Source organism: Antechinus flavipes, chromosome 1 (genome assembly GCF_016432865.1).
Source record: "Antechinus flavipes isolate AdamAnt ecotype Samford, QLD, Australia chromosome 1, AdamAnt_v2, whole genome shotgun sequence".
NCBI classification, from domain to species: Eukaryota; Metazoa; Chordata; class Mammalia; order Dasyuromorphia; family Dasyuridae; genus Antechinus; species Antechinus flavipes.
This window is the reverse complement of record NC_067398.1, coordinates 316408334-316985049: the sequence shown is the minus strand read 5'-3', so window position 1 is coordinate 316985049 and position 576716 is coordinate 316408334. Positions and strand designations below refer to the sequence as shown.

At 35.2% G+C, this 576716-nt stretch overlaps 2 protein-coding genes across 3 annotated transcripts; both read right to left on the bottom strand.

Annotated features, from left to right (window-relative positions):
- Nucleotides 1–12293: 12293 nt before the first annotated feature.
- LOC127541231 (uncharacterized) lies at nucleotides 12294–164507 on the bottom strand. Its single transcript, XM_051966439.1, has 9 exons — nucleotides 164365–164507; nucleotides 132706–132875; nucleotides 91672–91826; nucleotides 89483–89560; nucleotides 75445–75634; nucleotides 57111–57238; nucleotides 54770–54886; nucleotides 21095–21205; nucleotides 12294–12835 (listed from the first exon to the last, which is right to left on the bottom strand). Exons 1-9 carry the CDS (start codon nucleotides 164486–164488, stop codon nucleotides 12724–12726), a joined length of 1185 nt encoding a protein of 394 aa, XP_051822399.1. The 5' UTR covers nucleotides 164489–164507; the 3' UTR covers nucleotides 12294–12723.
- Nucleotides 164508–225457: 60950 nt separating this feature from the next.
- FRMD3 (FERM domain containing 3) lies at nucleotides 225458–524553 on the bottom strand. 2 transcript variants are annotated; one of them, XM_051966415.1, is made up of 14 exons: nucleotides 524218–524553; nucleotides 372651–372755; nucleotides 357136–357178; nucleotides 331654–331732; nucleotides 312154–312251; nucleotides 300236–300359; nucleotides 280981–281068; nucleotides 278549–278637; nucleotides 271992–272055; nucleotides 271087–271175; nucleotides 267229–267303; nucleotides 265980–266048; nucleotides 261766–261890; nucleotides 225458–229462 (listed from the first exon to the last, which is right to left on the bottom strand). In XM_051966415.1, exons 1-14 carry the CDS (start codon nucleotides 524362–524364, stop codon nucleotides 228864–228866), a joined length of 1794 nt encoding a protein of 597 aa, XP_051822375.1. In that variant the 5' UTR covers nucleotides 524365–524553; the 3' UTR covers nucleotides 225458–228863. The 2 variants fall into 2 exon arrangements, with proteins under 2 accessions (XP_051822375.1, XP_051822385.1); XM_051966425.1 differs by lacking the exons at nucleotides 357136–357178; nucleotides 524218–524553 and having other exon boundaries at nucleotides 372651–372748.
- Nucleotides 524554–576716: the final 52163 nt, after the last annotated feature.

The following is a 576716-nucleotide window of genomic DNA, read 5'->3' as shown; positions in this document are numbered from 1 at the left end:
GGGGGGGAAGGGGGGGGCGGCCAGGTCCTGAGAGACTCCAGCTGTTTGCGGTTGTGTTCTTCAGCCCCGGTGTTTTTAGCTTCTCTGCTGGGCTGTTGACTTGCTGCAGGTTCCAAACCTGTAGCGAAGCTCTCCCCGCAGAGACAGCTGCAATCACTCCCCACCCCCTCTCCAGTCTGCTCCCGTGCTCTCACTGCCGCTGCCCACCGCCTGCGCCCGATCTAAAACCGCCCCAGCCCTCCAGTAAAGACAGACCTTTCTTGGCGGATCTCAAGGATGGCTTCTCTTGGTAACTATTTGTGGGTTTTTTTCAGTCAAGCATTGATTCAGAGGCTTGTAATGAAGTGGATAGTGAGAGAAAGCGCGGAGCTTATGCAACTGTGAGCCTCCTCTCCGCCATCTTAACCGGAAGTCCAAAGATAGTTTTCAACATTCATTTTTGTAAGATTTTGTGTTCCAAATTCTTTACCCTCTGGCTTACTCTCCCCCCTCTTCAAGATAGCAAACAATCTGATATAGATTAAACATGTAAAATCCTTCAAAACATATTTCCATATTTATCATGATGTGCAAGAAAAATCAGACCAAAAGGGAAAAGAAACCATCAGAAAGAAAGAAAAAAACAAACAAACAAACAAAAGTGAAAATATTATGCTTCAATCTAATTTGTCTCCACAGTTCTCTCCCTGGATGCAAATGACATTTTCCTTCCCAAGTCTATTGGAATTGTCTTGAATCACCACATTGCAGAAAAGAGCCACGTCTATCACAATTGATCATAATATAATCTTGCTATTACTATGTACAGTGAGTTCTTATGAATTCATTGAAATTATGAATTCAATGAAACTTATTCAGCCATTCCCCAATTGATGGGTACCCACTGAATTTCCAGTTTCTTACCACTATAAAAAGAGCTGCTACAAGCATTTTTGCATATGTGGGTCCTTTTCCCTCTTTTTGATCTCTTTGGGATATAAGCCCAGTAGTAGCACTGCTGGATCAAAGGGTATGCACTGTTTTATAGCTTTTGGGGCATAGTGCCAAATTGCTCTCCAGAATGGTTGGATCATTTCACACCTCCACCAACAATGCATCAGTGTCCTATTTTTCCTATATCCCCCCTCCAACATTTATCATTTATCTTTTTCTGTCATTTTAGTTAATCTGAGAGATGTGAATTGGTATCTCAGAGTTTGGCCTAATTTGCATTGCTCCAATTAATAGTGACAGAACATTTTTTTCATATAAGTGGCTTTAGTTTCTTCATCTAAATATTGTTCATATCCTTTGACCATTTATCAGTTGTGGAATGACATGTATTCATATAAATTCGACACAATTCTCTATATATTTTTTAAATGAGGTCTCAATCAGAAACAGTAGCTGTAAAAATTGATTCCCATCTTTCTGCTTTCCTTCTAATCTTGAATGCATTGGTTTTGTTTGTGCAAAGCCTTTTTAATTTGATATAATCAAAATTTTCCATTTTGCATTTCATGATGTCTTTAGCTCTTCTTTGGCCATAAATTCCTCCCTTCTCTAAAGATCTGACAGGTAGACTAATCCTTGTTCTCCTAAATCACGAACCCATTTTGACCTAATCTTGGTATAGGGTGTGAGATGTTGGTCAGTGCCTAGTTTCTACCATACTATTCTCCAATTTTCTCAGCAATTTTTTTGTAAAATAGAGTTCTTGTTCCAGAATCTGAAGTCTTTGAGTTTAATTAAACAATAGATTGCTATAGTCATAGATTGTTGTAACCTATTCTACTGATCTCCTACTCCATCCCTTAGCCAATACCAAATAGTTTTGATGACTTTAGCTTAAAAAGGCCAAGGTCTTCCATGTCATCCAGGGCTATCTCCAGTCATCTTGATCTATATCCTGCCACTGGACCCAAATGGCTCTAGAGAGGAATATTAGGCAAGCGACTTTGCAGAGACCTCCCTCACTTAAATCCAATTCACTTGCATGTCATGACATCACCTCCCTGATGTCATGGTCCTCTTTGAAAACAAAGGACAAACAACAACCTCTGTAATAACTACTACTTTATAATGGTTTTTGTAAGACATTTTAGGTATGGTAATATATTTTTAGGTATATTTAGACCACCTTCCTTTGAATTTTTTCCTTCATTATATTCCTGACCTTATTTTCTTCTAGATGAATGTTGTTATCATTTTTCTAGTTCTATAAAGGAATTTTTTGGCAGTATGATTGGTATGGCAATAGATAAATTTAGGTAGAATTGTCATTTGTTGTTATATTAGGTTGGCCTATCCATAAACAACTGATATTTTTCCAGTTGTTTAGCTCTAATTTTATTTGTGGGAAAAATGTTTTGTAATTGTGACAGTCCTGGCTTTGTCTTAGCAGGTAGATGCCCAGATATTTTATATTATCTATACTTATTTTAAATGGCATTTTTTGTTCTATCTTGTTGCTGGGTTTTATTGGTAACCTATAGAAATTCTAATCATTTATATGCATTTGTTTTATATCCTGCAACTTTGCTAGAGTTGTTGTTTCTTATTTTTTTAGTTGAGTAAGATGCACCACCTCAGTGAGATATCAGATGTATTTAAATGTTACACTATGTTTCATGAGGAACTTCACTTCTATTTATTGTGATAGAAACTTTCTGGGTGAGATTTGTGTCCTCTCATTGGCAAATGTTTAGTATATAATAAAATGAATGAAATATTTTAATTATAATTAATCTGGATCAAGGATTCCTTGAATACATCAAACTTCTTATAAAAGAAATCTGAAAAAACGTATCCCATTGTTCTCTTGGTAACCTTAAAAGTTGGTAGTTGAGTAACTTAGTATAGTAAAGAAATGTAATAAGAGATTTGGGAACCATTAGTGATACAGTGATAGTGAAAGTATTATTATTTAGCCACATTAGCTCTATATGGTTTAAAGAAATGTTTTACATATGCATTCAGAAAACTACTAAATTTGGAGGTGATTTAAAAATCAAATTTTTAAATATTGTGCAAATTAGATGATCCTACTATTTTGTATCAGACACACTTATTCTGTTTCTACTTGAAACATGCATATCGATAGAAGTGGTTAAAAATGTCATCTGAACAAATTGGCATGAATTTAGTATATTAATATTAAAAGGACTAGACACTCAATTGTCATAAAAATTATAATTTTATTTTGAAATAAAAATGTTTATCCTACTATTTTCTTTGTCCTATGAATAAAAAGAAATGCATGTATCAATTGATTCACTTTGGTCATTGAAGATATTCTTAAATTTCAGATTTTCTAGTGTTAATTAAGCAAGATAATATAACTGTCTAAATGTTAGATGTGGCCAGTGCTGTGGGAGGTAGTTTCATAGAATGGAAAAAATTATGTTTTATTATGTCAGGCATATAGTAGAAGGCCAAAATCTGTATAAATTTTGAGGATCCTTATCCCAACTCCCATCTCACATCAGGATCTACGTCTAACCCTTAAGATATATGATCACTGAGGAGATCAAGGGTAATTTTTTAATGCCATTGGCTTATCCCTATCAGTATGTTTCTTTTCAAGATTATCATCTCATGCTCTAAATCACTATTGATCAAAAAATGCAAATTAAGACAATTCTGAGATACCACTACACACCTGGCAGATGACAGGAAAAGATAATGATGAAGTTGGAGGGGATGTGGGAAAACTGGGACACTAATAAATTGTTGGTGGAATCGTGAACAGATCCAGCCATTCTGGAGACAATTTGGAACTATGCTCAAAAAGTTATCAAACAGTGCATACACTTTGACCTGGGCTTATATCCCCAAGAAATCTTAAAGGAGGAAAGGGACCACATATGCAAAAATGTTTGGCAGCCCTTTTTGTAGTGGCAAGAAATTGGAAACTGAGTAGATGCCCATCAGTTGGAGAATTGTTGAATAAATTATGGTATGTGAATTCTATGGAATATTATTGTTCTACAAGAAATGATCAGCAGGATGATTTTAGAGAGGCCTGGTGAACTGATGTTAAGTGAAATGAGCAGAACAGGAGATCATTGTACACAGCAACATCAATATTATAGGACAATCAATTCTGATGAATGTGACTCCAACAATGAGATGACTGAGGCCAGTTCCAATGATCTTGTGATGAAGAGAGCCATCTACACACAGAGAGAGGACTGTGGGAACTGAGTGTGGATCACAACATATCATTTTCACTCTTTGTTGTTGTTCATTTGCATTTTTTTCTTTCTCATTTTTTCTCTTTTTGAGCTAATTTTTCTTGCGCAGGAAGATAATTGTGTAAATATGTGTATACATTGGAATTAGCATGTATTTTAACATGTTTAACATATATTGGATTATTTGCCATCTAGGGGAGGAAGTGGAAGGATAGAGGGAAAATATGGAACTACAAGGATTTGCAAGGATCAATGTTGAAAAATTATCCACAAAGAAAGAATACTGGGAAATGAATGTAAACTGTTTGCATTTTTGTTTTCCTTCCCAGGTTATTTTTACCTTCTGAATCCAATTCTTCCTGTGCAACAAGAGAACTGTTCAGTTCTGCACACATATCAATATCTAAGATGTACTGTGACATTTAACATGTATAAAACTGCCTGCCATCTAAGGGAGGGGGTGAAGGGAGGGAAGGGAAAAGTCGGAACAGAAGTGAGTGCAAGGGATAATGTTGTAAAAAATTACCCAGGCATGGGTTCTGTAATAAAAAGTTATAATGATGAAAAAAAGAAAAATTATCCATGCATATGCTTTGAAAATAAAAAGCTTTATTTAAAAATTTTTTATTTTAAAAATTATTTTTAAAAAAAGATTATCACTTGAGAATCATTTCAGTCATCCTGTTTTAAATAGCCTCTAGAAAGGGGTATTTGAATGCTAAATGTATGCTTGCCAAAAAGATTATTTTACAGAGAACTCACAAAGGGCAATCATTCACATTATGGTCAGAAAAAGTGATACAAATATACTGTCAAGGTCTCTCTTTAGAACTTTAGAATTGATTTTATGACATGGGAGACACTGTATGTGTACCCTCATCAGAGATGGTGCCCTGCTCTATGAGCAAAGCAAAATTGAATTAGTTTAGAAAAAATGTGAAATGTGCAAAATTAGAGAATCCACTCAAATGTTCATAGGGACTATTTGTATCTGAGTTATGGCGAAGCATCCTAAGCCTGTATTGGTCAAGTCAGCCAGAGCCGGACACACTGTAACTTAACTAATGTATTGAAGTCATTTTGATCCTCTTCCAGGACAAAGGACATAATTACCAACCAACACCAACAATAAGATAGGATAAAATATCCTCCCAAATTTCTGAGATAAACTCTCTCACAAGGGCAAGAAGTCCAGAAAAAAATAGAAAGCATGTTTGATCAAGGGGTAATAAAGCTCCTTCTTACTGGTAGTTCTTTTTTGTTATTCACAGGGTGCTCAAAAAATTCCCTTTTAGCACAGTATACTTTCTTTGCTGGGCTCCTGTTGAAGCTTAAGTTCACTAGGTCCTTGACTAATGGTGCAGACTATAATAAGATTTTCTCAGAGCATTAGAGAGAGAAGACGTGGCCAGGAGAAAGCTGAGACCTCTCCTTCCCCAAAGATGGTTCCTTCTCAGGGAGGTGCTAAAAATTCACACTTTCTCTAACTGCTGGAAATCAATACTTTTTAATTTACTTAGTAATTTAAAAATGGATCTAAGAGTATGATCATTTCCTGAAATTATCCAATCATCATTCTTGTATAATATCATTCTAGTTCAAAGTCTTTTAGCTTTCAGTTTTAGGTTTATGGAAAATTAGTTTATTTTTAATAGTATTTTGTTTTTCCAAATACATACAAAAATAGTTTTCAACATTTACCTTTGCAAAATCTTGTGTTCCAAAATTTTCTCCCTTTCTCTCTCCCCTCTCCCCTCCCAAGACAACAAGCAATCTGATATAGGTTAAACATGTGGAGATCTTCTAAACATATGTCCATATTCATCATGTTGTACAAAAAAGAAAAAAAAATCAGATCAAAAGATAAAATACATAAGAAAAAGAAAAACACAAGCAAAGAAAGAAAAATAAAAAGGTGAAAATACTGTGCTTTGATCTACATTCAAATTCCATAGCTCTCTCTTTAGACATGGATGACACTTTTTATCACAAGTTAATTAAAACTGTCTTGAATCACTTCATTGTTGAAAAAATCCAAGTCCATCATAGTTGAGGATGATTAATTTATTGAAAATGTTCTTACCTAGTTAGATATTAAGGTTAATTGTCTAAAGCTACTTTGCAGAGGTTCCTACCTATATCAGTAGGGAATATTTTGTTTTAGGTCCATGAAATGGAATTTTGTAAATCTTATTTTGCAAAACTAAGTGTTATTAATATTTCAGAAGGATGAATTAAGGTTCATACATCTCATTCTGAATTAAGTAGAATAGCTACTACTCCTACTCAAACTGCAAATCCTGCAAGCAAACACTAGCAGATTTTAATAATGCTGAGCACTTCTAGAAAATAGCGAATATTGTTAAGACAATAATCCAAAAATATTTGGAATGTAATTTACCTGATGCAAAGTAATCCTCAAGTTAGAACATTTCTATCTTTGCTTCATTTAATTGGTTTCAGTGCTTTCAACACTGACCTTACATCTGGCAGGAGATAAGAATCACATCAAGCAGAAAATGTCAAGAAAGTCAAGGAAAATGAAATCAAACTAGAATGAAACCTACTATTTATTCAATTCAATTCAATAAATACTTATTAGTTTGCTGAGGATGTCATAATTGTGTGCTTTGAACCATCTTTTCCTAAAGGAATCATGTTAGCATCTTAGAATCTGTACACTTTGGGCACAAATATAATAAACAGGAAAAAGTTAATGAATCAAAGGGCTTAATAGATAGAGTGATGGATTTAGTTTTATAAATATATGAATTCAAATCCTACTCTTCTTCAGTTTTTTCCTCTTTAAAATAGGGATAATAATAGCATCTACCTTCTAGAATTACTGTAAGGATCAAGTGAAATAATATAGATAAAACACTATACAAAACTTAAAATGAAATTAGCTATTAAAGAAACCTTCATTTCCATTAAGAACTTTTGAAAGTTTATAGTTATTCTCCTGAGAACAGAGTTTGTTCTTAAAAAAAAAAAAAATAGACAAGCATTTAAATTCAAATCACCTTAGGTTCTATACATTTGAATGTATTATAAACTTAAAAGCATTAATTAAGCACTCACTACATGCACAATTCTGTGCCAAGCTGAGAATACTAATAGAACAGCAAAACAGCTCTTGTCTTCAAAAAGGTTACATTTAATAGGTTATGACTATTATACTAAAAGAAATGATTGGCTTAAAGGATAGATGGAGCTCATGATAATGTACTATTTTTAGAATCCATTGGATTGTGATTTTTGAAGAACATGGCAATTTTTGGCCTTTCTTTATATAGCTGGTGCTTAGCCCAGTAGCATATAGTACATGTTTAGTAAATTTGTGTTTACTCGACGTGATCTCCTTTGATAAAACCATATCTGCATCTAACATTATAGTGCCAAGAGTTTAGTAATGAGAGCTTTTTCTTGTTGATATTCAGGGAGCTGTGTATGCTACAGAGACAGATGCCAGTATGAATCTCCATAAAAGAGCTAAAATGGAAAGGAAACCTGTGATCCTGAAAAGAGGAAGAAGGGGTGAGAGGCAGGAGCCACTGCTAGATCTGTAACACAACTCTAACATAGTGATGTCATTTGGTCCTGTTTAAGAACAAAGGAGAACAACCAGCTGCTAGATCTAAGGATCCTGGGTTTAACTACTTGTCAGTAGCATTCATTTGGCACTCGGAGCTGGAAGGATTAGTGATAATGCATCTCTTTCCCATAAAGGCTGCTTTCCTTGGTGATATACAGAGGCATCAGGCTAGAAGCAGGGCTGATGTTCTTGGAGATAGAAGTATTAATGGAGCTCTTGAACTCTTAATCCTAGGCTGATCCATTGGAATGAGAACATGCTTTGAATTTTTCTCATAAAGAACAGAACTACACAATGAGATCACCTTCAAAGAACTGAGGAATTGACTTTCAAAAACGTATCCTTTTTATTAATGCATTTATTATAATGAAATTTTTAGTTTAGTTAGAGGAAAAAAATGCTATACATGAAGTTGAGAAAAAACAGAGTTTGAATCCTGTCATTAAAACTTGCTAGTTATTTGACTATACTAGTCATTTGAATATGAATTTGATCATTCATAAGTCTCATTTTTAATAATAATTAACGTGTGTATGTGAATTGTTGTTCATCCTTTGTTTTCAAAAAGGACCAGTGACAACACAAGGTAATGTATTGATTTATGCATAAATTGGATTTAAAGGAAGCTGAGTTTCATGAAGTATACTCTTTCCTCAAGAGATCCAGTGGCAAAATAAAAATCAGAATGACTGATGATGGCCCGGGATGCAGTGGATGGCCATAGCGTCTTCAATGCCTGACCCAGCTCTAAATTCATCACAGTGTTTGTTTCAGTCACTTTCATGACTGTCAGAACAAATTGTTCTCATTTTTCCATTCCACCAGAAGTCTTATATGCCTAGCTAGACCATGCCCTAACCAACTAATGGTTTGAGTTCAATTTGTTATTCTCAACCTAGTGGATGTGGACAGTTCCCAGGCTACAGCTTCTTAGAGCCAGCGGTAAGAATTATGTACCAGGTAGGTATCAGGGTCACCATTCACAACAAAGGTGAATGAGTACAAGGGCACCCACACACAGGTTTTACAAGTATTATTAATCCCACTTACTGTTGAGGAAACTGAAGCTGATGGAATTTTAAGTGAATTATTAAGGCTCACATAATTAGCACAAGTCAGAGGCAGGATGTAGACCCAACTCTTCCTGACTCCATGCCCATAGTCATCTCTGTACAATGATGACAATACCTATTTTACTATCATGAGTATCAAATGGGGGAATGTGCATAACTCTAAATCAGTGTCAGCTATTCCCATCTCCTTAACATAAGGGGGAGGGGAGCGCGCTTCGAGCGCCCCACTCAACCTTCTCTCTCTCCCCCTCCTTCCCCCGCATTTTGGGGAGGAGGGGCGCGTGCCCCAAAACCAACCTTCTCCCCCGCCAGCCACCCTCTTCCCCCCGCCCCCCTCCTCATTTCGTCAGGTCGAAGGGACTGGGGGAAGGGTGAGGGTGAAAAGGCACGTGAAGCTCGTGGCACCCCCTTTCCCTTCTACCCCGTCTTCCCACGTCCCCACACCCCCCCCCCGCATCTTTCTGCAAGTGTAGACTGTTGAATTGATTCAGATCCGACCTTAAACCCTTATTAGCTATATTGTTACAACCATACCCCCAGCTCCCCAGGAAAACTGGGTTTGAGAATTTAAAATGACCCAGCAATCACAAACCCTTTTGCACCCTTGCCTCCTCCTCTCCTGCATAACATCAGTAGTGGAAATCTCATGCAAGACTTCTGTTTCCCTGCCCCTGTCTTTTATTTATTTCCTTACAAACAGTTGCAAATATGTCAGATAAGGAGGCAAGCTAATCTGTTTGTTGGTTTTTTTTTTTTTTAAGACACCATAAAAAGCCCTATGTCCTTTTGTTTGGACCATAAGATTTGGACACTGAGCCCATGTGGCCAAAGACGATGTTAATAAATTCTTCAATCAAAAATTAATATTTCTCAACTTGTCTCTATATCTTAGCACAAACAATATTACCCCAGATAAGTCACTCACCCTTTCTGTATCTCATTTTACTGATTTGGAAAATAAGGTTGCTTGTAGAAAGTGCTTTTTGAATTTTAAAGTGCTATACCAAGTTCAGTAATTATTAGACCTCTTATTTCATTGGTAGAGGCAACTCCTGGAATGAGAAAATATCTTGATGAAGTTTGGCATCATCTCTGAAATGAGAGTTTTCTTTCTTTCTTTCTTTCTTTCTTTCTTTCTTTCTTTCTTTCTTTCTTTCTTTCTTTCTTTCTTTCTTTCTTTCTTTCTTTCTCTTTCTTTCTTTCTTTCTTTCTTTCTTTCTTTTTCTTTCTTTTTTCTTTCTTTCTTTCTTTCTTTCTCTTTCTTTCTTTCTTTTTTCTTTCTTTCTTTCTTTCTTTCTCTTTCTTTTCTTTTTTCTTTCTTTCTTTCTTTCTTTTTTTTTTTTTTGCTAAAACATTTGGGGTTAAATGATTTGCTGAGAGTCATATAGCTACTAAGTATTAAGTGTTTGAGGTTAAATTTTAACTCAGGTGCACCTGACTTCAAGACCAATGTTCTATGGGAGTTTCTCACTAAAAAGTTAAGAGGATTGCTTGTATGCCAGTATGTGTCTGAGACAGGGTTTGATCCAGGATCTTCCTGGTTCCAGCGCCATTAGTCTATTGGTCGGGCCATGTTGTCCCTTCACAACTCTGAGAAATTTTTGTAAATGCCTCTTGTTGGATTTGTAGAACCTTTTCCTCTATGACTTAATGGATAGCTTCTTCTGACCCCTTTAGGGGATCCTAACTCTTGTAGGATCTCTTTGAGTACTAATTATCCTTATTAATTGTCTTTATGCTTAAAAAAAACACACACACAAAAAAAAACAAAAACAAAGAGATCTCACTAAAGTAAACCTGCATGTTTTCAAATTTTAAACAAGGCTTCTTTTAAGCAGGATTGCAGATATAATCACTTTTTTTTGTTGAGTTTGGAAAGGACAGGCTTGTTGAAAAGTGTTCCTCTATGTGAAAAAGGATATTAGTCACATAGATCATGGTTCACATATGCTCCTCAATAAATATGTCAATTTTTTTTTCTGGAATAAATTTAAGGTGGTGATTTGTTTCCCACAGTGAGTAAAAGAGCTGAGTCAGTAATATGGCTCACCCTTATCTTTTCCTATGTGATATTATTTTTTGAAAAATGTATTTAGGCTATTGTGACTTGCATTCCATCCATATTATCTATTCCCTATTCTTATTTAGTATTTCTCCTCCTATCTTTTCCACCCAGGATTTCTATTAGTTATTCCTGGGCTCTTTTTTTTTTTAATTTTTAAATTTCTCCCAGGATTCTTTATTTCTCACTATTTTTGATTTCTTTTACAATAAAAATTAAGTACATTTAAATGGTAAATTCTCCTTGTCTTTATAAACTTATAAACTTATGTATGTTTTCTCAAAAAGTGCAGTAAATATGATGGCTTACACTACTGATAGCATGCTGGAAACAACTTATTGATAACTTCTATTCAGGATTCAAATTGAGAAGTAAGATTTCAGAAGTATTTTATCAGATGACCAGACTTAGCATCCTAACTCATTAAATTTCTTAATTACTATGTACAAACAACTGTATATAACTGTATAAATAATATATTAAAATTAACTTTTCTCTTAATGAAATTTAAAAATTTTTTATTCATTTCTGGTTGATCATTATTGAGTATATTTATCTAGTCTTTCATAGAATTGTTTGATTTTTCCACATATAATATAATGTGGTTTAACTTGAAGTAGTTCCTTTTAATCTTTATGAATATACTTATGAAGCTGAGGGATTCAATTTGATAATTCAACAAATTTTTATTATGTGCCTACTATGTGCTACACAGCCTGAAATTGCTAACCCAATTCATAAGTGTGTCTCCCAACAATGCAACAGGGCAGCTCATAAAATGAAAAAATTCTCATCATAACTACATGATATGTACTCTTTCATGGGCTAACATACCACCACTGAGGGGACAGCATTTTACCTAGAGGTATACACACAATCAGGAAATAAGCAATAAAAAAAACAATTCTATGAAAGACTAGATAAATATACTCACAATAATGATCAACCAAAAATGAATAAACTGTCAGGAAGAAGAGTGATTGGATTCTATAGGATGTTTTTTTTTTTCCAGTCCCTCTTAATTCTTCTGCCTTCTTTCTATTGATTATTCCAATTTGTCTTGTCAATATTTGTTTGTACATAGTCATTTGTATATGATCTCTCCTATTAGATTGTAAACTCTTCAAAGGTAGAGCTTAATTAAGACATTCTTTGTATCCTCAGCACTTAGCACAGGGCCTGGTACATGTATGGTAGACAATTATAAATGTTTCACTAAAAATGATTAGGTAAAGAAAAACAAATGACAGTGACTAAAGTTGATAATACCAAATACCAGGGTTTTTTTTTTTTTTTTGAAAAATAGACAGATGTTGTGAATTAAACTATTGTACTTTATTACTGTTTTATATTTTTGTCTATTATAGAAACCACACATTAGTACATGATTGAATATATAAACATTCTTCAATGTATTTTTTATTATGTACAAATGTCTTCATTCAAAATCTTAATTCAGCAAACAGTGATTAAGCACATTCTATAATCAAGGTATCATGCTAAGTTTTGGGTATAAAAACTAAAGTAAGAAATACAAACCCTCCCTCCAAGGAGCTTATACTCTAGCAGATTAGATCAGAAATACATAAATAGGCAAGGAAATTACATATAAGAAGTACAAGAGATCATTATTAACTGAAGGAATCAATTCCAAGAGCTCATAACTGAGTCTCTTGACTACATGAAGCTAAAGAAAATTTAAATCTTTACCTTAAATGGAAATTTTCTTATGACTATGATCTTAGACCTTACATCTTCAATGAAGCCCGATGAAAAATAAAATCCATCATCACTGGAATTCTACTTTCTCATGAAACATTAACAGGTAGAGGCAGAACCATCATGAAATACTTCTACTCTTTTATAAATGTCTTTTATTGAGCTCAAGTCTGGAGTGATATGGCAGCCATAGAGATGCAGCATCTTCAGTCTAAAGGAAAAACATGATTTATGTGAAATATGGAAAGTTAAGCTTAGATATGAAATACAAGGATGTTCTTGAAGCATGAAAAGTATTTAAAGCAAACTGGATTATTGGCTTATGTTTCTCAAAAGAGAGAGAGAAAAGCAGACTTGAAAAGGATAGGCACAAAACTGAGCCTTTTGGCATATGCTGAAGGAGGACGACTAGGGAATGACTTAGTTGTGGAATCTAGCATTACTCTCCATGTAAGCAAGAAGAAGGGAAAGGTGATATGATCCTTACGTATAAATGGAACATAAAAGTGGATGTGAAAGGAGAAAGAGGTTTCCTTTACTGATGGGAGCATAGAATGACTTTATGCATTATAGAAATATTTCCTTTCCAAACATCTCCTGTAGCCCAAAGCCCCTCCACACAATCAGATCCTCCTCTTCATTCTGTGATAGCCAAGTAGGGTCAACAGAACAGAGGGGGAAACTGAGGCCTACTAAGAGTGGTAGACAAATAAAAACAGTGCTGATTTCAGACCAATTTTTCTTTAAGATTTTTTAAAAATCTTAATTAGGATTTAGCAAGGGTTGCTAACTTTAGGTGCACAGATAAATTTCTAAAGCAGATCTGCAAATTTGGATGAAGAAAAAAATTTACATCTTTGTTTTTACTGAACTCTTAAGATTTAGTTTTTCCTTCAATTATTTAAAAGCTTTATTCTGAGGAGTGCATAGTATTCACTAGATTTCTAAAGTGGTTCATGATACATAAAAGTTGATCATCATATAGTATTGTTCTTGAAGTATATAATGATCTCCTGGTCCTGATCATTTCACTTAGCATCAGTTCATGTAAGTCTCGCCAGTCCTCTCTGTATTCATCCTGCTGGTCATTTCTTACAGAGCAATAATATTCCATAACATTCATATACCACAATTTATTCAGCCATTCTCCAGTTGATGGGCATCCATTCAATTTCCAGTTTCTAGCCATTACAAACAGGGCTGCCATAAACATTTTCGCACATACCGGTCCCTTTCCCTTCTTTAAGATTTCTTTGGGGCATAAGCCCAGTAGTAATACTGTTGGATCAAAGGGTATGCACAGTTTAATAACTTTTTGAGCATAGTTTCAAATTGCTCTCCAGAATGGCTGGATGTATTCACAATTCCACCAACAATGCATCAGTGTTCCAGTTTTCCCACATCCCCTCCAACAGTCAGCATTATCTTTTCCTGTCATCCTAGCCAATCTGAAAGGTATGTAGTGGTATCTCAGAGTTGTCTTAATTTGCATTTCTCTGGTTATAATGATTTGGAGTATCTTTTCATATGGCTAGAAATCGTTTCAATTTCTTCATCTGAAAATTGTCTGTTTATATACTTTGACCATTTATCAATTGGAGCATGGCTTGATTTTTTATAAATTAGAGTCAATTCTCTATATATTTTGGAAATGAGGCGTTTATCAGAACCTTTGACTATAAAAATATTTTTCTCAGTTTATTGTTTTCCTTCTAATCTTGTCTGCATTAGTTTTGTTTGTACAAAAGCTTTTTAATTTGATATAATCAAAATTTTCTATTTTGTGATCAATAATGATCTCTAGTTCTTCTTTGGTCACAAATTCCTTCCTCCTCTACAGGTCTGAGAGGTAAACTATCCTATGTTCTTCTAATTTATTTATAATCTCATTCTTTATGCCTAGGTCATGAATCCATTTTGATCTTATCTTGGTGTACGGTGTTGAATGTGGTTCAATGCCTGGTTTCTGCCACTCTAATTTCCAATTTTCCTAGCAGTTTTTGTCAAAGAGTGAATTCTTATCCCAAAAGTTGGGGTCTTTGGGTTTGTCAAACACTAGATTATTAAAGTTATTAACTATTTTGTCCTGTGAACTTAACCTATTCCATTGATCAACTAGTCTATTTCTTAGCCAATACCAAATGGTTTTGGTGATTGCTGCTTTATAATATAGTTTTAGATCTGGTACAGCTAGGCCACCTTCATTTGATTTTTCTTTCATTAATTCCCTTGAAAGTCGTGACCTTTTGTTCTTCTAGATGAATTTTGTTATTTTTCTAAGTCATTAAAATAGTTTCTTGGGAGTCTGATTTGTATAGCACTAATAAATATATTAGTTAGGTAGTATTGTCATCTTTATGATCCAATAATAACCTATTATGATCAACATATCCAAGAACAATTAATATTTTTCCAATTGGTTAGATCTGACTTTTTTGTGTGGAAAATGTTTCATAGTTTTGCTCATATAGTTCCTTACTTTCCCTTGGCATATAGATTCCCAAATATTTTATATTATTGGCAGTTACTTTAAATGGAATTTCTCTTTGTATCGTTGTTGGATTTTGTTAGTGATATATAAGAATGCTAATGATTTATGTGGGTTTATTTTGTATCCTGAAACTTTGCCAAAGTTGTGGATTATTTCTAATAGCTTTTTAGTAGAATCTCTGGGGTTCTCTAAGTATACCATCATATCATCTGCAAAGAGCGATAATTTGGTTTCCTCATTACCTACTCATACCTAACTTTTCTAATATTCTACTTATGTCTTTAACTTCTTTCTTATTTGCTTTGTGTTTTGATTTATCTAATTCTGAGAGTGCACTATTATAGTTTCATTGTCTATTTCTTCTTGCAACTCTCTTCACTTCTCCTTTAGGAATTTAGATGCTATACCACTTGCTGCATATATGTTTAGTATTGATATTGCTTCATTGTCTATGCTACCGTTTAGCAAGATATAGTTTCCTTATCTCTTTTAATTAGATCAATTTTTGCTTTTGCTTGACCTGAGATAAGGATGGCTACCCCTGCTTTTTTGACTTCACCTGAAGCATAAGAGATTCTGCTTCAGCCTTTTACCTTTTCTGTGTATGTATCACCCTGCTTTAAATGTGTTTCCTGTAAACAACATATTATAGGATTCTGGCTTTGATCCAGTCTGCTATCTGCCTCTGCTTTATGGGAGAGTTCATCCCATTCACATTTATGGTTAAAACTACTAATTCTCTATTTCCTGCCATCTTATTATCCCCAGATTATGCTCTTCTTTTTCTTTCCCCCCTTAAGCCTCTCCCCAGTATTAAACTTATGGGCACCACTTGCCTCATGTAGCTCTCCCTCTTTAGAATCCTTTCCACGCCCTTTGAATCCCTTTTCCTTTCTTATACCTTTTCCTCTCCCACTTTTTAATGAGGTGAGAGAAGTTTCTCTGTAAACCAAATATGTCTAATATTTTCTCTTTAAGCCAAATCTGATGAGAGTAAGGTTCACACAATGTTTCTCCCCCTCCCTAAATTCCCTCAGATAGGATAGGTTTCCTTAGCCTCTTCGTGGGATGTAATTTCCCGCTTTTTATCTCCCCTTTTCCCTTTTTCAGATACTATCCCCTTTCCACTTCAACATCTCTTTTTTGTATTATAACAGTAAAATTAAATTATACATGTACTCTTTATGTATGTCCATAACAGAAATACAGTTCTCAAGAGTTCTTTTTATTTTTTATGCTTTTCTTGAATCCTGGAGGTCAATTTTTTTTTCTTTAGTTATGTTTTTTTTTTTTTTTTTCATTAGGAATAAATGTAATTCACCTGTTTCATTGAATGTTATCTTCTTCCCCGGAAAAAAATGTTCAGCTTAGCTGGGTAGTTTATTCTTGACTATATTCCAAGTTCTTTTGCCTTTCAGAATATCAGATTCCAGGCCCTTCAGTCCTTTAATGTAGAAGCAGTTAGATCCTGAGTGATCCTTATTGTGGCTCCTTGGTATTTGAATTGTTTTGTTTTTTTTTTTTTCTGGCTATTTGTAATATTATTTTCTTAGTCTGATAGTTCTAAAATTTAGCCACAATATTCCTTGGAGTTTTTTATTTAGGGGTCTCTTTCAGAAGGTGTTTAGTGAAGTCTTTTAATGCCTATTTTACCTTCTAATTCTATTATATCTGGGCAGATCTCTTTGATGACTTCCTGTAAAATAATGTTTAGGCTCTTTTTTTATCATAATTTTCAGGAAGTCCAATAATCTTCAGATTATCTCTTCTAGATCTATTTTCTAGGTCTGTTGTTTTTCAAGTAGATGTTTAACATTTTTTTTCCTGTTTTTTTCATTTTTTTAGTTTTGCTTGACTGATTCTCGATATCTCAACGAATCATTCATTTCTATTTGTTCAGTTCTGATTTTTAATGAGTTATTTTCTTCATTAGCTTTTTTTAACTTCTTTTTGTATATGTCCAATTGAGTTTTTAAATGAGTTGTTTTGCTCTATGGATTTTTTTCTATTTCACTTTTTTTTTTTTTACTGAGTTATTTTCTTTTTCCAAGTCACAAATCCTATTTTCCTGGGAGTTCTTTATCTTTTCCAATTCACAAATTCTATTTCCCTGGGAATTCTTTATCATTTCCAATTATCATTTCAGGAAGTTGTTTTATTTTTCCACTTTATCAAATTGTTCTTTTAATGAGCTATATGCTTTTTCCGTGCTCTTTTGCAGAGCTTCTCTTTCCTTTCCCCATTTTTCTTCTAGCTCTCTAGTTTTGCTCATATAGTTCCTGACTTTCCGTTGACATATAGATTTCCAAATATTTTATATTATCGACAGTTACTTTAAATGGAATTTAAACTGTTGGATTTTATCATTAATTCTAGGAGAGCCTTGTGTGATGGGGACCAGATTACATCCCACTTTGGGATTTTGTCTGGAGACTGTCTGCTGTTAGTCTCCTGGGGTTGGAAACCTGCTCTCTTTCTGTATAGAAGCTATCAATAGTTAGAGTTTGCTTGGCTTTTTTACTCATTTTTTTAAAAGCCCTTAGGGTTTGCCTTCAGGGCAAGGAGGCTACCAGCTTCCTCTACAGAATAGGAATAGATAGATGGACAGTAGCTGTCCTGCAAACAGGTTGCAAAGAGTGCCAAGCTGCAAAAGTGCCCTATGAAGAGTCCTGTGGCCAAAGTGTCACTGCCCTGGGAAGACCGTGCTATGAAAGTTCCATTGCCCTGGGCAGAGCCACCCTGGTGTGCAGAAATGTGGCTATCCTGGGCAAAAGCCTCGCAGCTGCAGAATGCAGCTGCACATCTGTACTGTGGTCTGTGCTGAGTTACTTCCAGTGCTGGGTGGGTGTAGCCAAATGTTATTAAATTCTGGTGTTTTTTTGGAGTACACTCTACCTTTGGAGTTTGTGTAACTTCTCTGCTGATCTACTGCTTTGTGACCAAAGCAGAGCATCCAACCTGTGGTAGAGTCCTCCCTACAAATTCTCCACCCATGGAGACCACACCCTGCTTTGGTCTACTCAGTGTGCTAGCCTTTGTGTTTTGCCTCCCTGCTGGCCTCCTCCTGCCTTATCAGGACAAACCTTTTCTGTCAATCTTCCAGATTATCTTCAGTTTGTAATTTGTTGTATTCCCAATATTGGTGGATTTTACCAGTCAAGCACTATTTCAGAGGGTGAATTTGGTAATTAGTAGTGAGGGTAGAAGGGGAGCTTAGAATGAAGCATGTATCCTCTCTGACATCTTGGCTCTGCCCCTATCAAGAACCTTTTGAGGGAGAGAGAGGTAACATGCTTTTGGAGGTGTTTTTTCAGGAACAATGTAAATTCTATAATAAAATTGTGCTTTTCTTTCTATTTTCCTAGCCATTATTTCTCAGCCTCTTCATTAGATCATGACTCATAGCATACTCTCTAGTTGTGGTTTTTCTCTCAGGCTTTGTTCTGTTGTTATTTTTTCCCCTATATACTCTTTTTATCAGCTCTCATAGATTCAATGATCACTTACAAGCAAATGACTCCTAGATAAACATATCCAATCTTTCACCAAATGTTATGGAAAAATTCAGATTATATATTCCAAAGGTATCTCAAACCCCCCTTATCCAAAACAGAAATATCTTTCCCACAAAATTTTTCCTTTTCTGAACCTCTCTATTTTTATTAAGAATAATAAGTAACTAACTAGGTGGGGTTGACAAAGAAAGACTAAAGTATAGATGGAATTACTCCCTATAGCAAGCAGGGAAGGGTACTGATGGGGGACCTTATAGTCCCACTCATTGTGGAGGTCCTGGGTAGCCCTATCTTACTATGTCCAGTCAGAGATACAAGTTATGTAAAACCACTGAGGTTAAATTTCCCTTAGAAATCTGTCCATGACCCATGCCATCTTTGCTGAACCCTTTTTGGATTAGTCCGTCATAGTGTTCTGCCTCATGGTCTTTCTTCTCCTCCTCCCTGTGTCTCGTGGTATCTTTCCTCTCATTCTCCATGCCTCATGGTTCTTTCTTCTCTTTCTCCTGTTCATAGCTAACTCTTTTAGGATACTAAATCCCTTCATGGAATTAACCTGCCAGTTAAAGGCAGTATTTCTTTTTTCCTGGCTAATTGTGAGTCCACTAGGAAACTTGGTTTTTACCATTGTTAATTACTCTATGCTCTCCCAACTCTATTTCATATTTACCATTCCTGTGTCTATTCTTTTTGGTATCTTTTCATTTTGTCTGTAACCTCTTCTCTTAAATATTTTTGTCAAAGAGAATGGCCATTTGAATTCTTCACATGAACAAACTCCAACATCTGATACTAAGCCCTAAACACATAATTTGCAATTTTACACACATTAGACAGTACCACCTCTCTCCACTGCTTTCCCCTCATAAGGTCTTTCTTGATCTCCCTAGATTTTGATGATTGTCTCCTGGTAATTTTTTGCAATATATTTATTTTGTATTTACTTCTATGTGAATACATTGTTTATTCCCTCTCTATCCTGACAATACTTAGTCCTTAAAGGCAGGAACTTTTTCATCTATGTCTTGATTTTGTCACAGGGATTACCATCCATGATCCTTGGTTCTCTAATTCCAAACTTAGAATTCTTTTACCATTTGTTAGCCTTTAAGAGAATCATATCATATTTGAAAAAAGAGAGGAGAGAAAAAATTTTAAATTAATGCTTTTACAATTACAACTGGCTAACTTGAATTCACCTTCTAATTCTGCTAATTGCCTTGTTTATTTTGGCTTTTTGGCCTAATAAATTATACTATTCCATTTAGGTGAACTTTATTAAACAGAGTTTCCACTTGTTGAAAGATTTTATGTTTCCAAAAGGGACCTAGTTAGTTTTGTGAAACAATTTATACATTATACTCATCAAACAAATTCAACTAGTCTATAATATATGAATATATTAATAGCATACCTGAAACAAATACTATTAATATTATTGATAATAATTAGGATTTATATAACACTATAAAATTTACAAAGTATTTTACATATGCTAACTCATTTGATCATCCCAATAAATTATGAGGTAGATATTATTACCCCCATTTTACATATGAAAAAAAACTGAGGTTGAGAGAATCTAAGTGACTGGTCCAAGATTACATGGCTAATAAATGTTTCAAGAAGGACTAAAATTTAGATCTTCCTAACTCCAAGTTAAGAGTTTTCTCTAAAGTACTACCTACCTGTTTGATAAAACTTTTGGAAATTAGTGATGAGTTAAAAAGTGAATTTTAAATATCTCTTTAGGAAATTTAATTTCAGAAACATGAAAAAAATGTTTAGCAGAATCTATAATTGTTATATAGTAATAAGGATATACAGCAATGTATACATTTTAAGTAAAAACAATCATTGAAATTCAAAATATCTTTCTAACATTTCTCTTGCTCAACAATGTAGTGAAGTGAAAAAAAATTGTATTTTCAGAACAAAAGCCTGTTTTGGGATCCTAAGTTCTATTACTTAGCATGTAAGTGACCATGGACAAATTATAAACTTCTTAGGTTTTGATTTCATCTCTAAAATAAAGGAGCTAGACTAGAAAATATCTAAAATCCCTTCCAGCTTTACATCCTATGATTATATGACAAAACCAGCATACTTATGAAGATTTTTGAGAAGGAAAGAAAAAGAAATCCTTTCTGAACAGTTTTTAAAAATACACAAAACTCCCAAAATCAATAAGAAGAGAGTTCTCTATTATCCATTATGTCATATACTCTTCAGCTGTTTTCTGGAAAATGTTTATGTATTTTTGAACAATAATTTACCATGAAACAGAAAAAGAAAAACAAAAGGAAGGTAAATCAACAGGCAACAAATTCATGGTTTGTTTTAGGTTTTTTTTTTAATTTAATTTAATTTTATATTTACATATAATGAATATTTATAAATTTTATCTATATATATTTATTTTATTTTAAATTTATTTTTATTTTTTAAAAAGTTAAGGTCTTACCGTGTGCAATTTTTGCAAAGCTTTCTAATAGCATCCAAGGTGATTTCCTTGCAGAAACTGAGTTTTAGACACTCCAGTGTTCCATGGCAATAGCTAGCCAATGAACTAACCCTAGAAATGAAGAGATCACAAAGGGATAAAGGAACGCAAATTAGTTAGGAAGCCAAGGCCAAATGGGCTTTTGTAGCTACTTTCATGTAAACAGTTATCTCAAATCAAAAATTTTATATTATTCAACTAAATTTAATGTCGCTCTTATACTTTCCTATCTTTCTTCTAGTTATTCATTATTTCTTTTTTTTCCTGCTTTCCTTATTTCTAAGTTGAGAGGACAGAAGCTTCTCTTTATATCCAATATGCATAATTAAATCCCATACAAAAATAACTTTTACATGGAAATTAAACAGAAAGAGAAAAGGATCTATTTTGGTTTTTGCATAAGACTAACTCTTAAGGGAAGCAATAAACTGGGAAAACATTTTTACATTCAAAGGATCTGATAAAGGCATCATTTCTAAAATATATAGAGAATTGACTCAAATTTTTAAGAATTCAAGTCATTCTCCAATTAATAAATGGTCAAAGGATATGAACAGACAATTTCCAGATGAAGAAATTGAAACTATTTCCAGTCTCCAATCACTATTGATCAGAGAAATGCAAATTAAGACAACTCTGAGATACTACTACACACCTCTCAGATTGGCTAAGATAACAGGAAAAGATAATAAAAATGTTGGAGGGGATATGGGAAAACTGGGACATTGATACTTTGTTGGTGGAATTATGAATGTATCCAACCATTCTGGAGAGCAATTTGGAACTACCTCAAAAAGTTGTCATACTGTGCATACCCTTTAACCCAGCAGTATTTCTACTGGGATTATATTCCTGAAGAGATCTTAAAGGAGGAAAAGGGATCCACATATGCAAAAATGTTTGTGGCAGTCCTTTTTGTGGTGGCAAGAAACTAGAAACTGAGTGAATGTCCATCAATTGGAGAATGGCTGAATAAGTTATGGTATATGAATGTTATGGGATAATACTTTTCTGTAAGAAATAGGATGCTATAAGAAACAGCAGGATGATTTCAGAAAGGCCTGGAGAGACTTACATGAACTGATCCTAAGTGAAATGAGCAGAACCAGGAGATCATTATACATGGCAACAAGACTATATGATGATCAATTCTAATGGACATGGCTCTCTTCAACAATGAGATGATTCAAACCAGTTCCAATTGTTCAGTGATGAAAAGAGTCATCTACATCCAGACAGAAGATCATGGGAACGTAGTTTGGACCACAACATAGCATTTTTACTCTTTATGTTATTGTTTGCTTGCATTTTGTTTTCTTTCCCTGTTTTTTTTTTCTTCTTGATATGATTTTTCTTGTGCAGCAAGATAAATAACTATGTATACATGTGTTGGATTTAACATATATTTTAACATATTTAACATGTATTGGACTACCTGCCATCTAGGAAAGGGGGTAGAGGAAAGGAGGGGAAATTTTAGAACAAGGAGGTTTTGCAAGGATCAGTTGTAATGGGCTGAAGCTCGAGTTGATGCACTGAGGTCCCAAGCACATGAGGCTAAATAGTAATTGGACTATACTCTATTAATAAATATGCTTGGAGAAAAAATGGCTCCTACCCACTCTTTGTGCAAGTCCTGATGTGTTGTATAGGAAATGACGATTTTGGTGGGTGGAGGCTGAGGGGGCAGGAAGAGAGGCAGGGAGGGACTGCTGGCTGGCTTCTTGTCACAACTGCTCACATTGCTATCGTGATCTCCCTTCACCTCTGTTGGCTGGGTCCTCTTGCAGCTGCTCACATTGCTAATCCTTCAACCTCAAAAAGAATAAAGATTGAAGATTTTCCCTTAACCTGAATTCCTGACTCCGGCTGATTTTAAAATACATGGTCATCACAATCAGTGTTGAAAAATTACCCATGCATATGTTTTGTAAATAAAAAGTTTTAATTAAAAAAAATTTTAATTTTTTAAAAGACCAACTCTTAGTCTTATTTATTAGTTCAATAGTTTTCTCACTTTCAATCTTAATACTCTCTCCTTTGATTTTTAGAATTTTTAATTTGTTATTTATTTGTTGAATTTTAATTTGTTCTTTGTCTGGCTTTTTTAGTTATATCCCCAATTCATTAATCTCCTCTTTCACTATTTTATTCATGTAAATATCTAAAGATATAAATTCCCCTCCTCCCCAGAACTGCTTTGGCTGCATCCTATAAGTTTTTATATGTTGCCTCATTATTGTCATTCTATTAGATGAAATTATTGTTCTATAATTTGTTGTTTCACCCATCATTCTTTATGATTAGATTATTTAATTTCAAATTAAATTTTGGTCTACTTTTCCATAACCCTTTATTTCATGTAATTATTTTTACTGCATCATGATTTGAAAAAGATATGTTTATTATTTCTGCCTTTCTGCATTTGATTGTGAGGTTTTATACCCTAGTGCATGACCAATTTTTGTGTAGGTGGCATGGACCATTGAGGAAAAGGTATTCTTTTCTATCCTTATTCAATTTAAGAGAAAAAAATTTAGAGGAAAAGTGTTACTTTAAAATCCTTAATAGTCAGTTAACAAGCCTTCTATGTTCCCAGCATTGTGCACTGGAGACTAAAAAGGTAGATGAGGACAGATGAGAAGGACTTTAAAAATCCAAAAGAGAATTAGATATTTGATTTTGAAGAGTAGGGAGTCACTGGAATTTATTTAATGTAGATCATCTGTTGATTAGGCAGTGATATATGAATTCAAGACATCACTACTATAGTAAAAACATTTTAAAGAGTTTGGAAGATATATGTATATGTTCTTCAAATTGTATTTATTTATATATTTAAGTGTTGTATTTCCAGGATACAAAGCTCCCTGAAGACACAAACTATGTTGTATTTTTGTGGTCTTAGTATTTGAACATAACAGGTTTGCTAAATGAATGAATGAATGAAATTTTTGAGAACTTAATCAAATACACATGAGGTTGCAAAAGGAAAACAGGTGAATATGTCTGTTTAGTAAAATCTTTTTTTATTGTATTTCTGACTGAAAGAAAAACTTAATTCTAAGTGTTAATCTAAGTTTATAATCACAGTGTTCATATTCTTAGGTAAATATGTTAAAAGTGTTAAATCTATGATGTCTTTAATTACTATTTATTCCATTTTAATCATGAATTATTCAATAGTTCATTTCAAAATCCTATATCAATCAGATTTTCAGATTTCAGTATTATTAACAGATATGTAGGAACAGGATAAGAAAGAAAAAGGAAAATTCAGACTAGAGTCAAACTGAGTAGAAAGTGAATCATCAGATACAAGAACTGGGAATAACATAATATTCAAATGCTGTATGAAAATCCACCTTGACAGTGTCAAAGGAAGAATAATAATCTCTTCTACAATGAAATGTAGAAAAGATCCATATAAAGGAAATATTAGGAAACTAATAGCATATTTCCCAATAAATTGTGGTAAGCACCAGGGATATAAAGAAAGGCTTAAAGATAGCCCCTAATCTCAAGGAGCTCACAGTTAAAATTAGTATAATTACTATTGTTTGATGTTATGGTCCTACTGTATATTGCCATGGTGAAAACATACTTGGAGTATTGTATTTTAATGTGGATGCCATGTTTTGTTTTGTATTAATATATAATAGTTTTTTTATTTTTTCGAAATACATGCTAAGATAGTCTCCAACATCCTTCCCTGTAAAATTCTGTGTTCCAAAATTTTCTCTCTTCCTCCCCTTAATTCAGTAAGGCATCAGATATAGATTAAATATGTACATTCTCTTAATATTTGTCATGCTGTGTAAGAAAAACCATAAAAAAAATGAGAAAGAGGGGAAAAACAAGCAAATGACAAAAAGGTGAAAACATTACGCCTAAATCCACACCTAATCTCCATAGTTCTTTCTGTGGTTGCATTTGATATCCTCCATCTGAATTTCATTGGAATTGCCTCAATCACAAGTACTGAAAAAAGCCAAGATGACCATTATGTTGGTGCAAGGAATCAAAATTACATGATGTAGGAATCAAGTAAAAGAATGGAATATTACATCCTAAAAGAGGAAAGTGATTAGAGGCAAAATGATTGTATCTTCAAATATTTAAAGGTTGTAACATGAAAGGAGGCAAAGTGTGGCAGAATAGCAGAATTAGGGTATTTGGGGAGGAAGTTCCAGAAATGAAAGTTTAAGCATGATGTAGGAGAAAATTACCTAATAATTAGAGATATCCAGATTACAAGAGGTAGTGGATTCCCCATCCCTGGAAGTCTTCAAATAGAGATTAAACAAACATTTCTCCAAAATGTTCTAGAGGAAATTTCTACCCAGATATAAGTTGAAATGAATGACTTCTAAGTTCTCTGCTAACTCTGAGATTCTATGATATCAGGAATAAATATAATGACACATGTAGATTCAAAAAGTCCATTGCACAAGAACAAAGTCAGGAAAGCAATATCACCAGACACAGTTTGGAAAGAAAATATATTTGAATAAACTATAAGCCTAATGTGAATCAATAATGGGTTATGTGATGTTCTTGTTCTTCTTTATAATAATAATCGTTCTCTTTGGGGGAGAAAGCGGGTTTCTCAGGGAGGTTTTCTGGAGGCAGCCTTAGTATCAGTTCAGATCAATAATTACCCCAAACACAGTCAGGTGCTGAAAGTTCAGATCTTTTATTGTCTCCAAAATAGCCCGGTTAGTTGAGGTCTCTCTCTCTCTCCTTGGTTCTAAGAGCTCTTGCAGCTTTGTCCTTTGCTTCTGCCTCTGCTTTCTTCAGCCTCCAAAGCTAGCACCAACTTGAATCTGTCTTGCCTCCAAGAGAGGGCTTCTGGCTCTTAATCTCCCAGAGTGCTCCTCTCTGACCCCAGTCAATGTTCCGAAGTAAAACTCCTCACTCAGAAAGGGCTTCTGGCTGAACTCACTTGACTCTCCCCTCTCAATCTAAATTCAGCTCCACTCTTCATGTAATTCAGCTGAATTCTATCCGAGAGCTCTGTTTGTTTCTTATATATGAGAGAGAGGAATTGTGGGATACAAGAGAGAGGGATTATGGGTTTCTTCCCAGAGTGCTCTCTGGCCCTAAGAGCTTCAAGAGAGGTGTGAATTCACAAAGTTACACAGTTTACTTTGTGAATCTCCCATACTTGTGTACTCCAATGAGTAAAGGTTGTGAACACAAGCATTGTATCAATTAGTTCTATTTAGTACCTTGTTTCAGATTCTGGCCCAAAATATCTCTTTGTAAGATTAGATCAATAATCTATCAACTCTAATTTGTAAAGATTCCAACAGGTTATGCTTACCAAAATAAGTTAAACTGCATTGAGAATGAGAAAGAATCCAGGATAAGTAACGTGAAAAGCTAGTACCAATCTGTCCTTGTGAGATCACATCCAAAGTTCTATTCCAGAAGCTACATTTTAGAAAGATCATTGGTAAACTGGAGAGTGTCAGAGGAAGAAAGTTGGGATAGCCAAAGCATCTTGAGTTCATTCCAAAGATAGATCAGATGAGGAAACTAAGAATGATTATTCTAAAAAATAAGACTTAGAGAGGGCACAATAGCCATCTTCTAATATTTGAGAGATTAGAAGAAGCCCACAAAGTAGTTTTTGGATTTCTCTGAATAGTCTTGAAACCTTGCATGGATGCTGAAAAGAAAGAACCTTACATTTGACTTAAGGGGGGGAAAGTTCCTAAAAATTAGAGCTATTCAAAAATGGAATGGATTAACTCAGGAGTATGTGAGTTCCTTGTGGCATCTAGGTAACACAGTGGATAAATAGGGCCAGACCTGTAATCAAGAAGACTAATCTTCCAATTTAAATATGGCCTTAGGGACTCACAATATGTGACCCTGGGCAAGTTACTTACATTTCATCTTCAAATGGAAATGATAATAGCATCTATCTCTCAGGGTAATGAGAAAATATTGGCAAAGTATTTAACAGAGGGCCTAGAATATGGTAAGTGCTATCTAAATATTAGCTATTATTGTTGTTGATATTATTTCTTCTCAATAGAGATCTGAATGCAAAGGCTAAAATGACCATTCCAAATGTTATTGAAAGGAATTTTGTTTCTGTTTGGGTTAGAATGAATGCCTCTGAGATTACTTCCAATGCGAAGATCTTGTGATTCCAATATAATGGAGCCTTCAAATATCACTTCATGTTTCATGCTATATAAATCAGTCAATCAACAGGTATGTATTAAGTGCCTACTATGTGCTAGGCACTGGAAATGTGAAGATAAATAATGAAACAATTCATGTTCTCAACCACATAACATTCTATTGGGGAAGATGATACATACACATATAATTTTTATGCAGAATAAACATAAATTAGTTAAATACAAGGCAGAAGTTTGCTAATTACTTTCATAATAAGGTAATTATTAAGGAAGAACATTAGCAGTTGAGAGAATCAAGAAAAGTGCTTCAACTGTGTCTTGAAGAAAGTTAGGGATTCTCTGAAACAGAGGTAAGGAGAGAATGCATTCTAGGTATGGGGTATGGGCAGTGCATGTACATATAAATGAGAAACTATTGGCCATATATAATTATCAAAAAGAGCTCCAGTTTAGCTGGATCACAGAATGAAGAAAGAGGAGTAGTCCATAATCAAACCAGAAAGCTGAACTGGGACAAAGTTATAAAGACCTTAAATCCAAATAGAAATGTATATATTTTGGCTGAGAGGTAAAAGGGAGCCATTAGGGTTTTTTGAGGAAGGGAGAAACATATTTAGATTTCTGCTTAAAGAAAATCACTTAAGACACTCAGTGAAGGACAGAAATAAAGAAGACTCATTGGAAGGCTACTGTCAAGTCAAGACAAGAGGTCATGAGGTCCTGAACTTTGCTAACTTTGAGTAGAAAGAAGCTAGATACAAGATGTCAATGAAGTAGAAACAGTAACATTTGGCAACTGATTGGATATGAGGAAGAGTGAGAAGATAAGAAAAATACTAACACTACAAATCTGGAAGACTGAAAGAATATTAGTGCCCTCAAAAGAAATAGAGTAATTTGGAAGAAAGGAGAGGGACAGGTTTCAAGAAAAATATAAAAAGTTCTACTTTTAATATGTTGAGTTTAATATGTAGGTGATCTCAAGCTGTAAATAACCAAGAGGTAGCTATCAATACATGATGAAAGTGGTATAGAAAGACTTGGGCTGGATTCACAGATTTATGAACTGTCTGCACAGAGGCTGATTAGGTCACCAAGAAGAAATCATAGAGGAGGATGGAAGGTAGAAAGGAAAGAGCCTAGCCATATTCCAAATTAGTAGGAATGACCTAGACGAAGATGTAGCAAAACCAAGAAGCAGTAGTCAGACAGATATGAGGATATCAAGAGAAAAGTGTCACCAAAATTCAGAGAAGAGAAAATATCCATGAGGAAAATGTGACAACTGTCAGTGGTATGGCCAGAGAAGGATCAAGATTATCATAGTTGAGAGAGATAGTGATTTGACATGCTTTGTCCTAATTAGACCATATTTAGAGTACCATGTTCATTTATGCAAAATTTTTTAGCAAAAACTTGGGAAATTTAAAACAAATCCAGGAAAGTATTATCATAAATGCTAAGAATGCTGGAAAGTATACCAATATGGTAGTTCAGAGAAACTTAGAAGTTTTAGATTCAGGCTAGACATAACAAATTTTGTGTATTTGAACTTTGTATTTGAAAGACTTTCATTTTAAAAAAAATTTAAATAATAGCTTTTTATTGTCAAAATATATGCAAAGATAATTTTTATCATTTATCCTTGCAAAACTTTGTGTTCCAAATTTTTCTCCCTCCCTTTCCCCACTTCCTTCCCTAGACAACAAGCAATGTTAAAGATGTTATATATGTTAAAGATGTGCAATTCTTCTATATATATATTTTCACAGTTATCATGCTGCACAAGAAAAATCAGATCAGAAAGAGAAAAATGAGAAAGAAAATAAAACACAAGCAAACAACAACAAAAAGAGTGAAAAATACTATGTTGTGATTCACATTTAGTCCCCACAGTTGGTTCTTTCCATCGTAAGTCTATTAGAATTGGCCTGAATTATCCCATTGTTGAAAAGAGGAAAGGTTCTCATTTAAAAGAGTGGTTATATTTGTTTTCTTTATACCTAGAGGTCAGAAGTAGAAGTAATGAGTAAAAGTTGCTGAAAGACATTTCATTTTAATATAAGTTGAAAAATTCATAATGAATTAGAGCTTAATACAAAAGCTAAATGACCATTCTTTTTTTTTTAATAGCTTTTTATTTACAAGTAATATGCATGGGTAATTTTACAACATTGACAATTGCCAACCTTTTGTTCCAATTTTTCCCCTCCTTCCCCTCACCCCCTCTCCTAGACGGCAGGATGACCAATACATGTTAAATATATTAAAGTATAAATTAAATACAAAATAAGTATACATGTCCAAACTGTTATTTTGCTGTACAAAAAGAATCGGATTCTGAAATAGGGTACAATTAGCCTGTGAAGGAAATCAAAAAATGCAGGCAGGCAAAAATATAGAGATTGGGAATTCAATGTAATGGTTCTTAGTCATCTCCCAGAATTCTTTCGCTGGGTGTAGCTGGTTCAGTTCATTACTGCTCCATTAGAATTGATTTGGTTCATCTCATTGCTGAAGATGGCCAAGTCCATCAGAATTGATCATCATAGTATTGTTGTTGAAGTATATAATGATCTCCTGGTCCTGCTCATTTCACCCAACATCAGTTCGTGTAAGTCTCTCCAAGCCTTTCCGAAATCATCCTGTTGGTCATTTCTTACCAAACAATAATATTCCATAATATTTGTATACCACAATTTATTCAGCCATTCTCCAATTGATGGGCATCTACTCAGTTTCCAATTTCTGGCCACTATAAAAAAAGAGCTGCCACAAACATTTTTGCACATGTGGATCCCTTTCCCTCCTTTAAGATTTCTTTGGGATATAAGCCCAGTAGTAACATTGCTGGATCAAAGCGTATGCACAGTTTGATAACTTTTTGAGTATAATTCCAAACTGCTCTACAGTAAATGACCATTCCTAAAGTATATTCTGAGATATTAAGTTCCCCATCAATGAAAGTCTTTGAGCATTATCTAGATAACTTAGTTTGGGAGCATGAAGAAGAAGAGGTTTCTGTTTAGCTGTAAATTAGATAACCTCTAAGGTCTCTTCCAACAGGGAGACTTTGTGATTCTTTAAAGTTAGTCACAATAAAAATCATCCCAGATATAAGGCTGGGAAGGAAAGTAAAAGAATGAGCATGAGAGATAATAGATTTTTCCCTATAAATCTCTAAGAGAAGCATGTATTCCAAAGTTTTTTGGTTCAGTTTGTACTATATGCAAAGAGATAGCTGGCTGGGTTTCTATTGAAATTGACAAGTTGAAATTCAAAGCCCAGTTCCTATCTTGAACCCTGAAGAGTGGATTGGAGAGGACATTTTCCTGATCTCAATTTAAATATGTGAATTTGTCATATGAGTGAAAAAAAGATTTTCCAGATGATCTGTATTAAAGGCATGAAATTCTTCCAAACTTAGGAACAACTTGTTAGTTATGGAATCTATTTTGCTTGCTAAATATATTCTACACATAAACATGAAACTCAAATTGACTACACTATTTAGAATCTTTGCTTATAACTTAGTCATAGAAATAGCTATTTGAATTAGAGTATAAAAAGTACCAATAAATATGCTTTCATTATTTACAGATAGGCAATGGACTGTGATATCATTAGGATAACTAAAAATGTAGTTATAAGTACTTATAACTTATAACTTATAAGTAAATTTTTTTGCCTCAATGTTTAATAAGTACCTACACAAAAAGTCCTAGTAGGACATTTCACTGTGGCACAGAAGTGACTATAGTTTATTTTTCTTTTTTTTACTGTTATTGAAGCTTTGTCGACTTAAATAAAGTTATTACTAAATGAGGTATTTCCATGATTCCTGCTTTATAATAAAGAAATTCAGTTTGACAAAATCAAACCTATTGTAGCCATCTTAAGAACTCAAAGCAGATGAGCCCTTTGATCTCAGAGGTGAGATGAATGAAGTAGAAGACTCACAGAGTGTGAAAAGAGCTGCAGTTTATTATGCCACACAGCCTTGTTGATATACATTTTTGCAAGCACGATCAGCACATGAACAGCAGGCAATCCCCAATCACCATTCAGAGAAGCAGTTCACGGGCTTTGTGTATGCATGATATCTGCCAGTGGGAGGAGAGCCAATCCAACCATGTCAGCAACTCGTTCACAGGAGAGAGGCCTTGCTCAGGCACCCCTGCTTACTAGCCACTAGCTGTGACCTCAGACTGAAACCTGTTCCCATGTTGTGCATCACTGCTCCTTGCTCAACAAGGGCGTTTCTGCAACCCAAAGACTGAGATGGCCTCAGTACTCCCTCTCAGTGGGGTCCCATACCAAGCACAACCCCAAAGTCACTTTCTATTAAATCACAAAGTCTATAAAGTCACATCTCTACTAAAAGGAGGAAGCCAAATTTCCTCATCTATCCTATGGAAATAAGATCTGACTCAAAAGTCCTTGAAGGCTGTACCAGGAAAGAAAATGTTCTCACAGGTTCTATCATTGTTTAAAAAAAAAAAAAAAAAAAAAAAAAAAAGATTTCCATTATTATTCCTGGGACAGTGCATAGGAACTATCTGAAGACCACATGCCAATTGAGTATGAAGAGACTCATTGCTATCATGCTGAACACTGTGGGACAATTGTTTTTAACAATGGCAAGTCATGGAACAAAGAAAAACTACAGAAATTCAAACCGGCAGGAAATAGAGTCAAGGTGGCAGAATAAAGGTAGGAACTTGCCCAACCTCTTCCCCCCATACTGCTCCAAATTCTTTTAAATAGGACTTCCGGTTAAGATGGCGGAGAGGAGGCTCACAGCTGCATAAGCTCCACGCTTTCTCTCACTATCCACTTCATTACAAGCCTCTGAATCAATGCTTGACTGAAAAAAACCCACAAATAGTTACCAAGAGAAGCCATCCTTGAGATTCACCAAGAAAGGTCTGTCTTTACTGGAGGGCTGGGACGGTTTTGGATCGGGCGCAGGCGGCGGGCAGCGGCAGTGAGAGCACGGGAGCAGACTGGAGAGGGGGTGGGGAGTGATCGCAGCCGTCTCTGCGGGGAGAGCTTCGCTACAGGTTTGGATACTTTGCTCCGGCAGCAAGTCAGCAGCCCAGCAGAGAAGCTAAAAACACTGAGGCTGAAGAATACAACCCCACACAGCTGGAGTCTCTCGAGATCTGGCCGCCCCCCCCCCCCCCTCCCCCCCTCCCACAGTGACTCAGCAAGCTCTGGGATCTCAGAGCCCACGCGCACATAGTCCTGCTAGTGCCTCACTGCTGCCCCCTGCAGTCTGTAGAGGAAGCTCGACAACATACCCAGCCCCCCCCCCAAAGAAAGACTCCAGTTTTTTCTGTTTTTCTTTGCTAGTTTGTCTTTGATTATTAGACAGAATGAGCAAGAAGCTGAAGAGGACTTTAACCCTTGACAGCTTCTATACAGATAGAGAGCAGACTCTAAATCCTGAGACTAAAAACAGACTGTCTCCAGGTGAATCCCCAAAGGAGGAGATCATCTGTTCCTCAGCACAGATGAATCTCATGGAGGAAATTAAAAAGGCTCTCACAAGGGAGCTAGAAGAAAAATGGGAAAAGGAGAGGGAGGCTTGGCAAAAGAGCCTGGAGAAGTCAGTTAAAGAGAGAGTGGATAAAGAAGTAAAATCCTTGAAAAATAGGATTGGTGAACTGGAAACATAAAATAGCTCTCTAAAAAACAAAATTGGCGAAATGGAAAAAAATTCCACAGAACAAAAGAATTCAATTGGACAATTAGAAAAAGATCTTTAAAAAGTGAGTGAAGAAAACACTTCACTGAAAATCAGAATTGAACAAGTGGAATTGAATGACTCGAGGAGACAAGAAGAATCAGTCAAGCAAATCCAAAAAAATCAAACAATGGAAAAGGATGTGAAATACCTTCTGGGGAAGACAACAGACCTGGAAAACAGATCCAGGAGAGACAATCTGAGAATCATTGAACTCCCAGAAAAGAATGATGAAAAAAAGAGCCTGGACACTATTTTCCAGGAAATTATCAAAGAGAACTGCCCAGAAGTCATAGGAACAGAGGAAAAAATAAACATTGAAAGGATTCATCGATCACCCACTGAAAGGGATCCTAAAATCATAACACCAAGGAATATAGTGGCCAAATGCCAGAACCCTCAGATGAAGGAAAAAATATTGCAAGCGGCTAGAAAAACCCAATTCAAGTATCAAGGAGCCACAATAAGGATCACCCAGGATCTGGCAGCATCCACATTAAAAGATCGAAGGGCCTGGAATATGATATTCCAAAAGGCTAAGGAACTTGGTATGCAACCAAAAATAACTTACCCAGCAAGAATGAGCATCTTTTTCCAGGGAAGAAGATGGACATTCAACGAAGTAAGCGAATTTCATCTATTTCTGATGAAAAAGCCAGAACTTAATAAAAAGTTTGATCTACAAATATAGAACTCAAGAGAAATCTAAAAAGGTAAAGATTAATCTGGGGAACTATATTTTGACTATATAGATGTATAAAGAATACATGTATACCTTGTTCTAGAAATTGATGTGGAAAGGACATTGTACCAGAAAAAGGGTAAAGTAGGGATAGTACATCTCATGAAGAGGCATAGGAAACCCATTATATCTGAGAGAAAGAAGGGAGGGGGATGAATATAGTGGGTATCTTACTGCCTTCAGAATTGGCTTTAAGTGAAAAATCTTAAGACATATTCAATCTATGGTGAAACTTCTCCCACCTCATTGAAAAGTGAGAAGGGAAAAGTGAAAAGGGAAGGAATAAGCTAAGCGGAAGGGAATACGGGAACTGGGAGGGAAAGGGGTAAGATAGGGGGAGGAACTCTAAGGCGGGGGGAGGGATACTAAAAAGGGAAGGCTGTGAGAAGCAAGTGGTGCTCACAAGCTTAATACTGGGAAGAGGGGGGAAAGGGGAAAGAAGGGAGAAAAGCATAAACCGGGGTTAACAAGATGGCAAGTAATACAGAATTGGTCATTCTAACCATAAATGTGAACGGGGTAAACTCCCCCATAAAGAGGAAGCGGTTAGCAGAATGGATTAAAAGCTAGAATCCTACAATATGTTATTTACAGGAAAGACACCTGAAGTGGGGAGATACATGCAGGTTAAAGGTAAAAGGTTGGAGCAAAATCTACTATGCTTCAGGTGAAATCAAAAAAGCAGGGGTAGCCATCCTGATCTCAGATCAAGCTAAAGTAAAAATTGATCTAATTAAAAGAGATAAGGAAGGGTACTACATCTTGCTAAAGGGTAGCATGGATAATGAAGCACTATCTATATTAAACATATATGCACCAAGTGGTGTAGCATCTAAATTCTTAAAAGAGAAATTAAGAGAGCTGCAAGAAGAAATAGACAGTAAAACTATAATAGTGGGAGATCTTAACCTTGCACTCTCAGAATTAGATAAATCAAACCACAAAATAAATAAGAAAGAAGTCAAAGAGGTAAATAGAATACTAGAAAAGTTAGATATGATAGATCTCTGGAGAAAATGTAATGAAGACAGAAAGGAATACACTTTCTTTTCAGCAGTTCATGGAACCTATACAAAAATTGACCATATATTAGGACATAAAAACATCAAACTCAAATGCAGTAAGGCAGAAATAGTAAATGCATCCTTTTCAGACCACGATGCAATGAAAATTACATTCAACAAAAAGCCAGGGGGAAGTAGACCAAAAAATAATTGGAAACTAAATAATCTCATACTAAAGAATGATTGGGTGAAACAGCAAATCATAGACATAATTAATAACTTCACCCAAGAAAACGATAATAATGAGACATCATACCAAAATGTATGGGATGCAGCCAAAGCGGTAATAAGGGGAAATTTCATATCTCTAGAGGCCTATTTGTATAAAATAGAGAAAGAGAAGGTCAATGAATTGGGCCGGCAACTAAAAATGCTAGAAAAGGAACAAATTAAAAACCCCCAGTCAAACATTAAACTTGAAATTCTAAAAATAAAAGGAGAGATCAATAAAATTGAAAGTAAAAAAACTATTGAATTAATTAATAAAACTAAGAGTTGGTTCTATGAAAAAACCAACAATAGACAAACCTTAGTAAATCTGATTAAAAAAAGGAAAGAGGAAAATCAAATTGTTAGTCTTAAAAATGAAAAGGGAGAACTCGCCACTAACAAAGAGGAAATTAGAGCAATAATTAGGAGTTACTTTGCCCAATTTTACACCAATAAATTTGACAACTTAAATGAAATAGAAGAATACCTCCAAAAATATAGCTTGCCTAAACTAACAGAGGAAGAAGTAAATATCCTAAACACTCCCATCTCAGAAAAAGAAATAGAACAAACTATCAATCAACTCCCTAAGAAAAAATCCCCAGGACCAGATGGATTTACATGTGAATTCTATCAAACATTTAAAGAACAATTAACTCCAATGCTAAATAAACTATTTGAAAAAATAGGGATTGAAGGAGTCCTACCAAACTCCTTTTATGACACAGACATGGTACTGATACCTACACCAGGTAGGCTGAAAACAGAGAAAGAAAATTATAGACCAATCTCCCTAATGAATATTGATGCTTAAATAAGACATTAGCAAAAAGATTACAGAAAATCATCCCCAGGATAATACACTATGACCAAGTAGTATTTATACCAGGAATGCAGGGCTGGGTCAATATTAGGAAAACTATTAGTATAATTGACTATATCAATAACCAAACAAACAAAAACCATATGATCATCTCAATAGATGCAGAAAAAGCATTTGATAAAATCCAACATCCATTCCTAATAAAAAACACTTGAGAGCATAGGAATAAAAGGACTTTTCCTTAAAATAGTCAGCAGCATATATTTAAAACCTTCAGTAAGCATCATATGCAATGGGGAAAAACTGGAACCTTTCCCAGTAAGATCTGGAGTGAACCAAGGTTGCCCACTATCACCATTATTATTCAATATTGTATTAGAAACACTGGCCTCTGCAATAAGAGTTGAGAAAGAGATTAAAGGAATTAGAGTAGGCAATGAGGAAACCAAACTATCACTCTTTGCAGATGATATGATGGTATACCTAGAGAACCCCAGAGATTCTACTAAAAAGCTATTAGAAATAATTCATAATTTTAGCAAAGTAGCTGGCTACAAAATAAATCCCCATAAATCCTCAGCATTTTTATACATCACCAATAAAATCCAACAGCAAGAGATACAAAGAGAAATTCCATTTAAAATAACTGTTGATAGCATAAAATATTTGGGAATCTACCTACCAAAGGAAAGTCAGGAATTATATGAGCAAAATTACAAAAAAAGTTTCCACACAAATAAAGTTAGACTTAAATAATTGGAAAAATATTAAGTGCTCTTGGGTAGGCCGAGCGAATATAATAAAGATGACAATACTCCCTAAACTAATCTATTTATTTAGTGCTATACCAATCAGACTTCCAAGAAAATATTTTAATGATCTAGAAAAAATAACAACAAAATTCATATGGAACAATAAAAAGTCGAGAATCTCAAGGGAATTAATAAAAAAAAAATTAAATGAAGGTGGTCTAGCTGTACCTGATCTAAAATTATATTGTAAAGCAGCAGTCACCAAAACCATTTGGTATTGGCTAAGAAATAGATTAGTTGATCAGTGGAAAAGGTTAGGTTCACAAGACAGAATAGTCAACTATAGCAATCTAGTGTTTGACAAACCCAAAGACCCTAACTTCTGGGATAAGAATTCATTATTTGATAAAAACTGCTGGGATAATTGGAAATTAGTATGGCAGAAATTAGGCATGGACTCACACTTAACACCATATACCAAGATAAGATCAAAATGGGTCCATGACCTAGGCATAAAGAACGAGATTATAAATAAATTAGAGGAACATAGGATAGTTTCTCTCTCAGACTTGTGGAGAAGAAAGAAATTTGTGACCAAAGATAAACTAGAGACCATTACTGATCACAAAATAGAAAATTTTGATCATATCAAATTAAAAAGCCTTTGTACAAACAGAACTAATGCAAACAAGATTAGAAGGGAAGCAACAAACTGGGAAAACATCTTCACAGTTAAAGGTTCTGATAAAGGCCTCATTTCCAAAATATATAGAGAACTGACCCTAATTTATAAGAAATCAAGCCATTCTCCCAATTGATAAATGGTCAAAGGATATGAACAGACAATTTTCCGATGATGAAATTGAAACTATTATCACTCATATGAAAGAGTGTTCCAAATCACTATTGATCAGAGAAATGCAAATTAAGACAACTCTGAGATACCACTACACACCTGTCAGATTGGCTAAGATGACAGGAAAAAATAATGATGAATGTTGGAAGGGATGCGGGAAAACTGGGACACTGATACATTGTTGGTGGAGTTGTGAACGAATCCAACCATTCTGGAGAGCAATCTGGAATTATGCCCAAAAAGTTATCAAAATGTGCATACCCTTTGATCCAGCAGTGCTACTACTGGGCTTATACCCCAAAGAGATACTAAAGAAGGGAAAGGGACCTGTATGTGCCAAAATGTTTGTGGCGGCCCTGTTTGTAGTGGCTAGAAACTGGAAAATGAATGGATGCCCATCAATTGGAGAATGGCTGGGTAAATTGTGGTATATGAATGTTATGGAATATTATTGTTCTGTAAGGAATGACCAGCAGGATGAATACAGAGAGGCTTGGAGAGACCTACATGAACTGATGCTAAGTGAAATGAGCAGAACCAGGAGATCATTGTACACTTCGACAACGATATTGTATGAGGATGTATTCTGATGGAAGTGGATTTCTTTGACAAAGAGACCTAACTGAGTTTCAATGGATAAATGATGGACAGAAGCAGCTACACCCAAAGAAAGAACACTGGGAAACAAATATGAACTATTTGCATTTTTGATTTTTTTCCCCGAGTTATTTTTACCTTCTGAATCCAATTCTCCCTGTGCAACAAGAGAACTGTTCGGTTCTGCAAACATATATTGTATCTAGGATATACTGCAACATATCTAACATATATAGGATTGCTTGCCATCTAGGGGAAGGAGTGGAGGGAGGGAGGGGAAAAATAGAAACAGAAGCAAGTGCAAGGGATAATGTTGTAAAAAAATTACCCTGGCATGGATTCTGTCAATATAAAGTTATTATTAAATAAAATAAAATTAAAAAAAAAGTTTTGAATGTAATTGGGGGGAAATATTAAATAAATAAAATGATAAGATAAAAATGCAATATGGTTTTCTTACTATGTATTCCTTTCCCTTCTGGCATCCCCTGCTGGAAATGTACCAGCCATCCACACAGACCTCTTTGCCATCTGAGCAGCCACTGTTGATGTATCAGAACCCTATGTGGAAGGCTTTCTAAACAATTGCTATTAGTCCCTCAGAAAGTTAATTTATTCTGCTTTGGAACTCTTGCCCTGAAGCTGAATTGTCTTGACTGGTGACTAAATGAGAACAACTTTGACTATCCCCACTATATCTAGCCAGCCCATGTACAGACCAGACAATACTATAATTGCTTTTCTAGATATCCATTTATAATCTGTTTTGCTGCTATGTGCATGTCTCCAACATTACCTCTACTGTTTCTCTCTTCTTGTTCTGAACGTAGTGCTCAATACTATGGGTGTGCCAACTGATAGTTCTCTTGTTCAGTTAACCATTCCTATGATTTTCTAAAAAAAAAAAAAAAAAAAAAAAAGATCCCATTCCCAAAATACCACTACCATTTGTGCTTACTTCCCTAATTAAAGTGTAAAGTTCTTGAGAGACCCTACTTTTCATCACATTTTAAAATTTTTCTTTCCAAGGTATTAGGTACTGTCAAAAAGTAAACACAATTTTTTTTTCATTTATTCATTAATGATAGTAGAATGCTAGTAAAGACTGATGAAAAGTGCTAAGAATCACAATTTGGGGACAATAAAATAACAATTATTTAGTTACCAGTACTCTAATATCTGAGATCCTTATTTAATGACAAAGTTGACATACTAAAAGAGAAAATGAAGCATATAAATATTAGCATTCTCAATATAAATGAAACCAGATGATATAAGGAGAATGAAGCTAAATGGAAGGGTAACTAATAGGTTCTCTTTGGAGAATAAAAAATAAAAGTTGGATCTGAAATAGTTTCATCATGCATCAAAAGGTAAAAATAAAATCATCATTTCATGGGATTCCTGGTTCTCTTGTCCTTCAGTACTCTTAATACACACAAACAAACTGAATACTATGAAGATAACTGTAGCTTATGTGCAAAGAGCCATTGCAGAGGATAAGAAAATAGAGATTTTATAAACAACTTGTAGAACCCCCAAATTAAAGCAATATCAACTTAAATATCTAATGACTTCAACAGAAAAAATGAGTCTGGAAACAGATGGCAAATATAAAAATATGTTTGCTCTACACACATATATATGTGTATATGTATGTATGTATGTATATAGGGAGGTAAAAACAGATAGATTTAGACATGTAGACACAGCTACCTATATGTATGTCTATTTATAGCTATGTCTATATAACTACATGTAAAAGTGTGTGTGTATATTATGTATTTATATAATATGTTTAAGAAGAAATCTGGGAGATGCTAGACATAATGAACACTAAAAATTGGTGCAAAAAAATATACTTGAAGGGGCATGTAGGTGGCACAGTAGATAGAGTACCAGACCTGAAGTCAGGAAGACCCGAGTTCAAATTTGACCTCAGACACTTAAACACTTCCTAGCTGTGTGACTCTGGGCAAGTTACTTAATCCTGATTGCCTTATCAAAAAAATAAATAAACAAATAATAAAAATGTATTTGAGCATATCTTAATGCATAGTAAGTATAAAATACAGGCAAACTATTAGTTTCTTAGAACACATATCAAAGCAGGGTATCACAGCTGAATAAAGGATGTAGGTAAGAAAGACATATGTGACACAATTACAATAATTCCAATTTGCGCTATTTAAACAAATTAAATAATTCCAACTTATCCTATTGAAACAAACTACTGATGCTGAAAAATGGTAAAGGAAGACAGTAACATTAATTAATACCACATCATATGAAGGCAATTGCCTCAATAAGGAAGCTAATATATATATATATGTAAATCTCAGCAGCCAGAAAAAACTTGATCTTGCCAAGTATATGGGTAGCCAAAGTGAACAATGCATTTTGAATATAAACTCATTTTCAAAACCTTATGGAAGCGAATGCAAAAGGCCATATGACATTGTGGAAAGAAAGTCAATTTCAAGTCAAGAAGCTGTTTCAAGTCCATTTTTTAACACATAATAGCTATATAATTCTGGGCAAAATACTTAGCCTCACTAAAAATGTAAAATAAAGATAGTTGGCAATCAACATTGGTAAAGGGAATTTCTTCACTGGAAGTTCATTGTACCAAGGAAATCATGGAATTTTATAATGGAAGAAAATGGCAGAAAAATTGATGACACTGATGCATAAAACTATGAAGAGAAGGGACAAAAAAGTTACGAAATCTTGGTCTGACATAGCTCTTTTCTCTTTTTTTTCACTAACATCTCAAATTTATTTTTTATACTTATAACTTTTTGTTGACAGTACATATGCATGGGTAATTTTTTACAACATTGTCCCTTGCACTTACTTCTGTTCCAATTTTTCCCTTCCCTCCCTCCACCCCCTCCCCTAGATGGCAGGCAGTCTTATACATGTTAAATATGTTATAGTAAATCCTAGATAAAATATATGAGTTGTCAGAACCAAACAATTCTCTTATTGCACAGGGAGAATTGGATTCAGAAGGTAAAAATAATCTGGGAAGAAAAACAAAAATGCAAACAGTTTACACGTATTCCCCAGTGTTCCTTCTCTGGGTGTAGCTGATTCTGTCCCTCACTGATCAACTGGAACTGAATTAGATCTTCTCTTTGTCGAAGATATCCACTTCCATTAGAATACATCCTCATACAGTATTGTTGTTGAAGTTTATAATGATCTCCTGGTTCTGCTCATTTCACTCAGCATCAGTTCATCCAAATCTCAAGTTCATCAGTCTCTCCAAGCTTCTCTGTATTCATCCTGCTGGTCATTTCTTACAGAACAATAATATTCCATAACATTCATATACCACAATTTACCCAACCATTCTCCAATTGATGGGCATCCATTCATTTTCCAGTTTCTAACTACTACAAACAGGGCTGCCACAAACATTTTGGCACATACAGGTCCCTTTCCTCCTTTAAGATCTCTTTGGGATATAAGCCCATTAGTAGCACTTCTGGATCAAAGGTTATACACAGTTTGATAACTTTCTGGGCATAATTCCAGATTGCTCTCCAGAATGGTTGGATTCGTTCACAACTCCACCAACAATGCATCAATGACATAGCTCTGTTCAACAATGAAGTGATCCAGGCCAATTCTGAGAGAATTTTGTTGAAAAGAGCCATCTGCATCCAGAGAGAGAGCTGTAGGGAATAAATGTGGATCACAACAAAATATTTTAGCCTTTTGTTGTTATTGTTTGCTTGTTTTTTGTTTACTTTCTCATTTTTTTTCTTTTTGATATAATTTTTCTTTTGCAGCATGATAATTGTGGAAACATGTATAGAGGAATTGAACACATTTAACATATATTGGGTTCTAGGGGAGACAGTGGGGGGAAGGAGGCGAGATAAATTTGGAACATAAGGTTTTACAAGGGTGAATACTGAAAACTATCTTTGCACATATTTTGAAAATAAAAACCTATTACTTAAAAAAAGAAAGAAAGCTTGGTCTAAGATCCAATTTTTCTAAATTTCAAGAATGTTTAAAGATACAATTGGAAGATGAATAACATGGAAGGTAGGGGAAAGAAGATCTCTCAGAATTTCTTCATCTTTTTCATTAATGACAACAGTGATATTATATATGTACATTAACATCTCTGACCTGGATATACTGAGTTAGGAAACAAGAATGAAACTAAAGAAAACGAATACTAAGTATAGTGGGATGATACCCACTGTGCAAATACCAGACATAGAATATAGAAAGGATAACAGAAAAGGGAGACTTCAAAATGAATGGGGAAAATGATAGACAGCATTATGGCCAAACAAATGTAGCAATCAAGAAGGTATCAATAACTATCAACTTACATACCTCCATTCTGAATTCTACAATATTTTTATGGAAATGATCTATGCACAAATCACATATACCCTCAATGAAAATATAAGACATCACTTCTAGCTGAGATGTTTCTATATTTTGTATTCAAGTAAAATGCTCCCAATTAATATTATTGTAAGACACAAAATATCTCACCTAGACTCACTGATGAATGCAGGAAAGATTCATTTTACATTCTTGCAAAAATGGATGCCTAGGTTAGTAGACACATCTTTGAAAATTGAAAGGCAGCATTTTATTTCCTATCCTGAAGCACTAGTCCCTTCCCTAATTCCCCATTAATCGGATGTTACAGAAGTTACATATGAATCTCCACCCCTCATTACATAGCCAATCCCCAAAAAAGCTTCTATTCTATAAGGGGAAAGGTAAGAGAAGAGAGCTAAAGGCAAATAACAAAAGCTTCTTTACAAATCTCAAACCACCACCTCTGATTACAAAAGTCAATCCCTGCTTCCAAGCTCCCCAAGGAGCTTACACTCTTTCGGGGGAAGATAAACTCCATTGTTGATTATTCTTTGATGTCTTTGTAGGTTTCAGTTTTCTAATTTAAGTTTCATTTCTCCAATTTAATTTTCAGAACTGTTAAAACCAAGCAAATGCCCATCCATTACTCACAATTGCCCCCTTTTTTCTTTTTTTTTAATAATTTAAAAATCTATCATTTTAACACTAGTATTTTTGCAGATACTGTATGATTGTAATTCGATCAAACAATAAGTATTTATTAAACATCTACTATATAACAAGCACACCACTAGGTACTATGAATGAAAAGTGTTAACAGTTCATGCACTCAAGGAATTTATATTTTAACAGGAAAAAAAACACACATATATAAGTGTATATAAAAATATATATACTAAGCAGATACAAGGTAACCTTGGCAAGGAAAAGAAAAATACTAGCAGCCAGGGGAATCTGAAAAGGCCTCCTGCAAAATGGAGAGTTTAAATCTTGAAGAAAACTAAAAATTCCAAGAAACAGTGATGAGGAAGGTGAGCATCCCTTGAAAAAGAAGCAGGAGAAAACTATGAAAGGAAAGAGAAGAGGAGATAGTATTTTGAGTAAGGGAAAGCAATGAGATCAGTTTGATGGAACTATAATATATAAGGAGAAGTGTAATATGTGTTAAGTCAGGGCAGGCAAGATACAGTTACTTCATGAAGAGCTTTAAAAGACAAATAAAGACATTATTATTTGATCCTACTGGCAGTAGGGAGTCTCTGGAATTTACTGAGTGGGTGGGTAGAGGATATGACAAGACCAGCACATTAGGAATATCACTTTGGAAGCTCTGTGTAAGAAGTATCAAAGTGGGGATAGAGGCAAAGAGAAGGTAACAGACTAGGCGATTGGTTGTGTAAGTAGAGAGAATAGAATGCTAGAGTGAAAAGCAGTTATAGAGGTAAAAGTAACAAGATTTTGGAACCTCTTAGAAATTTGAGGTGAGGGAGAGAAAAAAATTGAAGATAACATTGAGGTTCTCACCTTGAATTGTTGGGGAAAAGGTGATGTTCTTAATATGAAAAAAGGAAATTTGAAAAGAGGGGAGGAGGTCTAGAAAAAGAGATAAATTCTATTTTTGGACTTTTCAAGGTTAAGACATTTACAGGATTTTCATTTTAAAATATCCTGTAAGCAGTCAGTCTCTTGGTACTGGAATTTGGGAGGGGCTAAATCTATGAGTTATTTGCATAGAGGTGATAAACCCACGAAAGCCAATGAGTTCTTCAGCTGACAGATCAGGAAGAGAAAAGAGAAGATGACCCAGAACAAATTTCTGGGTTATGCCCAAAATTACTCAAGAAATACATACTCTAAAGAATCAAAACTTAAAATCATCTAAAGAGCAAAGTAAAAATATGCCGTATTATTTAATTGCCAAAAACAAAAATAAAACATGGTATAGGAAAAAGGACTAGTGGGCAAGGAAACTAGGAGACAGGTTTTAGCCAAGCTCTAACACTAGCTAAGTAATCTTAAGCGTGTCTTCTAGTTTCCCTTGCTTTCAGTTTCCTGATCTGTATGAAGTTGGGAATTAAATAATCACTTCTATTTCCTGACCATTCTAAAAACTATGCTGCCTTGTATCTTCCTCATAGTTTTCCCAGCAGGATCTGGATGCTTCCCTGGTGTCCTGGGCAATATTTGCCTCAGATCAGGTACCATGCCACTTCAGTGACATTTCTATATTCTCATCCCATACTGATACTTCCATCCATTTCTATCTCTCCTTTATGTGTTGCCTCCCATTAAATTGGAAACATTTCCAAAGTAGGAGCTGTCTTGCTTATTTTTGAATCCCCAGTATTTAGTACAATGCTGGCAAATAGTAAGTACTTAATAAATGATTTTTCTTTCATTCACTGTAAGTTCACTCACTGCCTCCTCTAGAAATCTGACATTCCAAGAATACCTTGAGCTGTGGCAATCAAGTTAACATTTTTTTAAGCACTAAAATTATAGTTTATCATAAACACTTAAAGAAAGTAACCATTTTAACTGTAATTGTGTTTTTTTTGTGTATGTTAAAGACAAAATCAAAAATAAATGGAAAACTTCTGGCCAAGTAAATTTAAAAAGTAGGACTTTGAATGACATAAATAAGAGAATCAATTTAAGTCAGTCAACTGAAGTATCTTCTGCTTTATGGAATTAGATGCACTCCAGGAAAATTGGCTCTAAAATGAATGTCTTAACAGTGAATTCAATTTTTCATATTGATTTTTTTCATATAAATCAGGCATATATGTTCCCAGAAAAAAAAAGTACTCTGATAGAATGTCAGTCATCTTCTATGGAGAAGCAGAGTCAGTTCACTCCAGACTGAAAATTCCTTAGAGAATGATAAGGCTTTTCTTTATGTGAAGAAGTACTTGGCAAAATAATATAGAAAGAACACTGATACAGGAGTCAAGCTACCAGGATTGGCTTGGCCAATAACTAGATTTCTATCTCACCACCATTTTTTTGAAATGTCACCATGTTTCTCTTCCCAGCTACCCTTCTTTCCACCTCCTCTTTCAGAAACAGAAATCAAGTCAATTTTATAAATACTTTGCCCTATAGATCAATATCAACAGCTTTTTTTACTACCCCAAAACAAAACTTCCTTTCTTAGACAGCATTTCCTTATGTATTATCTATTCATATTAGAATGTGAGTTCTTTCAAGGAGGTTGTTTTGGATTTTATTGGATTTTTGTCTCCTCATTTATATTCATTTCTCTTACATTTAATACAACGTCTGACACATATTAAGTGCTTAATAACTGCCTTTTATTTATGTATATAAATGTGAGCTATTAATATTGTTATTATTATTATACTAACCTTGGAGTAGAAAAAAGAAAATGAGAAGAAGACACAAGAATCACTAACTCAGCAGATGAAGGAAGGGAAAAGTCAAAGAGGCCAACAAAATGACTAGAATCAGCAGAATTTATAGTGCTATACTCACAAGCTAGCATGAGAACCTATTAATAATAATTAGCAAAGGCTCAGTTCATGATTATTAGAGTATAACAGATTAAACTCTAGAAGTAAAGCATAACTATCTAATTTATACATTTACTGACAACATGTAGAAGGTGACTGAAACATCATAAAAGGAGAGTACAAACATTACCTGGGACTCATTCCCCTTTTGTGGCAAATGGGGAACAAAAGGTGGACTGGGAATACAAACAAGGACAATCACATGGTATATCTTCTAAAGGATTCTTCTGCAGCTTTAAGGAACGAATAGGAGGTTCTTGAGAGTTTCCAATCCATCAGCTATAGAATAAGCAGGGAGACCATAACCAGGACTACAATTGTTACTGCACTGAAGATCAGGATGGTCTCTTGTTTGTAGGTCTAAGATGTTATGGATGAAAGAGTAGTGTTTTGTGTAAGAATGAAATAATTGACCTTTGCAACGCCCTTGATATGCTCCAGTGGCCCACACCAGGACAGCCAATTCAGGATCATATGCCACAGGAGAACACAATTCCCTTCATATTGAATGAACAGAAGATCTCAATTAGAGTTTTAAGTAAATCCCTCTGTATCTTGGTGGGAAATCTCCCACAGAGTTTAATAGGAAGATAATTTGGCTCTCATTTTTGAAAGCTTGGTTATTTAGCTGTCCTTTCTTATTTATATTATTCTATTAATGTTTGTTCTTATTTAGTTAGCCTTAATTTCAACTCAACCATGAATGATAATATAAAGGCCAAGAGAAAAGCTCTCAGGATACATTAATAGGTTTTCACTGAATATCTTCAGAATCTATTTTCATAGTAAGTGTTTCACATGAAGGGAGCACAAACAGGAGAATGGACAGGAGAATAGGTACCATTAGCTTAAATTCCAATTTCAACTAAGAAAACAGTACTCAAAATATAAAAAATGTGACATGAAAAGAAAAGTTATTACTATTGTATCAAACTCTTAAACCAGAATTATGCCATTTGGAACAGCATTTTGGAATCATAGTTGCTGGAAGGGACTTTGGAGACCATGTAGTTTAACCCCTTCATTTTACAAATGAGGAAACTAGGACCCTGAGAGATTAAGAGACTTGGCTATAGTCCCATAATTAATAAGTGGCTAGAATTTGAACCGAAGTCCTCTGACTGCAAAATCAGTGTTTTCTTCCCTGCACTATGTTGCCTCCCCATATTTTTATTCTCCATTCAAAATTACAGGGTGAATGCAATTAAACAATAAGCACTGTGTATACCATTGTTAAAAGTGTTTTATTCAAATGAAGAAGCAAATATATATATTCTAAAATGTTTAGACCATAACAATTTTATATACCTTAGCTTGAAAATTTGATGAATTGCCTAAATTGAACATAATAAACAAGAAATTAGATTTTGATATATGTATAATTACATATTCTACATATGTACATATTCTACAATGTACATTCTACATATATACACATGTATATATAAGTATGCATGTGATGACAGCAAGCATTAAGGATATATTTATATATACATATATTATATTTCAAATCAATATTTGCTTATATATTTTATATATTATATATTTTTAATTTGAAAATTTGATGAATTGCTTAAATTCAGCATAATAAACAAGAAATTAGATTTTGGCACATATGTGTGATTACGTATATACACACATAGATGTATTTCTCTAGTTATGCATATGTGTATGTGATAGCAAACATTTATATTTCTACACATATTACATACATATGTATTTCTAATCAATTGGTTGTTTTACTTAAGACATGAGGGGTAAACATAAATGGAAAATATTGAAAAGACACTAACCTAATAATCCTATGTAAGAGAAGCACAAAAGCCAACCAAATAGAGATGTTGCTATGGTTACCATAAAAATGCAACCTGGAATCTTAATGCATTCCCATTCTGAACTAGAAATTGAAAATGTAGCAAAATAAGCTCTTAAGTCTCAGGTCATTTTCTTTTCTGTGTTTTAATTAGAGGGCTCTTAGCCTCTGAAAAAGGAGCCCAATGAAGTAAATGCCCTCATTGTGCCTGCTGGCAAATCTGTCATCATGATGCTTTGGGGCTTCTGACATATATCATCTCCATCAGAGATGTGGTCTCCTTTTGTAAAATGGAGATAATTCTTTAATTAAAAAAATAAAAATGACCTGGCCTTGCATTGAAGTTCACAACTAGTAAGGCAGGAAATAGTAATGTTATAATGATATAATTTGTTTGCTACAAATTGTATGAGAAAATCAAGGGTTTGGAACTGAGACTTTTTAAAAACCATCTAACATAAAACAGAGGTAATTGACTTTCCTGATAGCCTAGTTATTTAATAATTTTGTTTTTATTAGAATTTCATCTGATAAATTTTATTTTCAAATGTGTAAATAAATCTGAAATTAAAGTATGATAAATATAATTCATGTTCATATATTGAAAAATATGTGGTATGGGGGGGCAGGGAAAGTGAGATTATTAGATCTTCGAGATTGTAGAAATTGAGTTCAAATAAGGGCTTTTTTCTATTTTTTTCCTGTGGATAAATGATTTCACATCTTTGGACTTCAATGTCTTCATTTGTAAAATGAAGCATTTATATTAAATGAGCCCTAAGTCCCCTTATTCTGTAATCTTAGGCACACATACTTAATCCTAAATTAAACTAAGAAATGGGATCATTTCTTTTTCTTTTCCTTTTTTAAATTAGTCTTCTTGTTGTTCTAAATTAGAGAAATCTACATTACACTATAAAGGAATCAGTAACTATCTCTCCAGCTGCAAGATGCCTCTGAAGATCTTTGCTCATCTGTGAAGCATTATTTATGCAATGTTATACCAGTAGTTTGTCAGTTGTTTATATTATTTTTTCATTTTTGACTGTACTTGCCTCTTTGCCTGAAAACTACTGGATCCCTTTTCATTTTGGGCTTGAATAATAATTGAGATATTTGTTTTCCCCCATCCCAAAAGTTGCTGCGATATCTCCAGTCACTAAAATGTGCTCTTTAAGAGCAACTACTTTTGCATATTTTGAAGTCATATCTAGCCTTTAAAACTATAGATTTAAAAACACAACAACAAAAAAGCAATGAAATAAGTGTATTACATGGAATCCAACACAAAGAATTAAGTTTAGTTGGTTAAAATAGCTCATCTCAATTTCATCTGGTCAAGTGTTCTTTTCAATCTGCTCACTTCAATTAGCATCAGTTCATTAAAGTCTCTCTAGGCCTCTCTGAAATCATCTTGTTAATTGTTTCTTATAGAACAATAAAATTCCATTACATTCATATAACACAACTTATTAGCCATTCTCCAGCTTATGGGCATCCACTCAATTTCTGGTTCCTTGCCACTATAGAAAGGGCTACTATAAACATTTTTGCACATGTGGGACCTTTTCTCTTTCTTATGATCTCTTTGGAATACAGACCCACGAGAGACATTGCTAGATCAAAAGACATGTACAGTTTGATAGCCCTTTGGGTTCTCTAGAATGGTTGGATCAGTTCATATCTCCACCAACAATTATTATTTTCCCAGTTTTCCCACATTCCTTCCAAAATTTATCATTATTTTTTCTTGTGATCTTAGCCAATATGAGAGATGTGAAGTAGTACCTCAGAATTGTTTTAATTTACATTTCTCTAATCAATAGTGATTTAGAGCATTTTTTCATATGACTAGAATTATTTGGCTTTAATTTCTTCATTTGAAAATTGTCTATTCATATCCTTTGTCCACTTATCAATTGGAGAATTGCTTGTATATTTTTTTGCTGAGGCAATTGGGATTAAGTGACTTGCCTAGGAAGTGTTAAGTGTCTGAGGCCAGATTTGAATTCATGTCCTCCTGGCTTCAGGGTTAGTGCTCTGTCTACTATACTATCTTGGATGATTCTCTTATGTATTATCACATATCTGAGCTCTGTAACTGCCTAAACACACATGTTTATGTGCATAATATAGTTCATTTCTTCAGCTTCCTGATAAGCACCACAAAGCAGGAGCGATATCTTCTGATTCTTTTGTTTTTTGCACAGCTGTTGGCACTTCCCTACTGTGCCTAACTGAAGTACTAAGCACAGAAGAGCAAAGTGAATTCTTTGTGAATTAATTTTTTATGCTGAAAAAGACTGAAAAATATTTCTATTTTAGAAGCCCTCAGCTCAAAAAAAAATCTATAGAACAAATTTTGGCTGACTGCAACAATCTTTTTTTAATTAAAAAATAAATAACAAGAAGTAGGAAAAAGAACATGTTAATTTATTTCCAGGAAAAATATTATCATGTCTTGTAAGCACACAGAACCTCTACCCACCTATCCACTTCACTTTAATAATAACAACCATTTGTAATAATACCTAGAACTGAAGTTGTCCATTAATAACTTGTAATAATAAGAAAGTTGATTCCACTGCTAATTTGATAGTTCAGAATTATGATTACATTTTTTTGCATAGAAAATCTCAGGAATCATAAGTAAAAGAAAACCTGAGACCTGAAGTTATGTATTTCTGTTACCTCTGATCAGAGTACAAAATAGACCCTTCCTTTTGGCTTTTTAAAGTCCTTTCAACCTTTCTAGTTGTCCAAGATTTCATTCCCCTTCACTCTGTGATCCAAGATGATGACCTCCTTACTGTTACTCACACAAGGCACTCCATCTTTCAATCCCAAGTATTTCTATAAGCTGCTTCTTGTCCCATTCTTGGAATGTTTTCTCTCCTCATCTTTACCTCCAAGCTCCCTGACCTCTTTTAAATCTCAATTGCTCCTATCTTTTACTTTTTACTTTCCTGATCCCTTTTAAATATTAGTGCCTTCCCTCTGTTAATTATCTCCAATTTATCCTGGAGATATTTTATTTGCACAAAGCTGATAATATCTTATCACCTCCACCAGACTGAAATCCTTGAGAGCAGGTATTATTTTTGGTTTTGCTTTTCTTTGTGGCTGCTCAGTCTAGCACAATGCCTGGCACATAGGAAACACTTAATAAATATTAGTTGACTAATTGGCCTTCTTTCATTTTTTTCCAACTAAAGAAAAAAAATTAAGATTAAGAAAGAAAACATTAAGGAATAATAGGTAACCAACCAGTATTCACTGAGCATCTATTAAGTGTCTAGCACTGTGCTTTGCACATACTTGGTACATACACAGTAAGGAAGGAGCCATTTATTGAATGGTGCAAAAAGCCAATCTCCATCATCCAAAAAGAGCTGGAAACCAGGAATTCAACATAGTACAATTCAATAAGCAGTTCAGTACTTAGTACTTGAAAGTGAATGTGAATATAAATACAAAAATGAGAAACAATTTCTCAAGTAGAATGAGGGGAATTTAGGGAAGGAAAAAAAGGAGGCTCAAAATAGTCATGATAGAGGTCATAAGATCAGTACATTAAACCTCAAATTTTGTACTTAAAAATAGATCCTCAGAATCTGTTCCCTTTGTTTTTAGACACAATCCTATTTCTCTCATCTGCTTTTCCAGACTAGCAAATTAGGAAGAACAGAATAGAAAAGAGTGAAAGGAAAACTTGCATATATCCTATATACCATATAGCAAGTTATGGTAGTTGGCCAACTGGCTGTGAGGTGGAAGAAAGAAATCATGAATTGTTGCAGTCAGTCACCCTTCCAGTAGAAAAAAAGCTGGACACACACTGGTAGTGTCTGCGATGATGGCCTTATCAGAGAATGATAATTGATATTCATAATGCCAGTCTTGAGGAGAAAAACTGAAGGAAAGGGAAAATTATATTCCATGAGATGATAGAGAAGTGCAATTTAGAATGATTTCTGTCAAAAGAAGTTATTTCTTGATCCAACATTGTTGAAATGACTGATAGTAGAATCTAGATTAGATATGGAGGAAAATGAGGTTAAAATAATGCTAAGAAAGGAAATGATAAAGGAAGTTTGTGAACCAAGTACCATACTTATAAAATAAAAAGATGGAAATGATCAGGAGTTGGATTGGTGACAAAAATAAGGGTTCAAAGAGAGTATAATAGTCAACATAAACTTCAAAAGAGAAAATACTAAATGATGATGGCTAAGTAAGAGTGTAGAAGTGTCAGAAAGGAGCAAGGAATATGTTAACTCCATCTCCAGGCCTTGTGAGATGGACAAGCAAGGTAAGGAGAAGCTAACATCAGAGAAGAGATCTAAAAGTATAGAGTCCTCAGAGGAACACCAGGCTTCAGCCAATGCAAAAAAAGGGGGGACTTAAATGTGTACAAAAGAGATTCAGAATAAAAGCATATTTGTTAAAAGGGGAAATGAAACTTCTAAAGTATATAATGGAAAAACTGGACAGGAGAAGATATAGAATGATGGTGGGAAAGGCTGAAAGAAGAGGAATGAGAATATTGGGGAAGGTATCAGTAGAGTGGGACATAGTATAATACAGATGGATGAAAATGATTTGGAGACAAAGATGCAGTGAAGTGGAAGGATATGTTAGCCATAAGGGAAAGAAAAGGACCAATTAGGCAGAGATATTAAATAGCCCCAAAGTTCCACTTAGAATGTTGATGGGACAGAGATTCTTTAGTCTCTTTATGTATAGAAAAAAAATTTAAATCATTTAGAGTATTCACTTTGCAGAAATCTATAAAATGACAATGAATGGTATCTGAACAATATGGAATTGGAAACAGCCCTTGCCAAGATGAAAAGAAAAAAATAGCTAAGGAATATAACTGGCCCTACTGGTGATTTAAAAATCAGGAATATGAGAGGCAAAAAAAAAAAAAAAAAGAACCACTTCAGTTTAAAAGCTGGTATATGTACTCTGAATCAATGAACTTCACTAATGATCAAAATGTCCTCCTGGTTAACGATGTATTTCTTAATTATTACTAAAGCTTTCTTATAACAGAATTTGACAAGGATACAACTCTAAGGATGATCTCTCCTGCTAATGTGAATCCATGCACTGCTGCTAGAAATAGAAAACACACAAAAAAGGATCATCAAGTTTATGCATGGAAGAATCTTGCTATCTCATCAAGACAGATTCTCTGCCAATGACACAAGATAGAAATCATTTCTTCTAGTCAAGTTTTGCCTCATATATGTTTATTCCATACAGTTATCCTGCTATCCCAACACTCTCCATATAGTTGCTTGAATTCATTTTCTCAAATTCTATTTTCAAATATCAAGGTAACTTTCCAGGACTTTTCTTCTAAGTTAAGATAGATTGTCTTCTATATTGGAGAAGGGAATTCTCACATACAGCATTCCTTACACTAAAGAAATAATTTTTAGCTTTATATGGTATACAATTGTAATGGGATCATTCAGGGATCATATATTCAGGAATCTGCAGTGACTCTTTCATCACCTCTTATCAGGCCAGAGCTAGAATAAAGAAATCATTATTATATTTGGTTTTAATTTCAAGGATCTATGGATGGTATTCAATTTGAATAGAAAAATTTTGTCAGAAGAAAAAATTAATTCTAGGGCAGTTAGATGGCATAATGAATAGAACACTGACCCTGGAGTCAGGAGAATCTGAGTTCAAATCACTATCTGTGAAACCTTAGGCAAATCACTTAACCTCAATTGTTTCCAAAAAACAAACAAACAAACGAAAAGAAAATGAATTCTGAACAAGACTGTCTGAAAAAGGGAATCCTAACTTTTGAGGATAGGAACTTATTAAAATTTCAAAGTTGAGGGTAGTTGGGAGAAAGGAAGTGTAAGTCTAGAAAAGGAGATAGCAGGAAACCTCAAGGGTTAGAGTCGATTGTTGCTAGACATTTTTGAATAATATTTTTTTTATTTTCAAATTATATGCAAAGATAGTTTTCAACATTCACTCTTGCAAAACCTTGTGTTCCAATTTTTTTCTTCCTCCCTTTCCTCCACTTCCTCCACTAGAGAGCAAGTAATCTAATATATATTAAACATGTGCAATTCTTCTATATATATTTCCACGATTATTATGCTACACAAGAAAAATCAGATACAAAAGGAAAAATGAGAAAAAAGACAAAAAGCAAAGCAAACAACAACAAAAAAGTTGGAAATACTACGTTGTGATCCACCTTCATTCCCCACAATCCTTTCTGGATGCAGATGGCTCTATCCATCACAAGTCTATTGGAATTGGCCTGAATCACCTCATTGGTGAAAAGGGTCAAATCCATCAGAATTGAATACTGCATTATCTTATTGCTGCTGTGTACAATATTCTCTTGGTTCTACACACTTCACTTAGTTGCTAGACATTTAAAGCTCAGTAATTTCCAGCTATATCTTCCTTCCTAGCCCTCCCACCCAACTGCACACCCATTAAAATTGCCTACTGTAAAGTAGAAAAGGATTTGTCAGCAGCCTCTAAATATGTCTCCTCTACTTAATTTGTGTACATTTGAAACATTAATCTTCCTTAGGTTTCACCAAGCCAGGAATTCCTGAAACTTGCAGTGTGACCTCCCAGCCAAATTGACTTTTCTGTGACTCACTAGCTTTTTCAACATCCTTTGCCCTCAAGGAGTGTGATAGGGCCTGAGGCTATAGCTATAGAAACAGTCTGGTCAGGCTCCAAGATTCAATCTGTTGGGGCCTTCTGATCTAAAAGTTGGCCATTAAAGAAAGAAAACCTGAAACAAACACATGGTTGGATGCCTTCATTTCTGTCTTTTGCACAAATAGATAACATAGTAGACTCATAATTTTTCAGGATAGTTGGTAAGATCATAAAAAATAATCTTCAGGCAACTTAACCTATCAATAGATTAATTAAAGAGGAAAAAAGAATGGAAAAGGAGAAACTCAAAAATTTCCTACCCTCTTCTGCTTGTCCCTGTTGAACTCAGGTCAAGATAGTGAAGTTGGTGGCAGCCTCTTGCCAAAGCTTGGATTCCAAAATCAGTGATCTTTTTACATCCACTCACATCAAGATATCTGTAGATTTAAGATGAATAGATTTATTTTGCAAAATCTCACACACTGTTATACTCACTTTCCCATCACTTAGAATAAGAAGAAATGAGATCTTAAAAAAAAAAAAACTGCATCAGCTACAGGCCATGCTAATCAATAATAATAGCTGTCATTTATATGGCATTTCAGGATTTGAAAAACAATGTAAAAATGCCTTCTTGCTGAATTCTCACAATAACAATGAATTAAAGATTATTATTATTCCCATTTTGCAAGTGGAGAAAGTAAGGTGAATTTACCCATTCTCCCACAACTAGGAAATTCAGGAGGCAAAATTCAAACTCAGGAATCTACAGATTCCACATCCTATGCTCTTTGTATACTATGCTAGGCTACCTCTCCAAGCCAAACAGGTCACATTACACACTTAAATAGAATGCAGTGATGGAAAAAGAAAGCATGCTAAAGCAATTAAAAGAATTTTTCATAATTCAAAATATCTTCTCTTTAGATGATAATGAATTGTCCTTTGCTCACCCCCAAGATCATTTGGCTAAGTCTAGAATCTATGCAAAATCCCATAATTACTAAGCTTCTAAATAAGTCCGTCCCTTTCCTGGCTTTGCACTCACATTTCTGGTCATGAGAGGTTAGTGTGTGGGAGTTGGAGGGAAAAAGGAAGGCATTAAGAAAAACCATAAATAAACATGAGTTCAGTGAGTGGAGCATAAAAGAAGGACAAACTGTTCTACTGTGACTTCCTTTGAACCATAGATATGTGGTTCATAAAAAACATATGGGAAATGCCTGAAGAGTTTTTGAAGTAAAATTTACATGAAAAAATTATTGCGTATATTTACAGAAGCAAAAATAACATGTATTTCTGTCATCTCTTCAACAGATAAATGCTGAAGGATCCATTTCCAAGTAACACAAAAGTACACATCTATACACATACACACAGACCATCCTTTCTGTACAATCTCTTTTTAGTCTTTGTTTCTGGTTTCCCATTTAAGTCGGTGTATTAATCCTTTACTAGTTCTTCAGATGCGTGAAAAACCTGAAAAGCTTTTGGAAGCTATGCTTTTCAAGGACAGCCAGTCAACTAAATAACTAATCAAATATATGAGGCAGCTAGGTAGTACAGTGGATAGAGTGCTGGGCTTGGAGTCCCTAGACACTTCCTAGCTGTGTGTTTCAGTTTCCTCATTGGCAAAATAGGAATTATAATAGAATGTACTTCCAAGGATTGTTGTAAGTAAGAATTAAATGAGATAATAATTGGAATATGCTTTCACAATCTCTACCACATAATAAATGCTATCCAAATGTTAGCATTGTTATTATAATTATATTATATATCATTGTTATATCATGGGTATTAACATAGGGATCCATAAACTTGGGAATATTTTTGAGTGTATTGGTCCTAAAGCATCCTTTATCAGGGGTCCTCAAACTACGGCCTGGGCCAGATGCGGCAGCTGAGGACGATTATCCCCCTCACCCAGGGCTATGAAGTTTCTTTATTTAAAGGCCCACAAAACAAAGGTTTTGTTTTTATTATAGTCCTGCCCTCCAACAGACTGAAGGACAGTGAACTGGCCCCTTATTTAAAAAGTTTGAGGACCCCTGCTGAGTTTAAATGATCTTCAATATATGTTACTTGAATGTCTATTTTGCACTTAGGCAGTGTAAAATAGTGTATAGAGGGCTCAACTTTTAGTCAAGAACACCTGGAAACAAAGTCCACTACTTATACTTCATTTGATCTATATGTTCTTCAACTATAGAGAATATAGGGATTTGCTAATGGTGGGGCAAGTTTCCACACTGAGAGGCTGACCAAACCACAAAATCTTTAAGTATCATATATTCAAGGTGATGCTCACAATTTCTATAAGACAACACAAAATAGATGAATTTTAATGAACTGAAATCTAGGGATCTTATAAAATTTCACTTTCCCAGCTTAATTCAATATAGCAAAACAATAGGAAAGGACTATATATGAGGCATCCCTCTAGGCACTAAATTTACAAGCCAAAAAATATAATAGTCTCTCCCCTCAAAAAGCTCACAGTCTACAAGTAGAAAAAAAAAAAAAAGAAAAAAAAAAAGCTTGAATTTATCCCTTTGGCTGAATTTGGTGGGTTAACTTGGGAGTGAGAACAGTTTTTACTTGCAACTTTCTAATTGTGCCTGGGGGTTTTAGTTTGGATGCTCACACAATAAGTGGTACCTGATTGTTCGCAGGTAGGTACTAATTTCCAACAAGCTTACATCTGTTACCCGGGAGCAGGAACTAAGGACCAAGCAATCCAGATTTGAGAAACGTGTCACAAGGAGGTGGACAATTCGATCTCTCACCTACAAAAAAGAAGGCAAACAAAGGTTTCCTTTCAGGTGCTTGATTTTCCCCACATGGAACACATGCCAACAAAACAACATTCCTCATTTAGGGGAGAAATAAAAAGTGAGAGAGCTAGAACAGGAATAAGTATGATACTTGATATGAGATATTAACATATCAGGATCAGTCTAAAGTCATTATATGCAAACCAGTAATAGATAGCCTTTTAATAAAACAAGGAATGACAGAGACCTTGATAGCTTGGTGATAGCAAAAACTGACTAGAATTAAAAGCGTTTATGTGGCTCTTGCATAATTTAAAAGAGTGATACTTTTCAAACAACCATCAAGTGATTTGCACTGCTTTTTGAATGGTGAGGTACAAAAAAAAATTAAGGTTTGTCTAATCACAAATTTGACCAACTGAAGAGAGTAAACTTTAAACATTATCTGCAATTAGAACTGACTTCACTACTTATTTTAACCACCTTAGTTCAGCAAACACCTGAAAAGGAGAGAGTGAGCAATTATGTGTTGTTTTCATTATGTTACCATTTTAAGGACTATTTCACACTCTATTCATGATAAATTTATATTGATTTCTTATTGGCCAACTGCTCTTCTTCATCAATATAATCAAAAGAATTTATTAAGCACCTATGAATACTTTAGGCTTCATTAAATTCTGTGTAGAAGAGAATGTGGTATAGTACAATGGTGCCATTAACTTGTACATAAGGATCTTTGCCACCAGCATACTTAGTTTTAAAATGTGATGTTATCTGTATTTTATTGTATTTTTCATTTTGTTAAACATTTCCCTATTGTAGTGTGTTTGGCATCTCTGGTGAAGTGACATGGAGTCCGGAGATATGACTTTAAATAATGGTTCTCATGTGACCTTATTTTACTTCTTTAGGGAAAAAAGACATAGAATTAGAACTAGAAAGAATCTGGGAAGCTTGCTGAACCTAAACCCCTCATTTTTACAAATAGGGAAACCAAGACACAAAGAGATTATGTGTTTCCCAATGTCAGACAGCTAGTAAAATATTAGACAGCTGCCTAAGATAAGATTTGCCACTTCTTCCTTACTCTGAGTCTAATACCTATTTGTAAAATTCAGAGAGTTAGCTAAATGATGGGTAAGACCCATTTCAATTAAAAATCTATTGTGCTTGAAACCAATTCTTTTGTTCTTGGAGTTTACAACAAAACAGGATATTAGAAATACTACCCATCTATTTAAATATAGACAAACAGAAGAGTATAGATTTAGAGTTGGAAGTAACCTTCAGGGTCATGCGATCTAATCTTTTCATTTTCTAAATGAGGAAAGTGAAATTCAAAGAAGAGATTTGTACAAGATCACTCAGTTAAAAATTTGAAGAGCTGGATTTCAAACTATGTTCTCACAGTATCTTTCCTCCCTAGCAGAGATCACCAGATGGATTTGTGATTTTGCCCATGTGTATGCTCTCTTTTTGATGTCAATCATTGTCATGCAACATGAAAATCTCAGCAATCATAGGGCCCTACATTTTAGAATCGGAAGGGATCTTCTTGATAAACTATATTGGTGCATCAGCTGTTAAGACCTTCATGGTGGTCTTCCTACTCATCTCATCATCAACCCAACATGAGGAGATAATGGTTATGACAAGATGGAGAAAACAATTTTTGAAGCATTAAAGAATCACTTGATAAGGTATCTTAAGTAGTGAAAGAGACTTAAAGAATGGGAAAAAATCATGAATGATATTAATGCCTCTCAAAAACAACCAAAGAAAATCAGTAACTAATGGTCATAAACTTACTTTCTCTTTTTAAAAAATATGAGACTAACATACATCCATAATGAGCAACTCTCCAAAAAAAGTATGATAGAGAGGATTTTGTAAAAATACAAATTATTATGCCCAGCAAGTATACTTAACTAGTTTAGCAAAATCTAACAACTAGTTTAGCTAAGTGCACATCAATAGGATCAGATAATATATCCACTTTTCCATATCCATAGTTTCATTTCACTCCAAAGAAAGAGACAAGGAGAATTTTCTCAGATCTTCTCCAAGGATGAGCTTAGTAATTATAGTTATACGACATACAGATTTTTTTTGTTCTTTCCATTTATATTGTTATTGTTATTATCTGTAATTTCATCTGTGTGGCTACTCCTTTTAATGACTGGGTTCACAATCATGGGACTAGAGAATCTCAGAATTCATAAGGTCATATTTTAGAACTGGAAGGGGCATCAGAGATTATCTAACAACCTGCCCACAAAACACACACACACAAACACACACACACACGTGTGCACACACACACACACACACACACATACACACACACACACAAATTCATCTTGCACAATTTTTGTGTCTTTCTATAAAGCATCCATAGAGATGCCACTAAAAGAGAAAGGCAGGAAAAGAAATAAACCTTTGTTAATGCTAACTATGAGTCAAGTACTGTGCAAGACTTTTTATAAATATCTAATTTAATTCTCATAACAAACCTGCACAATAGGTGCTATTATCATTCCTATTTTACAATGAAGGAAACTGAAGAATAAAGAGATTAAGACTTGCTGGAGTTCATACAGCTAGTAAGATCTTCCTGAGTCCAGGTCAAATGTTCTATCTACTATGTCACCTAGCTGCTTCTAAAAACACTAATAGTCTTACTCTGATTTTTTAAATATATTCAAAAGTACCAAAGTAGCCCATATTTCCACAATTTGTCTAACCTAGATTTTCTTCCCAATTTCATAGTGGTTATTATTATAGCATGAAGCATTAAGGTCTAAATGTGGGTATTTTTGTTGCTCATGAGTAGCATGGATTATATTAGAAATATTATCATATTTGTACCACTTTATATCTATTTGTCCTGACAGCTTGAACAAAAATATCACTGGAATTTACAGCATTCTCTTCAGTTTACTGTCATTTTCTTTTGACTTGATTTCATTTCCACTGCTTTTTGCTGTTTTGAGATGGTAATATTCACAGTCTTCCGAAGGAATCAAGTGTTTGTTGATCAAAGCAGTTTCTGGGCTCTTTTGGCCTCTTAATCATAATGTCTAACATTAGTTTCATTTTTGCAGGAAATGGTAAGACTCAAGTTCAATATCTTTTTTTTTTTCATTTCCCACTTTTTGTAATCAGGAACTCTTTGATAAGAGTTAGAGTTGAGGCACTCACTTTAACCTTCCAATTTGACATTCATTTTGACCTTTGCTCTTATTATTTGATGGTCTGACTGCATAGAGTACATAGCTGATTATAGTTAGTCATTTTATTTTGGGAGCAATGTTTAGTGTTTACTATGCCCAGCAAATTCTGGCTACCTGCTAAAAAATGCCTAAGACTAGAGATTTTGGAACAGTTGACAAGTAAAAGTCAGGAAAATTGAGTAATGAACTTGGAGTGAGGAAGATGTGGGTTTGAGGCACTTAAGGCACTGGCTCAATTTCCTTAGACAAATCATTTGATCTTTCTCAGCCTTGGTTTTCTCTTCTGTTTAAAGTGAATGATACATATAACAATTTCTCCAGTGGGTTGTTTTGAGGCTCAAATAACAAAAATGTAAATATCTTCAAATGTTAAAATAATAAAAAATAAAGCTTATTATTATAAGCTTCATCTGTGTCTCAACACATCTTTTGAGAAGGGACAATTCTCCTTTGCACCTGGAGGCACTGAATACTAAAGCATATGGTGACATGTCAGTGGTTCTCAAAGTATGGTCTAGAGAATCCTGGGGATCTCTGAAACCCTTTTAGAGGGTCTACAAATTCAAAAGTAGTTTTTATTTCCAATATGGTAAATGTCTATAAATATAATCCAGATAAACAAAAATGCTTTGAGAGATCCTCAATAATTTTTAATAGGATAAAGATACTGAAAACAAAAGTTTGAGAACCACTGCTTTAGATGGTTTTCTCAAGTTGTTCATAGAATATATTTTCTCATCCCATTAAATAGATATTGGTGCATAACTATTGGGGCAATCTTTCTACTTATCTCATCAAAAGCTCACCAAAAGAAAATAATTTTAGCTTCTGTGGTGTGGGGGGCAGAGCCAAGATGGCGGAGATGACACATATTTCTCTTTGACCTTCTTTACAACCTTCACAAAAATTGTGAAATCCAGCCTCTGAATTAGCTCTGGATGGCCAGAACCCACAAATATTGGGAGTGCAACAAATTATTAGCAGAAGATAATTTCAAAGATTGCCAAAAAAAGGTCTGTTTCAATCGGAAATAGGGGGGAGGCAGCCAGGGCAACCAATACAAATGCCAATGAAGACAGTCCTGGGGCAGAGAATTTATAGGAGGAAACAGACTAGAAAAGATCTGGTTCAATCAGAAATGGGAGAGAAGCAGCGAAGCACAAATAGCTGACCACAAATGCCAGCTCAGACAGAGCAGAGTCCTGGGGCATTGCTGACTCCATGTGGCAGACACAGCACCAGGGATGAATCAGCCCTGATCTAATGCATCTGAGGTTGCCTGGAAAACTTCTCCCACCCTAAAGGCAGACCTTAACTTAATTTTTTAAAAATTAGTAAAAAAAAGTAACAATTGACAGCTTTTATGATGAAAAAGAAGAACAAATTTCAAACCCTGAGGAGACTAAAGGCAAATTGTCTCCAGATGAAGCTCCAAAAGATGACATAACCTTGATCCTCATCACACAAGGCTCTCCTAGAAGAACTTTAAAAGGCTTTTAAAAGAGAGCTAGAAGAAAAATGGGAAAAGGAAATGAAGACTTTGCAAGAGAATTTGGAAAAGGCAACACAAAATAGACATAGTGAAATTGAAAAAGCATATAACTCATTAAAAGATAGATTTGATAAACTGGAAAAACAAAGCAACTCCCAGAAAAACAAAATTTGTGAAACAAAAACAGAAAATAATTTTTTTAAAAAACAGAATTTGTGAAATGGAAAAAAAAATAACTCCTTAAAAAAAAAAAAAAAACAGAATTTGTGAAATGGAAAAAAATTCCATAGAATAAAAAAACTCATTCAAAAATTCAATTGGACAAATACAAAAAGAAGTTAAAAAAAAAAGTAAATGAACATAACACACTAAAGTTCAGAATTGAACAAATGGAAATGAATGACTCAATAAGACAACAAGAATCAGTCAAGCAAACCCAAAAAATAAAAAAATAGAAAACAATGTAAAATACCTAATGGGGAGAACAGCAGACCTGGAAAATAGATCTAGGAGAGACTATCTAAGGATTATTGGACTCCCTGAAATACATGATGAAAAAAAGAGCCTAGACATTATCTTTCAGGAAATCATCAAAGATAACTGCCCAAATATCAGAGAAACAGAAGGTAAAATGACCATTGAAAAAATTCACTGAACACCTCCTGAAAAAGACCTCCAAATTAAAACCCCAAGGAATATTGTGGCTAAATTTGAGAATTATCGGACCAAGGGAAAATATTACAAACAGCCAGAAAGAAACAATTCAAATACTGAAGAGCCACAATAAGGATTACTCAGGACATAACAGCTTCCATATTAAAGGATTGAAGAATCTGGGATCTGATATTCTAAAAGGCAAAGGTTCTTGAAATGCAGCCAAGAATAAATTACCCTGCTAAACTGAGCATTTTATTTCAGGAAAGAAGATGGACCTTCAATGAAACTGGTGAATTCCATGTATTTTTGATGAAAAGACCAGAGTTAAACAAAAAAATTGACCTCCAAATATGTAACTCAAGAGAAGCACAAAAAGGTAAAAATAAAAAATAAAAAAAAAAAAAAACAGTTTCTTGAGAACTGTATTTCTGTTGTGGATATACATTAAAAATACATGTATAATCTGATTTTACTATTATAATATGAAAAAGAAACTAGAGATGGAAAGGGGATTGTGACAGAAAAAGGGGGAAAGTGGAGGTAAAATGAGGGAAATTACGTCTCACAAAGAGGCAAAGAAATCATATTCTAATTGAAGGAAAGAAGAAAAGGTGATAAATATTGTGTGAATCTTACTTTCATTAGATTTGGCCCAAAGAAAGAATATTAAATGTATTTGGTTTCAGCGAGAACTTTTCTCATCTTATAGAAAAGTAGGAGGGGAAAGAGAGAAATGAAAGAGGTAGGCTAAATAGAAGGGAAAAGAGAAATAGTAGGGGAAAGGTATAAGAAAAAAACCCTGGATTTATTAGGGCTGAAAATCATGACTTAAGTCTCACAGCTCAGTCATGATAACGCTGGAACTAGATTCAAGTTCATCAACTTTTCATCTAGTTGTCTTTATACTTATATTCTTGATTGGCTCATTTTATTCTTCTATGAAGACAGTGTAGTACACCACTGACTTCAGAGTCAGAGAATATGGATGAAAACCTTAGTATGGCTACTCACTATCTGTGTGATCTTAGAAAAGCCAGCTTCCATTTCCAGATGTCCCTTTTAGCTCTAAATCTATGATCCTGTGAGAGCTGAGAGTGAATCTCTGATTTAGTTAATATTAGTAGCTATGGAAATATTTGAAAGGAATGTTGTAGACAAAAATGGTGAACAAGATCAAGTGTAATATCCTTCCTACTTACCCAAAGCCTCTCATTTTTTTTTTTATGCCCCTTTCACTGAACCTCTCTCCTCCTTTAATATAGCTACAGCCTGCTGGCTCAGCAGCCAATTAAAGGATTTTTTGTTGTTGTTGTTACCACACTCCATAAATTCCCAAGTCATCATGGCCAACAGAAAGCAGTCAGAAAATGTCTTGGAACAATAGCAAAGTGATGGGATAAGAGGGATGCTAGAATCAGGCCCTATCATTCTGATTAGAATGCTGATTAAACATGCCCCAAGCAAGTGTTGTTGTAACTAGTTGTAACAGCCCACTTGCAGTAAACTATTTATTCCACTATTGTAAATGAGATATTCTCACAAGAGATACCCAACAACATTCTTCTAAATTTACATGGAGTACAAGCAAAGGCACCCAGAATTACAGGGAAATAAAATCACTATGGCAGAGCTGTTTGTTGTTTTGAATAAAAAGAGATTAAGGGTTAAGGCAGATTTCTTTTCAGAAGTTTGAATCTGTGAAAGATTTCCCCAAACATATCTAATTACAGCATCAAGTGAGCTGAGGGCAGACTGTCAGACTTTAATGGAGAATTCCTCTCAGGGAAGCTACATTTTGATTAAAGAAAGCCAAAAGTATTTTTCTTTTTTCATTACTTCATTCGGCACTGTGGATAGAGCAAGAGTACCTCAGAGCCCAGGGGGGCATTAGTGAAACAGAAAACTGAGCTTATTAAAAATATTAATTCAACTGCATACGTCAGAGAACCCTTTCAACTTGCTTCAACAGAGGTCTCTGTCTGCCCACAGATTGAAACCATTATAACTAATCAATGTAACAAAAGTTGTGAGCATCTTACCATGAGAATGTGCGGTTAGCCAAATTTTATATCAAGATACAAAATAACAGCTTTAGGACCAAAAGGACTAGCCCAGGAATCAGGAGAGCTGAGTTTTAAAGACCTATCCCTGATTCAACAAGCATTTACTAAACTACTAGAGACCAAATCTGTGATAGACAATGGATATATAAATTCAAAAAATACGAGCATCTCTTTACTCAAGGAGATTACTTGCAAATTGTTAACTTCTCTGGATTTAAGATTCCTCAATCCATAAAATGAAGTGTGATATTAAATGATCTCCAAGACCTTTTACTCCTTTTCAGTATAAATATAGAGCTAGGTCCCAATTAGTATTGTGGGAGATGGGGTGCTAGACCTCCTCCCTCACCCCCCAACCAAACTGACTACTTGGAAATGTCTCTAGATACAAAGTTTTTATTCAGTTCTTGCAAGGAGTGGATCAAGCACACCAACTGAGCAGTCCAGCATGGTGCATGGTGCATGGCAGAAGCAGATATTGGATTTTATAGTAGAAAAGACATGGGTACATTCCCCAACCCACCTTCCTTTTAATTTTTAAATTAATTGGATGGTCTGAAAAGGAAGTAACCATTGACCAATGGTCAGCAAGGCTGTCTACTTCCTGGAGGTCACATGACTTCCTGAAGTTTAGACCTAGGGTTTGACCTTTTCTGGACTACAATTCTCTGAGAATAGTGATCACATGACTTCCTGAAACTTAGTCTGATCTACTTCATCCTATGGTTTTCTGAGAAACCTTCACTTGCCCCATTTAGCATCAATAAAGAATATCATGTAGTATGCATTTTTTTTTGGCCATCTGCATTATTTTAAGTTATAAATGATGAAGTCTTAAGTGTTAGGTGTGATTAGTAAAGGAATTGGTCCCTGAGGCAGGCAGAGAGATGAGTTTAGCTCAAGGGTCCCTCCCTCTGGGGAGGTAGTCCCTTGCTACCTTTTTTTGAGTCACTCCACCATGACCCTCTGCCTTGTGGTGTCTTTCCCCTTCCCCTTCCCCCCCATGCCATGTGGTAGTTCTCCTACCTCCACTGTGCTTCCCAATCCCACTTCTCCTTACAGCTATCAACTCTTTTGGAATGCTCAGTTCCTTTCAGGATTTAGCCTGCCAGCTAAGAGCATGCCCCAACCTCACAGGGCGCTGCTTTTCTACTATGTTCTGCTGAGGAACTTGTTTTTCATATGTTCTTTCACTCTATTTCATATTTACCACTCCTGGTGTTTATTGTATTCCTTCATTTTATCTGACCTCCTTCCCCTAAATAAATCTACCTTTTGCCAAAGAAAATGGCCATTGTCAATTCTTCACATGACTGAATCCCAATTTTTGGTGTCTACAATCATCTGTTTATTTCTATCATCTATATCATGTTGGTCCTTGAACCACATCATTTGGTTTTGAACCCCACATCATGAAGCACATCGATGATTACATGCAAAATCATTGATTCCAGCCCACTGGAAATATGCAATAACTTCTTAAAAATAAACTTTTGATCCATTTGTTAATGAATAGCATAGGATAAGGAAATTTTATTTCCAATTCAAGTTTATTAGAAAGTAATAGAGAAGGTAAATTTTAAAAAAAAACCTTTTAAAATAATAAAATATTACACCTAAAAAAAAAGTCTACACAGAAAATATAACGACAATTCATTATTGTTTTTTAAAATATTGTTAAATGAAGCTTGAACTATTTTTCTTTAAATCTTTTGGGCTTTCTCTGTATACAGAAAGCTTTACTCATGTCTGAGCAAATTTGCATGTTTAAATTCTCACACAATGAATTAAGTGTAAATCCAGGTTGATATTTTCCTTTTTTCCTTTTTTAGAAAAATAAGTTCTGGAATTCATACTTTTCCAAAATAAGCTTTCTTTGCCACATAAAAAATTTGTTTATTAATGTGCCTACTTTATTTGATTATTGTCTTCAAAACATGAGAACAGTATAGTAGGCTGTTGTGTCCTCATCTGCCCTGGCCACTTCTCTGATAAATTTAGCATTATGTAACTGAACTCAATTTTTAAAACAATCAAGCCAACCAATGCTGAAGTAAAAGTTTTTTCCACTATTCACTTCATTTCCATTATCTTTCACTATATTAAATAAACCTGAAGCCTTTATCTGAATGAGCACTCCTTTATTGCAATCTTCAATCTCTACATCCAAAAAATGCTTTCTTTCTACCACTGGAACAATTTTATTCCTTGTAGTTATTTTCAAATCACAAAAAGCTGAGACAACTTTTTTTTTCAATTTCACTTGTGTGTTTTATAATATTCTGTACTGAAGATTCAAGCACTTCAACATCTTGTTCTATTCAGAGTTACTATGACCTTATTCATGCTGTACAATTATATCAAATTTTTATTCTGAAGTAATAACAAGCCTCTTTTCCCTCTACACTGGCAATGTATTCATCTGAAGCATTCTTCCTTTTGTCCTTTCTTTAAATGTTCTTTTTTTCTAAATAATGCACAATTTGGTATATACATCAATACATCACATTTATTTATGATGATGGGAAATCACAGACTGACAATATAATGGTATGTCAAAAACCTCAGCCAAGGCATAGTATGGTTGAATTTTGGCTCAATGCAAACTGGCATCATTTTATCAATTATATTAAATCATATCTCACATTATTATAACACACATTAATCACAATCTAGAAATTAATCCTCTACAAAGAATGGAACAATCTGTACTTCAGTCCAAAAATAAAGAGATTGTGTTAAATAATCACTAAAGCCCTTTGTTCTTTTTCCACATTCTCTGGTAGTGTGAGGTGGGTGTGGTCACTTTCAGTTAAATTGATGTATTTTGCTTTTTTGCAAATCACTTCCATTTTTGAAAGATATCTTGTAACAAAATAATTAATTATTTTTAATTAAGATTAATTATCAATTAACCAAAACAACAATCTGATTAATTGAAATTTTAAATTAAATTAATTAGTTAATTAAATTGATGATCTCATCTGAAATACATACATTTCACATCTCTAGTACCCCTACTAATTATTTTTAAATTTATTTATTTAAAACAAATACAAAAGAGAAAAAGAAGAAAACACATTGTCATAAGTAGATTATGACATGAAAGGATTCAATGTAAGAGTCAATAAATTTTTTTTCAAAAAGCTTATGTAATAAATACTACACATTGTGCTCAAAGCTGTCCATTTTTTCTTTGCTTCTTTTATTCTCTATTGTGCACTTTTTACTCTATTTCTTTTTTCCCCTTTCTTCTCCCACCTCCTCTAAGAAGGCTACAATTAGGTATGCAATATATAGCCATATATATATATTATATATATATATATAATATATATATATAAAATATATATATACACACACACACATATATATACATAGATATCTATAATCATAACATATACATTCATATATATATTTGTAAGGCCATACTATGCTTATTTGTCCTGTCTCTGTTATGAAGGATAACATCATCTTCATAAATTCTCCAACTCATTTCCTGCATCACAGCAAAATTCCTACCTCATACTATCTAGTTCTTTTAAATAGTCTAAAACAATATTAACTAATATAGCTGACATATAGTTTAGTTTCCCCATGTCTCTCTTTTGATTAAATCAATTTTAGCTTTAACTTTGCATGACATCGATGATTGTTACTCCTGTATTTTTTTCCTAATAAATTCTACTCCTAATCATCATTATGATCTTTCTGTCTGTCTCTTATTTCCTATCCAGCACCATCTAATTCCTCTTGCTCTCCCACTTCATTTGCATTTCATTCATATTTTTTTTAACCTTTTCCTATAGTTTTGCTTTTCAGAATCACATCATACTCAGCTATACCCCAACTTGCTTTAGAACTGTTCAATTACTAAATACAATTTTAGGCATATGGTTTACATTTCCACACACAAAACATAAAGTTTGTCCTTACTGAGTCCCTTGAAATTAGTCTTTTATATTTATCTTATGTTTCTCTTGGACACTGTATGTCAAATTTTCTATTGAGTTCAGGGTTTTTTTACAACAAAATCACGAAAGTCTGACAATTCATTAAATATTCTTTTTTTTCAGGATTATGCTTAACTTTGCTGGATATAATATTTTTAGCCTCAACTCTAGTTGTTTTGCCGTTTGGTATATAATGTTTCAAGACCTATGGTCAACCACTGCAAGGTCTTTTGTGATATAGTTGTGGTTCTGTCATAATTGTTTTTTTCTTGGTACTCATAAAATTTTCTCCTTGATATGGAAATTTCAGAAATTGGCTAAAATGTTATAGCCATAAATCATAGGATCTCTTTCAGGTGGTGATTGGTGCATTTTTTCCCTATTTCTATATTTCCCACTTCTAACACTTCAGGAAAATTTTCTTTAATTATTTCTTATATTATTGGGTCAAGATTCAGGTAGTCAAATTATTCTTATGTTCTCTATTTGTTTTCCAGGTCTGTTGTATTCCTTATGAGATATTTCACATTTACTTCTACTTTTCATTCTTTACATTTTGTTTTATTATTTTTTAGTTTCTTACAATTTTTGTTCGAGGGCAGGGATGGTTAGACCAGGCACATACTGAGGGCAGGCAGTGGCAGTGAGAGCATAGCAAGCAGCTCACATTGAGCAGATCAGAGGGAGGTGAGGTGTGATCTCAGCTGTGTCTGAGGGGAAAGCTTTACTACAGTGCTGGCTTACCCTGGCAGCAAGCCAATAGACAAGCAGAGAAACTAAAAACACAGGGGGTGATGACTATAACCTGGAAAAGCTAGGCTCTCTCGGGACCTGGCCACACTCACTCACAGTATCTCAGCACGCTCTCAGAATCTCAGAGCAAAGATGCAGTGGAGCCATTGCTGTTCTGCTAGTGCCTTGCTGCTACCCCCACAGTCTGCAGAAGAAGCTCAGTAATACCATCCATCTCCACCCACCCCCCCCCACCAAAAAAGCAGACTGCATTTGTTTTGTTTTGTTTTTTGATAGTTGTCTTCTTTGATTCTTCTCTGACAAAATGAGCAAAAAATGTAAATGAACCCTAACCACTGATACCTTCTATATGGACAGAGAGCAGACTTTAAACCCTGAGGAGACTAAAAACAGACTTTCTCCAGATGAATCCTAAAAGGGGATATGATCTGGTTCTCAACACACAAAACTCTCATAGAAGAAATTTAAAAGGCTCTCACAAGAGAGCTAGAAGAAAAATGGGAAAAGGAAAGGGAAGCTTGGCAAGAGAATCTGGATAACACATCCCACTCATTTAAAGATAGAGTGGATAAAGAAATCAAATCCTTGAAAAATAGAATTAGTGAATTGGAAAAAGGAAATAGCTCTCTAAAAAGTAAAATTGGTGAAATGGAAAAAAATTCCATGGAACAAAACTACTCACTTAAAAACTCAATTGAACAACTAGAAAAAGATATTTAAAAAGTGAGTGAAGAAAATGCTTCATTGAAAATCAGAATCAAACAAATGGAATTGAATGACTCAAAGAGACACCAAGAATCAGTAGAGTAAAACCAAAAAAATGAAACAATGGAAAATAGATCTAGGAGAGACAATCTGAGATTTATTGGACTCCCTGAAAAATATGATGAAAAAAATTTTCCAGGACACTATTTTTCAGGAAATTATCAAAGATTACTGCCCAGAAGTTATAGAAACAAAGGGTAAAATAGAAATTGAAAGAATTCATCAATCACCTACTGAAAGGAACCCTAAAATCAAAATACCAAGAAATATAGTGGCCAAATTCCAGAACTATCAGATGAAGGAAAAAATACTGCAAGCTGCTAGAAAAAATCAATTCAAATATAGAGGAGCCACTATAAGTATTACTCAGGATCTAGCAGCGTCCACATTAAAGGATCAAAGGTCCTGGAATATGATATTCCGAAAGGCTAAGGAACTTGATATGCAGCCAAAAATAACTTACCCAGCCAAAATGAGCATCTTTTTCCAGGAAAGAAGATGGGCATTCAATGAAATAAGTGAATTTCATCTGTTTTTGATGGAAAAAATGGAACTAAACAAAAAGTTTGATCTACAAATATAGAACTCAAGAGAAACCTAAAAAGGTAAAAAGAAATCTTGGGAATTATATTTCTGCTATAGAAATACATAAAGAACACATGTATACTTTGTTCTAGAAACTAGAGGTGGAAAGGAAATTGTACTCGGAAAAGGGTAAAATGGGGGTACTACATCTCACAAAAAGGCAAAGGAAACCTATTATATCTGAGAGAAAGAATGGAAGGGGATGAATATAGTGTGTATCTTACTGCCATCAGAATTGGCTTAAGGAGAAAAATATTAGACATATTAGATTTATGGTGAAACTTCTCCCACCTCATTGAAAAGTGGAAGGGGAAAAGTGAAAAGGGAAGGAGTAAGCTAAGTAAGCTAAGTGGAAGGAAATACAGAAATTGTCAGGAAAAGGAGTAAGATGGGAGAGGAATTCTCAGGTGGGGGAGGGATACTAAAAAGGGAGGGCTGTGAGAAGCAAGTGGTGCTCATAAGTTTAATACTAGGAAGGGGGAATAAGGGAGAAGGAAAAGAGAAAAGCATAAACAGGGGTTAACAACATGGCAAGTCATCCTCAGCAATGATGAGCCAAATCAGTTCCAATGGAGCAGTAATGAACTGAACCAGCTACACCCAGCAAAAGAATTCTGGGAGAAGACTAAGAACCATTACATTGAATTCCCAATCCCTATATTTTTGCCGGCCTGCATTTTGGATTTCCTTTGCAGGCTAATTGTACAATATTTCAGAGTCCAATTCTTTTTATACAGCAAAATAACAATTTGGTCATGTATACTTATTGTGTATCTAATTTTTACTTTAATATATTTAACATCTACTGGTCATCCTGCCATCTAGGGGAGGGGATGAAGGGAAGGAGGGGAAAAATTAGAACAAAAGGTTTGGCAATTGTCGATGCTGTAAAATTACCCATACATATAACTTGTAAATAAAAAACTCTTAAAAAAAAAAAAAAACAAGATGGCAAGTCATACAGAATTGGTAATTTTAACCATAAATGTGAATGGGGTAAACTCCCCCATAAAGAGGAAACGGTTAGCAGAATGGATTAAAAGCCAGAATGCTACAATGTGTTGTTTATAGGAAACACATCTGAAGCAGGGCAATACATACAGAGTAAAGGTAAAAGGTTGGAGCAGAATCTACTATGCTTCAGGTGAAGTAAAAAAAGCAGGAGTAGCCATCCTCACCTCAGATCAAGCAAAAGCAAAAATTGATCTAATTAAAAGAGATAAGGAAGGGCACTATGTCTTGCTAAAGAGTAGCAGAGATAATGAAGCAATATCAATATTAAACATATATGCACCAAGTGGTATAGCATTTAAATACTTAAAAAAGAAATTAAGAGCACTGCAAGAAGAAATAGACAGCAAAACTATAATAGTGGGAGATCTCAACCTTGTACTCTCAGAATTAGATAAATCAAACCACAAAACAAATAAGAAAGAAGCCAAAGAGGTAAATAGAATACTAAAAAAGTTAGATATGATAGATCTTTGGAGAAAACTAAATGAGACAGAAAGGCGTACACTTTCTTCTCAGCCGTTCATGGAACCTATACAAAAATTGACCATATATTAGGACATAAAAACCTCAAACTCAAATGCAGTAAGATAGAAATAGTAAATGCATCCTTTTCAGACCATGATGCAATAAAAATTACATTCAATAAAAAGCCAGGGGAAAATAGACCAAAAAAATAATTGGAAACTAAATAATCTCATACTAAAGAATGATTGAGTGAAACAGTAAATCATAAACATAATTAATAACTTCATCCTAAAAAATGCCAATAATGAGATGTCATACCAAAATGTGTGGGATGCAGCCAAAGTGGTAATAAGGGGAAATTTCACATTTCTAGAGGCCTATAGAGAAAGAGAAGGTCAATGAATTGGGCTTGCAACTAAAAATGCTAGAAAAGGAACAAATTAAAAACCCCCAGTCAAAAACTAAACTTGAAATTTTAAAAATAAAAGAAGAAATCAATAAAATTGAAAGTAAAAAAAAAAAACTATTGAATTTGTTAACAAAAGTAAGAGTTGATTCTATAAAAAATTCAACAAAATAGACAAACCCTTAGTAAATCTGATTTAAAAAAAAAAAAAAAGGAAAGAGGAAAATCAAATTGTTAGTCTTAAAAATGAAAAGGGAGAACTCACCACTAATGAAGAGGAAATTAGAGCAATAATTAGAAGTTACTTTGCCCAATGTTATGCCAATAAATTCGATAACTTAAATGAAATGGAAGAATACTTTCAAAAATATAGCTTGCCCAGATTAACAGAGGAAGAAGTAAATAGACTAAACAGTCCCATTTTAGAAAAAGAAATAGAACAAGCTATTAATCAACTCCCTAAGAAAAAATCCCCGGGACCAGATGGATTTACATGGGAATTCTACCAAACATTTAAAGAACAACTAGCCCCAATGCTATATAAACTATTTGAAAAAATAGGGAATGAAGGAGTCCTACCAAATTCCTTTTATGACACAGACGTGGTACCGATACTGAAAACAGAGAAAGAAAATTATAGACCAATCTCCCTAATGAATATTGATGCTTAAATAAGACATTAGCAAAAAGATTACAGAAAATCATCCCCAGGATAATACACTATGACCAAGTAGTATTTATACCAGGAATGCAGGGCTGGGTCAATATTAGGAAAACTATTAGTATAATTGATTATATCAATAACCAAATTAACAAAAACCATATGATCAGCTCAATAGATGCAGAAAAAGCATTTGATAAAATCTAACATCCATTCCTAATAAAAACACTTGAGAAGATAGGAATAAATGGACTTTTTCTTAAAATAGTCAGGAGCATATATTTAAAACCATCAGTAAGCATCATATGTAATGCGGAAAAACTGGAACCTTTCCAGTAAGATCTGGAGTGAAGCAAGGTTGCCCACTATCACCATTATTATTCAATATCGTATTAGAAACACTAGCCTCGGCAATAAGATCGAGAAAGAGATTAAAGGAATTAGAATAGGTAATGAGGAAACCAAACTATCCCTCTTTGCAGATGATATGATGGTATACTTAGAGAACCCCAGAGATTCTACTAAAAAACTATTAGAAATAATTCATAACTTTAGCAAAATTGCAGAATACAAAATAAATCCACATAAATCCTCAGCATTTTTCTACATCACCAACAAAATCCAACAGCAAGAGATACAAAGATAAATTCCATGAATTGGAATAATAACTGTCAATAGCATAAAATATTTGGGAATATATCTACCAAAGGAAAGTCAGGAATTATGTGAGCAAAATTACAAAACACTTTCCACGCAAATAAAGTCAGATTTAAATAATTAGAAAAATATTAAGTGCTCTTAGATAGGCCAAGCAAATATAATAAAGATGACAATACTCCCCAAACTATTCTATTTATTTAGTGCCATACCAGTCAGACTCCCAAGAAACTATTTTAATGACCTAGACAAAATAACAAAAAAATTCATATGGAAGAACAAAAGGTCGAGAATTTCAAGGGAATTAATGGGAAAAAAAATCAAATGAAGTTGGCCTAGTTGTACCTGATCTAAAACTATATTATAAAGCAGCAGTCACCAAAACCATTTAGTATTGGCTAAGAAATAGATTAGTTGATCAGTGGAATAGGTTAGGTTCACAAGACAAAATAGTCAATAACTATAGCAATCTAGTGTTTGACAAACCCAAAGATCCCAACTTTTGGGATAAGAATTCATTATTTGACAAAAACTGCTGGGAAATTAGTATGGCAGAAATTAGGCATGGACCCACACTTAACACCATACACCAAGATAAGATTAAAATGGGTTCATGATTTAGGCATAAAGAACGAGATCATAAATAAATTAGAGGAACATAGAATAGTTTACCTCTCAGACTTGTAGAGGAGGAAGGAATTTGTCACCAAAGAAGAACTAGAGATCATTATTGATCACAAAATAGAAAATTTTGATTACATCAAATTAAAAACCCTTTGTACAAACAAAACTAATGCAAACAAAATTAGAAGGGAAGCAACAAACTGGGAAAGCATTTTTACAGTTAAAAGTTCTGATAAAGGCCTCATTTCCAAAATATATAAAGAATTGACTCTAATTTATAAGAAATCAAGTCATTCTCCATCTGGTCAAAGGATATGAAGAGACAATTTTCAGATGATGAAACTGAAACTATTTCCACTCATATGAAAGAGTGTTCCAAATCACTATTGATCAGAGAAATGCAAATTAAGATAACTCTGAGATACCACTACACACCTGTCAGACTGGCTAAGATGACAGGAAAAAATAATGATGAATGTTGGAGGGGATGTGGAAAACTGGGACATTGATGCATTGTTGGTGGAGTTGTGAACGAATCCAACCATTCTGGAGAGCAATCTGAAATTATGCCCAGAAAGTTATCAAAATGTGCATACCCTTTGATCCAGCAGTGCTACTACTAGGCTTATATCCCAAAGAGATCTTAAAGAAGGGAAAAGTCAGAACAGAAGTGAGTGCAAGGGATAATGTTGTAAAAAATTACCCAGGCATATGTTCTGTCAATAAAAAGTTACAATAAAAAATAATAATAATAATAATAAAGTAAAGCTCATACCCTCCCCCCCAAAAAAAAAACTAGAAAAGACTCTATCCAGTATAACCCCCTAATCTTACAGATGAGGTCTAAAGAGATGAAGTGACTTAAATTCATGTCAAAGAATCCTTACCATTTCAAGACCTGTTACATTAAGAGTAGTTACTTTTTTCAAGTTTCCCAGTATTTTGGCAAAGCAAGCATCAGTGATCTTGGGGACTCTACCAATGTTCAAGGTCTGCAGATTGGGGCAGGACTGTGCCAGACAGCCCACACATCTGGCTGTGAGAGCATGACAGCCAAACACTTCTAGTTTATTGAGGCTGCAGGGGAGAAAAAAAAGGAATCAGTGATAATTGCAAACACACACACACACACACACACACACACACACACGGCATTTGATTAACAAGTTACTTGTACATTATTTCCATTTTTTCTTTGGTGAAAGTCATTATTTCAGTAACATTTTTCAAGAAGCAAGAAAATAGATTTGGATAATATGAGGTGAGAGCACAAATAAATCAGTAGAGGAATAAAACCCATAAATACCCCACTCTCCCCATTTAACCCATATTAATTTAACTGTTCTAAAAGTAGTGACATCCAAAAGTAATGGCACTTTAAAGTAAAAGCAGCATGGTATGGTATGGTATCTATCTAGGCAGAGTTCAGAGAGTACTAGAGTTTTATGCCCTTCAGTCTCATTCTCTATTCCAAACTAACTGAATGCACAATGGGGTGGGTTCTGGGAATTGCCTTGGGGACAAATAAAGCTGAATCAGTTTTAAAGCACCAATGCTTATGAACATCATGTTATATGTACTATGTGAACTGATGTGCAGAAGAGTATATATTTCTTATAGTGCTAGTGATCTCATGTGCTTTTAAGTGTTGTCTGGATCTAGAATTTAGCACAAAACTCCACGGTTAAGAAGGAATTACTGGTCTTCTTGCTAACACCTGTCTGGCAAGGTTCCAGAGTCTCAAGCTAGTCCAGAGAAAATGACAAAACTTCCACAAGCCTCCCTGTTGTTATTGATTTCTAGGTTTCTAAGACTCCTGCCCTCTCTGTTTTTAAGGAATGCTTATCAGTTTAGGGCTGGGCAAGTTAATCTGTGAAGCAGTCAAGGACAAGTCAACATCAGGTGCAGGGATTTAAGAGTCCATCGCATATGCCTTTCTTTGGTCCAACCTGTGCATTTGAATTGTGGTGTTAACTTTATGCTATCTTGATTCTGAGAGTCTCTGTTCCAGGCATTGGATCATAGATATTCAGAATTGAAAAGAACCTAGAAAGAAGTATGAACTTCCACATAAATATACACCCAATCCTGTCTGCTGTATGAGTTTCCTAATAGGTTTTTATCTTTCCACCCCAATATTTTAACCTGACCTCCCTGCCCATTCTGACTCTGATTAATCCTGTTAGATCAAGAGGATGAAATTGGGTAGGTGGAGGTTGGTTTTTCTCCTGCTGTGTTTTTCCTCTGTCTCCTAATCTGATGATAGAACATTTGAATAAATGTCAGGTCATTAATAATTCCTTACGGACTGACTTGTTATTGGACTTACTTGGTACTGGACTGTTTGATCCATGATGTGCCTTTTGGAAAAGTGAAATCTAAGCTTGCCACTAACACCTTAATGTTAAACTGTCACATGACACAAGGAGTAACTAATTCCTGCCTTCTATTCTCTTTTAAATTGGGAGAATTCCTTCCCTTCCCCTGCTCCTGATTCTGATTTTTTTATATTACTAATCTAGACTCCCAGAAAATCAGAGCTGAGGACTGATGAGGTCTAGATATGAGGTACCTAAATGAAATTAGGGTTTAATTGAGTTCTAGCGGCAAGTTCGGGGTAAAGGAGTCAAATAGAGCTCCCCTGCAACCCCCTTGGGTTTGGCACAAGGATATTGAGTTAAATGAAGTCTAGTGATGGTGCAATTCCCCAATAAAAGCATTTATTGGCCCGAAAAAGCTAGATTGATAAAAGAGGTTTATTATGGGGTTTGGAAGTAAGGTTAAGGAAATAGGTGAAGGTAGAAATAAGAAGGGCACCAGACATAGAGTTCCAGTGGACAGAGGGTCCTGACATGCCAGGCATAAGGTTGGCATGTTTAGAATCTCTGAAAAGAGGGGGTCCCAGTTTGGTCCTTTATAATGGGAGATTTAGCTAGAGGGGTCTGTGGGTGTAGTCCCAAGTTGGCTCAGATCCTGGTGGGGCTGGGACAGGCCCAGATCTTCTATTGGAATTCAAAGGGACCAGGATTTATGAATCAAAAGGTCTTTGATTGATAATTACATTAACTAGGAGGGGTTGGGAATCAGAAAGAAAGGAATAAGTCAATAGTTAAAGGGACCACACCTGCATCAAAAGGAGACAATAACCCAAAGACTTTAAGTGTTTTGCCCAGGATCACACAATATGAAGTATCTGAGACAATATTTGAATCCAGGGCTTTCTGAATCAGAATCTAAGGTTCTACCCACTTACTATACCACTGTTTTTTAAATTTGTTTTAATCTTTGTTATGAGAGAAGATTCACCAGGTAGGAGAAAGGTATAATTAGAATTAAATTTGATGTAAAAATAAGGATTAATAAAGCTTTAATTTTTTAAGTTTTTTTTTTTTTAATACAGCAATTGAGGATAATTTGTGAGTTCTCCTTCCCCATCCCACCTAGATTATTTTACTCCTAAAAGCATCTCAAGACAAAGTGCCTTCTCTTGATATTTCGCAGGCAAAAATAGTTCCATTCATTCCTCAAAATTTGCAATAGCACTACCTAAGTTCTTTCTACTGCTCCTTTTACAGGGCTATGAGAATACAAACATCTGCCTGAAGCAATTACATTCAAAGTTCCCCCAGGACTTGGCCCCTCTATTTGACATTGTCACACACCTTGGGAAGTATAAATTTTTAAAACTTCATCATCTTGGCAAGTTAGGTAGTTGTAGAAAAACATTAAAGCAAGATTGAGAAACTAAGGTCCCCAGAAGCAAAATGTCACCCAGCAGGGGCTATCGGAAGGATGATATGTTATATACAAAAATCTAGTCTCTACTGTGCAGCATTTATTATTCATGTCATGGCTCCCTATTCTATACTCATCCAGTTCTGCCTCTGGTCTCACTAAGACTAGTAAAAGCCCTGAATCTTTTCAGAGGGGTCAAATGTCTCCAAGCTGAAATTAATTTCCACAAGCCAAATACTTAACAAAATCTACTTAGGGTGTGAAGCTAAATTTTTCATGGTAAAAAAAAAAAATTAATAAACATGTTGTGTGACAGTTTCAAAAAGAGAGCCCCAACCCAATTACAGCATTTCTCCATACAGGTGCAAAATCTTGAATTTCTTCTTCCATTCCCAAGAGACCTTCAGATTTTCTTGGACACCACTGACAGCTGCTTAATTGGAGAGGTTGAAATTTTTAGTGAACCACAGGTGAGCATGACAATTCTGACTGTGTCAAGTAGACATAAGTAGACATAAGCACCTTAACTCTAGACAGAGATATCTTGGCATCAAAGTATTCCCACAGGAGAGACTTGGGACTATCTTGATCTTAAGGAAAACATTCAATTTCCTTTTGTCAACATACAACTGATGAATTTGTGATATCTTTATCTTGAAAAGTATAAATTAGTCTAATTTTATATTCACATAAAACATAATTTATATAAATTATTTTATATTTATATACATTAAGTTTAATTTAATAAATTCCATTTAAAAGTATAAAAATTATGATCAATTTTTCACTTAGAAAAACTGTTTTTCTCGCAAGCTCACCATCTCAGTTCAGAGAAACAGATAACCAGAGCAAAAAACAAAAAAACTATATGTAATTATTGTTCTGAGCAAGTCGACAAAAAAAAGACAGACATAAGAAATCCTGAGAGTACAATCTTCATTCTATTGAAAGACACAATATGGAACATTTAGCACATCCTCTGCAATAAGAAGAAATCACAATAAAAGGGATTGACTCATCAAATGTCCCATAGAACTATACCTAATAGATGATCAATATTGATTTTTAGTAGGCTACACAGAATGGAGTTATAAAAACAGCAATATCATTAGAGTATAAGAACATTGAAATCATTGGGTAAAACAGATGACTATATGAAGTGACCTTTTCTTTCTTCCCATTGGAAGAAGAAGATCTCTATAACATATCCTGAAAAGTTACTGGCAATATTCCTGGTAAACAACTATGCATTTGCTAGATTGTTCTTCAGAATAGTACTCTTGATAGACTTTTCACCTCCATATATTTTAACTCCATGTGCTTATTATAGCCTCTAGATAGGTATGCGTTTCTTATCAACCTTCACCATAAAATGTTTAACAGCTCGAACTCATCACAAGGTAGTCAAAAGGAATAAAACATATTTCAAAGTATCTCGTGAATGAAAAGGTCCTCTGATATCATCTCATTCAACCCATAAATGTGCTAGAATTTCTATGCAACCGGAGTTCTTTCTGCCTGCAATTATATAATTGATTCTCTGAGCCTAAAGATTATAAATTATTAATCCTCATTGATTTTCATCTTATTAAGTACATCATTCTAATCTGCCCAAAATATTTTGAATCCTATCATCTAATATGTTATTCTTCAGAGCTTTATCATTTATAAACTAGATATACTTGATAACATCATTGAAAGTATTTGTGGTGTTCTCTTCTTTAAAATAATGGTTTTCTGGGAGCAGGTTTCTTGGGGAGGTTTTCTGGAGGCAGCCTTAGATTCAGTTGAAAGTAATAATCACTCCAAACGCAGCCAGCTGATAAAATGCAAGTGCTTATTTTCTCCTTCCTTGGGCCCGGGTAGCTTTCTTAGAGGCCTCAGCTTTCCTTGGTTCCGAGAGCTCTTGCAGTTGTCTTTTGCCTCTGCTTTCTTCAGCCTCCAGCCAGCACAAAGGTGGAAGATGGAATGAATCTCTCTTGCCTCTGAGAGAGGGCTTCTGGCTCTCAATCTCCCAGAGTGCTCCTTCTGAGTCTTGTCTCCTTGCCTGGAGCTGAGCAGCTTTCTGGAGAGCCTTTCAGACCAGCCTTGGTCTCAGTGGGGGCAGTGCAGGAGGCCAGCCACCACAGTGGAATGAATGAATCTGGCTGCATCTCCAAGAAAGGGCTTCTCCTGAGCTGACTTGACTGGCTCACTGAAGCTCTATTTATGCTCCTTCTCCGAGAGTGGGATTGTGGGATCCGAGAGTGGGATGATGGATTTCCTCCCAGAGTGCTCTCTGGCCCTAAGAGCTTCTTGCTTATATGAGTTCTCTAAAGGTGTGAACACAAGCATTGTTTCTATCAGTTCTACTTAGTACCTTGTTTCAAGTTTTGGCTCATAACATCTCCTCATAGGATCAGATCAATCATACTGAACCATGCTAAATTAAATAATTATTGCCTCTATCAACTCTAATGACTTAACACTTTGTAAGAATCCCAACAAGTATTAATAAAAAAGTGGTTAAAAATTTAAAATATTTTATTATATACTTATTAACTTTTATTAAATATCAGATATAAAATGTTAAATTAGTATTTGTTATTTATTAGTAAAAATATAGGATCAAAAACATTACTAGTGCTCTCCATTAGAGACTTCTTTTCAAGATAATATTAACCTACTCATTACCAGTTCTGAACAAACCTAAGACAATTTCCCATTATGAAATATTTTATATATAAGGAGCCCCTTAAGCTGAAGAAGATTGTCAAAGAAATAGAGGCAAGGAGAGGAGTGAATTTCAGCCACCATGAACAACAAATGCAATGGCTCAGAAATGGGAAATTTAGTTTTGTGAAGAACAAAAAAACATCCGATAAAGTACATGTAACAATACTGGAAAATGAGTTTGGAGGCAGGTATAAGATGGGATGGAAGGTAGGAAACCGAGGAAGGAAGAACCATTTATTAAGTTCCTAATACTTGCCAGGTATTAGGCTAAGTGATCTACAAATATTATCTCACTGATCACAAACACAACCATGGGACATAGCTTCATTTTACAGATAGGAAACTGAGGTAGACAATGGTTAAATGAGTCGCTCAGGATAACAAAGTTATTAAGTGTCAGAGTCTGAATTTGAACTTTGATCTTGATTTCAGGCTCAGTTCCCTAATCCAATATGCTACTTAGCTGTAAATGCTTTAAATAATCCATGGAGGAGTTTATATTTCATTCTAGAACAGTTATTGAAGAAGAGTGATAGGATGAGAACCCTGCTTTAGGAAAATTCCTTCAACAGAAACACTTTGTTTAAGCAGTATATATCACCCTCAGATTCTTGATTATGATGGACAAACATCATGGTTTTTATTCACACAGGAAGGACCTATGATTTTATCAGGCAGGGTATAGAAACTTAATATACCAATGTAGATTATAGTCTATCCACACTTTAGTATACGAGTTGTAGAGTGTTTCTGTAGGATCATGGAGATTAAATTTTTTAAGCAAGGTCCCACAGCTATTATATGTCACAAATTTAATCCACAGCCCAAGAAAGGAATATTAGAGGAAACTGGAAGGAATCTTCCTAATTCCAAGCCCTGTGCTCTGTCCATTCCATCACACTTACTTGTAGCACATCAACATGTAATTAAAATAGGGATGAACAAAATGTTCCAGATGTTGTCGAAGGCAAGAAAGGGAGTAGCGCCTCTTGATTGATGGGTCTCTCTTAATGGTGCCTAATGTCTCATTACCTGTTTTGACTTCCTTAGTATCAATTAGTTCAGTCATATCAAGAGAACCTAAGGATAAACTAAAAAGACAATGGACTACTGGTAGAAAATAAATATCAAGATTACTATAACAAATTATACTCTCAGTGAAAATGGAACCATATCCCTCGACTCATCAAAATCCCAAATAGGTAAAATGAGAAAATGAAAGAAGAGAAAGCAAGTAGTAAAAAGGGGGGAAAAACTGCAAAGTGGGAGAGACAGTTGCCCTTGAATAAAAGAAGAGCTGAGTTCACGGATGTATGTACTGGTATTAAGATAATACACAAATTACTTAGCCTCTCTGTGATCTAGGACTCCAGGCAATTGTCTTAAGGCTTTAAATTGTTTTGTTTTGTTTTGTTTTTTAAAGCTGATTTTCATGGTTAGTGTGAGTTCCTTAAAGTGAAATTACAGGTTCAGATCAAGCAATGGTTCCTGAGAGAATCCTGCTCTTATAAAAGCCTTAGGAGGTGGGAGAAAGGGGAGAGAAGACAACTGGACAATTAAATACAGAATTATCACTACACAAAGGAGACACATGGCATGTCCCAAAAGTTTTAGTTCATTCTTAAAAGTCTTAAAGACTTTGGGGACACTTTATGGCTTTAGCTTAAAATTGCAATAAGATTTTTTGAAGGTACTAAGGTATCCACTCTCAAGAAACCTGAAAAAGAAGAAACTATCATGTTTTTATTTTTGTTTTTGTTTTGGGGGAAGAAGGATCATAGATATTATTGCCTCTGGAGAAAAAAAAGGTAAGCAAGAAGACATCAGCAACTGCCCACCCAAATGTCTATTTTCCTATCTCTACTTTATCTTTGCTCGCTTGTGTTTGTAACCCCAGAGCTTAGAACAGTATCACACACACATATTAAATATTTAATAAATGATTTTTTATTCATTCATTCAAGGGGGTGAAGGGAAAAAGCATTTATTAACCCCCTACTATGTACCAGGAACTGTGCTAAGAGTTTACAATTTTATTCTCTGATTTGATCTTCACAATAACCATGGGAAATAGATGTTATTTTTATTCTCATTTTACAGTTGTGGAAACCAAGGCAGAGAGAGATTAAGTGATTTGCTCAGTCATGCAGCTGGAAGTGTCTGTGGTTGAATTTGAACTCGTCTTCCTGGCTCTAATTTCCATATTTTGTCCACTATGCCACCCAGCAACCCTAGAAAATAGAGATCCATTCTGTTCAATGATCATTTATATTATAAATATCAAGCAAAGCATAAGACAGGAAGAGATATTGTCACCACCTAACTGCATTTTGAATTTTCTTGAGCTGTTTGATGAAGGTACAAGAAATGAACAGGCAGGCTTTCACAAGGTTAAAGGACTCTACCAGGGTCACCATCAAACTACATCTTTACCACCACAGAGCTGACTGAAAAGTGCAAAAGATATAAAAGCTCTTTCTATTTTTTTCCTACAAAAATGCTAACTTCTTGTCCTGGTACATAAGCTTTTAAAATCTGACTCCCATCTACTTTTCCAGATTTTTTTTTTCTAATACTCATGCCCTCAATAAATTTTATGTTCAAACTCAAAACTCCACTTTGTGAATTCAGAGAAACTATTCTTCATGTCAAGAATAAACTCCCTCCTCATCTATCAGTCAAAAATCTTGAAAGTTTCTTTGTTTCCATCATTCTAATTTTGGTTTAATATGTTTATACAACACAAATCTAAGATCTACTTGATAGGAGATTTGATGACTTATCACCACTGTTCATTATCTTTAAAAAAGGCTCTCAGAAAAGTCATTTGATGATGACGTAGTATGCATGGTCCAATTCCTGAATGATAATAATAATAATATAAAAGTGGTCTTCAAACAAAATATAGGCAGCGGCCAGCATAGTCTCTGCTCAAATGCTATTGCTACAATTTCCAGCTAATGCCTTCCTTGCTGGTTTGTGAACAGCAGGTGGTATTCTGCAAAAGCTGATTAATACTGGGATTTAAATAGCTGAAAATTGAAGCAAAGTGCCCCATGCTGGCAATTTGTTAATCAAAAATTGCTGCTTCCCTCCTTGTACAAGATTCAGCCCATCTTATAAAAGCCATGCATATTTCTTCTGAGATGCAATGTCATATATTCTCCTCTCAATGAGATTGTATGTTATTTCCTCAACATTAATGAGAATTTCATGGGTTCATCAAAAGGCTAAATCTCTATAATTGCATTGAATTAACTTCCAAAGTGGAAAGAAAAGATTTGGTTTCATAATTAGAGCTTCTCATTCCATTTGATTCATAGATCTGTGCTGGCCTTGACCTCTGTAAATGATGTCGTCTAAAAGAGACATTATATTTCTTTAAAATTCTATTTAAAAAAAAAAAAAGAAAATGTTAAAAACTCTTAGGAGAGCTATGCATTTTATTGATTAACATTTGAAGGGACCGATATGCAACAACTAAAGTAATTTAACCATCCCAAATTTGTGTACAATAAAACATCGGAATATGATCTGACCAGGCTTCCCCATTCCCAGAACCTACCAAGACTAATAAATCTGTACTCTTCCCAAGGGGTACGAGCTCATGATTGCTACTCCTCATCTCTTGCCACCCAAGATTACAAAGTCAACTTTGTCACTCCAGGCATGCTTTTACTGGAGGGAATAGCCAAGAAAGTAGGAGAGGTTTGTAGATTTTCTGGATAGTCTCCCTTCTTTCCTATGACTCTGTCACCACCTTCATCCCCTGACACCTGAAATATTATAACATCCTGCTGTTTGATCTTCCTGCATTAATTCTTCCCCTACTCCCAAGTGTCATTTACTCAACTGTCAAATTAATCTTCCTAAAATGCAGATCTAACCATGTCATCCCCCTATTCAGTCAACTCCAGCAGTTCCCTAACACTCTTGGGATTATATCCTCTGTTTAGTGTTCAAAGTCTTTCATATCCTAATCTAGTTTTATAACTTATTCTGCCTCCCTTTCTACCACATATTCATCTATCCAATGATATAGGCTTCCTTTCTTTACTTTGCTTAAGATATTCCATCTCCAAACTCCAGACATTTTCACTGAAAATACTCTCATCTCTGCCTCTTGGTTTCCTTAGTTTTCTACAAGACCCAGACAAAACTTCTATGAGCAGCCTTTCCTGATTCCCCTTAATGCCAGTACCTTCTATCTATTGATTATCTTCAATTTATCTTATATGTATCTTGTTTGTACATAATTATTTTTGTACCCTCACCCATGAGTTGTATGCCCATCACTTGGTACATAATAATTGCTAAATAACTGTGTCTTGGCTGATTTCATATCATTCATGTTTTATTCTACTGCTTTCTTTACTAAAGTAGCAGATATGGATATAAATGTGCGCACACACACACAATTTAGTTTAATTAACTATACTTTTTGCAAGGCAATAGCAAATACATACTGTGTCCATTACTGATTATAGTAATAACTGGAATTCACCAAGAAGAATAGAGATACATGCTTGGCTATGCTCTCTAGTAGAAAAGAGAACAAGGAAGCAAGTGAGTAATATTGCCCCCAAGTTAGTGACCCCTTGCCTTTGATCCCACACATCCTTGTTGTTGCCATATTTCTTCTAACCAGACTTTGATTTAGCTTAAGTCTTTCTTAGACATTCACTTTTTTTGACTTCTTGATTAAAGATCACTATTACAAAGGAAAAGTCTCTCTAGCACTCTCCAGACATTGAGGTGGATAAAGCACAGAATGTGGTATCAGAGTATCAATGTTTAAATTCTGCCTTATTCTCTTTCTAGCTCTATGGTTACTTAAACTTTCAGAGTCTCAATTTCCACATGTATAAAATGAATCCACCTCACATAGTTTTTGTGAGGAAAGCACTTTAGTGGCAACAAATAATTGTGAATCATTACCATCACAACCACCACCACCACCACCATTATAATTCATTGTTTTAGATGCTGGATCCCCTGGCTTGAGCCCTACTATACTAATGATATACTTCAATATATTCCTCTAAGAATCTATGGCAACCTCCACATCCCCATTCCTATGAATTTAGTTGAGTTCTGTTATATTCTGGAACAGAGTTGGACTCTGTCCTAGTACAAATTGAAATGGAGCTAGACAGATAGCCATGGAAAATTCTTGCATACGTTCTCTAAAATATATATATAACCTACAGCTAGTTTGAAAAGTTTTTATAACTGCATTCATGATTAAATGATACCTTGGAGTCAACATACTAATGACTGAAACTAAAGATTTAAATCATGAGATATGTGGCAAGGAATATTATTTAAAGCTATGTTTCTAGCCCTAATTCTAAGTGTCTCTCTTTATATTTAGTGGTGTTATAGCCCAAGATGACAGTGTCAAAAAGGAGTGAGATTTAAGAAGTAAGATGCTCCCAATATATAGAAGATATGTATATATCAGCCATTCTATTAAAGATTTGGTTAAATACATCTTTGCAAAGTAAAATTCAACAGGTATTTATTGGATAATTATGTATTCAGTACCATGGCATGCTAGGCACTTTGAAAAATATAAAAGCAGAAAATAGTGTTTTACCTTACAATCTTTTGGGAGGATATATATGCAGTACATACTTGGTGAGCAGTGAAGTGATGGTTCAGTGGACAGAGCACTGGTCCTGAGGTCAGGAAGACCTAAGGTCAAATCCAGACTCAGAAACTTACTTGCTATATGGTAAGTATGCCTCTTTTTGCCTTAAAAGCACTGGAAAAGAAAATAAAACTACTCCAGTATCTTTCCCAAGAAAGTTCCATGGATTGTATAGTCTAGAGGATCACAGAGAGTCATATATATATATATATATATATATATATATATATATATATATATATATATATATATATATATATATCCAGAAAGACTATTAATAAGTTGGAGGGTAAACAGGGAACAGCAGCCAGGAGAACATGATGTTTCAAGTCCATGCCATATGAAGATTAGTTGAAGGAATTGGTTATCTTTATCATGTAAGACTCTATAAAATCTGTCTTCAAGTATGTGAAGGCCAATAATGTAAAAAAGAGAGAGAGAGAGAGACAGAGAGTAGTCTTGTTTTATTTGAACTCAGAAAGAAGAATCAAGAGCAAAGGATAAAAGCTGAAAAGAGACGTATTTAATTTTTTGTAATTTAAAGAGAAACTTCCTGCAAATGAGAGATGTTTCAAAAAGAAGTAGAAGGATCTGGAGGTAATGTATAGGTCCTTCTTTACAGGTCTTCAATCAAGGATTGAATAGCCATTTATTAATTATGATTTGGTGGTGATTCTTAATTCAATTATGAGTCAGACTAGATGACACTTGACAAACCTGTAATTTCAAGATTCTATGATTTGAGGGTATCTGATTATGTATTAAAGATTATAAATGTCACAGGAGCTCAACCACTAAAGGAATGGTTGTTGAATGGAAAAATCAAGGAAATTGTCAAAGAGAGAATGGGATTTGAATGAGTAGGATTTATATAGAGAAGAAAAACCAAGGATCTTAAAACAAAGCATCTTAGAACAAGGTAAGTTGTCCTAAAACCTCCCACAGTCAATTACATTGGTTGTTTATAAAGGAAAAAATGATTTTAAGTTCAATTGGTAGAATATTTTTCTGTATCAAGTAGAAAGTCAGAAACATCAGAAATAATCACAGTGAATAAACAATCTCCAGTGTCTAGACATAGTCATTCTATTCCATTCTTGTCTGAATCATGATATAAACAGAAGACTATGTTATCATATTAGAAGGAAGGTAAGCAACTGATAATCTACTATTTAAAAATAATGTCTTATGAGATAAAAGTACATAATTTGTATCCCAATCAAAGTTTATTTTTGACAGAGAAAGAGATGTCACTAAATAAAAGGCTAAAGTCATAAACTGCTATTCATGAATGTCCTTCTGAATATTTCTCGTAGGGATAAGATAAAAACAGCTAATTCCCCTAGAATGAGCACAGTAGCCTGCTCTATAAAAAAATCTTCAAAACTATATGACTATTTTAGATGTATCCTACCAGCATAGAGTATGATAGAATTATTATTCCCTAATCATGAATACTATCTCTTAATGCATCCTAATATATAAACTCTCTTGACAGCTATTTGAAATTGTTGATTATTATTACATTTGTAATAAACTAAAAAAGAAACAGATTATTTTTCAGATAAACTCAAGTCAAAACTCTTCAACTTATACATATAAAGATTATTCTTAAAAAAAAGTTAAGAATTATTTATCCCATTATTAGATTCAACCCAATATTCTGGCATGTTGAGATCTTTATCCACCCTGATGCATCCAACACGTTACGTATGTCATATGCATACATAAATTACTAGCAACAACAACAAAAATTACACAACAGATAAAATTCCTAGATTATTCCATTTGAATCTGCTTTTCAAGGTGATCTAGAACCATTAATTACTACTCTGTACCCAACCAGTTATCGATTTCCTAAATTATATGATTGTTTGAACCAGGGTTTCTTAAACTTTTTCCACTTGTGACCCCTTTTTGCCTGAGAAAATTTCTATACAATCCTGGGTACATAGGTATATAAAATAGGTATATAAATAAAATATTTACTGATAAAAAATCATAATTTTGTGATATTGGGGTTGCAACCTACAGTTTAAGAAGCTTTGGTTTAAACCAAATATTTCTGTCTAATATACAAGAATTTCTGTGCATTTTTGTCAAATGTTTTGCCAAATTCTAGGAAAATTAATTCACCTCCAGTCCCCTAATGTAACATTCTAGGACTGCCACACATACATGAAAGCAAAATTAGTCTGATATAATATATTCTATATGAAGCTTTCAAGAAGAAATATAACTTTGTAAGTTTCACAATTGAGGGTGACAATAGACAAGGAGATTTCTATTATATACATACTTGAATGTACATAATATATATGTTGAACGATGTGTGGGGGGGAGTAATACACTGTTTTAGGGATAGAAGTGTAACTAGCTATTTTTGGACTAGGTATAAATAGCAGCATTGGCTGCACAACCTCCAGAAAGCCGAGTCATTACTTAGAATCTCACAAGATTTCTAGAACATTATAAAATGAGGGCATGAGCCCCTTTGGAATGAGACCACCATTACTGTCATTGTGGTAAGCAAGATTAACATTAAAGGAAGTATTCCCAGATTAGTGCTGTTGGTTACCCTCCAAATTTCTAGCACAGTAATGTCCCACATTGGTGGGGCAAATTTTCAGTTACCATGCTCTATTATAGATTTGTTTATAGGTACCCCAAAGGAATTAACTTTTTCATCCCAAAGTAATAGGTAACAAAATATAAAACACAAAATTACAGTAACTCAGCAGTGAGCACCCTAAAGGGGTTTTCATTGTTTCTGTGTCTAATATGTAATCGTTGTATACAGATGAAAAGTTGAAGGTTATTACCTGTTTCCATGTTTTTTAACTAAGGCTCTGATGGCTTTGTCTGTAATTTGGCATCCATTAATAGATAATGCGAGAAGGCTAAAAGTAAACACAATTAAAGTTACACTTGAATCATTTTTTCTTTTTTTAAAAAAGATAGATCTTTACCTGTCTATATAGATCTATATTTCTATCTGTATACAGATATATAGCTCTACAGAGAGAAGCATATATAGAGTTTTATAGATGGATTCTTATTTAAATATCTATAGATAAAGATATACCAACATATAAATATATATAGATAGAGAGAAAATCATATATAACATATATATAATAACAAAAATATAACATTTGCTATGAAAAAAAAACCCAAAAGAAATCTAAGGTCTTAGACAATACCAGCAGACTCTAAATAGTTAAATAACATTGCAAGGCACCAACATAAGCAATATAGATAAGTGTGATGGGAACTCAGAAAAGGGAGTTACTGTGATTGCAATAAATGGCTTAAACCAGGATTAGGGATTATTTTCATGTTGCAATTATTCTTGTTATTTCAGCCTTCAGACCTTAAGGCTACCCAAGCGTTTACAAGAGGCTATTTATTTATTTATTTAATCTAAGGTGGACAAAACCATTTACTAAAACTAAGCTATCCTTCTTCCTGGTTCAAGAATGACTCAACGATGTGATAATGCCAAAAGGACAAAGATAGTTTTAGACTGCATTAACAGGAAAATGACACTAGAAAGCTACAGGAGGGATTTAAAGGAAAGCAATTCTTATGGTGAAGGAAATTACAACTGTCTCATTTAATCTGGCCTATACAAAGACAGGTTAAAAGAATTAAGGATACTTATCCTAGAAAGGAAAAAATGGGCTGATTCAATCCTAAATTTCCTCCATAATTAACATATATAAATCCAAATTGAGAAGTAATGTGACCTACTGTTTAGTCACACTACTTAAAAGGAAATTTGGGGAGCCAAGAAAATATAGGGTCAAGTCCTACATCTGTCATACACAAACTGTGAGAAAAAGGACCAGGAATATGGTGAATGGAGCTGCCAGAGGACTACTAAATATTCATTGTGAGAATTTATATCTAGCAAATGGATGAAGGCTACAAATCAGGGTTTTAAAAAATCATTTTGTTGATTGTCTTGACTTAAAATGATTAAAACGAGGAGAAAATGTTTGTTAATAATGCAGATTAAGGGGCACCTATGGGGCGCACTGGATAGAGTCAGGAGGACTTGAATTCAAATCTGATCTCAGACACACTTAATACTTCCTAATGTGTGACCCTGGGCAAGTCACTTAACCCCAATTGCCTCAGAAGAAAAATAATGCAGATTAAACTTAAAATATAAAGTGCCTAAATATTTTTAGTGAGATGTTGGGTTGTTGTTGTTATTGTTGTTTGATTCTAGTCAAATTGAGACTTGTTTAAGCTTAAAAAGTCCAACGTCTCCCACTGCATCATGGGCCATCTCCAGTCATCCTGATCTATATCTGGCTACTGGATCCAGATGGCTCAGAGGGGAAAGTGAGGCAGGTGAACTTGCCCAGCCCTCCCTCACTCGAAATCCAATTCACTTACATGCCATGGCATCCCTTCCCTACTGTCATGGTTCTCTTTGAGAATGAAGGACAAAAAACAACAGTATTTGTTAGCACACACTAAAACAATTGACTGAAACCCTGAGTGCCTCCAGACAACTCCAGAAGATTTTTAGACTACAGAATTACCAATTTACATGAATGAAGAAAGTTTCTATACATTGGAGCTAAATTCCCAGAATTGATAAAACAATAGTTAATCACTAAAATAAAATCCCAAATTGAAGACAACACAGAATTATCATACAAAATACTAGTTAAGATTATAACCCATTACTAGGGCTGGAAAAATTATAATAATGCATTTTTAATATATTATTTCATTTGATGCTCACAAAAAAACCATGAAGTAGGCATTATTATACACATTTTGTAGATGAGGAAACTGAGAAATTAAGTAATTTGCCCAGAGTTACATTGCTACTAAGAATCTGAGACAGAATTTGAACACAGGTCTTCTTGACTTCAAGTTTACTGCTGTATATACAAGTCACCTGCTGCTATTCTTTCTACAGATACTGATAACAGGAAAAGGAAAGGCGACTTTTACACTTGAGGAAAAATAATAATTTTTGATTTTATACCTTGAAGCTCCTTCAACAAGAGCTAGCACACCCAAATCTGTAGCTCCACTCCAACTTATATCCACTACAGTCAACCTGTTGCAAAATGTACTTGCATAGAGAAGAAGTTTATCTCCTTTCAGTCTGGGACCACTGCAGCTTGTGACACTCAGCTCCTGCATGGATTAAAAAAAATATATATATATATATATATATATATATACACATACACATACACACACACACACATACACACACACACACACACACACGGTGATTATTAACTGTAGTGGTTCTCAATCATTAAATTGTGACAATAGGAGATCATCAGAAAGCAGTTCCATGATTATAACAAAGAGAAAAAATTAGGGAAGTAGGTGAGACTAACATTAACATATATCTGAGACAGAACTATGGAGACAAAGTGGGATCAAAGCATAGTATTTTTACATTTTTGTTGTTTGCTTGTTTTTTTTCCTCTCTCATGTTTTTTTTTCTTTCACTTTTTGATCTGATTTTTCTTGTGCAGCATGATGAATATGGAAATGTGTTTTTTTATTTTAATAGCTTTTTATTTTTCCAATACATGCAAAGATAGATTCAACATTCACCTTTGCAAAATCTTGTGTCCCAAATTTTTCCTCCTTCTGTCTTCCTTATCTTCTCCCATAGAAAGTAAGCAACCCACTATAGTCTAAACATATGCAATTCTTCTAAATAGATTTCTATTATAGATTGAGTGAAAGATAAGCAATAGAGAAAATGGGAAGCATTGTAAATCTCAGCAAGAAGCCAATGCTCCAGCAATTCAGGTCCAGTATCTAATTCACCTAGTCCATTGCTCCTGTTTGCATTTGCTTCCTAGAAAGTTTAAGTTGGCAATACCAATAGCTGCAAAGCAAAACAATCCACCTAAACAAGTCCTTCTTACAGAGAAGTAGATTTATATTTATTTTAAGGAAAAATATCCCACCAAACAAAACTGTCTCAAAACAGAATGGATTGCTTTCAGAGCTAGTAGGTTCCTCTTAATAGAAAGTATTCCAAGAGAGATTGGATGACCACATTTTAGGAATGGTGTAGGGAGGATGCCTGTTCATTTAAAAGCTGAACTAGATAGCTTCAAAGGTCACTTCCAGGTCACTAAGGGGTATAGCCAAAAGACTGCTAAACTTGAAATGATGAAGATGAGTTTGATTCTTGTCTCAGACATTGTTTAACTATTTGACTTTGGGCAAATATGTTAACAACCATGAATTTGAGTCTTCTCATCTATAAAATGAGGGGCTGGATATAATATCCTCTAAGGTTGCTTCCAGCAATAAATTTATGATGAATACTAAGGGTTGCCTGTAGTAATTTTCACCTTGCCTTGTAGATTCCAAAGAGGAGAAAATATCCCAGAAAATATTTTTAAAATATTAAACCAGAGAATAGAAAAAGTGTCAGTAGGAGAATTTCTTAAATTGCCATTTCAACTTCGACAATTCAGGATTTCAATAATTTTAAATTATATCCCTGTGGTGGGTATTTTAGTCAAAAAAATCCATCACTTTGCTACCAATCCAATCTTGATTCTGTTCATTCAGCTCAGAGGATGTTTATATAACAGACATTGTCTACTTGGGGGTTTGTATCTGAAGATTTTTCAGCTTGGTAATACCTGCCAAAGTTTGATTCTCTATCAATATAGCCCTATGATCCAAAAGTCACCCCCACACTATAATGAGACTTTGGAAGGGTACTTTAACAGAGGAGAGTTTCTGCAATAATAATAATGAAGATGGATATCATTCACATAACACTTTACATATTATTTCACTTGATCTTCACAACAACCATGTGAGGTAGGTGATATTATTATTCACATTTCAAAGATGCTGAAACTGAGGTTGAAAGAGCTCAGGTTCTTTATTCAGAGTCACTCAATTTATGTGGTATGTTTTAAACTCAAGTTTCCCTGACTATGTTATCTATCTGCTGAATATGAAAACATGTAATTCTATGGCATGACATGAGAGTTTGACAATCATTGGCACATTGGCTGCCAATGATTTGAAAATCATTGATTTTGGTGTCATTATCAGGCTTAAACTCACATATTCAATTAGAATTATTAATTTAATCCAAGCTAACACAATTACTAAATATAAGGAGTTCCTCCATAGATCTTTATCAAATGAAAAAACAATCTCCATTAAGGATGTCTAAAGGCAACCAAAGTCATTAACAAATTAAACCATCCTTATGTAGTTCAGTTGTTTTATGTCCAACTTAGTAACCCTATTTGGGATTTTCTTGGCAAAGATACTGGAGTGGTTTGCCATTTCCTTCTCCAGTCCATTTTATAAATGGAGAAACTGAGGCAAACAGGATTAAGTGACTGGCCAAAGGTTTAGCAGTCAGTGTCTGAGACCAGATTTGAACTCAGGTCTTTCTGACTCTGGGACCAGTGCAGTAGCTATTAGCTGCCTCAATTAAAATCTATGTTGTTATAGGTCAGACCTCCAAAACAAGGATTCTTACAAGGTGTTAAGTCAGAGGAATTGATGAGACAATGGCTATCTAGTTTAGCATGGTGTGTAATAGTTCTCCAAGTTCAGTATGATTAATTAAATCTTACAACAAATAATGGTTTTTTAGTGATATAATGATTGATTTATACTTAGAATAGAGCATATAAACCAGGGAGGATGCAGAGACAGATTCATTCCATCTTCATAAGCCTTGTGGTGGCTGGTCTGGCCTCCTGCATTTTCTGCACTGAAACTAAGTGCCCTCTGAAGACCACGCAAAAACTAGCTGGGCACCAGGCCAAGGAGACAATAAAGACTTTTGGACTTTAACATCTGGCTATTCTTGTGGTGATTACTCTGCTGAAAGGAAGGCTGCTCCAAGACCTCCAGAAAACCAAACAAGAACATTATATTTTGGCACCCAACGTGGGGCTAAGGACCTACATCTGTAACCCAGAAATTAGGGTAAGTACAAAAATAGACAAGAAGGAAACTTTGTTAAGGACTAAACTAGTGTTTCAACTGAAATGGGACAAATGTTTAGAAAAGAGCCTTCTTTTCCACCTCAAGGAAAATGTGTCGAAAGCTTGGTTAAACTCATTAAAAAACAAAAAAACTAAGGTTTGATTGTAATTTGGATGCAGATCATTGAACTCTTTGAAATACTAAAATACACATCTCCTTAGTTCTGTAAGGAAAAAGAATTAGATCCAGATGAGTGGAAATTAGTAGTAGAGCAACTATGCAAATATTACAATGATAATGGTCCTATTTCAATTCCTAAAGAAACATTCTATACATATAGCAATACAATTAGCTTTAAGGAATTATATAAGTATTAGAATAAGGAAAAAGAAGAATGTTCAGGAGGGGAAGGATACTGACAAACTAGGTGAAAAGTATGAAGAATTAGACAAGAATGGAGTTAAGTACAATTCTGATGAAATTAAGGAATGGTACTTCACAGCAGGAGCCATTAGAGTATTCCCCATCCCCTGACCTACTCCCCTCAATTAACCCTTCATAAGTGGAGGGAAAAGGAGGAGGGGAAGGGGAAGTGACTCAGTCGGCACCACCTATGAAGCAGCTTATGACAAGATTACAGAAGGCATTAGTTAAAACTATAAAAAAGGACAGGATATATCTGATTTAATAGAAGCATACCCTATGATTGAAGAATTTGATTCTTAAGGTCAATCCAGGAGAAGATACATTTCTTCTGATCTGGAGATTATTAAGGATTTGAAAAAAGGTTGCACTCTTTATGGGGCTACATCATCTTATGTTAAGATGACAGAGAATTTGGCTAATGAAATTTTAACACCAAATGACTGGAAATCTATAGCAAGGGCATGTTTAGAACCTGGACAAAACTGTTGTGGCTTTTGGAGTGTAGTGAATTATCCAGGATACAAGTCCAACAAAATAGGCAAACTGGAGTTAATATACAAATCACTTTTGACCAACTAGCAGGTAAAGGTCAGTATGCAGAAGCTTCAGCACAGATTAATTACCCTTTGATAGCATATGAGCAAATTGCTGCTGCTGCTATCAAAGCATGGGGTACCCTCCCAGGACAACAAGATAGAGGGGAAGCCTTCACAAAAATAAAGCAAAATCCAAATGGACCCTTTGCTGATTTTGTGGGACATCTGCAAACAGCTATCATACGAACGACTGGAGAAAATGCAGCAACAGAAATTATGATAAGACAAATGGCTAAGGAAAATGATAATGAGATTTATCGAAAAATTATTCTGGGACTACACAAGGATGCTTCTTTACAGGCTATAATGCAGACTTCCCAAGATCCCAACATGGAAAGACAGGGCCCCTTTTGGCAAGGGATTTCCAGAGAGATTCGTCGATGCTTTCAGTGTGGTAAAGTAGGGCCATGAAAGCTCAATGTTGGCATAGAGAAAGAGTGAGAGGACAGGGTGAGAGAATAAGACCCAAAACTCCATGTATAAAATGTAACAAGGGCTTCCACTGGGCCTCAGACTGTAGATTGACCCAGGGAAACGAGAGGTGGGGCCCAGCTTCAAAACCTCAAAAAAAAAACAGGTGGGGCATGATGGCAGCTGAGGTTACACCCAGAGAGTTTTTAGAAATTCAAGACTCTACTATGATCAATCAGTGGAAAAGCAATCAGATGGTAGAAAGAGATTACAATTGGGGAAAATATAGGCTTTTTAGCCCAACAGAAGGACAGTGTCCGGTGCGAGCAACTCCAATGTAATTTCCAGGTGATGTGGAGAAATCCAGAAAGTGGTAAATGGAAGGGACTAGCTAGGCTAACTGCTTGGGTGAAAGGGTTTGCTTATATCTCTACAGATGGAGAAAGAATCAGATGGGTACCAATGAGCACCTGTAGAGAAACAGAAAAAGAGAAAAAACCTCAAAACAAAGGAGAAGATCTAAGAAACATCTGACACTGAAAGAGCATGGCTGATAATGAGACAGTTAGAGAATTTCAAAACCTGCAGGAATTATTGGGTTCCCTGAGATGAAAAATTGTTGATAAGACTGATACAGGACTTCAAAATCTACAGGAATCTAGATTCCCTAACACAAGATGAGACTATTGCAGGAATTCAAAACTTGCAGGAATCACTGGATTCCCAGACAGATGAAATAATGAACAATAGATTGGTTTTGGACTATTTCTAGGACTTATGGACACATATAATTCCTCATGTTGATTCATGTTATTTGTTAAATCACTACTAGCCTGTGTTATATTGCTATGTGCTTATGTAATAACTCCCATGCTGATGGATTTATGTATACCTGTTTCAAGTAACACAGAAACCTGCTAATCTGGTTTGATTCCCCAGTTTCCTTTGATTTTCATCTCTCTGAGATGTCAGGGAGGGTGTGATCACCTCCGTTTTTAGTGTTTTCACCCCCCTTTTTTAGGAGTCAGGGAAGGTGTGATCACATCCTTTTGGGGGTTCTAACCTCCTTGAGAAGTCAGGGAGGGTGTGACCACCTATGTTCTAAAACAAAAGAAAGCGGAAGATATTATGGGCCAGAACTCTGAAACAAGGATTCTTACAAGGTATTAATAGATAAATTGATAAATACAATGGTTATCTAGTTTAGCATGGTGCTTAATAGTACTCTAGTTCAGTACATGTACTTAGTACCTAATATAGTTCCACAAGATTCATACTTATGATAAAGGCTTCCCCTCTATCTTATGATAACAGCCAGCAAGACTGGATGAGATTCATTCCATCTTCATTCAAGCTCTTGGTGGCTCTCCTGGGGGACTGAGAGGCTGGGAGAGAGCGCTAGAGAAGACAAGCAGACTGGAAGTGGGAGCTCAAGTTCTCGGAGCCAAGGAGAAAGAGATTCATTTCTATCTTCATCAGCCTTGTGGTGGTTAGCGTGTCCTTCTGCATTTTCTCCACTGAAACCAAGTGCCCTCTGAAGGGCTGGAGAAAGCTAGCTGAGCACCAGGCCAAGGAAACAATAAAGACTTTTGGACTTTAACACCTGGCTATTCTTATGGTGATTACTCTACTGAAAAGGCAGCTGTTCCAAGACCTCGGGAACCAAATGAGAACTTTATACTATCACAGATAAAAAACAAAACAAAACTGGAAGAGTTTCAGTCAACTATATGTGCAAGAGACAGATGGAAAGTAGAACTGTGAGTACTCAGTGGAAGCTGTGCCTTCCATGAAAGGGAACACAGTGAAATTGGAGTGCCAGAAAAAATCATGTGTTTGAATTTAAAAACCTCAAATTTATCTAGTAGGCTATATCTATATTGGGAGGCTTAGCTCCCTCAATCTCCCACTAAACAAGAGCCAATAGTTGGCCTTAACTGGAACATTTTTTTTTAATAATTCAGCATTATGTAGGCCAGGACAACCTGAGAAGGCAAAAAACGATTTTCTTACATAATTTCCAAAAGCTACTTATTATTTAGTAAGTTTTCATTGTCACCTTCATCTTCTTCAAAATCATCAATTTTTATTGATGAAATGAAAGACTGTTACTTAAGAATATTTTTGGCAACAGCAAAGGGAGAGGTGAGGTGTTTCTTTTTTTTTCTAAAATATATTTTATTGTTGTGTTTTGTCCTCATGTCACAATCATTTCAACTCATACTTGGAACCTAAAGGAAATTTATTTCCTTGAACAATAAGCCCTTTCCCATATTCATAAAATCAGGGTATTTTGTAGGTGGCTACCTACTTTACCCACCATGTAAAGCTGACTTTTAATAAGCACCTTGTTTAGTACATATGTTATTAGATTAAATATCTTATTTAGCCTAAAATGAATATCTTATTTATAAGGATATATATATATATTTAATTTACCATATTAAGACTCACTGATTTATAGAATCACTTTTTAGAGTTGAAGGGGATCTTAAAGGTTTTCTAGCCCAACTCCTTTTTACATTTGACAAAGCTAAAGTTAGAGAAGTCAGATGACTTTCTTAGGATTGTAGTTATCACTACATCAAATTGCCTGTCAACTCCTTCATGATGGAACTACTAATATAGAAGTTCCTTGACTTCAGCAAATACATTTCTCAAAAACAGTATTTGCAACTAGATGACTAAGATGCCTTCTCTCTTCACTAAAGAGATTAGCATTGCCCAGCACTCAACAAAATCAATGTATTTTTAATTGTGATTGCTTTAGAGCCATTAAAAGCTTTTTGTCTTGAAAGGTTCTACTCTTCTTTAAAAGAAAACAAATCTAGATTAACAAAGTTTACAAGGTTTTTCTCAACAAATAAGATAAACCAAATGAGAAGCAGATTGGTTCAAGGAACAAGGATATATTATGCTTCTTAATGCTATTTCTTGGAAGGACTATCTTGAGGCAAATGAGAGGTCCACAGCTGGGGATTTCCTGATCCGTGTGTGTGTGTGTGTGTGTGTGTGTGTGTGTGTGTGTGTGTGTGTGTAATGGATTTGCTGATGCTTTTTCTCTTCCTCTTTTTTCTTTAAAAAAAATTCTTTGTTATATAGGATGGCTGTTTGAGAGAAGCAGGGACAATAATGTAGGGAGAAATTTAGGCAACATAAAAATAAGACAATCACTTTTTTAAAAAACAGACTAAAGAGTTTTCTTCTGTAATTCCTAAGCATTTCTAAGCAAATATTTTAGCTTAGTCTTGAGAAGTTTAAAATTGATCCTATATCATTTTTATTGATTCTATTTACAAATAATTGATTTTTGTCCAATAACTGCTATTGTGTGCTGAAACTGCTAAAGTTATAGTGTTTTGTTTTTGTTTTTGTTTTTGTTTGGTCTTAGAACTTAGTTCACAATTCAGCTGATCTGTAATGGAATATGTTTAAAATTTCATCTTTTATTGCCTCAAAGAATTTAATTGACCTTGGAGAATGCATGTGAATTCAAGAGAATTCAGGCCTGATATCTTTACTCCATTAATCAGTACTTCAAAGATACCTGGTTTGCTGTCCAAATGCTGTCCAAACCCACTATCTCACCTGTACTGAAGGAGCACTTCTTAGTCTCATGAGAAAAGAAGGAAGGGACCATTGCTAACCCCCATTACCAAATGTCAACCAATCATGTTGTTTCCTGTGCCTCAACTTTGTAAGCAATCACATTGCACTAAATCCCATGATGTCATCTACTCTGTTCTGTTTTTTGGACTACCTAAAACCTATATAAAGGAAACTGTCCTTTTTTCTTGGGATTTTTGGCGTTAATGGAGGCAAACCATTGACTTATTTGTTAGCAGGTCACATGCCCATGTTAATAAATGTTATCTTGCGCAGAAATTTACTTTTTCGTCAATTTCATTTTAGCTATACCAAATTTAAGAGATTTCTTTGTATGGATTTCTTTGAAGTTATTTTTTCCCCTATGGCTGGCAGTGGGAGTGTGGGAAAAGAAGTCATAGACCATTAATTCAAGATAACTTCAGTTATTCCTTCTCAAAGTTGTCAAACTAATTGTCTTTAATGTACAGGTCTGACTTTTTAATCACTTATACCTTTTTCCTCCCCTAATACCTTGCATATAGCAGCCATTTAATTCAGGTTTAGTAAATTGAATTTTGTAAAAATACAAATTAAGCTTGAGGAAGGAGGTTATATAATATATATAAAATTATCATTAAAGAAATAAGAAAAGATAGGAGAGTGGCGTGGCACAATGAAAAATATGCCAGATTTGCTGTCATACAATCTGTGTTCAAATCCCAGGTAGGCTATTTACTATCTGAATGTTCTTGGGCACAGCAAGTTTTCCTCTATGAGATTCAGTTTCTGTATTTATAAAAGAAGGGGATTGGATTACATAATCTAAGGTCCAAGAGAGTTACAAATCCATGAATTAGGAGTCTTGGTATTTAATTCATTTTACAATACTATTATCATGAATAATATTATTTTTTTCCTTTTAAAAAAAGTCTAGACTTGAGACTTACATATATGTGGAGAACCATTGATGCCAATGCAGAACTGATACCTTGTTTGTAATTTATCATCTTAGCTACTTGCCTGGAATTCTGGGAGACTGAGTGATTTCTATTCTATTAACAGAAATGCAAGATTTGAACTCAGTTCTTCCTGTCTCCAAGGCCAGCTATCTAGCCATTATGCTATACTGCCTAGCAATATCCCTTATATATGCTAAAAGGTTATATTTCTATGGTTTAGATTTATATGAAAAAAGTAATGAAAAATTTTACATAAATTATTTTATTGTATACACCAAGCATGGCCCCATACCAGGATTTGTGCCACAAAAAATAAACACAATAATTCAATATTTAAATAAAATACAGCTCTGCTATGACTTTTGGATGAACTATTACTAGATATAGTATATGTGTTGTGCCTATCACAACAAGTCTATGAAGCAGGATGTGAAAAAAGTATTATTCTCATTTTACAGATGAAGAAATCGAGGCTTGGAGAAGCGAAGTGACCCATCCAGTGCCAAAAAGTATTGAAATTCTTGAGCTACTGTTTTCTAATTCCAAACCAGTACTTCAATATTTCATTATTTATAAGGTCTAAAGATATTCCATATTTGGTCAAAAATGCTTATGTTATAAACTGCTAATGTTCTAAAGATAGGGATCATATTAAATCTAACATTCGTAGTTCTCCTAGTGCTTGCACAGTTCTCTGTACCACCTAAGCATTAAATAATTATCTGTTAAATTGAACATTCACAAAATGTCATACTTGTTTTCTTAAGTTGTTCTCTAATGTAAAAGGGAATTATTAAATAAAGAATTATTTATATGAAAAATGATTATGCACTACAAAGTCGATATTAATGATTTCCAGGAGCCAGATACAGGAAAAAGTTGGCGAAACGGGAAGAAGAGGAAAGATGAAGCAGAGATAGAGGGGAGGGTAGAAGAGAGATAGAGAAACAAAGATTAAATGACCATTTACTGGCTGTTATAATGGATATCCCCTTCATCTATGGGTTGGATTATTTGTACATTGAGGTCCCTTCTAATTCAAATTCTGTGATTCTGATAATTAAAAATGGAGGGATTTGATAGATTCTTGAATATGCTATTAAAATGTCTTTCTTTGCAATGAATCCATTGACTCCTGGGCCTATGGTTCTTCACAAGAAAATATAAGGCTTTCCTCAATCTATTACAAAAGTACCTTTTCAAAAAGCATTGCTTGAAGACAACAGTGGTCATATAAATGTACAAATGTTCTAGCAGTGAGAGCTGTCCAGTTGAGATGAATTTAGAGGACGTTAGAGGGCAGAACAAAACACTTATGGCTTTACAAAATACAGAGAGAGAAACAGAGAGAGAAATGGTACATAGATCTACCAAATAATGAGTACAAAATATTTCAAGAAATCCCTTCCCAGCTACCTCGCTATTAGGTCTCTGGAGCCTGATCAGTAGTTTTCACTAGGTGGATTTTATGAAGCCTGACTTCTACAGTAAGGCTTTTCCAGCCTCTCCCCTTCTTGTAGGCTGGTGCCTTTCTTTATGAGATTGCCTTCCATCAAACCTACTTATTTACATATTGCAAGTTCCTTCAAGTCAAAAACTGATTTTATATTTTTTCTTAATCCTCTCCCCCCCAACTTTGCAGTGCTTGACCCATAGTACATGTTTAATAAATACTTTTTAAGTGACTATTTTTGACTTTGCTTATACTGCAAACACTATTTTTTCATCTCTTCTCTTCAACTCCCATGATTGCTAATCTGAGCTTTTTGCACAAATGTTGTAGCTACTATTTGTGCAAGAACACACTGCCTTTAGCACATTCATGCTCCCCCAAATTAGGAAGATTTCAGCCAGAATCATCGAATAAGTACCTTTGTGAAGTGGGCACACAGAATGGCACTCAGTTCTTTAGACAAAAGAATCTCAGAAACAAAGTGGACAAGAGGCATCATGGCAAAATGGAAGATTAGCTTTAGGAGCAAGAAGATCCATTTCTCAGGTCCCTTCTCTAACACATTGACTATAGGACTCCAGACAAATCATTTAACCTCCTGCTGTCCTAGTCACTCTCTTATAATTGCTAATCTGTGTTGGTAGAAAAATTTCTTCACCAAGAATCCCCTTCATAGATGAAATCCCACCTCTGAAAAAGAAAAATACACATATCTCAAATTATTCAATTTTCTTTGTCTCTTGTTTTCTCATTCCATCTTGCATGATATCAAGCACTCATACTGAAAATTTAAAGTGAATTAAAGTTAGAGATAATAAGGATTATAAAGATAGAGATAGAGGAGGCCTTAGAGGCCATTTACCCTAATGCCCTCATTTCATAGCTGAGAAAACCAACATGCAGACAGATTAAATGATGTTCTATTACATGGGTGAGCCAGATCCTCAGATTTCAAATCCAGCATTCTTTCCATTATCTCAAGTTTAGATTTTTAACTGAGTGACCTCAACTAGCCAAATCACAGTGAGGGCATACATAGCCTAGATTTCCATGGGAGTCAATTAACCTTTGTGTAGGAAAAAAATCACCCTGAAGCTGGTCAGATGTCTTGCAAATATATAATACAATCATATCATACAACCTATTTCTCCTACTAGGACACCAACTGAGAGTATATTTCCCCATGACAATGGCATCATGCTCTCTCCACAGGAAGAACATCATTTGAAATGCAAAATATTAAAAAATGTTTTAAGCATCAGAAAACAATTTTTCTTTCTTTTTATAGCTGTATTTCTTTTTCTGACCTTTGAAATTTGTTTAATGCATAATTTGAAATAAGTTAACTCACCTTCAGAAATTTTTATATAAGGACATCAAATACAGCTTTCATGATGTATATATAAGGGCAAATGGACTTTAAAGCAAAAGCCATTTAACAGTTTTTTGCTATGATTTGAAAGTCACTGATAATTTGCCCAAAATTAGAAACTATATCATCAGTCCAAAAGTAGTGGACCTATTTTGCCATTACTAAGTTCTAAGATCTATAAGAGATTGCCTGCTTTTCATTATTCAACTATGAAATATATTGCAAAAAACCATTTGCTCATTGTTTTTTTTTTTTTTGTTTGTTTTTTTTTTATTTAATAATAACTTTGTATTGACAGAATCCATGCCAGGATAATTTTTACACGACATTATCCCTTGCAATCACTTATGTTTCGTTTTTTTCCCTCCCTCCTTTCTCCCCCCCCCCAAGATGGCAAGCAGTCCTATATATGTTAAATATGTTGCAGTATATCCTACATACAATACATATTTGCAGAACCGAACAGTTCTCCCGCTGCACAGGGAGAATTGGATTCAGAAGGTAAAAATAACTCGGGAAGAAAATAAAAAATGCAAATAGTTCACATTCATTTCCCAGTATTCCTTCTTTGGGTGTAGCTGTTTCTGTCCATCATTTCTCCAATGAAACTCAGTTAAGTCTCTTTGTCAGAGAAATCCACTTCCATCAGAATACATCCTCATACAATATCGTTGTTGAAGTGTATAATGATCTCCTGGTTCTGCTCATCTCACTTAGCATCAGTCCATGTAGGTCTCTCCAAGCCTCTCTGTATTCATCCTGCTGGTCATTCCTTACAGAGCAATAATATTCCATAACATTCATATACCACAATTTACCCAACCATTCTCCAATTGATGGGCATCCATTCATTTTCCAGTTTCTAGCCACTACAAACAGGGCTGCTACACCATTTGCTCATTGTTAAACGTATCTATTGATATAGTCCTCAAATCAAATCTACATATTATAGAAAACTTTTGTGTGTCCTTTCCACGTTTTATTTGTCTATTGCATAGAGTTGAAAGGGACTTCAGACATCATCTCATCCGGTCCCTAAGGTTTTTTATGTAAAAAGAGTAAACTTAAATAGTTTTCACCTACAACAATTTTCATAGAGAAGAAAAAACAAAGTGGATTGCAAGCACAATATAAATCAATGTCTGGGCAGTTCAAAAAGTTAATGTTACTTTAGACTCCATTAAAAGCAGCATAGTGTCCAAGACAAGGAAAACCATAGTTTTACCCTACTCAGTCCTAATGAAATTATATTTGGATTATTATGTGTAATTTTATATACTATGGGCAATTAGTGGTGCAGTAGACAGAGATCTGGGTGAGTCAGAAAGATTTATCTTCCTGAATTCAAATCTGGCCTCAGACACTCACTAGCTGAATTACCTTGGTCAAGTCACTTAACCCTGTTTTTCTCAGTTATCTTATCTATAAAAGGAGATGGAGAAGAAATGGAAAAACAATTCAGTATCTTTGCCAGAAAACCCCAAATGGGGTCATGAAGAATCGATCATGACTAAAAATAACTGAACAACAAATGTACAATTCTAGGTACTTTATTTTAGGAAGGAAACTAATAAGTTGGTTTGGATAAACAAGAGGGTAGTGGTATTGATGACAGAAGGTATAATTCAAGAACAAAGTGAAAGAATTAGGGATGGTTTGCTTTAAAAGGAGGAGATTTAGGTGAACACAATAATTTCTACAAAGATCTAGAGGCTTACCAAATAGAAATGAGGTTAAATTTTTTATTTTTGTTTTTGGTCCCAAAAAACAGAAATAGGAGCAACAGGTTGGAGAGAGGAAGATATATAAGCTTGATATCAAGAAAGATGCCCTAAGGGAATTGTGCAAAAGAAGAATAGAATGGATAGCCCCAGAAAGAATGGGATCTTAGAGCAATATAGATCTAAAACTGAAAGTGACCTCAGAAGTCTTCAAGTCAAGTGGTTGCTAAGGTGGGTGACATAACAGACAGAAAGATAGAGAACCAGGGAAGATGGAAATTTAAAGGCCTATACAGGTTATTCCAGAAGAGGAGCTAGATAACTTCTATGGTTCATCAGAACTGAAAATTGTAGTCTTATCTCATTAAAGGTCTCAAAGAAAAAAAATCTGTAGCTTACTTCAAAACATAACTAGTTGAGTCAAATCACACACATCATCACAGAAACATAGGGTCAAAAGTAAGCTCAAAGCCTCTCAAGGCTAATTAATTTTTTTCCTCTGATCATTTTTTATTTAATATGTCATAATAATTTAACATATTATAATAAGTTAATATTTAATAACATTTAAATAATTTAATACTTTTATTTTTTCAGATATTTTATTAATCTACCCCATCCCTACTTATTAATTAACCAATAGGTGAGAGTTACTTATAAATGACTCTTGAGGTTCTCAAGTAAGATCACACATTCCAGTTTATCCTTTGCCCAAATAAAGTCCTGAAATATGATCCTTGTGAACACAAAGCAAGGATGCTAGAACACTGAAAAAACAAACCAAAAAATAGTCCAAATTCTAAAATAGTGATTCCTCACCAACAAAATCTAGAATCATCCACCCAAATTGTTCGGTTTCTGAAACAAATTCAAAACTAGCTGCACCATTCTATAAATATCTCCCATGACATATTTTTTGGAGGGGATACTTTTTTGTTGTTTTGTTTCTGTTCATTGTTCTGAAAACTTAAGGAAAAGGACAATGTCATATTTTTTACACAAAAATCATTGTAATAAATAACTGAATTATATCCAATTTTCTTTTGTGTCTTACACTAGCAGATATATTAGAAGATAATGTTTTCATTATGGAATGTGCCATTTTCACATTGACACATTTTCTTTAAAAAAATAAAAAGGCAGGGGGAGAGCAATTTAGGGTATGAGGAGGAAGGCTTTAATCAATGGAATTCTTAAACCAGAACAGCATTTATTGGCTTAAAAAAATATGCATTTAGACAAGGCTGCACAAATCTATGTATTCAATCCCCATAAAGATCATTTACTTTTGTACAGAGGAAAAAAAAGAAAAAAGTATTTTAAAAGAAGAGAAAAATTATAAATTGCACTAGAAATCAAGGAACCTCCCAATGCATACTCTGAGTCACAAGGCAGATTGATTACAAAACATCAATAAATCAGTACAAACTCAGTAAAACAATGACAATCAAAAACAATAAATTAGAGTTTCAGAGTATGTACCATAAGCTTGAAGATATCCTATAATTTAAGAACTATTTATCAGTTCTTTTGGGTTTTATCCCTATTAATCACAGGACCTTGCTAGAAGATGCAATTATTAGATGCTCAAATACTATGTGCAAGGAATGACATAATTGGCATTTACATATAGAAATAAGTTTAAAATTTACCAAGTGCCAAACAACATTGCTGTCTTTAATCTTCCATAAGCCTCTGGAAGTATGTATTTCAAGTCATAAGGATATCAGTCTAATTTTAAGACTAGAAGGGATCGTAGGAATCAGTTCTCTTATTTAACAAATGAGAAATTGAAGCCTAGAGAATTAAAAGGATTTGCTCAGAGTTATATGGACAAAAATGACAAAGCCAGAATTTTATATTATTTGACTCCAGATTCAACTATATTATGTCCCTAATGTCACACATATACTCAAGAGATAGTTGGGTGATTCAGTCAATACAGTTTGGGGTCTAAATATAGGAGGATGTGAGTTCAAATTCAACCTGAGACATGTACAAACTGTATGACCTTGAGCAAGCAACCTAACTTTTCTCACCCCCAATTTACCCATCTGTAAAACTGGGATAAAATAATTAAACTTAACCATCCAAGATTGTTATGAACATCAGATGAGATATTAATTGTACAGTGCTTTGTAAATGTTTAAGTAGTATGTGTCATTATTCTAATTATTATTGAAGCATCAATGTATATTTTAAAAATTGATAATAACCCTGATTTTATTATATAATTCACAGATATATTCACTTTTTCATTTATTGGTCCACATCATATTATCTACTTAAACTAATAATTCCCCAAACAGCCTACTAGAGTGCATAGAATTAAATTTAGATTAAAGAATATTCATCTGGGTTGAAATCCCATCCCCAACATTTACAAGTTTTATGAACCTAGGTAAGTCATTTAAGCTTTCCGAACCTCAGTTTCTTTTCTTCAAAATGAGGATATTGACCTATGTATGTCTAAAACTGCCTTCCAAATCAAAGTTTCTAATGTGATGGTGTTTTCAGTCACTTCAATTATATCTGATCTTTTTAAGCCCATTTGAGGTTTTCTTGGCAGAGAGTAAAATGGCTTGTCATTTCCTTCTCTACTTCATTTTACAGATGAGGAAACAGAGGCAATAAGGATAAAGTGACTTGTCCATGGTCACAGAGTTACTAAGTGTCTAAAGCCAAATTTGAACTCAGGAAGATGGCTCTTCTAAACACCACACTTGACACACTATCCACTGTGCTACTATCTGCCCTTAGAATGTGATGTTACTATGACTATGGCAGTAGTGACTGCTACTACTATATTTGCTTCTATAGTAACTATAGTTGCTTCTATAGTAAGACCAATTCAACACACATATTAGAATATAATAAATGAATTTTTTAAATAAGAAGTACGGCCAGAAGTGTTTGGCCCACTGTTTAAATGAATATTTCATAACTAGGAAAATAAAGGTTCCAAGTTGGTAACTTGGTGCTTTAACCCATCTCCTGTGGGTGATATTCCATCGTTTCCAGGGGAAGAAGGAAATAGACAATCTGCTGTCAAAGACACGAGAGTGAGAAAGTGCTTTAGAGAGCCACAGAAGATGTTCTTGGGAGAGCAACATTTGCATTTCCCCAAAGTTAAGCAGTAATGATTGTGTTAGTATCAGAGAATTCTAACTTGCTTTGTTGGATAACATGATTTAATTGATTCTTGATCTATTCTGTAGTTTCCCTTTCTTCTCTCCCTTCTTATCTCTTTTCTTCCTTGCATTTTCCCTCCTTCCCTTCTTCCTTATTTCATTCATTCTTCCTTCTTCCATTTTTCTTTTTTCTTTCATTCCTTACTTCCTTCATATTTTCCTCCTTCCCTTTGTTCCTTTCTTTCCTTTACTTTTAAACTTAACTGAAAAAATCAGTTTATTAAATACTCCTATTACCATAACAATGAAAAGAATTATCTCACTGATAATGTAAAGGAAGAAAATTCGAGGCAGCAGAATATACTTAATTCATGGGTGAAAACAATTCTACTATCCTTGACATTCTGCTATCCTTCACATACACCCAAACATTTACATGTCAACAGCCCTGTCTCCAACATGCCTCATTTATTAGACAGGCAGTATTATGTGACAGACCACAATGCCTAGAGATCCAAAAGTCCAGATTCATGCCCTTTTCACTACCTACTAGTCATATGCTATATCACCTCCTAATCACTTCTCAGAGCTTCTATAAAACTTCACCCTCTATAAAATGGAGATAGTGCCACCTCCTCTGGCTACTCTACAAGTTGACAAAGATAAAATGAGATAATGTTTGTGAAAATGGTAAAGGAACATAAAAATAGAAAAAATGTCAAATGAAACAATGTAAATGAAGCAATTTGCACACGTTAAAATACTACATAAATGCCATATATTATTAGAACTCACAGTAACAAACAGTATGAGATGTGGTATGACACAGAGAGCAGAAAACTGGAATTAAAAAAAAAAAAGTTCAAACACCTCTAACACATATCGTCTCATTATCCTAGATAAGATGCAATCACACAGAGACCTCAAGCATATTCTGATCTATATTGGTGGAGAGAATTTCCTCACTGACAATTCATATTCCAATTAAATCACAATGCAATGAAATCTAGTATAAAAATTTTTAGACAGATGCAATTGACAACTGTTTTAGATGAAGGCTAAAGCCTGATAATAAAGAAATAACATGTTAGAGTATTTTAAAACTGATGGAAACTTTTAAAATACAGTGGTCTGAAAGCAGTTTTCTATGCCAGCAAGGGAAGGTAGGAATTGGTAGGTTTAGTATATATGAGGTTAACACATTTTTAGATCAATCCAAGAGGCTGGGGTAGGGAAAAAGAGAGAGAAAAGTGAAAGAGTGGGCTCCATGTCACTGTCCAGGACATTATGCAACCAGCAGAGAATGCAAATTAGGACAAGACACTGAAATATATATTTCTGGCAACCCTAGATACCCAGCCCATGCATATATATTAGAGTGTGAACATGTAAGAGAATCACGAGAATGAACATGGAGTATCCATGAGATATTATTTCTTTGCTTCCAAAATCTTAAAGTGACTGTCCCAGTGATACTGGGCTAGATTAATCAAGTGCTAAATGCTTACTACATAAAAAATTATTGGAAAAACTAAAAAAAAAAAAAAAACACTGGAATAAACATTAGATGAGAAATTCTAGTCAGTTATGTCTCTTGATAACTATGTGATTTGAAGAAAATCATCTAACATTTTTTTAGAAACTTTTTCCTCATCTATAAAATGAAAGGAGTGAACTATATCAGTGGTTCACAGGTTTTAGATCAATCTTGAATATACCCATGGGATGATGTGATATTGTTGCAAAGACCCATTCAGTTAAATGATTCAGGATAACAAATAAAAAAATATTCCTTCAATAGATTGAATAATATCACATATATGAATTACTATTTTTCCACACTGCATAGATACTGTTATGATTAATAAAATACAAATTCATTAAAAGATATTCATGAATTTTAATTCTGGAGAAGAGATGACGAAATCCATTTCCCTCATTTCCTTGAAGATGTTTGAGACTATGGATTCATAATGATATATAAGCTCTTATATTATCAACATCATTTGGCTTTGTTTAACTGTTGCTCATTGTAACTTGTCTTATTGGGTGGAGAGTAATATATTGTTTGTATATTAATCATTTCTAGGTGACTAAAAATATTCTCTCAGATGTGTTATCTGAAGAGTGTGATAGGAAAGTGGGCCTAGGTCATGCTTCAATAACTCAGGCAAGTGCATGACTGGAATATTTAGAACCTTCTAAATTCCCATGTCCTCCCTTCCTTTACTTTCCTCCTCCTCCTTAATGACTAGAAGTGACTATGAGATAAAAACAAGACATGAATACAATCTTAATTTTGAAAAATCCTGATTTAAATGAAACTAGTACTAAGTTCAGAACTTTTTATCATTGTGTATTTTTTCAATAAATACTAATAGGCAACTACTGTCACATGAGGGAATTTTGGACTTTAAGAAGGATTCATTTCTTTTCAACACTGAGAGGATTTAGACCAGTTGTAATGATCTTGTGATGAAGAGAGCCATTTACACCCAGAGAGAGGACTGTGGAACTGAGTGTGGATCACAAACATAGTATTCTCACTCTTTTTGATGTTGTTCACTTGTGTTTTGTTTTCTTACTCATTTTCTTTCCTTTTTGACCTGATTTTTCTTATGAAGTAAGATAATTATATTAATATATATATACATATGTATATATATATATATATTGGATTTAACATATATTTTAACATGTATAATATATATTGGATTGTTTGCCATCTAGGGGAGGGGATGGGGAAGGAAGGGAAAATTTGTAACAAGAGGGCTATGCAAGGGTCAATGTTGAAAAATTATGCATGCATATGTTTTGAAAATAAAAAGTTTTAATAAAAAAAAGGAAAAAAGGAAGGATACATGTACTCAAAGTTGGGGCTCCCCAAGATCTCTTCCAATTCTAATGTCCTAAGGGACATTAAACACTTACAAAAAAAGTTTGGGTGGATAAGATATATACACAGAAGAGACAGTTAGCGACATGCTCCAGGTAGCCTATGTGGTCAGCTGAGGAGCACAGATGGTATTTGCTATTAGTATTCAAAGGAAAGGAACATCACTGTGAACTACAATAACCAAGCTAAACTTCACAGAAAAGGCTCTTTTACTGCACTATAAAAGATGTATGGAGAATAACTTGCCAAACAACTTACTTTAAGTTCAAAGTCATTTTAGGATGTCTATTCCAGTCCTGAAGTCTCAAGAGTCCCTACTTGATAGATTGGTGTTAGCTTTCTGAAATTTCCAATCCACTTGGAAAATTTTCATGTGGCCTGCAGTAATTTAAGCTCTTCAGACTCAATGCCCACTTCTGAGCACACTGAGATTTGATGTGCCTCAGAATTAAAATACCTTCTCTTAGGTCCTTCTGTCTGAGGATTCTGTCTGGCCTCAAAGTGGATCACCATGAATAAATACAGATTCTAGTGCAGGGCTTCTTAAACTTTTTCCCCTCAGGACCCTTTTTTACCCAAGAAATTTGGCATATAGGAATATAGGTATATAAAATAGATATACAAACCCATCCTTTACTGATTATAAATCATAAAGAAATTTAAAATAATTCCTTGAAATACATATAATTTTACCATTTATTAAAGATGAATGCAAATTTGCATTATGAGATGGTTATTGTTTATTTTTACATAAAGAATTAAATCTTTGTGGAATACTTGATACCTTTTACTGTTGCCAAAATTTTCATGGCCCCAACATTCAGTTTCATGACCCCATAGTCATAGACTCTCAGTTTAAGAAGCTGGATTCTAGAGGAATGCCTAAATCTTGCAGATGGTTCTAAATGTTCCAACCATTCACTTGCCTGAGGTGTTGGGGCATGACCTAGATATACCCTCCCATCACATTCTTCAGATATTACACATACATCTGATAGAATGTACAGTAGGCTAGAGATTGTTCAAACACTTTGTCATACAAATGACTTCTGTAATCATGATTTATTCATCTGCAAGCCACTGACAGATGATAAACTTTTTAAAAGAGCCTTTTAGAGCCATCTATTATGCTCCTTGTTACTAATATTAATCATAATTGTAAAGGAGTTTGCAATTGTTGATTTCAAAAAGACAATCATCTTGGATTTTTACTTTGCAGTGAGCTAAGTTACAGATAATTGAAATTTGACTTCAGTGTGATTTTTCAAATATTAACTCAATGACCAAACAAACAACTCTTGTCTAGCTTAGGAGCTATGGAATTACCTTCCTCTAACCCTTACCGATGACGTCAACTCATTCCAGCAATATCATAAAGCAAACAACATAGAATCTGAATGTCACTCAGTGTTTGCCATGCCAATAATAGCTCCTGGATGAGTTGGTCTTCCAATCAGCTTGGCAAACATTTCAATGCACTGAAACTTTTGCAAAATTTGTTAGCTTCTCTGGGTATCTCATCTTGAACTTAACTCAGAAAAAAATTCATTATTTTTGTTTTGTTTTCTGTTCTATTTTGAGAGAAAAAAAGACTTTATACCATCAATAAAGGAACATTCTTGCCTATGACATACCATCTATCCATTTGCCTTTTACAATATGAGAATCTCTCATTTTGAATAAATTCTGAAAGCCCAAAGATGATGACAGGCACATGGGTGACTGGAAAGTATGACCATAAATAGATGAAAATGTTCAAAAAGTTAGAAATAGATAAAAATTTTGAAATATTAGAAAGGACATCTTAACTTTCAAATATGATTAATATAATAAATAATATAATAATGATTTTTAACTAAAAATAAAGACTGTGTGGACTCATATCACATGGGACTATAACTTATTGGTTTGATAAAGGAAAGAAAGGAGAGATTCAGGAGTTATCTCCAACTTCTTACTGAGTCAATATGTTACTACATTAAGTTATCAGCAAAAGAAAATGACTCAGTCTCTCTTTTTCTATATAAAATATAATAATCATGTGATAGTTTTCATTTTTGTAGCATTTTCTTTAAAGGACTGTGGTCAGAGTAAAACCTCAATAATTTGTCAAGGGAATTTGTTGGAAAGAACACTAGAGCTAATATAAAGTCTAGATTTGAATCTAAATTGTCATTTATTCCTCTTTCAGTCTCAGTTTCCTCATTTATAAAATTAAGATACCTATATCACAATACTGCTATGAGGAAAATATTTTGAAAACCTTAAAACCACTATTGAAAGGGTCAATGATAACCTTAAAATAATAATAATAAATAATTCAGCATGCAATAAGCACAACCCAAAAATTGCCTTGGTGTTATCTAAGAAAGAGTTTGTTGAGCAAATAGAAAATGGAGAAAAGATGGCCAGGAAGGGCGGGTTTTTAAACTATTTGGAGGAAAAAAATTAACAATCACTTTGAAGTACTTCTGAAGCATCTTTTTATATGCAGATAAATGATGTGATTTCATAAATTACTCTTATCTCTTATTAAATAGAGACCTGTATTCTTACTAAACATTCAGTTAGCCTGATATGAGTGATTATAAATATTTTAAAATATTCATAAATAATAAAACTGCATTTATTTTGTAATTAATACCTTTTGACAATTCAGACATATATCCTTCCCACCTAATTATGTCCCCCATCCTACAAAGGTTCAAATTGGCAAAGATTCACTATACTTTCACCAACTATTCTAATGGAAAGGATTTATTAACTCACTGATCCCATGAAGATCATTTGGACCACTTCTATGGATATAAAAGGTTCAGTTGTTTGAACTAAACTGAGATCTAATCTTCCAAATATGTAGCCAACCATTTCTGTCAAAATGTTTCATTAAGTCCAGGATGAATACAAAAACATGGCTGTCCCTCTATTAAGCTAATGCAACTATAATCTGGGGATAATAATGCTTTGTGCCTCCTCTCCAGAGCTGCTTGACATATAATCTATTCAAAATGTCCTGAACATTTTCAAAAAAGATACTAGCTAGATAATTAGCTAGCTATCCATTAATTCATCATAAGTAACAATGAAAATGAAATTCACCAATATATAAAATTCTTCTCTATAATAACTATTTTCTGGTGATCAATGAGTTAAATGAATGCCTACAATGTGCCAGGTCGTATGACAAGTTTTGGTCTTATAAAGACAAAATGTATAACAAAATATAACGTAGCTAGGGACCTAAGTCACCTTCTCCCATTGGCAGGTCCCAGCTCTGGATCCCTCCCAAAGTCAGTCCTAAAACTTTATTCTTGCCTCTAAAGGAAAAAGTTGGATTCTTTTTTCTTGTTGTCTCTTTACACATGTCAAACCAGAACCCAGGGAAAAAAATGCTTAAAACTTAATTATGGCTCATATATGTAGTCTCTTTAAAAAGAATAGAAAAGTATTTAATATGCAATATAGACCAAGTATAGGAAAGTTAATTTTTCCTCCATAAAAAAAGAAAATACTTAAAGCACAAAACTTAAATGTACATTGGCAAAGACCTAAAACACGAAACATGAACTCTTATTGTATTTTCCCTGGAGGTTGATAGTTAAAATATTAAAACATGAAATACTTAGTGGGATTGGTGAAAAAACATTTTGCCTTCAACTCTTCTCTGTACTTTCTAAACAACTTCCTCAAAGTCCATTTCCTCTGCCAAATCAGGGAATGGCTTCAGTTCAGTCTCTGGTAATAGTTATCACCAAATGTAGCTTCCGAAAACTCTTCCTGCTACCAGTCAGTTATGATTTAGGATTATAGGAGGTTCTTATTTTCCAAGGTGGCTATTCCCCAAAAGTCGCTCAGGACGACTTTTTGGTTACTTATGCGAAAGATAAGAAACGCAAGGATTCTCTAGGCTGCAAAACTGTACCAGGTAGCATATATGTCAAATCAAATTTAGGAACTGATACTGGAATTCTGATGAAGGAGCTATCACTCTGGGTTGAAATAACTAGTTTAGACTTCATAAAGGGGGACTTATAGGTAGTATAAGCAAGATGGCAGAATAGAGGCAGCAATTCAGCCAAACTCTCTGAACAGTCCTGTCCATACAATTTTAAAATAATGCATTAAACTGAATGCTTATGTGGCAAAACCAATGAAAATTCAGAATGAGATTTTTTTTCAGCCTATGATAACTTCAGAGATTAGAAGTCTATGACTCCTCCGGAATAATTGGCACAACACTTCTACAATAGTAAAGTTATAAATAATATAGACAATTTACATTTATATAGTGCCTTATGATTTGCAAAATTGATTAAAAGAAGAAAATCAATGTAGAAAAGCATCTTGTTTAAGAATGATTTGAATTATTAGTTAAAAATGGAAGGAATGCCATTTTAAAACAGAAGGGGCAACTAGCTGGTCCAGGGAATAGCATACTAGACTTTGTAACCAGGAATTCAAATTCTATTTCAAATACTTATTAGCTATGTAATTGTGAATAAGTCCCTCTCTCTGTCTCACCTTCTTCATCTGTAAAATGAGGATAATAGCAACACCTCATTCACAGGGTAGTTGTGAGGATCAAGAAGATAATTAATGCAAAATGTTTTGCAAACCTTAAAGGACTACAGAAATGGTTGATATCGTGAATTATTATTTCACAGATGAGGAAGGGGATAACAGTAGGAAGCTAGAGCAACAAGGTAATTTGTCCAAAAGGCTTGAATTGGGATTGAGTAATATAAAAAAGTAGAGAGATATGATAATGAGCACATTTGCAGAAAAGAATCAGAATATTTCATCCACAAAGTGATGAGAAACCATGAGAGGATTGTGAGCAACAGAAAGATACAGAAAGACAGAAAATTATTTGGACATCAGGAACAGGTTACTTTAGAGTAAGTGGAATTCAGAAACCATAATGAGGCCAAAGTCCAAAAACAAGAGGATTTTGGCCAAATCTTAGGATGACCTAGAACTAGGATACAGAGTTGCCATGTAGGAATTCAGTCAGCATCCAAAAAGACAAGGGCCAAGAGTCAAAGGTACTTTGAAATTTATTAAGAATAATTATAAAACTTCATTGATATTGTTATCTATATAAATATAATCATCTATATAAAATGGAAGAGGCACAGTTAGAAAAAACTTTTCTGTGTAAAAAGATTTGGAAGTTTTGGTTAACTAGAAGGTTAATGCAAGTTGAGAATGATATAGCAGTTCCAAAAAAACTAATGTGATCTGAAGTTTCATTAAGACAGGTAGAATATCCAGGCAAGAAAGAAAATAATTAGATTTACTCTGTCCTGTTTAACACCATATCTAAAGTAGTTAGTTAGATGATATAGAGGATAAAGCACTGGACTTGAAATCAGGAAGACTTATCTTCAAACCTCACCTCAGATACTTCCTAGTCGTGTGACCCTGGACAAATCACTTAACCCTGTTTGTCATAGTTTCCTCATTGGTAAAATGAGCTGGAGAAAGAAATGGTAAAGTTCTTCAGTATCTTTGACAAGAAAACCCCAAATAGGATCAAAATGGATCAGACAACTTGAAATGACCAAACAACCACAACAAAACATCAGGAGTATTCGACAAGTTTTAGGAAAGACATTGATAAACTGGAGAATGTCCAAAAGAAGACAAGCTAGATGATAAAGGTGATAAGGACAGTGTCATAAAAGGATCAGTTGAAGGAAATGGAGATGTTTGCCCTACAGGAAAAAACATCTTAGTAAGGACATATTTTCTATCTCCCAATATTTAGAGGGTCTTCATGAAGACCAGGATTGAACAAGTTCTACTTCTGCTCACCAGGGCAGAAGTAGGCACAATGGGTAAATGTTGCCAAGAAGAAAATTTAGGCTTGATGTCAGAAAATGCATAGCAGTAATTAGAGAGCTCTAATATTGGAAATGGACTGACTTGGGAAGCAAGGTGGATTCTTCTTTATGAAAGACCTTTGTTGGAAATGTTTTGGAAAGGATTTATTCTAGATTGGATTGGACTGAATGAGATCACTTCCATTGCTCAGATTCTGTGTGATTCTGCATAATGGTGAGAAAACAAGAAAGAATGAAAAGGAATGGGAGCAAGGCATCAAAAATGGAAAACAGCTGTCTCCAGGCAGAAAAACAGAGAAAGGTTAAGGATTTTTGTGAGGTCTTGTGACAAAACAGAATCTTCAGGAGGCGACATGTTTAAAAGTACAGATAGTATTTCATTTTTATCTACCTTACAGACATAGTTATAGAAATTAAGCGAGTATAATCAAAACTAGCCTCAGGCAAAAGTATTGATGTCTGACTTTTATTAAAGTGCCTTTTCAAAACAATGAAGATATTCATTGCCTTCTTACTGTTAGCTAGGTGCTGAATAACTTCAGGGAGGAGATATAGAACGGTGCCGACTGAAAATACTCTGTCCTGTATTTCACTTATTTTCTGTAATCATCTTCTTTCTATGTATTTCCAACTGAAAACCTTACAAAGCCTAGCAATGATACAGAATACAAAGGTGAAACCATGTCCAGAATAAAGGTAAAACAAAGGTAATTTATGGGAATGTAGAATATGAAAGGAAGGACTCAAGGGAGCCCAGACAATAGTCATTGGCAGAATAATGGTCCGAGAGTCTCTTCTTGAAAATTAACTCTAGGAGAAGCCAGATCTTCAAAAAATGCTAGTTATTGCCAACAGTAAAGCTAAGAAGTCAAATGTCTCCTTATCTGGGAGGAGACTGTTAGAGCAGGGAGGTGACAAGTACAGATAAGTCTTATCATTACCTTATGACATTAGTGGGAAAACTACATTATATTATCAGAGAGGTCATTTGCAATATATTCTTAGAGGAGATTTTTCTTCCTTGTACTGAAATGTAAGTTCTCCCAAATATAAGTCCCTGATTTGGGGAAAAGGAAAAGTAATTAAAAGACTAATATTTTTGAATATACATTTTCACTTCCAAAGAATTGGAAGAGGGGGAAATGTTTTCCTTTATAGAAAACAGACCAAATATATGGAATTACGCACTGCTATGCTGCTAGTGGAGGTCCTGATAAGCTTGCAGTGAATTTTTTAGCCCCTACCTATTGAAGCAAATCCCACTTATAGACTTTTGATGGCTTTCATGTTAATAACACCAAGAAGCTTTCCCACTAATGTCATAATTTAATGATAAGACTTATCTGTACTTGTCACCTCCTTGCTCTAACAGTCTCCTCCCAGATAAGAAGACACTGACATTTGGAAGGGAAATGGAAAAATACATTCATTCCTGTACTACTTTCTCAGATAGTCTACCTTTCATATCCCAAAAGGTACAGATTCTGCCTCTGGAAGGAAGAATGCTGAGTAACTTTCCACACTGAATCCTCCTGAATGGGAATTAAAATGCAATACATTCAATAAGTCATCTATACAACATATCTATCTCTATCACACAGAAGCAATTGGTGTCTCAGCTGTGATAGTTATAATAATGGAAATTTGGAAAAGAGATCAATTTTCCCTTGCTTGCATGTAAACATATACATGTGTCTGTGTGCATGCAATATAAACATATATGTATGTGTTTATATATCCATCATCTATATTTGTACATACAAATGTATATACGATTTGTGCCTTGAAACATATCAAAATGAAGGACAAATGGGGAACATTCTCTCTCTGACAATTGCATTAATTTTCTTGAGAAGGACAGACATATTACCATATTACCACATGGGTAGGCAGAACTGCTAAAGCTATAAGCTGGGGCTGAGGCTCACCCTCCCACCTCTGGGCTATTTCATAAACAGTCTCACTGCATCCACAATATTTAAATAATCTCATCCCTTTTGCCAGGGCTCACCAATTTGGCAATATCTCTGCCTTTATTTTGTCCATCTTCATATTCAGTTCTGTTCTGTACTCTTCTATTGTTGTGTTGTATCGAATACCTATTAAAAGCCAATAGCTTCTAACATTTGGCAAAGTGATAGGGAAATATACACATATACACACACATATATATTACACACAGATCATTCCTTATCCTCAGGAAGCTGGACCTAGTTTTGTTTTTACTTAAACATGTTATTACTATTGTCTAATCATTTTCGGTCATGTCCTCCTCTTTGTGACCCCCAAGGCTAGGAAAGCCAAGTTACTCGACTAAGGTAACACAGGAAGTGACAAAGTCATGATTTTAACTCATCTCCACCGTTGCCAAAACTAGAGCTTAAGTTTTTCATTGTACCTACCCAAGAGCAAGGCATCTATAGCTGGACCCAGAGGGCTCTGGAGGGGAAAGTTAGGCAGGTGACCTTGCCCAGCCCTTCCTCACTGAAATCCAATTCACTTGCATGTCACAGCATTACCTCCCTGATGCCATGGTCCTCTTCAAGAATGAAGGACAAACAACAACCCAAGGGCAACCTTTGCTATTAAATTGTTTTTAGTTTTGTCTAAGTCTTCATGAGCCTTTTGGGGGTTTTATACTGGAGTGATCTGTCATTCTCTTCTCCAGCTCATTTTACAGAGAATGCTCCAAATTACTTAGAAGAGAAATGCAAATCAAAAAAACCCAGAAGTCAATCTCATACCCTGAATAAAGGTAAAGAGGACAAAAAGTGACAATAATCAGTGTTGGAAGAATTGTGGAATTACCAGCACACTAATGTTTTTGATGGAGCTATGAAATGATACAAACTTTTTGAAAAAAATTGAAATTATACAAATTAAGTAACTAAAATATTCATGCCCTTTGAACCAAAACTCCAGTACTAAGCAGAAACCATCACTAAGAAGACAGTTTTCATATTTTTTGAAATATTCATGGCAGTATTTCTTGTTATAGCAAAGAACTGAAAACAAGGAAATTATCAGTTGATTTGGGAATGGGTAAATAAGTTGTGATATATGAATCTAATTGAGATGTTACTGTCTTATAAGAAATGATGTATATGATGAATATAGAGAAGCATGGAAAGATCTAGATGAACTGATGCAAAGTGAAGTAAATATAGTCAAATAAACAATAAGCACAGTAACTTTGTTCCTGTTTCAGTCATGTGCAACTCTTTGGGAACCCATTTGGGGTTTCCTTTGCAAAGACACTAGAGTGGTTTGCCATTTCTTTTTCCACTTCATTTTACAGATGAGGAAACTGAGGAAAATAGGGTTAAATGACTTGTCCAGGGACACTGGTAAATGTCAAAGGTCACATTTAAACTCAGGTCCTCCTAATTCCAGACCCTGCATTTGATCTTCTGAGCCATTAATTACCCTTACTGAAAAGTATTAATCATTTAAAAAATTTTAACAATCTCCTAACATATCTAAAATGTGTGACTATACAATTCTTAAGCCTAACAATTTTCCTATACACAACTTAGTCCATCAAAAAATACACAGTTTGCTCTGTGCCAGACCTAGTGTTAATCACTAAGGATATAAAAGAAAGTCAAAAATTCTGTCCCTGCTCTCAAGGAATTATACAACAATGGCAAGTGAGAGATAGATAGAGGAAAACAACATATAAATAACTAAGCACATAGAGGAGGAAGAATAAATGAACAATAACCTAAGCAGGAAATATACTAGCAGCTCAGACAACCTAGAAAGGCTTCCAGGAAAAGACAGGATTTGAGCTTCATTTTGTATTTGACAACTAAAAAGCAAAGGAAAGGGGGATGGCATATCAGGTATAGTGACCAGCCAGAGTGAAAACAGAAACAAAAGCAGATATGGAAAAACCAAGTAATCTTTTAAATATATATATATATAACTAAATGGGTTTGAGATAAGTAAGATGTTTAAAACAATTTTCTTGGTGAATGCCCTCAATTTCTCTCTCTGTGTAAAATATTAAGGCAAGAATTTCAGCAAAGGTAAGAGGAATGAATAACACTACAGGTTGGAATGTCTCCTGTGCTGAGTAAAAATTGTTAGGAAATATTAAAATACTTGCTTTAATGTAGTGAGAACCCAGATGAGAATAATAATATAAATTTGTAATGGATCCAGTCATCTATTTCAATTTTTCCTCTAACTCAGTTGAGCAAGAAATGAATAGGAGCAAAAGAGACCAATGATGAGAGTAATAAAGGCTTAGTAGGCCAAGAGGGCAGAATGGGATACAAACCCAGTAGTAGCACTGCAGAGAGGTAAGAAAGTACAGAACTGAATAGGTTTTCTTGAGGACCAAGACAGAAAAAGGGAGAGAATGTAATCCTTAGAGGGTGCTAGCATAAGAAAGAACTAAATGGTAGAAAGAATATAGATTATAATGAGAACAAAGAAGACAGATTATGACAGGATAAATAAATTTCAAAGTTCATAAACAAGAATTAGGATTAAATTTTAATACAATGGATATAACTATAACCCATACACACAAAAATTGGGGGGATCCTAAATATTTTTGAGAGTGTAAAGGCATCCCAAGATGTTATTTGTTACATTACTACTAGCCTGTGTTATATTGCTATATGCTTATTATTTTATGTAATTGCAAGAATCATTGGATTCCTTGAGATGAAAAATTGTTGATGAGACTATTGCAGTACTTAAATTTTCATATTGATTCATGTTATTTGTTACATTACTACTAGCCTGTGTTATATTGCTATGTGTTTATGTGTTTTATGTAATTGCAAGAATCATTGGATTCCTTGAGATGAAAAATTGTTGATGAGACTATTGCAGTACTTAAATTTTCATGTTGATTCATGTTATTTGTTACATTACTACTAGCCTGTGTTATATTGATTATGTGCTTATGTAAATTATGTGTAATGCTCCCATATTGATGGATTTATGTATACCATGTATATCTGGTATGTTTTTATTTAAACATTCTTTATTTTTCAAAAAATTTTAGTTTCAAATTCTCCCCCTCTTTTATATCACTTCCCTCACCCATTAAGAAAGCAAGCAATATATCAATTATACATGTGAAATTATAAGAAACATTTCCATAATATTAGCCATTGCAAAAAAGCAAGAAAAATATAGTGAGAAAATTAAACTTCAATTTGCACTTAAGTTCATTGGTTCTCTCTCTGGTGGAAGACAGAATTTTTCATTATAAGTCCTTTGGAATTGTCTTGAATCACTGAACTGATCAGAGTAAATCATAGTACAGTATTGCTGTTACCCTGTACAGTGATCTCTTGGTTCTGTACACTTCACTTTGCAATAATTTATATATGTGTCTTCTCAGATTTTTCCAAAATCATCTTGTTCTTCATCAATACTGTGTATAATAGTATTCCACTGCAATCATATATGGCAGCTTAGTCAGCCATTCCCCAATTGATGGGCATTATACTTTCAATTTCCAATTCTTTGTCACTACTATGCTATCATTATTGAGAAATATAAGTTTCATAAATACTTGCTATAAGCTTGATTAAGAGTACAAAAAAAGAAAGAGAGAAATAAAAGAACAGCAGGTAAATAAAGAATAGACACACAGAAGTAAAAGAGGAAAAAGTTTACTAATAAAAGCTATTTGTTTCAATTATTTAAAAAATTAATCCCTTTTTCAAATATCCTGATAGCAGAGCAAAAGCACAGTAATTAAATACATTATAACATATAAAATATTCTTGAAACTATGTAATTAATATTTTCTGGAGAAACGTTGGCCCTATAGGATGCTAAAGAAAAACAACCTCATTTTTCTTTTTATCAAGTAAAAGCATCTATTTCCCTGGAATTTAGTTTTTGCTGTTTCTAAAACTGCCAATATTATTTTCTACAAGCACAGGCTTTTTTCACTGAGCTTTTCCTCCCTTTTTCCTTTCCTCCCTCATCTCTCTCTCCTTCCATCTTTCCTTCCTTTCATTTTTCCTTCCTTCCTTCTTTCCTTCCTTCCATCCTTCCTCCCTTCCTTCCTTCCTTCCATCCATCCTTCCTTCCTTTCTTTCTTCCATCCATCTTTCCTTCTTTCCTTCTTTTCTTCCTTCCTTCTTTCCTTCCTTCCTTCCTTCCTTCCTTCCTTCCTTCCTTCCTTCCTTCCTTCCCTCCTCTTCCCTCCCCTTCTCTCTGTCTCTGTCTCTCTCTCTTTCTGTGTCTGTCTATATATATATCCTCATTTTGTTCCTGGAATCCTTCCTTTATTTGACTAATTCAATCCAATTGTAATTTAATTTTCCAAGGCAAAACCCATTCTCTTCTACAAAGTCATTCATGAGAGTTATAGTTTGGAATCTGAGGACCAGGTATTATATCTATGATTCTATGAGTCCATATTCCTATTTCAGTCCTCACTAATGTATCCTTTTCTGAATATTTTTGTTAATTAAAGTTTATGACACTAGATTGAGTATTCAGTAATTTCCTGTGAGCAACAAGCTAACATGAGCTGTGATCAGCCCTCTTAAAGAGAATACTTTCTCTTTATTGATAAGATTGTATTGATAAGATTCTGGGCCCATCAAATTACATACTGAATTTTGAGTAACATAAACTTATAAGACTAAGATGTTTAGTAAAAAATTTGAAAGCTTTGTGCCAGATGAATTCAGCAGCTCCCATGGGTTCAACAATCATCATTTTTATACTGATGATTTTTATATCTGCTTATGCAGCACTAATCACTCTCCTAACTTTTAGTGTGACATCTCTAATTGTCTCTTGTCATCTTGAACTGGTTTGGTACAAACCCAAGGTCACCAAAATTCAACTCATGATCTTTTTTTTAACTCTTTTTTTATTTTAATGAAAGCTTTTTATTTTCAAAACATACATGGATAATTTTTCAACAATGATATTTGCAAAATCTTGTGTTCCAAATTTTTCCTCCCCTTCCTCGCACTCCCTCATCTAGATGGCAAGTAATCCAATATATTTTTAACATATTAAAATATATGTTAAATACAATATTCAAAGCCTTCATAACTTGGCCTCTTCTACCTTTTCATCATGTATATTGTTTTCCCGTTTCTGCTTTCTTCAAGTTCATATAAGTCTTCCCATTCTTCTCTGAATTCTTCATACACATAGTTTTAGAAATATAGCAATATTTTATTATATTTATATGCCATTATTTATTTACTCACTTCTTGATGAATAGGGGTTTAGGAATTTTATAGTATGTACTGGAGATGTAGTGAATGAATGAACAAACAAATTAGTGAAAGAAAGTATTAGTTCCAAGTTTTTGTCAGGTACTATGCTAGGTTCCAGAACATAATTATGAATGTGATACCACCCCTAATCCCAGAGATCTGACATTTCAATGATTGTAATAACAAAATATAAGGAAATGGTGGCCAATGAAAGGAGTTTTTGTCTGGGGAATCACAGAAATGCTGAGTGAAGCTGGAGAGTAATCAGCTATCACACTTTCCCCAGAAGTTATTGTAGTATTGATTTGATTACTGTTCCTAGAGCAAGAAGCAAAAAGGGAGGAGGACAGAGAATATAGGTAGGACACTGAATAAGAAATCTCCTTATTAATAGTAAGTTCATTTCAAATCATTGTAAGGATGTGACTTTCCCCATATGAACCTAATTCCCATGTAAACCTTGAGAACCCAATCCAGGTAGGACGTGACTCCCCCTATGAGGATTTGACTGCTCTCTCATCCCAAGAGCATATATTTTAACTCCTTCTCCTATGAAAACCTGACCGCCCCTTGACCCATAAGAACATATATTTCAACTCTTTCCTTTTTAATCTATAAGACAGGCATGTACCACCTGTGTTTTAGCTCCAATTATATGATTCCAGGAACTCGCCACTCCTTGGAACTGTTGCTGTTGATAAGGACTGGCCCCCTTATCAATGCAACATTTGATTATAACCACCTGGAGCTCTAGTTGGTACATCCTTGTCTTAGATGAGGTCTTCATTTGGCCCAAAGCCTTCTTTGTTTGGACTCCTATAAAGAGTGGGCAAAGCATTCTCCACTTTGAAGCCTCACCTATGGAGATGACGATCTGCCTAGGACTTTCCCGATCGAGACTCACAGGCTGAAATACCGGGGCCTCCCAGCCATAAATTAGAGTTGAAGTTCCCTTGACCGGTGATATGATGCAACGTATTCTCTTTTTCTGCTATTCTAATCATAATTCTTATTATTCTTTGTCTTTTGTCTGTTATGTGTTATTTGCTGTATTAGTTGTTATTGCAAGCGATCTATTCCGTGCATTGTATAATTAAATTTTACTTTCACTTTAATTGAGTCCGAGAGCATCATTTTGTAGGAGCGAATCTGAACCTTTCCCTAAAATCACAAAACAGACACATAGAAAGATGTCTGGAGTGCATGAATGCTACTCTGTATCTTTTTGCTTTCCTGGCTTCCTTTTAAATCTCAGCTGAAGTCTCACTTTCTGCAAGAAGTTTTTTTCACTGTACTCCTCAAACTCCCTCTGAGTTTATCTCCAACTTTCCTTATAATATTCTATTTGTACAGCTATCTATATTATCTCCCTTCTAGTGTGGGCTTCTTAAAAACAAGAAATATGTGCCTTTCTATATGTCCTCAACACTAATAATAGTGTCTAGCACATATTAGTTAACTGACTCTTCTGGGATTGTCTGTGCATATTAGGTTTATCACTCAACTATTAGGACAACTCAAATCCTGAACAGAGGGTAGCAGTAGTTGAACAGATGACAATGTATCCAGGGTGGAAGGATGAATGCTCATAAACACCTGCTGACTAAATTATAACAATGTGCTCAAAACACTCACTCAGCCTATTATATAATTTATTTGTCACCTCAAAATTTCCCCTCAAAGTTCGAGAGTATATGAGCAACATGTTCTCCCAGATATGAAAGAGAAGATACATTAGCCCAGATTTGTTCCCAAATCGAATATTTCTTGGCCACCAAGACATACTTTTCTTACATGCATCCAATGCAGCAAAAGCAAACTGAAATGAAAGAATAAGAGCACCAACCAACCATTTCATAAGAAACAAAACTGAAACTTCACAAAAACAAAACTCAAGCTATGATCCTTGCCAGGACTGGAGATAACACCTTCCTTCAAGCAAAGTCCAATATCCTAATTCCAAAACCAAAAAATTTGGGAGGGTACTTAATTCACTGGATAGTAAAATCAAATAGTTCCTCTCTCTCCTATTCTGTCAGACATTCACTACACTCTCACATTCCATGCTTTGCCCAGATTACACTTCATTTTCCATCAATTCATATGTCTTTCCATATTTCTTTGAATTTGGAGGTACTTAATTCACTTCATAGCAAAATCAAATAGTTCATCTCTTTTCTATTCTGTCACACATTCACTGTACTCTCACCACTCCATGCTTTGCTCAGGTTACACTTCATTTTCCATCAATTTATATGTCTTTTAATATGTCTTTGAATTCTTTATACTACTTGCTATCTGCCCTGCCACCTCCTGATCCCATGCTTAGGACATATTCCTTCATCATCTCCACTTCTTTAAACCTTCTGTTTTCTTCAAAACTCAATTGTCATCTTTTATATGAAGCTTTTCTTAATTCTCACAAATTGCTATTGCTCTTCCCGACTCCAAATTATTTTGGTTTTTGTTTCTATAGCTACACACACGTATGTATTTATGTATGTATGTAGACACATATTTTGTCTCCCCCAACAAAATATAAGCTTCTTGAGGGTAGGTATCATTGCATTTGTATTTCCATAATTTAGCCTGGTACATAGTAGGAGCTTGTTAAATGCTTATTAATTGATTGTATAACTCTCAAATGTACTTATCATATATTACATTAAGCCAGGGACATCACTTCTCCTCACTAAATTTTAGGTACCTTGAGCAGAGAGATCACATCTAACATTATCTCCCCTTGGTCCATTTCTCTTCCCTTCACTCCCCCTAATTTAAATTATTCCTCATTAGCTTCCCCAGTGTCTAGCTCAGTGTTCAGTAGAGGTTAATGCTTAATAAATGTTCATGCATAAATAGAGTCCCTTTGTTGTAAAATTCCTTTAAATAATTTTCACAAGTGCACTTAGAATTTGGTTTTGTTTACAAAATTTTTATTTTGTATTCAGAATTTCAGGAACATATCTTTTACAGAAAGCTGCTGTGTGCTCTGCTGTACAGAACCATCCTATGTTTGTGAAAGGAGAGCAAACTGTTCTTTGCTTTCCCTCTCTAAATCTTCCCCCCAATAAAGCTTTCTGCAGTGGATGAGTCAGCCCCATTTCATTTTATCAGCAGGATGCTAGTGGTCTGATAAAATTCTCCTGAAGGATGGACTAATCTAAGATAAAATACTAACTCAGAATCCAGCTTGGCATTTAAAGCCCTTGACTATCTCTTCCCAGGCCTGCGTTTCAAGGTTTATTGAACATTCCTCCCCTTCATGTGATCTGTTTTCTGGGCAACCTAGACTACCTGTTGTTCCCCAAACTTAACCCATCACTTGCAGTCTCTGCTTTTTCTGAGGCTCATGCTTAAGTCCCCTTATGCTTGGGCTGCACTTCCTTCTTCCTTAAAATTCTGACAAATTCAGGTCCAATTCAAATGGCTTCTGTAGGAAGCTTTCCTGACACCTTCCTTCTCCCTTAGTTGGCAAAGCTTTCTCCCCTTCATTTCAAATTATTGTATAATAACAACAAAGAGCACCAACTTGGCATAATGCTGGGCCTGGAGTCAGGAAGATCTGAGTTCAAATCCTATCTCAAATATTTACTTACTGTGCAAACCTGGATAGATCTTTTAATCTCTATCTAGTAATGACTCAGTTTTCAAAACACTGCTATCCTCCTCCATTTTGCAAATAAAGAAATTGATGTGGATAATATGCATACCTTCAAGTTTTTTAAGTGCTATATAACACTTTTTAAAAGTTGCTATATAACAACTGTTGGCATTTATGTAGCATTTTAAAATTTGCACAATACATAGATTATTTCACTCGATCTTCCCCAAAAACATGTGAGGTAGATGCTATTTTTATCCTCATCTTACAGATAAGGAAACTAAAACTCATAGAACTGAAGTGACTTATTCAATCTTTACATACTACATACTCCTGGTAGAATATATAAGCCTCTTTTGGTCATGGATTATTCCATTTTGCCTTTGTAATCCCCCAATACAAATCCAGAGTTTTACACACATAATAAATGTTCATTAAATAGATTTGTACTACCAAGTTTTTTCCAATTAAGGTGCTATGTAAACTTGGGCATTTACCTCTTTTGAGATTCATATTTCTCACTCTAAAATGAAAGGATAGAATTAGAAAATCTCCAGATTTTATTCCATTTTTACACATTTCTATCACTCTAAGCTTCTTAAAAGACTGAAGTGTATTATAAGATATTTCTAAAGACAACTTGATGTGATACAAACTGAAAAGACTTTAATATATGTCATATTTATATAATTCTAGAGTATAGCTTTGCTAGTATAAAAAAAATCTAGCATTTGCACAATAACTGATCCATGAATGTCAACAAGAAGCAAATATCCTTGGATTTTAATCTAGGAACTTCAGCTAATAATAAGCCTCATTGACTACTCAAAAAATCCTACCTTGGATTGTATTTCAAACTGTGCTCACCAGAAGCAAATTGTAATATTTATATATATGCATGAAGATAGATAGATAGAAAGACACATATAGATATAGATATCTGAAACAATGTGTTAAACCTAATGATGAGAGTGTATACTATCTTTCCAATTCACTGTTAAACATCTCTTTAGATTTCCCACTATTAGAAGTCATATCTGTAAAGGGTATGCAGAAGTGTAACTGAAATTGTTTTTTCATGCTACTGGATTACCAAATACCTATCTGACATAAAATATTTCATCTGAACTTAAGAGAAGTCAGACAAACATAAATTTAAATATTGCAATGGCATAGCAATCCACTAAATACAACAGCAATGTCTCATTTATTTCATCATGACTATAGTAATTCCTGAACTTTATGACCTCTTGATTAAAAGAATGAATAAACCAGGAAAATTGCTGAGTTATCTTGTCATGGTAAATTTTTGTACGTTTAAATATCTATATGTAAATAGATTTCTCTACCCATTATGTATATGCATATACATATACACATATATAATATATAATACATACACATATATAGGGCAGAAGGGAAAAAACACCAAGTGACACAAGAAGGGAGTTTAGGAGAGTCTTATTACTTAATAGAGGTTGACAAAACTTTTCCTTACCCATGGGCCAAAAATCCATCTCACTGCCTATTTTAATATGGCCAATACACAAAAATTATATTAGCTTACAAGCCATACAAAAAAAAAAAAGATGATAGACCAGATTTAATCTATGGACCATAGTTCGTCCATCTTGATCTACAATATCAAGTCCTATGAGGCTTCCTAGGCCTTTCTAGGCCTAAATGGACATCTACACATACACACACACACACATACACACACAGAGTTTAAATTGACTTGAAGCAGTGAATCCCTTCATTGATGAGATTAGCCACTTAACTGCAATGTTGTAGCTTAAATTATATAAATAGAGCCAAAAAAAACCCTATTTTACCAAATTTGCCCAATCTCTATAGTTATATACTTCTTTTTTATTATGTATATAAGAACGTGGTTTAGTTTTGAAGACATCTGTAATTAAAACTGCTATCCTAACTCATTCTAAAAAATGCAAATGAATTATATGCATTAACATATTCACAAGCACTAATGAGAAGTACTTTGTTAAGATCTTTTTGTCATAGTTTATTCCTCAGCACTCATACTTTGACTCCAAAGGAAAAAGACCATAAGTATCTAAATGATTTCTTACTTGACAGAATAACCCAAGGCCATTTCCCTATAATTTGCCACATAGTTGGCATGAACTTCTAAGTGTTAATACTTTCTTGCTTTTTGCTTTTACTCCTAAAACCAGGAAAGAAGGTCTGCCCACTTTTCCCAGTAATAACCTCATTGATAAAGTTCCCATCCCAGATGACACAAGTCATCATAGATAAGATCCTTCACATCCCTCCTCTACTAGTTAACCTTGAATAAACCAGGGAATATTCTAGTCTATCCTCTCATCTTCCTCAGCCAATTACTGCAAGCAAAGATCCTTTTGCACACAGCTGAAGGCAGCAATAGCAGATAGCACTTTGGTCCTCACCAATCATTATAATGGTATGGAGAGAAGGGAAGAGGACCTCTGATATACATCAAAGATGGGGCTTTATCTATACAAAAAGAGAAAACTGAGAAACAATCTTTGGACCAATCATACGACCCCATTTAGAGAACTGCCACATCATCGCCTATTCTGGATGCCAATTTGAAAGCCCACAACATTCCACTCCCTTCTCCAGTCAGCTGTAAAGAATATGCCAATAAATCTTTTTGATACATAAATCTTGTTCATGTGTTTCCTCCTCTCCCCAGACTGTGGGTTCAAGGTTACCACACAATCACCCAACTGGAGAGGCATTTGTCATCAAATGAAAGGATGGAAATGGGTAGGGAAAATTGAACACTTCTTATTTTTAAACTCTGCAAATTCAGGGCTGCAGGAATTTAATTTTAATTTAATTTTGAGGAGGAAATAGAGGCCCAAAGAGATGGCCCAAATGACATACCACTGAGTTAGTGGGTTGCAGGAACTTGGATTTAAACCAAGATTCTCTGATTCCAGACACAAAGTTCTTCCTACTATATCATATTGCTTTCCTGGTCTAAGAGAAAACTTTCTAAAAGAGAAGTAGAAGGCTGCCTCTCACTGGGGATCTTCAAGCAAAGGCTTTAAAACAACTTGTTAGGTAGATAGCATAGGTTGGACTAAATGGTCTAAGTTGTTTCAACCCTAAATTTCCATGATCTTGAGATTTTGGGGGAACTCTAAAAGGTAAGTGACTTGTCCATGACCACACAGCTAGTATATGTCAGAGGCAGGATTTGGACCCCAGATTTAACTTTATGTGCAGTACTTTATTCACTGTCCTATGCCTCTCATGTTTATATGTATGCAACATACCTACATGCAGACATATATACATGTAAATATACATGTAAACATAGATCCTATGCACCCTTGTCAACTTGCGAACTAGGTATATGTGCATAACAATAAACATGTGCATAATAATGTATATATATATGTATATAATATATATATATATATATATATATATATATATATATATATATATATCCATAGATAGCAATAGTACATGCTGAAAAGATCTGGGTATATGTCTCCAAATTATTATTTTTTTATAATAGCGTTTCATTTTTCAAAATAAATGCAAAGATAGGTGCAACATTCACCAATGCAAAACTTTTGTATTCCATATTTTTTTCTCCTTCCCTGCCTTCCCCCTCCCATAGGCAGCAACTAATCCAATATAGGTTAAATGTGCACAAATTATTTTTTAAAATATTTGCAAAACCCTGACTTTCTTCTGCAAGGTTTAAGAAGAAAAATAAAAAGAGTTGGCAATTGTCCGAAGCATAATGACCTTGGGCAAAATGTTTTAGCTTTCTTAATTTCGTTTTCCTCTTCTGTCCAAAGAGGAAGATAAAGTCAATGAACTCAGAAATCTCCTCTAGCTCTAAGACTAGGAATAACTATGTTCTGATATCCTATCAATAATAATAAAATATATCCAACGTATTGAATATGAAGTCAGAAAGATCTGGATTTAAACTCTTTTCGACACTATCTATTGCAACACTGGGAAAGTCAGCCTCTTTAAACCTCAGTTTCTTTATCTGAAAAATAGGAATAGCAACAGCAATTATCTCACAAGGCAGTAAGATGAGATAATTCACATAAAACACTTTACAATCTATATAAATGTCAGTTATTATATGTAAATCTTTGAATAGTGATGTTAAGTCAAAAGATCTTTACATTTCATAAAGCAGGTAAAAATTATAAACCAGTGGTCTAGTTATAGTCATGTTATAGATAAGTTGCTAACCTACATGGGCAGAGGAAGTTCCCTCACAAAGATGCTTTTGTTTAATTAAAGATTTTTATTTTCAAAACATATGTGCAATTTTTAACATTCACAATTACAAAACCTTGTGTTCCAAATTTTTTTCTCCCTCTCTTCCTCTCCTCACCTCCTCTAGATGGCAAGTAATACAATATGTTAAGTATGTGCAGTAAATAAGTTTCTCTTGCCAATAAAAGCATAGATCCAGTCAATCAAAAAGCATTTTTAAGTACTTATTATGAGTCTAAACCAAAAAGAATAGTACTACAAGGAAAGCAGTGGCAGAGGGGAAAGGCTACTGTATTGGCAATCAGGTACAACGGATTCAAATCTCAATTCTGACACTCCCTATGTAAAAACATCTTACCCTTTCTTAGATTTAGTTTACTCATCTGCAAAATAAGGGGCGGGAACAAGAAAGCCAGTGAGATCTCTTCCTGCTCTAAATCTCAATTTCTCTGGGCCTTCATTTCATTTGTAAAATGCAGAGGGGTGAATGAGATAACCACTGGCTCCAAATCTAAGATACTATGACCCTTTAAAGCACATGGAATCCCTGCTTGACCCTGACATCAACACAGTACATAAGGATCATACCTCGAGAGATTCTCTACAGTGGTGAAAAAATTGTTTCAGTCCTTGGTCAGTGATGGCTTGACTATCATCATGGCAGCGGCGCAGAGTGAGAGACTGTGGATGATGGCATCCCAAGGTGACCAGCCAGTTGTCATTCAAGGAATGGCAGTCTGAAACATGGATTCGCTTCCCTGCAAAAAAGAACCTTTCCTTGGTGACCTGAATATTCCAAAAAGATGTCAGTACCGAATAACAATTCATAGGACCCTCACTGAGCCAAATCCCTTTCTACTAGTTTGATGAATCTGATGCTAGAGTTCATCAGGCATGAAAATGATAAATTGTTAGCTTTGACAGATGAATTAGCTCTTTCAGGAAATGACTTCTGACATTACATTCAATCATCAAAGGAGAGGGAATTTGTATTGGTGATTTCATTGGCATAGGGAATTCCCAGGTACAGGTATTCCTGCTACCATTATAGGTTAGCACTTTCTCTGCAAGTTACAGTCTTAAAGACTTCCCTTGTGCATTGTCAAAATCACATAGAAACAGATTAGATGCATTATAATTTTTAAAACTACCAATTAACATAAGCTGTGTTTTATTGTATTTTTATTTATTTTGTTAAACATTTCCCAATTACAATTTAATTTGGTTCAAGTTTGATAATCTACCCTAGAGCACTTCTCAGTTGAAATTGTGATTCAAGTTATACATACTAAGAGTCAGAGATGGAAGCTGAACTCAGATTTTCTAGATTCTATGACCAGTTCTCTCTACTATGCCATGCTGCCTCTCAGCCAACCTTATGGTACTTTTTGTTGTTATTTCTTCATTTATATTCTGCTTCCTTATCTAGATTATAATCCCCTGGAGAGCAGGGATTTATGTTTTAAACTTCCATGTGCCCTCAGTAATATAAAAGCCTGATACAGTAAGTGATGGATAAAATTTTGATGAAAGGCAACCTAACATAGCAACTTTGATTCTAATTCTAGATCTCACACTAGCGAGATATATATCCTTAGGGGAACTCTCCTCCAAGTCTTTTTTTTTTTCTTTGAAAAAGAAGATCTGGCTAGACAAGAGAGCTCTAATGTTCCTTCTAACTTCTATAATTTGATGCTAATGACTATTAATGACCTCTGGAAATATTATGATGTCATTCCACAGAAATGACAATTTCATTCCTTTCATTTGCATTATTAGCACAAGTTCCATTATTCTCTTTCACACAGCACAAGCTTTTAATGACAAATTGTTGTGTTCATGTGAACAGCATTATGATCCACGTGTGCTGAAACCAGCTCCAACCTTGAGAGCCCCTGAAGCTGACTGTTAAATTTTCAGTGTAAACATTTACACATTCGATACCGGCTACAAATCAAGACTTAATTTATTGTTTGGTTGATTGTTTAGGCTTAAGAAAGTGATGGAAAAAAGCATTAATAATGTAGATTAAACTTAAAAGTACATACATTCTTTCCTCCCCCCAAAGCCAGGGTGGAATATCTACCACTATACTATTGATTGTAAAAGTATTATTGTTTGGACACACATTAAGAATGCTACACAGTAGATAGACTGATGAGTTTGGAGTCAGGAGGCTACAATGATCCTGCCCTTGATTATCTTCACAGAGTCCATATCACAATTTTGTGGGGTAATGATTAAGCATCAGAGATTTTAAGACTAGACAAGATCTCAGATCAGTTCCTTCATTTTATAGATAAGAAAAATGAAGCCAGAAATTTATAAAGTTACTTGCCTATAGGAACACAGGAAGTGATAAATCCATGATTTGAACCCATCTTTTCTGTTGCTAAAGCCCTCTGGCTTTTACTTAACTTTTTCGCTGAAGTCACCCAAAGGGAACCTAATGATAGCAAATTAAGACGGACCAGCCACTTGTCAAAGAGGTTTTTCCAAAGATTTATTTATTCTCCAGTTAGGGATTGCCAACTCTAAGAATCTATTACTATGTGAATTTTCAAGTATTCACTGAAGTACCAATGTGATAGAACACCTAAATATTCTCCTTACTAATTTGATTATTATAATTATTGCTAATGATGACCTCAGTTCTCTGACTTGAAGGTCCTGATAATAAAGCTTAATTTTTATTACATATCTTTTTGTCTTATGAGACCAAACTTCCAAAAGATCTAAATCCATAAAAATGTCTAATCAATACAATGTGGCTCATTAATACCTCTTACTGTCCCCCAACCCCCCAGAGTGGACTCAAGGTAGATGAATTATCCTGGGTTATCTTTTCTGGAACCATCTATCCCAAAGTATCTTCTAAGGATCTGTTGCAAGACAGAAAATCATAAATTATAAAAATGTCAAAATTCAAATTCACCTTCATAATCACAAAAGGATACTTGCTGCTGACTTCTAACCAAACCAGAAAAGCTTCTGCACAAATGATCTCTTCCTGAAATTGCTCTAATATTTGACACCACGAAACAACCTTTTTACTTAATACCCAAAGCTTTTCTGAAGTTCAGCTTATCAGAGGCTGTTGGACATACCAGTGCTACTTACAAAAGCACTTTAATGTCTTACTGCTGCTTAAAAAGACTTTTGCCCTTTAGGTATAAGAAGGTTCTTTTGGCAAGAACTCCAGTTATTTATATTTAATATAAAAGAGACAGATTTGGGTCAAGAAGACGTAGGTTCAAGGTCAATTTCTGACACATACTAACTTTTTGACTGTGGGCAAAGTTCTTAAGACACTCAGAGTCCATTGTCAATTTACTAAGACTAAATTACAGACTATTTGCTGACTTGTAGACTCCTCTGCCTTCCATGTGTCATAATGCACTCTGAGCCTCCCTACCTTGCTTTCTATATCCTCTAGGTTCCTGGATCTTGCCATCTACCCCCCTAAATGTGTTGTCTTCCATTTTTAGAATATGAACTCTTTGCGAGCAGAAACTCTCTTACTTTTCTATTTGTACCCTCAATGCTTAAGACAGTGTATGTAGTAAGTGTTGAATAAAAGTTTTTTCATTCATCCATCTTTACTAGAGGAAAGATTTGCCATTCTTTATAACAATAAAGTCACAGATCCAACAAAAGGTACTAATGAAGTTTCAAATATAGTATCATTAGGAAGAGACACTCTCCAAAAAAAAAAAAAAAAATTCAATCCTTCAGAGAAAAAATTCTTTATGAATTACTTGCTTCTCTTAAACCAAACTTACAATTCATTCTTTCACATATGCAGATAACTTTCTACTTCAAACACTCTCTCTGCTTTAATCTCCTAAAGACTCCCCTTAAAATAACCTCTTCAAGGGAAAGGTAGGAGATAGAGCACCAGTCCTGAAGTCAGGAAGACCCGAGTTCAAATCTATCCTCGGGCACTTAACACTTCCTGGCTGTGTGACCCTGGGCAAATCAATTAGCCCCAATTGTCTCAGCAAAAATAATAATAATAATACTCTCTTCGTTTATTATTATTATTATTAATCTCTTCGTGCTTAATCATGTAGACAAGACCCTCATGTATAGCTCTATAAAAACAACTACCTTTCTCTGATAATTTCATCAAGTATTCAGAGCCTTGAAAGAACAATCATACTTTTAAAAATAAATTTAAAAAAAAAAAGCTAAACAAAGTCCAGAGTTTTTGTTTGTTTGGGGGGATGGGAGGTTTGGGGGTATTTGGGGGGTTTTTTGTGCAGAGGATTTGTGTTCCTGGATAATACATTGTGTGTGTGTGTGTGTGTGTGTGTGTGTGCGTGTGTGTATGTGTTCCATGGAGCCTTAACACATGAGCTTCTATGTTGAGGGTCAGGTCAGAACTTTGTTCTGTTCTCCATCTAGCTCACTATGGCTACATTATAAACAGCACACAACCTACATATTTTCCTGGCATGAGAATGCCCTGAGCACTCGGCATTTGCATCCATCTGTTCTTTGGAGACACAGCTTCAACAATCCAGTGGAACATTTGATCTCTATCTCCCTTAGAGACTCTGTGAGAAAATCAGCACCTGTTTGCCAAACCTGGGCAGCCCTGTCCCGGTGGGGTCTCTCTTCACATTCTGTCCTAACTTTGAGCACACATTCAGTGCCATCAATGAACACTAAAAGTAATGAGATTCATCTTCTCAGTCTTTCTTTTAAAGGTAGGATGAACATTTACAACAGAAGAGACGACCTTGAAGTTCTCCTCATATATTTCTTCTATTGACAATCCTATATAAATATCTATTTTGGCCTGTTTTCTTTTTTCTAAAATAGAACACACAGATACTGAGTATCATTCATTCTTCCCATAAGAATAGGTACTTCTAAGCAAAGGTGATTCCAGAAAAGGAAGGACAGAAGAACAATTCAGGGGCAACCAAACAGAACCTAACTTACTCAAAAACAAAAGTAATCTTTATTCCATATTAGGGAAATATTAGGCCATGGTTCTGGGCCTTTTTTTTTTTTTAGCAGTCTATGAAATCCTTAACAAAAATAATGTTTTTAAATTCATGAGATAAATATATAAGATTACAAAAGAAAATTATGTTGAAATACAATTATAAAAAATATTTTTCAAGTAAGTTCAGGGAACGCAGATTAAGTTCTTCTAATAGCTACTTTTAAAAAAATAACCCTAGAAACTTATATCATGGGAAGATAGAAAAGAAATTAATAATAGCTAACATGGCTATTTTCAGAGTTACAATTCATTTTACACATATAATCTTATTTGGTCCCCACAACAATCCTGTGAGGTAAGAACTATATATACTTTGAAAAGTTAAAGATCTAATGTAGTAAAGTTCCATGAGTGTAGAATCTGTTACATTTTTGTTTTTTTATCCTCCTGCACCAAAAATAAACAGCACACACTAGGAACTGAATAAATGCTTGCTGATTTATCAAGTGATTTACTTGCCTATGGTCACAAAGCTAATATGTAGGGTAGTATTTGAACTCCAGTTTTTCTAATACCAATACTCTATTTGCTGCCTCTATAAGGAAATGTTAAATCAATCTTCTAAGTCTGAAAAATGAACCAAAGAAAAAACTAGAAAAAAATGACCATTTAACTTGAAACACTCTAGTTTTTGTTTTGATTTTTCTAAAGAAAATGTTTTCATGCTTAGATAATCACCACAGTTTTACTTAGTATCTATCCAAGTATCACTATACCCACGTGAGAAGGTGAAAATCAAATTTAAAAGTCCCACCAGTTCTTTTCTCCATTAAAAGTTGTCTCTGAATCACATATATTTTGGCTGCTGAGTGCCAAATTGAGAAAAAAAAATTTTAGTGAAATTACCTATTAAAGTAAAAAGAAGGAACCCTTGGTGGCATGATAAAATTTGTAGAGATGGCAACTTAAATAATGAAACCCAAAGATAATATGATCATAGACCCAAAGTTGGAAGGGGTCTATGAACTCATCAACTGTAATTTCCTTATGAATGTCCCAAAATTGTTCACATACAATGATACGTAACTATTGGTAGATCCAGGATTTGAATCCGGGTCTTCTGACTTCAAATCCATTACTCTTGGTCTCCCTACCCCAAGTCTTTACCCATCCTGGTCATACCTCCCACATAGTTGCCAAAGTGATACTCTTTAAATAAAGCTTTGACTATATCAGTCCCCATACTCGATCAATGACTTCCTACTGCCTCTAGGAGAAAAAAAATCAATATGTGAGTATGTGTATACATACACACATAGCATGCATACATCTGTACAAACATGTGTGCAAACATACACATGTGTATATATGTGTGCACTGTGCATGCACTTGCACACACACACACACACACACACACACACCTCTCCATCTTCTGTCTCCATTCCTTTTGCACTGGTCTCTGAATACACTCTTTCTTCATCTCTACCTCATAGCATCATTGTTTTCATTCAAGATACAGTTCAAGCACCATCTACTACATACAGCCATTCCTGATCCCTACCACATGCTAGTGCCCTCTCTCCTAAATTACATCAAATTTAACTATTTTATTTATTTATATTTACTCTTTTTTATTTTTATTTTATTAATGTTCATTTTCATAGTATTTATTTTGTTACTTTTTTATTACTTTTATTTTATTCTTTATATACTCATATGTGTACTTGTTACTTTTCCCTATTAAAATGTGGGTTCCCTCTGAGTAGGGTTGTTTCATTCATTGTATTTGCATCCCTAATACCAAGCACAAAGTCTGATATACAGTAGACATTTATGAAATTCTTATTGATTGCCTGACTGGTTGCACCTTGGGGGGCTTCAAAGAAAGAAGGATCTTGCCAACGGTCAAACTCTAGGAGCTTCCCCTACATGGGGAATTCCCTAATATGGAGATTCCCCCATAAATTCCAGTTTCTGTTTTTTGACTTCCTATCTATGGGACTATGGGCAAATCCTTTAGCTTCTCTAGGATTGTTCTTTCAACAGCTATAAAATGAAGGGACTGAGTTCAATCATGTCTAAGGTCTCTTGATCCTGAGCAACCATGGTAGCTTATTCCCTCTCAGTCTCAGCTATAAAACAAATGGGTTGGCCTCCAAGATCCCTCCCAGCTCTTAATCTATGATCCTCCCAGAGTGACAGCCTGTGATGAATAATTCATAAGAAGTGAAGTCCAGAGAAACCAGCCCAGGAGCTGGGGGTGGTAACAGCTGCACAATGTCAAGATCTGGAGAGCCACCACCCTTCTTCCTCCCAACTCATAGAGCATCTGATTGGGTCCCACATCAGGAACCAGAAACTCTGTTTGCAGTGCTGTTTGCTTAACTCCTTTACTGTCCTGCGGTCTTATGTAACTTCTTTTCCAAATAAACTCTGTCCCTGCCTACTAAGCAAATGAATGAGTGAATGCTGCTGACCCATAGGCCAGAAGAAAAATCCCCTATCCTGGCTCTAGGATAGGCAAACTACTGGGATCTCAAGGAAGGGGGGGGGGGGGGGGGAAGGAGGGGTGTGTGTCTTTTTTTTAATCTTCTTTTGCCTTAACAAATGAGTACAGACATAGGACTGGACAGTTAAGGGAAAAACATAGTTACACCATTCATTAAATATTTTCCAAACAGTGCCCTTCAACTGGAAAGACAGGTCCTCAAACAAGCCTCAGCCACTATGCCGACATGACGCACAAAGTGGCAAGAGTCTAGAATAACACATCTTTGTTCCTGTCTCATGAGGAAAACAGGATGAAGATTGGGATATTATTTCTGCAGTATTCATGCCAGCCTGCTTTCTGTTCCCATCAGCATGGAGAAAAATTGTGGTGTCTGTGTTGGGGGAGGTGGAAGGATTTTTTTAGTTAAGGAACCCCATTTCTCAATTTTGTTCTTTAAAAAGGTTGTATTTTTAGACAAGGTTTTTACAACATGGGCCATATGTGAACTTTGGCAGCCACCATTCTTTTCCCTCCCCCGAGCCTAGTCACCTGACATGGAAGGAATTAGTCCAATAACTGAAAAAACAAATATTTAAACTGGAAAAGATCTTGGATCTAGAGATTCAGGGATATCATTCACCTTTTGTTTTAAACTGATGCACACTGCACTTGGGCAGAATTCCACTATTTTGCCCAAATCTCACTAACCCAATATATCTCTCCATTGATATTTTTCCTGTAGATAGTGCCCACATTACAATAACTAGAAGGGAAGAATCTTCTTCTTTACATCACTAGCTTCATTTAAGTGGCTGAATTCCTTCTGGCCTCAGCATTCAAGAACAACCCATTAAAAGTCCTTCATGACCTGACTCCAAACTACTTTTCCAATCTTCTTATGTATAATCCCCCTTCACGCTCTATGGTCAAATCAAACCAACCTTCCTGCTGTTCCTCACACATGACCCTCCATTTCTCCATGCTTTTGTATAGGTTGTTCTCCATTTCCAGAGACTATTCCCTGCTTACCACTGCCTCTTAGAATACTTAATTTCCTTCAATAATCAGTTGCCTCTTAGACTATCTAATTTCTTTCAATAATCATCTTAAACACCACCTCCTACATGAAACTTTGCCTGATTTCCCCCAAATTGTATTTCTTTTCCCCTAGAGATATCTTGTATTTATTTTGCATATGTGGTGTACACACTTTTAGAGAACATGTATCTCCCCACTACATGTGTAAGCTCTCTGAGGGCAGGGACGCAAGACAGAAAAAATATACATTAACTCATGGATTGACTTGATAAAGAAAGAGTGGAAGCTGAGCAAAGAATGGGAACCAAGAACTTACCAAATGTTTTTAACTAGCAAACTCTTTCTATAGCACAGAAGCATTTCTCCCCGTCAGCTAACACAACTATAAAAATAAATCTACCTCAGAGGCACTTGGCCTCTATATCATTCAGATTCGCAAAGTAATGTTTATAAAGTGCTCAAGATAGAAAGTAGTTTTACCTCAAAGGCGATAAGAACTGTTATTTATAACAAATAACCACTGTGATTAGTGTGAATAGATTTAGTAGGCAGGGAATAAGGTCATGACTAAAGTTCCTAACTACATAGGTCCATGCTTATAATAGCAGGAAAAGAAATACTGGGCACAGCCAGACATGTATCTTAGACTTTAAATCAAAACGATCACTAGCAACTTATGGGGCAAGCTGTACTTAAGGTACCCTCCAATCAACTCCTGGACACACTATATTCAAGCCAAACTAACCTATTTGCAGTTCCTCATACAGGATGTTCTATCTCTCACATCCATACTATTGTACAGGATGTCCTCCATGTATGGAAAATGCTCTCTTTTCATCCTCCCTCTTGTAGAATCCAGAACCCTCTTCAATGCTCATTGCCACCTCCTACAACAGGTATGATTTCCTTTTTTGTTAGTGTCCATCCATCCCAAAACTACTTTATGTTTATTTTACATATTTTTACTTACTTATCTAAGCATAAATTGTCTTCCCTCTACCCCTGACCTAGAATATTCCTTCCTTAGTGGCAAACTGATTTGTTTGGCTTTTAAAAAACATATTCCCAGCAACAGTTCCTAGAATATAATAGGTTTTCAATAAAGTCTTGTTAAAATGAATTGAAAAACTGTATGCCCAAGGACAAATTACTCTTACTCTCTAGCCTCAACTTACTCCCATGTAAAATGAGAAAGTTGGATTGCCTAGTTGCTAAGACCCCTTTTATATCTGAAACTTTGTGATTCTATGATCTTGATTTCAGAAAAACATTTTATAGTCTAATGTTTGAGAATAATATGATAGACTGGGCAGCTTTGTTCTGTGATTCTGAATCTGTTTAAAAAAAAAAAAGTTCCCAAGAGAATTAATTATTGGCTGTCATATCAACTTAATGAATGGTTTCCAGCAGCATGAAAATTCAACATTTTTATAAACTTAGATAGATGTTTATCAAATTAATAGATAATACAGAACTAAGTTGACTCATATATGGAATTAATATTCAATTAAGATGGTCTCAATGTGTTACAAAACTGAGTCAAACCCAAGAATGCAAAATATAGCAGGAACTAGTCAAATACTTCATTTAAGTTATTTAGGATACAAGCACAAGATTAACAAAAAGTGACTAAGCAGCTCTTGTGATAAAAATTTGAAATTCTGGTTGATCACAAATGGACTTTGAATCAATGATGTGACGTAATTGTTTTTTTTAAATATATTTATTGCATTTTGAGTTCCCAGTTGTCTCCTTACCCTTTTAACTTTGCATTACAGAAGGCCAACATTTGATATAGATATATATGTAGAACTATACAATATATATTTTCACATATCACTTCTTTAAATCCTTCATAGTTGATTTAAATGTTCATATTTTAGAATAGCTTAGTCATCCATAGTAATCTTTGAAAAATATTGCTATTATTTGTATGCAATGTTCTCTTGGTTCTTCTTTTTTCACTTTGCATTGTTTCATGCAAGACTTTCCATGTTTTTCAAAAAATCAACCTATTCATCATTTCTTACAATCTGGAGGGATTCCATAACAATCATATTCCACAATTTATTTAGCCATTCCTCAATTAATGGGCATTCATTCCCTCAATTTCCATTTCTTTACCACCACAAAGGGTGGTACTAAAATTATTTCAGAAATATTTCTTTTTTTTCCTGATCATTTTCAGAAACAAACCAAATAATAGTATTGCTGGGTCAGACTGTACACATGGTTTTATAAATCTTTGGACATAATTTCAAATTGCTCTCCAAAATGGTTGGATCAATTCACATAATTCAATCAGCAGATTCTTAGTGTCCCAATTTTTCTACATCTTCCAATATTTATAATTTTCCCTTTGTATCATTTTAGTCAATCTGACAGATGTGATATGCCCCCTCAAAGTTGTTCAGATTTCCATTTCTCTAATCAATGATGATTTAGAACATTTTTTTCATATGGTTCTAAATAGCTTTGATTTCTTCTTCCAAAAAATGCCTGTTCATATCCTTTGACTACTTGTTAATTGAGGAATAAGTCATATTGTTATATATTTGATTAAGTTCTACATATATTTAAGATGAGACCTTTATCTAAAAAATTGTCCATAAAAATTTTCCCCAAAATTTCTGCTTTACTTGTGAACTTGACTACATTGGTTTTATTTGTAGCAAATCTTTTCCATTTAATATAATCAAAATTGTCTATTTTATATCTTGTAATGCTCTCTGTCTTATTTATTAATAAATTTTTATGCGATCTATAAATGTGATAGGTAATCTGTTCCATACTTTTAAATTTACTTATGATATCTACCTTTATGTCTATGTCACATATCCATTGTGACCTTATCTCGGTAAACTGTGTAAGACTATACTTAGTTTCTGCTATTGCTAATGAAAGAAACCTAATATCATCTTAGGTAACCCTAAAAGATGAATAGTGTTATAATTATAGAATATAATAATCCCATTGTACTGGTAAGAACACATCTCATATACAATTTTGACTGCCACATTTTAAAGATGAAACTAAACTAATATATAACAAGGAAAGAGTAACTAACCATGAGAAGATTCTCTTCTCATAAAGAGAATCTGACATACAAGGAAGGTTTGAAAAAACTGGGAATAGTTAATAAAATTAGCCCATGGAAAAGAAGTCTAAGGGAAAATAATGCAACTATTTTCAAGTATTATGAGATTTATCACATATGGAAGTATATAGAATTGATTTGCATGACTTTAAAGGTTATATCTTAAGTCAAGTTGCCCTTGGCCTGGTCCTCTCACCAGAACTCAAACTCCCACCACTAAAACTTTGGTAGCTAGTTCCCCTATGTATACCTACTATGTTGCCATAAGCAAATCCCTTCTAAGCCATCTCTACCTGTTCTCTGACCTTCTCTAGAACTCAAACTTCAACCCTGAGACTGTCCTCTAATTGGGTTTCACCTTCACTAGCCCAGTCCTCAGACTCCAAGCTATGTCACCAAACATGTACCCTCCCACCACCATGCCTGTTTTTTTTTTTTTTTTTCATCTCTAGCATCGCATCTGTGATATGGGGGTGGAAGCTGGCCCAGAACTCTCATGGATGAAACACCAGTAGAGTGACTAGCTGGTGACAGACAAAAGAAGTAGCTTGGGAACTCTCAAGTCAGAGATGGTAAAGGCACCTGGTAACTGGTGAGAAAGAAGTTCCTGAGAGCCTTTGTGAGCACTGGATGCAGGACTTGATGCTCTTTGGCAAGTATATTGCCTCTACCTGCTTCTGGGTCATAATTCAAAGACATACATTTGGTCAAGAAAGATAAAAGGCCCTGAGTAATAATATCATTCCTGGTCCCAAGTAAACAGGAACTTTCAGGAGCAGTATTGATTGCAATGTTAAGGGATCAGGGGCCCCTCCTAAAGAAGGACTAGAGTGTAGACCAGGAGAGCAATAACTATACCTCTCTCCAGATCCCATCACCTCAGAAGCACTAAAAACTTCCAAATCCCCAGAATTAGCTCTGAATGCAGACATGTGAAAAAACCTGATGTCTGAAAGAGTCTCAATGCCCCCAATGGCCCATGGCCCATAAGGGATCCAATAAATTCAAACTGTTCACATTACTATATGGGAAGATAATGAATGTAACTTCTAAGAACGTTATCATTATGGGATAAAAGGATTCTACATAAAAAAGGCATAGAAGTAAGTTGATTATGTCAGAATCATACTAAAAATAAACAGGCAAGAAAGAGGGGAAGGGGGAAAGGGAAAGGAAGAATGCAGAAATTATCTCATATAAAAGAAGTAAACACAAGAAAGAGCTTTTACAATGAAAAGAGAAATAAATGATGGGGAGAGGAAGCAGTATTTGAACTTTACTCATGCCTAAACTAGTTCAAAGAAGGGAGAATACATATATATACACACACATACATATATATACATACATACATGCATGTTTATATACATGCATACACATGTATGAAAACCGAATATATGAACATGTATGTTATACACATATAAATACACATGTATGTATGTGTATATATAGATCAGCTGTCAATAGAAATCTAATTCAACAGAGAAATAGAAGGGAAAGGAGATAAAAGAAAGAGGAGTGTAGCCAAAGCAATATTTGGTGGAAATTTTATGCCTCTAAATGTGTATATAAAAGAAAAAGCAATGAATTGAGCATGCAACTAAAAAAAAAAACTAGAAAAAGAAAAAAATTTAAATTCCCAATTAAGCACCAAAATGGACATTTTAACAATCAAATGAGAGATTTAAAAAATCGAAAGTTGGTTTTTTTTTTAAATTTTTTTAAAAAATGAATAAATAAAAAGTAGAAGTTGGTTTTATGAAAAAGTCATGAATCATTGGTTAATTTGACTTTAAAAAACAAAGAAGAAAACCAAATTACTAACATTAGAAATGAAAAAGGTAAATGCATACAATGAAGATAAAATTAAAGCAATTATTAGGAGTTATTCCATTGTAACATAGCTTGTAATATGATTTCAATGTATAATCTATCAAATTTGATGGGGCAAGAATAAGCTAAAGAATTTAGTTTTTTAATCTAATGCTAAAACAATTGCATATAGTTGGGAAATATTTAATGAAATAAAATTTTAAAATATTTCTAAATTACAATTTGTCAATTACAATTACAATTACAATTCTAAATCACAATTTGTCAAGCACTGTGCAAGGCACTAATGACAAAGATAAGAGTGAAATAGTGCCTGGCCTCCAGAACCATAGAGGTCTACTGGAGTGGAGAATGCAGAAAGGAGAATTACATAAATAACTAAATAAAATAACCATCCTGAGCCTCAATTTCTTCATCTGTAATACGAGGATAACAGCACTTCCATAAAGTTGCTATGAAATAATCCACAAAGGGCTTTGCATACCTTAAAGCACTATATAAAAGCCAGCTATAATGAAGATGATGATGATAATACCTATTAATATAAACCTAAAAGAGTCATTGAAAAAGTTGACTCATATAAAGTGTGTAAAGGACTTTTGAAACCTTAACATATCCTATAACTGTCAATTATTTATTATTAATAATAATTAGATAGAAAGAGAGTATGATGGATATTATTTTGGCTATGGAGTCAGAAAGAAAAGTCCTAAGTTCAACTCCTTTCTCAGATCTATACAGTTGTATGACTCTGGGCAAGCCACTTAACTATTTTTCAGCCTCAGTTTCCCCAGATGTAAAATTCAGATAATAATAGTACCTCCCTCTCAGAGTTGTTATAGGCATCAAATGAGACTGCATTTTTACTGTTCTTTGAAAATTTTAATATCCTACATAAATGCAAGATATTATTAGGCAGTGGAATAGAGAGCTGCCTTCTAAGTCAGGGATGAATCAATAAATGAATAAATGAATGAATACATGAATGAAAAAGTCCTTATTATCTGCCAAACTTCATGCATAGTGTTGAGGATATAAATACAACAAAATATTCCTCAAGTATTTTTACATTCTAATAGGGGAGATGACATATAGAGGAGCCATGGACTAGGAAAGGATTAACAGTTTGAGAAGTGTCAAGAGATGCTGAATGGAACAATAGATCAAATCAATATCATGCTTCTTCCGATGGCAATAATAGTGGTGATTTGATTGTAGTTTTCTGAATAAGAGATGAAAAGTAGGTAGTAAGGGATGGTTACGCTGGGCCTCTGGGTGGAAAAGGTGAGGATATATGGTCTTAGAGCTAATTTCATTCTAGTCAGCCCTTAGAATGAAAGGGTTAACTCCTCCCAGGCTTAGTCTCTGATGGTGGGTTTGAAGAGTCAGTTAGCAATAGTGGCAACAGCCATGGCTGAGCAACAGATGAACAATTGATCTGGACACAGATCTCTCTGACACATATGGACTTAATGACCCTAAGCAAAAGATTTAAGTTCTCAGTAAGCAATGAATTGAGCATGCAACCAAAAAAAAAAAAAAACTAGAAAAAGAAAAAATTTAAATCCCCAATTAAGCACCAAAATGGACATTTTAACAATCAAATGAGAGATTAAGAAAATCGAAAGATGTTTTCCAACTTTCCAAACTTTGCAAAGGGGAAAAAAGTAATAAGCACACAAAAGAATCTAGGGCTGGAGTTAGAAGTTTCTGTTTCATGAGCCATCCTTTGCAACCACTCATCCATCTCCCCTTTTTTCAATGAAATAAGATGGATTTAGCAGGGATGGTAAGATGTTTGGGTTATGACACAGGATTCATACTCTATTCATAAAACAGCAAATCCCTGATTCAGATACAGCTGATCATTCAGAGACCCAGACTTTTACATTTTGATTTTCTAAGATCAAAAGTCATAAAATACTTTGTTTTTCACAAAAAGTCATTGCCATAATTAAAGATAGCATAATATAAGATGAAGAAATATCATCCAAATTACTCATATCCTGTTTCTATTATAGATACAAATGTAAACTTCAACTCTTTTGTACGTAGCACTTTCTTATTCCATCAAAAGAGCAATTCATCTAAAATAATTACATAAAGTAGCACAGAATATACTAAAACCTGCCAAAAAAATATTTCAAGTTAGCAAGCTATCACTGGTAATAAAGCACCAAACTAAACAAATACAATCTGACACTCAATGCACCAGCTCTGTCCAGTGCCAGTTGGACAGTTCTCTAAAAGACATTCCTATAATATGGAGTATATGGAGAGGAAAGTGACTCTTAATTGGGTGACGGACTTCTGAGACAATGATGCCATATACAGTTTGCTATTTCTATATCAGAAATCTTAAAAATTCAATTTTAAAGATAATTTTATATTAAAAATATAGATATATACATATGTATGCATACATACGTACACATATATAACATTAAAAATGTTTTCAAATTACAGACATTTTTAAACAGCTACACACACACCTGAATAAATACATAATCTACATATATTCAAAGATATACACATACATGAACAAATATATAACTACATATTTGTGTGTCTCTATCAATGTGTATACACAAATACTTTATTCACAAATACTTCAACACTTAAAGGATCCATGATTTTGCTAATGTAGCTATGCCCTCTACTGGTATAAGATCACAACCCCTTAAAAGCCCTAGAAGTCTTAGATGATTTTGAGTTGCCTTGAACAAAAAACAAAACAAAATAAAACACCATCTCCTGGCCAATATGTTAGTCATGAGTCTCTGGAAGGAGAGTTTGATAGAATCTGCTATAAGCTATGCCCTCTTGGTATTCCTTTAAAAAAATTAGTTACTTCCATTCCACAATAAAGCAACAAAGCAGGATATTAATGCATATAACTATTTTTTTGTAGATTCATATGTAGGATTTCTTTGGTATGGCAAAATGGTGTTGAGAAAATTTTCTCTACCAATCCAGATTAGGAGTTGTTTTCAGACTTGAAAGTTTTAGAGTGTTGCCTACAGCCCTGAGGTTAAATGATCTAAGATCACACAACCAATATGGGGCAGAAGTGATACTTTAAAACAATTTTTCCAAGGTAGACTTTCTATCTATCATGCCATGCTGTCTTTCACATCTTTACATTTCGACCTTAATATGTCAAATGACTGAGTTATTTTGACTTGATGGATTTGCAGTTTTTAATTCAATTTATAATTAAGATAGTCAAACTGTTGGGGTTTTGATTTTTTGGATTTAGAGTTGAGGGGTTTTTGGTAAGCAAGGAATTTTTTTCACTAAGAAAAATAAGAAATGAGAAAAGTTAAGCCATGACTCAGTCTAAATTACTTGTCTTGTCCAGTTTGTAGATTATTCAGATCTATCAGTGGATTTTCCTTCTCCTGTTTTCCCTTTAATTTTATTACCATCTCATTATTTAATAGTTTCCCACTATAAAAGTTCCTTGCAGGGAAGTCTTCCTGCTAGCTACCTCCACCTCTTCTGATACTCTAGTCTTCTTTTCACTCAATCACTCTTCCACTGGCCACTATGTAATATAGATAGACAGACAGGCAGACAGATAGATAGATAGATAGATAGATATAGATAGATATAGATATAGATAGATTTCCCACTTCTAATTATTGATTTTAAATTGTAGTCACTATTGATGAATGCCATCTTTCTTCACGATTCTTCTCTACTATATAACCGATAGGACCAAATTCATACATTGTTAGACGAGGTTGCCACTTATGCATATGACTTTAGCAATATAGAGGAAAACTTAATTTTGTGAGGAGGGGTTAAATTACTTGACTCTAGACTATAACTATAATAGTCATGTAGAGCTAGTATAGATTATATAATATCCTAAGTGTTACTGTTACTATTAGAAAATATGTAACTTTACCTTCTATTCTTTTAAGTAAAGTGATTGTCTCAAATCCAATCTATGGACCAAGTTTCATCACTATTGATTAAAACAGGTGGGCTTTTAATAATGTGAATTTACTCCCAAACTTCCTTCTCAAGAGCTGCTCAATTAAACCCTGTAAGGGAGCCCATCATACATTGTTGAGGGGGGTCACTCCTCTCTCTACTTTCTCTCCTCATTTCTTTTTTCTTTCTTCTTTTTCTAGCTGCCTCTTCTCTTTTCTGTCTCTCTTATTCCTCCATACTGTTTCCTTCATTCTTCCCTGCTTGATTCTCTCTCCTCTTTCCATCATCATCAGTCCAGTCTATCACCTTTGTCTGTCTGTCTCTCAGTCTCTTTTTCTCTCTCTCCCTCCCCTTTCTATTTCTTCCTTGCTTGCTTTCTCTATCTCATCCTATTTCCTTCCAAACTTGGTTACAATAGTAACATCCTGAACCCCAAAAGAAATATAACATAAGCTCCATTGGAATGTAAACTACAGGACATGAACTATATTCTTGTTCATCTTCATGTCCCCCATGATACAAATATTTTCTGAAATGAATTGACAACACAACTCTCTCCTGAACTCTTAAACACAAACTCACATGAAGGGAGGGTGGAAAACAGATACCAAATAGCTGCATGAATTGGATTAGCTTAATTCTAAAATTCTACAACAATGTTACTATGCCAGAAACTATCAGAGATTAGGTATATCCTCCTCTAGAGAGAACCTCTTACAAAGAGGATAGAAATAATATAGTTGTAGAAACAACTGTTTATTGTTTCTGTTGATGTAGTGGACAATGTTGAACATGGAATCACGGAGACCTGAGTTCAAATTAGGCTTTAGACACTTACTAGCTGGATGACCCTGGGCAAGTCATTTAACCCTGTTTACCTCAGTCTCCTCATCTGTAAAATGAGCTGGGGAATGAAATGGAAAACCATTCCAGTATCTTTACCAGAAAACCCTAAACTAAGTCACAAAGAGTCACAACCGAAAACAAATAAATGACAACAAGTAGCAATAGTAGGCTAAGAAAAGTTCTTATGGTATTCATGGATTCTGCCTCTTTGTGTTCTATGCTCGATATGTGTTACAAAGAAGCAACCTACCTTCTATCGTGGACTCTAAGCAATACACATACCTCTCACAGTAACACTAACAAATGTTACTGAATACATGCATGATTTTTAGTGCAGCCAGTTGTACCATTTACATTCAATAGCCAAACTCAAGTAATTCTCTGAACTGTATCCCTATATTAGGAAAGAACTCATTAGTAAGAATTCTTAAGAAGGTATAAATAGCTAGTACCAGATCCTTTCCTGAAGGCTATTGAAGGTGGGGAGATACATTTGTGTGTGACTGCATCTAACTGGCAAAAATTAGCATAACAGTCAAGATCAATAACAATTAGCATTTCTGTAGTGATTTAACATTTGCAAAGCACTATTATGTCATTTTATCTTCACACCAACCTTGAGAAATAGATTATTATTATTATTATCCCAATTTTACAGATGAGGAAACTGAGGCAAGTATCATGCTGGGCTTAAAGATAGGAAACCTGGGTTTAAAGCCCACCTCAGCTACTTACTATCTATGGGACCTTAACAAATCTTTTAACCTCTCAGCCTCAGTTCCCTCATCTGTAAAATGTAGATAATAAGAACATTTACTTCACAAAGGTAGTATGAGATTCAAATGATTCAAACCTATGGAAATTGATTGCAAATCCTAAAACACTATATAAATGCTAGTTGTTATCTAAGATGACAAATGGTACATACATGGAAGATTAGGTGTGATGATGATGATGATGATTAAACTGATTAATATCAAGGATGGCAAAAGATACAGAAATAAAAGATTAGATGTGCCCAAAACAAAAGGCTCCTAATTTACTTTTTTCCCCCTGAGGTTGTCCCTGGCTTCCACACCAAACTAGAGCTAATGCTAATCTAGATCCACTGCTTGAACTCTAGTGTTAAAGGATCTGAAACAGAGACTAGTGCACAAGAGAAGTTAAATTACAAGAAAATAAACAGAAGTCTCGTTTTTACAACAAGAATAAATGAACAGTTCTTTCTTAAACCACCGTCTTACCTAATTTGGAATACAGACAACAGTCTATCAACTTTTTCTATTAGTTTTTTTTTTTCAAACTGAAATCACACACACACACACACACACACACACACACACACACACACACACACACATTGCTACAAAGAGAATGCAAGTCCACCTTTCTCCCAAGTCTATGTAAGAATCTAATCTCATTCATGGTTAGTTGAATTACTCTTCAGATAACAAGAGGCTTTATCTGAGCTCAGAGATGACCTTATTATCTCCTGGCCTGCTTTGTAACAAAGCAACTGCTAAAAACATTTGCTTTGGACTACAGAGACAGCACAAGAGGGCAGCTGACTCAAAGGAACAATCCACTTGGTGTCTAAGACATTTGTACAGCATCACTGAAATATGGCCATCTGCTACTTGGAGGCCCTCACCTTTGTTAGCACAGGCTGTTAATTATTAGCTTTGGACTTCATCCGTGAGAATGTGACAGAAGTTAGAGTCATGAGAGATTCGTCACCAAAGGAACTCTAGTTTGGTTTGCCTACATAACCACAGCCTTGAAAGTATTCTTCTTAACAACCCACAATTCTTGTTTTGGTCACATGAACTGGTTGCCCCAACCTCCACTCCAACTGTCAACTGCTGATCGACTACAACCAATAATAAAGCTCTCCTTTTAAAAGTATAATCAAGAGTGTAAAATTCAGTTTCCAAAAGTTCAAGACACATAATTTTAGAAAGAAGCTTCTTAGGAAGAGTAAGATACACCTGACCAACTTGTGTCTTCCAAGTAATGACTCACAAGAAAACAAACTGAAATGATCATTTAAAATAAAACAGCTTATATTTCTATTACTTATTGTATAGTGAGTGGAATTCTGGACTTGGATTTAAGGGGAAAAAAAACTAATATCAGATCTTACCTCTGGCACTCACTAGCTTCAGAGACGCAGGAAACCTTGCTAAGTCTCAGTTTCTTCACCTTTAAAATGGGAATTTAAAAAGTGTGTGTGTGTGTGTGTGTGTGTGTGTGTGTGCGTGTGTATACCCCAGTATCTCACAGAGTTATTGTAAGGATCAAATGATAAAAATGTACTTTAAGGCTTAGACAGTTAGAGCACCTGAGTTTTAGAGAGGTCGAGATCACATAGGTCCTCTAACTCCAAACACAAGGCTTTCCTCCACCCTAGCCCAGTGTGTTCCTCCCCAATGTATAATTACCATTTCTAACAATGTTTTGTTATTACATAATCATTTCCGTTAATAATGATAATACTGCAATTTTACAAGAAAATAAACATCACATTGACTAGCATTTATATAGTGCTTTGAAGTTTGCAAAGTGTTTGACACATACATATTATTTCATTCGATCTTCACAATTCTGTGAAGTAGGTGCTAGCATCATCCCCATTTTATATGTGAGGAAATTGAGGCTGCATAAGATTAAATGATTCTAGTAAGCAGGTAGGGCAGGATTTGAATTCAAGCCTTCTTGAATCCAAGCCTAATGCTCTAAAACTATAACACTTGGCTTCTGCATTATCAATTGGTGTTCAATCATTTCAGCAGGGTTTGACTCTTTGTGATCCCTCTCCCCATTTTTTTGACAGAGAGCCTGGAATGATTTGTCATTTCCCTCTCCAACTCATTTTACAGATGAGGAAAATGAGGCAGAGTTAAGTGATTTGCCCAGAGTCACAACTTGTAAGAATCTGAGTTTGAACTGATGCATTGTTGGTGGAGTTGTGAACGAATCCAGCCATTCTGGAGAACGATCTGGAATTATGCCCAAAAAGTTACCAAACTGTGCATACCCTTTGATCCAGCAGTGTTTCTATTGGGCTTATACCCCAAAGAGATACTAAAAAAGGGAAGGGGACCTGTATGTGCCAAAATGTTTGTAGCAGCCTGTTTGTAGTGGCTAGAAACTGGAAAATGAATGGATGCCCATCAATTGGAGAATGGCTGGGTAAATTGTGGTATATGAATGTTATGGAATATTATTGCTCTGTAAGGAATGACCAGCAAGATGAATACAGAGAGGCTTGGAGAGACCTACATGGACTGATGCTAAGTGAGATGAGCAGAACCAGGAGATCATTATACACTTCGACAACGATATTGTATGAGGATGTATTCTGATGGAAGTGGATTTCTCTGACAAAGAGATAACTGAGTTTCACTGGAGAAATGATCGACAGAAACAGCTACACCCAAAGAAGGAATACTGGGAAATGAATGTGAACTATTTGCATTTTTGATTTTCTTCCCGAGTTATTTTTACCTTCTGAATCCAATTCTCCCTGTGCAGTGGGAGAACTGTTCGGTTCTGCAAATATGTATTGTATCTAGGATATACTGCAACATATTTAACATATATAGGTCTGCTTGCCATCTTGGGGGGGGGAGGAGGGAGGGAGGGGAAAAAACGAAACATAAGTGATTGCAAGGGATAATGTCGTGTAAAAATTATCCTGGCATGGATTCTGTCAATACAAAGTTATTATTAAATAAAATAAAAAAAAAAAAAAAAAAAAAAAAAAAAAGAATCTGAGTTTGATTTGAACTCAGGTCCTTCTAACTCTAGGACGGTGCTCTATCCACTATTCCACCTAGCTGCAAAAACAGTGTTTACAGGCAGCTAAAAGGCACAGTGAATAGAGCAACAGCCCTGGAGTCAGGAGGACTTGACTTCAAATCTGGCCTCAGACATTTAACACTCACTAGCTGTGTGACCATGGACAAGTCACTTAACCCCAGTTGCCTCACAAAAGAGAGAGAGAGAGAGAGAGAGAGAGAGAGAGAGAGATTTAGTATTTATTAAATAAATACCCAGGGAGACATGAGAAAGTAGTCAGAATTATAAACTAGACCCTCACTATCTTTCATTAAAAAAACAAACAGCAAATTCCCATACCACAAACATGAACGCTGGAATGTCCTTGAGAATTTAGCAAATATACTCTATTGGAATGAGAATATAATCAGAGATGATACTGGCATCCACATCATGCAGATCCATAAGAATCTGAGAAGAACATTTTAAATAGCTCTTTCTTCCTTACAAAAATACTCACAATCTTTAAATCATATGTGCAGAAAGTGTCAGTGTATAGAAATGGTGGAAGAAATTTTTTAAATGTATGAACAAAATGAAGAACATACCATTCCTCTTGACCTGTCTTGTGGCTTTTTCTTGATCTTCATTCCTCTCAACACTCTCCTCATTCTGGGTCATCAAATTACCACTCTTATCTGATTCTCCTCCTACTTATCTGAATGTTCCGTCTCTGTATCCTTTGCTGGATCCTCATCCAGATCAAGCCTGTTAATTGTGTGTGTTCCATTGGGTTCTGTCTGTTCCTTTTCTCTCTCTATACTCCTTCACTTGGCAGGCTCATCTGCTCCCATCAATTTCATCATCATCTCAATTCAGATGATTCTTCAATCTACCTATCCAAGTCTCTTTGTTGACCTTCAGTCTTGCTTCATCAACTACTTTTCAGACATCTTGAACAGGATATCTAGTAGACATATAAAACTTAATGTGTCTAAAATTCATTATCTCTTCCTTCAACCTAACTTTGCTATTATTATTATCAAAGATAATACCATTCTCCCAGTCCTCAGGCTTACAACTGAGGTATCACTCACTATCTTTTATCCCCCATATCTAAATTGTTGCCCAAATCTGCCAATTTCACCTTTGTCACATCTCCCAAATCTACTCTCCTCTCTCCTCTGACACAGCTACTACCCTGACAGACCACCAAATCACCTCATGTCTGGATTATTTCAGTAGCCTGCTGGTGCCTCTGCCTGCTTCAAATCTCTCCTCACTATGGATCCTCCAGTCAGCCACTAAAGTGATTTTCTTGAAGCCTAGGTCACACCCATACTCAATGAGAAAGTTACTTTAAGTAAAAATTCCTCTATTTGACATTCAAAGTCCTTTATAACCCACCTATCTAATCTTTTTATGCCTTATACTCACAACTACCCCCAAACACAAACTCTTAAATCCAGTGATACTGACCTCCTGAACAAGATGCTCCAAGTCTCAAGTCCAGACTTTTCTCCCTTGCCTGAAATGATCTCTTTCCACATCTCTGCTTCTTCATTTCCAAAGCTTCCTTCAAGTCCCAACCAATATCTCTTTTATAGAAAGTCTTTCCTGATCTCTCTTAATTCTAGTATCTATCCTCTATTACTTATTTCCTATTTATCTTCTATGTGATTTATTTTTATATATTTGTTTGCTCATTTACTCTCCTTTTAGACTGAATTTCTTGATGGTAAAGACTGTCTTTTCATATCATTGCAACCCAAAATCTTAAAATAATGCCTAACACATATTTAATGTTTCATAAATGCGTATTGACTGATTGAATCTCTGGTATTGTAATTGTCACAAAGATGCTTTCAATAAACTTACAGAGGCTAAAATTTTTAAAAATCAATGATAAAAGACATCATTTTAATCATCATCTAAATAGTTTAATGTAATGTTGGCAAACTGAGTCCAAGGGCCTGTTTCTGAAGAGAAGAGGGAGGTAAAAAAGGAAGAAAGATGGTGAGGAAGAGAGAAGAAAGAGGGAGGAGGAGGAAAAGGAGGAAGGTGAAAAGAGAGAGAAAGCAGGAAAAAGAGAATAGAGGAGAGGAGAAGAGAAGAGAGGAGGGCAGAGAAGAGAAGGGGAATGGAGGAAAGGGGAAGAAGAGAGGAAGGAAAGAAGAGAGTGGTGAGTGGGAGATAAAATGAGAGAAAGAGAGTGAGAGAAAGAGAGTTTGCATAAGAGTGAGAATATATAAGATATAGCATTAAGAACTTACCATATGCCAGATGCTGTGCTAAGAATTAAGGATATAAATACAAATAAGCAAAATAATCACTATGTTCAAAGAACTTACATTATAAGGAGGAAGACAAACAGGACAGCCAGAAGAGGAGTTCATGTACCCAAGTTTATACCTGGCCTGGAAAAGAAATGGCTTGGATTTGAGCAAAATAATAATAAAAATGCATAGGGTCATTTTAAAATGAGGAAACTGAGACACAGGGAATTAATGATTTGCCTAGGGTTACACAGTAAGTATGAACTCATAACAACCCAACTTTCTCCACCATCTTGGAAAAAGCAATCTTTCCTAGGTAAATACACCAGGAAACAATGTTTCTTGTATGGAGATGTATCTTGTTTCTTTTTTAAATTATTTCTCCCACTAAGATGACAATCTTATTAGGACAATAAGAAGGATTTGAGAAAATCAGAAAAAATTAACTAGCATGCTTTTTAATCAAGAAATTTTTAATTATTTTTAGGAAGCTTTTTTTCAACCTATAACCAGAGAGCTGCTTGCTTTCTGCTAAATCATTGCTATTATCAGGTTGGTTAGCATATTTGAAGGCATTCATTATTTATGGCATAATTATAATCATTTTAAAAATCCTAAGTGGCCTGGGCATTTGTACCATCTAATGAAGCCAGTGAATTCCTTTTTTTTCCCCTTTTTTAACCTGGGGACAAAGTTTCCTCATCTGGTTTTTAAAACAAACCACAAAAGAAATTAAAACTATACCTCTCAAGGGGATGTTAAAATGGAGTATCTTAAATCTTAAAATGGAATGTAAGTAATTAGAGAACAGAACAGAGGCTGGAAAGAGAAGAGAGCATTCCTTCTGGGAGAGGTTCTAAACCCACTAAGCTTTCTTCATGGAGCAACAGAAAGGAAATTAGAGGCGACAAGAAATGAAGAAAATGGAGGGCACAGGTAAGGAGAGAAAAGACAAATTTTTTTCCTTGAGGAGAGTTTTTAATCAAGATCTGAGAGTAGGGGTTTTCAAAGGTGAAGCACCTACAATCCACAAGAAGTACTTTACAGAATTTGTTTATTTGTAAAAATTCAAGTATATTCAATTATTCTGAGTATTTTCTTATTAAAATTAGATCTTCATTATTTCTTTGACAAAAAATATCACCCTAATGGCATATAATGATGATGGCTAATATTTATATAGTATTTTCTATGGGCCAGGTACTATGTTAAGCACTTACAATATTATTTCATTCAATTTTCACAACCTTGGGAGTAGGTGCTATTTTTATACCCATTTTACAGATGAGAAAACTAAGACAGAGAAGTGATTTGCCCAGAGTCACACAGCTAGTAAGCATTTCAGGCAGTATTTGAATTCAGAACTTCCTGATTCCAGCCTCACCTAATAGGAGTATTGACTGACATCAGATTAAATATAGTCTCTGATGATTAATAAATGTGTGACTGATCAAGTCACTTAAACTCCTTCAGGCTCAGATTCCTCATCTTTAAAATGAGGATATTTGAATTAGTTTGCCTCCTGAGTTCCTTTCCAGCACTAAGCCTGGGATCCTATGATTTGATAAATTAACTGGAAATAGCATGAACACTAATCATTGAACTAGGCTTTAGTAGGCCATTTTTGAAAGAACAATTATGCACTCGACTGTGAAGAAGCTAATTGTTTCTAGTATTTAAGAAGTAGAGTTAACTCAGTCACTGCTTTCTGAACTGTGTCCTTCTGCTCAGAAAATAGGACAAATATGTTTCTGAATAAGAATACCACAGCTAAACTCCAATAAATCTCATCTGTAGGATTGTTCTCTCTCTTCCAAATGTGTGTGCAGGACCATTGCCTTTCAGTGAACATTTCTGCCACAGTCTGTGCTTGCTATCTTTTTGAACCACCACAAAGCCTGCTCTGATATAGTTTTATATCGACTGGCTAAAAGAAACAATGATAAATGAGCAGGTTTGGGAAAACATTAGTTCATTATTTGAGAAAATCAAAAGAAAAAGCTGATTCCTCCTAATCATTTGCTGTTAAAAATAGCTTTTAATTCTTTAACTTATTAATTATGACTACCTCGAACTGACTTCTTTGAAATGTTAAACCTGTAACTTAAAAACAAAAGCAGAAATCCTATCTTTTGAAGGCACAGGTCGAAAGTCAGAGAACCGTAATTCTAAAGAAGGAGAGACAGTACAGATTTTCACTGTGTTGGAAGATTCAAACATTCCCTTTCCTACTCTTTCTTTCTCTACTGTGGGAAGACCAAAAAGAATCCAATGTGAGGAAATAATCTTTTCCCTTCACCACATAAGTTAACTTTATTATTTAATTCCTATGGCCCTCATCATATCACTCACCTGTCTGGTCTCAGTTTCTTCATCTATAAAATGAATAAATTGCCCTGGATAGTCTTTAAGATTAATACCAGCTCAAAATCTTATAATAATAATAATAACTTATTTTTATATAATACTTTACATGAAGCATAATAGAGTGGAAACTGGCCTTGGGGTCAGAAATATCTAGATTCAATGCTTGTCTCTGAAACATAATGGCTATGTAGATCTGGGCAGTTCATTTGAAGTTTCAATGCCCTAGACCACACTATATAACTATAAATTGGACAGAACATGCTGACCCACATCAGTAGAGGGTGAATCCTAAACTAATGAAATCCAGCATCAGTCCTTATCCCTACTTTGAAAAGACTATACCATCTGTTCCTAAGAGAAGCTGTTGTACAATAAGATCTACAGGTACCAGTACCCTCATTTTATAGTAAGAAAATTGCACCTTAGAGAATTTGGGCCACTCTCTCATGGTAACATTGATCATCCTCTTTCTCTTCTCCCTCTCTCTATGTGGGGAGTCATACCCTTACATGTGGGTGCTCTATCCAAAAGGATATAAATTTTGATCACATAAGAAGTATCTTGGAGTTTGGGCTAGATTTTTTTTTCCTTCCTTACTTTTTTTCCCTAACATTATTTATTTTTTTAATAGAACATTTAACTTTTTGTCTTAGGTACTTTTCACTTATGATTTCTGGAAATAGAGCTCTGGAAAAGCAGACTTTGATAAAGCTTATTGGGATTCAAACAGAGTTACCCTGGCTCTCACTGATCAGCCACTAATAGGTGCTAGCCCAAACTTCATTTGCCTACTGCTTGGGTTTTAAGGACTCAGAGTCAGTATAAATGACAATTGTTTCTATTCTGGACAGAAATTCTGGATGTTCCCTCCCCTCCTAGGCTGATTCTTTTGTGAAGGCAAACCATGCCATCTTTTGTATCAATTTTTACTTAGCCTTTAATTGTTAAATGGATGTGGCCACAAACTGAGACCTGGAACAGAACTTAGCTTAAAAAGGACAAAATTTCCTTGCATATGGTTATCACTAGTTAATCTGACCTATATCTTATTGGACTCCGATGCCTCTTGGGGAGGGAGTAAAGCTGACATCAAGCTTTGCATAGCTTTGCCTTACTTAATTCAAATTCATTTGAAGGTCAAGACATCACCCTCCTCATGTCAATGGTTCTCTTCAAGAACCAAGGATGAACACTAACAAATGTCAGATGATGGATTGGACTCCAAGTCATCCCAGCTCTAAGCCAGGGATTCCTGGTATCATATACCTTGAAAGTTCTCCTAGCTACATGAGTACCTTTGCTCACATCATGTCTTCCATATGCAGTGTCATAATATCATAAGAATATTTAGCTAATGACAAAAAAGATTTCAGAGGTCTCATAATCTAATTTTACAGACAAGGAAATTGAAACTCAGGTAGGTTAAATGTCTTTCCCAAGGTCACAGAGATAGAAAGCATCAGAGCACTAATTTAAACCCAGGTTCATCAACATCTGGTACCTTGTAAGCCACTACAAGGTACCTAGTGCTGATAATTGTTACTCCCAGTGCTAACTGATGTCTGATTCATTCCTAATTTTCTTTTAAAAATTTCTCTCATTCTAATGCATATGAAGTCTCTAACCATAGTAATTATCAGGGTTGCCTAAGTAATTGGGTGTGTAAGAAAGGTCTTCAGACATAATTATCCTCTCACTACAGAGCAGAGAATTCTTTTTGTTTCCTCACCAAATCAACATGGATCCAACCATTCATTTCTCCAGTGAAGCTCACAGTGCCATGCGGAATCACAGCTGCACAGTGACCTCCCATTACAGGGAATCATGAATAATTAGGAGCTTTTCCTTTTGTCACTTTTTTCACTGTAGGAAAATTTTTTGTTTTAATATGACACATCACTAACAGTTGAATGAAAATATATATGAAAGGAGGAGAAAAAGAGAGAGAGAGTAGAAGATAAGAGAGGGAGGAGCACTACAAGGAATTCCAAAGTGCCATCATTTTCCTAGGATAATTTGACTTCTAACAATATTTTCAGGGTAGGGTAACCATCATCAAGTTTAAAGGAAGAATTTTCCTTGCTTCAAAATTATCCCCCAGAGACTACAAGTGATTCAATGAACTCAGCAGTCAAAAAGACTAAATACGGACTGTATTGACTTCCATTGAGAGTACATTTAGGGAATTAATACTGGGGAGGCAAAGCGCAGATGATAAAGGAAGGGACAGACCAGAGCTCTCCTAAGGGCCCTTCCAAATACCTTTAAATAATGATTATACACAATTCCTAGAATATAAGAACTCACAAAAAGAGTGAAAAAATTTTCTATCCCAAGACAACTTAGAAGATCAATAGGAAACAATAGGAAAGGTTTGTCACATCAAAGAGAGAGTGAAGTACAATCAGGGACAGTATATATACACACATACACATACACATACACACATACATACATATATATGTATGTATGTATATATATGTATATAGAGAGTGAGTGTGTGTATATAAGTATATATATGCATATATATATGTGTGTGTGTGTGTGTGTATATATATATACGTCACTGAATCAGCAATGGCAGCAGTATTTTTGAGAGCTTTCAGCCCACAGTTAGTAAGGGAGTCAAACAACTGGTCAGAAGATTACAGGAATCTTTTTACCGAGGCATATTCTATTGCTTTGCTCATACTGAGACCTTGGATGACAGTCCCAAGATGAGGAAGAGCACTAGCACACCAGAGCTCACAGCCACAATGGAGCAGATACCCTCTTCACAGTTCCAGGGCAGAAAAAAATATTTGTGGTTTCTCACATACCAGAGCACATGCCAGGAGAGTAGTGCACATCTTTCTTTTGCTCATACCACCTTGTTAGAAATGAAAGTTTACAGAAGAATCTCTAAAAAAAAAAAAAAAAAGCTGCATAAAAAAAGTTTGGGGCCGTTCACCCTCCAACCTGGAAGCAGAGAGTTAAAAGTCAAGTAATAGGCTGGGAAGATGAGCAAACAGATTCTGATTATGGAAAGTTACTGTGGTGACAAGGAAGGTTAAAATACATACTCAGATAACAAAGTCAAAACTCCAAGATCCAAAGCCTCTAAGAAAAATATGAATTTGTCTCAGGCCATGGAAGAGCTCAAAAGGTATTTTGAAAATCAAGCGAGTTAGAGGAAAAATTGGGAAGAGAAATGAGAATGATGCACAAAACTCATGAAAAACAAATCAACAGCTTGGCAAAGAAACACAAAAAAATACTGAAGAAAATAAGAACTTAAAAATAGACTAGGCCAAATGGTATAAAGGAAATAAAGAAAATGCCAATGAGCAGAAGAATGCCTTTAAAAAGCAGAACTGGACAAATGGGAGGAAAAAACCCACCGAAGAAAGCAACTCCTTTAAAAACAGAATTGGTGAGTAGACGCTCATCAGTTGGGGGATGGCTGGATAAGTTATGGTATATGAATGTAATAGAACATAATTATTATATAAGAAATGATGAGCAGGCTGATTTCAGTCTGGAAAGACTTACATGAACTCAGTCTGAGTGAAATGAGCAGAACCAGGAGAATATTGTATACAGTAACAAAAAAAGATGATGTGATAATCACAACTGTGATGGAAGGAGTAGCTAGGTGACACAATGGGTCACCTGAAGTCAGGAAGAACTGCATATAAATCTGGTCTCAGACACTTAGCACTTCCTGGCTCTGTGGCCCTGGGCAAGTCACTTACCCCCAGCTGCCTCAGCAAAAAAAAAAAAAAAAAAAACCTGTGATGGACTTCACTCTTTTCTCTCTTTTCAAAATGTAGTGATTGACAGCAATTTCAATAGACTTGGCATGAAAAATGCCATTCACATCCAAAGAAAGAACTATGGAGACTGAATGTGAAACATAGCACACTATTTTAATCATTTTGTTGTTGTTGCTGTTTGTTTGCTTTTTTTTTTTTTCTTTCTCATTTTCCCTTTTGATCAGATTTTTTCTTTCACAACATGACAAACATGGAAATATGCTTAAAACTATTGTATATATTTAATCTATATCAGATTGCTTGTTGTCTTGGGGATTGGATAGGTAAAGAAGGGAGGGAGAAAATTTTGGAACCAAAGTTTTATAAAAATGAATGTTGGAAACTATCTTTATGTGTATTTGGGAAAATAAAATATTAAAAATAATCAAAATAAAAGTAGAATTGGACAAATGAAAAAGTTGGTGCAAAAGTTCACTGTGGAAAATAATCCCTTAAAAATTAAAATCAAGCAAATAGAAACTAATGGTTTTATGAGAAATTTTAAAAATAATCAATAAATTAAATAATAAAATAATAATCAATAAAACAAATAATAATAAAACAAAATCAAAGGAATAAAAAATAAAAGATAACATGAAATATCTCATTAGGAGACATGTTTCACCAGTTAGAAATGCAATGGAAGTAATTACAGAAAGGAAAGGTAGAGAGAAGCTACTTTAAATGAAAGGTGTGTGGGCAAGGAGAGATTAGCATTGAGTAAGAACAGAAATAGCATGGAAGCTCAGGGTTCTGTTATAGATGAGGGTTCAAGTCTAAGCATAAATTACAATGAAGAAAGGATCAAAGGGCAAGATAAGTTAAGGTTTCATCAATGAGCAGAAGTCAGAGCCAAAATATCAGAGGAGATATATTCTAGAACTGGAGTCTAAGGCTACATTAGAGATAACTCTCAGGAGGGTCTTACAGGAAGATCTAGAAGCCTGCTAAAAGAAGTCCATTCTTTTTTTTTTTTTAAGTCTCAAGGTTATTGGACCCACAGTAACCTATCTTTGGAACTTGTTATTGTTGTTGAGTCAGTGGTGTTTAACTAATTCTTCATGATCACATGGATCATGCAGTTTTCTAGGCAAAAATACTGTAGTGGTTTGCCATTTCCTTCTCCAATGCTGAATATGAAAGTGCTTTGTAAACTACAAAGGAATAAGGCAAATGATAGATGCTATTAATATTTTAAAATGTTTCATTTAGAAAAATTATCCTATGAAAGATGTCAGTTGCCAATGAGTTAGTTTCCCTTTCCCTTTCCCTCCTGAATTTTGAATCCTAGAATATAGAAATGAAAAGAATCTTAAAAATTATCTCATCCAATGTTTTTATTTTACAGATGAACTTGAATCAGTTATAGAAGCAGATAGATAAGAGCACTGGGCCTAGAGTCAGAAAGATTTGAGTTCAAATCCAGCCTCAGACATTTATGATCTACTTGACCTTAGGCACTTCACTTAACTTGTCTGCTTTAGTTTCCCCAAATATAAAATGGGAATAATAATAACAGTCATTATTGTTAATTATAACAACTTCTGGACTTGTTGTGAGAATCAAATGAGATAATATTTGCAAAGCTCTTAGCACAGTACCTGGCACTTAGCAAGTGCTATGTAAGTGAGAATCATTGCTATTATCATTGTTATTAAAAATTAAATGACCTTTCCACAGTCACAAAAAGTAGAGTCAGTTGTCAAAATTGAGTTCTTTGGCTCTAAACTTGGTGTTCTTGTCAATACACCAAAGAATGCAATATTTGCTTAAAATTAGAATATGAGATGCATACGTGCGTGTTGTTTGAATTTCATTCTACTTACAAAAGCTGTCATCACTGGTAAGCTGGTAGAAGTGGCGGCAAACTTGTGCAATACAAGAGAGTTCCTTATGAGACAGAAAGGAAAAGATGAAGATCCATATTTCATCTGGCAGAAGCTGCCACATGGAAAGGACTGAATTTCCTTGATGCTTCTGGAAGGAAACAGAGTTAATATGTGAACCAAAAGTGCTGGGTTCAAGGAAAAGCTCCATGTCTTTAAAATGAAGATTTCAGTTAGGTGGTACAGTGGGTAGAACACAGGGTCTGGAGGACTTGAGTTCAAATCTGACCCTAATAGCTATATGACCCTGGGTTAGTAACTTAACCCTTATTGCCTCCAAACAAAATAAGACACTTAACTATCTAATCTTAGTAGAGAAAGGAATAGGTCTTTAGACATCTGCAAGAAAAAAAGCTCAGAAGAGTCTTCATATGTCCAATAAGAACTATCCCTTTATCCTTTCTTCCCCTTGAGCCTATTCACCTATTTGTGGTACCTGAATTGATTCAGAACAAGTACTTCATCAATCAATATATCTCATCTATGATAGCTACAAAGTTGCCCAAGACTTAAAACCTTATAACAGAAGCTGTTTAAATCTATCCTGGGAATAACTGGTGTGAAGATTTGTGGGTTGAAAGTCACTTACACTCTTTATGAACTCTTTATGAAACAAAAGTCATTCAAAGAGAAAGTAAAATTAGATAAGACTTTTTAACTTGAGGGAGTTACCTGAAATTTAAATGTCCAAACTTTTCTATTGTTTAAATATCAACAGGATGGAGATTAATAATATTTAAAATATATCAGTTATGAATTTCAGTTTAAATGCTAATCATTTTAAGGAGTTGGTTGTGAACAATTATTTTAAAACTTTTATTATTTTATGTCATGGGAACCACCTGCTAATAACTGTTGGGGATGTAATTCTGACCAGCAGAATAGATCATGTCATGTGAGAGGATGATAATGATACAAGGAGACTGAGAGGCAGTTGTAATGAAAGACTCTTGACCTCTTCCCTCTGATTTATTTCCTCTTTATGCAGAATATATATTTTCTAAGCATAGCAAATTATTGTTTAAAGAAAAGCATATGGGGCAGCAAGGTGGAGCAGTGGATAGAGGACCAGCCCTGAAGTCAGGAGGACCTGAATTCAAATTTGATCTCAGACCCTTTACACTTCCTGTGTGACCACTTAACCCCAATTGCCTCAGCAAAAATAAATAAATAAATGAATAAAAAGATAAATAAATAAATAATTTTTAAAAAAGAAAGAAAAACATATATTTTTGATAATATATGCATCAGTAAATTTGTTTTATGACCCTCAGACAGGCCATTTGGGTTATGTCGGTCTTTAGCTCTACTTCAAAGAGTAAAGTAAAGATTGTATCACAAAAATTCCTTTAGTCTCTCTAGTATGCTATGATTCAAGCTGTGGGGACTAGAATTCACAACTGTGGCAGGGGGCTTTAGAGAACCAAGGAGCTCCTAATGGTGCAGTTCCCTTTAACCTTTTTATAAGCTTTCTGGGTTCCACACTTAAGCGAGGTCTTCAACAATTTTAAAACTACTTTTCAGCTAATTAATGATAATCAACCAATCAACCAATCTAATCTATATACATATGCCACAGACTGTGCTAAGTACTAGGGATACAAAAAAGGAGCAAAAGACCCTCAAAGAGCTTACAGTCTAATGATAATAACTGACATGCAGATAGAACCGGAACATTGGCAAAGCATTTGAAAATATTTTTTCTTCTAAGCCCCACAGTCCATGAAAGAAGCAGCATAATTAGTATAACTTCCATTTTGCAGAAGAAATTGAGGTTAAATAAGGTTAAATGATTTATCCATGGTTACCCAGTTAGTATCAGAGGCAAGATGCAAATACAGATCTTACTGACTGCAAACCTAGTACTTGATTCATTATCAAGCAAACAGTATGAAAACAAATTTTTGAAGTTAAAACAGAGCAGATAAAAGGGAAACTTTATATATTTATTTATAAATATATGTGTGTGTGTATATATACATGTACATATATTCACATACACACACACATAAGTTTGTTTGTGGACTCTTTGTCTTCTCTTTGTCATTGTTCAATCTTTTCAGTTACATCTGATTCTTTACGACCCCATTAGGGGTTTCCTTGCCAAAAATACTAGAGTGCTTTGCCATTTCTTTCTCCAGTTCATTTTACAAAAGAGGAAATTGAGACAAACAGGGTTAAGTGACTTATGCAGAGTAACATAGTGTCTGATTTGAATGCAGGAAGAATAGTCTTCTTGACTACAAGTATGGCACCCTAACCACTATCCTCTCTAACCCTTAACTTCCCCATCTGTAGAAAGAGAAGATTAAGCTAGATAATCTCTAAATTTTTTTTCAGCTCTGAAATTCAATAACTTGTGGTTTTTATATTTCTCTTGGTTTTCTACCTGAAATGTCCTTATAGTATATGTGAATGACTGGAAATGCTATATTCAAGTAAAAAAATTTTCATAGTTAAGTTCCATTTTTTAATGTACAGTCTATGTAGAACACTGAGCAGGTGGAAGGAACTCAACATGTATTAAATAGTTAAATACAGAATTAAAAGGACTATCTGTAGCAAAACCTAGGCATCAAATATCATCAACAAGCAACTGCTTCTGCCTATTATGTCTTTGATAAACCTGGTCCTCATTTATATTAATCATTAGATGTGTGAAGTCTCCATACTTTAAATTTTTTGGACCATTTGTCATATTTCTTGTGTTTTATAGTTCTCTCTCCTATGAGTCCCCTGTGGATAAAGGTCTCCCATTTAATTCATCATCTTTGTGTCGGCTCTAGGACCCCCAAGCAGAGTAAGCCCTCAAGAACTATTTATTGAATGAATGGATGCTTTTGTGCTATCATTTTACTCAGTTATATTTTCATCACATAAATCATCTTTTTACAATCTCCTAGAAGGCTTACAGAAAAGAAAACACATAGGAAAGGAAATTGTCTACCAAGAATTTAAGCAAAATTTGGGAGATTCACACCTTCATCTACATAGCCTTGAGCTTTCCCCCCAGGATACAGAATTTAGAGGATACTGGGAACTGCTTTAAGCTCTCCAATACACAAGAAAAATAAACAATAGAGCTTAGTATTTAATTGGCAAGGCTAATTGATTAAAATTAGAAGTTACCAAATAGCAGGGTGAACGAATTCAACTTCTGCTCTGCCTGGCCCATCCAATTGCAAAGGCAACCTCAAGCTCGTGTTCTGGGGTCTCTGTTTTCTTTTTTCCCTCCCTCAAATTTGTGCCCACTTCTTTCCACTTGTCCCAGATACAATTTCTGATACTTGTCTCTAGTACAAAAATTCCTAGTGATGTTCTGATCACTTGATTCAATTGTACATATAATATGAAAATCATAATTAAGTACTTGCTGTGTACCAAGCATTGTGCTTAAAAACTGGGGATATACTCTCAGGAAAGAAAAGACAGCCCCTGCTACTACTGAGGAGTTCTCACTGTGATTGGGAGAGACCACAAATATAAAATTATTAATGACAGATGCTATATAATACATATTATATACAATCATAAGACATATTTACCAAGGAATCAGGAATGTATTCTGCCTGCAATTTTATGATTCCATTAGGAAAAATAATTTGGAGAAAAAGATAATTTTTTTAAATAAGCAAGAATTCAGAATAGAGAATAGCTATAAATTAAATCTATTCATCTTTTCCATTCTCCATTCCCATGCACCTAAGACATTGTCTAGTGACTTATTCTTGTCTAAACAAGGTTTGCTTCTCATTATTTTTGCTTTGTGTGTGTGTGTGTGTGTGTGTGGTGGGGTGGGATGGGGTGTGGGACAGGAATCAAAGAAATAACAGCAAGAGCATTTCATTGGCTATTTCATGCTGTGCATGACAATTACCTTATTTGCCATTTGTCTCTCCAAATCTATGTAGACATTCTTGCAAAGGCATTTTGGTGTAGACCCTAGGAAAAGTAATAGAATATTAACATGGAAACTTCAGAATAGGGGATATAAATGTGTCACAAGGCATTCATTTGTGTGTCTATTAGAGGTGGGGACAGAAAAAAAAATAAACAGAAGACAAATGTCCTCAAGAGATACCTTTCCCTTTCCAAAACTCCCTAGAAATAAGGGGACTTTACAGTGAAGAACTCATTTGGGAAGAAGTAGGTGAGCTGATCCATTTTAAACTTGTGATCAGTCACTATTTTATTAAGATCATATCAAGTGACCATGATGTTCTAGTGAATAGAAAGGAATGAGGTATAGAAATTAATTGAATGCTCTCCTCAGATCTATTCCATTTTTTATTTATTTTTTATATTAACTGAAAGGATCTACTGAAAAAAAATGGAAAGCCTCTCATGTCTGAAAATAAACTCTGATTACCATAAATGAGATTAGGTCCTTCAAGGTAGGGGAACATGGAATGGGATTATGTTTGTGCTTACTTTTTCATGTTATGAAAAACATAACTGAATGAGAAAAAAAGTATATGAGGAAGTAGGACAAATATTAACAAAAGGGAGCAGGACTAATGATGGGCATTAAATATAGAATTATAGAATGTTAGATTCATAAGATTTTATAAAAGTAAGGAAGTCAAGGCGGTTGAGTTGTGGAACTATCAAACAGCAGCTATAGAACAAAACCTTGAAGATTAAATTACAATCTCGTCTACCCTTAGGTGTTCTCAGACAGTAAAACGTCAAAAGAACCAAGAATCCTCTCTCAATCTCAATTTTCTCATATACAAAATGGGGAATGATGGCATAAAAAATTGTGTATAATAAGGTACTCTTTTAAGATGTAGACAGTTTTTCAAAGGGAAAGGGGTTAGAATCAAGGAAAGTTGTTAGAAAAGCACTAAAAAATAGCCAACAGCAGGGAAGAAAAAGTACTCAGATGGAAGATGTGATCTATTTCCCATCATTTAATTTTCATATAACTGATAAGAGATTTTAAGAATGAAAGGTAATATCTAGAATTATTTCATGATTTTGGAAGAAAAGCATATTGCTTAATAGTTGCCTGGCTGGCAGAAATATGGTTTGGGACTTTTCTTCATGATATTAAGGTAAATTATTTCACATAAGAGATATTACTTCAAAGCAATAGTTGGTCAAGATTAGCCTTCCAACTTAACCAGAGCAGATAGAGAAAAGCGGTAAAGACAGACAGATATATACATACATACATACATACATACATACATACGTATGTATATACATACATATATATGGATATGTGTTTGTATAATCAGAGAGGATATAATAAAGAAAGAGACTGATATATTGATATAAAATATATATAGTGTTTATATATGTATGTATATGTATGTATCTATGTGTGTATGTATCAGAAAGGAGCCAGGGAGACAGAGAGAGAGAGAGAGAGAGAGAGAGAGAGAGAGAGAGAGAGAGAGAGAGAGAGAGAGAAAGAGACTCTTCAGAGGTAGGATCAGATAGGTCTGAAAAGAGACATTAAAAACTCAAACTGAGAGACAGAAAATGTTCAAAGCCCAGCCAAAGGGACAGTCTTGGGAAAGCTTTACAGATCCCAGACTTAGGGCTTCTCTTTTAATGAAAGAGCATAATGCTTCTCAGCAGCTTCAAAGAGTTCAGGTGGGAAGCCGCCCTTCCTAGCAGGAGAAAAGAGGTGGTCCCAGCCCTCAATGAACTCTTGTACACATGGACCCAGAAGAAGGCTTATACTCCAGAGTTGTGAGTGGCCCCAGACAGGAATGATTCCTAAGCATGGGCCTCCTACTGTGGTCTCATAAGTTTTTTCCCACTCTCTCCTCTGAAGACACTGTATGCATAAGGAGAGTGTGTTCCTGGTTTATAGGCAAAGTGTTATAATTATTCTTGTTTATCTTCAGTTTAATACATATTTATGATTAAGAGTATATGTAGTTTATCTGGCTAATTGTGAAATGAGAAACACTTTAGTTTGGAGAGCAGAAGTAGCATGTAAAACACAAAGAATGCATTTACCCCCATAAGGATTACCCTAAAAATAAGTTATAGAATCATGGCCCTCTCCTGTAGAAACTTTAACTATCAAGACGAGTGCAGATTGAGTAGCAAAACCATTCCAGAAAAGGAAGAGAAGAGAAAATGGTTTGAGGTATCACACCACTGTATATGGAAGTAAAAGAAGAAAAAGGAAAAGGAGGAGGAGGAAGAGGAGTTCCTGAGGACATTCAGTGAGGTGAACCATTGTGAAAGTTGTCTTGAGGTTTTTGAATACAAAAAAACACCTTAGAGTTTATGCAATGATGGTACATGTCACAAAGTCAGGGAGAGCTTCATTATTAAGGACATCTTCAGATACGGGGAGGTCAATCAAAAGGACCTTAAGGAGCATTTAGTCCACCCCCTTTATTTAGATTCCTCATCTATATCATACACTTCACTCATGGTGTCTCTAAAGATTCTATCCCAGACCCTTTTTCCTCTACATGGTACTTCACTTAGTCATCTCATTAACTCCAAAGTATTTAATTATCATATCTATGTTTATTCTCAAATCTACTATCCTGCTCCAAACTCTCTGCTGATCTCCAATCTCACATATCCTTTTAGACCTCTCCAACTCAATGTGCAGTAGACCTCTTAAATTCAACGTGTCTAGAACTAAACTTTTTATCTTTCCCCAAAATCATTCCCCCCTTTTCCATGTTTCCTATGATAGTTAAATGGACCAAAATCCTCCCAATCTCTCAGACTCACAATCTAGGAATCATTCTCAACTCCTTACTATCTCTCATGCTCTTCTATTCCCATATCCAATCTTTTCCCAAGACCTATGGATTTTACTTTTCCAACATCTTTTGAATATATTTTCTTCTCTCCTCTACAACCTACTCTACAACCACAGACCCTCATCACCTCACACTACATTATTGCAATAGCTTGATTGTGGGTCTGCCTGCTTCAAGACTTTCATCACTCTGGTCCATCCTCCATTCAGCCATCAAGTAATTTCCCCAAAGTTCAGGTCTAATAATATCATCTCTCTACTCAGTAAACTCCAGAGGATTCCTGTTACTTCTTGGATCAAATACACAATGTTCTGATTGGCATTTAAAACTTCCTTATACCTTTGTGGTCTTCTTATACCTTACTGTCAAACATATACTCTTCTAAGCAGTGATACTGACCCTAGCTATCTCTTGTCTCTGGACATTTTCCCTAACTCTCCCCCATAGCTGGGACACTCTCCGCATCTCCTATTGACTTCCCCATCTTCCATTAAGTTTCAACGAAAATTCTATCTTCTATGGAAGCCTTTTCCAACCTTTCTTAATTCCAGTGCCTTCTTTCTGTTATATACTTCCTATATATTCTGTACATAACTTGCTTTGTATATATCCATTTTCATATTGTCTCCCTTGTTATATTGTAAGCTCCTTGAGAGAAGAAACTCTTTTACCTCTTTTTTTATCTGCAATACTTAGCACAGTAACTTGCACATAGTAGGTTCATTAAAATGTTTATTCATTGGTTGATTTACAGATGATAAAAATGAAAAGCAGTGATGTGAAATAACAAAATTAGTTAATAATAGATTTAGTACTAAAACAAACAAATGCCACCTGTGAGTTTCCGTAGCATTTCTAATATAAATTAGTCTATGTTTCACAGCATGGTGTGGTAAAGAACACCTGTGTTTGTGTTAGTCACACTCACTAGTTGTGGTGGTAAAGGGAGAGCTATTTTATCCCTTTGGCAGTTGTTTCCTCATCTGTAAAATGATGATAATAAAATTTATACTACCCACTGCCTCCTAAGATTTTTATGGGGAAAGTGCTTTGTAAAACATAAAGTGCTATAAAAATGTGAGCTACTGTTGTTATTTTAAAAACAACAACTATTTTCAAGGCTCCTATAAAGTAATTTTCCCTTAATGCTTTTTTTAAAAAAAAACCTTTTAGGTCAAAGTCAGAGGAACAATAGATAGTGATTGAAGCTAAAAGACTATGCAATAACGTCTTAATTATCCTATAAGGTTGTCATTAAAAAACAATTGTTTTGCTGAAAAAGTATCCAATTGCTGGGGTTACTTAGGCTTTCTGGGTAACAGGATGCTAAGTGAGCCAGCTTTTACCTTTTACAAAGTTGTCTGAGAACACAGAAACTAACATCATCAGAAAGATGGCTGAATGCCTCATGAAAACAATAAAACAGATTATAAAGGAACAAAATAGAGAATGGAATGACATACATAAGGCATCATTACCACCACCCCCTTAATCCTCCATTTACCTGTGCAAATTTTGCCACAAAGTCCTGTTGAGTTTTGATATTGAATTGGCTCCTGCTGATCTTTAGTAAACAGAGGACTCATTGATGTTTGGGCAGGATATACATTTATTTCCTCATTAACTCTATAATCTATTAGAAACAGAAAATTATAGTTATAAAATTATTAGCTATTTTCAATAAAGATTCTACTTACTTCAGCAAAGAGTCTTTTCCCCTAATAGTGACTTAGAAATTACCTTTATTTACGCCATGTGAACATATGTGTGCATGTATATTGATATCATGTATGTACTTATGTACATATTGTCTCCCCATTTGGTATGCATATTCCTTAAGAGGAGGGGCTATGTTTTGGCCTGTCTTTGTATCTTCAGTGCTTAGCCTGACAGAATAATAAATCTCTATTGACTCACTAGTATATCTGGCTGAATAGAGGATGGACCAGAGTGGAGAAAGTCTTGAGGAAGACAGACCCACCAGCAGGCTATTGCAATAATGTGATGTGAGGTAATGAGGGTCTGTAGTGATATTGTAGAGGATAGAAGGGAATATATTCAAAAGATGTTGGGAAATTTAAAATCCACAGGCCTTGGCAAAAGATTGGACACTGGGGAGGTGGGGAAAGGAAGAGATAGTGAAGAGTCAAGGACGATTCCTAGATTGTGAACCTGAGGGACTGGAAAGATTGTGGTGTCCTTGATAGTCGAAAAGTGGGGGTAGGATGGTTTTGGGGAAAGATAAAAAGTTCTGCTCTGAGCATGTTGAGTGTAAGAGGGCTACTGGACATTGAGTTGAAGATGTCTTAAAAGGGGCTGGATATGAGATTGGAGATCAGCAGAGAATTTGGAGCAGGATAGGTAGATTTAAGGATCATAGGTCTAGATGACCAATTCATAGGAGCTAATAAGATTATCAAATAACATAATATAGAATAAAAAAGAGAAGAGGGCCCAGAACAAAGCCCAGAGGGACACCTATGGTTAGTTAGGTGTGATCTGGAAAAGGATATAACCAAAAAGACAGAGGAGTGGCCAGAAAGATAAGATGAAAATCAGGAATAAATGGTGTTGGAAAAAACTAGACATAAAATTGTATCAAGGAGAGAAAAAATGATCAACAGTATCAAGGCTACCGAGAAGCCAAGATATCATTAGTAACTTTGAAGGAAGAGTTTCAGTGCTCTCAGATAAAGGTGAAAGCTTAATTGCAGGTTAAAAAGAGAGTGAGAGGAGAGAAAGAGTAGGAACCTTTTATATACAGCTTTTTAAAGGAGTTTAACTACAGAGGGCAGAAAAAATATAGGATGATAGTGAGGATGGAAAGATCAAATGAGGGAATTTTTCAGGATGAGTGAGACAAGGGCATATTTGAAGGCAGTAGGGAATAAGCCAGCAGAGAGAGAGAAATTGAAAATAAGTGATAGAAGGGGGATGACAGAAGGGGTAATCTATTGGATCACTTGAGCGAGTAGAGGGTTTAGCCTTGGTAAGAAGCAAGGCTATTTTATCATGTGAGACAAGGGTAAAGGAGGAAAGAGAGATGGAAGGCATTAGAATGATAAAAGATGAAGAAGAGGGCAGAAAAGGCAACACATGGTGAATGGTTTCATTTATTTTTCTATAAAATATGAGGTAAAGTTCTCAGCTGAGAGGGAAGGAGAGGAAATGAAAAGGTTTGGAGGAGCTGCTATAGAAAATGGGATCGTGAATTTATAGTATAGTATTGCCAATTGCCAAAGAATGAGGGTCTCAGTGAGATTGTGCAGCAGAGCACACACATAGGATCAAATGCAGCAAATGATGGGAGTGATCCATGGCTGAAGCTTGGCAGGACATAATTATGGATATTTAAAAGGGGCTAGGGATTCAAGAGAGGAAGACAGCATAGACGTGAATTGTTTCACAAAAGACCAAAATGGGGAAATGGGAAAAGGGTGACAGGGGATATGGCCTGAGAGAGAAATGAAGGTTTAAGGGATTAGAGTTCACAGTGCATTCAAAGTGTAGAGTTTTATAAGAGAAGTCAGATACATTAAAAACCAATAGTTTATATTGGATAGGAAGATTTCAGTATTCTGTAACATAGAGAATGCACTACATTCTTGGATGGAATTAGGAAACCTCTATTCAAGTCTGAACTCTGAGGCTTATTATCTTCAGCACCTATTCAAGTAATTTTTCTGACCTTCAGTTTTGTCATTCATGGGATGGGATAATAAATAACATTTGCATTACTTACTACATAGGGTGGTATAAGGAAACTACTTTGTGAACCTTATAATTCCATACAAATTTAAGCCACTATTATTATTAAAAATGACAGAAAGCTGGATGGGAATTTTTATAGGGCTTGTATTGGACCATCCTAGGACTACCAGCCTAACATTACATGGAGACACTAACATCATAATTTAGTTTTCAGAAAATACAATCTTATACAACCTAGCAATTCAGAGAAAGCACCGACTAAGGCAGAAGTGATTACTATCTATCAATGGAGGAATATTCATACTCATATATTACAAACCCAGAAGCTATTGCTCATATAGGAATATAAATATGTACATATGTATCTAAATACATATGATCATAAATAATTTTGTATATTTTTATAAATATATATTTTATTTAAAGATCACAGATTTAAAGCTAGAAGATATTTTAGAAATAATCAAACCCAGTCTCTAATGTAAAATGAGGATTTTATAGATAAGGAAACTAAGATCCCAATATTTGTCCCAGATCACATAACTAAATAACACATCAGGGATTCAAAGCAATATACATTACTTAATACAAACCAACTATAAATTGCACTTTCTTCCATCAATTTACCCTCTTTTATTTAGTGATATTCATTTACAATAGTGTTTATAAATAGTAAGTAATTAGAAAACAGTAAAAGCTAAGTTATATTGCCTTTTATTTTTTACTATTCTATAATTTGAATTTACTCTTCATTCATACTGACCAAGGATTACATATTAGAAGCAAGGAGGAACAGCTTTCCAAAGATATAGTTTACAACAGGATTCTAAATAATAGAGCACCTCATTACTTAATACTCATGTCATTTTCTAATGTTACAATTGAGTATGACTTGCTATCCCAATCATGCTACAAGCTCCTATACAGACAGGGGCTATATCACATATATGTATCCATCTCTCCTGCTGTACAGCTGATAGAAACACATGTTGAATTAAAAATGACCATACCAAAAAGCTGAGAGTATGAAAAAAGATTTATTTTGTTACCCTACCAATAACCAGGATAAACAGTGGGCACGAACTGCTGTCTTTCTGGGCATTGATTTCTCTAAAAGCTTGACTACATTGCATTTTGTCTAAGGCAGTGCTCAAACCTGATGTCAGAGAAGAACTCCCCTGTTCACTAACAGAGAGATGAAATTTTGGCAAATATTGGGAAAAGTAGATAAAAAGCAGCTGGACTTAATTTGGAACTAACTACTTGTATTTTTTAATATACTCTTTTTAAAGTTGCAAGCAGTACTTTTTAAAAAGATGTTGGCAAAACTCTCTGGGAAGGGATAGAGAAAGGGAAATCTAGGCAACGTTAAATACAAAAGGTGTGATTTTAAAATACATTTTTAAAATATTTTCAACAATTAAGGCTTCCCCCCCTCTTACTTATCAGTTGAGTGGTTAATTTGCAATTTCCTTGGCCTGAATATCCAGCTCAGATATTCACATTTACTGATCTCCCCTAACAAGGTAACATGCAATGTCATTAATATATCCATAAAATGAGGAAAGAAGCTGATATTAGTGAAGTCATCTACTCTGACTCAATAAACTCTATTTCTTTCCCTATTGTTTTCCTATCTGGGTTCTGGGTATACCTTTTTTCTGAATTCAGCAGATCTTGCTGCCTAGTCTCCTGGAACTTCATGGATTTCTGGATTTGATTTTTGACCTATTAGGTTCTCTTTGCTCTCTGGAACCTATGAGTGTTGTCTTTAGACCACTTATTCATGAAGGATGTCTTATTAATATTCTTTGTTAATCATTTATTAAACCCCAACTCATACGGACAGATGTGTCTGTCTCCCCATATCATGAGGCTAAGAGCCAAAGCAACCCCTCCATCTCCACAATATAATAATAATAATAATGATTAAAAACCTTTGCACTAATGTCTGTAAGTAATTGATTCCGTGGTTCAATGTTTATCAAAATATGGGCATATATGTGTTGGTATTTGTCTGAATTATTATTTGTTTTAGAATAATACCTCATGGAATACAGTGATTATATTTTCTGAGCTTCCTTTGGCCAACAGTGCCTGACACATGCCACGCAATAATGAGTGAACATTTTGATGATGATAATGACCATTATTTAATTATTAATACAGTCATTTATAAAGAGAAGCATAACAAGTTTTCTGATTTTCAATGCTCAACTAATTAACATTCTATTAGCCTTTGTAAGGTTGATTTATACCTATCATTTCAAAAATGAAACATGATTTCTAAAAATGATCTTTGATGATTTTGTAAAACTACACAGGGCAGAGCTGTTTCCTTTTGAAAGAAGATCTAAATTTTAAAATGAGGTGTCAAAATATCCCCTCCTATTTCCAAAGCAAAAAGATTTTGTTGAATTGGATGGGGTTTTTTTGACATAAAAATAAGACAGAAAGACAATTGTGATCATTGTGTTTGTATTTCTAAGGTAGGTTTTTTTTTTTACTTTAAGGTGCTGGAATTTATTACAACATTTAGTAATATTCATATGTTTTTATTTGATTTGATTTGGTTTGTGGATCTAATGAAAGTATACCAGGTTTAGAGTTTAAAAACCTAAATTCAGGACAGAGAAAAAGCAGGAACTCATGCAACCTCTCTCCCAAACCCCTCTTGATTCCTTTAAATAATGATTCCAAACAAATTTTAGAACATCAGAACACTCAAAAAGACAGAATATAACATTTTCCAGCCAAAGGCAACTTAGAAGATGAGTAGAAAAGGTTTGAGACAGTTGGGAGTCCAGAGTACAGTCTTGTTACAGGCTTTGGTAGAACAGCCCTGAGCCCAGCCCCGACTCTTGCCAGCAAAGCAGGATTGGGACTAAGGACTTATGAATCAGTATCAACACTGGCAGTTTCCAGACCTCTCAGTCCAAGACCAAAGAGGACTTGGAAGCTCAGCAGAAAAGATGTGTGGCAATAAATGGGATCCAGCACACAATCCTAACACAATCTGTACCATTGCAGCCTCAGTCCCCCAGTGAAAACAAAGCAGGACTCTGTAGCTCTAGCATACTAAGAGTATGCTCAGTGGGCGGAGACATTCTTAACAGGTTCAGGGCAGAAAAAGGGGCTTGTGGTCAGGTCCCTAAAAGGATTTTTGAAAACAGCAGCATAAAATCCCTGAAACTTGGGACATATACATACATATACAGGAACTCCACCCAGAATCCTAATTTAACAAAGAATTATAAATTGAGTAATAAGCTAGGAAAATGAAAAGGCAACAAAAAAAAGTTTCTGAACATAGAAAGTTACCATGGTGACAAGGAAGATCAAAACAAACATTCAGAAGATAACAAAGTCAAAGCACCTCCAAGAAAAATAAGAATTAGATTTAGACCATAGAAGAGCTCAAAAGAAGAGCTTTTCTTCAAAAAAAGAATTTGAAAATCAAGTAAGAGAGACAGAGAGAAAATTAGGAAAAGAATTGAGAGCAGTGCAAAAGAAAATATAAAAAGCTAATGAGGAGAAGAATGACTTAAAAAGCAAAATTGGTCAATTGAGAAAGGAGGTACAAAAGCTCACTGAGGAAAATAGTTCCTTAAAAATTAGAATTTAGCAAATGAAAGCTAATGACTTTGTGAGAAATCAAGCTACAATAAAGCAAAACAAAAAATGAAAAAATAGGGGAAAATGCTAAACATCTCATTGGAAAAACAACTGACCTAGAAAATAGATACAGGAGAGATAATTTTAAAATTATTGGTCTACCTGAAAGTCATTATCAAAAATGAAGCCCAGACATCATTTTTCAAGAAATTATCAAGGAAAACCATCTTGATATTCTAGAATCAGAGGGTAAAATAGAAATTGAAAATAATTGCATAGTCCAAAAGAAAGATTGGGGTAGATATGAGTATAATGTGATTTTAAAAAGTAAAATCATCTAGGACAAAGTAATAACAATAATTGTGCTATACTAATGAGGAATGAGATCAAGAACCAAAACAGAGGAATTAGAAGGGGGAGGAAGGCTGGTAGTTCTGAAAACCTACTCATATCAAGAATGTATTAAAGAGGGAACAATGCATATATAATACCAAGAAGGGGATAGTGCCCTCCAAAATCTCTAAAGAAATAAGGAAACAAAGAGGATAAGGGTATAGATGGTTGTGTAGATTAGTAGAAGTGGGATAAAGTGAATAGACTAATGGGAGAGAGCTAAAAAGAAAAGATGATCTAGGATAAGGTGGAATTCAGAAAGGTATTTAGATTAAATGGAGTGAGATAAGGTTTTTGATTAATGGGAATGGGATAAAGATGGAGGGAAAAGATAAAGAAGGGATCCATGGAGTAGGAGCTTGGCAGTAGGTTAAGTTAATGGGTAGAAGCAAAATAGGGATAGAAGGGATAGGAAATAAGAGATATATACAAACATAACAACAATGATCAGAAGTAGAATTAATTTTTTAAAAGTAGGGGTAGTAATCATTGATCTCAAAGTCAAACTCAAAGATTCAACCAAAAGAAATCTATATTACCTATCAGTAGTATTAATGTTATAGATGAATGTATATGTATGCATATATTTGTATGTGTATATATAAAAATATGTTTATAAGTGTATATGTGTGTTTGTAGGTAGGTGTGTATTGTGGGTGAATGGGTGTGTGGGGATATGTATATATATATATATATATATATATATATATATATATATATATATATATATATATACCTAAATAGATCTGTGCTTAACTATAACCTGTTTTGGGGAAGTGAGCAGAGGAAAGGGGGGGGAAAGAATCAAGTAAAAATTTCATAACAGAAAACAAAAGAAAACCTACAAGAAAGCAAAGAAAAAATGGACAGGTATGAAGACAATGTCTTCTATTATTATATATGTTTCTTTGAAATGGAAATTTATTGTAAATTTTTGAATCATCCCTGATGTTCTGCCAAGCACATGACAATATTTTTTTCTTTTTTTCCTTTCTTTTTCTATTTTGTTTTTCTTATTTTGCATTTGTTTTAAAATAAATATATTTTTAAAAATAAAAAAACTACCTGCAGACATAAGTCACTTGAGGACTCACTGAGTTCTTTACCAACAATAATATAAATGCCTACTGAGCAATCAAAAATTCATTATACAAAGGACCATATATCAACAAAGATAACTGCTGTCTTCTGAGCAAGTCAAAGAAAGCATTTCAAGTGGCTCTCACATCTAGAAGCTTATGACTTTAAAAGGCTGGATATTATTATCCTATGTAGTAGATAAAGAAAGGACTTGAAATCAAGAAGACTTGAGTTCAAATCTTGCCCCAGACACTTGCTAGCTTGTTTGATACTAGGGAAGTTGCTTAAGCACTTAAGCTCATCTTCAGCTTCCTGATTTATAAAAAGGATAATAGCATAACATAATTCCTTTCAATTTCCAGGTCTTCATATTCTCTCCTCTAATTAGCGGATAAGCTCCCTAAAAGCAGTTTTCATTCTTTTCCTTGTATTCCTAATATCTAACATGGTGTATGACACATAATAAGATACAGAGAGGGACTAGACTCCTGAGAAGGTACCTTCTCTACCATTTATGATGTTAGAGAGTTGGCTACAACTAAGAGCACTACAACTGACATAGTCAGGACTGTCTAGTCCAATATGTGTTGGAGTCAAGATGACCTTCCTGGTTTTAAGAATATTTTTCTTTATCTACTACACCAAACTGGCCTCTCAGCAAATAGGAGTAACTTAATAAATGCCTGTTGACTGATCTAAAGTACCAACATCAATGATTGAAATGTCCACAATAACTAAACTGAAATTTAGCTCACTGATAAAAAAAAAAAGTAGACTAGTAAAAGGGAAATAGCATTGAACTTTGAAGTCAGCAAATTACAGATGATCTTATGATCAAAGGATGTATACACTTTGGTATTCAGTCATTTCAGTTGTATCCAACTCTTTGAGACCCCATTTAGAGTTCTCTTGGCAGAAATGATGGAGCGGTTTGTCATTTTCTTCTCCAGCTCATTTTACAGATGGAGAATGAAGGCAAACAAGGTTAAGTGATTTACCAGAGTCACACAGCTAGGAAATTTTTATGGTCAGATTTGAACTTAGGTCCTCAACTTCAGGGCCAGCTCTTGCTCTATTATGCCTTTTACCTGTCCTGTGCATATCCTAGAGAACGCACACACATAGAAAAGAAAATTTACCCTTCTGATTTGGGGGTACATTGGTTTTGTTTTACAAAACATTTTAATTTAATATAATAAAAATTATCCATTTTGCTATAAATTCCTCCCTTCTCCACAGATCTGAGAGATAGACTATCCCTTATTTTCCTAATTTGCTTATAGTATCACTATATGTAAATCATGAACCCATTTCAACCTTATCTTGGTATATGGTGTTAGATGTTGACCAATGTCTAGTTTCTGTCATACTGTTTTCCAGTTTTCAAATAATTTTTTGTCAAATAGTGAGTTCTTATTCCAGAAGCTGAAATTACAGAAGACGATCTCAGGTGAGGTTTCACAAAAATGCATGTGTCATCTTCTACAATCTATCTACCTTTAACAAAAAGCTAGCCAATCCTTACTAATATAAGTTTCTCTGTTTAGTTTATTAGAATGTATCCTTTGGATTTTTAGAATTTATCTATGCTCTGAGTATAACAATTATATATTTATAGGCTAAATATATAATGTAATATATATAATATAATAACCATGATTATTAAAATATGTTTTTATACTGAGAATAACAATCATATCTTTATAAGTTAAGTAAGTTCTCTTTTATATCCATTGCAGTTAAGATGAAAAAGGATTATTAGTGTAATATTAACAGATTGGCAGTATCAATAACCATCAGTAAGGATTTTATAATAAACACTTAATGGAGGGGATAGAATGGTGAGAAGACTTTTTGAAGAGGTAAACTGACAATATTTATCTGAAAAAGATTTTTTAAATTCTTTAGTAGTTTATCCTTCTTAATTGCCCTATCCTAATTAAATTTTTGCAGGAATTATTTATCTGAGGTCCATGAGCTTTTTTAAAAAAAAATTCTTACTACATACCAATATGACTGGTTTCCTTTGTAGTTATGTGTGTTTTATTTTGTACATTTAAAGATCTTATTTTGAGAAGAGATCCACAAAGGGGTCTGTGACACAAAAAAAGGCTAAGCATCTTTGGTCTATTGATTCTTCACTTTGGAATTATCATTCAGGCATAAACAACTCTTTTTTCTGCAATTCCTCCTGCCAAATGGATTTGAGCATTTGGCTTACTGGTTACTTGGCCACCTACCAGATGGACAAATGCTCTGAGAGCTCTCCGTGCTTTTTCTCTTTTCTGCCTTGGCTGAACTTGATCTTGACATATTTTGTGATCTAGAGAGCAAAAGAAACACAGAAAATGTTTCAGGTTTAATATTTCCATCTCTCTTTCATTTGCACAGCATCAGCTAGTAAAAAAAAAAAAAAAGTTCTATGAAACAACTCAATAGTATGATATGCTGGTTGGAGAGCTGTCCAAATGTCATTACTTCCCCACTGAATTATTAAGCTGTTTCTATTAACTGTATTAAATGACCATGGCTAGGCCTAGTGCATTACATAGGAAGGAATAGGCCCTGTGCAGCTCATAGGATTATATCCTTGTGAGAATTAAAAGGTTACCTTGACAAGTAGCCCCTGAACCCAGGCTTTGAGCACAAAAATTCCATTGTTTCACACAAAATGGAACATTTTATTCTAAAAAATAAACCCCACATAGAGATAAAAATCCTTAGTGCTGGGGTCTCAGGGCCTTTTCAGGCCTTGTCAGTGAATCTTCCACCAGGTATAATTACCACTTTGAAAGGAAAGGAGACAAAGGTATAAGTATTGCTCAAAAAAACCTGGCCCAGGATTAATAAAATATATTGTTGCTCTGATTATGACAATTGTATCTTTACAAGGTAGGTAAACTCTCTTTTATACTCATTGCTTGTATCTGATCAGTTCTTTACATCTTATCAACATTTGGGCTTAGGGCAGCTACCAGTAAGTAGTCTTCTTAAAACATTTTTATATAGTCAAGAAATTTATAACTGAAAATCCCCTAATTCAATCAATTTGTTTTTACAAGTAAGGATACTGCGGTACATGTCCAAGGACATATGGATAATAAGTATAGAGAAACTCAGGATCCAAATCAAGAGCTTTTGACTATAAGCCCAGTGATATTTCCACTACTCCGTGGTATTTTCTTATCATTTCAATGAGCTATATTTAATAATCAGCAACTTAATTGGTATGGGTATCCCTTTTACTGATGAAGGCAATTTAGTAAAGAAATCAATCAACAATCATTATTTAATGCATCGTGTGTGCCATATACTGAGCTAGACACTGGATATATAAAATCATGAAACAGTCTCTGCCTTCAAGCAAGAAAAGTTGCTGAAGTAGTCGTTCTTGAATTGAACCCTGAAAAAGGAGATGACTCTTAGAAATTATTAAAGTTAAAAATTCATCTCTCTTTAGCCAGGGGAATAGTACATGTGCCTGTTTCTCTAAATGTGTACTCCAGACAATTTGTGGCCAACCTAATGAGTGTGTCCCAGCTCACCCTTTGGAGGAAGATCAGGGCCCATTACCGTGTCTGGTATCACCACAAAAAGATTAATATTAATATTTTTGACAACCACAACTATTCTGATGATACTGGCCAATAACCTCAACTTTCCTTCTTAGTATTTAATATAATCTCATCACCTTAGACCCCAAATATGTCCCATTAAATAGGAACAGCATTCCATGGGTTTGTTAAACTACAGCTGGTTTATTGTCATAGCAAATACATATAAAACTATTTACAAAGAATATTACAAGACTACAATTTCACTTTTATATGTTACCAGAATTTCAGTTTCTTAAATATGCAGAAATCATGAAATTAACACCAGAGAGTCACTGTCATAAGACATCCAAGTCAATGGTGTTGAGAACAATTGAAGAACAATAAATATTAGGAAAAAAAGATAAAACCATGCTTAAGATGACCTCTCTACAGTTTAAAAAAGAAAAGAAAAAAGGTCACTATAAAACTATGCAAAATTGACTATTTCCAAATATAAAAGGAATAAAGAGGGCTGATTTAAAAAAAAACCTAGTATACAAAAAAGATCATTATAAGGTCTAATTAAAATCAAATGACTCTTGTAAGCTATTATTGGCTTCTATCCTAAATTAATTTTTTTATTAATTATTATTATAAGGATATTACCTATGTGCTCCACAGAGGAGGCAGGAACCAATGAGCTTTCAAAAGCTAAATTTGTTTGGTGCCATGAAACAAATTAAATTCCACTTTGGGGAATTAAAAGGCTGGGAGTCTATTAGAGGGAGTTTGGGGAGGGAGGCTGTCAGATGGGAGGCAGGGGTGAGGAGATGTGTTATGTACATTTTGATTTACAAGTTTTTTACAAGAAAAACTTAGATCTTTGAAATGGGTACGAAGGCAGGCTTTAGGATGATTTAACTTTATTTCTATGCCATATTTGAGGGATATGCATTTCAGATAAAATTCAGATCTATCCACTTATGTGTAAGTATATTTATATACATATATATGTGTGTATGTATGTGTGTCTACATTCACATACCATATATGACAACATATGAGCGTATGTGTGAATATATGAATTATAGATGTACATTGTAAGCATATCTTTTATGGGAAGGGGAGAAGAAAGAAGAAAGGAACCTAGCCCAATGTGGCTTCTTTACTAGAGACCAGAATGAAACCTTCAGATTCAGTGTCATCTGAGACCATGATATAGCAAAGGAATCTCCCCACACCATCTAAGATGGATATGGAGAAAACTGAAGGAGGAAAACTTCAGTAAGTTTATACAAAATTGCAGGAACACTCCTGATGCTGACTTTTTTTAATGACCATATTAACTTTCTAAAGCTGTGTCTTATTTTGAAATGCCAATTACCCCTCATGGTCCTATCAATTGCATTTGCCCATAATATATTTTCTGCTTTCAGTTGACATTAGGTTCTCACAGTAAAGAGATCAGACACTAGGGGCCCAATTATATGTAGACATTTTCTTCTATATCTAGTACAACATTCAATTCAGACCTCTTGTAAGAACAAAAACTACTGGATGTTTTAGCTGTAAAAAATGAATGACATGTTTATATACCTTTGCACTACCACATGTGCTCACAATGGCAGGGTAATGTATATAGCAACAAGTGAGAAACTAAATTATGTCAGCTGACAATATAAATCAACATATGTTATAATCTTAAAAAAGTAAGTGGATTTTCTATTATTATTCCATCATAAGGGTAATCAGTTGCCTTTGTTCTGAGAGGCAGGGGACTTCAAATTTAATCCCAACCCTTCCATTAATTTGTTTTATTATCATTTTGTTGGTTTTTCCTTGGAAAGTTCCTTTACCTAACAACCTTGTTTTGTCATCTGTAAAGTTGAGTGTCCTAAGCCATCTGACCCCTAAAAGTCTTTCCAGTTCTCCAGTTCACTCAGAACATCTATGAAGATGAAAGGTGACCATAGAGTTTGTAGCAGACACACTGAGGTGGATTTCTTATCACTGGAAGGAGGCAAAGATAGATGCCCATTTGTCAGGCATGTTACAGGAAAGATTCTTTCCCAAGCACAGGTGGACCCTTCCAACTCTGAGATTCTGTCATGGCACATTCTTTGTGTGGTTCTCAAAGAAATTTGTTAGCCCTATCTTTGACCAATGGCAACTGAAAAAGATTAACAGATTGCTATGAGCAAATGCATTCCATGGGATCGCAGATTTAGAGTTTGGAAAAGACTTTATAGGTTGATGATTTGATTTCAACTGAGTTCCTCCTTTTTCCACATCTAGAATTCTGTCCCCTATGCCATATTTTGAACCAAATTTAGAAGAGGGACTTCAGCTTTCAAACTTCAGCTTTGAAAGATTCATATCATTTCCCACTTGGTCACATCATTGTCTCTTGAAACTCATCTTCCAGTAAGATCACATAATTTCTAAAATGCACATTTCTTCAGTACCATCTGCCCCTGGGATTGACATCCTCCCAGATTTTCCATTTAAGAAGATGGCTGTCTCATTACTTCTCACCTCATTGCTCTACTGGACTTCATCATTGTCTCTAGAAGCTCATCTTTCTTCAATTCAGAAATTTACCCCTCTTCATTGCCTCTCCCAACTACCTCTAAGGCTCCTCCCTTGGTCTAACTAGAGAAGGCTAAAAGTGAGACTTCCTCCCAAATCCTCTTCTTAAGGAGTAGAAACCAACCCAACTACAGGACTTCATCATGTTCATCGTTCCCCGACTTGAGAACATCTTTTTTATTTTTAACTCCTTTTAATGTCTCTTCCCCAATTAGAGTGAAAACTCCTTGAAGGAGCAGGGACTGTCTTTTTGCTTTTTTTGAATACAGTGAATTGCCCAGAGGAAACACTTAATAAATATTTATTGACTAACTGACTATGGATAGGAGAAAAAATAATCATGAACATATATGAGCGTTTTGTACCTTTTTCAAAGAAGCCACTTCTAAATACAATCTAACCCTTGAACAATTTTACAATGTTGATGAAACAGGACAATTTAACAATAGTTTATGGGTTCTATTCTGGCGTGACAATAAATCTTGTGCCCCTGAATATAAGCAGAATAAACACAGCTTGACTATACCTTGTCCATTACTATATGTTAAACACACACACATCTCTGGGATTCAAAAAACTTCCTCAAGTTTCTAAAGGTCTCAAACATTTACTTGTTGCCTTCAGGAATAGAAAAAAAAATGAGTTGTTCTTGCTAATTATTTTTCATATTATGTACCACCAGGGGAATGATATCTCAGAATTGTAGGCTTAATTAACCATAGCAAAGCATTCAATTTAACAACCACTGATTAACTTCCTACTGTATTCAACACATGATTGTAATGTCAGAAAAGATAAATTTAGACAAGATTTGGCAGCTAGGTGGCGCAGTGAATAGTACACAGGATTGGAGTTCAAAACACTTTATACTCCTAATAGCTCTTATAATAATAAAATTTTAAAGAGTTACAATATATTATCTCAGATACTCAATTAGTTGTGTGACCCTGAGCAAATCACTTAATCTCTGATGATTTCATGGTTTTTGATCTATAAAATGGGGATAAAAAAAGTAAATATCTCACAGATATTTGTTGTGAGGATCAAGTGAGACATTATATGCATAAGTGCTTAACACAGTGCCTTGTGTATTATAAGCAATATGGCAATACTTATTCATTTCTCTTCATAGGGCTTACATAAATCAATCACAAGTGCCTTCTAAGGAAGAACAGTATTGAGATATATATATATGCACATATATAACACAAGTGGTTTTTGTTTATATATATTAATATACACACATATATAAAACATGTGAGAGACAGAGAAGAGAGAAGGGAAGGGGAGAGGGAGGGAGAAAAAGGGAAAGAGAGAGAAAAAGGAGAGACAGACACAAACAAAGAAAGGAAGGCAGGGAGAAGGAGGGAAAGAAATGGAAAAGGGGAAGAGATGGATGGTGGGGGGGAGACAAAGAAAGGAGAAGAAAGAAGGGAGGAAAGGAGATAAAGGGAGGAGAGGGAGAGGGAGAAATTCTTTAAATACAAGAGCTGAAATTTAAAGGACAGGATGTGGAAGGCCATCACTTAGTGGTAACATTGAAATAAGCACTGGCCTCAGAGTCAGAAATCACGAATTGAGATTTCCTCAGTTTCTTAAGTTGTAAAATGGACAAAATACCATATACACAAACCAATTGATAGATCTATTGTGAAGAAAGTTTTTGGAAACCATAAAATACTCTATAAATAGGAGTTAATATTGTTGTTATTATTAATATTATGATTATCTAGTTTATTTCCCTTCCTTTTGCAAATGAATACATAAAGGCCTAGAGAGATTAGGTGCCTGCTTAGGTGACAAAGCAATTTACACCAAGAACTAGATCTCAGGTTTTCTGACTTCCAATGAATAACTATGCTTTCCACTAAATTATATTTATTTATTAGCACACACAGAAGATTGTCAAAAAATTTTTTGAAAACTGTTTTTTTTAATGAAAATACGAATTTTAAAAACGGGTGCCTTCTAGGAGATTAGTACATAATGGAACAGTAATTTACTCAAGGAACTCAACTCTATTATTCTAGAACCTGGGAAATCTTAGTAAAGTCATTTCATTTAACCTCTCCAAGCTTTGGTACATTCATCTGTAAAATGAGGCAATTGGACAGTTTCTAAGGCTCCCCCATCTTTAAATCTGTGATCTTATTATGATTTCTTAGTAGTCAGAAACTATCCAATCACATTTTTAGACTCTATGAAAAGACTTTAGAAATCATCTAGCCTAACCTGATTTTATACATGAGAAAAGTAAAAACTAGACTTCTCTAAGGTCATACAAGTAGAAAATGGTGGAGATAGCATTTGAACTTGGGTCTTCTGACCTCTCAGTCCAGCATTCTATCCAGGAGACCATCATAACTGTGTTTGCCTGGCATTTTTTCCTGTAATCATTTTGCACTGTTTTGTTCCCTAGAAAGCAGAAAATGATGGTATCTTAACACATTATCTGGAAAGGACAAGTTTCCATCATAATGACAATGTCTCAAACACGGCTCCATCTCTGGGGACCAAAAATACCAGCCATGAACTTTAATTTTTTAACATTTAGCAAACTAGAAAAGAGAGGGAGACGCTTTTTTAAAAAGTCATATATACTATACATTAGTTATGCAGATCAAGAGTACAATACGCTTTGGACTAAATTTTAAGGACTCTCTTCCTCTACTTCTGCATTCCTGACAACAAATTAGCCACCACTTAAGGATTTAGCCCTAGTTAGTCCAGAGATAGATAAAAATTACTTAATGTAATTTCATGCTTGGTCTAGATTTTCATCAATTCTATATATCAAGAACCCTCTTTAATGGCCTTGGTTAATTAAAAGCACAGCCATATATGTGGTTCTTAGAGGCACCTACATGCATATAAAGGCATGTGTTATCTTTGGACTGGAAATGAAGGAACTTTGAGTTCAAATCCTGACTCAGACACTTACTAGCAGTATGATTCTTAGCAAATTATTTACTTGAATCTCAGTTTCCTTGTTCAAAAAATGAGGATAACATCTCACAGCATCATTGTGAGGAACAAATGAGCATGTATATAAAACTGTGTGTGTGTATATATATATATGTATTTTACATATATAAGTTCTCTAACATGTACATTGTACACTTGCGTATATGCATGTGTATGTGGTAAATTGTAAAATATCATATAAATGTGAGCTCTTACTATTACAATAACACTATGCTTATCTCAAAGCCAGCATTCCAGAAATCTCAACCCTCCAGAAGACTTAAACCCAGTCTCTGAAGTACTCCCCTCAAAAAAAAAAATAGCATCATGATCATAACTAGCATTTATACTGAACTTTAAAGTTAGCTGGGTTTAATGGAATTAGCAAAAGTGATATAACAGAATGGATCTTAAGTGGCTAGCATCAGATTTTAGATTTGCTCTACTATGTAATAGGGAGTTAATGTAAAACAAGACTAGGAACCAAACCAGGATATTTCTGTATAGAGAATATTCATTTATTATAACAAATAATATTTTCCAAATTAAGAATAAATCACATCGTGACTTATTTTTAGAGTTATCGGCTTAATCCTTAAAACTTTAGAAAAATGGTATTCTTTGGATTTGATTAATCAGAATTTTAAAGATAATGGAAATTCTCAAAAAGGTGTGGAGATAAAGACCCTCCCAGCAACTGTAAAACAAGTTTGTTATTGCCAAAGCTTGGCTGTGCTTAATTAGGCTATTGGAGTTCTTAGTTATATCATTCCTTGCAGTCTATGACGTCTTGTTCTCCCAGCTATGATGAGTACAAATCATTGACTTAATTTGTTCGATGTGTACATTTTAAAGTAACAGTAGGTACTTCACTCTTGGAATCTGGATGCCTCCAGGTTCTTACTTCTCTAATATTTCTCCACATAGAGGGGAAAATAATCTACTTAAGGCAAAAGTTTGAACATGTTACTCCCCTCCTCAAAAATCTTTCATAGCTTCCTATTGCATTTGGAATAAAGCAAAAGTTCTTCAGGTTAACATGTAAAACTCCCCACATGTGGGCCCCAACGTGTCTTTCCTTCTTTACAAAGATTGTACTCCCTTTCACACACTAGTCAAAATGTATTAGTGATCTGTCTCTTTGAATTTAATTTGTCTATCTCCTGTGCTTCCTTATCACTGCCTTTTAGAACCTTGTTCTTCTAAGGTCATCACAATATAATTGATGGAGTACAAGGGATATCCAGCTTCAAATCCTGTGTCAGTGATTTGTGAGTCTTATGGATCTGGGCAAGACCCTCAGTCTCCTCACATGTAAAAAAAAAAAAAAAGGATATGGACTGAATGGCCTTTAAAATTCTTCCAGCTCTAAATCTATGATAGTCCACAAAACCTCCTTAGTTTGCTCCCACAGGAATACGTCCTCACTCCTCTAAGGGTCCCCAGAGGTCTTTGAAGCTCACCTTTATCTGGACCACACTTTTTTTTAAACACCACTAGTGATTTCATGAGTTTAGGGTGGTCCTGGGGAAGAACAGTGGGAATGTAGAAAAAGAAGACTCAAATCTAGGTCTTTCTGACTAAAAGGCCAGTCCTCTCCTATCACACTCTAGCTTCTATTATATTTATCTATTCTACTTATTCACTTTATATAATATATTATTATATTTTCTGTTTATATATCACATTGCCACTAGTGAAAATGTACATTCCTAGAAGGAACTATGTCATATTTGTATATATATACACAGATGCATAATGTATACTGAATTCATATGTTCTCATATGTGTACATATAACACTATACACACATACACAGTGTTTTGTATAACATAGATGTGCATATTTATACATACATAATCTATATCGTATATATGGTGTACATGCATGCATTGTGTACACAGGTCCCATAACATGTGTGTTTTGTACACATGTGTATTGCACTGTGTAGTATACTGTGCAATACACATTATATACACTATATATGCATTTAGCATCTATATATGCACAGTATGTATATATGTATTACATATATCTGTATATACATATACATACACAGTGTCTAACACAAGACCTTGAATATAATAAGTGCTGTATAAATACAAAATCAGTTCAATTTTGAGATCCCAATTCACTAACAGCAAAAACTATTTTCATAGCTTATTAATTTAGCTATGCTGATCTCAAAAAAATTGCTGAATTCAGTTTTTTAACTGCTTGAAATGACTATTGTATAATAGAAAAAAGAAAAAGGTCAGTCAAACCTTAGCTCTTGTTCTTCATGTTTATGAGAAGACCATGCCATACTGGATTTCTCACAGAAGTTCTTATAACCAGTTGCTTTGGAAGTAATTTTTATGGAGGCAGAAAATGGCCTCTCTGATAAAGAAAAAAAGATCACAAAGTTAAAGATACATGATTTTCAATTTTAAATCCATGCATTGCACACTAATAGATCAATTTTTAAGAAAGAGAGATAGGGGAGGAGGGAGAGAGAAAGAGAAAGAGATGTACATATCCATAGCAGTTTAAAATAAAGTTGGATTTGGAGTTAAAAAACTTGGATTTGAATCTTGGTTTATGTATTACTAGTTATATAATCATAGGCAAATCACTTAACCTGTTTGGGGCTCATTTTCTGATTTGTAAGAACTGAATAATAACATTTACATTACTTAATTCATGTACATAATTATCATATTAAGTATGAGATTATTTATATAAACACACCATGCTCATGCACTTAGGGAGAGGAAGAGGGAGGAGGAGACCTATTAGTTCAGCAGCGTGGCTACGTCCACGTATGGAACCTTCCCCAAGATACAGACAAAAACTCTATAACATAGTTTTAAAAAGTTACCTGTGGATATTTAAAGGTAAAGTGACTTGCCCATACAAATCTTACAGGTAATACAATTCAGAGGGCAGAATTTGAACTCAGGCTTTTCCTAATTCTAACTCTCTGTGTGTCAGTATATCAAAATAAGAAAAAGAACAAATTCTGTTTAGATACAACATAGAGAGTTTAACTACATAGTCTGGGTTGAGTTTTATTTTTTCTCTGAAGTCAGAATGATTTAATCAATTTCAATCTACGATGCACTTGAATTAGGAAGACGTGCATCATTTTCCAGGGCTCAGTTATTAAAATATATCTTAGATGAAAGGCACACAAAAATGCTGATTTACATATAAACTACTAGATAGCAAAATGAATAGAATCATCAGACTCATTGTAAAACAAATAGTTGAAATATATATTCCACAGAGGAAATAATATAGTAATCCTCTAGATTGTTTTTAATTAGCTAAAGGATTCCTATTCTACCAAGGTGCTAGAATTGACAAACATAAATCAATTTTTTCATAAAGAGACCTTTTGGGCAAAGCTTTGACTCCTCAATAAGATTGCTCAAAGACTTTGGAAAGAGTTGTTCTTCAGTAGTTTCTTCTTCAACAGGGTCATGCTGGGTATTTTCCTGTCCTGGCTCAGCAATTTCTCTGTGATCACCAGCTTGAAATATACTGCTCTTGCCATTGGATCTGACTTCTTTACCAATGTCTTTCTTCTCTGGATCTCCTTTACTGACCTTGTTTTCCAAAAACCCAGTACAGTGGTTGGGGAAAGATGAGCTTCCTTCTGAATTATAACCCCTTATTTTGTTCAAGTGATGCAAGTAAAAAAAGTATGTCTCCAGCACACTGGCTCTCTGTTCTGATTTTTCTGACAGAGCATCATCCCAAGAGAAAGTACAGCCACCGCCATCACCGCCACCACCACCTACTTGCCCATACAAGGAGGAGTCCTCTGACGTAGTTTCAGGCAAGTCTGTGGAAACAGGGTAACTTGAGAAAAACTTTTCATTACTCTCACATAGCATCTCCTTAGCAATCACTTTGGGTGTCTTTGTGATTTTCCAGTCTATCCCTGTTGAGGATGGCAGCTCAACTCTTATATTGTGGCACATGACACAGTGGTGGCCCAAGGTGAGCTCAGATTCTGAAGGACAGTCAGAACAACCCTTAAAAGTAACATTTTCTGAGGGATCTTCTAGTGAATTCAGTTGAGGTTTAGAAATCTGAATAACTGAATCATTCCCCTGGCACATTTCATTAATTCGTCTTTGATCTCTCTTACTGATTTTGCTTTTATTAACATCAAATCCACTGTTAACATTCACTTCCTGACTTCCTCTTATTGTTTGACCAAAAAAAGTCTTTTCTACCTCCTTCCCACACTCAGGTAGCAATCCACTTCTATAGTTAAGGTCCGTTAGGGAGACCACAAAATCTAATTCCCGAGTGAGTGGTTCTCCTTTTCTCATCCCGAACTCATAAACAGGAGAGTCAAATTGATTGGGTGACATTTTGCTGATATGGATTGAGCTCCTGGTATCCCAAGAGCTATCAGCTTTAATCCTAGAAGTAAAATCCCTAGATTCCCACAGAGTTACATCTTTGGATTTTTCATTGACATCAGCCTCCCATCTGGAGAAAACATTGCCTTTCAACATAGGGGACTTTCTGGGAGACAGGGAAATTCCTGAAATCTCTTTAGAGTCTCTGAGCTGAATACCTTTTGTAAAAGTTCTCCAGTTTTCCTCATTTTCATCTACATTTTCATCTTCAGAGCTGTCTGTTAGTGGGGCCCAAAAGTAACCATTTCCATGCCAATTCTCATTGGTTTTCTCAAAAAGACTCTTTTCGCAGCTGCCTTTGGCCTGTGGCTGAATGCTGCCTATCTCAGAAAGGTTGTCTGTCTCTTCTGGATTACTTTGATGTTGAGAAGATGCATTTTCAGGTCTGGCACTTGTTGACTGAACAAGACTAGGCTGCCTGAAACCAACAACCGGTGACACTGGGTGTCTTTTCTCCTTCTGAAATAGAACTTCCTGCGACCCACTAGATTGATTTCCAGGAATCCTTGTCCCCTCGAAAGAACTTAAAAGATCCAGAGAAAAACATGGCCTCAATAAATTCCTTGTAGAGACTGAAGAAAAGCTGACACTGTTTTGAGAATTTGTGTGTGTCCGTGGGTGATCATCTCTGGACTGTGAGGGAGGGCGGCAGGAGCTCACAAAGGTGTCTTGACAACAATCTTGTATTTTTTTGCTTTGGTTGAGCAGAGACGAAGTAAAGGGTTGATTCTCTTGAGAATTCTTCAGCTTTTGACCTTCATGGCACTTGGTCAGAAACCTCTGAGCCCAATTTATCACATGCCTCAGTTTCTGCGTTTCTGGAACCAACACATCATCAAGCAAGGAAAGGTCTAATTCAGAAGGGCAGCTGTTTCTCCTGCCTTCCCTCTGGACTTGCTGGCCCACCATTTCTGTGTCTTTGTTTTTGTCACTAGCCACTTTGAGGAACTGCTGACATGTATTCCCATCTTCACTGACTGCAGAATAAGGTAACTTCTGACGACCTCTCCAAGGGGAAGTTTTTGAAGGGTTTGTTTTGTAACCCAAAGGAGCTCTTGGGGAATCTTTTAGTGCCGATTTATTATCATTTCCAGGAGAATCAGTCTTGAGGATCCCAGTGCTTTCATAGTAAGCTACTCGCCTAGCCCGCAAGAGCTTCAATTCACAGGTTCGAGGGGAGTCTCTCTCAGCATCACAGTCACAGGATTGCCATGCTCTTGTTTTTCTGGATAAATAATCCATCTGCAAACAAAAAGGCAGAAACTTTCAAACCCATAACTGGTCAATCTTTTATCTGCAAAGAAAGAATTGCTCAGGCTGGAATTGAACTATCATTCTGATAAACCCGTTAGAGCGGTTTTGTAACACAAGAACAAAGCAACTAATGAGCTGTGGAACAAGAAAAGGAAAAACTTTACCATCTGGATTTAATTACATTTAGTCAAGATATGGTTCTTGGTCACCAAACAATAAAAGGGCAACTCTGACTTTTATAGTGGCATATGCTCATTTAAAACATAGAAAACCCAGGAATAGTTTTAAATAAAGACACCAAGTTTCTTTTCAAGGATTTCCTGCAATTCAATTCAGCAACATTTATTAAGGAATTACCACATTCAAAGCAGTGTGCTTGTCTTCAATGATAAAAAGACAAAAAGCTAGCCTAAGCCCTCAAATATCTTGTACTCTACTAAAGGAATAAAGCATGCACACAGATAAGTGAATTAGAAATACATACAAAATAACACAGAGTAATTTCAAGAGGAATAAAAGACTAGCATCTGGGGCATCATTGGCCACAATGTGCTTTCAAAGAAACTCTCAAGATGATGAGGCAGAGGTGAGAAGGAAATGAATTCCAATGGAGAACCATTTGTACCAAGATAAAGAGGAAGGAGATTGCATTCAGTGAACAGATAGCAGGCCGGTTAGAGTGAAACAGAAAATACATGAAGGGGAGTAATATAATAAGGCTGGAGAGGTAGACAGGAGCCATACTGTGAGGCATTTTAATGCCAAGCTGATGATATTGTATTTTATCTTAGAGGCAGGATGTCAATAGGAAGCCATTGTCTACTTTCAAGTTAGGAAGTGAGGTAGTCAAATCTGTTTTACTCCAGCACTTATGGAGTAGGCAAGGAAGACACCAAGCACAGTTTGCTAATATACCCTTGACATCAGAAACATATGACAATGTCATCTTAAAACTGTGCCCCATAGGGCATTTAATAACAATTCAGACTTTCTCCAGACAAGTATTACATTATCTATTCATTTTCTCCCCTTGCTTAGATACTCTGTCAAAAGCTGAGTCAGAACATTTTATTTTTGTCTTCTTCAGAACCTACCACCATGCTGAGCACACAGTAGACATTCAATATATATTTGTTAATTGATTGATTTGTAATTCCTGCAAGTCCTAGGACAATGTCATGCATAATAGGTACTCAATCAATATTTTGATCTCAAGCAATTGTCCATTCTTGGTTTCCTAAAGCCAGCTCTGTGTTAAAGTAGTTATTCTCAACAGTTTTAAAGTCCTGCCCATTCCTACATATAAAACTATCAAGAAAAGCTATCTTTCTCTTTTGTAGAAAGTAACTACCTGACACCTTAGAATCCTACTTCTAATTGAGACAATTTGCCATCTCTACTGGCAGTGAACTCACTCCTTTATCAAGGTACTCATTTGGACCACTTTTTCCCCTTTCTATTGCCTTTGAACACCAAGTTGAATCAATTTTTCCTCACTTTCTGGATAGTTTGCCTATACACACTCCTAGAGCCCTTCAATACACTAAGATAAGTACATAGCCATTTAGATACACTTCTAGAGAAGGCTAGTTTTAGGGAAGGAATATATCACTGGCTCTAGAAATCATGAAGCAAATTAGCCCTATGAAACATTTTTTTGTGTGTAGTATTTGGAATAAGGCAGAACTAGGCTCAAATTCTGTCTCACATATTTACTAGCTATATGATCCTCAACAAGTAACTTAATTGCTCCATGTTCAGCTTCCTCATCTCTAAAATGAGAGGGCTGGACTCCATAGATTTAAATTTTTTGCAGCTCCAAATCTAAGATGTCTAAATCTTTGATCCAAATCTATGATCTCTAAATCTGCCATCTTTGTTTATGATCCCACAATCTATGATTTCCCTGATGTGGGCAATTACAGGCATTTATTCTATCAATGCAGATTAGTAACACCTCTGTAAACTATAGTCTTTTTAAAGATACTTGTCAATGTTAACAATTATGTGTCACTAGCATAACTTGAACCAAGAACTTGGTCAAACAAACTAAATAAGGTCCCATCTCATCAACATTCCTCCGCAAGTTTTTGCTTTTTATTCCTGCTCTATTCTGCTGCAAATTTTATGTCAGAATAATCAGTAGCTCAAGTTTTGTTTTTAGATCTAAAATTGACAAGAGATTAATTCAAACATAAACAAGCTGTCCTGCCAATGAGAAAGAAAACACATGAGGGAAAACAGAAGAACCAACATTCTTAAAATTTGCTTCGCACCCATTTAAGAACACTGTACAGACTGGCAGTGTCACTATAAACAGATGTTTGTTTAATAAAGTCTATATCTTATTCTTTATTTAATGCCAACATTTCCTTCCTGACAGTACATCATTGTTCCATCAGGAGCTAGCTGCAAGCCACTGAAAAATACAAGGAAATCTAATCTTCACTCATCCTACCTTAGACTGCAGTCTACAATTGCCATCTACAGGCTTAAATGAGATATGTTTCAATAACAGAAACATATCTGGGTTATTTCACTTGGTTGTCTGAGCTGTTTTAGCTTCCTGAAGGCCTGAGCAAAGCAGAAATCAGGAAGAGAGAGAAGAGGTCACAGTAGGTACCCACATCAGTACAATCACAGGTCATAGGACCATAAGATTCTAAATTTAGAGTTGGCACAGACCCTAAAGAAAGAAAAAAGAATCACCATGAAAAGGGGAAAAATAAGCAAAATGGCAGGCTGAATATAATAGAAATAGAGTGATTTTGCTTAAGGATACACAGAAGGAAGAGTGTAAATGGAAGGAAAAGTGATTTTTGATCTAAAATAACTCATAGTACAGCAAAAAAGCTAAACATGTTTAGAGTCCCCAAATTCCCCAGTGAAAATATGAACCAATTAGAAACTTTTATGCTAATTTTTTTTTAATTTTACGTCTGGGAATTTTTGAAAGACCATATGTAAATGTTTGAATTCCTGTTGGCTTTTTAGTGTACATTGTGTTTCTAGTAAATAAAAAATACTCATTTTAAATTTTTTTAAAAATTACATTTTTATCAGAAAGCTAGAGACAATTTCCCCTAAGAAATCTGATGAATTGGACTGTTATTTAATAGTTTTAGAATACTTTTATGTATGTAGAATGTAGTATGTAGAATACTATTATGTATAATAATATATATTAATAATAATTATTAATTTATCATCTAATTATTTTTTATCATTATAAATTATAGCTTGCAGCTAGCTCCTGATGGAACAATGATGTACTGTCAGGAAGGAAATGTTGGCCTTAAATAAAGAATAAGATATAGACTTTATTAAACAAACATCTGTTTATAGTGACACTGCCAGTCTGTACAGTGTTCTTAAATGGGTGTGAAGCAAATTTTAAGAATGTTGGTTCTTCTGTTTTCCCTCATGTGTTTTCTTTCTCATTGGCAGGACAGCTTGTTTATGTTTGAATTAATCTTTTGTCAATTTTAGATCTAAAAACAATTAATAATCATTATTAATATTTGTTTTATATACTGATATATATTAATAATATAATAGAATATTAATATTTAATATTTGGAATACTGCATCATGGTGGAGAGGGTATGATCAAGAGGGGTTCTACTCAGGAGTGATAAGTTTGATGTGTGATTTCTGCTCTTTTATATATTAATATTTTAATATTAAGCAGTCTAAACATTAATATTCTATTAAAGTATTTTAAAACTATTAAATAATAGTCCTATACCCACTTCCTCCTCCCCCACATGCAAGGGCTAATATAGTGGCTTTAAAATGTGAAGATTCAAAAAATGTATTAATTGGATGACTGAAGGAATGTCACAAATCTAATTTATGAGTTTTCATTGTTAAAATCACCTCTTCAATTTCTTCCTACCCTGTGCCCCAGTATACCACTTATTACCAATTACTTAGTTCAGTTTATCCATGAGAAAGTCCAAAAGCTGGAAGGAAGGACCAAAAGAAAATAAATTTGGAGCTTGATAGGAAAAAGAGGAGCCAGGGATTGAGGAGCCAAGTGGTACAGATGTATGCCAGTGTCAGCGGCCAGCTGATTGAACATACTACCCTGAATTGAACATAAGAGCAGATAAAAACCATGTCGAACTCACTGAGCTGCTTAAGGAGTTATGTGCTGGGACAGAATTTTTATTGTCTAGCTGTTACTAAGATGTAGTGAATTTGTCCCCTTTTCACTTCTTACCCCTCCCACAATTTCATCTTGTCTGGTAAATTGGTATTGCTTATCCTAGATGTGTTTATTTGCTGTCTGTACTTTTATAATAGTTTTTTAATCTCCAAATAAAGATAAGCTGGTTTTTATTGCTTTCTGAGTGTTTGCTATGAGTAGATCACAATAAGGGAAGGACAAAGAACCACCTCTGGACAAATAGCCCTAAACATAAACTGTGAGCCTATAACAAATCAATATCATCCTTGTTCTTGTTTTTATTCGTGTTCTCTGTCTCTCTGTCTATATGTCTGTCTGTATGTCTCTTTCTTTTAATTCTTTCTGTCTCTGTCTCTGTCTCTCTCTGTCTCTCTCTCTGTCTCTCTCTCTGTCTCTCTCTCTGTCTCTCTCTCTCTCTCTCTCTCTCTCTCTCTCTCTCTCTCTCCCCCTTTCTGGGAAGAGGAAGGGATATTAGTGACTTTCTTCTCCTTCCTAGAAAAACTTGGAATGAGTGACAAACTTGATGACACACTCAGAATTAGGAATATATAGGTTTAAATCTCACTCCTAACATTTCCTAATTATGTAACCATGGACAAATTCCAGAATCCCAGTTTCCTCAGTTGTAAAATTATCATAATATCTGTAATAACTATCCATTATTTACCTATTATAAATATCAAAAAAGACAGCATATGAAATGTGTTTTACAAGCCTCAAAATGCTAGAGAAACATTAGCTATTGTATTACTATCAATGCAAGAGTAGACTAACATATATGTACATGTATACATATATAAACATACATATAGACAAATGTATACATACACATACACATACTCATACACATATATACCTATGCATATATATGGTTAAAGTTTACCCAAGAGCTGTAATTTGTCAACCCTTGAACTAAGAAATGGTTAAATTCATGCCAAAAGTTTTCCCAAAAAAGATCCTAGGTTTAAAGCTGAAAGAAACCTCAAAGATCATTTAATCTAAGCTCTTTATTTTATAATCGAGGAAACAAGCCCAAAAGAGAGCTTCAGTAACTTTCCTGAGGCCACATAAGGACTAAATGCCACAAGTAAGATTTAAATTCAAGTTTACTGATTCCAGAGCCAGTAATAGAGCCACTATACTACACTACCTAATAAAAAAGGAAAAACAACAACACTAAATTATATTGAATGCTATTATTTACTTGAAAAGGATAATACTAGTTTTTTTTTCCCTTGGTTATTCTGAAATCAAGACAATTCCTCCATCCTAAATGCCTTTTAGAGGCCATGTAATACTTTAGCCAGAATGGAGAAAGGATTTCAATGACTTCTAAAAGTTTGCATCATAGATCTAGAACATGAAGTCAAATCTTAGAGATCATACAGTTCAACCACCTCATTTTACACATGAGAAAACTGAGATTCAAGGAGACTGAATACCTTGTCCAAGATCACACATGAAATAATCATCCAAGCTTAAAATCGAGTCCTTTAATTCCAGACTTAGTGCTTTTCCCACTAGACCCATGAACAACATTATTAACCATCAGCAAATATTAAACAATCTTCGGCAATCTAAGCAACCATCCTGCTCAAGCTAAGAAAGATCATTATTAAGCCTACCCAGTCGCCTCCTGGTCCATAGCTGCTTGGTAAAAGTAAGTCCACTATCCTGTAGCATCATAAGATGGCTATTTAACCCTATGAAAAGCAATTTGTCCTTTCCTAACAAGTCTACTTTCAGTGTTTCTAAGCAGCTAAGTGACATCAATAGGATGGGGGTGATTCAGTGGGAAGAGGCATAGTGACTTTATTTAGTCCTGATCTTAGAGTTACCAAGATATTACCTCCTAAGCACTTACTTTCTAGATGATCCTGGGCAATGCCAATCATATACTATTTGAGGCTAGAGTAGCTCCTGAATCTCTATTGCTAAAAATAATTTGTCAATGAACCAACAAGTTCATTGTTCAACAAATTCATTAAGCTTCTCCTGGGTCCTAGGCACTGGAGATACAAGTACAGTGTACTAGCAAGGAGCTTAACAATAATGGGAAAGAAAATGCACATGTAAAATAGATATGACCTAAACACAAAGTTAATATAAATATAATATATACAAAATAGTCAAATACAAGATAATTCAGGAAGGAAGGCATATAAAAAGGAATAAGGAAAATCTTCAAGCAGATAATGGTGCTTGAAGTTGAATCTTAAAGGAAAAAAAGGACTCTGATATGAACATGAGAAGAAGTGATTTGGTGACCATTTAATATTACTGTATCTTGCTTGATACATACATCAGTTAAAAACATGAATCCCATCTTGGTGATCACAATTACTGCAGATAATGAACTCTAAAAAAAGTTTAAATGGGCTACCATGACCTCCTTCCTTCTCATTTACAGGTATAAAATTACACCAGATTTCCAGCAGAATTCTGGTAGTATTTCCACAATGTCTAGTGCCATAAATTGAGTGGATCTCTCATATTTTCAAGTGGAACTAAAACATACTTACCTAATTTCCCTCCCAAATTTGCCCAGTCGCAGCAGCCTTCAAGGTCATATAGCTTTCACTGATATAATATATGGAACAAATACAAGGCTCAACAATCAAAGAAAGAAGATTAAAAACACAGTTGCTGGAAATCATCATCCTACTCTGGTCTTAAATTGAGTGAGTTCTTTTTAGAGCAAAATTTTATCCTGTGTTCTCTCTTCCATGACATGTATTTGGAACAAAGTTAGATTACTAAAGCACTTCTCTGCAGAGGTAAGACAACATGGTCTAGAACAGGGCTTCTTACATATTTTTTCCTACTCAAGACTCCTTTTTACCTAAGAAATTTTTACATGATCCTGGGTATATAGGTATGCAAATCAAACATGTAGTGATAATAAACCATACTTTCCTGACTCCTACATTCAGTTATGCAACCTCATATGGGGTCATGATCCTTAAGAAACTTTGATCTAAAAGAAAGAACAAGAGACTTGAAGTCAGGAGAAGCCTGGACTGGAATCCCGCTTGTGACTCTTATTAACTATATATCTTGGGAAAATCACCTAACCTCATCTATACAATAGAAATGATAATATTTTAGTTATCAACCTCAAAAAAAGTTACAAAACACTAATGAGATCATGCAAACATCCTGCAACACTTGAAGTACCATATACATACCTATCATTTCCCCAAGCTATATTAATGTCTTTGTTTTTAGATCAATTAATTCTAGATTTTATTAATATCTAGATCTGACATTGATGCTCCTTTTGTGACAAAGAAACCATTAACCAAAACCAATCCCTATAGCCTCTGACAGTGTATGTAACATTACATACCCATAGTTTCCCCAATGAAAAGAGGGACATAATACTGTGGAGAAAGATTATTAATGTCAGGGCTGTAATACTTCAAGTTAAATACCTTAAAAAATGCATTAGTGATTGTATCAGTGTGGGCATCTCCTCCACCAAACCTCTCAATGCCTTAGAAAACAATTTCATAAGTTTCTGTGGCCAGAAAAACTATCACCTAATGTCCAATTTATTGGCCCTAAGAACAATGCAAATATTTGTTGCTATTTGTTTTAGTCATGTTCAATTCTCCGTGACTCCATTTGAGATTTTCTTAGCAAAGATACTGGAGAAGTTCCCTTCTCCAATTCATTTTATGGATGAGGAAATCGAGGCAAAAAGAAATAAGTGACTTGCCCAAGATAATACAGCTAGTGTTTGAGGTTAGAATTAAACTCATGTCCCTCCTAACTCCAGGGCTGGTGCTCCAGCCACTGTATCAAATGCTTATTGGCAATTCCAGCTCTCTACTACTATCAATCTGTCACAAAGTTCTTTACAACTCTTCCCCAACATAACTTTCTCCAGTCTCATTTCACATTATTTCCCTTCTGGAATATTATTGTCCACCTAAACTGGTCTTTTTTGTTCTTTATATCAAGATTTCCATATCTAGTCTCTATGATTTTGTACAATATGTCTCCCCAACCTTTCATCTCCATATCTAAAATATACACTACCTCAAAGATTGAACTCAAATACTACCTTCTACAGGAACCTTTCCTGATTGCCCTAACTTCTAGTACCATCTGTCCCAAAATTACTTTCTTTATATTTTTATATACTTATTTGGGAGTAAATCTATATCTTTCTCCATAGAATGAGACCAACTATTGTTTCTTTTTTTAATCTTAGCATATGCCTAGCATAGAATCCAAATACCCAAGCTTTTAAGACTTTCTAGGATCTGCATTTCACTATTCCGTAATCTTGGGAGACCCAGTATTGCCTTTATATCAAAGTGAGACCTAGGAATAACTTATATTTACATAATGACTAAATTTTTTCCAAGTGCCTTCCTCACAAAAAATCCTGTGGGAATAAGCAGTGAAAATGTTATTAACCCCATCTTATTATGAAGTTACCTAATTTATCTACAGTCAGAAAGCAAGTAGAGACAGTATTTGAGATTCTGTGAAAGTCCTAAATGGGACATGTAAACTTATGATAAAAGAACTATCTGTAATTAGAGAGACAAACATATTTTTCATAGACAGGTATGCAAGTATGTGTTTGTTTGAATATGTGGTGTTTCAAAAGTCTTAGTGAAGGTTTGAGCTAGTAAAGTTTATATGTGTGTGTTAGATACAGATTTAGACATTTCCAAAACCTTAGCCAAATTTAAGTATAAATCCCAGAAGGCACTAAAATTAATAATAATTAATAATAATACTTCTATAGTGCTTTGCTTTGTAAAGCGCTGTACAAATGTCATCTCATTTAATTCTCACAACTATCTTGGAGGTGAGTGCTATTATGATCCCCATTTTGCATATGAAGCAGGCAAATAAATAATTAAGGGACTTGCAAAAGGTCATACAGCTAATAAGTTTTTACATTCATATTTAAACTCAGCTCTTCCTAACTTCAAGTCCAGCATGGAACCAAAGAATTCAAAACTTTATCATCGTTACCATCACTTAGGCTGATTCTCCCCAAGCCCCCAGTTATTGCACCCCACTCTCCTACCTGGGCAACTGAATCCAGCTCCTCTGTTGCTTGGAGGAGAGAGAGGGGTGGAACGTTCACATCCACAGCTGGCAGAGAGCGGGGTGGGGCTAGAACGCTCTGCATCAAGCGGTCCCCATGGAAACTGAAGAGTTGGGGCGGAGGGAAAAGAAGAGGAAGCGGGACTCAGCTTCGTGATTGGAGGATTCTCCCATCTTTCTTCCACTGGGGCCTGTTGACTGATTCAAGCTCCCACCTTCTAAGATACAGCTTTGTCTAGAAAAGACACAGAAAAAGAAGTCTTCTCTGTTCTAGAAAAGATCCCGTAGCGGAAGGGACAAGAAAAGGAGAAAAAGACAAAGGGAAAGCCTTCTATTAACTCTTCCTTTCTCACATAATTACTAAGATTCCCAGAGTGGGAGGGATATTTGAAATGTCCTGGAAAAGCACGAGTCCACCTTTCAGTGCTCTCGCAGAGGGTGCGTGAAGCAGGCAATTTGCCGATTGAACTTCACGGGCTCTGGAGGAAAACAAACTTTTGGTCCTCTCCATGTACGGGGGAGAAGCAGGTCGTCCAATCAGGTGTTGGGGCGCAGATGCTAATGATCTCTCACTAGAGGGCAGCCTTGCCTCGTGCTCTCGCTCACATAGTCATGCCAGAGATGGGGCTGCCTCCTTCACCCCAGTCCTTGTGAGAGCATGAAACCTTAAGCTTAGTTTGAGAGCAGAGATTCACAGAGGTTATTCACCTTGTGTGTCATGGGCCTCTTTGGGCAGTCTAGTAAAGCCCTACGAGACTCTTCAAAACAATGGTTTTAAAATAAGATTACAATGGAAACTAATTGTGTTACCTGTATATATAATTGTATATTGTATTATTATAATTTAACATATCAATATAATAATATTGCATGTAACATTTCATTTGTCATATTTTATTGTATTATACCTATACATATTATATATAACTGATTATATAGCCAAAATAGTTTTTTTTTAAGTTTATGGATTCCAGATCTTTGATATTCCTACTCTAGATAGGGTAGGAATAGCTTACATTATAGAAATAGTAGGGATCTTCCTCTTGGGTAGTTATTCCAACCTGCTTAGAGGATATTGCTTCAACTCCTTCCTTTCAGACATGTACAGAGAAGTTAAACGATTTACCTGAAGTCTCACAGACTTACTAGTGACAAAAAACAAATTTTGAACCTTAACTCAGTAGCCTGTTGGGAACAGGCACTTACCTAATTGTGGTTATTTAATTGAATTGAATGATTAGGCCACAAATAGACCCCACCATTTAGAAGTCTGAATAAAATTGAGGATTCAATTATTTTGGGAGCTACAAACAGAAGTTCCAAAAAAGTAATCTAAGTCCATTGGGAACTCAGGTACTAGAGGAGAAGCTTAGGTGAAATGAGACTAATGTCTCTGTCTTCAAGAAGGACAAGGACACTAGTAACTAAAGCAACTTGTAATGTGCTAAGTGAAGTATAAAGTGCTGGAAGAGTTAAGAAGAAATGAAGTTTATATGCATCATCTTTGTGCCCTAGAAATAGCTCCTTGCAAGGCTTGGTTTGATCTTGTTCTTTTTTCTTTTTTATAAAGAGAAAGGAGTCAGGGAAGAAAGGATTCCACCTTCCCAAGGTCCTTAGGCCCTGGAAAATCCCAGGATGGTTGTGATTTCTTAGAGACATTGTCAGAGGCAGCAGAAGTCTATGTGGGTCCTTAGCTGGATCAAAATGATCTTGAATTCAATGGAAATTGGATTTAGTGAATAGTATTATCATCATATTTCAGTAAAATGGAGAAATCTACTTAATAAACCAAATTATCTATTCCTATTTATAGAACAGGATTGATTCTTAGAGATCATTCAATAGTCTCTAAAGTGGGTGTGTCCAAGTATAATTATTATTATACTTCTTTTCTGATAGCAAATATTCTAGCAGCACAAGATCAGAGAAGTTTAGAGGCTATTAATCTAGTTCATCCAACCCTCTTCATTTACAAGTAAGGAAACAGGCTCAGGAGGAAATTCTATAAATATCTGAACAAAAAATAATGCTTTCTTAATCTTTCCTTACATATGTATATGTATGTATACACACACACACATACACAGTATCAAGAAATGGCTTTAAAAGACTTTGCTCTGAAAAGTAATAAAATACTCTTGAGTCAAACAAGAGTTTCCTCAAGGGTGTAAAGTGTATCTTACAAGAGTTCTTTGTGAACTCAGTGCAGATCATTATTACCTGTTTAAGCTACAGAATCTCCCCCAAGAGAGAAAGGGGAAGGGCATGGGTTGAGAGCCTAGAATAAAGAATACTTTAGGGAAGGGAGAAGGTACCTAGGAGACAACCCTGGGAATATGAGGGATTATAGGGACTCACACTCTCTGGAGTCAGCTATAAACAGTACAAGCCAGTGAAATAGAGCAAAGAGTCTGGGAAGATGTCAGAAAATCCCAGGCTCTCCAGATTTCCCTCATAAACAGAACAAAATTTTGCCTCAAGGCAAACATAGATTGGTGAAAAACAAAACTTGGTACAGAACAGGGGTCTTTTAGGTACAAGCTGAGAAGACTGGAAGACCCTAGGACCCCATTTAACTTGTGTGAAATGTAAATACCTCCATGCTATTTCTACAAAAACAGATGGTAGTCCTAGGGCTAGCTGTATTCCGAGGGAGCCTCAGCCAGAACCACAGGAACTTTCACCTCCCAAACAGTGTGGGGATTCAGAGGTCTGAGTCCAGCAAGACTGAGGGAACCTCTGCTGATTAGAAATATCAGGCTGCTGAGACATTGCCTTGGGTAAAAAGGAACAAATACACCAGATGAGTGTAAAAACAGTAGGGGCACTTGCAGGAATGGGGGAATTTCTGGTTTGGGTTTCAGATCAGAGAGGTGAACTAAAGTGAAGGTAGAGGCACCATCCCTCACTCAGGATTAGAGATGCTTATACTAATAGTTCTCATTTTAAAAAAATGAACAAGCAAAAAAGAACAGGCAACCACTGAAAATTACCATGGGAATAGGGACGATAGGAGTTCAAAGGAGGATAGGGAAGTAAAAAAAAAAATCCTCTTCCACTCCAAAGAGTAGTTAAATGGCTATCTTCCCATAAAGAATTTATAGAACTCAAAAAAGACTTCAAAAATCATATGAAAGAAATTGAGGAAAAACTAAAAAAAAAAAAGTACCATCCAAGAAAAACAAGAAATTATGAAAAAAAAGTAAAACAAATAGAAAAGGAAATACAGAATCTTAAAGTCAAAAATAACACTTTGAAAATTAGAATTGGGCAAGAGGAAGCTGGTGAAGCTATAAGAGACTAAGAAATAGCAAAGCAAAATATAAGGAATGAAAAAATAGAACAGAATTTGAAACATCTTACAAAAAAAAAACAGATCTGGAGTACAGATCAAGAAAAGAAAATTTAAGAATAAACTACCTGAAAGCTGTGATGAAAAAAAAAAAAGAACCTTGACACAATAATGCAAGAAATAATCAAAGAAAGTTATCCTGAATGGTAGAATACAAGGGAAAAGTAGAAATGGAAAATATCCACTGATCACCACTTCAAAGGGATCCTACAAGGAGAAAACATAGGAACATTACTGCTAAATTTTGAAACCCTCATGTTGTGATCTAGTTCAGATGGATCTGAATCAGTCCCTGTTCGGGCGCCAAGATGTGGTGAGCTTTTTCTTCTCAAAACGCAGCCAGGTGATAAAAGTTCAGATCTTTTATTATCCCAATATAGCCCGGTTAGCTTAGAGGCCTATCTCTCTGCTTGGTTCCAAGAGCTCTCTCCGAATGTCACCAAATCCAAAGGTCTGGTCCTTCAGCCTCTGCCTCTGCTTTCTTCAGCCTCCAGCCAGCTCCAACTCTTCATGTCATTCCGCTGAAATCTCGACTTGTAGCGTCTTCACTCTCAAGAACTCCTTCTTCTGCCACCAGCCAGCCAAGTGGAAAATATTCTGCCTTGCCTCGGAGAGAGGGCTTCTGGCATAACTCTACTGAAATCTGACCGAGAGCTTCTGTCTGTTTCTTTTATCCAAGAGGGAGGAATTGTGGGATATGAGAGAGAGGGATTATGGGTTTTCTCCCATAGTGCTCTCTGGCCCAACGAGCTTCAAGGGAGGTGTGAACTCATTGAACTTAGTTCTACTTAGTACCTTGTTTCAGGTTCTGCCCAAAACATCTTCTTGTAAGATTAGATCAACTCTAATTAGTTAGCAGTTAGTAAGGATTCCAACATCTCCCCCTTTCTTTTGTTTTAAAACATAGGGGGTTTCTGAGGGGGTACACATAAATCCATCAATATGGGCCAGAACTTTGTAACAGATATACATGGTATACATAAATCCATCAATATGGGAGGCATTATACATAATTTACATAAGTACATAGCAATATAACACAGGCTAGTAGTAATGTAACAACATGAATCAACCTAAAAATTTACACATGTCCATAAGTCCTAGAAACAGTCCAATAGGATTCCATTGTCCATTAGTTCATGTGCCAGGAATCCAATAGTTCCTGTAAGCCCTGAAGTACTGCAAAAGTCTCATCAACAATTTTTCATCTCAGGGAACCCAATGATTCTTGCTGGTTTTTCAAGAAGTAAAACAGTTTCATCTTGTGTTAGGAAATCCAATGATTCCTGAAGCTTTTAAAAGTCTTTTTCTGGTAATTACATTGGAGTCGTTTGCATTGGATATTGTCTTGTTGTCTTAAAAGGCCTGTATTCTTCCCAACTGTAATGCTGATTGCTTTTCTGTTGGTTGATGACATCAGAATCCTGAATTTCTAAAGTCTCTCTGGGTGTGACCTCAGCTGCTATCATGCCCCACCTGTCCTTTGATTGATACTTTAGAGCTGGGCCCTGCCTCTCATTCCTCTGGGTCAATATACATTTAGAGGCCCAGTGAAAGCCTCGGTTACATTTTGGACATGGGGTTTTGGGTTTTCTCTCACCCTGTCTTCTCACTCTATCTCCATATCTACAATGAGCTCTCAAATGTCCAATTTTTCCGCACTGAAAACATCGACGAGTTTCTCTAGAATTCCTCTGCCAAGAAGGACCTTGTCTTTCCATGTTCATCATAGTCTGGGCATAATAAGCATTTGTGCCCACTGTGGCACAGCGTCTTATGATTTCTTCTAAAGGAGCATCTTTGTCTAGCCCCCATATAATTCTTTTGCAAACCTCATTGGCATTTTCCTTAACCAAATGTTTAGTCATTATTTCTGTTGCTGCATTGTCTCCAATGGTTCTTATTACAGCTGTTTGTAAATGTCCCACAAAATCTGCAAAAGGTTCATTGGGACCTTGCTCTATTTTTGTGAAAGCATTATTTCCATCTTTCTGTCCAGGGAGAGAATTCCAAGCTTTTATTGCAGCCTTAGAAATTTGCTCATACACTGTTATGGGATAATAAATCTGTTCTGAACTCTCTGCATACTGACCTTCTCCAGTTAGTTGATCAACCACTGGATCAGGATCAGAGGCTTTTCCACTTGAATCAGGATCGGAGCTTTTCCACTGAGGGGTCTGACTGCCCCACGTTGGGCGCCAAAATGTTGTGATCTAGTTCAGATGGATCTGAATCAGTCCCTGTTCGGGCGCCAAGATGTGGTGAGCTTTTTCTTCTCAAAACGCAGCCAGGTGATAAAAGTTCAGATCTTTTATTATCCCAATATAGCCCGGTTAGCTTAGAGGCCTATCTCTCTGCTTGGTTCCAAGAGCTCTCTCCGAATGTCACCAAATCCAAAGGTCTGGTCCTTCAGCCTCTGCCTCTGCTTTCTTCAGCCTCCAGCCAGCTCCAACTCTTCATGTCATTCCGCTGAAATCTCGACTTGTAGCGTCTTCACTCTCAAGAACTCCTTCTTCTGCCACCAGCCAGCCAAGTGGAAAATATTCTGCCTTGCCTCGGAGAGAGGGCTTCTGGCGTAACTCTACTGAAATCTGACCGAGAGCTTCTGTCTGTTTCTTTTATCCAAGAGGGAGGAATTGTGGGATATGAGAGAGAGGGATTATGGGTTTTCTCCCATAGTGCTCTCTGGCCCAACGAGCTTCAAGGGAGGTGTGAACTCATTGAACTTAGTTCTACTTAGTACCTTGTTTCAGGTTCTGCCCAAAACATCTTCTTGTAAGATTAGATCAACTCTAATTAGTTAGCAGTTAGTAAGGATTCCAACATCCTCACATCAAAGAGAAAATTCTTCAAGAAACAAAAACAAGCAAAAAACAAAATACACTGAAGCTACAATTCAAATTGTATAGGATTTATCTGTTACAATTTTTATTGTAGACCACAGGCCCTGGAATAATAGATATGGCAATCAAAATAATTAGGCCTTTGGCTAAAAATATCATACCCAGCAAAACAAACCATAATATTGAATGGGGGAGGGGGAGATGGATATTCAACCAACTTGCAGATTTTCAGGACTTTGTCTCAAGTAAACTGGAACTCAATACAAAATTAAAGGATAAATCATTTTTTGCATGGAAAATGTAAACCATATATTTAAGATTGACAGCAATAATTGCATAATCCAAAAGAAAGAGTGGGACAGATCTGAGTATGATCTGACTCCAAAAATTAAAACTATCTAGAAAAAGATATAGTAATTATGCTATGGAGGTGCAGAGGAAGAACCAATATAAAAGCATTAGAGGGGGAAGGAGGGCTGGAAGTTCTGAAAAACTACTCACATTAGGAATAGATTAAATAGAGAACAATATCTATATATGCTTCAAAATTTATAAAGAATTAAGTGAAGAAATAAAGTAAAATGAGGCACAAAAGGGTTTTAGATTAATGAGAGTGGGATACAGAGGAAGGGAAAAGGTGAAAAGAGAAAAAAGGGATTTCTGGAGGTTAAGTAATAGCAAGGCAAGGACTAGAGTCCAAGTAGAATTAGCAGGGATAGGAAATAATACTGTAACAAGGATCACTGTAGAACTTATTAGGGAAAAAAGTAAGGCTAATAATCCTTGATCTCAGACAAAATCAAACTTAGATTCAGTCAAGAGGCCTACATTTTATGTTAGCAATATTAATATTGTTTTAAACATATCTGTAAATGCATTTGTATAAATGAGTGTGTGTATGAATGTAAGTGTGTGTATGTAGATATATTAATATGTATATTTGTGTATGTATACTTTCATACTTAACTGTAGCCTGCTTGGGGAAAGTAGGAAGGATGAAAGAGGGGAAAAAAAGAATCAAGCAAAAAATGCATAGCACAGAACAAAAGAATAACTTACAAGGATGCAAAGATGGACAGTCATGAATATAAAATATTTTCTATTATGTATGCTTTTTTGAAATGGAAATTATTTGTAACATATTTTCAGTCTTTCCTGATGTTCTGCTGGCCATATTACTTTTGTTTTCCTTTTTCTTCTTTTTCTATGCTTTTTTCTTATTTTGTATTTGGTTTTAAATAAATATTTTTTTAAAAGCTAGTGAAAAGGTCAGAGAACCAAGATACTTTCAGTTCCATGCTAATGAAGTATAGTTTTGATTGTGAGACTTTTAGGATTTCTCTGCAACTTTCCTCTTGCATGAACAAAAACAAAACAAATTTTTTTCCCTTTTTATCAGAAGGAAAAAAACACCTTCAGAAAGACTTCTCTGCAACTTTCCTCTTGCATGTACAAAAACAAAAAAACTTTCTCTTTTTTATCAGAAGGAAAAAAAAAACACCTTAAGAAAACTGAAAAGATTATGTAATATGCTTGCTTCAGAGGGTCAGAGAGAAATCAAAAATCTATTTTAATAAGCTTTTCCTGATGTTTCTGTTACTTTTTCCTTCCTCAGATTATCTTGTATTTATGTATCTGTGTATATGTTGTATTTTGAGTGCCTACATGTCTCCAGACTGGGAGGAGACAAGCGAAGATGTAATAATGGATAGTAATGTCCAGGAAGGTAAATTCGGTAGAATAGTCTCAGGGATGAACAGAAGAAATACATTAATGGATCTAAAAATGACAGGTGTCATCTACATCAACAACAGAACCCACTTTAAACTAGCATTTTTGGGGTAACAAGGTATAAATGAAAAACCCCATTTCTAGTAAGGATTTAGGATAGGATTCAAAATGCAATTTACAGAATCAGTCAGTAGTACTCAAGTGGAAAATTAAATTTGATACATTCAAAACCAAATGTAATTGTCTCCTTTTCCCTACTCCCAATCTGCTCCTCCTCTTGATTTTTCCTTTTAATCGTAGCAGCATTCTGTCATCCATCTTCAAATTTGGAGTTATATTTGACTTCTTTCTCCCATCCCATATCCAATCTCCCTACTTAGTAGATATATCTCTTCCCTGAATCTCATATCCTGTACCTCATTTTGTTCTATTCAAAGCCCTCACTCTCTCTTGCCTGCACTACTCCAGGATCCTCATTCCTGGTTTTTTTCCCTTCTAATCCATCCTACACATCAGAGTCAGATTAATTTCTTAATAGAATGTAAGATCCTTGAGGTGGAGGATTATTTCATTTTTGTCTTTACATCTTCATGGCCTACAATAGTGCTGGGTAGGGATTTAGTAAGTGTTTATTGAACAAATCTGGAAAAAATAATAAAGTTCATCTGGAAGAACAAAAAGCCAAGAATTTCAAGGGAATTAATGAAAAAATGCAAATGAAGGTAGCCTAGCTATACCAGACCTAAAACTATATTATAAAGCAGCAGTCATCAAAACCATTTGGTACTGGCTAAGAAATGTAGATCAGTGGAATAGGTTGGTTCACAGGACAAAATAGTCAATGACTATAGTAAGCTCGTGTTTGACAAACCCAAAGACCCCAGCTTTGGGGATAAAAACTCACTATTTGACAAAAACTGCTGGGAAAATTGGAAATTAGTATGGCAGAAACTAGACATAAAATAAGAAAAAAAAATTATAAGATATAAGTAAATGCTTGTTGTTTGATTCCAAATGTACACCTATGATTGCATCATTCTGAAGTTAATTTTTTAACTTTATTAATTTAATTGCCTAATAAAATCCAAATTCCTTAACTAAGAATTCAACATTATAATTTGACTCTACAAATTATCTTTCCATATATCTAATGCTGTTAGAATATGGTATTACTTTGAAGCCCAGAAATATCATTATATATAGTATTAAATTGTGTTAAACACATAATATATTAAAACTTTGAATTCTGATTGCTGTATGGTATTTGTAGTTTGTTTCTAAAGAAACCCCATATGGACAAGTGATTAAAGTTTAAAACTGCCTAAGATTTTCTAGATATATATATGGAGAGAGATATATATAGATACATATATATATATATATAAATGAAATAAAAGATTTCAACAAGCAGTCTAGTAATTACGCTCTGTTCTTCCAATATAGTTTCTCTTGAGATGGAAGCTTTCCCTGACCATCATCTTGGATGTTCATATACTCCCCTTCTTTGTTCTGTCTGAAACAGAGAAACTGACCTTCCAAGAAACTCTCCTACCAAAATACATCTGTCCTTTATACTTTGGTCTGACTTTACCTATCTATAGCAGAGAAAATCCCAAATCAAGGAGATTCTGAAGTAGACATACATGATAAGAAGACCTGTCTCATTGGAGTATCACATCCCGTCCCCCAGGTTGACCTGACAGCATCCCATGGCTACCCGGAGCTGCTTTCGACTGTTTTAATTGGCTCTTAGGCATAAAACAGGCACTAGTGAAAATACCAGAATGAAATATATATAATCTATATCTCAAAACTAGAGGCTTACAAGTAACAGCTTTTTGGTTGTTAGTCTTTCATTTCGATTCTCTAAGGTTTTCTTTCTGTCTTTTCTTTGGATTATGGCACTAAACTATGACAAAGAAAAGTTTCTTAGAAGGTTTAAATAACTCATAATATTCTTCAAAACTAAGCATGAATAAATTAACTAGCATTTGTTCACTGTTCTTTTTCATAAGAATTTACTACTCATTATTATTTTAACTTAATTCAACATATATTCATTAAGTATCTATTATACACAAGACACTGTCCTGAGATTTAGATGGATGAGGGAAGTTATATGAAATACATGAAAAGTTTAATGTTACAATAAAAAAAAAATCAGAGTTGAGATTCAAATGCAGGTCTCCTGATTCCAAATTCAATACTCTCTTCAGTACATGACACTATGACTCATATTAATTTTCACATATATATATGAGTGTGCACATGTTTTTGAATGAAGAAGTAGTGTAACATAATGGATGGCACACCAGATATGGAGTCAGGAAAGCTCAGATTCAAATTCTGACTCTGGGAAGCTGGATAATCCTGGATATGATTTAATTTTAGCCTTAGTTTCATTTGTAAAGTAATAAAAATAACTATACTATCCAATTCACAGAATGGTTATAGTAAATCAGCGAGATACATGTAAAGCTTTTTGCAACATATAAAGTATAAAATAAATGTTAGCTTTAATGTTATATGTGTATATGTAGATACAGAGTATTCTAAAGTTATATATACGTGTCAGAGTTATTGCTTAGTTGTTTTCACTGTCTCTTGACAAAAATATTGGAGTGATTTGCCATTTCTTTCTCCAGTTTTTTTTTTACAGATGAGGAAAATGAGGCAAACATAGTTGAGTGACTTGCCCAAGATCACACAGCTAGTGTTTGACACCAGGTTTGAACTCAGAAATATTAGTCTTCCTGATGCCAGACCCGGTATTCTATCCACTGTGCCACCCATGTACTCACATCAGAACTAATGCATATAAATTATTAACAAACCTATGTTAATACTATTTTCCTGAAAGTTGTGGTTTCTTTCAATGATTATATATTTATTTTTTGATTAGAGTTAGAGTTTATTAAGTAAAAAGATTCATTTTGGGGGAAAAACCACCTTCATAATAAAAGTAAACCAAAACATAATTTATTAGCATTTTTATATCTTGCGAGCCCTCATGAAGGGAGAAGTCATCAATCAAATACACCATCTTAAACCATTAGGTTGAGAACAGCAATATGATAATTCACTCACTGAGCACTAATGGAAATTATTGACAACATGGGCTGTGGTACATCGTAGACTTTAGAATCTAAAATTGACACATAGCCTGGCATATAATAATGAATGTTGATTCATTTCAGTAACTAGAGAAGTCCAGCATTTAACCCTGCAGCACTGTCAGCAGTCAATCATACTGCAATACCCTTGACCAACAAGGGCCAGATTAAGCCCAGATTTATGTGAGCAGTAAAGATGATGATTATCATAAATACTTATTGTGATGACAATTCCAATGATTGGGAACTTTCAAAATTTCTCTTATTTGATTAGATTTAATACAGATATCACTACTAAAACTGGGATAAATTTAAAAATCTTGTTTACTTCATTTTTTTTCCCTAATCCCTGTACTTCAAGATCACTTTCATCCTTCTTTCCCTTAGAGGCCCATCACAACAAGGTAATTAGTCCTTTTTATGAGTCTTCATCAATCCTCAAGAATCTTCATTGTAGAACTCTCCTCAAATTCTGACCCTATCCTGAAGGGTAAAAATATGTGAAAAGTATGGGACAGATGAAGAGGAAAGCATTTAGAAGTATGTCAACATATGACTAACACTTCTGGGAATCCCTTTTTCACTCCATTGAGTCATTTGAATGTAGAGGAGAAAATAAGAATCATTCCAGGGCTAAAATGATAGAGGATCATAAATTTGAGTTAGAGTTATTTCTTCTCCCCCACTTTTCTGAATCACTTAGGGTTCCTTGATATAGGAGGGGGTGATCCAAGACCTTTACTATTGGCTGTCTTTACTTGCCCTCTTGCAATACAGTATACAATGACACAATACAAGCTCCCTTAGCAAAGGAAATTTGTCTTTGATTTTACTGTAATACTCCCCCTGAAAATGCCAGGCTACTCAGTCCCCATCAGAGCAGTCAGATAGGACCAATGATATGGTTGTTCAAGACATTTAGAGCAACTGGAAATCATGAACTCCACTGTGTCTTCCAACTGTCATGTTGTTATACCCTCTGGCCCTCTGAGCATTGTCAGTTGATTTGCTAGTACCTCAAAAGTATCCCTGTTGGTACTTTCTATTCTCCTTGAAATTGAATTTTTTCCATGTATTGTTCTTCCAATTAGAATGTGAATTCCCTGAGACCAATGACTGTCTTATTTTTCCTCTATATATCCCTGGACTTGATAAAGGCTTTTCCATTCCATCCAGTAAATACTCTTTGAATGACTAACAATGAATGAATATCTAAGTCACTTTATTAAAGGGCTCATCAATCTTTATTTCAAATAGTCTTTTTCAACATTGCTTAGAAAATTAATGGAGCTTTGCTAAATTTGTAAAAAAAGGCTCAGTTATACTTGGGGGAAATTTCCCAATGTGACCACAAATTTGGAAAGTAAATGAACTATCAAGTGAACAGATATTCTCTGAGAAACTTTGTTTTGTTTATGAAATGTGCCTCCTACATCTTTTGTCCCCCTAAAACACAGGTTTTATTTCTATGTGGGTATGTTTTCTACATATGAGATTTCACTGGTTTAAGCAACTCCAATTGACAAAATGCCCTCTACCAGTAATCAGCAGTAACTTTGAAACTTATACTCTTAAAGTTGCCTGGGGAACTATGAGATAAAATCACTTACCCATGATGGCATAGCCAGTACCCAAAGAGACCAGACTTCAATCCAAGTATTCCTGATTCTGAAGATTGTTCTCTCTTTCAGCACAATGCCATTTTCCCTTATGGAAAATGATCACATGGAAAAATGATCATCAACACTTACATCAAATTTGAGGGCATTTTTAGTTTCATCTAAAGTGACTGGCCATGTAAGATGAAGGATATAATTCCCTTGGAGCTCTCAATAAAATTCATTTTTTTCATAAACAAAAATAATCCATCACACTTCCAGCATTAACTTAATGAATTTAATCATTGAAAGAGGAAAATACAATGGAAAACAGAAAATGCTTCTATTCAACAAAACCCAATTGACAATCTTGGCTATGATCTCTATTATTACATAATCATTAGGTTAAGCTGTCGGCTATCTCCACATAGCAATAAATGTGTCAATATGGAAAGAAGTTCCCAGCAATCTCTTTTTCCTTTCCCTCTCACCCCATTAGGAAAAAAGAAAAAGAAAAACTGTAAAATGTTTCATGTGTAAAATGTTTCATGTGCTCTCAGATAAGTTCATTATATTGTAAGATTTACTTAATGGTTTTTATCTTATTATAAAAGACTTCTCAGGAAGTGGAAGAAATCTGTAAATATGTGCCATATTTCTTAAGTGCATCAATCAAACTTTTTTTACAGAAGTTAAAATCCTAGGAAACTATAAAAACAAGGGAACAAACTTTAAATGAAGAAGAGGAAAAATAATTGTTCAAAATATTTAAAATACAAAGCACGCTTCTTTGTCATTTATTTTAATTTTTATGAAGCTGATTCATTGGCCTGGATAACCTTTCTAGTGGCTTCATCCTTTGGAGTTATAATTTGAAATCTGTACTAATTCTGAAGTTGCAATCATTTGAATAGAAGTTAAGTAAATGAGCAACATGAATATTCAGATATCCAAAGCCATTTGGTTTAACCTGTAGCTCCCAGAATCTAATTTAGAGGAGATTTTGGCCACCATTTTATTTGATCCATCCAACTCAACTCAACAAGAATCTCCTCTAACTTATCTCTGATGAGTTATCAGGCAACTTTTATGTGAAGCCCTTCAGGAAGAACTACTTTCTACCTCAGAAGACAGACTATTTTTCTACTGTTGTTTTAACTGTAATAGTTTGTGTATGAATGCTACTTTGGAAAACATCCTAGCATCATAGATTTAGAACTGGAAGGGATCCTAAAAGCTCCTGAGTCCAGTTTCCTCATTTTACAGATGAGGATTGTAAGTAACTTGCCCAGGATCACACAACTAGTAAATATCAAATTTTAACTCAGAGTTGACTTCAAGCCCAGTAATCTTACCACTAAATTACCTAGCTGCCCATAATAGCTTCAATCATTATGTCATAATCCTATGTATCAATTATTTAACAAAAATTGGACTTCTGACAAAATATTTCCCATCTTTCTTAGTAACAGATTTGGTTGAGGAGTGTGGGAACAGAAGAGGAGCACAGAAAGGCAGAGACAAACTGACAAAAATAGGAAGAAGAAATTCTTACTCATCATAATCTTTTCATCATTGATTAGATGATAGGAAGTTCTTCAGTGTCTAATCATTCATTTGTAGTTTTCAAACCCTAAATTGATTTTCAAAGTTATTACCTTCTATCATGTATTCTTTGGAGTTCTGTTATGGGGGTCATGTGAAACATTGAATGCACATATTCATAACCCAGTGCCCTTTCTTCCCTTTATCCTTATCCATTTCTCTTTGTTCTGAGAGGCAATTGGAGTTAAATGACTTGCCTAGGTCGTATATCTGGTTAAGAATCTGAGACCAGATTTGAACTCAGGTGCTACTGACTCTGAGGCTGGTGCTCTATTCACTGCACCACCTAGCTTCCCCTATCCCCATTTCTGATTAATACTTTTGCTGATTGCTGCTCTTCCCAGCAGTCAACAGATTTTGCACAATCTTCCCTCTCTTAAATACAATTCACTTGTAAACATAGCATCATTTTCGTGATATTATGGTCTTCTTAGAAAACAAAGAACATCAACAATAGCTAGTTGTCTGTTTCATTGTTGAGCTGTTTGAAAATTAAAAGTTTTTCTTTGTTGTAATTCAATCATTTCTGATGTTTCATGGCCCCGTTTGGTTTCTTTTTGGCAATGATATTAGAGTGGTTTTGCTATTTTCTTTTCCAGCTCATTTTACAGATGACAAAACTGAGGCAAATAGGATTAAGTGACTTTTCCAGAGTTATATAGTAATAATCAAATGAGTGAAATGAACAGACCATTTTCAGATGAAGAAACTAAAACCATTGCTAGTCATAGGAAAAAATGCTCTTAAGATCAGAGAAATTCAAATTAAAACAACTCTGAGGTACCACTACACACCTCTCAGATTGGCTGATAGGAAAAGATAATGATGAATGTTGGACGGCGCGTGGGAAAATTGGAATACTAATAGATTGTTGTTGGAATTGTGAACTGATCCAATTATTCTGCAGAACAATTTGGAAACTATGCCCAAAGGTTTACAAAAATGTGCATCCAGCAATGTCTCTATTGGGCCTATATCCCAAAGAGATCTTAAAGGAAAAGGGACCATATGTGCAAAAATGTTTGTGGCAGCCCTTTTTGTAGTGGCAAGAAACCAGAAACTGAGTGGGTGCCCATCAGTTTGGAGAATCTTAATAAGTCATGGTATATGAATATTATGGAATATTATTGTTTTATAAGAAACAATCAGCAGGATATTTCAGAGATACCTGGAGAGATTTAGATGAACTGATGCTAAGTGAAATGAACAGAACCAGGTTATCACTGTATATGGGAACAAGATTATTATACAATGATCAATTCTGGTAGATGTGGCTCTCTTCAACAATGAGATGATTCAAGCCATTTCCAATGATCTTATCATGAAGAGAGCCATCTGAAGAGAGAGGACTGTGGGAACTGAGTGTGAATCACAACATTGCATTTTTATTCTTTTTGTTGTTTGCTTGAATTTTATTTTCTTTCTCATTTTTTCTTTTTGATCTTATTTTTCTTGTGCAGCAAAATAATTGTATAAATATATATGCATATATTGGATTTAACATATATTTTTACCATGTTTAACATACATTGGATTACTTGCCATCTGGGGAGGGAGCAGGAGGAAGGAAGAGGGAAAATTGGAAGACAAGGTTTTGTGGAGTCAGTGTTGAAAAATTAGCCAAGGACATATTTTGAAAATAAAAACCTTTAATAAAAAATAAAAATAATCTCATACATAAATATTAGGTTCTTGGGCTATTTCTATTTATCCATTATACTAGATATCCATTATAGGTGAAAGTCCTAAAAGTAGCCCTAACCCTTGCTCCTTAATCTTGAACCCTTCCTAACTCTGACAGTAATAGATAAGACTGGCTGGAGGTTCCAAATATCATGGAAGAAGATGCCCATAGTTTATCTTGTGACAGTGTTAACTACCTTGACAGTGTTAACTATCTTATTAGGTGAGTTAGACCATTCCTGCATTCTATAATCTTATAATACCAATATGGAATGGTTATATAAAAAGTCATCCCAGTGAATTAAAGCTTGATTAAAGGGATAGAGATGAAGAATAGAGGAGATAAGGCAAAAGCTGGTAACAGGGATATTAGTTAGCACCAGGGATAGCTCCTGGTGACTGGAGTATAAAATTTAGGACTGGAAGATCCTTAGAGATCCTGTCAGAAGTTTTTAACTTCGGATCCACAGAGTTTGTGGATAAATTTCAGGGGATCTGTGAACTTAGATAGGAACAGGATCATCTTATTTTTACTAACTTTTTATTTTCTTTATAATCTGATTTTATGCATTTAAAAATGTATTTGAGGCTTCATCAGACTCTCTAAGAAGTTCATAACACAGAAAAGATTTAAAAAAAACTTTTGATCAAATTCAACTTTTAATTTCACAGATTGGTATAGGTCATCTTCCCTGGGAAGCTTTACTACATCTCCCCCAAGTAGGTTTTCTAGGCCCTAGAAGCTTGTTTTGTTAAGCAAGGTCATCATTCCCAAGATCAGGGTTTGTATCCTCAGCCATCCAGGAATAATTTATGCTATATCCTTTGGAAAGACTCGTGGTTCAATTCAGGGAGAGGGAGAGAAGGAATACATAAAATAGTAAAGACTGTTTCTTCTGGGTTCTGGAGCCCTCCTTTTCATGGTCTTTTCCCTCTGGCATGGAGATATAAGTGTGAGCACAAAAAAGCTGTTTTTGACAATTTTGAATCTGGAAAGGGAGAAAAGTCAGTGGCATGGAAACAGTATCCATCTTGGTTATTACTAGGTTATACCCCTTTAATGTAGGTTTTTAATAAACATTTATCATTATTGCTATTATTGGGCCTATGGTTTCATTGGTAAAGAAACTATCAGTGAAGATCTGTCAGCAATAGAAAAGTCCTCGAGAATCTCCTAAGAAGGTTAAGTGACTTGTCTAGGGTAATACAGACAATATGTGTCAGAGGCTAGATTTGAACTCTGGTCATTCTGGCTCTCAAATTCAGATCTCTCCTCACTAGGCCAAGCTCCATTTCTTAAATAATGCTGCCTCAAAAATCAACATGGTAAATGGATGGAGTGTTAAGACAAAATTAGAATGTCATGAATTTCATTTCCTTCAGCTATTTTCACTTTATCTTTTCTGAAATAAGATTGCTTCTTTTTATTTATTTACTTTTGTACCTGTTATCCCCATCCTATCCCTAGTAAACACTAAGCTCCTTGAGGGTAAGGCTTATTAAAAACCTTTTTTTGTCTCTTTATCTCTTATCCCTAAAATAATGTTTTTGACAAAATGGGAAATTAATATTTTTGCACATAATAATGAACCTCTGGAATTTGAAAATCTACATCCAAATCTTCTCAGGTTTCTATTTTTGTAACTGTGAGCTAATTTTATCTCCCTAGGTCTCAGTTTCCTCAGGAAGGGAAGACTCAGACCAGATAGCCTCTGAGTTCCTTCCACTCTAATGCTATGATCCATTGAGTTCAAATTCCACCTCTTTCTACTCCTCAGCTTCATAAGCCATAAGTTAATGAACCTTTCTGAGCCCTAAGTAACTAAAGTACTTACTATCTGATTCAATGAAGACATTCCTACAAACAAGTTCTCATTTGCATAGTGCTTTATGCTTTATAAAGTGCTATAAATTCACCATCTATCTCCTTTGATCTTCACAACATCCCTAAGGGATAGAAAGCACAGCATAGTTAGCACTATTTTACTGATGAGACTCAGAAGAGTTAACTCAATCATTCAATCAATAAACTTTTATTATAAACACCTACTATGTGCTAACCACAGCCTTAAATTCTTATAGTCAGTAAATGGTTGGAGCTGGGACTGTTAGCTCTCCTGACTCATAAATCCCACATAATTTTGTGCCATTGATTATGGATATAAATGTATAAGTTACTGGGTCAGGGATTTTGCATCTCTCTGATATCACTGTATTTAAATAAAGTAGTAACATGATTTATTTCATGGGTGGTCAGTATTTTCATTTTCCAATTTCCCTAAAATGGTGAAGAGCAATTATCTTAGTTACTTCCTCCCCTTCAGAATGAAGGTTAATAAAGAAAAACTGCAAGGTCTGGCAGACATCAATTTGGGAAGAGAGACAAAAGGCCTTTAATAGCTCCCATAAAATAATGATCTGCAATTTCATTAGAGCTGCTGTGTGAAATTTTTCGGACAGCATAGCAGTTACTATTCCCACTGGAAGACAAAGATACAATCTGTCAGTCCAGTAAGAAGATAGAAGACTATCAAGTCACTTCGTGATTTTTGCTAATGTACTCTGAAGAACTAGTCTATTCTAAGCATATTGCTTGCCTATTGTTCTCCCTGACACCATTCCTTAACAGCAGCAAAAGGATACATTAGTTACAAGTAACCCACATCACCCTTTTCCTTTTGATACTTTCCAGATAGAGGGAGATGGCACATTTTGGAGAGAAGGAAATGGCAATCACATTAAGGCACACGTTTGCCAAACCTCAGGAAGACAAAAGAACCCAAGGATGCTGGATTTATAGACATTTAAAACCCAAGTTTGAATACGTGCTTTTCCAAGTACTTCCTGTGAGACAACCTATGAACAAGTCCTTTAAACTCCCAATTTCCTCATCTGTAAAATGACAAGGGAATTCAGTGACTTCTAAGGTTCTTTCAATGCTTATCATCTTATGTGCAGAGGCAATGTAGTTTACATACTAGAAAGCCCCTTGGTCTTGCGATTAAAAGACCTGAATTTGAGGCAGTGTGGTAGAATGGAAAGACTCAGAAGAAATGGTATTGAAATCCAGCTATACCATTTACTATCTATGCATCTTTAACAATCTGGTTTTTCAGTTTTCTCACATTTTTTATAAAATGACTTCAAAGGTCTTTCTACCCATAAGATACTGTGAATTTCAGTTCTGCCAATAGTTGTGTGACCTTGGAAAGCCACTGAACCTCAGCCTAAGCTTCGTGATGATAAAACAGACATAATGCTGACATCATGCCAGCATCACAGGCCTGTTGTCAGAATTGAAATAATGTTCAAAAACTTTAAAGCTTATATAAGCTCAGCATTTATTACATATATTAATCTCCAGAAATGTATTATCCTCTCTGATAAATTATTTCTGTCATGTGAAAATTCTGTAATATTCTGAGATTAGCTGAAAAAATCAAAGGTGTGATGTAACAATTAGGTAAAAATCCAGCATCAGAGGGTGATTAGATCCTTGCCCACCTGATCTAAGCAAGCCTATGTTCAAAGAGTTTTTAAATCCAGAGGAAGTAAAGTTCAACAGGGAGGCACAATAGCTTTTACAAGCCATTGAGTTCTCAGAAGTAACACAAATATGCCTAGATTTTTTTTTTAAGTTAATGCAATGTTTAACATATATTTTACATTTAACATCTAGAGGAGAGAGTAGAGTGGGAGTGGAGGGAGAAAAAAAATTGGAATACAGATTTTTCAAGGGTGACTTCTTGTGCATAGATTTTGAAAATAAAGAGTTTTAATAAAAACTTTTAATTAAAAAATTTTTAAGTGCATAGAAACATCGATTTATAGTGCATGGGTAGATCTAGGCCCCCTGAGAAAGAATTTTTTCATCCTTTACATGGAGCTGTATCTCACACTGTCTCTTATATACAGAGTAACCTAAAAGTCTTAAAAGTCTATAAGTTCAAGCACACTAAGACTTTTGGGATACCTGGTATAACCAATAGTCCAATAAAATCAGGTTATTTATCACCTATATGCTCATTAAGGGCAGAGATTTTTTTTTCTTTTCCTTGGTCTTCCTAACACAAGCACAGCTCTTGGTACAAGAGGAAATGTTTAATAATAGTTTCTTAATTACTTGGTTTTTTTTTATTTTCCAAGTTCTTCAGTTCTTGGTTTATGCTATTTTCCTTATCTGCGATGACATACTATCTTCCCTTCTGGAATTTTTATCCATTTAAGGTTCAACTTAAGTTCAGCTTTCTTTATGAAACCTCTCTTGATTCTTTCAGCTGGAAGTGAATTTTGCCCCTCTGAATTCTTAGGAATACTTTGATCAAATCTCTTTTGTGGCCCTTAGAACAAATAGTTATGGTAACTAGTGCACATTTTAATTTTTCTCCTAAATTATAAGCGTCTTAACAACCAGAACTATATTTCATTCATTTCTAGGTATGAGGTGCTGCTCACCAAATATGAAAAGACAAATTTAACTATTCAAGAACTCATTTCTTAGGTAAAGTATATTACATGTAATGCTGATACCCCAATCAATTTTAAAATATATCCTATAAATGCAAACAAGGAAAATATGCATATATATAATCATGAATAGAGATTATTTTGTTTTGCTTTGTTTTTGCAAGGCAATTGGGATTAAAGCCCAAGGTCACTCAGCTAGTTAATAGTCAAGTGTCTAGATTTGAACTCAAGTCCTCCTGACTATAGGACCAGTGTTTATCCACCATACTACCTAACTACCCCATGAATAGCAAGTCACAAAATGTCAAAAGACATAGGATCTTTGACTAGAGAAGGGGTGTTCAACCTTTTTGTGTCATGGTTTCTACTGGCAGTCTGTTGAAGCTTATGGACCTTCAGGATGAGCACAAAATTAATTATTATTGGGATAATTATCAAAATATTTTTAGAAAATTCACTGATTCCAGGTTAAGAATCCCTGGATTAGAGGCAGACTCTTTAAATCAACTAGAGACTTTTTTGATGTGGAAGTTGAAATAATCAGAAGAACCAAAAAAAGAAACTTTAAAAAATGGGTGACTGGAGAGAAATTTAGGCAGTATATCTTCAGTGTTGCAGTGGGGAGGGGGAAAGTGGAAGAGAGCTCAGATTCTTAAACTGTGGTTCATGACTCCATATGGGGTCTTATAATTGAATGTGGGGATCTTGAAATTTATTATCAATATTAATTTCAGTAAATATTTTATTTGTATACATATTTTATGTATACCTATATACCCAGGGTCATATAAAATGTATTGGGCAAAAAGGGGTCACAAGTGGAAAAAACTTAAGAAGCCTCAGTTAGTAGAACATTAAAGGTAGAGAGTGCCAGAAGAAGAAGATACTATTTGGCAGATAATCCCAAAGGGTATATTGTCAAACATCTTCCTAGTAACACATTCAAAAATGCCCAAATTCAAAAAAATTACTTATAGATTTTTTTCCTCTCTCATGAGAAGAAAGTATAAGGAGTTACTGAGAAAAGACATTTTATCCCACATCCTTAACAATATCACAACAGAGAGGCCTTTTGATTGTTTGTTTTTTCCCAGAATAGTTTTATTAGGGAATCCTGCCACCATATTGACATACAAAACAATCTCCATGTTGAGACAGAAATGTGAAATTCTCTGTACAAAGATAAGGCTCAAATCACAGGTACTTCCCTCCCCCCAGTTCTTTAGTAATTCAATGAAGTAATCAACAATCCATAGTTTATTCTTCCCAGAGCTGTGTTTATAAATATCAGACAAACCACAAAATATGTTCCAAATACATAACATTTTACAAGATAGTTCAAAGCACAGACAGAAATACACAACACTTAACCTACAAATTCTTTATGATCCAACTTTCATTAGCATTGAAGCCAACTGTTTGTGTGTGTATATGTATATATCTCACTTGTGTGTACATATATATCCACAGATGTTTACACAATTATTATCACTAACAAATTAAATACTTAGTGAGTTTAACTCACTACAACTTCTACATGGAAAAGCAAACAAATATCAGAAATGCCCATGCAAGGTAAAATGAGAACCTGTGTGTATATGAAATATGTATCAATACTGTGTGTACAAATACACATATAAAGACATATATATATAAACACACACATATAGAAAACATGGTCTATACATATACTCACACATTTCCATTTCATCTCCAACAATATCTTGTACTATTCATTTCCAGAAATAACCTTGTCTTTATTTGATCAGCCAATAGATGACAAAAATTTCCCCAATAAACCTAATATTATCTCCAAAGCTCTAGGTTAAGGAAAGCATCACTCAAGTTTTACATTCAAGAATCCCAGTCTTAGCTTTTTGTCATTATATAAACTCACTGAATTCTTACTTTCTCAGCCAATCTGTCTATTCACAAATACATCTGTTCACTATGGGATTCTGCCCAAGAATAAGGAGATATTTAGCTGGATTTTTTTTAATCTGCATTTGTTACTATTTAAAATACATCTTCCTAACATTGATCAATATTCTGAGGAATAGGATGTAAGATATTAAATAATAGTGTGATAGGGAAGAAAAAAATAGTTGATTCCACTAAAGCATAGTCATTTTAGAGACTAACAACTAGCTTTACAATATGAATCAATATGAAAAAATAGGAAGAAATAAAATAAATTAATGAAATATAACTTTCCAAGTTTGTTACTTGCAAAACTCTCAAAGACAGCAAATGGAGAAAGATTGGAGGATCAGTGAATTAAGGTACATCATATTATTGGATTTTTATATATTACTAGAAGGCATAATAAATTACTGAAACAATATGAACAATAGCCTTGAAATTTAAGGTTATAAATTCTAACATAGCTCATTTAATTCAAATTATTTAAATTATTTCAGACCCAAGTAGAGAAAGGCTCCATGAGCTACCTTTCAAATCCAATTTGCAAAATCAGATGTCTAAATGAGGCATCCAGAGCCTTCTAGTTGGGCTCTTAGCACCAAAAACCAGGCATCTTTATCTATATAGATATAGATATAGATATATGCCCAGATTAAAAATTACAGAGCAATTTTGAAAAATGTGCTCATGGTAAATTTAAAGGGTCAACAGAGTTTCAGAGAGCCCATAAGTTAACCAACCTCTTTTTAAATGAGGCTCACATTATAGAAAAAGCTCCAAAATGAAAAATAGGGATTTAGGGGAAGGAAGTCTTTTACAAAGCAAATGCAATTATTTTATGCCATTTACTTTGTGAGGACTATAGTCCTTGAAATAGGGACATATTCTCTCTAGTAAGGCAACAAACCTCACACCCATGGTTTAAACGCTAATAGAACGGTGCTAAACCAATTTTTCATGAGGCCATGGAAACATTTCCTTGTAAAAGATCCTGCATTAAAAAAAAGGATGATATTATATGCATAACAATTCTTCCATATCCTCCATGTGACCTTGTCTGCCCAGAGCTAGACTTGAAAGTCAGATTTAGGATTAGAGTTGTATAAATGTTACTGCAAGCTGCATCTCTAATCTTACAGAGTAACCACTATCACATATAGAAAAGTATTTCTCTTTCTCCCTCCTTTGTCCCTCTTGCGTGTATGTGTGTGTGTGTGTGTGTGTGTATGTGTGTGTATCACACACACACGCACGCAACCCCCCCCCCCCACCCTTCTAGTGACTCCCTGGAGTTAAGTTTCACAGAATCATCATGACTAGAATGAGGGACCTTCAATATACTTACCTTAATTTTCCTCCCTTTTGTTTTTTTGAAAATGTATTTATAATAATTCAAACTTCTATCAACTCTGAGTCCATGCTTCATTCCTTTAAATCATCATATAATCTACATTTCCCATGACTTTCTTAAAGTTAAGCTATCACCACTCACCTACCACACCCTAGCTATAAATCCTTTTGGGGGGCTACATTCTAATCCATCTTCCCTTTCTCTCTTATTATGTACACAATGTACAATTAGCTTGGGGAGCCTGTCCCTTCTTAGGAATCACTTTCACTCTCTTCCAGTGACTTTCTGCTGCATTAGTTGAGATAGAAGATAACAGGACACAGGTGAAGATTACTGGTCATCTTGTCAATGATAATGTCTCCCTATACTTTAGATAGAAGATATTCAGAAACAGATTACTGAGCAATTTTTGTCATATTTCATAGGTGGTATTGTTACTTTTTAAATTAGATATATTCCCCATTCTATTTTCTGTTTCCTAAACTTCCTATATCATTCTTCTAACAGTTTGCTATCTCATATGCAGGTATAACAAATTACAGAATTGTCCAGCCAAAAATATTTTTTTAAAAACAAATCTGCCAAAACATTAAAAAAATTCCCCATGTACTGTTTGTGCATTAATCTTACAATCTGTACACTTAAATAACTTCAGAAGACTTCTTTTGCTAAAAATTTACCAAAATATTTTGAACACATAAAAATATTTTTAAAAAAAACAACAAAAACCCAGCATAAACTTGGCTTGTATAGGCATTGGTTAGAAGAGATTGTTGCACTAAGGAGTATATTCAAAAATATTTCCCTCCAATTTTACTAAAATTCCGGTCCTAATCCTTACAGTTTATAATGCTACAAACTTAAAAAAAAGCAAGTTAGCTCTACATAATGTTCTATGGTATAGTAAGTAAGCAGTAAGCTTACAATGCAATAAAAATAAACATCTTTTTGGTTACTTAAATAGCCACCATTCTGGCCTATAACTAAAATAATGTTTTAGTTGACTTTAACTTACTTAAGTATATTGAATTATGAAAAGCTAACTTAAGGAATTGAACAGTCTGTCATATATGGATGAAAAGAGCTACCTGCTGATGGCCCCATGAGCTTTCTAAAAGCCAGGCAGTTCCAAAAAAAGAAAAGAAAAAGAAAGAAAAATCACTAGTATTGAATATAGCCCTTAGTCACAAAATATGTTAACTTTATGAGCAACCCAACAAGTAGAGGATAAAGTTTATTTTTCTCGCCACCCACTCCTTGAGAGGACAGTAATATTCATAGTGGAACTGCTCAAACTCTGGTGTCTGACGAATTTCACAAAGGAAGGACAGATCGATGCCTGACTCCAAAAGGACGAGAAGGAGAGGGAACACAAACAGTAACAGTCCCAAACCTACGACAAGAAGCCTGGAGAAACTCTTGACGAAGGGGTTCACCTGGATGTTGCCTGTCAAAATGTCATAGCTCCAAGTCAGGGCTCTCCGGGCTTCCTTGAGTTCCTCTTCCTCAGCCATCAAAAAGGCATTTTCATCCGCTTCTAGATCCTCAAATGAATCAGTGTCTTCTTTTTCTAACTCAAGCCTTGAAGAACAGTCAAAGAGCATGTCGATCTCATCCTCATCAACTGGGGTGGGAAGCAGGCTGGCACTTGGGTTGTAGACCAATTCTGAGATGGTCAAAGGTTCTTCTTTGATTTTTTCCTCCTGCTCCCTTGAGAAGTCCCCATACTCTCCAATGTTTTTTATTGGTGAGCTAGATATCACAGGGGCCGAATGGTCATCTTCTCTCAGCAATGGAATACCTGCCAAGAGAAATTTATTTTTCTTTTTAAAATTTGAGTGTCTTTCTAATAACATTTCTAGGCTAAAGGCAAAGAGGTAGAGAATAGATTCTAGTAGTTGACAATATAAAAGAGCATGTTTAGTTGTGTATAATCATGATTGAACAGGCAGCTCAGATTGACAAATCACCCATCTCAGTCAAACTTTGAAGTTTTAAGGCAGAGGAGTGGAGAAAATTTATATATTTAGAGTGGGATATTAGAAATTATCATGTCTAAACAACTCATTTCACAGACGAGAAAACAGAGACTTATGGAGATTAACTATCAGGATTTTAACTAAATCCTTTCTGGGCAAGTCAACCACCTCAGTTTCCCCATCTGAAAAATGATGGGGTAGGAATCAATGGCCTCTAAGATCCTTTACACTTTGAACCTCTGGATTATATGACAGATCTTCATTCTGAAATGGACAGGATTTTTTAATTAGCAAAATATTCCCAATAATCTGATAAAGAATATACAACAACAACATAGTATTTTCACCCTTTTTATTATTGTTGGCTTGTTTGCTTTTTTCTTATTTTTTATTTGATTTTTCTTATGCAGCATGATAAATGTGGAAATGTTTAGAAGAATTACACTTTTAACTTATGTTGGATTACTGACCGTCTAGAGAAGGAAAAGAGGAGGAGGGAGAGAGAAAAATTTGGAACACAAGGGTGAATGTTGAAAACTATCCTTGAAAAAACTGTGTATTTTAAAAATAAAAACTTATTATTAAAAAAAAAAGCATATCCAAGTAGGACCTAGAAGTACCATAAAAGATTTCAATAAGTTATTATTTATCATTTCAATACAATCAGTGGCAATCTCTGTTTTATATTTTTGAACCTCATTTCCTATAAAAGAGTCACTATTATGGGCATAAAGAAATATCATTTAGTCATTACAACTATATAAATCAAATATGCATCATCATATCCATCATTCATCTACACATACATTCATATTTCGTTCATCTACACCTAACCAAAGTCCAGAAAATCATACAGTTTTTCAAAGCTGTAAGCGTGACTGCTCATGTGAAATTAGCAATTCGCTATCTAAAAAAGTTAATAGCATTTACTGGAACTATATGTAAAGATCTTTTTTAAATCATCACATAATATTTCCTAATTTCTAGTATCATCATGACTTTAAGAATCTTCACTAAAAAGAGCCTTCTCAAAGAAAAGCATAATTAGAATAAGTTTTAAGAATTTCCCATCATTCTATAGTTAACCATATTTGGAGTGATCCGATGGAAGAAAAATCCACAATAAAGAGGAAAATGTAAAAAAAAAATCTGATTTGCAGTGTGGAAATGTATAATATTTCTAAAATCTAAAAGTGTCATACCATTTGGATATGCTGCCCCATTTATAAAAGAGGATATGGCAAACACTGTATATGATTGAGAATTTTGACCCAGGAAGAAAATATTTCTTCCTTTTTTCCCTTCCCAAATTCTAAGATTTACCCCACTAGTCTCTTTGCTGCAAAACACTATTTCCTTCTCTCATATTTTGGCATTGGTTTTCTTCTAGGTATCCAAAGCATTTTCTTCTCATTAACCACTTGATACCTTCAAAACTTTGTTCAAGTGCCACTTTCTACATGAAACCTTTCCTATTTCCCTTCAAATTTAGTGCCCTTGTTCCCCCTCAAAAAAACTGACTTTGTATTTATTCTGCATATGTGTTTATCATCTTCACCAATAAAATGATAGCTATTATTTTATTGATGAAGACACCATTTTATTTTTGTTTTTGTACACTCATCACCTAAGCCATGCCTGAAAAGTACTAAAATGATTAATAAAATATTTGTTGATTTATTTTCATGCTGCATACCATAGCTCAGGATCTTAGCTTTTCAGCTAGAAGAGATGATCTAGGTCATATGATCCATTCTTAAAACTTATCCTTCTCTTGTTTGAACTCTCCATCCTTCTACTACTGTTTTTTTGCCATTTTACTCAAAGTTAATCCCTGATACTATCTTCCTTGTCTCTTCTCAACATTATTTCTTATCAAGGTATCTCTCCTCCATGATGTGACCCTCTCACTCAATCATATTACCCCTCTGACTCTTGTTGTCTTTCCCCTGAAAAAGAAGAATGGGGGTAACTTGTGGTTTTCAGACTTAGTTAATTTGCTTGGACCTTAGTTGCTGAGTAAGAATTTGACGTCCCAGTGTTTGGTTCATACTCATTCCACAGAAGAATAAGGTACACAAATCAAGAAAAAGGAAATTTAAAGGTGATCCCACTATGCTTACTGCTTCTCAGTCCCCTCCCCCCAAAAAATACAGGAGGCTCTGCAATACAGAGCCTAAAAGGCTCTCGTCAAACAAGACTACACATGTTAAACTATACAAAACTCCCTGATAGATGCAATCGAAGCAGTAACTTAGTTCAGCAATCCCCTAGTGACCAGAATCACAATCAGTCATTCAAACAACAAGCAAATAATAAGTGCCTACTGTGTCCCACATAATCTACTAGGAGCTAGAGATGTAAATACAAAAAATAAAGCAATTCCTCCTAGTAAGGAGTTTCTATTCTAAGGAAGGAGACAATCACAGAGACAGATGGGAGCCCTGAGGCCATGTATCTATCTGATCTATGCATGTATCCAGAATCTCACCCAACATAGAATCATCTGGTTTTCTCATGGAGACTTGTGCTGAGGAAGATCCATTAACCTCCAGATACAATCCTTTCTACTTTTGGATGTATCAAGGGGAAGAGGAAATAAAATAAAGAGATACATGCTTGCCTAAAATATTTGCCAGTGTCACAAGGTTTTCTACACAAAGTTAATAGCATCTGACTTATAATTATTCAAACTACCATAGCTGAGGGACTTTTTTCCCTACTGACATACATTTAGATACAAAAAATGACTAGAAATAGAAAATTCGTAGAGTTAGTCTTACTGCTTCTGAAATGTTTGATAAGCTCACTTGATTTCATTGGTGTTTTTAAAATATAAGTAAATAAATATACTGAGCAAATTCCTAAAGCTCACCTTCTGAATAACTGTTTTGGAATCTACAGTTCTATAAGTCTGAATATAGATCAAGTTATATTCAGTGATTAATCTATAGTAAGGTACCTTTAATTTTTTTAGTCAGGGAAAAATAACTTGTCTCTTACTTGTTAAATATATGGTTCCTTATTTATACTGTATCTTTAAGGTTATGAATTTAGATTATACAAAAGACCACTGACCTGGAATTGGAGTGAGAATGGGGGGAGGGAGGGAAAAAGGAAAATTTCAGAGAACTACAGTAGGAATCAGGAAAAGCCAAGTTCAAATCCAGTCTCGGAAAGATACTTGTTATATAACCTCAGGAAACCATTTAAACTTTTGCCTGCCTAGTTTCATCATCTATTAAGTGGGGGTAATAATAACATCTACCACAAGGTTTCTTCTGAGAATAAAAATAGATTAAATTTGTTAAGCACTTTGCAAAATTTAAGTGCTATACAAATGCTAGCTATTATTATTGTAAATGACAACAATGAACATAAAATGCTTCAAACTACTAATAAGAAAATGTGAATTAAAACAACTCTGAAGTTCTGGGTTATATTCCTCAATCAGGAAGGCAAAGAAAACAAAAAATGAAAATAACAATTGAGGCGGGAGATGTTGGAGGATGAGTGGTTGGTGGAGCCATGAAATGGTCCAAACATTCTGGATTTGAAACTATACCCCAAAATTCACTAAACTATGTACACTCTTTGATCCAGCAATACTGATATAAGAAATGTACTCCAAAGTGACCAACAACAAGAAAGACTCATGTATACAAAACTATCTACAGCAACTCTTTTTTGTTATACCAAATAACTAGAAACTAAGGGGAATGGCTCAATAGACTAGGGGATATGAATGTAATGGAATAAACATTAAACTGTAAGAAATAGTCAAAAGAAAGGTTTCAGAAAAACCTGGAAAGACTTATATAAAGTGATATAGAATGAAGGGAGCAGAATCTGGGAACAATTTTTTTTAAACAATATGATAGTTGAACCATACTTCGCCCAAACCAAAATTAAGTAATGTTGTACATATACTCTTTATATGTGAATATATTCTCTTTTCATTAACATCTTAATCATCCAGAGTCATTTCCAGTTGTCTTGATCTGGACCCAGCAGACCTTGCATAGCTCTTAATAAATGTCAACAAACATGAACATGTCCAAATCAGAACAGAAAAAGTAAATTATATGAAATCACAAATCTCTATTGTAATCAATTTTTTAAAGGACATCAAATTTGACAAGATGGCATCAACACTACTTGTTTATCTGTGTCCGCTAATCCTCCTTCTGCTTTCCTCTGTTTATTTTCAATGGTATTCTTTGCTTTTTTGGTTATATCATTATCACTCGTCCTCCCAAACTTTTGTACAACAAAACATTATTATATGTTGTTGTGATTTGTCCTTTGTGCTAAAAGAGGACCACAATATCAGGGAAATGATGCCATGATATGAAAGTGACTTGGATTTGAGTGAGAGAAGTCTGGGTAAGGTCACCTGCCTCACTTTCTTCTCTCAGACCCATCTGGATCTAGTGGGCAGATACAGATCAAAACAACTGGAGATGGCTCTGGATGATTAAGATACTAATGAAAAGAGAATATACACATATACAGAGTTGTAATATATAAATAAATATATAATAGATGTATATTTATATAAATGCATAGATTTTAAATATATTTCATATCTATAACGTGATGTCCTTGAAATCAGGAGTTATTTTTATTTAGTCATTGTATCTCTAGTGTCTAGCAACATGCCTCCCATATTATAGGTTCTTAATAAATGCCATTTGAATTAAATGGAGGAAGGGGGAGGGGAAATGAATAAGAGTTAGTATCTGAGCCCTAGAAAGGAATCAAGATTCATTGGGTCTTCTGTAAATGGTCTGCAGCTCAGAGACATCCTCTAAATAGGAACATAATAAGAAATTCAATAGAAAAGCCAGGAAGAAACAAATTCAGTCTAGTGAGGTACAAAGAAGATAGACAAGAAACCAGTGTAACAGCTGTCATTGAGATATGTGGCCTCTGGGTGGCACTGTGCCCAGACACTAGGCTCATAAGGCCCAGGGCAAAAGATGGAGTCGTCCTTCACCCAAAGGGCAGAATAGTCAAAAAGAGAGTTAGGGTTTCTAGAAATACAGACACATTCAGGAAAGTAAAAGCCCCAAAATCCAAGAGAGAAACCTCTGGAGATCAGCTAAGGGGGTTTTGTCTCATGATCAGGGAGCCAATGATGACAACAAAACCTCAGAGAGGCATGAATCTATGGAGACCACTATAAAGAACAAGGAACATGGCTTTAAAGTCCTTGTGGAACAGTCATAGAAAGATTCTTTGTGAAGTCAACTAGAAAAGTTCCTGTCACACATCAGGAGTCTGGATCGCACTCTGTAATTTCTAAAGGAGCTCAAAGCTCAATCAAACCAAATCTTCCTTAGATTAGAAGCCTCTACACAGGAGCCTCGATTATAACTAAAATCAAATAAAATTACGACCAAGTGATATCTGGGGTCAATTCACCCAGCAATGTTAAATACCTACTATGTGCACAACACTGAAAACTTCAGTATATCCCCAGCCTCACCAATATGGGTTTCCAGACAAAAAAGTAACTTCTTGAGAGCAGACTATTTTTCCTTTTTCTTCATATTTTCAGCATCTACATGGTACCCAGTACTTAGTAAATGTTTAATAAATGTTTTATTTATTGACTGATTAATATAGATCATTACCCTTACATACTTATTCTATGCAACTTTATTCATGTCTTCTCATAAGCTAATCATAAAAAATTTGACACCTGGGAATCAGAGGACAATAATAAGATTGAGGTCTTTGTCCTGTTCTTTTGACAAGATGAAGATATCAATACAATAGGTGAATTGCCCATCGATTGTCTAATTCCTCTGTGACCATCTGATCTTTCTTTTCCCCCCATTCATGTATTTTTTTTTAGGTAAAAAGAAAAAGCAAAAATAATCTCTGTCTTCAAACACCTTACATTTTAATATATACAACCAATTAATAAGAAAGATGAAGGGATTGTAACCTATCTCATTGGAGGGATTTCCCATACTGATAAAAGTATGGTTCTTCTGAAGCACTGCAGCTTCAAATTCAAATGGGAGTGTAGAAAAAAGGGAGTTTGAGAGACTAAATAATATATAGCTGAACCCATAGCTTGTTAGAGTAAGAGACCTTTCTTCCTTTGGCCCTATACCAGCAGAAGTGACAACAACAGCAATGTTGGGCTGATTGCCTCCTGGCAGAGTCCCATGACTTCTGGCGCAGGAATCCTCTGAGTGAGGGGAATGCTCCAAAGAATGTTCTCAGGGACATATCGTCCTCTGATTCCCAGGTGTCAAAACCCATCTCCTGGTTAAAAACATCCCCTGCTCTAAAGCAGAGAACATCTCAGTGACAAACAAAACATCTTGGGAACACTACCCCTCAACAATTTCCCTAACTATCATTCCTAGAGGGAGTAGAGTGGACAAATTCATTTAAGAAATTTTAAATTTTTAACTATTGCTATAAATGTCCATGCAATTAACATAATTCAGGAACTAATGAAGAGATCCAGAGTCCACTTGCCACAGGCTTACTCTTCTACAACCATGTCTTGTTACATTTCTTTCTCTTATTATCCTAAGAGCATGGGCTCTGATCTCTTTACCTATGACCCTCTTTTGGAGATAGAAGAAAAATACCTGGAATTTGCAGAAAGTTCAGATACAACTCAGAAGAACACTAAATGTAGAATGATTATATAATAATGATAAAATTTGACTATTTTAATGAAATATCAAAAATGAGATGTAAATTTTCAATTCAAAAACACTTATTGAGTAACTACTATGCTCAAGGCATGTGCTAAGAGCTGAAGAATATATAATAAAACTAATATTTATATAACATCTTAGCAAAGCATTTTAAATATTTAAGAGGTATATCTAATTGGATTTCAGGTAAAAATAATGGAAGAGTTTTGTAAAAGACATAAATATTGACATATAAAGGAGAAACCATTTTGAATATAAAGTAAAGCTTTTTATACCTTAGAAAAGGTCTAACAATTTTGGCACACATTTGGCTTGAAGAGCCAAGTGGTTGAGCACTCCACCAGGCCCAGCCCAGGCAGCAATAGTGCAACATCTGAGCAACTGGTCCCACTTAGTCCATCAGCCCACATACAGAAACTGCCCAGACCAATATGGCAGCAGCTGTCCAGAGGCAGAGACTTTCCTCTTCCCAGGTCCAGCAGTTGATCAAATCAAGTAATTTACTCAGCACAACCCAGTAGTAGAATGACCCAACTAACAGAGATAACATACTTGGAAGGAGTATGCCCAGTTCAATAGCAGAGTGATTCATCTTTCCCAGTACCCTGTACCACAGTGAACTTTACAAAGATAGAGATAAAAAAAAAGACCTTGCTCTTCCAGAATTATGAGTTGTCTTGGCTATCTATGTTCCTCATATAAGTGCTTTAAGTCCAATAAATATATTTAGGGGATAGTAGCCACCAGCTTTGGGGGTGGAGTTAAAGGGATGGGGAGAAATATTTTTACTCCATTATTGTTTTCACTATACCATTTGAGTAAATGCCTTTTGTAAAAAGCTACCCAAATAATGAATATTTGTTAAAAAGGAAGCATACTAGTGAAGTCCTGTAAGCCATATTCTTAGGAGAATATTCATTTACAGGGTCAACCTTAGAATCTAGGGTAGCAGCCACCTCTCTGCTAATACCAATGTTAAGTGGAAGAGTTGGTCAAGAGAGAGAAAGGCAACATTTACACATAGATTTAGAACAAAAAGGAACCTCAAAAACCAGCTGTCATTTTAGAGGAAAAAACTGGAAGTTTTTGCTGATTTCAGAGTCATGGGAACTAAATCCAAATTCCATTTCTGCTATTGACTATATGTGTGACTTGAAATACCACTTTGTCTCTTAAGATCCTAGTTTTCTGATCTGTAAAAATAAGGACATTGGAGTAGATTCTGAAGTCCTTTCAAGATGTACATATGTGATCCTATGCTTTGATTCTACAACCATCTTGTTAGGTAAATAACAAAAGTATAAATATCTTTATTATATCAATGAGGAAATGGAGGCTCAGGAAAGTTGCTTGCCCAACATATAACAAGTGATGGGATTTGACTCATCTGTCACTGATGCCTCACCCAAAAACAAACTTTGCAAGTTTTCTCTGCAGAAAGGAAGTTATATTCTTCAGAGTTGTGAGGTACTATGAGTTACTGAGACATACATTTCCCTACAAGTGGATTTCACTATCCTTTCAAGTTTAGATTCATGCCAATTCTTCCTATCAGAGTTTCCTGATTCCAAGTCCAGCTTTAAATGCTCAAAAATGAATAGGTATAATCCCTGCCCTCATGAACTTTATAATTCAAAATGGTAGTTGAGACATGGACACAAAGGACTTTCTTGCAAGATAATAACTCACATTTAAAAGGCTCTTTAAGCTTTACAAAGCATCATGTTGTTGTTGGGTTGTTCCAGTCATGTCTGACTCTTCATGATTCCATTTGGGGTTTTCTTGGCATAAATATTGGAGTGTCTGCCATTTCCTTCTTCAACTCATTTTACAGATGTGGAAACTGAGGCAAACAGGATTAAGTGACGTGCCTAGGTCACACAGCTAGTAAGTGTCTGAGGTCAATTTTGAACTTGTCTTCCTTACTCCAGGTCCATTGAGTTCTAGTCATTGAGCCACGCGGCTGCCCTTACAAAGCATAGTGTATGAATAATATATGAGATGTGCAAAGTGCTGTACTAGGTCTGAAGTTATAAACCTCATGTCATGTGGCTTCTATGAAAATATGCTACAACTATTACATTCATCCAATGAGGAATTTTATTGTCACATACTCTAAAGAGCAGCTTTTTGCACTGTGGTTTGTGACCCCACATGGGGTCTAGTAACTAAATGTGAGGATCACAAAATTATGGTTTTCAGAAATGTTTGATTTGTATACTTATTTTATATGCCTAATATCCTCAGGGTCATATAAAAATTTTTCAGGCAAAAAGGGATTGTGAGTGGAAAAAGTTTAAAAAGCCCTGCTCTATAGCACATCATATTGAGAAAGCAGCTGAGGTGGTTAGTAATAGAAGTTGCAGCTGAAAAGTGGCTTAGAGATCTCCTAGTTTAATTCCTGAGTTTTAAAGATGAGGAAACTGAAGCCCCCAAAAATAAGATGACCTATTCTAGTTTACATAGATAGTAAATAGAAGAGCCAAAGTTTGACTCTAGAATCTCTGATTCCCATGATATCACACTATCTAAATAAACATTCTTGAAATATTCAATGTTTATTCTTTTTAAAAATTAGATAGACTCAAGGACAAAAACAACAGTAGAGGCATGGAAACAAACACTTGTAATATCAATCTAGCACAAGGCAGATAGGAAGGGAGGAGAAAAAGATCAGCTGTGCAGTAATGCTACAGGTCTAAATCAAGCATTAACAGAGAAGCAGGAATTCCAACAAGCTCTCCCATCCCTCTAATTAGAGTACTAGATATCTTCTCTGGCTGCTCAGCCTGGAAATTTCTAAATTTCTAAATAGTTGGAATTGGTAGAATTTCCCTGGAGATTATTCTCCACCTGGCTCTCTTCTACTAGCATGTAATTCTTTAAAAAAAAAAAAAAAAACAAAAACAAAAAAAAAAAAAACACCAATATAAACTCCATTTAATTTTTCTCTGTTTCTTCCTGGTTGTTTCCATCTGACAAGCCCAGTGATTCCAAGCCAGCTGAGTCTACAACCACTACTTTAGCAATTGCTTAAGTAGATGTTTGTCTCTGGATGACTCACTATTCTATTGACTAGTCACATTCTCTGACTCTGTTGCTGACAACGTTTTTCTCTGAGTGTCTGGGAGTGTCTATGAAAGCCAAATGCCTGACTCATGAATCTCTCCACACCCGGGAGACACACGTATCATATGTCCACTGGTTGGCAGCTGTATCCATCCTTGGCAAAGGGTGCTGCTTTTTGAAACACACTCTCCTGGTCTTGTAGGCTAACAACAGCTAGGTTCAAATGTAGTATTTTAGGAGTCTACTTAGCAATCTTTGTCTCCATCATAATTTTTGATTGACATCCTATTGCCTTCTAGATATTCAGCAGAGAGGATAAAGGCCATAAAAATATATTCTTCCTCCATTCTACTCCAGACAAAATAATAGATACAGGAAAAGATCTATGGGGAGCAATAATCAGTCCTATAATTAAATTGGGGATGACTTTCTACCATTGATAAGGGTTAGACTTCCTGAATTCACAAATAGTCTAGTATTTCTAATAACCTCTTCAGATCTGGTTCTTCAAAAGCAGACAATATGACTTTGCTTCCTCCTCTCAGGTTGTTGCTTTTTCTTCATTCTCAAAGAGGATATGACCTCAGGGAGACGCTACCATGACTTGCAAGTGAGTTGTATTTAAGTGAGGGAGGGCTATGCAAGGTCACCCCCCCTCCCTCCAGAGCCATCTGGGTTCAGTGGCAAGATATAGGTCAGGATGACTAGAGATGGCCTTGGATGCAGTGGGTGGAGATTTTGGCCTCTTTTAAGCTAAGATCTTTCCCAAGTCCCAATTTGACTGCCTGGAATTGAGGAGAAGGTTATAGAGAGCCCTGCCTTTTATTCTTCCCCTTCTTTGCAGAAGCTACTTGTGAGAAGTAGTAAATCTGATTCTCGGCTCACCTCTCTGTTTTCCTTCCTTCATTCTTTTCATCATCTTGCAATTGTGTTTATGTAGTTCCAATGTGTATTTTGGCAGGTAGATTACCAAGTATTTTATACTGTCTGTAGTCCTATGAAATTGAATTTCTCTTTCTATTTTTTCCTGCTAGATCAGAAATGTTGATTTATCTTTTTTGCTAAAGGCAGGCCTAGAAGGCCTATACAGCCTTGTGAAAAGGAAGCCCAATTAGACTCCAGAGAGGGAACCTAATTTCATCCTATTTTAAGGAATTTGTATGTCTGTGTCTTTGGGGTTAGTCTAGTCAGTCAATAAGCATTTAATAAGCACCTACTTTTTGCCAGGCAAAAAGATAGTCCCCTTTCTCAAAGAACTCAGTCAGGTTGTGAGGGAAGGGGAGAATAACTATGAATTGGAGATAATCAATAAAGATAAGCATTAGCATTAATATGCATTAAACATCGGGAAAAAGTTTCTCTTAAAATGTGATTTTTTCCTGTGACTGAAAGGAAGCTGGGAAAGCCAGGACTTATATAAAGAGGAGAGGGGAGAGTATTGCAGGCATGGAATTAACATGTGAAATTAACATTTCACAGTCAGTGAAAATACCCAGAATTGGGAGATGAATTGTCTTGTATGTGGAACAGCAAGAGGATCTCAAAATCTATGGGGGTAAGATGTCAGAAGACTAGAAATATCGGAGGGAGACACATTGAAAAGGGCTTTGAATGCCACAAAGAGGATTTTATATTTGATCCTAGAAGTGATGGAATGCAATAAACTAGAGTTTATTTAAACTATTTTTAACTCTATTTTTAGGCAGTTAGATGGCCTGGAATCAGGAAGATTCATCTTCCTGAATTCAAATTCAGCTTCAGACACTTATTAGGTGTGTGACTCCAGGCAAGTCAGTTATTCCTGTTTACCTCAGTTTCCTGGAAAGGGAAATATCAAATCACCCCAGTATCTTTGCCAAGAAAACCTCAAATGGACACAACTGAACAATAACAACAAAATTAAATATGGGAATGAAAAAGTTAAAGTCTGTATTTTATTGTTAAGAATGAAATCCTTTTTTATATTTTGGTGGATTGGGTGTGCTTGTGGAATAGAAGGAACCTAGATCTATAATTTCACTGGTAAAGTGAATGCATATGTTTCTCTTTGCAACTTTGAACTTTAGGGTAATGGGACATTAAGTAACTTACTTAGGGGTCACAATGCCAGGATATGTCAGAGATGATGCTTTATCCTAAATCTTCTTGGCTCTGAGGCCATTTATCTAACCATTATACTACACTGCTCCTGCAGGTTTACAGAGGCAGAAATTCTCAAATCAACATGCTTAGTTTCTTTTATCCTTCTCTCAAAACTATTTATTTATTCAGTGGGGTTTAGCTAGGCCAGTGTCCTTGCAATTGCTTGCTTTAAAATTACAATGATGATAGCCAGCATCACTGAAAGTCTCTAAGGTTGGAAAACACTTTACATGTACTATTTCATTTGATCCTCACAATAACTATGATAATTTGAAGTAATCATAACCTCCCCTCACCTCTGGGAGGAGTACTATTATCATCATCTATACTTTACAGATAAGGAAATTGAGTCAGAAAAATTAAGGGACTTGCCCAGGATTAGACAGCTGTAGGATCTGAAGCAAGATTTGAATTCAGGTCTTTCTGACTCCAATTGCAACATCTCATCAAATAAACCACCTAGCTGCTGACATAGTTTAAAAGAAACCAACATTGAAACCAACAGTTGCTACCAGCTCTTCTTAAATCTATGTGCATGTCCCTTCATCGCTATTGTTTGCCAAATATATCTTTCTGTTCTTTTGGGGGGTTTTTTGGGGGAAAGCTCATATTTCACTGCCTTTAACTAATCAGTGTATTGATTTTCTTTAAAGAAAGGAAGAAAAGAAACAAGCATTTATTAAGCACTTGCCATGTACAAGGCGCAGGGCTAAGCTCTTTGCAAATATTATCTCATGTAATCTACCCAAAAACTCTATGAGGAAGATATTATTATTAATCTCATTTTACAATTGAGAACACTGAGGCAGATATTAAATATTTAAGGTATGGGTTAACTTATAGCAGAGTTCCTTAATTTTTTTCCACTCATGACCCCTTTTCACCTAAGAAATTTTTATGCTACCCCCGGAATATAGGAATATAAAATAGCTATACAGGCATATTCAATAGGTATATAAATTAATATTTTACTGATAATAAATCATAAAGAAATTTATTTTTTTTTAATTCTTTGTTATTCATTTAATTTTACCATTTATTAAAGATGAAAGCAAATTTGTATCCTAATGAAATGGATATGCTTATTTATTTTTACATAAAGAATTACATCCTGACTGAATATTTGATATCTTTCATTGTTGTCAAATTTTTGAGACCCCCACATTTAATTATGCAACCCCATATGAGATTGTGAGCCACTGTCAACTACAATTTAAGAAGAGTTGCTCTAGAAATTAAGTCCAGAATCTCCAAGCTATTTAAGAATCTAAGGCTGGATTTGAACTCAGTTCTATCCACTGTATCACTTAGCTGCCTGGGATCATACCATCAGATCATAGCTTTATAGCTAGAAAGGATCTTCATGGTCATGTGGTCTAACTACCTCTATTTACAGCTGAAGAAACTGGGACCCATAGAGGTAGAGTTTCCCCCATGTAATTATTGAGCAATTAGTGTAGAAATAAGCAACACTACCTCATCCCTTTTTCACAAATCACTGGCTGTTAATTATCATGTACTCCACCCTTAAAACTTACTTTCTATAACTTTTGCTTCCAGAAGGCACTCATTAATCCAAGCTTCCAGTCACTTAACCATCAACAATTTGCTCAGGTTTGGAAGGCAATGCATATTTTCAGAAAGATAGATTAACAATTCTTTTCTCCTTCCTTCCCCTTCCCTTATCACTGTAAATAAAAAATAAGAATCTTGTCACTAAAGTTCACAGCTGGCTGCTCTGCCTAAAATGCCTGAGCAAATGCAGCTGGAAGCCACTCAAAATCCCCAGAAACCAACTTACAAAAAAGGGAAACTACACATACCGACGTTTCTCGCAGTGATCCTGGCACCGTGTCTCAGCAGCCGCACAAAGACATTATTGCTGCAGTGGTTAACCATGTGTAAGTGGAGGCTTCTGCGAGTCTGGATCTTCACCAGACATTTGACCATATTGGTTATTTCTATTTGGTTTCATTTATTTCACCTGAAACGCCAAGGTGAAGTTACCCCCGGCTCTGCACTTGGCTTTGACCTTTGACAAAGTGACCACTGAGTTTTATAAGACCAAGGCAAGTCCTCCTGAATGAATCAAATGTCAGGTTCCTCATGTGGCCAACAGAAATATCCCACTAGGGATCAGAATGGGGAGGGGGGGAAGGGAGAAGGAGGCATGTTATTTTTAACCACTTCATCACACTCTAATGCACAATGCCACATTGTGTACTGCCCCTTACTTAATCAGCCTGATGACTCAGTCAAAATATTTATCTTTGTCATTATCAGGTCCCCAAATGAGTAGAATCCAACCAACCTCAACCCAAAACCCAAACCCTTTGTTTCAATGATTTCACTAGTGGGAATATTCCCTTAAAAATGCTATGCAAGGGGAGAAGGGGAGGGAGGGAGAAAAGATTTTTGTAACAACATTATATACAAATGGATGCAATTTGAAAGCAATCTTAATGTCCACCCAAAGGGAAATGGCCAAGTAAATTGTGACAGATCCATGTAATAGATGCATATGATAGCATTAAAACCATCAAGAGATGAAAGATGCAAAGAAATGTGAAAGGATCTTTAAGAAATTATACAAAGAGCAAAAAAACAGCCACAAAAAAATTGATCACACAATGGTTATGACTCATTAAGAAAAAAAGATTAGGAGTCAGTGGACAAAGAAATCTGAAAGGGACTGGGACGGGGCAATAAGAAAGTAAATATTCACTGAAAGTTAATATATATATATATATATATATATATATATATATATATATATATATATATATAGTGTCATTTGAAAACTGAATTACATCAATATACAATATTAAGTTTTGAATGTAATATCTAATTTGAATCAAAAACAATGACAATAAATTTCCATGTATTTGCACTATTATTAGCTTTATTTTATAGAAGATAGGATTCAAACTCAGTATTTAAATTCCAGGTGCCTGGGACAGTATTATATTTGTATACATAGGGCATATACCAAATACAAATGCAACCTAATTTGTTCTGCCCTTTTGAGTATATAACTAGAAAGACTTTCCAATTATCTTGTTATAACACTACCCAAAATATCGTATTTAATGGGATTTCTGCTTCAATATCAAGATTTCTACTTGAATAATTTTTGCTACAGCTTTGCCAGTTTTCCCACTTCTTATTTAGAGAAAAAAAGTATTTTCCTTATATAATTTCAGGATATGCACACAGATTGTTTCATTTTCCAGATATTTCTTTCCATATGTCTAGGCTTACAGATTCTTCCCTCTACCAGCAATAAAAAATGGATCAGGATTCTGTTGCCTACTTTGGCAAAAGAGCTCAAATAGTGATTAGCAAATATGTATTAAATACTGATTATGTGCTAGGTGATGAAAATTTAAAAAAAAACAAAGAATGAAACAATCTCTATTCATACAAAGCTTACAGCTTAAAGAGGTGTGTATATATATATGTGTGCATATTAAAGAATCCACTCCCAAATGTTCACATGAATTTAATTGTGCCTTAACTGTAGTACAACATCATGAGCTTGTATTGGTCTGATTGGCCACAGTTGAACACACACACTGTAGCTTGACTCTAATATAATGATATTATTTTGGTCTTCTCTTCAGTACTGAAAGACAACAACCAATTAATATCTATCTACCCATCTATTTGATATAGACAGATATCTATACATACACATATGTGTACATGTATATCCATGTAATTGTGCATATATATAACATGCAAGTAGACATACATAGTATAATTATAAAGTTAATAAGATATATACAATAAGAAATTGGTCTTAGAGATAACCTCTAAATTTTAATTATCTATGTTATCTCTAATTTCAATTAGTATGGTTGACTGTCAATAATATATAAAACATGTTTTATAAGATAACATTTTTCATGATTTAAACTTCTGTATTAGGATCCTTATGAGTTTAAGATTCTATTTAAATCCATCATATTCCTTAAAGGATTTTCCTCATGAAAGTTGTTCATATTTACATATTATTTTATAGTTTAAACAAAAATTGCTTTCCTCACAACTCATTGGGGTAGACAGTGCAATTATTGTCTGCATTTTACAGATCAGAAACTTGGCATTTAACTAGTGACAGTTCCAGAAATTGAAGTCCAATTTTGGATCTTTTGAAAATATCCAGGTGGCACAGTACAAAGAACACTGTCCAAAGATTCTGAGCTTTAGAGATAACGGCCTATCAGCCAATTAAAAAGCATTCAAGAACCCAGGTGTTAGGCACTATGCCCACATGGAATACAAAAACCATATTGCTTACATCTCTGTTTCCTCATCTGAAAAATGGGAATAATCATCTTAACAATTTGCGGTGAGGATCCCATGAAACAATCTATATGAAAGAATGTTCAAATATCTGACCTATTATACAGATGCTGGGTAGTATTATCATCCTCTTAATCAGATAAGTTCCCATCTAATGCAGAGCATCAAAACACACACAGATTCCTAGAGTGTCAAATAGTTACTGTTCAGTTGTACTTTACATATCTACAAAGCCCCTTAGGAAATGGGTACTCACAACAAAATTATATTAAACTAAAATAGGCAGAAAATAATTAAAATAGTGAAGATAAGACCTGTCTAGACTAATGTTGGAAAGTCATTTACTCTTAGAACTTTTCTATAAAAATATTTTCAATTATCATTGAAGATTCATGTACATTCTACCTACATTCATGAAGATCATGAAGATCCCTGAAGACAGGGATGAGGTCTATGACTTCCTGTGGAATAAGGAACTCCTACCAATGAAGATCATTATATTCTGAGTTTGGTTTTTTTACCTTTGTTTGATCACATTCTAGGATACATTAAAAAATTTTCAGGCATAAATTTTATAGATCAGAAAACTGAGCACTTAGCTAGTGATGGAGCCAGATTATGGATCCAATTATGGATCTTCTGAAAATATCCAGGTGGCACAGGAGAAAGAATACTGTCCAAAGTTGAGCTTTAGAGATAACTGCCAATTAGTCAATTAAGAAGTATTCAAGAACCCATTAGGTACTGGGCACTACGCCTAGAGTTGAAATTTAAGTGTGAAATGCACAATTATAAAATGTGGAAAATCTTTAGTAAGTTGACACTTTTCCTGGAGGGAATTAAAGGGAAGGATACACTTAAGTTCCATTTCCTCACAGAGTCTGTTTTCCTGGTTTCTTACAGGTAGCAAGAGCTTTCCACTGATTTCTGGAGACTGGGAATATCAGCAGCAAGCAATATGTTTTGCTTGAAGCCATTAGAAAGAATTTCTCAAATTATAATGAGTCCATTATAAAAATTGCTTTGCCTAACAAAGTGTTCTACTAGTACTGCTCTTCCTTTAAAGGAAGTATTTTACATGGAACTCCAATGATTCTTAAGGCAGAGATTGAGAAAGGGTATTTTTCACTTCTCACCAAAAAAAAAAAAAAAAAAATCAAATGTTCATTTCCAAGATGTGCTCTGAAGGATGCTAAGAGGACAATAGCTCTATTTGGCCAGAGAAGATTGTGAATTCTTTGAGAGCAGGTCAAATCTGATTTTTAAATTTGCTTTTTCCCCTCCTCCAACACTTATCATGCCTCACAGATAACTGATACTTAACAAATGCTACAGAAATGAATGAATTAGAAGCAATAGTTAACATTTTTACTTCCAAAAAATTATTAAAGCTGACTAAAGTATTAACTAAATTGCAAAGTGGATAAAATGCCCAGGTTGGAGTCAGGAAGACATCTTCCCGAGTTAAAATCTGGCCTCAGACATAAGCAATGTGGCCCTGGGCAAATAATTGAACTCTATTTGCTCCAGTTTCCTCATTTGTAAAATGAGTTGAATAGAAAATGGCAAACCGGTCTAGTATTTTTGCTAAGAAAACCCCAAATAGAGTCATGAATAGATGGACACAATTTAAATAATGAACAAACAACTCAAGTATCATGGGCTTCTCTGGGAGGTAAAAGTTTCTTCTTAATTAAGAGGTCTTCACAAAATGTCTGGATGACTCCTTTTCAAGTATACTATTAACAGGTAACAAGTATAACTATTAAAAATCAAGAGTTCTTAACCTGGGGTCTGTGAACCGTTATTTTAAAATATATTTTTTTCTAATTATATTTCAATAAAATTCATTTTCTTTATAACTCTATGTATTTTACTTTAAACATTTTAAAATATCATTCTGAGAAGAGGCCCATAGGTTCACCAGACCACCAAAGGGATGTGACAGAAAAAGGTTAAGAATCCCTGGAACTTAGGGTCTCTGAGATCCCTTCAAACCCAGTGATCTCTCCCATTTCTGTGCCTTTGTGTTGAAAGTCTCATATTCTTAGAATGCACTCTCTCCCTATATAATCTTCTCTTCCTTTAAGAAGCCAACTCAAAAACCATCTGAATAAAGTCCTTCCTTATTCCAAAACCTCTCCTATACTACCTTTATCTACCTTATCATTTTATTTATTAACTTTATATTTATTTGTGCATTACATACTCATAGATACATTTGTTGTTCCTTCCTTTCCCTTTCCTTCATCAGGCTTCTTGCAAGTAGAGATTATTTCATTCTTTGTACTCCTATCCCCAAGTATCCTGCATAAGGCCTGGCACACTAAGTACACACTTAGTACTTCCTAAGTGCTTCCTAATTGACTGATTTCACAAATTTGTGGCATGATTCATGGAGAAATAGCTCTTTCTAAACATCTATATTTCTTAAATAATCCATATTAATCTCTAGAATATCCTCTATTTGCACACAGTTTCAGTTTTAAATTATCATAAGAATCAGAGTAAATAGCAGATGGCAGGATGACATCCCAAAACAATGTAATGCTGTGGCTTCTTCTCTGAAATTGAATGTAGATTCCTTGAGCAAAGGATTCCTACCTGAGAGCAGCTGTATGTCCTAAGGGAAGAGGATAAAATTGTATCTCCACCCTTCTTCAACAGGTTCAGATATATTATTATACTACTTATATCCTCAAAGTCAATTTCTATCTTATAGTACAGCGAACAATGGAAATCTATCTTGAAAACTTAATTTCAGAACAAAATGGCAGACTTTAAGGGATGTGGCACATCACTGAGGTGGGCAACTCTTTCCAACAGTGCAGATTATCACCCAAGCCAAGTCATACATATTTTCCAATAAATCTCCAACAGATGACCTACCCAATATGTAAAAGGCCATCTTCTAAATCTTACTATAATTCATGGACATCATTAGACTATTAGGGTGGTCCATGTACTTTCCCCATTCTTTCCAAATGACTGGCTCACCTATTTTTTCTGATTATATATTTCCCCCTGTATTCTTCATACCTTTCCATCTCCAATCAGACAAATCTTCAGTCTAAGTATCATTTGTTCATGGAATCACGAGGTCATAAATCTACAGGACAATAGGGGTCATGTGACCACAACCCTTATTTTACAGAGGAGGATTCACATTCACTCACGTAGCAATTATTAGAGGCAAGATTGAAACCAAGATCTTTGATTCTCAAATCAAGGAGAAGTACAAAGAATGAAATAATCTCTACTTGCAAGAAGCCTGGTAGAAGGAGAGGGAAAGGAAGGAACACCAGATATATTCTACTATATCATGCTAACCTCCTGTTTAAATAAACTTTCAAATCAAGGACTGAGTCATAGCATCGTAACTGCCTCTAGAATTTTAAGAAAAGGAGTGAACTACAAGTATAATCAATGATGTAAAAGTGTTATTCTCAAGTTTTTGCTTGCTTCAGTTTTATTATGGTATCTAGACCATAACCATTAAACAAAGGGGAAATAATTCACCCAAAGGCTTGTGAAGTATGCAGATCAAACTTTACAGCAAAATGGAAAGAGTACAGCAACCAGAAACAATTTCTCCGGAGGCTTGGTATTATGTAGAAATTCTGATTTACTCTCACAAATTATTGATTCACAGGAAAGATATCACTAAGCAGTCTGTCTTAAACACAAGAAAACCCTGTGAATGTGTTTAATGTTCAAAAACAATATTTTTAATAAGTCACTACCTCATGGCATGCAGCCAAAATTTTGAATCATAGAATTTATAAATTAGTGTCAAAAAACAAAAAAGGAAAGAAACAATGAAAAATTTCAGAGAGTCAATAACAAAATGGCACCATCACTTTGCAGGAAATATTATTCCATTCCTCATTTAGAAAATTTCATTCTTTATATACCTTCTATGTAGAGCGTATTGATATAACCACTGGGAAGTATTCGGAACGCATTAAGACAAATCCTTGCCTCACAGAGTAGTCTAATATATTATAAATATAGAGAAAAGTCACTGATTTTTCAAAAAACTTAAAAATTACTAGAGGCTGTAGAAAGAACCCCATGAGGTATTTTTAGTTTGGGAGGTATATTTGTTTGGGATTTTTTTGCTAGTTTCTTTCTTTCTTTCTTTTTTTTTTTTTTTTTTGGTTTGAGTTTATGGTTTTGGTTTTTTGTAGGAATCAGGAAAACCTAAGTTCAAATCTCATCTGTGTCATATACTCACTGTATAACCACTGGCAAGGTGCTTCATTTGCCTCAGTTTCCTCATATGTAAAATGGGGCCAATAATATTTGTCTGTATTACTCATCTCACAAGACTATAGAGATGACTATCTGAGCTCATGTTTGTTAAACAGAACACCTTGAAAACTTTGAAGCATTATATAATTGCCAGTTATTATGATTATAAAATTGACAGAAGGCAGGTAAGTTATTTGCTTAGAGTTTAAATACTAAATCATCAATTAAAAAGGATTAAAACTCTTGATTTTTTGACTTTCTGAAAAGAATTCACTAAAAAAAATATGAAGAAGCCATGATAAACCACAGTTCTGCAGTTCTGAAAATGAAGAATGACATTCATCTATGGTCAGAGAGGAAATGAACTAAACATGCAGAATGAGACACACATTTTTGGCCCAAGCTAAGATAGAATTTCTTTTGCTTAAATATGCATATGTCTTACAAGGGTTTTGTTTTTCTTTTTTTTACAGAGGATGAGAGAGATGGAAGTGAAAGAAAACTAATATTTGTTCATTGTAAAAATTAATTCCATTCAATAAATATCAGGTACTCACTCTGAGTAGGTTATTCTGCTAGGAGCTGGGAATAAAAGGATAATAAAGGACACAATACCTGCTGTCAACCCAAAGAATTTTAAAATGTCAGCTAGAAATAGGTATAATGCTTTCCCATTTTGCATGAACACTCTTTGGAAATTTTAAATTTTAAATTAGGAGACTGCCTAGCCATCACTGGCCAACTGAACCAAATATTCTCTTATATGCCAGTACTTAGAAAAATATAGCTATTTTGTGGGATATAGTATTATGTGATGTCACACAAAAGCTGACTCTAGAAAAAAAGAAATGACAAGCTGTCCTTGACAGTACCAATTAAAACAGCCTCTTTTGTTTCTCATGTTTGCATGCTCAACAACAAATCTCTTCCTTTTGTCCTTCTCCATAGGATGCATTTGTTTTCTCATCAATTCTGCTTTATTATTTTGCTGCCTGAGGGTATAGCAGATGAGACATTTTTCTTTTAACCAAGAGAAATGAAAATGAATTGCAAAAGCAGATGGAACTCCTAATCCTTTTCTCTTATTTTCCACCAGCTCTGTAGACAATAACTAGAAGAAGTGAGCAGTTATTTGAATTCACAGGAATGAGAAGCAGCACATTAAGTCAGTCAGTAACTCTTCTCTGTGATGGTCAATACACCAAGTACCCACAATTTGCTCCTCTAAAGAGGACCTATCAATATTGTTCTGTACCTAAATCTTGAGAGCGCACCCTTTTGATGAAAGTGGGGTTCAAAGCAATTTTCCTCTGTATAAAGAAATGGCAAATACTTTGCAAGAGGAGAACAGCTAGATAAATTGTGTTCATGGTACATGAATATAATAAACTATTATTGCAACATATGATTAATAAAAAGAATTCAGAGAAGCAGGGAAAAACAGATACCGAGAGAAGTTGAGAAAAATGTATTATCCTTCCTTTTTCATTGGGATTATAGGTATGAAATATTACATATACTATCAGAATCAATTAATATCAGGGTTTTTTTCTTTTTTCTTAAAAAAAATTATGTTACAAGGGTTGGCTCACTCATTTGACTCAGAGTGAAGAGACATCAAAAAGGATGAAGTTAAAAAATAATTTTTATTAAAAAAAATGCTATCCTACAAGGTAATAAATAACTTTCATTTAGAAACTATGATAGCCTTAGCTCTTCTCAGCAATACAGTGATCCAAGACAATTCCAATAGACTTGGGACAGAAAATGCTATCTATATCCAGAGAAAGAACTATGGAGACTGAATATGGAGCAAAACATGCTACTTTCACCCTTTTTTGTTTCTATTTTCTTTCTCATGGTTTTTCACCTTTTTTGTTTGCTTTTTATTTCTCTTGGTTTTTCCCTTTTGTTCTAATATAGAAATATGTTTAAAATGATCTACAAGTATAACCTATGTCAGGTTGTTGTCTTGAGGAAGGAAGAGTTAAAAGAAGGAGAAAAAAACTGAAGACTCAAAATCTTACAAAAATGAATGTTGAAAACTATCTTTACATGTAATTGGAAAAATAAACTACTTTTGACTCTCAATCAGGTAGAAATAAAAGGATTGTCTTATTCCTCTCAGGGTTTAGTTGAGGTTAAATAAAAACAAATTTGCATCAGAGGCATCATCAGGATTGGATCCCACTCTGTTCTGTAATACATAAGTAGGGATAGAGGAAATGGAGGAGAGGAGTTAATTTAGTGTTGGGGTTTGGAAGGGCACGAGCATAGATGAGACAAAGGGACTAGAGTGTCAAGAGAATATGTTTAAGTGTGGAAAGCAAGAAAAAATAAAGTCAGCCTGAGAAAGTACTGAGGATAGAGGTCACAGTGAAAAAAGGGAAAAGTCACAAAATAAGATGGAAGTTATGATCAAAGAGGGGAATGTCACAATTTTTCATCACAGAAGCAGGTCATAAGGGTTATAGAGATACATACATAGGATGTGACTACTCCTTTGGGTCTTAGGGTGAAATGGAAAACTAAGTCACAGGAACTACCGGTATTGCTGTATTATCTGTCTTGTGCTATGTTCAAGAAAGCTTCAGGTTAAAAGAAAGGTGCTTGGTGGGACTTCATTTCAATAAAATAAGTAAAATAAAAGAAGCAAAGGCCCTTTAAAGTAGGAAAACTTTCATTTCACATTCTTTTTTACATTGACTGCTATTAATCTTTAATACTTGACTGGTTTTATAAAATTCATAAAAAGGGCAAAAATCCAACAACAACCAACCTACTGTTTTCTGCAAAGAGCATTACTGTGGACTTGTATATTCCGTTTTATCCTTAAACTTGTCAGTATAAAAAATGGCATATATTGGAATCTCTTTTTTTTTTTTTTGCTTTACAAGGTAGTTGGAGATGGATCCAACACTTTATATAAATGAAAGTTTAAAATAATAACAACAACCTATATTTATAAAGCACTATATTATTATCTCATTTGATCCTTACAATTTGACTCTCACAATCCCATCTAGCTGGGAAGTGCTATTATTCTTCTTCTCATTTCCAGATAAAGAAACTGAAAAGAAATTAAATGACTTGCCCAAAATCACAGAGCTAGTGTCTAAAGCTTCATTTGAAATCAAGTCTTCTGTATCCAAGCCCAGCCTTCAAATCATTGTTTCAAGAATCACAACTTTTGACAAACTATGTAAATTTCATAGGACAAGTCCACATGAATATAATTTCAGTGACCTTCCATTTTGGTGATTCTCAAAAACTTCTAGAAAATCCAGAAAAGTAAGAAAAAATGATTGTCAAAGGGAAACCAAAGGTTGCAGAAAATAAGATTACATAAAATTTAGGATTCAATGAGTAATTTTGAGGTTACTATTAAGACATTTGGATAAGGATGGTACAAAGACATCCCTCAAACCACCTCCATGAATACCAAAACTGTGGTTATCATGACTCATCATGAATTATAAGAGTGAAAAACCAAAGATATTTACACTGGCAAAGTTAACCACATTATTTAAACAGATAGTATCAACACATACTTTACACATCTGGATTGTGAATATGGTTAGGATTAAAGCATATTTAAAAAAATAATATCCAATGTCCATTCCATCTATCTATAGGATAAAATGTGAGGTCAATGGCTTACTTGTAAGATGTACTCAGTTTTACCAATAGGCATTCTACTCAGGAATATTCTGAAACCAACTGGTCAAATATCTCTCTGAGATTCCTTCCTCTGCTTTTATTTCACACCTGGACAAATAGAAATGGTTCCTATTGCTGTGCTACAATGATTTTATAGGATGATAGATCTAGATTTGGAATCCAACCTCCTCACTGAAAGGAGAAAAACCCCAGTGAGATTAAATGACTTTTTCAAAAAGGTATGTAACTTGCCCAGTGTCACACAGATAATAAGTGACAGGATTTTGAGCCCAGGTCCTCTGTAGTTAATGCTTTCCCCCTTCCCCCACTATATCATACTCCCTGCCCATTTCTCTGCTACTCATTTCCCATCTCATTCTTTTTTGACCCATCACATAACAAGATAGAGTTTCAAAGAATTTTAACATTAGAAAGGATTTCAGAGGTTATGTCATCTAAGATGTGTCCCAAAAGAGATTTCTTCTGTAGTGTCTCCAAGAAATGTCCATCTAGTCTCTGTCTGAAGTCTCTGGCAGTGGAGGAGACACACGTCTTCCTCGTGCTGTTCTAATTGTCAGGGTAGCTAGGTGGAGCAATGATTTGAGTGCCATGCCTAGAGTTCAAATTCAACTTAGACAGTGATTACCTATGTAATCCTGGGCAAGTCACTTAACCCTATGAGCTGGAAAAGTGAATGACAAACCACTCCAATATTTTTGCCAAGAAAGATCTAAATGAAATCACAAAGAGTCAGATATAACTGAACAACAATTGTCAGAGAGTCCTTCCATCTACTGGGATAAAACCTACTTCCCTGTGACAATAAATTATTTCAGAACCACAAGTAGAAAAGGATATGACTTCTGAAATTCTATGAGCTCTTGCATCATGACAAGCAATCTTTATCATAAGTTGATGAAATCTTCACTATAACCAACTGAAATGAAAATGGTAGAAGCAGAGCCACATGCTAATGTCATAACATTCTGGAAATTCAAAAAAAAATTGCTGTTTCCAAGGGATAATAATTTATTGATGTATTTACTTTTTCTCTAGCCCCTGGTTTGTTTGAGAAAATATGGGGCATGATCCCTTGTCTAGAAGCCAAGCAAAATAATTTATTCTCCTCACAGATGAAATAATGTCTATTGCAGCTGGTTATACTTACAATCCCTTTTGGCTTAGCTCCTGTGCCTTAAGGACCAGAAATCTAAATGACTTCAGGAGACATTTGAAAGACATATTTTTCCACCCCAGCAGAGCCCTTATGTACCAGAACCTTAGTTAAGATAATTTATTATTGACATCCCAGCACAGCTGCAAGGTGCCAACATAAATAGAAGGTGGAATTGTGGATATTTTATATGATTAAATGTATGACACTAATAAGATAAAATTCCTCTATACAGGTTTATGAGCAGTTAGGTAATTAAAACTATGCACCTAAAGTGAACTATTTCTCACTTAATGAACTCAACTAGAAATATCATAACTGCAACTTTACTAAAGTGACAGATTTTTTCTCAATTCTCCTGTGGTTTGATTAGAATCCCTGTTTTGGTTGATAATAAGAATACAAACTCATCTAAGCCATTTTTCCCAAGGTTGAACATAACGTTTTTATTTCTATTAATAATCATTTGAACAGTCTCTGAATATATGCCAGCATTGTCAGAGATAGTTAACTTTTGCCCTAATATATGTAGAAGCAATTCCCAATGAACTCTTGGAGATGGTGCTGACAATAGTTAAAAGTCATATAGTACTCAAGGTCTGAAAGGGACTTTACAAATGTTATCATGTTTCAGTCTTAAAACCAAACTGTAACACTGATGTCATTATTAGCCCATTACAGATGTAATGATTGCTCATGTTACACCCCCTTACTTTCTCCAAATTATGACTTATTCCAGAGCCTGAGTTGATGGTAGCTTAATTCAGCTGGGTAAATGAATGTAAAGAATCCTCTCAACAACCTTTCTCCTGCTCCATAGGCAAATTATATCAAGCTATCAGTACCTTGGACACTAGGGCAAGTTATAATTTGGAGAAGATAAAAGATTATAGGGCAGCTAAGGAGTTGGGCCTGGAATCAGGAAGACCTAAATTCAAATCTACCCTCAGATACTTAGCTGTGTGATACTGCACAAGTCACTTACCCCTATTTGCCTCAGTTTCCTCATTTGTAAAATGAGCTGGAGAAAGAAAAAGCAAATTACTGCAATATTTCTGCCAAGAAAACCCCAAATAGGAACACAAAGAGTTGGATACAACTTAAATAATTCAACAGCAACAAGGAGTAGTAACAAGAGCACCAGTTACACAGATAAGTCAATTGAAGTTTAAAAAGTAGGGATCCTACGGTAGGAAAACCTGAGTTCAAATCCAGCCTTAGACCATTACTATGATCTTGTGAAAATCACTTAATCTCAGGTTATTCCACTATAAAATGGGGGTAATAATAACCTGCTTTGCAGGGTTGTTATTGGATCAAGGAGGTAAAATTTATAAAAAGCACTTAGCACAATGTCCAGCATATAGTAGGCTCTATGGAAATGATTTCCCTCTCCCTCACCTTCTCCCTAGTGGTAAGAGTCATTTCCACACACAAACTGAAGCACACTGCATTTAGTTAACTGATCTGGTTATGCTGAATTAGCAGTCTACAAGAATGAAATGCTGTATAGAGGCAATCTGCATGGTAAATGCCAATTTTAAAAAAATAAATAAAACATGCTTCAGTTGCTGCAGAATGGAATGCTTGTATTCCTTACATAATAATTACTACTTATAAAATCTCCACTGCCCCTCTTTTTTTCTGAATAGTATAAAGTGTTCTTATGCAAACTGAGTATCACCAAGTACCACGATCCAGAATTCCTGAGATTACCCAGAATGAAAGCACAAAGGAGACCACAGCTTACAAAAAATTATAAAGTTAACAGTAGATTCTCAGAGCATTCTGGAGCAAGATAATACACAGCCTTTATCCCTTTGCTCAAAGAGTCCATGGAATCCTCCACTCCCAAGAGTGGTGACAAGGGAAAATGGTTGATGCAATTTTTTTGCCTTTCTCCTCAGTAATTCATTGGTGTGATGATGAATTCTGAGTTTTTAGTTCACTAATCTTGAAATGCAAAAATGAGAAAGGAGATGCCCTATGTCAAATCAAGGACTCCTGCCCATAATATCACCATCCACAGCAGCTGTGTCCCTGGCAGGGGATATAAAGGAATGACTCAAAGTATAGAAGAAGACACAAATACAATCAATTGGAGAAATTTAAGAGACAACAGCACTGAAATGGTATAATCAATTAACAAGCCTTTATTAAGTACCTACTCTGTACCAGCATGCCATGTGCTGGAGATGCAAGTACAAAGAATGTCAGTCCCTTCTCTCCGAGAGTTTCCACTCTAAAAGGATGTATAAAACTACAATAGTCACAACTGTAGCACAAGCTTTCTAAATCCTAGTTTATGCAAGGTTGTAGAAAAAAATCAGGCTGCTCCATCGGATTTGTAAATGCCTCCTATTCCTTGATTGTCTGAGATGTGGACAGAGAATCCAGCTATAGCTTAACAGAACCTTAAGTGGAAATGGCTGGAATAAAATGGCCTAGAAATGAATTCCCATCACAAGAAATTATAAACATCAAGAGTTCAAAGAAGCATGGGAAGATTTATATGAATTGATGGAGTATAAGGTAATCAAACATGAGAATGGCATAAATGGGAAGAATGAAAAAATATTTAAACTGGACACATAAGAATTTTATTGACTCGACTTCAAAGAAGAGATTTTTAGAAATGTACCTTATCCTTCCTTGTCAAGTTAGGCATTATGAGTGTGAAATATTGCATTTACTAAAATGCTAGGATTATATGTTGATTAGTTCTGCTTAACTGTTCCCTTTCCTTTTTATTCTTTCATGTAGCTCTTTGGGGGAGAGAATGTGAGAATGAAGGAAACATAAAAGAAAAATTAAAGAATAAAAAATTATATGCCAAGTGTTGGAAATACAAACACAAAAGTGGGATATCCCCCACTCTCAAGAAGCTCACATTCTTTCTAGGGAAGAAAAGGGTTCAGCAGCAGGGCAGATGGTAAATTTAGTGTCCTCCACCTTAACAGAAGAATTATAGTTGCTGGTGCCTGGTTCATCTGAAATGGTATGAACATCCAAGAAGGAAAAAGGAAAGAGGATAAAACATAATTGACTTTGCAAAGACACTGATATAGCTCAAGTGAATACCACAAAAATTCCCTGGAAGGTAGTAGAGAGTAGTGGAGAGCATATTGGGTTTCTGGAGTAAAAAAGCTTCTAATTCCAGCTCTGCCACCTGCTACTTGTGTGGCCTTTGGTGACTCACTTAATCTTTCCAGCAGTTAATTTCTCTGGACTTCAGTTTTTTCTTCTACGAGGGAATGGGACTATATGACTTCTAAGACGCCATCCAGCTCAATAACTATGATCCCATGAGTCTAGGAACCAAGGGAAGATGAGGGACAAAATTTGATTATGCCATATTTGGGAGGGAGAAGAGGACCTGTTCTTCATTTGAACCTTCAAGCACCGAGACAGGCAAAATCAGTGAAGCATGGGGATATAGCAACTCAAAATCCAAACAACTCTGAGCAGCTTTCAGGCTGTCAGAGACTTGACTGATGATGGAATGCAAGCAACTGCATCTTATTTGTGAATGGCACTGGAATTATTTTAAAGGCCCTGAAAAGGGAAAATGCAGCTGTGCCCAGCTCACCTGTTATATGCAAAGGATGGGGAAAAGGGATCAGGACAAAGCAGGACTAGCAAGGAGGAAGGCAACATGTATATGCAAAGTAATATCCTCAAATGTTTGCATATCCTTTTCAAGAAATTGTTTCAAAACCAATGTATTTTATGATTCCAAACATACCCTCAAAACAATGTCCTAAATTTAGCAAAAATATGGTGTCCGGAAGTTAGGGGGAAATTGAATACATGATGGTAAACAAATATAATGGAATACTATAAGAAAGTACAAATAAGAAATTTCAGAGAAACACAGAAAGATTTATATGAACTGATACACAGAAAATTAAGCAGAACTAAGAGGACAAGAAACAAAATGACAACAATAATATCAAATGAAACATTAAAAGGCACTGAATTCTGATCAAAATTTGACCCAGGGAGAACTAATGATGATAATATACCTCCTTCCTCTCAATAACAAAAGTTGGGGAAATTATGAATGCAGAACATGGCATATTACACCTTCTGTCCCTGTGATGGTTGGTTTTATTAATATAGTTTCTCTCTTTTTTGCCTAATTTTTTTTTCTTTTATTACAATGGATGATTTAATGGAAGAAGCTGCTATGGGATTAAATTATTAAAATAAAAGGCAAAAATGAAAATTTTAATTATACTTATTACCTTTGTAACATGGCATTAAATATTTTCCAAACAAGCATATGTTTATTTCTTCTTGCTAAGCCTCAAGGAAGACAAAATAATGTGACTTCTACCTATTTAATTATGCTAAGCTCCATGTGTGCCACAGTAAATGATGATTACCTTTATCCTTAGACAAGACTGCTGTTAATTGACAATTGAAAATTCTCAATTTTACTCATCTTTGCCATTACAATCCTAATCTTCTTACAACCAAATAGAGAACATGCCATTCTTACAATAGAATAACAGTAATCATTTAGAGTAAGAAACCAAGCCATATATATATATATATGTGTGTGTGTGTGTGTGTGTGTGTGTGTGTGTGTGTGTATGTATGTATATATATATATATATATGAAAAATGTATCTATGTATCTTCTTAAAAGTTATTTCTAAAAAAATCATATTTCTCCTCACAATTCTCACAATATTTTCTTTCCTGCCAAGCTCCAAACCTCAGGTTTCAAGTTGTAGGAAATTCTCAACTGAAGCTCACCTCATTTCTAATTCCCTCTGATCCCTGTATCCTAGCAACTTTAAGGAGTTATCAAAACTTTCTTGTTGCTTAGTGGTATCTATAACCTGATTTTATTCCTTCAGTTTGACAGGGCCAAACTGAGAATTAATCCTCCCAAGCCTATCTTATGGAAAAAGCCATCTTGCACATTTTCTCAGAAGTCTAGATAAATTAATTACCATTTAAAGCCATGAGGGCTACTCTAGGTGCCAATGCCCTGCACTGCCATCTCCTGGCAGTTAAGAGAGAAAGAAGAGTCTGATTAATAGGCAATGACTATTACCAAATCTAGGCAGATAGTGTAGAACAGTGGTTCTTAAAATTTTGTTCTCATTATCTTTGTACTTTTAAAAATTATTAAGGATCTATCCAAAGAGTTTTTGTTTATGTGGGTTATATTTATAATTATTTAGCATAATAGAAAACCAATTTTGTATTTATAGGCCCTCTGAAAGAGTTTCAGAGATCTTCAGGATTTGCTAGACCACACTTTGAGAACCACTAGTCTAGATTAAACATTCCTAAACATTATCATGAATATGGTTAATTCTTGAAATAAAAGTCTATAGAGGCAAAGAATAACATGGTATATTAAGTTCAATGCTTATTTTATGTTTTCTCATTTCTATTTTCTTTGAATTGTTGAGGTATTTTTAAATTTTTTCCATTTTTCCATTTATCTAGAAATGTGAAGATATACTATTTCTTCAGACTAAAACCCTTTCCATATGTTCCCCTTTTTTAGATAGCAGAAACAACAAAGTCTAAGACCTTTCTCTGAAATGGAATAAAAGTAATTAACTCTTTTCTAGATAAAAATATTGCCTTACCATACATACACATGAAAAGACTGGCACCATGACTCACTTCGAGAAATTGTCTCTTACCTTTTGAAATTCAAGGTTAAGAAAGTAATTACCAGAAGAAACTCTTAAGGGAAAATGACCGTGAAGAAAATGAGTGGTGACTACTTTGGAATGTTAACTTCAAACTGTATTTTAATATAATGTTGTAATCTTTTCCTTGATCAAGACTCATATAAATGTTACTTAAAGTCATGTCATGGCAGAGATTGCTGTGCCATTTTGGACTGACTCTCTCTCTCTCTCTCTTTTTTTCCCCTTTCATAAAAATGGCATGAATTAAATAAAAATTGTTTCTAGAAGACTTGATTTTAAATCACAAAGGACATGATTTGTATTAATTTTTCTTCAGTGGTATTTTTTTTAAGTATGCACCTGTATCGAGATTTTTTTTCACCCAGAGCACTAGGTATGATAATGAGACAGGAAGCAAAAGTAATGTGAAAAACATAAACAAATTCAACATAGTCCTCTTTTTTCCCCCTAGCATCTTTTGGTTTGATGGAAGAGGAAGGACTAATTAGGAAGCTAGGGTATTTTTAGTTGAAATTGGTAGCGCTGCAATTGTGAAAAGGAAATGGAAGTTTATAGTAACAATTTTAAAAGGATAAAATGAAAAGAATGACTAAAACAACAAATAATAAATAGCAGAGAAGCTAACATCAATAAGGGCCCATCAAAGTAGCTGGCAAAATAGAAAAATTATTCAAACAGGTATGTAATCTAATAAAACAATTTTAAAATCTGAAATATATAATTTTATATAATAAAAATGCAGCAACATCAATATTTAATATTATATAATAAATTTATGTTACAATTTTTTATCATACCAGTAATTTTTATGCCACCCAATTTTGAAACTTTTACCTTGGTAACTCTTCTCAGGAGGAGCAAGAGATGATTATTTTCATCTCATTCAGAAATGTAATGATAATAAATGGATTACTAAAAGCACCAAAATTACAGGTCCATTGTAAACTTCTAATACTGGTATATAAAATCAAAAGGGATAACTGTCTTTTTAGTTGTTGGTTTATTTGTTTGGATTTATGATTCCTATTGAAAACTCCTGCTGTTGCTAAAAATGAATACATGTGCTGGAACTTAAATTCACAAAGATATGCCAAACAGACTTTCCCAGGATCCCACACAAAGATGTTTTCAGAAATAGGACTTACCACCATCCAAAGGAACCTCCTCTTCCTGTTCACTGGGAGAAGGCAAAAGTGGCTGTAAGGGTTCCATGTTGATTATGAGTTGTTTATTTAAGGAGTGAAAACTCTTGCTCTGGGTAATGTTGGCTCTGAAAGTAAATATAACAGAAAGAATTGGCTTCCAAGAATCATTTCAAATACTTATCTGATTTCTTAATCTGTCTTCAGAACTAAATTTGCCTTTTTTGTAAAAGAAATAAGACCAGTAATACTAGAATATTGGTCTAGTGAAGGTCCAACAAACGTCCATTATAGTTAAAGGGATGGGTTGTTTTTTTTTTTTTTTCCAGAAGCAATGTGTGGTTGCTAGATTGGGATAATAAGGAAAGCTGAGCACTGCAGAAATTGATGTTTTTGAATTTTAATTCTAGAGAAAACTTTTGAGAGTGTTTTGGACAGCAAGGGGGTCAAATCTGTCAATACTTAAAGAAATTAATTCAAGCTTTTCATTAGAAGATTAAATACTGCAGCTGAAGCTTTAATACTTTAACCACATAATGAAAAAAATTCTAATGTTGGAAAAAAACTAAAGGAAAAGGTCATAGCAGAGGAAATGATGGTTAGATAGTGTCATGGAAACAATGATCATGAATCTGGATAGGAGGACTTGGCATGCTATGGGTCACATGGAGTCATCCATGGAGTCACAGAGAATCAGATACAACTGAACGATTGAACAAAATTGGATTACTGGCACTCAGACCTTATTTTTCATATTTGAAGTACTCTTTTTTACAAATCCACTAATTAACTGGAGTCCATGCAACATAATATAATAAATTGCATTTTCTAGTCTTTGCAATTAAGTGCAGACATGTTGGCTGCATCACCATAGAGATTGGAAGGGTAAAAAAGATCTGTTCCATCAAATGAATACTAAGTCATCTGAGATTAGGCAAAGTACAGGAAACAAACTAAGGTAGCCAGATAAAGAGACAATACCCAAGATCTGTAGTGGGGAGCTTTCTCTGTATTGCTAGACATCCTTGTCATGATGAATGTTTCATGTGGCCCACTTACGAATCATTTTTTCAACTGGCCAGTCTACCTACCCAAACTATGTATTCTGTTCTGGAAAGGAAACCCCATTAATTAGTGAACACAGTGATAGACAGCTGGCTGGAAAACTAAGCAGGTGGCTTAGCTAAGAACATCTGCTTGCAGCTGTAATGACTGCTTATCCACTCTGCCACAGGTTGGCCAGCCAGCTGTGCTGTGACTGACAATGATTCTCTCCAGGGGAAACTCCTTGCAGATGCCTGCTTTTCCTGTTTTGTGTCAAATCAGGAGACAGCCACAGTCTGGCAAACTTGAGATGAATAAGTGTACTAATGGAGCCAACTACTTATTTCTCAGGATAGGAATTTCCATTAGCAAAGGAGAAAGGCAGGGAAGAAGGGTCAAGTCACCCTTGTCAGATGTTTCTCTTCCCTGGCACTAATACAACAAAATTTGTGAAGACTGGGAAGTGAGGATTATGTAACTGAGAATGGGTTCCCTTTTCAATTTCTCATTTTTTTTGTCTCTAATTCCTATGTCTAGTTCCAGACTGGCCAAAACAGAAATGAATGCTATTTACATTCAATCTAAAGCAATCAGGACTCAAATAATGACTCTGAGGGTCTTTCCCCCCCAGACTTATTCATTCATTCATTCATTCATTTAGACTAGATGAGATTTTTTTTTACCTCAATTGCTATCTAGCCTTAATCACTGAATGGGTGCAGCCTCAGTCAAATTGAAATTTGTTAAAGACAGCTTAAAAAGGCCAAAGTCTCCCATTTCATCCATAGCCATCACCAGTCGTCCTGATCTATATTTGTTTACTGGACCCAAATGGCTCTGGAAGGGAAAGTGATGCAGGTGACCTTGCACAGCTCTTCCACATTTAAATCCAATTCACTTGCATGTCAAGGTATTACCTCCCTGAGGTTATTTTGAGAATGAAGGACAAACAACTACAGTCTCAGACTATTTTCTCTGTCTTAAATTTTTAAGGAGACTGGTGCTCACTTAATTACAATTTACCTACCTTGCAATGTAATGAGGATCAAATAATATTCTCATTTGGCCCTAAGAATCTCTAGAGATTGACCTCTTTGAAGAGGAGTTTGCTGTTTAGACCTTACTTTGATTTAGAGCATTCCATTACTCTCCTCTTCTTTGCCCACCTTTATCCATATAATTAGTGAAATACCTGTTTTCAGCCCTAATCTTGGAAGATCTCTGGTTATACAAGTTTTCCTAGAATAGACTAATGTGTGAATTGATTATGCTTCATCCTCACAGTCAATCTTGGGGGGAGGGAAGGGAAAGATCATGGGCTGCTTTGTAATTCATATATAATATATATATTTCTGGGGCATAATTATCATTGCTACTGTGACAGCTGAATTAAATTGAAACTTATGAAACAACATTCAGAATATTATTGTTCTGTAAGAAATGACCAGCAGGAGGAATACAGAGAGGCTTGGAGAGACTCACATGAACTGATGCTAAATGAAATGAGCAGAACCAGAGGTCATTATACACTTCGACAATGATATTGTATGAGGATGTATTCTGATGGAAGTGGATTTCTTTGACAAAGAGACCTAACTGAGTTTCAATTGATAAATGATGGACAGAAGCAGCTACACCCAAAGAAAGAACACTGGGAAACGAATGTGAACTATTTGCATTTTTATTTTTCTTCCCGGGTTATTTTTACCTTCTGAATCCAATTCTCCCTGTGCAACAAGAGAACTGTTCAGTTCTGCAAACATATATTGTATCTAGGATATACTGCAACATATCTAACATATATAGGACTGCTTGCCATCTAGGGGAGGGGGTGGAGGGAGGGAGGGGAAAAATCAGAACAGAAGCGAGTGCAAGGGATAATGTTGTAAAAAATTACCCTGGCATGGATTCTGTCAATATAAAGTTATTATTAAATAAAATTTTAAAAAATAAAAAATAAATAATAATAAAAAAAGAAGAAACAACATTCAGAGAAATTGTAACTATATTCCAATAATAGTTTCTAGGTTTCTTGTTACACCCCAAGAAATGGTTACAATGAAATGGTTATTTAATAGATCAAATGAGATAATATCACTCACCAAGGAATTATTAAGCTCTCTACTATGTGCCAAACATAATACTAGGTACTGCAGACCCAAATATAAAATAAAAGTCCCTGCCCTCAAGGGAACTTACGTGTAGAGCCAGATCTCTTCTCAGGGTGACATGAAATGGTTTTGACTAGGTATCATAACTTCTGGTTCCTTACACTGTCATCACATAACACTTGTCTACCCAAAAAATCTTCTAGCCCAAGTTGCTCCTTAATCTTTTAATCAAATTTCAGAAGCCCCCAAACTTATAATTGTCAGATTCCTAGAGCATTGTCTAGAGAAGGGGTATCAAAAACAGTCCCCCTGCCACTAGATTAAAATATAATTGGCAAATATTTAACAAAATATAGGACATATGATAAAACATAGATAATGTTCGATTGTGGTTTTCCAAGTAAACGTGTCTGGCAGGATTGTTGTTCAGTTATTTCAGTCTTGTTGGATTCTTCTTTGACCCCATTTGGGGATTCCTTGGCAAAGATGTTGAAGTGGTTTGCCATTTTCTTTTCTAACTCATTTATAAATGAGGAAATTAGGCAAACAGGGCTAGTTGCCCAGTGTCACACAGCTAGTAAATGACTGAGACTGGATGTGAACTCAGGAAGATGAGTTTTCCTGATTTTATACCCAGCCCTTTATCTGCTGCACCACTTAACTGCACTTACATATAATTGAATAACTCCCATTTCTGAGTTTGATACAAATGACACTGAGAGGTGAATTTCCTAGAGTTCTACAGTCACAGATATGACACAAACATGAATATATGACATGATATGACTGACTCTTTACCACTCTGCCTCTCCCTGCTTAATGACCAATCTATCTATAAAATTAAAAGAGAAATCATACCGGCCTTCAAGGAGCTTACTTGTAAGGATGGGGGAGGAATTTGTAGAATAAAGCACTTACAGAGATCACTGAGACAAGAGAAATAATACTAACATATACATTTGGGGGTAGTAGGGAGTACTGTCCAGTGTCCCAAGTAACAATCAAGGCAGTTTTTCTTGAAAAGAAGTTATACAGGATACCTAGGAGAAGGTCCCCACTTACCTGTGAACCTCAGGAGGATCCCTCTGGATTTTGGAACTTGCCTCCACTACCTCTTTGGCAACTCTGCCACTATTAAAAAGAAAAAGAAAAAGGAAAGAAAAAAAAATGAAAGAAATTAAATACTACATAGAGACAGAGAGAGAAATAATACCTTTCCTGAGGTCAAGAAACAAGACAGAAACATTGTTAAGGGAAAAAAAATGAGGTTTACGGGATTAACTTTCCTGACAATATGCTTGCTTCTGTTTGACGTGACCCTTCCTCCTGCCCCACAGTCTCCCTACCCCCTATCCTGCGCCTTTTTTTAGAAGCTTACATAGCTAGAATCTTCCTTTGTTATAAGCTTCCAGCTTTCCTAAATCATTCCTAGGCACCCATCTTCTGTGACATCACAGTTAAGAAAACAATCAGCTGTATCTGAGCCACTGACCTTCTCTACAAAACATACTCCCCATACTTTAGAATCTTTGAGCAGAGCCATTATGTGGGATAGCTCAGGGCAGAGCTGGAATAGCCACTGAGATTCAGACATAGCCAGTATGGCAAAGTGTCTCTTGCCTGAATCTTCAATGGCTTTCTTTCTCCTCTTCCCAGCTAGGCTTGAAGGTCACTCCACCCCCATCCTAGATATCTGGTCCCTTTTAAAGATCCAGTCATCAAAACTCTGTATATCCTTGTCCCTTCTTTCCTTAAACACCCCCAGCCACATCCAGATAGATGTCTAAAGTTAAGGGATTCCTCTTATAGGAGGTAAAATGCACCTGAAATTTTGAAAGGTCTATTGCTTTTATCATCACTTTCATTCACTTAAATGGGAAATCCTTTGGAGGTAACTCATCACTTTCCCTCCACCACCCCTCAAAAGAAAAAAAATTATAATGTACTGGACCAGGAAATGATTTTCTTCTTTTTCTTCTTCTTTCTTTTCCTATGACTCTGTGGTTTAAGCTTTTCAAACCATTTTTCCCCAAATGGGTAACTTGCTCTGAAGTTCAAGAGCATTATGTGAACAAAAAAAAAGACATTGAAATGGAAGGAAACCAGTTTTCAAAATAAGTTAAATAAGTCACATAGCTAGTAACTGAAATTGAAATGGTGGAAAGTGAATGGTTGATAGTTAAAAGCACTGGCAACCCCCAGGTACTAAAAAACAGGACACAATACACTTACTTTCACAAAGTGACATCAATTTTGATGTAACTTCTTCATAAAAAGGGGGTAGAAAGTCCAAGCCTCTTCAACTACCTACCTATATCGAAATCTACTGCCTTTAAAAAATATTTTGCTGCTTGACACCGTCTTGATCTGACTGGATTTTGCATACCTTAAAGAAAAGAAGAGAATAGTCACCCCATTAGAAGGCCAACACTTCATATGATAGGATGATTGGTCAGTGTCATTGGTGAAGAGATGCTTTTCCTTTTCATATCAGAAATTAAGGGAGAGGGTGGTTCATAGCACTGTTTGGTCTTCAGGGAGCATTGTATTCCTTGAAATCAAATATGTCAGCAGTGCAGCAAGCTACAATCTACATTTCCCATTTTACAGAGGAGTTTTTTTTTTTTTTAATTTCCCTAATGGGAAAGTTAGAAAATTCCTTTCATTACAATCCCAATGAATGATAGCTCCTATTTTAACTATGGCTAAATCACTATGTCCCAGTACTTCCTGGTAGATGACTAGGGATACATGGAAAAATGGAGACCTAACCAATTGCTAATTTAGTATGGATAAAAGTGAAATGTAAACAAGAGGTTTACACTTACCTCCCAACACAACTAAAATACAGACTGGTCTGATATTTCCCATTATTTGTTGTTCACTTGTTTCAAGTATTGCCAACTTTTCATGACCCCATTTGGGGTTTTCTTGACAAGATAACTGGATGGTTTGCCATTTCCTTCTCTAGCTCATTTGATAGATGAGGAAACTAAAGCAAACAGGGTTAAGTGACTTACTTAGGGTCACACAGCTAATGAGTGCCTGAGACCAGAACTTGGGAAGATGAATGTTCTTGACTCTCGATTTATGACCCACTACACCAGCTAAATCCCCTTTACTGAGCATCCACCTCTTCCCTCAGCTATGACATCCACAGAAAACACAAATGAAGACACAAAAACGCTAATCTGTCAGGAGGCACTCACTTCTTCAGCTATACCATAAGACTGCTAAATACTTGGAAGAGTTTTTATTAAAACTTATTAAAATCTGTGGTATAGTGGAAAAGACAGATAGATTTGGAGCCAGCACCAGCTCTGTTACTTATTATCTGGCAAAGTCATTTAATCCTTCTATGCCTTAATGTAAAATGAAGGGCTTGATTAAGTAGCATCTCAGAACCCTTCCAGTTCCAAATTTTGGATGCTACAATTCTACAGAGAAATTTGAAATGAGTGAAGGTATATATTCAAGCAGCTAAATGGCTCAGTGGATAAAGTGTACAGGCTTAGAGTCAGGAAGACCTAAGTTCAAATCCAGCCTCAAACAACTTATGAGCCATGTGATCCTCAGCAATTCACTTAACACTGTTTGCCTCATCTATAAAATGAGCTGCAGGAAGAAATGTCAACCTATTCCAATGTCCTTGCCAACAAGACCCCAACTGGGTCATGAAGAGTCAGGCCTGAATGAAAAAACTGAATGACATAAACTGGTGCTGACCTTTGACACCTAATTTCTCCTTTCTTATCATTATATATAAGTTCTTTCTCTAAATTCTTTATTATTAGATCTCCAAGTGCTATATTCATCCCATTGGAGCTGGCAGAGATGCTCCTGGTCCTCCTCACACACACTCCCAAAAGTTCACAGTATTGATGCTGGATTTAGTGCAGTCAGCCAATCACTTAGCCCACTACAATTCAGAAAGCCAGGCTCAAGCAATCCAGCAGCTTCAACCCCCCAGGTATAAATATGGGCTATGATGCCTACCACCCTAGTCTCTTTAAAGATACCCATTTTAGAGATGTTTTCTAAGTCTTGGAAATAAATAAATAAAGGTCTATTCCAAGGTAATCCCAATGGACTTTGGACAGAAAATGCCATCTGCATCCAGAAGGATGAATTAAATATAAAATCATATATGCTATGTTCACTTCTTTTTTCTTTTCTTATCTCACAGCCTCCAATCAGAAACAGTTTGCTTTTTGGAAAAGGAAGCATAAAAGGAAACAAAGTATAAACAGAAATTTTCTTTTTAAAAAGTTAGCCATATCAAGAATATATTATATTGTTATGTTTTGTTTTTAATTTTCCTTCAGTTTCCAAGATATCCTTCCCCATCCAAACAGCCATCTCATCCCTGATAACAAAGAATAAAATATGTCAATTGAGGTCACCATTAAATGCTATGTCGCACACCCAGCTGCACAGAAAATGAAAGGAGATATATTTTCATGTCTCTTCTTTAGGGGAGGGAGGTTATTTGTGAACACTATGCCATGCTGGGTTTCAGTTTTGCTGTGGAGGCTAAAATGAAAACTTTCTAATGTTAATGCTCTGCAGAGCTTGTCTCCTGTGTTGGAGGTGGGAAACAAAAGCAAATTTACTTCCCCCACACTCCCTTGCTTTGCATCAAATTCTGGTGCCAGGGCTTTCTAGCTGATCACTGGCCTCTCTCCAAGAGTTTTTCCAAAGTACATCCATTTCTCAAAAGCACATCAGGAATGCTTAGTCACTAAATGCTGGTCTACACAATTCCCATCCAAGTAATGTGAGCTGAAATGGGTAAACAGCCTATATTCTTGATGATAGAACTCAAGATCATGCTTTGTCATTCTTCAATAAACAGAAATAATAATGATAATACCTGAAGAAGCAAAAGAGCCTTTCTATCTGTGAGGGTATGGCAAAGGCTAGAGTACTGGCCTGGGAGTCAGAAAAACCTGAGTTCAAATTTCACCTCAGACACACTTATTAGCTGTAGACCCTTGAACAAATTGTTTTAACCTCTTTTCTCCTCTGTAAAATGGGAAATGTAGAAACGAATCTATCTCATAGGGTTGTTATGATAATCAAATGAGATTATATATATATATAATGTCTTGGGAATTTTATGTGTTATCTAAATGTCCACTAGTAAAGCTATTTATTCACACAGGCTAAGTGACTAACAGAAATCAATGAATCTAGAGGTCAAGTAGCATTAAGGTCTCCAGTTGCCTATTTTGCCACTAACACAAATCACATATGTGGTTTTGCCTCTAAGCTCTGATATTCTTCTTGTTTAGTCATTTCAGTCATATCCAACTCTTCATGATCCCATTTGAGATTTTCTTGGCAAAGATACTGGACTGGTTTCCCATTTCTTTCTCCAGCTCATTTTGCAGATGCAGAAACTGAGGGTTAAATGACTGTCCAGAGTCACACAGCTAATATTTGTCCGAGATTAAATTTCAATTATTCCAGGACTGGTGGTCTAGCCACTATACCTCCTAGCTGCCTTGCCTCTAAGCTTATCTTCCATTTATTCTGTATGTATATTGTCTCCCTCATTAGAATGTAAATTCTTTGAGGAGAGGGGCAATTTTTGCCTTTTGGTGGATTGCACAGTGCCTGGCATATAATAAAATCTTAATAAATGTTTGTTTATTGAGTGATTGGTCATCAGTTTTTTCAACCACAAAATTACTGAGTAAGATTAAGGAGACCTTTAAAGTCATTTCCAATTTTGACATTCTATAGAATGTCAGAAAAAAAATTGTATTATATGTGATAAAGGAGAGATAAAGGATAGAGGAGAAAATATGTAAATAAAGCAAAAAGATAGATAATCCCCCTGAATAATTTTTTTCTGTGGTTCTGTTTTGCACACACACACACACACACACACACACAACACACACACACACATACACACACACACTCCTTACCTGGCCCCCAAATCCTCTCAACTCAGTTCTAAGACCAGAAAACCTTAACTCAAAGACTGCTATCTAAGGTATTATACCAGGAAGCAAATTGCATGAAACACCTATAGAACTTTTAATTCACTTGTAGATAGATGATCTTGAGTAGAGTATGATAAAGGAAATGACTACAGACAACATAAAGGCTTTTTAGATGCTTTTTTAACTACTAGCATCAAATGACAAAAATTGCTTACTTGTAAAAGGCCTGATTCTCCACTCCACACTTCCAGAGGTGTTTGCAAGCAGCCGGAGTTGAGGTGTGAAATGCCAACATAGCCTTTTTCTAATGAAAGAGAACAGAACAGGAATGAGCATAAGAAGATTTTTGTATACTCTGAAAAAATAAATTAGGAGTCTGAAGCACTCTCAAGACTGAATCTGGTTGCTCTTTTTTTTTAAATTGAGAGTTCTCAAAAAATTATCAACTTTTCAAAGCTATGCTGAAATCCCATTACCAATATTAGGGCTTTCCCCATCTTCCCATTTGTATTCCCCTTCTCCATAACTTTGTATTTATCTGTGTACACATATTGCACCCCCTGCCAATAGAATGAGAGTTCCTCGAGGACGGGTTATTTTGTTTTGATTTTGGTAATCCCTCCCCACCAGTGACTATAAAACATGCCTTGCACATGGTAGACACTTAAGAATTCCTTACTGAATTAAATCTGATATTGCTTTGACCCAAATTTGGCTGTGTGACCCCGGGCAAGTCATGTAACCTCTAAGTATTTCAGGAACTCTCTTAGACAATAAATTGCCTAGAAGATGTCAAAACACATGGGTAGAGGGAATGTCCTTATTCTGGGAGCTCCCCATACCAATGAAATCCTAAATTTAGGCCCTGTCCCAACCTTGGATGGTGCCCCCTATATAACAAGCAGGTGATAAAAAGTTGTTGCCTATTTCCACAGAAGTGCAATGACAATATCTAATCTTTTTTCCTTCCCAATTGTTTTCAGTGTATCATTCCCATAACAGTCACTAATTCTAAAATCATGGACTCCACTGCATTACAATGCTATAATTACATTTTTAGGTTTTGCTATGAGTTACAGATAAAAGGGAAAAACAGATCATAAGAAAAATAATATCTGACCTCCTTCTGAGAGCCAATCACATAGAATGTCTTCCCTTCATACTTCAATTTGCAGACATCCGGCCTAGGGAAAGAAAATCTCTTTGGGTAAGGAGAAAAAAATGTCCATTAACAAGGGTAAGTGGCTTTCCTGTAGGAATCTGGCTGCCTCACAAATGCCAAACAGGTCACTCTGAAACAAGATATAATCTTATTATCAATGAAGACCTGATAAGTAGTGAAAAAAGGGAAAGGGATTACATAGTAATTTGCTTCCTGAGAGAGTTCCAAGACAGCTCAAAATTACTTAGTGGTTCCATTTTTCCATTATATATGAGCCACCATTCTTTAGAGGATTGAAGGACATTATGTACATTGCCCCCCAAAAATGTTTTGGTCCAGGTCTGTGATTTCATCAGTGTGGGGAACCCCTCCATTGATGCAAATCAGCAACTCTTCTGTAACTTAGTGTCTTAGAGATGCCTAGGGAACTGAGAAGTTAAGTTTCCAGGGTCACGCAGCCATGGATCAGAGGCAGGATATGAATCCAGGTCTTCCTGGCTGGGGTCAAGCCTTTTATTCATTGTGCCTTTATTAAAAATTATATAAAAATTTATTTATGGCTCTATTTGATGAAGTGAAAAAATAGTCATTTCAAGTTGCAGTAAATAAAATAATATGGTGTCTGACACTCTTCTCTCTCTCCCTCCTTCCTCCTCCCCTCCTTCCCATCTCTCTCTCTATCTGTCTGTCTCTAACCTGTCTCTGTCTCTCTGTATATCTCTCTCTGTCTCTCTTTGTCTCTCTCTGTGTCTCTCTGTGTCTCTGTCTCTATCTCTCTGTCACACACACACACACACACACACACACACACACACACACTTGCAAGGCCAACCATTCATCCATTCATTTCTGTCCATCTTTATGGAGAAATTATTTACATTTTCACCAAAATGGAAGCACAGCAATGAATGGCAAAATGATATTAAACCATTGATTTCCTTATCATTTGGAATGGTTATTTCACTCAAATTTTCTTGAAAATCTAGCCTTAATTTAACCTAAGATGGGAAAGTAGTTATGAAAAATGAATAATAAATCTCTTTTTACTCATGAAATCAAATTTTGCCTGTTCTAGACCAAGCTTGGATTTATGAGTAGAAAAAGTAAAGTTAGTTTGGATTTGGGGGGGGGGGGAATTGGCAGCTATATAAAGCCATGCAGTTAAATCTTTTTGAACAAAAGCAAGATGAAGGTTCCTCAGTTCTGGAATTGTGGTACTACAGAAATTGTGGGAATTGAGTAAACCACACTGAATTCATCTTTTGATTCAAATCTGGATCTGGCTCAGTTCCCTTTCTATTAAATTGTGGGTCTAGTCAAATTTCTGTCTCATGAGAAAACTTTATTCAATTTTTGGAATTGTAAGAAAATTCTATTGCATCATTTGAATCTAGTCCTTCATTGCTGGTAAGCTGGACCATCTCTACTTATTGCTTAGAGACCCTGATTAAGGATCTAGGTTATGCTAACCAAAAGCCCAGTCAGATCTGAAGATTGACACAAGGAGTTTTCTCACAAATATATATTTTTAAGCAATCCATATATGTGTCTTATTTGAAAACTGGTCTCATCATGGTCAGTCAGTTACTGTTTCCTAGTTTCTTTGAATACAGGCACTTGTGAGGGAGGGGACGCTTCTTTTTCTGACTTCAAGAAATTACATCTGTTGGCTCTCACCCTCCCAACTCAGAAAGCCACTTAACATTTCCTCTAATTGGAAATCAGATAATCTAATTATGTGTTCTGGTTTATATATTGTTATTTTTTTAAAAATCAATTGGTCTTGCTTGATTTGTCTTCCCTTGTATTCATAGTTCAGTGCCAAACTGAGGAAGTCTGGTCCCAATTTGTTATCCAATTGACTTGAAGTGCTCTATAAATTAATATGTTCAAAAATTCAAAATTTTGTCACCTCAGTCATTTTAATCAATCTACTCATCACAATAAGAAATATATAAAAGCACATCAGGAGGAAGATTTCATTATAATTTTTTAAATGCCACCACTATTCAACTTTAAGAAGCACAGCAGTACAACAAAGAACTTGGTCGAACAGATCAAATGAACTGAGTTATTTTTAGGCTTGAGACAGTTTCTTCATTCAGGGTTTCTTCCTTCAAAAAATACTTATCAACACTGTCTAAATCCTAAAGGTTAGTTTGAAATTTAAGTGTTGTGTTTAAGCCTTGGAACCAACCTCTTATGTCTGATTAGGAATGATTATACACTACAGTGAGTCCTAGGCATTCAAGAATTTGGGTGAATAATTACTCAAAGTCTTTGGGGACTTTGCTCTGGATTACTCCAGTCTTCTTGAAGTACTGGGTAGGGCAGAGGCATTCCCAAACCAACCTGTTCTCCTTGAAGTTCTTTGAGGAATAAAAAGAGGCTATTTCCCACCTTTCATTGAGACTGAGGGGAGTTCTACTCAGTTGTCATAAAGCTGACTAACTCATTACATTTGGTAACTTACTTAACAAGGAAAAACACAAGATTTGAATATAGGATTCTATGTATCAAAATTGGCTAAGAATGAGATAGACTTCAATGGGGGGAAAACCATAAAAAGATCAAAAAAGTTTAAAAAGGAAATCCTTGGTCCTTCATGTAGTAAAGGATGACTACTACAAAAAATCAACAAAGAGCTAGGTAAAACAGATGTTATCTAAGTACAAATAAGCAATTTGAGCAAAGCTAAAGTTAGAAAGATACAAGATAGACAAATGTCCAGGATGCAACATTGTATATTCAAAAATGATAAATAATAATAATAATACAAAATAAATCTTTTCACTCTCTGTCATGTTGTAATTAATTTTGACATATTTCATTCATTGTATTTATATGCCCAACATCCATAGCACAGTATCTGGCACAGAAATGATTAATACTGCTTTAATTAATTAATTAATAATTAATTTATTAATTGATTGATAAATCAAGTCCCACATGTTACAATGAAAGCTTAATTCTGATCAAATGTAAGTGATAGAGAGCTCAATTTTCACATCTTGCCTCTTTAACATATTTAACATGTATTGGTCAACCTGCCATCTGGGGGAAGAGGTGGGGGAAGGAGGGGAAAAGTTGGAACAAAAGGTTTTGCAATTGTCAATGCTGAAAAATTACCCATGCATATATCTTGTGAATAAAAGCTTATAATAATAATAATAATTATGCATACTCTTTGACCAAGCAAAAAAAAAAAAAAAAAGAAAGAAAGAAATGTCATTTATAATGCTCAATATCCATGTAGCTGTCATGAGCAATCAAGTAACATGATTTTAGCTTTTTCTATTAATTAATATTCTCATTTTTCCTTTCCATTTTTTATCTCCCCCCTGCCACCTTGGGCAATTGGGTTAAGTGACTTGCCCAGAGTCATTCAGATAATATGTGTCTGAGGTCAGATATGAACTCAAGTCCTCCAAACTCCAAGTCAGTGTTCTATCCACTGGGCCACCTAGCTGCCCCTCCATCTGGTCTCCTAAGGCCCAAGCTCCAGGGTTTTGCCATCTTTCTCACTCTGCACTGGATGCATTTCAACTTATTAACATAATTGCCAAAATGTGGAAACCACAAGTGTACACAATACAACAGACCCAGTCTGATCAAGACAGAATATATAAGAACTGTCACCTCCTTTTCTCAGCCTAATATATTTCTCTCCATGCAGCCTAAGATGGTAATAACCCTTTTGGCTTCCATGTTTTGTTAAAACATTGGATTGAATTCAGAAAATTATATGATGGGGAAGAAGAGCTAACTCCCCTTCAGTCTCCTACATGAAAAGGAACTCACATATTTCATAATGCCCAAAGCAATATTGGGAAGAAGCAAGCCAGCTGGATTGGGAATAAATATAAAATGGAAGCCTATGAGAGTATGGGCAATGCATTAACCTAAACCAAACTGTTCATATGAATGAGTCTTAACTACCAAAATGGGATGTCCCAGAAGTCTTAGGGAAATTATAAGTTATTAAAGCTTTAAAGCTGTTATTTAATCCTTTGAAGGATAAAATTGCACTAAGACTTTGGGGGATACACTATATTTAATTGAACCCTGAAATGGACTTATATTCTAGCAGAATAAGATTTATAGTTAACTTATACCCCAAAGAGATACTAAAGAAAGGAAAGGGACCTGTATGTGCCAAAATGTTTGTGGCAGCCCTGTTTGTAGTGGCTAGAAACTGGAAAATGAAAGGATGTCCATCAATTGGAGAATGGTTGAGTAAATTGTGGTATATGAATGTTATGGAATATTATTGTTCTGTAAGGAATGACCAGCAGGATGAATACAGAGAGGACTGGCGAGACTCACATGAACTGATGCTGAGTGAAATGAGCAGAACCAGGAGATCATTATATACCTCAACAACGATACTGTTTGAGGATGTATTCTGATGGAAGTGGATCTCTTCGATAAAGAGAGCCTTAATTGATCAAAGATGGACAGAAGCAGCTACACCCAGAGAAAGAACACTGGGAAAGGAATATAAACTGCTTGCATTTTTGTTTTTCTTCCCGGGTTATTTATACCTTCTGAATTTAATTCTCCCTGTGCAACAAGAAAACTGTTCGGTTCTGCACACATATATTGTATCTAGGATATACTGCAACCCATTCAACATGTAAAGGACTGCTTGCCATCTGGGGGAAGGGGTGGAGGGAGGGAGGGGAAAAATCGGAACAGAAGTGAATGCAAGGGATAATGCTGTAAAAAATTACCCTGGCATGCGTTCTATCAATAAAAAGTTATTTAAAAAAAATTAAAAAATAAAAATTATACTACAAAAAAAAAAAAAGATTTATAGTTAAACCAGTGTGGAACTCTATCCTTTTCTGGAAATGTTTAAAAAATTATTAAATGACACTAGTCTAAAATCTTATTACTAATCTTAAAGAGAAATTTTATTAGTCTTAATTATTGATTCTAAATTAGTCTTACTTATCAATTCTAAAATGAAATCTTCCTACCTTATCTCTAGGCCTCTTCCTACTGATCAGTATAGGAAGGATTTCTCAATGAAGGGTTTAAGGTATTGATCAGAATGAGAAAAGGAACAAGTCATTTTTTTTGTCAATTAATGGAGATATCTCTTGGGTTTTCCTTTGACCAGGGAGTAGTCCAAGAGAGGTTGAATGGTTATGAGAAAAATAATTCCCCAAGGGTGAGTCCAAAATCAAGTGACTTCTGTTCTGCCAGATGAAGCAAACTGTTAACTGAATTTCACCCACATTCTATTAGATGCATTACCACACTGTGAAATTTACTTTGTTCAGAAATAACGTAAATTGTAATTTGAAAATGGTTTGTCAAGAGATTTTCAAAGTCATGGAATAATTCTGCCTACCTTTAGTCCACTCTTTAGCAGAAATCCCTAGATTAACATAAGTTAACAAAATCTGCTTCTGGAAAAGTTGTGACTAAAGCTCAGAGCAAAAAATTTTTTTTCAATGACAGTAAACTAGATCCTAAGAGTCCAACAATGTAAGTATGCTGAAGAGAAGTAAAGAGGGAAAACTGTGATTCAAATTACATTAGAAGAGGTCCTTTTCATTTGAAAAGTAGAAGAAAAAAAGTTATTAAAGGCAAAATATTTAATGACATGTTTTCAAAGGAGGCTCTAGGTGTCTCTCATTCAGTCAAAAGTCTAGATTTCAGAAGGAGGGAAGAAGGGGAAAAAAGGAAGGAAAGATGAAAGAAAAGAAAGAGGGAAGAAAAAAAGGAAAAGGGGAATGAAGGAAAGGAGGTGGGAGGGAAAGAAGGAAGGAAGGAGGAGAGAAAGGAGGAAAGTAAAGAAGATGGGAAGGCAGGAAGGCAGGAAAGAAAGAAGAAAGGAAAAAAGGAAGGAAGGAAGGAAGGAAGGAAGAAAGGAAGGAAGGAAGGAAGGAAGGAAGGAAGGAAGGAAGGAGAGAGGGAGGGAGGAAAGAGGGACAGGAAGGGAGAGGAAAAGAAAAAGGAGAAAGAGTGGAACTAGGCAGCCTCTTTGGGAATTTGGACCCCAGAGATATTCCTCTTGTTTGCCTTTGTACAATCTAATTATCATCTCCTACCACTCCAGGAATAGTAGTGAGGAGAGTTGTGGTGTAACTATCCCTAGGGTGTTATATTTGAGTGTAATTGAACTAGCTGCCCTGGAATCAGAAAGATTTTCCCTAAGGGGTTGGCTATGATGAAAAATATAACTTGAATCCTTAGAAACTCTATCTTTAAAAAAAAGTCCTCTGGGCTATTTCCCCTCTCTCAGACTGTGACCAGCTAGGATCCCAAAACCCTAATGGTGACACATGCTCACTCCCAAATATAATTCTCTACTAAAAATAAATAAATAAATAAACAAAACAACTGAGTTTGTATTTTGCCCATGAGCTAAAATTGCTTTATAATGAAGTGTTAGGATAAAGAAAAGAAAACTATTATTATGTTAGAAATTTCTTAAAACACGCAAACATTTTTAAAAGAGCACATAAAAAATTAGTTTTCCAATCACTGAAAGAAACACTTACCATTTTAACAAGTGAATTCTTTTATTTCCCTGGAATACGACGAACCCTGCAGCAGTGAATCCTAAAAATGTCGTCGTCCCTGTTGAATCCTTAAAAACAATTTGAATTTTTAAAAATTAAAATAAATGACCTAATAAGGCTACATTTCTCATAGGCCAGGTTAATTCCTATTGCAATAGGTCACTGAGTAAGGGCTTCCATGATAAAGTATTCCAAACAATGAGATTTGTGAGAGCAGAGACTGACAGGATATGTTGATTGAGGTGGTCGAAAAATGAGCACAAACAATAACTTTTCTTTCTCCCTTCTGTTATCTTCCTAGAAAATAAGCTATCCCACAAGCAAATTCACAAGTGTATTTTGATATTGTCTAATATGAATCCTTCCTTGTACTGGAAGATAAAATTGTTTAAAAGCAATCATTAACTCATTCATCCATGTAGGTTTAACCATATTGTTATCTCTTAGAGACATCAAAATTTTTACTTATCTCTGTGATTGAAAAAATTAAATGGATACCTAACTATTAGAGTTTCCTTAGCATTTCTGCCACATATAGGATAAAAATCTAAAAGGAACAATCTTTAGCTAGTATAGATAGATAATAGGCTCACAGAACAAGAGCTGGAAGGGACCTATCAGAAACTTTCTAATTCAACTCATTTAACAAATGAGAAAACCATAGTCCAACAAAGTTGTGATTTATTCAAGTGAACATGAGAGGCAGTATTTGAATTAATATTGTCTGACTTCAAAGATGTTGTTCTCCCTATTGTATCATGCTTTATCAGGAAGCTTTGGAAATTAAGTACATCACATTTTTAGTAAAGACAAAGGACTCAAAAATTCTGAACTAAAGGGAATTAGGGTTCAGTCTAAAACTGAAAACCTAAGTAGATACAGATCACCCCTTAGTCTGCCCAAAACTGATTTTTTTATCCATATTTGAAATTTTGCCTAATGTATTCATTACAACCTTCATAGTTAATAAAACCTATCAGACAAGATTCTAAGGATTAAATTAGGAAAACACAGAGGATTAATTTTGCGATTAAAATTAAATTCATTAAATAAGTATGGGGAAGAAGGGGAGGTTGAGAGGAAGGGCAAGGTAAAATTTCTTTTCTTTTTTTTTTTTTTTTTTTTTTTTTTTTTTTTGCTGAGGCAATTGGGGTTAAGTGATTTGCCCAGGATCACACAGCTAGGAAGTGTTAAGTGTCTAAGACCAGATTTGAACTCAGGACCTCCTGACTTGAGGGCTGGTGCTCTCTCCACTGTAGCACTTAGCTGCCCCTGTGAACTATATTTTCAAAGCATTATTACACAGCACTGGTTCCAGAGCCAAGGTCCTGAGTTCCAGTTCCACCTCTGATATTTAACTGCTTGTGTGACCTTGAGCAATCTCTTTCACTTCCCAAGGACTCAGTTTCCTCATCAGTAAAATGAGACAATTGGACTAGATGCCCTCTGAGGTCCTACCTACCACATCACACAATGATAATTTAATAAGATTAATTCAAAGACTTATTTTGATAGGTCTGATTTCCTGTGGCTGGCTTGAAATCCTGAATAATGAGGGGTACTTCATTCTCCTTAAAAATGTAAAAAGACTTTTAGAGTGCCAAAAGATGAGACTTTTCCAATCAGCTAAATAATTTATATCAGAAAACAAAAAATTCAAAAATATTTTGTATTTTCATATAATTTCTAATTTTTCCTTCATTGCTCCCCCATTCTTCAGAAATTAATGTCTATAGTAATCTTAGGATCACAAATTTACAATTAAAAGGGAACTTGGGTTATTTAAGATCAAATCCCTTCATTTTATAGTTGAGAAAACAGAATTCCAACAAGACAAAATATCTTGCCTAGTGTCATATGGGTAGTAAGTGACAAAGCAGAATTTGAACCAGTTATTTTTACTCCAAATCTAGTAGTCTTTCTATCATACAAATCATTAGGATTCCTTTGACTTTTGAGAACAAGCTGTCTATTTGAAGAGCAAGTAATTTCTAAATGACCAAAAAAAATTACAGAACAAGTGTATCCCACTATCACAATTAAACAAGACATTAACCCATATTCCTTATCTCCCTATGGAGGGGCCAGAAACACTTGGCAATAACTGAAGTATATTGTAACAACTTACTACTGGGGAAGGGAGAGCACACCTCATTCACAGTTCCCAGAGAGTAGAGGCTTTGGGTTGGAGATGGCCATGCTTATAGATCTGTGTTCTTTCTAGATGTAGAATATTACTTTCATGAGATATTCCTTAGGGAAGGGCCCAAGAGCTTATGTACTATGCTGTCTATATTTTAGCATGTTTTTTGTTGTTCCCTAAATGTAAGTCTTCATAAGTAGAAATTGGTTTCTAGAATATCTAGTTTACAAGTGCTTCATAAATATTTGTTGATTGACTGAGAAATTACCTTGCAGGGATGGGGATCTACCCCATAGGTTTCCAAAGTATGTGCTTTCAGTAGTAAGTTAAATTCAGCAACTGGTGGATTCTGGCCCCTAAAATGACATAAGTAAAAGATGGTTAATCAGGAAAAGAATAGAAAGCATGCCTCATTCCATTCAATTGATAGTAGTTACCAGAAGCAGGTAGGGAGAGAAAAAACCATTTTCAAAGGTAATCACTTGAACTGAATCCTATTTATCATCAAGAGTTGAACTTTCAGAAAGTGTATGTTCCTATCTTGTTGTCCAGCTAATCTTTCCACATTTCACCTAGTAATATTTGATGTACTCTTTATAAGCACTCTTGTGACCCACACAGTTAATCAAGATTATCAAATAACTAATGAATACAGCCAGGCAAAGTCAATATTGATATGAAATGAGCCTTGGCAACTGTTCTTCCCAACTCATTTCATATTATCCAGAGTAAATTGCATTCCTTTCAGCTTAAGGGTATAAACACAGCAATCATGTTACAGACCAACTAAGGAACAAACCTAAATATAGTACCCTAGTGGGAAAAATCATCATTTACATCAAAGACCCTTATATTTTTAAAAGATTATCTTATTCTTATAAAACCTGTACTTGCCTTCAAGAATAAATTTTGGAAAAAAATGTGATAGTTTGGTTTTTCTTATTTTTTACTTTAAATCTTTTGAAATCATGATCAGTGTCAAGGTCATGTCCTCCAGATCCTAACAACATTCCATTAAGAGCCATATTTTCAGCACGTCACACTGAATCCACGAGACAGCACCACTTGACAGGGTATTCTGTCCAGTACTACTGAGCTCTTAATCCTGGTTGTGACATTTAAAAATAATCATGGCTAACATTTACATAACTTCAAGATTTGAAAAGAACTTTATATATATTATCTCATTTTATCCTCCCAACAATCCTAAGAGCTATTATTTCTATTATTATGTTATTATTATTCCCATTCAACAGGTGAAGAAATTGGGAAGAAAGGAGTTAAGTGACTTGCCCAGTCATTGAGGCTGTATTCAAACTCAGAGCTTCCCAGCTCTAACTTCAGCATTCTCTCCATCAGGCCACTTACTTGATCCTGGACAAGTCATTTAACCTGAAAGAGCTGGGCTAATTGAATTCCTAAGTCCCTTTGTAATCTAAAATTCTATGAATTTAAAATTCTTCCTAGAACTACAAAGTTCCAGAGAAAGAAAACAAAACAAAAATCGAATGATTTAGAAAATGCCATTTCCCTAAAGGAGTTTTTCATTCTTATTTTAAAAGAAAAATCAATGCATTTGTGATCTCATCCTCATGGACATTTTCCCTTTAGTGGGGGAGAGAAATCCACAATCCATCCATGCCCTGATCATCCTGGGTAATTGTCTTTGATGGATACTACAGAAATCAATAAGTTATAGAGTCAAAGACCTGGAGCTGGAAGAAACCTCAGAGACCCTCTTGCCCAGCTCCCTTATTTTACAGATGGGACAGTCAATGACCTAAAACGCTATGTTATTTTCCCGAGATCAAAAAGGTAATAAGCATCAGAGGTTAGATTTGAATACAGTCCCTTCAATACTCCACAGCCAAATGACCTTACCACTAAACTATAATGGGAGTGCATATAATATTTAGCTAACTATTGAACTTCCAATTAATTAGAAAACTAACAACACTTTCTATTTCTTTGTTTAAAGCTTGAGCCTTTGATTTTATCATATAAAAGAATTCACATGATGAAAGTTCTCTCCACTGATGTAGACTGACAACTGACCTAAAATTTTTACTCTTTTTTTAATATATAGAAATTTATTTGAGAATGTGACAAATGTATCTAATTATGTATTATTGAACTAATCAACAATATTTTTTAAGTATCTTGCATACACTAGGCACAGTACTAAATGCACAGACAAATGCAAGGCACAAATGGAAATAATTAGAATTTAGACTAATGAAAAAGCAGTTTAGGGATTGAGTTTTCCCCTTAAGCTCATAGTCAGTGTGTGTGAAAAGCAGACCCTAAACCTAGGTCTCCTTAACTCTAAAATTAGTTCTCTACCCACTATGTCAGGCACCTTTTACAAGCTGTTATAATAAAAGAGCTATTCTGAATGTTTGTGTATGTATATGTTGTGTGTATGTGAGAGAGAGACAGAAACAAAGACAGTAAGACAGAGACAAAGAGACAAGTACAGAGAAACAGAGACAGAGAGAGATGGTCTATATTCTTTACTTACAGCAGACCATATTAAATAGAATTTCTGTACCCAGCTGTAAATTGGTTTCATGCCACCAGCATGCCAGCACTATGCTAACTTTTTCCTGAAAAAACTGAATGCTGTCCATTGTCAAGACAGTTGCTAATATTAATGTACTTCCAAGATAGAGTAGTTTTGGAAAGTTTTTCCAAGTATGTAGACCTAAAGATAGGTGATTTTTCTCTAAACCGGTCTCTTCTTTCTTTCCCAAATATCCCTGAAATAATTTCTGCCCTGCGCAAATGTCCATTCCCTATAAAATGCAAGTCATTCTTTGACTCCAACTACAGGTTTTTATTCCTTGAATCGAGTTCTGCATATATAATGTCTTCCAATATATGGGAGGGAATTTTTATCTGACACCAGACCAAGAACAGCTCTAAAATCTGGTGCTTCTGATGTGCCAAATTAGCCTTCATTCAATCTAGTTGACAAGATTGATGCTGAAACTAAATGGAATCTGTACTGAAGCATTTCAGGACCTAACATATCCAAAAGAGATTATCTCTACTTGGTCAAACCAAAGGCATTCTTTCTACATGTACATGTACAATCACTGTTACTTTCTCATATTTTAAAGGTCAGTTTAGTCTCCTTTCATGTGTCTGGTATGAGTTTTAGATATAGAAATTTACATTTGAATTTTCAAAAATTTTGAATATGATATTATTAGTATAGGGGACACCGGGAGAACATGCTCCCTCTACCAAAAAATATCAGCATATGCTCTGTAACATCTAGTCTTAGAGAACTGCCTGGAGCAATTGGAAGATTAAACAGCTTGTCTAGGGATTTGTCCACATGCAGCCAGTATGAATCAAAGATCAGACTTGAACTTTCAAATTCTTAACTCTGAAGCTGATCTCTATCCACTACGCCACAAATGCCTTTCATCAGAGTATGGTGGCTTTTTTCTTAACCCCACTGAACCTTCTCTAATCATTTTTATTGCCTTTTTTTCCTAAATGGTCCATGCAATCTTAGGTTTCATTAATTAGAAGTCAAGTGTCTAGAAAGAAATGGCAATCCACTTCGCATCTGGATAGTTCATGCCATACCAAGGAGGTCACATTCAGGTTTAGGTTAGTATTTTAGGAGGGACAATGACAAAATGGACTTTGTCCAGAGAAGGGTGGTCAGGATGCTGGAAATTTTAGATAGATAGCTATCTTCAAGTATCTGAAATGCTGATATAGAAAAATGATTAGACAAGTTGTGATAAAAGTTCACAGAAATAAGATGCCATTTTTATATAAAAACTTAGCAACCATTAGAGCTCTGCCAAAAAAATTAATCCCACACCTTGTGAGATAGTAAGTTCCCCATTTTGGAGGTATTCAAGGAGAGATTAAATTAATATTGGGAATAAGGTGGTAGTGGGATTCATTCAGCTCAGTGAAATTTTTCTCATTCTTCATTTTCCACATTCCAGTTAGAGGTAATCTCATTATCCTCTGAATTAAAATAATACTTCATAACTCCATTATTTACATTCTACTTTATTTTAGATCATAACCAACCTTGGGATTTTTTCCTCCTCTATAGCAGTTGAACTCCTAATCATGTGACCTCATAGTATATTACAAACAGTCTGGCTCTTTTTATCTTTCTGTTTTTCACCCTTCAATCTTCATAATCTAACCCTAAACGTGCTTCTAAAAAAACTTAACTTTTTAATGATTTAAAAGCATATTATAATTTACAAATATAATAGCCTTTTTAGATTTTTTTTAAATATCCTTGTACAGTTTGTACCTTGTACCCAGAGTTTAACTGGAAACCTACAGGCTTAGCAACAATTTAACTAATACTAGGAGGAATGAGCGCTATAAAAATTACTCCTTCAGAATCAAGAGAACTGTACACAGTAACAATAAGATTATGTGATGATCAACTGTGATAGACTTGACTCTTCTCAATAATGTGGTGATTCAAGGCAATATCACTAGACTTGGGATGAAAAATGTCATCTGTATCCAAAAAGAAAAGTATGGAGATTGAATATGGATCAAAGTTTAATATTTTTTACCTTTTTGTTTGTTTGCTTGTTTTTTTTTTTTCTTAAGTTTTTTTTTTCCCTTTTGGTTTGATTTTTCTTGCATAATATAACAAATATGGAAATATGTTTAAAAGGACAGTACATATTTAACCTACATCAGAAAACTTGCTATCGAAAGGGGAGGAAGGGAGGAATTAATGTTTAAAACTGTCTTTATAATGTATTTGAAAAAATAAAATGCTATTTAAAAAAAAAATCACTCCTGACTCCGAATCAAAAGAGAACTGGGTTGAGCTCTAAGCTCCAGCATTTCCTAGCTGTGAAATCATTAAGCCTCTCTAAGCTTCAGTGCCTTTTGCAAAAAATGGATAAAATAATACACTATCTACCTCAGAACGTTATTGTGGGGAAAGTGTTTTTAGTAAGTCATTAAATATTATAGAAATGTGTATCATCTTACTTTCTAATGGCATAGAATGGCAAGATCATAAATAGAGAGCTGTAGGGGATTTTAGAGGCCATCTAATCCAGTCTAATTCTTTCTACAGATGAGGAAATTATGATATACAAATACTAAGAGATTTGCTCAGTCATTGTTATTTAATTATTCAACCACATAAAACATCTACTACAGTCAAAATGGTCTATCCAACAATGTCCCAAACCTGTTTTATACTTTCTGTTTTTACCCTTTTGCTCATCTCATTCTCTCTAAGGTGAATTCCTCTTTCTCCATCTCAAATCTATCAAAACCCTATCTGTCCTTCAAGAAGTAGATGAAGTCACAGATCTGTGATCCCCTTAATCATCTCATCTAGAAGTGTTCTTCTTAGCAAATGAGATGGTATCAACAGAGAGCCTGACACATAATAGGTACTTTACACTTACTGCCTTCCCACTGGCTTCATCTGAACTCTAGTCCTCATTGACCATATTATTGCTTTTGTTCAATTTTTATACTTGAAGAGGACTGAGCACATCATAATGTTAGGATTAGGTAATTCGGCTGTGACTGATGTGTCTGATATGAGTTAGGAAGGCTTTACCACAAATCAGGCAGAGTCCATTAAAACATCTGCGATGGAGAGGGCTCTGGAACTACACAGTTTCTACACCTTTGGTGTTAATGTGATTCTGCTTTGCCCCAAGAACATGGTGCCTTCTTTGACAGCAGTTATGTCATGGTGAACAAGGCTGGACCAGCATCTCCCATGTCTCACAATCCAGAGAGACTTGAGGGGGTACCTCTTCTTCTGACTTCCTTGTGAGCAATTATCTCATGATAGTTCTCCATAAAATAGTCTTTTAGGCAAACATATATTTGGCCAGCCCATCAGAGTTAAACTCTTTGTAATCAAGTTTGAATGCTTCTCAGTTCAGTCGAGAGAGGACCTCAATTTCCAACACTTTGTGTTGCCAGGTAACCTTCAGAATCTTTCAAAGACAATTCAAAATGATTCAGTTTTCTGGCTTGGTACTGGCAGACTGTCCAGGTTTCACAGGAACACAACAGTAAAATCAGCTCTGTAAACCTCCAATTTGGTGGGCAGTCTAATACTTCTCTCCCACACTTTCCTTTGGAGCCTCCAGCTAGCTCTGGCAATGCATGCAACAACCTCATCAACTATACAGACATCCATAGAAAGTATGCTTTCCAAAATAATTGTATAAATATGTATGCCTATATTGGATTTAATCTATATTTCTACCATGTTTAATATATATTGGATTATTTGCCATCTAGGGGAAGAGGTAGGTAGAAGTGGGGAATTTGGAACACAAGGTTTTACAAGGGTCACTGCTGAAAAATGTTTTGAAAATGTTTTGCATATGTTTTGAAAATAAAAAGCTTTAATAAAAAAGTATGCTTTCTAGGTATAGCAGTACTGTTATATTATTTATATGGCATTAAGCCCCAACAACCTTATCTTGTAGCCGCCTGTGTCATTTTATCTTTCTTCAGAGATTATGAGCTCCTTGAGGTTAGGGATTGTCTTATGTATCTTCATATTATCCATAGTACCTGGTATAATGCAGATAATACTCAATAATATTTGAACTAAAGGATAAATGGCATGTAATTAATTAGTTATAATCTCCTTGAGGGCAGGGACTGGATTCTTTTCAAGATTTCCTTACTAAAAAAATAGAAAGCATCATGCAACATGTACCTCCAAAACCTCTCCATAATATAGTTCAGCCTCTCGATATAATATTTATTTTCTCATTCACTGTTGGAATGGAAAGGGTGTTAGATTTGTTCAGAAAATGTGAATACAACCCTCAGATTGGCAGTTTACTGATCTAGATGGCCTTGGATAAAAGTCATTTAAACTCTGGATCTCAAGCTTCCCTTATCAAATAGGGGTGATGGACTACATGTCCTCTGAAGTCCATACGAGATCTATATTTATGATCTTATTAACATTCATACAAAGTCTAATTTTATAAGATATTTTTTGAAAACTACTATACAAACAATGATATTTGCCCTGAATTGTTATATTTTCAAAGTACTTTGACATGCCTCCTAATAAGCAAAGGCACCAAGGAACTCAGCAAAAAAAATAAATAATTAGTAAAAGTAAGAAGCCACTAGATGGCAGGATAGTCTGCCCTGCTCTTTCCTCCTCCACTGAAGGACACTTGGTACAACTTGCCTGGGGCTTGTTTTGTGCTATCTTCCTTATGCACATTAAAAAAAAAAAAAAAAAAACAACAATCCTAGTCACAGATCTAGATACCTCCTTTTATCAATCAGTCAATAAGTGTCTATTAAGCATATACCAGGTACCAGCAATGAGTATTCAAACAAAGTCAAAAGACAGGGCCTGCCCTCAAGGACCTTACAATCAAAGGGGAGAATCTAAGAGGTTAGGCAATAGCAATAGTTTTCCAAGTTAACAAAGCCTATTTTGTATGTTGAACAATCAGTCACAGAAGTGACTGCCTACTAGTGACACAAAAATACCCTCAGAGATTTCCCACAAACTAAAGCCATGCTAAAACATATGGAAGACTGTGGCAACATACAATATACAAATAGATTCACTTTAAACATGATTTTTTAAAGGAACATCTTAATATGCAAAATGAGATTGTTTCTCCATATGGGACAAAGGCTTTTCAATTCCTCTTTGGAGGTTATTTATAGAATAAATCTAGGGGCTGTGTGGTACAGTGGATAGAGCACCAGTCCTGAAATCAGGAGGACCTAAATTCAAATCTGGTCTCAGACACTTAACACTTCCTAGCTGCTTTTGACCCTGGGCAAGTCACTTAATCCCAACTGCCTCAGGGAAAAAAAAATTGAAGAAATCTAGAGAAGCTCTTAAACATTCATTGAAATTCAAATAAATTCCTAATGGAAAAGAATGGTTTCTCTTTGAGTTAAACTGACATGAATGTAAGGAAAAAGCAAAATGGATAAAAATCTAGCCCATGGTGCTCTTTCTACTCATTTTCCTTGTTGACCAACAATTTTTCCCTCCTACTTAAATATATATTAAGCCTTTTAGAAAGGGCTCAGAGGTGTCACAACAATTTTAAGTTGCTCTGACAACTATTTATATAAATGGATGAAATCTTTAAATTATCTGGCAGGTAAAGTAAAGAAAAATAACCACCTGGCAAAGGCAGACATGCACAATTATGAGAAGGTAAAAGCTTTTTAACAGCTTTCTTTTTAAAAAAGAAAGAAATGAGAAAAATTAAAATGTTTCACCCCCTAAGATATTTTTTCAGATTTTAATATTTGTCCTAATTATTTGAAATGAAGATCATGATTGATCATATCAATAACAAAACAAACAGAAATCATGATTTTCACAATTAATGAAGAAAAAACTTTTGACAAAATACATCACTCATTCTAATAAGATAATTATTTATCAGCTAAATGTTAAAGTATCCTGACCATATTTAGATTAGGTTAGAGTATGTATATATCTTAATTGTTAGAGGATAGATTAGAGAAGAGCACAATAAAAGATTATTTTAGTAGTTCAGGTAAGAACGCTTGAGCTAAGTGGCAGTGTGACAGGAAGATGTTTATAGGTAGCAAAGAAAAAGCTAATAAAAAGAAAGAAGACTAAAAATGACTAAGAAACAATTTAAAAGACTTACGAACCTCAACTAACACAATGATCAACTTATCAATAAATATTTATTAAGAACTTGTTGTTGGATAGAGCACCAGCCCTGAAATCAAGAGGATCTGAATTCAAATCTGATCTCACTTAACAGTGCCTAGTTGTGTGACCCTGGGCAAGTCACTTAACTCCAGTTGCCTTAGGGGAAAAAAAAAAGAGCCTATTATATGCCAAGTATTATGCTAAGCAATGAGGATACAAATTTGAAAAAAGAAAGGCAGTTCCTGCCCTCAAAGAGCTTACAAATTCTTGGGGGAAGACAATTCATAAAAAGTAAGTTGAAAAGAAGGGGAAAGTGGAGAAAGGAAGAGAAGGCACCTACCATGTGGAGAAGTGAATAAGAGAAGTCTCAAAGGAATACAGCCAGGTGAGAAATGAGATGTTTAATCTGAGTTCTCTTCTTAAATGAGTTTGTGATCAGAAGAGCAGAGGGTAGTAATGAGGTAGAGGCCCAGAACTGATGAGATCTTGCACCAAGATCTTGGGCTATTCCAAGAATGAGCCGCCTGGGGAATTGTGAAGATCAGTCAGAGAAGTTCAGAAGAGAAATGAGAATTTAATAAGCGATCTGAGATATTTAGATTTGATGTTATATAAAGCAGGGCTTCTTAAACTTTTTCCATCTTGACCCTTTTCATTTGAAAAATGTTTATATGACCCTGTATACATAGGTATAAAAAATGCATTTACTAATCAAACATTTACTGATAATAAATCAGAATATCATGATCTCCACATTCAGTTATGTGACCCTATGTGAGATTGAGACCCATGGTTTAAGAAGCTTTGATACAGACAAAGATATTGAGTAGATGTTGAATGACTGGTAGCCTCTTCACATATTTTTAATTCTGGAAAAAATTTCAAAAGAACCCTTTACATCTTTACTGGCAGATCAAAGATTTCCTGAGAAAGAAGGTTCTTATTGCATGGTTGTCTCTACAAGATCAGCCTGTTTAGGGAGGCTGATAATGATATTTACCCCTCAGAGAGAGAATTCTAAGCATGTAGGAAGGTACCACCTGTGTGAAAGGTGGCCAAAATCGTTATCTGACCAATATTAAACTTTTGAACTTGAAGTCAGGACATGCTGAGTGAAATCCCCACTCTGCTCCTTTCTGTCTGTATGACTTTGGGCAAATACTTTCAACTCTAGATCTTAGTTTCCTCAGCAATAAAATAAAGGGCCAGGAGTACAAAGCCTCTAAGAACTCTTACAGGTCTAAAGCACTGATGATATGAATCTATGATTTGTTAAGTGAAAAGTAAAACCCAATTCTGCCACCTGACCTATGTAACCTTAGACAAATCACTTAGCCTTTCCCATCTATAAAATGAAGGTTTCTTAGAGCCTTCAGGACTCTAAATATATAAAGACCTATGATCTCCCCACCAACAATAAATGGTGTTTACATTCACAGCATCAGTCTAACTCATTTCTTTTGTAAATGTGATGACCAAACATAATTCCAAAGTACTTATGATGAAACATACTATTCACCTCCAGATAGAGAATCAATTGTTCTCAGAATGCAGATTGAAGCATATTTTCTTCTTTCTTTCTTTTTATTGCTTTAAAAAAAAAACATGGCAAATACAAAAATACAGAAATACATATTTGCAATAGATTTTGTTTTCCTTCTATGCTCAATAGGTGGGAGATGGCTGAGGGAGAGAATTTGGAACTAAAAATAAAATAAAACAGATTTTTTTTTAATATAAGTTTTACCTGGTAAGGGGCAGAAAATTAGCAATATTCAGATGGACTGCAGATTTCTTGAGGACAAATGGCTTATTTATCTAAATGCCCCAATGCTAGCAGAATGCCTTTCACATAGTCAATGAATAATAAAATATTGATATTCTTTTATTCTTTCTTTATTTCTTCCTTCCTTTCTTTTTTCCTGTATTCCTTTCTTCCTTCCTCAGTGCCAACAGAATGCCTTTCATATAGTTACTGGTTAATAAAAATATTGGGTTTTTTTCATTCTTCCTTCCTTCTTTTTTTTTCTTTCCTTTTTTAAGGAACGTAATACATAAATTTATATTAAACCAATATATTCACTCTCTCTGGTAACCTAAAGAGGGAAAAAAATCTCACCTGAAAAATATTTTTGGATTTAGAGTACAGTTGGGAACTTGGAGATTTATATGGTTTGTTATAATTTTAATGATATAGAGATCTAATGGGAAAAACTAATACAGATGAACAATGATTCCAAAACTCAGAAATTTGCATAGGACAGTAAAAGGTAAAATGAATTTTCTAGAATTATTTAGCCAGTAGATTTCAAAGGCAAGAATTGAAAACCAAGTCTTCTAGACTCCAAGGAAGTCAGCTGATTGATAAACATTTATTAAGCATCTTTCTTATATCAGGCCCTGTGCTCAACTAAGAAAGGTACAGCATTGTCTTTGGGAGTATACTCCTTGATAAACTATAAGATCACTATCCATTAATTGCACTGACTGTAGAAAAAGATCTAGAGGCCCAGATAGGGAACCACATTCGGAAGCTTTGAATAGCTTTAGGGCAACACAAAAATATTTGATACTTTGTGAATGATACAGAAATAAGAAAGAGAGGTGGGGAATGGAAAAGTGCAAAAAATTTCATGACCAACTTTACTTACTTCTAATTTGGTCTAGGTCTAGACCTATACACTTTTTTGTTATTACCAATCCTGAAGAGTCCTCATTAGTTGCTCTGCTTCTGTTAAGTCTAGTTTGATATTAGGCCACAAAAGCCATTTTTTTCTGACATCTGGATGGCTTGACTTAGAGAAAACTTTTAACAAGCTTTTTTCTACATAAAGAATCAGACAAAGAACTGTGTGTTTTCATTGCCCAGCAAAGGAAACAGTGTCTTACTTTTAATGAAAGAACTCTAAGTTAAGAAAAATCCTAGTGTCTAAAAAGCTGATGACCTGAAGAACATTGGCTGGTTTTAAGGTAAGTAACATAACTAGAACTGAACCAGTAATCAGTCCTCCCTCTGGATACCAGGACTCTGCCCCCGGATTAAAGAATACAAGGTCATATGCATTTCAATTGATATGGTTTCTGTCATTTCTAAAAGATGTTTTTGATGCACAGAATCACAGCACCTCAAATTGAAAAAGTTATTTAATTCAAATCCCAATTCCTATCTGAACAAGAATTCCCTCCAAAATCCTTCCCCTAACAAGTGGTCATTCAGCATTTGCTTGAGGATTCTCTTGAGAAACCAGGAAGTCACTGCTTCTTACAATAGCCTGGTCCATCCTGGCAATAGTTCTCATTATATCCATCTCACCTTTCCTCTATTCTTTTCTGATACACAAATTCTTTCCTTATGGACTGAGAAATGTTTCCAGAGAAGAAAGGGATGTGGCTAAAGTGAGATAGACTAGACTATAAGCTGGGGAATAGAAGAGAATTGGTGAAACCTGGACCAGTAGAATGAGCACTGAACCAGGAGAGAGGAAACTAGAAGTATAGTCTGAGCTTGACCATTTACACTGAGCATAGATTTAGAGCTGTTTAGAAATTACTTAGAGGTCAATGAGCACACTAAGAAACTGTGTCTTAATTGCTTCACTTGTTTCCTCAGTCATCATCCCTGCACTGACTGAATCCTTCTTTCCTTTCCCAAAGTTTTTTTCTTGTGTCCCTTGTCCCCTTACCTGCTCACCAACCATTTATTCCCTATCAAACCCCAGGTTTAGATTACTTCCACCATACAATGCTTTTGTCCCTAGTCCTATTCTCTGAACAGAGCTGAAGAAAATCATGAAGAAAAGCATAAAGAAAATCTGGATTTATACAAATTTATGCTACATAATTTCAACACGCTCCTCACCGCAGCAGGGCAATTTTTCTATACTTCTTTAGTTGATTTATTGTCCCACTCACTATAACACCTTTTCCAAAACTATTTATCCCTCCTCCTGTCCTTACCCTCTCACTTGAGAACATTGCTTCATGTTTAAGTGAAAAAAAAAGTGAGGCTATTTGTTAGGCTACAGCTTCTAGCTGAATTCTGAGATCCCCTGACCTTAGGATGCTATTGTTCTAACAATCTGTTTATAATTCTAAAGTCTTCTAGCCTTAGAAATATAATAAGCTATATATTTCTTTCCCTAGATTTTAGGAAAGATATAGCAGTGATCCTGAGGTCCTCTGACCTTAGAGTGCTATTGTTCTAATAATCTGTCTATCAATGATTCTAAAGTCTTCTGGCATTAGGATGGTCCTGCTAATATTGCTATAAGATCATCTACTGGTCAGTGATAACCAAGTTCCTAAGACAATAATGAATAGAACACCCCTCAAACCTACCTGTAAACCATAAAATTGGCAAATAAATAATGAGATTCTTGTCTTTCCTTGTCCAATAAATTTATCTCCTTTCTCCTGATTCTGTGTTAAATCCTTAGCCCACTTCAATTGGCACTACAATTACAATTAACTTTGCCCCTTGACTTGGAGATGGGTCCAAGCCTGCAAATTCTTTTGAGATACCTGTGACATTGGTCTGCAACCCCAACCTCTTGGGGTCTCCTGAAACTCAACACATTCACTGAGAACTTCTTCATCTCCTCTCTATTTCATCTCACATCTCTTAGAGAACTTCCACTAAAGCCCTTCACCACTGTCTCACATAAATAGTGAGCCTTTGGAGCAGCTAGGTGGTGTAGTGGATAGAACACCAGCCCTGAAGTCAGGAGGACCTGAGTTCAAATGTGGCCACAGACAGTTGTGGGAAAGTCACTTAACCCAATTGCTTACTTAACCCCAGGGTCATCTCTCTTTTCATCATCAATTTCTTTAGATTTATCATTACAAAAGACATTTGCATTACCCTTTACTACAGATCATCAGTTCTTAAGTCTATAACTAAAGCTAGAAAATATAACTAATTGTAATCTCATTTGTGGGTGAAGCTGTTCCTGGAGATGCATTTGACTACTTTAAAGAACAGAAAAATCATACTTCGTTACTTCCATAATGAGTTGATGCAATGTGGATTGTGATAGAACAACAGTACTTATTGAGAATATTAAATGGAATGATATTTTAATCTTTTTCCTCTTTCTAATAAGACATATGTTCTATGTCACCAGATTCTGCTACAGAAGCTTACTAATTGATATGGTGATTATTTGTGATGGTGCCAAAAACTGCTATTCAGTTCAATCTAATACAAACACTAATCAACCCATCACAAGATAGGCCCTGGAGATACAATGACAAAATTAAGCAGTCTTTTCTCACAGAGAATCTGCATTCTATTGATGGAATACAATTTGTACCAAAATCATAATTACACCAATAATTTACTAGCATTTATATAATGCTTTATGGTTTGCAAAGCATTCTACATACTCAATCTTACTGGATAAGCAGACCAAAAATATTATAATCTGAGAAGGAAAAGGACATTAGCCAAGAGGGGAATGGGAGAAGGCTTCATGAAGGATGAAGAAAGTCTAGATGGAACTCTGAAAGTCTGAGATGTGCATTCCATGTATGAAGAATATCTTGGGCAAAAGGAGAACAATGAATACCAAATCCAGAGAAGAGGAAGTTTGTATGTATGAGAATGTATAGTAGATAAAGGGCATCGAGCCTGGCATGGGAGAAGAGGACATATGTGAGGGAATGAAGATCAAATCTGCTGTAGACACAATGGAAGGTTTCTGATTCAGGAGCAAGGGGTAAAAGATGGCAGCCTTTGGGATTAACTACAAGGGAAAAACTTTCTAAAATTTAGGACTTTCCAAAAGTGGGCTGCCTCAAATGGTGTTAGATCTCTCTTGTTGGAAGAATTCAGATAGAAATGTTATGCCACAGTTTTATTGTCCTGACTCAGTTTCCCTAATTATCCTGACCCAGTCCTGCCTCAGTTTCTCTGCTTCTCAGTTCTGCAAAACCTCCCCTCCCTCTTTATCAGAATACTTGAAAAGTGAGGGTGAGAATGAAAGGTGAGAAGGAGAGGTTATGAAAGACTTTGAATGCTGAAGAGAGATTTTTAATTTCAATCTTGAAAACTATAGGGAGTCCTTGGAGTTTAGTGAGTAGGAAGGTACATGATTAGAACTGCTCTTTAAGACCATTACTTTAACAGGTAAGTAGAGGATAGACTGGAATGAGAAGAGATTTGTAATGGAGAAGCAACAAGTTATTGTAATATTGTAATGGGGTGATGAGTGACTACATCATGGTGGTGGCAGTGTCAGGAAAGAGAAGGGAGCATGTACAAGAGATGATCCAATAAAGGATAATGAAAAGGACCGATGAGATAGATAGGAGGGAAGAGAATCAGGAGAGAGAAGGGTATGGTGAAAATCTAGAGAGAAGAGAATATCAAAGAAATGATCAACAGTGTCAAAGGCTAAATACAGGTCAAGAAGGATGAGGAATAAGGAAAAGATCGTTGGATTTGGGGATTAAGAGATCATCAGTATCTTTGGAGAAACTAGTTTCAGATAAATGAAAAGATAAAAAGTTGGATTGTTGAGAGTAAAGAAGAAAGTGAGAAGGGAGGAAAAGAAAGGAAAAGAAGGTATCTATTACAGGAATTTGGAGGGATCTAAACCAAGGTCAAAAGAATGAAAAGAAAATAGAAGAAAATGTGAAATATTTTATTGGAAAAACAACTGGCCTGGAAATAGAATGGGGAAAGTTAATTTAAGAATTATTGGATTCCCTAAAAGCCATGATCAAAAAAAAAAAAAGAATCTAGATATAACATTTCGGGAAATTATCATGAAAAACTGTCCCTATATCTTAGACTGAGAGAGTAATATAGAAATTGAAATAATTCTCCAATCACTTTCTGACAGAGATCCCCAAATGAAAACTTTCAGGCATATTATAACCAAATTCTAGAGCTCCCAGGTCATCAAGGAAATTTATTTCTGTATAAACAATTTAAATACTCTGGAGGCAGAGTCAGCATCACACAAGATTTAGCAGCTTCCACATTAAAGGAACAGAGGCCTTGGAATATGATATTTTGAAAGGCAAAGGATATAGAATTACAAATAAGAATAACGTACTCAGCAAAAACCAAGTATAATCCTTCAGTGGAAAAAAATAGATGAAGTAATAAATCCCAGCTTTACCACTTATTACCCTTGAAAAAATAGACAAGATCATTACTTTCTCCAGCCCTCAGTTTTCTCATCTATAAAATGAGAGTTGGAGAACTTTTCCACTTTTTAATTAACCACTTCTTGGATGACTACCACCACCCAAGCAGATGTGGTCCTTGGCAATTATTATTATTATTATTATTATTATTATTATTATGCGGTTATCTAGTCTAAGACAAAAATTGAAGCTGACTCCAGAAATCAGTCTTTGTTTCTCCATCAAAAAGACAGGTAACTTTAGGAGCTAAAAGGGAGCATCCCCTATATTCTCCAAGCAGTAATTCAATTGCCACTGCATTATCCCCTTGTTTATAGGATAGTATGGCTACTGAGTAACTTGGAGAGAGCAATAAATCATACCTTTGTGAAGCTGTCATGTGCTTTTTACCTATCATTCCTGCTGAATTAGGGGTTTAATCAGCACACTTGAGTTTGCAGGTCATATTCCCAATACAAACCTGTCAGCATTTTCACCATCTTTTTAAAATTAAGTGTATATGGCAGGCCCGGGGGACAGCAAGCTGTTTCAATTAGTATTAACAGAGCTTCCATTCCAATCCAAATCATCACACAATAAGCCCCAGGCTCTTTACACAATTGGCTTCTTTTCCTATTCATCTTTCAAAACTAACTCAAAATATCTCTCCACTCTACTGGCATAGAGAAATCATGTGACTAATTGAAGAGAAAATAAAACAAAATAAGGAAATGCACTCACAAATTCCAACAGATCTGGGATCCCATCGTGTAGGTTTATTTCGTCAATAAGGTAATTTGGTAGTATAGTAGACAGTGTTGGAATCAGAGGCTAAAAGACTTGAAAAGACCTGATTATCTCAAAAGTTTACTAGTTATATGAATCTGGGCAAGTCACAAACTCTGCCCACCTCAGTTTCCTCATCTCTAAAATAGGGATGATAATAATAGTGTCATTTCCCAGGGCTGTGGTTCTGAGCACCAAATAAGATATTTGTAAGGCACTTTCTAAATTTTACAATGCAATATAAATGTCAACTATGATGATGATGGACAGTTATGTAGCACAATGAATGGAACTCCAGTCCCAGAGTCAGGAAGATCTGAGTTCAAATATAGCCTTAGAAACTTACTAGCTGTGTGACCCTGGACAAGCCACTTAACTCTGCCTCAGTTTCTTCATTTGTAATATGAGTTGGAGAAGGAAATGGCAAACCAAGAAAATGCCAAATAGGGTCACAAGAGTTGGACATGACTGAAAAAACTGAACAACAACCCATTTATGCCTATCCATGTTGCAGGGGACTGCTGCCCCTGTGTTTTCATAAGTTTGACCCATTGGGTCAACCAAATGAGCTGAGAGAATCTTCTTTATTTTCTCTTGATAAGTTTGGGTACCAGTAAAAACACATGCTAACAGTCATCTTTTACTCTGGCCAGAGGGAAATGCAGGAGAATATCAGTATGATACCATGCTGTTTTGGACTACATGATTTTTGAGACATATAACTTCAATTATTTCTTTTTTTCAGAGAGAGTTTGTCTGGCAGATTCAACATGACACGTTTTATAGCACGGACATTTCAAGCAAAGTCAGGGAATTTGGGCTCGACAATTTAGAAACACTATATTCCTGATAGGATCCCATATTTCCTGGATGTTGTCAATTACTTTTGATGATGACAGGCAACATACCAACAAAACCAGAGGACGATTATTAACACACCTCCAACTTCAAACACAGAGTCATGGATTAAACAGATACAATACAAAAAAAGTGTCAAAGGAAAAGAGAATCGTGCTCTTTGAGGCATCAGAACAAAAGAGTATACAATCTTATTTTCAATATCTTTTGTCTCAAAAGCCATGGACATTTCATATTGATTTCACACCTATTAAAGGGAGAATGTGGGTACTGAACCACAAGTTAAAGGAAAATTTTTCAAATAAAAAGGAAATTTAATGTCATGAAATTCCTCCATAGTAAACAGATCTTTGATTCTATGATGGTTTATAACATAGTTCAATGGAAAGAGCAGAGGCTCCAAAATCAGAGGAACTGAATTGAAATCCCACTCTGATAATTACCACCTCTGTGAGCTCTGTGGGCAAGTCACAATCTTCCCAGCACTCAGCTTCCTCCCCTGAAAAATGATAGTGTTGGATTAGAAAGCTTCGGAGGTTTTTTTTTTTTCCGATCTATCCTTCAATCAATAAAAATTTATTAAGCCCTACTATGTGTTAGGTTTTGTGCTGAGTGCTAAATATATGATCCTATGACCCCAAAATGAACCAAGGGGCAAATCACATTTTTACTGCACTGTATTTGGGAAGGAATCTCTGTGTCTCAACGGGGAGGTTTCAGTTCTGTGACAAATTGCTTCTACCCTCAAAATGTAAAATCTTGTAGGTACTTTTTGAAATTCTTTAAAGAAATCTGAACCGTTTGGGAACACTATATGAAGAAATATTTAATCTGCCTTCATTGTATCTTTAGAAATTCTGGATGAATGTTTTCTTTTTGCTATATTGGGTTTTCCTTTTCTGCAAAAAGGGTATTTTTCCAGGAATCCCTCCAGCCGAAGGAAACGCAGTTCTTTAGTCTCCAGATAGTCGTGCAATTTCAAGGTTGACCAGAAGGGGGTATACCTGCCTAAAACAGCTCTTCAGAGACTCGCAGACTTGTTAGATTGGGAGATTCTGTGAGGCTGTTTCCCTTCAGAGTAATGAGTCAACATCTCGATTCCAATAGTTTTCAGTTGTATCCCGCCATAACAGTCTGTATTCATCGCAACCTTCTAAAAACTCCGGCTCTGTTTCCCACCAGACTCAGGTTATGGTGATGGAGGAGCCATCAATACAGCCACAAAGCTGGGAACCGATCCCAAATAGCGTCTCGTTTCATTTTTGAGGACTTACCCATAGACATTCCCCCTGTTTTCATATAGTCAGTAGTCTCTTTCAAGATCATAGTAACAGGAAAATAGAGTCATAAAACAAGTTCTTGTCTCAGAAACAACTGGGCAAGCACAGCATGAGGAAGTCATTACTATTTAGTATCAAGGTTTCTAACAACTGCCCTAGGAAAAGTGTGTGCCAACAGAGGGCTAAAAATAGAGGAGCTGAGATATGTGCTTGTGTGCCCGGGTGAGTGTATCCATAAATCTTATTTTCGGAAACAGTAAAGGTGACAAGTTACTACTGGAAAGAAAAAAACAGAAAAGAAAAATATTCCAACTGTCCCTCTTGTCTCAGAAACAACTGGGCAAGCACAGCATGAGGAAGTCATTACTATTTAGTATCAAGGTTTCTAACAACTGCCCTAGGAAAAGTGTGTGCCAACAGAGGGCTAAAAATAGAGGAGCTGAGATATGTGCTTGTGTGCCCGGGTGAGTGTATCCATAAATCTTATTTTCGGAAACAGTAAAGGTGACAAGTTACTACTGGAAAGAAAAAAACAGAAAAGAAAAATATTCCAACTGTCCCTCCAAGTTCCTTAAGGTAGTTTACACTGTACTATGTACAGATATAAAGATTTATAATGATATCTATTCTTTCTTGATGGCACATGTGAAAACAACCCCAGAATTCTGTAAGTATATAGCCATGCTTCTCAAAAAAAAAAAAAAAAAAAAAAAAAAAAGGGATTTCTGCATGCTATCCGCCATTAAAACACACCTCCGCAGATATCTCTGGCAAAGAGTACACTGTATTACCTGAGTTCATTCCTGTGTATTTCCATTATTTTCCTTTCCAACTTGTGGGACTGCTTAGGGAAAATCTCAAAATCACTGATGTAATTCTCTGGGTGTTCATCAGGATCATAATCCCCAAGCTCAGCTGTGGTCAAAAAGAAGGGAGAGGGAAAGAGAGAGGGGTGTGGAGAGGGAGAGAAAGTTGGAGAGGAAAAGGGAGATGGAGAGGGAGAGAGATATTAAAAACAAGTAAATGAATATTATGCAGCAAACATTTCCCAATGGGAGTTTCATGTCACTCTGAAATAATTAAAGGGAAGGTCAAGTTAAGTGCATAGCTAACATAATATGCTTGTTATCTCCCTTTTCCCAGCCACCAAGGAATTCCATGGTAGTTCTTTCTGTATTCTCCATGTTTACTCTTGAATTCTTGATGTGTGTTTGGAGTTAAGAAGCAAAGGTGGAAGGTAACAATTCATAATTTATGATTCCTCATTTAATTTCTTTTCTTCATTAATTTTAAAGAGAGGGAACATGGTATACAGCAACAGTAGTGGTGGTGGTAGTGGTTGAGTTATTTTTGGTCATGTTCAATTTTTTGTGGCCCCATTTGAGGTTTTCTTGGCAAAGATACTGGAGTGGTTTGCCATTTACTTCTCCAGATCATTTTACAGATGAGGAAACTGAGGCAAACAGGGTGATGTGACTTGCACAGGTAGCAAGTCCCTGAAGCCAGATTCTAAGAAAATGAGTTTTCCTGACTCTAGGTCTGGCTCTCTATCTACTGAGCCACCTAACTACCTCAGAGCAATGGTGTCCAACTCAAATAGAAATAGGACACCTAAGTAAAAAAGAGCTTGCTTCAGAACTAGGAAGACCTGAGTTCAAGATCTCCTTCAGACATATAGCAATGATCAGGGGCAATGAAGTCACTTAACTTCTCAATACCTTAGGCATTTGTTTTAAGAGTATAAATTGCAAAGAAGATGCTGACCTGTTATCAGTAGAGGTCATCTGATAAAAGTTCCCTATACCGATGAAATCACAAATTCAGATACCATTCCCCATTTTAAAGAAGCATCAAAATTACTGTGGCTTTTCTATTTTCCTATAGCTTCAGCAGAGCTGTGATCCCACATGGGGGTACTTGGCATTAGTATCCCATTCAATACCAATAGAATCCAGCAAGAAGTATCTCTCAAACTAATTATTTACTCTATAATGTTCTCCTTAACTATCCCTAGAGCTTCATTACTATGAGTTCTTGCATATGGTTCAGATTTGTGATAGCCAAAGAGGAAAATGACAATTGTTATATTCTCTGGTAAAAGGCAGTTTCTAATCATAAAAAAGTGAATTGATATTTTTTGTTTCTATGCTGTAATATAAAAATAATTTCCCAATATGTTTCTCCCATTTAACCCTTTCTGTGCTACACCCCCTCCAGGCTGCTTTTTAAATTTGAACTCACATTCCCAGATTGTATCCCCAAAGAACAAATACGAACTCAGGTTTTCCTTATAACTCCATAGTTGATTAGTCCTTCTTCTAGAGCTCACGAACCCCCAGTAGTATGGCTTTTATTAACAATCACCCAACAGACTTAATTAGTTCTTAAGAAAGTCATTTTTATATATGGGTATGGTAAAATCAGTGTAAAAAAATTCTCCATAAGCGTGGGGCTCATTTTCCAATGAAAACACATGGAGGGGGCACAAACCTAAGCAAACAATGGGAGCAAGACATATGTAGGATTTAAACATAGCAGGTCAATTTACAACTTTTTTCAGGACCTAAAAGTTCTTTCTCCCTTTGTAGAGAGTAAAATCAGGCTTCTTGAAGTTTTCTTCCCTCAGTTGAATGTCTCTTTGTTTCTGTATCTGTCTGAAACATGCTCCTGTTTGATACATTGTCTGCTAAGCATCTAGTAGCCCCTATGACATGACTGGTGGTAGAGGCAGGAAGGCAGAAAGGGAAAGGGAGATAAAAATCCACTTCCCCATGTTGCTGGCCTCTGGGAGGAGTGCAGGAATCTCCTTCTATAACTCTCTCCAACTCAAATTTGAATTCCTTAGATGCTGAACGTCTTCCTTATTTTTTAGATAAGTCCAGGAAAGAAACAAAGAAAAAAGGAAGAGAAAAAGATGAATGTCAATTGTCTTGAAACAAGTCTTTGTCAATTAGCTTTAATCCTGAAGTCTGAGGAAGCAATAAATCCTACATATCACATATCTTTCTCAGAAGGAGGATGTCCCAGCAGTTACCATCTCTGTGGGAATAGAACCTTCAAAAGTCTTAGCGTGGAAGATAAGATCATCTTGAAGTACGATGAATTCCTAATGGTTTCAACTATGAATGTAGTATGTCTTCATTTAATGGGGCAAGTTCCCATCTCTATGGTTTTACCCTGATTATACCTCAAGCTCAGAGTGCACATGCTCCTCACCTTCTCTCTTTCTCTCTCTCTCTTTCTCTCTCTCTCTCTGTCTGTCTTTCTCTCATCACAGCTCAAGCATTGCCTTCTATATGGAGACTTTCTTGATCATCTAATATCTACAGCCTAACTACCTTGTATATATAATATATTTTATGTATGTGTGTACATAAAATCTACTTTTTATACTTATATATGTACTTGTCACCCTGTAAGCTCTTTAAAAGTGATGGTTATTTCATTCTTTGTATTTATCTCACCAGTGCTGTAGCACTGGTACAGTGCTATAGCAATATTAAATAAGCACTTAATATGTTTATTGATTAATGTATTTAATTCATAGGACAGAAAGGAATTTATGCCATCCCTTCATGGGTGAACTGCCCTAAGATTCAAAGCCAAACCTGCCATGAGCATTGCAACAAGAAAGATCGGAACTTGCCCCATAATTCTTGATTGTTTAACAAATGTTTATTGGCTTAACATGAGTTTCTCTCAAAGCCTCTCAGTCATCCTAAAGATATTTTTTGTGTTTTTTGCATGGCAAGAGAAACTGGATAAATAGCTTGTAGCTCTCCTTCTTCACCCACCAGTCTGTAGTGAAAACTGACATATTGGATAATTTTAATTTTTTTAACAAGTCCTGACATTTTTATAAGAAAACTGAAAATCTGAAGAATGACAAAGAAAAGTACAGAAATTCATTGATTCACTGCTGGACACCAAGAAGAAGGAATAGGGATTAGACTAGGAACTTTTAGTGATTAAATTTCCTTTGAGAATGTAGGCCCTTATATCTTATCTTCAGCTCATAGTCTTAATTAGAGTTGCCTAAAACAGGCAACTGTGTGCCTACAGACTCCTTGGGGACCCATGAGATCAAAACTGTTTTCATAATAATACTAAGACGTTATATACCTCTTAAAACACTCCATTCTTTTCCAACTATGTAATTGTGTACAGTTTCCAACTATATAACTCCAACTATATAATTGTATTCTCTTCATATACTTCACTCAAAATTACATATTACAAAGGATTGAATATAATTCAGCTATCATCTATTAAGACATATTACAGAGATCTGCAAAAAAAAAAAGAAAAAGTAAAATAATGCCATTCTCATTAAAATCTTTGGGGAAATATAATTCTGTTCATTTAAAAAAGTTATTTATATTAACATGTAATAAGTTTGTTATTGTTTGAATAAATATTTTTGAAATTTTGTCATTTTAAATTTTAACTTAATGCATATTGATGGATAACCCACATGAAGAAAAGCTCTTCGGGGTCCTCAATACTTTTTAAAACTGTAAAGAAGACTCAAGACTAAAAATTTGAACTGCTGGCCTAAAACATTGAATTGCTAAATTATTTATCCAGAGTCACATATGAAATATATGTCAGAAACAGGACTAAAACTGAAGTTTTCCTAGGTTCAAAGTTGGCCAGTTCTTCCTCCAAGGTACCAAGCAACTCCTATTAGGTCCCAGCAGGAACAAAAAATTTCGGTAAGACACAGGCCCTGCCTTTAGTAGTGCATCTGTATTATAGAACAGTAAGGTATAGCTGTAAAGTAAAATATTACATGTCAAGTACATCTAGAATTTGCAAAACATGGTGCTGCATGTGTTCAAGGGAAAAAGTCTTTATGAATCATGGAGATCTGGATAAGATCCTTAGAGGAAGCAGCCTCCAAACCAAACTTTGAAAGGTGAATGGGAATTCACTAGATAAAGAGTAGGGGGGAAATAGACATTCTAGACAAGGTCAACAGATATACAAAGGTGAGAGAAATCAGGGCATGTTCAAAAGATAGAGAAATAATCAAGTTAGACAGAAAGAGAGACAGAGAAGGGGATGGATGGATGGAAGGAGGGAAGAAGGGAGAGAAGGAAGGAGGAAAAGAGAAGCAGAGAGAGAGAAGCAGAGGGAGAGAAGAGCAGGGGGAGAGAGGGAGAGGGAGAGAGTGAGGGAGAGAGAGAGAAGCAGGGAGGGAGGAGGGAGAAAGAGAAAGGGTAGAAGGGAAGGAGGGAGAGAGACAGAGACAAGAGTCAGACAGAGAGAGACGGAGAAAGGGGGAGGGGAAAAGAGAGAGAGAGACAGACAGAGAATAGGTGGAGAGGAGTAATTACCTGAATATTAGCTAAATATGAAGACAAGATGAAGTCAAGGCTAGATCTGGCCTAATTTCCTAATTTTAATGCAAATTATCTCTTCTACACATCTCTGCAAATGATCATCCTTCCAAAAACAGGTAACTATAATACCAAAGAGTTCTCTTTTATCCTCTTAGAAAAGACAAGTGAATGGAGAGAGACCTAGTGAACATTTAATGGGAGCTTACAATGTGCCAGGTACTATATAATGTGCTAGACTAGAGGTTCAGACAGAGAGAGAAGAGTTACAGATAATCCCAAAACAGAATGAAGGCTATAGGTAGAAAAAGTTAAGCCAGTGGAAAAAAATATATCTTTTAATCTTTTAAAAATATTTTATTTGTGTTTCTATTTTATTTAAATACCTTTATTTAAATTTTTAAAACTTATTTAAAGTGAAATAAATATTTATTTAAAATAAATATTTTATTTATATCTTTATATTTGCCTTTAAAGGGAAGAGTAAAAAAGTATTATTTCACTCTTGTCCTACTCTTTGTAATTCCATCTATATTTTCTTGACAGAGATAAGGGGAAAGGGTTTGCCATTTCCTTCTCTACCTCATTTTATACAGGAGGAAACTAAGGATGAAGTGACTTGCCCAGGATCACACAGCTATTAAGTGTCTGAAGCCAGATTTGAATTTATGAAGATGAATACTTCTTGGAACAGGAAGACTCTATCTACTTAGCTACCTGTTTGCCCCATAATAATAAGTACAACTATGCAAAATTTAAATGGGCTGTCTTAGGAAGTAGTGAGTCCCCTCCCTCAAAGTCCTCCAACAAAAACTGGATGTCCACTTATCAAAGTAATTCTTGCTCTTGTATAGGTTGCATCAGATACTCTCTAATGCCCTTTCCAATTCTTAGACACTGTGTGATACTGAATCAAGAGGGAACTATTTCCTTTGCTAAAGTTGTGGTCCCTTTAAGAAACTGTCTTTCCTTTTGATCTGTGATCCCTTTCAGAGTCTCAGCCCCTCCTGGGGGAAGGCATATCCCCCCAGATAAGTTATCTTTCTTTGATTCAATTAGAAATCCTGGTCAAAAAGCACCCCTTTGAAGTGTTATTAATTCCAATAGGAGATCCGGGATGAAAACCAATAAGAATCTAATCCCAGGAACCTCATCTCCTGAAGTCCCCTCCTACTCTGATCAGCTCAGACTGTCCCAGCCCCCATCAAGATATCCAATATAACAGCTTCCTTCAACTAAGGTCTTTGCAGATGGCCCTAGGTAGCTTGAGATCTCTGTCACTCTCAGCTCCCAGGATCCTTCTGCCCAATGAGAAAGCATTCTCAATGCCAAAACTCCATTTCCCACTAGAAACTGATTTCTATACAACAATAAACTTCCATTTTGCAACTAATAATTCTGGAATGAGTGGATTCTATCACTCTAAACCTACAGCTGATTTAAAGGGGATTCTTAACAACTCTTATTGCCACTAACCTCTTGACCACCAGGAATTGAGACCATTCAAACCACATCAAGATGACCCTTTCCTAGATATGAACATCAGCCTTCTTTAAGGAAGAAGTATGATTCCAATGTTAGCATCATGCTAATTGCTCTGCTCATTTGAACAGAAACTTCAACAGAACTTTGTACAAGTCTTTCCTTCTCCTTTTGAAGAGGAAAATAAGAAGAAAATGATTTTTACAAAGGAAGTAGGCCCACCAGACTCTGTATTGAGAGATGTTTTTGTTTGTTTGTTTGTTTCCTTTGCAATGCCAGCTTTCATCATGATAGGAAGTATTTCATTTACTGCAGTTGCTAATTGTACTCAGCATTTTCAGGCAGTATAACTAAGAATAATTTCCACAGTTCTGTTATTCACTCTGACATAGGTTAAATATGTGCACTTTTTAAAAATATATTTCCGTATTTATCATGTTGTGCAAGAAAATTTACATTAAAAGGAGAAAAAACCATGAGGAAGGAAAAAACCCCATAAGCAAACAAACAACAACAAAAAAGATGAAAATAATATGCTTCAATCCATATTCAGTGCCCATAATTCTCTCTCTGGATGTGGATGTCATTTTCCATCCCAAGTCTATTGGAATCAGAGAACTAGTTCCTGAGTAAGAATTTTGAAAACTATCTTTACATGTTTTTAGAAAAATAAAATAATATTAAAAAAGAAAAAGAACTAGTATCCTGTCCACAAAATCACATGGTCTTCTGTTATGCCACAGTTTCCCTGAATTGTTCTGCCTCAATGCCAACCCCCGCCTTCCTGACCATTAGAATCAATATAAATTAGGCCTGGGAGCCCTGACCATTACATTCCATAGAGCCATAAATTGCAGTTTTATTTATTTATTAGTTATTTAGAGATAGGTAAGCATATTTCTTATTTCAGACATCCTGGCTCCTAGGTCCTCCTAAGTTATCAGAATTTGTGTTCCTTAACCCAAACCTGTCAGAATCGAATTTATGGTCTGTTCCTGAAAGTTCCAGCTCATCAGTGTTCTCCACCTTTTGCCTTTGTTCCTCTTATCACTGAAATCCTATAAAAATTCCTGGAATCTCACATTCAATGCTGGATTCTTTGAGACACGAGTTCAGTCCAGCCAATTAATCCAAGCTCTCCAATAAAATATTAAAAACTCTCTATTCTCTATCTTGCCTCAGTTTCTCTGGCATTACACTTTTTGCCTGAAAGGGGCAACAGAATCATAGAATTTAAAAATTTAAAAAAAAAAAAAACCTTGCAACACCAAGTCCATGCTTATCTCTGTTTTCTCATAGAAGCTAATAGAAGGGCTAATATTCAGTGAAATTGATACCAACAATAAAAAAGAATATCTCCCTTCTAGATATATAAAATATACATATATATTTTGCTTTTAGAAGGCTTATTTTGGCTTGTCCTTAATATGATGGTAACAATACCCAAATAAATAAATAAATTGTGAAATCATTATCAGTTGATTTGCTATTTGGATTCTCAGTTATTCATTTTTATTTTCCTAACATAATTAAATCTTGATTATAGGGAATGGAGGGTTTTGTTTATTCATTTAAAATATTTCTGCAATTTGGCATGCTATAGGGTCATACAACTCGTAAATGTCTGAAGTAGGAGAAAGACCCAGGCCTTAATAATTTCAAGTCCAAGTAATTCCACTACTCTATATATTAATCTGGATGGCCTTAGGGAAATTGCTCATGGCATTTAATGCTCCCAAACTTCTCCTTAAAACAAAGGTCCATATTTTCAGTTTTATAAACATATTTAAACAATATTCACCCTGGAACAATGAATCAGCAAAGCATGCCATATCTCAATCTGGAAAATTCAAGTAGCTTTAATATACCTCTATAAGTTATATGATCTCTGGAAGATCTCTGCCTCTAAATACTTCAATTCAAGGGCTGATAGAAGTTGAGCTCTTATTTTTCACAATGAAAATGCATCCCCATCAGTTTAACACAGAACTTTTTATTAGTACTTTAAACAAGGATATTTTAACTAATGCTGAAACCTCAGACAAAATCTGATACTGATACTTTGATTGCTGCTAGGAGAGGGAAAATAGGGGAAAAAAACCTCAGGCTTCCTTTCAGAGCTATACAGCACCTAAGAATGAAGCCAGAGCTGCAATTTTACATGGCTGAAAGAATGGGATAGGTCACTGTGATAGTGATACACTTGAAAAGAATATCTAAGCTATTCTCTTAAAGGGGGAATAATTATTGCATCTTTCTTCTTTTTGTTCTTGTTCTTGTTGTTTGTCCTTCTTTCTCAAAGAAGACCATGACATCAGGGAAATGAAGCTAAGGGAATTAGTTTTAAATAAGGGAGGGCTGTGCAAAGTCACCAGTCTCACTTTCTCCTCCAGAGGCATCAGGGTCCAGTAACAAGATATAGATCAAGACAACTGGTGCTTATTTCTTGGAAAAGTCAATACAAGTACAAGGCACTACATGCAGACTGAGCTTTGACTGACACAAAATTAGTTAATCCATGAGATAGTCTCCTATTTTAGAATTCCTGGGTACACACACACACACATACACACACACACTCTGTCCTCCCAGACTGACCCTGTAGCTGAATCTTCAATTGGACTCCAGGGAACAAAGAAATTTAAGTTGGTCCCTTAACTTAGGCACAGGAAACATCACCATAGCAATAGATCATCACTATCCCCTGGAGACTGGCTTCTCTCAAATCTCCTCCTTCTTTACAAAAAACATTCAAAGAGAAATGTTGGGATGAATGTAATGTCATTTTCTCTAAGTAACCAGATGCTTGTTCATTCGTAAGCAGAAAACTCAATGAACTAAGCATGACTATATTTCATCAAGAAAAAAATTCTTCTGTCCACATCCAAAGAAAGAACTATGGAGTCTGAATGCAGATTGAATCATTCTGCTTTCACTTTTTTGTTTTTTCTTTCTTGTATTTTCCCTTTTGTTCTGTTTATTCTTTCACAACATGAAAAATGTGGAAATGATTAATATGATTGTACATATATAACCTTATAACCTGTATCAGATCACTTGTTGGAGGAGGAAAGTAAGGGACAGAGAAATTTTAAAATGCAAAATCTTATAAAAGTGAATATTGGGGGCAGCTGGATGGCACAGTGGATAGAGGACTTGCCCTGCAGTCAGGATAACCTGAGTTCAAATCCAGCCTCAGACACTTAATATTTCCTAGCTGTGTGACATTGGGCAAGTCACTTAACCCCAGGTGCCTCACCAAAAAAAAAAAAAAAAAAAAAAAAAGTGAAGGTTGAAAACTATCTTTACATGTAATTGGAAAAAAATAAAATAAAATACTATTAAGTAAAGTTAAAAAGAAAAAGGAAATGGTTCACTAGGTGCTATTTTATAAGCCCTCTGCCTCTACCCTTGGATATCCCCTAATGAACTCTCCTGTGAAAGCCACAGAAAGAGGATCCATAAACTCAGATCAAAATACATTTAAAAGTAAAGATTCATTTAATGTTTGACTGACTAACTTTTCACATCAAAGGGCTTTAAGTAATTATCCATATGAAAGAAGGAACATCCTCATTCTACTAGGGAATTCTTGAGATAGCAGGGCAGTTTGACCAAAGTGGCTACTTATTCACCTAACTCGAAGTCCTTCCTTGCCTTATAGTCAGAATTCACATTATTTTGAAAGGACTCATGTTTAAAGAATAGGGCTGGTCTGGTTCGCAGATTTCATGGTCCAGATTGGTATTCAATTGTCAAGCCTCTGTGTCACATTCCGGCATTTGATCCTAACTAAAACTCAGAAATTCTTAAAGGAACAATAAAAACACAAGGTGATTTAAAAAAATAAATACATCCTTCTCCCTCCCTCCTCCAATTTAACTGGAAGGCGGAGTTGTCAATCAAGACTAAATCCGCTACCAACCATTTTGATTGGTTGTTATACTAACCAAACAGAACTAGGAAAAACTGGCTGAGCCCGCCATTTGTCGGTGTTGACAGCCTCAGGTTGTCTGTCACAAAGGTCACTGATATTGCATATATCCCCTCCACTCATTCAACATAAGAAGGACCCAGGCAGAAGTCTGAGGCTGCAAAGCATATGCTTGTTGTTTATCCTTCGTTCTCAAAGAGAACGTGGTCAGCGACGGTGGGACAGGCAAGGGAATTGGACTGAAGTGAGCTGTGCAGAATCACCAGCCTTGCAGTCCCCTCTGGAGTCATCGGGGTCTGGTGATGGAGAGCAGGATGACTAGAAGTGGCCCTGGATGCAGGGGAACGTTGGTCTTTTTTAATTAAGATATGCCTCATTCAGTGATTAAGGATAGGTTTTAAAAAAAAAAAAAGAGAGAGAGAGAGAGAGAGAGGCAAAGAATGGCCTCTTGTACCTAGTAAATTTTTTTTAATCAATTTGGAAGAGGAAGATTAAAGTTTTCTGGCTGAAACAATTGAAATAAAACAAACAAATAAAGAAGGAAGGAAGAAGGAAGGAAGGAAGGAAGGAAGGAAGGAAGGAAGGAAGGAAGGAAGGAAGGAAGGAAGGAAGGAAAGAAAGAAGGAAGGAAGGAAGAGAGGGAAAAAAAGAGGGAGAAAAAGAGGGAGGGAAGGAGAGAGAAGAGATACCCAACTATTGGGGAATGGCCAAACAGGTTATGGTATATGGTTATGTCCAGGAATACTACTAAATGGGACTGATTGGACGACGTTTTCTCAGGTTATAAGACTAGGCCTAAGTTACATGATCCCTATACCCAGAGCAGGAAGATGAGGTCTTGGACCTCAGGTTTCAGGAAGTCACATGATCTCTGGGCCAAGGTCTGTAAAGGTCAGACTCAAGTCAGTGACAGGAAGTGATGTGACCCACAGGAAGTGACTTGACCCACAGGAAACAGACAACATTGGTGACCATTAGTCAAGGATAGTTACTTCCTTTTAGTCTATCCAATGAAAAGTCTTGGGTCTTCTCCTATTTAACTGAGTGTTTTACTTCCTGCTGGTCGGGTCAAGCACATGACAGGAGCTGGGAAGCCTCCTCCTGCAGGGACTAAAATGCTTTCTCTTCGTACCTGAAGATGTCTCTGATTGGTTAGTTTGGAAAAGGGGGTCTAGCACCCATCCCACACACTACCATGCTACAAGAAATGATGAGCCCAATGATCCTAGAAAAACAGAGAGAAACTTGAGTGAAATAATGAAGAGTAAAAAAGGCAGAACCGAGAGAACAGTGTATATGGTAACAGATATATTTGTTTAAGGATGACTTTGAGGAAATAAGTCATTTCGACTATTATAAATACTCAAAGAAAGAAGCCAACTTCATCCAGAGAAAGAATTGATTAATGTATAGGAAGTATGTATAGGGTAATTGTGTTTGTGTGTGTGTGTGAAGTGACAGAAAAGAAAAAAAGGGGAAAAAAAGAAGGAAAGAAATTTATATGATAACTTGAGGATTTTAAAGCATGTCTGTATATAGTGAATTTGTGGGTTTATGTGCAATTACCTTTTTTATTGAACTATGTTATGGAAATGCTTGTTTTATTTCATAAATTTAAAAATAAGTAAATTTTAAAAGAAGAAGAGGTAACTAGAGAAGAACATTCTGCAGGTGGTTCCCCTTGTTCTTAAAGGGAACAAAGCTTTCAGGTTTTCAGGTAGAGTCATAGACCTGACGTACTATTAAAACCATTGATTATACAGCATTTCAAAATTCTCATGAATAACTAAAGAGGTATAGGGAGTCAACTGAATGAATCCTGGAAAAAGCCCTTCAGCCCTTTTGCTTTTTTCTTAATTTACAATAAATGTGGGGAAGGAAGGCCAGGCAAGGGAGCATGTGGTTTTTTGGGTTGTTTTTTTTAAATTATACTATGGATTATCCACCTTACCTTGAACAATACAAGCCCCCAGGTAGGCAGCATCTGTAAAGGAGCACAGCAGACGACCATGGAAAATGTCTCTTTTAATTTGCAAATATAAAAGATACCTGCAAAACAAAAGGGGGAAAATTGCATGTTTTTCATTTACTTGTCATACTAGGGTTGTACCAAATTTCTGAATGGTCATTTAAGTTACATTGAGCCCTAATCACAAGAATTAACTCAAGGACTTTTGGAATGGGAAACACTTAATAATTTGTGGCCAAGCAGAGCTGATAGTAAGTACTCTGCCTTTTCAAAATCTCCTGAGAACAGTGAACAAAGAAGGATGCTGTCCAGCCAGCCAAGAGTTAATTAGAAAAGCTCCAAACAAGCCCTGGAAGCTCCATTCATTCATCTGAATTTATATACAACAAATGGATGAGGAACACTCAGAGCTGTCTACAAGACCAGATGAAACTATGACCCACTTACACTTTAGTCCTTCAAATAGAAATAAAAGCCTGGGAAAAATACTTTCTGAGATCAAGCACCATCTTATTCATTTTAATGAATGCTATTCCCTATCCTTTCCACACTAAAAGCTCTCTTGATCACATAATCCTGTTTTATCAGCTACCATTAACAATATGCTTTTAGGCCACTAAATTCACTTAGTGAATGGTCTCTTTGTGGCTGAAAGAGTTAATCATCTTGCTAACAAATCCAAATTTATAACCAGAGCATGGCCAAACATAGGAAAATCTGGTTTAACATCCCATTTGATTTGAGCCTCTGGGATTATGTATTTCAACACCAAAAATCTCTAGTGGTTACAGTGGTCAAATTGTGCCTCTATATGTTTCAGCTCCTGAGGTACTGTATAAATCTTAGCATCTACACAAAACAACATGGCACCCTAAAGCAACAGACCTGGCTTCAAAATTGTAGCAGCCTTTATTAGACATCAAATATGGTCAAATATGAACAAACCCATTATAGTATGACTATACAACTCTTAAAACTAATGAAGTACCTAAGAGGGAATTATATAGATCCATGTCAGGACTATCTAAAATATAACATTGGGGTCACTAGCCACAACATCATAGGAAACATTACAGGAATGGATAACCTGATAGGAGCAGCTGAAAAATTTCCAAAATATCTCCTACTCACACTATATCTGAAATATAAATGCTTTCAGAAGAATGAAGCAGCAGAGCATTTCCTAAGAAACAATCTCAAGTGTGGGTCACACAGTTTACATCTTGCAAGTCAAGAAGGGAAAGGGAAATTTTTCTGCACTCTAAGGCATAGCAAAATTAACAAAAGGATTAAAAATCAGAAATTTCAAGGCACAGATTGCCCCACAACATCACCTTGCTAGAAGACCACAACCATAGATGACCCCCACTGTCCTTAGAAGTAGGTAGGAATGTCAGTGAGATTTGGCTATACTTCTATCATATTTGTCTGAATTGTTTATGAGTATTAAAAAAAAAAAAGAAAAAAAAATGAATTGTTTATGAGTCCTGGATTTTTCCACATTATCAATGTGCTGAAAAGAACTGTTCTTTCCCAATGCCATTCCTACAATCCCATCTCTGAAGCAATAGGTCTTTGTCACTCAACTTTCCTTTCTCCAAAACATAGGAATCACACAATTTTCTGCGTATATGACACAGCCAGTTTTTGTTGTATATATAGGTTGTTCTATTCAGTTCTTTTCAATTTACAGAGTCTACTATGGAGTTTTCATTTACAATTTTATCTTTGAAAAACAAAAGAACTAATATCTTTCTGTTTCTGACTAGACAGAAAGTTTGGATCTTTCATAAACATAAGGCTCAAGTTTTCTCTACATAACATGAGCTCTGTTTCCATTGAACTTTGGGCCTTAACATAACTGGAAACAGAACTGACTTTATATATTAATGAATAGTATTAAAATAGCTGTTTCTTCTCCAGAAACCAAGGGACTTGGAAAAACTCACTTGTCTAGTCTCCATCCTCCATATAGGACCATATTTAGCTTGCCATGAATAAATATTTATCAGGATACTGCCCATAGGAGGAAGAAATAATCTACTATTGAATGACATAAGCAATTATTAATTAAACGTGTTATTCTAAATTTCTTCAAAGGAGGAGATTTTATAGTCCTCACATAGAATACATTGTTCCACATTATTACTAATTGCTTTCAGGATCTTATTTTTAAGTTGTTTAGAACCAGAAAAACATGTCCCTCATATAAATCATACTAATGCTATCTACAATCTAATCATAATATATTGTAAATATTTCAATAGGAAAATGCATTAAGGATTTCATCTATTACATCTCCTTACCACCTTTTCAGTAAGATAAGGTCCCCATTACCCCATTAGGCAATAAGAAAGCTCCTCCCAGAGGCAGGAAAAAAGATTACTGGGAGGTAGGGAATGAAGAAGAGGAAGGTAGGCTGTGTTATTTGAGGGACTGAGGAGAGAGAGTAGGAGAAAAGATATTCCAGTTGATTAAAAGGTAAGTTATTATTGGAGAGTGAGAAGAAAGACCTGATCCTCTTCAGATCCTCCTACTAGTATAAATTGCTAGGGTCCACATAGGTCATAAATCATAAATCTAAAACTGAAAGGGACTTTAGAAAACATCTAATCCACTGTCCAAAATATCCCCATTTTGCAGCTGATAAAACTGAGACGTAGAGAGGTAAGGTTAAATCACATGTCCAAGGGTCACAAGTGGTAAGTAAGGAGCAGAAATTTTAACACAAGATTGCTGGCATCAAATGCAATACCTTTTCTACTGTACCACTCTTCTGCTTCCTTGAGCTATTATTTCATCCTTCTCCCACCATTTTTCTTTTTAATTTTCTTGGACTCCAGGAATTGGCCCATCTCTTATTTTCAACCAAGATTTCTCTCCTTCTGTGGTCTACAGAAAATATCATCCTGTTTCCAAATCAAGCACATAATTTGATTTCAAGAGTTTTTATTTGGGGAAAGTTGCTGGCAAAGTGGATAGAGGTGCTAAGTCTGCAATCAAGAAGACCTGAATTCAAATTCAGCCTTAGACAATGATTAGCTGTGAGATCCTGATCAAGTCACTTAACCTGTTTGCCTCAGTTTCCTCATCTGTAAAATGAGCTGGAGAAGGAAATGGCAAAACACTCCAGTATGTTTACCAAGAAAATCCCAAATGGGGTCATGAAGAATTGGGCATAACTGAAATGACTAAACAAAATTAAAAAATAAATAATAATAAAATAGCACCAACACACCAAATCCAACTTTTGTTTTCTCAAGTAAGGAGTACAGAGATAAAAATAGTATATCTTTGGGGACATAACATAGTAAAGTTACAATTCAGTTAAATCTCAAAGCAAAATCCTGTTTTGGGGCTAGAATGAGCATTTTGTCAAAAGATCCTGGGAAATGTGGAGGAAGGGTTTGGAAGAGGACTATAATTTATCTTTACCTTTCCATTTTGAGGAAGTACCAAAATCAACCATATTCACTGCTTCACTCCTCTCAGTACTCTGCTCCTAAGTCTCCAGAGTTTTCCTCCCTGACCCTTCTCCCTAAGAATGTAAGCTTCTCAAGGGCAGAAACTGTCTTTTTTCTTGCTTATATTTCTATTCCTAGCACTTAGTTAAAAAAGAAAGGAAAATACCCAGAAGCAGCAATTGTGAAAGAAAGGAAGTTAGCCCTTAGTTGACACTTAGGACAAAACCATCTTAACTTCAGCATATAACCTGGAGACTTACTATATTTAATCTCTGAGCTAGATAGAAATTAATGAACAGAATACATGTTCCAGCTTTGAACAGGTGTACTTTGTTTTCAATAAGCTTGTTTTAAGAAAATAAATATTTGCTAAAAAGAAATTAGAGGATGATCATTATTCATTTATAAAAAAAGAATATGTATTTCCTTTTTTATTGGAAAGATGGGAGATAACAGGTGTAGAATGTTATTTATTACAAGGGAAGATTTGCTAGGTAAGGGATGGAAAAGAGGCACATTCAGAATGCAATGGGAGGGAAAAGCATCAATATAAAAGAAAAATAATCTTTCTCTTTAAGAAATTCCAAATAGATAAAATATGATTTAATTTATAAAATTCAATCTGTACCAAGCTGTGTTAAATAAAACAGAACAGAAAACTATGGGCCCGATGGACCTTAAGAGATAGTCTATTATTTACCTGCCATCTGGATGAGGGCGGACAGAATATAATTGATCATATCATTTCCATTTGTCATTCTAACTCAGTAGTTCTTTCCGTCTATGAGAACTCAAGAAGTATTTGCTGCACTGACTCTTTTAGAAGTTGTTAAAGTAAAGATATGAGGACAAGACAATAATTAAATTCATGGAATTCTTGCCTATATGAGCTATTATTAATCATTCAGGCTGTTATTTATTTTCAAGTTGTGTTTTTTAAATAAAGTAATATACAAGGGCACTTTTATATCCAGTGAGTTTACATCAATGGATATCCCCCAAGCTGCTAATAGAGATATGTAGCTAGGTGACACAGTGATTAGAATTCTGGACCTGCAGCTGAGGGCCTGAATTCATTTCTCACCTAAAACACCTGCTACCTGTGTGACCCTGGGAAAGTAATTTAACTCGTTTCGTTGTCTGAAAAATGTAGATAATAATAGCACTTACTTCCCAGAATTGTTGTGAGGATAAAATGAAGTAATATTTATAAGGCTGTTTTGCAAATTTTAAAGATATAGATAGATAGATATACATACACATACTAACTCTTTACAAACCTTAAAGCCATACACACACACACACATACACACACACACACACACTATTGTTTTGTTTTGTTTTTTTATTTTGCTGCAAGGAAGGGGAATGGGATATGTTAAGTTGTACTTTCTCAAGATCATTGGTCAATTCCACTGCATAAGTCTTCCTGGAAGGACAAGAGTCATAGTAAGACCATAATTTGAGAGGCATCTGGGACATAGAGGCTATTTATCTAGCATAAACATTTCTTTTTACAGATAAAGTGAGACTTGTCCAAGGTCAAAGGTAGTGTCAGAAACAGAATACGAATCCAGGTTTTCTGATTCTAGAGCTACCATAGATGATGATGTGATAGCTTTTAACTGATTTTTCTCCAAATGAAGTCTATTTTTTTTTGACTTAAAAAGGTTTTTGTGAAGAGAAGACAGCATATAAAACTCCTCCTCTAAGGGATACAGTTCGATGTGGGAGAGTTCGATGTTTGACTTTTCTGTAAGTTCTTTAGGTCTCTAATCCCTCAACTTGATATTTGTTATATGCTCCCAAGAGAAGGCCTTGCCTAGTTAATTCAATCTTCACTGTGGAGATAGTTGTAGTAAGAAAGATCTTTAATCAATGCTTATTTGTGGTTTGTATCAGCATTTTTCCCTTCATATAGGTAGGGTATTGGTAAAAGGAATTTGCCTATCAATTGGGGTATAGAATTAGGCAAGTACTGGGGTATCTATTAAGTGTTAGTAAAATTGACATTTTTCTTCAATCCTATGACTATACTAGAGGAATTAAATGATTTGTATTGTTAAGTCATGCCTGGAACATTTTAACAGTGTCTTCCACAACCAAAAGAAGTATGGCCTGGTGGAAAACATAATAAATTTTTGAGTTAGAGAAGAATGAGGTAAAAAAACTATTTCTGCAACTTACTATCTCTGGGGTTTGGAGGTAAGTTATCTCCCCTTTCTGGGCCTCAGTTTACCCAACTGCAGAATGAGGATATCAAAGCTGATGATTTCTGTTATCTTCTAGCACCAAATCCCCTGATCTATAAAGAGAACCTGATGGATATACTCATTCAAAGGAATTCTGGAAACAGAAATTGTTAGCTCTTGTTATTATTCAGTCACTTCAGTGACTCCAATTCTTCTTGACAACTTTGGGGTTCTCTTGGCAAAGATACTAAATTGGTTTATCACTTCCTTATCCAGCTCATTTCACAGATGAGGAAACTGAGGCAAATAGGGTTGAATGGCTTGCCCAGGGTCACAAGATAGTAAGTGTCAGAAGCTGGATTTGAACTCATGAAGAGGAATCTTCCTGAGTCCAGATCCGAAACAATATCCACTGAGTCACCTATCTGTCTATAGGCACACTTTACAGATAAACAGAACAGGAATAACAAATAAAGAAAATGGAGACATCACAGACCAATTTTTCTGGATAACCTAGTACGAAAAATGGAATGAATATAAGCCATTTTATATAGCCCATGTGAAGGTACAGAGATGAGAGAGAGAATTAATCCATTTAATGTTGAGAAAATTATTTCTTCCTCCAAAATCATCGTGATATACAATTACAGGAACTTGGAAAAAATTAAATACACTATCAAGAAGTCTAAATGAATGAACTAAACACAGTAAATATGAATTACTTTGGGAAGTCTTTGATTTATGATTGTTATGCTCTTTGAGGTCTATTTATGGCCTATTGGAAAGCTTAATTGATGTCAGAAAGTTATATAGATTCAAAAAAGTGGTCTTTAAGTCATAGATATAACCAAAAACAGACTCACCAATCTCACATATACACCATCTGTATTTAAGCTTCAACTTCAGCATAGAGCATCTTAAATATCCAGTACTCTGAATATCCAAGATCCAGAGAGCTTAAGCCCCCAAAGTAGACATCAGCACAAGAATCAAGATGACCTATGTTTATAATATCCCATCTAACAGCATAGGGAAAGGCAGATCCTAACCCTGGCACAAAGGCCTACTTCAAGAAGTATAATTGGAGAGATGAAGAAATAAGCTAGAATAAAGAATTATAATGGATTCAAAAATAGCTAAAAATCCAACTTAGAAGGAGAAAATAACTCCATAACAACTTCCAACAGAGATTTAATATGGAAAAAAAAGGATTTTCTATAAATATAAAATGAGTATCTGAAAGAAATAAAGCAAAAGATGTTTTAAAAATAAAATAAACACTGGAAGAAATTATTGTGAGAATAAAAAGCTAACAAAAGTGGCAAATGTTACCCAAATAATAGATCTTCTGAAATTTGAAATGGATTAAAAAGAAATTAACTATCTCATGAGATAGCAATAAATAATAGAATAAAATTAAAGGATTGTATTTTTTTAAAGTGTCATATCAAAGGCAGCAATTGATCTGAAAAACAATAATAGAGAGTTCATTAAGAATCACTGAATTTCTTAAAATCATGATTTTTTTAAAAAAGATTGAATACCGTACTTCAAGAAATCATAATTGAATAATTCCTAGGTCTATCAAAACCAAACCACATAGTGAAATTAGAAAGAATCTTCTTATTTTTTTCTTTAAAGAAAATCTAAAAGAAAAATGTCTAAGATGATCACTGTAAAAATCCAGAACTTCCTCATCAATGAAAAAATATTACAAGCAGACAGAAAGAATAAGTTCAAGCACCAAGGAACTAAACTCAGTATTAAATGAGACCTGGCAGCATCTACCTTAAATGAGAAAAGATCTTGGAGTACAATATTCCAAAAGACAAAAGAGATAAACTTGCAACCAAGAATAATATACCCTGAAAAGTTAAATATAATACTGAAGAGAGGAAAGGTAGCCTTTCATGGAATATAGGACTTTCGGGTATTCTTGCTGAAAAGATCAAAGAATTATAAGAACTCTAAAATGAAAGCACAGGTCTCAAGAAAAATTTAGAAAGGCAGATTCATTTGAGCAACTGAAAGGGGATATAAGATGATGAAGTGATAACATTCTTATAATGGTAGAAGAACTAAGTAGCCTTTCAAAACTTAATGCCTTTTAAAGATAATGAAGGAGTTAAATAAGCAAAGTGGAGAACCTAAAGATGAATTGGTTTTGTTCTGGTTTTAAGAAAGGGAAGAAAAAGGAAGATATCAGGACTATAAAGGGATATATAAGGAAGATAATAGATACATAAAGAAAAAAGAGAGGAAATTATATTATTTTTCATAATCAATATAGACAAAAAGAATATACAAAAATGGAAAAAAAGGTGAAGGTGCTTCAGAAAAAAGTAAAGTTCTTCTGGTTGAATATATTTATTTAACACATGCACATGTGTGAAAAGGACAAAAATACAGAAAATATCTGAAAATTAAAGAGGCTCTATCAATTGGAGAATTACTAAATAAATTGTGGTATATTAATATAATGAAATATGATGGTGCCATAAGAAATGATAAAAGAAAATATCAGAGAATCCTGCAAAGTATGAACTGAAGCAGAGTAAAGAAAGCAGCACCAAGAGAACAAAATCTAAAACAACATTAAAAAGAAAAAACAACAAACTTTGAAAGTAAAAACTCTGATCAAAGCAATAACCAGCTATGTCTCCAGAGGCTATATAATGAAGCATATTACCCACATTCTGACAGAAAGGTGAAAGCTTCAAAGTATGAATGGAGATAAACACTTTTGGCATGACAGAATTGATTTCTTTTGTTTGGGAATGCTTTACAAGTTTATTTTTTCCTCCATTTTTAACTGGAAAAGTTGATTGAAATAAGGAGAGGAAGAGTAACCATGATAATGTCACATGAAAATTATGAAAAATGAGAGACAATGAAACATTTTTAAGGTACGTTGAAGAAAACAAGAAAGAACAGACAGCAAGATCATTTTAAATATAATGTGTTAAATTCATCATATACTTTTAAAAATAGTAAGCAGTGTTGGAGAAGGGATTCATAGTTTTATACATATAAAGTTTTCTTTTATAACCTACTTTGTATGTGAGAGTGTTCATTTTGGGGGTGTTTAATTAAGTTCAGAATAAAAAAATAAATTAAAAAGAAACAATTTTTTTTATTATTGTAGCTTTTTATTTACAAAACATATACATGGGTAATTTTTCAACACTGACTCTTGGAAAACTGTTACAAATTTTTCCATCCTTCCCCCCACCCTTTCCCCTAGATGGCAGGTAATTCAATACACATTAGATATGTTAAAATATATGTTAAATCCAATATATGTATACATATTTATACAGTTATCTTTCTGTACAAGAAAAATCGGATCTAGAAAGAAAGGAAAAAACCTGAGAAGGAAAACAATGCAAACAAACAATAACAGAAAGAGTGAAAATGCTATGGTGTAGTCAACAGTCAGTTCCCACAGGCCTCTCTCTGGATGTAGATGTCTCTCTTCAATTCTGAACAACTGAAACTGATTTGAATCACCTCATTGTTGAAGAGTTCCACATCCATCAGAATTAATCATAGTATAGTCTTGTTGCCATGTATAACGATCTCCTGGTTCTATTCATTTCACTTAGCATCATCAGTTCACGTAAGTCTCTCCAGGCCTCTCTGAAATCATCCTACTGGTCATTTCTTATAGAACAATAATGTTCCATAACATTCATGTACCATAATTTATTCAGCCATTCTCCATCCATTCAGTTTCAAGTTTCTAACCACTAAAAAAAAGGGCTGCCACAAACATTTTTGCACATGTGAGTCCCTTTCCCGCCTTTAAGATCTCATTGGGATATAAGCCCAGTAGTAACACTGCTGGGTCAAGGATATGCACAGTTTGATAACTTTTTGAACATAGTTCCAAATTGCTCTTCATAATGGTTGAATTCATTCACAGTTCCACCAACAATGTATCAGTGTCTCAGATTTCTCACATCCTCTCCAACATTTTTATCATTATCTTTTCTTGTCATCAAGAAACAATTATATTGTTGAATATTATTTAATGTATTTCAACTTTTATTTACAATTAAACAACACAAAAATTAAGAATTCATCTGATCCAGAGAGGAATATATCTTTTATATTTTCTTACAGCACCAACTTAGAGAAATATAAAAATTACATTGGGCATAAAAAACTCAAAATCAAATGCAGAAAGGCAGAAATAGTAAATGCATTTCTTTCAGATCATGGTGCAAGAAAAATTACATGTAATAAAGGGCCAAAGAAAAAATAGATTAAAAATCAATTGAAAACTAATTAATCTAATCCAAAAATGGATGGGCAAAACAACAAATCATAGACACAATCAATAATTCATCCAAGAGAATGACAATAATAAGACAACATACCAAAATTTCAGTCAAAGTAATCCATAGGGGAAGTTCTATATCTCTAGATGCTTACTTGCATAAAATAGAGAAAAAGAAGATCAATGAATTAGGCATGAACTAAACAAGCTAGAAAAACAACATATTAAAAAACCTCAATTAAATACCAAATTTGAAATTCTGAAAATAAAAGGAGAGATTAATAAAATTGACAGTAAGAAAACTATTGAACTAATAAACAAAACCAAAAGTTGGTTTTATGAAAAAAACAACAAAATAAATAAACCTTTAGTTAATTTGATTAGAAAAAAGAAAGAAGAAAATCAAATTGTTAGTATCAAAAATGAAAAAGGTGAACTTTCCACCAATGAAGAGGAAATTAGAGCAATAATTAAGAGTTATTTGCCCAACTCTCTGCCAATAAATCTGATAATCTAAGTAAAATGGATGAATACTTACAAAAATATAGATTGCCCAGATTAACAGAGGAGGAAATAAATTACTTAAATAGTTCCCATTTAAGAAAAAAGAAACTGAACAAGTTATTAATCAAATCCCTAAGAAAAAATCTCCAGGGCCAGATGGATTTACATTTGAATTCTATCAAATAGTTAAAGAATAATTAATTCCAATGTTAGGCAAACTATTTGGGAAAATAGGGAAAGAAGGAGTCTGAACAATTCCTTTTATGAGACAGATATGGTGATGATACCTAAACCAGGTAGGGTCAAAACAGAGAAAGAAAATTACAAACAAATTTTCCTAATGAAATTAGGAAATTAGGAAAAATTAGCAAAAATCTTCAATAAAATATGAGCAAAAATATTACAGCAAGTTATCACCAGGATAATATATCATGACCAAGTAGGATTTATACCATGAATACAGGGTTGGTTCAATATTAGGAAAACTATTAGCATAATTGACTCTATCAATAACCAAACTAACAGAATTTATATGATTATTTCAATAGATTCAGAAAAAGCATTTGACAAAATCCAACACCCATTTCTATCAATAACATTAGAGAGTAATGGAATAAATGAAGTTTTACTTAAAATGATCAGTATCATCTATTTAAAACTATCAGCAAGCATCATATGTAATAAAAAGAAATCAGAACGATTCACATTACGATCAGGAGTGAAACAAAGGTGCCCACTATCACCATTATTCTTCAATATTGTATTAGAATTAGCAATTAGAGAAGAAAAAAACTAAAGGAATTAGAGTAGGTAATGGGGAAAGCTAAATTATTACTCTTTGCAGATGACATGATGGTTTATTTAGAGAATCCTAAAGAATCAACTAAAGGATGATTAGAAACAATTTTACAACTTTAGCAAAGTTGCAAGATACAAAATAAATCCACAAAATCATCAGCATTTTTATATATTACCAACAAAGTCCAGAAGCAAGAGATACAAAGAGAAATTCCATTTAAAATTACTATAGATAATATAAAATATTTCAGAGTCTACCTGCCAAAACAATGTCAGGAACTATATGAACACAATTACAAAACACTTTCCACACAAATAAAGTCAGATCTAATCAAGTGGAAGAATATCAAGTACTCTTGGGTAGGCTGAGCTAATATAATAAAAATAACAATTCTACCTAAATTAATCTACTTATTCAGTGCCATACCAATCAAACTCCCAAGAAATTATTTTACAGAGCTAGAAAAAATAATAACAAAGTTCATCTGGAAGAACAAAAGGTCAAAAATTTCAAGGGAATTAAAAAATGCAAATGAAGATGGTCTAGCTGTACCAGATCTAAAACTGTATTAGAAAGCACCAATCATCAAAACCATCTGGCATGGCTTAAAAAATAGAGTAGCCGATCAGTGGAATAGGTTAGGTTTACAAAACACAACAGTCAAGGACTATAGTACTCTAGTGTTTGATAAACTCAAAAGCCCCACCTTTGTCATTATTTGACAAAAATTGCTGGGAAACTGGAAATCAGGATAGCAGAAACCAGGCATTGACCCACACCTACACTGTATACCAAGATAAGGTCAAAATAGTTCATGATTTAGACATAAAAAGTGATACTATAAGCAAATTAGAAGAACAAAGGATAGTCTGCCTCTCGGATCAGTGGCAAAGGAAGGAATTTGTAGCCAAAAAAGAACTATATTACATTATGGAATGCAAAATGAATAATTTTGATTATATTAAGTTAAAAAGTTTTTGTACAAACAAAATCAAGGCAGACAATATTATAAGGGAAGCAGTAAACTGGGGGGAAATTTTACATCCAACATTTCTGATAAAAGCCTCATTTCCAAAATATATAGAGAACTGACTCAAATTTTAAGAATACAAGCCATTCTCCAGTTGATAAATGGTCAAAGGATATGAACATATAATTTTCAGATGAAGAAACTAAAACCATTTCTAGTTAAATGAAGAAAGTGCTCTAAATCACTATTGATAAGAGAAATACAAAATAAAACAACTCTGAAGTATCATTACCCATGTCTCAGATTGCCTAAATTGACAGGAAAAGATAATGATGAGAATATGGCCAAACAATTTATTATTTGCTTTACTGAAGTCATTCATATTATCTAATTAACCATTAACTAGAAAAGATACTCAGATCAATTTCTAACTTTAAACATAGAGCTAACACACATCAGCACACATAATATGATACTCACTCTGTAATACTTCTGATATCATCAGCAAAGGTACCAATACTGACTCCACTTAACCAGAACCAACTCCACTACATCTTTCAATCATTTGCACATTATAGTTTTTGGTACAGATCTATAATTAATTGGTGGAGGAAGTTAGTAGTGAGGAAATTCATTCATTCAATACATATGGGCAACTTACAGTCTTAGGAAGATGCCATAAGCATGAAATTAAAAGATTTACCCAAGAAGAAACAATTGGTATGTGTCAGATTCAGGTCTTTAATCCATATCATCCTAACAGAAGTTAATTCTCCACCCACCATGCTAATCTGCTGTTAATTTGCATGATTAAATATTAAAGAGAAATTGAAAATTCAATGAAGAGTAAACGCATAATCTATCTAGGCCCCTTCTTATTCTAGGTGACTCTTGTCCTTATCTTCCTGTGAATTCTTGGTCTCAACATAACAAGGGAAGAAGTATGTGGACAAAGGGATCACCTTTATTGGCATTTATGAATATGAGTGGAGTATACAACTGTCAGTTGATTATTTTTCATTTTCACCACATAGGATCATAGAGTTACCTGAGACATCATTAAACCCAACACCCTCACTTTACAGGTGAGGAATACAAGATCCTGAGTTAGTGAGTTCTCAGATCCTGACTCCAAATTCATCATTTTTTCCACTATGGCACATCCCAAGCCCACCTTTTCTCCTCTATTGTATCTCTGAATACATTCTTCTCTTACATTATTTTTGATTGGTAGCATATTGTAGCCTATTCATGTCCAATAAGTACTCCTCTCTTATCTTTTGGAGGATCCCCAACTTTATTTCTTCTAAGGCTGTGATATCCTATAACTGTGTCAGCCATAACAACATCACCAGAAGAATACTATTGTTTAGAAAAGGAGGACTTTCTATTTCAGAAAAATACATACATATAGATAGATACAGAAATACATAGATATATAGATACTGTGCAAGATACCACACAATTTCTCAAAAGCAACCCAGCTGACTGTTCTCCTCTTCTTGTTAATTCTGTGGTTATGAGCTCATAGTATATCTGTTGTGTTTGTCTAAGATTTATGAACATATGAGCCAACTCCACCCATTCACTTGAATATTATAGTCTCAACAACACTCATTCTTGAGCTATTTGACTTTAACAGTGTCCATTTAGTTAGGCTATAGAATATCTTGAGTGATTATGAATTCATTTGGGATATTCAAAAATGATCCAGGAATTGATGCAATCCAGATGATGTTACATGCAAATAAGAGCATATGGAAGACCTCTCCATCTTTAAAGAATTCTTCAGTTTGAACACTACACTAGATATTCTCCAAGATGATGGCATATACCTTTGGGAAAGTGCAAAAGCACAGATCTCCTTGTTCTATATCTCCTTATATATTAAAAATGTCATTTACAGAAGTAAAAGTGAAAGAGTACATATCTCTTCTTGATTTGAAAATGTTCCTTATCACAATAGTTTGATGAAACTTAGCACTTATTTCTTTTCATCAACTCAAACCTTTTATGAGTTTCTCAACAATTCCCCTCCTCAATCCCCACATGGCCCTTGTGGAACAACATAATAATAGCATCTTCGTTCACAAGTAAATTACTTTGGATGGACTAACCAAAATGTTAGTCATCCACAAAGATCTGGGGCAGAATTGAGTAATAAAATGCAGAATGTTCTAATTCTAAAATGTTAAGTACACCTAATTGGCAGTTTTTCATTCTATTTAATAATCACATTCCACTCCTTAATCTCCTTTCTGGACAGATATAATTCTAATTCTAATGAGAAGCAAGATGCTTAGCACTCAGAAAAAGCACAATTTGATACAGAATATTCTCTATTCCAAAATAAAACATCCTTCCTCTTTAGTTATAGATATGATTTAAGAATTTCATGGGCTTAAAGGTCTTCAACTACAATTTCCTTTTCTTACAAATAATATGAGAGTGAGTACCAAACAGGTTAAATTGCTTGCCCAAAGTCAAACAAATTGACCCTGAACACTGAAAATATTCAAATGTGTTCTTTTAAATCTCAAGAAGATAAAAACAACCCATATCACATTCATTAGAAAGTCAAAAGGTATCTCTGCTGAATTAATATGTTTAAACACAAATAGAATTCCCTTCTCTTTATCAATTTTGCAGTTAAAATCAATTCCACATTATTCTTGATATTTCACATAATTTTCTTGATAAATAAGGATTGTTACTCTGCTCTTGTAACACAAAGTTTAATAATGATGACAAATTAACAATACACATATTGCTCATACATGTTCTCTAAATACAACTCATACATTCCTATATATTTCATATTGCACACTGAACTTTGGAACTTCTCATTCATTTATAGATGGGTTTGGGGACAATATGTTCAATTCTATAATCAAAAAAAGACAGAATGGTAACAGGTGCAATGGGTAAAAAGCTATCCTTGAAATTAGGATAACTTCAGTTCAAATCTTGTCTCCAATATCTACTAACTATGGGCCCAGGAACAAATCAAAATTCTTAGTACCTACAAGTTCTAACACTATAAATTTCAGATCAATAGTACATCTGCATTGGAGAAAAGATTTTCCAAACTGAAAGCCCTCAGTAAAATCAGAACTCTAGACATTAGACATTAGACATGCTACTTTTACTAAGCTAACTTTTATTTCATTATTTTATTTTACCTTTATTAAAATATCTTTTATATAAAGATTTAAGTAACATTATTAAGATCTGTCATAGACAACTCTTTCATCATTTACATTGATTCTCTATCAAAATATGTTTGTGTATTCTGATTAGTAATAGGAAAATACAGCACATATTTTATATTTTAATAATTCTACAAAATTGAAAAGAAACAGCCTAATAGGAGAATGTTCAATAAAGAAACTAAAATTTTATAAAGATTATAGAAAGAGGAATAAAAATGTAAAAAGTCTAGTTTTTATTCATCAAAGCAAATAAGTAAGTCTTTTCTACTCTTCATAGTTATTTCTATCATCTTAAATCTGCTCTTTTGATCATTTTCCATAGTACTAATAGAATTTTAATATTATATTTATCCTTAATGATGATCCAAAAGTACATAAATATTGTTAAATTGCTATGCTTATTTTTAAGTTTTCATTTAAATATTTGTAAAAGTAGTAAACTATTTTACAAATATGTAAAATCATATCATAAGAATTTAATTTTTAGTAGTTCTATTATTTTTTAATTCTGACAGTTATACTGATGTGATACACAGTACTTTTTCATCTGTATAAAAGGACAAAATTGCCTTGATTCACAATATCTCCCAATATTTCATTTTCTCAACACACTTATTTCAGCAAAGAATAGTGAAATGTTTTCCAGATAATATGAGTCACATGAAAGAAGCCTAACTAGTAGTTAGTTTCTATATTATGGTATTGCTCTCCCAAAACCTATCAAGCTTTCATTCAATCACATTTCCATAAAAAAAATTCCAAAAAAAATCACATTTCCATTCAAGAAAAATATTTAACAAAAGTAAAATATAACTGTTTTAAGTGCTTACCTAATCTCTACAATTTACTACAATCATATAGTACTGGAGGGAAGAAGCTAGATTGCATAAATCTATACATTCCTTCAACCTATTATAATTCTATTTATGTAAAAGCATAGATTTAATATAAAACCTAAATATCCTCATTTCACAGATGAAAAAAAAATTCAAGTCCAGAGAAATTGAGTGATTTGTATAGTCATAAAGGAAGGGAATGATATAACTAAGATATAAGCCCAAACCCTTAATTCCAAATTCAATATTCTTTCCACTGGATTCCAAGACCTTCCAATGTGATGTTCTCCCATCAAAAAAGCCAAAGAAGCCAATCTATGAGCAAAGCAGAATTGTAGTAGCTCAAAAGAAAAATGAAATGTACAAATTTAAAGACATCTCCATCCCAAATGTTTACATGTCCATTGTATATATAGCCTTCTAAGTTCATATTAGTCAGATAAGTGATAGTCAGACACATAGTGTGTGATGTCATTTTGGTCCTTTTAGAATATGAAGAACCACAACCAACCAATTTTTCCACTGGAATTTGTTTTTTTCCATACTAGGTACTCAATGAATTGTCAATGAATTAATCATTTTATTCTTACAAAAAAAGATTAGTTTGCAGAAATGCTACAAGTATCTTTCAAACATTAAGTATTAACTTATCTAACCCTTTCTCCTCTCACCCCAAAAATACCTACTAGAATAGTTCTGAGAAAATGAATAAGCTAAGAGAAATGAAATATATGTTCATTTTTGAAAACTACCCCAAACTCACTAATGTTATGCTCTACCAGATAAGATAGTCTTAAATAGTGGAAAATCAAAGAAAGGGTATCTCTTGACAAATGGTAGAGACAGTAAAATGTATTGACTTTTTTGTTGCAACTACAAAAAAGATACATTAATTAAAGATCTACTGTAATTTTTTGCAAAAACAACTGGGGTCAAATAAAAAATATGGATTTGAAATATTTTTCTTCTAGTTGTCTCACTCTTGTTGAACTTTATTTAACAAATTGCCTTTCATTTCTATTAAAACACATACATACATGCTACATACATACTATAATTTGAGAATACCATTGGAAAACGGTGTTCATTTAGGAGGTATTTGATATGTGTACACATATGAGCGTGTATTTACATACATATATCTTATATTATTTTAGTCTATTAAAACCCATACATGTTATGTATACATGTAGTAATGTGTATGTACTTTAACAGGTTAAGTATACATTTATAGTGTTATATGTTTAATGGACACATAAATTGTCCATTGTTCTCAAAAAGAACAAATGATATCTAATATTTTGACTGGCAAAGGAATTGGATTTCACTGATGCAGAGCTGTGAAAAGTCATCAGCACCAATCTCTCCTCCAGAGTTATCTTACCTCCAGTGGCAAGACAGAGTAAATAAGTACATACATAATATGTATGTGATAGATATGTGTTACATATATTCCTGTGTGCAAATATCAAAGACTACTAAATGAACATAATTTTGTAATTGACTTAAAGCTTTCTATTTTGCTTTCTATTTAAACACATATAAAATTGAAAATAGAAGTTATAAGAGTATTTCATCACCACATTCTTAATACATCAACACATTTCAGAAGCTCCAAATGGGCAGAGGTTTATCAACTTGATTTATACTCTCTTAAAAACGTCCTGTTTATCTGACATGTGTTCCACAAACAGTGGGTTAAAGGGAACCAGTTATCACCACTTAGTTTTTTGATTGCTATAATCAACCTTTAACCATTTTCACTAACTACTAGAAAAGGAAGGAACCAAACATCTAAGCCAGAGATGAAACACAAGTAGGGCAGGCTTTGGTACAAATGACAATTGTAATTTTTACTATTATGTCAGAGGTATTAACTGATTCATTTCTATCTCTTCCCTCCTCAGTGTTACTAAAAAGAACTAAACTATCCAATAACAAAAGCAGAACTAAAAACAAGAGAAAAGGATTAGGGAGAAATGCCCATCCCAACACTTTCCTCTACACCAAAGGAGAAGGAAAGAGAAGAAATAGGGCCTGATAATAGCAACATTCAATATTTTAGCAAACTAGTCACTGAGTTATACTAATATAGAGGGAAAAAGAAAAGAAAATGGGGCACTTTTAAGAGATTTGGAATGTACTGATCATCTCAAAAGGCCTTCTAAAGTCTAAGGAAGTAAGTAAAATTAGTTAATCAAAATCATTTATATGTAAAATATTTATCTTAATAAAATTTTTGCTATAATACAAATGCTTTTTATATACAATATGTATTCTGATACATTTGAGCTCCCCTTATAATCAGTGTATGCAGTATATTTGTAAATAATCATTTTAATTTATAAATTTGTATAATCATTTTGTAATTTATAATTATATTGTTTTATAAGTATGTAACTTATCAATGATTTTATCTTTGCTGTATTTATGTTATAAGCATGATTGATTTTATGCTTGAAATGACAACATTGCTTCTATGTGAAAATAAAGGGTGTTTTATAGAAATCCACTTTCCAGAGAGGTTTTCAGAAACATTGCGGTAAAGAGCAGAGATTTAAAATTGAGAGCTTGGATTTCCTATATTAAAAAGGTTAGAAATGGATAAATACATATCCTCCAACTTGTAGCCAAGTCCAGAATTATTACTACAGAACAGGATATGGACCTGGAGTTAGTGAAAGTATTAGGAGAAAAGCCCTTGCAGGTCCTTCTATGAAAGATTTGAGAGAGGCTTGCCATCTGGAGAGGAATCATCGTTATACCAGGTAGGAACCAGAGATAGAGGCAAGGATAAAGTAAAAGGATTTGTTTAGAAAGTTTATTCTAGCATGAAGAAAGCTGCTTTTGCTGTCAATCTCTTTTTCCTTTAGGAATGCTTTAGTTCTTCATGGATGCTCTCGAGTTCCTGCTGTTCTGCTTTGCCCTCCACACTGAAAACATTCTTTTTATTTTTAGTAACCCATTGGAAGCTGTTTTCTAAGGTCACCTCCTCGTTAAGCCACTGTTCATTTGTGTGGCTTAATTACACCACCAAAGACAATTGTTTAAAAAATTCAGAGACAATTAAGTATTAGGGGAAAACTAAAAGCTTCAATGTGTGGCTCAGCACATGCCTTGTTAGAGCATTCCACCATAAATCTAAGGAGAATCTGGCAGCGAAACAAATAAGTCCCTGGCTTATGGAGGGTGTGAATTAAATGTACAAACAAACAAAAAATACCTGGTAAGCTCTTCTTTAATCTTCAAAGGTTCGTGTGGGTAGAATTTCACTCTAAAGCACATGGTATATGGTGGATGAGCTGAAACATTATAAAGAAAAAGCATGAGAACAGCAGCAAAAAACATGGATTCAAACACAGGAAAGGCTGTCTTATAGACTAGCCCATGAGATGATTAGCTGAATAATAACAGGCATTGCACTCAACAAAACAAAACCCAAAAAATAAAAATCAAATCAAATGTGTGAGAGGAAGCCCAAAGCAAATGCAAAATACATGCATTCTGGTCAATCAGCAAATACATGACTCTCGACTACACAACCCAGGTTTCTTTATTTAAGCAAAGAGACATCCTAAAGTAATTTTCTCCCACCTTGTCCACATCCACCTCCTCCCCTGCCTTGAGTGCCAATCTAACATCTACAAATGAACTGTACATAAAACCCATTTAATGTTCAATCTGGTCACTGCCTGGTACAAAACATCACTGCATATAACATGGTTGAATCAACATGGATGATGCTTAAAATCAAGCTGTAGGAAAATGGAATAGGTGAATCCTAAGAGTAATCATATAATTATAATTTCAGAGCTTGGAAATGACCTCAGCAGTCACTTAGTCTAACCTCTTAAATTTAGAGACAAGTAAAATGAAACTCAGAGAGGTCATGTCACTTGCCCAAGATCATATATCACATTACTGGGTGGTAACTTGAATCCCATGGCTAAATAATCTATTTGTGTATAAACATTCTTAAAAGAAGGATTTTTCTAAATCACGTTAGTCATAAAAAGACTAAAATTTTGGAAATGGAAGAGTTATAGTAATGTTCTCCATTCATAAAATATGTCAGGTTCAACTCTCCTATATAATTCTTAGCAAACTATATTCTCTGTCAATATTTTTGTGGATCCTCCATAGTATACACAAATCTTTTAGCTTTGTTTCTTTAATCTATCAGTATGAAAAAATATAGCATCAAATCAATCCCCACACTCTATAATGCCACAAAAGGTTGAGAATAGGAACAGGGGAGTAGGAAAAATAATAATCTATTCCTTCTTAGTTATCAATGTCATCATTAACATTGTCTCTTTTTCATCTACTTCGTCTTCTTCTTTATCTTCATCTTCTTCTTCCATATTAGAAAATGTTTTAGTGATTCTCTTTTTTTCCACATGTCTATAACTACCCACTAACTAATCCACATCCTTTCTCTCCCAATAGAAGCCCTCCCTTGTAACTGTTATGCAAAACAAATCAATCCACAATGACCATATTTGAAGTCTATGTCTTATTCTATATTAGGTTTCCTTCCATGATAAACGTTTGCTTTTAAATCACTGCTAAGATCATACGATCATCGAGCTGTAACTAGAAAAGATTTACAGGACCATTAAATTCAACCTTCTCATTTATAGATGAGGATGTCAATGCCCAGAAGTGTTAAGCAAATTGTGCAAAGTCAAACAAATATCAGAAATAGTATGTGAATTTGCTCTGAATTCAAAATTAAAAATTAAAAAAAAATTTCAAAAATTCTTTCCAATGTACCATACCGCATTTCTGATCAACTCTTTGATATATAGATTTCATAAAGATAGAACACCAGAAATTGAATAATGAACACATAAATGAAGCTATATTTAGTTAGAAAAATATGCTCATAAAATAGCAGAATAGAAAGCATTCAGTTCACAAGAATCCTCAGAATCATTCCAGTTGCCTCAACAAGGGTATGGAGTATATAAAAATAAGATCTTGTCATAATTTCTGTGTCCCCTCCCCACTAGGAACTATAATCAGTTGGCATGATCCTGAGTCTGTTTGGGGTAGATTTAGGAGAGAAAACTGATTTGTAACACTAGGGGATAAAAGTACATCTTTAATACTTCATGAATTTGTGGTTTAATTCGGTACATTCTACGTTAAGGGGATTACAACCTTGTGTCCTTTAATTTTTATTATTATTAGTTCATAGGAACAATAAAATTGTAGATTTAGAAATGGGAGATAACTTAGAGACCATCCAACCCAACTCCTTCATTTTTACAGATGAGCAAACTTAGATACTGAGAGGTTAAGTGGCTTACCCAAGATGATACAGATAATAAGTGTCTGAGACAGTATTTAAACTTGTCTCACTAAATTGACATCCAATGCCCTAAATATTAACTATAATAGAAGATCTCTGAAGTTTCTTGGGTCAAAAACAATTTACCATCACTGAGGAACCATCCAATGGCATTCATGGGCCAATATAAACTTAATTGGGTTAATCCTCCAGTGACAGACACACAGGTTCAAGGAGGGAAGCCTCTGAACATTATGAAGACTATGAGAGCTTATGTTCCACCAGCTTTGAGCATTCAGAATTACTCCTAAGCTATGACGTGACACCGAAGTAAGATACAAGCAGATCTCATAAACAGGAATATTTAGTCTTCATAAGAAAACAAAAAATTCTCAATTCATTTGGTTTTTTCCACATCAAATTCACAAATTTGATATAAAACACTATCTTCTGCATCTAGAAAGAGCTAAATTCCTTTATATTGTGTCCAGAGATGCAAAATTGCCATCACTTTTACATAATTCAAGCAAATTATTTTTTTTTCAAAAACCTTGAGTCCAGGCTTCCAATCTTGAATCTATAAGTACTTTTTCATTTTATTTCATGGGAGAAGAAAATCTGCTCTTAATGAATAAATTGTAGATCCTAAGTCCTTTTCTAATCATTTATGAATCTAATCTTTTTGTGATTGTGCCATTGTGAAGACAAAGAAGCAAAGGACAAGAATGTGAGGAAAGAGAAAAGGAAAAGGATGTTGAAATCAAGTAAGAGAATTTATTTACCATGTCTTCAGACACTTACTAGTTATGTGACCCTAGGCAAGAGGCTTAATTGCTATCTGCTTCAGTTTCTTCAACTATAAAATGGAGATCATAATATAACCTCTATCCAAGAATTTTTTGAGAGATTTGAATGAAATAATATTTGTAAAGCACTTGTCACAGTACCTGGCACATAATTGATACTTAATAAATGCTATTCCCTTTCTCTTATTTACATATACATCCATCTTCTATATTGGTTTTGATCCATGTTAGAATAGAGAACAAGAGTCAAGATTTTTCTTGTGAATTAAGCATGAACACTCAGGGTTACTCATTCTGGAACTGAACTCCCAGTTGGAGGCAAGTCAAGAGTCCAGTTATGTGAACAGCCCAATTAGTGAGACTTTCAGTCCAGATGGTATCAATTAGGATGTTTTTCTACTCAAATAAGTTTTAAAAATTATGACAAAGTTTTAAGCATTGTTCCTCCCTGAAGTCTTAAAAGAGTCTAACAATTCAAAAAAGGCAATTTTCAACTAAAATGGTAAATTTTACAAAATGATTCAGTTTCTTCTCAAATAAAATGCAATAGCCAAATCTTAAATACCAAGGACACATAATCTATATTTTCATTCTTGGGAACTTATTATACCTCTAATGAATATAGAAAATATGTGATAAAGTTGTGGTTCAGGTAATAAAAATTATTCAGATATCTTTCCTGCTTTTGATGTGTGTGTGTGTGTGTGTGTGTGTGTGTGTGTGTATGCCATATACTGAGTCAAATTTACAGTCCATCCAACTCAATATTCTCTTTGTCAATGGCAATAAAGGACATCTTGTCTACAAATATAATAGATGCCCCTTCAGTGACATAATTCTCATTAATTAATGACATACCACCTGATAGCTCTTAATGATTTTTTCATAATCTTTCACATACTGTACAAGAATTTATCTAGAGACTTCTAGTCAAGATAGCAGCCCAGTTTCTCCCATATCTACTCCAGCAAAAACTTGAAAACAACACTACACAGAATAACAATCAAGAAATCCAATGAAAACTATAAGTGACTTCTTCCACTCCAGAAATTCACAAAACAGCCCACAATCAATAGTAAGGGGGCTACTAGTTTAGGCAAACAATCCCACAGCCTTCAGAGTAACCAGAAATGGGACAGACACAAATGTAGTCTACCAAGTTCTCTTTCTGGATGTAACAAGAATACAGAGTTCCCCTGAGAAAATCTGAGAGTCGTTACAAACTTGTAATAGGACCCATCCAAGGAAGCAAAAGTTATTTATGAGGGCATGGCTGAGGAAGGACACACACAAAAAAATCCAAGTTCCCATTACCATGTCCTGAGATAACAAGGGACACCCTTGACATCCACTACTCTGAACCTCAAAGATCTAGGAAGACCAAACCCTGGGAGTTAGTGGTCAGCCCAGAACCTCAGGTGATGCAGGGAGAGGTTAATCAAGGTCAAGTATCCAATCATCCTAATCTATATCTTGCCACTGGACCCAGATATCTTTGAAGCAGGAAAAATCCAGAGCTTACATGTCAAAGAAAAAGTAATGAAAGCATTCAGGAAAAAAGCAACACAATTACCAAGAAAACACTTAGGATCACTCAGGATGTGGTTGCTTCATCTCTAAACATCCTAAAACATATCCCAAAAGGCAAAAAAAAAAAAATTAGCTTACCACCAAAAAAATTTAACCCTAAAAAGATGAGCATCATTCTAAAAAATAGATCTTTAATGAAAACACTATCCCAAGGATTTCAAATAAACACACAAAGAATGAACTAACCCCTACTCACAACTGTACTTCTAATGTAGGAAACAACATGTACATATATAAATGTAAAAAGAAGAAATACAAAGTAATTAAATAGACTGCATCGTCTAAGGGAATAGTTCTCTAGTAGCTGAGGGGATGAGAAAGGGCTTCATGTTAAAAAAAAAAAAAAAGTAGTGCATGAACTCAGTCTTAAAGGAAGGAGCAATTCAATGAGTCAGAGGAGGAAAGAGTGTATTCTAGGAAGGAGATCTGATCAGTGCAAAAACAGAGATGGATGGTGGATTGTGAAGAAAAGAGTGAGTTTAACTGGTTTACAGATTGTGGGATATGAAATAATGTCCAGTGAGACTGATATGTTAGATCCAAGTCATGTAGGCTTTAAAAGCTAAACAGAAGAGTTTATATTCTATCTTGTAGAAAAAAAGGAGATGCTAGAATTGATTATGACTTGGACTGACAGGTCAGCCCTGCATTTAAGGATCACTTTGGCAACAGTGTGAAGATTTATAGCAGGTAAAAATGAGAGATTTAAGGCATCGAGATAATTAAGAGGGTACTGCAACAATCTAGCAAGAAATGATAAAGGACTAAAAATGGTAGCTGTGTAAGTGTAGAAAAGAGTAGCATGTTGAAAAAGCATTTGGCAACTGACTGGATATGTGGGATGAGGGGGAGTTAAAAGTTTAGGATTATGCCAAAGTTATGAATCTTGAAAACTGGAAGAATGAATGTCTTTGACAGAACTAGGAGACTTTGGAAAAGAGAAGGGGAAGCTAATGAGGTCTTTTTTTTAATATACTGAGTTTGAGATATCTCTAGGACATGCTATGTGAAATGTCCAATTAGGAATTGGTGATGGAGGGAAGGGCTGAAGTCCAAAAGAGATACCAGGGATGGATATATAGATCTAAGAGTAATATGTATAGCAAAAGCAATTTAAACTTATGGAAGGCTGATGCAGTCACTAAAATAAAAATGTAGCAAGACAAGGGTAGGGGGCCATCAATGTTGTTTGTTTATTGAACAAAGAGAGGAAACTGAAAAGGAATAGTTAAATAGATAGTAAGAAAACCAAGAAAAAGGACTGTTACAAAAACCCAGGGAATTTCTGGTCCAAAATACCCTTCATTTTGAAAAGACTAGAAAAAGGATGCTTTATAGTGTTAACAAAAGTCAAGAATACATTTCAAATCATTTAAAAACAAATATCAAATCCTCAAAAGACATCAATTTATCCTTACCTCGAATTCTTTGTCAATCCCCTACACATACACACACACACACACACACACACACACACACACACACACACACCTCATCACTGAAGACTACGTATGAGCTTTAAGCACAAGCTTTCAAGCACCTAGACATACCAAAAACATGTACTCATTTTGAATGAGATCTCTGAGAATTCCACTCCACCCCTTTCCCAAGTAGTTTGGAGATACAAAAAGTAGAATTTGATCTAAAATGAGGCAAGACAACAGCTTTGCCTGAGAAATGCTAGATTTTTTTTTTTGCTGTATTGTATATTGTGTATTGGATTGTGTGTTGGATGTAAAACTAGATCTAGAAGAACTGAGTCTAATCTTGCCCCAAATACAACTAGGTATGTGAAACTAAGGAAATCATTATGTGAAACTAAGGAAATCATTTTGCCTGCCAACTTCAATTTCTCATCAATAAAAATAGGGACTGTCACAGCCCAAGAAATTAAATTATATAAGTTATATAAATGTTAGCTCTTATAAGTTAATAATATTATTGTTTCATCCACTTCATTGAAAGAAATATGATCACTCCACCACGAGTTTATGGAATTAGCCATTAGGATCTAAAACATACCCAAAAAGGCTTTGTATAAAGAATTTCTCTTCATTTTCATAAAAATTATTTACTATTCTTCTATTGTCAAATATTTAGTCTTCTAAGTGTGATAATTATCTCACAATGGGATACCTCAGTTCTATCAATAAAACTCATTTTCTCTATTCATCCATAAAAGACTACATGAAAGCAAAGTGTAAAGATTAACAAAGTATAAGCATTTATACCTCAAGAAACTTCCAAACACTACAAATCAGGGCTTTGTTCATTGTCTAGACATAAGAAAGTGATAGAGAAAATGTCAATAATATTCATTATTTAAAGTATGTCTAACTTTTTTTTCACCAGAGAGCCAATTATTAATCATTTACCAAGACACCTCTGACACTACTCTTCTACAACTGCTATGTTTTGCTTTTTAAATACTTTTTTCAAAGTAGCTGAGAAGCAGCAAGATATAGTGGAGTGATACTTGAAGTGGATAATGATATGGTTTAAAACAGTCTTTGATTTGTACTAGCTGTATGACCATAAGCAAGTCACTTACTATCAACAATATAATAGGAAAAATACCTGTAGAATATACCTCACAAAGTTTTATGAGAAGAGCTTTGTAAATCTTAAAGTTCTATGTAAATGTCTTCTATTGCTCTAATATGCCAATGAATTTATAACCTCATTGATGTATGTACCTCCTCCAAAAATACAGATGCCAACCCATCTATACCTGCCCGTGCCATGACTCTAAGAAAGATCTTTCCATAAGTTCGCCACAGTAGTTCTCACAATGTGCTTGTCACTTCCCTCACTTTTTCTTGACATTGTGCCAGTGCCAAAATAGTTATCCCTCTTCTTTTCTATCACACATTTCTTTGATGATATCCTTTATGCTTCTTTCCCTGTGTGATTCTTTGTATGCTATTTGTTGCATCCAATTATTCCAATACCCTCCATTACCCTTTACATGATCCCCAATTTCAATTCATGTTGCAATATTTCATGACTTAAAATTAAGAGGCATCAGACTCAAGTTCTCAGGTCCACAAAACTCTCAAGTGTGACTGAACCAGATTAAATTATAATTGGAATATATTTAACAAAATAAACTAAATACAACACAATATAAATACTGTTAACTTGTAGTTTTCTAAGTCAATATGCAGCTATGGGGATGATTTATATTTGAGTGTGATATCACTGACTTAAATCAATGGAAGAATATTCACATTAAACAGTTAGATTTTTGCTTCAGAGAGAAATTTGAAGTTTTTTAAAGAACCCTGAAATTTCCCAAAAGCAATCCATTCCCTCCTCTTCCTATTGTTCATTTTGGACCCAGATCATAGGTCATTTGCAATATTTGCCCACTATCTATGCATGTATATATATAAATGTATATTGTGTAACCAGAGAAGGTTCATCAGTTATTGTTACCTAAAGTTTCCTTCCAGATGCATGTTGTTCTAATTTCTTCTAATTCTACTCTCATTTCCCCACTCCTTTGTTCTTTCTCTCTCTTTATTTGTAACACCTATAATCAACTCATTCTTTCCTTCCTACTTTTTCTCCCCAACAAACCAGGCTTCTGTCATTAGGTAGTGAACCAAAACAAAACCATTGTTGTTTTTAATTCTTCTATGGTGATGGCATTGAGATAGGGACTAGTTAATCACAGTTATAAAATACCTTAGTCTGATTAAAGCACTTAGCTTAATAATTTAAGTCTATTTTATAGGCTTTATGCCCTTACTAACTTTGTGTAACAAAAGATCTGTAGGATTGGTTCTTCTCTCCATTAATTTACTCAAAGTCATCTCAAATTTTAAATGCTCATTTATTTTTCCAAAAAGGGGGATTTTAGAAGGGAAATTGATTTGAAAGTCCTAGAACTCATTTTTAAGTTTATAATTACTTAGTTTCTTCTTTTATTACACATATTTGTAAAAAAAAAAAAATCAACCCTTAAAAAATTTGAATTACTGGGTTTTGATATGATGGCTTTCTTCTTTACTGCTTGTAAGATCATATCTTTGATATTATAATCTTGGAGTTTGATGTGGCTGATAAAACTCAAATTTAAATTAATATTTATTGGCACTTGTGATTTTTGTCAGTTTGAAAATTATTTCTGTTTTTTAATATTTCTTGAAATTTTTATATTATTTCCCAAGATTAAGTGGTCATATTTTTCTCTAAATAGTTTTTGGGAACCCTAATAATTCCTCATTTTTCTTCCCCTTGATTTAGCCATCAAATAGGTCACTTTTATCATTAATACTTCTGAATCTTTTTTTTAATTGAGCAAATTTTGCATTTATCTTTCAGCTTCTACTGTTCCTTCTGATGTGGTGCAGACATTGTTAGCAATGATGTCCTCTAACAGAGTCCATACTTTTTTTTTGACAGCATTATCAAACATACAAAGAGAAGCCAAATTCCTGAGACTGTTATCTTGTCAACCTAACTTACTTTCCCAACTCACACAAAACCCCTGAAGCTTGGAACAGTGACAAAGAAGATCAAAACACACACTCAGAAGAAGATAATAAAGTCAAAACTCCTACATCCAAAGCCTCCAAGAAAAATAAGAATTAGGCTCAAAGCAGGGAAGAGCACAATAGGGATTTGAAAAATCAAATAAGAGAGAAAGAGGAAAAAATTAGGAAAAGAATTGGGAGTGGTACAAAAGGAAATGCAAAAAGATAATGAGGAGAAGAATGCTTAAAAGGCAAAATTGGCCAATTGGGAAAGTAGGTACAAAAGTTCACTGAGGAAAATAATTCCTTAAAAAATAGAATTAAGCAAATGGAAGCTAATGACTTTGTGAGAAATCAAGACACAATAAAGAAAAACCAAAAAATGAAAAAAATTGGGGGAAAAAGGGGAAATATCTCTTTGGAAAAACAACTGACCTGAAAAACAGATCCAGGAGAGATCATTTAAATATTATTGGTCTACTTGAAAGTCATGATCCAAAAAAAGAGTATAGACATCATCTTTCAAAAAATTATCAAAGAAAATTGTCCTTATATTCTAGAGCCAGAGGGTAAAATAGAAATTGAAATAATCCATCAATCACCTCCTGAAAGATATTCCAAAATGACAACTCCCAAGGATATTATACCAAATTCCAGGAACTCTCAGGTCAAGGAGAAAATATTGTAAGCATTTAGAAAGAAACATTCAAGTATAGTACAGGTACAATTCAGATAACACAAGATTTAGCAGCTTCTACATAAAAAGACCAGAGGGATTGGAATATGATATTTTAGACAGCAGTGACGCTAGGATTACAACCAAGAATCATCTAACCAGCAAAACTGAATATAATCCTTCAGAGGAAAAAGTAGTCATTCAATGAAATAGAGGATTTTCAACCATTTGTGATAAAAAGATCAGAGTTGAATATAAAATCTGATTTTCAAATACAGGGCTCTGGAGAAGCATTAGGAGGTAATCAGGAAAGTGATGTCATAAGGGACTTAATAAGGTTTATCTGTTTACATTTCTACATAAGATGATACTTGTAACTCATTAGAACTTTCTCATCATTATGGCAGTTAAAAGGAATGTGTGTGTATATATATATATAGACATAGGGCACAGATGTGAGCTGAATATGAAGGGATAATATCTTTTCAAAAAATGATGAAATTAAGGGGTGAGAGAGGAATGTGCTGGGAAAAAGGGAGAAGGGGAAGTGGAATAGTGCAAATTATTTGCCATTAAAAAGAGATAAGAGAAAGCTTTTACAATGGAAGGGAAGAAAGGAAGGAGAGGAGGAGTGAGTGAACTTTACTCTCATCAAAATTGGTTCAAACAGGAAATAGAATACATACTCAATAGAGGAATAGAAATCTATCTTACCCTACAGGAAAATAGGAAGAGAATGGAATATAGGAAGGAGGGAAGTGATAAAGAGAAGGCATATTGGGGGAGGGGGGGGAGAGGTCAGGAACAAAACACTTTTGAGGAGGGATAGGGTTAAGAAGAATAAATGAGGAGAAATACAATTAGCAATAATGATTGTAAAAAGAATTTTGAGGCAAATTTCTCTGATAAGACCTCATTTTTCAGAGAGAACTGAGTCAAATTTGCAAAAAAAAATAAGACATGCCCCAATTGACAAATGATTAAATGATATGATCTGTGCTCAAAAGGCTTACAAATTCATATATATCCTTTGACCTAATAAAACCACTACTAGGCAAGAACACCAAAAGAGATTTGGGAGGAGAGGGAAAGGACTAAGAGGATCTCAAAAAAGAAACTTCTTGCAAAGAAACATAAATTATCTCAAAGAGAAATTTAAGGGAAGGTATTTAAAGAAAACAATAACTATTCAAGAAGCTTTTTAATGAGTTCAAATCAAAATGTACATACAAAAAGCATGCCAAGAAGAGATTATAACTAAGGATAAATACAAATAACATGAAATTAAAAGAGTAGCATAAGAAAGGCTTGTGAGAATGTGGAAAAAAAATAGCTTTTTAAATATGTTCTAAATCAGGAAGTGAATTTAAAGAAAACAATGACTATTCAAGAACTTTTTAATGAGTTCAAATCAAAATGTACATAGAAAAAGCATGCCAAGAAGAGATTATAACTAAGGATAAATATAAATAACATGAAATTAAGAGTAGCATAAGAAAGGCTTGTGAGAATGTGGAAAAAAAATAGCTTTTTAAATATGTTCTAAATCAGGAAGTGAACAAAGACTATGCCCACTGAGTTGGAATGGATGGAATAATAGCTAACACATGATAGTTTATACCTCAATTTCCCTGCATTAGTTTTCCTGAATTGTTCTGCTTCAGTTTCCTTGAATTGTTCTACTTCAGTTTCTCTGAATTGTTCTGCCTCAATCTTCCTGGTGGCAACCTTGCTTCCTGACCATTAGGACTGAGAAGAGTCATAAAATGCAGATGGATTGTCTCAAGATAAGAGGGCATACTTCTATTTTAGATATCCTGGCTCCTAGTCCTCCCAACTTACCAGAATTTATGATCCTTCCTTACCCCCAACCTGTCAGAACCGAATTTATGGTCCATTTCTGGAATTTCCCGCTCACCAGTACTCTACCCTCACCTTGCCTTTGTGTCCCTTATTGCTGAAACCCTATAAGAATCCCAGGAATCTCTCACTCCCTGCTGGATATTTTGAGACAAGAGTCCAATCCAATCCAGCTGATCCTGTTTTGCTCCCAATCAAACACTCCGTTAATGAAATATTTAAAATTCTCTAATCTCTAACTTGCATCAGTTTCTCCAGCATTACATTAGAAGGAAGCTAAAATATACAATTTCTCTGTTTATATTTTCATTAAAGAGAATGATTTTTAGATTAGAAAGATTAGAACAGTTAGATCACAGCAAAGATTCTTAATCTTTATATATGTGTATCTCCAGCTCTTTATTAGTTTGGTAAAACTAATGGGCTATTTCTCAGAACTGATGTTTTTAATCAATTGAAAAAATGCTAAGTTTCAGTTAGAGATTAGTGAAAATATGAATGCAATTTTTTTCCCTTCTAAGTCCATGTTATGAACCTTTAGTCTAGAGGGAACTGAAGTACAATCCTGGCAAGGAAATAATAAGATTGCTCAGCAGTTATAAATGAGAGCTATTTTCTTGGCAAAGAGGAATTACATCCCAGAATACTGAAAGAGACATGATTACTGAATCATTGTTTATAATCTCTGAGAAATTATGAAGGATAAAAGATATGCCAAAAGAGTAAAAGTTTTCTTAAACTTTAAGATGGAGAAAAAGTGGATTAGTATTTACTGTAAACTGTACACTACTAAGCATTATTGGCAACCTCAAATACTTACTAGCTATGTGATCCTGAGCAAATAACTTCTGTCTGCCCTAATTTATTCAACTGTAAAAATGGATATAAAAACACCATCTTTTTAACAAGATTGTTGCGTGGATAAAATAAGATATTTGTAAACGCAGCATAGTGCCTGGTATATAATAGGAATTTAATAAATTCTTCTTTTTCTTTCTGCAAAATGGGACTAGTGATACCTGCCTTACTTTTATGGGTTACTATGGAAATCAAATGAGATAATGGATGTAACATGATTTTATACATTGTAAAGAGTCATACAAATGAAAGACATCATTATTATCTTTGAGGATGGGCAATAGTCTGAAGTTACATTTGTGACTTTGGACCTTAGCTTCTTCTTATTGGTTTTGTTGCTATTGTTGTTGAGTAGTTCAGTCATATCTGACCCTTTGTGATCCCATTTGGGGTTTTCTTGGCACAGATACTTGAGTGATCTGGAGGAAACTTGGGCAAAAAGGGTGAAGTGACTTGCCCAGGGTCACACAGCCAGTAAGTGTCTGAGGCTGTAATTGAACTCAGGAAGATAAGTCTTTCTAACTCCACTATAAACATTATCCATCACCTGACTGCCCAGAACCTCAACATTAGTTACAAAAATCAGTGAGTTAAAACTAGGAGATTTCTATGGTCCCTTTAACTTCACAATCTATGCTCATTTGTCTGAAAAATTCCCACAGTAGAAATTTCCCCCACTGATCTAGGCAAGTTGTCAGTAACATTAGAGATCATCCAGTCTAACTCCCTCATTTTGTCGATTAAGAAACAGAGGCCCATGTTAAATGTTAAATCACTCACCCAAGAACCCAAAGGTAACAAGTGTTACCTTCTTATAGCCGTAGAGAACAGATGGGGTGCTAAGAGCTTGTGACCCTTTCATATGGTCACAAAGTTTAAAAACAGATATTCCTGACTCTAAAGCCAAGTTTCTAACCTTGATCCCTTGCCGGATCTCATTCTTATTAATCATTCATCATCATCTCAACCAATTTAAACTCTTGTTTTCTCTAAGAGAAAAAATCTCAAACCCAAAAATCAAACCAACCCAGAGGAATAGGAACTACTTGTCTCAGTGACTTAATTTTAATGTATTTAAAAGGTAGTTAGCTGACACTTCAGAAAAAGTTAATGAACAAGGTTATGTCCTCATTAGAGGAAGAAATCACATTGTCATATCATGGTTTCCTATAAAAACATAATAATTTTCAGGAAGCCCTAATGTGGAAACCCACCCACAACAAGAAAAAATATCTATATTAAATGTGAGTCAACCCTGTGTATTACTCTCTGGCCAATATTTGCATACAAATGTTATTCCCAATCCATTTAAGATTTTTGGCAGTACCTCAGGGTCAGTAAACACAATACAGAAGGGATGCAACCTTAACTATCCTGCCTGAACAATTAGCAGTCAAACATCTACCAACAAGCCCAGATGAAACTCATAGTATGCTTTTCAGTATAAATAGGGTTTTCTTCTATCTCTGTCTCAGCTCTGTATATAGTCCCATGCCCCATTCTTCAATCCTACTTAAATGAATTCATCTCGATACATCCAAACTTTCTAGAAGTTTAATGGTCCACATAAAGATAATCAGAAAAAAAGCACTTCACCAAAAGGAAGGAGAAATCCTTTTTCTTTTAAGTTTAAGTGAAGTACCCCAAATATTTTAGTATAATTATAAGCAAACTAAACTAAGACTTTGGGGGTGTCTATATTTTTTAAAACTCCCTTGTTTCTCATTAAAATTGCTTGGGATTGGGTGAAACTATAGAATTTTAAAGATGTTTGTTCTTTGAGGTGTTTTCCAGTCATGTCCAACTCCTTTTGGAGTTATGGCAAAAATAATGGAGTGGTTTGACATTTCCTACTCCAAGAGGATTCTTTACAATTTACAAGGTCATATTACATCTATTATCTCATTTGATTTCCATAGTGACCCATAGAAGTAAGGCAAGTATTAGTGGTCACACTTTACAGGAAGAAGGAAAAGAAGAATTTATAAAGTACCTACTATGTAGATATTATTAACTCCATTTTTAAAAAGAGAAATTTAAACCCAAGAGAGATTAAGTGGATTGCTTTGGTCCCATAGGTAGGCATGACTTTGATAAAAATGAAACTGAAATCTTCCTGACTTTAACCCTCTCCCCACTATGGTATCTAGGCATGCATGAATATCAAGGAAGTATGTCCTTTCTAATTTAATGATATTTATCTTGCTTGTATAAAATATTTTTAATTTTAAATAATTAAAATTTTCTGATTTGTATTTTATGATCTTTACTATCTTTTTTAAAAAGAATACCCAAAGCACTTAAACCTATATTATAAAATAGTGATCATCAAAATCATTTGATACAGGATAAAAAATAGAATAGTTGATCAGTGAAATAGGTTGGATTCACAGGACACAATAGTCAGTGACTATAGTAATCTAGTGTTTGATAAACCCAAAGACTCTAGCTTCTGGGATAAGAACTCACTATTGGACAAAAATTGCTGAAAAAATTGGAAATTAGTATGGCAGAACCTAGGTATAGACCAACATCTCACACCCTATAACAAGAGTCAAAATGGACTCGTGATTCAGAAATAGTGATACTATTAGCAGACTAGTAGACAAAGAATAGTTTATCTATCAGATTTGTAGAGAAGGGAGGAATTAATTTATGGCCAAAGAATGACTAGAGAATATTGTGAAATGCAAAATGAATAATTCTGATTACATTAAATTGAAAAGTTTTTGCATGAACAAAAACAATGAAACCAAGATTAGAAGGAAAACAGAGAGTTGGGAAGCCAGTATTTCTGATAAAAGCCTCATTTCTAAAATATATAGAAACTGATTCAAATTTATAGGAATACAATTGATAAATGGTCAAAGGATATAAACAGACAATTTTCAGATAAAGAATTTAAAGCCATTTCTAGTCATAAGAAAAAAAATGCTATAAATCACTGTTGATTAGAAAAATGCAAATTAAGATAACTTTGAGATACCACTAAATACATCTCAGATTAGCTAAAATGACAGGAAAAGTTAATGATAAATGTTGGAGGGGATGTGGGAAAACTGGGATACTAATGCATCACTGGTGGAGTTGTGAAACAATCCAACCATACCCTTTGATCTAGCAGTCTCTCTAGTGGATCTGTGTCCTAAAAAGATCATAAAAGAGAGGAAAGGACCCACATGTAGCAGCCCTTTTTGTAGTGGTAAGGAATTGGAAACTGAGTAAATGCCTATCAGTTGGAGAATGACTGAATAACTTATGGTATGTAAATGTAATGGAATATTATTGTTCTCTAAGAAATGATGAGCAGGCCGATTTCAGAAAAGCCTGGTAAGACTTATATGAACTGATAATGAATGAAGTAAGCAGAACCAAAAGAACATTGTACACAGTAACAAAAAGATTATGTGACGATCAACTATGATAGACTTGGTTCTTCTCAACAGTGCAGTGATTCAAGGTAATTTCAATAGATTTGTGTTGGAAAACATCATAGTATTTTCTGGGTTTTTTTCCCTTTTGATCTAATTTTTCTTGTACAGCAAGACAAATATGGAAATGTGTTTAAAAGAACTGCATATATTTAATCTATATCAAATTGCTTGCTATCTTGGGGAGGGGAAATGGAAGGGAGGGAAGGAGAAAAATATGGAATACAAAATCTTACAAAAATAAGCATTGAAAACTATCTTTACATATATCTGGAAAAATAAAATACTACTGAAAAATTTTTTTTTTAAATACCCAAACCAAAATTGTGAAAGCTATCTTCTTCCCTTCTCCTCAAATATTCTAGAACCTTTTATATTTATGTTGTATTTATAAGATGGTTTTTGTTTTGTTTTTATGGTATAAACAGGATAAGATGTTGGTTTAAAGTCTAAACCTAATTTTGGCCAAACTGCTTTCTAGTTTTATTTATTATCCCAATAGCTGATATCCTTTCATTTATCGAATAGAATGCTACTATGTCCATTATGTTTGGATTTTGTTCATTTGTCCCATTGACCAATTTTTGTATTTATTTTGTTTTGATAATTTTGTGTTTTTAATTGTTAATATAAGTTTTGATAATCACTGCTTTGTACTACATTTTGAAATTTGGTACTACCAGAGCCCTTTGACATTAACTTTCTTAAGTTTCTCTTCCAGATGAATTTTGCCATTATCTCATCTTGTTTTACAAAGTACAGATAGCATGGTATAGTAGTTAATTAAAAACTAATCTAAGCACCAAGAACATCAGGATTCCTGTTGTCTCTCTTGCACATGGCTGAGGTTCAAAAGAATATCATTTAACCAACCAAAACTCTGAGCAATTCTCTAAAAGTAAGTTTCAGAGAAGTTGCCACCTTGCATTAGAAAAAGGAATTTCCTAATCCAGAGATTTCCTTATATGAATGAAATTATAGTTCCAATCCCTACTATATAAAATAGCCTTTTGATATTTAAATTGGTATGACACAAAATCAATCAATTTTGTTATCATCAATTTTTAAATTGTAGTTGTATGGTCCAACCATGATAAAATAATGTTTTCCCAAGTTTTTCTGTCTTTCTTTATTTCTATACCTAGTGCTTTATATTTGTATTTACATAAGTCCTGAGTGTGTTTCCAGATAGTTAATATGTTTTATTGTTACCCTGAATTGTCTTTCTTTTTTAATTTTTGCCTTTGGGTTTTGTCAGTAATATACAAACGCAAAATGATTGTTGTGGGTTTATTTTATCTCCTGTTACTTTACTGAAGTTATTCATTAATTCAATTAATTTTGCATTTAAATCTTATGTTCTCTAATAAACCACTTATCATCTAATAATAATAATGATAATTTTGCATCCTCTTTGCCCATGTTTACTCTGACATTTTTGTCTTACTAATATAGTTAGAATGGCTAGAACTTTGTAAAATAACAATAGTAACAATAGACATTCTTGTCTTTACCCCTCATTTTTTGCAGATTTGTAATATTTCTCAATACAAATAATGCAATTTCATGATTTTCCTACCAGCTTCATTTCCTAATTGCTCTGTTTGGTTTTGATTCTAGCACTCTTTTGTTTTTGTTTTTCTTCTCTTTTCTTTCTTTTCTTTCTTTCCCTTCCTTTTCTTCTGTCCATATCATACCCTTTTCTACAGAAGCTCTGCCCAAAGGAATGTCAGTTTTGATTGCTGGAACCTTAAGAAGTAGTTACTAGATTTCATTCTTAAGGAGTAAGCCTTAAACCCAAATCATTCCAGCTCTCATTGAATGGATAACACTAAGTCCCAGGTCAAATCCCACTTAATCACTGTTTGGGCCCTGATTGGGTCAGAATGAATGGAAATATCAATTGTTTCTGTTTTGACCAGAAACCCTGAAGGTCTTCCCCTCTCAGACTGAGATAAATGGAAGGAAGGAAGGAAGGAAGGAAGGAAGGAAGGAAGGAAGGAAGGAAGGAAGGAAGGAAGGAAGGAAGGAAGAAAGAAAAGAAGGAAGGAAAAGAAAGGAAAGAGAGGAAGGAAAAGAAAGGGAAGGAAGGAAGGAGAAGAAGGAAGGAAGGAGAGGAAGGAAGGGAAAGAAGGAGGGAAGGAAGGAAGGAGAGGAAGGAAGGGAAGGAAGGAGGGAAGGAAGGAAGGGAAAGAAGGAAGGAGGGAAGGAAGGAAAGAAGGGAAAGAAGGAAGGAAGGGAAGGAAGGAGGTAAAGAAGGAAGGGAACGAAGGAAAGAAGGAAGGAAGGGAAAGAAGGAAGGGAAGGAAGAAAGTTACACCTACTCATAACTGGCAGAACTAGTGTTCTTTCTCTTCCTCTCTCATTTGCCCATCCTCCTTCTTTCCCTCCCTCCTTTCTTCCTTCCCTCCTTCCCTCTCTCCTTCCTCCTCCCCACTCAGTCTCTGTCTGTCTGCTATCTCTCTGTCTCTATGTGTGTGTGTCTCTCTCTCTGTCTCTCTCTGTGTGTCTGTCTGTCTCTCTCTCTCTCTCTCTCTCTCTCTCTCTCTCTCTCTCTCTCTCTCACACACACACACACACACACACACACACACACACACAAGCTTTGAGTGAGTCTTGATGTTCCCATCCACAAAATAAGAATAATAATATTTTCATTAGCTGCCTCATAGGATTGTTGTAAGAAAAGCACATTGTAAACTATAAAAATAATATACAAATATGTTCTTTCTATCTGTCTAGAGTCTAGATTTCATAATGGGGAAAAGGACTTGGTACACTCACTAAGTATTAGCAAATAGTTCTTCCATCAATAAAGTTAGGCTATTATTGCTCATTTAAGCTAATTCTGGCTACTGACAAAACTCATTTAATTTCTCCAGCACATTATTTAGACAACTCCATCCTCCTATCTCCTAACCTGTTTAACTCTTTCTCCTTCAACAACAAAAAGTAGTATTATTCCTTTTTTTCTAAAACTTAGCCCTAGGAGAATTCTTGACATTGATGGTTTATTTATATTTTCAGTCTCATATCTGCTTCAGATTCCCAGAAGTGTGCAACCTTTTAGCAACAGTGTAGTCCTTGACCAGGTTTTTCCTGATGATAGTTAATATTAAAATGTTTTCCAATAACCTGCTCAGGCTAGGCCCTCATAGATGTGGGGAAGAAAAGAAAAGAAGAATCTTGCTGATATGCTATATTATCTATTTAAAATTTTGTTTTTCCTACTTTATAAACCTATGTATAGTAAAGTATTCCTCTGAGGAAGATAGGAAGGGGAAAGATACTGACATCAGGGAAGTAAGGCCATGACATGCAAATGAATTGGATTTGAGTAAGGAAGGCTGTGCAAGATTACCTGCCTGGCTTTCCCCTCCAGAGCCATCTGGGTCCAGTGGTCAAATATAGATCAGGACGACTGGAGATGGCCCTACAGGCAGTAGGAGACCTTGGCCATTTAAACCTAAGATCTTTAACAAGTCTCAATTTGACTGAAGCAATGCCCATTCAGTGATTAATATATAATAACATCATATAATTTAATGTAATATTCCTTTTAAAATATAACAAAAGTTTTGTCCTATTTTCAGTAAGAAAAGAAAAGGCAAAAGGAAAAAGTTTACATTCTTTCACCTACAGCAAGGCCCTGAGTCAGGAAAATCTGAGTTCAGAATGATTTCATTTATAAGCTGTCTTTCTTGGGCAAATCACTTAATCTCTGTCTGCCTCAGTTTCCTCAACTATAAAAGGGAATCATAATAAGATCTAATTCCCAGGGCTGTTGTTAGGCTCAAATGAGATATAAAGTGCTTAGTATAATGTCTGGCGTAGAGTAGACTTGTTGCACAATGATACATGCTTGTCTCTTTCCTTCCTTTCTAACAGGAAAGCCAAGCTGAGTAATGAAGATCCTAGCCCTGATCTGAAACTATACCTATAATTTTATTTATATAGAAAACTCTGTGTTAGTAAACTTTATCTTTCATGGAACCTTTTGGTAGTCCAGTGAAACCAATGGATCAACCCCTTCCCAGAATAATTTTTAAAAATACATAAAATAAAATACATATAATCACAAAGGAAATCAATTTTTCTGAAGTGCACTTATCAATACATATTTTTAAAAACCCTAATTTATAGACTCCCCTGTAAGTGGATGTTACTTTCTCTGCAATTTACAGTCTTAGAGAGTTGCCTAGGAAGAAGTTGACTTGTCCAGGATCACAAAAGCAGTATGTGTAAAAGGCAGCATTTAAACCCAGGTCTTGTGCCAGCCTTTCTCTATTTAATCCCTTAAATACAACTGCCTCCCCTACCCCCTCCCAAAAAATCATATAAAGTAAATTAAAAATTTTTCATGTGTGTTTTTACAAAATAGGATATTGACAGATTTAGAATTGGTAGTCCATCTGTTAATTAATATTTATTAAGCTCTACTCTGTGCTAGGCACTACTTGCTGTGGATACCAAGAAGAAGAAAAACCAGTCCTCCCCCAATAGGAGCTCACAGCCTAGGAACTTGAAAGACCATTTATGCCAACAACCTTTCCCTCACAGGGCCTCCCTTCCTCCCTGTCTTTTGGCAAATCCTAGGTGAAAGTTTCTCAGTTTTGAGACTCAGAAAGGTTAATTAACCCCTTTAGTCAAATACCTAGCAAATGACAGAAACTGGCCTAGTTGGCTCATTTTGATTCCAAACCCAGTTATATGGGCATCTTTTTTTTTTTTTTGAGTAATGTTAGCCTTCCAGTATGTCTCAGGGCCTCCTCTCAAACATAGTAGGCCTTCAATAAATATTTGATGAATGAATGAATGAATGCCATTTGTCACAAGTGACCTTCACAGCCTTTTCTAGAAAGTCACATGTGCACTAACAGTCAAAAGGATGCCAAATGAATAAGTACAGGAAACTTGAACTCCTAATCATTTTCCTTCGGTGGAGATGGGAGCAGAAAAAGCATCTTCATTACTGAATTATGTAGACACTGCCAATTGACAGAGAGGATAGGAACTTAAAAGGCATATTCCCAGAAGAAACCGCCTCAGGGTTGGAAACAAGATCCTGTTTGTAGCTTCAGGGCTGAGTCCCACGGGTGGGGCTCTGCTTCCTCTGGACTGATAATGACTCAACTAAAATCATTACAGATTTTTTTTTAAAAAGAAAGAAAAAGAAAAAAAAAAGTTCTCGTGGTTTCCCAGACATAAGATAAAGCAAATATTTTAAAGAAACTGATAACTTATGTAATCAGAGCAAGTTAGCTTTACAAACCTTTTTTCATACTGGATTATCACAACAGCTCTGGCAGATGAGTAGTGAAAATTTTATTAGCCCCGTTATACAATTGAGGAAACTGAGCCCTATACTTGCCAAAAGCAATTAGCCAACTATAATAACACCTCACATTTAAACAGTGCCTTAAGGTTTGCAAAACACTTTGAATATATTACCTCCTTTAACAATGTGAAGTAGTGGTATTATTTTATAGATGAGAAGATTTAGGGTCAGAAATATAATATTTCATCAGGTCATCAAAACTCTGTGAGGCAAGCAGTGAAAGTTTCAACAGTCCCATTTTACAGACGAGGAAACTGAGGCTTATAGGATCTAATTGACTTTCTGAAAGTAAGAAATCTTGCAATGAATTGACATAGCTAGTCGAAGTATGGGGCTGAATTCCAGCTCAAGTTCTCCTGATTCCAAGTCCAGCACCATCTACTAGGCTACCTATACACTTAATCTACCACTAATTAGGAAGGCATGAAGCTGGGTCTCCTCATTCAAGTTTCATGTTCTTACCACAACACCTGCACTTGCCTTCAAGGCAAGTAAATTCAAGGTAAATTGGATCAACCTGAAAGTTATTTTTTTTCCCATAGAAGAGAAAATCTAATCTTCTTCCATTTTAATAAAACAGAAAGGATATTTCCTCCTCTAAAATCTCAGACCCCTTCAGGGCTATACCTACAGTAGAGTATATGAGGATAACCATTTAAGGATCATTTAAGGATGGCCAGATCCCAGCTGGAAGGCTTTAACTTTTTGATTATTTACAATATGATGCATTTATGTGCCCTATGATTATATCATAAAAACTAAGGGACCTTTAATGAGGTTATTCTCTCTTTATAGCATGACCTTGTTAGTGATGACCTATCATACAACTCAAAAAAGAATCTCTTTCTTCCTTCAAGATGCAGCTTGAGTACCAACTCTGCATCAGGGGTTCTTAACTTGGAGATTTCGAACTTACTTGTTTTTTAATACTTTGATAACTGCATTTCAATATAATTGAATTCCTTTGTAATCCTATACATTTTATTTTATGCATTTCAAAATATTCTAAGATTCCATAGACTAAAAAAAAAAAAATTAAGAAGCCCTATTCTCTATAAAACCTTTCTTGTTCCTCACCACCAACTATCCCTCCCCCCAATTTTGAGTGGCTACCTCTCTAAATTCCTTGTATTTAACTTTTAAAAATATTTATTTTTGTTCTATTTATATTTATACTTGTACCTGTTTCACCATTAGGATGTAAAATCCTTGCAAGTAGAAATTGTTTCTTTCTTTGTATTCATGTCCCCACATTAGCACAGCATCTAACATAGACTTCAGTGGAAGGATGAGAACATCATTTTGGAACATCCCTCCAAAAATGTATATCCCAAACAATCCTTTCCTACCCATCCTATGAACCTCTATTCTGGTTTCTCTCAAAAGTGCACCATTGCTCACCCAATATAATTAGTCAGAGATCACCCAACAAGCTGGAGACTTTCTTTGTTTTTCTATTTTAAGGAGATTATAGTGGAGCTCTTTGGGCATCCAGCTGATATCCCTCTTCCTTGCTGTGGGATCAGTCCATTTTCTCTTTCTGTCATACAATTCCTCAGACACACCCTTATTCTTATTGTCCTGCTTTCAGAGTTCTTGATAATTATTATGTTGCTACCTATCCACAATTACCATGAGCCTTTGCTTGGCCCTCTGGGTAATGCTAATCTTTGGCTCATTAGTTGACTATCTAATTGATATCTGGACTCTCATTAGCATAGAATTCTTCTGTCATATTTCCTTCCTTCCACTTGGATTTTCATCCCAGCTCCTTACTTGAACAATAATTCTATTGAACCTGAGGCAGAAGTGTTACTGGAAACAACTCAAAAGAAGTACTTGCTAAATTTTCTGTGTGATTATTTACATTTCAGAAATGGGTACATGCTACAAAGAAGGGCTTAATTTACTGTTTTGTTAATTTCTAGATTTAAGAAGAGCAGCTTGATGCCACAGTGCAGAGTGCCAGACTTGAAGTCAGCAAAACTACTCTTCCTGAGTTCAAATCTGGCCTTAGATACTTACAACCTGTGTGACCCTGGACAAGTCACACTTCACTCTATTCACCTCAGTTTCCTCATCTGTAAAATGAGCTGGAGAAGGAAATGGCAAATCCAGTATCTCTGCTAAGAAAATCCCAAGTGGGGTCATGCAAAATGACTAACCAATAAGAACAAAAACTTTAAAAAGTGATAGAGAAAATTTTAATAATGCATATTAAACTTTAACGTGTCTCATGCATACTTTTTTTTTTCTTCCTCCTCAAAGAGTCCATTGTTAAACATTTACCAGCAAATTGATGACCAGAGATATTATAAGTATGTAGCAGTCACTGTTCTCACAGATACAATTCTCTACAGCAATATCCTATAACACACACAGCCTTGGGAACCTTGGCTATTTGCTAGGACTGATTCAGTCCACTCTCCCCACCATCCATTTTTCATCAAAAGACAGTGAGTTTTGAGAAATAAAGTGAAAAAGAAGAGAAAGAGATAGCTTTATGCAATAGCCACTACTTGTTTATTTTTCCTCTGAGGCCAAAGATTTTTCTGTTTTCTGTTAGATACTGCAGGAACCCCATGCACTTAGTATCTGACACATAGCAAGCATTTAATAAATGCTTTTTAAATTAAAATTGAATTGATTTCTTCCTCTCCCCAAAAATTATCAAGACCCTCTCTCCACACTATGTCCTCTATGCCTAGCTTCTGAGAGGATAAAAGTAGTGAATCCCTTGAATGATGGCAATTACATGTGTAATTGTAAATGTAAAGATAATTCACTTGAATGAGAAACTAATTTATCATCTACACATAGAAGAAGCCAATATGCCTAAAATGGGAAAGAAAAACACGATGAATTTCTGCGGATGTAATGAATTCCTAAAGTACATTTCAGAAGCTACCCTCCTGGACATAAACAAAACAGGTTGTTAACAACAAAGAACAGGTCACCATAACAAAAATCTTGTTGACTGGACCATAAATCAAGCATCCTTCTCTGTCTTCAGATTAACGGTCAATGACTTCCACAGAGATATGATTACATGGGCAAATGCCTTGAACAGCTCTATTAATGCAGGACAACAAAACAACTCAACCTGAAATCACAAGATTGAGAGCTGGAAGGAAACTGAGAGCTCAGGTAGTCCAGGGACTCTTATTTTTTTTATATTTTGAAAGCTATTTCAGTATCAAGTTATATTTTATTCCATATGTTTAAAGACAATTATTCTAAGAAGAGATCCATTTACTTCACTATGCTGACAAAGATTTTCATGATATAAAAAGAGTAAAGGACTCCTGATTTAGTCCAACCTTCTCATTTTACAGCTGAGGAAACTGAGGTCCAAAAAGGTAATAAAGTAATTTGCCAAAGGTTACACAGCTACTAAGTAACAGAGCCAGGATTTGAATTCAGTCTACCATTTTTTAAGCTATATCATTGTGGTTTTTTTAAGTTATATCATTGTAGCCTCATTACTTCTTTTTTGAGAAATAGAAAAGGGATAAAGAGCCATCTATTCAATGATAATAAAGCTTCTTATAAAATTTTAGCTCCCATTGCATCAGAATCATTATCAGCAACTTTTTACAATTGAACAGAGTAACATCTGTTTGTTTCATTTTCCATTCTCAACATGGAGCTTTCAAAGGGTTCTAGGAAGCTGTGTATCTTGCTAAATCTCTGGCCTCCATTTTTTACAAAAAAAAAATGTATGCATGAGACACTTTAAAGTTTAATATGCATTATTAAGATCTTCTCCATCACTTTTTAAAGTTTTTGTCCTTGTTGGTTTTTGCAGTCATGTCCAATTCTTCATGACCCCACTTAGGATTTTCTAAGCAGAGATACTGGATTTGCCATTTCCTTTTCCAGCTCATTTTACAGATGTGGCAACTGAGGCAAATAGAGTGAATTAATGACTCCATTTTGCAGCAGAACTTGGTTGTGTGCCCATATTTGTCTTGTTTTCCAAAAGTTGGTAATTGAGAATATAACACAAAGTAGTGAATGGGGGAGGAAAGGAGAATCATTTTCATAGCCCTAAATGGAACAGAGAAGGGACTACATTATCTAAACCTAAACCAATCTTTTCAACTTCACTTGGGTTTATTTTCCCTTATAGGGTATTATAACTAGGGTAATGTTTACAATAAAAACAATACTGCATAGTGGGGTCAGAGGACTTGTGTTCTAAACTTTCCCAAGCCTTGACTTTTTGATTTATAAAAAAAAAGGGGGGCCAGAGGTCTAAGGTCGTCTTTGTGATGTTAATATGATGATAGAGTAATTGGAAAAAAACCCACAACCCAATTCTTGGGTATCTTTTTATTCAAAACCCAAGTCTGTGATCAACACTTACATTTCATTTGCTTGGCGATTGACTTGTTGGGTTCTAGCCAGTGCTGGAAAGGAAAAGAAGAGACTCATGGTCAAAATGCTGTGTGGTACAGTGAAGATGTAAAAACTAAGAGGTTTTTAATAAGGTTATTCTCTTTTCAAAGCATGATCTTGGTAATAATAGCCCATCATCAATTGCTCCATTCTTAAAAGGTCACCATGAACTATTTAAGCTATAATAACAGAGGAAAGGGTCTATAATTACAAACTAATAATATTAATGTCTAAATGAGTAATATTTGAGTCACACTGCATTAAATAGGGAGGCATTAGGAATACAAAATGCATTCAAGGGTGAAATCCTTCATTGGTTTACAGATGAATTTAGGAACTGTCAATTTCAGAACTGATATAGTCAGTTCTGCTTTAATGAAATGTGTGCATTCCTAAAAATCACAGAACTATGCAAAATTGCACGATAAAAACCACAGGGCTTATGAGGAAAATGGGATCAGGGATATAATAGTCAAATCTTCATTGATGACATAAGAAAAAGGTAGAATCTAGTAATATGATATCATGGTTCTATACATGTTAAATGTTAAGAAACACAAAAATCCTACAATAAATAATGGCATGTCCATGGCCTTCTCCTGCTGCTCAGCCTCTCCCTAGTTCCCACAAAGTCCAAGATGGTAAAATCAATGATTAGAGGGCAAGGATAGCTTCAGAAGGTTACAACTCTAAAACCCATTCAAGTTGGGACCTTGAATAAGTACTTTTTGATACAGAAAATTGTACATTAAGGAAGAATGCAAAACACAATCTTACTGGATAATACATGTGGTGAACAGAGGTATTTGGTATGTTTGAGGTATCTATGTTTTGTCTGTTCTAATAGGACTTGGTTTAATTGGTTGTACTTTTCTATATTTTTTGCTGCTTTTCACTGATCTACATAATTAAATGCAAAATTCAAGTAATGCTCAAATTGTTTTCTGATATGTCAATCACACAAACAAATTCATGCTTTCAAAGAGAATATTATAGCAAAACTGACTGCTTGTGAAAAAAAGAAAGATGCAGTTAGACAAGCAATACTAGTGGATAACCATCTCCATTTCCCTTCATACCTAGAATGGTGTTTTGAGGTTGCTTAACAATAGCCCTAGATTTGCAAAACATTTACATGTGTTAACTCATATGATCTTCACAACATCCCTGTGAAATAAATACCATTATCTTCATTTTACAAATGAAAGAACAAGGGAATAGAAAAGTTAAATATCCCACACAAGGTCACAAAGCTAGGAGATATCGGAGGCAAGATTAAAAATGAGGTCTTTCTGATTTCAAATCCATTGCACCAACTTTGTAACTTTGGGAATTCACACCTCCCTTAAAGCTCTTAGGGCCAGAGAGCACTATGGGAGAAAACCCATAATCCCTCTTTCTCATATCCCACAATTCCTCCCTCTTGTATAAAAGAAACAGACAGAGGCTCTCAATCAGATTTCACCGGAATGACATGAAGAGTGGAGCTGGCTGGAGGCTGAAGAAAGCAGAGGCAGAGGCTGAAGGACAAAACCTTTGGATTTGGCGACATTCGGAGGGAGCTCTTGGAACCAAGCAGAAAGATAGACCTCTAAGCTAACCAGGCTATATTGGAGATAATAAAAGATCTGAACTTTTATCACCTGGCTGTGTTTTGAGAAGAAAAAGCTGCCTCAGCCTTGAAAGTCTCATTCTCCCAATCTTAAAGATGAGGAATATAAGGCTCAGAGAGGTTAAATTAGTTGCCTTGGTCATGATGAATAAATTTTAGATATAGGATTTGAAATCAGATTCAAAAATCTTTTTTCTTATACCATGTGATCTTAACAAACTTCAAACTTTTCATTAGTCGGGACTGTCACTAATAGTAATTATTATGCTGTAATATATCAGTTGGAGACTTGATTGGTTCGTTGGTTATCATCCTTTGATCTTGAAGAGGACCAACATGGCATCACTAAGTTAGAATTGAGTTACAGTATGTCCGACTGTGTCTGATCAGATCGAGACAAACTCAGAATGTTCTGCCACAGATCAGACATAAATAGTCCCTATAAACATTTGGGGTGGATTCTCTAACTTTGAGCATCTCATGTTTTTTCTGAGCTAATTCAGTTCTGCTTTTCTCATAGAGCACAGTATCTTCTCTGCTGAGGGCACACCATGCTGGACAGTCCCTGTGCCAGTGTCTCCTATAGCATACAAACGATTCTAAAGTTCTGAGAATGTCCTTGTATTGCTTTTTCTGACCACCTTGTGAGTGCTTGTCCTATGCGAGTGCTCCACAGAATAGTCTTTTTGGCAAACTTACATTTGGCACTCAATGTGGTCAGCCCAATGAAGTTGTGCTCTCTGCAGTAGAGTTGGGAAGCTTGGCAGCTAGGTGGTGCAATGGATAGAACAATGGACTTGGAAACAGGCAGACGCATGTCTGTGTGTTCAAATCTGGCCTCAGACAATTACTAGCTGTATGACCCTGGGCAAGTAAGCTAACCCAGTTCGCCTCAGTTTCCTCATTTGTAAAATAATCTGGAGAAGGAAATGACAAACTTCTCCAGGATCTTTGCCAAGAAAACCTTAAATGGGTCACCAAGAGTCAGACATGAGTGAAATACTAAACAACAACAATTCTGGAGTTGGGTATTAGATCATCAACTGCTCAACTATAGTAGTATAGTAGGAATAAGTAAGATCTATCTATATCCCTAGATCCAGATCTAGATATATGAGCCTAAGACTTTTTCTATAAGCTTTAAGAGATACCTTTTATGGTATCTATTTGATTATTTAGGGATAAGGGTTGTAAGTAAACCTATGATTTCTTTAAGTAGAAGGAACTCTCAAGGAGGAAATTCCCTCCACCAATAGAGGTCCTCACCTTCCTTGTAACTTATATTGTAAGAAAATTGCATATGGTAATTACGAGGATAAGTGGCTGGCCCAAAGAACAGAAGGTGGACTTGAATCCAGGACTTCTCAGTTTTCTAGCCTATACTACACTACCTAATTAAGGGCCTTTTTTGCTTTTTTCCTCCCTAGAATAATAGAATTGCTAGGAAAAATAGAACAGCTGTGTTCTTCTAGATGAGTAATTGTCATATAATTAAGAAATAAGAGTTCCTCTTCAAGTACTATGACCTATTGTGAGGTCATTTAAGGAAATAAAATTTTCTTGAGCTTCAGGGAAGCACTTTATGCATTGAATAAAGCCCATGAAGTAGATAGAAAGAAATAACTTGTTTTCCAAGATGGTGCATAGATTCATAGGCTGGTGAAACTTGCTTCTCAGATAATTCTATCATCTCTACTATGATCATTTTCTACCTTTTCCCATTTGTCCATTTGCAGCTAAGAGTCAGCTAACTGCCAAAAAACAGGGCTGTCAACCCCTCACCTCTCCCCTCTCTTTCTAGAATTCTTCTTTTTTTTTTCAAATTATTCTACCCCATTAGAACTACTGGAATGAGTCAGCAAATGATAAGTTAGAGACATACCAGTAAATCAAATTGTGCGATTACTGTACATATAAATAGATTATACTTAGGCTATTTTTTAATAGTCATTTATTCTGCTGTAATCAGATGTAGTAATTAGAATGTCTTTTTGATTTCACTGCCATTTTCCTTGCAAATGAAACTTGGAATATGCATCACATTGGGCTTGCTTTAAAAAATAACTTCCCTTTCAACAATAAGCATGCTGTTGCCCTGGAGAAAAGAAAGAGGTTGATGCTGCTAATCAACAAAATATATTGGTCAATATGATCAATATGAATCAATATAATTCCGGTTTGCAAGTCCATTTGGACTATTGTAATTGTCTCCTGAGTGCTCTCCTCATTTTCAGTCCCTCTCGTTGCCCATCCACATATAGGATCTCATCATAGCAATCCTCAGCTCAAAAGCTTTCAATGGCTCCCTATTAGTTCCAGAATAAAATAGCAACTCCTTAGTCTGACATTTAAAATCTTTCACCATCTGACTTCAACTCTCTTTCCAACTTTATTTCACATTGTACTCTTTCAAGCACACTATGCTCCTGATGTTCCAAATTTGACACTCCCACTTCTCTTCCTTTGAACAGACTGTCTCTTTTTACAAAAAATGAACTTGCTTCTCATCTGCCCTATTCTTGATCTTCCTTTCCCCATTTCCTTCTTCTCTTCATTGGATCAACATTCTCCTGCCTAGACCACTAGAGGCCATGCCCCAGAGATTTAAGCCATTCAGCAACTTTGCTATATCATCATCCTGATTATACCTAACAACCATGGGTGTCCCACAAGATTCAAGCCTTCTTCTCTCTACTCTCCATACTATTTCACAGAGTGATATTGTGGCTCCCAAGAATCAAAGTATCAACTCTATGCTGATGATTCTCAAATCTAGTTATCCAGCCCTAACCTCTCTTCTAAACTCCAATCTTATATCTTCAGCTGTTTACAGGACATCTCAAACTGAATGTCCCATAGATGTCTCAAGCTCAAAGTCTTAAATCCAAAAACTGAATTTATTATCCTTCCCCTCCAAACCCTAACCTTTCCCTAATTTCCTTAGTATTGTCAAGAGTATCACAATTCTTCCAATAAACAAGGGGTCGATTTCAACTCCTCACTCTCTCCCCTTTTAATATTCAATTTGTTGACAAGTCTTATAATTTCTACCTTTTTAAATCTCCCCTTCTACCTTTTGACACTACTCTCACCCTGACACAGATTATCATTACCTCACATCTGGATTATTATACTGGCTTTTTGGTTGGTTTTCCTGTTATAAATCTCTTCTCACTAGTCCATCGTCCAATTGGCTCCTAAAGGGATTTTCTAAAACACAGGTCTAATCAGGTCACTTCCCCTACTCACTAAATCCCAGCAGCATCCTTTCACCTCCAAATCAAGTGTAAAACCCTTTATTTCAAGGTCCTTCATCACTTGTCCCTTCTACCTTCATAGTCTTTTTATACTTTATACACCATCTTGTATTCTGTGATCTAGTGTCACTGGTTTCTTGGCTATCCCATGAACAATAAACCCTGACTCTTTATTACAGGCACTTTCACTAGCTGTTCCTCTGCTTGAAATGCTCTTCCTCCTGCCTCTTGGCTTCCTTCAAGTCTCATTATAAATCTCACCTTTTACAAGAAGTCTTCTCTGATCTCAGTAGTTTTTAAGTTGTCTCTGTTACTTGGCTGTTAGCTTCTTAAGAGCAGAAACCAGTTTGGGTTTTTTTGTTTTTTGCATTTCTTGGTTCCCCCAGCATGTGGCACATGGCAGATACTTAATAAATGTTTATCAATTGACTGAATAACTGGAATTCTGCTTGGAACTGAGCTATCCTGAATGGTAACTGCAGGCAAACTTACCTAACCTATTATATCTAGCTGGGTCAAACCAAGCCATGTTCATATTCAACTACTCATGAGACACCTTGTTATTTGCTCTGCTATCTATATATGACTATCAAGCCTCCCTTCTCCCATTCCATCTCTTGTTCTGGGAATCAATAATACCATTACTTCTAAAATGGCATGGCAATATCACACCTACTTTCGCTCAGCATTCCTATGACTTCTAAAATCAAAGCCTGGTTCCTTTGTCACTACAACCCCATGGATACTGTCTCCCCTCTTAAAAAAATAAAAATGTTTTGAGGACAGAGACTATATTTATTCTATATTTATACCCTCAGTGCCTAACACAGTTTCTGGAGCATAGTAGACATTGAATAAATGTTTTTTTTTCATTTATTCATTCATCTATGTCTTCCATAATCCTTGTCTTTCTCAAGATTCCACTCAGGGGTCATCTCTCTCAGGAAACTTCTTCCCAGTCCCATATCCTTAGTACTTTCTCCCTCCTCAAATCAATTTGTAGGGCGTTAATCTATGCTGACATTGTATTATATACAACAAAGGTAAAACTCCCTTGAGTCAGGGTCTTATTTCTGTATCTCAGGAACTTAATTCAACGTCTTTCATCTAGCAAATTGATAACAAATATTTCTTGAATAAATAACAATAGAAACAAAGCAAGGAAATACTAAACATAGTCAAAACATCTCAGTTTGTATTCAAACTAGAAGCTGCTCATTCTTAGGCAAGACATTTGACTCTCTGAGCTCCAGTTTTATTACAACATCAATATCATGTCTGGCTAACACCTAATACTAATGCTTATATTGAGAAAAGAATCAAATAAGAAAGTAGAAGTGGAAACACTTGGAAAAATTATAAATTACTATATAAGATATAGGATAACTAGGTGAACTGTGTTATTGTGAACTAGGTGAACTGTGTTCATTTATCCTAAGTTAAACATGAACCTGGGAACAAGAACACTCTCTTCCTGAATTCAAATATGGTCTCTGACACTTACTACTATATTACCTTGAACAAGTCACTTAACCATGTTTGTCTTAGTTTCTTAATCTGTAAAATGAGATAAAGAAGGAAATGTGTAAACTACTCCAGTTGTCACCAAGAGCTGAATATGACTGAAAACAATCAAGTAACACAATTTAAGGTACTGTTTTTTTAGCTAATATATATCTCTTTACCTATTCAGAAGCAAATATCTTAACATGTAGAAAAACTAACACATTCCAATTTGTATTTTATTCATCTTGCAAAATGGACTCATGTTAACGTGTCCCCTGAACTAATTTCAATGGGATTTGGGGGTTTGGGGATGGCTTCCCTGTCTTTGGCCTCTAAAGCTCCATCACTCATTCAATGATGTTGAAATTCCAGGCACATTTCTTTAGCTTTGATCCCTTTTAACACATAAATCTACATGAGATATGTCAGCCTGGTATGGTAGTTAAAACTCAAAGAATCTTCTTGGAATTTTAGAGCTAGATGGGATTTTGTTCCTTGCTCCCTTTCATTTACTGAGAAACTTATTGATGGGTTTTTCCTCATCCCTACTAGGGGCTCCTTTTGGAGAAGGGAACAGAAGATCAAAGAAGGGCTTATGATCTCAGCCTTAGTTAGTGACAGAGCCAGAAGGAGATCTCAGATTTCTTGATTTCCTGTCTTAGGAATTATGGGTGCCTAATGGACTAATAGTTCTGATGCCTCGTGTTCAGCTGTTAGCAAGGAACTTGTGCCTTAGGATAAATGAGTTTCATATTCTTTTTTCTTGGGAAAGTGGATTTTTTTTGAAAAGAGATCTAGAGGTCCCTGAATTCCTGGGGGAAACAAATGGAATAACAAATAGAAGTTAATTGATTTTTAACTGGTTATTGATAATATTGAGGCTATATTTACTAGTCAAATTATATTAGGGTGCTAATTACTGGTTAAATGACACTAGACTGATGTTAATTGATTGATGTTAAACTCAAGAATCATAGTATCATACAAATATTCCAAGTGCTATCCCTTCTAATTCAGAACTCAGAGTAGCAGCTGCATGTTGAGCAGCACCCAATGTGCTAGTCCAAATGTAGGTTCATTGAGGTTAGCTATAATTATAATACTTTATATAATGATTTATAATTTAGTATTAAGCAGATATTACATATGATATTCTGGAGTTCAGAGTGTCTTACCCACATATAGACTCAAAGCCCTCATAAACTACACATGTATGCTAATGTAGACAAGGAAGTTTTAATCTAAGGAAAGAAGTTGTGGAAATGGCACTGGCATTGGAATCACAGAGCTTAGGAGTCAAATCCTGACTTTTCCATCCTAAGTAAGGTTAGACTGAGAAAAATAATAGATTTGTACTAGATGATCTCTAAGGTTCCTTCTGGTCCAAAAATTATGATTCTAAATTGTTTTAATATTTCATCAAGTTTGTTACAATGATATTTTACTTGACTGATATTATTGCTGTTTTTATACATAGCTACAAGATACATTTTTAGGCTCTAGGGACCACGTGTCTATATACTAGGTATATCACCACAAGATGGCAGTCATACCATTTGAGGCTGTGATCCTACAGCCAGCCCCATCTCTTCACTGGCAAAATTTAAGAATCCACTGACAACCACACTATAGGCAACTAAATATTTAATGAGATTGTGCAATCTTGCTCATTAAAATATAAAACTTTTAAAACTCACCCACATAAATAAATATTAGAATAAATTCCCTATGAAGAACAGAATACGCAAGAAACAAATCCTCCCAAATTAATCTATATATCTCATTTCTATTTCCCTAACTTAGAATCTCAAATTAGTGTGCTCTCAACTGCATTCACAATCCTCTTTGAAGGTGCTTCAAAGCTTATAGCTCATCTGGTCCCCACGATAGTTTTTGAGGCAAATCTAATATTCCTTCCAGTGAGGGAGCCTCTACCTCTAATAATGGTATTTTGATCTCTAAATTGTAACTCATCACTAGTTAGGCTGAATTTGAAGATGATTATGCTACTGAAAGAGCAAAAGTGTTGCTTAGAGAAGATGACATCTGTCCAGTCCTTCTTGATCTGGTACTTTATTATTATTATTATTATTATTATTATTTTGCTTCAACTCAGAATGAACAAGTCACGAATAGAAGCAAATTGTTGCTCCCCAATATTTTTCATGTGCCTTCTTTCCATTAACATAGCTGATGGGGTTCTAATGGCAGTCAGAGAGTTGTAGGAATCTCCTTCTGGTTGGCACAGGTCCTTCCTGAAAGAATTCACAAACCCAAAAGATTTAAGTGGCAAAAGGGGACATTTATTGTTGGATAAGAAGCCAGCTTTGCTAGGAGACTGACTTCCTAGTGGAAAAGTCCTATTAGGGAAATGAAGGCTAGCAGTGAGAAGGGAATGTCGTCACAGCGGGCAGGGTCCTGGCAGCTATGCCAAAGAGGCAAAGCATACTATGGACATTCTGCAAAGAAATAAATTTAAAATTGTCTTTTAATAGGGAATCTTAAAACTCAGGTTTCAGGTTGAAAAGAAAGCCAAAGTCCTCAGGCCTAGATCTCCAATTAAATGGAAATCACTTTGAGAGCTTCTAGAATTTGGAATTTCCTGAAAAGGGTCTGCATCCCCAAAAGATCAACAGGGTAATTTGCCTTAAAAAAAAGCCCAGCCAAGAGGATATGCTCTCTCTCAAACTCTTTGGAGTCTAGGAGACCTCAATCTCTCTTTTGCTTTTTTTTTTTACAGATTAAAGGGAACACAGTTTCACACACCCATCATTTTCCCCCAAGATCACTGCAGTAGCCTCCTCATTGGTCTCCCTCCCTCCATCTCTCTTCATCTGACCTATAGCTGAAAAAGTGATCTGCCTAAAGCACAGATTTAAATATGTGACTCTCCTAATCAGTCATCTTTATTAGCCTCCTATTGCTTCTGAAATAAAATACAAATGGCTTTATTTAGCTTTGAAAACCATTCATAATCTGACCCCAACTATCTTCCCAGCCTTATTAATCATTACTTCTCCTCGTTCATTCATGGAGCCAGCCAGATTATTCTTCTTTCTGTTCCTCACACAGGATATCCCATCTCCCATCTCCCTTTTCTGGGACTCTGCATTGGTTGTTCCTATACCTAGAATGCATGCCTTTTTCACCTCTGCCTTAAAGAATACCCCTCTTCCTTAAAAACACATCTTAAATACTGTCTTTAAAGGAAATCTTCCTGATGTCCTTAACTTCTACTACCCTCCTTTGCAAACTATTTTGTATTTATTCACTTTATATTTCATTATATTTAAATATATGTACACACACATTTCATTATATATATATATATACACATACACACGTGTATATGTACACACACATATATACATACACACATAAATATATATCTAATATGCACACACACACATATATACACACGTGTGTGTCCTTCAGAGTAGGGATTAATTCATTTTTTGGTTCATGTATCCCTAGTATTTAGCATAGTACCTGACACAGAGTAAATGCTTAATAAATACTTATTGATTGGTTTTTAATGAAAGAGCAAAATTTTGCTCATTCTAATAGAGGTATTTTAATTTGCTTCAAATGTCTGGTTTCTGACTTTTCATTTTCCTTTCCCCACAAGGGAGCTAGTCAATAAATGCCCTTCACTTTCAGTTAATATTTATCTTTCTTTTTTGTTTTTTGTTTCTTATCTGTCCCTTTTAAAGCTTCTTACAAATGGCAACCTACCATAGTGCAAAAGCATTGCCTTTAGAGTCAAGGCCTAAGGACATAGTTCTTACTCTGAAAATTTATGAGATTTTGGGCAAGTCACAGCCTCTCCAGAGATTTCTTCTTCTGTATAATAAGCAGTTGCAGAGACCACTTCCAATTCTAAATATGTGATACTAATCCTCTCTAAATAACTACAGAATCCATACAGTTAAAGTTTTTCCTGTCTCTTTGTGGACATACTAATTTGACTATATTATTACCAAAGAACTCTTGATTTTAAAGTGTCAGCGGAACTCAGTCTACAGAGATCATTAACAGTCAGATTCAAAACCCAGTGACAGGAGACAAGGCTATAGCTCTTCTTTTCCAGGGAGGACAGCCCTGGAATCTCAGACACCATTTTTGCTCATGGTTAACAGCATCTGTGCATCATTTTTCCCTAAGAGCACAAACACTCTTCTGGCTGAGGAGCAGCTGGTCAGACATAATGTCGTCTGGCACCCTGGCACCTTCATTTTACAGTAACCCAAAACCAACAAGACCATTTTTATTTCCATTCCACATCTATTCCTAAGTCTCCTCCTGAAAAAGGAAATTGGCAAGCAGTGAACAAGGATAGTCTTTTCCCATTATATACCTATATTCATAATGCTAACTATCATTTATTTTTTTAATTAGAGTCTGATCTCTGGCTGCTTCAAGATACTAGTATTAAAATTTTCAGCATCACTTATAATGCTGGACTTAGTAGAGATACCAGATTAGCTTTATCCCTATTGCATCTGAGAAACTCAAGGGATTTTGTGTATGTGTGTATGTATGTGTGTATGAGTTTATATACATGTGTGAGTGTTTATACATGTATATGTTACCTATATTATAAATTTTATATATAATATATTACCTATATTATTGTTATAAATTATATATTATATACATTTATGTTTATATATAATCCATTATTAATAATCATTTCTAAATTATATCATATTTACATATTCTATAAATATATTATTTTAATCATTATTACAGTTATCATTTATATAACCCTTTAAGATTTGCAAAGTGCTTTATATATGTTATCTCCTTTAATCCTTACAACAGCCCTGTAAGTTAGGTGCTATAGTTATCCCCATTTTAGAGATGAAGAAACTGAGGCTGAGTGACTTAAATTAAATTTCAATTAAATCAAATCATTTGCCCCAGATCACATAGCTAGTAAGTATCTGAAGCAGGATTCAAACTCATAACATATAATATCTGTTGTTAGGCTAAGGACTAGGCTTATGATTTCAGCAGTGTAGAGAACTTCCACGTGAGGAAAGGCCTTCTACTAAAGCAAGTCAGCACATTCTCTGCAACTTAAGGGCTTTGTAAATCACCTGGAGCATGGAAAGGATAAGTAAGTTGACTATAGTCACATGGGTCAGAAGTGGGACTTGAACCCAGACCTTCCTATTAATAATGCCTATCAATAATATTTAAAATATTTGAATAGTTAATTAAATATGATCTTAGCTAGTACTCTGACTATTCTACACATAATATCACAAAAGTAATAAAGAAATTTCATTGTAGCTATGAATTCTCAAGGTTATATGAGCTTAGTCACTTGCCCTCTCTGGGTCTCAGTTTCTCCCTCTGTAAAACTAGAAGATTACGCAAAATGACTCTTTAAGGATTTTTTTAAGCTCCTTTCAGACATAATTCCTCTAAGTCTATTTCTAATTAAGCTTCCTTCACAAGCTGGAATATTACTACTGGTTCCTTCCCAAATCATATAAACAGGAAAATCTGACAAAGAATGATGAAATCAAAGGAAAATACTCTGGTCCAAATTTTTTACTAGATGAGGAACCAAAAACTCATCATTTCTGGTCCTGGGATAATTAAGACTTAAACAACTCTGAGAGAAACCAAAATTATAACATCCAACCAAGGATTTTTCAAAATGGTTCCTTCCAAATGAAAATACAATAATAGGAAAAATACTGGACTTCAGAGTCAGAATCAAGTTTTGATCTTCGATAGGCCAGTGTATCTACAAGATACAGTGTATCTTGTATCTACAAGATGATTCTGGGTCCATGACTATACCTCTCTATTCCTGACTTTCTATATCAATGGGAATGGAGGGGAAAGTATTTCCTAATTTTCCTAATTCATGAAGATGTTCACAAGACCAATCAAATCACATAGATAAAATCCATTTAGTGCTTCAGAATAAACTATATTTCTTAATTTCTATAAATAAAACACTATATTTATCATTTGGCATTTAACCTGGTCCTTTCTATATTAAAAAAAAAAGAATAAATAAAAGAAAAGGGGGGAAGAAAAGATGGAAATAATGAGTCCTTTTACTGACAAACCTACTCACTTCAGGAGCATATGGGGCATGAGGCATCTTGTTAAACATATGGTGTTCCAAATGTAATAGTGCTAAATATTTAATACACGGCAAAGTTTTACCATAAATCACATTTTCAAAGAGATAAGAGTCAAGCCAACCGCCTATACTGCTTTAAAGGAGAGGTAATTCACATTTTTGGTTTCTATAATTCATTTGACTTTTCATTTTTCACTATTGATTAGCCTTCTGTTCAAATGATGTATCACTTCAGTTACAATAAAGTAAATCTGAGAAGCTGGTGAAAAACATCAAGAAAACAGGAACCTGATGGGAACCACTGCTAAAAATAAACTTCTTATTCTTCCTCTGTGGTCCTGAGGATGAATGTGTCTCTCTCTCTCCTTACCTCCCTCCCTCCCTCTCCCCTCTCTCTCCTTGCTTACTTTTCTTCTCCTCCTCTTCTTCCTCTCTTTTTCTTCCTCTCTTTCTCTTTTATTTTCTCTTTCCCACTTCTTGCTCCTCCTCTCCCTTGTCCTTCCTCTTTCTAAACTTTATTCTCTTTCTTTCTCCTTCTCTCCTTTTTCCTCTCTTCTCTTCTCTCCTTCTCCTTCCTCTTTTTCTCCTCTCCTCTCCTCTTTCTCCCTTTCTTCCTCTCTTTCCCTGTCTCTCCATTTCCATCTTCTTCTACAATAAAAGCTATTAACCTAGGATCATTTGTTTTAAAAAATGATAATAATAATAATAATAATAACTAAACATAACTTATAAACTTAAAATAATAACTAAATTTCAGCATGATTGGTTTCTTTGTGACCTTCTGTATTTTATTTTATGTACTTGAAAACACTGTTCTGAGAACAGCTCCCTATACTTCACCAGAGTACCTAAAGGGACCAGAACACAAAAAGAGCTGAGAGCATCCATTTGGAACCTCCCTCTAAAAATGTATACCCCAAACAATCTTTTCCTACCCATCCTATGAATCTCTATTCTGGGTTCTCCCAAAGGTGTTGGGTAAGCTATATAGTTTGTCACAGTTCACAACAACAAGCTGGAAGCCTTCTTTGCTTTTCTCCTGTGTTGTAAGGGAGCTTGTAGTGGAGCTCTTTGAGAATCCAGCTGGCATCTCTCCTTCTTGCCATCTTTTCTTTCTATCATACAATCCTTTATTCTTATTGTCCCGCTTTCAGACTTCTTTGTATATATTATGTTGTTACCTATCCACAACTACCATGAGCCTTTGCTTGGCCCTCTGGGTAATGCTAATCTTTAGCTCATTGGCTGACTATCTAATTGATATCTGAGCTCCCATTAACACTAACAAGAATTCGTCCATCATACAGAGGTCCCTTCCTTCCATTGGAATTTCATCCCAAATCCTTACCTAAACAATAATCCTATTGAACCTGAGGCAGGAGTGTTACTGGAATCAATTCAAAAGAACTACTTGTTCAATTTTCTCTGTGATGATTTACCCCAGATATTGGCAAATGCTACAAAGAGGGGCTTAACTTATTGCTTTTTTTTTTTAATTTCTAGACTTAAGAAGGCCAGCTATGTAGCTAGGTAAGTGGATAGAGTGCCAAGCCTGAAATCAAAAAAATTGCTCTTCCTGAGTTCAAATATGGCTAGACACCTACAAGCTGTATGACCCTGGACAAGTCACACTTTACTCTATTTGCCTCAGTTTCCTCATATGTAAAATGAGCTGGAGAAGGAAATGGCAAATTCAATATCTTTGCCAAGAAAACCCCAAATGGGCTCATGATGAGTTAGACATGACTGAAAACAGCTAAACAACAATAACAACAATAACAAAAACCAATTATGTTGAAATGCAATTACAAATTATTTTTAAGTTCACGGATCCTAGGAAAAGAACTCTAGTGTAAAAATATAAAGGAACCCACTCCCAGTGAACAGCAAAGGAAAATCAAAATAAAGACCTATTGCCTGTCTAGCTAAAATCTTCCCATTGTCAGGGATAAAGGAAATATCAAACATATTTGTCTATGTACAAATTAATATTTTTTTAATGTAAAGAATCATTCCTAACAAGTCCTTAGACAACGCACCACACACACAAAGTAGGGAACAGGAATGGGTCTAGGGGTGTGTTAGCTCCATCAATTCTATTCTCTACTCAACACCCACCATAACATTCTATTCTTTTTGCTTTGATATCCCCCTAGGAACTAGCACAGCACCTGGCACATAGTATGCAGTTAATAAATGCTTCTTGATTCACTGTGTGATCCCCTAGTTTGATTCTATATCTTGGCTTAGAAAATCATATATTCATATTGTCTGTGTTTGATTATATTTTTACTTATTTTGTTAAATATTTCCCAATTACATTTTAATCTGGCTCAGACAATTCTTAGGAGTATTGCAGGCCTATATGGGCAGGATGTCAGATACTTCTCTACTGGAGCAATAGAGGTTACTAAGAGGTCTACCCGGGATCACCCTGCCATGTGTGTCTCAGAGGAAAAACTAGAAACTAGGTATTCCTGGCTTTGAAATTTACTTTCTGTGGCTTCATTTTTAATAGTACCTAACCCCTTCCTTCTTTAAGATGGAGCAGGGAACATAAGGATGCCTTTCTGTTTAACATTTTGGTGTGAACAAATGCTAAGGAATATACAACAAAAATATGTCAAAACTAGTATCAGCCTATAAAAGAACTGTTTTCTCAGAAACAAGGAACATTCTCTACTCAATTTGAATTTAATGGGTATTTAATAAATATTTGTTGAGATCCTAGATTTCCGCTATTACCAGAAAAAACAGAGGAAAGCTTCCTTCCCCCCAAAAAAAATTGACTTTCATCCATAGCTATTAGGGCTCCTGTCACCCTCCCAAACCCAGGGAGAGATAATCAGGCTGCCTGCTGTCATCTGCAGGAAATGAGGCATTTTCCAAAAAGTTCTGAAAGAAATTAACCATTACCTTGGAAGTTATAAGAAAAATAATGATGCATTATAGTTTGGGGGCTACCTTATAAGAACTATCCAGATAAGGTTTTTACCTACCCGTTGCTTCTCAGGGTCCACATAGCGAATGCCAAAATAATCCTTCTCCAGCAAACTGTAATAGTTGCAGATGTGGTCTATGAGAAACTGACCTTTGGTCTCCCTCTGCAAAGGAAATACACTTAAGTTAACAGGCTGACAACAACTCCTTGGAGATCTCTGAAGTTCTATGCTCCCTGATACAATTCTCTTTTCAATCCACTAGGGTCTACATGTGTTCCCAAAGTTCATTTGTAAATCTGTTTCTTTTGGGAAAATATATTCTATGCTACAAAGAGCTACATTGTAAATGGTGATTCCTTTGCCAGTCTATAAAATCTAGGTATGGTGTGAAGGACGGAATGTTACTAGATAAAAAATCAAAATACTTTTCAAATTCTGGTCCTGATACTTAATAGCTATGTGTCTGTGGGCAAATCTTCTCTAAAATGCAGGGATTTTTTTAATCTGATAAAATTACTTGCATATCCTACTTCTTGGAGTTTGTATAAGAAGACTGCACTTCTTCTTAGTGCCTGCAAAGTGTCAATGCAGTTCAATCAGAAAGACTTTTAATAAGTCTTTATATTCAATACTAGACACAAGGGCACAAAAATAAAATGGAAACAGGACCTGCCTTCAAGAACCTTAGATAGATAGATAGATAAACTGATAGACACACACACACACACACACACACACACACAGAGACAGAGACAGAGACAGAGACAGACAGAGAAAGAGAGAGACAGAGACAGAGAAAGAGAGAGAGAGAGAGAGAGACAGAGAGACAGAGAGACAGAGACAGAGAGACAGAGACAGAGAGAGAGACAGAGAGAGACAGAGAGAGACAGAGAGAGAGAGAGACAGAGACAGAGAGAGAGAGAAAGGGGAGAAATACAACATGCAAATAGATGAGTGAAAAGAAGGAAGATAAGGAGGACATTACAGACATTCAGGATAGCCTGTACAAAGGCACAGAGTGGTACTTCTAAAAGTATTCCATGAGTGATGGAGAGTCTACACAAGGCCCATGGGTCCTTAAAAGTGTATCATCAAGTCGGATGACCTTGCCTGGGGGTCTGACTATACATCAGCAGCAAAGTAATATGTTAAAGCCTAGTAGTCCTCCATGACTCAATGAAAGGATTATAGTCAGTGACTCCTAGCTCATTCAAGGAGTATCTAGGTGGAACAGTTTATAGAGACTTGAAGTCAGAAAAAAACTTGCTTTCCTAAGATCAAATCTTATGATATTTATTGGATATATGGCCCTGAGCAAATCACTTAATGCTGTTTCCACACCTGTATAATGAATTGGAGCAGGAAATAGTAAACCACTCCAATATCTTTACCAAGAAATCTCCAAATCAAGAAAACTTGAACATGAGTCAACAACAAATACATTTTAGGGGAAGCTAGGTAACTTAGTATATAGAATGCCAAGCCTAAAGAAAGGAAGACTCATCTTTGTGAATTCAAATATGGCCTTAGATATCTAATAGCTAGGTGATCTTGGAAAGTCACTTAACCCTATTTGCTTCAGTTCCTCATCTTTAAAATAATCTAAAGAAAGAAATGGCAAACCATTCCAGTATCTTTGCCAAGAAAACTCCAGGTAGAATCAGATATAATAGAAATGACTGAACAAGAGCTCATTTAACTTAGATTATCTAAATTTATAGCCAAAGAACTGAGTTCTTTGTGCTGGGAGCAATGGAACATACAACATAGGAAGAGGAACAAGGAATTAATTTGTTCCTTCTTTCCTGCGAACAAAGCTAAATTTCAGCATTTTTAGCTTTCACTCACCTCACTTTCTACCTTATTTTCCAGTCTCCAGATGACCTTCATCTCAGGTCAAATCCTAAAATAGTAAGGGGAGTAGTAACTATCCTGGAGTGTTTACCATTTTCCTGTGTGATACTACTGAATCACAGGCTTGAAAGATTTCACTTCCAGCTCAAGCCTAGAACCTAATAATACAATAAACTTCTAACACTGCTCAAAGGGTGGTGAACTCATTAGTACATGCTAGGGGAAAAACCAACATCCTTGTCTGTGAAAAGCTCTAGTTTTCTCCAAAAATCTCACATTGAAAGCTTAAATCAGTCTGTAGTTTACTCACCTCCCAGAAAAAATGCCAGGTAATTAGTTTTATTGAGAAAAGGGGGGGGGAGTCCAAAATAAAATGGATTTTTAAATTTTGATTCCCATCAATGCTTTCTTTAAAAATGTATATATCCAGGAGGTTCAAGTGACATGTGCATTTACAAATAACTAAATCCAGAGACCAAAAGAATGATCAATGAATTTACTAGCTTTTATAGATTTACTCTGTAATCTATTCATTTCAGCTAGTTTCTCACACATTCAAATCACCAAGCATAGCATTTGAGTTTATTAGAGAATTAACAGATTCTGGGGGTAAATGGGAGGGGGGTGTAAAACATGACAACAAAGCTCTCATTTTTAAGTCTTTCCACTAAACCTGCCATGCTGAAAAGATGTGGGTAAATTTAAAAAGTTAAAATAGCAAGAGATGAAGCCGACTTTAATTTTGAACAACATTTTCTATACACAAAGATAGTATGAATAAGGATGGCTGCCAATAGGCCTTCTTTGTACTAATAGCTGTTCTTTGAAGTAAAATGGTGACTGTCATTGGATGCTGTCTGAATGTGACTGAAAACATGGCTAAAATATAAACTCCTTGAAGGCAGAACATGTCTTGTTTCTTTTTGTATCCCCAAGACTTAGTATAGTGCCTGGTATACTATTAGGCCCTTACTAAATATTGGATTGGTTAGATGTTTCCACATAAACACAGACCAGCTAAATATCCACCCATTACTTTTCTCATATGAGAACAAAACAGAAATTCCACCTGATCCCATGTAAATAGGAAATTCTATTTGTCAAACATTCTTCCTGGGGCCCAGAGACTAGTAATACCTTCCAATACTAAACACATAGTTGGAGCTTTCTCTTTCAGATGCTGCATCATTGGTTGCAGCTTTTTTTAGAGCTTTTCTAGCTATTGTGATACCTTTATTCCTACTGTTCTATTCTATTTCAATTATATATCCAAGGAAATCTGAATTCATATCATTGTAGAAAATCGAGAGAGAAATCCATGCTCTATTCCAATTTTTGCTACTGATGGACTGTAGCTAGGTGGTGCGATGAATGGAGCACTGGATCGAAACTCAGGAAGTTCATAATAAAATCTTGCCTCAGACACTTATCTATGTGACCCTAGGAATATCACTTAATCTCTGTCTCCTTCAGTTTCCTCGCCTATAAAATGGGGATAAAAATAGCCCTTATCTCCGGGATATTGTGAGGATCAAATGAAATAATATTTTTAAAACACTTTACAAACTTTAAAGTACTACATAAATATTAATTATTTTATTTTTTAATTATTTCAATTTGATATTGAGTTTAATTTTTTTTATTTTTTTGCTGAGGCAATTGGAGTTAAGTGACTTGGCCAGAATCACACAGCTAGGAAGTTTGTGTCTGAGGCTGCATTTGAACTCAAATTGTCCTGACTTCAGGACCAGCACTCTATCCACTGCACCATCTAGCTGCCCCTGAGCTCAATTCTTATCCTGAGTAAAGATAATATTTTCCATCTAATAGGATTCTGAGGGGCAAAGATAAAGTAATCAGATTTGATGAACAAAAAAAGAAATGACTGTGGAAGCTAGGACTATAGGGATTTTTATCCTGCAGAAGGTAAGACTTGAGAAAAAGGGGGTAGAGAGAACTGTCTTCAAATATTTAAAGGATTGCCATGTGGGAAAGGGATCAGATTTTATCCATGTGAATCCATCTGGTACAATTAGGGCCAAAGAAGGAATTTACAAAAAGGAAGCAGATTTTGGCTCAGTCAGGGAATTTCTCAGTAGTCAGAACTATCAGAAAATAGAATAAACTATCTTGGGAAGTAGTGACAACACTATCCCTGGAATTATACATGATAAACTGGGAAAAAAAAAACTTGAAGTCTGGAGCAGAAGACATGGGTTTGATTTCTGTTCTACTACTTAATTTCTATGGAACTTTGAGCAAGTCGCTTTAACCCTTCCAGACTCAATTTTCTCCTCTATAAAATGAGAATATTGGACTAAGTGATCTTTAAGATTCCTTCTAGCTCAAACCTTAAATGCAATCTTTTTATAATTCACAATTCCTTCAACCCATGTTTGTGTCATGGTGAAAACAGCTAATCACTAGAGGGATCCAGTTACACTGAGATAAGTAGACTAATGACAAATAGTGCATTGTTCCTAACCATAACCATACACATGAATGCTTCCAGAAGTTTCTTATTTGCATATAAAACATTTTAATAGCATCAACCCCTAGCATGAAATAGAGCCTCCTTAACAAAATCTACAACCATTTAGTCAAAAGAGAGGTATGACAATTCACACAGGAAAAGCAAAATGGAGGAAAAAATTCCATATCCTGAGTATAATGTGATATTGGGGAAAACCCATTGAGTGACTCCATCAATACATACACACAGCATACAAACCATAAACCTACATAGGCACAACAGATTAACTAGCTTCAAGATCCAGAAATGAAAAGAGAGAAGAACTAAGACTGGGTTGCATGTGGAAAACTAAACAGTGCTTATAATCATCAAAAGCTGTTATCTGACACCAAAATCTATATTTTTCATTGTCTATCAAAAATTAAAATATTCTAGAAATACCAGATGGCTAGTAATCATGGAAGAGCACAGCAAAAAACTTCAAAAAACCAGGATTACAGATGATACAATAGTTATTAGAGAGATGGAGGTACAATTCTCATTTTACAGTTGAGGAAACTGAGCCAAACAGAGAAAACATGACTTGCCCAGGTCACATAACTAGAAAGTGTTTGAGGCTGGACTTGAACTAGGTCTTCCTTACTCCAAGTCCAGCACTCTAGCCATGGGACTATTTAGTTGCTCCTAACCCACAAAACCCATATAACCCCCAAAAACAAAAGTTCATTGGGTTACAAAAACATTTTTAAAGAATTTAAAAATAATTATTATAAGGGGTTCCAAAATCAGAGTTTAAGAACTGTCCCAATGGATTGTGTAAACATCACTAGCATCTATTTTTTATTTCTATTTTCTTGTATTCTAGGAGACAATCAATTGCAGAGCAGGTCTTCAATTTTTCTCAGCTATCAGTTAATAAACATAATAAATAAACATATTTATTAAGCAGTTATCATATGTTAGGCAGCCTACTAGGTCCCTGAGGATATAATTATATACAATAAATGAAATAATCCCTTTCTCTCTTCTCTACTCTTCTTCTCTGTCTCTCTCTTTCTGTGTCTCTGTTTATTTGTCTCTCCCTCCTCTCTCTCTCTCTCTCCATCCCTCCCTTCCTCCTTTTTTCCCTCTCTCTCTCCATCCCCTTTCTTTCTACTTCTGGGCCTGACACCATACTTTAGATTGTTAGAAGCTAGTCAGCAAACAATGGAGATTTTACTGGACTTGAGGAATTACTATTATTGCATTTTGCAATTTCAAAATTTTGTATTTCTCCAATAGGTATATTAAAATTAAAATGTTAAACACAGAGCCTTGCCAGCTTGGAAATTAAAACGAGAAAGTCACAGAATATTGCATCTTCTTGAGCATAAAAGACACTTAACACAACTTCAACTTCCGAATGTTTTGGTTTAAAATAGAAAACAATAAAAATGATTTTTAAAATGAAGTTGTAAAAACCTCAGTAGTCACTCTATCCAAGTAGGGGCTGAAGAAAACCCTTTTCCCTTGGGGCAGGGGGAGGAGGGAGAGGGTTCACTATCAAGTAGCTGCTAATTCCACATAGCATTAGCTGCCATCTTCCCCACTGTACCACCTTTTAATCAGCACTAATCTCTAAATCATGATTTTTGGTCAGGTTCACTAGTCCCTCCCCACAATACCTGGTCCTGAATAACTCAAATTAGAATTCTATGAAAATCCACTTCATTTTACTAATTTGAGTACTCTCTTCCATTGGTCACATAAAAGACTTGACCTGCTTCCAGAGATCCTGCATGCCCTTCTTATTATGAGTATTCCCCTCAATATTTTTCAATGTTAACTCCCCTTTTATGCCGTGTTTTGTCTTGCAGTGTTCTCTTCTTATTTATACTGTATCTGGGAATCTCAAACTTCATTAAGACCAACATATAAATGAAATATGTTCATTTTATCTCTGTGAAACTCCTATGGTCATGTTAGAAACTAAGAAAAGGGAGGCACTTTGTTAACAATTGATACCTTTTGGATGGTTAAGTAAAATGCCCACAAAATCCAGCCATCTTTTTATAAAATGATCCCTCAATAAACCTTAATGAAAACTATGTATCTTTTTAATCTTTTGCCAAGTTTACTGTACTTGCTTTCCCAGAAATTTTTTTCCAATTGAAAAATCAAATCCCTTTAACCTAACATTAAACCTTGAATTATACTAGTATCTCATAAAAGCAACATGATTTGTTTTCTATTCTTAATGCCATCATTGTTATTGTTTATCCTTAATTCTCAATAAAGTGATGTCTTGACTTGCAAGTTAATTGGATATATATGAGACAGGGCTATGTAAAGTCACTGTAGACTGTAGGATATAAAAGTCTGTGTTTTACGTAGCCACCAACCTGGGACAACTGAATGGGGCAAAACTGAGAGACAAAAACTCTAAGTTTTTAAGAATTCTACTTTCTCTGAGAAGTCCTCTGCCATTTTTTTCATTGCCATTTTGCTTAATTTGCTGTTGGTTTGATCTAGTAGAAAGAATGTAAGACATGCAGGGAAGGACTGAATTCTTCCTTCCTTTCTTCTCCTCCTATTTCATTTCCTTCTTCCTTTGTATCTCCAATTCCTATTACAGGGATTTGTCCAAAAGAGGTGCAGAATAAATATTTGTTGGGTTGGACTTACAAATTTTGTGTGTCAGAATATAAGTTTCTAAAAAACAAAGTTTGTGTCATATAGAAGTATATGTACAATATTAGGCACATAATAGGTACTTAAATGCTGTATCATAAGGAAAAAAATTAAGAAGAAATTAGAGTAAGAAAGGGAAAAGGAGAAAAGGTAGTAAAAGTTTAAAAAATTAAATTGGTTAGCATGGTTTATACTTTTATTTTTAGTAGAGATAAATAATACATCCCATAGATGTGCCCTTGAAAGGGCATACTAACAAAAGATGAAGTCTGGGGCCTCCTTATAAATGTTAAGTTAAAAAGAAAGAATCTCGGGGTCTGTTTTTCAATCCTAGCATATTTACTCTGAATATTCTAGGAATGGTCCTGAATTTCTTTTTCATCTTTGAAAATCCTATGTGTTTCGTCTCCAACCGTGTTCTAGTCAGATTCATCTATATAATCATGGTCTGAAACAATTTAAGATGTATTTAAGATGTTTTCAATTCTAAGAGAAGGAAAGCAGCCTTCAATTAGGAGCTGCCAATCAGACACTACAGAGCAGGGAGGGAGACAGTCTGTGGTCACATAATAAGGAATACCAAATGCATCTGGGAGCCTAATGATGAAGACTGAAACAGCATACGAGATTACTTTGGAAGAGCCGAGCACTCAGCAAAACTAGCCAATTAAATACAAAGCCCCTTCGCATCCCTCCTCCACCTGTCAAGAATCTTGTGTAGGTTGTCCAGTTGTCTCCAAAAATAGTTTAGCACTAATATCCTATTCCTGCATGAAGGTGAAGGGAGATTAAACCTTACCAAAAGAAGCTGTCCACGAGCAAATTCAGACCCTTTTACTTGATTAGCTAGCTTTTATTTACTGAGTGGGGAAACAGTGTCCTTGGTAAACTATTACAGAGACACAACTAACAAGGGCAGAGAGTTATCTGTAACAAAATGAAAAATAAGTTTTGTTTTCAATATTCTCTACCATGTTTCAATGTAAAGGGTTTATCACTGAAGTGAAGTAAGTGAAGATTCTGGAAACAATAAAATTCAAGAAACATGATTGTTAGTTATCTTGTAGCATGTATCATTTCCTTAATTAACTGGCAATTTTTCTTCAGTAAGAACTGCTTTAGGTTGGGCTCATGGTATTGAATTTGAATGTGTGGTATGATAGACAATCAGCCTTGAAATCAGGAAGGAAGAAAAGCATTTGTTGAGGGTCAACTATATGCAGGAACATTGATAAGCATTTTACAAATATCTCATTGATCCCTCACAACAATCCTGGAAAATAGGTGGTGTTATGATATCCATTTTATAGATGGAAAAACTGAAACAGACAGATGTGAACAGTTATGTGACTTACCTACAGCCACATACATAACTAGTATCTGAGGCCAGTTTTGAAATCAAGTCTCCCTAACTCCAGGCTCACCACTCTATCTATTGAGACTTGGTTCAAATTTTACTTCTGACTAATTTTGTAAACACAAGCAATTCATTTATCTTTTCAGTGTTTGATATATGGGCCAGACTCCTCAAAATATTTTAATGGATAAAGTAAAAAACATAAGATTACAAAGAAAAGCAATTATGTTGAAATGCAACTATCAAAAATACTTTTTTGAAAAACAAGTTCACATGCCATTAGTTCTATATATCAAAAGTTCCTATATGACTTGCCCTTCTGCTTTGATGGAAAGATTTTTCACACTAGAAGTCCTTATCCCAATGAAATCAAGGGCCTAGATCTCTTTTCATCATTTCTTTGCACCTCCAAAAAGAAATCCATGTTAATGGCTAAAATTCACAGATCATTCCCAAACCCCCTCTGATCTATCTCTTCAGCTTCATGCCCCAGCAAATATTTCCCCAAAGTTGCCAATAATTAGCAAGACAATCATGTCTGAGTTTTAACTGTTCCTGCTGTTCTCCAACTGTCTGTTAATGAGCAGCAAAACAGCAACAGGAGACTCAAGCTGGAAAAGCAATAGGCCCAGAAAATCCCTAAGTGCCTGCTCACCTTCTTGAATAATTGAAAGTTATAGTCGTTCTTCCTAAAGATGAAACAGGAGCATTCAAGCACAGCTCCATTCAAATCACGTGAACACCAAGAAACTGGTGGCAGCCTAGGGCACCTGCCAAGGAGAATAGGGCACACCTGGAACTACTGCTTCCTTGAAAGTCCCAGTCCAGAATTCTCCTTCAGGATGTCAGGAGCAGACCAAAGTAACAAGTTACACTACAGGCAAACAGTCAGGAGCTTAAAGCTCAGGAATAGAATTGTGGATTTGCTTGGGTTGAATTCACCTTCAATATCTCTGACTCTGGGATCTCTTCATTCTGTCTTCCTCACAGCAAGAACAGTGGAAGCATGTTGTTCAGTTATTTTTAAGTCATGGCTGATTCTCTGTGACCCTTTTTGGAATTTTCTTGGCAAAGATACTGGAGCGACTTGCCATTTCCCCCAGTGAGTGGATATATAGCATAAGGGAAAGAGATATGCAGGTCAGGCTCAGTTCTTGTTTGCTACCTAACTATGAGTCTCAGTGTCCCCATCTGTCAAATTAGAAAACTGGACTCCAAAGGTACTTTACAATGTTAAAATTTTTCTAGTGAGTGTTCTAAATCTACCACTGGAGTATGTAATATGGGTGGTATCATTTGTACAAAAATTGCAACACACAACAAAAGGGAGATCACTAATGAGGTCACAAAAGTGGGATATACTGTCATTGCATATTATTTCATACACAATGATATTCCCCCTCAGAAGAAGCAATCTTCTGCAATTACATGTGATAGCAGATATAACATTGAACTGGGAGTTGGAAAAATCTGAGTTCAAATCCCACCTCAGACTTACTATCTCTGTGACTATCTGCAAGTCAGTTAAATACTGCCTGACTTAGTTTCTTCATTTATAAAATGGATAATAGCACTTGTCTCCTGGGATTATCATGTGAATATAATAAATTAATATTTATAAAGAATTTTGCAAATTTTAAAACTATATAAATGCTCGCTATTATTATTACTTTATAAATCTATATTTCTTCACAATAGAAGAATGAATATTTGTTGATCAAAGATATACAAATATTGTAAGCACACTTTTTCTGCTAGAGACTAGAAGGAACCCTTTGGGATCTCTCCATCTACAATCCCTCTAAAATACACTCTCCTACCCTCATCCCACCCCCTAATCTCCTCCCAATTTCATTCCTTTCCAAAAGTTTTTTATATACATTATCTTCTCGTTCCTTTCCTTGGTCAAAACAAAACCAAAAAAATGTTCATCCCCCACACATTGTGGTCACCACAAAATCTTTAAGTCAAACTTGAGTAGTGTCATTCAGAAAATATCTATTTGAATTCAACATGTTTGCCAATTGGGTTATTAGCAAGTCCTGGCCCACACAATTTTTATAACTATGGTATTTAGGAGGCATGGAGAGGGAATTTCTGCATATAAACATTGCAGAACATTATGTCACAACTATTTAAAAACTGAAATGTGTAGGATGGGCTCCCCTCCACCAAGCCTTCTTCTCTCTTCTAGTGCTTAGTAATGAAAAGAATAGAAACTTGGTTACATTTACTTGTCATCTGAGAATCGTAGGAATCCAGGCAAAAATATGTTTTGCTTTCTTGAGGCTTAAAATACACAGGGATTGATTTTGAGATTTTAAGAGCTATTAGCACTATTGCAAACAGGCTTTGTCCTCTCCATTCACCTTCCTTTTTCCCCACCATCTATAGCAAAATAGCACTTGGGAAAGAAAAAATATCAGATCCACTCAACAGGCTCTTCATATCTGAAGTGCATTTTATACCATTGCTTAGCAGAACAAGGATGTGGACAGGAGTGATGTGGTTGAATAAAATCCAACCCAAACAAGTCATTATTAAGCATCCCCAGGGTACAGTGGAAAGAATACAAACTCTGAGTCAAAAAAAACCTAGGGTTTTAATCCTACTTCTGATACTTACTATTTGTGTGATGTTTGGCAAACTGCTCGACTTTTCTGGGCCTCAGTTTTGTTTTAAAAAAAAAAAAAAAAAAAGGAGGGAAGGATCTTGCAATCTGTGCACAACCTAGGTAACCCAGTAGATAGAGCACTGGGTTTGGAATCAGGAAGACTCATCTTCATGAGTCGAAATCTGGCCTCAGACACTTACTAGCTGTGTGACCCTGAGTGAATCACTTAACCCTATTTGCCTCAATTTCCTCATTTGCAAAATGAGCTGGAGAAGGAAACAGTAAATTACTCTAGCATCTTTCCCAAGAGAACCCCAAATTCAGGTATGACTAACATGACTAAACAATAACAAACAACTATTTGTTTGCAGAGTACTGAGGTGGGTGCTAGGGATATAAAGATAAAACAAAAACCAATATCTGCCCAAAAGAAGCTTAAACTTCATTAGGAATACAACATGTAGTATAAGTACAGAATGTACAGGATATAATAGAAATGTTATTATATGATAAATTTGAGGAGGAAGAAGAACATTAAGAACTAAGAGCTCAGAATCACAGAATTTTAGAAATGGATGTTGAACCCATGCACTAAAGGAATCACCACTGCAACATTCTCAACAAGGAATCACCCAGTCTCTACTTAAAAAGGGTAAACCTACCATCTCTCCAGGGAGCCATTCATTGGGTGCTAGGGAGAAAAGGGCAGTTCTACGTGTTATAAAGTTCATCCTCACATTGAGCTTAAATCAGAAAAGGCTTCCCATAGTAGAGGACACCTAAACTGAACTTTGAAGGAAACAAAGGATTCTGAGAAATGCAGGTGTTATAGAAGTACGTCCTAGGCATATTGTACTGCCTAGGCAAAGGCACAAAGGATGGATATAGAGGGAAAAATTCATAGAAAAAAAAATTGGGCTGGAACTTTGAATGTATAAAGGAGAATAATGGGTCATAATGCTAAAAAGGTAGATTAGATCTAAACTGTCAAGAATCTTCACTGCCAAGAAGAGGAGTTTGCTTTTAATCTTAGAGGTCATAGGGAGTCAAGGGAGGTTCTTGAGCAAGTACAGTCATCTAATTTCTGCCTTAGGAAAGAAAACTGAGCCAGGGGCATGGCTTAGAGAGGAAAGCAACAAGGAGGCCAATTAGGAAATTGTTATAAAAGTCCAGGCAAGTGGTGATGAAAGTCTGAACTAAGGTAGCAACTGAATGAACAGAAAGAAAGGAAATGATGAAAAAAATGCTATGGCAATGAGACTTGGCAATTGATTATGTGGAAAGAGAGGACAGAATGAAGAGTTAGGACGACTCAGATTATAAATATGAAATTGATGGATCACATCTTGGTATATGGTGTGAGATATTGATCTATACCTAGTTTCTGCCACACTGTTTTTCAGTTTTTCCAGTCATTTTTGTCGAATAATGAGTTGGCTTTGTTTGAATACACACTGAAGCATGCTATTTTTCCTTTTCATTCTTTTTATGCAAAATGACTAATATGGAAATGTTGACATGATTGCACATGTACATTTATATCTGATTGCTTAGCATCTCAGAGAGTGAAGAGGGAAGGGAGGAAAAGAGGGATAGAATTTGGAACACAAAACTATAGAAAAAGTTTTAGATTATTTTAACATCCCACTGGGGATACAAAAACACATTCACATACACACACGTGTGTATGTGTGTGTGTGAGAGTGAGAAAGAGAGAGAGAGAGAGAGAGAGAGAGAGAGAGAGAGAGAGAGAGAGAGAGAAGAAAGCAAAAAGAAATTGATTGACCACAAAAAACTGGCAGTGTCCCCAGCAGAGAGGTGCACAGGTATGTGTGCCCTTTTTTTTTTTTTAGCACTTAGCACTGTGTTAAGTAGGTACTTAATAAATGCTATAATATTAAGAAGTAAAGAGAATCAGAGTTCAGAGGGGAAAACCTTTGCCTCTTTTGCAGAGAAAGCAAAAGGTGTATCCTTAGCAAAGAGCTCTCTGAACCTTGCTCATTTGCATTTATATCTAATTTTCCTAATATAACTCTCCTATAGAGCAGTAGAAAAACACAAGAAACAATCTGAAATAGTAGAGAGAGTGATAGATTTATAATGAGGAAGGCTTGGGTTCAAATCTTACCTCAGATATACTCTCATTATATTCCTGTAAATAAACCATTTTATCTCCAGACCTCAGACTCCTCATGTGTAAAATGAGAGAACTAGACTACATGAGCTCTGAGGTTCCTTCCAAATCTATATCTATAACCCCATGGTCTTGGACTTGAGATTAGCCCTGAAGTCCCTGGCTGCCCTTTCTGCTTCAAATTTTCTGTCCCTAAGAAGAGTCAGGAGTGCCTAGCTCATCCTGTACCTGACTAGAAATCAGGAAAACAAGAGAGGGTAAGGAAAATAATGAGAGAACAGGAATAGATTTGTGCAAAGAAGGACAAGATTTTAAAAGGAGAAGTTTAAAGGAGAGAGAAAGAAGAACAAGAAACAATACAGAGAAGAGAGAGAGCATGTAGAGAGACATAATTTGTGACTTCTGCACTTGAAGCAGGTGGCAAGGGGAGAAAAGGAAGAAGGAGGTTAAACTAGAGTGTAATCCCCAGGAGAAAGATAACCATTCTGAGTTGCCAAGAAGATTCTAAGCCACTAAAGAAAAGAAAGTACCTATATACAGAGCCAGAAGCAAGATAGGTAGGCAAGGAAGTAATCCCTAGCATAGAACTGTTGGCAACCTCTAAATTCCACCACCACCCCTCACACGCTTGGGAAAAAATTCTGGTCACTTTGTGCTAGTTACAGCTTTGAGGAAAAGAAACTAAGTGAAGTAATTTCATGACTAGAAGAAAATTCACTCAAACCATTTTTTGAAATCAGTCTTGAATCTATGGAAGCTACATTTACACTGTGCAGCAAAGAATTATTCATCAAAATCCTATAGGAAAACAAAGCATCTTTATTCATTTTTCCTGATGTTCCTAACTAGGGAGTCTCAAGAACAAAATGCAAAGGCCTATTCATTGAACTGCCTCCATTAAGGCATATGTCAAATGTCATCAATACTTCAATAATGAAGATAGCCATGTCCTCCATCCTCCCTAACCCAAATGATGTAAATGGCCAGCAATAAAAAAAAAAAAATTGTAGCAAATTTCCTGCCACATGCCTCACACCTAGAGAAAGCCCTTGGGGGTGATCTTTAAAGGATGTAAAGAATCACAGAATCATTTTCTGATCCTTTTCCAGACAAATCAACTGCCTAAAGAATCAATATCCAGAACTTTAATATATGCTAGTTGATTGACTGAATGACTAACTAAAGAACCAAACCTCTGCCTTCAGCTTCCCAGAAATAATAACTGACATTTATGTAATTTTATTTATGTAACACTTTAAAGTTTACAATAAGGTTTACATACACTATGTTATCTGTTCCTCTGAGCTAACATAGGTATAATTTTTTTCAATTGTATTTTATTTTTCCAAATACATGTAAAGATGGCTTTCAACATTCATTTTTGTAAGATTTTGTGTTCCAAAATTTTTCTTCTTTCCTCCATCCTCCAAAATATAGGTTAAATATGTGGAATCCTTTTAAACATATTTCCATATTTGTCATATTGTATAAGAAAAATAAAACCAAAAGGGGAAAAATCACAAAAAAAGAAAAAACAAACAAACAAAAAATGGTGAAAATACTATGCTTGATCTACATTCAGTCTCCATAGTTCTTTCTCTGGATGCAGATGGCTCTTTCCATCACATATCTATTAGAATTTCCTTGGATCACAGCATTGCTAAGAAGAGCTAAGTCTATTATAGTTGATCATTACATAATCTTGCTGTTACTGTATATAATGTTCTTTTGGTTCTGCTCACTTCATTCAGAATCAGTCCATAACATAGGTATAATTTCTCCCATCTTACAAATTAGGAAGTTAAGGTTTAGAGAAGAAATTGAACAATTTGCCAATGGTTTACACACATAGAAAATGTTAGAGGCAGGATCTGAGATCATGTTTCCCTGACTCCAAGTCTAGAACATAAACTACTCTATCACATCACATTGCCTCTTCAAGGTGATGGTCTTACATATCTCCTATATGTCTTAAATTACTGACTTCTTTTTGTTCTGAAGGAGCAGCATGACCAGTTGATTTTATTTGTTACATTGTAAAAGAATGTAAGCTCCCCAAAGACAGGAACTGTTTCATTGTTATCTCAGCCCCTCATATAGTGTCTGGAAAATAGAAGTCATTTGCAATATTTACCATACGTATTGAATTGATTTGAACGGAGAAATCTGTATAGGTCCTCAGATTTGTCCAGTATTACCTCATGTTTTCATCAAAAAATTGACCATAGCAAGCAAACTCTACCTCTATATATTCCTTTGACATAATCCATTTCTTAGCAAATGAATATAAAAATCAATCCTCTCAATATTAAGAAGATATAATACAAACAAATCCACATGCATTTGAATTATCTTTCTATTACAGGCTTCAGAATATGGAGAGGAATATCACTCGACTAAGAAGTCCATTATACTGAATATGGTTCCCCAGATGGTGTTGAGAACATGGAGGTTAAGAGTTTTCCATCAAATTCAGCCTATTCAGAGTCAACAGAACACCTGTTAGAGCATAATAGTGATGGATGTGTCTTAAAAATTTCCACTTTGCCTAGTGCCTCACTTCACCTCTCCTCAGACAATCTCAGAGTCACGGATGAAATTTTGTCTTGGGGAAAAATATGTTGACACTAGTATAACAAAGTATGCAGGATGGGGGGAAAGAAGCTTTTAAAAATAACATAAAATTCAATACCCCAACAGGAAAAACATCCTCATGGGATAGTAGCAGAGTTCCTTCCCAGGAATTTTATTAGATTGATCAATATACCTCTATTTATGAGACAGAAAGAAGGCAGAGAACTGAAAGGACATTTCCTGTTGAACATTATGGAAAAATAATTCCATCATGAGCTAAGATAATGCCCTAGGTAATTTGCTTTCCATTGATCGCTATTGAGCTCACTTCCCATCCAGCAGTGAATTAGCCTGCCCCAAGAATGAATGACAACTATTTCTTTAAGATACAGTCCTACAAACTCACTTCCTAACAAGCAATATCTAATAAAGTACCATCAGGGCCTCCCAGGAAAGTTTATTGCCCAATATTATCCAGAATTGGGCTTCTCTACCCATACACGAAGCTGTTCTCTTTAGATGATCTATCAGTCTATCCTGTTCAACCACCACAATTACCATCTTTTCCTCTCCTCTACCATCCCTCTTTTCTTCATCAGCTATTATCACTCGTTTCTCTTCCATGGATTCCATTAGTGCAGGGCTCATAATGTTATCTGAATTGATTTTCTTAAAAGGCTTAAGAACTTTAGTCAACAGAAGTGATGAGATTTTCTTCCATTTCAGAAACCTCTTTTTAAAAAAAAGTTATCCAAGATACTTGACACATGTGCCTGCAGCCAGCTCTCAACCAAACAGTACTCCCAAAAGAGAAGACTGTGATATAATAACATGTCACTCTAGGATCTCATAGGCTCAAGATAGGAAAAATAACACTCTGTCCTATGCCCTTAAATTGCTAATTCTAAATTTTATACTGCTACCAGCTCTTGAAATTTTGTAGAGATCTGCTCTGTTTATAACATTTAAATATATTGTCTTCTGCATACTCCAAGCAGCAATTTGGTGTAGCACATAAAAACTAGGAAAGATCTAGATTCAAATCCCACTTCTGGCAAATATTATGTATATGACATTGGGGAAAGTCACATTGCCTCTCCCTGGGAAACTCTTCAAGACTATAGCATACAGAAATGGAGAGAACCTTCATTGGTAATGGGAATTTTCTCATCTGAGAGTTACCTATCCCAGTGAAATCACAGTCTAAGTTATTATTCCCTTCCCTTTCCCTAACTCTATGTCATATTATCACAGACTCATTCTAAAAGGAATGTCAGCAGCCCTCATTTTATGAACTTGCCCAGAGTTACATAGTAGTGATGGAAAGGAGAAATAAACTCAGGTGCTCTGACTCCAAATATAATAACATTTTCACTGAACCATAAGGAGGCATATCCACTAGTTAGTTGGCTTGTTTTCAAAACTGCCAATTTTTCTGAATTTTTCCTTATGTAAAGTTATCGTTGCATGTAAAGTTAAAGTTGTGATCTTTTAGTTATTTCAGTAAGTGTCCAACTCTTCAAGGCCCCATTTAGAGATTTATTGGCAAAGATATGGGAGTGGTTTACCATTTCCTTCTCCAGCTCATTTTACAGAAGAGAAAACTAAAGTCAATAGGGTTAAGTGACTTGCCCAGCATCACACAGCTAGAAATTGTCTTGAGGCCAGATTTGAACTCAAAAATATGTGTCTTCCTGTCTCCAACCCATGACTCTTTCCACTGAACCACCTAGCTGTTCCATGTGTAAAATAATAAGGCTTAACAAAAGATAGGTTCTCTATTAGACAGCTATAATTCTATCTTGATATCTAGAGAATCCTCAAGACTTCCTCTATGAAAACTTTTATACTCTCATTAAATTTCTTCTGAGTCACTATTTGATTTTGGGCAAGCTGCTGACATTATCTGGACCTTTGAGTCCCCATTTGTAAAATAAGTATATCAAATGTTATGTCCTCTATGATACTTACTAACTCTATATCAATAACTCTGGCACCCGACTCCTCTTGGCAAACTCCTTAGCACTGGCAGAGGGACAGGATGGTGTGGTACAATGTAGACCCTGGAATCAGAAGGTTTAGGCCCAAATCCTCTCTCTGATACACTATTTAATTAACTCCAAAGGCTATGATTACCCCCAAAATCAAATATAAAATCCTCTATTTGGTTTTTAAAGCCTTTTTCCATCTTTCCATTCTCCTTAGATCTTACTCCCCTTTATGACATTTGAAATCTGAAATCCAGAGACAATGTCCTCCTTATTTTGCTTCATACAAAGACATTTCATCTCCCAACTCCATTATTTTCACTGGCTTGTTCCAAGAGCCTCTCCTCATCACTATCACCTGCCTTCCCTGACTTCCTTCAAATCTCAGCTTAATTCCCACTTTCTGCAAGAAGCCTTTCCTAATTCCCTTTTAATATGAAAATCTTTTTACTAGATTATCTCCAGTTTGTTCTGTACATAATCTTTTGCATCTCCTTTCTTCCATTAGATTGGGACAATACGTGTTTGTACCTTTCTTTATCACTCCAGTTCTTAATACACCCTGCCTATTATATATCACGTACGTAAAAATACTTTTTGACTGACATAACGATTTAGGTGAGCATGGGAATGATATTAACTTCTTATAATCTTGATTATCTCCTCTGCAAAATGGGGATAATGATATTTTACCTCCAGTAATAGAAGTAAGTTCAAAAAATATTTTAATCAAATTTTATTAAAATAGAAAATTTAGTTTTGTTTTATTACAGCTTGCTGGGAGGTCCCTACCCTGATGAAATCACAAATCCTGTTTTTAAAATCACCACTTTACCAACCTCCCCAAAGTAGTATCATTTAGAAATATTAGCATAATGAATGTCTTTATTATGATTCTTAAAGGAGTAACTTTTAAATATCTAATGCTATTCCATGTTATTAAAAAGCAAAACAAGATTCAATTTAGTATCTTATTTATGCCACTTATGTATTGTCTTCATTTATATCAAGCTAGTTCAGTTTTCTCCAGTTTCATTTTTAGCATATCAAAGAATATATAGCATGTTGTCTTGTCTTTGAATGTCTTAGAAAAAATATAGGTCTATGTGGTAGTTTTTTTAAACTTCTCCTTAAATTTCAACTAATTCTTAATTAAGCACCTACCTCTTAGGGTTGCTGTAAAGATCAAGCAAAATAATGTATATGAAGTATATATGTAGCTATGTATAAGTAAATAAAGTATAAACTTTATATGAAGAAAACATCTTGCAAACCTTAAAGCACTACATCAATGAGAGCTATTATCATTATTGTTATTATTATTATTATCAGTGAAGTGTACAGAACCAGGAGAATAATTTATACAATCACAATAATACTGTGAAAATAATCAATTTTGGAAGATTTAAGAAGTCCAGTCAACACAATAAGCAACTATAATTCCAAAGGATTCAAAAAGAAATATGTTGCTCATCTCCAAACACAGAGATGATGGACTCAGAGTACAAATTGAGGAAAATTTCTTTTTTTCTTATTTCTTTTTTTGGAGGCAGCTGATATCAGAATTTCTTTTTGTAATATTATACATACATAATGGGTTTTGTTTTTCTTACCTTCTCAATAGATGGGGGAAAGAAAGGGAAAAGTGAGAATTCAGAACTGAAAATAAAATATAATTTAACCTTAAAAAATCATCAGATCAGAAACCAATTAAGTAGAGATGTCTTTGCCTTTGTCTCTGCCTTTCCTCCTCATCAACTCAAAGAGGAAGAGAGGTCATAATGCTGACAACCAGCAGCATCTCTCCTCAAGGGGATGAGATCGTTGTGGTCAGCATATTCTATAATTCATTTCTATACTCTCAAGGCAGTGAGTCCCACCCTTAAGAGTTCTATCCAGAGGTTTGCTATGCCCATGAAATCATGAAATTTTACTCCCTTAAGCTAATAAGGTCAGAGTTGGCTTTGCTTTGGATTTTTCTATTAAAAAGACAGGAGTCACTTGGAAACAAAGCAAAGCCAAATAATCTTCCTAAAGACTTGGCCATATAGCCCTGCAAGTGAAAAAGTTACATTTATAGAAAGGCTTCATAGATCTTGGGCTTTGGTCTCCCATTCCCAAGAGGATCTTCTGTTTCTGTTCTTAATTCAGTCTAAGTTCCAATAGAGCTAATGTCAAAAACAATTTCTGCAGACAAAACTTGAGCCAGCACAAAGCTGACACGGAGACTCACACAAAGGAGTCCCTGACACATTCACACAGGCTATTCCCAGACTCAGAGCAAATCCTCAGGTCACAAATAGTGTCTGCTGATTTTCTATAATTGGAACTTGAAGAAAATGAAAAGAAATCCTAATACCCCTAATTTAGACAATAAAGCAAAACATGTTACCTCTTTACTAGCTTTTAATGAAAACCTGTGGCATATGCTTAACTTAATGGGCAGATCACTGATCAATTGCAGGGGCAGAAAGACCTGGGTTTAGCTCAGGTCTCTGATATATACTATGTGCACTTGGCAAGTCACTTAACCTCTCGATGTTCTAGGCAATTCTTTAAGACTATAAATCATAATTTATCTAGCCTTTCTGTAGAGCAATGTGGAACTATGCCCAAAGGGCTACAAAACTGTGCAAACTCTTTGATTCAGTAGTGTCTGTACTGGATCTGTATTCAAAGAGATCATAAAAAATTGAAAAGGACTCACATGTGAAAAAAATGTCCTTTTAGTAGTGGCAAGGAATTGGAAACTGAGTGGATGCCCATCAGTTGGGGAATGGCTGAATAAGTTATGGTATATGAATATTATGGAATATTATTGTTCTGTAAAAAAATGATTAGCAGGAGGATTTCAGAGAGGCCTAGAGAGATTTACACGAACTGATGCTGAGTGAAATGGTAAAACCAGGAGATCATTGTTCACAGCAACAAGTATGTTGTTGATCAACTCTGATGGACTTAGCTGTTTTCAACAATGAGGTAATTCAGGCCAGTTCCAGTAGACGTGTTATGGAGAGAGCCACCTGCATCCAGAGAGAGAACCATGGGGACTGAATGTGAATCACAACATAATTTCTTCACCTTTTTGTTGTTGTTTATTTGCTTTTTGTTTTATTTCTCATTTTTCCCTTTTTGATATGATTTTTCTTGTACAACATAATAATTGTGGAAAAATATGTATAGAAGAATTGCATGTATATTGGATTACTTGCTGTCTAGGGGAGGGAGTAAGAAGAAGGGAGAAAAAATTGGAACACAAGATTTTGCAGTGATGAATGTTGAAAATTATCTTTGCATATATTTTGAAAATAAAAAGCTATTTTTTAAAAAAGGAGTATAAATCACAGAGAAGGGGTCAGTATGCTTTCATGGAGATAATTCCATTTTAGGAAGCTCCCCATACTAATGAAATCACAAATGTTGTGCATGTGCACACACACACACACACACACACACACACATACACACACAAATACATTTACCCCTATCCTAATTTCCAAAAATAGATATCATTTAGAAATAATTAACAAAATGGATGTTTCAATAATGTTTCTTCTAGGAATGACTTTTTAAAATCTAACATTATTATTTAAGAATTATTTTAAAATATTATTAAAAAGCAAAACATTCTATTTAATATCTAATTTATGCTACATATATACTGTCTCCATTTATTACAGAGTAACTGATCTTTCTCCAGCTTCATCAATTGTATCTCAAAGATTCCATAACTTGCTGTTGAGGTCCAAATATCTCAGGAATAATATGCACGTGAATGTATGTGTGTTTTTCAAATTCTCCTGAAATTTCAACTAAGTCTAAGCTACTTCTTTTCCTATTAAACCAGATGTTCCTTCCTCTCTTCTATTTAATTCAACTAAACAGCTTTCTGAGCTGAAGATTCCTCCAGATAGACCAACCATTTACCAGCAGCAATTGACAATCAATTGGTATAAAGAGAATTATGACTCTAAGGACATTTTCCTTTGCCAATGCTAATTTAAAAAAATTCTTAGATTGCCTAACTCACAAAAGTATTTATCATCTACTAGATACCATGAGAGGCACAAAAAAACATAATTACTACTTTCAGTGAACCTGCCATCTAATCAGGGAGAAAAAATAAGACCAATGAAAAAATAAATGATAATCCAAAGAGAAATGAATAGTAGGACAGTTATAATGAAATTCATGGTGAATCATTAAATGATTACTATAGGCTACTAATACTTGAAGTTCAGAGAAAGGAATCATCATAATGACTACAGATAATGAGAAAACACTTAAAAGTTTCCCAAGTACTTTATATATACTATATCAATGGAGCCTCACAACAACTCTGTGATCTAGCTGTTATTATTCTCATTTTACAGATAAGAAAACTGAGTGAAGTGATTTAGTCATGGTCACCTAGCTAGCAAGTATCAGAAGCAGTATTCCCACCCAAGACTTTTTGAATCACTTTGGACTGGAGTGAAACAGATGTCACAAAGAAGTTAAAATTTGAGCTGGGCCCTGACCAGGATTTTCATCATTGGAGAAAAAAAATCAATCTGTGATATCAATATTTCTTCTTGGGGAGGGTCTAAAATAGGAGTAAAGTGGGGAGGAAGACCAACAGAAGCAAATATATGGAAACAAAAAAAAAATATAACAGGACAAGAAAAAGACCAACTTGACTAATAATAGCTATATAAGAGATTAATAATCAGTACGATATGGATATTAGCTTTAATATATCCATAGTGGCCAACCAATACTAGATACTCTACAAAATATAGAACAAGGAAAGACTGGGTTTGGAGGAGAGAGAGGAAATGTAAAACACCACAACAATGGTCTTTGACCAAATAGAATCAATGTAAGTTGACAAAAGTCTCTCAAAGGTACTTTCCATTGTTTATTTATGTTCTGGTTTCGAAAGATGTTCTCCTTCCCATTTCTTAGGTAAAGTGGTACAATTTAGGAAAAATGAAGGGGGAAATCTCAATCTTTTTGAGATTTTTTTATTTCAGGAAGTATAGGGTTACAAAAGAAAGAGCATGAGATCTGGTCAGAAGCATTCAGGACCTAGATTCAAGGCCCCAGATTCAAGAACATAGCTGTTCTTGTCCCAGATAAATTAATTGATTTCCCTAGGCCAGTTTCTTCATCTATAAAAAAAAAATCTATAAAAAAGTCATTTAGATGGCTTCTAAGGCTACTTTCTAGCTATAAATCTGCGCTTAACATCCAGAAATAAGAGCAAAGGTATAAGCAGCTTCACACTTCACAGTTCACCCTAATCAATTGTCTGAGATTTTGATCACTTGTTTGTTGGAGGTAATAGGGCTTAAGAGAGTTGCCCAGGATCACACAGCTAGTGTCTGAGGCTGCATTTGAATTCAAATCCTCCTGACCCTGGAGTTGATACAAGGTATCCCTCACCACCGAGCTGTCCCCTTAATTAATTGTCAAAGAAGAATATGAGACATGGAAGAGGACTGAGAAATATACAAGGGTTCCCGACTATGTCCTGAAGAGTGAATGAATATTGACTTTGAAGGAGACAGAACGCTCTCATCAATAACATTAAAAATCTTGACTGAATGTAAATGTAAATGCTAAACAATTGATCATCACCTTTAAAAGTAACTTTGAATTGAAAATGGGTGTATAATTATAATCATAATCATATTTGGTTCTGGAGAAGATTTGGGAAAATTTGCCATACTCCCCTCTTTGCAGAAGTAAAAGACTATGGGTATGAAATATTACATATACTGTCCAATATTATAGATGTGTTGGATTGGGTTTGCTAAACTGGTTTTTCTTTTTCATTTCTTTTTAAATCTTTTACAAATAATGGTTCACTAGGGAAGAAAAAAGAAAGAAGAGGGATATGTTCATAAATAAAGGTTATGTAAAAATAAAAGAGTTAAAATTAAGGTTGTTGGTTGGTTGTTTTTATTTTTTGTGGTTTGTTTTTTTAAAGAAAATATTCCTCTACATTCCAACACAGAATCTGTCTTTTTTGTTATTGTTTTTGTTCAGTGTGAATTCTGAAAAAGAATGAACATTTAATTACATAGAGATGGCTTAGATATCACCCCACTTCATCTTTATAGTCTGGTTTTTCTAAACCAAGATTCACAGCAACATCTGCTGCTAACTCCTTGTGTCTCTATCACTGTGATCCACCCACTATTTGCAAAAGAAGTTGCCTGTACAAAAAAGTCTGGCCCAATATGGTCTAAGCAGCTGTGTTTTGAGCAGATAAGAGAAGAACGTTGTGTATCCTGGACACAGTGCTATCTCAAAGAGAAATATTCAGACATGTACAAGAATTCAATTTGACCGTGGGAACTAAGATGTAGTTAAGGTAATTAAGTAGATGAAAGTCGTTCACTCATCTTCAAAAATATCCTATATGCTAAGGAACTATTCACCATGAGCCCCCCCCCCAATTTTTTTCACAAGTAAATATCAAATTACATAGTTGTGATATTGCTACTGTTTCCAAAACAAAATAAGACAGTTGGCTGAGTCATCAAAATGAACATCTAACTTCCTCTGAAATATGAGGTTAAGAATAAAGTGGGGAGGAGTAGAGATTGATATCTTTTTAGCCAAATAGCTCAAAATTTTTATTTCCTCTTCTATCATATTTTTACAAGAAAACTTAATGTTACTTTAGACTAGGGATCCCTTTGGCAATCTGGCAAAAATCTTTGAAGCCTTTCTCAGAATTATGTTTTTAAATATATAAAATAACACCTATAAAACTAAAAAAGAAACTATATTGAAACACAGCTATCAAAAAATTTTAAAAATAAAAAAAAAAGTTCACAGACTCCAAGATAAAAATAGCTGATTATAGACAACTAATTTATAATTAAAAGTGTAAGCTACTGACCTCTCAAATCAGTAACTTAATCTATAACAGATTTCTGTCAATTCTGGCCAATCAAAAAAGCACTTGTTAAGTATTTATTTTCTGCAAAGGTCAAGATATACAGACCCATAACTTCAGTGTAGCTTTGGATTTTCTCCAACATGGGTCCAGTCGTTGGGATGACAATTACTTTGTCTTATCCTGCCCCCACTCAGAGGTTCTTCTGAAAATCTGAACACATCATAATTCTCTCTATATATAGCTCTTGTCTAGGTATTCATAGATGCGAAGGCTCCTATCTTAGCACTCAAAAGAACACAATATTAGATACGCAAAAGCCTGCAGAATGAATCTGAAACTAAACTCACTAGACCAAGTATTATTCAATCCTTCTGAGTTTTTTAAGCCAACAAAGAAACTCATCCAATTAAGCCCCCCAAAAAAAATCATGCTTAGTTTTATAGGACAGCAGCATCTTTGAACACTTTTTAAAATGACTATTAATCTCTTTTTTTCTTCTCATAAGAATTAGCATCCTAAGCTTGAATATGACTCATTTATGGTATATAAATTATAAGCTACTTGTGGCTATCTTATCACAACAACCTGCCACACATTCTCAACTATATGAAACATTCCCCCAAAAAAAAAATCTAGCTTGCAAATCTAATTTTGAAACTCCTTAATCTTCTTTACCTGATTTAAACATGAATGAATTAGATTGTACCAATGCCAGGGTTACCTACTCCATGCTAGAACATGGAGTTCTACTAACTTAGTACTACAACTAACCAGGTATTTGATAAAGAACTTATCTAGATGTTCTCTAAGAATTCTTCCATTTTTTGAGACTCTGTAATTCTAATTTTTTGAAGCCAAACTTTTCTCCCATGTCACTAAAGTTCTCACAGATTAAAATGTAATCTACAGGTTGATTTTTGGAATGATTTGATAAGGGTAATGATTTGCTGTGGGGTAAATGCCAATCCAAAGGTCTAAACCATTCACCCTCGTTAGGACACTATATTAGAACTGCTTAGGATCTCCTCTTTTTCATTCTTGTCTGATCTTTTCCAATAAACAAGTATCGTAGTGCTGAATATGTAATGATAAGGTCTATGCCTCCTGACTACACTCTTTCCCTGAGAAAATGGAAAAAAGGATTCAGAAAATATCTCTACAATCTATTTAATTTTGTTATTGGATTGCTAGCAACCTCAGAAATTTTCATATCTGTATATTCCTGAACTCCCCAATACTGTGAAAATAAAGGTGACTGATGCATATAAGGTGTAATAGAGATGATTATAGTCTTTAAATTAAATGTCCTCAGCCACCTCAATTCTGGCAAGCAACTATTCCAAGCTGTAGCCAGAGTATGACAACCAGGGCTTTTACTCTGGTCAGGAAATTCAGAAAACATCAAAAACAAAGTCCTTGAAGATATTACTTCTAACTGTCCTGCCCTTTCAGCAGCATCTTCTTCCCAAGGATATTTTCAATTCATTTAATAACTTAGAAATCTCATGGTATATTGGTATATGCTTCTTCCCCCATTCAACACTCTCTCTCTCTCTCTCTCTCTCTCTCTCTCTCTCTCTCTCTCTCTCTCTCTCTCTCTTTCTCTCTCTCTCTCTCTCCTCTCTCTCTCTCTCTCTCTCTCTCTCTCTCTCTTTCTCTCTCTCTCTCTCTCTCTCTCTCTCTTTCTCTCTCTCTCTCTCTCTCTCTCTCTCTCTCTCTCTCTCTCTCTCTCTCTCTCTCTCTTTCTGTCTCTCTCTCTCTTGCTCTTCCTCCCTCCCCCCCCCTCTCTGTCCCTGATTTTTCTGTGTGTCTTTCTCTCTGTCTCTGTTTCTCTTTCTCTCTCTTCCTCCTTTTCCCTCTCCCCCCTCTCTCTTTTTCTCTCTCTTTCTCTCTCTCTCTCTCTCTAGCTCTTCCTCCCTCCCCCCCTCCCTCTTCTCTCTGTCCCTCATCTCTGTGTGTCTTTCTCTCTGTCTCTGTCTCTCGTTCTCTCTGTCTTTCTCTCTCTTTCTCCTTTTCTCTCTCCCCCCCTTTTTCTCTCTCTCTCTCTCTCTCCTCTCCCCCCAAGTTTTGTTGTTGTTTGTCCTTCATTCTCAAAGAGGATTATGACATCAGGGAGGTGATGCTATGACATGCAAGTGAGTTGGGTTTCAGCGAGGGAGGGCTGGGCAAGGTCACCTGCCTCACTTTTTCTTCCAGAGCCCTCTGGATCCAGTGGCCAGGACGACTGAAGATGGCCTTAAACACACACACACACACACACACACACACACACACACACACACACACACCCTTGCCCCAGGTGCAGAAATTGCTAGCTATAGCTCTGAAGACATACTAATTATTTGCCCTAAAGCTGCTGAAATAATTACTCCCTTGTGAACATCAGCTTTGAATGAAAAGCACAAGCTACCATTTATTCCAGCCTTGAAGTCAAGGGTATGTTTACAAACAGTATATACTTGTTCTTGTTTCACTCATTTTTACCTCTTTTTTTTTAACACATATATCCACTCCTTTTTCTGATCTTCTGATGTTTGCATTAGCAAAAGAAAAAGTTAGTGCAATTGTTCCAAATAGCGTGAGATCCCTATACTGTAATCTTATAATCTGATAGACATTTTCCAGCTGGTACATCTTGAATCTTTAAAGCCCTCTTTTAATGCATTTGGAGCTACTGATAAGAATAGGAAGCTTTAGTTAATAGCTCACTAGGTACTAGTCAGAAATCAAAATACGTTCACTCAATGTGACAGAGATAGTATAATGATATTGTAATCACTGAACTTGGGCTCAAATCCTGTCTGTGATGCTTTCTCTCACTATGCCTAAATCACTTCATCTCTAAAGGTTCTTAGCTTTCTTAATATAAAATGAAGAGGCTGGAGGAGCCAAATCACTTAAATGTGGAAGCACAGAACTATAAAGTTGAAAGAAACCCAAGTGGTCAACTCAGGTTCTAATCTTAAAGAGAATCCATTCTACTCTACAAGAGTGCCAAAAATTGATTGAACGTTAATGATGGAGAATCCACTAGTCCCCCAGGTAGGTCTTTCCTTTTGAGTTTCTTTTTTTTTTTAAGTTTAAATTTTTTCCCTGAGGCAATTTGGATTAAGTGACTTGCCTAGAGTCAACACAGCTAGGAAGTGTTAAGTGTCTGAGAGCACATTTGAACTCAGGACCTCCTGACTTCAGGGCTGATGCTCTATCCACTGCATCACCTAGTTGCCTTGCTTTTGATTTTCTTAAAGCAAACAAGAACCAGGGAACTGAATGAGTATTATGTTTCCTGGTGGACTAAACTCTCCCAAATCCCTGAAAGTAAATATGTATTGATAAATTCCAATTCACAATCTCACAGTTTTGATTCCTCTTAGTAGATGTTTCAACATTCATAGACATAAATTTACTATTGACAGAACTGAGAACATGTTTGTTGAGTTTCCAACTGATGATTTTTAATGAGGTTGTTAATATCTTTGGAGTTAAAAATAAAATTTAAGATGAAGAAGCGGTAGCATAAAAACAAAATGAAGACCAAGATAATAGAACCCTATTAATAAGAACCTAAAATAGAACCTTTAATAAGGCTCGTTACGAAGGCCAACAGCATGGTACAGTGGGAAAAAAGCACTGACACCAAAGTTGGAGGACTTGTGTTCACATTCTTTCTTTATATTTATTAAAAATAATATTGGGCAGCTAGGTGACCCAGAGGATAGAGTGCCAGAGCTGGAGAAGTCAAGATTTATTTTCCTGAATTTAAATCTGGCCTCAGACATTTACTGTCTGTGTGATGCTGGCCAAGTTACTTAAACCTGTTTGCCTCAGTTGTCTCATCTGTAAAATGGAGAAGGAAATGGCAAGCCACTCCAGTATCTTGCCAAGAGAACCCTAAATGGTGTCACAAAGAGTTTGACACAATTGAATAACAAGAAGAAAGCCACCCACTTGCTGAGACAGAAGTAATGGGCTCAAGATGCAGAAAGAGATATACATTTTGGGGAACAGATATATAAGGATATGTTTTGCTTAATTGAATTTTTGTTAAAAGGGTTTTGTTCTTTTCTTTTTTCTCTCTATTAGGAAGGGGTAATAGAAAGAGGAGAGAGCTAAGAATATGACTGCAAGAAAGGAAAAAAACAAAGAAAGTCATTGAAATATGTTTTTAAATGCACAGAGGGAGAAAGAAGGAAAACCAGAAAGAACCACATAAAGCAGGACAGCTTTGAAAGTTACAGATTGAATTTATTACTGAGTTTAAAAAGAAAAATGAGATATATGTAAATGGGATTTGCATTTTTATGTTTTACAATCCTCTCTTTCTCTTCTACTGTTTTTAGAAGTGTTCATTTTAGTTTATGTTAGTTAAGTTCAGAATACTATAAAGGAAGAACAGGGACTAATTATAAGAGCTAGCATTTATACAGTACTGAAAGGCTTGCAAAGTGCTTTAGATATGTTCTCATCTGATCTTCATATCTTACATCTTACAAATAGATTAAATGAAGCTAAGAGAAATCAAATAGTTATCCATAGTTAGTTAGTATCTAAGAGAGGATTCAAACTCAGACCCATTTCTGTCTCTAAGTCATTATTTTGGTCACCATATGCCACCAGGTTGCCTCTCCAATATGTGTCATGACGGATGAGTCATCTCAGATCTCTGAGCTAAGATTTTCTCATCTATAAAATGAAGGGATTGGACCAGATGGCCTCTAAAACATCTTTAAGAAATGTGAACTAGGAACTATATACCTGGATTTGCCTATTCTAAATCAACATTCATCCAACTAATCCCAAGGGTTATCTTGCCAATAAACCACTTCTTCCTACCTATCTGAACCAGATAGCAAGAAATCATTATTCTGATCTCTGGGGCAGCTAATCCTGAGAATCCCATCCTGGGAATAAGCTGTCTTCATTATCCCATGAGTGAAATTAACACTATTAAATGATTTTAGTGTACTTCCAGAAAGAAGTGAAAACAATAATATTAAAAAATGATTAAGTTCTACTAACATAGTAGATGGGAATGAGATGAAGAAAACTCTTGGGAGCTATCAAATGTTAATAAACTGGCAGGAGTTCAGGACATTGGCAAGTCAATGAACCTAATTGTCAATTCAGGTCATGTTAACACCTAAAGTCCAAATACTAATATTAACATTAGTCAACTAAACATAAGTCACTGAAAACTAGAAAATGGCAAATCTTTCAAACATTTTAAAAGATTACATTTGCTAATTAATTCAGTCTAAAATTATATTATAGACCCAGCAAGTACTAATATTTGCTCTTTTTTAGTTATAATAATAATAAACATTCATATAGCTCATCAAGCTATATCAAGGGCGTTATATATCTTGTCACACCTGATCTTCACGATTCTATGAAGTAATTAATAATATTACTAGATACTATTTATATATGATATATATTTACATATAGCATTACATATTAATATATTTTAGATATTATTTATATTTGTACTAGGCATTACAATTATTATCTCATTTGATTCTCACAACAACCCTGCAAGGTGGGTGATATTATTATCCTCATTTTATAATTAAGGAAATTGAGGTTGAGAGCATATTAAAGTTCCTTGTCCAAGGTCATACAACTACTAAATGTCTGAGGCAAGATTCAAATTTATGTTTTCCTGATACCACATCCAGCATTCTATCTACTGCACCACCTTATATTTATATTATGCCCACCTACCTTGATAATGCAAATGTAGCAATAATATAGCTAATTGTGCTTGTTCTTTTACATTTCATTCAAACATTCTTTGACTAATTATTTTGTTTGCAGTATACAATAATAACACTGTGTATTAGTCAGATTATGGGAGCAAGGAAGACAAGATAGTAGAAGTTAGTAGCACTGGAAAACAGGAAACTGCATCCCATGGAAATTCAAAAAGGAAGAAAAAGTATTTTGTACCAAAGACACTAGTAACATTGATAGTCACAGCAGCTAAGACAACAACTTTCTTACCCTACAAAAGGAAATCACTCCAAAAATCCCTGTTGTGTTAACATTATCAAACAATATATAATTATTTTAAAGGATAAGTATAGGGGCAATTAGGTGGTACAGTGGATAGAACACCAGCCCCTGGAGACAGGAGGACCTGAGTTTAATTCTGGCCTCAGACACTTAATACTTCCTAGCTGTATGACCCTGGGCAAGTCAGTTAACCCCAATTATCTCAGGGGAAAAAGAGAATAAGTATATAGACAGAGGTAGATAGAAGTGTGAAATAATATTAAAGCAATTGTTAGTTAATAATAAAAATGTAAAAACAAAAGAACAAATGAAGACAATGTGAATTTAATAAAATTTAAAAGAAATCAGAATGAATATATAGCTTAGTGTTTATAAACTTTGGTTTTAGTTGTGGGGTTTTTTTAATTACAACCTAAACAAAATGAAACAAAACAAAAGACTATTGAAATAAACTTTAGCACTTAAAAAAAATGAGTCCTTAGCCCAAAGATTCCTTAATAGAAAAGTTCATAATGATACTAATATATATCCTATCCATAATTTTTAGGATAGAAAGCATCTATTTAATAAGAAATAATTCTATGTGGTGTGTCTTCACTTTGATAATGTAGCCATGAGCCATTAAACTCAACAAAACTCCATCTGAGTACAGTAAGAATAAAACTAATTGGTAAATTCTTTTTTGAAGTTAAAAAAGAGAAAGCTAATTTAAATCACTCTTCCTTCCTTAATCTAATATATTCTTTATACGTATTTAAGTAAATCTGATCCTAAAAAATTAATGGAGACAGATCTTAAAAATGAATTAAGCAAAAGAAAAGTAAACTGCTAATATTCCTGACTATATGGTAATGCATCATTTATAACCAACTTCCAGGGAACACAATACTTCTTTTTAAAACATGTTGTCCCACATCTGCAGCTTGAGATTCTGTTTTGCATCTCTTTACAAGCATTTCTTACCATTGCTCTGAGACTTATACAGGTCAGTAGATTCATTGTAGATTTTCACATCTGAGTATAAGACTGAAAATTCCATGAGAATTTTAAGGTCAATGAGCAACCATAATGAGGCTAAAATTCTTTTTGTTTCAATTCTCTCTAATAACATTCCCACCTAAACGATCCAGAATTTTTCTGTTGCATTTCATTTCAATGACAAAAAATGTCCAAAGAGGAAGTGAACCCTTTTCAGGTCATTCAGGAAAGATATTTATTCTGTAAGGATTAATTCAGTTGGATAAAATATGCAGGTAATCTAACCCAAACCAGAATATTAACTCTGGGAGCTTCACAAATATTAATTATTATATTATTTATGAATTTGGTAATCATTAGTTGACAACTTTAGTAACCTGAAATTGAGAAGAATTTTAATTTGCACACACACACACACACACACACACACAGATATACACATTCTCATAGACACAGAGATGTGCCAACTTAACCAAAGACCAAATTCTAGCTAACGTCAGGAAAGAAAAATTGGTAATTATCTAGAGTGAGTAGATGATATAGAAATAGATGTAGATGCAGATGGAGATATATTCCTAAACTTTTATGTTTAAATTATAATTTCAATCTTGATTATAACCCTTAACAAAGGAAATAACAAGAATCTTGTTATTTCCATGTCTGTGCTTAAATTCTAATATCAACAATGAGAACAGCATTACACGAACACACACGGGATAGAGAAGAGAAGGGAGTAAGCATTTATATAATACCTACTATGTGTCAGGCACTGTACTAAGACCTTTACAAATAGTATCTCATTTGATTCTCAAAACAACCCTCAGACGTAGATGCTCTCGTTATCATCATTTTACGTTGAAGAAACTGAGGCAACAATGCTGTTAAGTGACTTGACCAGGCTAGATTTGAGATTAGATTTTTAATTTTCCATAATTCTGAGTCCAGAATTACCTCCTACCTGTCTCACAAATACATAAACACACACACATACACATACACACACATAGAGGAAGAGACAGAGACAGAGACAAAAAGGGAAGAAAGACATAGAGAGAAATGTACAAATACATATTTATATCTCCCTGTATGTATATATCTGTATATGTGTATGTGTATAGTGTTATATAAATAATATATTATTTTATATGTTATTTGTGACTTCATTTATTATTTATTTATATGCTGTTGAGATATAGATACAGTTTCACCCTCATAGGTTTGACACTGTTATAGGAAGAAATGAAACTCATCTGACAATTTGCTTTGCATTACATATGCTTTTCGGTATTTGTAATTCCTTTTTAATGATTTATGCCTTTATATCTTCTGGCCCAACAAACTACTCTGGCATTTAGCTCTTTAGAATTTGGCTCCTATCTATCTTTCTAAGTTTATTTCACTTTACACTAACGTACAAAGAGGAAAAATGAAGAATAAATAGACTAAGGAACACAACTGATAAAAACTTAAAGGGATTGTCTGAGAAGTTATGACATTTCATACACCGAAATTAATTCATTTACATGCAAATCCTTGCAAAGCAAGTTCAACTAGTTGTATTAATAATAATTAAGTTTATAACAAATCTAATAAAATAAAAATAATGACTTTTTAAAACTTTTGCAAAATTGCAACTCCTTTGTTTCCACAGCTTTGTTAATTTTTGTACCTATAAGAACATGCTATTTTTTCCCCATACCCACTTAGTGACCTGACCTGATTCTATTCTAGTGCCCTTATATGCCTTTCAGGTATTAGGTCTTTCTCATCCAAAGATCACAGAGCTAAAAATGTGTCCTCATAGAAACCCTAGGTTCTCTTCAGGAAACTCTGGCATATGCATACACAGACATTACTCACTTGGCACTGGGCCATCGAATTTATTAACTGCTCACTGCACCCATTCCTTCTGTTTCTCCCCCTCTCTGCTGCTTTTCTAAATCTGGCTGCCGAGGTGATTATGCTGGGAAAGTCTGGCTGGTACAGAATCCAAAAGCTATGTTGTGGAAAGTCTTCCCCACACCCCCAAGCATCTGGATGCCAATTTATTTCCCCAATGATCTTTTTTCAAGTTCTGCTGTTGGCTCAATTATCACTGAATTTTTAGGATTGAAAGGGATATTTGAGACCATTTACTCGAACCTCCTAGCTTTTGTAGGAATCCAACTCTACAACACCCCTGGCAATTAGCTGCTTACAAGCTTGTATGTTAGATCAATATCCAGTTAATTCTCACAATGGTATTCCACTAACCAGAAAAAATGCCAATTATTATCATACATCTCTTATATTTATGAATAAATGAATTCCTGGGGAGTGTCAGAGAACCCAATGAAAAATGGGCATGAGTCCTGGGGCATTTGCCCAGAGATACAGAAGGAATTTGAGCCCATACCCTTTGAGCTACATGGCAGGGTCAGCCCACACTCTGCTCAGTCTCCCACTGACATACCAAGTTTTTAATGTATGAATCATAAGTCAGACCTGACTGGCTTTCTGTTCTACAAGGACACAAACAGAGCATCACAGCATTCCAGTTCCATGGATAGGAATTCTAAGAGCTGAGAAGTTGGGGAGATTTTCTTTTTTTACCTAACTTATTGATTTGCTTCTCATAGATTGGCAAGTAATTTTTTAGTCTGTAAAGTACATATACATATATTTATCATTTTAATATAAATTTTAAAATAAATATTTAATATAAATAGCTTTTTTAACAAATCTTATAAACCAATATAAAATATTTTAATTCTTTTTTAGAAACCTATCCTTATTCTTATAACTTCTTATTAGCAAATCCCTGAAGGAATTAAATGTAATTAAATAAAATAAAGAGAAGTCCAGTTGTGTGCTTAGGATTTAAAAATATATAGGGGACAGCACCTCAAAGCTCCACAACCAGACTCCAAGGACACCACCACATCATGAAATTCAGCAGCATCAGCAATGACTTTAGTAAAAGAATTCAGAAAACTCACAGCTCAAGGACAAAGGGGTACTAAGCTCTCCCCAATAATGCCTACACATCCTTGCCCAATTCAATTCAATATCTGTTATGTACCTGTTCAAAATAAGGTGCTATGCTATGTGTAAAATATTTTCTGCCCTAAAGAAGATTATATTCTACTAGAAGAATGTATACAATAATAAATAAATGGTAAACATATTTTTTTTGGTGGAGGAAAGGAAAGACAAGAAATGCTTTTAGTTTAGAGCAGAGGTATCAATCTAATGGCTTTTGGATTAGATTAAAATGTAATTGGAAAATGAGTTTAACAAAACAAATTAAATATAATACAACATAAAGAATGTTAATTTGTGGTTTTCTAAGTCAATATGTGGCCCACAGGTTCTGTTTAAGTTTGATCTAAAAAAAATCATCTACTGATGATTTTTGGCCTCAATAGAACTAGAACTTCTAGTTTTAGGGGATGGTTAGAGCATTCAGAGGTGAAATTATTTGTCCAGAGGCACCTAGCCAGTCTATGTCAAAGGTGAGACATGAACCTGTGCTTCTGATTCATAGGCCAGCTCTCTAGGCATTATACTATGCAGTCTCTGATAAGTAAATAATACAGAATCATTTCAAAAAGGGAAAATTTGTATAACTCAGAGTTCTGGAAAGGTCTTGTGTAGGAGTTGGCATCTGGCATCTGTGCCTTGAAGGAAGCTAGGGCTTCCAAATGACAGAGCTGAGGAGGGCAGGCATTCCAACCCCAATGGATCACCACACAAAGGCCCAAGAAAAGGAATATCAAGTATGGAGACTAGCTAGTTAGTGGGCAAGCTTGATTGGATTAGAAACTATAGAAAGAGAATCAACATGCAATCGATCAGTTGAGAAATAAGATTGGAAAGTCAAAGTGGTCACTAGATTGTGCGGGGCCTTAAATGCCCAGTAAGGTGTTTGTACATTATCCTAGAAGCAATAGGGAAACACTGGATTTATTTTTAATTTGAGGGTAGCATGATCAGATTTGTGTTTTAGCAATATTAATTTGGGAATTGCATAGAGGATGGATTGGATAAGAGAGACCATTGAGGAGGTTACTTAATAGTTCAGAGATAACACACTTATTCCCCTTTCTGCACAACTATTCATAAGGTCCAAGGAATTTTACTGGAAAGACAAATAACGATATATATCTATGAATTTACTCCCCTAGCTTCTCTTGTTGGGGAAAAAATATGGGTATGCCAATAAAAGCCTCCTATTATTTTACAAAATGAAAATATATTCCTGCCTAGAATGTTACTTGATAACACAACTCCATCCCTATGTTTTCCAAAAACAAACCTCATTCTAAAAAAAATCATACATATCATATGATAAATACCATTTGATAAATTCAGGAGAAAAGATAAACCCCTAAAAATGGGGAGAAATAACTTATTCTCATTATATCATCAAAAAAATCCAATTTAAACATTCTTCCTTATTTAAAAACATCAATGTGGGAGCAATTAACTGATGCAGTGGATAGAGCACCAGCCCTGAAGTCAGAGGACCTGAGTTCAAATCTGTTCTCAGATACTTAACACTTGCTAGCTATGTGACTCTGGGCAAGTCACAATCCCAAATGCCTCAGGAAAAAAAAAAAAAAAAAAACACAATGTGACAAGGGAACTTTGAGGAATACAGGACTATCTTGACCAGCTTTCTAATCTTAATTCTATGTATTTCTAAACTGATTCTAATTCTAAACTGAAATCCAAGTTCATGAACAGCTTCTATTCTTGTAACTATGGATAACAATGATTTATTTCCATTACAGAATAAAAGAGAAGAGAGACCTTTAAGCATAATTAATGTATCATGAATCTGTTTTGAAACAGTATTTTACATATAAAATATTTTATGTATCAATATGTAATGAACCTGTTTTTAATTTTTTCTTAACTGTGTACCATAATAAGTTATTATATTCCAACAGAATGAAAACTCCTTGAGGTCAGGGTCTTGAGGATACTGAGGATACTGTGTTGAGCACAGAGCCAGGAAGACATGAACTCAAATGCAGCCTTAGACACTTACTGTGTGTGACCCTGGACAAGTCATTTAAGCTCTGTTTGCCTCAACTTCCTCAAGTGGAAATAACAGTATTTATTTCTCAGGGTTGGGAAGATGAAATCAGACAATATTTGTAAAGCTCTTAGTACAGTGTCTGACATATAACAGGTACTATATAAATGTTTATTCCCTTCCCAGATGTTTATTGATATTTACCTTATTAGTAGGTGCTATATAAATGTTCATTTCCTTTCCCTCCTCTCTCCTTCAATTTTATTTTTTCTGTAGCAACAGTGGATAGTGCTGCAGAAAATATTTGATCTTTTTTTCTCCTTCCTTCCTTGTGAAAGATGCAAGCTGAATCTCATCCAATCCTGATCTATCCCTGCCCTTCCCCCCTTCTTTTCTCACACTGGGGACTAGAGACTGAATCATGCTGTTACATCTGATAACTTGCATTCTAAGAGCAAGATAAAGTCCCTCAAGTTTAACTAATTCCTTTCTCTGTCATTTTCTAGAGTTAATTTTGGACAGAAAGAAAATTATACAATCATATTGGCTTAGAACTCTCAGTTGGGAAAATTCCTAATATTCAAATCAAGGTTAAGTTCTTTGCCCTAACTTAAATTTTCTCCCTCTAAATTCTGGCCTTTTTATGTTTGAGGCAAACTCAAGTATAGTATGTGTTTAGGTAAAAGAAATGGAAAAAGAAAAGAAATAGAAATAGAAATTAGTGTCGGTTACTATAATGTCACAAAGCAGAGAAACTGAGAAAAGAATAGACCTTTTGAGAACTACCTACAGCCCTCAAAGATGTGAGTATAGCTGGTAGCTTCAGTCCAAGTCCTTTATTCCCAACATACCCATAAAGACCAAATAGCCTACCTTGATCTCTTCCTTCTATGTCACAACTCAGCTGCAGGACTATGATGTAATACATGTGTAGCTTGTAATCCCATGAACTACAAATCCCAGAATGCTAATCAGGTCTTAAATCCTTAGTATATTTGTGTCCTCAGTGCCTAGTGCTATGCTAAGCATATAGTAAGTGTTTAATAAATGCTTATTGATTAAACAAGAAAATTTGATGAATATAACCACAAGACATGGGATAAAAACACTGCTACTGTGACATTATTAACAATATCTCCAGTTCATTAAAGTCTCTGAGAATGAAGGAAATATGATGCAGTGTAAAGAGTACTATACTTCAAGCCAGGAGAAATATGGGTTAAAATCTCACCACTAATCTACTAGTTTTATCACCATAGGCACTTTCTGAACATCAGTTTCCTCACCTTTAAATGGGGGTGAGTATAGTACAGTACAGTAGAATGATTTAAATTGGAGTTGTGGTGAGAATTTCTAGGCTCTCCAGATTTCCTCCACAAATAAAAAATCCCCATGAAATGAATGTAGAAAAACAAAAGCGGTAAAGCAGTTGTCCTTTTAATATAACATGAGAGGGAAGCAGAGCCAAGATGGGAAATAAAAGCAGGAACTTACCCAACCTCTCCCCCAAACTGCTCCTAATTCCTTTAAATAATGAGTCTAAACAAATTTTGGAGCAAGAGAACACCTCCAACAGATGGATTAGAAAATTTTCCATCTTAAGGCAACTTGGAAGCTTAGCAGAAAAAGTGGGAGTCCAGCATGCAGCCCCAGACCTAGACCCAGCTTCCGCCCAGTACAACCTCTAAATCAGCAGCAATACTGGTAGCTTCCAAACCTCTCAGCTCAGAGACACCAAATAGTACCTGGAAGGTCAGCAGGAAAGGTCTCTGGAACCAGCGTGGGACCCCAGCACACAATCTCAGTACAAGCTCATCCCAGGCCCCAGCTCCAGCATGGATCCCAGCATCACCCTGGATCCCAGCAACAGCTAAGCAAGACTTCTGAATCAGCAGCAGTGCTTCTGAACCTCCCTGCCTGGGGACATCAAGGAGGACTAGGAAAGTTAATGGAGAGGGTCCATGGCAATAGGGTGTGGGTCTGGTGTGCAGTCCCAGCACAGCAGCACAGTGGAGCCCCAGCCCGGAACAAGCCAGCACACTACATCTTACAGTGGGGCACAAAACAGCCCCAGGGCAGAAAAGAGAGCTTGTGGTCAGATTCCTAGGAGGATTTCTGAAAACAGCTGTACAAAACTCTGAAGCTTGGAAAAAAATGCACTCTCTATCCTGGAAAAATGAACAAAAAACAAAAAAAAAAGTTTCTAAATATGGAAAGTTATCATGGTGGCAAGGAGGATCAAAACATAGACTCAGAAGATGTTTAAAAAAAAAAAAGTCCAAGCTCCTACATCCAAAGCTTCCAAGAAAAATTAAAATTGGCTCAGGTCATGGAAGAGCTCAAAAGAGACTTTGAAATTTAAGTAAGAGAGATAGAGGAAAAATTAAGGAAGAAATTGAGAATGGAGCAAAAGGAAATATAAAAAGCTAACAAGGAGAAGAATGCCTTAAAAGACAAAATTGGCCAATTGGGAAAGGAGGTACAAAAGCTCACTGAGGAAAATAATTCCTTAAAAAATAAAATTGAGCAAATGGAAGCTGATGACTTTATGAGAAATCAAGATATAATAAAGCAAAACTAAAAATGAAAAAATAGGAAAAAACGTAAAATATTTCGATAGAAAAACAACTGACCTAGAAAATAGATACAGAAGAGATAATTTTAAAAATTATTGATCTACTTCAAAGTCATGATCAAAAAAGAGCCTGGACATCATCTTTCAAAAAACTTTCAAGGAAAACTGTCCTGATATTCTAGAATCAGAGGGTAAAATAAAAATTGAAATAATCCACTGATTAACTCCTGAAAGAGATGCCAGTGGATAGATTACCAGCCTTCAATTCAGGAGGACCTGAGTTCAAATCTGGTCTCAGACACTTAATACTTCCTAGCTGTGTGACCCTGAGCAAGTCACTTAATCCCAATTGCCTCAGGAAAAAAAAAAAAAAGAAAGAAAAGAAAAGAAAGAGATGCCAAAATAAAAACTCCCCAGGATATTATAGCCAAATCCCAGAAACTCTCAGGTCAAGGAGAAAATATTGCAAACACTTAGAAAGAAACAATTCAAATATAGTGAAAGCAGAGTTAGGATAATACAAGATTTAGCAACTTCTACATTAAAAAACTGAAAGGCTTGGGATATGATATTCTGGAGAGCAATGGAGCTAGGAATGCAACCAAGAATCACCTACCCAGCAAAATTGAATATAATCTTTCAGAGGAAAAGGTAGTCATTCAATGAAACAGGATTTTCAAGCATTCCTGATAAAAAGACTAGAGCTGAATGGAAAATTTTGTTTTGAAATACAAGACTCTGGAGAAGCATAAGGAGATAATCAGGAAAGTTATATCATAAGGGATTTAATAAGGTTTATCTGTTTATATTCCTATATGAGAGGATAATACTTTTAACTCATTAGAACTTTCTCATTATTATAGCAGTTATAAGGAGTATATATAAACAGAAGTGAGGTGTGAGTTGAATATGAAATGATAATTTTTTAATGATGAAATTAAGGGGTAAGAGAGGAATGTACTGAGAGAAATGGAATGGTGCAAATTATCTGCCAAAATAGCCCTTTTTGTAGTGTCTAGAAACTGGAAAATGAATGGATGCCCATCAATTGGAGAATGGTTGGGTAAATTGTGGTATATGAATGTTATAGAATATTATTGTTCTGTAAGAAATGACCAGCAGGATGAATACAGAGATACTTGTAAAGACTTACATGAACTGATGCTGAGTAAAATGAGCAGAACCAGGAGATCATTATATACTTCAACAACATCAGGATGTATTCTGATGGAAGTGGATATCTTCAACAAAGAAAAGATCTTATTCAGTTCCAGTTGATCAATGATGAACAGAACAGCTACACCCAGAGAAGGAACACTGGGAAATGAGTGTGAACTGTTTGCATTTTTGTTTTTCTTCCCAGGTTATTTTTACCTTCTGAATCCAATTCTCCCTGTGCAACAAGAGAACTATTCAGTTCTGCACACATATATTGTATCTAGGATATACTGTAACATATTTAACATGTATAAGACTGCCTGCCATCTAGGGGAGGAGGTGGAAGAAGGGAAGGGAAAAATCGGAACAGAAGTGTGTGCAAGGGATAATGTAAAAAATTACCCATCTATATGCACTGTCAATAAAAAGTTATAATAAAATCAATAAATAAATGAATATTTACCAGGAAAAAAATTATCTGCCAAAAAAGAGGTGAGAAAAAGCTTTTATAGTAGAGGAGAAGAGGAAGGAGAGAGGGAACGTGAGTGAACCTTACTCTCATCAGAACTGCCTCCAATAGGAAATAACATAGCTACCCAATAAGGGTATAGCAATCTTATCCTGCAGGAAAACAGGAGGAGAATGGGATATGGAAAGGAGGGAGGGTGATAAAAGAGAGGACATATTGGGGGAAGGAATGGTCAATAGCAAAAGATTTTTGAGAAGAGACAGGGTGAAAGGAGACAACAAATAAATGGGGAAATACAATTAGCAATAGTAATTGTAAAAAAAAAAAATTTGAAGCAAGTTTCTCTGATGGAATATTATCGTTCTCTGGGAAATGATGAGCAGGATGTTCTCAGGAAAAAAAATCTGGAAATCTTTCATGAACAAAAAAGAATCAAATGAGATGTGTATAAAGCACAATATAAATGTCATGTATTATTTTATAACATATTCCTAATTTTTTATTTAATTTTAGTTATATGAAGTAGAGCTGCATATATCCATTCATTTAGGGTGAGAAGGGATCTTAGAGATCATATAATCATGCATCCTTATTTAATAGCTAAGGAAATTCAGTTCCAGATAGATTAGGTAATTTGTCCAAAATTACACAGTGGTAATAAAGAGCAAAGTCTGAATTCAAGCCCAGGCCCTCTGATGACAGAACCCATGCTTGCTACTATACTACATTACCTACTCATTGCCACACAAATAAACAAAAATACTTTAGTGTGCAAATTTTACTTGTCCCTATCCAGTTGAAAGCAAAATAAGACCAGTGCTAGACAAAGAAGTCTTTAGACTTCATTGTATCCCATCCCTCAACTTCCCCTCCTGCTTTGTTCTCCTCCCACTAAACCCTCCCAAAGCCCTTCAGTTATCCACCTGATAAAAACAGGCCAGAATCTGAAGTGTCTTTTACATTCCAGAATCGATTATCCAGTTGTAATGTGGGGATTCAGTATATTGCCCCAACCAAGCATTTATATTTCAAATATATTATTTCTAATTGTACAATGAAAGATTTTTATTTCTTTTAAGACAATTTCATACATCAATAAGTGGGGAGGATAGAAAATGGTCTCTCTTCATTAAATGGAGGCCCAAATGCTTCTAGGGCATGATTAATTTTTAACTCTCTTTTTCTTCATTCCTTACTAGAAAAGCATGGTTCAAGTTAAGTACCTTCAAAGTCTGTGCCTTCTATCAACTTCCTTGGACAGGGAAACCTCACTAAAAATGTGGTACCAATTCTAAGTCAAGCCCTTTCACAGCACAGTTCTGTTCCTTCTGGCCTAAATAACTAGAATCGAAGGGACTGAAGGGACCTTTGAAGTCAACTCTTTATTTTACAGATAAAGAAATTGAGTTCGAGATATTTGCCCGAGATCAAACAGTTTATCCCTCTGAGACAGGATTTGAATTCAGGTCTTCTTGACTCCAAGCTAATTAAAGTCTATTAGTCTCAGGACAACATGAAGGAGTACATAAATCAATGTAGAAACAATGACATAAAGAGGTTGCAAGGAGAGACTAAATGTTTGCATGGCAAAGATGTTAATGAGGAAACTATTGAAAATCAGAAATCTGATGGAAATTTTGTAATTTTCTGATGCTTATATACCTGGGCTCAAGCTTATTGCAACAGTGTAAAATCTTCAGAGTGTACATGACATCAGGAAAATCCATTTGTCCTAAATCCTTTGGTTCTTCTCAGGTTCACAGTTTGGTGCTGATTATTTTTAGAACTGATGTTCTAGGCAAGCTATCTAGTAGAGTGTGCTTTCCTGGACATAATCTCATTTTCAGTCTTCACCTCCATCGAGGTCAGTAAATCTTGAAATAGTGAACCAAAATTTATTAATTTCATGAGCTTTATTATTTATACATCAATGATTTTGTCCCAGTCATGAAAATTGCTCCAGTTTGTTGCATGATCAGGGTGGAAGAGAAAATTTAAGGTTAAAGAGTTGATGTATTCAATCTTTTGTACATACACACCAAAACTGAATCTTGGGAAATATATATATATACTAGGATTGAATGTACATATACATACATACATGCATATATCTTAAAACATATATTTACTAGGCTTAAATATAACTCCTTTGCCTTTAGACTATATCTCTCACTCCACCCCACCCTGACTATAAGAAACTAAGTAGCTAAGTGGATGGAGCCTTTGGCTTGGACTCAAATAAAGGAAGAAGAGGAGGAGGAAGAGAGAAGAAGGAGGAAATAGAGATGGAGAAGGAGGAAGAGGAGGAGGAGAAAGGAAAAAACTAAGAAAGAAAAAGAAAAAAGCATTTCTTTCTAAAACCAACATTTATATAGCACTTTAAAATTTTTCAATGTACTTCACAAGACATATATCATTTGATCCTAACAACTTCCTAAGGTATTCAACTCTGGGTCCAGTTCACCATCCATCTGGAGTGTCCTTCAAGGATATAGGCATGTCATATTAAAGGCAAAAGGCATTCTTTTTCCACTTCCCCCCCCATATAATTAGCTAAATTTATACTTATCAATGTTCCTACATTTGAGTGACCATAAATCTCTATAAATAGTGAAGACCTAGCATGTTCCAAGACTTGAGACAATCAGTACAATATCATAGGCAAATAGTAGCTTCTGAAAAATCTCTTCATCAACAGGGAATTCCTTTTCAAATAGATTTTTATTAGAATATCCTCCATGATGCTGGAAAATAAAGATTATGTTTCTGTTTCTCTCTGTCTCTCTCTATCTCTGTCTCTCTGTCTCTCTCTGTCTCTCTCTGTGTCTCTCTCTGTCTGTCTCTCCTCTCTGTCTCTGTCACTGTCTCTCTCTGTCTCTCTGTCGTTGTCTCTCTTTCTGTCTCTCTGTGTCCCTGTGCCTCTCTGTCTCTGGCTCTTGTTGTCTCTCTCTGTCTCTCTGTCTCTCTCTCTTTCTCAAATCTTATTAGAAGTTAGTAATTTCAGAACAATTTCAGAAAATTTCAAAACAAAGTTAATTCCCTGTAGCATGTCATTGAATTTCATATCTTTAAGGTGATAAGATATAACACATATATAGGAGAGACACTTTTGGAGGACAGCATTTTGGAGCTGTATTTTACACAAGCAAGTCAAATGGTCTTTTGTAATCATCAAAGAAATACTATAGAATTTATATTCTCTATGCCTCTCTATTACATAGCTCTAGAGAATCATGAGCAGAGTCTCACAGTTACCTTTCCTACACTATTACCAAAGACATTCTTACCATGGGCTATTGAAAGAAAGTAGGGAGATGGGTAGATAATTGAAAATGTCTTCTAGGTCATCTGTTTTGGGTAATAGTACTAGTGCCTTTGTTTTCACCATTATTTTGGAATCCTCTTCTCTCCACTTCTTGCTTCAGGACCTGTCATTGAGAAAATAATCTGGGAATGATCTAACATCCCTGACACGAAGGCACAAATCAGTATGTTAGATTTAGAGAGGCTGTTTTCCAGAGCCTCCTGGCTTTATTCTTTTATACCAGAAGGTTTTACAAGTTTTTTCTTCCTACTTTGGTTATATGTAGATCAGAAGATTCAAAATGAAGATAGCTGGTGGCAAGAAAATTAGTATTTAAGCATTTTCATGTAGCTGGTTTACCTCTACACCTGGACTTCTGTTGATATAATAGTTCCCTGATCTTCTGGTGCACTGGTCATTGGTCCTCAGGCAGGTCCTCTTCCCTGCCCCTAGTACAATACAAGGTTATTGAAGGCAAGTGTCGTTTTTGGTTTTGTATCCCCAGGGACACCTGGTACAATGCCTACTGTATTTTAAATCTTATTAACTGTGAATAGAACTTAGATGCCTTGAAAATTGATAGCTGAAGTATCAATTATACTTCACCCAGGATAGACTTTTCACTATTTGTTATGTCAGGTCTAACAATTCTTTTTGACTAAATCTAAAATTCCATTTCAGCTTCCACAGATGGTATATTAGATATTAAAGAGTTAGATTTTTAATGTGAGAGTTCCACCACAGTGGGAATGAGACTAGCTCGCCGTATAAACACAAGCAGATTTTGTTTCATTTTATACTTATTTGCTGTTTGCTTTCTGGTTTCATCTATAAAGGCTTTCATCTTGCTTAGCTGGACTCACAATAAGCATCATTCAGTCTTGTCTTTCTCTCACCTGTCTCACTCTGCTATGTCTGTGTCACAAAGAGATCAAGGGATTGCCAGGTGATATGTATCTGAGCCCTTTTGACCTTCCTGTTTTAGTGATATTTTTGCCCCATTAAACTTCTTTTAAGAAATGAGAATAGACCCTATATGTTTCTTTCTGTCAATCTGGCATTTTTCAGAGTTGAGATCTTACTTAAATAGATCATACTATATTTTAAATAGATCATATATAATATTTTTTCTTCTAGGCTACTGGAACTTATAGATAGAAGATTCCTTATGGATCATTTAATTTGATATTGACTTTGACCTCTAAGCTAATTAGTTGATAACATGACTACACACTGAAAATTGCTTCTGAAAATACTCCCATGTTTTATTGGGGGGAGGGAATCTTTGCTACAAATTCTCTGATAAAAGTCCCATGTCCATGATATATAAGGAATATACAAATTAGCGGTTAAAGAATATGAAGAGGCATTTTTCAAAGTAATAAATCCAAACTATCAACAACCATATGCTCACTAATAACTACTAATAATTAGAGATCACTAATAATTAGAGAAATGCAAATATAAATCTGAAGTTCCATCTCACACCTGTCACCCTGGCAAAGTTGACCAAAAAAGGGAAAATGATCACCACTGGAATATTTATTGGGGGGACAAAAAGGCAAGAGAGTGGGAAAGGTATTAATGCACTTTTGACAGAACTGTGAATTAACTTGTTCAGCTATTCTGGAAAACAATTTGGAATTTATGCTCAATAAACATTTATTGACCATAATCTTGCTGGCATTCATTTAATCTTAATTGTCTTTAAAAAAAGAGAGAGAGAGGATTTCTATATCTATTTGAGAAGGTCCCTCAGAACATCTTGCATGATTTCTTTGTCCCATCTGATCTGCTTTTAGAACTTCAGCTGATTTAATTACTCCAGAGTAATTTATTTTGATTTTCTCAATTTTCTCCTTTGTTTTGCACATTTTCTATTTTGGTTTACTTTTATTTTCTTACATGACTTTTTAACTGCGTTTCTATTTGTTATTTTTCAGTAGTAATATGAGAAATCTGGCTCTTTTCAAACCTTTTAATCTGTCATCTTAATTAAAAAGCTTTACAACAAAATAAAACAAAGATAAGAAAAAATATGTGTGTATACACATATGTGTATAATATGCTCTTCCTGATCTCTCTATTTCTATCTCTCTGTGTGTCTCTCTCTCTGTTTCTCTTTTTCTTTTTCTCTCTTTCTCTCTTTATATATATATATATCCACATACTCACATATGTATTTATAGTTCCCTCCAAAATAAGAAGCCTAACTTATTTTTGGCCCAGGACATGAGGCTAAAGCTTAATAATATGTTTATGCCAGCCCTATAATTTAAGTGGAAAGGGGATAGAGACGAGAAGAAATAGAGGAAGAGGGAACTAGAGTCAAAATCTTATGAATAAGGATTGGAGAAGAATGAGGGGAAGCTATGCAAAGAGAAAGTTGAAGAAAGTAAGAAATATAGGAGAAAGAAGCCAAATCCTAAATCTTATGAACTAAATCTCATCCCAACAGCTCTGTGAGGTAGTGTGGCCATAAATGTCTCTCCTGATATATATATTTTGGAGTCAGAGAGCCCTGCCTCCTACACATTGGCTGCTCTGTGCTATAAGCAGATTCCTGGAGGAGGGTGAATGTGACAGTTGGAGGCTAAAAATTTCTGGTCAATTACTATGAGGTATACTAAGTAAAAGTCTGATTCAAGGATGTATCTTCTTAGATTTTCTAAGAAAAGAAAGTCTATTTTATAAAAAACAATCCATGTAACTCAGAAATTCAAATAATTACATCATAACACAAGTCCTCCACAATGCTGTGAGTTTAATTTAGAATTGCTGAAAAACACATTCCTCATAACAGCTTCTGCCTCTAAGTATTAGCATGATTGTTACACTTGATGCCAAAAACATACCTTAGTCATCAATACATAAGGTTTGCAAACAGTCTCCTCCATAGTCCCCACAGTTCTTCCTCCTCACAGTTGACTAACTATTCATTACTATCAGTCCATATAGGGAAGCAAGCATTTATTAAGTACCTACTGTATTTCAGAGCAGCTAGATAGTATAGTGGATGGAGTGTCAGGTCTGGCGTCAGGAAGGCTCCTCAAATCCGGCCTCAGACATTTACTAGCTGTGTGATCCTGGGAAAGTCACTTAACCTTATTTGCCTCAGTTTCCTAATCTGCAAAGAACTGGAGAAGGAAATGGCAAGTCACTCTAGAATCTTTGCTAAGAAAGCGTAGATGGAGTCTTACCTGAGTTAGTGTCAGGAAGTTTAGTTGTTGTATGACTCTGGGCAAGTCACTTAACCCTATTTGCCTCAGTTTCCTAATCTGCAAAGAACTGGAGAAGGAAATGGCAAGTCACTCTAGAATCTTTGCTAAGAAAGCGTAGATGGAGTCATACCTGCGTTAGCTTCTGGAAGTTTAGTTGTTGTATGACCCTGGGCAAGTCACTTAACCCTATTTGCCTCAGTTTCCCAATCTGTAAAGTGAACTAGAGAAGGAAAGAGCAAACCACTCTAGTATCTTTGCTAATAAAGCTATAAATGGAGTCATACCTGAGTTAGCGTCAGGAAGATTTAGCAAATCTGACCTCAGACATTTAGTTGCTGTGTGATCCTGGACAAGTCATTTAACCCTATTTGCCTCAGTTTCCCAATCTGAAAGTGAACTAGAAAAGAAGGAGCAAACCTCTCTAATATCTTTGCTAAGAAAGCTCTAAATGGGGTCATACCTAAGTTGGATATGATTGGAAAACAACTGAACAACAAAAAAACAGTGTCTACACACACACACACACACACACACACACACACACACACACACATCCCTAAATAGACAAATCTATTTAACTCTAACCTAGAGTTATAGGCAGAGTAGAGGGGTGGGGTGTCTTAGAGATGAAAAGAAACCAGCTTTTGTCATTTTCCATAGTTCTTTATGTCACATGGTACTATTTCTCCTGCCAAATGACCAACTCCCTTCCTCCCACACAAAAAGAGAAACAAAAGTGGCTGATCTTCTTTGGCAATGAACTTGGAGTAACTGTAGGTTAAAAGCCTGGGAATCTTCTCCTGTGTGCTTGATTTATAGGAGAAAGATTCAATGACAAGCTGTTCCTTACAACTTGGAAGATATTTCCCATTTTTTAAAATGTTACAAGTGGTAGTTAGGTTCACAGGCCAGTCCACAGGTGCCTATTTTTTTAACTTACAAAGTCTTAATGCAGTTAGCCTAAGAGCTTAAAACTGAGCAATGACTTTTGGGGCTCCCTTTGCAATCACCTTGAAAAAAGAGATAGCCTGAGGGTATAGGAAAAGAAAAGTTACCTCTCATTCTGGAAGACTAGAATCCCAATGCTACCTTTGACACACACTGGAGGTGTGAGCTTTAGCTCTGACCCTTGACAACTCATGAAGATGACAAGTGGCATAAGGGTGACCCTACTATTCCATGCTATTACCAGGAACTCTCTACACCATGAAATCATAGATCCAGATCAATGTACTTGAAGCATAAGAAATAGAAAATACATCCTCTGTGACTGGAAACTATCTGCTGGGGGAAAGGTCAGACAATTATGTCCCTATTCAGAAAATATGTTGTAGGTCTGAGGGATAACAGAAGTTGGAAGTGTCACTATTAACAGTCAAAATTTAAGTTCAAAAAGAAATGAGACCCCATTGATATGATATCAATGATAATAAAGCTAAATAAGAATGTGCACAGAGGCCAGTAGTTATGTTGGGGATGGGACACCTTGGAGAGATTCTGTACTCGTGGCTCCATCAATCATTCTAATGCTTTCTATAGGCGACATGGAGCAGAGGAAAGAACCCTGGACTCGAAGCCAATCAGTTGTCAGTGAACATTTATTAAGTATTTGTTCTTTGCCAGACACTATGCTAAGCTCTGGGAGACAAAGAATAGCAAAAAACAATTTTTGCTCTCAAGGAACTCATAGTCTAATGGGGGAATAACATGCAAACAACAAGTTACAATAAATCTACATTCATAATAAATCGGAAACAATTAACAAAGAACAAGCAACAGAATTAAGGGGGGAGCAGGTTCAAATTGACATTTACCATTTACTGTATCACCATGGACTAGCCACTTACTTACTTACTTGGTGCCTCAGGCAGCTCATCTGTAAAGTAGATATAATAAGAGCACCTTACCTACATCACAAGGTTGTTGTGAGGATCAAATGAGCTCATAGATATAAAACATTTAGCAAACCTTAAAGCATTATATAAATGTTAGCTGCTATTGTTTTTATTGTTATTGTTGCTGTCACCTGTTCTCTTCCCTGTGAGAGGAGGATTGTCTAGCCAGACTGTGTCAGTGGCACTCAGCCATCATTCATAAATCTGTTTCAGTTGAGAAATGAATTTCTAGTTTTAACTCTGGCCACTAAGGGCATGTTTCCTTGCATACCCACCAATGCCTCTAAACAGCAATAATGTTTGCAAGAAAGGACTCAGGGAGACTGAATATGAATGGAAGCATAATATTTTCACCTTTTTGTTGTTGTTTATTTACTTGGGTTTTTTTCTCATGGTTCTTTTCCCTTTTGATCTGATTTTTCTTGTACAACATGACAAATATGTTTAAAAGAATTGCACATATTTAACCAATTTCAGATTGTTTGCTGTCTTGAGGAGGTGAACGGTAAGGGAGGAAGGGAGAAAAACATGGAACACAAAATTTTACAAAAGTAAATGTTGAAAGCTACCTCTACATGTATTTGGAAAAATAAAATACTTATTTAAAAAAGAACAAAAAGGGGTTCCTGGTTTATTCATGATTTAGATTCAAAGGAGAAAAGAATAAGCCTATTTTTTCTGCATTTGATACAAGCCTTTATGAATTAAAGATTTTAAAAGGAAACTTGATGCCATCAAGCTGGGCAATATAAATATATAAAAGTGTTTCAGCAGCTTAAAACCTTTGTGGTCTTGGACCCCAACAGGGATAAACATAATGCAAGAATTAGGGTCAACAAGGCTGGAAAACAAGTTTAAGTATTTCCAGTGCTTAGAACAGCCACAGCACACTAGAAAACATCCTGTTTCCTAATCAAGTGGAAAAGGGAATCCTTGCTAAGGAGCAGTTAATATCCCTAGCCATGAAATGCAGCTGTTTCTTCCACCACCATCACCCAGAAAATGGGAACATACTTATTTTGTATCAATTATCCTTTTACTTCCAAAGTTGGCAGTATGGGCACCAAACACTACTCCAGAAGGGGAGACATATTTTGTTCTGTTTTCCAATTCAAAGAGAGAGTAAAATGCCATGGCATCTTTCAAGTTGCCAGGAAAAAAATATCACTTCATGAACAATAGTATCATCCCCTTACGAGAGACTTTATATTAGACATAAACTAAAAGCTTTTATATACAAAGTCTTTCTTTTTCCCAGTTCTTTATCATTTTTATCCAGTCTACTTTGCTTCCCACTTCTTTCTCAGGATCACAGAAGCAGAGATTTGGAGCCAAAAGGATCTTAAGAATCCAAACTCATTTTACAAATGATGAAACTGAGTTTCCAGAGGTCCCTTGCTCAAAGTCACAAAGAGAGTAAATGGCACATCTTGTGACTCCCATTAAGGTCTTCTGATCCACCCCTTTTTGTACAATATTCTATTACTTCTTTCTCCTCTTTTCCTCACTTCCCAGGCCTGTTGTAAGAATAAAATAAGACAGATAATATTTGTAAAGAGCTTAGGACAATGCCTAACACATAGTAGGTGCTTGATAAATGTCTGTTTCCTTCCTTCATTTGTGATTTCTCAGAAAATTATTACTAATTATAAAATTCTTAATCTCCACAATAAAATCAGATCCCAAATCTGAAAAGGAATCTTTGCTTTGTCCCAGTCTCCATGCACTGACCAAAGAAGTCTTTTATATACATTAGATTCTCTCCTATCTGGAAGTCAATCCCTGAGACTTCTAACCAGATCAAAATTTTTTTCATTTACTTCTGATTTTTTTCTTTCATCTTAAATCTATATTTATCCCTTCTATGAATGAAGGTATTCCTTTTGCTCTCACTAATAAAGGCATTTCTTTCATGCATTAATAAGCTATTCTTTGTGCATTGTGGTAAACAAAATAAATCATAACCTAGTGATCAGCTTTTGATAAGGAGTCTTTATTTTGGGAACCAGTCTTAAAACCATGAAGACCTAGGTTTGAGCCCCACCTCTAATACAGATACTATATAACTTCAGTCAATTCATTTAATCTCTTGGTTCTCTAGGCAATTTTCTAAGACTATAATTTTCAGGGAAAAGGTCAACATGCATAGGGAAAATAAGTTTATTGTCTTGGGAATTCCTTATACCAATGAAATAAGTTTCAGTCCCTTACTCTATCCATATGTACATCTTACACTATTGTCAAGGTTCCAGATTACTTACTCAGTTTACGATTCTAGGTTTTTCTAAGGTTCATATGTGGCCAAGTCAATCTCAGCAGAGTGAGATTCTAAAGGAAAGAATAATTCTTTGGTAGCTTCTGCCTAATGTAAGGATTCAAGGGTAGAGGGAATCACTAACAGTTCCCATGAGCAAATTCTCACAGTAATTTATCATTAATAGTATGCATAAAAGCAATGTAGGAATACAAATTGAAATTATCAACCAAGTAATTAAAAGGATATAAGTTATATTAGTGGTCACTCCCATTTCATCTTTATCTGTGACCCACTACCATTACTATCACACATAAACACACCAAAAAAAAACCCACTAACCTTCAATAAATTTCCTAAACAATCACAACAACATTATTCTTTGATTTGGCTAAAGCAACCTACAAGTTATCCAAACTTCAAGAGTGCCTTTGCCTCCAAAAATTTTGTCTTCTTGGCAAAGGAATGATGATTCAGTGATCACTCCTTTTTATATTTCCATTTCATCACACTGGCACTTCTGGTTGGGAGTAGAAGGGAAAAAAGGAGAGACAGAAACAGAGAAACAAAGAAAGACAGAAGGAGAAAGAGAGGAGGAAGAGGAGAGAGACACAGAGAAGTAGAAGCAGAAAAAGAAGGTGGTTAGAAAAAGGGGAGAGAGAGAGGGGGGGGGGAAGGAGAGACTTGTACAAACACAGAGAGACAGAGACAGAAAGAGAAAAATATTAAGGGGGGAACACCTGCTTTTTTCTGGATATTTCAGTTTCCAGTTCTATCCTCTTCACCTTGACATTTGAAATATAGTGAATAAATGGGGACTATTTTGTCCACACTAAGAATTGCTATACTCCAAGGGTGCACACATTGAGGGGCTCATTATGCACTCCATTAACACCACTTCTCTGAATAGGAAATCCAGAGAATGCCTTCTGTCCTTTCATTTTGATTGCTCCATCTCTAAGGGTTTTCTTTGGACTTGCACAAATTCTCTTTATAGTAAATAGCTTTATTTTGTGTCAAGTCATTATTTGTGTTATGGAATGTTGACCTTATTTAATTCATTAACTTGTTATTGCCTTAAGGTAAGGAGACAAACTAGTAGTTACAGCTAGGTACTTGACTTTAGCTACAAAGCTATAACTGGATATATGCAAAGAACATTAGGGACAATGATTGATATGTGAGTTTCAAGAAAAATAAGTTATTTTACATACAGATAACTTTTAGTTATTCACTCAGGTATAAGCTAAAGATTTTCATGGAGAAATAATATAACAATCTTTTTGTAGATCAGTGCAGTCCTCAGACTTCCAGAAATATCTTCATTTCATACTTTTTTTTAAATCTTGAAGTTAGCAATCAGTTGCCTTATGGTTCAACTCACCATCATTCTGACTCTCCTTTCCAGGTCATCACTCTGATCTATATAGTTTCTATTAGAATGGAAGATACTTGAAGATAGTGACTATCTCACTTTTAAATCTTTATTCCCAGAGCTTACTCAGCACAGTGTTTAGCACATAGTACATTCTTTTTTTTATTATAATTTTTTATTGACAGAACATATGTCTGGGTAATTTTTACAACATTATCCTTTGCACTCACTTCTGTTCCAACTTTTCCCTTCCCTCCCTCCACCCCCTCCCCTAGATGACAGGCAGTCTTATACATGTTAAATATGTTATAGTATATCCTAGATACAATACATGTGTGCAGATCTGAACAATTCTCTTGTTGCACAAGAAAAAAATTGGATTCAGAAGGTAAAAATGACCCGGGAAGAAAAACAAAAATGCAAGTTCATTCATTTCGCAGTGTTCTTTCTCAGTGTAGCTGATTCATTGATCAATTGGAACTGAGTTAGATATTCTCTTTGTCGAAGATATCCACTTCCATAAGAATACATCCTCATACAGCATCATTGTTGCCATGTATAATGATCTCCTGGTTCTAGCTCATTTCACTCAGCATCAGTTCATGTAAGTCTCTCCAGGCCTCTCTGTATTCATCCTGCTGGTCATTTCTTACAGAACAATAATATTCCATAACATTCATATACCACAATTTACCCAACTATTCTCCAATTGATGGGCATCCATTCATTTTCTAGTTTCTAGCCACCACATAGTATATTCTTAATAAATGTTTTTTTCATTCATTGATAGGGACATATAATCTATTCAAATTTCCCTATATAAACATCTTCAAACACTTAAAACAAAGAAGTATAACTTGGGATTGGGGAGGAAGAGACAGAGAAAGAGAGAGGGAAGAGGAAGAAAGAGAAGAGAAAACAGGAGAAGAAGAGAAGAGAAGAGGAGAGTAGGGGAGGGGAGGAACAGAGAGGAGAGGAGAGAGGAAAGGAGAGAAAAGAGGAGAGAAGACGAGAAGAGAACAAAAAAGGAGAGGAAAGGAGAGGACAGGAGAGGGGAGGAGAGGGAAGAGGGGAGAAGAAGAGAGAGGGGAGGGAAGAGGGGAGAAGAAGAGGGAGGGGAGGAGAGAGGGGAGGAGAGGAGAGTGAAGGGGGGAGAAACCTATTAAGCACTATGTGCCAGATGGAGACAACTAGGTAGCTCAGTGGACAGAGTCAGGAAGACCTCTTACTAGCTGTGTGCAAGTCATACACTCAATCTGTCTTAATATATTGGAGAAGGAAATGGCAAAACTATTCCAGCATCTCTGCCAAGAAAACTGGAGTCACAAAAAGTGGAACGTGACTAAACAATAATGTATCAGACACTGTGCTAAATACTATAGACACAAAAACAAGATGATCTCTACTCTCTAATAACTCACATCGTACAAGGGGAAAACAACATAAAAAGAAACTAGAAAGATGTGAGGGAAGAAAATACTCTCACAGGGGCAAGGCAGCTGGTGGGGAGGTGGAGTGAATGGATTGAGCCAGGAGTGATGTGAGCAGCATAGAAGCAATCTTTCAAGAAGAAAAATTTTGTACTTAGAGTAATGTTTTCATTAGTAACAACACCCTTGAGTTAACACCTTCCATAAAAACCTTATCAGAATCTTGGCTTCTAGTGCAACCATTATGCAGAGTGACAGCTTTAAAAAATGTTGTAAAAGCCAAAGAGAGCTGAGCATCTTTTTGTAAAAGTGGAAGATAAGAAAGGATGTGGGGAGAAATACTACAATTCACTTGTACTATCTAATGATACTTGCAGAATAGACAGGGATGTCTCTAAGAAGATGAACTATAAATAGTAAGGTCTCCCCAAAACAGGTAATGGAATTATTTGTGTTTGACAAGTTCCTACGAGACTGATCTCTTCTAAACTTCTCTACCATGCCCCAAGAAGATTCTTCAAGCAGAAGATCATTTCATTCGTAAAATACACACCTCAGAAGAACTTTTCACCCTTGGAGCCTCTGCTCCTTTGAATACCTTTTGAATACCTTGCTTCTCCCAGAAACTCCATTTACGGAGGAAATGCGGGCCAGATATCTCTTCATTTTCTACCATCTCACACTCCTCCTAATCCTTCCTTGCTTCCTGCTACCTTGCTCTTTATTTTGTTCTTCTCTCTCTTTCAGCAGTTTCCTTTTATATCTTCTCCCATAAGGATATAAGCAGAAACTGTCTTAATTATTATTTACATTTCTAACAAAGTACGTGCTTAATAAATTTAGTAAACTTAATAAATATAGTAAGTGCTTAATAAATGCTTGATAATTGTTGATTGACTATTAATATTTTTATAACTTATTTAGAATAGTCAGTACTTAAGAAAGTTCAAGGCTTACAAATATCACCAAACTCTCTCTTTCATTTCCTACCAGATAAAATCCTTGGATTCTATTCTCCCATCAGTTGCAACCCCAGGAAAAGCACATTTCCAGGAAACCTTCCATCACAAAGATTGTCATATCTTTGGTATTCTCAGTGCATTCTATCCCTCTGATTCGAGGGGCCCAAAGTCTCCAAATAAAAATGACTTAGAAGCATTCCCCATCACTTACACTCCTTAGAGTCAATTCTATCATCATCATATCCTTGAACCAGGTACCTTCTTTAACTCCTCCCTACTTTTTCAGTGTTCTTTTGTAAATTCTTTGAAGATAGAAGCTGTCTCTTTTTCTTTTCCTTATTTGTATCTCTAGTCCATCAACACAGTATAGATGCTAAATAAATGTTTATTGAATTGTATTGAAATGTCAACCTGATTGGGGCAAAGTAAGCAAAGGCTCACTAGTTTGTGTAAATGAGCAAAGATATGACAGGTAAATTTCAATAAAATTAATTGTAAATGTAATTGTAAAAAGTTGTAGGTGTTTGTTCCCTCCTGTTTCCCACCATCTCTTAATTAGCATTTAAGTATCTCTTTATTTATGCTTTTGTTTCGAGTTAGATTTCTGCAATTAGAATGTAAGATCAGATTCCATCAAACAATGGGAGAAAAGTCCAGGTTGAGGATGTGGGGGGCTTCTGTTCTATTTAATCTGGTGTTTTGCAGTTTATGCTTTGCACTCCTTTTGCTGACTCCTTTTGCTCCCTTGTCAGAAGGGCGATGTTCTTTCTCCTGAGATCATAATAAATCCCTTTTTGCTTTTTCTTACTCTGAGAGTCTCTGGTTGTTTTTGTGGTCACTGCTGTTCCACACATTAGAGAAAGTTTTTGTTTTAATCACTTAACCAACCTCAAAGGATTTTATAAAATAGAAGCAATCAAAAAAATATGTATTATGTCCAGCGCATCCACATGTAAGATAAGTATAAAAACTTAAAATACCTTAAAATATCTATAAACACATATACACAGAAACACACATAAGCATTACTGTAGTTTCTGAGGCAAAAAAAAAAAAGGTCATCTACATCACCATTATCCTCTTCGGGATAAATATTGACAGCTGGTAAGTTAATAAGGCCCTAACTGTTACCCTCAATTTTAACATCTGATTTTAATGTTTTCTTCCTGAGATCATCACCTAGCAAAAAGTGATTGAACATATCACTTCCTGCCTTTATTCCTCTTTTGAACTGCTCAGCCTCCCAACTGGCACCTTTAAACAAGGCATCAATATTCATAGGGATGGCAGTGACATAAGGAACATATTTCAGAGCCCATTTCTCCAAGTAGCCAAAGCAATTGTGGTTATTGATCAGCCCAGCCATCCTGTGCTCTGTCTCAGCTTGTCCTTGGGCAGGAAAAATAAGATTATTAAGGAACTGTCTGACTTAGAGTCTGCCTGTCTGGGGGAGTGGGGAGGAGAGAAGGAAGATGAAACCCATTCCAGAAACATATTTTTAGCAGTCAAATCAGCAACCTCAGACATAAGAATGGACAGAGTGAAGCAGTTCATATAAATGGGAAAGGCCCTAATGGTTCAAGTTCATGGAGGTTATCTTAAACAGAAAAGAGATGAGAAGTGAACAAATGCATCAATGGATGAATACCCAAGCAGAAAAAGGTTTGTATAGGACCCTGATTGGGTAAGAATGCATCCTCACACCTCAGGCCACGTGAGGCAGGTTCACTAAGAAGTAAATTTTAATTTAAAAATTTCCCTACTCCATCAAATTATTTAAATAAAATTTTTCATAAGAGATTTTTAAGAGCAAGGCTTGAAGACCTTCACCATGCACAAAAAAAAAAAAGATAATACCATTTTTCCTTTAAAAGTAAAACAATCCTGAGAAAATGCACCTGAGAAACAGCAGAGATGGAATATCTATAAGTATAGAATATTGCATAGGCTGTGGTTAATATATATGAACTAGTTTTGCTAATGGCTTTTGTTTTTCTTCTCTGTTTTTTATTGTCTGTCACAGGGAATAACTCCCTGGATGGGAGAGAAGAGAGAGATATATTTGATATTTGGAAATGAAGGTAATGTAAAAAGAGAGAGAGAGAGAGAGAGAAATTAATAAAAAAATGTTAAATAATAATCCATTCACTGTCTACTCCAATATCTATTTTGCTGATTGCCTAGAGAGACACTATGAAAAGAAATGTAATTACACTGTGGATTACACACTTGCCAAGCAGACTGAAGCCCTGGCAGGGACACTGAATTGCAGTTAGGCCAGAATTTCATGACAAAACATCCCATGAAGTACTCTAATAGCAGCAGCTGTCATAGTTATCACATAGTGTGATATCCTCTGATTTGTGGGATATCTTCCAAAAATTTGAGCTGAAGGCAGAATGAAGCTGGTAAAATGAGAAAAGGTTCTTGGAGATATTAGAAGAGATGTCCCCTTCCTTCAACCCTACCCAAGGACAGTCCAGCAAACATTCCTCTCTCTCTCTCTCCCCCCAGGCAAATCCTTTGACATCTCTGGGCCTCAGTTTCCTCACCCATAAAATAAGAGGATTACACTCACATGATCTCTAAAATTGCCTTGAAGTCAAGTTCCATGCTGCTTTTACAAGGACTTTATAATTTAGTCACTGTGGCTGAAAAGTTCATAATCCCGAAGCTCATCTGGTGACAAACCTTCCCAAACTGAGAAAGGTTAGTTTGCAAGTAAGAGCCATGGAGTTTATCTCCAGGACCATACCCAAACCTGTTGGTCTTGGTAAGTCCTTAAGTGTGTACTCTACAGACAGATTTTCTGAGTCACCCAAGATTACTTCCAAGCAACAATTAAGGCTTAAGTTAAAGTTTTATAGCTCATCTTTATAATAATATAAATATAATGATATGTAACATATATGTATGTAGTAATATACATATACACATATACATACTACATATCTGCATATATGTATATATATATAGTTTGAATTATAAATCATAGATAAAAAACTCAGAGCTAAAAATGAGACCTCAGAGATCATTTATTCAAAACCTCTCAGATAAAAAATTGAAGACCAGAGAATTAAGTGAATTATCCAAGATCATTTAAGAATAATAAATCTAGAATTTGAACAGGTCCTCAGATGTCAAATTCAGCACTCTGTATCCTGCATCATGCTGGCTTTGTTCTTTCCTTTTTTTTCCTGAGGCAGTAGGGGTTAAATGACTTGCCCAGGTCATACAGCTAGAAGTATTAAGTGTCTGAGACCAGATCCTCCTGACTTCAGGGCCACTTCTCTATCCACTGTGCCATCTAGCTGCCCCAGCTGGCTCTATTCCAAATAAAATAGTTTAATGTAAGAATATTCTACTTCCTTCTACAACTTTATGAAAAAAACCAGGGCTAGAAAATAACTAAAACAGTCAACTAATTCAATTCTCTTTTGATAGGTGAGGAAACTGAGATCAGAGGGATTAATGTCAAAATCCTGAATAGAATCCATGTCTCTCTTTCATTAAGATAGGTATTAGATAGATAGATAGATAGATATAGATATGTATATATATACATATATATACATATATATATAAACATACACATGTGTACATATACATATCTTCTTTTGATTAGCCATACTTAGGTCAGAGAAACATAGAGTAATAGACATGGTTTGCTACAAAACCAATTATCTACTAATAAAAACTGTGTGCCGCTACAGGAGTGAAATAAACTAATTAAAAAAAGAGAATTCATAAAACAGCTGCAGGAATTCCAGCTATGCAGCCAATGGGCCATAGACATGATTATTCAGAGAGTCAGTTATTAAGGATTTTTTTAAATCATCTTCCTTCTATTGCCTGACCTTCACTCACTGTTCTGCTTCAGAAGTGGCAATTTAGATTACATCCATTTTTTCTGTTTCTATGTTAAAAGATTTGTTGAAGTACTAAGATGGCAGAAAGAGGTAGATACTAAATGAAAGTTTGGAGATTCCTTAGGATAATGGTTTTAATCATTTTCACATTTTACTCAAAGTATTTATCTGCCCCATCATAATGGAGGGTGAGTCTGAATTTTTGAAGGCTTATGCTATAAAACTATGATCTCCAGCAGGTTCTAACAAACTTGGATTTTCAAATATAAAGCTGGCAATGAGTTGCATCATCCTGGGATTCACTTTGCTAAGTATAGGGATTGGCCATCAAATGGTGAATTTTTTAATCTAACAACTCTTGAAGAGTTAATTAATTGTTAATTAAATAGTAAAGGGATTGAAATTTGTATTAGTGGAAAGAGTATCCATATCAATTAAATCATGGATCTATAAAGTATTTATAAAACACATTCTGCCTCTTTCCTACCACTCTAAGCTTAGTAAAATGATTATAAATATATATGGGGACATTAATGTGGTAAAGATATAAACCAACATTTAGGATCAATTAGAGATGAAAGAGACATTCAGAATCATTAAGTTTAACACATGGTTTTACAGATGGGGAAACTGAGACTGAGCAAGATTAATTGACTTGTTGAAGGTCAGGTCACACAGGTAGAATTCTAGCAATAGAACTGAGATTCATACCCAAGTCTTCTGCTTCCAAATCGATTGGTCTTTCCACTTCATAAATTTGCCCCAAACATTTGAAGCATTCATGCATGTGTAAAGAGCTCTTGGCTTTAGAGTCAAAGGAACTGAGTTCAAATTCTGGCTCTGCTTCCTAGCTGTGTGACCCTGAGCAAGTCACTTAACCCCAAATGACTCAGCCAAAAAAAAAAAAAATGTAAATTCAAATTCTGGCTCTTCCATTCATCACTTATTGTGAACTTTGTTTAACAAATGACTTCACCTTCCAAGCCTCAGCTTTCTGCTCTTCTAGCTCTGAGAGGGCCAGAACGAATGACTTTTAAGTTCCTTTCCAGATCTTAATCTAGGAATTTATGACTTCCATAAAACAGAATGACATGCAACTTTACCTTAAGAAATAGTCTCCATGAATTAGCATAGGCAAAAAATTTTTTCATTAGCTAGTGAATAAGACTGCAATTAGTCTCTGGTCCACTTTCAGGTTATGTAACCAATAAATGGAAGATTAGGCATTTTGTCCTAACCTTCATGTCATTTCTGAATATCTCCTAAGTAAGAAATATGTGTGAGAGCTGAGTTCAAATCTTGATTTACCTGTGACCCTGAGTAAATATCTTGATCTCTCTCAGCTATCATTTCCTTATCTCTAAAATGGGGATAATAACAGGAGTTTTTTTGATGAGTATGTAATGAGATACTATATGGCAAGCACTTTGCAAATCTTACAGCACTCTATAAAGACTAACTATTGACAGCAAAAACTCAGAAATCAGGGAACTATTATTTATTTAGTTTTGTGTATTTTGACAAATTCAAACTTTAGGATCATAGATTTAAAGGTGGAAGAGACTTTATAAGTAACGGATTGAAGCTTAAGAAAGTTAACTTTCTGAGATCTGGGATCTAGGTTTACAATATGGCAGCAATTTTTCCTTTTGATTCTCTAACTTCAAAATCAGTAGATTCCATTAAAAGAAATTAAATGAGGAATCAGATTTTAGTCATCAAGTGTGTTGACAAATACATTTTTTCTATTCTTCTCCCCAAGGTGCTGATCATAAACATTACACTCTTCAAACATTGTTATTAACTCAAATAAAAATCTGGTCTAGTTTTTTTCTTTTAATTAGAAAAATATATGTTGTCATTCTGTTTTCACCTATGAATCTATGACAGCCTACTGCAATCTAGAAAGCAAATGGTCTAAAGAAATGATAGTAATAAAAGTTATTTCTTATATAGCATATTAAGGTTTATCTCAATTGAACTTCACAAAAAAACCTAAGATAGGTACTATTATCATATCTATTTTACAGATATGGAAACTAAGGCCAATGGAAATTAATTGACTTTTCCAAGGTCATATAGTAAACAGGCCATGTTCAGTTGTCATGATCTATATCCATTGCCTCTGGAGGAGAAAATGAGGCTGGTGATTTTGCACATCCCTCCATTACTTAAATCCAATTCACTTGTGTGTCATGGTATCATCTCCCTGATTTCATGGTCATTTTCAAAAATAAATAACAAAAAACAATAGCAATATATATAAAATTCATGAAGCAGAACAATATTCATATATCAATAAACTTATTTACATGTTAGTAATTATTCTCTCAGTTTCCTCATCTGTAAAATGAAATGATAATAGTACCTAGTCCATCCCCCATGATATATTTGGATACAACAAAATTAGAATAAAATGAGATATTTGCAAAGCACTAAGGAAATGCTTCTTTTTATTGCTGTTAGTAGTAGTAGTTGGAGTAGTAGGTGATAGAAGAAGGAAGAAGTGGTAGTAGTACTAGTACTAGTAATAGGTATTTGATAATGGTAGTAGTTGTAAATAAGAGGAAGAGAAGGAGGTGGTGGTAGTGGTAGTAGTAGTAGTAGTAGTAGTAGTAGTAGTAGTAGTAGTAGTAGTAGTAGTAATAGTAGTAGTAGCAGCAGCAATAGTAGTAGTCAAAGGAAAAGGAAGAGGAGGAGGAAGAGAAGGCAGTCTGTTCTGTTTCAGTGGAAGGGGTCCCACCCAGTTGCAACTATGCAGCCCCACATCAACATAAATTCTATTCCTCTAGTAGATAGCGCTACCTACATAATAGAGGGTCTCTCACTAGAATAGCCAAAATTCATCAAAGATTAAGATATTTAGGGAAATGGCTCTTTTCATTTTATCGGGAATGGAAGACATTGAGTACATAGTATTTTAGAAATTATCTAGCTCAAATCTCCTCATTTTATAGACAAAAGAAATGAAAGTCTGGAGCAAATGTTTCCCCAAACTCAAAGCAGAGAAAGGCAGATTTAGCATTAGAACCCAGAACCTCTGCCTCCAAATGCACACTTTCCACTGTCCTATTCTACTGGTTAGAAGAACTCCCACAAGTCTATCATAACACCTTTTGCTTGGATAAAAACTTGTGCTGCCCAAAGCTCTTTCCCAAATGTTATTTCCTTTGTTCAATAACTCAGAGAGATCATCACAATCTCATTTTGCAAATTAAGAAACTAAAATAGGGATAAAATAATCTGATAAAATCACACAAGGTAGTGGCAAAGTAGGACTAAAATGAAGGTCACAGAGATGGAATATGTCCACTCCCACCACTTTACAAATGAACAAATGGAGACACCAACAAGTTTACACAGGTAATGAATATTTCTATCATTCTGATATTCTTTCCATTCTTCCAGATTCTACCTCTATTCTTCATGAGACTGATCAATATCCAAAGATAAGTCAAATGTATTAATTTTCCTTTAATTTCTCCAAATATTTAGGAGAACACAAGATCAGCTTAATTAGGGGTTTTTATCTTCTAGCTTTGTCCATTTCCACAATTGTTTTACTTATTTTGTATGTTCTGTGTACCCAGGAACATTGTACTAGTCAAATATCCATGTAACAAAAATACAGAAATCTCCCCAACATCAGAGATCATCTATAGACATCAAACAAAGGGCCAGGTCATGCACACAAGATGTGCCCGGGCAGTTGGTTACTTTTGTTTGACTCAAATCATATTTCACAGCTTTAAAGTCAGCAGATGGTCTTAAAAAGAGAACATAGAAACAGTGGCCCATTTTCATATAATCAATCAACTTGTGTGTTTTGTTGGTTTTTTAAATTCAAGAATCTTAATCATGCTCTTTAAACTAACCAACCACTACCAACAAAAATCCTCCTAATTGGGCTTTTTATATAAACCATGAAATGTCTGAAAAGCCCATCTGCTGGAGACTGCTGGGGAATTTTTTAAAATTTAAATACATGAAACCTTTCATGATATCTTTTAAGTGTCTGTACTCTCACTCTCATGTCTCACAATGCCCTTTGTTCGCTGTCAGGGATCAAGTTTCTTATTGCCCAGTAATAAACAAACAAACAAACAAAAAAAAAAAAAAAGATGGAAAAGAAGGGAAAGATTTTAGAAACATGGAATGGAATGGGAAGGAGCTGTATAAGATGCCTCACGTTCTCTGAAAATTGTTTCCCATTGAACCAAATACTATGAATCTTTAAGACAATATCTGCAGCCAATGAATCTAGGAATTTAGTCAGCCCTTAATATATTGCAGTCATTGTGCTAAGGTCTGTGCCATAGAAAGACAAAAATTAAATAGTGCCTCCCTTCAAAAAGCTTACATCTTCACAGGATGTACAACATGTATGTTCAAAATAAAGGGATAGAGAATAGACCTCTGGTTTCATTGCTGGAGAAACTTTCTTCTCCAATACAAGTTAGCATTTTCTCTGCAATTATAGTCTTAGAGAGTTGCTAGAGCTACTGAGAAGTTAATTGGCATTCAGAGTCACATAGTCAGTGTATGTCAGAGGCAGATCTTGTACCCAGGACTTCCTGACATCAAAGCCAACCCTCTATCTATTATGCAATCCTGCCTCTCATGTATTTAATAATTACTTTGTATACATACAAGAGTGGAAGCAGGGAGACTAATGAGATCGTTGCAATAGTCCAGGCAAGAAGAGATAAAGATCTGAACCTTTATATTATATATACAAATATAATATAAAATTATATATTATTATTATTATATATGAGATGGTGACCATATTAATAAAGAAGACCTGCAAAAGATGCTGTGGAGACAGAAAGCACTAACTACTGGAGTTGTCAGAACAGAGCTCATATAGAAGGTTGGGATTAAGCTCAATTTTGAAGGAAAGAGATTCTGATAGTGGAAAAAAAAAAAAAGTGGAAGTACATTCCAGGCGCTGTTGTTGATGAATCACTTCATTGTGTCCGACTTTTCATAATTCTATTAGGGGGGTTTTTGGCAAGCATACTAGAGTCATTTGCCATTTCTTTCTCCATTTTACAGATGAGAAAACTAAATCAAACAGAGTTAAGTGATTTGCCCAGGATCACACATCTAGTAAATGTCTCAAGCCAGATTTGAACTTTATGAAAATGACTCTTTCTGATTCCACATCCAGAACTGTAGTCACTGTACCACTTAGCTGCCCCATTCTAGAAACAGGGAACAGTTTATTCCAAGGCAGGGACAGAGGCCATGGGAGTAAAATATCTGAGGAACAGTAAGACAATTAAACTGGATCCCAGATGGAGAAGTAATGAACAATAAGGATAAAAAGACATATTGGAGTTAGGCTGCCAGTATCAGTTTGTATTTCATCCCTAAGGTAATAAGGAGCCAGTGAAATTTATAGAGTAGAAGAATGACATGGTCAGACCTGAGCCTTAGTAAAATCACTTTTGCTGCTATGTGGAAGATAAGCTTAGAAAAGGCAGAGAGTTGAAGCAAGCAGATCAATGAGGAAACTACAATAGTTCAGGCAAAAAGTGATAAGGACCTGAGCATGGGCAGTAGTCACATTAGTATAAAAACTAAACTGTAACAGATGCAAGAGATGTTGTAAAAGACAAGACCTGGCAACTGATTATACTGGACATACCGGGGTTCCATTTTTTTGCTTCTTTCTTTTTCTTTCTTTCTTCTTTTTTCCTTTCTTCTTTCTTCCTTTCTTCTTTCTTTTTTCTTTCTTTCTTTTTCTTTCTTTTTTCTTTCTTTCTTTCTTCCTTCCTTCCTTTCTTTCTCTTTCCTTTCTTCTTTCTTCTTTCTTTCTTTCTTCCTTTCTTTCTCTTTCCTTTCTTCTTTCCTTTTTTCTTCCTCCCTGCCTTCCTCTCCCTCTTTTTTTCTTTCCTTCCTTCCTTTCATTCATTCTTTCTTTCTTTTCTTCCTTCCTTCCTTTCTTTCTTCTTATTTGCATTTGAGCCAATAAATCAAAAAAGTACCAAAAAAGGCTTTCCCGGCTACATAGTAATTGTTACTCATCCCTTCAAGCTATTCCTCTGGCAATAAAGAGAAGCTGTCAATCACAGGTAGAAGCTACTGTATCTCCTAGGCTCTCTTACCCCTTGCAAACATTCTCAAGCTCAGAGATTTTCAGCCCCTACTGTGCCTGGGGGCTGCCGTTCTAGGACCAGAACATTTGTTTACTACAAATGCTTGAGAAGGGAATTCCAGGCTGCTCATAAGGAAAAAGAGCAGATGTGAACACCATGTGCTTGGCATCCACCTGAACAGATGCTACAGCCAATCAGGCAGCTCTCAGAGATTCAGATACTCTCTACAAAGAATCAGCATCTTGTAGAGGGCAGAGTTCAGGAAAGAATCGCTAAGGAAACATGATGCAAGTAATTTACATTTGCAATACCCCCCTGGCACTGTGTTGTATCAACAGACTCCTGGATCACAGGATCATAGCTCCAATAACACAGGGGCTGGCTGGAACACTTCAGAAGCCTGTCTGAATTCTTCATTTACAGATAACCCAAATAAGGAAGCTAAGATCTATAAAACTTAAGTGACTTATCAAAGTTACTCTTCTAGTAATTTGAAATCCCAAGTTTAGTGCTCTTTCTACTGCCTTGCATTGATCCCAAACCATAAGCAGTCTGTGATAACTCAATGAGCAATTTAGTATACCTAAAATTAAATTAAATTAAATTAAAAATAATAATTTTAGTATACCTCTTTTCATATGCTTGTAGACTAAATATTTATATACTAAAATCCTTCTCTGGTACCTTATCATGGCCAAAACATGAGTCTTGGATTCTTTACATTTTTATTAGCAGATCACAAGTTCTAATAGGTGCCACCACGTCAGAAAAGTTTTGAGTAAAGATCTGCCGACAAAACAAGAACCAACCCAATAATTTTTTTATTATAACTTTTTATCGACAAAGCCCATGCCTGGGTAATTTTTTTACAACATTATCCCTTGCACTCACTTCTGTTCCGACTTTTCCCCTCCCTCCCTTCACCCCCTCCCCCAGATGGCAAGCAGTCCTATACAAGTTAAATGTCATAGTGTATCCTAGATACAATATATGAGTGCAGAACTGAACAATTCTCTTATTGCACAGGAAGAATTGGATTCAGAAGGTAAAAATAACCCGGGAAGAAAAACAAAAATGCAAGCAGTTTACATTCATTTCCCAGTGTTCTTTCTTTGGATGTAGCTGCTTCTGTCCATCCTTGATCAATTGAAACTGAGTTAGATCTTCTCTTTGTCAAAGAAATTCACTTCCATCAGAATACATCCTCATACAGTATTGTTGTTGAGGTGTATAATGATCTCCTGGTTCTGCTCATTTCACTCAGCATCAGTTCATGTAAGTCTCGCCAATCCTCTCTGTATTCATCCTGCTGGTCATTTCTTACAGAACAATAATATTCCATAACATTCATATACCACAATTTACCCAGCCATTCTCCAATTGATGGGCATCCATTCATTTTCCAGTTTCTAGCCACTACAAACAGGGCTGCCACAAACATTTTGGCACATACAGAACCCAATTCATTTTTGAGACTCATAATCAGAAAGTTGACCATTAGATTTTATGTGTTTTTGGCCAAGGGAACTCATGAAAGAGTCCACTAAAGTGTTGAGAGATAAAAGATCTGAGTAGAGAAGTAAACTTCATAGATTCATATAAAATTATGGACTTTCTATTAAGTAACTACTTCTGAAACCACAGGGACCCTATTTTTGGCAAAGAATATACAACTGAATCAGACTCTAAAGTGCCTAAAAACTACTAATATTATAGAAAAAATATAACCTAGAGAGAAGTAACTGGTTCTATGTAATCTTTAAACTAAGTTTGGAAAAAATTCTACTTCAGGCTTTCTATCCACTATCTCAGCTAGAGGTGCCTAAGACCAAGATTGAGTTGACCAACAAGCCAATTAAGAGTTCAGAAAGACTGTGCAGAAGCATACTCATGTAAAGGAATTCTGGTCAATTAGAATTTCCCAAACTTTCAAGTACAATAACTTTACTTATAAGTAAAATTAAGAGGAAAGCTTTTTCTCCAAAGCAAAAATTCACTCTGCCGTAGCACTGCCACCTATTCTACACAAGAATGGTACTTAGGGGACATGAAGATAAGAGCCTCAGAGGAAATTGTGTTCCATATTATATGTTTTTATATCTTAATTTGCATATATATATATATATATATATCACTCACTATCTCCTATAAAGTAAGTTATAACCCTTAGAATAATTAAAAAGAAAGAAAACAAAAACAATTTGTCAAAAATCAATCTACATCAGCTATGTCTGATAGTATATGCAATACTGATATCCATAAGGCACCCTCCCACTCACAACTTTTGCAGAAAAAAGAGGGAGATACATTTTCTCAACTATCCTCTAGGAAATAACTGAGTCATTATGTTTATATAGCATTCACTTTTTAGTTTTTTTATTCTTTCCATTTTCTCTGCAATAGTTATAGAACATGCTTTTGAACCATATGTACAAAAATATTTATAGACTCTTTTTGTGGTGGAAAAGAATTGAAAACTGAAGAAATGGGGGTAGCTGAACACACAGCAAGGTAAAACAGTGAATTCAAATCTAGCTTCAGATATTTAAAAACTGTGTTACTGTGGGCAAGTAACTTCATCCCATTTGCCTCAATTTCCTCATCTATAAAATGAGCTAGAAAAGGAAATAGCAAACTAGTCCAGCATCTTTGCCAAGAAAACCCCAAAAGGGGTCACAAAGATTTGGATGTGATTGAAAAATAACAAAGACTACATTATGGTATGTAGTTATGATGGAATACTATTGTGCTGTAACAAATTACCAAGGGAATGGTTTCAGAAAAACGTGGCAAGACTTATTTGAAGTGATGCAAAGTGAAATCAGCAGAACCAAATGAGCAGTATATACAGTAAAAGCAATATTGCAATAATTATCAATTGTGAAAGACTTGGTAATCCTGATCAGTATAATGATGCAAGACAATTTCAAAGAACTCGTAATAAAATTTTGAACTTCTCCAGAGAGAGACTATGGATGGCTTTTTAAGAAAAAATTGATGAAACTTCTGTAGAGTCATAATACTGCATCATTTAGGTTAAAATGCTATGCTGATAATTATATAGCCCCATTTTCTTGATTTGTGTATACTTTATGAAATTTCACATTATTATACAGTATACTAAAATATAGCAGATGTGGTGATATTTATAAAAAGATGAATATCAGCCACTACATACCTGTCAGACTGGCTAGAATGACAGGGAAAGATAATGCGGAATGTTGGAGGGGATGTGGGAAAACAGGGACACCGATACATTGTTGGTAAAAATGTGAATACATACAGCCATTCTGGAGAGCAATTTGGAGCTATGCTCAAAAAGTTATCAAACTGTGCATACCCTTTGATCCAGCAGTGTTACTACTGGGCTTATACCCCAAAGAGATTTTAAAGAAGGGAAAGGGACCTGTATGTGCAAGAATGTTTGTGGCAGCCCTCTTTGTAGCCCTCTAGGTAGCCCTTTCTGTAGTGGCCAGAAACTAGAAACTGAGTAGATGCCTATCAATTGGAGAATGGCTGAATAAATTGTGGTATATGAATATTATGGAATATTATTGTTCTGTAAGAAATGACCAACAGGATGATTTCAGAAAGGCCTGGAGAGACTTACACAAACTGATGCTGAGTGAAACGAGCAGGGCCAGGAGATCATTATATTCTTCAACAACAATACTATATGACGATCAATTCTGATGCACCTGGCCATCTTCAGCAATGAGATGAACCAAATCACTTCCAATGGAGCAGTAATGAACTGAACCAGCTATGCCCAATGAAAGAACTCTGGGAGATGACTAAGAACCATTACATTGAATTCCCAATCCCTATATTTTTGCCTGCCTGCATTTTGGATTTCCTTCACAGACTAATTGTACAATATTTCAGAGTCCGATTCTTTTTGTACAGCAAAATAACGGTTTGGTCATGTATACTTATTGTGTATCTAATTTATACTTTAATATATTTAACATCTACTGATCAAAAAAAAAAAAAAAGATGAGTATCAGGCTGTTGATCAGGAAATTAACTCCCTTTTAAAACATAGTTTTCTATATGAATATCAGATTTGACATATAGCCCATTGATTAATATTGCCTTTTTCCAAGAATGTAATCCATTGATTTATTAAAGTGGATATCTCATTTGATATGCATGCATGCAGTTCCTGGTATGTGAAGGGTATTGACCAAAATATGAGATTTCAAGTAGGCAGGAAGTGTTAATGAATAGCAATCAACTTTGAGGAGAGAGCTCAATCCAAAATGCATTCTCTGAATGGAGCTTTTCCATTCAGATTTGATATTTGATAATTCCTCCAAGAAAGAAGCCCATTGCCTGGTGCCTAAAGACACCAATATAGGAATAAGGATGAGTGGATTCTACTTCCAGTTCCTTCTTCAGCTTATTGTATAACCCTAGGTAAATCCCCATACTCCAGATAACTCAGAAAATGGAAAAGTCATCATTTACCCCCTAGCCTGCCTTCAAGAAGCTAAGCAAGGATTAGTGAAGATCAATATGCTTACATCTAAGGAATTTATAGAAGTAGCAAATTATACATATCTTTATTCTGTGTGTTCCCATATAAATCCTTAGACTTGTTTGGAGCAATTAAAGTTATAGAACTTCCCCTGTACCCTGCCTCTGATCTGTTTACCCTCACTTGACTTTCCCCTTCCTCCCATCACATTAACAGCCATAACCAAGAACACAATGAGCTGTCATTGCTATCCCCAATCTCTCCTACTTCCTAGAAATACTGAGTTTGGGAGATAAGAGGAGAAGGCTAGGAAATTTTTCTCCTGGGATCCTATTCATGGCAGAAGTCTAGGAGCCAGTTTTTGGCCTTGATTCTTGCTTTGAATTTGATTTAACAAATATCAAATGCTTACCACGTGCCAGGTATTGTACTAGGCCCTCAAGGACTTTACTTTTGATTTGAAACTATACACTTAAGAACATCCAAGTCTTTAGTCATCAGTAGAACATTCTGGGCGTTATTATGAGAAAAAGAAAAATAACAAACCAATCAACATAGAGATGTATATTGGGATTTGGGTCCTTTGTTAAAAGACACTGGGACAGGAAGACATTTATGTATATATAAGTAAAGGTATATGATATTCTTAAGGACAGTTTGCTGGTTCTGGTCTAATAGGTTACAAGAATTTTGAACTACAGAGTAATATGTACAAAGAAAGTGAATCAAAATGTAGCAAGATACACATCTCAGCATGGATGGGAAATACTGCCTTACAAGCTAGGTGAACAAAAGCTAGCTTAGCTGGAAGCAGAGATAGGCAAAAATTCAATGCTAGTTTTCCCATAGCACTATTGGGTAGAACTGCATTCACATGGAAAGGCAATGACTTTTGCCATCTTCCAGGCTGTGCTCAAATAATCCAACCCCAATGCACCAACTAGAGACCATCAGCATTTGCTCAAAATTCACCCTTGGCAAAGTTTAGGAATAATAAAATAGGCTTATCAAATAATAAATAGAAAATGTTTCTGCAGATTGCATTTCTACAGAATTTAGCACTAAAAATAAGAATTTGAATTGCTTGGAAATTCAAAGGAAATATAAAGATACACAAAAGGGCTCCAGGAAAATGACTATGTACTGAGATCAAAGTGTCCTGTCTTGGTGATAGGGATGCCACTATTTGCTAAACAAGAAATTCAAAACCAAACAATACCTTGTTCCAAACCATTAGTAAAGATAATAATGCATATCATAGCATCGACTCCCCAAGTCCCCAGAAATCTTAAAACTATACTAGAAAGGACAAGTGAATGCTCTCCTAAGAGTACAATGAATGCTAAATTAGAAATGAGAAAGGAAGTGACTAAGATCTCAATCAATTTAATTCAATTCAACAAATAGTTACTAAGAGCCTACAATATGATAGCTATGGAGCCTGCAGTCAGGAAGCCACTTAACTCTGCCTGCCTCAGTTTCCTCATCTGTAAAATAAACTGGAGAAGGAAATGGTAAATCTCTGCCATGAAAAACCCAAATGGGGTTACAAAGAGTCAGACACAATTGAAATGACTAAAAGCAACAGCAAATATGGTAGGTACTACTAAGAATAAAGTTTAAAATGAGACCATTCCTGTCCTCAAAGAGTTTATTTTCTGATTTGGGAAAGGGGAGGGAGAAAGGTGGCAAACAATGTATACAGTTCATAGATATTTCACTACAAAACCAAAGGATTTCAGATAGAGACTAAAACTATGATTTCACTAGTATGTATATATATATATATATATAAAACATGTGCTTAGTATAGTGTCTGGCACATAGTAACATTTAATAAATTCTTATTGGCTGATTAACTCTGGATGACTATATTAACTCCCACTCTGGAAACAGATCCCCAAACTTCAGCTTCTATGACCTCATCATGACTCTAGGAATAGTTTTAAGAGATCTGGGATTATAGTTTAGTACTAAAGTTCATGAACCCCAACCATTATACTTCCTGTCATGATTATCCATTAGTATTATTCAGTCAGTCAATAAGTAGTTATTAAGCAGCTACTCTGCACCAGATGCACAGTCTAATGGAAGAGAATATGAAAACAACAGTATACAAACAAAATATATACCATCAAATGAACTCAATTAGTTTTTAGAAATGAATCTTCACTAAGGTGATATGGAAAGAACAATTGGTACAAAACATCCCCCCCTCAAAGTATACAATACATTCTCCCACAAATAAATACAAAGTCCAAGAGAAAGGGGGCTCAAGCTTAAAGAGTACATGTGGCAAAGGGGTAATTCATAGTTCTCAAAGAGAGCTGGAAGTCCTTTCTTTCCTTCATGAAATACTCAAGAATACCCTTAGTCATAATGGAACTTCTTTGGTAGGCTTCCTTGTGAAATCATGAATCTGTCTTCCCACATACTAATTAGTAGGTGATGTCCTGGGAGACAATACCAAGACACCAATGGGAAGTCCAGAGACCTCTAGACCCTTCCAAACTTTCAAAGCCCTATTCCAGACAGAATGTGGGGAGGGAGTTGGGGACAGGGAGAAAAAAGAAAATTAAGCTATTCTAGAGTTTAAAAAGAACGATCCTTTCCTATGAGAGAAATCAATGACCCAATAAGGGAAGATGAGAAATAGTCAAGAAAACAGAATCATGGCAGAAGAGAATTGTAAAAGTTAGGAGTAGAGAATAGTTGCCAATGTTAATCTACAGAGACATCAACTACAGTGAACACTTAGAGGCCACTAAGTCCAACTTCTTCATTTTATAGATAAAGAAGTTGAGGTATTAAAAAATTAATTATTCTGTCCAGGGTCATACAATTCTTAAATGTCTGAGGTGGGATTTGAATCCAGGGCTTCCTAATATTCAAATCTTACACTCTATCTACCACATCAAGGTGCCTTTAAATCATAAAGGAAAAAAATTCTTCATTACCTGGGATGGTCCTCTGGAAGGGAAAGGAGGAGGGATACAGGTGGATGGGCAGGAAATTTAGTTGAAATAAAAGCAAACTAATAAAAATTTATTTTTAAAAAATACCTTAATGATTCTGGAAAGCAGTGATGGTATCTTATCTAAACCTTCTATCTCCCTGATTGCCTCTTTCACTACTTTTAAACATAATTGTGTGATAAAGGTTGGTTTATTGTATTGTTCTCTCTTTTTCCTACTGATTATCTTATCCAAGATTTTCAAACCATCACCCCAGGTTATAGGTTGTGCATTCTACCTTTCAATCAGGGTAGAATTATCAGAAATGCAGACTCTGGCTGTTTCATCAAGGTTTCACCACCACAGGCTCACCTAATATCTGAAGGCCATTTTCTTTAATAGAGACCAAGAATAATCAGAGCACAGAAAAGAACTGGTTTGGAGTCAATGAGCACACACACACCTCTTCTGGCTACTTTACCAAATATTAGGGGAGAGAGAGACACAGAGACAGAGACAGAGAGAGACACAGAGACACAAAGAGACAGAGACAGAGACAGAACTCCTCTCCTCTTCTTGATGTTCCCCCTCACAAGCTCCACTGTTCCCATAATGGTGGTACAAAGCAATTCATCCATGAATAAACACTGTTCCTTGCCCTGGTGCTGATTAAAGCTCACCATTATCACTGACCAAGATACTGATGCAGCACCTTCCGCTTTATTAACTACTAGCACCTCCATTAATAAGAAAAGATGGGTTAAAACAGGATTTCACAGGCATTTCTTAATTTATGTAATCAATGTGTTCCTATATTCATCCTAGAATCATAAAAGGTTGAAGCTGGAGATGATGCTAGGGGCAACCTTGTCCAAGCCATTAATTTTACAAGTTAGGAAATGGTGAGCTAATTAGTGAAAGGATCATTGGAAAATTACTTAGGGAATTAATTATTTAAAGAAATCCTATTTTATTTAAATATATCAGAGAATGCCATTGAAAATTATTTTATGGGTCAAATAATAACCCCTAAGCCTAGCAGTCTTATAAACTGAAACATTGAAATATATAATGTTTTCCTAAAATGGATGACATTTAAATTTTTCTTTATATTTAAAGATATGGTATGGAAGTAATTAATTTTATCTTCCAAAATAGAATTTAGGAAGGAGTTTTGAATTTCAATCATCTTTGCTCTTCCTGTCACTCATTACTTTTGAAAGTAGAGAAATAGTTGCAGTATTAAGCAAGAAGGAACACATTTTCCTCCATCTGTTTTTTCCCCAACTCTTCAAAACCAATTAAATGTTACTAATAGAATGTATTATGTGCTACATGTAGGCAGCAACTCGTCTTAGATAAGTGCTAGGAAAGGCTGCTTTCATCAAATCACAACTCCCTTTTTCAATCACTTAATCAACAGTCATTTACTAAGCACTTAAACAGTGATGATTTAATGGGTAGAATGTTAGAATTTGAATCCGAAAGACCTGAGTTTGAATTTTGCCTTAGACACTTATTTAGCTGTGAGACCCTGAGCAAATCATTGAACCCCTGTCCTTATCTATAAAATGGGGAGAACAATAACACCAGCTGCCTCACAGAAATGTTATGCCTAGCATCCTTCAAATTTTAACATAATATATAAATATTGTTGTTACTATATACCAGGCATTGTGCTAGCCTTGGCAATACAAAACCTTAAGCTTTCAGTAAATCTCTGAGTTGGAAGGAAATGCAAAATTTAGTCTAACCTGTACAAAAATCCCTTCTACAATATTCCCAGCAAGTGAATTGTCATTCGGTATTTTCCTAAAGACTTTTACCAAGGGAGGAATTGCCTACTTCCCAACTTTCTCAAACTGAAGATTTCCCTTGTATTTGTCCATCTAAAATCTGTCCACCTACTATTCCACTTCTGGCCTCTGGAGTTAAATAGACAGAGTCTGATCTCTCTCCCATGTGCTAACTCTTCAAATACTCTTAAGTCCTCTCTACTCCAAGCCAAATAAACACCTCTAATTCCTTCAACAAAGCTTTGTTTGGCCTAATCTCTTATTTTCTAACTATCGTGGGAACTCTCCTCTAGATATTCTCCACTTTATTAATGTCTTTCCTAAAATGCAGCTTCTGGAGCTGAATACAATAAGTCAGAATCGACCTACTTAGCATGATGTAGCTTAAGAGGGTAGTCAGGTTTTTTTGGTTACCACCCAAAGATGTATTGGAATCAGCTGACTGTTGAATTGTCAGAGTGAGCATTTATATCTCAGAAATTGGCAAATGATACAAATTAGGCCTTGATTTATTATTTTGTTGATTGTCTTAACTTTAAAAAGTAATGATAGAAATGTTAATAAGGGAAATTAAACCTAATGGCCTGCTGTGCAAACATTTATTTTGTTTTGTTTTCAGAGAACCTGTTGCTATACATTTATCATCACATCACTATTGCCACCTCAGTTTTATGGAAATATCCTTGCTCTTTATTGTATCAAGCAAGAAAAAGATGCTATTTACATCCAGAGAAAGAATTGATAAATAGAAGTATGTATAGAATGATTTTATATATAGATATATATTTGTATATAACACTAGTCATCTCTAGAGTGAGGGATAGAGGAGAAAAAAAGAGAAAAAATGAAATGTACATTATAACTTTATTATAAATATATTTTTGAAAATAGCAAATTGTACATAGTATATTTGCAGTTTCATGTGCAATAATCTTTTTGTTATAATATACTATGAAAATACTTTCTTTATTTCGTAAATTAAAATAAATAAATGAAATTTTTAGAAAAAAAATAATCCCTTGAGTTGGAACAACTAAAATATGATTATCAGATCTAGAATATGGTGAAAGTAGAGATCATCTAATTTGAACATTTGATTTTAGAGGTCAGGGAACCTACTTGACCAAAATCAGAGAAGTAAACCAATTTGGGATTCTACCCTTCCAGGAAAACCTTAAGGATCACTAAAGGTATAGAACAGGAAAAACAAAAACAAAACTGAATTCTTCTAGTTACAGCAGAGATTCTTGAACCAATCAACAATTCTGTGCAGGTCACATCTATAGGTTTTCTGTTGTTCAGTCCCACCAGTCTAGGGAAGCAACAGATAAAGCAAATATATTGCTACAGATGATATGGATATGCAGATATAACATAGACATGAACACAGAAATAGGTTAGAGATAGCAATATTGATTTTCTGTTTCTTATTGTTATTTTCTACCCTGTTTAGTTCAATTCAGTTCATCAGTTATGTATTACTGTGCCCAATACTGTGGAGGAAAATCAAGACCAAAAAAAAAAAAAAAACAAATCCAACTCCTGCCTTCAAAAAATTTTATTAGGGAAATATTACACACATTGTTAAGTTAATATGAAATCTTTTTTTAAAAGGTAAAATACAAAATAAATTTTAAATTTAATAGTATTTTATTATTCCAATTACATGTAAAGATAGTTTTCAACATTCATCTTAATAAGATTTTGAGTTCCAAATCTCCCTTCTTCTCCAAGATGGCGAGCAATCTGATATAGATTATACCAAAAATACAAAGTAATTTTTAAACAAAGGGAAGTACAAACTGGGAAATCTGGAAAGGTCTTACATAGGAGGCACTATTTGAACTGAACTTTGAAGGGAGGCAGATTCAAAAAGATGGAGATAGAGAAGGATGACATTCCAAGCAGAAGGTCAGCTTATACAAAATCACAGCAAGGCGAAGGTAGAATGTCCAGTTACAATCACAGGACTTTCAAAATGTTGGAATATTCACAATTCTGCTGTTAGAGTTCTCATCTTAACCTTTATATCAAGCTAGTCACTAGTCCCTGACAATTCTTTCTTTAAAATGATGCTCCAGAAATATTTAAGAAGACCTGTAGGAATTGATTCAGAGAGAAAGCAAAATAAGGATACAATCTACATAATTTCTATACCACCATAAAGTAAAACAATGCATAAAGACAGAATTTCTATATGCTGCTTTATGACTTTACTTTATCCTCGTAACAGCCCTGGGAGGCAAAAGGTACTATTACAACCTCCATTTAATAAATGAGGAAAATAAGACATACCAAGTTAAAATGACTTACCTAGAGTCACACAGTAAGTCTGAGACTGGATTTGAATTCAATTCTTCCTGACTCCAGGTCCATTTCTCTTTCTAGCATCATCACCAGAGTGTTTATTTGGCTCACAACTAGATTATTGGAAAAGCCCCTAACTAATCCTCTCACTTATTCCAATTGCTCCTTTTTTTTTAATCCATCTTTAAAGCTGCTGCCAGATTAATTTTCCTAAAGCACTGCTCTGAGAGCATGCAGCACCAATATAAACTAATGGCACAGGTTTAATTTTTGACTCCTCCTCCCCAACATAATTTTATATAGGGTCACTCCTTCGGCTGCTATGGCCTAGAAACAATAAAACCATGTACAGTGAGGGGATATTATTTTCACAGATTTCCTAAGCACTACAAAGCTGCTCAGATGGTAGCTACACACCTCTAATCCTGGTATGTCTATAGCAATAGAAGGAGCAAAAGCAAGATTGAGATCATGTTAAAATGTTGTATAAAAGTGCATGATAAGACACAAACCAACAAAGTAGCATTTTCATTAAATTTGTTAGCATTTAAAAATTTTAAACTATTTTTCTATCAAATATCTTTTTTTAATATTTTTTAAAACAAGAATAACCCATAAATCTTTGGCCATCTTTAACAATTTCCTCTAACTTACCCCATGACCAATCAGTCACCAATTGATGCCAATTCTTCCTTCAAAATGATTCTGCATTCAGAGAACTTTTGGAAGAACCTGAGGGATATATTCAGGATACAAAAGGTCCAGATCATTTGGTGAAGCTCTCCTTTTTGCTCTTTGAAGTATATGTCCTCACGTGAAAAAGCTGGGAACTTTGGTATCCATAATTGGCTACCCCACTTCCCAAAAACAGGGCCATTAGTTCCTTATAAAATAATTAATGTCAAGAATGGGATTTATTTATATATAAAAGAACAAAAAATCACATTTAAGGCCCTAGAGAATCAAAAGAGTCTCTTCCCATTTCTGTACAATCCTTATGACTCATAGCCAGCGTTTGTGCTGGTAAATGTTTAACCACAGTTTTTAGCAAGACACATTTTTTAAATCTAATCTAACATTTTTAACATTTTTGTAAATCTAAACAAGCAACAAAACAATAAATCAAACTGTGATGGTGAAAAGTTGGCTCTACAACAATCCTGATCTTGGCAGTACCCTGAGTGGGTCTCTAAGGATGTAAAAGATACAAATTTGCTCCAGTGCTTCTCTCTCTCTCTTTTGTGCTCTCTCTCGCTCTCTCGCTCTCTCTCTCTCTCTCTCTCTCTCTCTCTCTCTCTTTCTCTCTCTCTCTCTTAATCTCTCTCTTTTTTCTGTTTCTGTCTCTCTGTCTCTCTGTATGTGTGTGTGTTTCTCTCTCTCATGATTTATAGAGTGAGGAAATGGGGACAAATATGATCTTTCTCATATGTGTGAGTCCACCAAATGAAATATACTGGATGAATGACAACAATGGTGTCCCTGAGACTCCCACTATACAGATCCTAAGAAGTGCTGATCTAGCCCTGAGAGGCAGGATGATGGAGCACAACTAGCAGACAGAGAATTGGCCACTGCCATCAATTGGGAAATGGCTGAATAAGTGATGGTATATGAATGTAATGGAATATTATTGTTCTATAAGAAATGATCAGCAGGATGATTTCAGAAAGAGCTGGAGAGACTTAGATGGACTGATGCTGAGTGAAGTGAGCAGAACCACATTGTACACAGTAACAGCAAGCTCATGTGATGATCAACTATGATAGAAATATCTCTTCTCAACAATGCAGTGATTCAAGACAATTCCAATAGACTTGGGATAGAAAATGCCATCCATATCCAAAGAAAGAACTATGGAGACTGAACTGGATCAAAGCATAGTGTTTTCACCTTTTTTAGTTTTGTTTGTTTTTCTTTCTGGTGGCTTTTTTCCCTTTTGGTCATCTGATTCATCTTGTATAACATGACTAATATGGAAATATGTTTAAAAGAATTGCATGTATTTAAACAACAACAACAAACAAACAAACAAACAAAAAGAATTGGCCACTGAATCAGGAAGACTGAGTTCCAATCTTACCTCTGACATATACTAATATGTGAAAGTTACCATCTCAGTGCTCTAGACAATTCTCTAAGGTTATAAATTACAGAGAAAGTATCATCCTGCACTGATAAAAGGATTTTCTTCCCCCTACAAGTGAAATCATAGGTATTAAAATAACTTTACTCCCTAATTTAATGTCATGTCTATGGAAGAATCTAACAAAGGACAAGTATTTTTAAGATTTTTATTATTTTTTGCTCTTGTACTATTATATAAAATAAATACTTTGTTAGCCTCCCTTTTTCATCAGCAAGGAGGACAGATGACAATATTGGCTTGCTTCATATAGCTGCTAGACAAGGCTCAGATTATTGGGCTAAAGAGGCCCCCTAAAGTAATGAGGAAGTCTCACATTAATGTACTGGCTAGATAGAGTGCATTTAAGTGGGGGTAGAATAAGAAGAAAGGTACCTCCCTGGCTAGGCTGTACCATGGACATTCTAAGCACTAGAACCATAACTGAGTCAGCATCTAGAGTGAGAGAATTAGGAAAAAGAGCACAAGGCCATCCTAGTGAAGCAAGCAGGCCTGAGCCAAAGTGGGGACAGCCTTAAAAGGGGCCCTGGCCTTCGCCTTCACTGCACCATGGAGAGATTGCTCGTGACCCACTTCTACTTGAATAAATGAGGTATATAGTCCATCCTCCTAGGAAGTCCAGCCTGTTCTCCCTGTACTAGGGTTGAAGATCCTCAAGCCCTTGACCTCTCTCCCTGCCCTCGGCCTTGGAATTTGTGAGGATATACAGCAGACCTGGATACAGGACAAGTCTGTCTCAGGGAGAAGGAAGCTTTTCATCCTTTAGGAAAGGGGGCTAACCAGGCAAGGAAATAGGAGGCAAATAGGTGATTTGCTGAGGGCTCTCCTTCTCCAAGTTACATCTTCCAACTCTTAATCCTGAAGCCTCACATGTCCAAAGTACTCTCTGTCCCTGGGTCTCTCCTCTGATTAAAGGCTCTTCCCAGAAGCCCTATATTTCCTCCAAGCCCTCTCTTTCCAACAGCCTCCACCATTTAGTTTCCTTTTATGTATTGTCTTTCCCCATTAAAATATAAGTTTCTTGAGGGCAGAGTGCTTTATATCTCTACTTGTGTCTGTGTTCTTGACACAGAACAGTGCTTGGCATATTAAATACTATTTTATAGTATTACTTATTAGGGTTTTCCAAGAGTTAGGGAGAAAAGTATTTGATAATGACAATCTTTTTCACATGGTTACCACATGCTTGTTCCTTTAAGGTAATATTCTTCTCTCAATTAAATTTAACAAATGTTACTCATTATATACAAAGCTCTGTTCAAATTATTAAGGCTACAAAGATAAGATACTTTATTTAAGAGCTTGGTGATGAGTTGTTTGCTCAGTTATAAAAAAGAATACTTGTAGAAACTCAGAGTTCAAAAAATTACTACTTTTTTTAAGAAGTTAGTATATACTAAGGAAATATGGACACCAGACCTGTTTATAACCATTAAATAAATGTGATTTATCTGCTTATAAGCAGAAGTTGAAAGTCTGATTATTAAATCATCAAAAATTGGGATCATTATAGAGAGGATAGAATCTGAAATCGGAAGATAAGAAAAGAGAGAGGTAAAAGAAAAAATTTTAGAACTTTATCAGCTAAATTTGAAGCTGGAGGGGAAATAGATATATTACAGCTGCTTTTTTTTCATAAAATCTATGTGAGCAGAGAAAGAGTTTGGAACAAAAAATTTAAGAAATTACTTGAGGGATCAATCAGTTGACTCATGAATAGTCAAGTCAAGCACTATGGATCAATTCAGTTTGGCAATTGCCAACACATTTTTTAAAAAAATACATTCACCAAGGAACTTTTATGGAAACTTCCTGAGGCAGAAAAAAAGGACATTAAAGTTTATAGTTCCAGAATTGTGAATTTCCCTGATTATGCAGGTTTTCCTTGGCAGATTACTGTAAATGTACTTTGCCTTATGGAAACTAAACATAATGGTGGAAGAAAATGACAGATTTATGTGTGGATTGTAATTTGTTTTTCATGAATTTATTTTAATATATGAGCATCTGGGATAATATTATTTCTTTTGCCTTATTATTAAGTAAATGGCCATGTTTAAGATCTAAAAGTATCATAATTGTGAGTAGTTGTATAAATACAAATACAGCAGTAGGGGTTCAAGAACTAGAGTGGTAAGCAGAGAATGAATCTTCTATCACAATAGTTACCCCCTAAGATTCACAAAGAATTGGAATATAATTGTATTATTGAGGGTGGCCTTTCTCTGGGAATCTGGATCGGCTACTGCGGGAGCAGTTGGACTAGGTGACCCAACCCAGAGACATAACTAGAGTGAAAATTATAAGTGCTATCCCATGGACCTATTATATAAAGAAAAAACAGAATAATCCCAGTCCTTATTTACCGGGTATTCTATATAGAACATATATGTACTTTAAATAAAAATACAAAGTAAAAATAAAGGATGAGAAATGGGTTTAATGCCAACTACAGGCTTGATACTCAAAAAAGAGAATAAAAACAAAGAAAAATAATATTTAAGGCTCCTACCATGGTGGTGACAAAACAGAAAGACTGTGTATCATAAAAGAATTTCTGGCTTACCTTTCTTACCACCATTTTAACTAAGATGAGAATATCATGTAACTAGCTAGAGTCTGAAAAAAACAAGCTAAGATATCAGTTGTTTTCTCTTTTATCTAGTACAGATAATCCCCTTTTGTCATCTGTTCTTTGGTGTGTAAAGCATTAGTTTTCTGCTCTCTGTAAAATTTCTTTGCATCCATCTTGTTAATGTAACCAAAACTTATATAAGGTTGCAGAAACTGATGTTCAAGTCTCACTAATTCTGAGTCTATGCTCTGAGCATAATAAACCATAGTTTTTCTCTATCATTGATTGGCAGCACCTATCTATCAACAAATTCTGGTTCAATTTTTGTCACAATTATTGGTGATACTCAGATGGGATTGACTAGATCAAACCAAGATTAATTTTCCAGTTGAAAGTCCTTCAAAATGCACAAGGTAAAATTTACCTAGAGAGATTTCTGGGAAGGAAAAAAAAAAAGTCAATATGAATAACAAAGTTACCATCCTATCTAGGAAAAATCACAGACATGTAAGTGTTCTGGGTACTTGTCTGTATTATCTATTTATCTGTTGGATCTGAAAAATCTATTAAGATAGAAACCAGTAGATTGAAAGGATCAGTCTCATAACAGTCCCCTTTCCCCCTAGTTTTCTGATGAACATGATGCTATGATTCAAAAGTCAAAAGTGAGGACTTAGACTGTGGAATTTTGTGGTATTAATGAGAGAGTCTCCTCTCCCCTTCTTTTTCTAGGTGAATACCAGGCTTTGAGGCAGCCAAGTGGTGCCATGGATAGAGTGCCAGATTTGGAGTCGAAAAGATCTGAATTAAAATCCCACTTCAGACTAGTTGTATGACCCTGGGCAAGTCACTTAAACCTGTCTGCCTCAGTTTTCTCATCAGTAAAATGGGCTGGAGAAGGAAATATCAAAACATTCCAGTATTTTTGCCAATAAAACCTCAAATGAGGTCACAGAGTCAGACACAACTGAAAAACAATTGAACAACAAAACCCAGGCTATGACTAGTAATCTCCCAAACCCTATACTCTTTCATCCCATTTCCCACAGACAAATAAACAAAAGGCAAGTCTGTCTGTCAATTGTAACTACTAAACTACCTGCCTAAATTCCAGAGCAGTCCCCATCTGTCTGATATATTCTGATATAAATCTCAAGTGGGAAGTAAGGATCCCTATCACTAATAAAACAAATTTAATGTCTCAATTCTTCCTTAAATAGTCAGTGATCACTATAGGTTCCCTAGGTTTCTGGTCAGCTTCTGGTAAATCTGGTTGGTGATATTTTTTCTGCTGTATACCTCCAAATTATGATGAGAATGTGACTTGAATTTTTTTTAATAAATGCTGAAATTTCCTCCTAGATTTTTAGGCTCCTGGCACATTTGCAGCCCTGAGGACCTTTTTTCATACAAATATATTTCTCAATTGCTCTCTTTCTTCTCTGGAGGATGACAGAAAGTGTTCATTTTTTAAACAAGACTGAAGCCAGTCTCTAGTGAGTCTAAAGAGAATTTAAGAAAAATTCTCCTAGAGAATTCTTGGGACAAAAGAAGGGGGAAATGGCTTTTTAGTTTTCAAGCTTTTTCTGGTGCTTAAGAACCACCCATCATCTTTTAACTCCCTCTTGAACAGAAGCTTGTTTAAATCAGGAAACAAATAATTGTGGTAGAGACAAGAAAAAAGCAAATTTTAATTTTGGAAGAAGATTTTAGCTTACCACTATATTCCTCCTGTAAATGATTTAACAGAACCTAATTGTTTAAGTAAATTGGATTCAAAGTCACTTAAAAGGAATTGAGATAGACCCCATTTGTAAGCTCTTAAAACTCAAATTGAAAAAAATGTTGGGGTTTCAGGGATTGTAAAGATCAGGTATCTGAGGCAGGCAGTCTCTAGTTAATACTATCAGAATATCCAGCTGGAGCAAGGAATCTGTTAAGATTATGGAAGCGGCCTCTTTCAAGATAAGATTCATGGGTTTGTCCTGTTGTTGAGTAAAATGCAGATATAGACCACAGGATATCCTGAACTGATGTTCAGGGCTTACTAGGCTTACTAGTTTTTATTTCAATGATGTTTATGTTCTGAGTGTAAATTGCAGTTTTTTCTATCTCTGCATCATTAAGCATATGACTAGCAGTAACACTGTATATTAACAAACTCTCAGAATATTTTTGTAATAAAGGAAAGGAGCTACCATTACTTAAGAATGTAATTTCAAAAAGGAGTGAGCAGTAATAATTGGAAGGATCAGAAAAGGTTTAATGTAAGTGATAGTATCATATAGTAGAACTGTTAATAGATCAATTTGACTAGAAAAGAGAAAACAATAGTTAATAATTAATTATAATATTAAGAATAATAAATGAACAGAAATAATATTAAAAGAAACTAACATGAAGTTAAAAATTGAAAGAATGGTAAAAGCCAAAATGCAGAGTACTTTAAATGCCAGACTTTGAAAAGAATTTGCATTTTATCTTAAAACAATAGGTAGTTATTGAAGAATTTTCAATAGTTTAAATTGATAATGCCAGCAATAGAGAAGACTGATTGGAAATGAGGGAGACCAGAAGCAAGATGGTCGTTTATGAGGCTGTCAACTATCTAAGAGAGATGTGATATACCTTTATGATGATTAATTCCACATTTAAAATGTAACCAAATTGCTTATTTAGGAAAACAAATGGTTGTTACATTTGATTTGATTTTGTATAAAACTAACTTTAGTCTGCCACAAGTCAAATAATAACATTAAAGTTAATAAGTTGGGAAAATCTGAAATTCAAGTTAACTTTGAGCCTAATGCTTATGGTCCTCAGATGTCAAATATCCAGATGAGTCTAATTGGCTGCCTAGATATTCCAAAATGTCAAATACATCCATGTGTATATGTATATAAATCATGAAAGCAAAACATTCAGGTGCTAATTGATATTCTGTGACTTTTGAACCAGATGCTCTGGTAATGCACTGGATGTAGCTAAAGTAGATATATGAACTATAAACTATTAGTACTATAGGAAAAAAAAATTTGTTAACCCTCATTTTCCCCCTTCCTTAAACTATGAGTACATACCTTTTGCCTACAACAATGTTTTGCAAAGTTCTCTAGGGATTCCTTAAGGATTCAAAGATCTTTTCATGAGGTCTAAAGTATTTTTACAATAATATTAATTTTAATTTCAAATACAGTAAAAACAGATAGATAATAGTCCACATAAACATAAAAACTTCCTGGATTAGATAGTGGGATAATCCTAAATAAAGTTTTGGAGGTAAAACGGTCTGGAGACCAAAAAATTTGAAAATTGTCTAGCACATATATCTAGTATAAGGACCTGAGTCAATATGAATTAAAAGATAAGAAGGAAGATGGAAAAAAAGAAAAGAAAAAAATTATGACTTCCAGGAGAACTTCCAGGAGAATGACATTTTAATTCACAAATTGCCTAAAAATAAATAAAGCCTATAAAGGCATACATAAAATATATGCAAATAAGAATCTTTTTTCTATCTTTTTTTTTTCTTTAGGAATTCGAATCCTCACCTAGTTGAGGCTCTGGAGAAAATCCTAGGGAAACAGAAATTACAGTTCCAAGGGTTGGGTGTGATTTCTAACAAGTTTAAAAAACCAAAAAAGATAACACAATGAAATGGATTGCTTTACAAGCTCTAAGCCAAATGAGAGAAAAGGAGGAGGGAAGAAAGGGATAAAGGCAAAGATAGCCTTCCATACACACTTGTGTGACTAGCCTGCCCATTCATTCTCCTTGGCAGGCAAGAACATAAACCTATACTTTATGAGTCAGCACATAGAAACAAGAAACAAGTCACGCAATTTTTAACAGCAAAGATATCTTTATGAAATATGTTTTAGAATATATTTATAACTATAACCTCTTCTCTCTTTAATTGAAACACTGCTATCTATACCTTGTTTCAATAGCAAAACCTAATTCTTGAAAAGGAGAGCAAAATCAATAGGGATAATACATAAGAGAAATTTCCTGCTGAAATAAAATCAAGAAGACAAAACTACAGATAAAAATAACTTCAGGAGATTTTTTTTCCTTCTTCATATATATTCAGTTCATCTTTTAATGTCATTCAAAGCTGCATCTTAAAGAACTGCTTTATTAAATACCAACTTTTTTTTGTTTTAACTTTAAAAACTTTTTTCTTTAAAAGATCCATTAAAAAAAAAAGTCTTGTACATTTGCTAGCTGTGTGACCCTGGGCATGTCACTTAACCTCAATTGCCCTTCCCCCCAAAAAAAAATCTATAATGAGGAGGTTACTCCTCCAACTCCTCCATATCTAAAACAATAAGGGCTATGGACTAGATGTGTGATTTAATTGGTGGCAGGGAATTCTAGGGTGAGAAAGTTCCCTCTAATAATAGATACAACATTTTCTTTGAAACTTACTATATTCCTAAAAAGTTGCTAGAAGCAGTAATGTCAAACTCAAACAGAAACATGGGCCAATAAGCCATACATAAGGATTCCTGAGATCCTCATATTAACTTAGGGGATTACATAGCAACATGAATTATATTTTACTGATTTTTTGTTCATTTTGTTAAAATATAATTGGGGAATCTTTAATCTGGGTCAGCCACCCTCGGTAGTGTGGTGGACAGAATGACCCAAAAGCCCCATATTTAATAGTTCTGACTTAGAGTACTTTAAGCTCAAGTTATTTGTCCAGAATAATACATTAGGGCTAGAAATATGGTTTTCTCCTGGTACCTCATCTGGTACAGATACTCTCCATCTATCATCTGAATAGATGCCATGGCAAAAAAAAAAAAAATAGAAGGTGAGGAGCTTCTTCAAATTTAACAAGGCTATTTCTAGGAGGATTGACAAGCAGGCCATTAGCAGGCCAAACACAAATTCAAACTTGAAACTGGGTGGATCTGTTAGCCAATCAACAGGCATTCATTATACACCTACTATATGCAAATGTCACTAAGTTAGGTGCAATAGTTATAGCCTCTGAGGACCCAGAGACACCTCCACAACCCATGAGTCTCCAGGGGACTTGGGGGAAGGTAAAAAAATTATTTATATACACAAGATTCTAAGGCCAGTTATCTCTGTTGATTGCAGAGTAGTTTTGATGAAACCATGATCCTAGGTTAGATACCTGGGGCTAGGGAAGAAGCGGGGTTCTGATCCATAATATCTGCTGGATTTTTGTTGTTGCTCAATTATTTCAGTCACATCCGACTCTTCATGACCCTATTTAAAGGTTTCTTGGAAAAGAGTAGATTGACATTTTCTTCTCCAGTTTATTTTACAGATGAGGAAACTGAGGCAAACAGGGCAAAGTAATCTGCCCAGAGTCACACAGCTAGTAAATGTCTGAAGAGAGATTTGAGCTCAGAAAGATGAGTCTTCCCTTTCTTAGGGCTGGTACTCTATCCACTGTACCACCTAGTTGCCCCTTACTGGAATTTATGTAATAATAATAATAATAATAGATAACATTGCAAAATACTTTATTTCATCTGATCCTTATAACAACCCTATGAGGTAAGTGTTGTATTAATCCCTTTTTACAATTGAGGAAATTGAGACTGAAGTGAAGCTGGATATGAATTCGGGTCTTCCCATCTCCAGATCCAGTGTCCTAATAAGTACTTTACATACCCTATCTTATTTGAGTTTTATGAAAATTCAATAAGGTAAGTACCAAAAGTATTATTAACAGATGGGGAAACATATTGCAAGAAGTTAAATTTCACTCAGTATATATAGATAGTAAATATCTGAGGCTAGATTCCTGATTCCAAGTCTATAGCTTTATATACTATATCACATTGCATTTCTCCATGGCAACAAAATACACACTCTCCCTGGTTAGCTAACTCATAAATAGATACCTTGGGTCACAAAGGGAAGGAGGGAAGAATTACAACAGATAAATGAGCTATCAAAAAGCTACTCAAAGAATGTTATACATACATGTATGTATATATGAATATGTGTATAAAAATACATTGTATATTATCTATTGCATACATTATGTATTTAAATCATATGTATATATTGTATTACATTGTATATATGTATGCATATTCTGTGTATGATATTGATATTATTATAATTATGATGTAAGTATATATTATTATAATTATAATAGTATAATGCCATTATGCTGTTATAATATGTACATTATAAAGACATATATATATTTGTGTATCTGTGTGTGCTATATATTTGTGTGTGTGTGTGTGTGTGTATGTTTATATGTATACTTATGTCTAGCAGTGGTAAACTATTAAGCAAGAAGAATGGGGAACATCCTAAGCCAGTACTTTACCAGCTCAACCTCACATTATTATTATTATTGCTCATCATGTCTTATCCTTGATGGTCCAGTTTCTCAATAATGACATTTCCAGCTCATTGCCCTATAACTGAATCTTGCCTTGTAGTCCAAATTCCCCAATTAACTGGGTTCTTGCTTTATTCCCCAGTCCCCCTGAAATTGATTCTCTGAGTAACAGAATAAAAGCAAATTGATTCAAAACATTTAAACATTAAATGACAATTGTCAAACCAGCAGGCTTTTTTAACCAGATCTACAAAAGAAAAGATAAGCATAATTAATAATAAAGGTGTTTAGGTTTAAAAATGACCATACTCTTAATAAAACCTGAGGCTTTTTAAATGGTAGCAAGAAAACACTTTGAAAGACTGAAATCAGCCATGTAGTTGTTTGGTTTTTGTTCTCAAGGAACCATGACATCATGCAAAGTGATGCAATGACATGTAAGTGAGTTGGATTTAAGTGAGGGAGGGTTGTGCAAGGTCACCTGCTTCATTTTCCCCTCCAGAGCTCCTTGGGTCCAGTGGCCTAATAGAGATAGATCAATAGAGATAGGCATGGAAAAGGATGCAATGAAAAACTTTGGTCTTTTTAAGCTAAGGACTTTAACAGATTTCAGGCAATGTCCATTAAGTGATTAAAACTAAGAAAGAAATAAGACCCCAAAAAATAGCCTTTTTTACCTAATTTTTTTAAATCAGTCTGGGAGGGAAGACTCTCAGGGTTTCCGGCCAAAACACAAATAATGCTAATTCATTCAGTCTGAGCTAATCAGAGCCCAATTGTTAGCAAATCAATGAGAGCCAGAGTGATTTGGATAATTTAAGGAAAGCACTATATTCAGTTCACCCATTCTAGCCTGTGTTATAGAAAATGACCCTTCAAAATGAATTTTAGGTATTTCCTTCAATTATACAGATTTTCACCACTTGGAAAATCTCATCAAGCCTAAGATTGGAAACAGAGAAAGCTACTCTGAATTCAATTCAACAAAATTCTTTTTGAGCATCAATTAATAGATAGGATACCTACACAATTGTCTACACTCGTGGGAATTATAATGTAGAGAATATATGCAAGACAAACCTAAACTATCGCTATTATCATGCAATTCTGAAAAAAAATTGAGTTTTATTCTGAAAATTGAGGCTTTAGGGGAAAGAGGAATATTTCATGTAGAAAAAAGAGGAATACATATATAATTGCCTTTTAAGAAAGCTAAAGTATTAAGATCCAAATTGAATCATAGGTAAATTAGGATTGAAAATGATTAATCGCAAAACAAAAGTCTTTATAGCCCAAGGTTCCTTTTATACCAAGAAGTCCCCAATCAAATTTTTAACACTTTTGAGTCCTAGACTTAAAGCCAGAAGGGATCTTAAAAATATCCAATTTTCCCTTCCATTTGATAAGTTAAGAAACAGGCTCAGTGACTTGCCAACGGTCTCAGAGGTACTAAGTGGCAAGATTTGAGCCTATCTTCTAATTCCCTTCCATTGTATCATATTACCTCCACCAGATGAATTCCCTACCCCTCAGGCAAAATCAATCCATACAAAACTTTTTTAATACAGTAAAGTCATATATAACATCATTTAAATTTTTAATATTTTATTTCCCAATTACATATAAAAATATTTTAACCTTCATTTTTCATAATTTTGAGCTCCAAATTCTCTTCCATCCTTCCTTTCCTTCCCTATCATTGAGGAGGTAAGCAATTAGATAAAGGTTATACATATACAGTCATTTAAAATATATTTCCACATTATTCATAATGTGAAAGAAAACAGACAAAAAAGGAAAAGATTTTCTTCAGTCTGCATCTAGATTCCATCAATTCTTTCTCTGATTTTTCATCATAAATCCTTCAAAAATGTCTTGGATGAGAACATTATACAAACCAACAACAAGATTATGTGATGATGATCAACTGTGATGGACCTGCCTCTTTTCAACAGGCAATTCCAATAGATTTGTGGTGAAAAGAGCCATCTACATACAGAGAGAGAATTATGGAGACCGAATGTGGACCAAAGCATATTATTTTCACTTTTTTTCTTGTTTGTCTGCTTGTTGTTTTTTTCTTTCTCTTTTTTCTTGGAATTTTCTTGAGCAGTGTGATGAATATGGAAATATATTTAGAAGAATTGTACCTATTTAACCTATTTAACAAGGTTTTGCAAAGGTGAATGTTGAAAATTATCTTTTCACTTTGCATCAATTCTTGTAAGTCTCTAGATTTTTCTGAAAGTATATTGCTCATAATTTCTTATACCACAAAAGTATGCTGTTACAATCATATACCACAATTTGTTCAGCCATTCCTCAATTGATGAACTCAGTTTCCTTAATTTCTTTCCATTTCTTTATCACCAGAAAAAGACCTGTTACACATATTTTATAAAGAACTTTTTTTTAAAGCTCTTTGGAATTTACAAACATAGTAGTCATTCAGAACTTTAAGAAAGTACCAATTATAAAATACAAATCTAGAGACTTTTGCCTCATAAATTTATCAATCCCCTCAATGAAAAAGGGATAGTATAGAAAATAAGTTCCTGGACATAAACAAAGATCTGGTCACTAAAAAATTGTTTTAAATTTTGTTTAAAAAAAAAAGACTTAGAATGAACCTAGGAAAGCATTTGGCTTTGCCAGATGAATAATTTTCCGTGGTTCTTCCATTTCCACACTATTTAGTATTGGACCCCAGCCACAGCTTGTAAGTTACTTGTACCAGGAAGGCATTCATTTTAGAGGGAGTCCCTACAAGATACAATCTTTGGAAATGGCAAACCATCTGTTAGGAAACTTCAAAGAATATATCCATTTGCTAGTTTCTCTACCAGGCAATTAAATTTTTAAATTCTGTGAAATTCTTTGTAATTGTTTAATTCAAATAATAATAACAACCATGGAATCTTTATTTCTTTAGTTCAACAGGATGGCTGTTAATCAATAATGCTATAGCTTGATCAATCCCATTAACTGGAAGCCACAAAACAAATAAGAAGATAATTTTTTTTCTTGGTGGTGGTACATCACTACCCAATATCTATCGAGCTTCAACTATGCAGGTGGATGAACCTGAAGTATTCAAGTCTTCATACTTGCAATCTTTCAACTTACCTTGTCCAGAACTAGAACCGTACTATTTCCAAGCCTTCGCCAAAGTACACTGTCTGCACTCCAGTAATCTTTTTACCTCTCCTCCCTCAGTGGAACTCAGACCTCACCTCTGGTACTCCAGGGTTGTGCTTTTGCTTACATTTTTTCCTGCCAGGACACTATGACAGCCATATCCTGGCTTTCTGTCTCCCTTATATATATTGTCTTCTACCATTAGGATGTAAACTCTATGAAGACAGGGGCTATCTTGCTCTTTTGTATTTGCATCCTCAGTAATTAGCACAGTGCCTGGCACATAGAAAAAACTTTAATAAATGGTTTTTCATTCAGTCGGTCATCTAGTTTGAGAGGCAAAAACATAAAATTTTAAATTGCAAAACAAAGCGCATAGGGTAAAATTTAGAGCTGAAAGGGAACTCACAGATAACTGAGTCCAACTCTCCTCGTTTTACAAAAAGGGTGGCTGAGGCCTAGAAAAATCAAAGGACTTGTGCAAAGTTATATGTAGCAGAATAAGTAGCAGAACCTGAAGTCAAAGGCAACTCCTCAGACTCCAAATTCAGCAATCATTCCAGTATATAATGCTTCCCAATGCTATCTGAGAAATAGAGGATAAAGGCAAATAGTGGGGAATTTTAGAAAAGGTGAAAGATCACTAAAGGATCCCAGCTGTCAGGGAAAAACTTCTACATGCCAGGTCCATCTATCCTCCACTACCTCCCAAAGTCTGTCCAACTTCATGTTTGTGGTTTCCATGACACTGTCAATCCATCTCCATCCTCTGCCAGTCCCTTATCCTTACACCTTCAATCTTTCCCAAAGGAGGATCTTGTCCAATGAGTCTCATCTTCTCATTATACAAAGTATTAAGCTTCAGCTTCAGTGTTTGACCTTCCAATGAATAGCTTGAATTAATGTATTTAAATATGATATCTCCTTACTGACCAAGAGTCTCTCCAGCACCACAATTAGAATTTATACTTCATGCTATATAAATACTATATGTTATTTTATATAAAACTATTTTATAAATTGACTCAATTGTGATTATCTTAACATTTTCAAAAAGAAAGAATCTGGTTAGTTATAGAATAAGTAGGTGGTTCAGTAGAGAGAGCACTGGGCTTAGAATCAGGAATAGCTGAATTGAAATCCAACTTCAAGTACTTGCTGGCTAACTCTGGGCAAGTCCCCTAACCTCTGTCTGCCTCAGTTTCCCCAACTATAAATAAGGATACTAATTGCACCTACCTCCCAGGATTAATGTGAAGATCAAAAGAAGTATTTATAAAGTTCTTAGCACATAATAAGCATTATATAAATGCTTTTTTTCCCATTTGGCCCCCTTTCCCTTTAGCATGTGATATGGTAACAAGAATCAGGCTTAAGAAGACTTGGGTTCAAGTCTCATCTCTGCAATAATACTAGCTGTGGGATACTGGACAAGGTCTTGTCGCCTTTAGACAACTTCCTCAAACTACATGTTGCAGAGAAGATGCTGATTTTCATTGCTAAAGAGTTCCTTTTCTAGCAATTCCTGCATGAAAAAAGGCTCAGACAAAAAAAGTTATATATGTGCATATATAATATATGCATGCATTCACGGGTGTGCTGGAACCAGCTTGCAGAAACTGAGTTTTAAATATTCAGTGTGTGCATTTACATCTCAGAACTGGCAAATGGGGCATCACTTATTATTTTGCTGATTATCCAAATATAAGAACAGTGATGGAGAAAATGTTAATAATGCAAATAAAACTTAAAAGACTATCTTGTTTTATGGAGAGCTGAATGTTAAACATTTATCATCATATTCCTGGATGTGGGTTTTTTTAAGAGTCAGAAAGGTGATTACTTAGTCCAATCGCTAATCCACTGTAGTAATTCCTTTTACAATGCACCCCAAAAGAAAATTATTCAGCCTCCATCTGAACACTTTTTGTGATAGGGAGCAAATGTATTTATATATAAGATAATATATTTATATATAGACATATATAATATATTTATATATTTATATTTAGGTTCTTCTTTAAGTTTGGTTAAATTCTTTCTAACTAATTTCCTAATTCTCTCAGGGGCAAGAACAGAAAGCAAAAAATTTGGAGTCGGAGTGCTTGGCTTATGATCTACTTTTCATTACCTGTGTGACTTTAAGTAAGTAACATAACCTCTCCAGACCTCTGTCCTTAATGGTGAAATAAAGGAGTTAGACTAATGATTGGCAAGGACTTTTCCTGTTTTAAATCCAATGATCCATAAGAAGGAGGCCCCAGTGAATAGACGGAGCCAGAGATTTTGTTTGGAATAATTGATTTGAATGCTACAACATTCACATAGAGATACCCGTCCAGCAGGCAATTAGAGATACTAAAGAGAGGTCAGAACTGAAAACAGACAAAGGGCTCATTAGGCTCCTGACAAAGCAAGGAACATCTTACAATTCTTCTGCACTTGTTTTTTGCTTGGTTTGGTAAATCTTACAGCAAAAGGACAGGATATATCAGGATAACTTCAGAACAGCCCCCCAACTTCAAGCTGTGATTCTAACTGCTGGGAAACACTAGTCAATATTAGGGGGGAAAGTATTCTAATTCATATACAAATGCCCTTGATCAGTTCAACCACATTGGGGGAGGTGGATGAAGGGAAGAGAGAGAAGAAGAGAGAAAAGGAAAAGAGATGAGACAACAGGACAGGGCAGGAGAGAGACAACTGAACAGTTGTCCTTCTACAGGTGCTGATGTCCTTCCACAGCATCATTCTCCCTCTACTCCAATGCAAGGGAGGAGCACAATAGGCTTTTACTTCATGGAAGAGCTCCTCCTCAGGAAAGTATATAAGCTATCTTCTATAAAAATATACTTACCAGAAGTGACAAGAATGAATTGAAAAATTCTCCCCTACAACCAAAGTCTGAACTCTTGCAGAAAGCTATGTGGGAGAAGATAGAATTGCTGGCAATCATTTTAAATCCTGATATCTGTAAAGCTGTAAAACACCTGCCAGTCTCCAACCTAGTGGGACATGGATGGCAAACTGAAAATAGTCATCCAGAAAAGCTGTAGAATCTCTTTTTCTGGAGGCTGTTCAAAAGTAATATCAAAGTACTGAAAATAAATTAAGGATTCCCTGCCCACAAAAACATTGGCTTCTCCATTTAATAGATCTGGCTCCCTATGACCCTCCCAGTGGAATTTTATACAGTATTTAATCCTTACAGGAACTGAGAAGAGAGGTAGCACTTTATTTTGCCTCCATAGTAACCTCCGACAACAGACAAAAGATATGAAATCACATTTAGGGGAAAAAAATCTCTCTTGATGATCTCCCACCTTTTTTTTGTTCTTTGACATATGAATAATTTCAAAATTGTGCATTGTAAGTGAGTCTGAAGGCCAAAGGTGAGATGTTAATCACACGCAATTACTACATACCAAGACAATCTAGTCAAAGTTTAATACAAATGACAAATTTGTTTCTGTAACTCTCACACCCACTCAGAGCAGCCTGGTACAGAGGAAGGTGGCTCAGAGATAATAAGAAATTAGTCAACAGTTTCAGTTTGGGCTTGAATGAAACAAAGATTGAACCCACTGGTCTTGACAGTAAATCACTGCCAAGTCACCAGATCACTATGGTTTTTAAGGGAAACTTCACTATATACAAATCCAGATTTCAAAGTACATCTCTGAGGGTATCCAAGCCAACCTGACAGGCATGTAATAAATATATAGTATGTGCAAGGGAGTCTGAGTGAAATGGTCCTTGTTCTTGAAGAACTTACAATCTACTGTGAGTTGAGGGATTATAACCTATACAAAATATGTATGTGTGTACACATACATAATATACATACAATACCTCTGTGATATATAACCTAATTAATAAAATATAACCCAATCAATTAATACACAGCACAATCAGAGCTTCCAAGTCTCTGCCCATCAACTGCTACACAAGTGGACCATGATAAGCTGCAGTCAACACATTCTGAAAATTGCTCCCCTGCCATGTGCAAAGGCTCAATCTAAGTAATTTAAATGGTGAAAATAGCCTTTTAAAATTGGTTGACTCTAGGCTTTAACCAGAACCACTATTATACAATTAACTGTCACTTATTCGGGTTAATCAACATCAGAGAGAGTCCAGAAAAAAAAAGTACAAATGGTCCTTCGAGGCATTCTTTTTATCCAGTGGACTCAACTCCTTTATGAAATATACTACTATCATACTGAAAAGTAAAATAGGTGTCCTTTTCTCCTTGTCCTAACCACTTCTGTGGTTGTCACATAACCAACATCCACCAGTCATTCACAATTAGAGCTCTGACATTCATCAATGGACCAAAAAAAAAATGCAGCCAAAACTTTAATTGGCAAATAAGGCCATTACTAATGAGGAAGGGAAATGGAATGACTCCCAAAAGATTTTTAAGGACACCTACAGATGACTTTACAAAAATATCCCTCTTTTAATCAATCATTCAACAAGCATTATTACATATCTCTATGCTAGATGCTGAAGATTTAAAGACAAATAATGAAATAGCCCCTACTCACAAGAAGTTTATATTCTAACAGGGGAGATTACAAGGCTAGTTATTCTCTATAAATATGGAGAGAATAAATACAAATAAATAAAAAGTATTTAAATACAATAAAATACTCTTTTTTGAGTAGGGGGAGGGCACAAGCTGGCATGGGGATCAGAATTGGTTTCTTGTAGAAGATGGAGTTTTTACTGTATCTTGAAGAAAGAAAGGAATTCTCTGAGACCAATTTGAGGAGAGAACACCTTCCAGGCAAGAGGATGGACAATGTAAAAGCACACACATATGAATGAGTAACTGTGAGTGAAGAACAGGAGGAAAGTCAGTTTATGTGTAGGAAGATGAGTAATAACCAATGGCTGAAAAGATCAGTTGGGTTCAGGTTGTCCATGACTTTAAAAGGTAATAAAAGGGTTTATATTTGATTCCAGGAGCTACAGAAAACCACTGGGATTGGGAGGGTCAGAGTCAAATTAATATTTAAGGAAAATCACTTTGGAAGTTGTGTGAAAAATGTCAAGAAAAGATTATTCTGAAGATAGTGTATAAAGTGGAGAAGAAAAAAGGAAAAAGCATATTTATAGCACTTAATTATATATGGCAGGCACAATGATAGGCACTTTTATAAGTATTATCTCATTTGATCCTCACAACAATCCTGGGAGTTAGGTGCTCTTAGTAACCCCATTTCACAATTTAGGAAACTAAATCAGAGATGAACATTCTTGCCCAACATTGTTAAAATGCCTGAATCTGTATTTGAACTCAGATCTTCCTAACTCTACGCCCAGTGCTCTATCCATTGTGCTATCTGCCAACTAAGATAGAAAAAAAGGAATTAAACACAAGGAGAGTTTAAATGCTTGGGTGAAAAAAAGCACTGGGTTTGAACTCAGAGTACTTAAAATTCAAATCTTGATGTGTGTCATTTGACAAGCCATTTCATGAACTCTCTATACCTGTTCCCTCACCTGGACAGTGAAGAGATTCAACTAGACACCCTCTAATGTCCTTACAATTCCAAATCTCTGGTCCCCAAAAAAGCCTTAATTAACAAAACGTGAAAATAAAGGATCACAAGCACTTTGAGCAGATCGATGCTCAATAAATATATGTTTTGTTTTGTTTTTTTCAATAAATATATGTTGACTTGACTTGAGTTCCATACTCCCCGGGGATTTGCCATAAAGTCCTTAGAGTCACTGCTTTGGGAAAATTATATAGACGAGAGTGTGATAAGGTGATCCAACCAATAATAAAAGCCCTTGAACTCAGTTAAGTACCCAATCCTGGATTTTACACATCAATCCATCAAGGAACTGTGATTTCCTTGACTCATCCATTCCAGTCCAGATGACTTATAGGCTGAGTTGCCTAAAACTGAGAAAGATCAAAAACTTGCTCCTGGTCATAGAATTAGTACATTTCAGAGGAACCATATTGTTTCTGACTGGGAAATCCATTCTATCAAATTACCTATCACTGACAGAGCACAGACCAATCCTACTTTGTACCAATAATACACAAAACATGAATTTATATTTGATGTTCATTTCTGATGTTAAAAACTCATTCAATAAGCCAATAGGGAAGCTAGCTAATTGGCTTTCATCTCTCTTGACTACCATGTTATACTTGCCTCAGGTTATTCAAGAACAGAGTAATAAGGATTTGAATAATTCTCTAGCACATTTTGGGTCTTTAGGATAGCCAAGGAAATTGTCTATCATTTTTTCCTGCTGCACAGTATTTAACCACCTTAAACAATCCTTTAAAAAACAACTGAGAAAAAGTCATTAAAAAGTATTTAAATTCTCCAGGTCATTACACTTTATATGGAAGATGCCTTCTATCTGAAACCAACAACAGCTTGCTGCTTTTTTTCTTTTTCAGTGCTGAGCTCTAAAATGAGCTGATCCCCAGGGCCTTTATTAAAGGGAGATGGATCCCTCAATGTTTGACACAAACAGGACTTCTAGCAAATAGATAAGATGACAGATAAAGGTCACCATGGAGTGGTTGAAAGTATTCTAGAATAGTGAGGAGTAGACATGATCTCAGCTTCAAATCTGCAGTTAACTGCTCTGGCCTTTAATTTCTTTGCCTGTAAAATGGGGAAAGGAGACACAGAAAAAGATCTAAGAACTATATGATTTCTAAAATCCCTCACTTGTATGATTCTAGGGATCCTTCCAATAAATTTCCTGATGTAGACAGAATATTGCATATTTTCAGAACAAGAAGCATCTAAGTGACATAAGATAGAATATATAATTTGCAATTAGAAATATTTAAATTCAAATTCTGATTCAGACACTTAGTTGTGTGAGCCCAGGTGAATCACTTATATCCAATTTTCTCACCTCTAAAATGAGAGTTGGATGTGATGACTTTTAAGATACATTTCAACTCTAACTCTATTATCCTTGAAATATTTCCATGTACAATCTACATTGATCAATGATATGTGATTTCTTCATGTATTCATATAGTCCTTTTCTATTTTAGATACAATTCTGAAGATTTTAGACCAATGGCTTTCACAAACAATATACATAATCCATAAGATTGATCATTCTCAAACAAAGGATGCACAGATCTTGGGCTAAATATACTAGTGTACCCAGTCTTTATTCTTCTATACCTACTTATCTTTCCAAATTTAGATATCATAGGATTATAAATGAAAAGGTCTTGGAGAACACTTCTCAACCAAACCTTTTCTCTTCTCATACGGCTACTGACTTATCATCTCCAGCATATCTCCCACACATTATTACAGTGGCCTTCTAATTGGTTTCCCTACAACATCACTAAAATTCATTCTCCATATTGTTGACAAAATAATTTTTCTTAAACATAGGACCAATCATTTGACTTTCCCACTCAACCAATTCCAATGGTTACTTCAAAGAAGAAATAGATACTCCTCTGTTTAGAATTTAAAGTCTTACACAACCTGGCCCCAACCTATTTTTCCATTTAATTAGTTTGTTTTTATTCCTACCCTCTTCTATTTTTTTCTGAATATACTTCTATATGTCCTTGTCTTCTCCATTTGAATGGAAGCCCCTCATTGTAGGAATTCTTTCATTCTTTGTATTTGCATACCAGCACCTAGCAAATGGTAGACACTTAAATGCTCATGAGTTGATTGGTTAACAGTTTAATCACCTCACTTTGCAAGTGCCAAACTGAGGACCCAAACAGTAAAAGGATTTTCCCATGTTCTTACATCTCCTGTTTTACTTAGTAAAAATCACTATGTGCATCTATATCCTCTGATTCCAAATTCAGTGTTCCTTCAACTAATCTGGTCTATGGATTCCCAGAAGGGTCTGTTGATAGATTTCAAGAGGTACATGAAGTTGGATGGGACTATATACACACATATATTTGTGTGTGTTTTATAGATAGATAATCTTTATTTTCAGTAATCTTTAACTGAAATTTAGCATTTCCTTCAATTATGAAGGCAGATTACCAAATATGACTCTAAGAATGGGTTCATAGGGTTTGCCAGACTGTTAAAAGAGTCCAAGACTCAAAAACCAATTATAAATACCTGCATTATATTTTATTTCCACTTGACTTTGAAATCTTACCATTGCTAGACATCTTTCTTCTACTTATTACTCAAGAGGTTAGAAAGGGATAGGAAACTGGTAGGTTCTACTGCCCAACTAACTCTAGCCTCCAACTTAAAAGTGTCAATGATGGCAAGACTATCAGGGGGTAAGAGATTAACTTGGCCAATAATTATCATAAGAAAAAATTAATATTCAGTCAAGTGTTAGCTGAATAGAATCTACTCAAAACATTGACAAAGTTGTGGGGACAGCTGGAATACTCCAGAGCAGAGATGTCTAAGTTAGACAGAAAAGGAGAGTACATAAGGATCTCTCAAAGCAACATATTGACTTAGAAAAATGAATGTTACCATTATTTATTGTATTTTTATTTATTTTTGAATATTTCCTAAATACATTATAATTGGGTTCAAGCAATACTTGGGAACTCTTGGCCACATATTTAACATCTGCTCCAGAGTCTGTGAAAAATGTAGCAATATATATTTCTCTAGAAGATCCTGAGAAGGATAGAAGACCTTTGGGAAGGAATTTAATTGATTTTAATCGAACTGGTTGATAGTATAGTATCAGTTAGAGACTATATATACACACAGACACATACATACAGCAGCTATTTTTGTGGTGGCAAGGAACTGGAAATTAAGGGTATGTCCATCAATTGGAGAACAGTTGAATAAATTATATTTATATGAATGTAATGGAATGAAAGCTCGGAAGACTAACATGGACTAATGTAGAGTAAAGTAAATAGAACAAGGGGAGGATACTATAGTATCAATATTGTAAAAACAAACTATTCTGAAAGATTTAATAACCCTGATCAAGAAAACAATGTTGTTCCAAAGGACTATTGATAAAGAAGTTATCTACCTCCTGACAGGAAGGAGACTGATTAATAGAAAAAGACACACATTTTTGGCCATTGTAAATGTAGAAATTTACTTGACTGTACTTATCTGTGACAAGGGTTTTTTTTTCTTATTTTACCCAGTGATGGTCAATAATTTTTCAATGAAAAAATTAGGATCCAGGCCAAAAAATTAGAAGCAAGAATATGAGGAACGAAAAGCATCCAGGATCAGATTTCTAGTAATACAGACAGGAAATATAAGCTAGTATATACTATCTAGCAACAAAGTTGAATGTTTTGCAGGCTCCTTCACATTCCAGCATCCTAAAGGCTCCTCCACCAAGTTCTGCAAACCTGGATCTTGACTGTGGACAACATTCAAAAATAAAAGTAATGAGGCTACATCTCCATTGAAAGTCACCAAAGTAGCCAGAAGATTGTCTTAGTTCTTCTAGTGGCATATCTATAGGCTTTCTAGACTTTTCAGGTAGACTACATACTACTTTTTTAGCCATATAGAATAACATTGTACCTGAGTTCAGAAAATGAGAATTATGTTATAATTGCTTACAATTCAAAGCTCATTCTTTTTAAGTTAAGACTGACTCAACTTTCACTTTATTAATAATCCAAGCTCTTGTGTGAAAGAATTTAAGGTAATTTTTTCAAATCACCAAAGAAATAATAAGCATCATTAAATGCTTTGATAGGAATGGCTGAATATTAGGCTCAATGCCCAGATTTAAATAAGGGGAAAAGCTAATTCTTACATTTTAAAAAAGGCAAGCTGAATTAACATGAAGTCCTGAAATTCGTTGTGTACATTGTCCCTTTATAGACAAAGCGCCATCAGGACCACATGGCATGAAGCTTTGGTGAACAGAGGTCTTTGTGATGCAATTTACCAAGGCAAAAAGAATCATTTCCTATAAAATTTTTGCTGTACATCTCACTGAACATGCTGCTAATGGTCTGCAAGAAGTAGAGGGAGAAATTATGAAGAGTATAGCACATATCATCACCAGTGGGAAAAAAAATATCTGCCAAAGGAAAAAAATCTAATGCCTTAGAAATACTATTTAAGTTTCATCTTTGATTATTGTTGCTGTTGTTATTCAGTCTTGTCTGACTTGTCATGAGTAGTTTGCTATTTCCTTGTCCAGCTCATTTTACAAATGGGGAAACTGAGGCAAACTGGGTTAAGTAACTTGCCCGGGGTCATACAGCTAGTGTTTGTCTGAAGCCAGATTTGAACTTAGACTGATGAATCTTCCTAACTCCAAGTCTGGCACTCTATCCACTATACCATTAGAAAGTCTCTGATGCAGCTGGATACTGACACCTGTACCTTCTCCCCAAAGAAGTAGAGACATTTTCCCCAAAGCTACTAATATTTCTAAAGCACAGGTAATTCCCTTGGTCAGTAAGGTTTAATGGTTCCCTATTACCTCTAGAGTCAAATATAGACATCAAAAATAGGCATTTTTATGCTTGAAAACCCAGATATCACCTCTTTTTTAGCCTTTTTCTATATAATTCCCCTTCATGCTCTCCTCAGACTAAATAAACTAGCTGTCTTGTTGCTCCTCAACCATGATGACATTCTGTCTCTCATCTCTATGTCCTTACAGAAGTTGTTTCCCATACCTTGAATGCAGTCAACAGTACTCCCCTATCTTAAAATCAATAGTTTTCTCCAAGCTGCCCTTGCAGTGGGGCACTGGGCTTGAAACCAAGAGTTTCCAAAGTTCAAATCTGCATCAGATGACCCTGAACAGGAAACTTACCCCAATTTGCCTCAGTTTCCTCATCTGTAAAATGAGCTGGAGGAGAAAATGCCAAGTCACTTTGCCAAGAAAACCTTAAATGGTCTTAAAGATTAGCACACTGAAAACAACTGAACAACAAAAATTGGCTCCAAAATTCTGCTCAAACATTGTGTCTTTTTTTAAATAATAGTTTTTAATTTTCAAAATATATGCAAAGATAGTTTTCAACATTCACCTTTGCAAAATTTTATATTCCAAAATTTTCCCCCTTGAAACAACTATGGTGCAGTGGCTAGAGTATCAGCCTTGAAATCAGGAGAACCTGAATTCAAATTTGGTCTCAAACACTTAACACTTCCCTGTTATGTATGTATTCCCTGTATGACTCTGGGCAAGTCACTTAGTCCCAATTGCCTCAGCAAAAAAAAAAATAATAATAATAACAAATTTTCCTTGCCCAGGAGACAAATAATCCAATATATGTTAAATATGTTCAATTCTTCTATTTATTTCCATATTTATCATGCTGCACAAGAAAAATCAGATCAAAAAGGGGGGAAATGAGAAAAAAAATAAAAAGCAAGCAGACAACAACAAAAAGGAGAAAACTATGTTGTGATCCAGTACCCATAGTTCTCCCTCTGGATGCAGATGGCTCTCCATCACAAGTCCATTGGAATTGGCCTGAATCATCTCACTGTTGAAAAGAGCCACATTCATCAGAATTGGTTATTGTATAATCTTGCTGTTGCCATGTACAATTGTTTTCTTGGTTCTACTCACTTCACTTAACATCAGTTCATCTAAGTCTCTCCAGGCTTTTCTGAAATCATCCTGCTGATCGTTTCTTACAGAATAATAATATTCTATCACATTCATATACCATAACTTATTCACCATTCTCCAACTGATGGACATCCATTCAGTTTCCACTTCCTCACCACTACAAAAAGAGCTGCTACAAACATTTTGCACATGTGGGTCCTTTTTCCTTTTTTATGATCTCTTTGGGATACAGACCCAGTAGAAACACTGCTGGATCAAAAGGTCTGCGCAGTCAAACGTCATTTCTTTTTTTCCCCTCACATTCCTAATAATACTTCTCCCCTAATATATGTGTGTGTTTACTATTTATTTTATGTATATTTATCTTGTATATATTTACATGTATTTGTGTTGTCTCCCTTTACCTAATTTGAGATCTTTTAAGAGGGACTGTCATTTATGTCTTACTTTCCCATGCACCAAGTACAAGGCTCGCCACACTATTGGCCCTTAATACCTATTGACTGAACCATAAAACATAAACTTTTATAGATGTGTGTCTCAAAGTTTTGTTTCGAATACAATAGCATTCTACTCTAAGATTGCCCGTAATCTTATCCATTCCATGCTTCCAATGGCTGGATCTCCTACCTACATCATACCACTCTTGTGTGAAGTGGTTTGCAAATCTTAAAGGGACATATAGATTTGAACTATTATTATCATCCCCTTTGTTCCTTGACCTAGTGTATTGAATTTGTTTCTGTTCCCCACTGTTCTAGATCCCACATACTAGACTGGAATCCATTCATCAGCAATTCTCCCCATTTCCACATTCTTCATTCCTAGCCTACTTGGTTTTAAGTGGGATTTTTAATATGTTGACATTTTGCATCTCTCCAAATGGGTCTTTAATTCTTTGAAAGAATTCTTGTTGACTGAGATTTTGCCTGACTATATTACCAATTCCAGTTACCTATGAAAGGAAAACACTGAGTTAGCAGTAATTTGGGGCTGAGTTTCAATCTGTCCCTGACACCCAGAACCAAAACTAGGATCTAATAAAATGATCCAGAGACTAGACACATATGATGCAGTCAAAATGTCATAAATCTAGTAAAGAGAGTGAACTCTAGCATCTAGTGATGGAGTATTATTGCTGTGCCATAAGAAATTATGTCATTCATAAAGTTAATAAAGAGAAATATTGAAAGATGGGTGTGTGTGTGTATGTGTGTGTATCTGATAAATGAAACAGAATTAAGAAAACAATATATGCTGTAATTAACTATACTAATGTGAATGGAAAAAACAATACACACCCAAAAAAATCAAAAGTAAATATAACAAAAACATCAAGATCAAGAGGGACTTAAAACTCTTACATGAAGAGTTTTGAGAAGATATCCTGAACCTTCCTCTAAATGTTACATATTACATACTTTTTAAACTTTTCAATCAATCAATTGTGCTGTTCTTATTTTCTTCTCTTAAAAAAACACTATTTGTTATTTTGGATGGGTTTCTGGAAGCAAGTGAGGGCAGGATACTTGGTTAACTACTGTGATGTAAATAACATAAAATATCAGTAAACTCATCTAAAAATAAAAAGTAAATAAACACAGTGGTAGCAAAAAGCCATCATCAATCCTGAGCAACACTGAATCCCCAGTAAGTTTCTCTTCTCTGTCTGTGAGTCTTCGAAGGCAAAATGGGCAAATGAACCTATGGCAGAATATATTGGCAAGGACATAAGAATGGCCCTTTACATGAGGTCAAACAATAAGCATAGTCAATTACCAAAGTCCTAGTCAATACAACCCAACATCTTGCCAAGAAGATGACTGAGCCAAATTGGACAGATGAAAAGGAAAACTGGAAGCTAGAGATGGCCAGAATCAGAAGCAGAGTGAAACAAAATAGGAACATCCAAAATGGGTCACTGTCAAGATGAACTGGTAAACCAGCCCATCTAGGCAAACCCCTAGGTGGGACCCAGGAGAGAGTCTGAAGAGCATCATAGTTAGGGAAAGTTGAGTGAAGATCATTTAACTTTTCCCTGCTTGCTGAAAGGTAAGAGAAGAGTGTCAACACAAAAAAAAAAAAAAAAAAGCCCAAAAATGTGTTCTAAGATGTTAATAACAGGAATCACATGCATATAGCTCAATGATTTGGAAAGAGCCAATTTTAGTTGATAGGAGGTAGAGGCAAAAATGAAAACAGGATAAAAGAAGTTTTGGACTGCAAAAATTCCATTCTGGGTAATGGAGAAGGAGTTGAGCCTTTAAAAGATTTGTCAAATTCAAGAGTCACATGAACCATGAACAACCATCTTATCAGCTGAAGATACCTTCATCATAGCTACCTTCATCAATACCTACAAAATCTAGAAAAAATAAATTTAATCCAACAAACACTTATCTAGTATAAGCAAAGATCTGTCCTAGGATATTCTCCAATATCCTCGAAAGATCAGTGACCTTATCAATAGGATTATTTTCTCCAATAACATAAGTCATAGTCAAACCATGACTATCCATTTTGTGTGACTTTTGACCTTACCCTCTCCTATGTTCTCAACAAGGAATTTACCCAAAATTCCGGGAACCCTCCTCACATTTTTTGACCCAAAAAGGATATAATGAAGCACTGTAGGCTGTCCACTGGCTTTTCCTCAATATCACCATGTGATAATTCTTGGATTTTTGTGTCCTACATCTGGTTTTTTACATCTTTTTTAAAATGAACTAGAAAAATATAACAAACATTTTCTTACACAAAGAGAAAAAGAGGATTGTATATAAAAACTTAAATCAATTAAGTTATGTATAGTTTGTCTTTTTTTGAAGAACATATTAAATTCAACATGGTAATATACTAACACTACCCTGTTCCTCTAGGTCTCCTGAATTTCCTCTTGCAATCTTTTCCATATATTTAAACGTTTCATAAGTACTCTTTTTTTCCTTCTTTTTTTATTTCTATCATTAATGGAAAGGGAGTCCAAACTAAAAATGAGAGGCATTACAATAGAAATGACAAAGTTAATCTTAAAATCAAGAAGACATGAACTCAAGATTTGCCTCAGATGAGCAGCTACACATTGTTTGTTAGTGGATAGAGCAGCAGTCCTGGAGTCAGGAAGACCTGTGTTCAAATTTGACTTTATATACTTATTAACTGTGTGATCCTAGACAAATCTTTTAACCCCAATTATCTCAAAAAAAATTTACTTCAGATACATACTGGCTGTATGACTCCTGTCATTTAACATCTACGTACCTACAGATAATTTTCTAAGGTCACTAAGAATTCCCTATTCTGATGAAATCATAGATTTAGAGCCAAAAAAATTATTAGGACACGCAGATCCTTATGAACCTCGATCTTGACATTTTTCTGAATGTTAAACACTTCTCTGATCTATTACAAAATATTGACTTATTAAAATTGATTTATTAAGAATCTTGACTTACTCCATTCTCTAGACACTACAATTCACCACATCTCAAAAAAGAAGGAAAAAAAACTTTCCACGTGAGACAAGAAGGAAGACTATATCATACACTTCACTCTCCATGCTGGGAAAATAAGATCTATAAGGGGACTAAATGTGGATCACAACATATTTTCACCTTTTGTTGTTGTTGTTGTTATTCTTTGCTTGCTTGTTTTTTTCCTCTTTTTTTTTCCTTTTTATCATTTTTCTTGTGAAGCATGAGAAATGTGGAAATATGTTTAGATGAAAAAAATAAATACATGAGAATGTAAAAACACAGAGAGGAAAATAAAGTCTGAAAGTAACCCATTTCCCTGAGCCTAGAAATCCTTCCAGGGACTTTTGTGGAATGACACAAATTCAAGAAGTCAAAGCAGCTAGTAAAAAGTCATTTTGTGGAATGACAAATTCAAGAAAGCAAAGCAGCTAGCAAAAAGTTGTCTCCATAAGAAATGTCAAAACACTGTAGCATCTGACAGGGCTCACACACTGCCTACCTATCCAACCAGCTCACCTGAGGTGGGCCCCTGAAGTGAAGAAGTGATGGCATTCAGTAAAATGACCCAAGCATCATGAACCCTAACATCAACTGGCAATCCCACTAGAACAAGTGTGGCTCAAATTAAATTTGTATGCAGGAACCTCTCAACCACAACAAAGGCAGCCAGGTTGGCTGGCCCTCAATCTCTAGATAAAATCACCAACAGCAATGGAGCCCTGAGCTGTTAACTGTTAAAAAATTCATTCTCATTTCCACCATTAGCTATCATATTGGTGGCTGCAGTTTCAAGGACACTTTGTATTCTTGTTCTCCCAAGAAACAAACAGGCTTAATGCAGGGGTTTTAAAAAATGGCAGCACACTACAATAAAGACTTCTTTATTGGACAATCACTAGCATGGAGCCAAAGGCTTTTCATTAAGTGGAATTGGAGTGTCATGAAGCTAGCTCTGCCCTTCTTTGTTTTGATCACAGGTCAAAGAGTTCCTAACTAATTCCCTATGTGGAAAAGAAAGGAAGCAAAGGCCTTCAAGCTGGCTGGCACTCCTTGAAACATCTCACTTTGCGTTTGCCCTAGGCTGGTATGTTGATCCCCCTACACACCTCAGTGACTCTGAACATTAATCATTTTTATATGCAAATTCCATCTCCTGCTGAGTTGATGGCCGTACCACAAGAAGCCAGCGGCTCCATCTAATGAAAATTAGTTCGGAATCTATTTAATCACTCAAAACTTCTGGCACATATGATCACAAAATAAAAATGGGTCAACAAGGCAAAAACAGGGTTTGCAATTTTAAAAGCATGATTGTAAAACCAAACCAAATCAAAACAACAAAAATAAAAACAAAAACCAGGGTATGACAGATTTGGCTTTTTTTTTTGTAACTTTCTGACAAAGCTAGCATCAAATACTCAAAAGCCTGCATCAAATACTTGAGACTCATCTGCTTCTGCAAGCTTTCCAGCCCACTCTAACCACTTACAGGAATTTGAACTAGAAGAATCCTTTGAAGGGCAATAGCCAGCCTAATTTCTTTAATTAGCAAATGAGAAGACTGAGGGTCAGATGTTATCTATGGCTAATGTCTGGGGTGATATTTTAATTCATATCTTCCTGATTTGAGGTCTAGTATTCCAACAGTACATCATTCAGTTTCAACATAAAAAGCATTCGCTAATAGCCATTATTACCTACTGTTACCTTTGGGAGTCAAATTTTCACTAACTAAGACTTCTAATGCATAATCGTGCCAAAACCCAAGTCAAAACATAGATTCTGATGTTGCTTGAAATGTGGTAATGAACTAATTTGAAAGAATAGACAGGAAAAGCAGTGATGCTATGATGGAGAAGGAAGTAATTTTGCATTTATGAATTACATTTCAGCCTCTCCCAGATTTGTGGCCTCCAGACCTGCCAAAGTTACTGAGATTTTAGATGGAAGAATGAAGGGTTATCTCATGGAATAAAAACAAGTGTCAGGCTATTTCCATCCTTGTATTTGCAGTACTGTTTAAATATTTGTCTCCTCCATCTACTTAGCAGCAGAATCAGAATTGTACATTCCAAACCAGTTGTCAAGAGAGTTAGTCACCAGTGACAGGTTCCATTTTAGAAATGGAATTTCTTTCCTGAGAAAAAGAGTCACATAGAACCTAACTTAAAAATTAAAGAAATCACTTATTAAAAAGTTCCTTTGGTAGTAACATGTTTGCTCTGAGGGTCATAATTGGGAGGTCTGAAATACAAAATTTGGTTGGCTTTTGGATTTTTTACTTCTCTTTTTAAAAATTATTAAAAATTATAGAACCAGTGGCTAACTTTCTGTGTAAATATGAGAAAGCTTATAGTCTCCAAGTTCCTTACATCTGTCTCCCTATCTCCCTCTAAAAATGTGAGTTCTTTTAAGAGCAGGGACTGGCTTCACTGTGCTACATATATCCCCAGTGCGGAGCAAAATGTTTTATTTTCTTTCCCATTGGAATTTAAGCTCCTTGAGGGCAGGTTTTATGCTTTTTGCCTTTCTTTATAGTCCCAGGGGTTGGCACATGGTAAGTTCTTACAAATGCTTTTTTGTTTGTTGGTCAAACTTCACACATAGTAAGTACTTAAAGAACACCTTTTCAGCATTATTTGTTTTTTTATTTTTTATAGGTTATTTTCTTGAGGATTAGCACAGTACCTCCCCCAGCAAAAAAGGGAGAGAAAGACCACAAAACTCCAATGATGGTACTTTCTTGCCATCATCTCTAATATAAGAGGTAATGGAGACAACTGAAAACAAGCCCCAAAGAGATGTTTAGGGAATATTTGTTCTACTCAGGAAAGAGGAAGGGCCCTACAATGACAATTTCAATATTTAGCAAGAAAGGTCTCAGAATATAAAAATATCATTGTGAAACTAATGCTCTTCCTGAGTTCCTTTCTCTCTATTCCTAACTTCTCTTCCTTATACAGCCTACAGGATAAAAGTACACTGAGACTGTGTCCTTTGGACAAACTTTAAATGTTCATCATGGGCACTAAATTCTCTGGGAACACAGAAGAGAGGTCAGCCCCTGTAATTCCTTCCATCCATCACAGAAAGGAATGACAAATATCACCAGGCTTCAATCCCACTTTGTGATAACCAATCAGGGATCTCCTATTCCACCCAACACTGCTCCTGCCTCCTCAGCAAAGCAAAAGGCCTCTCAGTTCTCATCCTGTCTACACATACCAATATAGGGTGAATACAATGGAAAAAGGGAAGGTCAGCCAAGAAAACCTTCTTCAGCCCTGCTAAACCTGACCTCCACATTAAGAGGGGCTTGTGTTCCCTGTAGTTAGGAAGTGGTATTTTGAGCAATCAGCTGTTTGACTATACTTTGTCTCTGAGGAAGTTATCTGACTCAGATTCAAATGCAGTTCTTATCTAAGCAAATCTATATCCCTATTTAACCATAGTAACCCATTAAAATAAAAGAATACCCTAAGAGTAAGACTCTTTGGGAATCTGGCCGAGTGTAGCTGAGGCTGGTGGATCTCTTGAGCTCAGGAGCATTGGACCCAAGAAAAGTTGGATTTCCAGTATGGAAGTCTGGGAAGATAGAGGGATACCTAGGAAAAAGAGAAGGGAAAGAGGAAGAAAGAAAGAGAAACAGACAGAGAGAGAGACAAAGAGAGAGAGACAGAGACAGAAAGAGACACAGAAAGACACAGAGACAGAGAAAGAGACAGACAGAAAGAGAGGCACAGAGACAGAGAGAGAGAAAATAAGATAGAGAGACAAAGAAAGGGATACAGAGAGAGAAAGAGATGAGAGAGAGAGAGAGAGAGAGAGAGAGAGAGAGAGAATATCTATATTTTTTAATAGTTTATGATAAGATAGGGACTGGATATGTGATTTCATCCATTTAAGGAATTCCTGAATGAGAAAACTCTCTCTACTAAGGAAGCGAATTCAGTGTACTTCAAAATGATGAAATTATACTGTTCAGACATAATTAAGGAAGATGTGGTAAATATTCCCATCTCCTTTTCCTTCTCCATTTCTTTGTTTCTGTCTTTCCATCTCTTTCCCTCTCTCCTCCCCCTCTCTCTCCCTTTTTACCTCCCTCTCTTCCTAACTACCTTTCTCCCTTCCTCAACTTCTTACTTCGAACTCACCATATGAAGGTTGCCCTATGAGATTTCAACTAAAGACCAGAAGAAGTTGATGAATGGAAAAAATAATAGTAAGAAATGATATGTTACATGGAATGTTCCCATTTTCCATTTTGGCAACAGTTATAAATGTGGAAATATGCATTTCCTTGGAAATTGTATCATTAGAAGACTTTATAAATTTAAAAAATAAATATGTTGTGGTTTGTTTTGTTCATGGGAGTAATCCATCCAGCACCAGTAGGGAGGATCAAGAGTGATATTTTTTCTATTTTGTATTTATATTCACACTCCAAGAAAGAAGGTAAAAAATTGTTCACTTGACAAACAAATTGTTTATTCTATTTATGATCGTACTTGTGCCCAAGTGCCTCAACACAATTTAGCATTATAAAAACAAATGTTAAAATGAAACAGAAGCTAAATTTACCAGGACAAGACAGGATATGAATCTAAAACTTAAAGTAGAAATGAAGCCTAGAAAGATTCAACATCATTTCATGAATCGTTTAATTGAAAATAATAATTTACTATGAGACAAATCTTTCTAAAATCATTCTAAAATATTTCCTATGATTATTCATGTATTAAATCCAAGAGAAGCAGTATTGTATTGTGAACAGGGAGCTGACCTTGACATTAGAAAGAACTGGATTCAAGTCTTGCTTTTGACACTGGGTTGACCAACAACCCAGTAAGAATATAAGTTGTAGAAGGGCCTTTGTAGAGGAAATTTCCTCCCCTAATTAGATCTCTATTCCAATGAAATCACAGTTTCAGTCCCTATCCCTAATTAATCTAAATAACTTTCACTTGTTTAAATTCTCTAATTTTCTTTGATTATTGACCAGTTCCTCCTCAATTCTATTTGGGACTTTTACAATGCTTTACCTAGATAGTTTTCCAAGCAGACATGTCTGTGTACTTTGCCTTGTCAGGATCAACTACAGTCATAGCTGCCACAAAAACCATGCAATTTTAACATTAGAAGGACCTCTGAGAACATCTAATCCAATCACACCTAACAGCTATCTCCACTACAACTCAAGGGGCAGCTAGATGGCACAATAGAGTGCCAAGCCTAGCAACAGGAAGCCTCATCTTCCTGAGTTCAACTCCGACCTCAGACACTTACTACCTGTGTAAAATCACTTAACCCTATTTGCCTCGATTTCCTCATCTGTAAAATGAGCTGAAGAAGGAAATGGCAAACCAATGCCAAATTTTTGCCAAGAAAATCCCAAACAGGATCACAAAAATTTGGACATGGCTAAATCAACTGAATAATTCACTCAACAATATCCATCTTTATTTTAAAATGAAGAATCTTCAACTATCTCAGAAATTCCATTCCACTTTGAGACAATTCTAATTATAAGGAAGTTCTACTCTATATCTAATCTCAGTTTACTTCTTTATAACTTCTACCAACGTAATAGAGTGTACTTCATTGACCTCACTTAGTGTATACTGAAAGATCTTCACCATCCTCATGGTCTCTCTCTGGATACCCTCCAACTTATCAATATTTTTTCTGAACTATAAAGAATATTAAGGTAATATAAGATCTAAAAATGGCCAGAGGACTATAGCTACATTCCAGCATTTGGGACACCTGGTCCTAGTTAAAAGTTCCCATCACCAAAATACTCACTTTATATTTTTCTCATAACTGTTTCTGAGATCCTATTAATAAAAATTCTTGTAAATGACCTTTTATGGCCTTCAAATTCCCATTGGTGTATTTAAGTTTGTTGGGACCATCATTATACCAAAAAACCAGGAAATGTTTAAAAATAACTATCTCAAATTCCATTGCAAAAAAAGACACAAATAATTTTAATTTTACTATATTATATAAGATAATAATAATATAATATAAGAATAAGTTTAATATATACATTTCCTTCTTTTGAGATGGGAGGAAATAAAATTGTATAGATAAGAAAAGAATGCAGAGAAACTGTCAGTGAATTGAGAAGATTTAGCTTAAATAAGACATTCCATCTCTAAGATATAAGCATTTTCTCTGCCTGTCCTCCAACCCTGAAATGCTTTTCCTTCTCATCTCCACCTACTGATTTCCCTGCCTTCACTCAAATCCTAAGTAAAATCCCATCCTCTACAGGAAGTCTTTCCAATCCCGCTTAATTCTAATGTATTCCTTCTCCTGATTATTTCCTTTCCATACTGTTTAAAACTTGTGTGCATATATACATATATCTAACCCTGAAAAAAAAACATTTATCAATTGATTGATATCATGAAAAAAAGCTCTGGATTTGGAATCATTAAACTTAACTTTAAATAATGGCTCTGTTCCTTGTTCAAGATTTTATGTCATTGTGGACAATTCAATTTACATTTATTCAAGGGTTTTTTTTTTCTTCTAAATTGGAGGGAACAAATGTTCATTAACTGAAAAATAAAATAAAATAGTATAACGACCATGTCATTTCCCCTTTGTATTTCTAAACTTCTTTATCTTAAATGAAGAATGCATTTAGACAACCTAAGTTTCCCTTCCAGCTCTTTCTTTTCTGTTCCAATGTGTTTTCCTCACTCTCCCAGTTCTAATAGTAGCCATTGACAGATGGCTTCCGTGTTAATGTTACCACAAGGGCAGATGAGGGCACAGGAGACAAAGAATGGCCAATCATAATGCAGTCAATGCATCCTTTAGCTGGGCCTGTGATTGGTTTTATCTCTGTGAGGACTGGAGGGACCCGGGGGGTTGCCACAAGGAAAACTCAGTGCATGAAGCAATAAAAGTGGTCTTCCCCAAGTGGATACTCAGAACAGGTACATAGGGAGGAGCAAGATGAGGAGAGCGGATGAGATTTTTGTGGTTTCTTTCCTAGAAACAGATCATAGTCCACCAGAATGATAGTCCACCATTCCATCTAATCCTTGCATTGAGAGAAGATGATGCTATTCTCTCTTACAGTTTGTGGCAGCTAAGACCATAGCTGGGCCAGATATTGGGGCCTGCTATGACAAGGTCAGAGAGCCTGGGGTAGAGATGGGACAGATGCAATAAGATATTAAAACACAACAGAGACAAGTGGGTCTGGAATGCATTGGCAGCTGTTATGAAACTTTAGCCATTCGTGAGATCTGGAAAGAAAGGAGATTCCCAACCCCAGGCCTCCCTCCTGTTTCTCCAGTTGGTCGCAAAGCTGATACTGGGAAATTCCAAAACACATAAGCTCTTCTCTTAATATTTCCTATTATCTACAGACCAGCTGGGAGGAAGTTTGGGGGAGATAATCAGACTTTACAATTACTTTACAGTAAATGTAACTTTCACACTACAATCATTATTTTTATTTCTCAATTGATAAGCCTTGTAACTTTATTGTGTTTTATAGTAAGCCACATGGCCGACCACTAAAAAAAATTAACTTTCTGAGTCATATAAATAAGGTAGCTGACAAATTTCTCTGACAAATGGGGGAGTGGGTGGACAGGAAGAAGAGAAGATTAAAGCCATATTGAGATTTTCATTCTTCTGACTATATCAGTTCAATACTTTGTTTTTTTTTTTTTCCCAAACTAGAGTTTGGAAAAAAAATCAATCAGAAGGTTTTAACCTACAGTCTAGTAACTTATTTTTTAAAACATTTTGATAACTGCATTTCAATTTGTCATTTCTTTTTTAATTCTATGTGCTTTATTTTTATGTATTTAATGCTATATATTTTATTTAATATATTCTAACTGTATATGTATTCTAGATTTTAAAACATCGTTCTAAAAAGGACCACCAGATTGGTCATGGAGTCCATAACCCCAGAAAGGTTAAGAACTCCTGTCAGGGATCAACACTGAATTACAGTCAGTGTGCCTCTTGGGCCCCTAGCCAGAAGAACTCAGGATGGTAGAAAGTGGGAGCAATAAAGCTGGGTTTGTAGGCTGAGGGCTCTCTACTGAGCAATGGGGTTCTGGCTGATTTTGTAGAAACCCCTGCAAGTTTCTGCTAACAAAACCACACAGTTTGTGGCTTGTGTGGACAAATGACACGCTATATACCCTTTATGGTTCATTAATTAATAAAGTGGCTTGAAGCCCTGAGATGAGTGTGGATTACTGTCTGTTACTGGCAAAGCCCCCACCAAATGAAAAGGTAGCCCACACTGCTGCCCCAGGAACCAAAATGACTTAGATTGAAATGAAATTAAGGAAAATTTGAGCTGAATATGGGGGGAGGGGAAGACATATAACATCCACCAGAAAACCTGTCTTTTCATTTGCCACTCAAAAGCAATGGGAAAGAGTCTTTATTAAGATGGACCAGTTGCACGGAACAAAGACGTAACTAGTTAATTAACATGGTGAGGATCATGGTGGTCTGATAACATTGGTCCTTTTTCTTCTTTCCCACCATCTCTCCATTTCAGAATATCAAATCCAGTTTTTAAAAAAGGCAGTGGAGATTTAGGTCATCACAGCGACAGTTACTGAAGCTGGCACTTGGCCCAGGCACCAAGGCTAACGTGATTGTATGAAATGCCATGGAATTTTAAATTCGCCCAAATGAGCAAAATGACTGCTTTGGGTAGAGTCCAACATGACGTCAGAATAAGTCTTAGAGCAAGGAGATTTTCTTTCCTGTGAAAGAAATTCAATTGCACAATTATCTTCTCAAGAAATAGGCAAAAACCCCACTAGATAAGTTATTTTAAAATTGAGGGGAGAGGGGCTATGGAATGCTGGCAAAAAAAAAACATTCCAGAAAACAACTCAGCTTTGGCAGGAGGAACTGGTATGACAGCCTGAAACATCTTCTTCCCTCCCTGACTCTTGACTTAAGACAGGTAATTCAAAATGAGAGGAATAACAACAACAACAACAAAAAAAAAAAAACTTGCTTTTTGAAATGCACAGGCCACAAGCACATAGCCCTGACTCTAGGTACTTTTCCATTCACATTTTAAGATGGCTTTGTAGTTAATGCTCAACTGTTTGAATTATTTGGTCAAAATTCAGCATGCATATATTTCTTTTATACTTCACTGAGTCTTGGATTCTCAGCCTGCTAACAGAAAGCTAAGGGTGTATAGTATGGTAGAAAGAATCCTGGATTTGGAGTCAAAGGAACTGAGCTTGAATCCCATTCTAATTAGCTTTGTGTTTTTGAGCAAACATTTTCACTTTTCTGATGCTCATCTTCATAATGTAATACCACAGATCATAGAACGAGAGCTAGAAGGGAACTTAGAGGCCACCTAGATCACCCCCTCATTTTACAGCTGAGGAAATTGAGACCATGGGAGATTAAGCAATTTGCTTGGTCATAAAGGTAGGAAATGTCAGAGGAGTGATTTGAATCCAGCTCCTCAGGCTAAAAGAAGCCAGTTCTCTCTCGGCTCCTCTACACTATCTCTCTTCCCCACCCTCACACTATAAAAGGAAGGGGTTGAGCCAGGAAATCTCTAAAATCCCTTCCATCTTTAAATCTGTGACCCTATGAATTCCAAAATCCCAGAAGCATCTGACTGGGATTTCTCAGTCAAGACTGGGCGAGATTTCTTTAAATCCAACACTTATTGTCGGAAAGCCTCATTGGCCATACACAGGACAGGACAGACCTGGAAATGTGAAAGTTTTAATCCATCCTCTATCTGTGAAAGTTCCCTTCCATTCCAGCTAGATAAATTCCACACAGGCCCAAGGAAGAAGGAGCAAAAGCACCAGTTTCCACATACTTGTCAGAAAAACAATTGTGACTTTTCTGTTTTCCCTCTCAGAGGAGTCTAAAGTTCAAAGTACAGTTAACACTTTGAACTTTCAGAGGTCTGATGCTGTTTCTCTTCATTAAATCACTCTGTTCTCTCGAGACAAGAAATGAAACAGGACAGTATTTTGGCTTCTAGGAATTGCCCTTCAAGAAGATAACATTAAATGGGGAAAATATCTCTCATGGCAAGACATAAGCACCTTAGAAATGGTCTCCTGCTCCAAAAGATATCCCTACAATCTTTGAAACTCCCAGTAATAAAATCTTCTCTCCAAAAGTCTCATAAAAATATAAATGTGTTTCCTAGAAGAATGCTAGTTAATCAACTAACATTTATTAAGCACCTACTTGGGTGATCAATCTGGCAAAGCTATGGCATCAAACAAGGCTAGTCCTAGGCAAAACTAAGCAGATAGGCTGCCCCAAAAAAGCAGTTTGCTCTCCAGGAATTCATTGTCTAATGAGATGGGAATGAGGGAGGGCAACATTCAAATAACTATATTTTAAAAATATATAGATAGGATAAACGGAGGTTAGTCTGCGATGGAAGGCACTAAGATCAAGGATTAGGAAAAGCTTTACTTGAGACTTGAAGGAAGCCAGCATCATCCTTCATAACACTTTAACAGGGATCATGTTGGACAAGCAAGTCCTAAGGGAATGAGACATGGGATTGGTAAGTTTTGATTGCTAAGGAAGCTGACAAGATTGGCTATGGACACATGGGATGCAGCCAAGGAAGGAGAGAGAACACATCTGGTACATAGAGTGAGGGGTCTCTGGCAATTAAAGGAACCCATTTGGGCCATTAAAAGGGCAGCTAGGGAGCACTGTGCTTGTAATCAAAAATATTCATCTTTAAGAGTTCAAATCCCACCCCACAGCTGTGTGACTCTGGGCAAGTCACTTAACCCTGTTCGTCAGCTCTTTATCTGTAAAACAAACTGCAGAAGGAATGACAAATTGTTCTAGTATCTTTGCCAAGAAAACTCCAAATGGGGTCACAGAGAGTTGGACACAATTAGAACAAGTACACAACAACAAAGGGGAAGGAGGTGGGTAGGAATGACCTGCTTCAGCAAGACTGGAAGAGGAAATACAGACTGACAAAGGAAAACTTCATCTGCTTAATTCTGCCTAAGACTAACCTTGTCTGATGTCATGGGTTAGTCATATTGATCAACCAATTTCAAGCTGAAAAAAAAAAGAGAACTATCATAGGATATTCTCTGAGCATCATCCCTTAAATGGTAGCAGAATTGCTACATTTTTTCTCCACAGAAAACAGCAGGGTTTATTATTGTTGTTATTATTATTATTATCACTATCTGGATTATTTCAGTAACAAAACAGAATCTATAATTTTAGTCAGCCCAAACAAACCCAAATATCTGTCCCAGCCCATACAGAACTCCACATCTCCTGTGTGCTCTTTCTCCAGGAGCCAGACTGCTTTTTGGGAGGCAGAGAGATATAGTGGGAAAGTGCACACTCTGAAGTCAGGGAACAGGGCTCAAGTCTCACTCCTGATCTGTTTTTCCCAACCTCAGGGATGTGATTTTGGTTCCTCATCTGTAAAAATCCAAGAGGTTGAACTAGACAACTTTTGAAATTCATCCATCTCTTCTAGCTATTTGATTCCATAACACATCCAGAGGTGCTGTATCCCCTTTCTGAAATCAAGAGATCCCACAAGAAAACTTGTAAGAATGGATAGAGAGTGAAGGCAACAGAACCAGGACAGTTTCTAAAAGAACAACATTGTAAAGACAAACAATTTAAAAATTCTTAAGAATTCCAATCAATGCAATTACTAACCATGATTCCAGGAAACCAATTATGAAGCATGCTTTCTTGACAGAAAGATGAAGGCTTCATGATGAAGAATGAAAAATTTAATTTTTTTAACATGGTCAGTGAAAAAATGTGTTTTTGCTTGACTCTGAAGATTTAGTAAGAGGATTTTGTTTTTTCTTTCCACCCCCCTAGGGGAGATGGTAGAGGAGAGATATAGGAAGGATAAGAAAAACAAATATTTGTTCACTTTTTAAAATGAGAGAACTAATTTTTGAAATTTTTTTAAGAAATGTAGCTTCTGTCACAGCCCAAACAATCCAAAGTAATCCAAAATTACTTTATCATCCTGATGTTGGGTCCAATGAAGAAGCAACTTTAAGATTCCCAGGTGCTAAAAATAATGCTTAGAAGTCTTCAAGATGTCACTGTACAGGGGTTCTTAAACTTTTTCCACTTGTGACCCTTTAGGCCTAAGAAATTTATACATAAACCAAGTATATACGTATATGAAATATACCTATATAATAAAATATATAAAATGTAAGTCTATAAAAATAGGCATACAAATCAATCATTTACTAATAATAAATCATAAAGAAATGTATTTTAAAACAATTCTTTGGTATACACATAGTTTTGCCATTCATTAAAGACCAAAGCAAATTTACATGCTAATGAGATAGATGTGCTTGTTTATTTTTACATAAAGAATTAAATCTTGGTGAAATATTTGCTATTGCAGGAAGTAGAGCATTCAGAAACTTTTTACTGTTGCCAAAATTTTTGCAACCCCCACATTCAAGTCACAACCCATAGTTTAAGAGACTTTGGCACAGTAGATAGAGCACCATCCCTAGAGTCAGAATCTGAATTCAAATATGGCCTCAAATACTACTAGCTGTGTGAACCTGGGCAAGTCATTTAATCTCCAAAGTCACTTAGCCTCCAAAAACAAAATAAAACAAAAAAATCATACATAACAACAAAGTTAATAAACAACATAAAAAAATCATTTGTACCACTAAACAACATATTTGGAATAGGAAAGATATTCATTAACCAACAAAAATATAATGTAAAAACATCTTCCTAAAATACTTCCTAGTTTAAAAGCCTTCAATGATTTTTTTTTAACTTCCTAAAAGACAAGGCAGGGTTCTTAACTCTTTCCTGTATCATAGATCCCTTTTTCAGTTTGATACAGTCTATAGACCCCTTCTCAAAATCATGCATTAAAATAAAATACATAGGATTATAAAGGAAACCAATTATATTGAAATACAGTTATTAAAAAATTTAAGTTCAAAGACACATAACTAAGAACCCTAATCGAGCATAATTATGGATAAACCCCAGAGTTTGACATTTAAAGCCATGCACAGTTGGCCTGCATCCAGATTTTCCCATCAGTTCATTTTGCTCTATATAAACTTTGCATTCCAACCAAACCAGCCTTCTGGCTTCTCCCCAAACTTGGCCTTCTATTTTTCCGTGACTTCCCAGAGACCATGTCTCATGCCTGAATGGTCACTCTTCTTCCTCGGGTTTGACCTCTCAATCCCTATCTATCCTTCAAGGCTCAGTTCAATTCAGTTGCCTCTTCCTAATTAATTAAGGCTTTCCTGATCCCCCTCAGGTATTAGTATTCTCTCCTTCTTCAAATTACTTTGTAATTACTTAACCTTGAATATGTGTTATATATTCCAGGAGACCATAAATCCCTCGAGGGCAAGGAGGATTGTACCATACCTTTGTATTCTCATAACCTAGGAGAGCTTTGCACACAGCAGGTTCCAACTAAGCATTTGGTGAATCGAACAATGAAGAAATTTAACAATATCTTAAATATAGAGAAAAAAAGTTTAAATATCTAACAAAATGATAAAAATTCACAATTTTTAAATTACTGAGTCTCTTCACAGTGGGTAGAATGCTGGGCCTGAAGTTAGAAACACCTGAGTCCAAATCCATCTTCTGACACTAACTGTGTGATCTTGAGCAAATCATCTAACCTGTCTGCCTCAATTTGCTCAACTATAAAAGGGGGGGATAATAATAGGACTTTCCTCCCAGGGTTACAGCAAAAATAAAATGAAATCATATTAGTAAAGAGCTTAGCACAGTGTACTAAGATGCTTAATAAATGTTTGTTCTCTTTCCTTCCTTCCTCTTCCTCCCCAAGGTATCAGAGATCATTGCTGTCCTCAGGTAGACTCAGTAATCAAAAAAAACAGGATCATCTCAGGAGCTAACCGACTGCAGGTCCAGTCCTCCAGGGAGATCACAGACATCCTTCCCTTAGTCCAAGGGATAGGAATGAACAACCATCTTCTCATTAATTTCAGGACAAGACACACCAGAGAACCCTGGGAATGGGGGTGAATCAAATAGCCACAGTAATGCACAAATGCAAAATATTTCACTTACAGAGGGCAAGTAAAGCCTTATTACATATATATGTACATATATATGTATGTATATATACATAAACTGTAATTTTAAATATAAAAAACTATTATACAAAGGTTAAAATTTATGCTCTTAATTTTATGACATATTGCTAAAGATACCACAGTAAGACCTTACTTAAATTCAATTCATATTAAGCCCCTACTATACTAGAGAACTGGCCCAAAGGCCGGGAGAGATGCAGAATTTAGATTAGGTGGGGTCCTTTGTCCTCCTGGTGCTTTTCAGTCTAGTGCAGGGTTTATGAATCAGACAAAGATAACTGCTGATGAGGCTTCTCCAAACTTAGGCTAGTCCATAGATAACAGATATCAGCAGACCTTTCCAGCTGGCATAGACTTAAAGAATCCAAGGACACCTGCATTTCATGATGAAGCAGCACTAGAACTTTTAAGGCAGAAGTTGCAATATTATTATTCCTATTTTACAAATGAGGAAACTAAGGCTTTAAAAAGTTCATTCATTTGGCCTCAAGTACAGAAGTAATTTTTTATTTATTTAACACTTAATTTATGGAATAAAACAAGCATTTCCATAACATAGTGTAATTTTAGTAAAGATGCTTCATCCCAGACCCTCCATTTTATAGATAATGTCCAGGTCAGCCATATTCTTCTCTAGGTTGTACTTCTGCCTCTACCCTTCATCTCTTCTTCCCCCAAATTTTCAGTTTCATTAATACATTGCCTCTCTCTACTAAAACATAAATTCCCTGAAGGTAAGAACTGTCTCTTTGCTTATATTTATTCCCAGTACTTATTACAATGTCTAACATGTAGCAAAGATTGAACAAATGTTGGTTAACTTGGCCAAAGTTTAATCTCTAGATTTCAACAGAATGGGAGATTTGCTAACAGATTAAACTGAAGCATTCCCAGAGATATTGAGAAACTGAATAGCTCAAATTACTGCAATAAATGGGCATCTGGCCTGCTGTTATCACATGGAAGTGGTGGAAAGCAAACTGACAAGTGATTTCATAAATGTGCTGGGAAAGTCCTAAAAAATATGAGAAAGGTAAGATAGATGTACTTCTACCCGTAGAACTTACAATGGCATCACAGTTTATTCCAATCACCATGTAAATCTCCAATCTGCCTTTTAGATATTTATTATTTCATGCATGTATGCATGTGTGTTTTAATTTTAAGAGACTATTTGGCATAATAGAGTCCTAGATTTTTTATCAGAAAGACCTGAGTTTTAAGTAAAACCAATGCAGCCAAGACTAGAAGGGAAGCAGGAAACTGGGGCAGGGGGAGAGATTTTATATCTAATGTTTCTGATAAAAACCTCATTTCTAAAATATAGAGAGAATTAACTCAAAATTATAAGAATGACAAATGGGCAAATGATATGAACAGACAATTTTCAGACAAAGAAATTAAAGCCATTTGCAGTCATATGACAAAATGTTCTACATCACTATTGATTAGAAAAATGCAAATTAAAACAACTCTGAGGTACCACTTCACACCTCTCAAATTGGATAAAATGACAGGAAAAGATAATGATGAATGTTAGAGGGGATGTGGGAAAATTGGAATACTGCTACATTGTTGGTGGAACTGTGGGATTCTGGAGAACAATTTGGAACTATGCCCAAAGAGTTCAAACTGCTTATACCCTTTGATCCAGAAGAATCTACTGGGTCTGTAACCCAAAGGGATCATAGAAAAGGGGAAAGGGACCACATGGGTAAATATATTTGTGGCAGCCCTTTTTGTAGTGGCAAGGAACCAGAAACTAAGTGGATGCCCATCAGTTGGGGAATGGATGCATAAGTTATGGAACATGAAAATAATGGAGTATTATTGGTCCTACAGAAATCATGAGCAGGATGATTTCAGAAAAGCCTGGAGAGACCTACATGAACTGATGCTGAGTGAAGTGAGTAGAACCAAGAGAACATGTTACACAGCAACAATAAAACCATGTAATGATCAGTTGTGATGGTTTTGATTCTTTTCAACAATGAGGTGATTTAAGGCAATTCTAAATGACTTGTGATGGAGAGAGCCATCTGCATCCAGAGAAAGAACTTTGAAGACTGAATGTGGACCAAAGCATTTTCACCCTTTTTGTTGTTGTTGTTTGCTTTCTTGTTTTTCTCATTTCTTCCCTTTTGATCTAATTTTTCTTGTGCAGAATGATAAATATGGAAATATGTTTAGAAGAACTGCATATGTTTAACTTATAGTGGATTACTTGCTTCTAGGGAAGGGTGGGGAAAGAAAGAAAGTAAAGAAGGAGAAAAAAATTGTAACACAAGATTTTGCAAGGGTGGATGTCAAAAATTATTTTTGCATTGCATATATTTTGAAAAACAAAAAACTATTATTAAAAAAAGAGAGAGAGACCAGAGTTTAAATCCTGCCTCAGAAACTTACTAGCTATATGACCTTGGGCAAATCACTTAACCTCTCTCAGATCCAGTTACCTTCTCTACAACATGGGAGAAAAATAGCACTTACCTTGCAGGGTTGCAACATATGTAAAGTACTTGGCAAACCTTAAAACAATATGTAAGTATCAGCAATTCTAATTAGTTTATGGACCTATGGATCACAGATTCTTGGCATTCTGAAGTAAATAACAGTAACACTTCTCTGTGGCAATTCAATAAGCTCAGAAAAACTTAGTGGGACCCTGGCTGCTTAAAAATCAAAGAGAATATCATAATTATTATAAAGTCTGAAAGGTAGAAGCTAAAACAGTACCAACATTCTTCCCATAGAGCTGCTATTAGGACAACATAGACGTATTCTAGGGTCCCTGGGACTAAAATAAAAGTGTGGTTTGCTATTAATAATGCTCCATTTGATGTCAAACTGGCCTATCCTTTAAGAGACTGCTATTACAAGATCTCACAGTCTGCTGCTCTGCCTAACTTTGGAATAGAGAGGATTTAACTATCCAAACTTCCAAGGAGATTTTGGAGCAAGATGAAGAGAGAAATGGATCATTCAGCAAGCAATTATTGGTATCCAAATGTGTACTGTTTGCCATCATCTTCTCGCCTATAAAATGGAGCTGGTAAAAATGCCTACTTTCTGAGAATGGGTTATAAAGCACTTTACACAATTTAAAGAGGTATATAAATGCCAGTTATGTGTGTTATACAATAGACTGAAGGCATTGTGATGTTAGAAAAAGAACTGGACTTGGATTCAAATTCTATCACTAGCTGGATGATCTTACTATCTCTGAGCCCCTGCTAACAAATGTGTGAAATGTGCTATGGTAGATTTGAAATTCAAGGATCTAGAATCAAAACTCATCCTGCCACTTAGTAAATATGGGCCTGAACTGTTTATTCTCTTAGGGCCTAAGTTTCCCCATCTATAAAATAAGAGTTTTAGACCAGAGGATTTCAAAAGTGATTTTCAATTCTAATATCTATCAGGACATCTACTTCAAATATGTTAATAAAAATTATTGCCTTTTTGGGAAATTTAGAGATAAGAACAGCTCTTTTATTAGATTTATGAAATAATATATTAATTTTTCAGGCATTAGAAGAACAACATACTAAAATTTTTATGCAAACAGAATTCTCAGTCTTTCCCATGGGAGTTAATAGATTCACATGGCTTAGAGCTAAGCCATGAAACTATTGGACATAACTTGCAATTTCTCACAGATGTAATTATCTACATTTTTCTTACATTAAAATGATACAAATGACTCTCTCTCCACAGTACAAAGCTATGTGTTTTAAACCAAGGGATCAAACTAGAGTATTGCTGCAAATACCCCCTGAGAAACCTCTCACACACCTCTACTGAGAGGGTGATTACAATAGAAAAATAAAAGATAATTGCAACTTACATTTTTTATTTTTCAAATGTTTTTCCTTCCTGTTAATAATGCTTCTTACAAACCTGCTACAGATGCCCACGGAGAGAAACTCATAGGTTAGGGCTCAGTCCTACAATAGATTTTAGTGGAAATTCATATACCCAATTATTTTAATAGATTTGTGGTTTCCTCTGTGTGGACAGTTTCTTCGACAATGTAGACTGAAGAGCATCCATGATAATTCATTGTTTGTGATACCTGTTCATGGCCTCCCATAAGTTCACATTCTGGATTTTTCTAGGAGGCCTGATACAAATAGCATGATGTTATCTCCAAAAAGGAGCCATTGGAGAATCTGACTGTTTACAATCTATCTCTCCCTATTTAGTTTATGCTGTGCCCTGCATTTCTTCCAAAACCTTGGTGACCACCAATAAGCACAATTTTCCTTCCCCCTAATATCAGCAATGAAAAGCGTATCTCTACTGGCAAATTTTTCAATGAATCTTAAATAATTTTGATATATGGATAGTAAGCACTATTGGAAGAGAAACTTTAAGGGATTATTTTTATCCTACCAAGTTAAATGGAGTTTTTAATTAAAAACAATTACAGTGGAATTGTGTATTCTTTAGATCTTTCAGCCAATTGTAAGATAACAGATACAATCTATTGCAGAAGAAGCTTACTTTTATCAAGGATGCCTCAAGGAGGGAGTGGAAAGATGATTCTTATAAAAAAAATTTCACATAAAAAAACAACATAAGCATATAGGTTAATATCAGCTGAGGTATAAGATACTATCCTCACCTCAAGCATTTTTCCCACTTTCAAATACTTTGTGAATTGATCTCTCAACACAGCAATAATTCTATACCCACAAATCTCCTCCATGCATGTGGTTTGCCCATTTGTTCTTCCTAAACTTTATTTTCTTTGATGACACTAGTAAACTTTCCTTTGAACACATCTAGGAACATGATAAGGTCTAAGTTTGAAGGATCAACTATTATTAATGGTATGGCCATGGAGATATGTTCTCCAAAATAATAACAATTTCCATTTATAAGATGTTTTAAAATTTTTCAAAGTGCTTTCATATTGTTTCATTTTATCCTCAAAACAAATCTGTAGAGAGAGGGGGAAGAGTGGCCATTCTATCACACAAATGAGTTAGTGATGATAAGTGAAAGACTGCTATATTTCCTTCCTACTTCTGAGTTTAAAAAGACATCTTCAATACCTGAACAACTTCTCCAAGATCTTTTTGTCTTTTGTCCCACAATGGGAAAAAAGACTGAATGGGGAAGTTACCAGGGTCTGGAGTCAGAAAGACTCATCTTCCTGAATTCAAATCCAGTCTCAGATACTTATTATCTGGGTAACAATGGGCAAGTCACTTAACCTTGTTGACCTTAGTTTTCTCATCTGTAAAACGAACTGTAGAAGGAAATGGCACATCACTCCAATATCTTTGCCAAGAAAACCCCAAATAAGATCATTAAGAATCAGGCAAAGTATAAAACAATTGAACAACAATATTCCCATCCATGCTACTATTAACCACAGTAAGCCAGATAGTCTTTCCATGGTCCCTTCCCTCCTGCTCTATCTATGCCCTTTGTACACTCTATTTCTCCAATTGTTTCATAAAGAAATCCAGAGCAACTAAATATTGTTTCACAATTGACATTATTTATAATGATGGGCATGAGAAGAGAGCAAGTCTGGAGAAATTTTATTCTCCCTTCAGGATATAAAAAGTGGCTAAATGATAACTTATTCCCTTCGATATCACAAACTTACATAGGGCTCAGTTCTACAGTAGATTTTAGTGGAAATTTATATACCCAATTATTTTAATAAATTTGTGGTTTCCTCTGTGTGGACAGTTTCTTCAACAATGTAGACTGAAGAGCATCCATGATAATTCATTGTTTGTTAGTTTGCTTTAGCCAGCCTAAGGGAATAATCAGGAAAAATTATAAATAGGAAGAGCAATTAATCACCTAAGATGAGTTGGGTTCTTCTATTAGATATTAGTGAGCCAAGAGGCTAGCAGTATACTTCTGGATCTATCAACTATACCTATGTCCCCTTCTAGCTGCTTGCCAGTAAATGAAGTTATTCATAGAGTAAAGGACAATTCTCATCTATCAACACACATCACCAATGTTTACATTATACTAAAAATATTTGCAGATATTTTCCATTTTTTCTGTTTTCTGTGCTTGCATTTTCATTCTTCAATGCTCTTGGTATAACTTTGCTTAGCTGAGTTTCTTATTACATTTTGTTTAAATTGCTTTTATCTCTATTGTTTCTCAGTTTTATTATATATTGCTTGTAATTCTCCTTTAACATTCCACATAATATTTTACAAACAAGGTTATAATCAAAATCATTGTTGGTTTGGGATGACAATTCTCCACTTGATAAGTAAATCAGGTGTTTGAGAAGGTGCTTTTTTGGAGTTTCCTGTTTATGACAATTAACTTATATCAGCTAAACTTTAGTAGAAAATGAGATTAGATTGTGAGCTCCTTGAGGACAGGAATTGTCTGGCTTAACACAGTGCCTGGAACAAATACTTAATAAATGCTTATTTGACAACAGTTACAAAAAATAAGAGGTAAAAAAGTTATATAAAGAATATAAAACCATCTACATTTCAACATATCATCTGATACTCAATGACTTTAATGCAAAGGTGGGAGTAAATAAGGATGGTGTGAAACAAATTGGGATAAAATGGATTAGAAATAAGGAATAAAAGAAACCAAAGATTTGTAGATAATTGAGAAGACTTATAACTCCATATCATGAAACCTTGTTCTGAAGAAGAATTGTTTGCCTCTAGATATGATAAACATGGACTAAAATCATTAAAAAGGAATTCAGAATGTTTTAACAGACAAGAAATTACTCATTATTAAGGCGGTATTTATTTCTGAACCAATTGTCTATGTCTACTTAAAGGATTTGCTTGTTTGAGCAAAATTTAAAATTTAAAAGAAATTATAAAAATGTATGCAGTTGAAGCCATTCAGTACTGACCTATTGAAAAACTTTTGATAATGAAAAATGGGATATGGTTGGAAGAAAGTCCATAGACACAGACTATATTGTTGTTATTGTTACTGTTCAATAAGAGTCATGTCTGACTTTTCATGTCCTATTTGGGATTTTCTTGATAAAGATGCCAGAGTAATTTGCCATTTGCTTCTCCAGTTCACTTTACAGGTAAGGAAACAAGCAAACAGGATTAAGTAATTTGCCCAGGGTTACACAGCTTGTAACTGTCTGAAGCCAGATTTGAACTCAGAAAGATGAACTCAGCGTTCTGTCCACTACATCACCTAGCTGCTCCTTCCTAACAATTAGAGCTATCCTAAAATAGAGTGGGCTATCAGGAGGGTGGGTCACTACTGAGTTTGTTCTCCTTGGAAGTTTTCCAGAAAACGAAAGAACGCTTGTTAAACACACTACAAATGTAGCGAATATTCTTCTTCAAGTATGAGTGATGTCTGTTTGAACTTGAGAGGGCTTTTTGGTTAGAAAGTAATAATGCTGGCAGAGGAAACAATTCAACTGGAACTAAATTTAGGGGGAAGCTGAAAACAGAGCCCACCCAAAACACACACACACACACACACACACACACACACACACACACAGTGTGCCCACAAAAATGTCCTGTAAAGAATGTGAACTCTGTGCAAAATTCAGACTATCTTGGTTGGCCCAGAACTGAACCTTCACATTGAACAGCTAGACCAAGTCTCTTATTCCTTCCTAAATATATTGTTTGTCCCAACCACCAACTCCTGTTTATGATGCTGTTAAGCCCTTCTGCCACTGTTCCCTTAGCTTAGAACCCCAGGCAATTGACTCTGGCTCCCTCTAATCAAATGTTTCTGAGTGGGAATCTTCTAGCTATGGTTTTTCCTTACTCTCCAGTCCAGAAAATATTTATACGGAAAATTCTCCACCATGGCAGGTCCTAGAATAGTGAAAGAAAAGTATATGGGGAATATAGATTGAGCATCAGTCATTGAGGTAAGATTTTCTTAAAAGAATTTTTATATTGCTTTGTTGCCTTTTTTTGTTTCATTTTAATTTCCAAAGCAGGAAATTTCCTATGAGTTGATGAATAGGCAAGGCTAAGGTCATTAGGAGTCAGACTGAAAGTTTCAGTTCAAGGAGGAATTCGGAAGAATAGGATTTCAAGGTTCCTGAAAGGATACTTAATCAGTTATACCAATTAAATATTCATTATTTCATCCCAAAATTTCCTCTCACTGGAAAAGTATGGGTGCATCTCATAGAGTAAATGCTCTTGTGTACCACAAATGGAATTTTGCTATTTTTTGATTCAGAAGAGGTTGGATAATTTTACAAACATTCATCCCACTGGGAAATTCTATAAAATGCAGCATTTTACCCTACGCAGGTGGAATAGCTCCGAGATGCAAACTTGGAAGACTGCCATTTCTCTTGTAGTTTTTCCATCCTACTTATTTTTCTCAATTTACTCACTTGTTCATCGTCTTCATCTCTCCTATTTTGATTTCATCTCGGGGAGGGTTTGTTCCCTTTCTGGTAGAAGCAGAAAGAAACTCCTCAGAGAGAACTCAGAGTCAATGACCCAGGGCTGCTCTGTGAGACTGTCCAAGTACTGAGGTGAAGCAGTCAACAGCTGAGGGTTTTCTGCTGAGGGAATGAGTTATTGAGGGGCTCAGAGAAGGAAAGGACAGATGGAATGAGAGAGGGAGGGAAGGAGGGAGGGAAGGAGAGAAGGAAGGCAACCAAGGTTTTTCTTTTAATAAAAATGGAAGGTTTCAACTATACAAACACAGCATCTTCAAGAGGCACCTGGACCATCCTGCATTTTCAGTACACATACTATATTTTCCAAAAGGTAATCTTCAAAGTCATCAAAAAACCTATCTGTTCACAGTGCTGCGCTGGGCACTTTATAAAGCGAGTTAACAAACAGAGCCTGCTCTTCTCCAGGGCAGATGTGATCTTAATCTACCTGAATTTTCAAGTCTCTTACAGTCACAAGGACATTTGTGGAATTATTTAGCAAATCCTACTTAAGAGGCTTAGTTTTGCTCAGAGGCACATTGGTGGCCCCAGAAATCAATGACATCCTTTTTTCCATCAAGCAAGTGGGAGTATGTGTAAAAACACAACAGTCCCTCCCTACTCCCACCTCTCTGGAAAGGGCATAATTAATTACAACCTTTGGTCTGAACTGATAAATAAGGATGCCAACTGGAACAGGTAGGACAGGACACACAAGACCCACCATTTCACATTCCCCAAATAACTATTATTATATTTATCTTCAAGGGGCTGGATAAGAAGAACCCATCAATAACTTGAGGTTTCCTTCATGCTTAGATCAAATCTGAGTCTCTGTTATTAAGCTAATGTCTACATAGTGCTTTAAAGTTTTCAAAGTGCTCTACTACCTATGTTATCTCACATCTGATCCCCACAAGACCCATGTGAGATAGGAAATTGAGTCTAAGATGTTCTGTTCTGAAAGCAATATCTGTCCTAACTCTTCAAACTTTTAGCTTCATCAAAAAAAAAAAAAAAACCTTTGGATCACAGACTCATAAATTTAGAGCTGAAATAAAGTTAGAAAGACATCTCATTGATCCTTCTCATTTTACATAGACTTGAATCACGTGGTTTGTTGCCATAAAGACAAGGATGAAGAATCTAAAAACTTTTCCCTTCCCTTTTTCTCTTCTTTCTCTTTATATCTTGTTTATTGTAGGCACTTAAATATGTTAAATGCTTTTTTAAAAAAGACACTGAAGGTCAATGGCAGAAGAGTTTGAGGGCAGTTTTTTCTTTCTCTTGAAAAAAATAATAGATTTAGAGGCCTCCAAAGATTGCCAGTTCCTTTCTAAAGTTCTTCATTGGCCATACAATGGGAAATACTCAATGTCATCAGCCTTCTTCAAGAACAAAGAAGGCCAAATAACAATGGAACTATTCCTCATCCTCTTCCAACCTATCCAGGGTCTTCTCAACCACTAGAAAGTACCACACCAAGTCACCACTCATCCCAAACCTGCAAAACAGGAAAAATCAAAGCACATAAAAATATAATTATTTTAATAGTTTAAAAAAATTCTCATTAAGTAATTTAATCCAGTCTTCTGATGAGGGGGATGGGAAGGGAGATAATATGTAACTCAAAGTTTAAAAAAACAAATAATAAAAAATTATTTTACATGTAATTGGGAAAAAATTAATTTTAAAATAAATAACTAAACTACCACACACACACCCCGGAAAAAAAATTCTGATATAGCAACTTCCCTACTGGGCTGTTTCCTGATTTAAATGAAATTATGTTCATAAAAGCTCTCTATTGAAAATTCTATTAATATTAATTATTTTTATTATTCCTGGATAGAAAAAGTCCTAGATTCTGGTTTCAGCCCTGATTCTAATGAGCTGTTTCATCTTGGATTAATCACTTATTCCCTTTGGACTCAGGTTTTCATATCTAAAAGACAGGTGGTTGGACTAACTAAACTCTCACAAACTACAATTAAGTAGCAATGAGATTCAACAGTCTCCATTGGTTACCTTACTTCTGCATTCGTTTATCAAGAATGTGCCTCCTTTTGTCCAGTTACAAGTTAAATCTACTCTGCTCTTTGGATAATAAGAGTCCTTTATCTTATTTGAGTAAATTACCCACAGTCTTACCTCAGGCTATATGGCTCTGGCTCTTTACTTTTCTTCACCAGATCTATTTTAATCATGTGTACAGATCTGTAAAGATACTAATACCTGCCTTCCCTACTCTACAAGGTTGTTGTGAGTTAAACATTTTGCAAAGAGACAACCTACTCACAGGATGTGAACTATACCTGCAAAGCACCTCAAAGGTTATCTAAAACAACTTTCTTATTTTCCAGAAAAGGAAGCTGAGGTCAGAGAAGTTTGATGATTTTTCCATCCTGCCAAGCTCTCTCCCCAAAAGTAATTATTAGAAGCTAAGATTCCAAGGATTAGGTAATGCATTTACATACATGAGTCAATGAAATTGAACTCATTACATTTGCTGAAAATCAGTTAAAGGTTAAATACTTACATGGTATTGGAGATTTTAATCTAGAAAGGACCTTAGAGTCCATCTAGTCCAATGGTCTTATTAGTTTTGGTTAACATTTTATAGGTGAGGTAACCAAGGCTCAGAGAGATTAGTCATTAATCATGGTTTTGCAAAAAATGCAAAAGACAACAGAAAGCTAATTAGAGTCCCAGGAAAGATGAAAGCTTCAGACATCTGCATCTGTGGTTATATAGGCTGCCCAACTGGCCCTTCTATTCTCTTAGGGTGACTAAAGATCACCTTATTTTTCAAAGAGTCAAAGGCAAATTTCCATCTTCTTAAAAAGGTTAAAATTCTCTCAGTATCAGGATTTAGTGCTGTGATCTCATTTAAGAATTGAATCAAATAAAATTAAAATCAGGTAAGGTTAGCAAATACCTGAAAACTGACTGTGAAAACTGAAAGAAACCTGTCAAACTCATCTCCTTGTGGACAAAGCAGCAACGTGGAAATAACCTTCATTCATTTTTTCCTACCTTACTTAATGCATTGATGCTATTATTAATTAAACCTCATTGCCTTTCCCTTTCCTATATTCATTCTTTCCCCAGGCCTCTTTCCTCCCTTACACTCATTCCTCTACTCCATCACTTCTTTTAAGATACATGTCAGCCATCCTTCCTTCAAAGAAAGTTTCATAGATGATTCTTCATTTTTCCATCCCCTTCATATTCTTCACTCTTCACAGAGTGGAATTTTAAAACATCAGCTTTTACTTTAAAGATTTGCTTTTAGAATCATTCTATTCTTCTGGATGGCCAGGAAAGCCTAGAGCTGTAAGAAAGGGGGAAAAGGATAAAAAAAAAGAAAAACCTTTTATCTGCTCAGTCTACAAAGGAGGAGAAAGAAGGGCTATAAGCATAAGGAAAAAAGAAATGAACAGTTCCCAAACATGGCATGGGAATATGGGACTCAAAAGCACAAACACATACACAACAAAGAGAATAAAAATGTTTATACCTATCCTTGATTTCTTTCCTTTTTTAAGGTTCTTCTACATCACTTCAACAAATCACCCCAATGCACTCTACTGAGGAAATCAGAGGGAAAAAAAGTTTGCTATTTGGTAAAGTGCTATGAACTCATCAACAATCAGTAATTGCAAGAATGTTTTTCTATTTCCATATAATACTCATTTCTAATCACTAGTCAAGAAGAATAAGCTTGAGGAATGAGATTTGTACCTTGACATTTCAAGCAGGATAGATATAATGAAAAGAATATGTGGATTCAAGTACCAGCTTGGTTAACAAATTAACAAGTTATTTCAATTCTCTTCATCTCAGGGGTTTTTAATTTCTATGATCCTAAGTCCTTTCTGAAAATAAAAATAGCACATTTCAAAGAATATCCTATACTGAGTACATAACTGCTTTTGACAACTTAAGGAGCATATATTCCTCCATTAAAACTCACCTACTTGATGAAGTAGTAATGTTTGGATGGATAGATAGCATGTTGTCAAAAAGACTCCAGTCCTGCCTCTGACACTACCTGTGTTGTTATGGGAAAGGCCATTTAACCTTTCCAGCTTTCTTTATCTGAAAAATAAGGGAGTTAAACTCAATGACCTTTAAGATCCCTCTCAGTTGTATATCTGTGAGACAGAAAAAATCAAGATTATTGTGAGATAGGATTTGAAATTGGAGGATGTGGATTCTAATCTTAGCTCTAACATCTTCTATCCAAGGCTTCATGGGCAAATCTCTGGATTTCAGTTTCTTCTTTTATAAAATGAAGGGCTTGGACTTAAGGACCTTCATGTCTAACTCTGACTCTAGGACCTAAGATTGAACAAAGGTTTGTCTTTGTAGAAACAAAGTGGACTACATGAAATATAAAAGAAATGTACCCAGTAGTCCCAGATCACAGAATACAACTCTAACCAATGTCATATTAAAAAATTAAGTCTGTTGTTGGAAGATTGCATATGTCAATGTTTTTTTAAGGTTGCCTACTCATAGAACCCACAAAAATATTAATAGCATTCCTTTTTGTAGTGGCTGGAAACTGAATGGATGCCCATCAGTTGGAGAATGGCTGAACAAGTTATGGTATATGAATGTTATGGAATATTATTTTCTATAAGGAATGACCAGCAGTTTCATTTCAGAAAAGCCTGGAGAGACTTACATGGAACTTATGCTGAGTGAAGTGAGAAGAACCAAGTTGTACAAAGTAGCAAAAAGATTATGTGATGATCAATTGCAATAGACTTGACTCTTTTCAATAATGCAGTGATTCAAGGCAATTCCAGTAGGCATGGGATGAAAAATGCCATCCACATCCAGAGGGAGAATTATGGAGACTTAATGTAGATCAATGGTAAATACTGCTTCTGTTGTTATTGTTTGCTTTTTTTTCTCATAGTTTTTTCACCTTTGGTCTGATTTTCCTTGTACAACATGATTAATATGGAAATATGTTTTAAAGGAATGCAAAATCTTTTTAACCTGTTTTATCTGTATCAAATTACTTGCTGTCTTGGGAAGAGGGAAAGTAAGAGAGGGAAGAAGAAAAAATTTGGAACACAAAATCTTGCAAAAATGAATGTTAAAAGCTATCTTTATATATAATTGGAAAAATAAAATGCTATTTTAAATGAATGTTTAAAATTGTCTATACATGTAATTGGGAAAAAAATAAAATGCTATTTAAAAGGAAAAAAAGATGCCTGCTTATAATGATGGGTGCAATAGTTACTAAGTCATTTTGATCTAGATCTGAAATCCAAAATTCACTGCAACTACTTATGCTTATGATGGCTCTGAAAGAACAATCTCTGAAATAAGCAACAATGGGTTTGAATAGATCATTTCCCATATATCTGGGAGCAGATAGACAAGAGGGAAATCTTTAAGGTTCCAAACTATTCACATTAATTGTCTATATTGCCTGGATCTATCGGATAATTAATAAATTTAAACAGCATCACCTAGATAGGAAGTTTCAATTTGCAGAAATGAAAAAAAAAAGTCATACCCATTCCCTTCCCTTCCTAAAGAGATTGTAAGGATTCTTTCAACCTTGTCTTGAGACTATATCTATATTGTATTAGAAATGCTAGCTTTGGCAATGAGTTGAGAAAGAAATTAAAGGAATAAGAATAGGCAATGAGGAAACCAAATTATCACTCTTTGCTGATGATATGATGGTATACTTAGAGAACCCCAGAGATTCTACTAAAAAGTTATTAGAGACTATATCTATTAGACTTGTAGAATTTTTATAGCACCTAGAAAGTGCTTTCCATAGGTGACTACTTGGTAAATTGAGGCAATGTGTTTCTTAAAGTAGAGATTATTTTCTATAGAAAGTATATTATCCTAAGGAAAGAAAAAGAAGGGAGTTTTTTTTCAAAAGAAAGATTAAAAAGTTCCAGTGTAATAGCATTAAAAACATCCCTCTCCTCTAAATGGAGGTAAAATTTGGAAATAAACCCAGAGCCACCTTCCTTTCAGTGACATATGATTAAAATCTGCTTTGCTCTTAATTTGGCACTCTCAAATTACTGGACTCCTGCTGGCACTGCATGCTCACAGTTCACTGCTGCCCTTGAATTACTATACAACTTTAAAAAAAAAAAACAGTGGGCAAGGAAGGTGTCATCAACACAGCTGGTGAGGAAAATGCTTCACTTCCAAAACTGGAGTGAGACGATGTCCTTTGGTGTCACCTGTCCCATGGCGCTGCTCAGCAAAAAAATGAATCTCCCCATGGGCTTATTGTGCTACTCACCTGGGAACATAAGAGGCTATGTTATCCTGACAAAACTCCAGGTGATAGGAGAGAACCTGAAGTGTATTTTTCCACAGCTGACTCTAGGGATTTCATTGTTTTTCTACCTAAAGCTTTAAAACAAGGGGATCCTGACAAGGATCTATCCAGAACCTAGGGAGAGATATAATTGGTTTCCCATCTTCCTTGAAACTCCACAAAACATCATGGTTTATTTTCCTTTTTTATCCATCCTAATTGTGCTATATTTGTTCAGTAGTTATTCTCAAAATTATAGAGAAAATTATTTTGAAAATTCGGTTGCCCAATCTATTGTCTTTTTCCTTTCTTCAGCTTGCTTCTTGAAATTGAAAAATGCAGGATGTAAAAAAAGTAAATTCCGTTCACTCATTATCCAGTTATGTCATAAGAGAACTATGTTGAGTGATTTGCAGATAATTGGTAAAAGTATTTTTTAATAAGCAATACAAAAAAAATAGAAAACAATAGATGAATAAAGACAAAAGATCTTTTATGATAATTAGAGATATCAGAATGGCTAATAACCGAAAAAAAAAAAAAGGAAAAATGTTGGATGTTAGAGGGCATGTGTGGAAAAAGTGACACTGATACTATTAGCGAACTTGTGAATTGATCCAACCATGAAGAGAGAGAGAGAAAGACAGAAAGAGGAAGAGAGGGAGGAAGGGAGAAAAGGAGGGAGGGAGGGAGAAAAATTAGAAATATTAAGGGAACATTTCATGGAAAAAATAAGTGTGATAAAAAGCAAAAATAGTTGGGGCTTAACAGAAGTGGAAGAGATAAAAAAAAAGGAGGCAAAAATATACAGGAAAAATTATACAAGAAAGGTCTTAACATAACTAATAACCACAAGGGTGTTATCATTGCTAACAATAAGGCTAGTAGGTGTGACAAAATTCCAGATGATCTATTTAAAATCCTAAAAGATAATGCTATCAAAAGTGTTGCAGTCAATTTGCCAGCAAATTTAGAAAACTCAACAATGGCCACTGGATTGGAAAAGATCTATCCCAATTCTACAGAGCAGTGCCAAGGAATGTTCAGATTACTGAACAAATATACTCATTATGCTTAAGATTCTGCAAGTGAGACTTCAGCAATATGTGAACTAAGAATTATCAGAAGAGCAGGCTGATTTTGGAAAAGGTGACTGAACAGCAGATCAAAAACTCAAGACAAATTTCAATTCTAATTTTGCTTGATCCTTAGCCTTTGGCAAGTGCCTTGACCTTAAATTAAGTAAGTTGCTTAACTTCTCTGGTTCTCAGTTTAATTAACTATATGAATCATTATACTCTATTCAATGATGCCAAGAAAAACATAAGTGAAAGGAAATAATGTTCTTAAACAGAAAGCTCTATGAACAAATATACCAAGCAGAGGTCACTTACATAATATGATACCTCTGTCATCATCTTTGAAAACTCATGATATGCATAGATAGGAGCTAAAAAATATATAATGGCTAGCTGTTCAATCATATCAAACAATTCTTCGTGACCCCATTTGGGATTTCTTGGCAAAGATACTACAGTGATTCGCCATTTCTTTTTCCAGCTCATTTTACAGATGAGGAAACTAAGGTAAACGGGATTAAGTGACTTGCCCAGAGTCACACAACTAAGTATCTGAGGCTGGATTTGATCTTTCTGACTCCAGGCCTAATGCTCAATCCACTAAATCACCTAGTTGCCCTAGTTACAGTATTATATACAATGACAATATAATCCACTCGTAATAATGGAATCTTGAACATGAAAGATTCTTAAAAGTCTCTTAAACCCCAGGGGAACACAGTACACAATAATAGCAATACTGTACAACAATCCATTCTGAATGACTTAGCTCTTCTCAGCAATACAATGATCCAAGATAATTCCAAAGGACTCATGATGAAATATTTTATCCATCTTCAGAAAAAGAATTGAGGGAGTCTAAATGCAAATTGAAGTATACTATTTTTCATCTTCTGTATTTTTTCATGTTTTTTTCCTTTTGGGTCTGTGTCTTCTTTCACAACATGATTAATTAAGTAAAATGTTTTGCATGATTGAATATGTATAACCTATATTAAATGTCTTACCATCTCAGGGAGGGATGAGGGGAAAGAGGGAGAGAGAAAATTTGGAACTCAAACTTTTTTTAAATAAATGTTTAAATTTGTCTTTACATATAATTGGATAAAAAAATACTATATATAACATACATGTTTGTGTATATGTGTGTGTGTGTGTAAAGTCTTCTAATCCAACCATAACTGAAGAAGTGGATTCCACTTTTGTAAAGAGTGATCATCCAGCCCCTTTTTAAAGAGCTCCAACAATAGCAAATTTACTATATCCATTAGTAACATTAAATTTTCAGTAGTTTTAGTTATCAAGAAAATGTTCTTCCTACTAATTAAATATCACAGAAAGGGCAATCATCAAGTACAGACTAGGTGTGATCAGATTGTAATATCTCATCAATGAAGTACTTCAAAGAAGATCAAGAGAAAAATTATTATCTAGGAAATGTATAGCAGGAATAAATGTATACTAGGAGCTGGTCACACAGCAAGGGGGAAGGATGACAGATGGACAGCCAGAGGGCTTCATTGGTACCTTCCTAATGCAACAAGAAAGCAAGGAAAGGCCTCCAACATGTTGGATGTACCTCTTGTGACAAACAAACTCATTGGAGGACATAAGCAAGAATGACACATGATGGGCAGGCAGGGATGGACTATAATTTCCATGACTGGTAGAAATACCAAACTGATGTGATCACAGATCCATTCAAGTATTTAGCATTTTTATCACATTAGGTCTAAATCAGCCTTCCTTCAACTTTTACCCACTGGTCCTAGTTTGGTTTTCTGGGGCCAGATAGAACAAGTGTAACCCCTAGTCTTAGCTAAACAACTCTGTCCTGCCTCTTATTCAAGGAAGAGCTTTCACCCCACCAATACAGAGAGAGTCCCATATCAAAGGCCTTAGGATAGGAGTTGCATAAATCTTATTCCATTTCCACAAATCAATCCTTCAAAAAAATACTCATGTCCTTTCTAAGTCTTTTCTTTCTCAGATTAAATATTAAACATGTTATAGATAATTATGAGTTTACAATTATAAATAAATATATTTATAACAAAAGCTATATATTGTATAGATAATAAAATAAATTACATACATATATGTAACAAATGTAATATAATATATAGAGCCAAATATTTCTAATTTCCTCAACCAATCCTCAGTTATCATTGTTTTCATCCTCCTACTCCCTGGGTCTAGTTTCCCTCATTTCGATTTATTATAGTTCACTAATCTCCTCCCTGTGAAAGACTCCTGGATTCCAAGTCCTCAAATTCTAGGTCTGATATTACTTATGTAACTTGGCACAAATCATTTTAATCTCTCTGAGCCTCTTTTCTCATCTTAAAAAGGGATTGGACTAAATCCCCTTCCAGCTCTAAGCACTATCATATTCTGGATACAATCTGACTAGGGCAAAGCACAGTTTGTCGGTAAGTATTTATTAAATACCTACTATGTGCCAGGCAATGCCTGCTAACACATTTCATAATAGGATTGTCACGTGACTCTTTTTTGGATATAATGCCTCTATTAATGCAACTTTCAATCTCTATTATCTTTTGTTGATTTTAAACAATATTTTAATCTTCATCCCATCTCAATTTATGAATAAATGAAAATGTGTTTGAATTTAAAATATTTCACATTGTCACCATTAGGAAACAAGGAGCAGTGTTGAAATATCTAATCAAGCATTAGTCTTGATCTAACAAATAGCTTTCTTTTACTATATAAAGACTCTTATTTTGCTATTGTTATTACTAATTAGCATTTTTATTCTTTAACACATATGTATGTGTGTGTATCAGATAGAGGTATATATGTTGTTTGTGTATATGAGTTTATTGATATAAACATATATAAATATATGTACATATTCATATATGTGTCAGTCCATAATTAGCCATGTCCAAAGCTTAGAACACTATAGCCAGGCCACCTAAGCTCAATTCTTCAATACAAGTTTAATTCTTGAACACAAAAAAATACAGGGAGTTGGAGGAAGGAGAGAGGAGACAACAGAGGAATTGGGTAGTTACAGCAGGACCTCTAGGCTGTAAGGGAATGAATGAAAAGCAAGCACGATACCCAAGTGACTTGAGTATTAGAAAGGCAGTTTGATGTTGCTGTGGTGCTAGTGCTGGTGATAAAAACAATATTTCTGTAGTGCTTACTACATGACAAGTGCTTTATATTCTCATCTGATCCTCACAACAACTATTATTATCCCCATTTTACAGTTGAAAAGACTGAGGACAAAGGAATTTAAAGTCACACTGCTAGCAGGTGTCTAAGGACATGTTAGATTTGGGGTCTTCCTCCCTCCAGGTTCAATGCTTTATCTGCTCCCCAACTTACCTATCTCTCATCATAATAACTAGAATTTATATGGTGCTTTAAGGTATGTGAAGCAATTTACATAAATTTTCTGTTTTGATCCTCACAACAACACTATGCAGTAGAAGTTATTATTCCAACTTTAATAGATCAGGCAGCTAAGCCTGAAAGAGGTAGGTTTTTTTAACACAGTAAGTATCTGGGGCAAGATCTGAAAAAAGTCTTAGAAGATAAGCTCCCTGGGAGTAGGAATTGTTTCATTCTTTGTATTTGTATCCGTAGCCCTCTGGCATACATTAGATGCTTAATAAATTTTTGCTGACTAATTGAATGATTACCTACTAAGTTAGATGTCTATTATCTATATAGGAGATGGGAGTGCAGAACTTAATGTCAGAAATAAGTGGATTCAAATCCCACTCTAATACGGTCTAACTCTGGACAAGTAACATAAGCTTTCTAAGCCTCAATTTCCTCATCTGTAAAATGGGGATAATATCTACAGTACTTGTCTCACGGAGTAAAACTCAAATAAAAAAAAATTACGTAAAGTACTAAGCAGGTCCTGAAAACTAATTTCCCTAAAGGGATCACACACATTCAAATTCTCACTATTTGAGGTTATGATTGCTTAAAATATGACCATTGGTTGCACTCCAATGACAATATATAGTGTAAATTTTAATAATATATCCACAGAGGATTCAATATTCCCACTAAAGGGTATTTAACCATAAATGAAAAATGTTATTAGCTTACAAACTGAACCAAAACTGGAATATATGGGATGAATAGTTTGGTACACCATCCCCTGGCAAATATATCATGGCGTGGGAATTCTTGTCCTGGAAAATTTAAATTACTCCAAACTGTCGAAAATAATAGTAAAGGATTGTCAGGATTCTTATAAAGTTTTTACCCCTAAAAAATTTAATAAAAAAATACTTTTTTTAGTTTTCTGAGCATTAGAAGCTATGTCTTTCTGGAAATCTCACTCCATTTTTCTTATACCTCTTCAGGAAGATGATTAGAACAAATAATTCAAAATCTAACCCATGTTTAGGGCTGTGAGACATTTCCTGTAGGCAAGGTAACTTCTGCAAATGACAACACTGACCATCACTTTGGTGACTGCCAAGTCTGTCCACTCCAGTTAGCACATTACCTTGTTTTTCGGTAATGTGGCCAGAGTTTCCCTCAATTGCTGTTAAGTTATCAGGGAAGAAGCCAATCTAGCACTGGCTTTAAAAAGCACTCTAGTATATGTATCACCATAAGCATGAATTGCAACACAGCCCCTTCATTTTTCTAATTATTCGTAATTCCATAAGATTTTCTATCATTGGCAATATTCAATTTTAAAATATCCATCTTTAGATATGGGACAATGGCATTTTTCCCATGAGCTCAATAATGGGAAATTATTATTATTATAATTATTATATATAATAAATAAAATATTTATTGATTGTTATTAAAATCACAGATCTTGAGCTAGAAGGGACCTTAGAAATCATTGAGTTCAACCCATTATATTATAAAAGGGGAAACTGAGATGCTGAGGTAAAGTGACTTGCCCAGATATTAAATGTCTGAAGTGGAATTTGAACTCAAGTATTCCTGGTTCCTCAAGGTGACTCCAAGCCCTCTTCTATTCACGAGTCTCCACTGCCTCTCACTCTCTCTTTAAAGTCCTTCTCAATGTCTCAATGGGTTTTCAAACAGAATCTGGATGGTCACTTTCTGGGGAAGGTTAGAGAAAGGACTCTTACTTGGGGATGGATTAGATTGAACAGTCTCTGAGGTTCCTCCCAACTCAGAGATTTCGGTGAACTTTTTCAGCCACAGTAATTCATAAAGAGCAGTCTGTGTCATTGGAAAGGGTAACTATATTGATGATCCTTGAAGTTGTTTTTCTCCTGTTAGCACCTAATTAGCACCTATCAGAAATTCTCCAAATTGTCTGTCAATCTGTGCCAGAAAAACACTTGGGAAACAGATGCCTTCATAAGAATTTGAAAGCTTTCCATTCCTTCCAACACTGACGTCTTAAAACCCAATACCCTTATATTCTTGATGCAGAAGGCTTAACAGTTCCATGTTGACATTTGCAAAACCTGTCCTTAATGGCTACTGACCACAATAATAACTTTTTTCTGATCCATTTGACTACAAATCTCATTTTGCACTCTGTCACAGAGGGTGGAGAGAACATTCATCAGCCTATCACTCACCACTGTAAAAATCATATTAGATTCTCCACTTGACCAATTCTAAAACTGTACTCCATTTAGAATATACTTGGCAAAGATACTGGAATGGCTTGCCATTTCCTTCTCCAGCTCATTTTATAGATGAGAAAACTGAGGCAAACAGAATTAAATGATTTGTCCAGGTTATATATGAACTCAGAAAGATGATTTTTCCTGACTTCTTGCCCAATACTCTATTCATTGTGCCATGTAGCTACTCCAGGACTTGAACATAGTAGGTGCTTAATTAGTACTTATACAAATTGTTAGATGAAGAGCTAGGACCCCACCTAAGTTATCTTTGTGCACAGTATATTGGACTTTATAGATATCTGATAAATGTTTATTGGCTGAAATTAAATTAATTCAAAATGGGACTTAACAATCTGCTTTCCATATCTTTATCACTTTATTCTAGCTGAACAAATAGTGTCTTTTGTTACAGTTTAACTGAAAAAATAATACTTGATATTATAGCATTCACAAATGGCATATTACATTTACATGTTAATGTTACATTATGTGTATATGTACATATGCATATACGTATGCATTTTTAACATTAAGAGGACCGACTGAGTATTCAACATGGAAACACTAAAAAGGCTTTGAGTGAGTTTGGCAGCATTTCAGTCACGTGAAAGCTTGGAGGTCCAAAATGCATTTCTTCTAAAAGCCACTGCGATCAGCAGTTATCCAGACAATAACATTCAAACTATGTAGACTTAATTTTTTTTAAAAGCAGAAATAGTTCAGCTCAGTCTCTCTTTCTGCAAAATTATCATTAATGTCCAGCAGAAGTCAAGAGATAAAATCCTAAATTAACTGCAGTCAATCAGGAAAGTAATCATCTCTCGTGACAATCATGAAAGTAATCCTCTCTTCTTGGTTATGTATATGTTTGATATAAAATCACAGAGTTTTGAAATTGCAAGACACTTTAGAGATCATCTTAAGAAAAGGATACTTAACTGATGGTTGCCCCTTTGACGGAGTAGTGAAGCCTATGGACCTCTTCTATCAAAGAAATAATATTTGTAAAGAACTTAGCACATAGCAGATGCTTGATAAATGCTTGTTTCCTTTCCATTTTAATACAATATTTTAATTGCATTTAATACATAATAATGACTAGTATTTACATAGTGCTTTAAAGTACATAAAGCACTTTACAAATATCATATTTTATCTGTTTAAAAAATCCTGAAAGTTAGTATTATTTTCCCATTTTACAGATGAGGAAAACTGAGGCAAACAAAGATTAATTGACATGCCCATGGTCATTCAATTAGTGCCTGAGGACCAGATTCAAACTTGAATCTTCCTGACTCCAGGTTCAACACTCTAACTACTGCATCACTTAGCTGTACATAGAACTACAAAGATAATTAATTATATTGAAATATGGTGATCAGGAACATGGAAAGATCTATGTGAACTGATACAGAGTGAAGCAAGCAGAAGCAAGAAAACATCAACTACAGCAATGTAAATGGAAAAATCAAAAGTAAATGTAACAAAATTAGAAATCTCAAATATGATCTGAATAAAGAAATATGAGAGGACACCCCCTAAATTATCCTTTTGTCTAGGTAGGAGGTCCACAATCTTTCTTTATATATTGCACATGTTTTCAGACTTTTTCAATGTATCAATCTGTTGCACTGACTTGATTTTTCTCTTGAAAAAAAATTAATCTGTCATATGTGATGACTCCGAAGGAAGGAGAGATATACATAGGATACTGTGACAAAGTAAAAAACAAAAATCATCAACAAAAAATTATTGAAAAAGAAATAACAGTTACTACAATGTTTTTAAAAGACAAGTTCATAGACTCAGAGCTAAAACTCTTGTTTTAAGATTATACATCTACAATTAAAATGGATACCAGAGGTCATTCTCTTCATTTTATAGGTGAAAAAACTGAGCTAGGGAAGTTAATTGATTTTTTTTTTCACTTAAATCAAGGTTGATTTACTAATTAGTTGACAGAAGCAGGACTAGAATCCAGATCCCTGGATTAGTGGTCCAGTTCCATTATTTTACCACATGGCCTCTCTATGAAGTCACCGGTCCCTGCCTAAGACTTCAAAGAAATGAGTTGAACTTTTATTAACTAGAAGATGGCTCTTAAGATCTTTCATGTACTGTGCATCCCCCATATATCCACTTCCTATTCAGTTTTCACCATATTCTATGTTCTGTAGTCAGATCCTTATATTTTCTCAACTCAATAATAATAGGGCTCTTACCAAATCCTATATTATCCATCATGGTATAGCCATACCAGGTCAATGCTTCAAGGACAAGCTCTAATGGCTTTTATCAGGCACTGAGTGGTTCAAGGATGGCTTTGGCCATAAACTGTTTGCTTCTCAAGATCAACCTAGGTAAACCTACGTAACCTCAAAGAGACTCATTGGCTGTGAGATGAATCTAAAACAAAATTTTCTATTTCAATTCCCATTAAGACACAAATTATGCCCTTTTTCACTTACTGGGAGTACCCACAAATCACATCATGAAGTAATATGATAGGGCGACCAAGAGGATGAGTTGTTAAAGGAAGAAATGGGATGCTTGTGAATATAAATTAGATCTATGTAAAATTCCACAAAGAGGCTCTGATGGTTAAAGGGTTTTCTTACTATTTATAAGATTAGTGTATGACCACATTTCCATATATTTGCTTAAAGCATCTTCTAGTAAATAATTAGTTAAGTATGAGAAGCCAAGGGCATTTGGTTCCTTAATGTAGCAGAATAGACATGAACTTTGGAACCAAAGGACCCAGATTCACATCAGTTATGTTAGTTATCACCTAAATGACCTGTCAAGGCCTGAGATACCTCGTTTGTAAAAATAAGGAAGTTTGAAGATTAGATCTAAGCAGTCCCTTCCAACTCTAAACCTCTGATCTATGACAAGAAGAAGAATTAAAACTGTGAGGGCTCTACAAACATTCTTCTTAAATAATCTGAAGAAAAGTGTTCCAGCTGTCTCTCAGCCCACTAGAAAGCTGAATTAATACTTAGAAAATATGGGTTAAATTCCAAAATAACAAACTGCCAAGAAATTGTCCAATTTTTTGCTCCTCTTGGAATTTAGCTGCCTAGAATTTTTTTTAATAAATAGAAAATGCATTGGCCATGGCCCTTAGGTGTGGATACTTGTTATGATAATGTTAATATTAAAACATGATTAAGCCAGTATGTTGATTGGGGGGAAAGGTTAATCCTTCAATGATGAGAAAATAAAAAGGAATTAAGTTCAGAAAAGATTTCTGAAAATACGAGTAATATTCAAGGCTTAGAGTTAGCTATCATAGAACCAATTCAATTTAACGAACATTTATTAAGCTATTGTTCAGTTGTGTCTACAACTAAGAGATTTTCTTGGCAAAGAAACTGGAGTGATTTGCCATTTCCTCCTCCAGTAGATTAAAACAAAGTTAAATGACTTGCTCAAGATCACAGTATCAGAGCCACATTTAAACACGAGTTCCTCCTGACTCTAAGCCCAGCACTCTATCCACTAGACTACTTAGCTGCCTCCTTTATTAAACACAATTCTACACCATCACAGATAGGATGGTCTGAGAGATGAAAGTCGGCCTTAGAATAAGGAGATGCAGGGCTCAATGCCGATGAGTTCTTATACATCCTGACACAGTGACCCTTAACAAGCTATTTAACTTCAAAGTGTCCCCAGGCAACTTCATAAAAGTAAGAAATACTGTGGTAAACAGTAACCAGTAAAAAAAAATCCAATAAACACTTAGATACATACACACACTGAGAATTTTAGAACGAGAATCTACCTTAGAGATCATTTCATTCTCCCTTTTTATTCTAAAGATGAAGGCAACACAACTGGTTGGCATCAGAGCCATCACAATATGTATCCTGATTTTTTTATCTATTTTCATTACTTCATCCTATCCCATTTTTCATGACTAAAGAATAAGACTAAAAACCCTATCATTTAGCAAAAATAATTTAAACAATTGACAAAATATTTACTGAATAGCTGTAATAATGTCTAAATTACTACACTAAGCTTCTTATTTAATTAAAAATCCAAATTCCCAAGCAAAACCCATGGCATACAATAGAGTACCAAGTAGGATACTTCAAGTGGAAGGACAAAGATACATTTAGCATTCAATATTCCTTCTTCATTGCTGTTAATATAGTCTTGCATATAGGTATATAAGTATTATATAATATTTATTATTATGTCGTATATTATATAACGTATATCTCATACATAAACATTACCAAATAAATCTAAAATAGTTTATATATAGTATATCTCTTATATAAGTATTACTGATTAAATCTAAAATAGTTTCAGATCTAAAATAGCAATTCAAATAAGAAAGGGAATCATTTAGAAGTGATGCTCAAGATGAGTCTCAAAGGAAGATAAAGATTATATGAGGCTGAATTGAGGAAGGAGGGCATTCTGAGTCATAAGGATGGAAGATGCATTATCATAGCAAAAAAGCAAACCAGTTCGATTGGATCTCAGAAAGCAATCCAGATAGAAATTAATATACAGTGAATCTAAAGGTTGAAAGCAAATTGTACAGAGCCTTAAAAGCTAAACAGAAGAGTTTGCATTTTTTCTGAGAGGCATTAAGGAACATAGAAATTGATTGAAAGGTGAGTAAAATGATCAGTACAAAATTTAAGGAAAATCAGTTTGGCAGTTGTGTGAAGGATGGTCTGGGATGAGAGAAAAGTTAAACCAGGAAGACCAATTAGGAGTCCATTATAATAATCTGGGCAAAGGGGGATGAGAACCTGAAATGTGATTACCTGTGTGAGAAGACAGGTTGTTGTGAGAGATGCTGGGGAAGATAATGTTAGAATTATCCCTTCAAATGCTCATCTTTGGAAATTCTTCCTCTGAGCCTTATCTCAACCTTTATTTTTTCCCAGGGCTAGTCCTCTAGAAGTTACTATTTTTTATTGTTGTTCAGTCACGCCTGACTTTCTACTCCCATTTGAGGTTTTCTTGGCAGAGATACTGCAGTAGTTTGCCATTTCCTTCTCCAATTCATTTTACAGATGAGGAAACTGAGGCAGAGAGAGTTAAGTATCTAAGATCAGATTTAAGCTCGATGAGTCTTTCTTGACTCCGACTATATCACCTAGCTACCCTATAAGTTATATCACCACATAAATCTAGGGGAACTGCTGACTCTTTCCAACACTTAGTCTAAACATTCACAATCAAAGGAAAATGTTTACAGAATCAGCACTTTGGATCCAAAGAAAAACATACCACAATATTCAGGATTACACATGCCATCTAGTAATTAACTGCAATGCTTCCCCATGAATATGCCCAGTAAGTTGTTTCCTTTTTGAAATTATTCATTGCCAAACCGCCTTCTCAACAGCAAACCCTTTGAAATAAGCATTTTTAAAAAGCTACTCCTTGGCTAAATAAATAAACAAACAAACCAACTACATGCTTGATCCTGCACTGATCTATGATGTGTCTGAATGAAAAAATCACAGACAAAAATATGGTCAAATCATCAGTTTAATGACTTAAGAGCTGAAGGGACCTTGGAGATCATCTAAACTAAAAGCTGAAGGGACCTTGGAGATAATCTAAATTAAAAATCATTGATATGGAGTCAGTGAAATTGCTCTCTTGCCTTGGAGGATTTATACATATACATATATAGATAGATAAATAGATAGATAGATAGATCACTGCATTTCAATAATCCATTCCCCTTGTACTTCTATGCATATAGTTAAAAATCATTGTTCTGAAAAGGACTCTATAGGTTTAACCAAATCCAAGGTTCTATAACTAAAAGCATTTAAGAATTTTTGGTCTCAACCAACCCTTTGAGTTTACAGATGAAGATACTGAGGCACAAGGTGATTCACCCAAGATCACAAAGTAAAGTGATTTGTCCTTCATTCTTAAAAAGGACCAAAATTACAACCATGTTGGAGTCAACGTGTCCAGTTATATCTAATGAGACCAATAGAAGCTTGGGAATGCTTTACCCCAGGTCAGGCACAAATAGTCCATATGTACATTTGAGTGTACATGTCTCTAAATTTGTACATCTTAACAGGCACTAAGTAGAAGAGCTGGAACAAATGTTCCCCCCCTGAAGATAGCATGGGGGGGGGGGGGAGAATGGTATTTTATTCACCCTCACTCTGACTTAAAGAGCCACATCAAAAATTATTCCTTGACCTTTGGCCCAGCAGCTTAACCCACATCTATGGCTAGGAACTTAATTTTGGAGAATAAAACATGGAGAAAAACAGCAATCAAGTGAGAAGCACTGATTAAGTGCCTAGTAAATGCCAACCACTGTGCTAAGTGCTGTAGAGAAAAAAGTCAAGACAATCCCTGCCCTCACAAGCTAATAAGAGACAATAGCAAACAACCAAGTACATAGGAGATGTATATAGAGGATAAATTGGAGATAATCTCAGTGGGAAGACAAGAAAGATAGAAGATGGGATTCCAGCTGAGGCTTAAAGGAATCAGGGAAGCCTAAAGGGTGTGGAGGAGAAAAGTACCAGGCATGTATTAGTCAGTGAAAAAACATAGATAAGTGTCTTGTGAAAGGAATGGTAGAGACCAGTGCCACTGGATCCCAGAGGATGAGGGGGTGGTGGAGAGAGGAGGGGACAAGATAAACTCAGTCTTAGTTTTTTCATCTATGAAACAAGCATAATATCTGTCCTAACCACTTCCTACAGTCATTATGAAGCCCATATGAGATAATTGCACATAAAGTGTTTTCCAATTCTTCAAGTGCTATATAAATGTCAGTTATTATTATTGCCTCCTTTTGGCACTTATAAATTTCAGTCTTCCAAGGACCAGAATTATATCTTATTCATCTTGGCAGCCTTCTTCAGCACTTCACCAGTGTGTTGCACAGAGGAATTGTTAAGTGTTTATTGAATTGAACTGAAAGTTTCATGCCCTAATGATTTCATGTCAATCATTGTTTTTTTCAGCAATGTGAGGAAGTGAGGAGGGCAACCTAGTAGGAGCCCTAGACTATTCTAAATTCTTTAATTCGTCAAGAATTATCCACTTTTGAGTTTAAAAAAAAGTCATTAGGACCGCCTAAAAAAAATCATCACCATCATTTCTCCAGTTGCTCCATCCAACCTCATCAACTTATATTACCAGTTTTTGACATCTTTAATTTTTCCTTTTAAAAATACCCTGAATAATAATAGCTCTATGGTTTCTATAATTCACCAGAAGGTCCCCTGAGGTCTATATGCCCATCACCATCCCACTTTCTCCCAGTTCATTACCTCTCTTCCCTTTATCCTCCAGAACCCAGTCCATAGGAGCTCATTTAAATAAACTGTACATTTAAAGAAAAAAAATCCAAGATGTTCACTCACACGGAAAAGATAGAGAGTGAGCATTCCAAGGATATTACTGTCCCTGTGCCACCGTATAGGGCATTCAATTTTCCACACTCATTAGAGCTAACTCAGCAACAGCCTGCCACGCTGACTTCCTTCACTGTGAACTACAGTAAGGAGTGAAACATGTGTCTGCAATCCCCTGCTGTTCCTGAGCCAACTCCAGCACCGGGTGCAAAATAGGTCTATAAAACTGGCTGGAAGAAATCTTGGCAAACATCATGTCCAACCTTTTCATTTTACAAATGACGGAACTGAGGCTTGGAAAAGTCAAATTACTTGTCCAAGATCTCTGAGTCAGGTGGTAGTCCCAAACTCGCCTTCTAGTTCGTAGTTCAGTATTCTTTTCCCTTCCTAAGTTTTTGTTGTTTTGGGCTTTTTTTGAGGGGAAAGGGGAAGATTTTAATCCATTATAAATAAGAATCAAGGTGGATCTTCCTTCAGAAAGGAATTCTTTACACATAAAAAAGTTTGTCTCCCAAATCTGTGATTCTACAAAAGGGATGGAAAAAAAAAATTAAACTGTCCCAGGCTTTGTTCTTCTTCAAACCAAAAGGGAGAAGGAATCATTTTCTTTCTTTACTTAAAACAAATGTAAACTTTGAGGGACTTCTAATTCTGACAATGACTCTCAATCTCTGCTACTTCAAGGGTATAAGAAATTCTCAGAGCATTTTTATGACTTTGTGATCTCGAAGGATAATTATGATTTACTTTGATTCTTCTTAATAGGCTATATACAGCTTTTCTGAGAGAGAGGAAAGTGTCCCAAAAGTATTGTAATGATCAGATTTTCTCAGCCAAAAATCAGGATAAATGATCTAATGCTTTTTAGTTTGAAATAAGGATTATTCTGAAATATTCTGAAGGTATAGCCATAATACCCTAAGTGAAGAACCAGCCCAAGCAACTCTAAAAAAAATTATAAACAAACAGCAGTTTTTGACCTAAAATTCTATTGCCTCATTTTCCAAACTCTTCTGCAATAAGAATCTTTATTTTTTGTTGCTTCTCAGGACAGCGGGGGTATGAATACAGGCGATACTTTGATGTATTCGGCTGAGCAAGGAAGACTTATGGCCTTGAAAGAATGTTTTAGTTCGCATCAGAATAGCGCAAAAGAGGGTTAAAAAAGCAGAGAATTCATATCAGTCCTTTCAGAAACAGTCCCCAAATAGCTGTTTTCAACCACTGCCTTGCCCGAATCATGTGCTCCCATTGTACAACTTAAAGCAAAACGCAGAAATTTAATCTCGCTATGCCTATCAACCATCTTTGTGCAGAGTTGGTGGTACCATAAAAACTACATATTCTGCTGGTGCCTTTATTATTTATGAATATTACACTGAAAGCCAGACTCCTCCAGGGGAATCGGGGAGTGGCAAATTCGACTCAGATTAAACCCGTACGGGTTTACGCTGTTTAAACAGAACCACTTTTCTGGTCCAAAATAGTGTGACAGTTCCCGCAAGAAAACCGAGGAAAGCTCTTTTGTTCAGTATGTGTCCAGCCCGCCAGAAGAGGGTTTGAATGGAATAGTATGTTTTTTTTTTAAAATTTTCAAAGAGCCTGCCATGTACACTAGCGTTGGGTAGGACAGAGATAGGGAAATCCCTTAAAAGATGCTGTAAATAATGACTAGGAAGGGGCAGGATTCTTGGGGCACTTGGAAGGGGCACCCTCAATGAAATAGGGTCAAGCTGTACACACACATTCATCATGGGCCCTTAATCCCATAAACCAACAATGCACGTTGGCCCAGATGCCTCTTCTCAAACTTCAGCCAGAAAGAACTAACTGCACAACTATGCAAAACGGAGCTTCTTCCCTCACCCCCACCCCCACCGCACGGCATCCAAGCTTCCCTGGGCTCCTTGGCGGCGGCATCTCACACTCCTTTCGCAGAAACACCCTGACGTGACAGCTCCTCTTTTAGCAACAGAAGCAGCGTGCTCCCCCGCACCCTTCCCAGCCTGGAAGGAGAGTCTGGAGCTCCCCGGGCTGCCCGGGCGGGAGCGCGCACACCCTACCCACTCCCGGGGAAACTTCGCTGCTCTGCGAGCACCCCAGTAGTAAACGCCGTCGCGAAGGCGGGTCGGGGCGCGGGGCTGGAGACTGGGAGGGGTTAGCCTAGGAGAACTGAGGTACAGATGCAAGGTGCACTGGGCATCGTGCACCAGCGTCCGGGGGAGCCTGAGGAAGGGCGAGTTGGAAGTTAAGTTCAAGTGCACGGAGCCCCGGAGAGAGGGGGTTGGGAGGGAAAAATGCCCATTTCTCAGGCTGCTCGATAGCCCCCAGCCCGCGTGCAGGGAAACCCCCAGAGAGCAGAGCTGTAGGAGGGAAGGGGGAGAAGGGAGCTTGAGTGAATGAAAGTGCACCTTCCCGGCAAGCTGCGAGAGGAAGAGGAAAAGAGACAGGGGGGGATGCACTAGATGTCCGAGTTTCTGGAGGGAGGGGCGCGTGCAGACGCCAATTGGAAGGGATTAGGGGGCGGAGGGTCAAGTGTGGACACGAAGGGTCATGCCATATGCACGGCAGTCACTGTCCTGGCTCCGGATCTCCCGAATATGGCTCCCACATTCGAAGATGAGAATAACTCCAGCAAGGAAATCGCCCTCTCCCCGTATTTCTCCCTTTTCCATTCCCTTCCACTTTAACCCTTAGTCTACCGCCCACCGTCCCCCACACCTCCGGCACTCACCTGGATTTGGCAGGAGATTTCGGAATCGTCCAGCAGCCGGATGGTACATTTCATCTCCTGGCTGAGCGATTTGATGCTCGAGCTCCTAAAGCGGATCATTTTCATCGTCCTCCTGCCTCCCCGCACACAGTGGCAGGAGGCGAACATACACCGCGGCCCCGGGGAGCGGGAAACCTCCGGGAGACACCCACGCGGGCTGCCCGGGGAGCAGCAGCGGCAGCGGCAGCGGCGGGAGGATGGGGCCGCGATCAGCCCCGGGGAGGCGGCGGCGGCGGCGGCAGCGGCAGCGGGAGAGGCTGCCGCTGGCCAGACATGCTGGTAGTGAGAGCGATGGCTGGTGATTCCCTCCCGCCCGCCCCGCTCCCCCCGCCTCCACCCCCCCAGCTCCCAGTCCTTTCCTTCTCTCCTCTCGCCAAAGAGAACCCGGGCTGGTGACGCCGTCACCGAAACACACACACACACACTGGCAAGGAGAAAGCGAGGGTGGGGGGTAGTGGAGGGTTCTGGGGATGAACCCGGGGAGAGGGGGAGCGAGAGAGAGAGAGAGAGAGAGAGAGAGAGAGAGAGAGAGAGAGAGAGAGAGAGAGAGAGAGAGAGTGAGAGAGAGAGATCCCTGTCTGTGATGCTGTTGCTGCTGCGTCAAGCTTTGCTCTGCTGTCTCCTGCTTAGCTTTAGCTTCCCTCCCTCCCCCAGCCAGCCTGTCTCCTAGCCTGTTTTCTCAGCATAACCTCCTTCTTTCTGTCTATGTGTGTCTCTCTCTTTCCTTATTTCTTCCTCCTATCTCTCCTTCCAGCTCCTCCACCTTCTTTCTCTTTTCTCCACCTCCCTCCTCTTTGTTCTTCTTCTTCTTCTTCTTCTTCTCTTCTTCTTCTTCTTCTTCTTCTTCTTCTTCTTCTTCTTCTTCTTCTTCTTCTTCTTCTTCTTCTTCTTCTTCTTCTCTTCTTCTTCTTCTTCTTCTTCTTCTTCTTCTTCTTCTTCTTCTTCTTCTTCTTCTCTCTTCTTCTTCTTCTTCTTCTTCTTCTTCTTCTTCTTCTTCTTCTTCTTCTTCTTCTTCTTCTCTTCCTACATACACACCCTCCACTTCTTCTGTTTCCTTTCTCTTCCACACCAGAGCTGATATACTTTACTCTATCCTGCTACAAAAGATTGAATCATAAAGGAGTTAAAATGCACATAAGTTCACCAGACCATAAAAATAATTGCTGGGAAAAGAAGGGGGGAAATGAAGAGGTTCCATTCAGAGGGTCAAAAAAGTGATGGACAAAATTGCCCAAATAGTGACATTATGCTAAACAATGATTTGAAATAAATGGATTAAGACTAAGTTAGTCCTTGGAGGCAGCTAGAAGACAAAGAGAATAAGAGTTAGAGAAACAGAGATCTGAATTCAAATGAAATTATAACTGAAACACTTATTAACCAGGTGATCATGAGCAAATCACTTAACTTTTCCCATACTGACTTTTTCCATCTGTAAAATAAAAGGATTGGACAAGACAAAGACCCTTCCAGTTCCAAATGCATGATCCTTTAAGAAATAATATCTGATATCTCCAGCATCCAGCAAAGTGTCTGATGGATAATAGGTAATTGATTGCTTGGCTGATTGGTATACACAATGATTTTTTTTAAATCCTAGCTTCTTCGACTTTCTTATACCACAATGGCAAAGTGTTTGAAGTAAATACATAGTTTCCAAGATAGACATTTTGAAAGGTACAATGCTCATCAGTTGTAAACAAAGTCCAATATAGCAAGATTTGAAAAAAGCTCTTTTCATTATATCATGCTGCCTCTCAACTATATGCTGGGTTTGTGGGAATTCCAAATACTTGCTATACCTCTCATCTAGCTATGATCTCTTCCAAGGCTTGCCTATACATCATCTTCTCTGTGACATTTAAAATCCCCATCCTATTCAAGAATATCTGCCACTCAACAGTTGTTTGAAAGATACCAAGCATTTATCAGAATTTCTTCAATTAGATGATGGAGATATTACTTTATGGTGAAGTTGAGTGGGTCTATTGCCAGGATTTATAATGGGCAACATCTTACAATTGTTAGTATATTTTGTATTTTTAGATTGTGTCCCTTTTTGCTAGAAATTAGTAAGAGGAACATCAAGAAAGAAGAGACAGAAAGACATGAATTATATTCATTTCTATTCTAAGGTTACCAAAGGCAGCACTGGAGTTAAGCATAGGAATCTCCTTAGTGACTCAACTCTCTCTGGTATAAGTGGGCACCTCCAAAATTTATAGTCTTACAGAGTTACCTGTAGCACTTAAAGATTACATAACTTGCCCAAGGTTACAATGCCAGTACATTTTATAGGCAGAACCCAAACCTACGACCTGAATCTTCCCGGCTTCAAATCCAGTTGTTTCCCCATTTTTTCACCTTGACTCTGCACACAGTACATGTAAACCTAAAATTCTGGGTTTGGGACTATTAATGATGAAAAAAATAATAGGAATAATCCAAACCCAAAGATGTTACCGTCTTGGGTGGAAGACAGGTGTTCTCACTTCAGCAAAACAGTCCAGGGCTACTCCTAAAGAGAATTCTACCAAAAGTAAGCATAAGAACAGATTGTTCTAACAGCCTTGGGGTCTTAACTCCATTCAGTTCATTAACCATGCTTAAAGAACAAATACTTGCAACCATTGTGAATGTTCAAAAGAATATGTTATAGACTTTCAAGGCAATTTGAAAAGGGGTATTCCAAAAAGGTTTGTAGCCAATAGACCACAGTTGGAATATGCACAAAAGCTTCCAAGCTGATTACCCTGAAGGAGACATAACCTTTTTGGACATCTGAGTTCTTCTGTGCTAGGGATATATTTGCCTCTCACTGACTGTGGATGCTCTTCCTGTTGTCCTTCATAAATGTAAAATTTCTTGTTGCAATATTTAAAGATTGCTGATTACTAAAAATGAAAGTGTAGTTTCTGGGTTAGCAGATTAGACTGTGCTACAATGAAAGATATTCTCTATGTTTTGTAACTTCACCAACAACCACACTACTTGCTATGTAAGTAATAAGTACTATTAATATAGTATTTGTTGACTGACTTTCTGAATGTGTTGACCGTTTTCATTAGGATAGACATCTTCCCACCAAACTCCATATCCATCTCCCCCAACATTATCTCAATCTTCATCTCCCCTCTCCTATGTCCATTTCACTCCACATGAATATCTTTCACTCCACAGTATCAAAAGTCATAGTGTCACTTTACTGGTGTATATTTATTTAGAGGAGGAGAAGGAGGAGAAGAAAGAAAACAAAGGAGGAGGAGGAGGAAGAAGAGGAAGAGGAGGAGGAGGAGGAGGAGGAGGATGTACACACACACACACACACACACACACACACACACACAAATATCAGTACCTCCAAGACCTTGTTTCTAAGAATTGAGTTAGGTATTCTAGGATTTCAAGCAATAGTTTCCATATTTCTCTTCATCGGTGTGATAACTTATAAGCAGTTTGATATTTAAGGCCTTCCTTAATTAAATTCCATGTCACTACTATGATATTAATCAACTGTTGTCCACTATTCAACCACTATGTAGTTCATTGATATATGCAAAAAAAAAAACAAAATGAAATAAAATACATATTACACCTGTTTAACTTAATTCACAGTAAAAAGCAATACCCTATTTAAGACATTAAGGGAGTGTGCACAAGTGTTCCTTTTTCAACATGAATAGCCCAAGGAGGTAGGGCTAGGTGTGACCCTTCAAAATAATTATGGGAAAAGTCATGGGAAGCAGAGGTAGGAAAGATACCATTTAAAGCTTTTTTTTTTACTGGCAGGGTGGAGCCAGTTGGCAAGCAGGTAGTTGTTGAAACAAATTATATTTAACTTAATTACTTTCTATATAAACACAGCTCAAACTCTCTTCTTCAAGAGGCCAATTTCTATGTGCTAAAAATCATGAAACCACCTAAGATCAAATACTCCAAGCATAAATTGCAACCCTAAAAAAAGACCTCTTTAATAATGGCAATAACAGCAATTCTGTTGTCATATTAAGGTATGCAAAGTGTTTTACAAATAACTCATTTTATCTTCACAACCACCTTAAGAGGTAGGTGCTGCTATTATTCCCATTTTACGGTTGTAGAAACTTAAGTGACTTGACAAGGGGATATATGACTACTAGATTTTTGAATAACACTTTGAATCCAGGTCTTCCTGATTCCATATCCAACATCTATGCACTGGGCCACCACACTGCCTATAAATATAGCATTCAATATGTATTTTTCCCTCTAACGAAGAAAAAATATATCCTGAAGAATAATTGCCAAAAATAACCAAACCAAAAAAAAACTATTTATATTTTAATGATCATAAAGGAGAAAAAAAAATTTAAGTCCTAGATCTTGTTTTCTTAATCTTTTTTGTGACATGGAAGACTTGAACAGTTTAGTGAAATGTATGGGTCCCTTCACAAAATAATGTTTTTTATTTATAAAGTAAAATACATAGGACTACAAAGGAAAACAATTATATTTGATTTGGGGGGATTTTCACATCCAGGTTCACAGACTCTCTGAAGTCAATAGACTTCATGGAGCTTTTCTTATCTATAGACCCAAAATTAAGACGACTGTTCTATAACATAATCACTTGGGCAGTCACTTAACTTTTCTGGACTCCAGTTTCCTTGTCTAGAAAAGAAGAATAATATTTATATTACCAATTTCACAAGCAGTTTTCTGAAACAAGATAACACATATGAAAGCTTTGTAAATTGTAAACCCCCATCTCAACATGTTGAACATTTAATAAATGTCTCTTGGACTAACTGGTTGAGAGGCCACTTCAATTTACAATTCATCATAACACTCATTTAGATAAGTGGTCAAAGACTATGAATAGACAATTGGTAGATGAAGAAATTAAAGCCATTTCTAGCCATGTGAAAAAAATGCTTTAAATCACTACTGATTTAAATCACTATTGCAAATTAAGACAATTGTGAGGTACCACTTCACACTTCTCAGCTGATGACAGAATGACAGGAAGATGATAGGAAAAGATAATGATAAATTTTTGAAGGGGATATGGGAAAACTGGGACACTTATACATTGTTGGTGGACTTGTGAAACCATCCAATCATTCTCGAGAGCAATTTGGAACTATGCTCAAAGGACATACCTTTTGATCCAGCAGTGTTTGTACTGGGCCTGTTTCTCAAAGAGATCATAAAAGAGGGAAAAGAACCCATATGTGTGAAAATGTTTGTAGCATCTCTTTTTGTAGTGACAAGCAATTAGAAATTGAGTGGATGCCCATCAGTTGGAGAACGACTGAATAAGTTATGGCATATAAATGTTATAGAATATTATTCTTCTGTAAGAAATGACCAGCAGGATGATTTCAGAAAGGCCAGAAGAGACTTACATGACCTGATGCTAAGCGAAGTGAGTAGAATCGAGAGAACAATATATACAGTAACAACAAGATTATGTGATGATTACCTGTGACAGACTTGGCTCTTTTCAACAATGAGGTGATTCAAGGAAATTCCAATAAACTTGGAATGGAAAGTATCATCCACATCCAGAGAGAGAACTATGGAGACTGAAAAGCATAGTATTTTCAACTTTTGTAGTTGTTCTTTGTTTGCTTGTGTTTTGTTTTCTCATTTTTTTTAATCTGATCTTTCTTGTGCAGCATGACAAATATGGAAATATGTTTAGAAGAATTGCATAAGTTTAATCTATATCAGATTGCTTGCTATTTGGGAGAGGGGTAATAAAAGAGAGAGAAAAAATTTGGAACACAAGGTTTTGCAAAGATGAATGTTGAAAATTATCTTTGCATGTATTGGGAAAAATAAAATACTATTAATTTTTTAATAGTCAATTATAATAAAACTTTAGAATAAAATTTCAAGAAAAAAATTTAAGAAAACTACTTGTCAAAGATGTCATGGAAGGGACTTCTGCCACAGATGGGAAGGCTGTATGAAATGATGACCTCAAGGTTTATTCCAAAGCTGGAATTCTATAATCATAAGATTTTTCCCCCAGAAATGTACATCCTGAGGTGAAATTATGCATTAGACAAATATAATTTTTATAAGTGAGCCATCTCCCTGGCAGAACTTTTAGGTACCACCACAACAGGATGAGCAGCCCCAAAAAGGGCTCAATGGACAAGCTCCCACACCAGAGATGTCCTCCTTAAATACCTCCTCTACCTTTGGTGTTCACCTGTCATTCACTTCTCACCTACAGCTCCAAGAAGCTGTAACAGGCACAGCAGCAACACCCCAGTAAAACCACCTTGGCAGACAAGTTAAATCAGGTTGAGGGTAACCAAGTTAGAGGGAATATTTATCCCAAGCAAGTGAAGACCTCTCTTGGAATGGGTGGGTGAAAACAATTTGTTTCAAAGGCCATGAAGACAGCTGAAACCACACTGTGGAGTGATTAGAACTTGGTTGGACCTGAAGACATGAAGGTCATCCATTTCATCCTTGGTCACTGCTAGCAATCTTGATTTTTGTCTTGCCCCTGAATTTCGATGACTCTGGGAGAGAGAGATAACTTTGTGCAACTCTATCTCACTTAATCCAATTCACACAGAGGTCAAGTCATATATCCCAACATCATGATATCATTGTTCCTCTTCAAAATTACCAGACTCTTACCTGCTCAGAACTCCCCATAGCTTCCCTTCAACTCCCCCATTAAAATTACCTTTACCTATACCATTACTTCCCAGTTCTTCCAGCTAAACTGCCTAATAAACTAATTCCTACAAGGATAATAATGATGTGGACAGAAGAGATGCACAGTGGATAAAATGCGGGACCTTGAGTCAGGAAGATCCAAGACCCAAGACAAATTTTAGATATTAACGGGGTGACTAAGTAATCGCTCTTCTCTCATTTTCCTCATCTGTAAAATGAGAATAATAGTACCTATCTATCCTACTATGAGAATAAAATGAGATATTTGTAAAGTACTTTATAAACCTTGAAGCTCTATATAAATATTAATTACTACCATCCTGTATATTCCCATCACAAAGGAAAAACTCCCCAATAAGGTCCGTGAGTATAATATGGGAAGGATGAAATATAATAGATGGACTATCTACTTTGGAGAACAGAATAACAAGTAGCCATTGGAAAGACCCAAAACCCATGGCTCTAATGGTTTAGACAGAAAAATGAAGAAAAAAGATTTTCATTTCTGGTATTCTGTGACACTGGGTTTTCATCAAATCAAGAAGCTAAATCTTAATAAATTAATGGTTTCTAAATTTTAGGAGAGGATTAAAAGGGGTTGAAAGTCAATAAACCTTTATCAAGCACTTACTATGTGATGGGTTCTGTGCTAAAGCAGGTTCCTGATTTCATTGGTATTGGGAATTCCAGTTGAGAACAATAAGGAAACTTCATTTACCAATACAAAGAGGTACTAACTGGCAACTAGGAAGGCTTACACCACAGAATTGCATGGTACATTGAGAGGTCAAGTGGTTTGTCCAGGGTCACACAACCATTGGTATTTTAACTAGGCTTTTTCTAATTAAGAAGCCCACATTTTATCTACTAAGTCATATTTTCTCTCAGAATTCTAGGTGGTAATCAATCACAAAGGATTCTTTAAGCATCTACAAAACGTTAGATGCTACAGATGCAAAGAGAAAGAATGGAATAATCTCTGTCGGAGACTATGTGTAATACATCCATATATAGAAAACAAATATAAGATAGTTAGGGACAGTCAGTGAGCAATAGTAATTGGAAAAAGAATTTTAAAACAAATTTCTCTAAAGAAGGACTCAAATGTACAGGAAACAGAATCAAATTTACAAAAAAAAAAAGTCATTACTCCATTGAAAACCTAAAGATATGAACAATGCCCAAAGAACTATAAAATCATACATATCTTTTGACCTAACAATATCACTACTAGACATGAATTCCAAAAGGAATTTTTTAAAAACCTATATGTATAAAATATTTAAAGCAGCTCTCTTTCTCAAAGCAAAGAATTGGAAATTGAGGGAATGTCCATTAGTTGAGGAAGGGCTGAATAAATTGTGGCATACGATTATGATGGAATATTATTGTTCTGTGAAAAATGATGAGCAGATGCTCTCAGAAAAACTCAAACTGGAATGTACTGTGTATATGTAAAAGCAGTGCTGTGGGATGATCAACTGTGAATGACTTTGCTATTCTCAGCAATACAATAATCCAAGACTACTCTGAAGAACTTATGATAAGAATTGCTACCCATATCCAGAGAAAGAACTGATTGCATCTGAATGCAGATTGAGGCATTTTTTTTCTTAAGAGTTTTTTGTAGGGGAATCTATCTTTTCCTTTTCAACATTACATTTATTGGAAATGTTTTATATAACTTTACATGTGCCTTCTAAAAGAAAGGAGAGAATATGAAACTCAAAGTTTTAAAAAGAAATATAAAAATTGTTTTACATGTAACTGGGGAAAATAAAAAATATATTTAAAAAAGAAAGAAAAGTGATGGAGAAAATGTTGATAATGCAGATTAAATTTAAAATTATGTCATGAGTGCTTCCCCCTCAAAGTGCCTGTTGTTAAATATTCATCACAACACCCCTATCTAGGTCACACAGGTAATCAATATCAAAGGTAGGCTAGATGGACAAATAGACTCAGAAAAGTGACATGGCCTGAACAACATCACTTGTTCCTGCCAGGAAATTACCTAATAAACTCAATCCTAATGATTTATTAATGGATAATAATGGCTTGATGGAAAGAGGATGTGCAGAATCTCCTATGGTGATCCCATAACAAAAAAAGGGGGCCCATAATGTCAGTGCTAAGTATTGTGTATCGAGGATGACAAAGGACAGAGAGGTTATATGATTTACAGACTAAATGCAAAAAGAACTCCAAAGAGAAGTGCTTATATAGTAATCACTGGAAGTGACTTACAGAACCAGAATTGGAACCCAGTTCCTGTGGCATCAAATCCAAGATTCTTTGGAATCATTATGGATAGGGGACTGAAGAAACCTAAATTCTCTCAGTTTGATCCAAATTCCAGGGAGCTCCAGATATGCACTACAGAGAAAAAGAAACGACATCTGTGCTGTGTCTGGAGTAGTTATTTATGTATTAAAAAAAAAAAAAAAGGAGACTTTCTCACAATTCTAAAGTGTCTCAGATGGATGGAGATTTCTTTAACTACTTCCAATTATACTTTCCCCTCCATGATTTTCTCCCTGGATTGCTCTGAAGAATCCCAACTGTCTTAGTCTAAAACCCATGCCAGCCATCAGTCATCAACTGAGAGACTTGAATGAGATGAGTGTTGGCAGTGCCCAGATAAAAACAGACGTGCTTTCCAAACAGTGAGGCATTTTAGGAGCCTATAATACTTCCTTCTTTTGTTCAGTCATTGATGCCTAATTGAGAAAATGAGAGGAAATAGTCATTTATTTTCTTCTGTTTTAATTTCCTCCTTTTTGCAGTTTAGTTATCAAGATTCTTTTCATCTGTATTGTTCAAGAACATCGCTCAGAATTTTCCATAGAACTTTTGGTTGTTGAATCATGAGAACTTTTCAAACCAACAGTTAAAAAGAAAAATCTCTCTAGAAGGGTGGTGGTTGAATGTGATTTGGGAACCCTATAATGTGCTAAGAATCATCCCGATTTTCAGTCTGTCACTAGTTCTGCCTACCCCATCCTCTCCAAGTCACCCCTTCTTCCTCTGTCCTGCTGGTCACGTGTTTGATCACATAATAAAATTGCTTTCAATCTCTCTGTTAAAACCTTGCTAAATAGTCTACCTAAATGTCACTTTAAAGAGTTATAGTCTGTGGAAAGGAATAATATCCCTTTAACATAGTCCTTATCTAAAAATTACAGGTTTTTAGGAGTGACCACAAGAAGTCATTGCTTTGCAAGATAAGGTGTGGGGTTCCAGATGTAAAGTCAGAAGTTCTGAGGTTCAAATTCCTATTCTACCCCTCTTTGAGTTCCACTACTTTGTAACCTCAGATAGTTTCACTACTCTAATCTTCAGTTGCCTTAAATGTAAAATTAAGAGGTTGACTAAGGTCCCTTTCTGCTCTGAATTCTTTGATTCCATGGGCTGATCAGAAAGGACAAAAATAATTTCTGTGTTTTCCCCTTCTATAATATTACTTCTGACATCACTAGTCTTCTTAAACATTTCCATTCTCCATTCACTCTACAATACAATTATACTGACTTTCTTGCTATTCCTCATATAGAATGTTTGATCTCCCACTTTTGAAGATAGAGGAAGGAAGGAATGGGGGGGAAAGGGAGGAAAAAGGGAAGGAGGAAAGGAAAGAATGAGAGAATGAAGGGGAGGAGGAAGGAAAGGAAGAAAGGAAAGAAGGAAGGAAGAAGGGGGAGAGAAAGAATTAAAGGGAAGAAGGAAGGAGAAAAGTTAAGAAGAAAGGAGAAAAGAAGGAAGGGAGAGAAGAAAGAAAGAGAGAAAAGAAGGAAAGAAAGAAGGGAAGGGAAGGGAAGGAAAAAATGAATATTTATCATTTATCATTTATTAAACATCCATACTCCAGACAATGTGATAAACATTTTACAAACATCTCATTTGATCATCACAACAAACCTGGAAGAAAAGTATTATTATCATTCCTATTTTACAGTTGAGAAAAATGAAGCCAAGGTTAAATGACTTGATTGCATGAGATCCCAGTCAGTAAGTGTTTAAGGCTGGATTTGAACTAGGTATTCCTGATTCCAAGTTCAACACCTTATTGTGCCTTTTGTTCCTCCAGAGTTTGTTTCTAACTCTGGCTTCTAGTGTCATCCCATCTGAAATTATTTTGGGGGGTGTTTGTGTGTGAGTGTGTGTGAGTGTGTGTGTGTACATAAATGCACAGCAGATGCAATCCCCAAGTGGAAGAGGCTGGGGAGCCTGCTTCTGGGAATATGAGACATTTCCTAACTGATTTTATTCTCTAGCCATGGAGTTAATGGTAGCCTCTTTGTCTGTAGCCAGGAAGAATTGGGGAGAGGGGAACATTCAAAAGCCTTCTGTGATCTTGTGCTTAACAGCACCCAGTGAGAGAAGAGAGAGAATGTTGTGAGGGGAGCAGCCTTGGACGTTGGAGGTCTTGATTCTTTACCTTGGTATTTTTTCCTTCATTTTAGGTAAAAAAAAGTTAGAGATGAATATGATTTGTGAATGTCAAAAGGTCAGGAGTTAGTCACCCAAGGTCCAGGAGTGAAGTCTAAGCCAGGATTTGCAGCCAGCTCAGCATCCCAGGGACTCAATCCAAATATGGCTGAAATGAGGATTTATTCACTAGAGAGACATAAAGTTGATGGGATTAATGCTGTTTAGAAATAGCATCATTGCAACCCACTTTCCCTAGAAACTGAAGTGGTATAGGGGATAGCATAAGCCTAAAGCATGAGGGCAAATGGTTGGATTCTGTTCTTGCTAAATCTTCAAAACAAATAATCCTTTATAAAAGTTAATTAACAGGGGCAGCTAGGTGGTACAGTGGATAAAGAACCAGCCCTGAAGTCAGGAGGACCTGAGTTCAAATGTGATCTCAGATACTTAACACTTCCTAGTAGTGTGACCCTGGGCAAGTCACTTAACTGCAATTGCCTCAGCAAATAATAATAATTGATTAACATTAAGTGTTTACATAAAACATTATCAATGGAGGGAGAAGGGGAACACACATGGAACCAGGGTCAAGCCAATAGAAGTAGACAAGAGATACCACAATCCCCCCAAGGGTACTTCCAGAAACCCTTCTGGGTCAGTGAGGACAGAGTCACAATTGCTCTTGTTACATAAACATAAATTTGTGTATATACATGTGTGTGTCACATGTGCTCCCCATAGAATATAAACTTCTCAAGGATAGGATCCATTTCTTATTTGTTCCCAGCACCTAGCACAGTGCCTGGCATATAAATGCATGATAAAAGTTTTCTGGGATGAGACTGCGCCTTACAAGTTTTTATCATTGCCCAGTGGAAATGGAACCAAGGAAATTGTTTCTCTCTTTTGACTTCAATGGGCAGGAGAAAGCAGGGGAAGGAGGGAGAATTGCAAACCTTTCAGAAAAATAAGGGGATAAAAGGAAAAATTAAGGCTGCCCCTTTTTTTTTTTTCTAGAAGCAAAGCAAAGTTTATTATACTTTCTCCCGAGAATTGGCTTCCCATCTATCGAGCAGACAATCGAAGGGAGGAAGCAAGGCTGCCCCTTTTTTAAAATCAAACAATTCTATAGAGGGGTCTGCACATCTGTGGTTGAAATGGAGAAGAGCTACAAATAGACTGAAAATTAAGGATAAACTCTTCAAAGAGCTTCTGATGCCATGATGATCTAAATTGTTTGAATCATTAAGATGTCTAGCTCCAAAAGAAAGATACAGAATGAGCCAAGAAAAAAGCATCTTTATTTAAAAAAAAAAAACTAGCTTTACAATTAGCATTATATTCAACAGTGACTGTTAGCAGGGAAAGGTTAATGAGAAAAGTATCCAAATTATTTCTTAGAATCATTCTGTTCAAATTCACTTTACCTATATCAACATCATTTAATCCTTGATAACATTAAATTCAGATGTTCTGATAAAGAGATTTGATTTGGATTGGGATTTTTTTTTAAGATAAAGAATAGAAAAACAATTTAATGCATATCTGTTAACCATGTTTCTTTTACCCCTGTCATTGCCAATCATGCAATCAAAATATTTCCATCCGTCTGGTGACTACATTCCCTTATTACCAATTCATTTCTTAAGGTGGGATAAAACTTAATGGCACAAACTTGAGGCAATAGATAGACTTTCCAGAGGTACAAAGCTATGTGGTCCAATACAAAGGCATTTGAGATACAATAAATATCCTGAGATCATGGATTAGAATCCTGATTCTATCATTTATTATTGTCAGTGTAACTCAATTCATTTCAGATCTCTCAAATGAGTCTCTGACAAATAAATGCTAGACTGGAGTCAGTTCACGGTTGAACTATCTAAGAAGTATTTAGAAATGCTGATGTTCTATATTGTTGATTCAAGCAGGATGAAAGCTTTAGAGACTGGACCTAGGGAAAAGAGTTGATATTTTTCTGTGAAAGCTAATGAGTTGCCAATAGATAAGTGGTCAAAGAATGAACAAAGTTTTTCAATAGAAAAAAAATGCAAACATATGTTAAAGTGCTCCAAATCCCTAATAATAAGAAAAATGCACATTAAGACAACTTATTAATCCAATCAAATCAGTAAAGATTATATATATATAACCTTTATTGAAGGGGCAGGGGAAGACAAGGCATATGAATGTATTTTGTAGAGCTATAAATTGGTTTAACTGTTCTGAAAACAATATTGACCTATGCTAGAAAAGTGATTGAATTGTTCATCTCCTTTGACTCAGCAATTCCAGTATTGGCCATTTACTCCAGAGGAGGTAAAAGAAGAAAAAGTCACATTTATAACAAAACATTTAAGCAATATTTTTGTGGCAACAAGACCCTGGAAACAAAGTGGTTGCCTGTCAATTTGGGAAAGGCCAAACAAACTGTGATATTTAAATATATTATTGTGCCATAAGAAACGATAAATATAAAGAATTTAGTGAGAGCTGGGAAGACTTGGATGAACCTGTGCAGAGGAAAATTAACAAAACCAAGATAACAATATGTACAATAGAAATTATCAACAAGAGACCTCAGAACTCAAATCAATCCATCACCTAATTTTAACACACCAAGAACTCCTTTTAATAGGTATGAAATGAAAAAGATGGTCATTGGTCAGTTAATTCTACTTAAAAATAACAATAGCTGACTTATGTAATTTTAGTTTCCAAAGTGTCTGGCATATATTGTTTCATTGTATCCACACAACAAGGCTTTTTCAATCTCTAGATTTTCATGACTCTCCTTTTTCTTTGGTCTCCTCCTATGGGTTTGATCATTTTTTCTTAGTCTTCTTTGCTGTATTTTCATCCAAGTTACATTCACTCTGATCGGTGATATTATCATTCTCGTTTTATAAAGAACGCTGAGCTATTTACTATCCCCCTTACCAAAGAGTCTATTCAAACTTTTTAAATCCCTCCTTAAGCCTCCCAATGACACTCCAATCTCACCTTCCCACCCTCTCAATTGAGTACCTCACTTTCACTGAACAAATTGAAGTCATTCACAGAGATCTCCCTCTTCATTTGTCCTAATCTCACATCCCTCAGACATCTTTCCCTCTTGTTTCCTCCTTACTTGTATCTCTGATTAAGAGATAGCCCTTCTGCTTGCCTAGGCAACTTTCCCCACCAACATGCACCCTTAATTTTATCCCTTCCCATTTGATCCAGAAGACGGCTTGCATTATCATTCTCACTTTCTCTGTTTTCAAATTCTCCCTTTTATCAAGGGCTTGTCATCTGCCTACAAGCATAACTATGTCTTTCTGATCCTTAAAAACATAAATCCTCATATGACCTGCATTGAGCTGCCATCCTCCTCTCCTCCCCTTCCCAGATAAACTCCTTAAAAAAGACATCTACACTGGATACTTCCACTTCATTTCCTCTTTTTTATATCATATGTAATCTGGCTTCCTACTTCTTTTTGTTTTTTTTTCAATTTTTATTTAATAATTACTTTATATTGACAGAATCCATGCCAGGGTAATTTTTTTTTTACAACATTATCCTTTGCACTCGTTTCTGTTCCAATTTTTTCCTCTCCCTCCCTCCACCCCCTCCCCTAGATGGCAAGCAGTCCTTTATATGTTGGATATGTTGCAGTATATCCTAGATACAATATATGTTTGTAGAACTAAACAGTTCTCTTGTTGCATAGGGAGAATTGGATTCAGAAGGTATAAATAACCCGGGAAGAAAAACAAAAATGCAGATAGTTCACATTCGTTTCCCAGTGTTCTTTCTTTGGGTGTAGCTGCTTCTGTCTGTCATTTATCAATTGAAACTCAGGTCTCTTTGTCAAAGAAATCCACTTCCATCAAAATATGTCCTCATACAATATTCTGGCTTCCTACTTCAACAGAAATTCTCTTCTCTAAAGTTACCAATGATCTAATTGACAAATGTAATGGTCTTTTCTCAGCCCCCATCCTTCTTTACCTCTTTCCTCCAACAAGAAGATATTGCTCTTTCCTAGTTCTGGTCTGATCACTCCTTCTTAGTCTGATTTGGGGATGTACAAACAGGTCTCACCTTCTAACTATGGTTCTTTCTTTGACCATCTTCTCTTTTCCTTCTGTGGATGTCACTAGGTATTCTCATCTCCTATAGATTCACTTATCAACTCTATCCAGCCCCATTTTCTCTTCTCAGCGACAGTCATACATCATTACCTATTTTTTGGGACCTCTAGCTGTCCTATATGCACCTCAAACTTAACATGTACAAACTAGAACTCACTGTCTTTCATTTAAACCCTGCCTCTCTATCCAACTTTCCTATTACTGGTAGGAGTCATCCTCCCAATCTCCAAGAGTCACAACCTGGAGTCATCCTCATGAATATCCAACCTGATGTTAAATCTTTTCTTTTCTACTTTCATAACAGCTTTCCTACTTCTCCCCTTCTTTCTACTTATATAGTCATCACCATAATGCAGGCAGTCAATGACCTCGCAATTGGTCTCCTTGCTTGAGATCTCTCTTCATCAACTCAGCTACCACAGAGATTTTCTAAAACTCAGGTCTCATCATGTCACCTCAGTTAACTCCTGTGGTTCCCTGTTACCTCTAGGATCAAATATAAATGCCTCTATCTGGCTTGACAATCTTGCTTCTTCCTACCTTCCTAAGTTTTTTCCACTTTGCTCCCCTCCACAGGCTATAATTCAGCTATAGTAATCACCTATACTGGCAGGGACTTTCTTTGCTTTTGTAGTTATATCCCCTGTGCTCAGCAAATAGTACTTGGCACATAATAAGCATTTAGTATTCTTTTAGTTCATTCATTCAATGATTCATTGTAATACATTCTTTTTTAATTTACCACTAGGAACTGTACAACCAGAGGAACAGCTAAGTAAGTTTTCTTCCCCAGTTTAAAAAATTGATTTCAAGTCAAAATTAAAGAGGCTACTTCATCTTCAATCAAAGCCTTCTTGGAAAGACTACCTTTAGAGTTCATCTGTAAAATGAGCTAGAGAAAGAAATGGCAAAACATTCCAGTATCTCTGCCAAGAAAACCCAAATGGGGTACAAAGAGTTGGACACAACTGAAACAACTGAACTGTTGTTTATAACTTATAATGGGCACTGAATATTTTTCACTTAAATGCTAAGGGACTTAACAAGTGGTACTAGATTTTGGCCAATCCTTTCAGAGGGATATTTGAATATGGATCCCCTTCCAATTCCAAGATTGAGCAGCATTCCCTTGCCCCACCAACTAGTTTTAATAACTTTCAAATGAATTTTCTTTATTACTATTCAAGAATTGTCTTTATTTAAGTTATTCTTTGACTTTCTTTTTACTGCCCCAGATTATTCTCATCAGAAAAAAAAGCATATTAATATTTCTAAAGTCCATATTGTAAAGTTTCCAGATCAACTTCAATATTTGGCCACTCCTTCCTCTTATTTTCCTGTAAAATTAAGTCAGTTATATTTCATTCTTTCCAGAAGAGAGAGCTATAGAGAAGCCCTTCCTAACAGCAGAAGTGACAGAACCAGACCTAATCTCCAGTATGGAATTCCAGGGGAAGAATTTCCTTCAGGAATGCAAGCTAACATCTGCTTTGTAAGTTATGGTGCAGGAGAGTAGCAGTAGAAGCATTCTGTTTAAAAATTGAAACAAGTCCTTTTTGAACTTCCTCCATATTTTTCCTTGTAAATTCAGATTGAAGAAGGAACCCTACCTAAGCCATCTTGGTGATTTTATGGTGAGATTGAGGAACCAACTCTCTCTTCTCAAACCCCCCAAAAGAATTTTTAGAGTTTTGGGGTCCCTTCTTCAAGATCTTCAAAATATACTTCTTTCCAGTTTTCTCAAAGGAATAATTCATATTAATCTATTATGGAAATTAATGTCTATGACTCAGTATAAAATTCACATTAAGTCACTAGAGCTGATATGCTAATATTCCAATGGCTCTGTGATCTCATTATTGTGGATATTGCCTGTAAGGATACAGAAACCTATCAAAGCCTATCTGTCCCATGTCAGTCTTGTACGTGTCCCTCCTGTGAATGAGACACAGGGTATAACATGCTAAGGGCTTTCCTCTCATTCTCTCAATTTTGCACTTATTCATTCACTTATTACTCAACTTATTCATGCCCATACCAATGGACACCTTGCACAGACAAAGGTATGACATGTTGAACAGTTACTCTCAAGTAAAAAAAACCGAAGCTCAGGATTTTTATGTTCTTTTGAAAATCAATTAGAATAACATGAGGATACTTCCAACAAAAATTTTGCCTAACAATTAATAAAAGCTGCTCAGGTTTTTACTAGCCAAACAAATTTCTTTCAGTCCTTCCCATATTTGTCCATGTCATTAAAATGATGCCATAATAAAGGAGTGTACTAAATTCAGCTCAAATCAAGAGAGACCTTTTGTATTCTGTAAGAAAATAGCAATAGTAAATTCTCTAATTATTCAATGTTTACTATGGTATCTATGTTACAATCATACCTACAAATCAAATGAACATAATATTGACCAATTAAATTAATTTTCAGAAAGGCTGCTTCAACAAGAGAACTGTTCGGTTCTGCATACATATATTGTATCTAGGAAATACTGTGACATATTTAACATGTATAGGACTGCTTGCCATCTGGGGGAGGGGGTGGAGGGAGGGAGGGGAAAAATCAGAACAGAAGTGAGTGCAAGGGATAATGTTGTAAAAAATTACCCAGGCATGGGTTCTGTCAATAAAAAGTATAATTATTAAAAAAAAAAAGGCTCCTTCATTTAAACCAAATTTTTAACCACACTATAATCCTTAGATTGCCTGCATAATAATTCCCTGATGACCCCTCAGTATTTTTGTAACATCCCTTTTTTCCTTCTTTAACTTGATTTCTCATTATTTTTTCAGTTCTCAGTCTTTTCTCTCAGCTTTTTTCTTATTCTGCATATTTTATTTTTTTATTTTTAATCCAATCAGTATGGTCGATCTAAGTTATATTCATGTTAACTTGCATGTGGAATTTCTGTCTTTTGCAGTGAAAGTGATAATATGTAATGCATGTGAATTTTCCCTACTCTTCTCACCTATCATCTAATTTCTATAGAATTTGATAACTTTTGTCATTTCGTGTTCTTTATATATTATAATGTTTTATTACATGTTTATGTTTTATTCTTATTTCTTCATGAAAGGAAGAATGTTTATTAAAATTACATTTTCAGACACCTACCCAGACACACACACAAAAGCTAGTAAAAACTTACTGTTAAATTTTCTGTGTGAGCATTTACATTTTGGAAACCAAAAAAATCTTACCGCTCAGGACTTGATTTGTCTTGTTGATAATCTAAGATTTAATAAAGTGATCAAGATAATGCAAATAATGAAGTTTAAACTGAAAACTGTATCCTGCATACTTTTTTTCTGGATAGTCAATTGTTAAAACACTTACAGCTTATGCCTGTACTACTGACAATGAGCCCCAGAGACTCTCACACTAGATTTATGGCCCTAAGGTCAATGGTTTCTTATTGCCATTTCTATTTAAAGGATTTCTTACCAGTAGTGAAGTCTCTTTTCAACTTTACTGAACTTTTGATCCATGAGTCCCTGACCTAATGTCAAAATACATGGTTAATAACCATTTTTTTTGCCTTACTGACTTTTTTTTAAATCCCAGCCAAGAAGCCAGAGGTCTGTTATTACATCTACCACAGTTCATTCATTTATTTATTCATCCATTCATTCAACAAGCAATTACAGAGTACTTATACATAGCTGATAGGAAGGCTGATATAAGGTGTACAGCTGGTCGTTAATGGTCTGAGTTCAAGACCAACCATCCTACTAGCTCTATGACTGTGGGTAAATTAAATAAACATATTGTATATACATGCATGTATATGTGTACACATGTACAAATATATATTTATATTTTGTATATGCATAGATGTCTACAAATTGTTTCACTGGTTTGAATGTGAAGTCTTTGAGGACAAGTGCTTCCCCTCCGGCCTTTATTTGTATTGTTAGCACTTAGCACAGTAAATAGCATACAGTTAGTGCTTAATTAAAGCCCAGCTTAACTGTCCCTTTCTTGTATCTCAGTGCTTAAGGTAGTTCTTGGCACACAGTAGGTGATTACTAAATGTTTCTTGCCCCACTGGCCAGAGCATGGAGAAGCAGTATGTTATGGTTTGAAACCAATTTAGGACTTTACTTCTACACTAATGCTGTATAAAAGCAGGCGTCATCTGTGCCAGTCAGGTAAATACCCAACAGCAGTAATGCAGGCCAAGCAATTAAGACCTGTTCAAACAGCTGCCGAAGAATTCCTAGCCAGGAAACCATTTCCTTCTTTCATCTCTTAGCAATCTTTTTCAAAATACAGATTGGAGTCTTTCATGAAGAAAAATGAGAGTCCATTATTGATAAGTTCAAGCCCACTCTATTGGAGCTCCTGTTGTCTCTCTGTGACCCCAGATAGGACCATAAACCACAGAGGCTAATTCAGACACAAAGAATGAAATGGGACCCTCCCAATCCAATTTCTGCAATCAATGAACCTCCATCACTCATTACCTGGAGCTTTCCAGCTCCGGGTCACAGCGAACTCTATTCCTTCCAAAAAGTGCTCATCTCCATTATTGGGCTTTCTGCAAATAGCTCTCAGTGGGGAAGGATGTTTTCCTTCTGTTCTCAGAGAGGCAGTCAGTGATAGGTGCAGAATAAGGCACATGTTGCACATGTGTTGATTTGTTTCACCTACATTTTTTGTTGTTAGAAGAGAGAATTCAGTGGAAATAATGGCACAGGGAAGTAAAGGGCAGGGTCATCTGGAAGAGATATCAGTGTAAAAAATTTTAAATTTTAAATTAAAATAAAGAGGTATCAGAATACTTATATAAACAGTTTGTGACCAAAGTTTGCCTTTACCTTTGTTCATTACAGTAGGAAAAGTCTTTGCCGGTTTTCCCACACACATTGCTGTGTAAAAGTATGCAACTGTGTGTAATAGGGTAGCTTAGCTTTCAAAGTGTTTATTTATTTGGAGAGTTGAGGGAGGGAAAAAGAAGGGAGAAGGGGCTATACCTGAGATTGTTGTTTTTCCTTCCTTCTCGAAGAAGACAAATGACATCACAGACATAGTGTCTTGACTTTCAATCAATTTAATTAAATTTTAATTTAGATTTAAATAGGTCAAAGTCATCAGCCTCACTCTCTCCTCCAGAGACATCAGAGTTCAGCAGCAAAACAAAGTCAAAATGACTAGTGATGATCCCACCTGTGATTATACTGATATAGAAAACATCTGGTAAAAAAAAAAATTTCCTCCACCAAAAAGAGATCTCTCCATGGTCTTAGAGGATTGAGGAGCATCCGGAGAAGTTAATTAGCCCAAATAACTAATTTGTGTCAGTGCTATCATTTGAAACCAGGCCTTCTTGGCTCTGAGCTTCATTCTCCAACCAATAAACCATACTGATTCTCAAAAGGAACAATATTTTGCAAGGCAACTCCAAGCCCCAAAATATATTTCTCCCAATGGTCTACCACGATGCCCCAAATTCCACCATTAGGGATTCATTCCTTTGGTCAGGAAGGTTTTTCATTATTCAAGTGTTGCTTATTAAAATGTAAATGTTCCATTTACTGAGCATAAAGTCATATGAAAATGAGATACCAAATCTGAGGTTCTGTATAAGGAGCTGAAGGAGGTGAGGAACAAAAACAATTCTGCTACCTCACAAGTTCAAAGAAGTGACCCTGGTCAGGAACAGTCACAAGGTTTCCCCCATACATATATTAAAAGTGTTATTTTAAAGTTCTCATGTTTGAAATGAGTTGTATGGCATTTTTTAAATCATGAAATCAATTTTAGCTGCTTTTTAAAAAAATATGCTCTACAATATGTGGGAGATAACGGGTGAGTAACATTGAATATATTATCACACTATCTTTTGTTGATTAGTTTTACCAAACTATATTTTTTCCTCTTTTTAATTTTTGTTATGAGTGTGTTCTTTAAGGAGAAAAAATAAGATATATTTTGAGAAATAGGATGATTAACTGTATCAATAAAAATTTATTTTAAATAAAGGAATATGGTAAATTTTATAAGTACCCATATAAATGGAATAACTGAGTTTCATACATATAATCTTTGCTGTTAAAAATTTTTTTATGATTTTTTAGGAGAGGGCTCTTAAAAGAGTTGAACAATATTTAAAACCCTGCTAATGGCAATTCTTCTCAATTGTAGCTGCCTAAAGAACACTGTCAGTTCCCCCATTCCTCTTCTGTTTTGGTTTAATGCCATTCGGTGGGGAACCAAGTACCATGCTGCTTCTACTAAAGAAGGCAATATCATCTACCAGATGGGGGACTGGGCTATGAATAGGAAACCTGGCTCTTCTAGGTCAAGTCACGGTTGATTGTTCTGCTTGTCAGTCTCTCATAATTCAAAATGGAGATCTCCCACAACCCCATGAAAAGAGATGGTCAGGAGTGATACAGACATGTCTTATACAAGAGGTAATTGCTCAGAAGGTATTATGGAGAACAACGTTCCCACTGACCTTGTGATGGAGGTTCTTTAGAGTCAAATCTCTTTGATGATTCCTCCTAACCAAAAACTCCAGACAGCTCCCACCAGTCTGGCAGGCCAGATTCCTCAGGCAAATACTAAAACAACCAGGAAAATGCTCCAATAGACCCAAAAAGAAAGCCACTGATGCTTGCAGCTGTATCCCCCTGTGGTAGCAAGGTTCTATTTCTCTCCTTTTCCCCTAAGCTCTTCAGTGTGGTAAGAATTGGTTTGTAAATATTATTAAGGAAAAAGAAGCCCTGCTTCTCCCAGATTATATTTCCTGGCTGATGATAGAAATGCATGTAAAGGGGGATGCTTCCTTTCTGTTTCCTTACCCCAATTTCATTCCCCCCTGTTGTGTAATCCAGTGATGTAGTTATTTCAATTAGCACAGAACTAAAGACTGAAAGACTGAAAGAAATTTACAACAGATTTGTAAAAATTGAAAACATAAGCTATAATATTAGTACTGTACTTCCTATTATTTGAAAATACTGATGCAACAGCAAATATTTTGGACAAATCCTAGCAGTAATGGCCTGGGTTTTCTCATCTATAAAATGAAGATAATTGGAATCTCTAAGGTCCCTCCTAATTCTAAATGAATCTTCTATCATATCTATGACACTGATTGATATATTGAAACCAACATTTTTTGCAGTGACCAGAATGCTAAACAAAGTCCAGCAATTTTGTTACTGAAAGGCAGGTATAAAAAAAGGGCAGAAATGGGGAAAAGGAGCGGACACCAATGAGATTGACCTTACCTTTCTGTTCTTGAACCTAGGTTTATTTGCAAGCCAATCAAGAAACATTATGGTTGCTGAAAAGAACCTCATGATTCTAAAACCACAAAACTTCTATTCCAAGTTGAGAAAATCTGGGTCCCTAAAATGTGATTGGAGGATACAAGCTAACCATTAAGGGTTTAAGAGGAGTTAAAATGATTTAATCATTTAATCATTAAAGTTTTAATTCAAAATAATTTAAGTCAAATAGTGAGCCAGAAACAGGAATTTTAAATTTACAGTTAATAAAAAGAAGTCAAAGAATAAACAATCTTCCCAGGACTTCTATTAGTTTTTACTTGCACTAAAATTACTTTAGTCCATTTTTACCAGAGAGAGGCTTACATCCCAAGCAGATGGAAATGGAGAGTAACAGATGACCCCCAAAGAGGCTGAAAGGCAGCAGATGGTAGCAAAGAGCAGCTCAGTGAACTTAAAACCAGCAGACAGTAGAAACAACAAATCCTAAAAGAGATGCTATAACAAAGAGCAGGAAAAAAAGATGTCCAACAGAAAACAACATGATGAATCTACCAGAGTTCATCAGTAGGACTGCTATGTCAGACATGTGCCCCAGACATCCATGTGTCTAGCATGTTTGCCCGCTAATATTCCCATTAATATTCTCTAAATACACTTTCATCTGTATTCCCTATATGTGCACTCTACTCCACTAATAGTATGAAAATCTATAGAATATCATCCTGTGTATAAGGAAATCACTTTCTTGTCACTTTCTTTGCTTTGCTATTTAATTGTCTTTTCCTTCCACCTAATATGTCCTTTCTGGTTGACTTAATAAACACACTGATGGGATTTCAAGAACTATACTTTTTGTGAAAACTTGGTAGATGGTCTGGGCTTACAACATTCATTGAATCTGTGGTGACATTTAAAAAGACTTATTGTGAAGAGGGGGACCCTAACTATTACATACAGGAGTAAGCTTGGATGTGGGCTCTATTTGGCTCCAGAGGACAGAGGTAAAAGCAGCAGGGACTGGGGGAATATGAGGGAAAAGTCGCTACAGACAGAACCAACTGCTTTGGAAAGGAGTGATTTCTCATCACTACAAGTTTTACAGAATAGGTTGTCAGAGATGTTGAACTGGGACAGGAGGGAATAGATGGGTTGTACCACCAAATGAATGGGAAATTAGAAAGAGATGCTAAGGAGGGAATAGGAAGAGTTCAGTTTCAGACAAGTTGAGTTTGAGATGATGGTGGGACACCCAAATAGTAATGACTCTCAAAAAGTTGTGGATGTTTTTCTAAAACTCAAGAAAGAGTTTGGGGCAGGAAATAATCAGTTTGCTAGTCATCTACCAAAAGATGATAACTGAAGTCATGGAAGTAAATGAGATTACAAAGGAAGCAGAGGAGAATATGCAAAGAGAAAAGAGAAGTGGATCAAGAATAGAAGATTGAAGGAAATTCACTGTCACATAAGCAAACTAAACATTAAATTTTAAGAATTAAGAAAGAAAATATTGCAACAAATGAAGCCGGTCAATGAAGACATCATGAAGGAAATGTGACAATTTGGGTCTTGAAAGAGTGATTGGATTTGAATAGGCAGAGAATAAAAACTGATGCCATTCTACTCAAGGGAATGGTACCAACAAAGATTCCAAGTTGAAAATGCATGGGAAGTATTAGAGGGATGATGAAAAAGATCAATTCATTTGGAATAGAGGTTAGGAAATACTGCAAATTGAAACTAGAGAGGAAGACTGCAGCCAAATTGTGGAAAACACTGGAAGCCCACTTAAACAGTTTATATTTAATCCTATAGACAATGTATAATCATGGGAAAGTTTTGAGCAGGGAAATTACAAAATGAAAATTATTAAGAAGATTATTCTGGCAACAATGTACAAAATGGATTAGGAAAGGGAGAGAGTAAAGTTAAGAGTCTTCAATGATCCAGGCAAGAGGTGACAAGTTCCTAGAATAGATGGATAGCAACAGGAATGAAGAGATATTTATTAAGAAGAAAAAACTGACAGGAGTTGGGAATTAACTGGATTGAGGGAGGGGCAAGAGAGGAGAAGAATCAAAGATGACTCCAAGATTTTGAGCCAAGAGAATGATAATTAGATTGATAGAAAAATAGAAGTGAAGATGTGAGACAATTTGGAGGAATAAGATGATAGTTTCAGTTTTAGACATACCAGATAATAGTTTAAATTGACACACATTATTTTTGCAAACTTTTAAGTGCTTTTGAATCTATTATCTCATTTTAAATTTAAGGTTGTTAGAAATGTTTTGAATATTTGAGATGGTTTAATAAATATTTATTTTCCAGGTGGCCTTCCATTTGGAAATAGCTGAATAACTTATTAAGTGAACACTGAGGTACTTTAGAAACAGGAATGCACAAAATGTGGAAGGAAATATTAGGGCTATGAGTCAAAAAAATCTACATTTATGTCATGAATATAACCTAAATAGCTTTTAAAAGAAAAAAAAAAGCTTCTCTCTCTGATCACTGGCATACATCAAATGAATGTGTTTAGCACAACAAACACTAGAGTTATTTCTGAGTCAAAATTTGTCAGTACTAAAGGCGTCACTGCTGTCAGTCTTGACACCCTGTCAATTTCTCTAATAAATGATTCAGTATTCTTCACTTGCTGCTGCTACATTGCCACCCACCTATCCCTTAACCCTTTATCATCTGGCTTCTGACTCTGCTGAAACTAGAGGTTAATGCCAGAGATTACTAATGACTTCTCAATTGCAAAATCTAAAGCTAAATCCAATGACTTCTTAAGTGCTGATCTTGCTAAATCTAATAGCCTCTCCTCAGAACTCAGGCAACTGGAACTTCCTGTACCACTAGCAACTATGGACCAGACCTTCCTTACAGTTACTTCCTTTTGTGGCCTCCATGACTCCTAGTTTTCCTTATACCTGTTTAAAGATTTTTTTCTTATTTGGCTAAAGTGGTTTATCATTTGTCTCTCATTCTCTAAGAATGAGTTTGAGTATCCATCAAAATTAGGAACTCAGCCCTCTCTTCTTTACTATCTTAATGATCCTACCCAATCCCATGGGTTCAGTTATCAGTTGTAGGAAGATGATTCACAAATCTCATATAGACATAAATATATGACATGCAAACATATACATGTACATAAGTATATACATATATATAAATATATACACATGTTTTCTATATATGCATATGTATATATGTGTGTGTGTATATGCAGGCCCATGTGTACCAGTGCATATACATATATGCATATATTTATACTATGTACCTGTTTACACATAGATATATGGGCATATACATATATTTATGCGTGTATGTATGAGTATGGGATATATATGTATATATGTGCATTTATGCAGAAAGAAAGAAAGAAAGAAAGAAAGAAAGAAAGAAAGAAAGAAAGAAAGAAAGAAAGAAAGAAAGGAAGGAAGGAAGGAAGGAAGGAAGGAAGGAAGGAAGGAAGGAAGGAAGGAAGGAAGAAAGAAAGAAAGAAAGAAAGAAAGGAAGGAAGGAAGGAGGAAGGAAGGAAGGAAGGAAGGAAGGAAGGAAGGAAGGAGGAAGGAAGGAAGGAAGGAAGGAAGGAAGGAAGGAAGGAAGGAAGAAGGAAGGAAGGAAGGAAGGAAAGCCAAGTAAAACTGTGAAATAGGCCAACTTTGTCATTGGGCCCCAAACCCTTCCCCTTTCTAAGCCCCTTCTCCGCTCCCTTCCTGTCATCCTCTTGATCCTTCCCCTGTAAGTCAACAAAATTTGTTCTCATGAAAAGCTCTATTGCCATTCTCTAATTGATAATACAAACTATCAATAGTAATATGAAAAAATGTTCCAAATCACTAATAATTGTTATTGTTCAGTTACTTAAGTTGTGTCTAATTCTTCCTGACCTACTTAGGTGTTCTCCTGGCAAAGATGCTGAACTGATTTGCCACTTTCTTCTGCAGGTCATTTTATAGATGTGAAAACTGAGGTAAATAGGGTTAAGTGACTTGGTCAGGATCACACAACTAGCAAGTGACTAAGGCTGAATTTGAACTCAAGAAGATAATTCTTCCTGACTTCAAGCCTGGTGTTCTATGTACTGCATTAACTACCTTCCTGCTAATAATCAAAGGAACACAAATTAAAATAACTCTGTAGCACTATCTCCCATCCATCAGATTGGCTATATTAACTAAAAGTCAAAACAAAACAAACAAAAAGAAAAATGACAAATACTGGAGGAAAACAGATCATTTTGTGCATCGTTGATGAAGCTATGAACTCCTCCAATCATTCTAGAAAACAATCTGGACCTCTTAAGTTGTGCATAACTTTGACCCATCAATATTGCTACTATTCCCTAAAGAGTTAAAGAAACTATATGTGCAAAAAAATGCGTAGCAGCTATTTATTTGTGGTAGCAAAGAATTAGAAAGTGAGAAAAAATCCATCAATTGGGGAATGGTTGAACAGGTTATGTATGATACATAAAATGGTTGTAATACTATTGTACTATAAGAAATCATGGAAGGATTGTTTACTGAAAAACCTTGGGAAACTTTTATGAACTGATGCAGAACCAGGAGAACAATTCATACAATAACAATGTTATAAAACTAATCAACTTTAAAAGACTTTGATAGAAACTTTGATCAACACAATAACCAAACACAGTTCCAAAGGATTCATGATGAAATAGAGTATCCAATCTGATAGACTCAGATTGCAAATTTAAGCACATCTTCTGTTTCTTTTTCTTTCTTTCTTTGGACATGGCCAATGCAGGACTTTGTTCTTCATGATTATGCATATTTTTATTGGGGGGAGGCAGAGGCACACAGCTAATAACTATTGAAAGCCAGATTTGAATTCTGGGTTTTCCTGATTCCAGGGCCAGTGGGACTATGCATATTTGTAATGGATTTTGTTTTTCTTACTTTCTCAAAAAATAAGTGAGGAGGAGGAGAAGAGAGGAAAAGAATTTGGAACTGAAAATAAAATTGAAATTAAAAAAAAAAAAAAAAGAATGGCACTCTCAGATATTTACACCCATAGTGTAAATTCAAGAGAGTAAATATATGTAGCTGTGAGAAATTCAAGGCACTGGATCTAAATAAATTACATTTCAGAATTTTGAAAGAAAAAAATAGGTACAATTGCTGACACTAATCTTTGAAAGAATAGTGAAAACAAGAAAAGTACCATAGGATTATTGATGTTGTTCAGTCATTTTTCAGTCATGCCCCAATTTTCATGACCCCATTTGGGGTTTTCTTAGCCAAAATACTGTAGCTCATTTTACAGATGAAGAAACTGAAATAAAAAGGGTTACACAGCTAGTGAGGACCAGATTTGAATTCAGGAAGATGAATCTTCTTGATTCCACACCCAGCTCTCTACTGAGCCACCTAGCTATATTAACCATAAGATTTAAGAAGAGCCACTATCATTCTGATTTTTGCCATGAATTGAAAACACTTTGACCTTAAGTTTGCACAATGCATTATCTTCTCTTTGATTGAAAATCACATTTTCCCTTCTCCAAACACAAATCTTGGGCAATACAGGATGTCAGAGTTCTGTGACCTCTTACTACAAGGGTTCCATTTTCTCTGATTCAAACATATTCATTAGACTAGGAGGAGTTCAGATGTCATAGATACAGATGTCACAGGCAATTGTTACTGGTTTTATGGTTCAAAGTCATCACCACTCAGCCTTTTCATGAGCTTTGTGGAAACCTTAGGCAATTTTCAATATTGCTCAATATCCAAGATTTTGCCATACACATATATAACATAGGGGAACAAAGACATATTTTTCAAAAGTCACTTTAACTGAGTTCCATAGTCATATCTTCCATTAAAATTTCTCGCCTAGGCAATGATTAGCAATCTTGAGAATGTTATTTACCCCATGAGAAAAGAGTTCCTCAGTTCAGGATTCAGATTTATGGCATTAGATGACCATAGGGAGATTTCTTATACCCTACAATTGTATCTATTTTGTCTTTCAATTCCCTGAAATGTTATTTCTTTGGGTCCAGTGCTTTGAATTTCTCACAGTTAGGTATTTTTACTCTCTTGAATTTACACTGCAGGTATAAATATCTAATAGTGCCTTTCTTTCTTTTTTTTAAATAACAAGCACAATATACTTATCATCTGATTACCAGCAGTGGGATCATTCCATAGTTGGAAAAAAGAAAACTACATTCAACCAAACAAAGGATAGAGACAATTACAAAAAAAAAAAAAAAAACTATATTGTGTGCGATATGAAAATGTGTTTTGAATGGTTATATATATGTAATTTACATCAAATTGCTTGCCTTCTCAAAGGTGGAGGACAGGAAAGGAGAATTAGGATTTGGAACTCAAAATTTACAAATAATGGAGGAGAAAATAAAATATTAAATTTAAAAAGATCAACTAGATGATTTTGATTATATCATTTTGAAAACTTTCCCACAAAATAAATTAACATATTTAGAATAAGGAAGATCAGGTAGGTGGCTCAATGTATAAAGTACCAGGGCTGGAGAAGAGAAGACTCATTTTCTTGAATTCAAATTTGGCCTCAGACACTTACTAGTTGTGTGACTCTGAGCACTAAACTGTAATAAAATGAGCTGGAAAAGGAAGAAGCAAAATACTCCATTTTGATTGTCAAGAAAGTCCCAAAAGGGGTCATAAGGAGTTAGTCACAACTAAAAATGACTGAACAACAACAACAAGCCAACAAATAAAAAAAAATCTTAAGAAATTTCTAAAAGAAAGTTATCAAAGGATATGAACAGTTCTTAAATGAAAAATTGCAAACTATTAACTACCATGTGAAAGAAGGCTCCAAGTATAGCATGCAAGTAATGATAAGAGATAGGCAAATTAAAATCAAAACAGTCCTCTATGTTAATACAACTCAGCAACTAAATTTGTATGTTGTTTTAGTCACCCATGACTTCAAGGTCACTCTCCCTTCCTTTTCAAATTCAGAATATGGTTCATATGACTCCTTCTTTACTCCAACTCTGTACTCATTACTTCAATACATAAGTTAATCGATTGAAATCAATTTTCAACTAATTCTACACTATTTTATTTCTCCACAACTTTCAGACAAACCATCGTCCCAACTAGAAGCCATCTTCTATAGAAATACTTCCCTAATTCCCCAATTTTTGTGTACTTTTTCTCCTTCAATTTACCTTGAATTTGCTTGTCTGTGTGTATGCATTGAAGCAATTAGCTGATGGCAGCACTGGGTCTAGAGTCAAGAAGACTTGAGTTCAAATCTGACCTCAGACACGTACTAACTATAAGATCCTGGTCAAGTCACTTAACTTCTGTGTGCCTCAGTTTCCTCATCTGTAAAATTAGAATAATAATAGCATCTACCTGCCAAGTTTGTTGTGAGGATAAAAAGAAAACATATTTATAAAGCACTAGCATGGTGCCTTTTACCTAGTGCTATATATATATATATTAGGTATTATTATTATTTGTTGTTATTATATTCTTCCTCCTCACCCTCTACCCCCAGTAGGATAAAAGCTTCTTGAGAATAGGAATTAATGTGTTTTTTCTCTTTATGCCTCTCAGCAACTAGAACAATGATTTACATGTGGCATGTGCTTCATAACTGTCTTGCACCAGCAAAAATGTAAAAGCCTTCCTTCTAGCCTAAAGCAGAATAGTCTTCAGGAAACAGAATACATTTTAAAATTTTCCTTCCTGCTTCTCTCTCAGTATTTGCCTACTCTTACTTATTGGTTTATTACTTACAACCAGATGATGAAATTTTGTAAATGAAATGTTTTATATTTAGATTATAGGTTATTTAAAATATTTCATAATGAGAGCAAGATGAGAGCTGAAGCTTGGTTTGATATATAGGTTAGTGAGTCAACACTTTTCTAGTTCACTCAGAGCCATCCAAATCTTTCAGATGATTCATGTTTAATTCACATTTAGCTTAACTTAGCTTCATAACCCCTTTCGCTCTAAGCCTATATGCTATGCTGAGATGAAACCTTTATGTAACAGTCAAAAAGCATTGTCTAGAGCAGAGATTCTTAGGAATCCTGTTTGTGCTGTGGGTCCCTTTGGCAGTCTGGTGAAAACTATGAATTCCTTCTCAGAATAATGTTTTTAAATAAATAAAATATATAGTATTACAAAGTAATACAAAGTATTACCCAAAAAAATTGTTTCCATTTTTATTGAAATAATGATGTAATTTTTTTTCCTATCCAAATTCATAGATGCCCTGAAACCTTTACATGAATTCCAGGTTAAGGACCCCTGCTCTGAATGGAACTGTCACTTTTGCTCTTCCAATCTCTGCATAGGATTGCAAGAGAATAAAGAGAGAGTGGAAAGAGCTGTAGGCCTGGATTTTCTACTGAAAGAGAAATAAAATACAACTCTGAAAGGACTAAGTAAAGCAGATAATCCCCAACCACTTAACAGTGGAAACCATTGTACTTGGATAAGGGACACCAATAGCTTTGTTTAAACGGTGACCTCAACTCTGCTATCTTAGATCAAACAGACTTCTTCCACAATCACAGAAGTGTTTAGTTATATCCTCTTCTTTCCTATCATTCAACAAGTTCTCCTTCCTCCCAACTTTCTCAGAACCTTGCATGAAAAAAAAATGAGAAAAAATGAGTTCATTTGCCATGAACTTCCTCTTCTCCCCTGTTCCTCCTTTCCCATTACTCAGCTGCCTTCTGTCACCCTCTCCTCCTTTACCCTTGTCTCATATGATGAAATGACCTTACTCCTTACCAAGGCTCTTAGCCCCTCTGTTTGTTTGAATGATCCCATTCCATTTGTCTCCTTCAACAGATTGCCACCTAGGTTATCCTCATTTTCACTTACCAATCTCTCCATTTATGGGTTCATTTCCTATTGTCTATAAACACTCCCATGTCCATATCCTGAAAAAATCCACACTTGACTTTTTCACCCCTACTATCATCCTACATTTCTTCCACCCTTTGTAGCTAAACTCCTTTTAAGGGTCATATATAATAAGGGGCTCTACTTTCCCTCCTTTCACTCTCTTCTTAACGCTTTACAATCTGACTTCTGATCTTATTCCACCAAAATCATTCTTCTCCAAAGTTACTGATGATCTCTTAGTTGATTTTCATCTTGCCCCAATCTCTCTGCTAACCTCTAATCTTACATCTCCAACTGCCTTTTAGACATCTCAAACTGGATGTCTTAAAACTCAGAATGTCCAAAAGGGAATTAATTATCTTTCCCCCAAAAGCCCTCTCAATTTCTTACTTTCCCTATTCCTGTCCAAGGCAAAAATCATCCTTCCAGTCCCTCAAGTTCAAAACCTAGAAGTCATCCTGGATTCCTCACTATCTCTCTCATCCCCCATAATCCCCTTATTGATAAGCTCTGCTAACCAATTTTTCCTTTGCAACATTTCTTTGAATATGCTTCCTTTTCTCCTCATACTGCATCATTCTAGTGCAAGTTCTCATCAGCTCATACCTGGATTATTACAATAGCCTGCTTGGGGTGAGGGTGGGGGTTCTGCCTCAGGTCTCTTCCCACCTCCAAATCATTCAACCACTAAAGTGATTTTCTTGAAATGCAGGTCTGATCAAGACTCACACCTCTCTCTCTCTCTCTCTCTCTCTCTCTCTCTCTCTCTCTCTCTCTCTCTCACACACACACACACACACACACACACACACACACACACACACACACACCTACTTCTAATGGCTTCCTGTTGCCTATAGAACCAAAGCCACGATATTTCTTGGTATTCAAATCCCTTCATAACCTGCCCCTTTTACCTTTCCAATCTCCTTTCTCCCCATCATGTACTTTTTTTGATTCAGTAACACTGGTCCCCTGGCTGTTCCTCAGATAAAACTATCTTTCTTGACTATCGCTCATACCAGCAATACATACCCTCCTCTGTTGTGACTATTGATCTCTCTACCTTCTTTAATCCCAACTATAAGAATCTTCCCCAACCCTCTTAATCCCAGTGCTTTCCCTGTGTTAATTCTTTTCTATTTAAAGATTATGTAGTTTGCCTTGTACATTTTTGTTTTCATATTGTTTCCCCCATTAGACTTAAAACAAGAATTATCTTTTGCTTCTTTATTTTCATCTCCAGCACATAGTAGACCCACTAGTACATGTTCACTGACATTGATTTTGATAACAAATCCTATCAGATGCATGAAAAATATTCTCTGAAAAACCACCCTCCTTCTTTTCCTTGGCTGGTTCGCCCTTTCTCTCTCTGTGTCTATTGTGAAGGATGTTAGAGGGATGTAGAAAAATTGGGACACCAATTCAAAGTTGGTGGAACTGTGAACTAATGGAGGGCATTTAGGAGGACAATCTGAAATTACATCCAAAGGGTTATTAAACTACTTATACCATTTGATCTAGCAATACCCTACTAAGTCTATTTCCCAAAATGATTAGGAAAAAAGGAATAGCACCCATATGTTCTAAAGTATTTGAGCAGCTCTCTTTGTGTTAACCAAGAATTAGGAATAGTGAGGATGCTTACCAGTTGGGAAATGGCTAAACCAGTTATGGTATATAATCGTGATAGAATTCTGCTCTTTATTATTTTATGCCAATCTATCCATGTTTTTCTAAGATCAACGAGCTCATTATTCCTTATAACACATCAGTGTTCTATCATGACCATACAAAGTTATTCTATATCTCTGAAAAAGTCATAGAATCAGATAGAATGTTAGATCTGGAGGGGACCCAATAAGTCATCTAGTCTAATCCTCCCTATTTTGGGGATAAGGGAACTGAGGTTCACAGAGGGAAGAGTCTTGAAAATGGTCAGACAGCTAGAAAGAAGTGGAGTTGAGATTAAAATACAGATCTTCTGATCCTCTTTCCAATATGTTGCTCATCTCTCTTTTTTTTCTGTGTACTTCTCAGATGGTGCTCCTCTAAAAATTAAGCCTTAGTAATACCTATTCTATATTTTAAGTATATAATTGACTCTTCCTTTAGTTTGCACAATATCCTTACAGTTACTCAGTTGTATTGGGGATGGTTGATTTTCAAATAACTGTGTCCTACATGAAGGCTATATTAAAATTAATTTAAGGCTGTTGCCAACTCTAAATACTTCAATAATGGTGAGGTCCTGAGTTACTAGGAAAGTTGGGAGAGAGAGCCTGAAGTACTGATAAAATTACTTCCTGAGACAAGCAGGGAAGGACAATGATAGGGATCCCATCTTCTGTGAAGGTCATATCTAGTCAGAAATCCATGTCAAACCACTGAGGTTAAATTTCCCCTAGAAATTTGTCCGTGGTCCACGCCATCTTTGCTGAATCCCTCTTGGGTTAAGCCCACCATGGCATTCTGCCTTGTAGTATCTTTCTCTTCCTCTCTCCCTCATGTCTTATGATATCTTTTCCTTCTTATAGCTAACTAACTACATGCTCTCCCAAATCTATTTCATGTTTTCCACTCCTGTATCTGTTATATTTCTTCATTTTGTCTGTAACCTCTTCTAAATAAACCTACCTTTTCCCAAAGAGAATGGCTATTGTGAATTCTTCAAATGACAAAACCTCAACATTTTTTTGTTTTTTTTAAAGAGATGGATGTACTTTATTAATTAATTATGAAAATGTTTATCAGCAAGTATCTATACATATATGTGTAGTGTATTTTGATGGTGAGTCCATAAGTATTCTGTGTCAATACTTGTAGATATATATACATATATAGATACCATATTCTTTTGCTTAAACTGTAGAAGGATAAATCCAGGGAAAATGTTTTTTTAAGCTGATTTTTTCTTTTTTTATTAATAACTTTTTATTGACAGAACCTATGCCAGGGTAATTTTTTACAACATTATCCCTTGCACTCACTTCTGTTCCAATTTTTCCCCTCCCTTCCTCCACCCCCTCCCCTAGATGGCAAGCAGTCCTTTACATGTTAAATACAAACCTCAACATTTAATGCAAATTGTTCTCCTAAATCTCATCATTTAGTGCTAAACCACAAATGCATCCATCATTTGGAGGAAATGAAAAGTTCTACCTATATTCAGACATCAGGAGAGTCAAGGGAATACAAATGCTAATGTTACTAAACTTGGGCTTTGCTTCAGGTATAGAAGAAGTCCATAGGATTACAGATTTAGACCTGGAATTAACCTTAGCAATCAACTTGTCCCTATCCCTCATTTTACTGATGAGGAAATCGAGGACCAGGAAGATTAAGGAATTTTTCTAAGATAAAACAGGTACAGTCAGAGGTGAGATTTGAACTAGAAAGGTAAAGGAGTAAACTGTTATGTTTCCCTCCTCTGCCTCTAGAGATAGGACTTTTCACCTTTTTGGAGGGTCATGGAAATGTTGGGTAGTCTGGTGAAGATTATGGACCCCTTTCTCAGAATATTTTTAAACAGAGAAATGAATAGGATTACAAAGGAAGTCAGATTTATTAAAATACAATTATCAAAATATTTTTTAAAAATAGAAATTCACAGACTTCCTGAAATCAATTCATGGATCCTTTGGGGGCCTATGAATTCGAGGTAAAGAATTCCTGACTAAGGCTTTGAGCATTTTCTTAAAGGAGATGCAGCCTGAAAAACACAACCTTTAAAGGAGTTTTGTAACAATATAGTTACCACTAGAGGGCTCAACAGGGACACTGCATATAAAATAGAGACCTTCAGTCCCTTAAGAGATCTAATTATTATTATTCTTTGCAGATGATATGATGACATACTTAAAGAATTCTAGAGAATCAACTTAAAAACTAGCTGAAATAATTAACAACTTTAGCAAAGTCGCAGGATACAAATAAACCCACACAAATCATCAGTATTTCCATATATAACCAACAGAGACTAGAAACAAGAAATATGAGAAATTCCATTTAAAATAACAATAAGCAATACAAAATATTTGGAAGACTAGTGCCAAGATAAATATGAACACAATTTTTAAAAAACCACTTTTCACACAAAGTCATATCTAAACAATTAAAAATATTAATTGCTTTTGAGTAATTGGAGCCAATATAATAAAAATGACTTCTCCCAAATTAATCTATTTATTCAGTTTCATATCAATCAAACTACCAAAAAATTAATTTACAGAGCTAGAAAAGATAATAACAAAAGTGATCTGGAAGAACAAAAGTAGTATCATGAGTATCAATGAAAAAAAATGTGAAAGAAGATAGGTAACCTATCTGTACCAAATCTCAAATTGTATTGTGAAGCAGTAATTTTCTTTCTTTTTTTTTCTTTTTTTTCTTTTTTTGTTTTTTGCTGAGGCAATTGGGGTTAAGTGACTTGCCCAGGGTCAGACAGCTAGGAAATGTTAAATGTCTGAGGTCAGATTTGAACTCAGATCTTTCTGACTTCAGGGCTGGTGCTCTATCCACTGCACCATCTAGCTGCCCCTAAAGCAATAATTTTCAAAACAAGTACTGGCTAAGAAATAGACTGATGAACCAATTCAATAAGTTATGTATAAAAGACATTGTAGTAAATGACCATAATAATTTAATCTTTGATAAACCCAAAAATCCAGGTTTTGGGGACAAAAACTCATTATTTGATTTTAAAAAATAGTGCTTGGAAAACTAGAAAACAATATGGCAGAAACTAACCATAGAACAACATATCACAAATAATATATCAAGATATAGTCAAAATGGGTAACTGATTGAGACATAAAGAGTAATACTATAAGCAAATTAGAAGAATACGTCATAGTTTATCTGTAGATTCATGGATAAGGAAAGACTTTATGACCAAACAAGATATAGAGAACATTATGAAATGTAAAGTGGATGATTTGGATTATATAAAATTTAAAAAGTTTTTGTACAAGCAAAATCAATGCAATCAAAATTAGAAGGAAAGCAAAAAACTGAAGGAAAACCTTATCTCTCAAATATGCAGAAAACCAAGTCAAATTTAAAAGAATGCAAGTCATTCCCCTAATTGACAAATGATGATAGGGTTAAGAATGAACAGAAGTATCAACAAAGTCTGAGAGTACATGGAATAATTCATGCAGACACTTCTGAAAAGAGATGAAGGGAGAAATTTGGAACACAGTGTTTTGCAAAGGTGAAAACTCATGTACTTGGGGAAATATTATTTTTTAAATGGACAGTTTTCAGACAAAGAAATTAAAACTATTTAAAATTATATGAAACATGCTCTAAATCATTATAGATTAAAGAAATGCACATTAAAATAACTCTAAGATACTACCTCATACCCATCAGATGAGCTAATAGGACAAAAAAGGAAAATGATAAATGTAGAAGGAAATGTAAAAAATTGGGACACTAATACAACTAATGCTGGTGATGTTGTGAACTGATCCAACCATTCTGGACAGCAATTTGGAACTATATTAAAGGGCTACAAAACTGCATATCCTTTGATCCAGCAATACCACTATATATATATACTAGGTCTATATCCAAAAGATATCCAAGGGGACCTACTTATACAAAAATATTTATAACAGCTCTTTTTTGTGGTTGCTAAGAATTGGCATTTAAAGGGATGCCCATTGTTTGGGAAATGGCTGAACAAGTTGCAGCATAAAATCGTAATAGAATATTATCATGCCATAAGAAATGGCAAGCCAGATGATTTCAGAAAAACCTGGAAAAAATTACATGAACTGATACAAAATGACATGAACAGAACCAGGAGAACATTATAAACAGAAATATTGTATGATGAAGATCTGTGAATGGCTTGGCTATATGTATTTAGCAATACAACAATCCAAGAAAGTCCCAAAGGCCTCGTGATAAAAAATGCTATCTACCTCCAGAGAAAGAACTGATAACATTCAAATATAGACCAAAACATACTATTTTTCAATTCCTCCCTTCCTTTCTTATTTTTGTTCAAATTTTCTGCACAAAATGACTAATGAGGAAATGTTGTACATGATTGCTTGCAAATAACCTTTATCAGATTGCTTACCATCTGGGGCAGGGGAGGGCCGGCAGAAAAGTGAAAGAGGGATAGAATTTAGAACTCAAAACTTATTTTTAAATGTATGTTAAAATTTGTTTTTATATGTAATTGGGGGAAAATAAAATATTATTTAAAATTTAAAGGGGGTTGGGGGAAGAGAGAGATCTAAGCCCAACACTAATAAGGGTAGAGGATGTGACCAAAGCAATCAGAGAGGTGGGAAGATAGGTTGTACTTTACTGTCTTCTCCATGGTATAATCACATATACCCCAACCTCTTCAAAATCAACTCAGTACTCCCTCCACTCATTCCCATAAATGACCTCCAGTGACTGTGTCCCAGTTATGATCCTTTAAACATAGTTATAACTTAACCACAACATAGGTACTCAGAGTACCTGTACAGGCAAAATTCCTGTTCCTATCCCTACCCCACACATTTCCTCCACATCATTTTATGGATTTTATAGATTCTGGAATCCATGCTCCAGGTTATTATTCAGTGAATTAAAGGCAGTGTCCTACAGGCCATATGAGTAAACATAAATTGGTTGCAATCTTCATCTCATTTTTCACTATATTATTTTCCTAAAAACTCATCCCCTTTTCAACATTACTGTTAAGGTCTACACCATCCTTTCAATCACCTAGATTGGAAAACAAGGTGTCACCTTTGATTCCTCACTTTCATTGCACAAATCTACTCAGTTATCAAATCTTGTTTGTACCTCTACAGCATCTCTTTACTCTTTACATCACTTTCCATTCAACAAATACTGGTAACTCCTTATTGACTCTAGGATAAAAAGTTATTTAATTTCTGTCTCTTATTTTCTTAATTTCTATTTTGTCTAAAGTTTTAATGTGTACATTATTGCTATAGTAATATATGTTTATGATTTATCATTTTTATTATTTATGTATCATTTATAAAAAAGTAAATATAAATATGTTGGAGATATGGGCTAAAAATGTTTCACTGATAGGGGTTCACCATCAAAAAAAGTTTGGAGACCACTTCTCAAGCTCTAAAAAGAAAATAACACTCAACTTGAAGCTTACCAAGGAGGCAATGGACCCTAGGTCACCACCTTGATCTTTTTTTAATTGAATTTTTAACAGCTCTTTTTTTCCTAATAAACCTTTCCCCTCCCTGCCCCGGGAACTATTCCTGACAACAAAGAATTAAAAAGAAAGAGGGGAGAAAAAACAGTTCTAAAAACTGAAATTTCTACAAAATTTGAAATTACATGGAATGGTTCGTGCACATGCCTCTGAAAAGAAAAGAGGAAGTTTCATCTCATTTCCTCTTATGAGAGAAACCCAGTCAGTACAATTATAATGCATTCACTTTCAGATTTTTGTTCTTACCAATGACATTGTTATAGTCTGTGTATATTGATTTCCTTGTTAGTGCTTATTTCACTTTGCAACATCGCATACACATGCTGTTCTGAAGACCTCATTCTCATCGTTTTTTACTACACAATAATATTCCATTACGTTCATTATGTAGCTATTTCCTAATTAGTGGACACTATCTTTGCACGTAGTTCTTTCTTTCCTTATTGATCTGTTCTTTTCTATTTGCATCCCCAGCACTTATCACAACATACGATATAACAAGTGTTTAATAAATGCTTCATTCTTTAATTCTTTGCTACCAAAAAAATATTGTTGCAGTGTTGTTATGAATATTTTTCACCATTTTAACCTTCATCGGGACAGATGCTAAACCCTGAATTTAGAAAGCCAAATCAAGAGAGTGAAAAGGAGAAGAGAAGATGGATAAAAAGGGAAAGAGAAGAAGTGGAAGCAGAGAATGAGGAAGAGGAAGGAAAGGAGAAGAGAGAGAAGAATGAGGAGGAAGAGGGGGAAAGAGGGGAGAAAAGGAGAAAAAAAAGAGGAAAGGGGAGAGAGATGAAAAGACAGAAACAGATAAATATTCCAGTTCAATCCTATAAATATTTATTGGTTTTGACACACCAAGAACAGCAACAAGAACGATCAGAAAAGGAAAGGAGGTGTGTTAGATCATCTGTTTTCTATGTTTTCTGTGACAGGATGGAACCCCAAACCACCAGCAGGGAGGACATTAATTACTGGTTGGAGCTTCTTAAAACTCCAAGTAAGGTCTTATATTGGCTCTTGAGCTTGAAAACTAAGCTGACCTTTCTTCCTTGCCCTCTACCACAATTTTAAAGTATTCATCATTTTAACTTCAGATTCATGGTTAATTTCCACATGTGGAATCAGATGCAGACCAAGCAAACAATTCAATATTCTCCATCCCTCTTTGTGAGTCTTAATGGTTCCATTCCCCGCAGGAATCTCAAAGCAGTACATTCTGACAAGTTTTGCCCTTCCAGGGAGAGCAGTCCTGGGGAAGATGGTGTAATGAAAAGCAGAGAAGGCAAGGAAATAAAGGATTTAAACTAATGCCCCTCTCTTTTCTCCCCCCATCCCTTCAGAAGGCTACCAAGTTGATGGAAATCCCTATCAGTCCCCAGATCTTCCTGTGCATCTCCAAGGCCTAGAAGAAATTAATTCCACCTTCTCCTTTTGCTATTTCTACTGGTGGTTTCAGGATTCTCAGGTTTTATTAGCTCACGCCTCTCTAGGAGATACCAGGACACACTATGTGGATCCTAAATCTTAGGTTCCACCCTATTCCTCACTAGCTTCCAATACCTAAAAACATTTAACGCCTCAATGAATCCCTACCAAGGTGTCCCAAAGTGACCCCCAGTCCCAAATAAGTGTGAACAGATGGATAATGGAGTTTTAGAATCTTTCCATTTCTTAAACAATTCTCTCACAAATTTTGTCTTCACATAAACTGTGCGTGTGTGTGTGTTTTTTTCTGACTTTTCAGCTGATAATTAAACTAAGCCAAATTTCAGTGCTTCCTTTAATTAGCTACACCAAGATAGATTCTCTCAATTGGGAAGGAACTCACAGCAGCATGAGACTCAAGACCACTAGGGACCATTTAGTGCAATGAAGAATCACCTTAAAATAAGTGGTGCATTATTGTCTGCTAAAAACCAGAGGTTACAAGGGAATCAGACAATCTTTCTGCCCACACTGGTTAGATCCAAAAGAATTTAGGAGGCAAAATGGCATAATAGAAATTTTCTGGACTTGTTTTCAGAAGACACCTAAGTATGAGTCTCACTTCTTGACACGTGTTAGTATGAAAAAAGTCCATTTATTTTTCTGAGCCTCAGTTTCCCTGTCTGTAAAAATGGGGGTGATAATTCTAATACTTGTACAACCTAACTCACAGGGCTATTATAAGGATTAAATAAGATACAAAGCATTATATTATAGTTATTAGAACTCATACAACACTTTAGTTTGCATCATGTAAATTCATCCCCTATAAACATATTATCATAAGAACTCACACTTTATTTTGTTCTACTCTACTGTACTTACTCTGTAATATTTTGTATTACATATAATATTACAGAGAGTTATCTATGTCTATGTCATTTTCCTAGTAGAGTGAATAGTAGTGTCTCTATGGGGACAAGGACCTTTGTTTTATTAGTAGAATGTAAGCTCCTTGAGGATAGGAACTGTTTTGATTGTGGTCTTTGAATTCCTTAGGATCTCGTAAAGTTACTAGCACATAGTAGATACTTAAATATAAGAAGTCATTGAATTGAATTGAATCTAAACTATAGATAGTCCTCCAAAATTCTAGCATAGTGCTATATAAAGAGTAGATGCTTAAAGGTGTTTTCACCAAACAAATATTACATTCTGAAGTTCCAGAGTATTTGCATATTTTACAAAATAATAAATATATTTATGTGAGCTAATATAACCAAATCATTTTATCTTCACTCGGAGGAATAGTGGAAATATTATCGTTTTACTCATTTTTTTCAAATACAGATTATTTTTTATTTTTAATACATATTTTTTATAAATCATATTGGTAGAGAAAAATCATAACAAAAAAGAAAAACCATAGGAGAGAAAAAGAAAACAAAACAAAACAAAAAAAAAGAAATGAACAAATATGTTGATTTACATTCAATCTCTATAATTCTTTTTCTGAATGCAGATAGCATTTTCTATCCAAAGTCTATTGGGATTGCCTTGGACATTCTACTCATTTTGAAGAGATTAAATGGAAGCGATAATGGGTCAAGTTGGTACACAGATATTATTCTTTGGGGGAGGCTAGGTGAGACAGTGGATAGAGAGGATATAGAATGCCAAGCTTAGAGTCAGAAAGATTCATTTTCCTGGGTTCAAATCTGGTCTCAGACTACCTGAGCAAATCACTTAACCCTGTTTGCCTCAGTTTCTCTTCTGTAAAATGAACTGGAGAAGGAAATGGTAAACCACTCCAGTTATCTTTGCCAAGAAAATCCCAAATGTGGTCATGAAGTTGGATACAACTGACAACAACTGAACAACAATTATTCCTTTATGTTCAACATTCACCGAAATTTTGAATAGGTAGGTAAAATAGCACATTTTTGTGACTGAATAAAAATATTAGGAGGTAAGCATATCCTCTCAAGATGTACTTAAAGCATCCTCAATATAATTCCAGTAGCAGAAAAGGAAATAAGAATGTTATTCACCTGATTCAAATTCCACATGATTTTCATCTTCTCTACTACATCCTTATATTTTGAAAATTTGTGTGTTTAGGTATCTAGATGGATAGAGTGCTAGGTCTTGATTCAGAAAGATATGAATTCTAATTTGACCTTAGACACTGTGTGACCCTGAGCTAGTCACTTAATTTCCATCTACCTCAGTTTCCTCAACTTTAAAATGGTTATAATAATACCTATCTCCCAGAGTTAAGGATTAAATGAGATAAAATTTGTAAATCTCTTAGCACATCACCTGGCATGTTGTTGTCATTTTTTTCAGTCACATCCAACTTTTCATAATTCCATTTGAGGTTTTCTTGGCAGAGATACTGGAGTGATTTGCCATTTCCTTTTCCAACTCATTTTACAGATGAGGAAACTGAGGCATACAGGGTTAAGTGACTTGCCCAGGGTCACATAGCTAATAAGGATCTGAGCTTGAATTTGATCTCCGGTCTTCCTGACTGACTCCAAGCCTGGATCTCTATTCACTGAATCACTTAGCTTACCTGTCTGGCACATAGTACATGTTTTTAAAAATGTTTATTTTCTTTCTTCCACATAAGAGAGAGGTTACAAACATTTGATATAGTGACATTTTTGAAAAAATTGTTTTTCATAAGTTTTTAAGAATAAATATTAGGTCTGGGCAATTATAGACATCAACCAGTTCAGATTCTGGTAGCAGTTGAATTCTAGAATAATTTATTGAAAGAATTCACCAAGATATTTTGAGGTTTGTTTTTTTTTGTTTTTTTTTTTTTTTTTTTTGTAATATGGGTCCTTGTCCCCTTTCAGTCCATGAAAAAAAGCCAGCTTCTGGAGTGTAATTCTAACCACTAGAGCACATCTTTTAGGTATGTTTACTAGTTGTGTGACCCTAGGAAATCTTTTAACTCCTTGATTCCTTCATCTGTAAAATGGAGATAATTTCAGTACTTACTTACCTACTAAACATGTTGCAAGCATCAAATGAGACTATATATAAAGCACTTTTCAAACCTTAAAGCATTAAATAAATGCTAACTATTATTAGCATCATTGTTATATGACAATTTTTACAGCCCACAGTATAGCTGTTGTACAGTTTCTATTGCTTTCTTGTATAATCTATAATCATCATTAATTGCAGATTCCAAAAAGATAATCCTTCTGTAATTTCTTATGGCAATAGTCTGATCTTGAATTGCCAACATAAATCCCTCTATTTCTATAAACAAATCCATATGACTCAACCATTTGTTTAATGCTTTTTTATCAATACAGTGTTGGCTGAGTTCAGGTGGATGTCATCCAGAAAATATCTTTTTCAAACTTAACTTTTTCACAATGTTATTCAATGGTAAACCACTTTCAGTAACATTTGACAAATCCATTTGCTTGTTATTACCAGTCTTTATTGACTGGTGAAGTAATGTCTGCTTGTTCCAGAAATATTTATCATTATTATCATAATTTCCATTTTATGAATCATAAAATCATAGATTCAAGCTGGAAGGGACTTCAGCAGCCATCTCATCCAAATCTCATTTCGTAGATGAAGAAACTGATAGCAATACAGTTAAATAATTTTCCCAGAGTTACAAAGTTAGTAAAGCACTAAATTAGAATTTCAGGCTTGTCAATACAATGTAAGACTCTTGAGATCAATGATCATTTTTTATTTTTTATTTTTGTATCCCTAATCCTAGAGAAATTCAGCAGATATTACAGTGGATGTTCACCCTTTCCAGTTCCTGATTCTTCCAGATCATTCCTCTCTCCACACATTGGGATTTTACTTCATCCAATTCATCTCTCCTCTCTCCAGTTGGGTGGGGTGGAGGGAAGAAAGCATGGAGGTCTCTTTTCAACAGCAAACTGTTAGTTGAAATATAAAGATATTGCCTCATGAGAATTTTAGTCTAGGGCAAGGCTCCCAGTCCTACATCACTTCTTTCCTCCGCAAAGTCAGAAATTCACAAAAATACAGATTAATATAATTCATAAAGGTATGAGCCCCCAGTAAATTTTTGATTGCCAATCTGGAAAGGAAGAACTTCTGCCAGCTGAACTCTGTCCTCTTATCTTACCTTATTAGTTTTATCTCATGCTCTGAAGTCCAGCTTCTTAAACTATGGTTTGAGAACCCATATAGGGTCTTGTAACTGAATGTGGGGGTTGCAAAATTTTGATTATCAGTGAACATTTGATTTATAAATCTATATACCTGGAGTCACATAAAAGGCTCTCAGGCAAAAAAAGGGTTGTGAGTGGGAAAAGTTAAAAAAGCCTTGCTATATAAGCAAAACAGCAGCCATCCACTGCATGCAGCAAAAGGGAGAAACAGTAGAGTTAAATTCACCATTTTCCAGCAGTTTCTCTCAGGAGACATACTTCAGTCACTCCCTGGTGGATTCTCCTAATAAGCTGAGAAGCAAGCCAAGGAAAGAAAAGTCTCAAAATTATTTCCCTGCAAAGCATCCTCCATCTGCTACTGCTATCACTATTCTGTGATATTCTGTGAGAGTAAACTAGTTTACTCTCCCCAAACATACCTCTCTTTTTTCTCAGAGAAATTAAAAAGATGCTCCCATAGCATAAAATCTCTGTCCTGCAGTTCCAGTCCTAGGATTCATTCTTGAACTGAGAAGAACTAAAACACCTAAGACCTTTAATGACTATCTCACCTCCCTTAAAAGGCAATCAATCCATTTCTTGCCTGAATGATTATCACACTAGAGTATTAACTTGTATAGAGTAGGCACTCAATAAATACTTGTTGATTTAAATTGAATTCTGACTAAACATTCTCTCCACCCTACTAGTCACTCAAAAAAAGTAATCAGGCTCATTGTGGTCACCAGAAACCTCCAATACATTTTAAGAAGAACTGACAAATGGATAGGTGTCCATGAAAGTTATTCTAAAATGCTCAGACTATCACTGGCATGTTTTTTTTTTCTTTCTAATTTTTTTTTGATCTGATTTTTCTTGGGCAGCATGTTAAACGTGGAAATATATTTAGAAAAACTGCACATGTTTAACTTATATTGGATTACTTGCTCTCTATGGGAGGAGGGTAGAGGGAAGGGAGGGAGAAAAAAATGGAACACAAGATTTTGTTATTTATTCAATATTTCCCCCCAGTTACACTCAAAACTAATTTTTTTACATTTGTTTTTAAGATTTTTGAGTTTTGGTTCTCTCCCTTATCTTCACCCACAATTTAAAAAATCATATGTGAAATTATGTAAAAATTTCCATAAAAGTCAAGCTGTGAAAGAAAACATAGATCTCCCACCCTAATTAAAATAAAAACTCTCAAAAAATTAAGTGAGAGAGAAAAAGGAAGAGAGACAGAGACAGAGATAGAGACAGAGACAGAGAATAGAGAATGCTTCAATTATAATCAGTTCAGACATAATCAGTTTCTTCTCTGGGTATGGACAGGATTTTTCATCATAAGTCCTTCAGAGTAATCGTGGATGATTGTTCTAATGAGAATAATAAAATCATTCGCAGCTGGTCATCCCTGAATATTTCTGTTACTTTGTATACAGTGTATTTCAGTTTGTTCATGGAGTTTGTTGTTGTTATTGTTTTGTTTTATTTTTTTCCTGAGAGCATCCTGCTCATCATTTTCCCAGAGAATGATAATATTCCATCACAAACACATACCACAGTTTATTGAGCCACTCTCCAATTGATGAATAACGCCTCAATTTCTAATTTTTTTGTCCTGAGAAGACAGCTGCTGTGAATATTTTTTGTACATATAGATTATTTTCCTTTTTTATTTTTTTTTATTTTTCCAAATCTTATTTGGTATTTATGCCTAGTAGTGGTGTTGTTAGATCAAAGGATATACATGAATTTGCAGCCCTTTGGGCACAAATAAAAACTTTTGATCATTTATCTATTGAGGCATGGCTCTTATTTTTTACAAATTTGACTCAGTTCCTTCTATGTTTGAGAAATGAGGCCTTATCAGAGAAACTTGCTTTGATTTTTTTATTACAAATACTATTGTTAATTGTATTCCCCCCCACACTTATTCTCTCTCTCCTTTCTCCCTGTCCTTCCTCAAAAGTGTTTTGCTACTGAGCACTTCCTCCCCCAATATGCCCTCTCTTTTATCACACATCCCCCCCTTCCCATATCCCATTCCCCTCTTATTTTCCTGCAGAGTAAAATAGATTCCTATACTCCTATTGAGTTTGTAGGTTATTTCCTACTGGAGCCAATTCTGATGAGAGTAAGGGAACACAAGGTTTTGAAAGGATGAATGGTGAAAACTATCTTTGCATGTATTTTGAAAATAAAAAGTTATTATTTTTTAAAAGAATCTATTGCCTCAGTAATTGTTAAGGAACTATCCCTTCTATGGAGTCACAATCTGATTCTCCACAGATTCTTCATCAGAGATGAAAAAGAAAGTTCTTTGTAATTTATAAGACAATTTCTTACAGATTTGACTATTTTATTAAAACTTTAGAAAATCTATGATTTTATGCATATTTCAATACCTCCATACCTTTAGTAGAGGGGAAAGGGAAAGTAATAAGCATTTATATAATGCCTAAAATGTGTCAGGCAGTGTGCTAAGGGCTTTACAAATATCAGCTCATTTATCCTCACAAACACCCCACAAGGTAATTGCTATTATTATCCCCATTTTATAGCTGTGAAAACTGAAGTAAATAGAGGTTAAGTGACTTGTCCATGATCATACAGCTAATCCATAGTTAGATTTTTAACTCAAGATTTCCTAACTCCAATTTCATGAGTTTTTGTAACCAAAACCAAATTATCAATAAGCTGGTGATAAACTTCTCCAAACCTAACTAGAGTGGCTTTTGAAAGACAAATATACGATCTCTGAACCTATAGTCAAAGTCTTTCCTCCCTGGAAAGACCTGACAGAGTTTGTGTAGCAATGAATTAGCCTTTAAGAGCCCAGGGTCATCCCCACAGCACATTAAAGTTTTCAGTATAAATGAGTCTGGGATAGCATAAATCGCTTCCCCAGTACCCAATCACTGCAGAGTGACCTAATTTAAAAATAACTATTTTGAAGCTACAAAGCTGAGGATCAGATCTTGATGGCCCAAACAAGTGAAAAAACTCCATGAGGTCTGGCCAGAAATTATCTACTGGACCACTTCTTTGTTTAAAATTATAACAGGCATATGCCAGAAAATATCTTTAAATGGCAATTACTCCAAAATACTATTTAGCCTGCTGCCTAATTAAAACTTTTATGTCTCCTCTATTTATTAGAAACAATTATCTTGAAGTAATATCCTACCACAGAAACCAGTCAGATTTCTAATTTGTTCAAGCCCCTAGGATAAGAAAGAGATCATCTCTCCCAAACTTGAATGGGAAGGCTCAGCCACTGAAGAAACAACTATATATTGGAGTGGAAAACATAGATTGAGTCTCTTACTGATTAAATAAATAGGCTCCTTCCTTTTTCTAGGCATCAGTATAACTTGAGTATTATAAACCAAAATGATTCTAGAAATGGTCTGCTTTTTAACTTGGAGAGAGTTAGTCTCTCATATGGTTTGCAAAAGAAGTCCCCTTCCCTACCTATCTATTAGATCGTTAAGCTAGACAGTAGGGAGCTGGGAAGAAACAAGAAGCTTCTACCCTGGATGGACCAGATGGCTTGAAGAGGATGAAAGAAGGCTGAATTTAAATCCAGCCTTAAACATTTATTAGCTGTGTAACCCTGTTTGCCAGAAAAGGAAAGAAAAAGAAAGAAAAAAAGAAAGGAAGGAAGGAAGGAAGGAAGGAAGGAAGGAAGGAAGGAAGGAAGGAAGGAAGGAAGGAAGGAAGAAAAAAGAATATACAAGAAAACTTCTTCCTATCCCCTAAAAGTCTCTAACAATTTACTACAAAATATTTTCATGCTGAAATGTCAGGTCAGGGTCTGTTTTTCATAATTTACAAGAGACTGAATAAATATAAGGGCAATACAATACCCAGACCTTGTGAACAGTCAAATAATCTGAACAAACCATTAACCCAAAAAAAGAACATAAAGAAAAAATATTTGTAAAATGGAGTCTGTAAATTTTAAAATACAGATTAAAATAACAGCTAGGTTGTATAATAAATAGCATGCTAGATCCTGGAAGAGATGTGGCAAACACTTGGCCCACTGGGGAATATTCCCAAGTGTAGCCCAGACTAAATTATGGAAAATATTTAATAAAATCAATAAAAATACAATAAAACACATTATTTTTTAAGTCAGTATATGGCTACAGGGATCCCTGTGTATGCTTTATGACTCATTTCTATTTGAGTTCAACACCACTGGTTTGGAACAATTGTATTAAACATAAAGACATCGATCACTATAAGCAGCATATTGACTTAGGATACCACAAATAAACATTACCCATATTGGGCTATACATTTTTATTTTGTTAAAGATTTCCCAATTAAAACATATGCAAAAATGTTTGTGGTAGCCCTTTTTGTAGTGGCAAGAAACTGGAAACTGAGTGGATGCCCTTCAGTTGGGGAAAATCTGAAACATAAGGCTATGTAAGGATCAACGTTGAAAAATTATCCATGCAAGAATGGTTGAGTAAATTGTGGTATATGAATGTTATGGAATATTATTGTTCTATAAGGAATGACCAGCAGGATGAATACAGAGAGGACTGGCGAGACTTACATGAACTGATGCTAAGTGAAATGAGCAGAACCAGGAGATCATTATATACCTCAACAACGATACTGTTTGAGATGTATTCTGATGGAAGTGGATCTCTTCGACAAAGAGACCTAACTCAGTTTCAATTGATCAAGGATGGGCAGAAGCAGCTACACCCAAAGAAAGAACACTGGGAAATGCATTTCTGTTTTTCTTCCCAGGTTATTTCTACCTTCTGAATCCAATTCTCCCTGTGCAACAAGAGAACTGTTCAGTTCTGCACACATATATTGTATCTAGGATATACTGTAACCTATTCAACATGTAAAGGACTGCTTGCCATCTGGGGGAGGGGGTGGAGGGAGGGAGGGGAAAAATCGGAACAGAAGTGAGTGCAAGGGATAATGCTGTAAAAAATTACCCTGGCATGGGTTCTGTCAATAAAAAGTTATTTAAAAAGAAAAAGAAAAAGAAAAATTATGCATCACATATGTTTTGAAAATAAAAAGCTTTTTTAAAAGAGTTAATTATACATGATAAATGTGTAAATATTTAGAAGAATTGTACATGTTTAATCTATATTGGATTACTTGCTGTCTAGGGGAGGGCCATGGCGGGGAGGGGGGGAGAGAGAGAGAGAGGTTTTGCAAGGGTGAATGTTGAAAATTATCATTACATGTATTTTGAAAAACAAAAAGCTATTATTTAAAAAAAAATTCCAATTACATTTTACTCTGGTTCAAGTACTTTGAAATTTTCCCAGAGTGAATGGTAATACCGCTGGTTTGGAACACTTTAATTCAAATTCTTTTTCGGATATTTACTATGTGATCTCTCTCAGTCTCAGTTTACTCATCTGTAAAATGAGGGGCTTAGGTTCAACATTCTATAAGGTCCCTTCCATCTCTAAATGTATGATTTTATGAACCTATAGGATACCAACTAACAACCATTAAATTGGCAAAAGAAAAATGGATTAAAAAAATAAGATTCAGTATTGCTTAGTTTGTGAGGAAATAGGATATTCCTAACAATACACACGTATGGCACATGGAGTGGACCATGCTCTAGGCACACCAGTGCTCATATGTTGCTGCCCATTTTGTTAACTGGGTGAAATATTTCCAGAGAGTAATGCAGCAATATATAATAAGAATCCTAAAACCGGGCATATATTTTGATCCAAAAATCATATTATTGAAAATATATCCCCATGAGGTATTTATAAGGGGGAAAAACTCTATATCGTCAAAGATGTTTATTCCTGATTTGCAAATAATAGAAGAAGCTTGGGAACAAAATAAAGATACAACAGCTGGAAAATGGTGAAAAATCTGGGGTATGCCAGTATAATGGAGCACATGACAAATGACAAATATAGAGAATATAAATGTGATATCCATGTGTTTGTGAGTATATATGCCATGTGACACTTAAAACACTGCAGGAGTATAAGCAACCCAAATTAGATAACATGCTGCCTTCCTTAAACTTACAGAAAGGCAGTATGAGATTTTATTAATTATCCAGTAGGGAAATATATCTGAGTTTCTCCCAGGTGGCACTCTGCTCAAGTCACTAATCAAGAGGTCTCATCTTATTTCTGATTCTACCATATTGTCAAGGAAGTTCCCACATCACCATGATTCATGGCCCCAAATGATGGAAATATTACCACAAAATGAGTTATAATATTAAAATAAAAAACCATAAAATAGCCTCACTAAAATTATTTTTAAATTATCAAACTTTTTAAAAAACTTACGCTGTTTGGCCTTTGAATTTAGTACCCAAATTAGAACCCAAAAATATTTTTAAAGAAATCTATAGCTCCATCCCCATTTCACATCTCAATCAATCCTTTCACAGCTGACCATTGACATTTTGGCCATATAGTTAAGCAGATATAATGTTGAGCATTTCTACATGGAGACTTCCATTCTAATTATCTCTTTAAACTCTTCCCAAATTCTTTGTTCTCCATGTATGGGTGAATGAATTCCAAATTATATTTACCTACCAATTGTGAAGAAAGAATAAGAATTTAATTAGTCTGTGTCCAGGACCCTGATTGACAAAAGAATAAATAAAGTATATATAGGCCATAAATTAGAGAACAAAATTTCAGAGTACAATAGAGAGGGGTGGGAGATAACAAAGAGAACAAAGAAAAAAGTTCAAGAAAAAAGAATAAACAAAGAAGTTGGAGGAAAGAAAAAAGAGAAGTAAACACTTTTTTTTTTTTTTGAGTTTTGGATCTTTTCTTTTTTTTTTTTTAAATTTTATTTTATTTAATAATAACTTTGTATTGACAGAATCCATGCCAGGATAATTTTTACACGACATCATCCCTTGCAATCACTTATGTTTCGTTTTTTCCCCTCCCTCCCTCCTCCCCCGCCCCAGGATGGCAAGCAGTCCTATATATGTTAAATATGTTGCAGTATATCCTAGATACAATACATATTTGCAGAACCGAACAGTTCTCCTGTTGCACAGGGAGAATTGGATTCAGAAGGTAAAAATAACTCGGGAAGAAAATCAAAAATGCAAATAGTTCACATTCATTTCCCAGTATTCCTTCTTTGGGTGTAGCTGTTTCTGTCCATCATTTCTCCAATGAAACTCAGTTAAGTCTCTTTGTCAGAGAAATCCACTTCCATCAGAATACATCCTCATACAATATCGTTGTCGAAGTGTATAATGATCTCCTGGTTCTGCTCATCTCACTTAGCATCAGTCCATGTAGGTCTCTCCAAGCCTCTCTGTATTCATCCTGCTGGTCATTCCTTACAGAGCAATAATATTCCATAACATTCATATACCACAATTTACCCAGCCATTCTCCAATTGATGGGCATCCATTCATTTTCCAGTTTCTAGCCACTACAAACAGGGCTGCTACAAACATTTTGGCACATACAGGTCCCCTTCCCTTTTTTAGTATCTCTTTGGGGTATAAGCCCAATAGAAACACTGCTGGATCAAAGGGTATGCACAGTTTGATAACTTTTTGGGCATAATTCCAGATCGCTCTCCAGAATGGCTGGATTCGTTCACAACTCCACCAACAATGCATCAGTGTCCCCGTTTTCCCGCATCCCCTCCAACAAGAGAAGTAAACACTTAACCATTAAATTAACCAAGAAAGGAAAGAAAAAAAAAAGAGAAGAAATAAGTAACTAAATAAATGAATGAAAGAAAAAGAAATCAATAATTTAAGTAAAACTCCTACAAAAATAGTGCTGGAATAATATCCTAATCCCTGTCCCTATAAAAATTAGGCTCATTTCCCCTTAACTCATACATTCTGATACTTGAGGGACTGTTAGGATACCTTAACATAGAGAATATTCAACAAGAATAGGATAATTTTTAGGTCAGATAAAAGTAATTCCCCTTGTCTCCATTGGGAAATGTGTCTGGTCAGCAGGAAAGGAGACTTGTACAAAGGTAGCCAATGGAATTACTATGACTAAGAACAATACAGCCTCCCAGTGCTCGGAATACAAGGACACCACACAAGCCAGGAGAAGAATCCCTCTATGGCAAGGTCAGTACCAGAATCAGACCACCCTGTCGTAGGTGGCCCAGTGGGGAATGCTGTGCCTGGAATCAAGAAGACCTGAATTCAAACCTAGTTTCAGACACTTGCTAACTGTGTCACCCTGAGCA

Excerpts from the sequence above, each read along its gene's own strand:
- LOC127541231 (XM_051966439.1), bottom strand. The coding sequence starts at position 164,488 with ATGTGGCAGCTTCTGCCAGATGAAATATGGATCTTCATCTTTTCCTTT. Across the intron at positions 91,827-132,705 it reads ACTGTAGAGAATCTCTCGAG|GAGCTGAGTGTCACAAGCTG; the intron begins GTATGATCCTTA and ends TAATCCATGCAG. Across the intron at positions 57,239-75,444 it reads ATGTAACAGGTCTTGAAATG|GTGAGAGATCGAATTGTCCA; the intron begins GTAAGGATTCTT and ends TCTTTTTTGTAG.
- FRMD3 (XM_051966415.1), bottom strand. The coding sequence starts at position 524,364 with ATGTTCGCCTCCTGCCACTGTGTGCGGGGAGGCAGGAGGACGATGAAA. Across the intron at positions 357,179-372,650 it reads TGGACCCTGAGAAGCAACGG|CACTGGCTAGAACCCAACAA; the intron begins GTAGGTAAAAAC and ends TTTCCTTTCCAG. Across the intron at positions 272,056-278,548 it reads AGAATTCACTTGTTAAAATG|GCCGGATGTCTGCAAATTGA; the intron begins GTAAGTGTTTCT and ends TTCTTTCCCTAG.